Here is a 493837-nt window from a genome sequence, read left to right as displayed (position 1 = left end):
GTGAAGATCATTTGTTGATGCTTCATCTCCAGGATCTCTTCTGACTGTGGTTACTGCGGCATCCATTTCGCGCTTATTTACACATTTACATTTTGTCCCGTTTTTAGGCGCGGGAGACTCGCCTTCATCCTTCTCCGTCCGCAGTTTTTCATAAAGAAAGAACTCCCAGCGATTACCACGTTGCGACTCTTTTTGCGACTGGGGCCAAGTATGTTTGTGGCCGTATTTATGACAACGTTCTTCTGGAGATTGTGAAGATCATTTGTTGAAGCTTCATCTCCAGAATCTCTGTTGACTGCGGTTATTGCGGCTTCATTTGTCTCTTATAGGTTTTGCGGAGGGATGTGTTGTGGATGGCTTCAGTGTTAACTCTCACCTGATTGTCAGAGGGAATTCTGGGTGGTGTTGTTATTCGAGCTGGGAGCACCATGCCAACGAGGTAGTGATCCGAGTCTACATTGGGCCCCCCTATATATTCTGACATTTATCAAGGCTGAGAGGTGGCAGCGTTCAATCAGCACGTGATCAATTTGGTTGAAAGTGGTCCCGTCTGGAGAAGCCCACTTATGTTTGCGGATCGCTTTCCGCGCAAACCAGGTACTTCCAGCAACCATTCCGTGTGACATTGCTAATTGAATAATCCGCAGTCCGTTATCATTCATATTTTGATGTAAGCTATGAGAACCAACGTGTCGCCTGAATATGGGCTCCGTCCCTACTTGCCTGTTACAATCCCCAAGTATGATTTTGATATCATGTCTGGGGCAGGCTTCAAGGGTTCGTTTACTGCCTCGTGAACGGGGCGTGAACGTTAATGAGGCTTTATTTCTAAATTTGTCTCAGAAGCGCAGAGTGCATAGCCGTTTGCTTATGTTTTTGAAGCCGATAACAGCAGGTTTCTTTTTTTGCCGACTAAGAAATCTGCTCCGAGCACATGGTTTACTGGATGACCACGATAATAGATGGTATAGCGACTCTTTTTCAGGAAACCGGTCCCTGTCCAACACATTTCTTGTAACGCTTTTACATCAGCCCCATATTAGAACAGGGTATCGCCAAGCTACTCAGTAGCTTCATCGCTGTACAGAGAGCGCACATTCCATGAGAAATTGCGAAAATCGTTATTCCGTGGTCGTTGCCAGGTTCGTCGTTGTGTTATCCGTCCAGTCCGAGGCTCATGTTGTAGCTTCGTAACTTCGGCTTTCCGTGTACCGTTGTCAGCCCTACCCAACTCCCAACCTGGAGAACCAGTTGGTACAATTTGTCCCGTTTTTAGACGCGGGAGACTCGCCTTCATCCTTCTCCGTCTGCAGATTTCCGTTAAGAAAGAGCTCCCAGTGAACACCACGTGGAGGTGGAATTAAGGTTTGGTAGTAGAGCTGTTGGTGTTGGTTCAGCAAGCGTTTCCCAGGCTTTATGCTCCATCGTGATCTACCTGAAATTTGTTGTTACAAAAAAAGCTTAAAAAAGTCAGACACTTTTTCATATGGCGTAATATGTTGACACCAGCATCTTTCTGTTCTATGAAGCGAAGATCAAAACCTCTGTGGTGGACAACGCTTTTTTGGGCTCCTCACTGAGGCCAACTTCTACACTTTCCACCGGTGTGTCGAGAGGTAATCAAGTTATCGATCTGGTCCCTTCCATAGCAATGCTAACACAAAAACCGGAAAGAAGAGCATATATGCGCAAGTAGCAACTTCGTTTCGGACCGTTGCCGCGAGAGACTCTCTCTCTCCCTCTCTTTTTTTGTTTAGAGTATTGCTAAGAAATTGAAATAATTCGTGCAGCTCTACTTTGTGGAGGCATGTATATGGGGGTGATGGTGATGTTTGGATTAAGTTTCAGGGGCTTAGTGATAATGATGTCCAGCTCAGTATCATAGGTTATTGGCCATGCATTTATGCCTTTGCGGAACGCAAGGGTAACTCCGCCATAGCCATCCTCTCTAAATTTGTACACAAGGTTGAAACCTTTTAGGTAACGAGAATGATGGGACGAGTTAAAAGTGAAAATTTCCTGTAGGGATAGTATGTCATAGCCGTGAGTATTAGCAAAGTATTTTATTTCAGATAGCTAGACTATATTATATAGCAGGAAGTCACCACCATTTGCAATTTCTACGAATGTTAATTCGCACGTGATGTTAAGTTTGTCAGTCTGTTTTTTGATCTCTTGTATGTCTTCTGCCAAAGGAGATGTTGTTTATGAGTTTGAGAATTCGCGACAGGACTTTTTTATACTCGGATACAACCGTGTAAATTGGGTGTTCGAAAACAGGATGTCTTGATGGTCAGTTTTGGGAAAAGGTGCTCTGGGGTTCGGGCGTGGATTTGATTTGACTGCAGAACTGATTTTTTTACTTCCTCTGATGGTTCTGTTGAACTCATCTTGAGGGTTCCTCATCCGGTTGTTCGAACTTGCTCTTTTCTCCAGCGGAGGGAAGGCAACGTCACAGTGCAATGAATCATAATATTTTTTTACTTCTTTGGTAGCTTCCCTCATGGAAATATTTTTTATTGCTGCCGTCTTGATGATCTTCAAATGTTCGATCCAGATGGTGCCATTTTTGTCCCTGGCGTCATGATCTGTCTTGTTGCATAGAGCACCTTTTTTTCACTTTATGTATCTACTCGATTTCGCCTTATAGCTCGTGGCAATGTAGCCCAATCTACCACAAGCGAAACATTGTCTTGGTCTGTTCACGTAATGATCAACCTCTACGCTCACGCTACCAGTTGAGATATGTTTGGCGATCTCAGACCCTACGCAGGTTAGTTTGACTGTTCGAAATGAAAGGAAGACATCTTTGTTTTCCTTAGATCTGAAATTCAGCCTTTGTACTTTCGTTACTTTAATCGGAGAGTTTATATCTTGTAATATGTCTTCTTCGGAGAAATCAGCCGGCGTACCTTTAATAATTTTAAATCTGTGAGATCTCTCAAGGATATATATGCTTTTAGCCCTAATGTACTAAAGCGGGTATCGGATGCCAGATATTTCGCACAGGACGCTGACTTACAGTAAACTTTTATTCTCGTAGGCCCGTCTTCCTTGACCATAATTACCTGGTCATTGAGATTAAGACGCCTTGTAAACTTATGGAAATTGAGGGGTTTGAAAACCTCAATTTTTTCTTGACCATTAATTTTGTCTATGTATGTCGTGAGGTTGCTTCTCTCCACACATACTGTGTGTGCTTTACATCGAGTGTTCTCATTGTATATGTACATTGGGGTTGTTTGCTTCATAGGAACTATATTTTGCTTCTCCATGGGAGAAAAAGTTTTACTTAGGTCCTGAGACTGGGCAAACTCGGGAAAAGCTGTGAGTTGAGTCGTGACTGGTAGAATTCCAGAAACCTTTGGCTGTTTGATTGCGGGAGATTAAATTGGGGATCTTGACAGGCTTCTCGATGTCCTTTGCTCTTTCCTGGTTAGGACATAGTCACTGATTTCTGTTGGGCTTTTGAACTGTGGCTCTACAGGTGCCTGCGGAGTTGTTGAAATTTGGGAGACGGACCGGTCTAAGTTTATTTTCCCCTTGTCCGGGGGTTCACATTCCTTAATCTCCATAACCTATCTTAACTAAGGCAGAAATGTCTGTTTATAATGGGAAAACACACACCAAAAAATACAGAAACAGGTTTCTACTTCAAAGTTTGATAGAATTTAATTCTGTGTGCCGTACAATGTGGTCCATCTGCTCGGCCTTTAGTTAACAGGGTTTCTGCAGAGCCCCGATTTTTCGGGTTACCAGTTTGTAACCGAGTCCCCACGGGTCCCCATTCAGCTCGTCGACCACATCCTGCCAGCAGCGAGCTTGGTCATGTTTATTGCTCTGCGAAATGAATGATACAGATGCTCATGCACGTCAGGTAGGTACACTATTGTTTTTTAAATGATGACTTTTATAATAGCAATGTTAAGCAGATCGGGTAGCGCGGCAGGGAGCGCACGGGTTTTATGTTGTGGGTTGCCGAAATTTGTGTAAACTGCGAAAGACGTCAGGTTTTGAAACCGTGGTCGACAGAATAAGTGAATATGATAACGTAATCATTAATTTTACATTACTTACATGCAAAATTATTTGTTTCTTTCTAAAATGCAAACGCTATCTGCCCTCTTTGTCATCTCTCTACGCCCTCTCCCCCTTGCAAAGCGCAGCCCGGGAACTCCTGGTCTGCAGTGACTCGTCCCTCCTCCTTTCTCACACCGTTTTAGGCTGGCCTTTGCCAAAATTCAGAGGGCAGTATAATGGGCTTACTATATGATCCCTCGGTGGTTGGAATTAATCTGGTATCAAATTGCGGCTTTTGCGTTATATTCTTATATTGAGCAAGACATGAAAACTTACTGCTATTTTCACTCAAAGGCGTCTTATTTGTCACTTAAGCTTAAAATCTTAAATCCTTCCCCTCCAGTGCGCTTAAAAAACTCTGTTTTCTGTTCAATAATACAATATACAACAAAACATGAAAATAAAACCGTAAGGATAAATAAATCTGGAAAAAGTTGATTTGTGCTAATCAACTTTAAATACTTATTTCAAAGTTTCAACCGTTGCAAGCAACGAATTTCTACCCATTGTCCGAACCAAATTTTAGCTAATTCACATCGTCGGTTAGTTGGATCTTTCATTGGGTTGTGGAACGCAAATTGACAGCAATCAGCTGGTTGACTATAACAAACTTTGCAGATGGAGGGAAGGATCGTTTTCAAACCAACCGGGAAGTTTGAAAAGTGAGTAAAGAATATTATCGCGAACATAAATTTTCGTTATATTTGATTTTAGGATAGAAAATCTGATCCAAAGTAGAAATGTGATAGCATCGCCGGTGAGGAAGGGGCTGAAAAAAGCCGTACCTGATGGCTCCAAAGAAGAGCAGGATGAAATCCAACGAATGAGAAGTAGAAATTTGATTATTTAGTGTCTCTGAAATACCTTCTCCTTGTTCCCTACTAGATGAATTACGGGCACTTCTGTTTCGCCCACGAGTTGAAAGAATATGCGCTCGGTCGATCGGCGAATGGGATAGTGAGCGAAAGGCGGTAAGGCTTATTCGGAAGGAAGGAAAATTCCAGGGATTCGGATACACAGTGGATAAGGTTGAATATTTAACAAACTACGAAGCCTTGTTCCTACTGGAATTGGTACGCAATTCATCAAGTATTAACAGTATAGACATTAGTTCCCACTAAATTCAAGTTTCATTCCATAGAACCGCCTTGAGATATATTTCAATTCCGTGCTTGTGTCTGTGGAGCAGGCTTATCACCTGCTTCTGGGCCAGGAGAAATCTCGCGAATATGATAAGTACTTAATCTATTCCACCTTATCGCGGACTGGATATATAGTCCAGAAATTCACGAACCAACCTAACAGACCTGCAGCGACTGTGGCTCAAACCTGTGATGAAGTTGACTGCATTTGGGAAATTCTTCAGTCGAGGTTGGACAAAAACTATGAAATTCCAACATATGTGCGGAATTTCGAGCGGTTTGAAGCAATTAGCACTTCAATGGCCTCCATAATAGAAAGAACAAAGTCTGCCTCTACCGCAGATAGCACATGTGACTCGTCCGAACCTCCTATTCTTCCCCCGGGGAAACGAAAAGGAAATTCAAATGGGGAGCATCATTGCAATGCGAAAAGATGGAAATATGACTACACAGTTAGAAGGGAACAACTTGGAAGTTTCCTAGATTGCCTGAAGGATGAGCGGGAGTACCTTCGATTTCGAGAGATGTTCGAGAAGCTTGAAGTTGTGGAATTGAAGGGTTTTGATGACTTCGATGATGAAAATTCTCGAGACTTCACGATTGACTTCGATTTGCATTTACCAAGTGGAAGTTTCAGGAAATCGGGGAATGACCCGCCGAGCTGTCGAGTGATCGTTTTGGGGTAAGTTTACTTGGATCGAATTTTGGAAGGTGTTAAATGCTGATCAATCTTATTTCTATTTAGGCCTGAGGACAAATTTCCTAATCGGTCGGAGCTGGTGAAAGCATTCAAAAGTCAAGTAGTAACCGTTCCTTTACTAATTACTTATGTGAGCTTATCGAAACATATTCAGGCTTTTCTGTACTATTTTACCTAGTGGAAAGACTGGTTGCATTTAATAAATAATAATAATCGTTGGCACAACAATCCATATTGGATCAGGGCCTTGAAGTGTGTTAGAGCACTTCATTCAAGACCGTAACGGTACACTACAGTAGACTGTAGGAGGCAATGTGGTCAGCATTGCGCTCGCCCGAGATTATTACCCTGATTCGACTCAGGTACTCATTCACAGCTGAGTCGACTGGTATCCGACATCAAATCACGATACAAATCCCACTGCCGCCAGCGAGATTTGAACCGCGACCTTCCGTACGACAGCCTTGTGCTCTAACCACTCAGCTATCCGGACACTGATTTAATAAATACTTTTACATTAATTGGGCGTTTGTTCTGAACCAATAAGTTGAAATTGAAGTGTCCCTCTAGTAGAATGTAAAAATTCTAATTGGCCAAGGAATTTATAACGTCTTCTGCGTTAACAACTGGAAATGGTTTTAGTTTTTCGCAGAACCGCAGAGAGGAAATTCGGGTCCGGGGCAAAATTATGCAAAAAAATCCGGCACGGGGTGGAAATTATGTGGGTCTGTGGTAAAAATCGTGCCTGGCCCGATATTATCCTTTTTTTCATTTTGTATTGCCGGTCCCGGATAAAAGCTCGAGCCGCGGGTTTGTATCCCCCCTTTCAACCCCAACTCGAAAATCTGGTTTTTCGCGTTCCATAAGTGACCTCTGGTGTCATTTAACATGAGCAGGAACCTCACACACTTTTGCAATAATGTAGTTAAGGGTGTAATCCTTACTATTGCGTCTTGGGAAGTTACTTCGTTTGAGCTAAATATCCAGTGTTTCTTAAGAAAATAAAGGAAAGAAAAAGATCCCTGTAGGTATGCATTTTAAGGGATTACTAGTGAATACGCATTAATATTTAATGCTTTATTAGGACTTCTCAAACTTGATGTTGATTTTAAGAAACCCAAGGGTGCAGAAAAATGTGAAATTGAGCCAAGGAAAGAAAATAGAAAACAATATGGAGAGCGGATATGTAAAATATGTACAAATGTATACAATACAGGCGGTCAAAGGGTAGTATAGCTCCCAGGACGAAACGTGAATTGGTATCCACGATGGAGCATAAAACCTGGGAAACGCCTGCTGAACCAACGCCAACAGCTCTACGACCAAATCCTATCTCTACCTACACGTGGTGATTGCTAGGAGTTCCTTCTTTATGAAAAACTGCAGACGGAGAAGGATGAAGGCGAGTCTCCCTCGCCTAAAAACGAGAAAAAGTCTACCAACTGGCCCTCCAGGTTCGGGGTTGTGTAGGGCTGGCAACCCTACACGGAAAACCGATGTTAGGAAGCCACGAAAGGAGCCTCGGACAGGATGGATTTTACAACGACGAACCCTGCAACGACAACGGATGAACGATTTGTGCATTTTCTCATGGAACGTGTGCTTACTGTACAGAGATGAAGCTGATGAGCAGCTAGCCGATACCCTGTCCCAACATAAGGCTGATGTAACAGCTTTGCAAGAGATGCGATGGGCAGCGACCAGTTTCCTGGAGAAGAATCACTACACCATATATTATAGTGGCCATCCAGTAAACCATGTGCTCGGAGCAGATTTCTTAGTCAGCCAAAAAATGAAACCTGCTATTATCGGCTTTGAAAATATAAACGAAAGGCTATGCATTCTGCATTTGCGAAGCAAGTTTAGAAATATAAGCCTCATAAACGTTCACGCCCCTGCACAGAAGACCGCAGAGTCGGAGAAGGATACCTTCTACGAGGCAGTTGAGCGGACCCTCGAAGCCTGTCCCAAGTATGATATCAAAATCATACTTGGAGATTTTAACAGTCAAGTAAGCATGAAGCCCGTATTCAGGTGATACGTCGGCTCCCATATCTTACATAGGGATACCAATGATAACGGACTGCGCATTATTCAGTTTGAGTTTGCGCGGAAAGCAGTCCAAAAACATACGTGTGCCTCTCCGGACAGGACCACTTTCAACCAAATTGACGACGTGTTGATCGAAAGTCACCACCTCTCAACCTTGATGAATGTCAGAACATATAGGGGGAGGGGGAGCAACATAAACTCGGACCACTATCTCGTTGGCATGGTGCTCCAAGCTCGAATTACGACACCGCCTACAATCTCCTCTGACAATCAAGTGAGAGTGAATACTGAAGCCATTCACAGCACAGCCTTCCACGACACCTATAAGAGGGAAATGGATGCTACAATAACCGCAGTCAACAGAGATCTTGGAGATCAAGCATCAACAAATGATCTTCACAACCACCTGAAGAACGTTATCATTGATACGGCCACAAACATACTTGGCTCCAGCCGCAAAAAAAAGTCGGAATGGTTGGTTTGACGATGAATGTAAGCTAGCAATGGAACGGAAGAATGCCGCATACCGAGTAATGTTGCATTCTCAAAGAATACGGGCGCGCACAGAGACTTATCACGAACTCCGGCGAGCGGAGAAGCGACTTCACAGACGGATAAAGGAAGCCTGGGAGAACCAACAAATCTGTGAACTAGAAAAGTACAGGGAGCAACCGCACCAGGCACGGAAGGTTTACCAACAAGTCAGCAGGATGAAGCCTTATGCACCCCGATGCTCATCCTGCCGACACAAAGAGGGAAATCTGGTTTCCGATAGAATGGGCATATTGGAGCGATGGGTTGAGTACTTTGATGAACTACTGAACAACCAGAACATCGGCGAGTTGGAGGTCCCGCCAACTGAAGACGACGGACAAATACTCCCACCACCAAGTATAGGAGAAACAGCCCGTGAAATTCATCGGCTTAAAAATCATAAGCCGCCAGGAGCCGATGGAATTACAGCCGAATTAAATAAATTAAATAAATAAATTAAATTAAATATGGAGGCGACCAGTTACACCAAGTGGTTCATCAACTTGTGCTCAAGGTATGGGACAGCGAATCAATGCCTGACGATTGGCAAAGAGGCATTATCTGTCTCATACATAAAAAGGGAGATATCACACAGTGCAGCAATTATAGAAGTATCTTGTTGCTGAGTACCATCTATAAGATATTTTCCGCTATCTTTCTAGGCCGGATAACCCTTCACGCCCAGAACATCATTATTCCTTACTAAAGAGGCTTCACTCCAGGCAAATCAACAACAGAACAGATTTTCTCTATGCGGCAAGCGATGGGAACAGCATAGCCAGGGTAAAACTGTAAACGGCAATGGAAGAATTCGGAATCCCACCGAAATTGATAAGACTGACCAGGCTGACCCTGACCAACGTGGCAGGCCAGATAAAAGCAGCAGGATCACTCTCGAGAGACTTCAACATCAACAACGGTTTAAGACAAGGGGATCCCTATCATGCGCCCTCTTTAACCTGGCCCTGGAAAAAGTGATTCGTGGTGCAGATGTCAATGTAAGAGGCACCATCCTCTTCAAGTCCACCCAACTACTGGCTTATGCTGACGATATTGACATTATGGGAAGAGCAACCCGAGATATACAGTCTACCTTCATCCAGATCGAACAAGCGGCTCGAGGTCTCGGGTTCTAGATAAAGGCAGGACGAAATACATGGTGGCAACGTCAGCGCCAAAGAACAAAGAACCAACAACACTGAATCGCACTGGTCAAACGAAAACAATAAAGATCGAAGATTACAACTTTCAGATCGTTGAAAATTTCTCTCATATAGGGTCGAAAATCACAACCGATAATAGCTATGACGATGAAATTCGCGCACGGTTGTTGGCAGCCAACAGAGCCTTACATAAACTGTCGTCTGGATTTCCTTACAAAGGCAGGCATAGATCGGATGCCCGTTGTTGCGCCGTTGATGATGATGATGGAAGTCCAAGTTCCTTTTCAGAGAAGCTGATTCCTGTCTAGTGCGTCCCTTGAAACTCCACGGTATCAGCCTTGTATTTGCTCAGAGTGTCACTAGCTGCTTAGCAACTTCTGCTAGTTACAGTGAGCGCATGTTCCATGAGTACCCAAAGCCTCTTTCAAGAGCCCATCATTGTGCGATCAATCCAGTTCAATGTCCCTTTCACAGCTTCGTCTTAGATAATTGGTTAGTGTATGTTTAGCAGGTATTTCGTACTCGATTGTGGGCAGGTACGTAAGTATCAGTGGCCGCTCCGAGGAGCTCAATTGGTATTCTGGTACGTAGCTTTGTTTCCACAAACTACTAAGGCCATGGCTGCTGTGGTATGACCACGGAGAGCAGGGTCCATCCGGCTCTGATTTTCAGAGCCAACCTGTAGTATTCCTGAAGCATAGCAAATTCTTCAACTACAGATCTCTTCGAGTTTAAAGTTGGGTAATCGCTAAGGAACTGCCTAAGGGTTTTTCCTTCTTTTTTGCGGCTTCGGCAATACGAATAGTAGAGTGTACTGCGCCTGGCTGCAGTACACTGTGCCGGCTGCTGCAATCTTATAGGCATTTGAAGCTTCTGCCCCTGACAGTCACCGGTGGGATGCAGATTGCGCTCGCCGAGGGACTGGCAAGAGCAGCACCCCGTCTGGCCAGTCGATGAGCCCGCCATTCCGCTCTATATTTCGCCACTGGGTACAAAGAATACTACAAGTTTCTCCCAATGAAAGGGCTAGTATCTGGAGCATGCCTTGTTCAGTATAGGAAGAGTTTTTTCTACAAAAAAGAATGATCCGAGTGATGAAGATAATCCACACTTCATATAGATTGGGCTGACTATTGGGAGATATGTGATACGGGAACCGAAATGAAACATAATTTGTAATAAGGTTTTCTCCATTTGTAGTTAATGTAGCATCCGGCGGAAGAAGAGCTGGTTAGTGGCCAGTGGTAAGAGGAGAAACGTCATAATTACCTCTGCCTACCCTGCCTCTACCTTATGATTCTTTGTGCCCTCGGCTGATGTAAGAACTAAGGGGTCTGGTAGTGTATGCAGAATCAAGTTGCCTTGAACTTTTAATTGGTTGTGATGCGAACCATCAGCATATTTGTTAGGGCAGTTGCAAATGCAATCCTAGAGGAGAGAAGTTGTTTGATTTTATCACTTCAGCTGGTCTGATGACCACGAACGTAGTGGATTCGTGGGGCCAAGAAGAAGTGAAGTAATTGACCTAACAATCTGCACTTCAAAATTGTTAGAATTGATTAGAAATTGGCGAGTGCTAGATGAAGTCTCATTCTCAGATCACACGAACAGCCTGTAATACAAAGGCGGAATCCTAGGAAAACGGATTGGAAGAAGTTCAATGAACTTCTCGGCGACAAAGTTGAGCTCCCTAGGCGACGAAGGACTCCTTTGGATAAACAGCGTGAATATAAGAGGCTCGTAAAAATTCGAAGCGAGACTCTTTTAGAGTATACTGTGAGGAACTGGAAGGGGGAAGGGAGCCTTCCAGGTTGTGCAGAATCCTTAATAAGGATGAGTGGGCCAAGTTGGATTCTCTTAGAAAACCGGATAGTACTTGCACGAACTCCAGAGTTGAGTCTGTACAGACTATCTTGGAACTACACCACCCGAGAGAACAGGTCTCAGAAGTGGAAAGTAGTGATTTGGTGTTTTCTGCAAACTCTTCAACACGATGGTATTACAAGGGGAATTGGGACACTGCGAGGGCGGTTGATACCAACGAAAAGACGAGAGCTGCTATATTATCATTTGAACACTTCAAAGCACCTGGCATGGATGACATTTACTCAGTGATGCTAAAGAAGGGTATAGAGCACTTAGAGCAACTTCTAAGAAATATATCTAGAGGATGTCTTGCTTTGGGGTGCGTGCCTTCCTCTTGGCAGAAGGTGAAGCTAATCTTTATACCAAAGCCTGCGAGAGATGACTTCAAATCCAAAGAACTTCAGGTAAATCAGCCTGTCATCATTTTCGCTGAAATGTCTGGAGAGACTGGTTGACCATCATATTCACGACAAGGCGCTAAGGTCGCATCCCCTAAATGAAAACCAACATGCTTACCAACGTGGAAATTCCTGTGAGTCTGCTCTTCATTCTTTAGTTTCAAAGATAGAGGATGCAACTCTGAAGGGTGAGTATGCGATGGGGTGTTTGTGGATATTGAAAAGGCTTTTGACTGTGCGCCCTTCCAAAAGCTCTGTGACACCACTAGAGAGCATGGTGTTGACGAAACTCTAATAAAGTGGATCTACGCTATGCTAACGCAGAGATTGTTGGGTGGTGAAGTGGGTGTTGATCGCTACCTAACAACGGAAGCGAATAAAAGCTGCCCTCAAGGAGATGTGCTATCGCTACTTCTGTGGAGTATGCTGATCAACTCACTACTATGCGAACTGCAAAATCTGCCAATACACGTTCAAGCTTATGCGGATGACGTGGCTGTGCTGGCTGTTGGTCGAGATCTCGGAATGGTGTGTAGAAATATACAACTCACCGTTGATTTGATTGTCTCAGGCATGGACTTTTAGTAAATCAAAATAAAACCACAATGGTATTATTTACAAAAAGGAGGAAACTGGATGGTCCTTGCCTTCCAGAGATGAGGGGTACAACCTTTCAAATCTGCGAAGAAGTGAAATATCTGGGAGTTAGTCTAGACAAGAAGGTTTTTTGGAACAAACATGTAGAGGTAAAGATGGAACGAGCTCTCACAGCTTATGGGCTGTGTAGGCGGACCTTTGCGTCGACATGGGGACTTAGGATTCAGGTAGTAATGTGGATTTATGTTGCTATCATTAGGCCGATGTATGCTTATGCATCCGTGGTGTGGTGGGTTAAGGTGAAACACAAGAATTTTCGCTGTAAACTGGCCACACTGCAAAGAACTGTGTGTCTGGGTATTACCGGTGCCATGAGCACCAGATCCAGTGCAGCTCTGAATGCATTACTCAATTTGCAGCCCTTAGATTTGTTTATTCAGAGCAGCTCATCGATTAATTCGATTAGATCTGTGGGGAAACAATGGACGTGGGGGGCACAGAGCAATTGTCAACTGAGTCATTCGCAATGCCTTCCGATTCTCGGATCCCCATATATCTGTTTGGTAGAAGATATGATGTTATCTTGAAACGGAGAGAAAACTGGGACGAACCAGAAGAATGCGTGTCAGGATATACTGACGTCTTTTACACCGATGGCTCAAAGACAGAAAATGGTTCTGGAGCAGTAGTCTGCCTCTCGAATAAAAACGAGAAGTGGGCTTTTCCTTTGGGACAGTACGCAATGGTCTTTCAGACTTAGGTGTATGCGATCTTCAAGGCGGCAACCTGGATGATTGATGGGCGGTTGAAGGGCATACGCATCGCAATCTGTAGCGATAGTCAAGCTGCATTGAGGGCGTTGAGTGGTAGTTTGATCACTTCAAAAATCGTGCAGGAATGTAGAAACCGATTGGGGGGGTACCTGGCCATTGTGATGTAGAGGGAAGTGGCTTAAGCTTTTCCCATGCCCGGACCGGAACCAGCAATTGGGATCTCGGTAGGATTGGCTGATGATACATGTCCATCCTGTAATGAGGAAGCGGAATACACGGAACATTGTCTATGTGAGTGCCCCGCCTACGGACTCATCAGACATCAGATTTTTGGTGCTGGTGTGCTCCAACTGCAGCGGGTAGCATCACATCCACTAACGGAAATCCTGCGATACATCGAGTACAATGGACCACTAAGGTCTGAGTGCTTAGAGACTTTTCATCTGCCCCATCTAAAGCACAAAGCCACATACATAGTGGCCAGCCACAGTGGATAGTGAAACTAACTAATGAGGAATTTGACCGTTCAAAGAAATAATTAGGAAAGGCGAACCAATTAGACGAGAATAGTCGCAAGTGCACATAGCGTAAGGCATCTAGGGGTCACCTTTATGTTTTCGGGCCTCTTTATTTTTGATATAACTAAACTATTTAAAGCTCAGTACATTTGTAGGAAACTTGTCCCCGAGGTCCTGCTATATGCAGTATAAAAAATAATTGCGTAACCACGGAAACGGTTTTTGTAATTGAATTTAATTTCGCTAAAAGATAAAAGTGGTATTTAAAGTTCTCAAAACGCTGAGGAACTTTATGCAACAATCGACGCATTCACTCACTTAATTACAACACTTCAAGGTATAATATGCCCTCTGAAGCTTATTATGAATAATAGGTATCTGGAGAGCACACTATCAACAAGGGAATTCGCTATTATAATTTTTCCACCACAAAATTATATTTAACAATTAATTCAATGGTTTTATTGATCTTTATTTTAATATCATTATAATGATTTGTTAAATATTAAACTTTTATTCCAGTCTTGGCACTAATCCAGTCTAAAAAGTATGCAACCCTTGAAAATCCACCAGGGTATCCGAAATCGCAGCCAAGAACGCTTCCAAAGCTAGTGATTCCCACCAGAGTTCTGGTACCATTGAGCACAAGCGGTCCGCCTGAATCGCCTGAGCAAGGACTTTGCAAGTTAGCACCTTTAGCGCAGATGATGCTGGGCCTTATAAGGACCGGGTCGTAGCTTTTCGCACATTCCTCATTGCTGAGCACTTGCAGTGGGGCATACTGGAGCTCGCTTGCAGGACGACTTGCTGATGTTGACTGTAAACCCCAACCACTCGCTATAACAGTTTTCCCAACGAGTAGATCCTGAGATGTAGGGAGTGAGGCAGGTTGGATGTTCTTTGTAAAATTCACTTTATTCGGGAGTTTGATTAGTCCTATGTCATTAGCGGCTATGCTCGCGGTGTAACGTTCGTGGAGTATAGAGTCAAACGAGAAGTAAATTTCTCGTCCTGGTTCGGTGTAATCATTGAACTTCTGAGCCCCCAAATGTACCTCGAAGGCATATGCACCGTCGATGCAATGTCCTGCGGTAACAATCCACTGATCAGAGATGAGAGTGCCTCCGCAAAGCGCCTGTCCGAAGGGAATACTTGCGATTACCATCACCTGATACGGAAATTGTCCAGGGGCACTTGTAGTTCCGTTAACAATTCTTACACTTTGAAGAACAAATCCTTGCACACTGACTAATGCTAATGAGAGACTCAGTAGTAATATTGCCCGCTTCATGATGAATATTTTGCACGTCCCAATCTAGAATCAACGAGTACAGAACTGTGTGAAACTGCAGTCATTTTATAGATACGTAGTTGAATAAGCTGAAAGTGGCTTGAGATAAAGAAGGCTGATAAAGTCGCAACAATTATTTTTATTTTCCTGCCCATATCTCAAGGACTTCAGTAGAGTTTTCCTTCACAGAAAAAGTGTCTCCGAATGCAGCTAAACCGACTGCAGCCAATTAGTATTATCATGCAGTGCTTGAGTAAGCAGATTACTGCTTGCAAACAGAACTTGGTATTTCCGATTTCTGGAGCAGGAAACATTTTCCAATGGGAGTATCTTGATTAGTTAATCCTTCCTATAGCCACGGGATATATAATACTCAAATAGGGCAAATGGAAAAACCTTAATATCAACTTCTTAAACGTGAATTAGTTTGCTTATGATAAGTTTCAAGTGCTGCCTTATTGGTATCTAAATATAAAATTAGTATTTGAAGTGCGTGTCACCACAGGTTGTACAATGACAGAGTTTCTTTATGAAGAGGCAATCATTTCAGAAATATTAATTTCTTTTGTCCTAATTCTCAGATATAATCAGTGATAAAGTCCTCCCGACGAAATCCGCCCGTTTTCATATTTGGATCAGTTATAATTAATCAGTTGTTGTTGGGGATGATCAGAAGGCAGTTACTAAAATGGACACGTAGTTGAATTGGCAAGAGGAAAAAATACGAGCTTGACCGTGAACGTGAAGTCGGTAAACTTGAGACCGGTGTGTTGTGATCGAGCAGGAAGATTAATGGTGGATCACATTCTCATTTGATGCTTCTGTTGCTTCAGATGTCGGTGAAGTTCAGGAGCCACATAAGTTCATTTTCTCTAGAAAAGGAAGGTAATTCAAAGTTCTAATTCCAGACAAGTGTCTGGAAGTTAATAGCACCACCTCAGCACTTTGTTCCTGTATTATTGCAAGCCTGCCTGGTAACGATCAGGAAATTTAATCCGTCTGCCAGATTTCGTTGAGTTTGCCACTTCAGGTTGTTGAAAGGGAACTTGAATGATTTTTCGGATGTCTCACTCGGGAGTGAGCATTGCCACGGAGGCTTCCAGTTGTTGGTCCGAGATCGGATTCTCTTCGATATCGTCGGCCATCGCGTAAGCAGGTTTGAGCCGATCGATGGATACTGTAATAATACGTTCGGCAACTTCAAATTTAAGGAAATTATTCGTTCTACTGATCACCCGATATGGGCCCTGGTAAGGATGTTGGAGTATTTTTTTTGGATCATCATTGCGAGTGAGGTTGCCATATTGACTCCTATTGACTGTACGTAACATTTGGAAACGCCGTTTTAGCTTGTTGGCGAAATTAGACGTGTATACCTGCTCGCTGTTGTACTGTGAGTCGAAAAATTTGCCTGGGAGGTGTAATGGCTGCCCATACCCCATTTCTGCTGCAGCTGCACCGAGGTGTTATTTCCAAGCTGTGACAATGCTTAGTAGTTCCTTCAGGGATCATCAACCATCCTTAACGGGATTGGCGTCCTCGAGGTACCCGAGCAAGTAGTTCTGACTCCCTAGCTGGCGCAATACCTGCGTCCTAGGTAGTAGCCTCGAGAAAGTTTCTCGATGAAGAGAGAACTGCTAATGACCGATACACGCCGGGACACATTGGGAGTTCCCGTCGATGGGTTGATGTGAACCTAGATCTGCCAAGGTGGTAGTTGTAGCGTGTATCAGGAGCCAGCCCCTTCGGGAGCCTGGTTGGGTAGTGTGCATTGAACCGGCATTAGTAGACCGCGTTACTCCGAACGGGGGTAGGGGCTTTGTCCCCGATGACATACCTGTTCCTGACTATTTCGGCCTGTTCACTTGCACACGATGTGCTGGTAAACAACTTAAATGGCGAACAAAAACAAATCAAATGAGGAGATAGTGGAAGTGGAGAGTGAGCTGGCTGCGTTTATTCGTAGCACGAAAATACGCTGCTCGCCTCAGCGCTCAGCGAAGGGCGCAATAAGGGCTGAAATACCCGACGAGACATCGGGACGCGCAGACGGAGACAAGGACAAGCGGAGTGATGCGGCACCTGCAACGGAGTCAGGAACCCAGACAGTACCACGCAGTGCTATAATTGCGAAAAGAGGCACAGTGGATACAGCTGAAACCAACCAAATGGTTTCGAATATAAGCCGAGTGGAAGGACTGTCGACTACTTTGGCGCAAGCTGAAGAGGAAAGGCTTATTAAGAAATGCGCGGCAGCTGTGAAGTACATGCGATCTGCGACGTTCCTCCAGAAAAACTTCGGCAAGGAGGTGAAAAAGGGGCTAATGGAACTAAAGGAACTCATGGACAGAATTTCATATTATTGGTGGACATGGAGAGTAGGAGAAAATCCGCAGAAGGCCGAAGCAATCGCGCTTCCCGACGAGAACACTACAAGTACGAAACGGATCGCAGACAGCCCATTGCAGAGCGAACTGGGGAAAAAAAACGAAAGGAGGAAGGGATATTTGAAGGAGACTTCACTCAGGTACTCTCTAGGGCTCAAAAGAAGAAGACGAAGAGGACAAAGAGACAACAATACGTTGCGCCATCAGAAAACCCTCCACCTAAAATTAAGGTGGACGCGAAGGACGGAGCATCAAAAGAAAAGGTGGGTAGACGATGGAGGACTAGACCGCCAGATCTGCTTATTAAGCCGACCGAAGGCAAGACTTTTGCGGAAGTCCTCAGTGAAATCCGTTACAAGATTAAACCCGAAGATAACGGAGCAGAAGTGTCTTCCATTCGTAAAACGAAGGGTGGTCGTCCTAGTCGTACTAGGTCCGAGGAAAATAAACAAAGTTGGGATGCAGTCAAGGGGCTTCTGGGAGAAAAAGCTTTGGTTTTCGGCCTGGAACCCACGTGTTCTCTGAAAATCCGAGAAGTTGACTGCCTCACAGAAAACAACGAAAAAAGCCATCAAAAGCGAATGTCCCGAGGCAACCAATGCCTGGATTGGTATCACCTCTGCGAACTCCCGAGGACAAATTCGCTGTGGTGGAAGTTGCCGAGCAATCCGTGAGGAAGCTTTTAAACAGCGGGAAAATAAAAATTGGTTATCGTAACAGGGAGTATTTTGAGGCCTAGGTAATATGTGCATGGACTGCCACTATTTTTTTTCAGATTTTTAGGTTAGGTAGTTCCTGAGAACAGGTCCTTGAATTAGTTGATCCATTTCGCCACCTCGCACGCCACCCTTTTGTAACCAATGTCAAAACTAATAGTCGCTTCGAAGAGTACTAGTCAGGATACCCCACATGACTACAAGTATATTCGGTGAAAAAGAATTTTACATCCTCTTCTGCATGTATGGGGACCCCTCTTTTAATTCAACGCAGAACAATGTTACATGTAAGGGGATTCACCGTTATACCAAATTTCGTATAAATAACAGAAACCGTTTGTGAGGAAAAGAGTCTGACAGTCAAACAGACAGAAGGGCAGACAGACGGACAGGTCCGTCGACTCCTTATTTCGAGGGTGGTCAGTTCGGTTCTACTGTATGCAGCTTCAGTGTGGAGAGATGTACTGATAAATATTACAAATAAGAGAAAAACATGTGTCGCTTACAGAACAATATCCCATTCTGGCGAGAGGAGAAAAACAACTTTACGATCGAGCATATCTAACCGGAGAATCCCCTGCCTGTCGGCAGTAGTTCACTCGAAGTGAAACTATCGAAGAATGGCAGGAGAAGTTGGACAAATCAGAACAAATGCAAAATATACCTTAAAAATGCCGCTGGACCCACAGAATCATATGGGATATACGGAAATGAATCGAGCGACCCCACGGCGAGGTAAGTTTCGACCTAACCTAGTCCTTGAGCAGACACGGAGATTACCGAGCTTATATCTATCGATTTGGGCATGATGATTCCCCGTATTGCCCAGAGTGCTCGGATATTGCAGACGATGCCGAACACATTTATTTCCTTGCCCGAGATTCGCAGCTCAGAGGGTTGTATTGGAAGCTATAAGCGCGGAGCACTTTGCACCGACAAATATAGTGGAATATATGTTGAAATCAAAGGGGATATGTACCGAAGTCGAAACGGTCATGGCAGCCACCCGTAAGAAGCTTAGGCAGGAAGATATCAGCCGGGAAAAATGAACGCGAATATTAACACGATTGCAGGATAAATTCTAATCCAGCCCCGCGATGTAATATCATATAGGAGAAGAAGAGAAGGAGGTGATTTGAGCGAGTAAGAGTCCCACATAACTAAGTAGCAGGAGCCAGCGGTAGCTTTTGAAGCTTTCCGTTGTTAAGAATGCGTTCAAAAATCTTCATGGTATGCGATAATAGCTGGGTGGGGTGGTAATTTGAACATTCTGGTGGGCAACCTTTCCTCCACAATGAAATCTCTCTGTGACTGGCAAAGTCAGATGGCGTTCTTCCCTCCTCAATAGTGTGATTGAAGTACCCATTGCACCAGAGTGATGGGTTCTATCTCTGCACTTTTCAGAGCTCAGCTGTGATGTCGTCAAGTCCTTTCCCCCATTTTATCCGCTTGATTGCTTCCTCGAATTCAGTGGCACTAACAGGTGGGATTGCTACAAATGTCGATAGGACTTGTGGAAATGGAGGTTGAGCAAATTCTTCTTCTTCCGTTGAAATCTGTTCGAAGAATTCCCTCCATCTGCCCGTCGTAGCTTGTCGGTCGGTAAGCAAACAACCGTTCCTGCATGTTGGTATCGACTTTTGACAAGGCGATATAGATCTCTCTCGCTGTCCTGAGTGTTCAATTTATCGTAGAGATCAATATAATGGACCGTTCGCGTAACAACGATCGCTTGCTTTGCTTCCCGGTCGGCATTCTTGTAAATTTGCCAATTGGCTGGCGTTTTATCATTGAGAAACTTATAGTAGAGACGTTTTTTTTCACGGGGGTTCATTTGAACATTGTCACTCCAAAGCTAAGTATCTCGGTTGAAGAACCGCTTACCTAGCTTGATGACTAAGGGGATTGCATAGCTCGCTTTGTGAATCACTTCCTTAACTTGGTGTAGTGTGTGCTTAAACTATCATGCAAATAACGAGCTCCAAAGATGGACAGATACAACAGATCTGTCGAGAAGACTTAAAAGAATGACTTACTCTCATGAAGGATAAACTATCATAGTTTTGTCTGTTGACGAAAAGCCAGTTTCATAGCAAAGCCAACGAAGGTCCTAGTGTTGATCGCAGAATATATTTCTTACAAATTCGAAGCATCTGGCTGGGGATAATCCCAGTTGTAGTTTAGGGAGTGGTGTTTTTTTTGGGTAAAATCCCATAGACTTGGAGCACGTGAACCCTGGGATTAGTTTTTTTTCAGATTTTCACCTCTTTTAAAACAGGTTAATTCAGAAATGCTATGACTTTCCTTCCTCAGTCGTGTTACCAGACTGGAGACGTGCGGTCGACCGGGGTTTTCTTAGTTGTTCAGGTTTGATTCGCATGTCTTTTTCGGAGTCTCAAAGCACCGCCTCCTTTTCCCGACTAGCTAGCATCCTAGCTCTGTGCAGCTCAACCGCCTGCCGGAGAGATACTTCAGGGGAGCTGCATATCAAAATCTATGGACAGTCTGGTCACCTTTCGCCACTTCTTCTGTTTTTACGGATAGTACTGCCCTCTTGGTTGACTAATCCAGATGCTCATTTCTCCGCCTGGGACACCTACTGCCACAAAAGATTGAGGGAAAACTCCGGAGAAAATCTAACTATTCAACAACTTGTTTGTATCTAATGTTAAGAATTCAAATGCAAAGAGAGTATAGTCAACAATAATTTATTTTATACATAAATCTTTGTAATAAACACAATTTTGTTTCGGTTTGTAAACAAACTTACATGTAACTTTCAGAGCTCAGAATTTTTTCTCAAATAATCGTTTTTGAATCATAGAAACCTAAAATTGACAAAAGACTAGAAATTTCTACGAAAATTAGAAAACAAAAAGATAGCAATTTCAGAATTCGTTTACAAATAAATTTACGTCGAATAAAATAATAATAAAATGAATTTTACGCCACTCTATGATACTATAACAGGTAAGTAACTTAAGATACTTTAAAACTAGGAAACCATCGCTAAAATTAAGACAGTGCACGCTGCTCTACTAAATATTTAATCTAACATATTTAAAACAAAATTGGTGTAAGAAAAATAACGTTTAAGATCACGATTCATACATACAAATTATTTTATCGAATCCGGAATGGATTAATGAGACGAATACAAATACATACATAAACATAAAATAAAAAAGTTTCGATGAGAAAAGATGAAATTAATACTGCAGACAAAATCAAAGGAAATCAAAATGAAAATTACGTAAATTCAGATTTCAGGATAAATCGAAACCCTAGTTTTTGTCAAATTTCGCATTCAAATTCAGATATTCGTCTATTGAAGTAAACCATTCCGTGTTCGAGGTCCTCACTGAAGCCGCTCACGTCCATGTAATCGGACGTGGCCAGGTCATCATCATGCCATTTACATGATATCCTGGAAATCTCGTTTCGAGCCTCACGGAAGCTTGGCCTCAATTGAGGATCCTTGCGCCAGCAACGCTGCATAAGGTCATAGAATTCAGGTCGTCCATCCTGTGGCAGTTCGGGACGAATTCCGTTGGGGACGCTTCGTATAACTTCACGTCCAGATAGGTTGGGATAGGGGGTGCAACCTGAAATAGATAAAACATAGGTTAGGGTAGAACAAAAACATCTCCCAATACTAAAGCTTGATCGCTTTTAGAGAGATACAGATACAACTATGATTGCATATAACTAACTCACCTAGTGTCGCGATTTCCCATAAAACAATTCCAAATGCCCAAACATCGGTCTTTATTGAGAATATGTGGTACTGTAGCGCTTCTGGTGCCATCCAGCGAATAGGCAAGGCTGGCCGTTTGCTAACTGAATCGTGATTGTGTTTTTTCTCGTTATTATTGTTATTGTTGTTATTATTCCAGTGGCTCATCCAACGGCCACCAAAATCGAAGTGGAAACGTGTATCGAAACACTGAGTTTGCTGAAGGCTATCTGACTTCTTGGCATGCACTGGACTATGACGTGATCGCTCCAAATCAATGGACATTCCAAAGTCACAAATTTTGCAGACACCGTTGTGGTCGAGAAGTATATTCCTAGCAGCTAAGTCCCGATGGACAATCTATAAGGATTGTGGTATGAAGTTAATGCATAGCGAATATAATTACGAAAGGTCTACTCCCTTCATGAAAGGTTTCCAAAATTATTTCTCATGTGGGGGGTGGGGTGCACATACCTTTTTCTCTGAAATGTATTCCATTCCCCTAGCGATGTCTAACGCAAATCCGGCAAGAGTTCTCGGTGATAAGGGAGCTAGACTTCTCCCTCCTGGAACGGATGCTGGAAGAATATTTGTAGCGCTCCTTGCAGCTCTTAATAATGATAATAATCGTCCTCTCATGGCATATTCCATTATAAGTAGATGAGGTTCTATAATAAAAAATTCTTAAATAGTGTTACCTGATCTTGGCTATTTTTGAATAGCGAAGAATATTCAAGAAAACTGTAATGACCTAGAAGAATGAGGGTATGATGAAAAAACCATCCGATTTGACCAAAGTTAACCGGAAGGTGGAGTTATACCGAAAACCTAAAGAAAGAAGCAACATTTATTGTGAAGCCCCGCCTACAAATAATGCAGTTCCACTTGGAAATAATGCAGCCCCACTGAAGTGTCCCTTCCACGCCCGTTGGCATGTCCTTAATAATAATAATCGTTGGCGCAACAATCCAATGGGAACAGGGCCTTGAAGTGTGTTAGAGCACTGCATTCAAGACCGTCACGGCACACTACAGGATTACAGTACCCTGACGGAGGCAATGTGTTCAGTATTGCGCTCGTCCGAGATTATTGCCCTGATTTGACTCTAACTGACGTCAAACCACAATACAAATTCCACCGCCACCAGTGGGATTCGAACTACGACCTTCCGTACGACAGCATTGTGCTCTAACCACCCAGCTATCCGGGTACATGTCCTTGGTACGAGAATATTAGGGGGGGGAGCTCTTTTTAGACATTTCAGTCTCTCTCACGTGATTTAATGTATCTTGCATTCCGATGAGGATCTTGTGCGAAGTTGAAACGTAACGGATGCGAAGCTGGTAATGGGAAAATAAAAACAAGTCGGGAAACCGTAAGTTTGACGCTTCAGGTATAAAAGGTTTTGTGTTTCCTTATGTGAGGAGCATAACGCAGTTCTCCATTGGCCGACAGCATTGTCTCGAGATATTTACATCGCTCAGTTCTGTCAGCGGCGGTGTCCTGCCCAGAACTAAGCTATTTAAATATCTCCGGTTAATGCTATCAGCCAATGAAGAACGGCGTAATGAAACTGCTACACGCATTGACGCAATCTGAATGAAGTGGCATTCCACAACCGGTGTTTTTTGTGATCGACGTATCTCTATACTTCTGAGTGTTGGTCTACTATAAAAGACAATAAACGGCGTTTTCGATGGTGTGGATACGTAATTCCCGCTGACGAAAATTCACTCAGCAATATTGGTCTGAACATCGAAGTTAATGGTAAGCGACCAAAAGGCCGGCCAAAATAACAGTGGCTTGACAGACTGGATGGGGATTTAAAAGTCTCGCGATTACGTCCAGGTCAGGCATTTGATAAAATAAAATGGCGAAACCGATCTCGACGAGCCGATCCCGCTTTTGGAAGGCACACCGGCTGAAGAAAACGAAGAAGATGTGAGGAGTGACGAGCGCACATAGCAAAAAATTCTATTGATCTTTATTTTTTAGAAGGCTATTTAAATAAATCTTTTGATGGAAGGCCTTGTATTGATAATAGTCGACCTCATACGCTTCATACCCTGAGATTAATATTACCAAATGCCAAAAATGTAACTTACATCAAATATAAAAAAGGCTGGGAAGAATTAGGTTCTTCTTGAATGGAATTTTAATATTTCACTCCAATGTCAATTCATCATCATCATCAACGGTGCAACAACCGGTATCCGGTCTAGGCCTGCCTTAATAAGGAACTCCAGACATCCCGGTTTTGCGCCGAGGTTCACCAATTCGATATCCCTAAAAGCTGTCTGGCGTCCTGACCCACGCCATCGCTCCATCTTAGGCAGGGTCTGCCTCGTCTTCTTTTTCTACCATAGATATTGCCCTTATAGACTTTCCGGGTGGGATCATCCTCATCCATACGAATTAAGTGACCCGCTCACCGTAACCTATTGAGTCGGATTTTACCACAACCACAACCGGACGGTCATGGTATCGCTCATAGATTTCGTCATTGTGTAGGCTACAGAATCGTCCATCCTCATGTAGGGGGCCAAAAATTCTTCGGAGGATTCTTCTCTCGAACGCGGCCAAGAGTTCACAATTTTTCTTGCTAAGAACCCAAGTTTCCGAGGAATACATGAGGACTGGCAAGATCATAGTCTTGTACAGTAAGAGCTTTGACACTATGGTGAGACGTTTCGAGCGGAACAGTCTTTGTAAACTGAAATAGGCTCTGGTGGCTGACAACAACCGTGCGCGGATTTCATCATCGTAGCTATTATCGGTTGTGATTTTCGACCCTAGATAGGAGAAATTGTCAACGGTCTCCAAATTGTATTCTCCTATCCTTATTCTTCTTCGTGTTTGTGTTTGACCAGTGCGGTTTGATGTTGTTGGTTGATTCGTCTTCGGTGCTGACGTTGCCACCGTATATTTTGTCTTGCCTTCATTGATGTGCAGCCCAAGATCTCGCGCCGCCTGCTCGATCTGGATGAAGGCAGTTTGTACGTCTCGAGTGGTTCTTCCCATGATGTCGATATCGTCAGCATAGGCCAGTAGTTGGGTGGACTTGAAGAGGATCGTACCTCTTGCATTTACCTCAGCATCACGGATCACTTTCTCGAGGGCCAGGTTAAAGACGGCGCATGACAGCGCATCCCCTTGTCGTAGACCGTTGTTCAGGCCGAATGGTCTTGAGAGGGTTTATCTGGCCTCGCACATTGGTCAGGGTCAGCCTAGTCAGTCTTATTAATGTCAATTATTCTCGTTAATTATGACGTCAGCATCTTATTTGTATGGCTTAGGATGCTGTTAATTAGCAAGAAATTGATAAATTTGAACTTCTATAACTTTGACACTAATAGTTGAATTTTCATGGAACTTCGCATGTGTATATACGAGACTGTCGTCTATGTCGGTGCAAAATTTAGTACACCTAGGGGGAGTTTTTTAGTCAATTTCTAATGGTTGACAATATACTATTAGTAAATTTATTTGAGGAGATACCGGAATGGGATATCTCTCGAAGATTAGATTTCACCTAAGTGTTTTACACAAAACCTTAAAAAGGGCTGCAGATAAGTAGATTCTTCATAAATGCTACTTTAATATTTCACGCGAGTGTCAATTATCCCGGTTAATTATGACGTTAGCATCTTATTTGCATGACTTTGGAAGCGGTAAATTCGCGCGAAATGGCCAGATTTCCACGAAATTTAGCACGTATATAGGAAATATTGTCCTCTATGCTGGTACAAAACTGGGAAGTCCTTTGATGAATTTAAGGGGGGTTTTTCAGTAAATTTTTAAAAAGGAGTAATATACTATTAGACAGAGAGACAGACAGACATCGAATCCATTTTAATAAGGTTTTGTTTTACATAAAATCTTAAAAATACCGTCTGAAGCGCGTGTAGTCCACTTTCCCAAAATGTTTTCTTTTGATAATAATTAAGAATTTGGACGGATAAAACTTGAGAAACTTATCAAATTGCAGTTTAAAAATGTGAAATCTACCGACGACTACACAAATTGTAGAATTTTGCGATTAATTCTCTTAAGCAAAAAACACCGCCAAAAAAAATAATTTTCGAATCGTGTTTCCCTGATACACCTCGACTCGAGAAACCTTTCTTTCTATCTTCACGTTATTCGTCCAAATAAAAAAACCTAAAAGAAAAAATCAGTAGTATTTGCTCCGGTAAGTAATCATGTGTACTTTGTACAATTACAATCCCATGTTGCTTGCGTAAAGCTATTTGACAGCAATACCCCCATACATTAATGCTTTGCAATTTCCCAGGATGATCCGCTATGCAAAATCCATCTACTAGCACAGAATATGAACATATATGGCTAGGCCATGCAATTATACGGAAAACAACAAACACAACAAAAGAGGTTAATGATCATTTCTGCTATTTCAAAATTTATCCATTATGACGAAATATGTTTAAATAGGTTTAGAGTTTCGGGGAATTTAAAAGTTTTCTGACGAAAATTTCAAAAAAGGAATTGGAATTATCATTTATGAAGTAGTGTTTAAAATATGTTAATGTTTTTGTGAAATGTGAAGTCCACAGGGTAATGGAGATACGAAAGGGTGCAATATAGGAGGGAAAGGGATAACAATGCATACAAGTAAATGGCTTAACTTGCTAGCTTGGTATAAGACAAAGGCGAAGCAAGCCAGATCGAAACGTGATTTGCTGAACGAAGAGCATCATCGATATGATATCTTTGATCAGGGCCGACATCTGAAGCGAATTAAGACAGAATTTTTAATGAAAGATCCCAATGAAACAGGTACTACCATTGTCAGTAGCAGTGACCTGTCAAGAACTGAGCGATTTAAATATATTGGATCAATGCGTTATGAAATTATAATAATAATAATTGTTGGTGCGACAGTCCAGTTGGATATAAGCCTTGAAGTATGCCTCTACTGAAAGATGAACCGCGACCTTCCGCTACGACAGCTTACTAGCTTACACTACAAGGCGCAACTTGTTTGAAGTGGCGTTCAACAGCAAAGCATCAACAAGCATCTCAATTCCAAATTTACCGCAGGATTGCGCGTCCTCTCATTCTCCATGCTTCCGAGTGCTGAGCGATTTGGGTGATTATCAAAGACAATGGATCAGTGTTGTAGAACGCCTCCCGAAATGAGGACATCCCCGATCAATATCTGTGGTGTACCGATCGTGCAAAAATTCTGAGAGAATTCACTTGTCAAGATACGTCTGAACATCGAAGTCGATAGAAAACAAAAGGCGGCCGAAACAGCGTTGACTTATATGCTAGATGGTGATTTAAGAGCTTGAAGACTTAATCCAGATGCGCAACCGATCAGGACGGGCCGAATTCACTTCGGAAAGGGTCAAATGATATACTAGCTGAGAAGATCGCTGAAAACCGCTGACCTTAACTGTACTTAGTCATCAGACTCAATTTTCTTTCTCAAATATTTCGTCAGCACATTCGCGGTAAACTGTTTTACCCATTGGAGGCCGGAGGAGCGTTTATATGTAAGCTTTCGATGCCTTGTACGTTTCACAGTTGCAGGTGTAGTCGTTGACTTGAAAAACTATTCTAGGCCAATGGAACCACATCCGCAGTTTACGTGTTTTGTAGTCTCCCATTTGCGATGTGGCGATCATCTGTAATGTGGCTGCCAGAGGAAGTTCTTTCGTGTACTTCGGGTAAAAGGTGGGCTTCCTTCTTATTAAGCATGGCAACCAGGTGAGTGGTAAGCCAGCGCCTTGCTAGAAGTGATACGCTTTGATGCGCCAATCCATACGCACATGGTGCCCTTCTGCGAGAAGGGCGATTAGACCTGAGTTAGCAATGGAACTCATCTGAAGTAGCTCTTGACACGATGCCTTGCCCGAGCTTATTTGGTATCATGGGAACGGGATGGTCCTCTGAAAGCATATGTTCCAGCGGAATTCTTGGAGTATGTGACGGTGGCCCGATTTAAGCATGGAGTTGCGTTGGTCTCAAGTACGGAGTTGAGCAGTTCTACTCGGGCGTTGCACCAGTATTGTGGTCCAGCCACGATGAGACTCTAATCCTGGCCTAAAAATCAAACCGTGTCCGGGAAGCACGGTTAAATCCTAAGGATTTTAATACCTTGTCAGAATCTGACAAATCGTCTATTACTGTTCGAAGATCTCTGCGATGAAATGCAGGACTTCGTTCATGAGCTGCCACATTGCAGAGCCCAAATGGCATGATCACGAGTTGATTGAGCGGTCGCCTTAGAATTGAGAAAGACGCTTTATTATTTTTGGACCTTTCACTCAGTCGAATTTGCCAGAAAGCATCCGTGAGTCTAAACTTGCGGTAAATCTAGTTTTCTGGAGGCGGCTGAAAATCCTTTTCAATTACAGGTAAGGTATAAGCGTCTTTCACGATAACACAATCCCCTAAAGCACATTAAGCCAACATGTCCCGGTTTCACTATAAAGATGATCTAAAGACCATATTCTTTGCGACCCCTCAGCCAATATTATCTCCACTCAGAATTGACCATAGAAAAAGCCACCGTTATTATGGTCTGAGAAAGGATGACAATCCCAAATGCTGGGGCTCCAAAGATATGACGTTGGGGAAACATCGATTGAAGATCTGGCCTGTAGTGGATTTTACCTCTCGATCGGAGTGCTCGGCTCTGGATCTTTTCCGGTTCTACGAGTGCTGACGAGCTGATAATTTCCGCGTCCGTTTCCGCTTTAATTTTGTACGATATCCTATTTTGTACTTCAAATTTTAGTGTGGTCTCAAAACACCGGATCAAGGACACATGCTAATAGCGTGAGAAGCGTCGAAGCCTCTCCAGTCTGACTAGCCCAGAGGCATGCAAGCGGATGTTGGCGAGACACTTCAATGGAGCTGCATAATTTGTGGGAGGATCAATTTCGCTATTTATTGAGGTTTTTAGTATAACTCTCTTATTTAACTTTGGCCAACTCAGAACGACTTTCGGCCATCGTGCAATCCACTAAGTCATTACAAAAAATATTAAAATTAACTAAATTTTAGGAATAATTTTTATAAGAATAGTAATGAGTGACGTTGAAATACCTGTCTCCAAGCATGCTCCCAACAGAGTAACAACATTCGAATGTGATCCCAATTTTCTCATAATCTCAGCTTCCTCCTTCAAACTCACTTGCGTACTTCCACTACGCACAGTTTTCACGGCTACTATTCTTGTCGTACCCATGTGTCCAATGAGGTCATCAGCCTCTGCCTTCCATACTTGTCCAAAATTACCTTCACCTAGTAAACTTTTGAATCTCAAATTCTGACGTTCAAAATCCCTTTCCGTCACAATTGAATATTGGTCACTATTGTCATCATCCAGATGATCCATTTTCCTTACTGGACTAATAGGTTTACCGTCCGATGTAAACTGGTCCAAGTCATCGTCGTCCTTGTACCTTCTCTTGAATATTATAGTTTTAGCTACGTATAAGATTATAATCACAATGGGAAACACTCCTAGGCCGGCCAAGATATATGTTGCCGTATGGATTTGCTTCACTTCGATAGTCACGTCGCCATTGAGCATGGTACCTCCGCTCACGTCATGAACAGAAGGTGTGACTCTATCGTGGGTCCCAGAGTTTTCACGTTTAATTTCTGGTTGAGGCGTAGTGGCCTCCAAAGTGCTTGACGAAAGACTATATTCCACTGATGAAGTTGTCTGTGGTGGTGGTCTAACCCTGGGGTTGACTGTGGACCGCACTGACGATGAGATTGTAGTTCTGGTGAATACGTTGGGCGAAGATAGGGTTGAAGGTTGTGTTGTGACTTTGTAAAAAATTATTATATTAGATTTATCTTCATCGATTGGATCGAAAATTTTAGCAAGGTCTTCCGGTAGTGGAGAGGGTGGAAGGGTTGTCTCTATTGGCTTAGGTTCTGTTTTGGTGGTTTGGGTTGAAGTTGAAGTTGGAGGGGTTGAAGTTTCGATAGTGCTGATTACAGTCGGTGGTATCCCAGCTTCCACTGTTTGCAAGGTGTAAAGGCTTTCATTGTTGAAAATATATGAGGTTGTTGTGGGAATGAAGCTTGAACTGGTAGGCTCGGCCGAGGTGTGATTCATTGTTGTAGTTGTAGAAGGAGTAGTTGATGTGGAAGAAGTGGTCGTTTCGGTAGTAGTGCTGGTAGTAGTAAGAGTTGTTGGGCTAACAGTGCTCACCGTGCTGGCGGTCGTAGTGGTAGTCTTGGCACTTGCTAGTGTAATTGTTTCAGTCTTTCCTTCAGTACTAGTTGTTGCAGGTTGTTCAGTCGGTCTTCGGAGCAAAATGGTCTCCGTCGCGTTATTGCCAACAGGTTCAGTTTTTGAAATGAGGTCACTTGTAGTTTGAGGTTCGTCCTCGTCAGAGTCTTCTTTAACAAGCTTTGCTTTTGAATTATCTGCTGTAGGCTTTGTTACGACCGGAGTGGTTGTTGGTCTGATTACATTTCTAGAACTATGAAATCTACTGTATGAGCCAAAATTTCTGGGCTGATAATTTCTATTCCAAGTTTTCCCCCGCTCCGTTGAATGCCGCTGTGAACTTTCAGTTGTTTGATTGGTTTTCCGATTGGGCCTCAATGGTGGGAGTTTTTGCCCGAAAAACAAATATGGAGGAATATCGACATTCTCCAACCCACCGGTAGGTCTTACTCCAACTCTGCTTATTTTCTCTGTAGACGCTTCCGAAGATTTAACACCATCTCCTATATGATTAACAGTATCATTCAAATCTTTGGCAATGACAAAGAATCCATGGGAGGACTCATCAGTTTCTAGTATTTCATTGTTGTCTTTTTCATCGACCTTCGTCCTGGCCTGGGCAAGACATCGGCGGATGCAGCTTGCTGTAATTCGTCTCGTAAAATTTTTCGTACAATTTCTTTCACACGATGATCGTGTGTCGTTAGGACTCCTTGACGAGGGTGCTGATGATGGTGAGAATGGGGATTCGATAGATGTACGATTTGTTCCGGAAGTACGTCGATGAGTTCTGAATGGAGCTCGCTGGAGTGCGCTCCTTCGAGCAGCAAGGAGATTCATGAGTTTGTTGTCACGATTTGGACCAGATCGTATGGGTGAAGCACCATTTCGTAAAGTTCGGGGAGATGCTGATGTTGAGGAACTTGTTGAAGTTGATAGTGAATCGGGAAGATCTGAAAGTGAATAATTGAACAAAGTTAGTAAATTGGTAAATTTGGTTTAATATGAATAAGAGGCTTTTTTTTAGTTGTGTCACATAGGAAAAGTACTGCTTATTTTAAAATCCAGGGCTAAGAAAGATTTTATTCATATTTACATACTGATTTTTCGAGAGTCATTTGACCCCTCTTTCGAAGCTTCCAAAGTCCTGGAGTGGAATTGAATGAGCACTGTGGGTGCAGCACCAGAGGGTAATATGTAAGTATACATCATATATTTTCCAGAATCAGCAACCAGAACTTATATAATTGAGAAGCAGTACTTGATTTTTCACTGAATTATTCATCATACTTTGAGAAGCTTGTGTTTATGATAGTTTTCCATTAAGTTTGAATTTATAGCTCAGGTCCAGCAAACAGAATCACAGTGTTTTTAATGACTAATGTGTGCTCTTGCTATTTGGATTTTCTGAATTTATTATACAAAACAGGGTGGTTGATTTTCGTAAGTGGTGGCCTGCACAAACACTGAATGGCGATTATTGCATGTAGTCGGAAAATGTATCCATTTTGATTCAATCCAGTATAGGATCCAGAACAATAAATTCGCGACGGCAATACAAGGTAATAAATAAGTCGGAAACCGGAAGCTCGACGCCTCAGGTATGAACGGTATTGTTGATATTTTGTGCAAGAATATTTGGGTATAACATACTATGGTTACATAGATACACACATAGCTCGTAGTGCATGTACGTTCAATATACCCGATATTCAAATCAATGTGGCATCTCGCTGGGAATAGTAATTTGACGTGAAAGGGCCAACTTTGACCTACTAATAATAGTAGGATTTCCACTAAACTTTTCGATATAATGCTCCCTTCTAAGGTCTATCTGCAATTTGCGGATCTAGGATGAATTTAAAGAGGGTTCGCAGGAAATTTTGAAAATATAATAGTATACTATTAACTTGATTTAAGCAAATATCGTAACGGATTGAATTTTGATGCTTAGATACCAAATGTATGCACTACCATGATTTTTTTTCCGATTTTTCGGTCGGGCAGTTTCTGAGAACGGGTTCTTCACGTAGTTGACCCTTCTGGGCCCCGCCCCCTTCTCCTTTGTGACAATGTTAAAAACAATATTGGCTACTTGACTACTTGACACATTAAGTGAAAAGTGTGGGGATCTCTCCCCTTTAAGGGGGTCATCCTGTGTGCCGGATTTTTTTTTGGCATCAATTATATCTAGATATAGTGTAGAATATATGGGCAAAGTGATTTCTTTATATTCGGAGTCGTTAGGAGATTATAGTGTTAAACACGTGATAAGTCACATGCCAGATTTATGTCGATCGCCGTAATAAAGCTCGTATTTATCGATCCGAATGACTTTCGAATGACTTCGTTAAAAGGATAAAAATTGAAGCCAAGTCTGTACATGTGTTTCTTGAAGAAACCTAAGGTTTATGGAATAGGTATAGCAGATTAATGGTCAGTTAAGGTTTTATGGCTAAAAATCTCATTCTACTTTTTAAATGCGTTTTTCTTGAAACTGCATGTTGAAAATCGGCTGTCACCATAGCCCAAAATCTATCCAACGAATTTTTCGGAAATTTTCAGGACTTATTCAAAACATATTTCTACGGTCCGCAAACTAGGATAATTGCGATTCATTCAGCAGTTTTTTTTACTTATTGAAGGAGCCGTGAAAAAACACCAAAATTCACAAAAAAAAGTTTAACACGGTACCAAAAATTTAGCTTTTAATATTTTTTAATAATCCTAGTTTGCGGACTGTAGTTAAGTCTGTACGTTAAAATGCCGTTTACTTTTTTTTAAGATGATCACAGCGCCCTATAGCGTGGCAGCAGAAAAACACCTTTTTTTGGAGATGGGTGTATAAATTGCTCGGTATTTCGATAACCAACTATGTGATCGGTGTGGAAAAATTGCTATACACATTCAAGATATCAATAAACCTATGGCGAAAAATTCGTATTTGTATCTTTATCCAGTTCTTCACAAAAATGGTGATGGTTTACAGTTCTTACTTTCTCATCAAGTTTCGTGTCAATCGGTACAGCCGTTTCTGAGAAAAGTATATGTTACAGACGGACAAACAGGTTTTGAATCGATATTAATAAGGTTTTGTTAAAAAGTAAATTCAAGAAGGATATGATGGACGCGGTGGTCAACGCCAGATGAGATAGTATGGTCGGATCCTATGTCAGGTCTAGAAATCTTTTCTGACTAGAGAGTATTTACTCGAAGTGAATTATTATTATTAGTCTAATATTATATGATTATATAACTTTACCGGTCTAACAACTGTTCGACCCTGTTTTTTGTCCACAGTCTATTATTTTTGCCTGAGTACTTAATTTTTCAAAATAATAGCCTGTCATCCTTATCTCATCTCTAAACGGAATTGTCACACATCTATCTTCTGGGCGAAACCGACAGACAAAATTTTCAAAAACTGTGCTTAGGATGCGAATTCAGGACTCTCTTATTTCAAAGGCAACATTTGTTCTGTCTCAGTCGGTTTAGGTCTGAAAGCCAACACATGAGAACCAGTTTTGTACATGCTGTTCTTGGGAGAGAGGTGAGGTAGCGTCTGTCATCACTTCGGATACATTACTGAGGGAACTCCCCAACCCAAAAGCGGTATTTCCGTAGTCCATTCTGCGGCAGCTAAAACAAGTGGTAATCAGCTGTGGTTATATGCCAGGATAAGGAGTTGTGCTTGGGAAATGCCCAATGTTCGGAATTGTGTGGTTATTATTTTAGGACCTCGCTTGTTATGTCGTTTGCTGGTTTTCGTCAGAGTGTGTTAAATTCAACGTCACCTACATCTTTCAATTTGAACAGCTATCGATTTTTCTTTTCAGTTTTCCCGTAGCTTCCGATTTCTATTCGCTTTGGCTAAAACATGCTAACTAGTATGTATAATTCTTAGGCAATCTCTATCTATTATGATGAGCTTAATGGGCCATCGTAGTGTCATTTTCCTTGTTATCTGCTTTTCGTCTACCAAACCGTATTGTAGCCAGTTTCATCCTGTAGAGTCTATATCAATATTGGCTATACCAGTTGTGGTAATGATTTTGCCCCAATAGTTGGTGAGATTTTGTAAATTTTCTATTGTTATATAGGCTGGGTGATTTTTGTTTTAATGTTTAGCGTTTGATTTTCTTTGCCTTGATCTTCAATCCGGCTGCTTTTGTATTTTTGTATATATGTCTAACTTGCTTTGAATGTGCATGTTTACGATATCTATACTATGTCGACCACTTATATCATTATATCATTTGATTCCTTGCTCCTTTCGTGCAGTAAAGTATTTCGAAAACCTTTCTGAGGTATCTTCGTCTAACGTCAAAAGAAGCCGGTCGGCGCTGTCTTATTTTTTTCTTCCCAGTGGCTATTTATACACCAGTTTTGTCTCTGTGGTTGGTCAACGAGTAGTGTTCCAATAAAAGTCCTACTAAGGTTTCCCTTGTTGAGCCACAATAATCATACCGCTCTACGGACCTTGGGAACCTTCACAAAGATTTTCTCCTGTCGTAAGGAATTTAAATTTCTCGATTTGGCTGGTCAACCCCTGCAACGCTATCTTTCACCGTAGACTTTACACTACGTAGCTTAATATCACATGCTGGTACCGGTTCCACCATTGTGAAGCTAAAACTAGGTAGGCTTCCCATGTTATGATTGAATCCAGCATTACATTATATAGTGTATCGAATCCGCGCTCGAAAATTAAAAGTATAATGCTCTGAGAAGACCTTTTTCTCCTATAGATTGTTCTACCATTAGGCGTAGTGTATTTAAAGAGTGGACAGTCAATTCTTCCTTTTCTGAAGCCAATAATCCCTTTGGTTGTCTTCTATATACTATTTTATTCAAGGTTATTCTATTCAAGGCGGTGATTTTGTTCTTAAATTTTTAAGTAGTGTAATGCTTTTTCAATTTCTCCAGTTCCCCCTCCTTCCGGAAGTTTAACCAACTTATGTCCTCGATTTTTGCAAGGACTGAGTTCGACTTCGCGACTTCTTCACGCAGGATGAGTATCTTGATATTCATTACTTAGCTCTCCCTTCGAAAAATACAACCATTAAAGTCGTTATGAGTTTTTGATTGTTTCTTGTTGCGTCTATCACTAGGGTAGTCAGGACCAACTCATATTCAGTGAGCTTTGCGCTATTTTCGCCCACGGATCTGGTGTAATAGTGTTTCATGAATTCTTGAAAGGCGTTTTCTTTTGCAGCGCCATAACACTTCACGATCTGTTTGATATCTCACACAAGGAACCTCAGATATGTGTCTTTTGAGTTTCTTGGACCTGGTCCCAATTCTACACATGGTCGACATAGAACGGTCGCAATGATAACTATAACATCACCTGCATGCTACCTGCTCCATAAGTCACCATACATCAAATACTTTTTCTCAACCTTTCTGCCACCTCCCTGCTTCAGCGACTGACTTATCCATTCCACAACGAATATGAGAATCCCGACCCTGCATCTCATATCAATCAGCAAGTTGATATTCGAGTCAAAACCTATGATTAGGTACTTTGGATTGACGGTCAATTCAATGGTTGGCAAGGCAATAGCTGGAATTGTGGCCTTCTAATGAGTGCAGCGCAGTCTGTTCCCCTTTAAGGAGTGGAGGTGGGAGCAGATGCTCTTGGTAAGTAGGTACGTTTTAAGCGCTTTGCGCAAGTACAGAGACGTGGAGTTTTGTGGGTGGCATTCGATTATTACAATGTCTTTGAACTAGCGGTGATGTTGATCGTAGAATTAATTCCCGTTGCCCTTCTTGCTAAGGAGTGTGAAGTCATATGCAGGCGCAAGGGAGAAGTCTCAACGAAGGTGTTTGCTCATAAAGCACGCCAACGTACACTAAATGAGTGGCAACTCTCTTGGAAGAGAAATAAGAAGCAGATGGATTGCGTGGTTCATTGGCGCGACTCGTTTTTAGATTTGTTAACTAAGGCCTTTAACTTGTTGTCCGAAAGTTTAGGGTTCTTTTCCTTCCCGTTGTGCGGTTTCTGTGCCATAGTTTGCGAGCTCTACGTTTTGCTGCAATGAGTTTGTTAACCTCTTCAGGACTGTGAATTTATTTTTCATTCAGTCCATGATGAGCACGATTGCTTTTCGAAGCCGCCGGTTGTATCTCCATTGTTAGTAAATCAATCTCCTTCTCGAGTAGAAAGGCAGTGTTCAGTGCATCATAATAGGCGGGTGATCGGACATTATATTTTCATTATTGACAATACGGATGTACTTATTTCAGATCCCCTTAGTTACGAAGAAGTTAATGACGTTGGGTGTTTTTATTACGTCAGTCGGCCAGTATGTAGGCTTACCACTGGAGTAGAAAATGCACTTTTGTGCTCTTCCCGCTTCAAACAATGCTCTGCCTTTGGATGTTGTTAACCTAGTTCAGCGACATAGTGTTAAAGTCACCTCCTAAAATGGGTTTGAACTGGAAGAATCGAGCAAAATCTTCTTTTTTAACACTGGACAGTATATTGAAGAGATCGTAGTAAAGTTACTAAATAGTTTTGTACTAATAATTTTTTTTTTTTTTTTTATTCTACATTTTTTAATCAATTACAGCAAGAATTAGATCATTACTTAGACCTCTAGCTTACTTTGTTACAATTCTTAACCTAGGTTTTAAGCGCTAACAGTGCCAGTGCATCTGTGAGCTTTTTGTTTAAAAAAAATTTAAAAATGGCCTCAAAGCATCATTTCTCAAGATTCAGGGTTATACCTGTGGAGATTTAGCACTGCCCGAGCTGATTATGTTGGATATGTTGGATATGTATCTCTTTTTCAGGCTCCTGCGATAGTCCTTATAGATCTGATATCCAAAGGAAATGCCGACAAGCGATGTTAATATGATTAAGATAAGTTCAATTTGTTTTGACTGGACGTCTACCGGGTTAACTATTACTGAATTTATCACCTCGCCGGTATTGTCGACTTGTTTGGTTTGGCCGCCACCAATGTTCTTTGTGGTCTGTTGTTTGCTAACTGAAGCGGGTCTGTTCTGTTTAGTCTTATATACGGTTTGCTTTTAAGTATAGTTTTTGCAGTTACATTACGATGGGTCTGTAGTTTATTAAGGTATTTACTGCTAACTTTCATGGCCTCGGCCTCAATCGTTGCGATATTTGTGTCACGTTGTATGATTTTATTATTTACGTAATTTGGTGCGCCAAGTATTGCGCGAATAATTTTTGTTTGAGTTCTTTGAATAATCGCTAAGTTGGATTTTTTTGCAGAGGCCCATAGTTGCAGTCCATATGTCCATATTGGTTTTAGTACCGTCTTGTAAATCAAAATTTTTGTTGTTGTGTTCAACTTTGATTTTTTGTTTAGTAGCCAGTATAGTTTCCTAAATTGTATGTTTATTTGTTCTCGTTTTTTGTTAATGTGCGTCTTCCATGTAAGTCGTCTGTCAAGGTGCATACCGAGATACTTGATTACTTTCGTTTGTTGGATTGGTTTGTTATTTATGACAATTGGTTTGCATGTTCTTTTCCTCAGGGTAAAGGTAATCTGTTGGGTTTTTGCTTGGTTTATTTTTATTTTCCATTTATCCGCCCAATCTAGGATTTTGTTTGTTAGTTCTTGTAGTACCCTTGAGGCAGTTTGCGGATTTATATGGGAAAAGAGTATTGCAGTGTCGTCTGCGAATGTGGCTGTTAATATTTTTGCACATGTTGGAAGATCAAAAGTGTATAGTAAGTAGAGAATTGGGCCAAGGACGCTACCTTGGGGCACCCCAGCTTTTATCTGATATTTTCTGCTTAGAGCCTCTTTGTATTTGACCTTGAAGGTCCGTCCTTGAAGGTAACTGAAGAGGATTTTGTGAAATTTCGTGGGGAGGTACCTGGCTATTTTGAGGAAGAGGCCCTGGTGCCAAACCTTATCAAATGCTTGGGAAATGTCGAGAAAGAGTCCTATGTAATATTTTTTCTCTTCAAGGGCCAGTTTGATATAATTAGTGATTTTGTGAATTTGTTCAATGGTACTATGACCGCTTCTGAACCCAAATTGATGGTCGGGTATTATTCCATTTTCTTCTAGGGAGGGTAGAAGCTTATCTAACAAAAGTCTTTCAAAGAGTTTGGATAGAACTGGCAGCAGGCTTATTGGCCTGTAGGATGAGACTATAGATGGGTCCTTGCCGGGCTTTGGGATCATTGTGACCCTAGCATGCTTGCAACTGTTTGGGTAATAGTTTAAGCGTAGAATTGCGTTGAAGATGTGTAAGATGGCTACTATTCCCATTATAGGTAATTTGTTGAGCATCTTTCCAGTGATACGATCATGTTCTGGGGCTTTATTGGGGTTTATTTCGGAAAGTTTGCTACGTAGCTGGGGGAGTGAGAATTTCAAGGGCCTTCCCTCATGTATGGTCGGTGAGTCTATGTTTGGTTCAAGATCCGTGTCCTCTTGGCTGAAAACTTCGGTTAAGTGCTTAGCAAATGTTTCGGCTTTTGCTTCGTTATTCATTACCCAGTTTCCTGCAGTGTCTTTTATGGATGTTTCCGTTTCTACTGGTTTTTTAATTTTCTTTGTTGCTTTCCAGATTGAGTAATTGGTATCGGCTTCGTTGGAAAGGCCACTGATAAAATCCTGTATTTTGTTGTTTCTGTCTATATAAAGCTCTTTTTTTAGGTTCCATGAAGCTTTATTGAAAGCTGCTTTAGCTGATGGAGAACATGTTTTTCTGCCATGCAGCTTTTGCCTGTCTTTTAATTCTTAGCAGGTCAAGAATTTCTTTGTTGTAGTGACATGTAATTTTGTCATCATTGATAGTGATTGTAGGTGTTGCAATATTTGCGCTAATAATAAGCTACATTTTATCATCTTCAATTTTCTGTTCTTCGTGGTGCCTGATCTCCTCTTTAACGAACATTGTAGTTCCCCCCTCTGGCTTGTCGACTGGAATTTGTTGCATGATATGAGCAAAAGCCACGGATTTTTTATTTTCTTTAGCTCTCTTATGAGAACGTAACCTGATTCACTTTCACATAATTATATCTTGAGAAAAAAATTGCACACCCCCCATCTAAACTTTTACAGGCTTCCCATAAGCCCGCTTAAAATCAACAGTAAAACCTGCAATTGGTTTCCGTTGAAAAAAAAATGCAGAAAGGGAGCGATTTCGCGATCATGTATTTAGAGCACAGAAGAAGGTGCAAATAGGTTAGCGTGTTAAAAAGTATGGAAAATTGGCGGCAAATGGAGGAATCTTTTGAAAAACTTCAAATACCGCTGGTAGTGGCTCCAGCTTCATGACGGGAGCGGGATTTTATTCACCTTTTTCGGGATTAATTTTTTCAAATAATGTATTTTATAGTGTGCAATTACCTTAATTTTCGCCGCATATTGCACATTATTGAATGCATTCGGGAGAATTGATCGTGACAGAGGGAAATAATCTGCGCATCCATCAACGTTGCTGCGCAAGTTACTGGCAACATGAACTCGAAAAGTTTAAGGCCAAATTTAGCGGGACCGGCTGATCGAGAGACCGCTGATGGGCCGAGATCATTTTTTGGTTGAGATTTCTATCGTGTTCGAAGTGAGTGGCAGTTCTGTTCTTTGTGCAATCAATTTAGAGGAAAGATCCAAGTCGGAGATTTTGTTGCTAGATAACTTCACGACGAGGTGAAGCATTGGGGGGGGGGGGGGGGGATACGTTCAACATTGTCCGAACGAGACATTGTCCGAAAGAGATTTTGTTTCGGAATGCTGTGAAGCGATTGGGTCATCATCCTTTTTGAAAATGACCTTCTCGGATTTCTGCGGGTTCACGGTGGAAAGGAGAGGGTGAGTTTTTCGGAACGAATTTACATCAACCGGCTTTTGATTTTTCGCGATTTTCCCTTTTTCAGTCAGAGAAATTTTGTTAGAGGAGATTGTAGCTCGGAGGATTTTTCCATGGTTAAGCATTTAGTGCAGTTTTCTAGGATTGTTGGTGGATTTTGGAGCCTGAAAACTTTCAAAGTTAGTAACCGAGCGTGATGAAAAGGAAAAAGCGAAATTTTTGTCTTTGTCGAGTGGAAAATTTTAATCGCAATCAAAAAAAGCCATTAACAGTGTTGGGTCTCTTTCCGGTGTCGGTTTCGCTTGAGATTGTGTGACATCGAGAGTAGGCACTTGTGAAAATTACTCATAGATTGGGAGGAGTTTTGCGTTCGGCGTAGAGGAGACGCTATGCGAGTTTCGACTTCGAGCGTTTTTTGTTGATTTTCTTTTCGATTTTTGTGAATTGATTTACAATTCCGAAGAAATACTGTTTGTGAAGGAATGTTGGCTGGATCGTATCATCGGCCGATTAAAGTTAGTGTATTTAATACTTAAGCGACTCCGTGCTTCCTTAATAATTTGAGAATATTATTGCTCGGTCCGGTAATCGAGATGCCGGCAAATAGTGCGTGCGTGAACCGTGAATTTCCACTTTATCCATAGCAATCATCACGCATTTTAACACGCAGAGCTTTAGGTGGAACGGTAATTTTTCTTTTTTTGGATAAAGCGTTCCGGAATAGGAAGAATCACCACGAGTAATAAATAATATACTTCCGACCCAATCATTGATCAATGTCAATATTGTAATTACTATTTTTTAGATTAACCACTGGCAACAATAAGTTCTACTTGCTTCTTTATTCTTTGAACAATTCTCAGCACTTCCTCAACTTCTGCACGCAGTGATCATTGAAAACGTCTTCACCTTGGAAAGAGTTTATGACCAAAAATTCTCATGAGGAAAACTATTTACAGAGAAGTTTCAGAATTATTATTAATAATTGAACAAAATATTGAAGACACATCAATTTGATTCAGTTGCGTCCATGGAAATTGCGTGATTGTAACGCTATTGTTTAATTGAATCAGCAGGAAAGGTGATGCGAACGGTGTTTACGTCTTTGGATATTCCAACAGAGTCCAAGAAATAGTATATAATAAGTCAGATACTTTGTTTCATCTACTATCGGTAGCTCGTATTATACTATATATATATATATATATCAATATCTGCAGATATTCAACTCGTTATTTTTAATAGCTAAGATTATGATATGTGTGTACGCACTAAAAATAATAATCAAATGTGGAAAGAGCAGTCACAAATCAAGCGAAATTTTCGGCAAATCAATCTTGCTATTCTTACCTGAAAGTATAAGGAAATATCCAAAATAGGAAAACACTCAATATCAAAATGGCAGACTCAGCGATAGGCAATATGGTAACACACATCGCCATCCTCATCAGGCAAAAGAAGTTTTAACAATCTTCTTAACCACTGAATAATCTTCAATTCGTCGCGATTGATTTTTTGCGTATCTTTTTCCGCAAAATCACGCTCAGTAAGTATACTTTGAACTACGTACCGAGTCACAAACTCAGTGAAAAAAGTTAATAAGTCATAGCGATAACCCAAGTCAAGGTTGGCTAAACTCCACACAGCTTCTGCCTCGTCAAGGAATATGTGCGTGAAGTATTTATTTTGAATTGTACAAATCTAGACATCTTCTACCGGGATTGGGTTCACGGGTGGTTTTTGGATAAAGCGCGGTTTTTTGCAAGTATCTTCTAGATGAAGTACCATTCAAATTGATTCTGTATACTTTTGTCTGGTTGCAATGAGAAGTTACTCAAGGATGTGATCTCATCAAATACTTTGTACTTTTTGAAATTCGATAGCACAATTGTAATTGTGCTTAATTATGATGATATTTAACTACGCATGGATGAAAAAGTTCCATCCGTTCGTTTATAAAAAAGAAGGCTTCCTACTGAGCTTTTTTCCATAATTTTGGTTTTATTGAAATTATTGTTGGTCATTTTGTCTGGGATGAGTTTTCCGTTTGTTCATTTGAAGTATACGTAGGATAATTGATGAAACGTCTGCGCTAGACAGAAAGATGCTTAGATAATAAATTAAGCTGAAAGATGCTCCACATTGGCTAAACAGAATAGTATGCAGAGTGACTTAGCTTTAAAATAAAATTGATACTTGAATTCCAAATGAAAACGCCGCCAATATACATAGACAGATATTATGAAACCAACAGATAAGATGGTAGTATCATTTCCTCTTTTCACATTGTACACCATGGAAGCAAGGCAAAGCGGAAAAGCAAATTATCAAAAGTATATGCAAAAATCAATCAAGTGTGATTCGAATTTTTAATTGTTAAGCTTTATTTAGGAATGATTACAATTCACACATCCGTGTCCGTCATATTGGTCGCCAAAACCTCGCGATGTTTCGTGACTGATCAGAGACCCCGAGCAGATAATCTCCCATTGTAATCACGTTTGTGAATGACACTCTTTTGCAAGTCCAATGATTTACGTGGATATTGACTAGTTCTAGCCAAATTGCGTAAGTTCTTCGTGTCTGCTTTACTGCACAAACTTAGAAGTTGATGCTTTCTATGCAACTACACTAAACATGTATGAATTCTTTTGACTCTTTCACGTTGGCAATGTTACAATATCCTGCCCCAAGTGTGGTCTTAGATGTTAATATTTATGGCGTATGATGAAGCAAAACTAGATGTGAATATATATTATAGCAATTTTTTAGGTGTCGTTAACACCTTTAATGGAATTCCAATCGATATGCGTAAATATAAGGAACAGCTATTTATTATGGTGATTTCGATGGGGCAATGGAACTATGTTCACGCCTTGAAAGAAATGTGACCAGAAAATCTTAACTACATGCAATGTTTGTATTTTATTCACTCATATGCCAAAATTAATTTAGCATGTAAAAGGGCAAAAATGTAGTTATCATTATACGAGTACGTAATGGCACTTCAGCCACGAAAAATAAAAGCGACTAAAAAATAATTTGACAACTTCACTGTCAACATGTTCTTTTTTTGTTTTGTTAGTACACCAAGGTGGAAAATCTTAGAAAGACACGTCCACTTCAGCTCCGCTACGCGAACGTCGGAGTATGTAGGGCTCGCACCAACTAAAAACCACCCCCAGTCTCTCCAACCTCAGCTCCACGGGACGATCATTAGGCGTTACTTTGCGGAATGAGTTTACCTTTAGAGACTCGTGCTTCTGCTCCTATCCATTTTCCTCCTTCTTTCTTCTTTCCTGCTGTGCTTTTACGATTGCGGAGGAAACCGTAAGCTATTCCTTCTTCTACCTTAGCACCTCTGTAACTATAGTCTCCGGGCTCACACTCCTGCCCAACGCTTGGTTCAGATTCCTTGTCTTCATTGTGAGCATTTATCAGTGAAACATCATATGCTCTGAATCCTCCCGTATGCTATCACATCTATGATAATTCAGTGAATTATCCAACCCAAAATTATACAAATACTGCCTGTAGCAACGTGTCCTTTGAGGAGCTGTGCAGTAGTTGGTCTCCCTATGTTCTCGGGGCATGGGCCTGTGTGTTCGTAGATTCATCCCATCTGCGTTGCCCGAGATTACTCGAGTCTGACCTTGTGGCATTCTCGCGTTCTGTGTGCCCCTCCATACTTGTGCATGGTACCACACACTCATTTTTTTCGTCAGAATATCAACTGGGATCAGGCCCGTCTCCACCAATACTGCCCCATCTGATAAGGTTCTAAAAGCGTTGCAAACCTGCAAAGCTATACAGGTTACGTGTAAAGCAGAATGGATCGCACCACCCCGGATAGAATCAAACTCCGACAGTCTTTCGGACCAACAATATTCGGGAACATTATTAGAAGTGCCGCGGTGGCGGTGGATGCCTTTTGATACGCATACTCTAGGTGTTCTCTTAGTCATCCGCAAAATCGGTATTCATAGCATTTTCTGGAACAGAAAGATCAAGGATCCCATTATACAGGATATGCCACAGAAATGAACTCAATATCAAGAAGGTGGTACCCCCGCTGTGACGATATATTTTTTGGGTCCCTCATCCGTCCTTTAACAGAAAGTCGCCTCTAAGAGGTAATTTTCGATCAGACTCGCTAAGCATTCGAAAACATTTAAGCCAGCCAACGTCCTTTAATTTTGTTCTAGTTGGCCGAGTTGGGTACGTTTTTGAATTTCAATGCCAATATGACCAAGCAGCCGCCACAAACCAGTGCGCCTTTTGCCAGATTCACAACCATACTTATTACGTCCACCGTGGAGTCGGCAAGTCGAAAACAAAAAAAATGACGCTCCGACAAGCCATTGCCACTTTCGACGATAAGCAGCAGTTTTTTGTTAATGACTCTGTCCATAATCTTCCCCGATATGGAGGGGCGATATGATGCTGGATCCCCAGGCGGCTTCCACAGAGCATATTCCTTCTGTAAGGGGTTAGATACAATTGTAGTGGGTGATATGGAGACATTTCCTTGATTTTGTTTTTACAACTCATTAAAAGTTTTTTAAAGAATGCTAACCATTCGTCTCGATTAATACATATAATAATAATTCAAAAATGGCGGATCTCCAGCTGTTTTCGCAAAGAGCTGATTTTGGGAATGGTTTGCGGTGGGCACGGTAACTCAATAATGGTTCGTCTAAAATCAGAATTTTCAAAACTGTTTGTTAGTATAACGTACTATCTAGGCACTGAGCAAAGGACTTGTCAGAATGCGAACTTTGCAAAAGATGGTGGCGATTTTTACAAAATGTTTACTTTTTTAAGGTTTTGTGTAAAACAAGAAAAAGGATAATAGGAAGGCCTATTAACTGTTTCTAAATCCTGTGACAGGTTGTTATGGACAGCACCTAAGAAGATCAGTAGATCAAGAATAAGGATCGCAACATTATAGCAGGCGTGCCTAAGGGAAGTGTGCTAAGGTATACAATGTACCTTATATAAGCAGGGAAATAATTTTTGCTACCGAACCTATAGTCGTAAGTCTAGATGGTATTTTCTGTTCACTCCTTAGTGGAGTATAAAGCATCCACACAGTCAGAATGTGCTCCAGTTTCACTATCATCACAGGCCGTACAAGTGCTCACAGAAGCAAGATAAACACAGACACCCTTAACGACTGGAGTTCAAACCCAGCAGTGAGATTGAGAGGCTGACGCTCTACTCCCTCAACCATCGCGCCACCAAATTACGTTTCAGATATCGTGATAAGTCTACATGAAGGCATAAAATTAGCTTCTTTTTAACTCGGAGAAATAGAAAACTGCGGTAGTGGTCAGAAAAAAAGTGAAAAGGTTTAAAGCATTTAAAAATAATTTTCACTTTACGAAAATAAAGTTGTGCTCAAATGAAAATCATCACCGTTGCCATATCCCAATAAAACGAAGTGAAATGGTCCGACAGTGTAAATTCAATGCTATAGTGGTAAATTAAAATTAAAAAAACCAATGTTTTTTTGCTATAAGTTCTAGATTCAATTATGGGGTTTCCCGACGCTATTCCCAGCGGCTTCAGCTTACAAGTGTTAGGGACTTCATAGCAGAACTACAGTGTAAGAAATTGAGAGTGTAGCAATAAAAATGTAACCCAAAGAGCCTTCCCCTCCAAATATATATATGAATAGGAAAAACTTCCTTTCAATTCACATGGTATATAGCAGAATAAGGTTTGTGGATGCGTCAAAAGATAGGTACTGCGAATGTTAATCGGGTAAAATGGTATTAACATTGTCTAATGAATGAAGATTTACCAAGTTGCGAGCAAGCAATATTTACTTGACATTCCATTATAAGATCCGGTTGACTTCATCATAATGTTATCAAACTTCATATTGGAGGTTGAACAATCTGAAATGCTGCTGCATAACTAAAGATTGCCGCTGAATTATCGCTGACGAAGTTACACCCACTTTTGTTGAACAGGAACTTTATTTCTGAAGAGAACAGATTTGATGGTTGGACTCGGTAGTGGGTTTTTTGAGCGATCTGTTCGTCAATAAATGAAGGGATTACATCCAGTCCGAAATATCCCCTTTGGATCTGTAGCTGCAAAATCATAATTGCACAATTCTGGATGGATATAAGTGATGCTTTCTGAAATAAAGATTCGGGGGAAATAATGATTCGAATATATTCTTTTCTCTTCGGCTTTTGTCCCGTGTGGCAGCAGGGTCCGTCTCGTCTGAATCCGGTTGATCATAATGAATTAAGCAATTGATGTAGAATAACATATTACTCTTCTCGATAATCGGGAGGTGGCGATCATTGCTTTTTATAATCAGGCAACCAAGGGGGACGAAAATAAATGATTGTATTCTATATTTGGAACTTGAGACGTTCGTTGATGTATCGATTATAAAGAACACTAATTGTGGAGCGTCACTGTATGTAGATCGCCGTAATACCTGGAGCAATTTCATTGGCGGTTCATCGTTGAATGATGACACTAAATTTCGAAACCGACAAAGAAACATACACCTAAGTATAACTTACGTTTCGTCCAGGGCAGAGGCAACTCATCAGACGTTGCCTCACCAGCGTGACCGAAGTGGTTACAAATTCGTATTTGCTCCCTTATATTAATTCAAAAACACGACATGTGTATAAATTATAATGAAGACAAAACCGCCTTGCAAAATTTAGGCCTAAGCCGGCCGAGGCTAAACTAAAATTTTTGTCTAAGAATCGAGGAAGCAAATACCAACTTGTAACCACTTCGGTCACGTTGCTCCCAGGGCAAAGGTGAGGCAGTGTCTGATGAGTTGCCTCTGCCCTGGACGAAACCACAAGTCATATATTTTGCAACTAGGGTACTTGCCCAAGGATGAGGGTTACGTGGACCACAATCAAGAAAGCATGTGTTTCCAACTGGTGCGGTCAGTCATTAAGTGGATGTCGGTCTTAGGAATCCCTCGATTCTTAAAGAAAAATACACTTACCATATATATTTATTTATTGTGAAATCAGAATTACAATAAATTCAGAATATGACTCAAGGGGAAGTTATCTGAGTATAGATTTTATAGTACCATTCAAAAATGTTCCGAGAACAAGTCATTGTATTCATTTAAGAAAATCTGACTAGTGTTATTAACCATGTCAGCAACCATGATGATTTTATTTAACAATTCACTAACATAAAAATAAATTAAACGGAAATCATCCATCATCAATTAACAACAAAAGTATGAAATTATATATACACATAGGTACCTGTGCATGGAATGAACCTTGTAACGGTCTACTGCCTTTCATTCTACCTTTCCCACGGAATCAGATCAGAATGCTTGAAATGAACAACATTTGTTGCATAACTATTTATTTCTGTTCAAATTGCGTCAATTCGATCTAAATTAAATGCAAACGGTGACCAGTCCAATACTCGAAGTTACAGTTTGATTTTTATCTTTATTTTAATTACTTTATTTGAACAATCCGTTTAGCAGTTAGTCATTTGAAGTGGCTATTTAAGTGGGAATGATGTAGACTATAAGGTTCCATATTGAATATCTGAAAAATAAAATGATAAATAGTCGCAAAACTGTTCAACTATTCATTGCATTGATGTCAATTGATTGGTATCTAGTAACACGTACTTAGCGTCGGCTACTTTAAACTTTTTTACTGGTTTGATCACGAGTGATGAGTAAGCAACGCTGGAAATAGTAATTATTTATTTCTATTCAATTTTGCAGATCTGTCAGGTATCTGAGTTTCATCGGGCTACAGTGCGCGGTTAATACATGTGAGCAAGATTTTTTTTTACTAAATTTTGCATTGTGGAAATCAATTTGTGTATGTACTCATACATGAAGTCCACCGCATTCCTGAAACCAAATCGATAGTTTATTATGTACGGTCGCTAGACTATATTCTTTTTGAATCCCATAAGAATTTGTCATAGAGGAATGTGCTTTTGAAAAAGGTGGCACTATCATAAAGAAATCATAAGAGAAAATATTTTAAAGTGAAAAATACACGATGATTATACGATTTATATTGGCATTCCATGATGTCCTAAGGCGCAGCAAATATAAGCTTTAGAGGCAAATTTGAACTACTATAATTTTGTTAACAATAAGTATTAGGATTTTCATCAAACTTTCTAATATTATTTTTTGTAAAACGATCCATCTTAAGACACACTTTATTTGAGCGGAGATCGGAATGTGATATATTTTGAGGTCCAGATATATGATGATGATACGATTTTTTTCGGATTTTGCGGTTGGATAGTTTCTCAGAATGGGTCCTGCACTATTTAGCTTCTGTCCTCTTTTCTTGCAGATATTCTCAAAACTGAAATTTGCATCGAAAAGTACAGAACAATATCCTTCATTGGATCTCCTCCTTCCCCCTAAACTCAATTTAAAACGATGTCATTTACTGCATGTCTGGGAGTTCACAGTTCCGAAATTTCTCTTGCATACTATAGACAATAGACAATAATTGCAATGGTCTCTAGTCTTCAGTCTTCAAAAAAAGCCACACAATTCCAGTGGTGTCACAGTAACGTTATCTATTCGTAAAAATTAAGGACTTTTCAGTGGTGCTGGCGGATACGTTTGGAAATTTTGCCGTCGGGATGGGAAATTGTCTTAAAGGGAAAGATGTTTTTTGGGAAAAATTGGAATTAACTTTAAGCCAATTTAAGTACAAAAAGTGAAAAATCTTTGAGCGGTGACAATTCGAATTACGAACTTCTTTAGGATTTCCTATAAAATACACTTTATGCCTTTTCCGCTGATATCTGTGATGAAGTGAGCTTAGTAACACTATTGTCAACAACATCAATGCGATTTTTGGTTGAATCACTTACTTTAGTTACGAAATGAGTAGTTTTGAGCTTGACGCTAGGGAAATTTGGATCGATAGTGGAAAGATTAGCTTCCGATCCGAGTCGACTTAACAGTCTTGCTGGCAATTATAGCGAGAAATGAAAGAATCGTGAAACCAAATCAGCAACGAAGGATTTTCACGTTTGAATCTGGATCTGACAAATACCTAAGCGGTCAATACTCCTTAAAAGAATTATATGAACTCAGTAATTTTTTAGCAACACAGTACCTAACGATCTCTTCTGAATCGTACACATAGTGTCAACCTATTTCCAATTGAAGTGACTTTAGGAGATAAAGGATGTTGCGGTTGTTAGGTGGACATCCAAGAAATTCGACTGAAAAATGTTTGAGGAAGGGTAAGAGTATATCCTCCATGAAAATATTATCGAAAGAAGCATTGCTAACGTGACAGAAACCAACTTGAATTTGAAAAGCTGTACGATGAACATAGAAAGACGAAGAATAAATTGCAGGAAATCATTGCGAGAAGGAAGGCTGCAAGGAAGGTAAAGTGTAACCATGGCGTTGCACATATAAAGAGTAATAAGTTATTATGTTGCAAAGCAACACTCAATGTAATTAGTATGGTAACAAAAATTCCAGTATCCACAATAGATATAGTAAATCCTATGCGATAGTATTATGACTCTCGAAGTGAGAAATGCTGTCAGAACTTCCAACGTACTACTAAGGAACCTGTGTTCTATGAGAATCCGTTTTTAGTCCTCTCCTGTGGTTAGCAATATAGTAATAATAATGTTTTATCATTTTGGGCCTAACGATTCAGCATATCCTCGGTCAATCAAAGTTGTTGGGATGTAAGTTGCGTATGTTGCTCCTGAATGCTTGAAATTTGCAGAACAAAACTAGACTCTTTGATCGGTGTGGAATTGTCACCGGAGTAAATAGTGACAATGAAAAGTGGGCGTCGTGAAGGCAATCCACATCAACTTGAAAGGGAATTTCACAAAATTTACCTCCTACCTGGAAAGTATCATAGAATACTCATTGAACTATTAGTATAGTAGTATAGTAGGGGAAGAATTCTATTAGCCGACGTCATTCAAACTTTCAGTTTTTCATACATCTAACTGCCTACGGATGAAGGTTAAGAACGTCGGGCGGTAGGAATACTAATAACGGTTAGAAAGTATTGAATGGAGGCGGGGACACTAGAATAAAGTACTTATATTCTCTATTTAAAGATAGATTTTGTTGTCGTGAAAAAGAAAGACAGTGCTTCAAGCAATATTTACCAATCTAATGAAAGAGGAAACTACCAGAAATTTTCAGAAATAGATAAAGCAAAAAGGGTTTGACCCAATATCTACGGAAATTTTCACTTGGGTTGACTTTGTTTGGTACTGAATTTGTTCAAGGGCTAACGGTCAAATATATCCAGAAATTAATATATAATCGAAAATGATATTATAGATATTTCCACAATTTCAGACTTGACCGTTGAGTTGAAAAATCGCAATAATATTTGCTTTACTTTTCCGAGAATCAGTACCTAGTCTAGTTTGACTTTTCATTAATTTTTACAGTAAACATGCACGACATAATCTTGAGGATACATAAATTCCACATATGCAAGTATTTGCATGAATATAGCAGACCCCGATTTAATCAGATAACTATTGACAGCAAAACCATGTGAATATAGGCAAAATTCCTGGATAGTATTTCATACACAAACATACCGAGTATAATGAATGGTAGGTACAATATGAATTTATTGCTTTGAAAATGATTTGCGGGTGCTACCTGACGAGTTAGTTACCTGCTCATTGAATGCAACAATTAAAACAGGTGTGGTTGGAATCATGCAATACCGTATAAAATTCAATATTTAGCGCTTGCAGGGTTTGTAATGTTAGATGCTTGTATAATTTTTGCATTCATGAGGGACGATAAGAGAAGAAATTAAGTCGGACAATGGTCATGTGGTATTAGCAATTTTATCTTCTCATAGTATAATAGTTAAATTTGTGGGAACCTATCTACAGTCAGATGCTTTAAGCATGGAACTTATTGTCCTCAATAGAATAAGTTATTGAATAGTTATCACGATTCTCTCTAGCATTTGTTAACATTAGCTTGGTATGTTGTGTAATAAAATGTATTATACTTTAATCGGCATTAGATATGTTGGCGTAACTTGAGATGTAAGAGTCTGTAATAATTTTCTGACTATAATTGTTCATTAGATAATTGTAGATGTTATGGGCTATTGTCCGCTAGTAACTCATGGTTCAATACGTAATTTCACTGTATCTGAGAAGAAAGAATATAAACTTTGTTTGCTATGTTATCAAACATAAACCATACTAACCAAAAGTAGACACTCCCAATCAAAAAAATTATATTTTCCACTATTACCGCAAAAATATATATAATTTACATTTTACATAAATACATTTTTTTAAAAAATAAGAACAAAGAAGACGTATTTAATATTTGATGAAAATATAAAACAATTCTATAACAAAAAAATATACAATTTGTGGAACCATGTATCTGGTCATAAGTAAAGATTCTAATTAACAATTTGTAGTAATCTAAATAACAATTTGAAAAGTAATCCAATAAATAGTATAGAGTATTCTTTTGATTCTTGATTTATTACTCGGAAAAAAGAAGTACGTATTGGTGTTAAATGCTTATAATAATAATAATCGTTGGCGCAACAATCCATGTTGGATCAGGGCCTTGAAGTGTGTTAGAGCACTTCATTCAAGACCGTGCCGGTACACTACAGTACACTGTAGACAGACACAATGCTTGATCAAGTTTTTTATCAATTTGCTTTTACTAATCAGATGAGTGATATACAAATCAAATGACTGTGTTGGGCAATATGTACTATTTGTATGTAAAAACATTAGAGATGGGTAGGTGATGTATGTAAAATAACAGAAGTGATATCACCTTAAGGTGTAATATCACATTATCATCATCGAGCGCGATCAAAACATCATCAAACATCTCAACATCACTATACATTACATCATTTAATATCACCACATCATCGGCCAATAGAGAAGTCATGGTTATATTACTCTTGTGTAAATAATGTTTTATAATGTCCATGCCGATGTGACATCAAATTATAAAATATCACCAAATATCGACGTTCTTTCCAGAACAAGTCACGATGATGGTTGTCGAGTGCTGAGCCGATGGCAACTATCTATCTATCTATTCCCAGTTCTCTTGGCTGGCTTTGGCCTGTAGGAATGCTTTCAGGCGCATGTGAATATGAAGATGTAAATTCTTTGGTTTAAGGGTAGGTGACGGGTGTACATTTTTCAAATGTCTTATTTATTTTTTTTTTAAAAAAGAGATAACTTGACAAAACTGTGCGCCTATTTTATTTTTTTTGTGTTATCATTTGGTATTGAATGTGGTCTATTGATTGATTTGGGTATGGAGTGGTTCGAAACATGAGAACTTTCTTCCCAGTATAAGCAGTGGTGCCGTCTGTCGAGTGCCATTGTTGGTAATAAGACATCACATGTACGATTAGGGTAATCAACGGTGTGATTTTTGTGATATTCCATTGTATATTTCGGCGTCTCTAATTAACATTGTGTGAATTTGTTGTCAGCAAATTTGATATTCCTTTCTCTATATTTTGTGTTAAATCGATCGTTTAATCTGCAGTGACGCTCAATAATATATTCTTCTTTAAATTTAACAAAAACACCAAAGATTTTTTTCGATTTTTGATCGTTTTGACCGTTGTGCCAAGATTAGACCCTTTTATTCGATTTGCTTTTTTGGGAGTTATTTTTTTTTCTCGAAATTTGTTAGTTGCAGTCTAGCTTCAATTAGTTGACGAAAAAGGGTTCTATAACTTAAATATATATTTGTGGTGGGTTTTACAAGTCCCTTTGAAGATTGTATTGTATTTTCTTTTATTTTAAACTCATTTGAAAGAACTTTTCTTTCTCTTCAACGATAAGGTCATTGTTTCTTTGAGTTTGTTTCTTAGATGAAACATGTCCATAGGGGTAAAAGTCTGCGTTTTTGACATCTGCCGTTTTCGCCTTTCGCCTTTTATTGACGTCAAAAAGCGGCTGCAACTCCAGAGGTCATTTACAACGCTTACATGGATGGTATTATAGGTGAATCAACAGTATGGGATCTGTTCGCAGAATTAAAAAAATTGCCACTTTGACCTAAAAGTCAACCCTCATACCGAGTCACGTTCAGAATTCCACGAAAATTTTCTCAAAGCACTTTTGAAGAAGACGATCGCCAAACAAATCGTGAATTGGTCGAAAAACTGAGCTGCTGAAATGCAACAGTGTTCAACCTTCTTGATTCGATGGGAATTGCCAAAAAATTGGGAACATAGATGACTTACGAGCTAGACGAATAGAACAAAGACAGGCGATTTCAAATTCACGCGGACGGACACAAACAAGGTTTCTTGTAGCGAATTGGAATCGAGTATGAGGAATGGTGCGTTTGCGTCAATGTAAGGCAAAAAAAAAGAATGAGTGGCCCCAGGGGAGGTTCTTTAGTAACAGCCATCCCTCCAGATCTTAAGTCAACAGATTTCCACCTTTTCCGTTCCTTCTCATTTGACGAGGAGGACTTCAAAATTTGGATAAATAACTTTTTTGACACTAGACCGGGCAATTTTTGGCAAAACGGCATCAACAAATTCGCCGAAAGACCCGATCTTTCCCCTCACATGACGACGAATATATAATATTAGTGGGAATATGAATTAATTTATAGCTACAATCGTGTTTTTCTGTTCATATAAAACTCTTTGGAAAGACGCTACGAACATATTAAGTCGAATAATTTTTCTTTTTATAATCAACTGACTTTTCAATAAATATTTGTATTTGTATTTGATGCAGTTATTTAGGACGATATGGGCAGGTATCTTCAATTTGAAGACTTTGGTTGAAACATTCGGCTCTGTGCCGATAAACCTGATTTGAAATTTTGGGTTTGGTATTTTTTGGTTTCCGGTAGATTGTTTTGCTTTCTCTACAGCACCAAGTCGGACACTCGGAAAATGAGCCTTGATGCCAAAGGACACTACATTTTTCTCTTGTTCGATTTCCCCAATCAATTCAGTAGCCTTGGAGGACTCGTTTGTCTCAAATAGTTTTTGTATATTCTGGGACTCCTTCACTATCCATTTAGCTATCTGATGCGTAGGAGACTTTTCCACGGAAACGTTTCCCTTCATCTCCTTGTCTGGTTTATGAAACTTGGAGAGTCTTTTAATCTTAAGGAATGCTTGGTTTGGGAGTTTCAGTCTGTAGGTTAGCATTCCTTAATAACCTTGTCCATCGATTTTACATCTGGTCTTCGTAGTCCTCTTTGTCCAATATGACTAGCTCATTCCCTTTGCCTGGTTTGAAATTGACTAGATACATCTACCTGCCTACATACTTAGGAAAAAGGATATAAATGGATCAATTGCTTTTCCCATTTAAACCCCAAAAAAGTTAAGTAAAGTGGAAACTATTTTGGATTTTTATTTGTTCCGGCACTTCAATAGAGTTTGCTTTATTAAGGGAATTCGGGAAGATACAGTATTGCGATTATTTATTGTTCGCAAACTACAAGGACTACTAGAACGAACTCCATTTCATATGTTTTAATGTTAAGAAATTTTTACCGACCTCAAGCAATAAGAACGCGGCTGAACAATGCTCAAATCTAATCTCAACCTAATTTGATTTAGGGGAGGAATTCTAAAGTCAGTAAAGTCACTTTGGAATGTGATCACTTTTGCGAGGCAATTGAACGTAGAAAGTTCTCGTTAATAAGCCACACACTTTTGAAGAATCACACGTTGTTGCTAAACGATTAGTAAGTAGCAAAGCTCAAGATGATGTACCATCGATAACGTTAAAAGCCATCTCACATTTCGAAGTCAATGGGGATACTAAGCAAAAGTTTCACAACGTACATTTCAGCACCACTTCGCACTCGGTATCGGGCTTGCCAGGGCGTGGAGTGCAAATCCTGACTCCTATCCTTTTCTAACAGGAATTTCTATTCCGGGCCTTCGAGGAAACCCTGGAATCGCCCCTTTTCATCCTTCTCTCGTCAGCCGTGAGGAGTGAGTAGAGCAAGGTGACTATTAAGCGAATACAAGATTGATGTCATAGCCGTCCAAGGAAACTACTGATTTGACGGATCTAGCCTCGAAACTCATGACAGAGTTCGTGAATATTAATGCATAAGAGCGCTACTCCATCAGTCATCCCTAAAATGGGATTTTATATTTTTGAGTGATATTTCGAAATTATAATCTTGGCATGGGATAAGCGTGGATTGCCATCATTTGCTTATCGACATTATTATGGATCTATTCTTCCTCTTTTTGAAATTGTCACTGAAATCAATTAAAACGATGTAAAGTAGGAAAAGTAATATGCAAAACAGTTTTATTTTCTTTGATTCGGAACTTTCCCTGGAAATTTCCAATATCTTGCTGCATTGACAGGTCATCAGATTCTCCATATTTGCAGGAGTAAAAACAAAGTAGAAACGTACCTAAGTCAATCTATCCATGCCTTCTACAATAATTCGTTGCTTTATACATTCCAACAACAAACCGACAAAGAAAAAACACAATGTTTGAATTGCCTTAAAGAAAGTAACATGCAATAAGAAACAATGGCCAGACATTAATTGGCATCTCCCCTGAGGTCTCCTGAACATGTTGCATTTCAACATAAATTTCCTTTGGTGTGGCGTTGGGCCTGCAGCAGTTTTATGGTCCCGACCATGTTAAGCTTGTATTCTCTTCAGTATTGTGCAGAAAACATATCTTAATATTGTAATAGGTTTTTGCTTCTGCTTTGTTCACGTTGTGGACTTGTACACAAATAGAAATTTATTCGCGAATGCATTCGACATGCAATGCAACAAAAGAAATACTACCCACCCAGGAAATTGTTTTGTGTTTCTTCTTTGGGGTACTGTTTTCCAATTAATGATTTCAAGATCACGTTCGTAGTTTGATAATGGATGTAAAACTGGTAGTTCGTAGAAGCAAATGAAGAAACGTTGATTAGTTCTGCCTTATTTCGAAGCAATAAACGTTTTGATGCATTTTAGGAGTGAAAATGGGTAGGTTCTCAAAGTAGCCAATATTTCACTAAAGCTTCAAATAAGCAGAGCTTATGGAGCGCTACAACCTATGCGCATAAAAGCTTCTGTTTCGATTCCACAGGTACTATGAAAGTAGCTTTAACAGCAACCAACTTAACATATGTCTTCATTTTCGAATCACTTTCCACAAGGCTGGAAAAAGATCGTTTATTTCCTATAAAATCGCACAATTGCACATCACTATCCCAGTTGCCAGTGGGAAGTTTGTGTTAAAAATCTTGTGCCTAAACGTTTAGCTTATGAAGAAGTGGTGCATTACCACCATCAACTAAACTAAACTATCTTCTTAACTCTCAGATAAATTAAAATCTCTACTGAATTCTAAGCGATCTCCAAATATTTAGAGGAGCGTCGCCGGTGAACGTGTAAAGGATCAGCTTGCCTACGTATTGTATGATTTTGATGGAGTGAAGGTTAGGGGTCGGTTTAGGAACGTAAGCAGTAAACATAGAAAACAGGTTGGCAGAAAGGGCTGAACCTTGGGGGAAACCTGCTGGGCATATGTATGTACGAGGATGAAAGATTGGATGTTAACTTGAAATTTGCGCTCAACTAGGAAGCTAAAAATTAGTTCACAGAGCTGTGGACGGAAGTTGATGATTTTAGAAAGCGAGTCCGTATTCTTATACCGAGCCGAAAACTTTTCTTAGTTTTAGGAGTCAGGCCATGCTTGAAATCTTTCGATTGATACCGAGAAGAATACCCGGCTTAATTCGGTTGGAGGGCTGAAAGTGTGCATTCGGAGTGACAAGATAATAGACTTAATGAACCGTTGAAAGATCTTGGGTGAGGATAAAAGGATGGAGCATGTAGCTATTGGAATTAAGAGGCTTTTCATTTTATAAGGGCATGGGACTTATACGAGCACTCCTCGAATCAATAGGCAAATGGACGCTGAGGAGGTAGTAGTTGATAATTAAAAACAAGTCGGGGAACTGGAAGCTGAACGCTTCAGGTATGAAAAGTTTTGTGTATTTATTTTATAAACACATTTGAGCGCCCATTTGTTTCATTAGTACCTTGCACGTAATATATGCATATATGATGGGAGAATATCCACTTTCGCGAGATACTTGAATTTGCATAGACGCGACAACTTTGACTTATTGTAACTTTCTTACTAATAGTGCGATTTCCACTAAACCTGATCATGTTCTATATTACTGCAATTCATGATTCTAGGATAGACTTAAAGGGTTTTTTTTAGTCAAGTACTAAAAATTATAGTAATATACTATTATTAACATTGTTTGAACCAATATCGGTACGTATGGTATTTCGGAGTCTAGGTACTATATAGTGGCAACCTCCTGAATCTTTTCGGATTTATCGGTTGGGTATTTTCTGAGAATGGGTCTGTGAAAGAAATCATCCCTTTCGACCCTTCGCACTCCCCAGCTTTCCAACAAATGGATGGGACCGCCTTAAATTGAACGTAGAATTAAGCAACTCGCTGTGTCTGTGAGCGTTCCCAGTTTTCACCTTTCCACCAAATTTGGTGTTAATCGCTATAACGTTTCTGACGCATATGCCAGGCAGACAGATGGACACACGGACAGTGAACCGATTTTAATAAGGTTTCGTTTTATACAAAACCTTAAAAGGAAGGTGGAAATGCTTGGAAAATAGTTTTTTAGGACTATAGATGGAATTTTTGTCGGTCCTTACTGATTTCTTGCTTTTAGACGTCGCAGTCCACCCCACGACGCTATAATGTGCAACAAAATAGATGGGTAGGAAGTTCTCTTGGTGATTCGGGTGATTGAGAGGATGGGTGAAGAGGTTTTGTGATTTTTTTGGCACGGCAAAATTATGGGATCGAGTGAGGTTGGGAAATTTATTCGTGGCGTTGGCGGATTGACCTTCCAGGGTTGAGAATTTTCCCATTGAGATGAAAGGATTGCGGAAAGTATCTATTTTTAAATAGTCAACGCCGTACGGCCTATATGTATTTAATATAATCTCAGAACATTGGGCTAATTTGAGATAGCTGAAGAGACGAACTGGAATCAATTCGTTGCTTCAGAGTACTGGGGGTAGATGATGACATTGAATACCATGTTGTTGGATGGAGCAGTAGTGGATCAAGTCTGAACATAAGAATCCGGTTCACATTCTAGAAATTCGGAACTGTGGGTGATGACATACTTTAAAATGTAATAAGTTTCTACGAAGAATCGGAGCCAAATTTCTCTAGTAACAAATGGATTTGTATCGCTGCCTAATCATCAGTCGCCTGAATTACCTCTCCCCTATTTAATGGTTTTATCTTTACCTTCATATTGAATTCCCTTCCTGTGACTAAAGCACTTTCATTCATTTAATTTGAATATTTACTTTAGCACCACGCTTACGTCCTTTCTTCTTTGTCAAGATAGTTTTACCGGGAGAGTGATAGTTTCATTCTTTAATATTGTACGCACATATTTTAGTAAGAGTTTTTGCATAATCGGAAACCATAGAAGATAAATGTTGATTGACGCAGTATTTTCGCTTATTTGTAGTTGGTCTTCTGGTCTGTCTATCGCAGGTATTTTTCTCGAAAGCGGTGACCCCTGTAGAAGGGGTTGGAACTTTGAGCCCCCACACAAGTAGTGAATAACACCATTTCGTGTTTATGATGTTAACGGGAGGGAGTACTTCGTAAAAGCATAGAGAGGGAGGGGGGGGGGGGGGGTGAAGAATATTCTCCAAATATAACCGTGTGGGGTATCAAATCAGACCTGTACTTTTCAAAGATATTAGTTCCGACATTAATTGTAAAAGGGAGGAGTGTGGAAGCGCGCATTTAAATCAACGGTCCCTTCTCAGAAGTTATTTAAACCAAAAATACCCAGCATACTGATGTCTCCTTAACTAAAATTAATTAGAGTTTATTACTGAATATTGTAAACTTACTGCAGATGTCTTAAGTTCACTCTAGAAATATAGTACCGCAGCAATATAACTAAAAAAAGTGGATTGTAATAGTGGAAAGTTTAGCGGAAATACTACTATTATTAACAAAGTTATATAACGTTAAAACTCTCCTTTTTGTATAAATTTACTGCAATTTAAGATATCACATCTAGAATGTTAGTATCATATTAAAGTGAATAGTTTGAAATACTAACTGTTTACGAAGTTGAAAGACGGGAACAAGGAGGTCATATTTTTGCATAAGAAATACACTAGCCTTTCATTCCTATAATGACAAGCCTTTCTTACTTCTTTAGATTCGAATAAAGGATTTAAAGCGAGACTACGGAAATTGTGGTCGAATAATTCATAGAGTTGGGGAAAGGTGAATTTTTTATGTCGGAATATTTATTTGTACATTGGCTCCACTTACACATATATCAGCATAGCATTCATAAGAATATTTTCTTCAATATAGTACCGGTATTCGATGATGGGATGGGATGGGTTTATAAGGTGCAATAAATTTACGAGAAAGAGACAATTCTGATCCGCAATAAATTTGCCAATAACAATAGGATTCCCACAAAATGCATATTATATTTTGGTTCATATGATTACAACATGTTGGACTTTTAGGATGACCTTAAGGGGCGTTTCAGTAAATTTGCAAAATATTTTTTAACCTCTATACCGCTACAGCCTCATGTTGGTTCTTGGCTTCTCGAAGTACGAGTAATTTCTAAAATATAGTAATGTCGTATTGTCAGCTTTATTTAAGCAGATATCGGGACCCCAAGATGGCGGTACTATTACAATCTTTTTTCCCGGAATTTCCGGTTATGTAATTTCTGGAAAGGGGTAGTTTGGGTAGCTAGATATCAGTAGCCACTCCGAGGGGCCCAATCAGTGCACCGGGGATGCCACGTACTCATAAGACCATGAATGCTGTGGGAACAGCGGGGGAGCAGTAGCCGTAGCCGCAAGTAGCATTCATGAAGGATGGCAGCCCCCCGCTACTAGAGATATCTTTGAGGTCACCAAAGAATTGTTTATCTAGCCCTCGTAGTCTGGCTCCAGCTGGTATTGGGTAAAAGCAAAAGAAATACCTGAAGGTTTCGCCCTCCTGTCTGTAGCGTCGACAATGCGAAATGCGGATTATGCACCCGACATTGCATTTGCTTGCATCTAGCCTAAAAACTCTTCCTATCGGGTCTTGCTATAGTGGAGCCAAATCCTCCTTGACTTGGCGCAAGTGATGAATCTATTTGAATTCAGCGGCTGCTTATTAGTGCGAGTAGATGCCACGTTTGAAAGTCGCCAGTGAGACGCACGTGGTTTAAACGTGTGGCCCTACTTCCCTCACCTCTTTGTTAACTAAATTTTTTTCCTCCACTCTCATTCGAACACAGTTCTCAGGTGATTTCATTCCTTCGTACCTTGCATCTTTCTAATTAAGCTGTGGATTAGAGTTGGCCGAAATCCATTTTTTGTGACTGTATCCACAATGTATGACTTTTCTGTTTTCAACCTTTAGTAAGAGGTGTAGACAAAAGTCTGTGCATCATGGATCGGTAAGCGGCCACTTTACGCTGGTGTGAGTGGTCAGACGTCCTGATGGTGTGTACTCTATCGCTTCCTATATATGTCGAATTCAAAGCCGTTATTCCTCTTTAGTATTTTTATGTCGAGGAAGGGAATGTCACCGTTTGATGCCTCTTCCACCGTGAATTTTATATAGAGTGCCACTTGTTGATTTGGTAAAGTATATCTTACTTATCCCCCTCTTTTACAATGGCTAGAATGTCATCCACGTAGCGCAACCAAACTCTAGGTTTTGTCATCTGTCGTTCCATTTTCTTTTATAGCTCTGCATTGAAAATTTCACGACATATATAGGAAGCCATCGAGTACACAATGTCAGGACGTCTAACCACACACACCAGCCTGAAGTATTATAGATGCCTACACCGCCTTAAGATAATTAGATTAAAATAATTATTTAGATTAAGGATATTTCTGGGATTATTCCGCTCAAGAAGGCAGCAACAATATGTTGAATATTATTATTATATAAAATATTATATAATATAGCCGATAGACACTAGATTGATTTCAGATCTAGGTAATTGTTATTTCCCGTTATTTAAAAAACTAACAAAAACTCTTCTTCTTTCAGCATATAAAAATAAGTCTTTAAAATGTAACTAAATATTTCTTCTTTTTCAGGATATAGATATAAGTTTTTCAAAACTAATTTAACAATATAATTAATTAGAATAGGGTTATAGATTTAGATTATTATATAAATAGTTAATAAAACCACTGAAGAGCAGACGTACTAGCATTGATGAAGGGAATAAATGGTTCCCAAAATATCGTTATTTGCAAGGCCAATAAATATCACTAGAGAATAGAAAAGAAACAAGTCTTAATTATTTCAAATTCTTTGGGGTGTAAAACACGTTACTTTTCTTCGTTGTCTATCACTCACAAAGTATTCAACACTGCCCTGGACGAAACCGTCTGTCAACTTTTTGTCTTTTTCTGTAAACATTGGGTTTTACTAAAAAAAGAGAAGTCCGAGAACTGCAAAAGAGGGAGTAAGTTGCTCCCCAAGTGGTTCGGTCCGTCACTACGTGGGTGCGAACCTAGAACTTCCAGCATCCTCAACATTTGGACCCCCTTCCCGTAACTATGGCTGCCTTGCCGGTGAAAAAGTTCAACGCAACAGTGCATTATCCTATTCGACTTTACTTTCTTAATACTTTCGTTTAAAACTACGCAGAACCTTCCTCGATATTTGTAAATATTTTTGAATTCTATATTTTAACCAATAATCGGGATTGCTTAGGTGTACTACTCAGGATAATGTTATCATCGTGATTGAAAGAAATCGATTTACGAGTAGAACTACCAGCAAGTAACAAACGGAGTGTTGAATGTTCAGAATAATGATAAATGTAAGGTCATCATAGGTCTGACGAGACCAGGCGGAAACGAGGGGATTCCCCTGGGCTCCGAGTTTTCCATAAAAAAAGGGAAAATAAGGGACCTCTGATAACTTCCATCGAGAGCCCGGTTTTTCCTCATCATTTTTGCCCCGCCTCAGTTCCCCTTATCCTGGGTAATCTGCTATAAACTTCCTTGGTCTAGAGCTTGACCTATTCAGCTAAATAGCACGTGATATCCATTTATGATCATTATCAGTGATTGCTCTCTGAACGTACTAAGTATAAACTCAACATAATAAGCAGCGTAAGAGTATATGAGTCCATTTTCACATCTTTACCGCAACTGATTGGCATTGAATTGGATAGAAAACTTCAATTTTGGATAGTGATAATTCCAAAAAGAGATGAATGAAGAATCTAATAGTTTATTATACATCTGTTTTCTAAGTGGTTTGTGCTATAATATTAGCTACCACAAATAGGCTATATTAATATCATAGACTCCAATAGAAAAACATTTTTTTCATTATTTCTAAATATTAACAAAAATTTGAGATAGTACAAAAGTACGCCAAAAGTACAAAAACTAACCACTGAAATTACGGAAAAATTATATTCACCAGCAGAAGCCACGCAAATTATCATTATAGTATATTAATTTCAACTCAACAAAAAGATCTCTTCACGGTCATTAAAACTCATTTTATCATCAAAATTTGATATAATATCCGCTTTTTGATTGCGATCAAAAGAGCATGCCAAGCTTATAGACTTACTGAGATTCTAATTCTGGCAAACCGTTAACCGTAAATCCTATTTGAAATAATAATTAGCAGTTTTTGCTTGTTAGTTTTTCTTTAAGCCGGTAAAGTTAATTTACGCATGCATCAATATACTCATATGTACATAGAAGTAAGGTGATATATTATGACGGCAAATGATGTTAATTCCGCGAAAAGCGAAAGTGTCTCAGGAGAATGGTCAACTTCCTTGATTGAACTACGTTGCACATGTCTGGTTGATTTATAGAGTAGATGTAGATGTATTATATATCTGCTAATTTCTATTTCAACTTGCTAAGGGATCGTAATTTTATTTAACAGCATCTATTATAGTATCCTTAGTCATCTTCAGTAGGAAGCAGTCCTAGGGGACAAAGGTGACTAGAATTGAACCATGACGGACATTAAGAACAAACTTCTACACCTAATAAATTTTGGGTACTATTTATTTCTGTTAATATTAACACTTTATCTCAGCTAGAACGAAAATGCAGTAAACGTGTGCTAAATTACCACATCTTGAGAATTCTCCCAGCAATAAATTCAAACTTTAGACTTTTGCCGTCCCAACAGGATGTCAGATACGCGTAAATCTGAGTTAAAATTCAAATGAACAAGGTTATGACGTTTACGGTAATTGCACATCAGTCTGGCTCTCGATTATTGTAATACAATATTTGCATTTGCCTATGGTGGTAGTTGAGGCTTCATGCTTTGTGTATAGGTGAGTTCTTGCATGTTATTCAAGATATGAATGACAGAGATACCTCCATTATACGTAATCGCTACAGCAATTAGAGCTATGAGAAAATTTTTATGAGCATTGTTTGTAAACTAGTTCTGAGCATGGTTTTTTAGAAGAGGACAAATTCTAGGTGACTTTCAAACATGCAGAATGCAAAACTGATGTCATATCAATATATTTTATTTAAAGTTGTGAGTGCTTTAAGTTAAAAACTTCGATCAGGCAGAGAATATAGAAATCGGAAAACAGAAAGACAATCAACTATGGTGACCCTTTTACGTGTGCAAGAAATAATGTTCCCTTTATTGTAAAATTACAGTGAACATGTGTATGTTCGATATAGAGATTCGGGAGTTGAGAATTGTTGTCAAGTGTTTTGCGTTGAGTAAGTATTTAGCCCCTCCCTCACCTGACAAAAGATCACCTAACTCGGCTGACTTTATAGCTAGCTGTCTACGGATGTCTAGTACGGATGAGCATCAGTAAGCGAAAGATAAGGGGGATTAAACCTGGAGGACATCGCCACCATTGTTATTCAAAGGCTTGGAGTCTTCGTTAATACCTGTCTCTCCCGTGTTATTGGGGTGCTTTGGTGTGACAAAATTTCGAAAAATGTCCTGAGTCGGTGTGTAGGCGAGGTTCCGATAATGTGTTGTTTAGAGGGCGGAAAATACAGTAGATTGGTCATAGTTTAAAAAGGGGGCGACAGATGCATTCCTGGCTATACCATCGAACGGTCTATACCATAATGTGTGATGAGTGGGTTGCCGTAGAAGCACATAGTACAGAACAGAAGAGGAGGTATGTAGGCTTCTCGGTAACACCTGGAGCGTGCTAAAGCCCTTCTCTTTGCACCAGCAACGATCACGCATAGACACCAAGCTTCGTTTAGAGGATATTGGCCATTATAGCTATATATAACAAGTCGGAATAACGGAAGCTCGCGCTTCGGGTATAAAGGTTTTGTTTTCATCTTATGTAAGAAACTTCAACGCACATTCTTCTATCCGTACATAACAACAAATCCTTCCTCTTTCGAACGCGGCCAAGAGTTCTTGCCGCCAAGTCTCCGAGGAATACATGAGGACTGGCAAGATCATTGTCCTGTACAGTAAGAGCTTTGACCCTATGGTGAGACGTTTTGAGCGGAACAGTTTTTGTAAGCTGAAATAGGCTCTGTTGGCTGACAACAACCGTGCGCGGATTTCATCATCGTAGCTGTTATCGGTTGTGATTTTCGACCCTAGATAGGAGAAATTGTCAACGAACTCAAAATTGTATTCTCCTATCCTTATTCTTCCTGTTTGACCAGTGCGGTTTGATGTTGTTGGTTGGTTCGTTTTCGGTGCCGACGTTGCCCCCATATATTTTGTCTTGCTTTCATTGATGTGCAGCCCCAGATCTCGCGCCGCCAGCTCGATCTGGATGAATTCAGTTTGTACGTCTCGGGTGGTTCTTCTCATGATGTCGATATCGTCAGCATAGGCCAGTAGTGGGGTGGACTTAAAGGGGATCGTACCTCTTGCATTTACATCAGCATTATGGATCACTTTCTCGAGGGTCAGGTTAAAGAGGACGCATGATAGGGCATCCCTTTGTCGTAGACCGTTGTTGATGTCGAATGGTCTTGAGAGTGATCCTGTTGCTTTTATCTGGCCTCGCACATTGGTCAGGGTCAGCCTAATCAGTCTTATTAGTTTCGTCGGGATACCGAATTCTCTCATGGCCGTGTACAGTTTTACCCTGGCTATGCAATCATAGGCGGCTTTAAAGTCGATGAATAGATGATGCAACTGTTGTCCATATTCCAACAGTTTTTCCATCGCTTGCCGCAGAGTGAAAATCTGATCTGTTGCTGATTTGCCTGGAGTGAAGCCTCTTTGGTATGAGCCAATGATGTTCTGGACGTATGGGGCTATCCGGCCTAGTAAGATAGCGGAGAATATCTTATAGATGGTACTCAGCATAGCGTGATAGCTCAATAATTGCTGCACTGTGTAATATCTCCCTTTTTATGTAAGAGACAGATAATGCCTCGTTGCCAATCGTCAGGCATTGATTCGCTGTCCCATACCTTGAGCACAAGTTGATGAACCACTTGGTGTAACTGGTCACCTCCATATTTAACCAATTCGGCTGTAATTCCGTCGGATCCTGGCGACTTATGATTTTTTAGCCGATGAAATATGGATATATGCACGTATATAAATTGATCGTACCCATATTTCCGATTTACTTCGCGCCCAAAAGCATACATATGTACATATATAGCACATATATTAAATACGGCGGGTTTAATGTGCAAATATATCTATCTGAATTAGACACTACCCGCAAACTTGATTAGTACGCATATACTATATACCTACATACACACAAGTCTGTTGGAGTAATTGATATTCGTGTACAAATCACTAAAAAACTGAAACAAAATAATTCTTTGGGACCCCATTCATGTGAACTTACTTCGTTGTGGTAATGAAGAATTTTTATGTGATGATGTCATATACGTTGTAGAATGCACGAAATTCACAAAAAATGGCAAAGTTTCACCTCCTACAACTTTGTTAATAATAGTTAGATTTCCTTCAAACTTGACCAAATTGTGCATTACGTTATCCCTTATCCCCATATCATACATTCTGTACTTCTGGGATAGACATAAGCGGGGCTGCCGGGTAAAGTTCTAAAATGTGGAAATATACTATTAACTTTATTTGTGCAGATACCGGAACCGGATGTATTTTGAGGCCTCGATTTCGTAGAGATGCACAACTGTGATTTTTTTCAGATTTTTCAGTTGGATAGGTTCTGAGAACGAGACCTGTTACACTTTTTGGGGGTCATATTTTGAGCCCCTACTCCCCTACGTTTCACCCGACATCAACTATGAAACCTGTGTCGAAAAGTACTAATTGAGCCTTTTCATTTAAAACCCCACATGGCCACATTTTATGAAAAAAAATTTTGGCCCCCCCTTCCTATTCACATGTATGGGGAGCCCCCGTTAAACTTAACACAAAATGGCGCCACTTGTTGTATGTAAAGGGAACAACAGATGACACGCTCTCACGAATTTACGTGACAATCGGTTCAGCCGTTTCCGAATAAATCGGGTGTGGCAGACAGACAGACGGGCAGGCATACATAGGCTCGATTCTAATAAGGTTTAGTTTTATACAAAGCTTTAAAAACGTGCGCGAAGGAGAGAATATGTACTAGTATAGTGTTGAAAGATCAGCAAGTGCGCCTGGATTTATCAAATTATGGTGCCTTTGTGGTTAGAGCACAAGCTGTCGTACGGAAGGTCGCGGTTCAAATCTCACTGGTGGCAGTGGGATTTGTATCATGATTTGACATCGGATACTAGTCGACTCAGCTGTGAATGAGTACCTGAGTCAAATCAGGGTAATAATCTCGGGCGAGCGCAATGCTCTCCACGTTCCCTCCTACAGGGTATTGTAATCCTGTAGTGTACCGTTACGGTCTTGAATGAAGTACTCTAACACACTTCAAGGTCCAGATACAAAATTGATTGTTGCGCCAACGATTATTATTATTTTTATGGTGCCTTTGGAATGGAAGACTCACCTGGGAGAACCAACCAAGGACCCAGGCTTCGCAGCTTAATTGGCTATCGTACAGATACCACGTCCACATCAACTTTTAGGTTGAAACAAGGCTCTAGCACATCATTATTAGTTTACCTATCACACACTTTGTCAAACTTTTCCGCCGACTCTTAGATTAGAGATTAGAAGCAAATCTTCAATAAGATTTAAACAATACACTTTTACTTGAACATCATCCAAATAACTTGACTCTAAGACTGGATCTATTAACCAGGCAAACGCTTTAGAGGGCAGTTCAACTCAAATAATATAATGTTATCGTCGCCAGTAAGCTGCATTTAGCCGTTATAACTTTTCGTGTTCAGGGTCGACATGCAGGATTTTCTGAAGGATCGTTAGCCGCCGAACTTTTCTCCTCTTTGGAGGAGTCTCCAATAGATATCAAAAGTACGAGCTGATGGACTACTCGGTGCACACTATCAATATTACCCATTTTAAGTCTTCCCTCACAACACGTTCAGAGTCCGGCAACGTTTCTATTAGATAAACAAAATCTCCATGACCCATCTGGCGCCTTGCATTCTTCTATCTGTCGCGTTTTTGTCCGTGGTCTAAGTATTCGTTCTCAAATTTACCCCAAAGTTGACGTTGTAATTACTGATTCTGAAACCATCGCTTCATTCCAGGTGGCGGTGGCATAATATTAAGAAGTGTGCTGGGGTCAACACTTGAATATCGTGCTGGTTATCGGTCAGATTATACAATGGTCTTCCCCTAACGATTTCTTTCCAAAAACATACGATGATGTGAAAGTTCTCAGAGGTCACTTTCCGTTTGAAATTACCAAACGCTACTTTAAACACTCTTCAATTTAATGCTAGGTTGTTCCGACCAAATTTGTACCATTATCTGAGCTTACTGTCTTTGATTGTTGCAGGTGACTCGTAAATTTTCGAAGGGCAGCCAGGTACACATGGTACTGAGGTCCGAGCAACTCTCTTGATGTAGTGCCTTGGTTGCCAACCACATAAATACGACTACATAAACCTTAACTGGTTTTGCATTTAGAAACGACCTTCTTTTGATCTGGAGGGATTGCATAGGTTAGTGCACATATTTTTAGGAAGGTCATCCATTTTGGAGGCGCCTACCAGTCCTCTAAATCCGATCCATCTAATACATTCTCTGATTCACTTACCCGTAGTTGCTGCGCGAGAATACAATTTTTTCCGGGATTAGGGTCATAACAATACCCCACAATGGTCATTACTTTCGTGTACTTGGCGGTCAGGTAGTAGTTCTGACAGATTACACTTGCCTAGTATGATAGGGTGACTTTGAGCATAAGGAGAGAGTCTGAGTCAATCGTCTGTCCACCCACAGGAGACCACTACGATCTTCGATAAAAGGAATAATGATGCCCAATCAATGAAACTTTTACACTGAATGACTCTTTTGAATTCTCCCTTATCTGATTCTTAAATAGGATCCTTTACTGATACCTGATTACCATGTACTCAGACCGCTGCAGTTACCAGTTACTATTAAGGGTCCAGAAAGACTAGTTTTCCACCTTAGACACTTGACAATTGTATTTACCATCCGCCTCCATGATGACAATTGGGTAATGAACTCCCTGCGTCCTGCTTTTGATGATGATGTGATGCTATACCACCAGCATAACATATTACCTTTGGCAGCCGATATTATAAAATATTTCTTACCACAAGAGAGAAATTTGTCGTTCATTTACCTTCACATCACAAGAACAACATAATCATTACTGTGCCGTTAAGTGATCTTCTGATGGAAAATATTATTGTATTGTTGCGATTTTTGCTGACATTGTGATGTAATATATGGGTTGCGGGTGTGATGCTATATACATTACCTACCAACCTCTAGTCCGATACTCAATCGAGAGAAAATCAAAGTCCTTTTTGACGGAGCGAAAGGCAGAATTTTAAAGCACCTCTGCGCGAAAACAGAAGGTTAAGCGGTTATTAGAAGCTGCAATAGCTTCTGGTTCCAGTTATTCTCATATCGAGTTTGCTTCCGATTTTACCGCCATTTGCGAAAAATGGCAAAATTGGGACAAGATTCAAACTGTACATTCGGTGTATTGGGGATATTCGTAAACGAGCAGAAATAACTGAATGCAAAGCATGGAAATGTGATCGGGAATTTGACTCTTCCGAAGGATGGTTGCAATTATTTTTTGGGAGCCTGTTGGGTTCTTTAACTCACGTCCACTGATAGTCGTGCCCCCACAGTTCCAGTATGTACGTAGATGAATAGCTTTCACTTTTTTCTTTAGAGTTTCTACAACATCGATATATCCTGGGAGCATATTGGGGGTTTTAAGTTCCAATGGCTGGCGCTTTGTAGCGATAGTTTTGGCGTGTTTGCGAGCAACTAGACAGCTCTACTGGATTTCAAATTTGTTCACCCACCCATGTTACTCCAGACTGTGAAGACGTGGGTAAGTCACAAGGTCCGATGCAAGGTTTCGACCAATTCCAATACCTGAGGTGGTTGCCGTAGTCGGGACACAAGTTTGTGCCCATCCAGATAAAAATTGACGACGGACTCACGATCTCCTTGGACCGGACTGCGAATTCGCTTTGCTATGTCAGATAACCGGGTGTGAAATTGATCCCGGAGCGCTTCCCGAAGGCTCGACCTAGTTATTTGGCCGAGCCTACATTAGAATGCTGATACTTTCAGTACCAGTCAGCAGCATCCTCATGAAGGGCATATAGGCATGTTGCAACAGCAGAAAAATTTCCCTTGCAGAGTCGATTGTGTGAAAGTTTCGACTCTGAAAAGGAAGAATGGGCATCCTTAGATCCATTATACTTTAGATCCCAGGAGTTCAAAATAATGGTCACCTTGTCGGGAAATAACATGCTGAACTGGTTGGTATGGTCAACGACGGCAAAGTAGCAGACAGTAAAACGGAAACCGAAGTAGGTTACATCACTGGCAGGTGTTTAATATTGTATGTACGTTGTTCTTCGTCCAGGACCTTCGTGACTCAAAATAAGTAATGGAAAGAAAATCGGGCTTGATGTCATTAAGTTCGGTGGTGGTGAATGAGAGAACTCACACTGAGTGTCTTCAGTCAGAGGATCTGTTAAGTTGCTGGACGCCTCAGTGGTCAGGCGCCGTTTTGGATGCGCTCCCTTCCTTCGTTGGGTCCTTTATCGACCATCCTTCCTCAGTTCGTATCTCAGTAGCCTAACAAACTAACAAAAAGATAATATAGAACTTTCAGCTTAAAATCTAAAAAGAAAACGAAAATCACTGTGAAGTTACAATGAGCGAATAAACGACACTTACGACATTACAAATAAACTACGATTAATACATTTGTGAATGAACCTTCAACATTTCTAAAACTAGAAAATTCTTAACATTTAACTCAACTTTCGATTCTCAGCAATCAATTTCGATATTATCAATTTATTCAGTTTCGCTACGACTTGTCATTAATAATTGATGGTTTAACCTATATCTTCACCTCCGCTCTCCATATACATAAATATCCTTTAGGAATTTCTTCCTACTCTAACAGAAAGGAAGATTCTATTGAAGCAAGGCTCCGTGATTAAGCTTAAGAAAGGTGAAGTAGAGAGAGCCCTTCACATGTTACTACACGAACCTGCCTGAACACAAGTTTGTCAATGTGCCGACACTTTCTATGCATTTGACGAAGGATTCTAATTGTAATATTTCTATCAATAAATTGAAAAATTCACTCGACAATATTGTAGGGTTAGATTTTATAAGTGCAGACCTTCTAACAGCAATACCATACAAAATTATGTAAGCTAACTGCGGCCCATATTCCAGCCCTTGCTGAGCATTCAAATAGAAAGGAAAAGTAACGGCCCTGTAAGATGCTATCCATTTCCAAATATATATAATTGATAGTGAATATGAAACTTTCAGAGCCTTCTTGGTGGCCTCCCTTTGGAACTAAAATTAGTTGATCTAAGATAGACTAATAAAGATCAATGAAAACATGGAAAACATTCCGAAACTATTTTTTCAATAAAATACCTTCAAAATAACATGAAAGTCATTCCCTTTAGATTACTAAGATCATATCCATACCTTCAATCCATGACCCCTTTCCATTATTATCTCCCAACGATCGCAGACCAATCGCGAAACACAAAACATTGGAAAGTATTATAAAAGATGATTTAATTATTCCATACTTTGGTGCTTCTGCTTTTCACCATATTCGATGGATTTACCCCTTACAGTGTTTCATTATGCTAAGTTCATAGAAATGGAAGCAATTGTTCCAATCAAAGTCCGAAATGCATAACATCAAGAAATGATGGTCAGATAAATTGGACGTATGTCGGTATGATATTTGAAGACCATGGAGATCTTGAGCGTTAACAAAGTGACCTTTTGTTAAGGTGATGAAATTTATTCGAAGATAAGATTTGGTATTGATACAAACAGAAACAATTGGACATACGCAACGCATTAACATTTGTAACGTGCCACTACCAATATCTTCTTCAATGACTCCATCTCAAAAGCATCTAATACGAATAACATAGTGTGTGCCCGTTATATTCATTTATCAGGCATTTTTAGACGTTGATGTATTTATCTTTTGAAATCATGAAGACTCTAATTTATTGGGTTGGAAAATAAATGAAAAATTCCGTTCTTGCGTTTTCTTGTAGCGAATCAGATTTATCATTTGTAAGGTTTTGTGTAAAACTAAACCTTGTTAAATTTGATATGTTGTCTTGCTGTCTGCCAGTCTATCTGGTTGTCTGTCTATTTGTCATATATATTTGTTCGGAAACGGTTGTACCTATTGACACTTAATTTGATGGAACCCTGTATCGCCTCGTATGCAGGAATTGGGGTAATTTTACGGAATTCTTCTCTTGCGTTGATAAAAAACCATCGCCGATATGTTAATAATCCGTTCACGAATTGGTCGATAAGCTTTGTGGAAAAGTTTAGGTGATGTAAACAATTGCACCGAAAATCTCTCCCACCCCTTCAATCTGTGATGTGTTCCAAAGGCTAGCAAACTTTTTATACCAGATGAGAGGCAGGCAGCTAAGACCCAAAATGTAGGTAGCATCAAGTCTAACAGGCCTCGTTCTTAGAACCTATCTAACCGTACCATTAAACGTTCATTCTAGATGGACAAACTTGGTATGAGCATGAAGGATAATGCAATTATGGAAAGTTTCAAAGAAATCCGACAATTATTAACGAAGTTATAACAGGTCAACTTCAAGTGACTGTCCGGAAGATGTCATACCTAGGATACGTTGTATATGGATAGTGATATATGTATATACATCAATGCCTCAATAAAGTGAATGGGTTGAGATACGAAAAGCCCACATACAAATGTATACGAACAACTTATTTTGGTATTTTAAACTTTTTTTAGTTATTTATATATGAGTCTCAGTTCCTCAGGACAAGATATATGATACATACGTATACGCCATGGAGCACAGGAAACTCCCGCGTGGTAATCAATTCGAATAAATATATATGTATGTTTCCACGGGGGAGTGATGCTGTCTTTTGTATATGAAGCGAATTGGAAATATTCAGATGCGTGCTATCAATTTAGACTGTATTTAAACACCAGTAATTTTAAAAAAAATCAAGCGACGACGGCTTTACGGTTTCTAACCAGGGCAGAGGCAAATCGTCAGACGCTGCCTCACCTCTGCCCTGGGAGCAGCGTGACCGTAGCGGCCGCACCGTAGCGGTAGCATCTGCGAGCCGCTACGGTCACGCTGCTCCCAGGGCAGAGGTGAGGCAGCGTCTGACGATTTGCCTCTGCCCTGGTAAGAAACCGTAAAGCCGTCGTCGCTTGACTTTTTTTAAAAAAAGTTTGGGTGCAAGCCCTAAGCGAGGGGTCCGTGGACCAGAAAAAAAGGAGTAAGTTGCTCCTCAATTGGTCCGGTCCTGCATTAAGTTGATGCGGACTTAGGACCCCCTTCATTCTCAAAACGGACCAGTAATTTTATTTTAAGCTAGTTTTGTTTTCGACGACAAAACATCTGAGCTGTGTGCAATATTTTGTTGTCTATGATAATATTGAATTGTGATTCCGCTTTCCCATATGTTTGGTTATCGACAGTTTCCTGGTGTTGTACTTCTCTGAATGTCACCTGTGCCTCGCTTAAGTACTCGCTGGGTCTAGCGGAAGTCAGTCCTTTGCTTTGTCCGATATATGGTGTGGTTCCAGGAAACTACTTTTTCGGGTTGCACCACTCTCTCTTTTGTAGAATCAAAGTTCTATTTGAGTAGTCACTCTCAGCTCGTGTGTATCCGGACCAAAATGGTTTTCTGCATTACTCTTAGATTCTAGTTGATATTCTCGAGTAAGTTCAGAAGAATGTTGTCTGACTATAATTGAATTGGTGGACGTCGGCGCAATACCAGGGTGTCTGGAGTTCCTTATTAAGGATACCCGTTGTTGCGCCGTTGATGATGATGATGATTCTTGTTTGGTTGTCTTTTAACTTAGTTCTGGTAGAGTTGTCATTTTTTTTTTGATTCTCAGATGTTCTTTTTTCACAAAATGAAACTATTAACGGACCCGGTCCTATACATATCTGTTTTTTTCACTTGAATTGCGCCGTAAAGAAGAAATCCGCGCCCAGGGTGAAAATTACATGAATCTGGGGCGAGTTTCTATATTATCCCTTTTTGTCATTGAAGTTTATATATGAGGTTCCCCTCTTTACACCCTCTTTTATCAAACCTGACTAGATTTAGAATATACCTATATCATTCCCTCCGCCAAATACAATATACTTCCGATGAATCACGGAACTCTCTTCATTTATTACGTTTAATTTCGATAAGGAGAGGCTGTACTCTATTATGACCTCCAGCGAAACGGGAATATTTTTTGCGTGTCTTACTGAAGCTTGCTAAAAAGACTTAGAATTATGGACGTCGGCAAAAAGATCATCTACACATTTCAACCAGATTGTTGGCATGAGTCCCCTGTTTTCCACTTTTCCCGAGTTTGTTTCTGATTAATTTGTTCAGTATTGGTAGAAGGGGGTTGTATGTAGCGATTTTTAAAGTTTTTTGAAGAATTTCCATCTTAAAATGAAATAGTTTTCATGTATGCCTAAGAAAAATAGTTTCAAGTACTAATGGACTTCGTTCTTCCATTTGGACTCTTCTGAATTCCCCTCTAGTTGTTATTCCTTCAGATCACATACTAAAGCATGTTTTTAGCGAAATGCTCATAAAAAATTATTATTAATAATATCGCCTCATTTGACGTTTCTTTCTTGTTTTCTTAGATACGAATTGCGAGGTCACTGCTATTCTTCCCAGCGTTTCACTCTTTAGTCTGGTCTCTGGTGAATTTTTCCAATAATCCATTAGTGCCCGTGCACTAGAGATACTCTAAGGATGGTATTTTTATTGTTGACCATTTTCAGAAAATAATTTCACTATTTGATTATTTTTTGATCTGGCTTCGATGTTGGATATTTTCTGAGTTTGTAGAGGTGTTCGCTTTTTAGCTTATTTATGAAGACGTGTTATTGGAAATAACTACTTCCATGGTGTTTATTGCGACTATGTTCTTGTTCTTCCCATCTTGTATTATTTAGACGTCTTTGCCTTCTCTGTAGGGCAACATTGAATGCCTGCTCCAATTTCCGCAAATATTGTATGTGCCCTACTGTGAATGGTTTTTCTTGTACTTCATGTGTTTCATCCCCAAATTGAATAGGGCCCACTACTACTTTGATAAGTTTTTTGTAAAACAAAACCTTATTAAAATCGGTTTAGTGTTTGTCTGTCTGTCCGTCATAGCATTTTTCCGGAGACGGTTGTACCGATTCACACCAAATTTGGTGGAAAAGCGGGAACTGCGAAAGCTCACACTTACAGTGAGTTATATCATTCTACGTCGACTTTAAGGGGGAAGGAGGGCGGGTCCCCTTACATGCAAAAAGAAGACGTAAATTGTGTTTTCATCAAATATAGTTATGTGGGATATCAAATGAAAGGTCTTGATTTGTACTTTCCGAAGCCGGTATTAGTTTTGACATCTGTTGGAAAGGTGGGGACTGCGGGGGGTCAAAACTGATCATTTCTTTAACGAACCGAAAAATCTGAAAAAAATCACGAGGCTGACACTGTATGGTGCCTACCCTCCGTATCGATATCCTTTCAAATAAAGTTAATAATTGTATATTACCATATTTTTTTAGTGATTGGCAGCAAAACCCCCTTAAGTTCATCCTAGCACCACAAAATTGCAGATATGATATGTGAGCTATAATATGGAGTATGATCCTACCAAGTTTAGTGGAAATCGCACTATTACTAACAAAATTATAATAGGTCAAAGTTGTCATTTCTTTGCAAATTCAAGACTGTGGGTGTCAATATCGCCCGAAAGTGGATACTCTCACATAATGTATGCATATATTACGTGCTATGTACTAATGGGACAAATGTACACTCAGATGGCTTTATATAAGAAATACACAAAACCTTTCATACCTGAAGCGTCCAATTTCCGGTTTCCCGACTTTTTTTAGTTAACCATCGAATCATTAACCACAATTTTGTGAAAAGTACATTTTTTTTAAATCCTTCGATCAGACACTAGTTTTTACTGTTGTTTACCTAAATCAATCGATATTTTTTTGGTCACCGGTAAATATAAAAAATCTGTATCATAAATATAATGAGACAAATCGTGAAACCGGAAGCTGGGCGCCTCAGGTATGAAAGGTTTTGTTTGTTTCTTGTGTGAGTATATTTGAGTGTAGAACTATCCCATTTGTACGTAGCCCGTTGAGAATATGCATTTAGCATATCAGATTTAGTACTTCGGGTTGTAAATTTACACGGTAAGGCAACTTTGAGCTACTGTAAGTTTGTTACTAATAGTATGATTTTGATCAAACTTGGAGATAATATGCTTCATATTATATTTTATACTACTACCAACTTTTATAACTCTGACATAAACTTAAGGGGGTTTTACTCAATTTTCCCAAAAATATAATAAAAATATAATAATAGTAATATACTATTATTAACTTAATTTGAATAGATATCGATATGGAGAGTATTTTGAGGCCTGGGCCGTATAGAGGCAGCTTCATGATTTTTTTCAGATTTTTCGGTTGTGTAGTTTCTGAGAATGGCTCCGTTAAAGAAATCATCATGCACCCCTCCCACTCCCCGCCTTTTTAACAAATCTCAAAACTAAGACCGGCTTCGAAAAGTACTAATCGAGAACTTTCATTTGATACCCCACATGACTATATTTGGTAAAACAAAATTTTACACGCCTCTTTTACATGTATGGGGACCCCCCCTAAATCTCAACGAAGGAGGATATTACTCACTGCATGTCTGGGGGTCCACAGTTCCCACCTTCTCACCAAATTTCGTGTTAATCGGTATAGCCGTTTCTGAGAAAAATGCCTGTGACAGACAGACAGACGGACAGACGGACAGACGGACGGACGGACAGACAGTCAGACATTGAACCGATTTTAATAAGGTTTTGTTTGTAAAACTGGAAGTTGATGACATAATGACCGTTGGTTTTGCAGCTTTCTTGAAAAAGAAATTCGTGAAACTTACCTACTTTTTGCGCTACAAGTGGGGTTAACCCCATAAATAATTTTGAAAAAAAAAATCTCAGCTGAAATTTTGCGTGCAGCCAAAGTTATCCTGGGCCTTCGTTTAGACCGTTTAAGTAAAGTTATGTTACTATAAATAAAAAATCCGAAGCCGTTTCCATTTACTTTACTAGAATTTTATTTTTTTTTCAAATAAGCATATTTTAGCGGCTAATTGTCGCCTCCCTCTGTGCTTGGGTTTATGGCGGTTTTTTTTTATTTACCGCATCTTAGGGTATTTGGAAGAGATTGCTCTGATTTAATAAGAAATGCGAAGTAGCTATAACTAAAAGAACGAAGCTACTACTAGTTGGAAAGGGCTTATGAGTCAGAAAAGACAAATTTCAAGAGCTCCGGCGATATATTAAGGGACGTTGTGGAAGAAAGCAATGAAAACTCAGCAATGGAAAGAGATGGTAGATAACGTAGATATTATGGGAATACATCATGATCTAACACCTCTTGCTGAGAATTGACGGAGCATTGTAGTCAGCAATAGGTAAAATAGGACTCAATGTCAAAGAACCAAATATAAAATACTTATAATCCAATCGAACAATGCAATGGGTTAATCTAATTTCGAACAGGGAGGCACAGTCTCCAATCTAGGAACGTAACACAGTAAAGGTAGCAGTTAAGTCATGAAAAGCAGTAATAAATCACACCCGTAAATAAAGCATTTAACGCATTCCTCTCACTATAGGAAACTAGACATCTACATAATATCAATATATACTGCGCTGCCGTAAGGATGTGGAATATGGACGTCAAGGCGTCAGGAAAAGCTCTCCGATAGTTTATTCAAGTTGCTTGAACATAATCCTTTCGGCGTCGTTGCGCCAAGTTCGAATGCCAGTTGCTCATGGACGGTTGTGTTCGTCTTTGTATTACACCATCGCTGTATGCTTATTAGCTACATAGCGTTAACCGTTATGATAATGGACCTAGAACAATGATTCATTGAAAATCAGGAAAAAATAATGGACTATGAAAATACCCTGTACCCTTCAATGGAGTGGACAGAACATATATATCAGTCCGAGGAAGCTAGAAGAGGTGCATCCGGGAGATCATGGCTCTTCCTGTAAGAATATCTATCACATCTTCTATTCTTTTTGTTGAGGATCTTAATAAATGGATGCTCTCAGACTCAGACAGAATTGGGAAAACACACTATGATTTATTTAATTGTAATGGTATTTAATGATAACCTGATGGTGTGAGAATCATACAACATCATTTCAATGAACATGTATACCAAATTCAGATATGAGATCAACTCTAGTGAAATGAGTCCCCCGCACTCCCCACCTTTTAAATAAATAAATAAAAACTAAGACTGGCTTCGGATAGTATTAATCGAGATCTTTCATTTGATGCGCGGCATGACTATAGTTGGTGGAAACAAATTTTACACCCTCCTTTTGCATGTATGAAGACCCCCCTTAAACTCAAAGTGGAAAGGTGTGAATTACTGCATGTGTGGTCGTTCACAGTTTTGTTTTTGAGAAAAGTGAATGTGACAGGCAGACACACATTGAACCGATGATGTTTTACAAACAAAACCTTAAAAATGGGTTTTTGTTTTACTTTCACCGATTTCAACAAAGGTAAGGTTAGTTAGCGAATTTTTCAGAATTCAGTCTGACAGCGTATTTGCCATCAATTTGATCCATGAATTTTTTAGAAGTTAAGAGTTTGTCGGTATGGGTGAGATTGTCTGCTGTCAAAATTTATCCAAATATCTTTTTATCGCTTTTGATATTCCTATTAAGTTGGATTCACTAATTATGACTTTGAAAACATAAAATCTAATAAACTTTTCCCCTATCCCAAAATCCTATCTTTATTATTAGTTGGTTCGAGATAATCCTTAATACTTAACCACCGTAGAGAGACCTTTATTGTAAAGCATGAGAAAATATTGGGGTGAAATGCAGATCTGTTAAAGCAAAGGAGGCTAATTAATGTTCAGTTTCTTCGAGGCTGATGGTCTATAATTGTATATTTATTGGGCGAAAAATGGCTTCGATTGTATATTACCTTTTTATTGTTCTATTACATACCATCAACGTAACAATGCCTCCACATCTACTGTTATTGAATTAATTGTTCGAATTCTCTAGAAAATTTATTCCACATCAATCTGTCAATTAGTAATGTATGTAGGTTGTTTATGCAAAACCAACACATGTTGCGATCTTTAGAAAAACGCATTAAACCAACAAATTCGCGTATCATTGAAAATGCGAAATCTATTGTGGTACAATTCAATTTAGCTTGCGCAATTAATTCAGATCAAGTCCAAGGTATCTACCTAAATGATCGGAATATGACAGCAACATCTAACTGCGGATAAAATGAAGAGCTATCAGTCATACGCCTATTGCAAAAGCACGCAACATCTATAATTTGTGCGCAACAGTGACTAGCCACATACTATACATATGTTGCATTACCAACAAGGCCTCCTACAGCTAACTAATATCAACAATGTGTTATGTGAACTGCCTATTTTTAAGGAGACCCTAACATTATAGAACTGAAAATGGTAGATTATATTATATTTTATTAAGATACAGCTATGTATAGCGAAGATGGCTGTAAATTTTCATAGCAGTTTTCTGTTTATGATAAGTTGTTAATTAGATACTTAGGAGTATATTGAAGTATTAGGCAAATAAACAAATTGAAGAGAACAGAACATACAACTGACCATGAGCATGAGAACTAATAAATTGACGAAGATAAAATTTCATTTCATTATCCCTTCAAGTACCCTTAAGAAGTAACACAGATGTTTCTGCAAAAGATACAGATCTACTACATATGTACGTGCTGGTCACCTGTTTTAGAAAATATGAATTAGGCTCGGTAGTAGTATTAAACCGAAATGGATCATCGCATCACGTCAAGGTTGTCAGCAATTTTTGATAGATTGTCAATCAAACATCGTGGCATCGTGATTTTAACTTCTATGTATATCTTAAATGAAGCAATCGCAATAAAGTACATCAAAAGCATATTCACATGTTTGTATTGTCTTTAATTCAAAAGGGTTTATGAAAGAATATCGAATACAAGATTTAGATGAATTAATTATTGCGAAATGGATTTAGTGCGAAGTTAGATATGAATACTATTGCTACATAAGAAAGTACTCCCTGAGAGACAATAATCTAAAATGGTAGATTTTAGGAAGATAAAAAAACTAACAGATTAGTGAAGAAATTGACCGCAATTTTTAAAAGGATACCAAAAATGTAACGCTGAGTTTCTTTTCATACTCACAAAATCATTGCCGCGAAAAAAATTAATTGCATGATTGCATCCATTTATGTTGCTTAACACTTTTTTGAAAATAAGTTTAGGTGTCAATTATGAGTACTGACCTTATATGGTGTAGCTCCACAACAAACATAAGTTGAGAGACATTCAATGAATTATGTTAACAATCCCGAAAGCAATTACTCGTATTACATCACCTTTTGAAGAGTCGGATTCTTCAGTAGTTGAATAGGTGTCAACTTCACCAGTCTGTTGTGACATTGTTTGAACTTAACGATGAGTTACTCACTGTCAATATCCCGCAAATTTTAGTAATAATAACAATAGATTGCACCAGTTTAACGCTTTAAGCCTCTGATGCAGTTATAAATTTGTAAATGAATGTGCGAGAGTTCTATGGGAGCGGTCCTTACAATATTTCGATGAGAAGGAATTTTTCGAGTGCGGGGTTTGAGGCACCTTCCTTGCTGGTGGTGGTCTAGAATCTTTGTATGTGCAGGCGCTGGAGAGAGCTGATATACATTAGAACGTTGATTTGTTTAGTGAACTAAAGTTTGCAATACGGAAAAGGCTATATTAATGACTTAGCACATGTCATGACTAAACGTAGGGTTGACAATGTACTCTCAAAAAGTTAAGTTGCTCATCATATGGAAGATCAAACCTGTCGTTCATATTTGTTACACTTTAAATATTGTTAATTCCGATAAGATGCGTACTAATATAATATATCCTAAAATAAGCATGGCCTGATGTATATCCTGTCCTAGGCATAATGAACCATGACTTTGAGGTACATGAACTTTTACTCCACAGGACTCGAGCGTTTACATTCGATCTTTATTCTGGTCCAATGATTTAGGCTATTCATCACAAAGAAACCTATTACCGGTACATTTTTGAAGTTACATATTTCGTATCATAATGCGGCTGAGGTTTTTAAATCCTTCAGTTCATCCAGAAAGGTTAGAGGCTTGCGAAAAGTTGTACACTTCAAACTAAGGTTACCTAGGACCGTATAGCGCTTATTGTTAAGTGTTAATCCTAGGGTTTTGTGGTCAGTCATTTGATTTGTCTGTTAAAACCTTAACCAGTACTACTACATCTTTTAAACACCGCGAGAAACAAATTGAAGAAGCTAATATAAAATAAATTGCTGCTGTTTATCGAGCAACCCGCTGGCATATCCAAGCAGTAATATGAGTTTTGGAGAGCCCGTTCTATGGTCGATGTGACAAAGAAAATATGGATCTGGCTTGAATTGCCTTTGACAAAATTTGCATATTGATGACGCCTGACGTAAAATTGTGTTGATTTTGATATCAAGTCTTCTTGGATAGGCCCGAGGTTAGTGTTTATTTATCTATGTCCAATATGAATTTCGCTTTGACCAACATGGAGTTTATACAGCTTCAATGTTTTTTACCTAGGAAAACTGGCCAGGATTGCAATGCTGCTGCCTTTGCCGTTCAGCCGTTCTCCGTTAATATTGAGAATTTCGCAAAAAGGAGCTTAATTCGTGATCACTACTATTGGCAGAGGGTCTGAGCTTCAAAATGGTATGTAGGTTGGGGGGCTTGGGTGCCAGGAAAATTTCTGAAATTTGGAGGAATCTTGGGAAAAACTTGAAAGGCTTATCTTTCCGTTAATATTGAGAATTTCGCAAAAAAGAGCTTAATTCGTGATCACTACTATTGGTAGAGGGTCTGAGCTTCAAAATGGTATTTAGGTTGGGGAGTCTGGGTGCCCGGAAAATTTCTGAAATTTGGAGGAATCTTGGGAAAAACTTAGCGCTTATATCTCCGTTAAGACTGCGCTCCAGTTTCATTTTCATAATATTTGATGCTGCGTAAGTGATAAGCGCACGGTAATGAGACAGCCACAAAGGTGACCATAAACATTGGGGGGGGGGGGGGATTTCAACTTGCAGCAACGACGTTGAGAGGCTGGCGCTCTAGCACTTCAATCAACACGAGGTAACCTATCTTACCAATTAAAGCCCACAAAAAGGTAGCTGGATTAGAGCACATAAGCATTTCCTAAATTCTTGGCAAATATATTTACGCGCTAGAATAGGTGATGTTAGAAGATTGAGGGTATTTGTAGCTTAAAGCACTCATATCTTTCACAAAGGTCATTGCACTAGCCTCTAAACTCGTCTATTCGGCGTTTTCCCTACGGCGATTGCAGGCTTTTGAGAATTCGAAAGGGCCTTCTCGAGCAAAAAGTGCGCAGATTCTTTGTTGAAGAAAATATTGCTGCGTCTGAAGAGGCCGGAAAGTCGCATATGTAATGCAGATCCATCTCCCCCTCTTGGGGGGGGATACGTATAGTCGAAACTACCATATCGATTCTTCCCACAAAGTAGTTAGTGAGCAATGTCCCGTTAAAATCGCTGTCGGGGCTTTCGTGTCCCCCATCTTAAGGGACAATAAAAATGCCTCTCTGGAGGGTTTGGTTTTTTTCATGAAGATGTTCTCCGGTCAACCGGGATTCATATTTTTTATACCAAATGCTTGGCCAACCAATCTATCAGCCTCCACAGTGTCAGTGACGTTCCATTGCTTTGGTCAAGTTTCAACAGTATCTGGGGCAGCCTCGTACCGGGGGGCTAACTCTGTCTGTTAGAAATATTTCGTGTGGCGGAATCCTGTCGTTACAACTGCAGACAGTCTTCTGCCGACAATTAAGTAGTGTAGATTTCCATCTAGAATTTACCACGGAAACGGAAAGTCTCTAAGGACAAGATCTGATGGGAGGAAACCAAACAGTTTTTAGGAATTTTCAATTGGTGGACTTCGGCGCAACAGTGGGATGTTTGAAGTTTTTACAAAGGAATCTTAAAAAAAATCAAAATTATTCGTTTTAAGTTTGTGAACGATTTATTGTTCTTAAATGTTTTAGTAGCAACTTGCTACCTTCATCAGTGGGTTATGAAAGAAAAAGCCAATACGTTGTTGTATTTACACCTGTCTTATCTTATCTTGCGATTCGTTTCAAAAGTGGGGAATGTGCCTTGCCTGGGTCCGTGTTAAGGGGGGTTTCCTGCGTTTCTCTTTCTATGAAGAAGCTTTCACGCCTGTTGTGTCTTCCAGTGAGATTTGAACCGCGACCTTCCGTACAACAGCCTTGTGCTCTAACCATTCAGATATCTGGACATTTTCTTCTCAAGGTTGGTCATAGATATCTCACTTATCAGAGGTGGAAGCGGGTTACCCATGGCTGTTCCCTTAGTTATTTTGTATAAGCGCCCCTGAAGGTGAAGTAATTTTCTGTCATGCTTATAGACGCCAGCTTCTTCAGTAGTTTGGCCTTTTTTCCCCTTTCGTGTATTGTGTCCAAGGAGACTAGCCAATTTTCTAGGTTCGCAATAGCTTCCTTTATCGGAATACTAGGGAATAGTGCCGTTATGTCGTACGATACTATTACTTCGCCGTTTATTGATCACTTCGTTGGAATTCTTCACTGTTGCTTCGCTATAAATGTTTCCTAGTTTGTTGATTTCTTTAATTACCCATTTTGCAATGTTGTATGTGGGTGAGTTGGAGTCGGCAATAATCTCGCTCATTTCATTGCCTGGTTTGTGAATTTTTGGTTGGCATCGAATTCGCGGAAGTGACGGGTTTACATTTTTCTGCACACCTTCTAATGGATTCCGGAAGTGGATCGTTCCTTGATTCGAAGAAGTTTCCCGATCTTAGCTTTTCGAATACTAGTTCATCGTAATCTCTTTTATTCCTGATTACTATTGCGTTGCCTTTGTCAGCTTTTAGGTAGTAGGCATCTCTTTTGTTGAAATGTTTAATCATGTTTAGCTCTCGGAGTGGGGTAGTCCCAGTCGTTTGGTTAGTCTCTATAATTTTTCCACTTGGCGATGTATGTTGTATTTGGTCACGGTTTCCAAGTGCTTGATTTTGGCTTCTATGTCCACTATAGTAGTCTCTTCGGGTGGGGGTGATGCGATGGTATAGCTTAAGCCTTTATTCAGTAGTTTTAGTTCCTCTACTGTGAATTTGATTGTAGATATATTAATTACATAATTCGGTATCTTCGCGATAGGCTTCGCGTTCTGCAGAGGTGATGTCGGTAGTAGGTTGCGGAGCGACGTTAGTTTTTTGTCGTGGATATTTCTTTTCCAGACTTTCTCATATTCTTGGGCTATGGCTATTTTAGCAAAGTTGACAGTTGATGATGCCCCTTTTACTGTCAATTCCTTAGCTGATTTTAAATGTGTTGCATATGCTTGGAGGGTTTTTGTTTTTATTAAGTTTAGTGTATAATTTCTTTATTTTTTCCTTCATTAGGTCGCATTCCCAAGTTTTCACTTTGGCCTGCATATCCCAGTTATTATTAATGATTTTTATCCTATTGCTTTTAGGGGTAATTTTGTGATGTAGGCAAAGTTTTAGGAACCGAATGTCTTCGGTAATATCAGCCATTTTTTTTTGCTTAGCTTTAAGTAATCTTTGAAATACGGATGGGGACTTTGATGCCATATTATATCATACATGCCATGCATTCAAGCCGGCTTATTTGCACTAGCTGTTTTTTAGAAAAACCAAAATTATTCCTTTTAAGTCTACGAGCTATTTGTTTTTCCAAATGCACATTTCAGTAGCTTTAAATCGATTGATTGTTTTTACCCTTAGATTTGCCCATGAAGAATATGAATTTGAAGATACAAAAAGTATTAATAGTACCCACGATTTGATTCTCGCTGGCTAGCTTAGATCGAACTCGCCATTTTTTTCGATAATAGGCTTGGTCGGGGAAAAGCCGAGAGGGTTTAAGTCACCATTTAGCGTATGAAGCCATCATTCGGATCTCGTTTTTGGATTTCCCCATCGATTACGATGCCCATTGGCAATCCTAACATGATCCACTACCAAAGCGTTGTGTCATGAAACAAGGAGTTCTCTTGCGGTAGTTATTTAATATCAGAACAATAGATAACAACAATAAAGTATTGAGGGTGTGCTACGCTATAGCTCTGAATCTAAAACTTAATTTAAGATACTATACAATTAATAAATGCATTGAAAAACATGGCAAAGAAGAATTCGTGATGCAATATATTGGGCATAAGGAATAGTTTACGATATTGTGATGTTCGTATGTCATCCTCCACAGAGAGCCCCACCTCTTCTTTTGGACTCCTCCCATGTCACTTAGAAGGTACATTTAGTTGCCTCCATCCACTTCTTCTCCTACGGTGTAGTATTTTTTGGGTCTCCTTTATATAAAATTCCTAGTCCTTTACTTCTCGTCAGATTTCTCAATAAGTTAAATTTACCTTTTCAAGGTTTTGTGTAAAACAAAACCTTATTAAAATCGATTCAATGTCTGTCTGTCTGTAACATGCATTTGTCTCCAAAACAGCTAAACCGATCCGAACGAAATTTGGTGGACAGATGGGAACTATGAAATCCCACGCATACAGCGAGTGGCATAAATTTAAGTGGAGTTTAAAGGAAGGCTCCCCAAACATGCAAAGGGGTAATTCAAAGTTTAGGGTAGGGTATTAAATGAAAGGTCTCAATTTGTACTTTCCGAAACTGCCATTAGTTTTGGTATGAATTGCAAAGTACGTGAGTAAGGAGTTAAAATGTACGCACTTAAAGTGAGACAGGACCCATTTTCGTAAACTACTCAACCTAAAAATCCGAAAAAAATCAGGGTGGTGCGCCTAGATGAAATCTAGGCCTCGAAATATGTCCCATTTCGATATCTGCTCCAATAAACTTACTAATAGTATATTAGCACTTTTTAGAAATTGATTGAAAGCCCCCTTAAATTCATCCTAGGACTTCCGAATTTTGTACTCGCATAGAGGATAATATTTCCTATATACTTACTAAATTTCGTGAAAATCTGGCCATTAACACCAAAGTTATAGCAGTTCAAACTTAGTAATTTCGCGTGAATTTACTGCTTCCAAAGCCATGCAAATCAGATGCTGACGTCATAATTAACCGGAACAATTGACACTCGCGTGAAATATTAACGTAGCATTTATGAAGAATCTACTTATCTGAAGTCCTTTTTAAGGTTTTATGAAAAACACTTAAGTGAGAGCTAATCTTTGAGAGATGTCCCATTCCGGTATCTGCTCAAATAAATTTACTAATAGTATATTATCAATTATTAAAAATTTACTAAAAAACTCCCTTTAAGTTCATCCTAGATGTACTAAATTTTGCAACGATGTAGAGGACAGCCTCGTGCATACACATGCCAAGTCCCATGAAAATCCAACTACTAGTGTCAAAGTTAAAGAAGTTGGAACTTATCAATTTCGTGCTAATTAACAGCATCCTAAGCCATACAAATTATTATTATTATTATTATTCACCTTCGAGTCAAATATTAAAATTCCATTCAAAAAGAATCTAATTCTCCCCAGCCTTTTTATATTTAATGTAGGTTACATTCTCGGCATTTGCTAATAATATTAAACTCAGAGTGTGAAGCGTGTGAGGTTGACTATTATCAATACAGGGGTTTCCATCAAATGATTTATTTAAATCGCTTTCTAAAAAATAGAGGGCAATTTTTAGTTATGTGACACGGAGCTGTCGTGCACTCGTCGCTCCTCACATCTTTTTCTTTTCTTTAGCCTTTGTCCCGTTCACAAGCGGGGTCGCTTACTATCGATGTTCAGACCAATCTTGGTAAGTGAATTCTCGTTAATGCAAATTACGTGAACAATCGAAGCCACCTCTCTTGCAGTTTTTCCATGATCGGTGCATTCGCGGATATTCTCATTCAAACGTGATCAAAGCGTGTCACGCCACCAGTGCAATGCAACATCTTCGTCCCCGTTACCGCAAGACGCCGTTCATTGTCTTTTATAGTCGGCAAACACTCAGTACTATAGAGTTGTGGAATGCCACTTCATCCAGGTTGCGTTAATGCGTGAAGCAATTTCATTATGCAGTTCTCTATTAGCGGATAGCATTGGCTCGAGTTATTTAAATTGCTGAGTTCTGGTAATGGCAGTAACCTGCCCCTCGAGACATTTAAATCGCTCAATTCTGGCAATGGCAGTAATCTGCCCAGAAAAAAGTGGAAAAAAGTCGGGAGGCTTTCAAGTCAGCATTCAGCGTATCAAACCACCATTCGGATCTCGTTTTTGGATTTTCCCATCGAACACGATGCTCATGGGAATCCTAACACGATTCACTACTAAAGCGTTGTGTTATGAAACAGTAGTTATTTACTACCACAACAATAGATATCAACAACAAAGTATTGAGGGTATGCTACGCTATGGCTCTGAACCTAGAACTTAATCTAAAGATACTACACGTGATGTAATATATTGGGCATAAGGAATAGTTTACGACATTGTGACGTATGTCATCCTCCACAGAGAACCCCACCTCTTCTTTTGGACTCCTCCAATGTCACTTAGAAGGTACATTTAGTTGTCTCCATCCCCTTCTTCTCCTACGGTTTCTTTGGTTCTCCTTTATATAAAATTCCTAGTCCTTTACTTCTCGCCACATTTCTCAATAAGTTAAATTTACCTTTTTAAATATTTGTTTTTCCTTTAAGCTTAATTCTACAATTTTTTTATTCCATCGGTCCTCAACTTTTTAGACAGATGGTTAACTTGGATTGTAGTTACGCTATTGCTTCCACTAAGGTCAACTAGACGGGCGGGAGGAACATTCTGCAATCGATCGAGTCGCGATCCACGGTGATCAACTGGCTCTAGTTCACGGTGGAGAAAATGTTAAGGCAAGGAACATATGTAAACCCTAGACGAGGATGATTATTTCTTGACTCTGAGAAGTGCTTGTAAGACCACTTTTTTTTTATACATACATTAAGACAATATTGTAGATCGTAATTTGCCTTAAAATTCATAACATTCTCGGAAGAAATGTGACCATAAGAAAATATCATTGCGACAAGTAATCGCCCCATGTCTCTGTCTTCTTTTCAAGGTAGCATCCGAAAAAGAATAAAAATAAATACATATATATATGCGGCATAACTGACACGACGTGAATTTAAAAGAATATCTGCATGCCGATAGCATCTTCGGGGAAAACTAATTCTAGTTCTGATTCGTGTTGCTTGGATTCATACTTACAATGAAAGATATGGAAAGTATATGATTAGAGGGCTTTGATGCGTTCATAAAGACATGCACATGAAGATAATTTATTGAGATACGACGAGTTGGGCAAAAACTGCCTTTTAAATCATAATGAGCAAGTATTTCATTGGCTCAACACTATAGCTTGTGTTTACTCCTTTTTGGAGGATTCTCACACTCTTATTTTTCGTATTGTGAGGTGGCCGAATAATTTGAGTGTCATCCTCCCGCTTGCGCCGTCTTTGAATATCAGTTCGTCATAAATGTTTGTGTTCATCTTTGTGTTATCTGACTATTGCAGGCCCATCATTTACGCACACCCTCATTACAAATCAGATAAAAAATATTATCAATGCTAAAAAGAGACGGTGACGCCTTTGCGGAGTACATGTTCATTCACAGACAGCGCATCAGCATATTGCTATTCACAAGAAAAGGGCATAAGTTCAGTTGACTTCTAATCTTCTACTTTTTGCTCACAGTAATATTTAGCAATTTTCCATCTATATAATTAAAATCATTCAAGGTTTGCCTGGAACTCATCAACTTGCCTTCCACCAGGAAAATAACTAAAGTGGAAATTGAAATTTAGCATTAATTAAGGGAGTAAATGCAGCATTTAAACTCATTTATATAATTAGTAGCGTCTCAAAATTGATAAATATATTTGTGGGATTGATTGTTTATTAAAACTTTTGACCTTGCTTCATTCGAAACTCCCGCATACACTATCATTATAGTGATTTATCCATTATTGCCAGATATTCTCACGATTATGAGACTAGATAAAATACGTACATATAAGATTTTTTCATCAGATAGTATATTTAATAGAGTTACGGAACGAACTCGACAGCTTTCGATCTGACTGTCACTGAATTCATGATTTACGATTGGAGAATGCAACGATGGAGCCTATAATTAGTGTTTACTGAGTGGTATCGAAACGCACTTTCAGGTGGAAAAAATCATTACTACTTCCCTAATAAAGATTTATTACCAAATTACTATATTTCTAGAGGAAGTCAATTAGTTTTTAATTAGAAGGTTAGAAGGAGAACTGAATGAAGATGGAGAAAAGATATTTCGTTTGTTTGAGAAGCATCCGAGTTGCATTAATTCCATACGTTCATGTAATTGTGGGCGAAAAAAGATAGTAAAAGGTTGGTGAAGAAACTCAAAAAGCGGAATAAGATTCGCTATCACTTATCAATTCAAACCGATTCAGTGACTTGTTTGGTTTCCTGTAATTACTGCGGACAGAAAAAGTAAATAAGAATCAACCTTGTTACAAGTTTGGCTGGGAATGTACATTTGCGATAGAATGAGTGGCAGTGAATGAAATTTCCGGATTTGGAGAGTCCCAATACCGAGGCATTGAAATAAGATACTTCTTAACAACAAGTATTTTTTTCTTATAATTGTAGTTTCATTGGCTGGAATAGCGTGATTATGTTGTAATTTATGTGTCTTTTAGAAGTATGATTTCATCAACATGTTTGAAGAACCCTATTATGTTTTAAAAGCATTTCCAAACGTTGAATAGGATTAAGCATCCATTTCGAGAGGGATTTTTAAACAAATATTTAATAAATATTCTTCAAAGAAACTTAAGAATACTTCAGGCGAATCTAAAAAGCCATTAACCGATTAATTCATAGCTTGAAGGTACACTTTCCTTCCATTGTCTATTTACTAATGAGACACCATAATATCACACTTAAAACGATTCTTCATACTCACGAGTATACATATAACAAGATCTTTACTTTTGGATAATCCGAAGATTGATAGATAGCAATATATGTCTGATGAATGAATTGTTGAAAGTATTAATTTTTTTGTAAGAAGTATAGTAATTTTGATGGAATTTGATTATGAAATTTAAATTCGCCAAACGTTTTTGATCCAATCTTTCATCTTGTGAAAGAATGGATAAGTATAATGGGTAGATAGATAAATATCCGTGTATTTTAATTGATTTGATATGTTTTTCTGTAAAATAGATTAGCTGCCGACAAAATTTGTTTAATATGGGAAATATGCAAATTTAAAAGTTGTTTCTGAATAAAGAAGGTATGCATTGCTATAATGAGGTGCCTGAATGGAATCCTGGATTCTTTATTTTAACTTACATAACTCTGGATTTAGTTATTTTTACTAAGTGGAATTTTAGCGTTTTCGACACGTGCCATACAAGCATTTGTAGTTGAAAGCGTGAAATATTATTATTAAAAGTAAATGTAAAAATGATTGAGGTTTTTTGAGTTGCTATATCATTTCACGGAAAGACGGGAAGTTTTTATTATAATTTTATATACTTTGGGCGGCCTCTTTCTCGTCCATCCTCTTTCCTAGTTGCGAGTACTGTCTATAGCAGGCTCCACATCTTATGAGAAGCAATATATAATATTGTAGTTGGTTGTGACTCCATTCAATTTACTTTCTCATAATAGTGATGAGTTTGTGCGTTCACCACCCCTTCTGGGACTCATCCTAATGGCGCCGCTAGTGATTATACGACTTTGTCTCACCCATTCCATTGGTCTGAACTCATCATAGAATATTATTCATATTTTCCAGTGCAACAAATGTTCTCATTATCTGTGGCTCTGCGAGCTACTCGTAGTAAGTACATTTACTTGCTATTTTTCAGATGACCGATAGTTTATAACACTATGGCGCGTATCGTAGTGAAATGCCACTTTTTGGTGAAGATATTCCAGGTCTTGATGTTTCGTGATTGCTGTTTGCTCAATACTTCACTTTGATCATGCTCTGCAATACTATCCTCTAAGTGGAACAAGTTCTTGCCAAGTAGACCTTCATTCTCCTTGCTTTCTCTTTTGAGTAGACTTATGTATCTGTCGTGTATACTGTGCTGGAAATCATCATCAGCTAATTACGAAGCCAGCAATCATAGCCTCTTTTAGGATAAGAGCGCTCATTATATGCCATTTTCCACACGGAGCGTTGAGATATCCCAGCTGGATCCACTGTCCGCTTTGTACCAGAAAAGTCACTTAGAGAAGTAATTCTCGTCCAGTCCTAGCCCAAAAGCAACTATTTCAGTGAACATGCTTTTAATTTGGGATTTCCCCCATAGTATCTTGCAGCCAGATAAGGTGATATAATGGCAAATCTCCTGGAATTTCCACTTTCGTTATTAGGCAAATAATATTTTTGGAAATCTGGATTACAAAGCCTCGTTTATCCAAAACTTGTTACAGACGATCTTCCCAGCTCGTGTAGATGATTCCATGCCAATCCCACCCAATACACAACTGAAACTTCCTGGCTGCTAATTCTGACTTGGCCACAGTTTCTGTTGGTAGGTTCGGTTTTCTAGCGATTCACTAACAATTCGTTGATGGTAATTCAAATAGTTTCAAACGGTTTTTGCGAAATTTTTGGTCTCTGGACAATCGAAACCATACTTACAGGGTCAGACTTGACAATTTCCATTATGTATTTTATAGACATTTCGGTAGGGCACACAGTTTTGAAAAACGTGTCCACTTCAAAAGCCTTCACGGTCCCTTCTTCCAATTTATCATTTACCTCTATCTAGATAGGGTAATGGTCACGATAGATATTCTGTTCAATAAAGCTCCTCGCTAACATGGTACTCACTTATTTCAGGTTGGCTATTGACCCTAGGTCTATGCTTGGAAAATCGCTAGTTAACATTTAATTAGGACGTTTAGTCAGTTCTACGCTAGGAGAAGTAGAGCGGCTGTGCTTGCATGGCGGATAGGAAAATGTCCTTACAAAGTAATCTGTAGGTATATTCCGTCACATACTATTACTCTCAATGGGATATAATTTGGGCCAGCTTCGACGATGAGTGTAAGCTAGCAACGGAACGGAAGAATGCTCCATACCGAGAACTGTTGTATTCTCAAAGAGCGTGGACATGCGCGGAGACTTATCATGAACTCCAGCGAACGGAGAAACGACTTAACAGACAGAAAAAAGAAGCCTGGGAGAACAGGTCTGTGCACTCGAAAAATACAGGGAGCAACCGCACCAGGCGCGCAAGTTTTACCAACAAGTCAGCAGGATGGAGCCTTATACACCTCGATGATCCTTCTGCCGAGGCAAAGAGGGAAATCTGATTTCCGACAGAATGGGCATATTGGAGCGATGGCTTGAGTACTTTGATGAGCAGCTCAACAACCAAAATATCGGCGAGTTGGAGGTCCCGCCAACTGAAAACGACGGACAAACACTGCAACCACCAAGTATAGAAGAGACTGTCCGTGTAATTCATCGACTTAAAAATCATAAGTCGCCAGGAGCCGGTGGAATTACAGCCGAATTGGCTAAATCTCTAGGCTATCAATTACACCAAGCCGTTCATCAACTTAGCTCTGATGCCCGCCGATTATATGGTTTGAGAATTCGTCTTTGAAAAGACATACACTGTCGTAATCACCGAAAGAGAAGAATGGTCAAGAAATGACCATGAGTTTTTTGAGATTACAGACTTAAGAATCTTCACCGACGGGTCCGCCATGGGGGGCGGAACGGGCGCAGGAATGTTCTCCGGGAATCCGATTATAGAACTGGCTCGACCCCTCGGAAAAATGACGACCATATTCCAGGCGGAGATATATGCCATATGGCAGCAGAAGAATATCTGGGACAAAATGGAAGCGTCGCACCATTCAAATCTGTTCCCACAGTCGGGCGGCACTAAACACTAAACAGCAACGACATATCAGGTCATTTGGTGTGGAGTTGTCATCAGGTACTGCTGAATCTTGGCCGACTAAACGAAACATTCCTGCTATGGGTGCCGGGGCACTCTAATATCACTGGTAATGAGGAGACTGACAGACTCCCTCGCCGAGGGTTTGGATCCACAATGGCGGGGCCGGTATTGGTATCCGGCCATCCACTCTCAAGTCTACTCTGAAGGGTGAAATGCAAGGATTCACGCAGCCGACTGGAGAAATTTGAACTCTTGTTGGCAGGTGAAAATCCCACTGAAAGAGCCTGGGGACCCTAGAGCGGCATTTTTGTTGCCACATAAGAAATGGGCATGAAAACGCTAGTAGGGCTTTTAACGGGACACTGCACCCTAAACTGCCATATGGAAAAGATTGGGGTGCCCTGCCTTGCATTTTTTATGCAGCTGTCAGGCCTCCGCAGATCTCAGACGAAGACACCTTGGCAAGGTTTTCTTCAAAGAAGAATCTGCACACTCTTTGCCTCTGGAGAATGTTCTCAGATTCGCTAAAGCCTGCTAACGCCGTAGGCGCGAAGCCAATCAATAGGCGATCTACGGGGATTGTACAATGGGCATAACAATGGCCCCGCAGTAAACTAAACTAACTAGGCGTAAGGTGTGGGACAGCGAATCAATGCCTGACGACTGGCAAAGAGGCATCATCTGTCCCATACATAGAAGGAAGATATCACGCTGTGCAGCAATTATAGAGGTGTCACCAGCACCAGCTTTATAAGATATCCTCCGCTATCTTGCTAGGGAGGATAGCCCCATATGCCCAGAATGTCATTGGCCTATACCAAAGAGACTTCCCTCTAGCAATTCAGGAACAGACCGATTTTTTCTGTGTGGCAAGCGGTGGTAAAACTGTTGGGATATGGACGTCAGTTGTACTACTTTTCTTAATAATAATAATAATAATAATAATAATCGTTGGCGCAACAATCCATATTGGATCTGGGCCTTGAAGTGTGTTAGAGCACTTCATTCAAGACCGTAACGGTACACTACAGTACATTGAAGGAGGCAATGTGGTTAGCATTGCGCTCGCCCGAGATTATTACCCTGATTTGACTCAGGTACTCATTCACAGCTGAGTCGACTGGTATCCGACGTCAAATCCGCATCAAAACCGCACTGCTTAAACGGGAAGAATAAAGAAAGGAAACTACAACTTTGAGACGGTTGATAATTTCTCCTATCTAGGGTCGATAATCACAACCGATAACAGCTACAACGATGAAATCCGCGCACGGTTGTTGGCAGCCAATAGAGCCTATTTCAGCTTACAAAAACAGTTCCGCTCGAAACGTCTCATCATAGGGTCAAAGCTATAACTGTGGAAGACAATGATCTTGCCAGTCTTCGTGAATTCCTCGGAGACCTTGGTTCTTAGCAAGAAAAATTGCGAACTCTTGGTCGCAGTCGTAAGAAGAATCCTCCCAAGAACTTTTGGCCCCTTACATGACGATTCCGTGGTCTATATGACGATGAAATCCATGAGGGATACCATGTTTGTCTGGTTGTTGATAAAATCCGACTCAATAGGTTGAATCCGTATGGAAGAGGATGATCCAGCCCGGAAAGTCTATAAGGGCAATATCTATGGTAGAAAAAGAACACGAGACGGACCCAGCCTGAGATAAAGCGATGACATAGGTCAGGATGTCAGATAGCTTTTATGGATCTCGAATTGGTGGACCTCGGCGCAAAACCGGGATGTCTGGAGTTCATTATTAACTTATTAAGGCAGGCCTAGACCGGATACCAGTTGCTGCGTCGTTAATGATGGTGATACCTTGAAGATTCCCCGGAATGATCCTTTCTAAGGAAGGGTCATGTAGGCCCCGCCGTATAGCCATAAGTTCTGTCAGTTGATGCGAATAGCGAGAAATGTTAGGCCGCTAAAACTGGAAACACTGCGCACAAAGAGTACCTCCGTCAGACTTATAGGTTTCGAAGGTCAGTAGCCCGTGAACGAAGTTCGCTAACTACGAAAAAAAATTGCGATAATTGCGTTGTACCAATGCGGGAATACGCCAAAAAAGATTCATAATTTGTTAAAAAAGCTGCCGGCAAACGAACGATTCGTTTCTAGAACATTAGTTCGATACCACGAAATAGCTGATGTGGTTGACAGGGCGCGGGAGAGGCGCCTAGGTTCTGTACGTCGCCTGAATGTCGTGCATGCTGTGCGCAATCCTCTCCGCGAGCAGAAACGAATGTCGACGAAAATGGGCGTTTCAACTCGAAGTATGAGTCGTATTTTACGAGAAGATCTCGGCCTCAGTGCGTACTGGCGGTGCGTTAGCCATATGTTAACGCCAAAACTGAAGGAAATACGGCGAACTCTATTCTGATGAAAACATTTTACCATCAAGGAAAAATTCAACCGACAAAATGATCGAGTATATGCTCACAATTGTTATGAAGCCAAAGAAAATTCTCCGCGAGTCCAACATCGTCACCATCCGACTTCTGTCATGCTATGGTGGGGGCGTCTCATATCACGGCGTAACTGATATTCATTTCTGCGAGCGTCAAAACCAATGCGAGCGTGTACGAAAAGATGTTAGAGGATGTAGTTGAGCCATTGAGTGAATCTCTGTTCGCTGGAAAGCCGTATTGCATCCAGCAGGACTCGCCCCCCGCTTACCAAGCCAAGATAATTCAGCAGTGGTTAGCGGCACATGTTCCAGACATCATAACCGCGGATGAATGGGCCTCAGGCAACCCAGATTTGAATTCTTTGGACTACAGCCATTGGGCTAATTTAGAGGAGACTGTTTGCGATCGAACTTACACCAATTTAGAGAGTTTGAAGGCCGTTCATACCGTGCGTGAAATGATCAATGCATGGTCTCATAGACTTTGGGCCTGTATAGCTCTATGTTTCCCTTTTCTAATTGTGTACTTTTCGATTGATTTGGTTTATTACTTTGACTGACAGAACTTATGGCTATACTATGTATATGCTTTCTGCCGTTAAAAGATATTCTTAGATTCACAAAAGTATTTGATTATGCACAGGAACGAGCCTGAATGGTACTTGTGAACAGTGCAGTGGCATAAATATAGCCTGCCTACTTGAAACTAGTGTTTTCCTGCTCATAATCTAACTGAATTTCAGACTGAGGACTTTGGTTTTTTAGGTAGTTTCACCTTGCCTTGGTATCACATAACGGAGTGATCATTTGTTTTCACCTACTGGGGTTTATCGACCTAGATTCACATAAACTAGTTTTGGTGGATTTAAATGACAGTCAACTCGGAAAGCGTCCAGCGAATAGACGCAACTGGCATGCGAAAGTTTTTGACCAAGCAATGATTGTTTTCGTAGTACTATAAGCTGTAGCTCGAACTGTATCAAAAACTAACTTACCTCTGTCTTCGTTATATGATTTTCCCTTCCTCTGTCTCACAACTGCATCATCTGGAAAACAAAAGAATAGATCAAAATTAAAAACAAGGACAATACTGGTTCAAACTTTTATCTTTTAATTCTTATCCGACCACTAAAACGGAGAGCCGACATAATCTCATTATAAAATCTACGAAGTTCAATCAATTCGTTAAGGTCATTGTTGTCATCCTTCCAAAGCTTTTAATTATAAGTTAAATGCATATACAATGGGCGTGATGTAGATTTGCAACATCAGCTAAGTCCAAACAGTACCACACCTAAATCTCCACATCTTTATTTACCATAGGATTTAGCGTCAATGGTGTTCACCTCCTATTTGCGACTGTAGCCTTCGTCATCATCGAGTTATCTTCAAGCGCGATTGCCCTTTGAGTAAACATTTGAGCTGCCAATAATCGTGACTTGTTTATCGCATCTAAATGCCAAAATAGGTAGAATAATTTGCAAACACTTTTTGCAATATAGAAGCAATAGCTTTTATAGGACTCGGTACGTACTCGCATATGATAAATAGGGTAGCCTGTACTTGCCTTTTAGACTGGCTAATTTGCATTGCAATTATTGAGTTATGTAATAAAAGGAATTGGGAGAAAATACACATGAGAGGATATTTAAGTGCTATGGGTTATATGAGGATTGTAAAGTTTTGCTTTGTCCTTCATACTAGTTTACACCCCACTTCGCGTTGATGAAATTCTCCAATTGATATAAGGTCACCCATTGTATTATCCGTGGGTACATATACCTCCGAACAATATAAAGGTAATTGCTGATAAAATTGTGCATTATTCAATTATATTTTGATGATTTCGCAGTTTTCTTCCCTAGATACAAAAAGTTTCGTTTTATTCACCTCCTCTATGGTAACCCTTTTTCCTTTCTCAGCAAATATGATCAGAAAAAATGCAGTACATTACTAACCAATAAAACTGGGTGGTATCTGGCAATTCAAGATATTTCTCAATTATTTCTCAACTACTGCAAAAATTCGAAGTATCTAGATTAAATCGCCGCCTTTACAATAGCAAATTATCAGAATTTCAGATACATGACTCTGAATACTACTGAACAATGTTTTTGGCATACTCCATTGGCAGAGTGCGAGCTCCACACAAGCTACTATTACGGCCACCGCGGGCAACTATTGTTTTGCAATTTAATTTAAAGGCGTAGATATTCTTGTTAGTAAAATCGGATAAATCCACACTAACCAAACGGTAAATCATAAGTGGAGAACTTATCGTTTATCTTGCGTTGTGAAATAGAATGCACGTAACAAAGGCATTTTCATCCTGCTGGCAACTTTGTAAGGTAATCTAATAAAATCTATTCCAAACTATGCTACTTAAACAATTAGCCTTGGCCAAATGAAACTTCTGCTTTGATCGCCACGCTGGCCAATTAATCCGATATCTATCAATTCAATATCTAACGGAGAATGCCGATAGATTTCTGATAACTATGGAATTGAATGTGGGCGCGATGGGTGGGTCTTCGACCTGGTCTTTCTTTCACGTATGCCTTGTTCCGCTGTTGAGGTCAATGTTACTCCTAGCAGGTGGACAAATAATTTGTTTTGTGAATGGCTGATTACAACGTGATGCAGCCTGGGGAGCTAGCGGGCATCTGTATAAATGTATGTTTTGCAGGTTAGTTACTATTCATTGATGGTACTTTTGTAATCCAAAGAGTTTGGAATGGTAAAGTTGTTTATAAAAATGCAATTCTCAAAAACAAGACTTTGTGGACTGAAAATGGTGCTATAATTGAATTGATATCATCCAGTTGCCATTACATGCTGCAAGATGCATTTTTATGTTTTCAAAGATATGCGAACGTAAAAAGTGGGCCTTCCTTTCGGCTCTTAAATCGAGAACTACCGCGACGCAGACTGGAAAGGGTCAAGGTTTGCCCCTGCTAATGTTTTGTAAATGTTGTGTTAATGGTGAGTGTAATATTGGAAGATATTTGTTTAGAATAAGCTTGGAGTTTTAAGCTTGGAATCAACCGCTGTCTAAGCAGCGCCTAGTGGACAAATATCATATAGTATTTAATTGCAAAGAAATGCTACAAACTCAAGGAGAATTGTATGATATTTCCGGAGGCTGTAATAACAAAATGAGAATTGTGGTGGCCGGAAAACCACTCTGAGTGGCCCGAGACGATCAAGAAAGGAGAACTATCCCAAAATCTAAAAAGAAACAAAAGAAAGTCGGCGAAATTGATCGTGAAAGTGCGCCCGCAAATATTGAGCCTCCATCGAAGTGCTCCGCCGACACGCCCTTGCTTGCCCCTACAAAAGCTAGACTCGGGTATGTTGGGGGCTTCCTTTGAATACTTTGGTCCACCACGTGTCATTATACAAAACTTCAGGTGTCGTTTACCTGTGCGTGAGTCCACACCGGAACCTATTAATTCAACAAACATGGAAATACGCGCGAGCCTACCGAAAGATGAATATGCGAGCTAAATAGGAATTTAAACAAAAAATAAATAAATACCGTAAAACTACGGACCCGAGTGTTGTGATCGATAGAGAAGATCCTCGAGGGATCGCATTGTCAATCGATGTTTCTCCTGCTTCAGATGTGTTTTGAGGTGTGGCCTTTTAGGTTTCCTCCCTGTCTTGGCATTCACAGCCCATCATATTGGAAGATGTTCCTATTTAACGTGATATTTCTGGGTTGCAAGAGGAAGAAGGGAGATGGCAGTCTTCAAATCAAAGAAAGATTAGCTGGAATTCACGGTTTTCTATTCAATAAATCTACTTCTTTAGAATACTTTCATGAGAATAACCAGTGATGGGAATATCACTTTTCCTTGCTTAACATTTGTTTCGTCTCACAAAGTATTAACTGTAGAGTGTGATTCTGCATATGATTTTGATTTAAGTCCCTTGATTGGTACTGTAATTTTTGTATCCTCAACATGAAATTGTATCCATTAACTGCAAAAAAGCAAGTAATCGACATCATTTCGACAGTCATTCTGCTGTCAGTACATAAAAAATGATCGATGTTGGTCAGTGTGGTGGAGGAGAAGCTATAGTCTATGAGCAGTCTAATGGAATGTGCCGGATTTGTTGACGTCTCGTACGATTTCCGTTAGTAGATGTGATGCTACTCTTTGCAACTGGAGAACGTCGGCACCGAAGATCTGATGGCTGATAGGCCTATAGGCGGGGTATTCACATAGAAAATGCTCCGTGAATTCCGGTTCCTCATTCTAGGAGGGACACGTATCACCTTGAACAATTGCTATTCTGAAGCTAGTGAATTATGACCTGTCAGAATATTTACAATACTCCTGCAAGTGCTCCTGCTTTTCGACAGGATAAACTTTCCGGTATGCATGTTTGGTTTTGAAAGGAAAAGTTTGGTGTGTCTAGTAGCATTTAGGCTCTGCGGCCTGTCATTGTGGGAAGCTTATTCCCAGTTTTTGAAGACAGCCTTAGCTAATGCTCCTGATACTCCAATTGCTGGTTCTGGTCCAGCTTGAACCCTATTTGGTTAAAACATCCGAGGTTTAATTTCCCTCTACCCAGAGAAGTTCCATCGTATTGAATCTAGAGATAGATTTCAAACGGTTCCTGTATTCCTGAACAATTTTCGAGGATATCCAAGGACTATTCAACGCCCTTAATGCAGCCTCGCTATCACTCTAGATTGCGATGCACCTGCCCTTCAACCGCTCGTCAATCACCCAGTTTGCCGCCCTTAGAATCGCATATACTTCGGCTTCAAAAACCGTTAAATATTGTCCAAAGTAAAAACCCTCTTCTCGTTTTTATTCGAGAGGTAGACTCCTGCTCCAGAACCATGTTCTGTTTTTGAGCCAATGGTCTGGAAGACTTCATGCATTCTTCTGGGACTTCCACTTTTCTCTATGTTTGTTATCCTGAAACATATCTTCTATGGGGAACCGAAATTGTAAGAGTTGGATTCAGTACTCCCAATAACTTTTCCAATGCTCAGTGCCCCCCACGTTCGTTGTTTCTCCATAGATCTAATCGAATTAGTCTATGAGCTGCTCTCATTGCAGTGCTTTGAATAAATGTATTCAGGAGCTGCAAATTGAGTAATGCATATTGAGCTGCGCCGGATGTCGTGCTTATGTCATCGGTAATACCAGGCACACAGTTTTTTTGCAGTTCGGCTAGTTTACGATGAAAAGCTTTTTGTCTCACCTTAACGCACCACACTACGGATCCATAAGCGAACATCGGACTAATGATAGCAACGTATATCCACATTACCACATGAGCCCTGAACCTGTCGAGGCAAAGGTCCGTCTGCACGGCCCATAATCTGTGAGAGCTCGTTTCAACCTTACCTCTGCATGCTTGTTCCAAACAAGCTTTTTATCTAGAGTAACTCCCAGATATTGCACTCCTTGGGAGAGTTGAAAGGTTGCACCGTTCATTTCAGGGAAAAAAATTTCATCCAGTTTTCTCCATTTTGTAAATAATACCATTGCGGTTTTATTTAGATCCATGCATGCATTGCACGAACTGTCTTTCAAATCGAAGGTATGCTGGACAAACCGTTCCAAAATCCCTATCAACAGCGAGCACAGCCACGTCATCAGCATAGGCTGTATTAGCAAATTTTGCATTTCGAACAGTAGTGAGTCGATCAGTATACTCCATAGAAGTGACGATAGCACACTTCCTTGGGGGCAACCTTTCGTTGCTTCTAGTGTTAGGTAGCGATCAACACCCAATTCAGCACACAAAAATCTCTGCGTTAACGTTTTCCCACAAGTATGATCCACCAATCTCTCCAAAAATTTCAGCAAGAATGAAGTCACACTGTTGTGTTTGAAGCTCTTTGGATTAGAATAGTCATCTTTCTCAGACTACGATATGAGGGCTACCTTAACCTACTGTCAAGAGCAGTACATAACCCAAAGCAAGGCATGCTAGAAAAGTATTTCTTAGCAATCGCTTTAAGTGTTCCATATCTTCCTTTGCCATTGCTGAATAGATATTATCCATGCCAGGTGTTTTGAAGTGTTCAAAGGACAGTATGCCAGCCCATGCCTTTTTATAGGTAACAACCGCTTTCGCAGTGTTCCAGTTCACCTTGCAATACATGCGCGTTGAAAAAATACAAGAACTGTCAACTCTCCTCATACCATTTCTTTTACCCGTTCTCCCGGAGGGTGTACTTCCAGGAGGGTCTGTACTGATTCCAGTCTCGAATTCGCGAAAGTGTTATCGGGGTTTTCTAAAAGAGTCAAACTTCGCCGACTCATCCTTTTTAAGGACTCTCCACAGCCTTGAAGTCTATCTTTCGCCTTCCAGTTCCTCACAGTACGCTCTTGAAGAGTCTCGTTTCAAACACCTAACTCCGCTGTGAGTTCCGGAAATTCAACGAATCTTCGTTCCTATTGCTTTTACAAGCTAAGTTCTGAAGTCGCCTCGTTGATTTCCTGAGTTTCTGCAGTTCCCGGTTCCATCGAGGAACCGTTTTACCGCTTTGGCCTCGGAAAATAAAACAAGCCTCTTCATAACACTCTAAAACGGTGTAATTCAGAGTTTCCAATTCATCTTGGAACAGAGTTGTCTTAGCATGGTTGCTTCTAACCGTCTTGACATCAGGACACAGGCCCTCGGTCTTATGGATCTTTCATCAAAGAAAATCTTAGCCCCCTTTAGTGATCCAATTCCACAGATTCTATTAGATCGAACCTATGGCTTTTGTACCAGAAGGATATAGAGGTTGTTCTATAGTTTTGTTAGCCTCGCCGCCAGCTTTATCATGCTGCAAGTTAATTTCACCAATTTTTATGTTTTTCAACATAGACTTAGTCCAATGTGTAATGGAAAACTGTTAGAAGCTATGCCGGGGTGCGCGTGTGACGGGGTTTCCCCCACACCATACCTCCAGAGACTCTATCCCTCATGTTTGGTTTCTCTGAGAATAGCCACACGTGGTGGTGCCTGAAAGGTCCCATATCATCCCGTAGAACATTCGTCTGTTTTCCCCTTCATTGGTTTGCGGTGTCCGGTTTGCATAGATTCGTTCACTCGAACTGGCATCAAGTCAGTTTCGGTCACGTCTCTGGCTTCCCTTTCTTCCGCCTGTTCCGTAAATGGTGTAGGAGAAGTTACTAACAGGCAGGATTCACTCTTTAGTCCCTTCCAACACTGTATGCACTAACCTCTGCGCACAGCTCCATCGGGGGAAAGCGTACCGAAGATGATGCAAATTTGCTCTACATTATGTGAGTCGAAGAACATCATGGCTCTTCGCTTTCAAAATTGAGATGATGCTCTACAGTTTCCTGACATGATTGAATTACAATCTATCTAAGAAAAAATGGAGCACCATATGGTGACTTTCCCTGAGCACATTTAGACTCTTTTGGTCCACTTCGAATAACAAGCTGAAACCCTCCACGTTTGTAGATTTGTCCTTTCTGGTATTCATGCACTTTACCTTCTAGTGTAGAAAGTCCATGCCCGCGCTCTATTCACCCAACATGTGGATGACATGTTCCGTCCTGTGCAGCTCAGTTCACAATAGTGAACTTGGGCCCTCCGCCACAACTTAAAGCCGGGATTATCTGTTGGTGCCACTTTAAGGCAGCCTAGTCAGTGCACACTAAATGGAAAAGGCCATCGCGAATACCTTGATTGTTAAATCTTCGCTTCGTTCCAGACTCAAGAATTTTTCCGCAGGCATTCCCGGAGGATGGTAAATTGTCTCTCTGACATTTTGCCATTCTTGTCGGAAACTTCCACAGTAGCAGCCAGAAGTGGGGCTGCAGTTTGCGTATACGTCTTCTTCCTTTCCGCCTTCGTGTTTGTATTCCTATGGGAGGGACGAGCTTCGTTGAAATCTCAGGCTGATTTGATCACCTTCCGCCACACCGGTCCTAATCCCTGCAGGACGAGCGGATGCAGGTCCTGGTGCGGAGCACATTATGGCGTTACCCACCACAGTTGGGTTGATCTTATCCTTCTTGCGCGCATTACCGCTAACAGAAGAGACTGGTGTGTCCAGTATGAGTCTCACCGGGGTTACCAGTTTATCCCCATCTTCCGCCGAAGATTTCGCTTTCTTGCATTCGATTTCTCTGGACATTACCGCATCTAGTGGTACAGCGAAGTCCATGTTCCCATTCCCAAGGTGCTTCATCTTCCTTCGCAGTGCCGGTGTCCGGGCCGCTTGGGTCTGTTTCCACATATCGGCCTTAAACCGATAACATTCACGTCACCAGCTTATCTTTCTTCCGCCCCTGAAGGAGAAGGTTTTGACAGGCAGGATTCCGCCTGTAGCCTCTTCCTCTTAGTGGCTGAAGCTCCTTTCTGCCGAACCTTCCTCTTCCGTTTGCTGGTAGATTTGGGCTCTAGTACCGTCGACGGCCGGCCATAGTCACATTTCTAGTTTCTCTCAAGCTGAGAGTTGCTGCACTTTCTCTTCTGGTTGGTTTCGCTGTAGGTACTAAGCACAAGCCTTTAATTGAGTCGAAAAGCATGGCATCTACAGATTTCTCCATAGGGGGCATGAGTGTGGGTGGATTCGAAGTTTGTGACTTCTTATCACTCATTCAAATTCAAATCCCCTGTTGTTATTCATGTTTGGACAATGTAGTAGTAAACTACTACAGGCTGCCCCACCACGATAAGGTGGTGTCCGAGGGGGAGTTGCCGAGCCAAAACCTTTGAAGCAAGTATCAGGAGATTGGAGTGTATCCTGGGGAAAAGTTCATGTTATCACCATCCAAGAGGTTCAGGATGTGCGACTTAATGTACAACGAAATCGAACTGACCAATTACACTGGATAATTAGTCAGCGGGCCATCAAGAAATTGTTGGTTAATATCCAACAATATTCCCGGAGACCTGTAACAAGAACCGTCAGGACTGATCGTGCAAAGTCTTTGAGACCTGCACACCTGCTTTGAAGGAACAGGTCTAAAGTGGAGTTTTTTGGTTATGATCGACCTATCGGAGTATGGAAGAAGTGGTAAAAGATTTTCAGATCCTTCCTTCACGAACATGAGAGGAATGCTGATCAGAATGTAATGGCTTGGAACAAGATAAACTTAGAAGATAAAATTGAAAATTTTTGAATGAAGGTACTGCGACACCCCGAGCGGATTATCAGGCTATATGTCAGCTCATTTGCACAACAAGCGGAACACGGTTTCATCCTTTTATTGAATAATGTACGACGGCACAGAGCTCCGGCGACCTTGTCTGCCCTATAATGCTGCCTGCCAACACTCGTTACCTCAATCGAATTGAAATCCGGAGGAACAAAGAAATCTTGGTGTCCGGCCAACCGAAAAAGACATGGACAACCACCAATATCTGAGTTATATTACTGAGAGGCGCTGGGAGAAAGATCTTTAAAGGAAACATCTGATATTGTTGTTGAGAACATGCCGTAATTTGATGCGATTGTACGTCTAAGCAGCCGTAAGAAGTCATAAAAACATCAAGGAATAAGTAATTTGTTGTTGCATTACCTTAAACTTCATTGAACGCAATGAGATACGCATTATTCAATTGAATCTAATAAAGTGGAGGATGGTTTTTCTGATCCTAAAAAAATCAGAGTAGTATTTGTGGTTCTCAGTTTGTTTTGACGAGTATATATGATGATGACATACATTTTTATTTGCGATCATGATGAATTACCATAAAGCATTCCTCTGAACCTGAGTATCTTATAGTCTGGATGTGCTTGCAAACTCGAAAAACCACATCAAACTAATAAATTATAAAAAAGCATTAACTTCAATGCCAATTTTATTAATTAAACTAAATTGGTTCGTTTTTTTACTAGTCTAAGCATCAATAAAACGGGTGTAAATAAAAATATAAAATCGACATGTGTTTATTTGTAAACACGTGCAACATTTATAGTTTCGGAGACTTCCAGATGTCTAGATAAATAAATATGTGTCCATACATAATTAGACCAATCTGTAGATAGTAGAATTGGATCATCTAAATTGAAATATCCACTTAAAAAGAACCAGCCTCGAATTTGTATCATCAGAAACCAGTTTCAAACCCAAAAAAAAAAAAATTAATAACAATCTTCACCAATAAATGATCCTCTCATTAATCAAATCGAAATAGACAGAAAATCAGAATTTTTACTACTCAATGGAGTGGGTCAATATCCACCAAACTGGCCCAATCTGAATTCGTACAACAAAAGATGAATATTCACTGCAACTCATATCCAGAATGCAGGTTCAGGTTTAGCACTGATATCATCATTCCGGGCCAGGAGACGAGCGAAAGTTAAATTAAATTCTTATTTCGAAAACCAGTTTCTTAAATGCGCAGTAGCAATAGAAGCTCGTAAGTGGAATGTTGTTTTTATTGAGCGTAGAAGAAAATTTCCAAGCTCAAATTGAGAGAATTTGCAATGAATAAATATCAAAAATACTCGTTTATTAATATGGAATTTCATATATGTAAGTCATTCAAAAGTTGAATAAATCCATGTCGAATGGTATTCAATTGTTGTTAGTAATTGAAATGGACTGAATTCTATGGGAGGAAAGAAATTCGAAATGATGGAATTTGAGTTGAATGGGTACGTGCGGCCTTTCCACACAAAACTACTCGTATATGTAGCGAAATCAGTTATAACTTTTCAAGTGACAGGTCAATGCGAATTTCAGGCCACATAGTACGAAAATAATTTGGCAAATATCCGAAACTAACAGCAAATTAAGTGCTATTTGCTTTGCATGATTTCAATTTGAATACCCTTTCGTTTTCTCTTTTTGCATCTTAAGCTGGGCCATGAAATTGCCATTCGTTATGTCACCGCAGAAAAAGACATTTCCAGAGCATCGTAACGAAACTAACTTTTAAGATGAAAGCTATTACGGGAACTTCACCTTCACATATGTTGAAGAAATGCGACTCTTTGAATAGTAGCAACTGACAAATCAGGAAAGCAAAAATTCATTTTTTATCTGGCCCATCGCTAGCGGCGCGTAATGTGCTACCGGAATACTATCCGTACTGGAGCCATTTCAAACATTTCCTTTAATTATTTCGTTACGTATTCCAGTAAAATTGTCTTCTGTAATGTTTTCCCTCTTGAAAGCATTTTCAAATGATGCAAAAATATTTTTTGTGCCTCATATCTTAATTGGATGAAATCTCACAGTTCGTGAAATGGTTACATTTGACTTTAGCATTAAAACTATCCAATCCTGTTTACATACGTTCCATGTGAGTATTAATTGAAGTGGAAAGGTGTATTATAGCAGAAAAAGGTATTTTTTCATATTATTTCATTAGCGCAGATACTTGGGCAGACATACTTGTCTTCCACATAAAGTGCCCCACACAAGGAGATGAACTCGTTTATGCAAAAGATAAATACGCCAACTAAGTGCTCAAAAATACTCAACTACTACCTACAATTACGACACTTTGAGAGCATAAAAACAAACTGTTATTGTTAATGCATTAACTGGATTGCTGTTAATTTTTCATGCGGTTGAAAGTGAAATAGCGAGAAGACATTTGAACGACATGGTCATTAGGAAGATGAATAGATCACCGTCAACGGTTGCTGAAAGCAATTTCTACGTATGGAAAGACGAAAGAGCTAAGCGAGAAACTTGGTCTTAGGTTTTATTATAATTAGTTGCGATGTAATGGTTAGGGAGGTGTAATGATTTCAGTTTCAAAAATTATCAACTTTATTAAGGGAAAGACTTTATTCATGGTTGATTTTTGAGTAACACTCTACATTATTGCTTAATTAATGATAGACTGACAGAGATGAGAAGCATATTTCGAGGTATTTTGAGATACTTCGGACGTCATAGGATTTTATTAGATTGCCTGGTTTACCTTGCTACTGGTCTAATGGAATGAATTTAGAGAACATATATGATCATAATGTTTTATATTTCAGTTAATAATTTTTCAGTACAGACATTTAATGATGACACTACTAAATTGATTAGGAAATTTTAAGTCCGTACAAATGATGTGGGATTTCATGGCAGTATTTTTTGCCGGAGAAGTCTATGTAATTTTTATATATGATTTTGCCGAAGGAGTCTTGAGTTGGTACTAATTTAAATCATCATCATCAACCGCGACAACCGGTACCCGGTCTAGGCCTGCCTTAATAAGGAATTCCGGACATCCCAGTTTTGCGCCGAGGTCCACCAATTCGATATCCCTAAAAGCTTTCTGGTGTCTTGACCTACCCCATCGCTCCATCTCAGACAGGGTCTACCTCGTCTTCTTTTTCTACCATAGATATTGCCTTTATAAACTTTCCGGGCTGGATCATTTTTATCCATACGGATTAAACGACCCGCCCACCGTAACCTATCCAGCCGGATTTTATCCACAACCTGACGGTCATGGTATCGCTCATAGATTTCGTTGTTATGTAAGCTACGGAATCGTCCATCCTCATATAGGGGGCCAAAAATTCTTCAGAGGATTCTTCTCTCGAACGCGGCCAAGAGTTCGCAATCTTCTTGCCAAAAACCCAAGTTTCCGAGGAATACATGAGGACTGGCAAGATCATAGTCTTGTACAGTAAGAGCTTTGACCCTATGGTGAGACGTTTCGAGCAGAACAGCTTTTGTAAGCTGAAATAAGCTCTGTTGGCTGACAACAATCGTGAGCGGATTTCATCATCGTACCTGTTATCGGTTGTGATTTTCCCCTCTTGATAGGGGAAATTATCAACGATCTCAAAGTTGTATTCTCTTACCTTTATTCTGCCCGCTTGATTGGTTGGTTCCACCACATACTTTGTCTTGCCTTCATTGATCTCCAGCCCAAGATCTCATGCCGCCTGCTCGATCTGGATAAAGGTAGTTTGTACGTCTCGGGTCGTTCTTCCCATGATGCCGATATCGTCAGCATAGGCGAGTAGTTGGGTGGACTTAAAGAGAATCGTACCTCTTACATTTACCTCAGCATCACAAACGCATGATAGGGCATCCCCTTGTCGTAGACCGTTGTTGATGTCGAATGGTCTTGAGAGTGATCCTGCTGCTTTTATCTGGCCTTGCACATTGGTCAGGGTCAGCCTAGTCAGTTCCATTTATTATTTCGTCGGGATATCGAATTCTCTCATGGCTATGTACAGTTTTACCCTGGCTATGCTATCATAGGCGGCTTTAAAGTCGATGAAGAGATGGTGCAACTGGTGTCCATATTCCAACAGATTTTCCATCGCTTGCCGCACAGAGAAAATCGGATCTATTGCTGGTTTGCCTGGAGTGATGCCTCTTTGGTATGGATCAATGATGTTTTGGGCGTATGGGGCTATCCGGCCTAGCAAGATAGCGGAGAATATCTTATAGATGGTACTCAGCAACGTGATACCTCTATAATTGCTGCACTGTGTAATATCTCCCTTTATATGTATGAGACAGATAATGCCTCGTTGCCAATCGTCAGGCATTGATTCGCTGTCCCATACCTTGAGCACAAGTTGATGAACCACTTGGTGTAACTGGTCGCCTCCATATTTAACCAATTCGGCTGTAATTCTATCGGCTCCTAGCGACTTATGATTTTTTAGCCGATGAATTGCACGGACTGTTTCTCCTAAACTTGGTGGTGGCAGTATTTGTCCGTCGTCTTCAGTTGGCGGGACCTCCAACTCGCCGATGTTCTGGTTGTTCAGTAGGTCATCAAAGTACTCAACTCATCGCTCTAATATTCCCATTCTGTCGGAAATCAGATTTCCCTCTTTGTCTCGGCAGGATGAGCATCGAGGTGTATAAGGCTTTATCCTGCTGACTTGTTGGTAAAACTTCTGCGCCTGGTGCGGTTGCTCCCTGCACTTTTCTAGTTTACAGACTAGTTGGTTCTCCCAGGCTTCCTTTTTCCGTCTGTGAAGTCGCTTCTCCGCTCGACGGAGTTGGTGAGAAGTCTCTGCGCGTGCCCGCATTCTTTGAGAATGTAACATTACTCGGAATGCGGCATTTTTCCGTTCCGTTGCTAGCTTACATTCATCGTCAAACCAGCCGTTCCGACTCCTTTTGCGGCTGGGGTTAAGTATTTTTGTGGCCGTATCCATGATAACGTTCTTCAGGTGGTTGTGAAGATCATTAGTTGATGCTTCATCGTCAGGTCCTCTGTTGACTGCGGTTATTGCGGCATCCATTTCCTTCTTCCCCCCGCGTCGCGGAGGATGGTGTTGTGGATAGCTTCAGTGTTAATTCTCACCTGATTCAGGGGATTCTGGGTGGTGTTGTTATTCGAGCTCGGAGCACCATGCCAACGAGATAGTGATCCGAGTCTATATTGGCCCCCGTATATGTTCTGACATTCATCAAGGCTGAGAGGTGGGGGCGTTCAATCAACACGTGGTCAACTTGGTTGAAACTGGCCCCGTCTGGAGAGGCCCGTGTATGTTTGTACCATTTCGTGTGACACCGCTAATTGGATAATCCGCAGTCTCTTATCATTTGTGTTTTGGTGTAAGCTATGGGAGCCAACGTATCGTCTGAATAGAAGCTCCTTCCCTACTTGGCTGTTGAAATCTCCAAGTATGATTTTGAGAGAGTGCATAGCTGATTGCTTATATTTTCAAAGCCGATAACGGCAGGTTTCATTTTTTGGCTGACTAAGAATCCTACTCCGAGCACATGGTTTACTGGATGGCCACTATAATATATGGTGTAGCGGCCCTTCTCCAGGAAACCGGTCCCTGTCCAACGTATCTCCTGTAACGCTGTTACATCAGCCTTATATTGGGACAGGGTATCGGATAGCTGCTCAGGAGCTTCATCTCAGTACAGGAAGCGCACGTTCCGTGCCAAAATGCGCAAATCGTTATTCTTTTGTCGTTGACGGGTTCGTCGTTGTGTGATCCGTCCACTCCGAGGCTCCTGTTGTGGCTTTGTAACAAGTTGTTTTCCATGTAGGGTTGTCAGCCCTACCCAACCCCCAACCTGGAGTACTAGTTGCTACAATTTGTCCCGTTTTTAGGCGCGGGAGACTGGCCTTCATCCTTCTCCGTCTGCAGCTTTTCGTTAAGAAAGAGCTCCCAGCGGTCACCACTTGGAGGTGGAGATAGGGTTTGGTAGTAGAGCTGTTGGTGTTGGTTCAGTAGGCATTTCCCAGGTTTTATGCTCCATCGTGGGTATCAATCCACGTTTCGTCCTGGGGCCTATACTACCCTTTTAAAGACGAACACAAATATTTGGAGAGAAACCTCCTCTCTTCGTACATTTTTGGCCGACAGAGTTCTCATTTTGAAAAGGTATGTACTGAAAAAAAACAAAAAATAAATATTGAATGAAGATTACGTCGGGGGCAGAATCAGCTCATCAGATGTTGCATCAGATCTGCCCTGCAGAGTGTCAGAAAATTATAGCCAGATGCTGGCTGCACTTTCATATTCATTCGTAAATACGAAATCAATGTAGATTCCTTGATTGGTTCGGTCCCACAATCCAAAATGAAATAATTTTTCCTTGGATCATGCTATAATATAAAGGGGTAACTGAAGCTAGGTCAGTGATGCCAAGACTGAAGTTGCGTCTGATGAATTGCCTCTGCCGTGGATATACACAGACGGTATTCATCCATCCTATAGCACGATTCTATTGTGCGGTGGCGAAGAACTTAGGTCCAACGAGGTGAACTTCAAACTGGTATTGGAGTGCCTTCTGAGACTGAATACGCTTGGCTTGCACAATAAGGTCTGGATACTCTCAATTCTAGGCCATGCTGGGTTAAAAGACATTAAGGCAGCAGACGAACTGACCCGGAAGGGAGCAGGGCCGCTTCTGCACGGACCTGAACCCTTCTCTGAAATTGGAGACAGCTGAGGGAACTATATTTGGGGGACTTACCAGGAATGGAGCAGTCGAGGGAGCTTTTAAGGGGATACGAACTTAAGCAGAAAGGGAATGCTTAAACCTCACCAAGAAGAGCCTCCAAATTATAGTGGGAATATTCACTGGTCACTGCCAACTAAACTGTCACCCGGGAAAGCTAGAGTTATCTACGGACATCGCCTGCGGATTCTGTGCGGAGTGTGGTGAAACTTCCATACACGTTCTGGAACAGTGTCCAGCACTTAACCACTATAACTAGCAAAAGAGGCACACAATTTCTTTTAGGACGCAGTATAACTTTCCTTAGCAGAATAATTGAATTGTGCGATAGCCGACGCCGAGCAAGAAATATAATAAAACCAACTTTTATAGGATTCAAAGAATCGCATGCGGAGATGTTACTGAGACTCTGCAGTAAAAAGTCGGAAGGCTTCTGGACGGAATCTTCTAGCGAAACCCTGGAGCTGCAGGTTCAAACGCACTTTCCCGCCAGCGGGGAAGGCTGTGAGTCAGAACCTTGCTTGGAGAGTTTGCGGCAACCCCAGCTGTGCAAGACTATTAAATCGGTAATTACCGAGGATAGGATCGGCTGGGCTATAAACAGCTTCTCCGCATACAAATCTCAATCAGTCTGACCTTTTTCGTTCTGAAGACCCTAGAACGCGTCCTGGACATTCACTTAAGGACGATTATGGAGAGAACGCCTTTCTTTCTCTCTCAGAGTCCCAGCATGCCTACCTCAAAGAAAAATTCACTGAAACCGCCCTCCACGAGGTAATTGGTCCGGTTGAGCGATCGCTGCAGTACAAGCAGTAAACCCTAGCTGCTTTCTTGGATATAGAGGGAGCTTTTAACAACGTCAGTACCAACGCCATCAAGGAAGCCTTGACCGGTATAGGATTGGAGAAGTATCTCACGCATTAGATTATATCCGTGCTAAGCACCAGGATGTGTGTGTCCGGATAGCTGAGTGGTTAGAGCGCAAGGCTGTCGTACGGAAGGTCGCGGTTCAAATCTCACTGGTGTCAGTGGAATTTGTATCGTGATTTGACGTCGGACACCAGCCGACTCAGCTGTGAATGAGTACCTGAGTCAAATCAGGGTAATAATCTCGGGCGAGCGCAATGCTGACCACATTGCCTCCTAGTGTACCGTTACGGTCTTGAATGAAGTGCTCTAACACACTTCAAGGCCCTGATCCAACATGGATTGTTGCGCCAACGATTATTATTATTATTAAGCACCAGGATAATCCAGTCGGATCTGGAAGCCAACCACTTGACCAGAACTGTGAACAGAGGGACGCCCCAGGGTGGCGCCATCTCGCCGGTGCTCTGCACTCTGAAGGTGGTGGCGTATACCGACGACTACCATCGATACTATCATGGAAGGAGCGTTGCGAAAGATGTACCTGTGGCCGCAAGATGCGGACTCAGCATAAACCCAACCAAAACGCAACTGATGCTATTCACCACCAAGACAAGGATACCTGAATTCCATTTACCACGGCTGAATGAACAAAGATTGGTTCTTTTCTCTAACGTAAAGTAGCTGGGTGTGATCCTGGATCCAAAGCTAAATTGGAGATTGAACATAGAACTGACGGTTAAGAAGGCCTATGTTTGCAAGAGAACCTTTGCAAAGAAATGGGATTTCCGGCCGAGGATGGTAATCTGGATCCTAACGTACGGCAGGCTTTGAAGAAAAAATACAATAGTATGAAGCTTAATAGTATTCAAAGAACCGCGTGCGCGTGTGCAACCAGGGCAAAGTGGAAGACCGGCGGCGTGTTGCAAGATTATGACACAGTATTCCTTAAGGACGGATCAAAGATGGCCTGTGGAGTTGGCGCGGGGGTTTTCTCGAATACACACAGTGTATCCAAGTCATATGGTCTCCCAGGTTTCGCTAGTGTATTCCAGGCGGAAGTACTGAGGATATTGGAAATCTGTCGATGGCTGGAGCGTGATTTGAGCCCCAAGCGTAACATAGCCATTCAGACCGACAGCCTAGCGGCCATCAAGGCCTTGTACTCAGCGACGACATTTTCCAGCCTGATGGGGCAGTGCAGAGACGCGCTGAACCGTCTCGGCATCACGCTCAAGGTGACCCTTTTCTGGGTTTCCGGGCATAGCAACATAGAGGGGAATGAGCGGGCTCACGGATTGGCCAGGTGGGGCTCTGCTCTTGGCAGTCCTTCGGTGAATACCGTCGGTGTTCCGCTGGCAGCTGTCGGGGGACGAGTCTACTCGCACTACCTAGTAGCCGCGGGCCTAAGATGGCGAAGTCTTACGAGCTGTGCCTAGTCAAGGAGAATTTGGCCCGCTTATAACATAGCCCGATCACGAGAGCTCCTGTGCCAGACGGGTGCAAATGCATTCAAGATTACGGCGGTCTGCACGGGGCACTGGCCCATAGGGGACCATGCCGCTAGGCTCAGCATGCCTTACAATTCGATTTGCCGAAACTGCGGAGAAGGAAGGGAAACCCTCATGCACTTTCTCTGCGAGTGCTCAACTCTAGCTAGAGTCAGGCTGCGGACACTGTGTAAACCATTCTTTGCGGACCTCAGAAAGATTTCTGGCTGCAGGGTGGGAGAGCTGCTTTCTTTCGTGAATGTTACGGCTTGGCTCTGAAAATCCGAGCTGGCTGGACTCTGCCTCCCTGCTTCCATAACAACAGTCACGGTCTCAGGAGTTTGTGGCATCAAAATGGCGCACCACAGCGTTACTTAATTTCAGCTTCTATTTGAAAAAATATAGTATATTATCTAAAAAGAACCCGTTTTACAAAAGTTTCACCGAAACAATAAATAGTTCATTTATAATTCTGTTTCAGTATCTAATTTTCCCATCAATATTTCTTGCAAAATTGCTTAACAATATACACTTGAAGCTAAGATCGTTTACCTTCATTTCATCGATCTGAATTCCATTTTAATAGCTACTATTATACCTATTATACCAAGTTAACATTCCAGACAACAATGGTAACTATATTATACGTTTTGTTTATAGACCTCCTTCGTTCTTTTGAACAATAGTTTAAGTATTACAATCCAACACTTAACCTGCTTTGTTGATGTATCTAGTGCATGTCTCAACAACCTGCATCTACTCTGCACTGTCTTAAGTAGCCTTTCATAACGTGTCATTGCGTACAATTTTTTTAGACAATTTATTGCAACTGGACTAAATCGTTTAACATGATCAGTTCCTTTTGAATTTAATGATATTTATTACAGAAATTGTAAACTAGATTAACAAATGACTGACCGTTGTAGGGAAACAATCCAACGTGGTATCCAAGTTAATTAGAGAACCTTGAGATGCCTTCCGTTACGAAAATCACGATTGTCCTAATAAATCGGATATAAAGACACTGCCGAGATCGAGTGCAATCTATGTCCAATTTGTGGGACAAAAACTCTTGTTGCAATTAAACTTTCTGTGTACATACAACATCGACATGAGCATCACGAAATGTTTGCTGCAGTTTTTAGTTTGTGCTTTTTCCGTTGTTTCAATTATGAGACGACATGATCAGATAAAACTTAATCCCTGCGGATAATTTGTGTGGTCTTGAATTTTTTCACATTGAGAGGGTCCACACCACCTTTGTTGGTGACTTTGAAGGCCAGAAGCGATATAGTGTTTTTGGAAACAATGCGGAGGTGGATTGATTGTAATTGTCAAAGCCAAGGGGAATATTGTGTACTTTCGTAGTGTGTAATATTTGCCTCAAGAGCATCCAAATGATCAACTTGAAGATATAATCATTAATTTCGGACAAAAACATAAATTAGATTGTTTTATTCGTAGGCTTATTGTCTTTTACAAGCTATAAGTAATCCTGAGCACGATACGAGAATCTATTGTGTTACACATCATCAGATCCACAGAAATATAATTAGCATTTTTTATGCTGCATCCAATCAGGTAGAATTCCACAAAGGTTATTCGAATCTTGCACCACTTCTCCTTCCTATTCTGAAACCAAAGGTCAAATTGCTGAAATGCAACAAATAATTGCTACAATATGCTCAATCACGATCATCTCTTCCCTATTTCCAATGCAATTGCATTCTTCTGCCACGAACAGGAAACTTTTGCGGCTTTTCCGCTCCACAAGCTAAGACGATTCACCGTTAAAAGTACAAGAAGTAGATATGAAGACTCTTATCGGATTGTGAAAATTGTTAAATCGTGTACAAACTGTTGACGATAATTTCTCTTTTGATACCCCAAGCAATTTCCAACTGCATAATATGTAAACACAAGATACACAACGTAACAACACTGGAAACGTGTGGCTTCCTCATTTGCTCCCCGTAGGTCATGTGCTCGGAAAAAATGCGGAGAGAATTTGCATCAAATATTATCTGCATTTTGTAGATAAGAGTATGCAAATTTTCCGGTTGCATGGAAATGAAGATGTTGGTGAAGATTCTTGGAGTGCAATAAAATGCAACACGGTTTTGTATAGGTACATGCAGGGACACGGGCTTGGGTCGAATTGATCGCGTGCATTGTTCAGAAATCAAGTGAATGCATTGAAACCAAGGAATGACCCATGATCTTAGGCATGTAAGATGCTGGACATTAAGCAAGACTACATGAAATCTATGTACATATGTATGTTCTAGAAATTCTCAAATAATATACTTGGATCGTGGCTGAAGGTGATTACATGAGTGGTTGAAATACTTGTTTGCTGGTATGCAATTTATTACACCGGAGTAATAGACCATTAGGATCTAAAACTGACCGAGTAGTAATGGAGCGTGGTGTTTAAAATTGTTAAGTCTGTCGAATAACTCTGTTAAAAACAAAGACAACGATAGGAATCTTAGTTAAAAGAGTTAATTCATTTGGCGTTTGCGGTATATATTATTGCACATATAGACTGCATATAAGTTATGAGAAAGCATTTTAACCACAACTGATCCAAAAGTGTTATTTGTAAGGTTATTGTTTTAGTACGGTTGAACATATTTGATGTTAAATTAATTAGTTAAAGCCAAACCACAGACTTCAGTCTGCTTTCGATTTTATTGCATCACTTACCACTTAAATGGTCGCGTGGTTACTGAAAAGGTTGCCAACACATCGGACAGGAAACTCAAACAAATCCAAGATATTTATTTGGGTCTTATATATCTCGAAAAAAAACTAAACTCAATTTTATCAAATTACAGCAGACATACTGCAGACAACACAAACTGTGGTTCAATTTCATGATTATAACACTTAATGATGTACAAACGATAAACCTACAGAAGCAGAACAGCACAAAGCCAAATACAAATATACATTACCGACCGGGATTGAAACGCAATGCAACAGAATGTGAGCAAATTCTCTCATCAAAATGATTAGCCTAATCCCTCCTCCTCCAAAATGGCTGAAATGACAAGACCAGTAGTAGATGTAAGTCCCTTATTATTATAACACTATTCAAGAGAATGCTAACCACCCTTTTACTTCTATTTGGTCCTTGAAAGGTAGTCTTGTAGAGAAATTGCTTTTGCACTTAAGTGTCATGACTAGCCAATTCCACTAGGTGAGGACAGCATTCTTGAAAAAACTTTCGCTCAAGAAAAGGTAAGGCTTATATCAGAATCCATTCAGCCTACTGTACTCCTTTCAGTGTTCAAATACTCTTTCGCGCAGGAATGAACACCATTATAGAGGATGAAGAAAGATGGGTGTCTTTGAATTTGCTTAGGGATGTCTCATGTCAAGTCTAATAACAACGCTACGCCCATATCATTCCATAAAACCATCAGTAGCTTTTATGGTAGATTTTGTGGGTCTCAGATTTTCCACGACTGATTCCCAGATGGTACGGCCCAAGGTTTTCTTTGTTGTTGGCTAAACTTTGAGGCCTTTACTACCCCAATAACAGCCCATGGAACTTGATATCCAGTCCAAGGGAAAAGAAAAAAGTAAGAGTATCTTCCGTTGTTAGAACTTAGAAATATTGTGTTTTATGGTATTGTTTTCGAGTAAAAGAATTTAGGCCCTATCTTACCCAGCTACATCAAATCTAATCATTTTTTTTTGTTTATTCAGGCTTTTTTATACCTGGTATTACCTTTAGGATTTCATATTGCAAATGGCGGTAAAAAGTTATTATAAATTCCAGGGTGAAGCGTGGACTGGTACACATGATGAAGCATAAAGCCTGGAAAACCAATCATCAAACCAACATCAACAGCCCTTTTACCAAACTTTCCAACAACTCCACGTGGTGATTGCTGGGATTTCTTTCTTAGTGAAAAACTTCAGACGGAAAATGATGAAGGCACATGGGTCCTGCTTTTGCAGGGCAAACAAGCCTACACGGAAAACGAAGCTACAAAACTACGAAACGAACCTCGGGCTGGGCAGATCTTACAACGATGAACTCGGCAACAAAAACGGACGAACAATTTACACATTTTCTCTTTCTCATGGAGTAGACTGTATGCTGTTCGACAGCTAGCCAATATCCTGTCTCAATGTAAGGCTGATCAAAGGTGGTCAAAGGGTAGTATAGGTCCCGGGGCGAAACGTGGATTGGTACCCACGATGGAGCATAAAACCTGGGAAATGCCTGCTGAACCAACACCAACAGCTCTACTACCAAACCCTATCTCCACCTCCACGTGGTGACCGCTGGGAGCTCTTTCTTGACGAAAAGCTGCAGACGGAGAAGGATGAAGGCGAGTCTAGCGCGCCTAAAAACGGGACAAATTGTACCAACTGGTCCTCCAGGTTGGGGGTTGGGTAGGGCTGACAACCCTACACGGAAAACAACTTGTTACGAAGCCACAACAGGAGCCTCGGATAGGACGGATTTTAAAATTACGGACCCGGCAACGACAAAGGAACAACAATTTGCGCATTTTCTCATGGAACGTGCGCTCCCTGTACAGAGATGAAGCTGACAAGCAGCTAGCCGATACCCTGTCCCAATATAGGGCTGATGTAACAGCGTTGCAAGAGATGCGATGTACAGGTTTCCTGGAGAAGAGCCACTACACCATATATTATAGCGGCCATCCAGTAAACCATGTGCTCGGAGTAGGTTTCTTAGTCAGTCAGAAAATGAAACCTGCTGTTATCGGTTTTGAAAACATAAGCGAACGACTATGCACTCTGCGCTTGCGAGGCAAGTTTAGAAATATAAGCCTCATTAACGTTCACGCCCCTACAGAGGAGACTGCAGAGTCGGAGAAGGATACCTTCTACGAGGCAGTAGAACGAACCCTCGAAGCCTGTCCCAGATATGATATTAAAATCATACCTGGGGATTTTAACAGCCAAGTAGGGAAGGAGCCCGTATTCAGGCGATACGTTGGCTCCCATAGCTTACACCAAAATACAAATGATAAGGGACTGCGGATTATTCAATTAGCAGCGTCACATGAGATGGTTGTTCGAAGTACCTGGTTTGCGCGGAAAGCGGTCCACAAACATACATGTGCCTCTCCAGATCGGACCACTTTCAACCAAATTGACCACGTGTTGATTGAACGCCGCCACCTCTCAGCCTTTATGAATGTCAGAACATATAGGGGGCCAATATAGACTCGGATCACTATCTTGTTGGCTTAGTGCTCCGAACTCGAATAACAACACCACCCATAATCCCCTCTGACAATCAGGTGAGGGTTAACACAGAAGCCATCCACAACACAGCCCTCCGCGACAACTATAAGAGGGAAATGGATGCCGCAATAACCGCAGTCAACAGAGGACCTGGAGATGAAGCATCAACAAATGATCTTCACAACCACCTGAAGACCGTTATCATTGATACGGCCACAAACATACTTGGCCCCAGCCGCAAAGGAGTTGGAACGGCTGGTTTGACGATGAATGTAAACTAGAAAGGGAACGGAAGAGTGCCGCATACCGAGCAATGTTGCATTCTCAAAGAACGCGGGGATGCGCAGAGACTTATCACGAACTCCGTCGAGCGGAGAAGCGACTTCACAGACGAAAAAAAGGAAGCCTGGGAGAACCAACAAGTCTGTGAACTAGAAAAGTACAGGAGTTTAGGAGAAACAGTCCGTGCAATTCATCGGCTAAAAAATCATAAGTCGCCTGGGGCCGATGGAATTACAGCCGAATTGGTTAAATTTGGAGGCGACCAGTTACACCAAGTGGTTCCATCAAGTTGTGCTCAAGGTATGGGACAGCGAATCAATGCCTGACGACAGGCAAAGAGCCATTATCTGTCTCATACATAAAAAGGGAGATATCACACAGTGCAGCAATTATAGATATTCTCCGCTGTCTTGCTAGGCCGGATAGCCCCATACGCCCAAAAGAGGCTTCACTCCAGGCAAATCAGCAACAGATTAGATTTTCTCTCTGCGACAGGCGATGGAAAAACTGTTGGAATATGGGCATCAGTTGCACCATCTATTCATCGACTTTAAAGCCGCTTGTGATAGCATAGCCAGGGTAAAACTGTACACAGCCATGAGGGAATTCGGTATCCCGACGAAATTAATAAGACTGACTAGGCTGACCCTGACCAATGTGCGAGACCAGATAAAAGCAGCAGGATCACTATCAAGACCATTCAACATCAACAACGGTCTACGACAAAGGGATGCCGTATCATGCGTCCTCTTTAACCTGGCCCTTGAGAAAGTGATCCGTGATGCTGAGGTAAATGCAAGAGGCACGATCCTCTTCAAGTCCACCCAACTACTGGCCTATGCTGAGGATGTCGACATCATGGGAAGAACGACCCGAGACGTACAAACTGTCTTCATCCAGAACGAGCAGGCGGCGCGAGATCTTGGGCTGCACATCAATAAAGGCAAGACGAACTATAGTGTGGCAACGTCAGCACCGAAAACCAACCAATTAACTGGTAGGAGTAAAGACAGGAGAATACAACGTTGAGACCGTTGATAATTTCTCCTATCTAGGGTCGAAAATCACAACCGATAACAGCTACGACGATGAAATCCGCGCACGGTTGTTGTCAGCCAATAGAGCCTATTTCAGCTTACAAAAACTGTTCCACTCGAAGCGTCTCACCATATGGTCAAAGCTCTTACTGTACAAGACAATGATTTTGCCAGCCCTCATGCATTCCTCGGGGACTTGGGTTCTTAGCAAGAAAAATTGCGAACTTTTGGCCGCGTTCGAGAGAAGAATCCTCCGAAGAATTTTTGGCCCCCTGCATGAGGATGGACGATTCTGTAGCCTACATAACGACGAAATCTATGAGCGATACCATGACCGTCCGGTTGTAGATAACATCCGGCTCAATATGTTATGGAGGGCAGGTTACTTAATCCGTATGGATGAGGATGATCCAGCCCGGAAAGTCTATAAGGGCAATATCTATGGTAGAAAAAGAAGACGAGACAGACCCTGCCTGAGGTGGAGCGATGCCGTAGGCCAGGACGCCAGACAAGTTTTAGGGATATCGACTTGGTGGACATCGGTACAAAGCTGGGATGCCTGGAGTTCCTTACTAGGGTAGGCGTAGATCGGGTTCAGGTTGTTGCGCCCCAATTAAACACCCAGAAACTATCTAAAAGCAATTGAAAAAAATATGAATTTGCGATCTGTTTAGAACTTAGTAGAGAATTTACAGCTTGTCTCTCATCGCTACCGCTCCACTTTGAATTTGAGTTCAGATTTAGGCCACAAAGAATAGTTTTTGGGTTTAGATTTGCCCTCCTACAAATTTTTGAGTTCAATGGGTAGAAATGTTTATTTAAATAGATTTTAAATTTTTCACTGACATATGTATTCCCTTTTGTGCCTCAACAAAGCGATTGCAGCTTTAGACTGTAACTGAAGATATAATGAAAATGTTTGGATTGGATTTGTTTTATTGCATCAAATTAACAAAATAACAAATTGAAAGGAGCCACTAGCAGAAGTTGTACACTTTTCATAAAAAAAGCAGCAACAGTACTTCGGATTTATGGCTCATTAAATTAATTTCTTCTAATTGGTTCCTAGCTTACCCCGGGGTGTTTGATAAACTTTAGTGTACGAAGAAAGTTTTTAGCTTTTGACAGTAATCCAAAAGACTTTGGAATAAAACTGTAGTAATTATTAAACCTGTGCATGTACATATGTGTCGGATAAAACTTAGTTGTGGGAATATAGTCTTCAGTATTTCCTTCAGAAATCTCACTACAGTAAATATGCAATAATGTGTTTGATAGTAGCTAAGACGACATTTGTGCACTGACTTTTGTATGCAAACAAATTCTGTACACCAGTGTAAGATTAATGTTTATTGTATGACAACATTATGGTAAATTCCGCCACAAATTACATTTCCCATTGACACTAATTGCAAAGTCCATTGTTTTATTACGATTGATATGCCTTTCTATGAGAATTCATTTGACCGTTGCAGTTGCTGTTCACTGGAGATACGACCGAAGGTAACGTAAGGTACCTGGCGGTATTTCATTCCTGCCAACATGATCTAATGTTGTCTCTACTTTATAAAATACATATTAATAAAGTGCGGTTAACATTTAGCTCTTTAGCCCAGGATCTTCTTCAACTTTCCAGTTAGTATGAACAAAATGTATTTGCATCAGGTTTGTCGAGATAGAGGTGGGAAGAGGGTGGTTCCCCCCGGACCCGGGGTTCTCGAGTAGCCCAGAAATAGAATCTTTAACAAAAGTAAGTTTATTGTACAGAGTCGGGACCGGAATTTCTCACCATGACCCTGATCTGCGTTGATGAAATGTCGAAAAGCTCGAGAAATAATATTTACAGCTTTGCTTTTTTTCAGTGAATTAATGTGAATTAATGAATTAATTAAGTAAAAGAAAAAGTTAGTTATTCGTCTTCAACTTAAATATATAAAGATCCTTACGTAGCCTAGCATAGTCGTGCTTTTATGAGAAACCGATCGCAGTCAAAGTTGTTTACGTTGTCCAGAAGTTTATAAGAAAGTTCGAGTACAATAGAGTGATCACTAGATAACATTCATATCTTAAATAATCTGAAATAATAAAAAAATTATTGTTTCTTTTTTTTGGTGTGGATATTTATTCTTACAAATACCGATATTTCGGGAACCACTTGTTCCCTTCATCAGTGCAACACTGTCTCGGTCGCTAGTAGTATACCCGACACTGAAGAAGGGAATAAGTTGTTTTCGAAATATAGATAAATGTCGAATAAAAAATCACTACTTGCCACGGAGACAGTGTTGAATTTTAAAGCTTGCCGCAGTCATTGTTTGAAAATCGTTTGACTGAGTCGATGTATTTTTTGTGAAATTGGCTGGGTACAACATGTCTTATACATTAACTACCATGATGGAATTTTGCGATACTGAATTTAAACGTGGCCATATCAGGTTAAATAACGTAGGATGTTCGGGACGGTCAAATATTATAACCATTGAATATGAAATCGCTTAAATTCAAAACGACTGTCTAATTAAGAATAGGAAAATATGAGAAGATTTAGATATCAGAAAGCTGATCGTGTTAGGTGCCTTGGCCTTTGCTAAAAGTCAGGGAACCGGGAGCTCGACGCTTCAGGTATGAACGGTTTTATGTATTTCTTTCATTAGTACTTAGCACGTAATATATGCACTCGTGATATTGACACCCAGAATCTTGAATTTGCAAGGAAGCGGCAATTCTGCTTTATACTTTGTTAGTAATATAATAATCCACCAAATTTGGTAAGATCATGCTCTATATTATAGTCTAGGATGGTGGTCCGAAAAGTTTTCAACCTCAACGTGAAGATGGAACCACTCGTCAATAAAAGCTAGGGAATGTGATTGCGCATCTTTTGGCAAATACTCACCAAAATGTCAGCTACTGTGGACGTGCGGTTGTTCTTTGACAATCGATGAGTGAGCCGATATGAGTGTTTTTGTGAAAATGGAAAAATCGACTATCGAGCTATCATTAAAAACTTGTTTTGGAAAGGCAATACGCCTACGCAAATCAAACATAAGTTGGACACTGTCTACGGGGAGTCTGCACTGTCTTTTACTACCCTGAAATTTTGGGCAGCTGAATCCAAAAGTGGCCATACAAACTTAGGAGGCGGTAAACGTTCGATGCGTCTGAAAACTGCAACCACTGACGATAACATTCCTAAAGTCCACCAAATGGTGGTAAACGACCATCGAATTAAAGTGGGAGTAATAGCAGAGGCTATGAATATGTCAAAAGAACGTTTTTGTCACATATTGAATAAGGATTTAGGTATGAGAAAGCTGTCCGCGTTTGTTCACGTTAGGCCAAAAACGTGTTCGAATGAACATTTTCAACGTTCTGTTGGCGAAGTTTAGGCGCAATAAATCAGAGCTTTTGTGAAGATTAATTACTATAAATAAAACTTGAATACACCATTATACGCCCGAAAGAAAAATTTTGTCAAAACAGTGGACTGACAAGGGGGAATCGACTCCAAAGGAACAGAAACTGTTTATTCGGCTAGGAAAGTGATGGTGACTATTTTTTGGGACAATCATGCAGTTATCTTATTCGATTATCTTCAAGCTGGAAAAACCATTACAGGAGCACACTACATATCATCACTCGACAAACAACAAGTCAAAAGTTGCGGCAAAATGACCATATTTGAACTGAAGAAAAAAAAGCAAGATAATGCGCCGTTTCACACCTCTGTGGTTGCCATGGCGAAAAACCAGAGAATAACGGTTTGAACTGCTTGATCACACCCCCCCCCCCCATTTATTCACCAGATTTAGCCCCAAGCGACTTGTTTTTATTCCCTAATCTTAAAAGTGCGCTTGGAGGACAAAGATTTTCGTCAAATGAGGAGGCTATCACGTTCGTAAACAATTCGCAACTCACTGTATGAGTGACCCTTCACAGTTCGCACCTTTCCACCAGGTTTGGTGTCAATCGCTATAACCGTTCCCGAGAAAAACGCGTGTGGCAGACAGACAGACAAACAGGAGAAACAGTCACGGTGGCATATGGGTAACAAATTCGACTGATGGAGTGCGATATGGGCTAGCTGCGTTCATCTCCGCAGATCATGTGTTCTACTTTCTTGCTGAAAATCATTTAGACGAGCTGCTGAAGATCTACAGTAGAATAGGATAGGCCCAATAAGGACCTTAAGCTTGCCGTGAAATCCATACTGGACATGTTCGCTGAATTGTTTGAAGCGAAGGTATATTTTCTGCATCATGGCAGCGGCCGAAGTTGGCACTTTTGCCTAAACCTGGTAAACCTCCAGGTGAACCATATTCATGTCCCATATGTCTTTTGAACACTGTGGAGAAAATGTTAGAGCGGGTGATCTATAATAGATTACTCCCGATTGTTGAGAGCTAAGGTAGCAGACCGCAAATATGGGTTCTGTAAAATTAGATTGACCATTGATGCCATCAAATTGGTTACTGGTTTGACCCAAGATGGAATTCACGGAAACGGTAGTATCAGCGAATATTGCATGGTAGTAACCATGGACGTGAAAAATTCAATTCGACCAATTGGAATCTAATACGCGAATCCCTAGCGATGGGTGGTATTCCCACCTATCTCGTTGTTAGACGCTGGTAGACACCGATGACGGACGCCAGGAGTACGTGTACGTGTACGGAGTCTCACAGAGTTCCATATTGGGTACGCTATTGTGGAACATCACAACGATGTACTTAATTTTCCCCTTCCAAGGGAAGCCACCGTGGTGAGTTACGCTAACGACATAGCGCTGGTTGTTGTCGCAAAGCATCTCGAAGATGCGGAGTTATACTTAGGCGGGGCAATCAGTGCTGTTAGAAATTGGCTAGAGAGCTCTGGTTTGACACTTGCGGAGGAAAAAAGGGAAGCGATCCTCATCACTAAGCGCAGGGAGAGAAATTACGCCTGTATTAGAATCGGATATCGTATCATCACTTCCAAGTCGACCATCAAATACTTGGGAGTGGTGATAGACAAAAAGCTTAGTTATAGGCAGATGCCGAACGTGGGCAACCACGTTATACTTCTAGGTTGCTTATAGTCAGGGTAGTGACCCCAATCATGCTCCATGCGACCCCATACCCCAACATACGGATGTATGTTAACGATAACAAACTGAGTGCAGTCTAAAGGAGGGCAGCCCTGAGGGTATGCTTTCCCTTCGGGACTATCTCATATGATGCAGCATTCGTCATCTGGGTAATGATACCGATTGACATATTGGCAGATGAGATGGCGAACATATACCAGGGAAACCAATCGCTTCCTTATCGCAGACAAAGAACGCTTAGAGGGAGAGATCCATAAATAGATGGCAAGAGCGGTGAGAACGTTCGGGAGAGGGTCGGTGGACTCACAGGCTCATCCCTGCCGTCAATAAATGATTGGAGAGACGCAAGGTGAAATTAATTATAATCTCAGCCAGTTTCTCACGGAGCACGGAGGATATGGCCAATACTTGCACCGACCCGACTGTCTAAATTGCGATGGCGTCCCAGAGGACCCAGAGCATCTATCCTTTCACGGTCCGAGATTTGTGGAAGAAAGGAGGAATATAGAAGAGACTTTAGGAGAGGTGCTGGTACCAGAAAATCTGGCGCCGAAAATGGTAGCACGTCAAGAGGACCTCATCTCCAAACTCCATGATCGCTTCTAGCCAGAACAAACTGTCAAAAGCAGAGGAGAGGAGAAAAGCCCGGCCATGTACGCCGCGTATAGAAGAAAGGTGACCAAGCTAGGGTTTAGTAAGTAAAACTCCCTCACGCTGGTGTGTCCAGACCAGTGCCGTTTAAAGATTACCAGCTCCTTAACAAAAAAAAAAGACAAACAGACAGACCGACAGTAAACTGATTTTAATAAGGTTTTGTTTTACACTAAACCTTGATAACGTCTTGAAATGAAAATTTTCAATGATTTATTAGGCAGTTTAGATGCAACCAGCCCAAAAGTGATAAAAACTATCTCATACGTCAATTGTTGCAATAATGAAATTATACGAATTATTTTGAAGTTGAATTATCGATCCAAATATCGATACATGAAAAATAAAAAATCTTTTTCGGCATTATCAGGAAAATTAGTTTCCTTTGTTTTCAAACTATAACTAAACCGGACAAAACGATATAGCATACACAACAGTTTAACTTGATTTATGTATTCATTTCTCTACATGTTTTGGGAAAAACAATCTGATTACTACTGTATTAGATGAAATTATCGGACTGTTAGATAAGTTTAATTTAAAGATTAAGAGCACTTGCCCTTCAACTTTGTTTAAGATAAAGACGAAACTAGAGAGCAGCATAAATTAAGTCTAAAGTGAAAAAAATTAAAATTGGAAGGGAATGTTATTTTAAAGTTTATTGCTACTTATTAGACCTGTTGGGATTGAATTTAAAATAGTCATTACTTGAACGAATTAAATTAAATCTGAATGTTATATGTCAAGAATAAATGTTAAAATATTTCAAAAAAAAAATTTCCAAGCAAGTAGGGCTGGTTGTTCACTTAGAAAATGTTCTTCATATTTAGATTTAGTCAGGAAAAAAGCATGTTTTCCGAGCTCCAATTGTTACTACTATCTCTTCGCATTCGAAAGAGGAACATTCTCATATTCCAATGTCATCCAAAGCTTCAAAGCCACAATAGGCTCAGATGAAATTGATTTGAACTGAATGAAATATTTAATTAACCAAGGCATGCGGTGATTAGCGCACGTCAAATGCGAATCGAATATTCATAAATTCCAAACATACATATAATAATTCCTCATTAATATTTGATGATGGTCAATTTTCAATGGAAATGAATGCCACGAGCCAAGCCCATTAAAACTTGGAACCGCATGAATTCAGTATTTGCAAGTACTGTGGCTTAAAGCCGTTACTTAATGATGATAAGTGCAAATCTGAATGCAAACCATATGCAGTTCAATGAAATGTTGCTGATATGATTGTGGTTTAAATTAATTCGAATGATTGCTCATGAAGAGTTAAGTTACACCTTCAAGCGGTTTGGACAATGGTATTGTGACCAGCTGCAGGGAATGTATTAACGATTTTATGTGCCTACATTATGTAATTTTAGATCCGTATTTATAAGAAATGCAAATTGAATAAATTTTACAAACATTTTTAAGTCTAACTTCATCTGAATTTGATTTGATGCATAAAAGAGTAAACCCACAATTTTTTTTTTATACTTTATAGTATTTCAATAAAGTTCGACATTCATCTGATTTTCGTCAACCTATTTCCATATTGAAAACTACTTTGATTTTATATACCAAACTAGATTCTTATAGTCAGAAGAAAACAGTTTTTATCAAATTAATTCTGTTGGTGTTCCAAAGTTATGGCTATCAGCTATATCCACCCTATTCATCTTTTATTGGGGTGCTAAATGCTGGACTCATACGATGATACCGTGTATTGAGAGATAAGTAGAATGGAAGCACACAAAAGTAAATTACCGCCAGATACAATCTCGTATGGAGTGCAGTAGTTGCAATTTCCCAAAGTTGTATTTCTAATATATCTTAGAGCTCGATTTGGTGATTCTAATAATATTCGGGAATTGATTAATGTTCTCATAAATCTGGATAGTTATTTATTAATTGATTTAAGGAGGTCACGTTGATGTAAAATTCGTCGTCCGTAGAACAATGTCGTTCCAGTTTTTGCATTACATAATTTCTGGTCATTACAAAGAAAATGAATTTCAGTCTTTACTTGAATGAGAAGGTTCAATTGAATAAATTCTGCTATAAATGTCGTATGGATGTTCACTAAATTGTTAGAAGACCTTATTGCTGGGTTCCCTGGCCATCTCTGGTTTATTACTAGCCGTGGTTCCTAGACTTATCAGCGGCGCCACAACCGATATTCGGTCTAGGCCTCCCTTGGCAAGGAATTCCATACATCGCGGTTTTGCGACGAGATCCACCTGCCTGCTTGCCCTATTTGTTGAAAACAAAACCTATCTATCTACCCAACCGAAAAATCTAAAAAAAATTATGCGGGTCAAATATTTACATGGACATGGTATCAGGTTCCTAAATACTCTTCATTATGATATCAGGTTTGATAATGGTATATTATTATATTTAGAAAATTACCTGGGAAATTTTGTAATAATATAGGTTTTAAAGTGAACCATTAAGAAAGTTTGGTGGAAATCATACTATTATTAACAAACTTATAGCAGATCAAAGTTCCCTCTTTCGCGTCAAATTACTACTCCCTAAGAGATAAACGTCAGTCACCATATCGGCTATTTTCAACGCATATATATACACTGAGAGCTATATATAAGTGGAACTATGGTGTACCAAAATATTTCTTCATAAAAAATCAATAAATTTTTTTATGCCTGAAACACCGAACTTACGGTTTCCAACTTGTTTGGTATGTTATTGAGTACAGTTTGACCCAGCTGTCATATTTGGTCCCATGCAGATATACAGATATTTTCTATCGAAGTTTTCCACTTGGCTTATATTGAACTAGATAGGACGTATAAATACTCGTAGATACTGGCGTAGGTGAGTGTTAATCCAACTAAAGTGGAATAATAAACTTGCCGCTTTGGTACACCATACCCCCTTGCAAATAGATTTCCAGTTTGTTGAAGGGCGCTCCGAAAATATCTGGAATATGTGTGCTTTACGAAGGGTTGGGTAGAGGATATCAGTAGAAAGTTTAAAAGGATATATAGTATAGGACATATAGAATGTACGAGTATGTCGGGAATATTTCTATGTTATTGGAATGGAAATCGAGGCAGATAGGATAATCTAAATGGGAAAAATTTTTCTTAAAGAACAAGGAATTTGTGAACTTTCATTTAACTTTTTCAAGGACAACATAATCATAGTTGTAGGGAGGAGCCACATCACGGACCAATACTGGAAGATGTTTCTAACGACGGAATTGAAAGTATTAAGAAGGGTTGGACAGAGTCAAAGCCATAACAGGAACGTAATATAAACCCCGACATCCTAGAGGGACGATTCATTACATCAAGGCGATGGCTGTCGAAGAGAGGTTTTGAATAGAGCTGCGTTGTGATAAATCGTGTCCGCCAAACGAGTGGGAGAATAGTATGGATAAGGATTTAAACGAACAGTTCATCAAATCTATTGGGAATAATACAGAGGAAATAAGCGTAAGGCAAGTAAGGGAGGAGGGGGAAGACCGCTGATGAAGAATGGAACTGGTAGGGGATTCAAATGGATCCTTGCGATAAACCAGAAGAAAAGTAACGTGATATGCAACCATCAAAAGAGACGCTATAATAAGTGATAGAGGAGCGTTAAATAATGTGTGTTCACGAAAATCAAAAACCTTAGAGAAATGCAAGTGAATAGCTGGTTTTCTCGCCGAGAATTGGGACATTTGGCTACCAAGTTAGTGGAGTCTAGTAGGATGGTAGCGTTTGAGAAAACCAAGTTTCTCTTTAGTTATAAGGTGGCCAGGTAAGCGGACAATCACCGCTGACATACCTCTCAAGGATTTTGGAACAGGAGGAGTAGAACGAAAGTGAATGGTAATTCATAGTGACAGAATTGCAGCCTTTTTTGATTAGGGAAAATGAGCGCTTTTTGCACAGGCTCGGATAATGGTAACTTCCCAGGCTCTTGCTAAAAATTAGATAAAGATATACGGAAATTTTTTAGCAGGAAGTGGTTAAAAAGATCATCGGGACCGGGTTAGCATTGTCAATTTGGTTTTCGAATAAGGAAGGGATAAGGAACGCTATTGCAGATTAAACAAGCACCCAGACAAAGGAGAGAATAAGAAAGACTGAGGGTGTTCTGCCCCGAGGAAAAATAATTATAGTGTAAGACATACGATAGTAGTGGCGAGTTAGCAAAGGGGTTACGGGTAACGCTGACACTAATGTAACTACGTTCCGTTGACACTATTCAAATCTGGAGTAAATTATCATTAACTTTACTTGAGTTCATAGACCGGTAAAAAAGCGAAATCAGTGAAATTTCTGAAAGGCTTATATTTTTTCCTTGTTATGAGTTTTTGGGGAACATTGTTATGGTGGTGGTAGTGGTGAACTAGAAAGGATGAAGCCGAAAGCTCTTGAAAGGGAAGGTACGTTAGATAGAATATATAAATCGTATTGAATACTTGGTCGCATGTTAAGGGGTGCAGGATGGAATCTCAGTTGATAGATCCGAGAACTTAATTCAGACCTCCCAACATGGCCTTTTGAAAGTTGAAATTAGCAGACTTGCGCAAACATAGGAGTTCGATATGAGGAGGAATATATGGAATGGATATTGTATTGAGCTTGAAATATGTATGGCACCGCCATCATAAGGAAAAGATGATGAGGGAAAGGTGTAGGATGGAAGAATGCTTAACAGGACATCTTTGGCAGTTGCACTAATTAACGCCGCGTAGCTTCTGTCAAATCGAAAGTCTGAGAAGAGTCCAGAATTCCAAATCTTATAACACAGACCAGGTTTCAGAAATGCAAATGATGTAGTACTACAAAGTCGAGTCAAATAGATTGAGAAATAATAGCCTGGTTCTTATACATCTCACAGTTTGATATATAGAAAAGTCTCAAATTAATAAATGATTTATTTATGTTTGCCGGTAAAGTAGGTGAGGGGCGCGTAGTTTGTTCCTTTAATGAGGTTCACGGAAGACGCCATGCGGCCATTGAAAGGATGGGCGACCGCGTCGATTTTCGCCGAGAGTAGCATCCTTTGTCAGCTCCACTTACCAGACAGGTGCCGTAGAAGAGTTGATTTTGTTTCTTGTATAATAACAAATTAGAATCAGGTAAACTGTATATAAAGAGTTTCTTGAGTGAAGAAGCGACATGTAGCAGTGGGTTACTTGGAGTAGAAGAGGAGCACGCAAGGTGGGGTTTTGAGAAGAAAGCACCATCGGATTGACGGCAGCATTTGTATTCTCATCAGAACAGTGTAGAACAGGCAAGGGCGGTTGATTAGGTGCCGTGGTGAATTAGGCATTAACAGGGAAACGGGCTGCCTCAGTAGCCAAGGAAACGCTATCGCCCGAAGAAGCGGCTTCTGAGGAAGCTCCTCCTTTAAACAGTGGAGAATCGAGAAGGCCATATCCTTTCCTTACCTACTGGAACGCCGAATCGGATCCGAGAGTGAAATACCGTAGCGAGCGTTGCAAGGATAGTTGATATTCCATGAAAATTTTGGTCGAATATTGAGAAAAGCAACGGAGGAGACCTTTGGGCTTATTATGGGAGGACTTTCATTGGATTGTAGAAATTAGAACAGGTAAAATTTCGGCTTCACAAAAGAACAATACCATAAGACTTATACTTGTAAAAAAGAATAAAGTTAAGAAAAGAAGGCTTTCAGGACGAATATAATAATGATTAAAAGCAAAAAGTGTCACAGTTAATGGATTTTGTATTTTCAATTTATCGCCGAAAGCTTAAACCCTTTAAATATTGTTTTTAACGACATAATGTTAGAGTTAGGGCAGTAGGTAGAAAATCCGGGCTCAGGGTGAAAACTATGGGGAGAAATCAGGCCCCGACTGAAAATAAGGCCAATCTGTAGTAAAAATTAGGTGGGTCTCCATTTGTCTCTTTTCATTGAAATTACGATTCTGGGACCTGAGGAAACTCCCGGGGAGAATCTTTAACTTTCAACGTATCTCTTGCGAGGCTTAGTAGCAGTGTGAATAATAAACACAACTGGGAGAAGCAAACCAAAATAAAGGGACAGTAATGCAGTTTGATAATTCAGAACCGTTGATGTCTATACAAGATATACGGAATGCCTATTTGAGAGTAGGCGGATTTACGTTGAATATAATTCGCATCCTTGTCGTGTTTTCAAATTATGAAAGAGAGCGTATAACATCTGCGATCCGATTCGATCACGCTGGTCCCAGGGCCAAGGTGGGCCAGCGTCTGATGAGTTGCCTCTGCCCTGGTACGAAACCGTAGCCGTCTTCGTCCCTCTTTTACTTTAAGTCTCTCTGAGGTTATTTCTGAATTTAAATTACGAAGTGGTGAATAATGCTTAAATTGCCATCTGTATGCAATCTGAGCATCGGAACATGAAGTGGCACTTACTTTGATTACTTGCCGACATACAATTAGAATGAATCCGGGATTGGGAGACATAACACCTCGACATTTTTGGTGATTTCGTAATTAGACCTATGGACTTTCTTCAAACAACACCGGGAATCTCTGTATACTATGTCTTCCACCTCTTCTTCTGACTGTAGTTTCGAATTAAGGGGATTTTCTGACTTCTTACTGTATTCATACCGTGGAGTCCACATTAACTGCCATGATCCGGACATTGTCCACTGATATCACTATAGTTGCGGGTCCAGCGACCTGTATACTGTGTCCAGTCATGTGATTCTACTGCTAGTCGAAAATAACTTCCGAATGGTTCGGATATATGGAATGTTTTGCCCTCCTTTGTACAAAATTTTTTGGAATGAAGCTGGGTGTATGATATTTTAGGCAGTACTAGGAAAATTTACAATGGTAGCAGTTAAGATCGACCCACAGCATATCTTAGAATTGATTTTCCCTATTTCGCAAAGTTTCGTATAATTCTTGGTTTAGTCCAGGGCAGAGGCAACTCATCGGACGCCACTTCACCTCCGCCCTGGGTGCAGCGTGGCCGAAAGTGGCTACGGATGGTAATAGCTCCTTCATGTATAATCGCAAACATGACATGAATCGGAATTACAACCAAGTGAAATCCGCCCTATATTCAGACCCGATCTAGACCGAAACTATTATTTTTTAATTTAATTGTTTTTAATCAATACGTGTTCGCGGTATTTCTCGCAAACAGTTTTTAAGAATTAAAATTCAACACCGTCTCCGTCGCTAGTAGAATATTTTTTATTAATCAGCAAATGTCGATATTTCGGGAACAACTTATTCTCTCCTTCCGGGTGTATACAAGTTGTTCCCGAAATTTCGATACTTGGTGAATAAAAAAAACGTAGACGGTGTTGAATTTTAGTTCCTAGAAATTATTTTTGTTTGAAGTTTGAGAGAGTCCCAAGTTTGCACTCAGATGATGTCTGACCTTACCAATTGGAAAGACATTTTCTTCCACATTTGTGGTCCACAGACCCCTCTTTTTGAGCTAAATATCTAAATTTTCCAAAGAATGACTGACGTTTTCAGGCCCTAAAATAGGAATCCGTGGACCACAAATGCGGAAGAAAATTTCTTTCCAATCAACTAGATGTAGAATTGACTCCCTCAATTCTCAAGCAAAAATAAAATACAGAAGTTAAATGAGAGGCGTCGTTTGACGCATATAATGATATTTTGGGAGAAACTTGTTCTTAGTCAACTTGTTCCAGAAATATCGGTACATGCGTCAATGAAAATTTCAATAATTTGTTCATCAAAAATCGGTATATGCTTTTATAAAAATGATCCTAGCGGTGGAAAAGGCGCCTCTAATTTATTTATAGAAGAATCAGTTACTGAACTTGGATTAAAAGCGTGCCCCAGCTGGCGTTCTTTATGATCGACGCTTGAATGAACGTCTGAATTCAAAAGCCTACCTCAGTGGAATCCACCGTGTTGGCTGACTGTTAAAGACAATGAACGCCGCCTCGCGGTAAAAGAAACTAAAATATTGCTGCGCAAAGGGTTGTACTAATTATTTGATGGTTGCTAATATAATTTACGCTGACAAAAACTGGCTAGCTAATATTGGCTTGAAGTCGATGAGAAACAACCCAATGCTTCATTGAAACAACGATGGTGATTTGAGAGCCTCTTTATTCCACCCGAACCACGCTTATGACCGAGAAACATTTTGATGAGCAAACTTCATTTAAGATAAAACTTGAGGATAAAATGCTGAGTTGATTTAAATGAAGTTCCCATTTCAGAAGCAGCGCCAAGACTCTCATTAGCTGTGGATAGGGCCTATTTTTTGGTGTAATGCCCAACTGCTATTCGCCGGAAAATCATGTTTTTGAGGAGGATGAGGATTTCAAAATGAGTATGTTGAAGAATCATACTAGTGTAAGTCCAAGCAAATTCAAATAATACCCTAATTGAGCCGAAGCCCATTTAATCCGCTATCTTGTTGGAAAATGCACAATATCAATTTATTTCCTTGGTGAGTGAATCTCAACTGGCCGGTCATAGACTTGCTTATAAGTTTTAAGCCACATTAGATCATATTTCGTATAAGATGCATATTTTACTTCTAAATTGCACTTTCCACTGACTAATATCATATATTCCAAAAGGGTCTTAAAAGGTACAATTTTTCCCATTTCAGCTCCTGGTTCCAAGGACTTTTTGGGCACTCTATATAGAAAGTTTGATGATGGCTTTTCGGTTCCATGCTCTTAGTTTGTCAATCAAAGGTTGTTTATTAAATCTCCTACACAAAATTGGTCTTAAGCTACTTAAACCTTCTACTCGAATGAATACAACGTCTTCCACAAATGCATACATGTCTTTTTGTAAGATTTTCTTCAAATGGTTGCAAATTAGTTGAGCTCTCCACGCCAATGCTTTTTGAGTTAATGCTAATCAACTTCTTTTTTATTGATCAGATCATTAAGATTTTTATCATCAACGTTTTGATGGATTTTAAAATCAAATTGTTCCATCTGTGCAAGGCTATTGTACTTTGCCATAAAAACGTTTTTTGTTCATCAAAGTCAAGGTTGGTTTCCATTCAGAAGTATTTCGCAAATTTGAATGATAATTTGCTAGTATAGACATAGGAATGTGTGAAAATGATTTATATGATAATGAAGCTGATCGATATGTTAGGATATTAGTGGTGAAGCAAAAGGATTTCCTTTCAACCTAGATTAATATGCATATCAAAATTATAATGAATGGCCGTTGCACGGTTGAAATAAAAGAGCCCGGCGGGAAGTAAAATTTGTGGGTTAGTTCATAATTTCTGTACTTTATTATTAAAATCAGTTATACTTCCAAGGAAGTAATCAAGGATGATGAATTATTTATCAATATCGGATATTATTGTCCAATTGCTGGCAGTTAGATAAATACGGGTGGCCATGGAAAACTAGATGTAAATCTGCATATTCAATGCATTCTCAGTAGAAGCATTAAGAGGGCTCACTACGAATACTACTTGTCAAATATCTGCAGATTTATGATACTAGTTAGCTGATTTATGTATTGAATTTATGATTTATATACTGAATTTATGAAGTCGGGAAGTCAATTGGGAGTAGGAGGTTGTTTTCTTCTACTTCTTCCTTTAGTAATTTGTACAATTTTAAAAGAAATAATTGTCTACCAAAGTAACGTGCATGTACCTTTTCTTTAATTTAAAAAAAAATCTTTTATTTCCAAAATCGAATAAGCAAGAAGTTGAACATCATTTATAAGTACAGATATTTCCGTAGTTCTGAACAAATCAGAGAAACTCATTTCAATGGTGTTATTATCGCCGAATTAACAGTCTCATACCCCAACACAACCTTCACTGTAGGCTGATCTTAAAATGCTCATTATTGGGTTATGCTTTCTATTTGAAACGAAATCCATCCAATGGCATATTTACCTCAAAGAACACCATCTCAAGGACCATCGTTTGCTGGCAGACATTGGAACTCGGCCGGCCAAGTCAGCCAGCTGTTGCTTTGTTCACCCTTATGAAATCGGATGACTAAATGACCAATTCATTCATTCATCTAAGCATTCCATCCCAAACCTTTTCACAATATTACCATTGAGCCATTGTTTGTTCTCTTAAGAGCCGATAAATCTGCGGAATAATGGAGTAAGCTAGCCAAGGTACAAACACATGCGGTTCCCCCTACGCTATGATGCATTGAAGGAAATCCAGCTTGGAGCTTTAATGAATCTATGTATTTCTTAATTAGAAGAAAATGACAAGAAACATAATTCCAATGGTGAATACTAAGCAGATTTCGTAATTTGTCTCATGCAGCTTTGTTTCGCTTAACCGGCGCAGTAGACGTTGTCGGCGGATTGCAAGATGTAGGCAGGTAAGGCACAGAGTCTTGAAGAATGCCTTCAAGTCCATCGCCATGACATCGTATGCTTTAATTGTTGAGTTGGTGAAGCGTTTCTTGAATGGGTAGTAGTCATCTAATGATCTGTTTAACGATCCATCAATAGTTAATTACCCATGCCGTATGGCATACTGGAAGTTGAGCAAATACTTCGAAATAAGTGGAGTTAAGTCGGAAATAATAATAGAATAGAAGAAGCTCGATTGCAACAGATTGGGGTATGCCAGGTACAAAAAGTTGGTTGAAATTGATCAACAAAATTGATACTGAAAGGACAAAATGTTGTGCCTGGGGCGTGCTTTGAAGTTTTGTAACTGTGGAAATTTCAATACCAGATTTCTTAATTGACTATTAAAGAGGAGCACCGTCTGACATAATGGTTAAGTAGACCTCACGACAGAAAAGAGGAATTACTCTTTCATCTTCCACTACTATGAACTTATCTAATAAAAGCTGGCAAAAATCTTCATAATTAAATTCTGGATCAAAGATGTGTCAAAGGTTGCCTAAAGCATAATTGGTCTATATTTCCCCATCTACAATATTAATTATTATTTATAAGACGGTATAGGTTTGCTGTTTATTGTCAATAAGGGCAGCAGTGATGGTATGAATCTGGATATCTTCATTGATTGCAGCAGCCAGAGAGCTGATATGATAACATCGCTTGTTCAAATTATCAATTGGGAGCAGAACCCTCACCAACGTTGGCTTTTGCCTTACAGTGTATTTCACCTTTCCGCATCGCTTCGCTGAAAAAAGTATAATCAGTTAAGTATCATGACCGGCATCAGAAGCGTCAACTACCCTAATTTATGCTCTACTGAATCGCATCTTTGTATTCTAAACTAAAGTTTTCTTGATGCAAATGTAGACACTGATTCAGCCACAAAGAAAGATTATATCCTTGTATCTCCTAAACGAAACACGATAATCATCGACTTAATAGGTATCTTACACAAATTACTCATGAACGGCACGAAGGCTGGCTTGAAGGAGAAGCTCCCTTTTTTCGCACTTTAGATAGTACTTTGGCCTATGACCTTTATGAGTGCAGCTTCATATCATATAAAGGATAATCCATGTCCCGCAACTAAATGATGGAACAAGCCAGCTTCTCGTTAGTCAGTGATCACAAGAAAGAAGCCTAAGAATCCATCATGGGGAGACCTTTGAGAATCTAGGTTCCTCATTGATTTTCAAATGTGCGCCCTCGCATTGGATCCGCTGAAGAAGCTACTATAAAAAGCTGTTTCATTGCAGCAATGGTTTCTTTTCTGTTATAGGACTAGATGATGGCACTGATTTTCTATCACTTTTTTATCATCATCAACGACGCAACAACCGGTATCTGGTCTAGGCCTGCCTTAATAAGGAACTCCAGACATTGCGGTTTTGCACCGAGGTCCACCAATTCAATATCCCCAAAAGCTGTCTGGCGTCCTTGCCTATGCCATGGCTCCATCTTAGGCAGGCTTCGCCTAGTCTTCTTTTTCTACCATAGATATTGCCCTTATAGACTTTCCGAGCTGGATCATCCTCATCCATACGGATTAAGTGACCCGCTCACAACCGGACTGTCATGGTATCGCTCATAGATTTCGTCATTGTGTAGGCTACGGAATCGTCCATCCTCATGTAGGGGGCCAAACATTCTTCGGAGGATTATTCTCTCGAACGCGGCCAAGAGTTCGCAATTTTTCTTGCTAAGAATCCAGGTTTCTGAGGAATGCATGAGGACTGGCAAGATCATAGTCTTGTACAGTAAGAGCTTTGACCCTATGGTGAGACGTTTCGAACGGAACAGTCTTTGTAAGCTGAAATATACTCTGTTGGCTGACAACAACCGTGCGCGGATTTCATCATCGTAGCTGTTATCAGTTGTGATTTTCGACCCTAGATAGGAGAAATTATCAACCGTCTCAAAGTTGTATACTCCTATCCTTATTCTTCTTCGTGTTTGACCAGTGCGGTTTGATGTTGTTGGTTGATTGGTTTTCGATGCTGATGTTGCCACCATATACTTTGTCTTGCCTTCATTGATGTGCAGCCCAAGATCTCGCGCCGCCTTCTCGATCTGGATGAAGGTAGTTTGTACGTCTCGGGTGGTTCTTCCCATGATGTCGATATCGTCAGCAAAGGCCAGTAGTTGGGTAGAATTAAAGAGGATCGTACCTCTTGCATTTACCTCGGCATCACGGATCACTTTCTTGAGGGCTAGGTTAAAGAGGACGCATGATAGGCCATCCCCTTGTCGTAGACCGTTGTTGATGTCGAAAGGTTTTGAGAGTGATCCTGCTGTTTTTATCTGGCCTCGCACATTGGTCAGGATCAGCCTAGTCAGTCTTATTAATTTCGTCGGGATACCGAATTCTCTCATCGCCGTGTACAGTTTTAACCTGGCTATACTATCATAGGCGGCTTTAAAGGCGATGAAGAGATGGTGCAACTGGTGTCCATATTCCAATAGTTTTTCCATCTTTTGCCGCAGAGAGAAAATCTGATCTGTTGCTGATTTGCCTGGAGTGAAGTCTCTTTGGTATGGACCAATGATGTTCTGAGCGTATGGGGCTACCCGGCCTAGCAGCGCTAGGCCAAGCGGAGAATATCTTATAGATGGTACTTAGCAACATGATACCTCTATAATTGCTGCACTGTGTGGTATCTCCCTTTTTATGTATGAGACAGATAAAGCCTCGTTGCCGATCACTTTTTACTCCTAAGAAAGAAGAAGAATTTTCGTACCACTCATATATGCAGGCTTCGAAGCGAATTTCAATTCCCGCGGAAATTGGCTCGCTCATAAATTGACACCTTGTGTAATCGTATAATGGGGGAAGCCCATATGAATATCGAAGAGATTGGCAGAGTCTATCGGCTCCCCTATTAGGTTTTAGAACAAAATTCCTTTTCTTTTTTATTGATACTCGTACTCATTATGATGAAATCATACCGCTCCATGGCCCAATGAGCGCCCAAATGCTGGGAGTTTTTAAGAATTTTTGGTGGCGAGGAGATTTTTTTTAAAAAACAAGACAGGAAAGAAAAGCAAAATTAAGGAAGAGTGAAAAACCAGTAACGTGAATTGAGAATAAGGACTTATGGTAATTGGTTCTTTTGGAGAAAATTTCCCTCGTCGATACCAACTCACAGACAGCCGGCAACTAGGTTGGGGTGTCACTGACACTTTTCAAGAAATTTTACTGCGTACGTGGCCATAGCAACTTCGGTACACGGCCTTGGGGAATTGGGGAAATTCTGACTGTTTATAGCCTATTCTGGAGTGGGTTTATTGAATCAAAGGATAAGGTACAGTGATTTGAAAGCACCGTTCACACGGTTTAGTACCTTGGCAATGTGAGAGTTGTTTGATAAGACGAAGGTGGTGATGATGATGACGCCTTATTCAACTGCAGGAATATGAATTAATTGATTTAGAGTGGCACTTTTTTAGTCATCCCTACTCTATTCCCGCGAAAGACAATCGTTTGGCACTTTTGAGGCTTGAGGGCTAGTTTCCAATAGGTAAGGTATCGACAGAGCTCATCCAAATATGAATTCTGACGGGCTGGCATGCTTACTGTAATATATACTTCGTGGAGGTGTCAGTTATGAGCTGATTGACACATTGGGGGATTCTGATGGGATTTAGATTAAAAGTGGGCTTTTGGATGTCCCTTGTCAAAAGCGAGAAGCGAGTTGCCGAAGGAGCGCATCTTTGTGGATTTCCACAAGGACTAGTATATAGCGTGTTCAACCGAATGATCTGTTCGGTTGGCGAACTGGAAATCTGGGATGGTATTGTGCCTCCCCTAGTACTCATCGTTAAATAGTTTGCTGGCCCGTTCAAAGATTTTGGAGGGTGTTGAGAGGATAGTGATATGTCTGACGCTATCAGAAAAAAAAAGGATTTCCACCTTTTTTGGGGGAATAGGGGTGACTTGAGTACACTTCCAGTTCGCGCTGAAGTGAGTTTTCAGTTAACAATGGGAAGAAAGGAAGGGACTGATAGTTGCAGAGAATTTTTGAGGATGATCGTTGGGATTTTGTCAAACTCAGTCGGCTTTTTACTTTTACTTTGCTTAATAAAACTTGCGATCACTTTGAATTTTGCCCTAGTTGGGAAAAATGACTGCAGCATGGTCACTGAACGTTATTATGCTAATTAGGAACTGGTCAAGGTAAGAATGGCAGTTGCTTACACTATAAGTGGGGAGCGCCAGTATAGATTACTTATTTGTAAAAAGGAGAAGCTACTTGTCCAACTTTGTTTTCAGCAGCATGACTTGATGTCAGCCAGAAGTGTAACTGAAGACTATTTTTGTATATATAAGAGCCCAACTAGGAAGTACCTCTCGAATTTAAGTCGCTTCCCAGGGCGTCGCTACTAGAGGGTTTGCCAGCTGGGCGTGGTTGATCTGCGCAGAAGTATATGATTGATGGTAGAGAGGTCTTCCGAGTCAAAGACGTGATACGAAGCTAGACGTGGTTTCTTTTCAAACCTCAAGGGATTTAAGGACATAGGTGAGTAGGAAGAGCTGCGTGGCTTAGAACTTGTCGAAAACTATAATAGTTTAATAGCGCCTCCGGCAAGGTGCGTGGTTGATGTGTACCTGCGATGGTAATCTTCCTTTTCTTGAGCCTTTGTCCCGTTCATAAGCGGGGTCGGCTCGTCGTGATTGGTTTCGCCATTTGACTCTATCGAATGCCTGATCTGGGTGCATTCTCGAGGCTTTTAAATCCAACGTATCAAGCCACCGTTGTTTAGACCTGCCTTTTGGTCGTTTACCATCGACTTCGATGTTCAGACCAATCTTGGCAAGTGAATTCTCGTTAGCACGAATTCCGTGACCATACCATCAAAGACACCTCTCTCGCAACTTTTCCACGACCGGTGCAACCCCATAAAGATCGCGGATATCCTCATTTCGGATGTGATCAAAACGTGTGACGTCCCTAGTCCAACGTAACATCTTCGTCTCCATTACCGTTGGTATGCAGCCTGGTTTCACTCGAAGCGAAGGATACTGATGGCCGAGTGAAGGAGGACGTTGGCTGGGATTTTCACTACATAGTGCTGAGTCCAATCGCCAAGTCTTGTAGATAAATTTTAACCCATGATTATATTGTTTCTCTTTATTTCTCCCCTCTTCTCTTCTCGCTCTCTCTCTCTCTTCCTCCACTTCCTCCGGATGTGTGCCAATAGACGTCAAATATAGTGTATAAGCTAGATCCAGTAGCTGTAGATTGGATAAGTTTCCTCGACAGAGAGACACGGATATTTTCCTGATATGAATATCTAGCCAAGAGCCCTAGCTCCGCAAAACCGAAAACTGGAACTGGAAACTGCTTTAGGTATGAAAGGTTTTGTGTATTTCTTTTATAAAAATATTTGAGTGAACTTTTGTCCCATCAATACCTAGCACTGATTATATGCATATATTATGTAAGAATATCCAGTTTGGCGTGATACTGACATTCAAAGTCTTGAATTTGCACAGAAGCGACAAGTTTGACATACTACAGCAACTCATGGGTATCCCATGGGAAAAGGTCCCAAGCCGGTATATAACCTATGCAGAACAGCAGCTATAAAGAGGATTGCCCACATACTGAACACCATTCAAAAGTAAACTCAAACTCAAATTTTTGTACGTCCCTCCTTTACATGTATGGGGAGCCTTCCTTTAAACTCTATGTAGATTTACGTTACTCACTCCTTGATGCTTGTGTGAAGGCCAAGTAAAACCATTGGTAGGATGTCGACACATTCTCAGCCGCTGTGGGATATGATGGCAACTTTCAGCGATCGGTGCCTTGTTGCAATCTTTCAGCTACCTGCAAGATAGTAGGCAGTCGTTTGAATCTTTTTGAAACTCACTAAATGAGTTAGCGAATGGAAAAACAAGGACTCAAACTGATTCCTTTTATCTGTGGTTAGGATAGTGGAAAACATGTCCAGATGCACTCATAAATGTTTTAGGACATGCTAGGTCAAGCACATTTTCAAAACATGAGCCTCTTTGCATTGTGCTCGCTGAGGCAAGAGAGCCGAAGATTCTCTTCTTGACAACTTTTGGGATATAAGGTCGTATTTTGGATGTCGATGCGTCGAAATATAATGTGATACCACTGTCAGTAACTCGAAGCATTTTCACGATCAGCAATGTCTTGGAGAGTCGTCGTTCGTCTGAACTACCATAGGTTTTCCATAGTCACCGTAACAGCAGCGTAATGTCACTAACTCGCGATAAAGTGTCTGGTGCTACATTTTTGTCGTCAGTGTTTCGTTCTAGTTTAACCATTGCAGATTCGCTTTATCGGCTTTCTGGTTTGCAATTTGGTACCCTGATTGTCCTCCTCCGACCATGTAACGAACGATTGTTTGCAGTTTTCGGCTGGAGGTGCTATATTTTTGATGAGATCAGATGTATCAGACGGTACTTTAAAGCTATTTCCCATAGAAATTTACAGCACTTAGAAATCGCCGGCATTATTTTATTGTTGACGGCTTTTCAAAATGCAAAACAATTTGGACTTGCCCAGGAAGAGGTCGGATACTTCGTTCGGTCAAAAAATATCCCAGTAATTCGGCTGATCTAGACGGAATCGTTAGTCCGTATCAAGAAGATTATACACAAAAGGAGCAACTTCAGCGGCAACGGAGCACGGAATCTCATTGCGCACCTTTCGGGTAGGGACGAGGCAGGTAAGTGGTATTGGTGTGTCGATGTTGCCTAAATCGTTTTCTTATGTGTGTTTCTTCATCTCATTCCAGCAACAAACGGATGCATTCGGAAAATTGATCTTGGATGCATCTACTCATTTCCTCCTCACTTCCTAGGAGAGCAAACGTGGATCTATTGGCGAGAATGTTGCGCGTGTTTGCTTTCACCAAGCTTCCCATAGAGGAATTTTCAAGCACCATTGAAATGAATCTTTAATGCCTTTGTTCCCACTTTGATTGGCGAAGCCATAACTAGCTGTGTAATATATTTTGTTATGATAGATGCTACCCTGTACTTGCAGCCATGTGCTCGCAACTACGTAGGCTCAAACCAATGAACAGTATTACACCCTTATACCGAAATTTTACCCGCGCAACTCCCGTCATAGTCGAATGTGTGCAAGACTTTTCCGTCTCCATAAAATTTCAAAGAATGTGCTGGGAGTTGAATAGTCTTCATATTTAAGAAGTCGTTCGAAAATGGTACAGATGCTTACGATGGCCCTCGCTTGATTTTGATACAATTAGGATATCATCCATGTCGGCGTAGCAGTAATTCATTTCTTGAAGACCAAGTTCGATATATTACTGAAATATTTGCGCAACGTTACATAGATCAAATGTCAACGCAGTGGTAACTGCGGCTTTGGGGATGTCTTCCGGGGCAACTGGAATCTGATGGTACGCTTTTGTTAGATTGATCGTTAAAATTACAAAGCAACCATTTAATTTTTGAGGTAAGACACTCACACGAGTGATGGGATATTTGCCAGGAACGGTGATGGCTTTTATACTCCTACAAAGCTATATCCCCATTTACTGAGCCATAGCAAATGGTTAGGGATGTATAATATGCAGTTAGTTACTTATGTAATGATATTGTCATTACGTAAGTATAAACTCGAAATTACGATAATTAATATTTACATCGATATTTATACTTACAGTGCATACTTTAAAAATAACTGAACTGCATCCCAGATATGTAGCTAGCGCAATAATTTTAACCACTTTTGTATGAATAAAACCTTTCAAATTAGCAGTTCAAATTACTACAGCCAGTTTAAATGAAGGACCAGAGTTTACATCAAATTCCAATTAATCATATTTAGCAAATTGGATTCAAAGGCCTGATTTTTGTAGTCGCTCATCCATTACATGAGCACCGTGGACGAAGTATCAAAAACGGCGGTCAGAAATCATTTTGCAGATTAAGAGAACATGCATATGGATGTATGTACATGTTCATCATTTCATTTCTTCGTTAATTCGAGGTTATATAATTTAGTCCCCTAATTAGACTGTGCGTTGTAATCTGGTAAATGATGAAGGATGCGAAAATTTTTTTATTAAAAGTTGCATTATACAGTAAGTGATCCTTAAATGATCAGTACTAACTAGTTAATCTGAAAATGATATATGTACTTTCCGGAAAGAAAAAATGCAATGCCAAAGATACTTCTGCAATTCTTTGGAAAAAGATGAGACTTTGAACAGTAAACAAGAAGTAACATTTGTTGCACTTTAAAGACTTCTTTTAGCGGGAGATAAATGTGAACGAACACTATATAGATGTATACTTGCAGAAATTAGGATCAAGTAGTATTACAAATATAATCGACCTTCATAGCTGCCAAAAGGAATGCAGCCTTTCGATATTAAAAAACTCCATAAGCGCAGAGATCAGGTATGCCAAGTTTACAAATATTTGAATTTACTGACATTATAAATGTCTTGTATGGTGGTTCAAAGATTTGTTTATTCATCTATCTAGATATATCAGGCTTCTTGATGAGTATGACCGCGATTTAAATTAACACCGATCAAAATCATTCGGTATTGAACTGCAGACATCGAACAAGTCAACTGATGAACAATATTGTATAGGTCCCTTTTGTTTTTGTAATTTTTAACAGTTAATAGTGATTTGTGGTTTTTTAACGAATAGATACAAATTTTACTTTGATTTTCAATATTCGACTCATAAGACCTAAAAGATATTTGATTATCTCAAAATCGAATCAGAACTTTTTTATTCTTTTCGATATCCATGCCTTAATGAGCACTTAGTTGTCAATGTTTAGGCCTCTCATTTCTTACCTTTGTTTTTATCAACTTGATTGACACTTTGCCTTATTGTGAAAAATCCGACTTACCTGAAAATTATAAAAAATATTCAGTTTAATCATATATCATTAATTATTTCTGTTTTAAATAATATAAATCTTAATGAAATGTATACCCCAATTAAGTTTTGGTCATGACTTATTGCCAAATTTCATGCAGGCATCCGTATAAGTTGATCTCAAAATAAGATAAGGCCAATTGTTTTTCTAAATCTTTTTTCTTCATGTGCAATATTAAAATCACTAAAAGCACCTTGCATTGTTGAAAACTTCCGCAGCTATAATTGTGCAATAAATTTTTTGATTTTGCAGGTTCAATTAATTGTAAGAAAAACAAGCAAACATCACGTCAGGTGTATGTATATAGCATAGCATTTGATATAGGTACTTGACATGACAAAGAGCTGCACGCATGCAAATATATATTTTATCCACTATTAATAACAATAGCATTATTTTCATTCCATCATAAAAGAATTCAGACTTGACGTACTCATATATTAACCTTCCGATTTTTTCCAGGCAAGTTCAATACTGTCCATAATCAATTTTTGTATGCACGTCAAATTCAAGGTGTTCTTAATACTAAAACTTTTGGCCAATAGACTAATCTGGAAACAAATACGCATGAAAATAGTTATGCCTGGCGTACAATGTTGCATGGATTTGGCACTAACCAAACATTGTTTCGTGGTTAACGTGTTGAACTCTGTGTACATAATGGGCTGGAACTCATAACATTATTGTTGAATTAGATGCTAGTATCTGCTAGGTATGGTCAAGAGGTCGTAATGGAGTGAAATTGATTTTCGTGGAACAATGTCTTTGGGTATCCTATTAGACCCTCGTCAATCATCAATCGGATTATAGCGTTACATTGAGATTTGACTATTTCGGGTAAAACCGATAAAATGCTTTTTAGATTGGAATAGTTTGAGGGACACATTTGTGGGATAGTGAGGCGTAAGGAGTTGACGGATTATTTGTTGTCTTAAATATACTCACATAATAATAATCCTATACGGTGTGGAATACAGCACTTTAATGGCATGCTCACGACCATTTGGCTTCAAAATGACCACAAGCTAAGCATGATGGTTTCAGATATCACACGTGAAGGTTATTTTTGATAAAGGGCGGAAACCTTTCTAAGTTTAGTTTTCCTCTTCAACTTTTGTAAGCATTCTTACGTAGTTATTTCCATAAATTTATGGTATTCAAGGTACTACTTTTGCAAATAGATCAAGCTTTTTTTCTTCTTGCCTCCTTGAGTATCTAATTTCAGGCTTGCTACTGTATCTGTAATTCAGTAAATCATTCTACTCAGATTCTGCTTGCAACAATCTCTTTGTTTCATGCGGACCTGGATAATATAGTGGCTGGTCTCCTCGTATTTTCGCTCCAGTCGATCCCTAGTATTAGAAATGACTTGGAATGAAATGAATGGCGTTACCAGCGACCATACGACTCCAAACTTCCTCAATTTTCCCCAATAGTGGGCGGAATTGGGTACGTTTTTGAGATCGAACATAAACGAGACAGATCAACCGCCTAAATTTATCGCGTCCCTAACCAAGTTTATCACAATGATTATTTCATGTAGGGTAGAGTAAGCGCGACGAAACCCATACTGACGCTCCAGCCGTCATTGTCATTGTTGGCGATAGGTAGCAGTCTGTAGATTTATATTGGATTCAACAAGCAAATCGGGAAAAACGGTGTTAAATTTCCACCTAGATTATCAGGTTGGACATCACCAACTTTTTAGCGTTGGCGACCAGGTCGAGGTTAGCAGGCAATTGGCCAAATTCCACGGATAAACCTTCACCACGTCTAGGAAGGACGATCACCTCCGGTCGTATCTTGGTTGTATGTCTTCTTTTTGAGTGCTACCTTCTTCCGTACATTCCCATCTTTTATTTGGGATCTCTTCTCTTAGCAGGTCATTCGCCTAACTTCGTTTCGGCAGCAATTACAGACGCTCTCCCCATCTGCTCCACTTTCTTATGAATTTAAGCCTTTTGTGTTTTGGGAGTTTGTTGTCCTTTTGACTTGTTCATATTTCCATATTATCATTCATTACCTAGTGCAATGATGGTTGCTCCTGATGGGTCGTTAAGTCATTTCTAATTTGGATGATTAGCTGCCTCACTACGCTATTCCTACTGAGAGATGAATGTTAAAGCATAGAGGTTGCTGCACGTATGAGGAGATATCTACAAAGACTTGAACTTCTTCTTAACGGGTCCGTCGATGGAGTCACCGCTAGTCCTTCCTGCACACTTGTAACATTTGAAGCCCCCGCTGCCAAGGCACTGCGGTCGTTGTATGCAGACGGCCAGAAACCTTCTTCCCCGCTTCGGAAACCACGGGGACCGGGTTTTCAAAGGTCTACACTGTAATTTTCTCATTTGTTTCCTTCTCCATGTTTGATTTTACGATTCTGTTTCTGAGAGGAAGAAGATAATATAGATGTCCTATGATCAATACCAATTAAAACGATGGTTTTCGAGATCGGTAGGACCTACTCCATCGAGCTATATGGTCGGCTGGCCTCGAGCTGACTTCTTGTTATGGTAGTATTGACCAATTAGTAATTTGATTGTCCGCCCAAACATTTTGACGAAAGTTAGATATAGGTCTGGACGTATCCACTCATGCTTTCAGTTCATGGGAAAGGAGACAATCAACAGATAATAATTTGTTTAAAGGACAGGAAGGAGCTAATAGACGCAAAGTATTTTATCAAATAATGGTTGGGATTCTGTCGACTTCTAATCCCTTTCAGCAGGAAATGGATTGTGGGATAGATCTAGCATATCTGTTGGGGAAAATTGCATCTTGGAATACTTCTGTTTGACTTGCTTGTTCAGTATAAGAAGACAACAATTACACCAAGGAAACGGATGCGTTAATTTCGAATGTCAAGCTTTGATCAAGCAAATGTAGGACGCCGGGGTGATCTTTTCAAAAGTGGTTAGCCTTCGACATAAACACTGACATCTTCGCCGTGTCGTGGAAGAAACTTGGGTATAACTCCCCACCCAGATTCAAGGGCCATTAATGGCAGTGGAACGATGGCTCCATCCCGAAGTGGAATGCCAAGTATTACACATTCATGTTCGCTATCGTTCGCTATCGTATCGTATCGTAATTTACTGTAAGTTGACGCTGATCAGATGATGTTGCAGGAGGAGAAAGCCAGGAGTGAGTGATTGGCTAGTATATCTAATGCAGATTGGGAGTCAAGTAAAAAATAAATCGACGATTCCGCAGCCTCAATAACGATAAAATCTATGAGCGATACCATGACCGTCCGGTTGTGGATAAAATCTGGTTCAACAGATTGCGGTGGGCGGACCACTTAATCCGTATGGGTTTAGGATGATCCTGCTCGGAAAGTCTAGAAGGGTAATATCTATATAAAAAAAAAATAACGTGGCAGACTCAGCCCCAGATCGAGCGATGGCGTATGTCATAACGCCAGACAGCTTTTAGGGATATCGAATTGGTGGACTTCGGCACAAAACTGGGATGCCTGGAGTTCCTTATTAAGGCAGGCCTAGAGCGAATAGCGGTTTATGCATCATTGATGATGAAGAAATAAATCTGGTACATAAAAGTTTCGAAACTCCTATATATTCCCAATTTATTTCTTATCTGACTCTTAACAGGCCTTTTGGTGTTTTTCAACCCAAAGATCATACCTAAACCGAAGACGATTTCCCTGGAGCATAAAGTCATCATTTCCAGTGATACTATAGTAACCTCGAGGGATTTGAGGACATTAATGAGTAAGTCGAGGTTAAAGGCGCGGAATATATTTAGGACCGGATCAAGGTATTTCCGACAATACCGAAGTCAAGTATTCTGTAATAATGTGGTATCGATTTGTTTCCAAACTGAGAACGGTGGGTACTGCTGCTGTTGTCAAGCAAACTTTTATTCGCACTTTATGATTTTGATGCCTATTATCTGCTACAGTCGTTCAATTACCGTCAGTACATATATACCTATTAAATTGCATCAATGCTTGCCTGTCTAGCCAGTTGTGTGCAGATATAACTGAAACGGTTTGGAGGAACCCCTTAAAAGAGAATATGCCAGCTATTATTCATGCAACAAAGATCATCATCGTTTTTAGTTTAAAGGAAGCTGGCGATACATATCAAGGGGGTGGTTAAAATAATTTTATGTTTGACGCCAATATATGTGGAAATGATTGAAGATATCAAAAGAAGAATAGTAATCAACACGTCTCGGGACTAATCATTTGTCACAAAACTAGGGTAGTGATCCATATTACAAGTTAGGTTGCAACCCGACCGCAATATCCAAAAGGAAGTCATAATGATAGCAGAATCTAGGTCTTGAAATTCAAGGCAAATTCTAAATGTTGAAAAATTACTTACAAAGCCACACTAAGTTTATTTTAGGAACCAAATTATTTGCGTGTGTAAATTCCTACGTAAGGAATGGAAGGATTGTTGAAAACGCTACTATTATAACGACATATGCAAAACATATTTCCAATATAAGATTGAATTGTCAACCCTTTTGACTTCATGATTGAGGAACAGAATCTAAAGGGTCCCTCTAAATTGGTTATTTATTGTATTTTTAAAATGTAGACTGCTTAGTTGAAATAGGGACAAAATCTCCGCTGAAAGAGTGAGCACCAATTGCGCCATCAACCGTGGAAGTCAAATTATTGTACATTCTACCTCCTTCGCCTTTGGGCGCGCAAACACATTATCACAAAGCTACTGCACTTTTTTGTTAGATGGACCGTATTCGTAGACAAATATTAAAGCTAATTGCTTTATTACTGTTAGGAGCGAATCCTTCTAAAGCTTTATTGTGTCATAGCATTTGATGACTTTGTCTTAAAATTGAATATCTAACACTACTCACTGAGGCACATCCATAGCACTTACATGCGAAGTCGTTTCTCATGAAATAGGAAGAGAATGAAGGTCCTCTCATGAAATGAGTACTCACCCCTATTTTATGAGAGATGTTATGTGTTACTTAGCACTTTTAATGCGTTAGCAAGCGCACTACGGATGCTCGGGCCAAAGACCATTCAACCAGCCTGGGAAGGTGTTTGGTCTCCCTGCAAAGATGTTGCTTACCTTTATAAATTAACACTAACCAATGTACCTGGAATAGCTCTGTGGGAGTAGCTTTTAACTGAAATTCTCTTGTCAATTTTAGACACCCCACCGATAAGAATTGCTTTTTCAAGCGTCTGGTCTTTACGTGGTTGTCAAATATGTTGGCTTGAAAACCATTCGGACATCCTTGGACATCTATTATTCTCCATAAAACAAAAATACCAAAACTGTTACTAGCTTCTTTTATAATTTATAGAAGTGGGTAAATTCCATCGGTCAAATGGCTTGGAAAGAAAGTAATAGTTAAGGAATTTCCAGAGGCAAGATAAAATGAAAAAATCATTGGTGTAAAGATGGGGTGGACAAAAATTAATATTTATGAAGATTGAGTTAAGAGCATAAATCCAAAAAAGTAAACAGAATGAAATTTATTATCCATTTTGAATAGAATCGTGTCATTGTCATTCACTACATGTATTTTTGAAATATTGTCTTTAAATATTAAATATTAAATTAAACAACTAGGTTTTTTCCTTATTCTATACATTTTTTTAAATGCCATTGGTAAGTCAAATATGGGAAAATGCCAATTCTCAAAAGACTAGCTTCTTTGCTTAGCTGAGAGATTGAGAGTTGTCGATATTTCACGTTGCAATCATACCTTCAATACTTCTGTTTAGGATTTCCAAATTTATCTCAACACAATCTAACATTTTAACCTTAATCATCGGATATGATTTTACAAGTAAGTACTAAACAGCACTTCCTGTCCTGAATTAGTTAGCAGTTAGTATTTATGGCCTACCCTTGATCTTCCTAGATGCTAACTAATACCCAAAAATTTAAGCTGTCAAATAAAGTACTAGAAATCTACAGCTCCCCTTCAAATTAAAAATAACAACCAATATGTTGCTGAAATGACTAAAATAATGGCATTCAGCCATAAATCGAAACAATTTCAATAGTAAAAGACAAAATTAGACTTGAAAAACTAATTTAAAATAACAAAATTAATAAGGTTGAATCCATATAATATCTCAAATAGCAACAAACTTATTAAACCTTGTTGACAAATGCTATTAACAGTAGAATCTAACACGAATTTTAAAGGTTGATATTTACTTCCACCCTAATTCAATTAGCATAGAGACGTTTAGTGATGAAAGAGTAGGTGGTCTATTTAGAGTACAATAAGTAAACGAGTTCCAGCAAAACATGTTAAGACTGTTAAGTGCTAAAAGAATTCTTCAATTTGTTTGCATTTTGCAATATTTACGTATGCATTGAATTGTGCTGATACAAGTAGGCGAGAAAATGTAATAAAATTAATTGGATAATATAATTCGACCATGAGAATTAGATTTTTCTGGAGTACTGACGTTGGCAATATTCTCATGATAGAGAAAGGAGTACCAAATATATAAATATGGTCTTTAATAAATAAGCAAATTCTTGGTTCTGGTTTCTGTTCTGTTAATGGGATAATAAGTTTTTACTAGATCCTTTTCAAAACAGAAATAAATGGTTATTTTTCAGACACAACTCCATGCATTTAATTTTTGATAAATTTAAAGATCCTACCTACTTGCTTTCGATATTCCTAAGCTTATTATTTGTATAGTTAGGAAGGCAAAGAAAACAAAAAACTATAAATCTTTTTAAAATATTAACTACTTAGGTTCTGGAATTTGAAATTAAATAAATAGGGATATCAACACAACGTTGACGAGACCAAACCATATAAACTTACAGATGTAATTAATCTTAAAGGAGTTAAGTCCTTTTGGGATTGCTAGAAATTTAAAAAAAAAATTTGGACAAAATGAACTGAATAATGAAGCCGAACACCTTGCATGCAGAAAATAATTTTTACAAAACAAATCTATTACCAGATATTTTTAATCTAATCTCCGAATCAGTTTCGAACCAACTCGCTACCCTACCTAAAACCCCCTAGCAATTTTTCCCCTTACTTCGATTGCGCCTGACCAGCTCGCGTCCAGAACAAAATCTCAAGCGAACGGTAATTTGATCTGCGACGATAGCACAGTTTGTTAAGCCAATCCTTCTACTATGTCTCAAGCATCCAAGCTAAGCCGTGGATCATTACACGGATCAACTCTCTTCAGCCTTCTAAAGTTTCTATGGGGCAGTTTTCTCTTAGCCATCGTGTTGGGGTGGTTCTTCAGTCTAGCTAAGTGTTTACTACCAGACCACATAATTTCTTTATCTTTACGGAGGTAACGGCTATCAAAATACCGGAAGCACATCTAAAAATGTATGGTTGAGGTCGATAGTTTGGCAGACCACATATTTAAATTCCAAACTTACCCTTCAAGAAAAGGGATCGTTTTTTTTACTGAGCAGCTTTTGAACTTAGATTTGAGTTGCTTGCTCTTCCGCTCTATGATGAATCTTTTAACGAAGCATTCGAAGTCATCTAATCAATATAAAGCGATGTTATTGATTATCACTTGAAGACATTTTTTTTTCACTTATTGCTCACATCTCACTAGTTTGCCTTTATCTTCTACATCTACTTCACTTAGACGCCAATCCAGTTGACAAGTAACCACTTTCGGGTATACTTGTGAACTTAAAATTGCCGTACAGTAAGCAATTTTGCTGTGGTGGTTAGCCCGATAACAAGAAAATCTGCCGCATGGATAAGATACAGTATTGCACTGAGCACGGTTCCCTGGAGAGCTCCTGTTCTGATTGTATGTGTACGTTGTATGTGAACACACCTTTCCATTTCATCTGAAATCTGTAGTTCGTTAAATGTAACAGTGATAATTTATAGAAACATCTAGAGGACAGGAGTTTGATTTTTTATTAAAAACCGCGTGCTGAACCTTGCAGACGCCACATTGAGGAATACTGTTGCAATATGTTCTTCCTCCAGGAACAGCTCTTATTTTTCTTGGATAACATTTGGTCACTGGACACTTGTTACTTTAATAAAAGTGAGCTTAGACCAAAATTTTAGGCCCTGATCCAACATGGATTGTAGGGCCAATGATTATTGTTAGAACAAAATTTCAGAAATAATATTTATTTAGTTAATTCCAACAGTTCACTAAATTTCCTTGGTTTCATCGGAGGTACTAATGTAAGATACAATTGCATTTCTTATTTCTAGTTCCTCAGAGCGAAACGTGGATTGGTACCCACGATAGAGCATAAAACCTGGGAAACGCCTGCTTAACCAACACCAATAACTCTACTACCAAACCCTATCTCCACCTCCAAACGGTGGTATAGGAGGCCAATATAGACTTGGATCGCTATAGACTTAGATCACCATCTCGTTGGCATGGTGCACCGGGCTCGGATAACAAGACGACCTAACATCCCCTTTGACAATCAGGTGAGAGTTAATACTGAAGCCATCCACAACACAGCCCTGCGTAATATCTGTAAGGGGGAAATGGATGATGCAATAACCGTCGTAAACAGAGGTCGTGGAAATGAAGCATGGACAAACGTTCTCCACGACCTTATGAAGAAAGTTATCATAGATATGGCCACAAATATACTTGGCCCTTGTCACAAAAAAGGTAGGAACGGCTGTAGCTAGTAATAAAACGGAAGAATGCTGCATACTCAGTAATGCTAAGAGAACCAACAGGTTTGCGAACTCGAAAAGTGCAGAGGGCAGTCCCACCAGACGCGGGAGTTTTACCAACAAGTCAGCAGGATGATGCCTTATACACAGACCTCGCTGCTCATCCTACCGAGACAAAGACAGAAAACTGATTTCCGACAAAATGGACATATTGGAGCGATGAATTGAATATTTTGATGAACTGGGCAACAACCAAAATATAAGCAAGTTGGAGGTCTCGCCTACTAAAAAAGGCGGACAAATACTGCCACCATCACATATAGAAGAAACAATCCGTGCAATTTATCGGCTTAAAAATCAAAAGTCATCAGGAACCGATGGAGGTTCAGCTGAATTGATTAAATATGTGGGAGAACAATGCTGAAGGTGTGGGACAACCAATCAATGCCTGAAAAACTGTTGGAACTCGAGACGTCTCCATAGGATCAAAGCTGTTACTGTATAAGACAATGATCTTACCAGTCTTTATGTATACCTCGAAGAGTTGGGTTCTTAGCAAGAAAAATGCAAAACCGCGATGTCTGGAGTTCTTTATTGAGGCAGGCCTAGACCGGATACCGGTTGTTGCGCCGTTGATGATGGTTGCGTTGATTTTGAAGGAAAGGGTTGAATTTGTGGGCAACAAATTCCATATCGTGATTAAAATCAAGTGGTTGTTCTTTTGTTTTCTCTTCTGATTTTTCTTGTGTGTTGTTTAACCTTTTGGTTAATTGCTATCATGCAATGTGAAGAAGTTTCTAAACATACTAATAACATGTCCTAGTACGGATAAAACCATTCATACAATTAAATGTTATGTTGTCATTTTATCGACATGTTTTATAATTTCTTTCACTATTTCTACATAGGATGGTAGATAGTAACTTCCCATAGTATAAGGTCCACAAATAAGTTCTGTCGGTTTTCACAATAGATGGCGTAGCTTGTTTTTTCTTCCATTGATCCACATTTCCAAACATTCATCGGAAAGCTACTGTCAATAGGCACAAACGTCAGTATAAATTATTTAATTGAAGTGTAAACAACAATACTTTTTTCATCAACGAAAATGGCCAATTTTGTACCAAATAATGTGTTTTTGCGGGGAGTTCTACTTCATTATTTCAATATGAAGAAAAAAACAACCGAAAGTCATCGCATTTTGGTGGAAGTTTATGGTGACCATGCTCTATCTGAACGAATGTGTCAGAGGTGGTTTGAACGGTTTAAAAGTGGCAATTTTGACTTGGAAGACGAAGAGCGCGCCGGATGGCCAACAATTTTTGAAGATGAAGAATTACAGGCATCGCTCGACCAAGATCCATCGCAAACGCAAGAAGAACTTGGAAAAACACTTGGAGTCACTCAGCAAGCCATTTCCAACCGTTTAAAAGCAACGGGAATGATCCGAAAGGTCGGAAATTGGGTTCCGTATGAACTGAAGCCAAGAGACGTCGAACGCTGTTTTTTCACGTGCGAACATCTGCTCCAACGACAAGGAAGGAAGGGTTTTCTGCATCGAATAGTTACTGGCGATGAAAAGTGGATCCATTACGATAATCCCAAGCGTCAGGCAACGTGGGGATACCCCGGCCGTGCCTCATCATCGACGGCCAAAGCGAATATTCATGGTGAGAAGATCATGCTGTGTATATGGTGGGACCAGCTGGGTGTGGTATACTATGAGCTGCTAAAACCGAACGAAACGGTCACGGGCAAACTCTACCGACGTCAAATGATGCGTTTGAGCCGCGAACTCAAGAAAAAACGGCCGCAATACCAGCAAAGGCATGATAAAGTTATTTTGCAACATGGCAATGCTCGTCCACATGTTGCACAGCCCGTTAAAACATATCTAGAAACGTTGAAATGGGAAGTCCTACCACACCCGCTGTACTCTCCAGACATTGCTCCCTCTGATTAATTGATTGATTTGGAGGATTGATTTGTTCCGGTCGATGCAGCATGGCTTGGCTGACCAGCACTTCTCCAATTACGACGAAGTCAAAAAATGGCTCGATGAGTGGATAGCGGCCAAGCAGGCCAGTTTTTGGCGCGATGGTATCTATGAATTGTCTGAAAGATGGAAGAAAGTTGTGGCTAGCGATGGGCAATACTTTGAATAATGAATGTATAACCAATTTTTCACAATAAAGCTTCAAATTTAAAGAAAAAACCGACAGAACTTATTTGTAGGCCTTATAGCATACCACTTTTGTTTCCTGGACATAAAATCCTAAAGGCTAATTTTGCTGAGAATATTTTACTATTCTCCTCATTTTATGGTTTTGTCACACACAAACTGACACATTTATAATTTCTTTTTATATTTCCACTGCGATTCGGTTTAATATTTTCAAAAACTGTGCATTAAATTCTCGCTACGTTTCAGCTGGAAGCTGACATTCAACTCCCATAAGATTCATTTCTTTCTCTTCTGATCACCTGTTGCTCCCAAATATGCAATATCCTTAACGTCCACCTAGTTGTCCATTGCATCAACAATAGCACAACTATAGTAGCGAGCTTTAGCTTTATGGGAGAGAGCAGGAGAGAGGTAGGAATGATGAAGCTGGCGAAAAATGTAAAAATTAATTTTAGGAAAAGAGTACGAGACCTGTATCACTGAAGAAGGGAACAAATATCGGTTTATGCGAATAAGATAAAAAATATTAGCAAAAAGGCAAACTCCGTACAATTATTTCAAACGAAGAAATATTGATATAATTGTTCTTTCAGATATGGAGTAAAATAACACACATTTGATATAAATGACATCAGTAAAAGCGGTGGTACAGGAATAGGGGCAAATGACGGCACCTAGATATACTTGCCAGGTACAGTACAAAGGAAGGATACGTAAGCTTTATGGACATTGAGATCAGAGAAAACTACAACTAAGCGGTGCACAAAGTTGTGAGGAGCATCGAAATGGTTTTTAAAACTATCAACAATCTGAGCCAAGATTCGAATCAAGATTGCGATCGTTCATACAAAGGCAATCACCAAATGCCATGATTGAACAGATGCTGGTGGAAATATTCAAAATCCCTTGAAAAAAAAGAACATCTGCTTATGGCTTCCTATAAATGATACTTAATTCAAGCATTAATGCATATGTAGACATATGAAACGAGCATTCTTGAATCTATAAGAGCCGATTCTATCCCACTTCATATTTCATTTTAACTAGCGATTTTTCTGGAGATTTTTTTCGTAACTAATGGCGAATTAAGAGGGAAGGGAACTGTTTCTTCCAAGGAACTTAATACACAGAGATTCATAGCCAAAAAATGGATATCATGATTGATATCAATATCTGATTGAGTTCAATATCTGAAAGGTTTTGAATGTGGAAGCAAAGAACGATACTCATTTTTTCCTTATTTCTATTTGAGAATATGATATGAATGTACTACTTCCATTTTAGTCTAAAAGGCGAATTATTTTTCACATCACAATCCAGGCGACCAATGAGATCATGCCTAATTTTGTGTGACATTTTTTATTCCACATTTATTCTCATGACTGACATTCTCCACCGCATGCTGCCTGAATTTAAAACCTACGTGACACCAATTCACTTTGTTTTAGAATTCCATTCTCTTTCCGGGCTTCCAACTGCTTCATATTATAACACATGCAAAGTTGAGGCGTCCACTCTAAATAATTTATAGAAATCGTCCCAAAAAATTTACACTTAATTGCTATGTTAACATTCCTTTTTATTGTCGAGTGTCATTTCAGTTTTATCTTTTATATGAAATAATTCTGTTAGAAATGAGTGTCGATGAGCGTTAGTAGATATGTGCACTATGGGACTCTGCAAAAAACCAAAATAAAAAATTTTTTTGTTTTTGTTTTCCCGGCAGACCACAAGTGAACGCTGCAAATAGCTTCCATCGAAATTGTTTCTTTCTTTTCCAGTAACCTTGTGTGGTCATAAAATTAATAGCAAGTTTAGCACTGAGAAGTACTCTCTGGCGGTCAAGGTGGCATAAATTGCCATAAAACAAAAAATGCCTAAAGCATGTGCCTCAAATGAAACGTGAAAATGAATGAGAATGAAAGTACTAATTAGCTGGTAATGGTCAATACTTTTCCTGATGTTTAAAGAGATTGTACTTCTTTTTATGATAAGCGCCATTGTTAAGTGGTTTTGGTATAGTTTTGCTAATGTTTAGCGTAGCAAAAAATATTAAGTGGCCTCCCTACATTCCTCAAGTCCTAGCTGTCCTCTAATGATGGATCAATTCAAATATATTGTGATCTGTAGATAAAATTAGGCAGAATGCAAGTAAATGGAAGGTAATTTGGAGAAATTGCAGGTCATGCAATTTTAAACAAAAAGTCCTGAAAATTTGGGAAAATCCTAAATAGTTTTGAATAAGGTAGAAAGAGTTTTGAATAAGGTAGAAAGATGCTAGATAATTAATCCTTTTAATGGAACTTCTTCACACTAAAGGCAGCGGATATTAAGATAATTGTAATACGTTTACAATGTTAGATAATAAAATTATTAGTTTTGTTTTTTGTTTTATTCTTTATCCGCGATTATCTCTCTGTGATAATTTCTAAAAAAATGTGGAATATTTCAAACCATTTTCAATTTTTAATTTTTTTAATGTTATCTATTTTTTCCTATAATCCTCCCATCGCAAACGAGAAGTTATTTCGCATAATATCTGTATATGGTCAAATGAACACTCGGCAACTTATTTCTATTCTATCAAATTGATGACTAACTTATTCCTCGAACATTTCTCACTCATATATACCATTTTTGCGTCAAAGAGTCCATTTTATTTTATTTTAGCACCTGTTGAGAAATATATGCCTTTTTTGTCATTGTCACAGTGGCATGGAAGCTACTTCGCACTCAGATCGTTAAAGAAGCAAACATTAAAAATAAGAGCAGTTTAACAAGCCGATATGCCTATTTAAGGTTTTCGTAGCACAAATAAGTGGAATTTTCGGTGAACGTCTCATTTGAGTTTTGAGAGAGTTCCCTTCTGTGTTGAAAACCATAGATGCTGTGTAATACATCCAATTTAACTGTGTTGATTAATTGTGATATGTTCGTTTATGGTCGAGTCACGATCTAATTTGTGGATTTTACAGCGCTAGTTCGTTTGCAGGTGTCGCAAGAATACATGACAATTTTACTCAGATGTTACTAACAAAAGATATTTTTAGGAAGAGGTGATAATTAAGTTTTCTGGTTAATTGATATCGAGTGTAGGTGCTTTGATAGTCTCAATTAAATCTCAGAGATTCATCATCTTTGGTATCAAATGACCATAGCAGAGATATTGTGAATATTAGAAACATATTTTAGTATATTTTCATAAAAAATAAAAGGTAAATCTATAGCAGAACTAAGGAAATACAATGGAAATGTAATTTCGGAAGCACGAAAATCAAATGTACTTATTTAGATTGCAACTCGCACTGCCTGCCTTGAAGGAGGTAAGTAGTAACAATCATGGCATGCTTTATGAATGAGTAGTTAACAGCTACTCTTTGCAGTGGCTACCTTTGTCATTCTCTTTCGGAGGTCATTTTCCTCGGCTTTCTTATATTGATATTGACAGCAATCTACATCGTATTAAAACCATAAAGTGCTTCAATGACTATGTTCGCAAGTAAGCATTGATCCTTTAATTACTTCACCTTAATTGGCATCAAGGAATATTCTCTGCGACGGTATCTCTCAGGTCAAAGAACTTTATGATTGTACTCTCTAGACTCGACTCCTGTAGACATTATGGCGAAAGTGGTAGCACAAAATAACCCAGCAATCCAATAGTGGCTTAAATACTCAATGCGGAGAGCAAAAAGCTCAAACGAAAAGGTTACTAGAAAAGGGAATTCATAGCAGAGGTGTTCAAAGGAGGAAATTTCATCCAAGAAGGAGGGAAAGAAGGTATTGTAAAAGGAAAGAAGTGGTGTTTGCCCAAATAATCTTAGAAACCTACAAAGTAAAATGCAGCCAGATGAACTCATACAAAATAACGCTATCAGAAGGACAGGGACTACTGCCAGAGCCATTGAAAAATTATCACTTAAAAGGATTGGCTGGTTTGGAGTCAAAAATTTTTTGAAGCCAATTTTGGAGTTCAGCAAAGTTGAAGGAAATTTCGCGCAGATTCTGCAAGATCCGATGAATACGTCAGGTATGGAAAAAAGTTCCCATCCGAGACCTTCGGGGCTAACAGGCCGATGGTCACTATAATCTGTAAAGATATAGACCAAATCTTAGGATATAGGAGGTTCGCAAAGTGCTGGAGAAGCAGTTCGGTTTTGTCGGACTACAAGGATCGGCAGTGAAAACGTTGCGGAAAGCCTACAGGGGAACATAAACCGCCATCATAAGCCTACTAGTAGAGACAGCGCTCAAACTCTTAGCAGCAGGGAGAGTGAGAATAGGCTGGGTTATGTGTCATTTTAGGGAGCAGGTGGCGTTGAAGCGATGCTTTAGATGATACAAATCAGCTTCGACCACTGCGAGGCGGCGCAGGATCCAATCTCGCAAACCATTCGCGAGAAACACGTCGATGTGACCATATTTAGTGAGCCATATCGAAACCGCGGTGGTAGTATTTGAATCAAAGAGCAAGCGGGCCAAGCAGCGCTATGGACTTGCAGGGAAGAAGCCTTCGAGGAAATCATGGAGCACCCAGAGGAGGGCTTCATCAGAATGAAGGTGAAAGGCGTCCTCAACTACAGCTGCTATGCTCCACCCAGCACTACACTTGCCGAGTGTGAGCAGATACTTGCCGCTCTGATTTTGGATGCAAAAAGATGTTGGCCGACCATAATAGCGGGAAATTTTAATGTGTGGGCTCTTGAATGGGGCAGCCTGACAACTAATGTGAGGGGACGTATTCTTCTCTTAGCATTCGCTGAGTACATTTTCCAGGAAAACGGCCTGGGGTCTATAGTGGACCCCACACACGTGATTACCACTTTAACCAATAAAGTGACCACCAGGTAATCTGCCTGGAAGTCAAGGGTGGGTCGAGCTCGAAAAATAGTTCTCGGAGAATGCCGGGTGGTATGCTCGGCTGGACAGTGAAAGCTTTTGAGGGGGCACGCTTTCCGCGGTTCACCAACCCGACACACACTTGAATGGTACGGCTGGAGAAAAGGCCATCCACATCGCCCGATGTGTGATGGAAGCATACGATACTACTATGCCTAGAAGGCGATTACTTTCCAGTAGGCAACCCAACTACTGGTAGAACAACGAAATCGCAAGCATGCGAACTACATGTTTCTGGTCGAGGAGGTTTTGCCGGAGGCTCAGGGGAAAGCCCGGTGACAACGTTCGAGAGGGGGCACACAGAAAACTACGTGGCCGCCTAAGAGAAGCCATTCGGAGGAGAAAAAAGAACTGCTTCAAACAGTTGTGTGACCATGCTGACATAAACGCTTGGGGGAGGCCTACAGGGTGGCAATGAAAAGACTGCGAATATCCACTCTACGGTGGACCCAATTAACATAGTAGTAAACCTGCCAAAAGGTGCATTGATTTCTGGCGTTGACGCTGGATGTCAAAAACGAATTCTACTCGGCCAACTGGAATAGAATTAAAGGGGCGTAAAAAACCGTAAAACACCCAGATGTCTACGCGACGGAAACAGTAAGAGCGGTAAAGTCCTGGCTAGAAAGAGCGCAGCTGACCTTGGCGGACGCGAAAACGGAAGCGGTCTTAATAACCAACCGCAGGAAAAATAACACACACACAATCAAAGTCGGCTATTAAATACCTGGGGGTGATAGTTGACACCAAGACACAGAGCGTAGAAATACGGCAAGGTCAGAGCCGCATGATCTCTGGCAACGCAGATGAAACGAGTTTACGAGGGGTGCATAGGCTCATTCACAACATTAGGGTTTGGCTTGAGCGAAAGTATGAAGAGATCAACTACTACATTACTGAGTTCATCACGGCACACGGTGGTTGCTACATGCAGTATATGCACCGGTTTGTGTTGGATGATTTCCCCAATTGTCCTTGATGCGGTGGTATACCGAAAGATCCGAAGCATGTGATTTTTTACTGCCCGAGATTTGCAAGAGGAGAGAAGGAGCCTGAATCAAGTGTTGGGCGGGACCGTGAGCCAGGAGATGCGGACATGTTGAGGTCCAAGGAGAACTGGTCTACGGTTTGCTCCGCAATCGTGAAAATACAGGAGGAGCTGCTGAAGGAACAAAGAAGGGGGAAAGTCGAAAGGAGAAGAAGGACGAGTGTCTAAGGACAAACCTACCACTCGAAGTAATACCTAAATGGTCGTCCCGCGGAGCTGGGGCTGGAGAGACTGGGGATAGTTTTTAGTCGGTACGAATTCCGCACGCGTCCGCTGTAATCCCGGCGTTTATGCGGCGGGGCTGGGGAGAACGTGTCTTTCGAAGATTTTCCACCAAAAAAAAAAGATACTGTACCTAAATCTCTTACGATTTTCTTATGTCCTGCGATTTTCGGACAGATTGGTTTATCCAGAAGAAAACTGTTCCGTAAACGTGCTCGATATTGGGAGGGAGTATGTTCTCAGCGGATTTTTTCAATAGTCTACCACCGACCGCCACCACTATTCTCTTTAAGTAGGTTGGATCGCCCGAATATCACTGCTTAGCGTTAGTAGTGGTATTAGGAAAAATCCGCAATCAATATATATTCATCCGTGACTAGTGAAGTTTGAACCATTCCAGCAGTCCAGTCCTCTAACCGCTACGGAATTCTAAGAACCATAGATGTTCCTTCAAACAAGCTTTCGTTTTAATACAATTTAAAACATCCTCCAAACAGATTATCACAAGTATAAATCATAATTTTTATAATTTTTTCGGCTTTATTTCTCCTCAATCGCTCCGTTGATCATTTACTAATTTATCTAAGTTGTTAGATGTTATGAGATTTATTTTTTTTGTGGTTTGATCTCCGAATTTCTTTCAATATACACATATATGCATTATTTCAACTTAATTAGTTAACAGACACTTTTTTGATGATTTTTTGATTAGCCAAAGCTAAATCTATTGAATTAAAATATGTAGACCAACATTTTTTGGGGTGCTACCTGAAGATATTTTGTAAAGATAAGCGAAACGCTTTAAATAAATTAAACTGAATGAAGCCAGTGCAGAATGAATAATTAATAACAGTGCGGAATTGCACCGCTATGGATGCACTCTGGCCCCTAAAGCTATTTTATTTCAACTTATAACAGTTTTTCAGTTATGAAATGGCTTGCCAATATTTTTCTGGGTTTTACGTTTATTATACAAGATGTATATGAATCACAAAAAAGGATTATTTTTTAACATCACCTTAGAGTGAGAAAAGATTATAAAATTCATAATTAAGATAAAGATAAGTGATATTAATTTGCATAAGACTTCCCTGTTCCAAATTTGAAGCTTGAAATCGATGCTCGTTATTTGGATATTTTATCTTTTAATTGAAAAGATCTGAAGAAAACTTTACCTTTTCACCTATTATAATGCAACTTTAAGGCTGTAGAAACCATCACCTGGAAAGTACGTCTTTCTCAATAATTTGCTTTCATTTGAACTTGCTTCATTTTTCCCAATTCAACTTTGGGATGGCAGTGATAGATTTGATCAACATTTACATTATGATTATTTACTCGCATTAACTTTTGACTATGGCGTCAATTTCGTGGTGAATTTGTAACTATTATTGCGTGGATATCCTGTTAATTATTTAAATTGCTTTTATTTCACTAACCCTGTCAAACAATTGAATAGTATGGAACTATAGGTACGGAGAGTGCTTATCATCTATTCGTTTAAGACAAATCTTTCCTACCAAATTATGCAAGCAAATAACTTAAAAACAATTAATTATATCAGTCTGGCTTATGGGCATGTTTTTCTTTGGTTTGAGTTCGTTAACGTATTAAATCATTAAACATCAATTATTAAAGCCATTCGTAACCTCCCGGAAATGGATTCGAAAAGCTCATTACTTCAGTCTATCCTACCGCATCTTAACTTTTTTTCGGAAGATTCAGATTAAACCTCATCATTTAACTTTTCAGATCACCAAACTTATGGAAGAGTCAGGCCGAGGGGAGTTAACAATAAATCAAACAGAACGATCACCAATTCATCATCATTGTTCACCACTGTGAATGTTTGATGATTTTAATAAATACCATAGAATAATGTGAATACGAAAATCACATTCTCGGCAGAGTCAAAGCCCAATACTAATGAGATGAATGAAATGAACAAAACGAGAAGGAGGCGAGAGATTTCATCAATCTACACACGGTTCTCCAAACAAAAGATTCAAGCGAGTAACCTGCTAAAATATTGAGCACATAAATTACTTTCACCGTAGACAAATTGGATGCTTATGATTTCCACATGAAATCAGCTGTAAAACGAAATTTTGAATAAAGAATTGGTAATTTGATTAAATTGATTTCTAATAGAGCCTCAGAGAATATTTAAATTTCACACTTTAAGTGCAAGTCATTTTAGAGCGATAGAAAGGCTCCAGGTGCGAACAATTCCAGTAGCCATTCATCTCTTACGCCTACAACTATTTATTTTGGATATATTGGAATAGAATAATGCAATGATGAATTAAGTGTTTTGAGTGCTTTTGTAATAAAGTTTTTATTGATTTTATTTTGCAATGAATTGTGGAAAATGTTTGGAAATTGAATTATTGGTTAATGCATGACTTTCGTTTTTACAATCAAAATTGAGAGGAGAGTGAATAAATTTATTCAAAATTGGTAACTTATGTAAACATATATATTCCACCAGAGAAGGGGTCCTGGAATGATTATGCTTCAAGTTAAAGTTGCATAATTCGACAAATCCTCACACGACCTCCTCGTGGTGGCCACTGGAAACCGTCTTCGGACGGGTCAAGGGTGTGTAGGGCCGGACTGTGAGTAGGTTCATCTAACTGACGAGGATCTGCTTGTCTGCTGGTCATGCGTTAGGGGCAAGTAGATATGGGAAGGATGGACCGAAGCAACAGCTCGGGGATCGTCCTCCCTGCACTGGAGAAGGTGCCAATAGGACCCCAAGCAAAGGTGGAACAGCATACGCCGAGGGCTACGTGGCCAATGGGGAGCTTGGTTTTTAGTATGCAAACTCTGAATACCTTGGGAACCTTCAGTTTCAAATAAGACTCCTACCCTGGGAACCGGGGAAGCCAGAGTGGACGCCAGTGGGACGAAGACATGGACTCAATTTTAAAAATACAAAAAAACGACGATAAAAGAAGAGGGAGTGATGAAGGGCTCATCATCGGAGGACCCGCTGCTGGTATCCAGCCAGGAGACAGTAGCCGTCGAGAGCAGTACACTCGGTGCCAGCGGTAGCGCCGCTGTGCTGAAACCAACCGCAGGGACCTCCCGGAGCGAGGCGGAGGCGGATGAACAAGACCTCGCTAAATACCAAGCGATTGTTGAGGAATACAATAGCAAACGTCTGGCGATCGAGAAGAAAGCGAAGCCCATCGCTCTGAAATGCAATCGTCCTCAAGACGAGGTCGAGCACGATTACAAGCAGAGCAGAGTGGGCAAAAGCTCAGATGTTAAGCAACATCCGAAGAAAAGTACGCAGTAAAAGTCAGCCGACGGGTCACGAATTGCGAAACCCTTCAGCGTCGTGGCCAAGAGCCATTTACGTGTGGCGCGGACGGATGGTTATTCCGCTAATGGCAAACTAACGTCAAAGGTGTGGACCAGTGTTGAGGCCAGGCTGTCGGAGATGGCCATTGAGCATTTCCTGGACACCGAAGGCAAATACACGGGATTCATCCCCTGTTTTGATTCGTCTTAGGTGATCTGTGGGTTCCACGTTATAGCTTGCGAGGATCAATTCTCCAGGGATTTTCTCGGTTCGTGTGTCGTTAAGATCAGCGACACCTGGGGAAGCGTAAAGCTCAATGTCATCCTTTACAACGAGATTCCCAGGAGACCGGTCGCTCGCATCTGGTTGCCGAAGATTCACATGGATAAGGACAAGCTCGTCCAATCTCTGCGCTTTCAAAACCCCAGAATTCCAATGGACGGTTGGGTTGTTATCAAGGAGAAGGAACCCCAGACAAACAGTCAACCTTTTCGACTCCGTGTCAACAAAGAGTGCTTGGAGGCACTGGAAACGGGTGGCTATAAAGTGCGGTTCTGAGTCAGGAACGCAAAGGTAAAAGTGTTCCGCTCTGCAAAACCGGATGACGACCGAGACCCACGCTGCCAACGAGTTGTTGGAGGAGATAATGATCGACGGTCCGACGGGGACTGTCGAACCCCTCACGCAAGCAGATCATGCTGGTGGGTAAAGCAGATAAATCTGCGGCACTCGAAGTGCGCCTTGGCGCATCTGCTTGTCTTCCTCCTAGATGCAGACATCGACATCGTACTAATACAGAAGCCCTGGGTCGGAAGCGACTAAACTGTCAAAGGAGTCCAAAGCAAATATTTTAATTTATTCCACAGCATAAGAGACGCCAATCAGGGCAGACCAAAAGCATGTATTCTCGCGAGGAAGAGTATGTACGCTTTTCTGTCCCCGGATCGGAGCTCCACTGACCTAGTTGTGGTCAAGTTGGAGCAGGCGGAGGCAGAGAACGTGTATATTTCCTCGGCTTACATGGCTCACGACCGATCAGCTCCGCCAGAAGAACACCATAGCAACAAAGCCATACGCTTTGGAGCAGTTCGGAAATCAACGAGAGGGGTGAGTCATTCTTTGATTTTATTATTACTTCAAACCTATCGGTGTGTAATAGGGGCCGTACACCAACCTTATATTCCCTCAGCTTGGATAACTGTGACGGTTGGGAGGGAGGGATTCTTAGGGTAGATGACTGGAGAGTGTCTGACCAGGATCCTTTTCGGATCACAGTTGGATACTTTTCAGTCTAGATCTCGCAGAGGTCTTCAAACCCTTCGGAAACCCCAGGAGGATCGACTGGAGAAAGTTTGGTCAAGTAATTAAGAACAAACTCTCCAGTGCCCAAATTGGTAAGATTGGCATAACAGACGAACTGGAGTCAAAAGTCGGGGCTCTGGAAAAGGCATTCAATACCACCTTTAAAGTCTCGTGCCTTACTAAGTACAACAAAAAGACACTGGCACCGTGGTGGAATGAAGATTTCTCCAGCCTCAGGAAGCTAACCAGGGAAATTTTCAACATCTGCTACAGGCTCAAATATTGGCAGTCATACAAGGACTGCCTGAAGAATACAAGTCGGCCATCAGGATCTTGGTTGGACTATTGTCAGAACATTGAAAACACCAGTGAGTTCGCGAGGTTCAGTAAGATTCTGTCCAAGGAACATAAGAGCCGATCCTTTCTTAAAAAGTCGGAAAGCTCCTGGACGGAATCTTCTAGTGAAACCTTGGAGCTGTTAGCTCAAACGCACTTTCCCGCCAGAGCGGAGGACTATGAGTCAGAATGTTGCTTGAAGAGTTTGCTGCCACCTTAGCTGTGCGAGGCTATCAAAGCGGTATAAACAACTTCGCCGCATATAAATCTCCAGGCCCAGATGACATAATGCCAGTCATGCTACCGAAGCAGCAGGAAAGGGTTGTCCCGTGGTTTGTTGAGATTTGCCGGAGCTGCATCCCTTTAGAAGACGTACCACAGTCGTGGAGACGCGCACGTGTGGTTTTCATACCGAAAGCGGACAGGCGCGGTCATGAGTCCGCGATAGACTTCCGATCAATCAGCCTGACCTTTTTCGTGCTGAAGACCCTAGGGCGCATCCTAGACATCCACTTAAGGACGATTACGGGGAGAACGCATTTCTTTAAGTACCAGCATGCCTAGCTCAAAGGAAAATTCACAAAAACCGCCCTCGACGGGCGGTTGGGCAACCATTGCAGTACAAGCAGTATACCCTAGCTGCCTTCTTGGATATAGAGGGAGCTTTCAAAAACGTTAGTACCAACGCTATCAAGGAAGCCTTGACCAGTATTGAATTGCAAGGGTATCTTACGCATTAGATTATAACCATGCTAAGTACCAGGATAATCCTGTCAGATCTGGGAGGCAACCACTTGACCAGAGCTGTGAGAAGAGGTATGCCCCAGGGTGGCGTATGCCGACGATTTGGTGATATTAGTGTCAGGTGATATCAGTGTCAGGTGATATTATTGTCATTATGAGCTACATCATGGAAGGAGCGTTGCGAAGGGCATGCCTGTGGACCGCAAAATGCGGACTCGGCATAAACCCATCCAAAACGGAACTGATGCTATTCACCACCAAGCCAAGGATACCTGAATTCCATGTACCACGGCTGAATGAATAAAGACTCTAATGTAAAGCATTTGGGTGTGATCCGGGATCCAAAGCTAAATTGAAGATTGAACATAGAATTGAGAGTTAGGAAGGCCTGTATAGCCTTTCCAAAGAAATGGGTTCTCGGGCCGAGGATGGTTCTCTGGATGTACACCGCTGTAGTGCGTCCGATCCTAACGTACGGCTCTATTGTATGGTGGCAGGCTTTGCGAAAAAAATACAAGAGGATGAGGCTTAATAGGATTGGAAGAACCACATGTGCAGGTGATACTGGGGCTCTGCAGTCCTGCCAGGAGATGCTCTCAATGTGCTCCTGCATCTCCTCCCCTTAGACCTCCACATTAAACACGTTGCAGCGTGCAGTGTCGTCAGACTACGTGAGTCATTCACTGTATCCAAGTCGTATGGCCTGCCAGGTTTCGCCAGTGTATTCCAGGTGAAAGTACTGGCGATATTGGAAGCCTGTCGATGGTTGGAGCGAGATTCGAGCCCCAAGCATAATATAGCCATTCTGACCGACAGCCAAGCGGCCATCAAGGTCTTGTACTCAGCGACGACATCTTCCAAGCTGGTGGGGCAGTGCAAAGACGCGCTGAACCGTCTGGGCGGCATGCTCAAGCTCATCCTCCTCTGGGTTCCCGAGCATAGGAACATAGAGGGAAATGAACATGTTGATGGATTGATCAGGCGAGGCTCTGCTCTTAGCAGCCCTTCGATGAACACAGTCAGTGTTTCGCTGGCAGCTGTCAGGGGGCGGATTCTACTCGCACTACCTGGCAACCGCGGGCTTTAGATGATGAAGACTTACGAGCTGTGCCAAGTCAAGAAGAATTTGGCCCGCTGATAATATAACCCGATCACGAGAGCTCTTGTACCAGACGCGTGCCAATGCATTCAAGATTACGGCGGTCTGCACGGGGCATTGGCCCATAGGGGACTATGCCGCCAGGCTCGGCATACTCAACAATTCGCATTGCCGAAGCTGCGGAGAAGGAAGGAAAACCATGATGCACTTCTCTGCGATTGCCGAGCTCTAGCTAGAGTCAGGCCATGGGCACTGGACAAACCATTCTTTGGGGATCTCAGAGAGATTTCTGACTGCAAGGTGGGAGAGCTGCTTTCCTTCGTGAATGCTACGGGCTGGCTCTGAAGATCCGAGCCGGCTAGGCTCTGCCTCCTTGCTCTTATAACAGTAGTCACGATCTTAGGAGTTTGTGGCAGCAAAACGGCGCATCGTAGCACTAATTGGGCTCCTCGGAGTGGCCACTGATACATACTGATAATTACGTAGATCATGAAAAAAGAAGCATATTTAAACACTGCAAGATCATCCTCTTAGAGAATACTGAATATTTTCATGTAATCATCTTAACGAACTTCTTGAAGGAATCATATTAGCATAAGTAAATTCAATGAACGTTACAAAACGATGAAATTTTCCCACAGACAACAGCAAAAGCCTCGTACTCTTCCCAACAAGCGATCGGCTCAAGTACTATCACCAGACATGTATCTGTTTTTCATTTGTCTCGGCGACATATTGTAAAATGATACAAATCATCTCGCTCCAATACACATTCCTAGTCAAGACGCCACTCCGTGTATGTTCATTTAAGCTGAGGATCTTCACGTCACATCGGCATGTCTTTTGAATGCTCTACCTTACTTTTCCATTGAAATCTTCCGAAACCAAGACTTTCTATAGTTGATCCATCTGAATAAACAGTCAATGTTTATTTTGGTCTATTTTGCAATATATCTGCATCTCCACTCATCATCTTAATGTATTTCACTATTAATGGAAACTAAATATTGACAGAAGCGAGCTTCGTGTTATTTAGTTGAATTCACCGAGAGTTGATATCACTCATCGACATTGTTTGTTAAATGTTTATAAAGATGACACCGTCCGATCATTTTGTACTCCTGCCGCATCTTTAGTAACACTTTTATGTTCCATATGGGACAAGTGTATCATCCCGCTTTGAGTAGTCAAAATTCACTGATTGTGAAGCCCCGTTACGTCCTGATTGAGAAATTGCATTGATATGAGGACAATGATAGGAATGTGTTATCGTGGTTTGTTGACTTGTTAACGAACAATCGAGTCAAATTTTAAGTATGTGTCTCGTACTTGAGTAATTGGTGGCAAGGTCTTTAGGGTCAGATCGAGCATGTGTTACGTGGTGTAAGATCAGAAGAAGTAGCGAAATGATGCTGAGTTGTAGTGGCTAAATGGCGCTTTTTATACCCATAGTACGTATGAGGCAATATTGCACAGAAGACGAAAAAATCCTGAGTTGTGTTAAAAAGGTGATGATGCGAAATCGGAGAAATGAATAGAAATGAATTGGTATTGTATTTGGAGTGAATATTATGAAGAGCTAGCCTGTTATCTAATGCAAAATTATTTACATTGTATAATCAATTAACTTTTCAGCAAAATATTACTCAATTATATTGAACTTGGCACATTTAAAAAGTGAGCTACGCCGTAAAGGATTAGGGGCTTTCAAAAATTCAATTCCGTTTCAATGCATTCAATTTAGTCTTCATTCTCGAATGAATCAGCATTTGGACAAAGCAAATCAGTTTTAAGTAGATCAAGCTAGAACCATATTCCTGAAATTTCTGGAATATTATTTTCAGACCGATTTTCTCTACCTTCTTTTCCAAGTCCACATGCTCCGACCAAGGCAGCATAAAGAACGATGGCTAGAAGAAAACCAGTCAATCACAAAATGCCCCCTCCTCTTGCAGACTCCGCTTAGGACTTTAAATTCTTCTGAGAGTTAATCCTGACGCATCAAAGACTTTGTCGTCAGGCAGATGTGATATAGTTTTTGATAGTTTTTCTCCCAAAAGCCGCGACAATAGAAACGGAAGATCTTACGGGCCTCCTAATCGCTCAGAATGAGGATCTCCATACATATTCAGAAGCAAGGTGGAGGGAAGTGGTAAATTCCTCACGATCGGGGTAGATGACCGATCTTTGGAGGCAATCAAATGAATTTGCCATATCAATTATGGATTTGACAACATACCCGTGCATGAGCACAGGGAAAAGCCGAGGAAAGACACCTCGGAGGAGACACCGGGTGAAAAACATACCGAGGTCTCCGAAGAAATTTTGAGAGCCATACAGGCGGAAAGAACTGGATCAACCAGGGAAGTAAACCTGCTGCCCAGTGAAGGGTAGAAACTGGACGACCTAGACCCAGGACTCCAAGGGCTCATGGTGGACAGAGACGCGCAGGAAAGCGTCATGTCGGAGGATGAGGGCGATGCTCCGACAGTGGAGAAAAGCTTCAAACAATAACGTAGCCAATGGCCAGCACTTAGATAGCCCAGATAAACCTTCACCACGCGAAAGCTACATCTGCGGTAATTCCAAAAGCAAGTTCCAAGGAGAACATTAGAATAGTACTGGTTCAGGAGCCCTGGGTGTACCGAGGGCAGATTCGCGGTCTGCAAGGAAGATGCATGCAGGTAATTTGGGACTCCTCATGTCAAAAACCAAGGGTTTGCATAATTATTAAACATAATTTAAAATATATATGTCTTTCAGAGTTCCTTTACGGGGACCCTGTAGCTATTCAAGTCTGATTGGAAGCCGGGAGGAACACTCGAGAGGCAGTTGTGGCATCGGGATACTTCCCAGGAGACGAAATCCGGACTCCACCGGAGCAAGTCGCAAAACTGGTGAAATATTGTGGAAAGAGGGCGTTACCACTTCTCGTCGGCTACGACGCCAACGCCTATCACGAAGTCTGGGGAAGCAGCGGTGAGTACGTTCCTGAATTTATTCTAAGCAATAAGTTAGAAATATATAACTTAGGGACCATTCCAACATTTGTGACCAGCACTACACAGGAGGTACAGGACATAACTCCAGGAAATATTCTAATGAACGGGATAGTCAGTAATTGGAGAGTGTCGGATGAGCCCTCTATGTCTGATCACAGGATAATCAGATTCGACATTAGGGGTAACTCCGAAATAAAAAGAATAATAACGCACTTGAGCAACAACATTGCCCACCTTCAAAGGGACGGTGATATCAGGTGCGAACTGGAACTAGAAACAGTGGTGGAAAACCTCAACACAGTCGTCATTGACGCTCAAGAGCCCAGCTGTCCGGTTAAGATAGTTAAGTTATCAAGGGATGTACCATGGTGGAACAGGAACCTGGCCAGAATAAGAACAGAAGGACGAAAACTTTTCAATCGGGCAAAACAAACCGGGGACTGGTAGAGGTACAAAAATGCACTCACTGCGTATAGCAACGCGATCAGGGGAGCAAAACGGAGCAGCTTCAGGGAATTCTGTGAAAGGATCGAACAGATCATAGAGGCAACCAGGATTTACAAGGCTGTAGCCAAAGACGTCTGTTTGAAGAAGGAAGATGGAACATTTACCGAGAATGAGGAGGACAGGGTACACTTGCTTCTCAGAACTCATTTTCTGGGATCCTACCCCACGGTGGCAGGCGGCAACGGTCTGTCTGACACTTCAACAACGAATAAAAAGGGAAGAAAAGAGAACTGGAAACTAGCAAAAGAGGTATGCTCAGAAGCTAGCCTAAAGTGGGCAGCGGGAACTTTAAAAACACTGAAATCACCCGGTGTTGATGCCATTTTCACGGCACTAATCCAGAGAGGCCTAGAAATCATCTTAGAGTCTCTTCTGAGGGTGGTAAGGGGAGCATAGCACTGGGATACATACAAAGGGCATGGTGACGGACAACAGCGGTCTTTATTCCGAAAGCGGGTAAAAAGGATCCTTTCACCCTAAATCTTTCAGACCAATTTGTATAACAGCGTTCGTACGATAGAGGATGTCATAGACAACTGTGTCGGAACTAGCGTTCAAAAGCGTAATCCCCTACACCACTGTTAACATGCTTACCGGGTAGGACGGTCAACAGAAATTGCTCTGTTTCAGCTGACAGATGTATTACGCGATGCCATAGAAACAAAAGAAATAGCACTGTCCGCGTTTTTGGATATCGAAAGAGCATTCGACAACACATCGCACACAGAGGTACAAGATGCCCTGAGGCGTAAGGGAGTGGGAAATACCCTAGCATTCTGCATGGGCAAATTACTGGAAAACAGGCAAAAAGAAGTATCGACAGGTACAAATTCTATTGTCATTGTCATTGTCAACACTACTCAAAGTTGTCCACAGGGCGGATACTGTTGCCGCTTATGTGGAGTATGCTAGTGGACGAACTCCTGCACGTGCTAACAATATTCAGGATGGCTGGGAGTATCAGTGAGGCCGAGAGCTGCCTAAATCGAAGGAAGATTGATATTCTTTCTAGGCGGTATCCCGAATTACTGATAGCAAGGGATAACATGACAACGAGGTTTCACTTTGATAAGAACTTTGAAAAATGTTGGGGAAATTGAAAGAGCGTGGCTGGGGCATACGGCTTAAACTAGCAACTAATTACTTGGTACACTGACGGATCCCTCACAGCAGAAGGAGCGGGTGTCATTGGCCCAAGGAAAATGTAATTCGAGCCAATACGCAGGTACACTAGCATATTCCAGCCGGAAATATATGCCATAGACAGATGTGCCTCATTTAATCTCCACAGGAACTACAGGGGGCAGAACATTGCTATTCTTACCAATAGTCAAGCAGCGATCAAGGCACTTAGGTCCAACCAGGTGAACTTGAAACTGGTATGGGAATACTTTGAAAGACTGAATACACTCGGTTCGTCCAACAAGGTCTGGGTACTCTGGATTCCAGGCCATGTTGGGTTAGAAGGCAACGAGGCGGTGGACGAACTAGACAATAAGGATGCAGCGATGCCTTTAAACGGGCCAGAATCCTTCAGTAGAATGGAAACGGGTTCATAACTATGACATTAAGAAATGAAGAGGAATGTTTAAGGGAACTATACTGGGCGGCCCTACCCGGGATGGAGCAGTCCAGAGTGCTTATTGGGGAATACGAACCCATGCGCACAAAGGACTGCTTAAACCTTGCCAAAAAGAACCTCCAAATCGTAGTGAAAATTCTCACTGGTCACTGTCGGCTGAACTATCACCTAGGAAAGCTAGGGATATCTACGAAAACTGCCTGCAGGTTTTGTGTGCAGCGTGATGAAACCTCTATACACGTCCTGGGACAGCGTCCGGCACTTGTGTAGTAGGCCGAGGCACCTGGGAGAACATTTAATACCAGATGAAAAGCTGGAAGATCTGGAAGTAGGGAATATACTAAAATTCCTGACGGTTATAGGCTTGCTTGAGATACTATGATTAATAAGTACACAATAACCAGTAAAAGGGGCACAATAGTTCTTTAAGGATGCGGTGCGATTTTCCCTTAACAGAATAATAATAATTAGAGGAATAGCTACAAGCAGTTGTCCCATGAAGCAAATGCGAACCCGTGGGGCGCTGCTTACAAGGTTGTAATGAACAAGATTCAAGAACAAAAATCACCCTAAGTGACGTGCCCGCGACTTCTGTTCAAAATAACCGCAATCCTTTTTCCACAACAAAAAGAAAGCGGATCTCGTCCAATGGTTCAACAGAACGTCTTCACAATGCCCGGGGTGACCGAAGAGGAACCACGGGAGATCTGTGGCCGAATTGGAGACAATAAGGCTCCGGTATTGGACGGAGTTCCGAACAAAGCCCTGAAGTTGGTTTTATTAGTACATTTGAATCATGCATGGTTAATGCAGTATTGCCCGCTCAGTGGAAGTGGTCGAGGTTGGTTCTGCTACTGAAGCTCCAAAAACCACCATATCGCCCTATCTGTCTCTTAGACTATGGGGAAGATGTTTGAGATACGGGGGGGAAGATGTTGGAGAGGGTGATATACAACAGGCTGCTTCCTTTTGTCGAGCTAGCGGCAATATGGGTTTCGTAGGGTGCGGTCCATATTTGATGCCATTGCAACGGTCGCAGACCTGGCCTGGGGGGCATCGGCCTCTGGTAAGTGCTGCCTGGTGGTAACGCTAGATGTCCGGGATGCCTTTAACTTAGCCGACTGGGGTTGGATTAAGGGCACCCTCGCTAAACTGGGTGTCCCTGGTTACTTACTTCGGATAATCGATAGTTACCTTTCGGAGAGACGTCTTTGGTGCGAGACGGACGACGGACAGCAGGTGTTCCCCGAAGCTCCGTACTGGGACGCCTGCTGTGGAACATAGTGTATGACGGGGTGCTCGGCCTTCGCGTGGTAAGAGAGACAAAGTTGATTTTGCAGCCGACCTGGCAGTGGTAGTAGCTGCGAAAGAGCACCAGGACGTGAAACTGTATGGAAGTGAAACCATTCGTGCTATCAAAGCATGGCTGCAAATGGTGAAACTGGACCTGGCGGAAGATAACATCGAGACAGTCCTTATTACCAATCGCAGGAAAAATAATACTGTCAAACTCCGGGTTCGTAATCGCAGCTTCCTTCCGAAATCGATCATTAGATACCTGGGGGTAATGATCGATGCCAAGTTGAGCATCAAGGGGCACCTGAACTATGCTCGCGAAAAGGCAGCAAAGGCTAGTTCATCTCTTGCAAGGATGATGTCAAATATTGAAGATCCAAAATCTAGTTGCCGGTTGCTTATCGTAGGGGTGGTGAAATCCATCCTGCTATACGCGGCTCCTGTATGAGCGTGCGCACTGGATAACACAGCGAACCAGAGAAGGGTAAGTTTGGTATCGCGGCCAATCACGTTGAGGGTGTGCGGTGCGTATAGGACGGTATCAGATGAGACAGTGTTTGTCATCGCGGGAATGATTCCCTTGGATTTGGCGAATGAGACACACTGCCTGCTAAAGCAACTGGAACGAGCTCGAAAAGTGCGACGGACAGGTGACTTAGTTACACTGGTATTAACCAGGCCCTCTTCATGAAGTATTACTTCACGGTGGTCCCGCGGGGATATGGGCGGACAAGTGGGGTTGATTTTAGTGGGTGAGAATCCCACACTGCTGCAACCTGAAGCAGCAGCGCCTTTTTAAGATTTCCACCTCCACCCATGAAGAAACGAACCCTTCATAACAGACGGTTCAACTGAAATCTACTTCTGAAAGTAGTAATTGAGACTGGGTGTCACCGTTTTCGAACAAGGAGCATGCGCTTGAGAGACATTAAACAGGTTTTGATAAGGGTCCGTTTTCCACAAAAAATCGAGAGCAAAACAAGGTTTTCTGAAAGTCATAAGAAATTGGACATGAAGCTTCTTTACTAAATCTTAAAAAGAATAATAGCTTCAATTACACACTTTCGTAGTCTCTTCCTAAATAACTAGATGGAAAATTGTAGTGATTATGGTCAACAAGAGTTGAGTCAATTTGCAAGTAATTTATTTTTTCCCTCATCGTCAAATTTACCACATCTTATAGCATGGTAAAGTATATTTTTTTATGTGCTGAAAAAACAAAGTTACTTTTTTCACCTCTTGAGAACTCTTTGTACATAATATATATTGTATAAATACACCGTTAAAAATCCATCAAAACCCGAGCATCTCAACGACTCCACCTTCTCAGATCATTTTTTGATAAAATTTCACCTTTTTCTCTGGCACTCATTGGCATTATCCATGCAAAATTAGCCATCTTATGCAACAAGATTGGCCGACAGATCGCCACTTATCGTGCCAGCAAAACCATTATATTCTTTTTACTATGCACCGAGCATACTCGAATCTAATAGAAATCGATAGGGTAGTCCCGGTAAATAGCAATCACGTTGCATAACATCCATGAAGACTTCAAAACAATAGAGCGCTCTTCTTACCACCTCGCTATGGAAAACACATAAACAAACGCCCAACAATAGTAATAACCAAACATGGTCTAACCCAGATAGTCACACCAAATTAGACAGTCAGGAAATCAAAAACCGTGCCTTATCGTCTATCTGTCGATTTGCTGAATTTTCCGCTTTCTTAATTTTTTTCTTGGGAGAGAAATTTTTTTTTCACGGTGGAATTATAGCTAAATGAGATGCGACTTGTTATGTACTCGCAATTGTTGTGATTTTGTCTTATGGAAACTGGAGTGTGGCTTGAATTTGTTTTTCTTGAATGGTAACCTGAAGGCTCGAAAGTCATACCACGTCGATTGGCCTGCAGTTTCTTAGCGATGTTTCCGACAGTCACTGCGGGGGTACTGATGTAATTGTTCGATTGATTATCAATTCAATTTACAAGTTTTGGGTTTGGATGCTGCGGATTAATCCTACAAAACAATGCGTGTTTGATTGCTGCCAAAAGATACATATTTTGGTCTATTTGCGTAAATTGTTGTCTAAACAAAGTCTATGGAACACTTTATATACTTATTCAAGGAATACAATTTCGGATTGTATTTATTTTTTACCACGCTTGGAGCTATGATTAATATCTTTTGTTACTATTAATTGTCAACTTTCATTCAAGGAGGAAGTAGCTGCAATGAAATGATAGGTTGGTAGCTAGAATTTTTTTTCTGTTAATTTTCGTGTTGATATCGGAAAGTTAATTTTTGAGGTGCTTTAAGGTAGTTAGTTTAGTTTAGTTTACTGGGGGGAGCCGCAGCTCCGAGCACTCAGACCATTGTTAGGCCCATTGTACTATCCCCATAGATTGGCTATTCAATGGCTTCCCACCTACGCTGTCCGCAGGCTTTAGTAAATCTGAGAACATTCTCCAGAGGCGAGAGTGTTCAGATTCTTCATTGAAGAAAACCTTGCCAAGGTTTCTTCGTCTGAGATCTAAGGATGCCGGACAGCTGCATAAAAAGTGCAGGGCTGTCTCCTCCTCCTCCTCACATTGACTGCACATAGCCGAAACCACTACCGCAATCTTTTCCATATGGTAGTTTAAGGAGCAGTGTCCCGTTAAAAGCCCTACTAGGATTTTCATGTCCCAATTCTTAAGGGACAACAAAAATGCCGCTCTAGTGGCCCTAGGCTCTTTTACAAGGATTTTCGCTTGCCGGCAAGAGTCCAAATTTCTCCACTCCGTTGCGTGAATCCTTGCAATTTCACCCTTCAGAGTAGACTTGATAGTAGATGGTCGGATTCCAAGAGCTGGCTCTGGCCCCACCATTATGGATCTAGACCCTCGACGAGCCAGTCTGTCAGTCTCCTCATTACCGGCGATATTACAGTGCCCCGGCACCCACATCAGGAGTGTTTCCTTCAGTAGGTCAAGTTTTAGCAGCACCTGATGACAACTCCACACCAACTGGCTTGATATGTCGTTGCCATTTAGTGCTGATAATGCCGCTCGACTGTCGGAACAGTTTGGTGCTCAGAGGTGGCGGTGAGGAAGACGGCAGCCCTGTCGGCGAAACCAAAACCAAGTGGCCGAGGAGAACCTCCATAGTGGTGGCTCTGGCAGACGCTGTACTCACTTTGGCTTCCCGGCCGTGATGCAGTAGGCGAATGCTCCAAAGGCCTAATCAGGGTGATCAGACCCGAGTCTGCACGGGGACTCATCTGAAGTGGCAAATTGGTCACGAAACCTTACCATGGGAATACTGATACCATGGAAACCGGGATAGCCCCTGGACTCTCATACTTCGGGTGAACTCCCGTTGTATGTGAGTACAGCTCGGTTGTTTGCGGTTGGTCTCCCTAGTGGAAGTTTCATGGTGGTTGTGGTTGTGCTCAAGCGAGAAGAGACCTTCGGGCCTCGGCGTGATGTTGCATTACAACACGGGTGCCGTACTCCTTAGTTCGGTAGAGATTTAGGTAATTCTTGCATCCACCAGTATGAGTCCTAAGCCATGCACTTGGTATAGACTGGTACCGTTGTTGCTTGTCTCAGCGGGGCTCTGATTGTGATCACAAAATCAATCCGTGTCTGAAGAGGACCGTGGAATTAAGTCAACACGACAGGTACCTACATTAAACACTCAAGGGCTTAACTGTCGGAACAGATTCAAATGGTGTGACCCCTCCATTTTTGTGGGCAGACATTTTTCTGCTGCCTATGAAATGGCGTATATCTCCGCCAGTTCTATCATCAGATTCTCCAAGAACACCCCTACGCTCATCCTCCATGACTGACCCATCGGTGAAGACTATTAGGTCTGTAATCTGAAAAGACTCATGGCCACTTGTCAACCACTCTTCTCTTTCGGTGATTACGAAAGTGTATGTATTTTCAAAGACGAATCTTGAAACCATATGATCGGTCGGCATCAGGGTTACCGGATGTTTTTCAAGGAATTTCCAGATAGACGCATGACCGTGTGATTGGCCGCCTTTCTACGCCCCAATGGTATTGAGCCTATATGCGTCGTTGGCTAGTTTCCGTTTCACCTCGAAGTGAATGGGGGGTAAATTTAAGATAGCTTCAAGTGCCGCAGTCGGCGTAGTACTCATTCCTCCAGTAATACTTACGCAACCAAGTCTCTGAATCTGCGTGAGCAGCTTCCTACTGTTAGCAAAGTTCAGTCTTGGCCACCAGACAATGCATGCATATATCAAAATCGGTTTTTTTATGGATGTTAACATCCAGTATATCCGTTTGGGTGAAACTCCCCAGGTCTTACCTATCGCATTCCTACATCACCAGAGCAATCTGGAGGATTTCTGATATTGTTCCTGGATATGATGCTTCCACGTTAACTTTTCAATTTTTGCCGTAAGTTCATGGAGTGCTGTCTCCGTGGATTTGACTTTCTGGTAGGCGTGTTGCCTATAGTGAAGTAGCCACTTTGGAATGTGTGCATCCCTTATGAACCGATCTACTAATCTTTCTAGTCCTTTTAGCAGAAAGGACGTTAGACTGGTCGGCCGAAAGCTTTTTGCGCCTGTGTAGGTGGGTTTTCCTGGTTTGGGAATGAATGAATATAAACGTGTGTTAGGCACGCGCGATATATATTCCGAATGTGTAGACCCATGGCATCCATTCCCTCTATAACTAGCATAGGAATAATGCCATCCGGACCTGCAGACTTGTATCTATGGAACGAGTTAAATGTTCATTTTACTCGCTCCAGTGATACCACTTTGCATGCCAGATTCCAGTCTCTCGGTTGAGGGCTATATGCACCTGTTGGCCCCGAGATAAGATTTTGGATGCTACCTGGGAAGTTCACTTCAATCAAATGGTTTACCGTTTCTTCATCGCTTTTTGTGTACTTCCCGTTTTTTGACCAGAATCCGCTTCAGCTTTGAGGTTGCCTCAAGATAGTTAGTCTCTTCGCAAATGCGTCTCCATGATGATCGTTTAGCCGATCTTATGCTCTTCTTTAGAGCCTTCTGTGCCTCTTTATAGCGATTCCAACTAGCGCCTGATTCAGCCTTCAGAGCACGATTGAGGAGCACCCTTGTCGTTCTCGTCTTTTTTGTCAAATCCGAGTTCCACGTTGATGTTTTACCCTTCTTTGGCATCTTGAGTGGACAGCTTTCTTCGAAAGCTTCTCTCATGCTATTTGTTTTCATCTGGGTTGTTTTCTCAATTCCAACAATGGATTTGATGCGCTTCCCAGGGATCGTGACTTGGGCGCGCAATTCTATTTTATAAATCACCCAATCTGTCTTCCGCGTATTCCGAAATGGAGTGGATGGAGGTAGATCCATGCCTATTACGAAAGCAATGCCTCTGTGATTCGAGAGTGTGATATCGTTTGATACTCTCCACTCTCCCATCAGAGCCGCGATGTTAGGGGATGTCACCGTGATATCGATGAACTCTCGCCTGATCACGTTGAAGAAAGTGGGTTCATTATCCAAATTTAGCATTTGTAAATCGGTTCTTACTAGATACTCCAGTAGTCTCGATCCTCTTGCATTGATGTTCGAACTTCCTCAGCATATGTGGTGAGCGTTGACATCACATCCTGCTATTACCCCCATGCCTCTGCTTTTGGCATATTGGACAGTTCTGATGAATGTTCCACTGGGAACGTCTTCTGCGTCGTAGGGAAAATATGCAGAGCACCATAGTATCTCTTTATCTCCCTGTTGACTTTCTATGGTTAGCTTAGCCGATGTGGTCCCGACATCACATAGGTCGGTAACTAAATTAGCCTGGAAGTCTTTTGAGACTACCATGCAGGTGCGGGGTCGATCGCTTCCATTGGCATACAATAGGTCAGCATGTTGGAAGTTTAGGCCCCTGACTGCCCCACCAACAACCCACAGTTCTTGTATGAGGTATATAAATGTCTTGCAGCTGTTGATCCGGCGATTGATAAGTGTAGTCCTCGCTTTACAATGCTGCAAATTTATTTGGGAAATGTGGCACCTCGTCTACGTTTCAGATGAAGATGCCGAGGGCTGCATGTCCCCTTCAATGGTTTTAGGTGCCGACACTGCTTTAAGGTAAGTTTCATAGCAAACAATTTTATATGTGAAAAAATTCAGGGATGTATGTTAGATGTATCTGTCTAAAATTAAGATATTTCAAAACAATCCTGATAGGAAGCTCAAAAGCGGAAGAAATGAACCGTTAAAAGATGACGTATAAGTATCTCCGAAAAATCTAGGATTAATTTCCAATTTACAGAAATCAAATAATCCAACCATGTCAAATTGTGGGCAACATTCAATCGCTCTAACACCCAAATTAGCCATATCTCAACCTCGCCGAGATATGCAAATTGTAATCGCTCAGCCTGCGCACGGGGCACACCCCAAACAGATTAGAGCCAAGTTTCCAGCTTAATTTCGTATGGGCAGACATTCCATTGATTACACTTGACAGTCAATTGAGTCTTGGAGTGTTCACCGATAAAATCCCACTTCAGATCTATCTGTATCTTATTTTGTAATAAACCTACTCGAATTTGTTTAGCATATGCTGTTTGGAACGACTGCAAGCGACCTGTTTTATAACATATTCGCGACTCTCTTGAAACTGGAGTAATTTGGCACTCGGTCGCCTGTTTTGGTGGACCAGGGCAAAAAGTGCCTTTTAATTATGCATTGTAGCAATGTTAGCAATGCGGTAACAATGAGCACGTTGCTGGCTAGCCCTGGACTAACTCGTCCGGTTAGCTGATGATTTTGCAGATTTCTATCAGTTGCAGATAAATACTCTGAATTTGATTATTATTCAACCTTCAATTATGATTATCGGAGGATTAGATTAATTGTTGTAATGGAACTGGTGGAAATCTGAATGGGCAACCGAAATTATTGTTGATTATTCTTCCAGGTTATATGGAATGCTTTTAAGGCAAGCAATGCTGAATGATCTTGTTAGTTTGGCATTATTCCTCGCTATTTATTGAAGCACACTTATGAGTAGCTAATAAAAGAAAGTGGTAAAAGTCCGACGCCCAGTGAGTTGCACGGTGTTTTGATCGGTGAAGAAAAAATATGATTGGTCATAAGATGAAAAGCGAAATTAAGTTGGAAGATTAGTTGAAGATGCAGCTGACGCCCATCTTATGCGATCGATGTTTGTCAGAGCCAGTTTACTTTTAAAAGAAGCAATTTCTCCAAACATGGACCTGAAGAAATGCAAGCATCAAAAAACAAAAACAACCCGCCCTAAGTATACCCATTTTTTAATAGATTCATTCATCTGTGATATGTATGTAATGAATAAAAACTGAGTAATTATAAAAGAATAGGAGGAAACTAGTGAAAGTTGGGAGTTATTCATAAAAAGTTTCCAATGAAACTCACTAAGTAGATTTAGAGAAGTTCTTTTATGTACCTCTGCGGTTTGCTAACGAAGTTCTTCATAATAGCCCAGAAAAAAAAAGATACTATGGCGCATTATCTTTTGACGAACTGAAGTTTAAATATATGTTACATAGGTTATTGAACCCAATGTTGAAAGGTCGCTCAAGTATGCCAGATGTACTACGCTTTTGATATCTTTCCAAAGCCTTCTTGGCAAACCCCATCTTACCTGTATGTCATATGTTTCTCGTAGCCCACTCACTGTAGGGTTTTGTTGATCTGATGAAAGGAAAATTGGTTTTAAAGAATAAGGAACTTGTTAACTTTCTTGGAATTAGTTGAATTGTTCTAAAGAGGCCACATTAGCGCAACATATTCTAGGGTTTGACAGACGAAAGGATTATGAATGGATGATGGATGTATTGATAGTAGTGACTTGATAGTAGAATGCCACCATGTTCCAATATATGGCTGATATAACAGTATTGCAAGAGATGCATTAGAGAGGGACCGATTTCCTGGAGAAGTGCCACTAGACCATATATTATAGTGGCCATCCATACCAATAATAACGGATTGCGGATTATTCAGTTAGCAGTATCACACGAAATGGTTGTTGGAAGTACCTGGTTTGCTCGGAAAGCAATCCACAAAGATACGTGGATCTCTTCACGGGACCACTTTCAGCCAAATTGACCACGTGCTGATTGAACGCCGCCACATTTCAGCCTTGATGAATATCAGAACACATATGGGGCCAATATAGACTCGGATCACTCTTTCGCTAGACTAGTGCTCCGGGCTTGAATTATAACACCGCATACAATCGCCTCTGACAATCAGGAGAGAGTGAGTACAGAAGCCATCCACAACATGGCCCTCCGTAACACTTTTAAGGGCGAAATGGATTCCGCAATAACCGCAGCTAACAGTTTTCCTGGAGATGAAGCTTCAACAAATGATCTTCATAACACCTAAAGAACGTTATAAATAATTCGGCCACAAACATACTTGGCCCCAGTCGCAAGAATAGTCGGAACGGCTGGTTCGACTTTGAATGTGGGACAACAATGGAACCGAAAAATGCTGCGCGCGGAGGCCTGTCACGAACTCCGTCGAGTGGAGAAGCGACTTCACAGACGGAAAACGGAAGCCTGGAAATCTGCGTACTGGAGAAATACTGGGAGCAGGAAGTTTTACCAACCCCGACGAAATTGATAAGACTGATGAGGCTGACCCTAACCAACATGTCAGGCCAGATAAAAGTAGCAGGATCACTTTTGAGACAAATCAGTATCAACAACGGTCTAAGACAAGAGGATGCCCGATTATCCGTCCTCTTTAACCGGGCCCTGGAAAAAGTGATCCACGATGTATATGTGAATGCGAGAGGAACCATTTCTCCTATCTCATCATCATCATCATCATTAACGGCGTAACAACCGGTATCCGGTCTAAACCTGCCTTAATAAGGAACTCCAGACATCCTGGTTTTGCGCCGAGTTCCACTAATTCGATATCCCTAAAAGCTATCTGGCGTCCTGACCTACGCCATCGGTCCATCTTAGGCAGGGTCTGCCTCGTCTTCTTTTTCTACCATAGATGTTGCCCTTATAGGCTTTTCCACTTGGATCATCCTCATCCATACGGATTAAGTGACACGCCCACCGTAACCTATTGAGCCGGATTTTATCCACAACCGGACGATCATGGTATCGCTCATAGATTTCGTCGTTATGTAAGCTACGGAATCGTCCATCCTCATGTAGGGGGCCATAAATTGTTCGGAGGATTCTTCTCTCGAACGCGGCCAAGAGTTCGCAATTTTTCTTACTAAGAACCCAATTCTCCGAGGAATACATGAGGACTGGCAAGATCATAGTCTTGTACAGTAAGAGCTTTGACCCTATGGTGAGATGCTTCGAGCGGAACAGTTTTTGTAAGCTGAAATAGGCTCTGTTGGCTGACAACAACCGTGCGCAGATTTTATTGTCGTAGCTGTTATCAGTTGTGATTTTCGACCCTATATAGGAGAAATTATTAACGGTCTCAAAGTTGTAGTCTCCTATCTTAATTCTTCCCGTTTGACCAGTGCGGTTTGATGTTGTTGGTTGATTGGTTTTTGGTGCTGATGATGCCACCATATACTTTGCCTTGTCTTCATTGATTTGCAGCCCAAGATCTCGCTCCAATCGCCGCCTATTTGATCTGGATGAAGGCAGTTTGCAGGCTCGGGTCGTTCTTCTCATGATGTCGATATCGTCAGCATAGGCGAGTAGTTGGGTGGACTTAAAAAGGATCGTACCCCTTGCATTTACCTCAACATCACGGATCAGTTTCTCACCTTGTCGTAGACCGTTGTTGATGTCGAATGGTCTTGAGAGTGATCCTGCTGCTTTTATCTGGCCTCGCACATTGCTCAGGGTCAGCCTAGTCACTCTCATTAGTTTCGTCGGGATACCGAATTCTTTCATGACCGTGTACAGTTTTACCCTGGCTATGCTATCATAGACGGCATTAAGCTCGATGAAAAGACGGTGCAACTGATGTCCATATTCCAACAGCTTTTCCATCGCTTGCGGCAAGAGAAAATCTGATCTGTTGCTGATTTGCCTGGAGTGAAGCCTCTTTGGTATGGACCAATGATGTTCTGAGCGAACGAGGGCTATCCGGCCTAGCAAGATAGAGGAGAACACCTTATAGATGGTACTCAACAACGTGATATCTCTATAGTTGCTGCATTGCGTGATATTTCCCGTTTTATGTATGAGACAGACAATCCCTCTTTGCCAATCGTCAGGCATTGATTCACAGTCCCACACTTTGAGCACAAGTTGATAAACCACTTGGTGTAATTGGTCACCTCTATATTTAATCAATTCGGCTATACTTCCATCGGCTCCTGGCGAATTATGATTTTTAAGCCGATGAATTGCACGGACTGTTTCTTCTATACTTGGTGGTGGCAGTATTTATCCGTCGTCTTTAGTTGGCGGGAGCTCCAACTCGTCGATGTTCTGGTTGTTCAATAATTCATCAAAGTACTCAACCCATCGCTCTAATATGCCCATTCTGTCGGAAATCAGATTTCCCTCTTTCTCTTCATCCTGCTGACTTTTTTGGTAAAAATACGCGCTTGGTGCGGCGAAACCTGTACCCACAACAATCACTAAACAATCATTTTTGAACTACCCGCGAACCAAAGAAGACTGCCAAGGTGATCTGAAAAAGCTCTGAATGAGCGCACCTTTATAGAAGTGTAACTAAACCAACCTATTAAGCAAGCCCCTCTGAAAAAGGCTCTATATATGAGGCATATCGCAAAAGCATGTGATGCATCCATGCCTAGGAGATGCCAGATCCCCCGTGAAAAAAAAAAAAATGGTATTTCAAGAATGTTAAGTTACGGTTCCATTCAAAGCAGAGTGGGAGCAGTGTAACCGAAAGTGGCAAGAGGTGGTAATTGTTCGTAACGAAACTGATTGCCAAATTTTTTGTAAAACTTGGATATTACACCCAAAAAAGGGGAGTCCGTGGACGGCAAGATTGGAACTAAATTGCTTTCTTTCACGTAGATGCTGACTCCCTGCATCCTCAAAAAAAAACATATACTGGGGGCTGAGAAATCAATTCAATTCAGCCAGTTGGAGACTACTGTAGAAATCTCTTCTGATAATTGGTATTCTCAACTATCTCGCTACTGTCGTGGAATAGCTATTTAGCAGAAAGGAGATCCGTGTATAACACTGATGATGGACCCCACGAGCACATTATCCTACTGCCCCTCAAGACTCCATCGCCCCCCCCCCCCCGCTGCTGTGGCACATTATGTATAGTTAAAAGTTATGGTAATAGGTTACGCCGACGATATAGCATTAGTTGTAAAAGTAAGATGGTGAGCTACACTGATTTGAAGTAAGAAGTGCTGCGACCTTCACGTACTTGGGATCGAAAATCGACGAGAAGCCCAATTTTAAACAACACGTGCAGGATGCTCGCGATCAAACATTTACAGCGAGTATCGCGTTGAAATGAGTAATGCTGAACATAGAAGGGCCGCCGTATACTTCTAAGGTGCTTACAATCAGGTGGAGTTCCATCTTACAGAAAGGCATCCCTAATTTTATACTTCCAAAATGAATTTAAGAAGGGTTGCGGGTAAATTTCTAGAAGATGGTATTATGCTATTATTAACTTTATTTGAGCTGGTATAAGAATGGCATGTATTTTGATGTCCATTGTCATTTTTTTAAATTTTCCGCTGAATCTAGGATGAACTGGCCATCACAAAACTTGGCGGAGGTGTATGAGCCTCAGAGAACGGCAGAGCGGCGATATGGATGAGTAATCGCCAAAGCATACAATGTGTTATAAGTCTGGCGACCAACGGCTTTGTTTGGGCGAAAATAGGCAGCTGTTTCACATTGTTTGAGCAGACGTGGAAACGTGAGTTCTCCTAGAGACAACGGAGAAAATGTCGGAGGTAGTAAATTACAATGGATTGCTCCCACTTGTTAAGGACCAAACAGGCCTTTCAGGTTAACAGTGTGTGTTGGGTCAACCATTGATGCTACCAACTCAATGTAACTCACGGGAAGGGATTATGATATCACGCTGCAATTGTCGGAAGCTATTTAACAAAAATAAGACTCTGTTATGACAACGACGATGAATCCACGCAGTAGGACTTCATACTAGACCTACTCCTGTGGAACATCGTGTACAATGATATACTGGTTTTGAAGAAAACCACGGTGATGGATAAAGCCGTCGATATACCGCTGGTTGTACATAATAGCAGTATCTAGAAGTTGCTGCTCGTCATTATGTGCGTTTAGCGAAATTGCACTACCATTAGGATTGCCAATCATAATATTGGGTTGGGGAAAAAGAAATGTCGTATTTTGTCAATAGATGACGGCTCTTAAACATATATTGTGTTGTACTTATCGCATCCGGTCATATTAGACGGCGATTTGAAGACGACAATCTGTGCTACAAGTGTCTCTTTGACAGTGTTGTGATCGTATGTTTCAGTCTCAAGTTATAGCGCGTCAAAAACGGAGTCCACCAAGCAAGAAATTCATCATATTTTACGTTTTTACTACCTGAGAGGTAAAAATGCAACGAAGGCGCTGAAAAAATTTGTGAAGTTTATGGGCCCGATACTGTAACGGTTCGCACAGCACAGCGTTGATTCGATAGATTTCGTTCCGGTGTAGTGGATGTCTAAGATACACCCCGTACTGGTAGGCCAATCGTCGTAGAAACCGATAAAATCGTCGAAATCATCCAAGTAGACTCGCATGTGTGCATTCGCTCGATTGGCCAGGAACTGGGTATAGACCATAAAACCGTTTGGAACAATTCGCAGAAGATTGGATTCCAAACAAAGCTGGATGTTTGGGTGCGACACGAGTTGACGGAAAAAAATCTCTTGGACCAAATCAACGCCTGCGATGCACTGCTGAAACAGAACGAATTCGACTCATTTTTGAAGCGGATGGTGACTGGTGTTGAAAAGTGGATCGAGTACCACAACATCAAGTGAAAAAGATCGTGGTCGAAGCGCGGCGAGCCGGCCCAAACCATCGCCAAGCCGGGATTGACGGCCAGGAAGGTTTTACTGTGTGTTTGGTGGGATTGGAAGGGAATCATCCACTATGAGCTGAGACTATGGTGAGACCCTCAATTTGGTCCTCTACTGTGAGCAACTCGACCGTTTGAAGCAGACGATTGGCCAGAAGTGGCCAGAATTGGTCAATAGGAATGGTGTTGTGTTCCACCAGGACAACGCTCGGCCTCACACATCTTTGATGACCCGCCAGAAGAGAGCTCGGATGGGATGTCCTATTGCACCCACCGTACAGTCCGGATCTGGCATTAAGTGATTACCATCTCTTCCGGTCCATGCAAAACGCTGTTGGTGCTAGTAAGTTAGCCTCAAAAGAGGCGCGTATATTTGACTTAAATCGGATAATTCTAAGTATGTTAAATCAAGCGTCAAATTTCGATCACAAATTTCTTTTTCCCCAACCCAATATCACTTCCAAGCCAATTATCAAATGCTTGGGAATGATGGCCGAAGCTCATTTCTAAAAAACGGCGGATATGACTTCGGCAAGAATAATGCCGAATGAAGGAGAGCCGCGGTATACTTCTAGGCCGCTTATAGCCAAGGTGGTAAACTTCATCTTTTTCTGTATACCTCCGATTTGGGAAAGGCATTTCAGATCTCATGTAATGACCATAAACTAAGACCAGCCTACAGAAGGAGAATCGTTAGAGGGTATTGTGCCTTCAGAATTGTCTCAGAATTTTGGAGCAGACGGAGTAGTTTGATATCTATCTCTCCTTTACAGAAGGGAAAGAACGCCGAAAGAAAAACGCAAAAGAAAGGAAACGCACAGGCTGATTTCTATCATCATCATGGTTAGGGAGGTTATTTATAATCTGAAAGAGTTTCTCACTGGGCGTAGAGGATATTGCCCCACAGGTTTAAATTGGACATTTTAACCGATTGTCCAAATTGCAATGGAGTCCCGGAGAAACTAGAACATGTATTTTTCCATCGTTCGGAATTTGTGAAAAAGAAGAAAAAAATATATGAAACTCTAGGTAAAGTGTTGGAAGATCTGGAGCGCAGAACGCTGGCTGCGATCAACTCTATGATTGGATCTATCCAGCTTTAATTGCGAAAGTCGGTAGGGACCACCAAGCACGATTATGAGTGCCACTAATAGACGGATGAAAGCCAACTTGGACTGAGATAACTCCACCCGCTGGAGAGGAGAGTGGAGTCGGAGTAAAGTTCAGTGGGTAGAAATCTTACACCCACGCGTATTTAGGGCAGTATATTTTGACCAAATGCCGTCCTCTCTTAAGGCATATGTCAATTCTTCCAGTAGGTATGCTTCTTTTTTGACAGCGCTATGGTCAAGGTGCACCCCCCAACTCCGGACGTCCTGTATAGAATTCTACTTCGCTGTGGTATCTTCAGGTCACATAAAAGTACCGCGCTGTCCTAGGTAGACCTTATGAATTAAGGTTCGCGGAAGGCCGTACTCACGATCCATATTGCGGACAACTTCTCTCGCATACGTATAACCCTGCTTCATTTCCATGTGCACTCATGAGTCACTTAAACAACTACGTGATGCAAAAAAACTTGGAAATTAGATGTGATTAATTGTAATTACTGCAATCTCCAGCGATACGACGATGAGGGAAACAACTGCGGACGATTTGGTATGCGTCACTACACAATTAAAGTTTAGTATAAATTAAAAGACTTAATGAAAGACAAATATGTGGAAATACAAATTATAGAGAAATTTATAAACACCATGGGTAGTTTCATTAATGAAGTTCATAATAGCCCCACATACCAAATATTCCAATTTGCCAGAGGTCAAATCAATCATTTGGAAGCAAAACCTGGTTCAACTTTGGTATTAGCAATAAACAATTTTGAGATAATTTTGCCTAATTTTATTGAGTTTAAAATTATCAAATCAGTGGGGTGTCATTTCTATCTATGAAAAAAAATATCCCGCAGAATATTCTTGTTGAACCTGTGTGAAAACAGAATTATTTCTTTTGCTGCCTGTAGAGCTTCCAAATGTTATTCAAATTTAAAAAGACGACAGGTATCATCTGGCGTGAGTTATGTGTATCTGTAACAAATTGCAAATTTAGTAATCAGGATTCAATTTGCTCGTTACCAACGAGAAAAAGATGCAGCATGATTAATAGAATGGAGTCAGAGTTCACTTTGAACGTAAGCGCAATAGCCTACTGGAAAAATTTACTTAACTTTTGAATGAGTATAAAAGGCACACATTACATCTCAGAGTCTTTGTGGTGTTGTAATTGGTATTCTGGTTTACGCAGCTTATTTTGTAATTAGGGTTGCAAAAAATGGAAATAACATTTTTGCATTAACCTTTGCATATTTCACTTCATTTCAGATTTACTGAATTGGCCAATTTGCACTTGTATAAATTTGCCCATCCTTACGTAATAAGCGACTCTCGACTTTGTAAAAGATGAGATACTCACCTGCCCTCACCTCAACATAACATGACTTTCAATTTAATTTTTCTGATTTCTGTATGTTTATCACATTTGAATTTAAAATTTCTCAAAAGGAAATTCAACTTGTCTCCATCTTGCATCGACCAATCCTCTCGATCTTAATAAATTGCGTGACCAAAACGTCAATTTCCTGTGGCGAAAGTTCATAAACTTTGTCCATGTCACTATGCCCAGCCTGCCTGCCTTCTACGGAAATATCAACAATCGTTCGGAATACTTCATGTCTTGAGATATTCGCGGAGCACTTTAACCTCTTATAAAATTTAAATAAAAAGTTTTACGACTAAATTACCCCGGCCAAAGACATGTCTAGTGTTTTCCTTTGGAAGCTGCAGCTCGCTGGCATCACTTGTAGGTTGCAACCATATCTTCTCTTGCGATCGTTAGGTATATCACAATATAATGTCTTCTTCGCTTTCTGCAAGACCTTACTAGGCAATCTTTAATGGAGAAAAGATGCAGAGGCACGACCTCTTCACATAACCTCTTGAAATTCTCATTATTTCCCATTGCAATTATTTTGTTGGGAGTTAGTAGAGGATTGTTCGAAATGTGGATGACGCGAACGAATACATATTTAGTAGGTGAGGATGCAATTAAAAATATTTACCATTTGGTGAGATCTGAGAATGATTAGATCAATGGGTTCGGCCATTAACTCCGCCATGCTATTAACATAGTATGTTGGTCCCAAGCCCAGGTAAAGGAGGAGGGTTTGGGGCAACGTACTCTGTACTATCTTCGGTAAAACAAAAATAAAATGCTGAGATGATCTCCTGATCTCTCTTGGTGACAGGCCCCGCGACAAGAAAATGCATACAATGTCGTTTCAAACATGATGATTAGATTGAGTCACAAGCCTCGGAGAAATGCTACAGCATCCACCTCAGTCCACGCGGTAGGACGGGTCCCGGTCCTGTCGAGAAATGGGCAAGGGTCCTTGAAGCATGGACGGCGTCAGGACATAAGCAAATTAGTCCGAACAAAACAAACAAAACAAATACGTGTCTGGACGCTAAATGTTGGTACCGTAACTAAAAAGACGGAGGAACTCGCAAGAGCCCTTCGGAAAAGGCGCATTGATATCTACGCTCTGCAAGGAACCCGATGGTCTGGTGCCGAAAGCTGCGACATTGAACGCGAACGCGGTAAAAATGGCTATAAACTTCTCTATTTTGGTAACTCACACATTCAATATCAGAGGGTTTCCGTGATGCCATTAAAGAAGTCGAACGATTTGATGATCGGCTGATTAAGCTCACCATTATATCAGCTAATTGCACTATTCACTTCTGCGCACCACAGACAGGTCGACCTGACGCCGAGAAATATGCCTTCTGGCAACTTCTCGATGAAAAGAGTTGTCACGTGCCTGCTGACCACTATATTATTATTGCCGGCGACCTTAATGTGGGTGAAAAGGCAGACGGTAAGAGGTGCCATGGAGAAAGGGGTTCGGAGCGCGCAATGAGGGTGGCGAGCGTATAATCGATTTTGCGGACACCCATGACCTTGTACTTATGAATGCATGGTTCATCAAACGATTGTCTCATTTTCCTACATTTTATAGTGGGAACAGTAAAACGCAAATCGATTATATTCTCATAAGACGCCGACATTTTACCACTGGCGCTGATTGCAAAGTTATTCCCTATGAAACCATCGCACCTCAACATCGACCGTTGATTGCTGTCCTGCGAATTAAGCCACCGATAAAACAGCGTGAGGAACGCACTGGCTCGCGGCGCATCAAATGGTGGCGATTCGGTGAAAAGAAAGAAGAAACGATCTCACTCATACGATTGCCGACCATTACGAATGTGGAAGAATCGTGGAACCAAATGAAAGACACGATCCACAAAGCGGCCCCTGAAAGCCTCGGGGTCACCAAGCCCACTAAGCGGTACATCAATCGAGATGCTTAGCTTTAGAATGATGATGTTGAAATGAAGGTCCGTGAAAAGAAACACCTCTACCATAAATCTCTCGACGATAAATCGCCTGCTAATTGGCAAATTTATAGGAATGCCAACCGGGAAGCAAAGAAAGCGGTTGCTGTCACCCGAGCGAACCACTACAAAAATCTTTACGATAAACTGGACAATCGGGATGGCGAGAGAGATCTATTTCGACTTGCTAAAAGCCGTAACGAACGTTCACAGGATATCGAACACTTCTGTTGCGTTAATGACAAGAGCGATACTTTGCTTACCAACCGTCGAATAGGTGGCTAGAATGCTTTGAGCAGATTTCAACTGAAGAATTTGCTCATCCTATTCATTGCCGACATTCAGAGCAGTTCCACCTGTCAGCGCAGCTGGTGCTCAGAGGTGGCGGTGAGGAAGACAGGGCGGCAACCCTGTCGTCCAAACCAAAACCAAGTCGCCAAGGATAACCTCCATAGTGGTGGCACCGGGAGACGCTGTACTCACTGTGATTTGCCAGTCGTGATGCAGTAGGCGAATGCTGCAAAGGCCTAAGCAGGGCGATCAGACCCGGGTCTGCACGGGGATTCATCTGAAGTGGTAATTGGCCACGAAACCTTACCAGGGGTATACTGGTACCATTCGAACCGGGATAGCTCCTAGATTCTCATACTTCGGGTGAACTCCTGTTGTATGTGTGTACAGCTTGGCCCCCTAGTGGAAGTTTCATGGGGGCTGTGGTTATGCTCAAGCGAGAAGAGACATTCGGGCCTCGGCGTGGTGTTGCGTTTCAACACGGGTGCCGTACTCCATAGTTTGGTAGAGATTTAGGTAATTCTTGCATCCACCAGTATGAATGCTAAGCCATGCACTTGGTATAGACTGGTACCGTTGTTGCTTGTCTCAGCGAGGCTCTGATTGTGATCACAAAATCAATCCGTGCCTGAAACACCATGGGCTTAACTGTCAGCGCAACTGAAGTCGAGGAGGCAAGAAAACGAATGAAATTGGGGAAAGCCACAGGACCTGACGACATCGCATCTGAACTCTGGAAAGCGAAGAGCTGGGACCCAACAATGTGGCTCAGTCAATTCTTTAATCGGGTTATTCAGGAAAAAAGAACACCATCTGACTGGCAAGATAGTTTCACTGTTCCAATATAAAACAAGTCGGGAAACCGGAAGCTGGACGCTTCAGTTACGAAAGGTTTTGTGCATTTCTTAGTACGTAGCATGTAATATATGCATATACAATATTATGTGAGAATATCCACTTTCGGATGATATTGACATTTATAGCCTTGAATTTGCAAAGAAGCGACAACTTTGACGTATTATAACTTTGTTAGCAATAGTGCGATTTCCACCAAACTTGGCAACATCATGCTCTATGTTACACCCTATATTGTTGCGAAATTTCGTCGTCCTAGCATGAACTTAAGGGGGGTTTTGCAGCGAATTACTAAAAATTATAGTAATATACTATTATTAACTTTATTTGTGCAGATATCAGTGTGGAAGGTATTTCGGAGCCCAGGCACCATATAGTGGCAGCCTCTTGATTTTTTTCAGATTTTTCGGTTGGGTAGTTTCTGAGAATGGCCCCCGTAAAGGAATGGTCACTTTCAACCCCCCGCACTCCCCACCTTTCCAACAAATGTCAAAACTAAGCCTGTTTTCGAAAAGTACTAACCGAGACCTTTAATTTGATACCCCACATGACTATATTTGATAAAAAAAAAAATTACACCCCCCTTTTGCATGTATGGGGACCCCCCCTTAAATTCAACGTAAAAGGATGTAACTCACTGTATGCGTGAGCGTTCACAGTTCCCACCTTTCTACCAAATTTGGTGTCAATCGCTGTAACCGTTTCCGAGAAAAATGCGTGTGACGGACAGACAGACAGACAGACGGACAGACAGACAGACAGACAGACAGACAGACAGACAGACAGACAGACAGACGGTAAACCGATTTTAATAAGGACGTCAACAGTCGACTGAGCTGGGCGAGCTTTAAAACGCTCCGCGTCTATTTGGTGTTAAATAACAATTTTGGAAGCAGTGAGCACAACAAAAAACAAAAAACAGTGAAAGTTGGTGAATAAGGTGAAAGTGACAAACAAAAGTGTATAATTATCTGAGTACTTTGCAAGAAATTCTTCTTCATTGACTCTTCAGTGATAATTTTTCTCTTTGTTCATTTCATTTCCTTTGTTTGCCCTCTGTATTGAGCTAGAAATTAATTAGCCGTTTACTGAATGTATTAGCGGCTACAAACTTGACTAGTGAATATAAAAGGCAACTGACGATAGTGATATACGTGGTGCGGTGCGAGCTTGTCTGCCCGTCGACCACGAAGACTCAGGTTCAAGCCCGAGTAAGGACGCCGCATTTTTTATCAACATTTTAAATTTTGAATTCTAATTCCATTTCCACCCTGGGTTTGAATCCCACTAAAAGCGAAATTTGAATTTTCTATTCGTCAAGAATTACAGCATATTAGATATCTTCACAAACACTATGGAATGCAGTGCTACGCTACAGTGCTACGGTAGGTAACTTGCTTGATTTGTTGTGATTAGTAGATTATTTAAAAAAAATGGAAGGTGAATCTAAACAACCCGGAGAAGAGACATCCGCCCGGACGTTGGATGTTAACACAGCATCCAGCCTGGTCCCCACTAGTAAGGGCGTCGGCGAGAAGACGCCACTGGTAAATATTGGAGGCGACCCATTTAAGAGGAGCAGTAGAGTCATGCGATCCCCGGCAGCAAAGCCCGATAATGCTGACAAAATTAGCCAACGCGCCTCGATTAAGGATGCGAGTAGTGAGCCGGAGCCGATAACTAAGCTAGGGGCAATGATAAAAAACCTCATGGAGTATGTAAACGCTCGGCATAATGTCCATCACGCGATTAAAGACCAAGTGCGTGCTATTAGAGCTGCGTATCTTGAAGTACGAGAAGAACTAAAACAAAGTAGTGCAGGGAAGAAACAGGGAGAAACTGCAGCACTGCAGTCAACGCCTAGAGTGCTGCTTCCATCTAGGGGCAGCCCCTTCACTATTAAGGAAACTCCGGAGCTCCGTAAAAGACCGAGAGAGTCTAATGGGGAACCAGAATCTCCTCGACGTAGCCAAAAACGCAAAATGGAGAAAACGCCTCCACGGCAACTTCGCGAAAGACTACCAGAGCCTACGGCGAAAGACGGTAACTCCAATCAAGGTTCCACTTGGACTAAGGTGGAAAGGAAGAAAAAGCTGCAGAAGAGAAGCAGGCCTGATGCGCTAATAATAACAAAAACAAGTGAGCTTACGTACGCTGATATTCTGCGCAAGGTCAAAACAGACACCTCGTTAATGGAGCTAGGAGAAAGTGTGAACCGCATAAGGCGAACACAGAAGGGCGACCTATTGCTGGAATTCAAACCAGGCGAAAACAAGTCAGAAGACTTGCAGAAAAAAATCGAGTCGTCACTGGGTGAGGCAGCAGAAGTGAAGCTCAGTCAAAATCGTGTGGTCATTGAGTGTAAAGACTTGGACGAGATCACAACGAAGGACGAAATCTGTCAAGCGCTACGATCCCAGTTGGGAATACAGTCGGTCCAGGAGCGAGATATTTTACGGCTGAGGAAGGCATATGGCGGCACACAAACTGCGTCCATAAGCCTAACACTTGAAGCGGCCAAAAGGGCTATCACAGCCAGCAAAGTTCGGATTGGCTGGGTCGTCTGCCGACTACGAGAGCAGATAACTCTAAAAAGATGCTTCAGGTGTTTGGAATTTGGGCACGTGGCGAAGAAATGTACTAGCGTTCACGATAGGTCCGACCTGTGTCGTAAATGCGGAAATAAAGGCCACATTGCAAAAGCCTGCGAAGAAAAACCCAATTGTCTGTTCTGTAGGCAAATAAACGACATTGACAGCGCCCATGTCACAGGCAGCAGCACATGTCCGGTGTATAGGAAGGCGATCAACACTACGCGCAAATGAGGTTCCTACAGCTAAACCTGAACCATTGCCAAGCGGCTCAGGACCTGCTCTCCCAGACGATATTCGAAAACAAAATCGACGTTGCTATTATCTGCCAGCAGTACAAAAACCTAGACAGTGGAGTATGGGTCGCGGATAAGAGCGGAAAGGCAGCGATATGGACATGCGGAAATCGGGCCATAGAAGGAACCACCAAGATCCTCGAGAATGGCTTCACTAGAGCAAAAATAGGCGGAATATCTATTTACAGCTGTTATGCGGCTCCAAGCCTTACGACAGAGGAGTTCCATTCTTTGGTGGAGAGGTTAGCAACAGACGCACAAAACCATAGTCCTAAGATAGTGGCTGGAGATTTCAACGCATGGGCTGAAGAATGGGGCAGCCGAGAAACGAACGCAAGAGGACGAATATTACTCGAAGCTCTTTCTCGTCTGAATCTTGTAGTGGCTAACACTGGATGCGTGAACACTTTCCGTAAGAGAGAAATGGGGTCCGTGATAGATGTCACTTTTGTTAGCGATGTTTTAGCTAAGGATCTGCAGTGGTATGTCAGTGACGAATATACACATAGCGACCACCAGGCCATCATTTTTGAAATCAGACATGGAAAACGAGTGAAACGGTGTCGGACGAGAGCTGAAAGGTGGGCAGCTAATAGGTTTGACGAGGAGATTTTCGGAGAGGTTTTGCAGCAAAATACAGCGCTTGAAGGAAGCGCAGAAAATAAAGCTCTGCAGATTGGCGAGAAGTTGCGACGAGCATGTGACGCATCCATGCCAAGGTATGTTGTATCACAGAGGCGAGTTCCGAACTTTTGGTGGAATTCTGAAATCGGAGAATGCCGCAAGGCCTGCCTCAAGGCCAGAAGGCGCAGTCAGCGAAATAGAAACCGATCTGGATACGAGCAGTTACATGAAGAATATAAAAACGCTCGGAAGAAACTACGTGTGGCCATCATGAAAAGTAAATGCGAACACTTTAAGCGACTGTGTAATGAAGCTGACACGAACCCCTGGGGCGGCGCTTATAAAACCGTAATATCGAAAGTTAAAGGCAAACGCTCCCCACCGATCTCTTCCCCTATTCTGCTTGATGAAATAGTAACGGATCTTTTCCCACAGAATGTGAGTACCGCTAACCTTCCCACTGTCGAGATAGACACCGCAGAAGTTCCCACGGTAAGCGAAAAGGAGGTCCTCGAAGCTGCGGATAAAATTGTTGGAAGTAAATCACCTGGCTTGGATAGCATTCCCAATAAAGCTCTGAAGGCAGCAGTAAAAATAGCTCCAAATATGTTTGCCGAGGCGTTCACCACATGCCTTAAAGAAGGAGTATTTCCTACACAATGGAAGAAGCAGAAATTAATTCTAGTCCCCAAGCCAAACAAACCTTTGGGTGAAGCTTCGTCCTACAGGCCGATATGCCTTCTAAATAATACTGGCAAACTATTCGAACGAGTAATCTATAACAGATTAATTCGAATTGCCGAAAAGGATGGCGGTCTCTCCGAAAATCAGTTCGGTTTTCGAAAGGGGAGGTCTACAACGGATGCACTTGTCCTAGTAGCAAACACTGCTAAGACCGCACTTGACGAGGGCAAATGTTGTGCAGTGATTACACTTGATGTGAAGAATGCCTTCAATTCCGCTAGATGGAGCAAGATACTTGAGTCCCTAATTAACTTAGGCGTGGCGAAGTACCTGGTGCGTATTGTTGCCGACTTCCTAATCGATAGGACTCTGTGCTGCGAATCAGATGAAGGAATGAAATCCTACCAAACGACATGCGGAGTTCCGCAAGGGTCTGTCCTAGGGCCACTCTTGTGGATTATTATGTATAACGGGGTACTGACCCTAGACCTTCCTACTGGTGTGGCCTCCATTGGTTTCGCGGACGATATTGGTGTGACGGTTGTTGCACGCCTTCTCGAGGAAGTCGAGCTCTATGCAAATGAAGCAGTCTATGAGATTAAATCCTGGTTAGAGAATGCTGGTCTACAGCTCGCAGAGCATAAGACGGAAGTAGTACTTATTACCAAGCGGAGAAAGTGCACTTCCATGAAGATCAAAGTTGGAATGCAAACAATTTATTCCAAGCCTGCACTTAAGTACTTAGGTGTAATGATTGACCAGAGGTTGAATTTCAGATTGCATGTGGAGGGTGCAGCAACCAAGGCATATAACATCGGAGCGCTGGTTGCGAGAATGCTACCAAATATAGGTGGCCCAAGGCCGAGTCGTCGACTCCTTATTTCAAGGGTGGTCAGTTCGATCCTACTGTATGCAGCCCCAGTATGGGCAGATGCACTGGAAAATATAATAAATAAAAGAAAGATTGGAGCTGCGTATCGCATAAGTGTGCTCCGAACATGTTGCGCTTATAGAACAATTTCTAATGAAGCAGCTTGCGTGATAGCAGGAATGATCCCGATTGAGATTCTGGCGAAAGAAATACAACGACTTTACGATCGAACGTACCTCACCGGAGAATCTCCTGCCCGTCGGCGACAGTTCGCACGAGCTGAAACTGTCGCGGAATGGCAAGAGAAGTGGGACGAGTCAGAAAAAGGCCGTTGGACTCACAAAATCATATGGGATATCCGGAAATGGATCGAGCGACCTCACGGCGAAGTAGGTTTCGACCTAACTCAATTCTTGAGCGGACACGGAGGCTATCGAGCATATCTGTACCGATTTGGGCGCGATGATTCGCCATATTGCCCACAGTGTGTAAACATTCCAGAGGACGCAGAACACGTCTTTTTTCACTGCCCCAGATTCGAAACCCAAAGAGCTACATTAGAAGCTACAACCGGGGAGCACTTTACACCTGAAAATATCATGGAGCTTATGGTGAAAGCCAAGGGAATATGGACCGAAGTAGAAAAAGTGATTACAGCCATCGGAAAGAAGCTTAGGCAGGAGGAAGTCATCCGAAAGAATGAACGCGAGAGGAACACGAATGTTGACATGAGCGCAGAATAAATTCTGATCCAGCCCCGCGACGTAATACCAAATGGGAGTCCCGCGGGGAGAGTGGAAGGAGAAGGAGGTGGTTTTAGTGGGTAAGAGTCCCACATAACCGTGTGGCAGGAGCCTGCGGTAGCTTTTGAAGCTTTCCACCTTCCATCGGAAAAAAAAAAAAAAGACAGACAGACAGACGGTAAACCGATTTTAATAAGGTTTTGTGTTTACACAAAACCTTAAAAAGAAAGGTAGTCCAGCAGAATGTTCAAATTATCGTCCGATCCGGTTGCTTTCCCGTACCATGAAGATTTTTGAACGCATTCTTGACAACCGTATTCGCGAAATCGTTGAAATAACCGTGAATCAAGCCGGATTTGTTAAAAACTGCGGAACTACTGACGCAATACACGTTGCGCGGTTACTCATGGAGAAACACCGTGAGAAGCATCGCCTTTTTACATTGCATTTTTGGATTTAGAGAAAGCGTTTGACCGTGTGCCACACGAACTCATCTGGTATGCTTTACGACAAAACTTAGTACCAGAAGAACTGGTGCGGCGGGTTGTTATGTTGTTCTTGTTATGGATACCGTCAAACAGGACATCCAACGTCTAGCGCCCTATACACTGATTTATGCAGATAACGTTTTCCTAGCATCTGATAGCAAAACTGATCTCGAGCAACTTGTCCAAAAATGGAATCATCGCCTCATGCAACACGGTCTCAGATTGAATATAAACAAAACTGAATTTTTGAGGACCGATCCCCATGAAATATTCACAATCACTATCAGCGGCAGTGATCTGCCCAGGACTGAGCGATTTAAATACCTCGGGTCAACGCTATCAGCCAATGGAGAACTGCGTTATGAAATTGCTTCACGCATTAACGCATCCTGGATGAAGAGGTGTTCCACAACTGGTGTTCTTTGTGATCGACGTATCAACGAACGTCTCAAATCGAACATTTACGCAATGTTGTCCGTCCTGTCGCTCTCTATGGTTGTGAGTGTTGGCCGTTTATAAAAGACAATGAACGGCGTCTTTTGGTAATAGAGACGAAGATGTTACGTTGGAGTAGTGGCGTGACACGTTTTGATCACATCCGAAATGAGGATATCCCGATCGTGGAAAAGGTGCGAGAGAGAAGCGTCTACGATGGTATGGTCACGCAATTCGTGCTGACGAGAATTCACTTGCCAAGATTGGTCTGAACATGGAAGTCGATGGTAAACGACCAAAAGGCAAGCCTAAACAACGGTGGCTTGACACGCTGAATGGGGATTTAAGAGCCTCGAGATTGCACCCAGATCAGGCATTCGATAGAGCCAAATGACGAAACCGATCACGACGAGTCGACCCCGCTTGTGAACGGAACAAAGGCTGAAAAACATCAGAAGAATGGGTTCGGCCATTTGAAGATCGCATTTTTTTGCAAATATTCTATGGCTCTTCAGATAGTGGATATATTTAAATCAATGTTCAATCTTTCTGGGAAAATGTATATTCCCAACTTTCTCTGACTAATTTAGTTCTCCGAAATTTAGATAATTTGATCCCAATTTTTAACACTAAGAGTACCGTGCGAAACTTTATTTTATTATACCAATAATATGGTGACCACATTGTTCGATAAGAACACGTAAGTGTGCTCCACAATTTTCCAATTGAACTAGGTTTATGTGCTCGTCACACAAGTGTTATGAAGAAGATCCGTAAACCTAAAGCGCAACCATATAAATGCAATAAAAATACAATATGGAGTACAAGCAATTGCAATTGTAAACAAACAACAAAGAAAAACATTGAAGTAAGTGGAACTAAAAGCAGAGCTACGTCTGGGATGACGATGCGACTGTTGACCGCGTTCGCGATGACTATGAAAAACAACTTTCTCCAACTTGCAACCAAGCGAACAATGATTTTGCAGAATTCATGCTTCTCAATATTCACGAATGCACTTTTACTGCAATCTGGATATGCAACAACCATGCAACTGGATGGTGGCTTCATTCTGCAAATGCGGTGTGGCTCTTCTTGTCGAGAGGTGGGTCACGAACTGATTGCTCAGTGGCGAAGAGACGGATAACATGAAAGCAATCGCGGAAGCCTATTCGGAATTAAATGACCAAAGAGAAAGTAATCTTACTGCGATTCCAATCGCAAAGAAATGTTTCTGATACGATTTCAAGTGGTTTGTTGTTAAAAAAGATAAGATAGGTTTCGCGATAACAATATATTGCACTTTCTAACGAAAATATCTAAAGTAGCTACTCACCGTTTATTGTCTCTTTGGTTCCTGTTGGCGACATTGATGGTGACGGACTCGCTTCCGACGCGCTTGAAGCACCTGAAATAGAAGCAAAATAGAAAATAAACTCTTAAAACTGTCGTCTTTTGTGCGTTGTGTTATCTACTAAACTACGGACTATCTAACAATATTGCATAATCTGACACAATATCAATGCATGCACTGGAGATACATTTAACTACCAACCAATAATAACATGTTTGGCTACATCTTTACGATCAGTTCTTCAAATACTTGTAACAATCTTCAAATTGTATCTGAAGATTACATTGTGTCCTCTAAAGCAAATCTCATTAGCGACAGCACTTCGCAGCATCTCAAATGAATAGTCACAGTTTATCCAATCGTATCGAATTGAATTTCATACATTATTGAGATCACTTGGATAATCCAATCCTCTTGCTCTGAATATCTAGTGGAATATTTCACAGCATATTGACTGTGTTAAATTTATCTGATCATTATAAGTGCAACGAGCATTTTTTTCTCCTTTATGTATTAATAAACAAGTTTTGCAAGATACTCGACACTAGTAACGTAGCTTTGAGTATCTTTCTGCACACAATGTGAAGATCACTTATCTACGGTGAGATACCTGACACTATTTTCAGTAGTGCAGCAAAAAGCATATATCACCTGATACACTTTGTTAAGATTAACCGTTACGCGGATAATGTGGTGCGAAATTGGCAATTTACTGGAAAAGGTTCATTTTACATATGACGACATTCGAGATACAAGATTGCATTGAAATAGGCAGTTCGATGTGAGCAGAAGTAGTTTCTATGCCTTAGAAAACAAGGGGAAAATAGAAAAATAAAAGCAGGAAAAATACCAAGAGGTTTGCGGTAGATACTGGAAAAAAATTGCATTGAATCTTGCATATGTTTCTTCCTCCCGAAAATCTGAATATGCCTAAATCTGATTCCATTGTTTAGACCATTTTCTTCCTTTTAGGGTTTCGTTGTCTGTCTGTTTGTCCTTCTGTCCGTCTGCGTATCTGTCACACCCATTTCCTCAGAAACGGTTACTTCTATAGATACGAAATTTGGTGAAAAGTTGGGAACTGTGAATCTATATCTACATCCTTTTTTTTCTAACGAGTATAGCCATGTGACGTATCAAACGAAAGGCCACTTTTAGCGCTTTTCGCAGCAGATATTAGTTTAGACATTGGTCACAGAAGGGAAGAGTGGGATGGTCCAAAAAGCGTCCATTATTTCAAAGATCCGTTGTTCTCGGAAACTACCCAACCCAAAAATCTGAAAAAAAAATCATCCTCGTCCGTGCGCATGGTATCTAGGTCTCGTCGTTACATCTGCTCAAATAGAACCATTATGAGTACATTATTATATTATATATAGGTGCTCAAAGGGTAGTATAGGTCCCAGGGCGAAACGTGGATTGGTACCCACGATGGAGCATAAAACCTGGGAAATGCCAGCTGAACCAACACCAACAGCTCTACTACCAAACCCTATCTCCACCTCCACGTGGTGACCGCAGGCAGCTCTTTCTTAACGAAAAGCTGCAGACGGAGAAGGATGAAAGCGAGTCTCCCGCGCCTAAAAACGGGACGAAATGTACCAACTGATCCTCCAGGTTGGGGGTTGGGAAAACCGATGTTACGAAGCGATGGATCGGACAACGACGAACCCGGCAACGACAACGGATTAACGATTTGCTCCTTTTCTGATCGAACGTACGCTCCCTGTACAGACCCAATGCTGCTGCGCAGCTACCCGATACCCTGTTTCAATATAAGGCTGATGTAACAGCGTTACAAGAGATGCGATGGACAGGGACCGGTTTCCTGGAGGGGAGCCGCTACACCATATATTATAGCGGTCATCCAGTAAACCATGTACTCAGAGTAGGTTTCTTAGTCTTAGTTTTAGAAATATAAACCTCATAAACCTTTACGCCCCTACAGAGGAGACTGCAAAGTCGGAGAAGGATACCTTCTAAAAGGCAGTTGAGTGGACCCTGGAAGCCTGTCCCAAGTATGATATCAAAATCATACTTGGAGGTTTCAACATTCGAGTAGGGGCGGAACTCGTATTCAGGCGATACATCGGCTCCCATAGCTTACATAGGGATAGCAATGATAACGGATTTCGCATTATCCTGTTAGCAGTATTACACGAAGTGGTTGTTGAAAGTACCTGGTTTTCGCGGAAAGCGGTTCACAAACATACGTGGGCCTCTCCAGACGGAACCACTTTCAACCAAATTGACCACCTGCTTATTGAACGCCGCCACCTCTCAGCCTTGATGAATGTCAGAACATATAGGCGGGCCAATATAGACCCGGACCACTATCTCGTTGGTATGGTGCTCCGAGCTCGAATTATGACACCACCTATAATCCCCTCTGACAATCAGGTGAGAATGGATACTGAAGCCATCCACAACCCAGCTCACCGCGACACCTATAAGAGGGAAACAGATGCCGCGATAACCGCAGTCAACAGAGGTCCTGGAGATGAAGTCACAACAAATGATCTTCACAACCACCTGAAGAACGTTATCATTGATACGGCCATAAACACACCCCAACCGCAAAAAAGCCGGAACGGCTGGTTTGATGATGAATGTAAGCTAGCAATGGAACGGAAGAATGCTGCATACCGAGTAATGTTGCATTCCCAAAGAACGGGGGCACGGGCAGAGACTTATCACGAGCGGAGAGCGATTTCTCAGACGGAAAAAGGAAGCCTGGGAGAACCAACAGGTTTGTGAACTCGAAAAGTATAGGGAGTAACCGCACCAGGCCCGCAAGTTTTACCAACAAGTCAGCACACCACACCACGATGCTCATCCTGCCGAGACAAAGAAGGAAATCTGATTTCCGACAGAATGGGGATACTGGAGCGATGGGTTGCGTACTTTGATGAGCTACTGAACAATCAGAACATCGGCGCGTTGGACGTCCCACCAGCTGAAGATGCCCGACGATTGGCAACGAGGCATTATCTGTCTCATACATAAAAAGGAGATATCACACAGTGCAGCAATTACTGAGGTATCGCGTTGCTGATTACCATCTATAAGATATTCTCCGCTATTTTACTAGGCCGGATAGCCCCATACGCCCAGAACATCATTGGTCCATACCAAAGAGGCTTCACTCTAGGCAAATCAGCAACAGATCAGATTTTCTCTGTGCGGCAAGCGATGGAAAAACTATTGGAATATGGACATCAGTTGCACCATATATTCATCGACTTTAAAGCCGCCTATGATAGTATAGCCAGGATAAAACTGTACACGGTATCCCGACGAAATTGGTAAGACTGACTAGGCTGACCCTGACCAATGTGCAAGGTCAGATAAAAGCAGCAGGATCACTCTGAAGATCATTCGACATCAACAACGATCTACGACAAGGGGATGCCCTATCATACGTCCTCTTTAACCTGGCCCTCGAGAAAGTGATCCGTGATGCTGAGGTAAATGCAAGAGGTACGATGCTCTTTAAGTCCACTCAACTACTGGCCTACGCTGATGATATCGACATCATGGGAAGAACGATCCGAGACGAACAAACTGCCTTCATCTAGATCGAGAACGCGGTGCGAGATCTTGGTCTGCACATCAATGAAGGCAAGACAAAGTATATGGTGGCAACGTCAGCACCGAAAACCAACCAATCAACAACATCAAACCGCACTGGTCAAACGGGAAGAATAAAGATAGGAGAATGCCACTTTGAGACCGTTGATAATTTCTCCTATCTAGGGTCAAAAATCACAACCGATAACTAACTACGGTTGTTGGCAACCAAGAGAGCCTATTTCAGTTTACAAAAGCTATTCCGCTCGAAACGTCTCACCATAGGGTCAAAGTTTTTACTGTACAAGACAATGATCTTGCCAGTCCTTCCTTATGTATTCCCTGGCAATTTGGGTTCTTAGCAAGAAAAATTGCGAACTATTGGCTACGTTCGAGAGAAGAATCCTCCGAGGAATTTTTGGCTTCCTACATGAGGATGGATGATTCCGTAGCCTACATAATGACGAAATCTATGAGCGATACCATGACCGTCCGATTGTAGATAAAATCTGGCTCAATAGGTTATGGTGGATAGGTCACTTAATCCGTATGGAGGAGTATGATCCCACCCGGAAAGTCTATAAGGGCAATATCTATGGTAGAAAAAGAAGACGAGGCAGACCCTGCCTAAGATGGAGCGATGGCGTAGGTTGGGAAGCCATACAGCTTTTAGGGAAATCGAATTGGTGGACCTCGGCGTAAAACCGGGTTGTCTGGAGTTCCTTATTAAGGACCCGTTGTTGCGCCGTTGATGATGATGGTAGCTTACATTGTGGCTTGAATATTTGTGCGTTTCATGCTCCTGAAAATATATTCGAACATCCGTCTTGATAGGCTTGACCGTTTTCTTCTTTCCTATAAATCTCGATAACAGCCAAGTTTACGAAGACTTTATTCAAGTGAAGTGAGCCTCAATCCTTATCCGCAACCATGCTTGTCTCAATCGTCTTAACTTGGTTCTGATCTTTTGTCTGCCTCTAAGTTTAGTGAGGGAATCCTATATTGTACCACGTAATGCCTCTGCAATGAATTTTTACAAGGAGTCGACTTCTGCTTCTTTAACTTTTCTTCCGTTTGATGGCGAGTTCGCTAAGGGAACACACTTACTAATTTTGGTATTTATACAACCAATAATTCCAATTAATTTAGTTTTGCGGTAGATAAATTTAAGGGCGAATTGAAAAGGGAACACATAAGAGTGTGAAAGGGTATGAAAGATTTTGTGGGTTTATATGTAAGAAAATTAGAATACGACATAGTTCCATTTGTACGCAACGAACTCACTGAGTATCTCGAACTATTCATTTCCATCTCATACGAGCATTTTACGTCCCAGGTTGGGGCAATTTTATGGGAAAAAGGCAATTTTGACCTATTGTAAATTTGTTGCTAATAGTGCTATTTTCTCAAAACTTTCCATATTTGGTCTATGTCAATGCACTTTATGGTTCTACGATGAAATTAAGGTGGGGTGTATTATCATTGACTTTATTTGCGCAGATATCGGGAGGAAGAGTATTCTGAGGGCAAAATATCATACCTACAGAGACCCCATTATAAGTTTTTTTTTTCAAATTTTTCGGCTGGGAATAGGCCATTGAAAAAAGTAACTTTAAATCCAACGAATGTGAATGACATTACCACATTCATGAAAACTCATCATTTGATTCTTCACCCAAAATTTCGTATCAATAGACACAGTCATACAAATAGATAAAAAGACAAACAAACAGACAGTGAACCAATTTTAACAAGCTTTGTTGCCGGGTTTGAACCATAGTCGCCATTAATATCTGTGTTCGTCTCACTACTACAGGTTCATTAACTCAAAACTGTGCAATTTATATTTCAGGTGGTTCCATAATCAACACCGCTGTCTCCAGATCTATGTTGGTTGAACATGTGAATTGTTCGACGACTTTGATATTGTATCCATCGACATAAATATAAAGAAGGCCATTATTCACCTGGCTGAGAACCAACGATTTATTAGCAATTAATTGTAGACTGACAAATAAAACGGATAATAGTTTATATGAGAAAAGATTTTAGACTTTTAATTTCTTTAAACTTTTAAGTTAATATAACAACCGCATATGAATAGATAAGTATATAGCCTTCTTTCGAGAACCCCACTTGCCTTAAATTGATACATTAGTTTTTTAGGCTATTTGAACGGCGCATATCAGAACCAATTTAACTTGATCGGAGAATAGTTGTTGCAGACTCTGCAGGGTTTATGTAATATTGTCCAACGAACACCTTCGATGTATCCTACTACCACCTTTTATTCAACCTTAATAAGGAACTCCAGACATCCCGGTTCACCAATTCGATATCCCCAAAAGCTGTCTGGCATCCTGACCTACGCCATCGCTGCATCTCAGGCAGGGTCTGCCTCGTCTTCTTTTTCTCCCATAGATATTGCCCTTATAGACTTTCCGGGAGGGATCATCCTCATCCATACGGATTAAGTGACCCGCCCACCGTAACCTATCGAGCCGGATTTTATCCACAACCGGACGGTCATGGTATCGCTCATAGATTTCGTCGATATGTAGGCTACGGAAATGTTCATCCTCATGTAGAGGGCCAAAAATTCTCCGGAGGATTCTTCTCTCGAACGCGGCCAAGAGTTCGCAATTTTTCTTCCTAAGAACCCAACTTTCCGAGGACTTCAGGACTGGCAAGATCGTATTCTTGCACAGTGAGAGCTTTGACCCTATGGTGAGACGTTCTGAGCGTAACAGTTTTTGTAAACTGAAATAGGTTCTGTTGGATGACAACAGCATAGGTAGTGGGGTGGACTTAAAGAGGATCGTACCCAAGCATCACGGATCACTTTTTCGAGGGCCAGGTTAAAGAAGACGCATGATAGGGCATCTCCTTGTCGTAGACCGTTGTTGATATCGAATGGTCTTGAGAGCGATCCTGCTGCTTTTATCTGGCCTCGCACATTGGTCAAGGATACCGAATTCCCCCTTGGCTGTGTACAGTTCTACCCTGGCTATACTATCATAGGCGGCTTTGAAGTCGAGGAAGAAATGGTGCAACTGATGTCCATATTCCAACAGTTTTTCCATCGCTTGCTGCACAGAGAAAATCTGATCTATTGCTGATTTGCCTGGAGTGAAGCCTCTTTGGTATGGGCCAATGATGTTCTGAGAGCATGGGGCTATCGGGCCTAGTAAGATAGCTGAGAATATCTTATAGGTGGTACTCAGCAAATTGGTACCTCTATAATTGCTGCACTGTATGTATGAGAGAGATAATGTCTCTTTGCCAATCGTCAGGTATTAATTAGCTGTCCCACACCTTGAGCACAAGTTGATGAACCACTTAGTGTAATTGGTCGCCTCCATATTTAACTAATTCGGCTGTAATTATGATTTTTAAGCCGATGAATTGTACGGACTGTTTCTTCTATACTTGGTGGTGGAAGTATTTGTCCGCCGTCTCCAGTTGGCGGGACCTCCAATTGACCGATATTCTGATTGTTCAGTAGTTCATCAAAGTACTCAACCCATCACTCCAATATGCCCTGTTTGTCGGAAATCAGATTTCCCTCTTTGTCTGGCAGGATGAACATCGAGGCGTATAAGGCTTCATCCCGCTGACTTGTTAGTAAAACTTGCGCGCCTGGTGCGGTTGCTCTCTGTACCTTTCGAGTTCACAGACCTGTTGGTTCTCCCAGACTTCCTTTTTCCGTCTGTGAAGTGGTTTCTCCGTTCGCCAGAATTCGCGATAAGTCTCTGCGCGTGCCCGCGTTCTTTGAGAATGCAACATTACTCGGTATGCAGCATGCGTTCCGTAGCTGGCTTACATTCATCGCCAAACCAGCCGTTCCGACTCATTTTGCGGCTGGGGCCAAGTATGTTTGTGGCCGCATTTATGATAACGTTCTTCAGATGATTGTGCAGATCATTTGTTCATGCTTCATCTTCAGGACATTTGTTAGCTGCGGTTATTGTGGCATACATTTCCCTCTTATAGATGTTACGGAAGGCTGTGTTGTGAATAGCTTCAGTATTCACTCTCACCTGATTGTCAGAGGGGATTGCCGGTGGTCTCGTAATTCGAGCTCGGAGCATTATCCCGACGAGATAGTGGTCCGAGTCTATATTGGCCCCCCTATATCTTCTTATATTCATCAAGGCTGAGAGGTGGCGGCGTTCGTTCAGCACGTGGTCAATCTGGTTGAAAGTGGTCCGTTCTAAAAAGGCTCACGTATGTTTCTGGACCGCTTTCCGCGCAAACCAGGTACTTCCAACAACCATTTCGTGCGATACTGCTAATTGAATAGTCCGCAGTCCGTTATCATTTGTATTTCAATGTAAGCTATGGGAGCCAACGTATCGCCTGAATACGGGTTCCGTCTCTACTTTACTGTTAAAATTCCCAAGTATGATTTTAATATCATATCTGGGACAAGCTTCGAGGGTTCGTTCTACTGCCTCGTAGAAGGTATCCTTCTCCGACTCTGCAGTCTCCTCTGTAGGGGCGTGAACGCTAATGAGGCTTATATTTCTTAATTTGCTTCGCAAGCGCAGAGTGCATAGCTTTTCGCTTGTGTTTTCAAAGCCGATAACAGTAGGTTTAATCTTTTGACTGACTAAGAAACCTACTCCGAGCACATGGTTTACTGAATGGCCGCTATAATATATGGTGTAGTGACTTTTCTGCGGGAAACCGGTCCGTGTCCAACGCATCTCCTGTAACGCTGCTCCATCAGCCCTATGTTGGGACAGGGTATCGGCTGGATGCTTGGCAGCTTCATCTCTGTGCAGGAAGCGTAGGTTTCTTGAGAAAATGTGCAAATCGTTATTCTTTTGTCGTTGCCGGGTTCGTCTCCGTCCAATCCGAGGCTCCTGTTGTGGCTTCGTAACTTCGGTTTTTCGTGTACGGTTGTCGGCCCTGCCCAACTCTCAACCTGGAAGACCAGTTTGTACAATTTGTCCCGTTTTTAGGCGCGGGAGACTCGCTTTTATCCAGCTCCATGCTTTCGCCAATACTTGTCTGCGTCGTATCATCGGAATAAGCTGCACTTTATGCACTGTGATTGGAGGGCGGTCACACATTAAGGATGATCGACAATTGCATCGCGGGTTATGTCATGCAGGGGAATCCACTCTCCCAAGATGGCCGACAAGTAGGTCGCCTCAAGGGCACTTGACGCACAACAACAGAGGAAGAGTGTAAGCGTCTCCTGATGTCGTGGGAGAAGCTTAACAAAACAAGTATAAACACCTCAATAAGTATCATTTTATTCAGCGAGCTTGTTTTTGTGAAATGGATGTAGCTGAATAGACATAAACGTTCTTTTTCAAAGAAAGGAGCAGTGAAAAATGACTAATGCGTTAATTGATTGTAAAGTGGTTCGATTAATAATATCCAAACAGTGAAAGATTGAGACGAGATCAAAATTCTATTTACCCTCTGTTCCATGTGAATAAAATTTTAGTCTTAGTTTGATTTTTTACTTCCATGTTTTATGTGGCTAAGGGACAGTACAAAGCAAAAGTTCATTTTCTACACCGAATGACATAATGATAATTTCTTGAGACATCTAAGATTGTTCAAGGCAAGGGTTTACTATAAAAAGCGTATCGCAAAAGGCAATCTTAATGCCGTCTGCAATAACTTTTATAGCTAGGCTCTAGTTACTATCAAACCATAGTATATTTATCTGTTTCAAAGAGAACCAGGAAATAACGAAATATGTTTGTATGTCACAGCATAATAATATTTGTTACTTCATTTATTACCAATCCTTTTAATGTTTCTTAATTTCATCAATTTTTCTTACTTCATAATATTCATTTCTTTTGTTGAAATTATCTAGAATGCATACAATGCCATAGCTCAAATTTTATATAACGTAAAATTACATTCTCGATCGAAAGATATGATGCAAAAACGCATCACGCTCATTAATAACCCTCATATTTTGTAACAGTTTCAATTTCACAGTTCATTACAAATTGTAGTATGCATGCGCTACTTGTTACCGTCTCATATTCGTATTACATAAAGACAATTTTCCAATGGTTTCAAAATATGAATATCTACATGTGCTTCATCAGCGATCCCTCTTCATTAAAGCACAGAAGCTATTTACCAATAATTCACATGACATATATGTAATGCGCTGATGACATTCATACTGATAGAAAGTGGGTGGACGAACCTTTACACCTATTATGGTGACGACTGCGTTTCATTGAAATTAAAATTATAATGCTTGAGGTATTGTTCAACGCCGTGAGGGTCCAGGTATTTAAGGGGGTTTGAGCAAGAAAAAATTGATTGTGACGTTCATACGCAATGTTTATTCAACTATTTCTGTATAGGCATCGAAAGTGTCTATTTCCTCTTTTGTAAATTTGATATTAACCCGGAAAAATACAAATATGTTGGCGAAAATGGACTGACTACTAGAAAAGTCATTTTTTCATTCCACAAAATAAGAAAGATTCAATTTTCCTCTCCTTGAAACTAAGTTAATCCAATCCTAACATTTCTGAAGAATGTGTCATTTCCATTCAATTTTTTTCTCTCAATTAAATATCGTTTTCAATGAATGTTTTGAAAACTTGATTGATTGGCGTAAATAAACTGAAATGTTTTCTCAAACCATCTTCAACGCGGAATTCCCTCTGTTTAACGTTTTTCTATTGAATTTCACGTTGATACCACATTTATTGGACAAAACAGGTAAAGGAAAAAAATGGAAGTATTTGTTTCTCACTGTGATCGCGATCGCCTTAAATCAATCTTCGTCAACTACATACTGGTATGTCTTCAGCACATGCTATACTTGGTATAATTTACCTGTTGAAGGTAAGCATCTGATATATGGCAGTTCATGTTTTAGTCATGGCTAGGAGAATAGAGTAACCAGAAACCATTTTACGGTTAGAAAAGTAAATACCTTAGACTTTTCTTGCAAATTTCATCATCTTGTGTGGTGGCTTCTTTGGTTTTTCTGTCTTTCATAGAAATTCTCCTGGAGTATGTGCTTGAAATTAACATGAAAAGAGGCAAATTCACCTGTTTGAGTTCAGCGCTCAATGCTTGACTGGAAATTATAATTTACATAGTGTAGAGATCTCTGCTCGTAATTGCCCGTAATTTAATGGGGTTTTGGGAAAAACTTTTTGGTTCTGTGAAACGAAACTTGTCATGTGGAATATGTTCAAGGTGGTTTGTAAGTGGAAAACTGGAACTGGTGAAACAACTTGAATAACCTCGTGGTATGGTCGAAATACAAGGCAAAAGATCTTGTCAACGAGCTCGATTTCGCGAACGATAACCCTTGATTAAAAGTCTGTTAGTTGTGATCGTTCTCATTAACTTTTTTTATTCGAATCTGGAATTGAGTTGGTTTGTGAAATGAAACAGAAAATATTGACATGAAGACAAGCGATAAATAAAATGCTTATTGGAAGGAATATTTTTCCATCAATATCGCCAAACAATCCGTATCTCGGATAACATATTTTAGTCCAAATTTCCGGAAGTTCATAGAGTTCACACTGGTATTACTGTGATACTCTCTAATCTATTCCTTGGATAACAACGAGGTGATGAATTTTGGATATTAAATCTTACCGAACTCAGGATACAAGCCAGGGAATTACATAGGCTGCAAAGGCTGGCTTGCATGTGTATCATTGGGGCAATGAGGACATGTCCAACGGCATCCCTGGAGGTCCTTCTGGGATTAACCCCTCTCCATCTGCACATACAGATGCAGGCAAGGAGGGCAATATTCAGGATGGCCGGGAGTATCAGTGAGGCGGGGAGCTGCCTAAATCGACGGAAGATTGATATTCTTTCTAGGCGGTATCCCGAATTACTGATACCAAGGGATAACATGACAACGAGGTTTCACTTCGATAAGAAGTTTGAAACACGTTGGGGTAACAAGGCAAACTGGGAGAGTGTGGCCGCGACATACGGCTTAAACCAGCAACTGATTACTTTGTACACTGGCGGATCCCTCACAGCAGAGAGAGCGGGCGCCGGTGTCATTGATTCAAGGAAAATATACTTTAAGCCAATGGGTAGGTACACTAGCATCTTCCAGCCGGGAATATACGTCATAGATAAATGTGCCTCTCTTAATCTGCAAAGGAACTACAGGGGGCAGAACATAGCTATTCTCACCGATAGCCACGCAGCGATCAAGGCATTTAGGTCCAACCAGGTGAACTCTAAACTGGTGTGGGAATGCCTTAAGAGACTGAATAAACTCAGCTCGGACGCCTTTACACGGGCCAGAACCCTTCTGTGGAATCGGAAACGGTTTCATGACTATAACACTAAGAAATGAAGAGGAACAGTTGAGGGAACTATATTGGGCCGGCCTACCAGGGATGGAGCAGTCCAGGGTGCTTATTGGGGAATACGAACCCATGCACACAAAGGATTGCTTAAACCTCACCAAAAAGAACTTCCGAATCATAGTGGGAATTCTCACTGGTCATTGTCGACTGAACGATCACCTAGGGAAGCTAGGGATATCTACGGATACTGCCTGCAGGCTTTGTGAGGACTACGACGAAACCTCTATACACGTCCTGGAACAGTGTCCGGCACTTGTGCAAAGTAGGTCGAGGCATCTGGGAGAACACTTAATACCAAATACAAAGCTGAAAGATATGGAAGTAGGAAACATACTAAAGTTCCTGACGGTTATAGGCCTGCTTGAGATACTATGATCAATAAGTACACTATAGCCAGTAAAAGGGGCACAATAGTTCTTTAAGGACGCGGTGCGACTTTCCCTTAACAGAATAATAATAGCCCTATCTTGTTGAAAGCTTAACTTTTGATTGAAACCCATCCTGGAATGTTGGAACAAACGAGGATTGGTAGGATATTCACGTAACGAAACTGATTCTGAGTGACATCGTTTAAGGAGAAGATGCTATTGAAGCTTGTAAATCTCTGAATCATTTAGTTTGCTAATTTCTCTCTAAGCATGACAATTAGTTCTTAATTTCTGTGCAATTTGAATTTTGTACAGATGGAAATATAGATCTTTGGGTAGAATACGAAAGGGAGACATTCTGTGTCCATTTAAGATATAAGATCGCCTTCGAGGAGAGAAGCGGAGTAGGCTAAGTCGATTATATCGCCTTTATTGGTATTCAGCTTTTCTTTTCTTTTCCCTCTGTTCTCTCGAGAAGGTCTCGGAAACCCAGCTGCCCTGCAGTATTCGCAGCTTCATAACATGCTAATCATCTTGTTTTTTAATTGTCTTGGGTACAGCACCAGAGTAATACCTCTAATAACTTGTACCATCTCCCACTTTGTCAAACTACATAATATATTTTCTTTCCTTTTTATTAAAATGGGTTCAGTGTCCGTCTGTCGGTGCTAACGAGATTTCACTTGTTGAGATTGGTGTGAACATCGAAGTCAACAGTAAGCGACCAAAAGGCCGACCGAAACAACGGTGAATTGATACGCTGGATGGGAATTTGAAAGCCTCGCGATTACATCCAGATTGAGCTTTTCATAAAACACAATGGCCAAACCAATCATAACGAGCGGACCCCGCTTGTAAATGAGATAAAGGCTGACGAAAAAGAAGATTGTCTTTCTGTCTGTCTACCACACGCACTTTACTTTAAAATGACTATACCGGTTGATACGAAATCCGATGAGAAGGTGGAAATTGTGAACGTCAACATATGCAGTAAGTCACATCTTTCTACGTTCAATTTCAGAAGGGTCCTCATACATGCAAAAACGGGGGTTTCACCGAATATTATCAAACGAAAAGTTTCGATTAGTACTTTTCGAACCCAGTCTTAGTTTTGACATTCGTTAGAAAGGTGGGGTGAGCGGGAGTCGAAAGTGATGATTTCTTTAACGGACGCATTGTCAGAAAACCAATTGAAAAAAAATCATGAAGCTGCACGGTTCTGACACGCCTATCTACCTCTCGATTCTGTTTCCCAAGATTGCTGCCATGCTCACAAGCGACTGCTACTATCACCATTACAGTTGACTCCGAGACGGCACATTAGGCGACGTAACTCGCAAAGCCTCTCGTCTCTGTATTTGCGCTAGGCGCTTACGGAACATTTTGTTACTGAGGTAGTCAGCCCATATTTCAGAAACTTCTGGATAAGGGACCTCCGACGTTGGACATCAGCCGATAGATCGCAAACATTCTAACCGCAGGCTTGTCTGCGGTGTTAGGAATCTGCTCGAAGAAGCTCATCTGCGTGCCTATCATGATGCTGAGGTATTTCACCACGGGTTGAATAGGGAGAATTTTGGGAACCCTTTTTTTGGTAAGCACAACGGCTTCAGTTTTCTTCAGAGCTGGAGAGAATCCGCTGAATCATCATTCCAGTGTGAGTCGAACTTGCTCAACTACCGCAATATCGTCCACGTATTCGACTAGATGTGATACGACAGGCATCTCGAATCGTAGAAAGGTACCGTATAAGGCGTTGCAAAGGTCCGGACCAAGGATAAGTCCCTGAGCCGCTGTTCTGCATTGTTCTTCCCAGGTCTCGTAAAGTAGGGCACGACGCTTTAAATAATCCCTCAACATACGCAATAAGTACCCTGGAGTATAGAAACGATTTTCCACAACCTCAAGCATGTTGCACCGCCTCGCAAAGTTAAAGGCAGAGGGCCACAAGGAGCACCATGAGACGACAGTGGCGACTGTGTGCCTCAGCCAGTTTTATCGCTGAACTACCTCCTGAATGACATCAGTTGTGGATCGCCCTGCTTTAAAACCATATTGTATTGGTGAGTAGTCTTCTTCAGCAAATATTGCGTCCTTCAGTCGCTGCTTAATGAGCTTCTCAATAAAAGTCTAAGAATCCTTGGATATTTCTGTTTAATTTTCGTTTTCGATAAAATAGAAAATTAACGTAAAAATTTAGTAGAATTTCACAACGAGAATTTTAGAGGCTTGTCAGCACTTGGAAGTGGCGGGATAGTGATAGGTGGAGAGTAATATTTGCTCTTAGGGCGTCCATGCATATTTGTATATGGTTTTGTACTTGACTCGCCGCTACAGCGTTAACAGCTGTAATTTGCTGTATTCATAAAACGGACGCATAATATAACGATAAAAGGAAAAATTAATGCATTGAGACTATGTAAATGCATTGTACTGCTACCATACAAGGGAAATATAAAGAATAAATTTTAAGTTTCAAAAAGATCATTTAAAACTGCTTCTTAAGGCTACTGGTTGTCATTAAATAAAATTGGAAACAATGATAACCATTGACTCAGGCATTGATAAATGAATTAGACCACTAGGCAAGTTAGCGGATAGCTAATTATTTATTTTTTTATAACTTATTAATTGAATATCAAAGTGATGTCGTTCGTTACTTACATTAATTCTGCACAGCAAGCGTTTAAAATAAAAAATATGAAACATCATTTGAAATAAAAGCGATTCGTACAAAACTATGGCAGGATAGAATTTCTGCTGTCAATTTTGTTATTGTCGTTGGCGGCGCGATGATTGAGGGGATAGAGCTTCGGCTTCCCAATCTCGCTGCTCTGAGTTCGAATCCCAATTGTCATGGATGTGTTCGGCTTGTGTTTGTCTCGGTGCTGTAAGCTTATCATTTGCGTTTAGTGTGATGATGGTGAAATTCAAGCACAATTTGAGTATGAGAACGCCGTATACTCCACCAAGGAGTGAATAGGAACACTAATTTTGTCATTTTCTATTTAGGTTAGGTTTCCTGAAACAGTTTGTTACCGCTCTGTTCCCTCACCATGAAGGCAAATTTTTGTCCAGCTAAATGACGGCATAATACCGCCTGTAACTGTGGAGGAGCTGCGGGAAATATGTGGTAGGTTCGGTGACAACAAGGCCCCAGGTTTGGATGGCACATTACAAAGTCATGCACTAACCCAAATGACAGGTCAAAGCAATGCAGGAGATGCGGAGTGGAAGGCCACATCAGCAAGGACTGCGGAGCTGACCCAAATTGTCTACTGTGCAAAGGAAAGGAGGGTGTGGACCATCGGCACATTGCAGGCAGCATCAGGTGCCCGGAATACAGGAGAGCCCTTAGCACAAATCGCAGATGAGGTTGATACAAATCAACCTTAACCACTGCGAGGCGGCGCAGGATCTACTCGCGCAAACCATCCGCGAGAAAAACATCGATGTGGCCATACTAAGTGAACCATACTGAAACCGCGGTGGTAGCGTTTGGGTCAAATACCAAACGGGCCAAGCAGCGCTGTGGACTTGTGGAGAACAAGCCTTCCAGGAAATAATGGAGCACCCGGAGGAGGGCTTCATCAGAGCGAAGGTGAAGGGCATCCACATCTACAGCTGCTATGCTCCACCCAGCGCTACACTCGTCGAGTATGAGCGGATGCTTGCTGCTCTTGTTTTGGATGCAAGAGGACGTTGGCCGATCATAATAGGAGGCGATTTCAATGCGTGGGCTCTTGAATGGGGCAGCCGTATAACTAATGTCAGGGGACGTGTTCTCCTCGAAGCATTCGCGGAGCTGGACGTGGTACTGGCGAATGTTGGGTCTTCGTACACTTTCCGGGGAAGGGGCCTGGGGTCTATAGTGGACCTGACATACGTGAGTGCCACTTTAGCCAGTAGAATCGCTTGGCATGTCAGTGAGGACTATACTCACAGCGACCACCAGGCAATCTGCATAGAGATCAAGGGCGGATCGAGCTCGAAAAAGAGTTTTCGCAAAATGCCGGGTGGTATGCTTGGCTGGATAGTGAAAGCGTTCGAGGGGGACACGTTTTCCGCGGTGCTCAAATCCGACATATCCCTGAATGGTACGGCTGGAGAGAAAGCCACCCAGATCACTCGATGGGTGACGGAAGCATGCGATGCTACTATGCCCAGAAGGCGATTGCTCCTCAGTAGGCAACCCAACTACTGGTGGAACAATGAAATCGCAAGTTTGCGAGCCGCATGTTTTCGGGCAAGGAGGCTTTGCCAGAGGCTCAGGGGAAAACCCGGTGGCGACGGTCGAGAGGAGGCACACAAGCAATTGCGTGGCCGCCTAAAGGAAGCCATTCGGAGGAGCAAAAAGAACTGCTTCAAACAGCTGTGCGACCATGCCGACATAAACCCTTGGGGCGAGGCTTACAGAGTGGTGATGAAAAGGCTGCGGAAATCACCCCAGGTGACCTGCCCGCGCCTCCTGAAACAGATTGTTACCACTCTGTTCCCTCACCACGAAAATAGGGGAAGGCAAGTTTTTGTCCAGCCAAATGACGGCATAATACCGCCTGTAACTGTGGAGGAGCTGTGGGAAATATGTAGTAGGTTCGGTGACAACAAGGCCCCAGGTTTGGATGGCATCCCCAACCGAGCTTTGAAACTGGCAGTGAAGACTAGGCCCGACCTTTTCGCCAACACCTTCGAGGCGTGCCTAAAAGAAGGAATATTCCCTGCCCAGTGGAAAAAGCAAAAGTTGGTGTTGCTTCCGAAGCCTGGCAAGAAACCTGGAAACCCAGCGTCGTATCGTCCTATCTGCCTGTTGGATACAATGGGGAAGATGATGGAGAGAGTCATCTACAACAGACTCCTGCCCATCGTCGAAGCCAGCAATGGTTTGTCGGAACGCCAGTTTGGTTTCCGACGCGCCCACTCTACGGTGGACGCAATTGGCATGGTGGTAAACCTGGCAAAAGGTGCACTGATTTCTGGCGGCTGCTGTGCCGTGGTGGCGTTGGATGTCAAAAACGCATTCAACTCGGCCGACTGGAATAGAATTAAAGGGACCTTGGCTGAGATAGGTGTCCCCGGATACTTAGCGAATTTGGTGGAAAACTACCTCTCAGAGAGGACTCTCTGGTACGGGACGGATGAGGGCCCCAAAGAGTATATTGTCACAGCCGGGGTAACACAGGGATCGGTACTTGGTCCCCTGTTGTGGAATATCATGTATAATGGGGTGCTTGCTCTTCCCGTCCCAGAGGGGACTACGATTGCCGGCTTTGCTGATGACCTAGCTGTGGTTGTTGCAGCAAAACACCCAGAAGATGTGGAGGTTTACGCAACGGAAACAGTGAGAGCGGTAAAGTCCTGGCTAGAAAAGGCCGGGCTGACCTTGGCGGACGCGAAAATGGAAGCGGTCTTGATAACGAAACGCAGGAAAAATAATACTGTAAAAGTGGAGGTCGGTGGACATACGGTCGTATCAAAGCCGGCTATCAAATACCTGGGGGTAATAATTGACACCAAATTGAGTTTTAGGGAGCACCGAGAGTATGCATACCAAAAGGCAGCCAGTGCCATCACGGCACTTGCAAAAATGTTGCCAAATATTGGTGGACCGAAACATTGCTGGAGGTTGGTGCTAGCCGGAGTGGTGCGCTCCATCCTGCTCTACTCGTCGCCTGTGTGGGCAGAGGCGCTTGCAAACTCTTAGAGACGGAAGCAGGTGAACTCGGTTTACCGGCGGATGGCTTTGAGGGTTTGCAGTGCTTTTAGAACCACCTCAGATGAGGTAGTATTGATGGTGGCAGGCATGATCCCGGTTGACATTCCGGCCAAAGAAATGAGTATCCTGTACAATGCAAGACATATGGGAGGGCATGCACAGCGTAAAAATGCGGCAAGGTCAGAGTCGCTTGATCTCTGGCAACGCAGATGGGACGAGTCTACCAAAGGTCGGTGGACGCACAGGCTCATTCCCAATATTAGGGTGTGGCTTCAGCGAAAACATGGGGAGATCAACTACCACATTACCCAGTTCCTCACGGGACACGGTGGTTGCTACAGGCAGTATCTGCACCGCTTTGGGTTGGATGATTCTCCGAACTGTCCCAGATGCGATGGCATACCGGAGGATCCAGAGCATGTGACGTTTCACTGCCCACGATTTGCAATGGAGAGAAGGAGCTTAAACCAGGTGCTGGGCAGGAGCGGGACCCCGGAGAGCTTGGTTACTGAGATGCTGGAGTCCGAGGAGACGTGAACAAAGAAGGAGGAAAGCCGCAAATGGGAGAAGGATGAGTGCCTAAGAGCAAACCTACCCCGCTAAGTAATACCTGAATGGTGGCCCTGCGGGGCTGGGGCTGGATAGTTTTTAGTGGGTGTGAATCCTGCACGCGCCCGCTGTAGTTCCGCCGTTCGGGCGGCACAGCTGCGGCGGACGTGTCTTTCTAAGATTTTCCACCTCCGTGTACGCACAAAAAAAAAAAAAAAAATTAGGTTAGGTTAGGTTGGAGGAATGGGAGAGCCTCAGCTACAAGCAGTCAGGCCTGGTGTTTAAGCCCATTCTAGCCCTTGAGAAACGTTTTCAGTGACATCGTGCCGTCAAACTTCAAAACTTCTCGCAGAAGTGAAGTAAAGTAAACCTTTGCAAGCTATCCTCACCTGAATTCTAAGGAAGTCGGGCAGCAGGATAAGAGCTGCAGGGCCGCCACTTCCGCGTCTTCACAATAGTTATATCTCGCTGAGGTCACCATCCCGGTTTTCTCTATGTAGTGGTCTAAGGAGCAGTGTCCTATTAGAAGAACGAGTAAGGTTCTCATGTCTACCTGTTTGTCTACCCCTAGGAAACCAATTCAATTATGTTAATTATATTGTACATATATATTAAATAATATTAAGTTCTTGCATGTCAACCTTTTTAGGCAAATTTGGCAGTTGATGGCTTAGCGTCAAGTGCTGCCTCTGGCCTTCCATTGTGTAATCAAACCCTTGACCAGCCAGCCTGTCATCCTCATCTATTCACTTTTTTTTCACAAAATTTTGATATGGCTTCAATTACGAATTACATTAGCTTTTCAAACAAAATCAGAACGAAATGACAATAATGTGTTCCAAGGACTACGTTTGTTAGTATGTTGAAGTATTTCAGTTTGGTTGTGGTTTTACTCAACTTTTCATTTTTGGCACCCTCTCTGTTCATCTACTAAGAGTTTGTGGACTTTCCTCCGTACCCTATAAAATCTTTTTCGAATTTACTGCGATTCGCACTTATAATAATTATTATACAGAGAGCCATAACAAGCATTTTATTAATGTTAAAAGGGTTGACGAATGTTCCTTGCATATCAAATAAGATCCCTAACATGAAAATGCATGAAATGAGCCTTCGATAACAATTATTTGATACCTATTCTGGGTTTGAAATTATCTCAAATTTAACACTTAATTAATGTAGAATGTGTTAACATCCCTGAACCGAAAGCTAGTGAGTTTCGACTGCCTCTGTATTGACTCCTCTTTTCACCTGGAGCTCATATCCGATTTCAAGTAATTCCATTGATTATGAAAAGAGATCCTCCTACGAAAATGTTCTAAAAATCCTTATAAACTCGTTTGAAATATAATAAAGTCAGAAAGTGACTATAACTATAACATAACACAACTATAACATTTTCAAATGGTTAAAAGTTTATCTTGTCGTTCTCAGCCACCTCAACTATCATTAACGTTGAAAAAGCTAATTTACCCACCTCCGCACACCGATCTTTTTTTCGGAAGATGTGGCCTTTTTTTAGTGTGAACCGTCAGATTATTTGCATGAGTCGCACAAAACGCATAGGCAGACGCGATTTTTGAAGATACTTCTTTCCAGGCCGCTTTAATTTGTTCGACCTCTGAGACACTCTCAATGATACAGCCAGGTTATTAGGGTAATGACATAACTAATTGTTCACATCTTCTAAATTTGCGTCATTTGTATCAGTCAGAATGGATGAATAATGTATCCAAAACATGTAGTAAGGAATAATTAGGTGACAGATGATGTTAAAGCACAATTGTGCATAATCTGAAAAGAGGGTTCATTTGAGATTAATGAATGTTTACGTACCTAAAGGAATATGAGCCCCTGAATAAAGTTTAATTTGTATTTATGTATGTAAGTATTGAAAAGAGGGTCAGTAAGAAAGTATTTAATTTTAGTCAAAGATACCAGTGTCTTCAAGTTAACAACGTTGTGGTCGGAGTTCAACCCTCCGCCGATGCAAATTGAATTCCTCATTTGGAGTTTTTTTAGAATTTAAAGAATCTACCTGCAAGAGACCCAAACAGAAAAAACATGCTCTAGGGGAGCTCCAAAAACATCAAAAGTTCTATCTTTTATCTATGTATCTTTTAATTTTATAATTACTACTAGTCTTGTAACCCGTAACGGTGGTGGAATCCCAATGTTCATCATTTGAAGTTCGGACAGATCTAATAATTATCTAAGAATTAATTATCGTAACAGATAACCAAATTTTTGTGAATTTACTGGATCCGAATTTGGTCGTGGCTTAGATATTAGTTGACAACAGTGAAAAGTTGTAATTCGAAGAAAAGTCACTACAATAGACAAGACGCTCACAAGACCTTCAGCTCCAAGAAATAAACTATAAAATCCAGTATTATAGCAGACTGAAGACGGGGTCCCAGGATCTCAGCTAAATGATTAAAGAAATTTTCAATATCTGTTATAAGCGCAAACTTCGTGTCTATAAGAACTAAAGGCCACCAGGATTTTCAAAACAAATTCCCGGCTAAACTTCGCTCAACGTCAGTATCATTGACACGGTAAGACTCAATAAGATTCCGTTCGAGGGCTATGAACCTGCGTCCTCGCTAGGGAGATCGGAAGGAAATTGGACAGATTCATTTGGCGAGCCGCTGGACCTCTAGAGAACACGCATTTCCCCTTTACTATAAGTTACAATACAGTGCAGGAGATCAGCATACTATAGATATTCAGTCAGTTCTTATGAAAAGAAGGATAAAGTGGACTATCAATAGCTTCTCACCATACAAGTCACTTGACTTTGGCAGAATATTGCCGACAATTTGGCAGTAGCCGTCATGTGACTAAAAGATGGTTTTGGAAGCTGAACTGCGCTCAATCATCTTTTAAAATCTTGAAAACGAGTACATATTGTCTTTATTGTGAAGATAGATGAAATCAAAAGTCCGTGAATAACTTCATAGATAAGATTCATCTCCTCTCTATGAAAAACCTGGATCTTAGATTTAGATCCCAAATGAATCGTTTTTAAGCAGTTTTTATATTGCCGATTTAATAGAAGATCCAAACAGGTACCTCTTCAAGAAATGGTGGGAATGATTACAAAATGTATACATTTACTGCGTTTCTAGCAAGGAGCTTTCAACAATGTAATTAGGGAGGCTATCAAAAAGACTCCAGAGAAAAGACCTACCTTATTCAGAGAATAGTATAACATGGGATAAGTGTGTCAGGTTAGAGGATACCTGACTTACCAAAAGATTTTGCAAGGAACGCCTCAAGGAGAATCCGTTTCTCCTTGGTTGATTGAAATTTTGAAGAACTTAGAAAAAAATGATTTTGGAACTGTTGTGGCGGCACATTGTTGACAATAACCACCGACTGCATTGCCGTCGGTGAGAACAGCTGCATCGACGGACTTAACTGCTACCGAAATAGCTGGCGGCCTGACATGAGACCGGCGCCTTGCACTTCCGTTTCCTTTTAGTTCCGACTACCGGCGAGTACGAACGTATTCTCCTCTTTTCTTAAAGTTATGCAAACATCTGGGTTTCCAATGTCAAAGGACCACTGCTTACCATCCGCAGTCCAATGGAATACTGGAATGTTGACACAGAACCCTGAAAGCCGCCTTAAAGGATCGCGGCGATCCGTCGTGGTCGCAGTCCTTGCTTTCAGGAGGAAGCCCCGCGAAGATGGTGTTCGGGAAGAATCTGCGACTCCCCGCCGACCCTATTCTGAATATCAGGGCAGGGTTAAGCGACTCCAGCATACTGCGTCTGCTCAGGGACACGGTTTCGAAACTGCGGCCGACTTCACCTTCCCGACATACAACGCCCGGGGTCGATATCCTCACGGAGCTCAAGGCATGCTGGCAAGTCCTCATTTGGGCGCATGCTGTGCGGAGGGCGCTGAACCCACCATATGAGGACCCCTTTAAGATCCTGAAGCCTTTCAAGGTAGAAGTGCCGGGCGGGCCCTAATAGGTCTCCTTGTCGAGGCTGAAGACCAAACCGGGGGATGCTCCGAAAAAGCGTTGCGGAGCTCCAGGTTCGCCCGGTAGCCTCATTGTCGGGAGCACGCCCCCGGTTTCTCTGCTGAACTTGCGCGGATTCAACTGGGGGCGGAGTAATTCATCTTCTTTTGTCTTATAAATTCAAATCGAATCCATCATAAAATAAAATGTGCCAAAATCGCTAAGAATCTAACTATAGTGTATGGGGACGGCGCGCGTAGTGATATTAATTTCAGCACTGTTCTCCTCCGTTATTAGTGAAATAATAAAAGGTAGTTTAAGTGAGTGTACTTGTGGACTGCGAGCTATGACCTCATTGCTAATCCGAATAAAACAGGCATGAAAATGTTCGGCGCGAAAGCAAAGATACCAGACGGAACGACTAGAGATTGACATTGTCCACTAGTAAGAAGTGTCTTTGCGTAATGCTGGACACTGAACTTATTATAGTTACATAGGATGGGAGATCCAGGCAGTTCGTATTGGGCAGGGCGCCCCTGCAAGATCTTAATAATAGATCTAGGAATATGACCGTGCCATTCTTAGCTTATTTGAAAGCTTCCAACTAGTTTTTAAGGATTTGTTTTACACAAAACCTTATTAAAATGGGTTTACTGTCTGCTTGTCTGTTTGTCTGTCTGTCAGACGCATTTTATCAAAAACGGTTATACTGATTGACACCGAATTGTGTGGGATCATGGGAACTATAAAAAAACTTCGCATTCTTGTCGTGTTTGCGATTATATAAAAAGGAGCGTTTTCCACCTGATGCCACTTTTGTGCACGCTGTTTGCAGGACAGAGATAATGCAGCTTCTGATGAGTTGTCTCTGCCCTGGACGCAACCGTTAGTCGTCTTTCTTTTACTAATTGGCTAATAAATTCATAGCCAAGATAGTGCAGGTGGGTCAATCGGGTCTGTCGTTTTAGAACGTGCGATGACGTTAATTTCGCAGGACTACAACACATATCAACAATCGACCAAACAGAAAACCAATAGCCTACGAAAATTCAAGTCGGCACCATTATAGCTACGCTAGAAAACCAAATTCTCGTGAAGAAATCAAACCAACTAAGCGTGATGATAATGGAACTGAAGCAATGTCCATTTGAAAACTGGAACTCAGTCAATGGACCATACTCGAGAAAGGAGTATACCGGATACATACTATATAATATGCACGTTGAGATAGTAAGGAAGTATTGAGTTCAAAAATTGCGTTAATTGTGGCGGGAAATATAATAATAAATGCGGAGGCTGTCTAATATACGTGAATATTGAGAAAAAGATCCATCTCCAGCCAGGTCTGCAACTCTCCATTATACCTAAAACTGAGAACACTTGTAACGTTGCACAGATGCCAACGACAATGTCAAACAAGAAGCCAATCATTAGTTCTGCATCTGATCGTTTTACGAGAACCAGTTTCAATCAGCTGGTGGACATGCCCCATGATGTGACTCCAATATCGACGTTAGTTACACCGCCGTTTGGCAAAACATCAGGTTGAACGAATGCCACTTTTCCTCTGCATTCCTTACTTCTGTGTAAGGAACTACCACCTGTGCCTTGACAACTTGCTGACAAACAATAATATTAACGTAAATCTGGACTCAAAAGCATTCCTATTTCTGACATCAATGAATACGGTGCTATCATCCCTGGAATTTAACTGACAGTTAGAGCCGTCCGTTCATCGTTGTTAAAAGCGCCAAAATTCACGAACACCAACTCGCGTAACTAATCCGTTGGGTCCAAACTATCTAAATACAACTTCCTGAGAACAACCAGTCATTGGATAATAATAATAGCTTAGTATGTCATAATATTGAAGCAATATGCCGAATCGCACTTTTAATTTCCGAACAATCACCTCTCTCCTAGACGATATCTTCCCCAGTATCCAGAGTAAAGCCACCATACGGCGGAGAAAGGTTTTAATTTCGTACATGAAGAACAGATCCATGATCTCGTTACTTCAATGGATCAATATAGAACTCAGCTTGAATGTATACAGGCAACTCAAAAAGTTTCGCCGTAACTGTTACAAGGTGACGGTGAAGCTATCAAACATAGTGATATCATGTTTCAAAACATCGCTGCGTCTGAAAAAGGTGTTCACTTTCTTAGAGCCCACTTTTCCATACCTTACATGCTGACGAGTCATTTCATTTCATCATCATCATCAACGGCGCAACAACTGGTATCCGATCTAGGCCTGCCTTGATAAGGAACTCCAGACATCCCAGTTTTGCGCCGAGGTCAACCAATTCGATATCCCCTCCCCCCCCCCCCCCCCCCCCCATTTTCCTCCGTCAACCCAAAATGGTGGCAAAATCCACTAATCATCAAAAGGGAGACGAATTCAGTCAGTTTCTAGTGTCCACAGTCCACACACAGAAACTAGAACCGGCCTCCCGCATCTATCGGATGGAGACTATTGGACTATCAAATAGAGCATTGAGGGCTAGAAAGCTGAAAAGCATCTTCCAGGGAAACCCAGGAAGTACTAGATACGACTCAAAGGAATAGTCGGGAAATATTTGGGATCGGAGGTTGGTTACAGAAGGACTAAACTGATGATGACTCGTCGAATTTTGCAAATACTTACTATTGAGACAGAGGTTTGAGAAAATATAATAGTTGGTGCCTTGCAATATAAGAACTTAAACACCCTATTCTGCAGATAGGGTTCCTGTCCCACTGAAAGTGGTTATAAATACCAACAGCGTCTGAAAAGCCATGAAAAATAGGGTCACGACAAATACACTCATCCGTACATTGGATGAGAGTTAGCTCTTATCAAAAAAACACAATACATGAAATGTAATCATCCTCGTGTCCAAGGGGTACATGTTGCAATTTGATCTTGATTTTGTTCGAAAGTGAATTGTACGCAAGTGAAGAAGATTTTTGCCTAAATCGAGATTACTTATTGTGATTGTCCTCTAATTTATTGGCTTCCAGCAAGCTCGCAAAAGTACTTTTTTTCGCAACTACATTTGAGTCAAGGAATCCCATGCGTATCTATCTAGCTTAAATTTGGAAGAAGATAAAAAAAATTGATCATCAAATTCAAGGCTTTTAAGAGTAAACCACACTTAATCGATTCCAATTTAAAACCACACATTACGCTTATCAAAAAACTAAGTCACATGTCATGACAATAATTAACACCTTCACCCCGGTCCGTTCAATTGACTTTCTTTTTACCTTGAGCCGCGTGAATTTGCTTTTCATCAACTTTTTTTTTGTCATCCACCAAATTACTAACAATAGACTAACACTACTCGTACAGGTTTAACCTTCCATTATTCTACCATCTATTGAGACTTCTTCATTAGCGCCGTCCACCACGGTCTGACATTATTATTCCTGAAATTGTGAAATATTAAAGCAAATTAAGTGTGCAGTCTCTCAAGTCCAAGACATTTAATTTTCTTTTCATAAAGTCCAAACAGAGCCAAACTGATATGTGAATTATTAAGTATAATATAAAATCGGTAATGACTTCTTTTTGGCGTCTTCATTATCATCCTCATCAGCGTCTTCACCACAGGCAACTTAATCAGAACAAGGTCGTGGTAATTTAATGTACTCCATTCGTTTCGATTGCTTTAGGCTAGTTTATGGGCTATGGCGCTGATCGTCAGTAGAGTGTTATGGTCTCTGCATGTATGCTTGTCCATAGCTACACTTCTATGCTCGCATGAAAACATACATACGTGAAACGTACAATGCAGCGCTTTGCAGAGCTAAGATATTATCTGCGGTGGATCTTCGATTAATTGGGTTATTATATCATAATGGAGGTTTATTTTTTGTCCGGAAATGAGTAAGATTTATGGCGAATCAACAGAATATAGGTTGCCAGCTAACCAACCCTGTATACACTTGTAACACAATTTTCTATTCTCCATATTTTGTGGTTTCAATGAAGCCCATAGATAGGTGCGCTTTATTACTAAACTATCATTTGACCGCAAATATTTGATTTGAAATCGATTCAATTTGAAACTAAAAAGGTTGCCCCGGCTATGTTTACACCAAATTTTAAATGCTTTAACCACAGTTGAGGATAAGGTGAATTCCTACTTTTGTGAGTATGTCAACTTCACCTAAGTGTCATCGTGAATTTCTAAGAAACGTGCCCTCATTCCCCACTGTTCTACGCCAGGAGTTCTTGCACTGACCCACTTGTCTACCATTCCGAGATAGTAAGTTCCAGTGCGTAACCCTCCATGAAGTAGTCGTCCTTACTCAATATGTGATCTACCCTCTGCCACTTCTGTATTATTATCAACATATCCAAGTTTTTAGTTACTTATGGTCTTAGAATTGGTGAAACCATATCTTTCCACATACTATTTCCATATGTTGGCACAAGAAGAAAACTGGCGTAGATACCCTCAACTTGATGTTAGTGTTGAGGCAGTTGCATTTCCAAAATGTGAACCAAACTACGAAAACGAATTTAGCACTGTTAAGGACACGTGTTTCAGTTCATTGCCGCTGTTGACAGGAAAATCCCCTTCAAGAAAATTCATGAACGCCTTCAATGTCCTGCCCAATGAGTGTCTTAAAAAAAGAAAAAAAATTTGAAAGCTTCCTTACCATCTAATAAGAATTTAACGGCAGTTATATAATTCAGTTGCGTTTATGGTACATGGTATTGCCGCAGAATTCGTATATTTGCAGAGGATATCATGGGATTAGATACGCACATGAAACTATCTCTTCCTAGTCAATTAGAATATATGGTAGAGACAGATGCTCCCTCATTTTTGTCTTTAGAATAATGTGAGTGGGTAGATATTAAAATGACTAAAACCGGTCAACATAGACTCGGATCACTATCCCGTGGTGCTCCGAGCTCGACTAACAACACCCCAGAGAATACCCTCTGACAATCAGGTGAGAATTAACACTGAGGCCATCCACAACACAGCCCTCCGCGATACCTATAGGAGGGAAATGGATGCCGCAATAACCGCAGTCAACAGAGATCTTGGAGATAAAGCATCAACAAATGATCCTCACAATCACCTGAAGAACGTTATCATAAATGCGACCACAAACATACTTGGCCCCAGCAGCAAAAAGAGTCAGGAACGGAAGAATGCCCCATACCCAGTAATGTTGCATTCTCAGAGGACGTGGGCACGCGCCGAGACTTATCACGAACTCCGGCGAACGGAGAAGCGACTTCACAGAAGGAAAAAGGAAGCCTGGGAGAACTAACAGGTCTGTGAACTCGAAAAGTACAGGGAGCAGCCACAATAGGCGCGCAAGTTTTACCAACAATTCAGCAGGATGAAGCCTCGATCTTCACCCTGACGAGACAAAGAGGAAAATCTGATTTCCGACAAAATGGGCATATTGGAGCGATGGGTTGAGTACTTTGATGAACCACTACTGAACAACCAGAACATCGGGGAGTTGGAGGTCCCGCCAACTGAAGATGACGGACAAATACTGCCACCAACAAGTATAGAAGATACAGTCCATGCAATTCATCGGCTTAAAAATAATAAGTCGCCAGGAGCCGATGGAATTACAGCCGAATTGGTTAAATATGGAGGCGACCAGTTACACCATGGTATGGGACAGCAAATCAATGCCTGACGACTGACAAAGAGGCATCATCTGTCTCATACATAAAAACGGAGATATCACGCAGTGCAGCAATTATAGAGGTATCACACTGCTAAGTGCCGTCTATAAGATATTCTTCGCTATCTTGCTAGGTCGGATAGCCCCAGACGCCCAGAATATCATTGGTCCATACGAAAGAGGCTTCACTCCATGCAAATTAGCAACAGATCAGATTTTCCCTGTACGGCAAGCGATGGAAAACTGTAGACATCAGTTGCACCATCATTTTCATCGACTTTAAAGCCACCTATGATAGCATAGCTAGGGTAAAACTGTACACGGCCATGAGAGAATTCAGTATCCCGACGAAATTAATAAGACTGACTGGGCTGATCCTGACCAATGTGCGAGGCCAGATAAAAGTAGCAATATCACTCTCAAGACCATTCGACGCCAACAACGGTCTACGACAAGGGGATGCCCTATCATGCGTCCTCTTTAACCTGGCCCTCGAGAAAGTGATCTGCGATGTTGAGGTAAATGCAAGAGATACGACCCTCTTTAAGTCCACCCAACTACGGGCCTATGCTAACCATATCGACATCATGGGAAGAACGACCCGAGACGTATAAACTCCCTTCATCCAGATCGAGCAGGCGGCGATTGGCGCGAGATCTTGGGCTGCACATCAATGAAGGCAAAACAAAATATATGGTGGCAACGTCAGCACCAAAAACCAACCAATCAACAATATCAAATCGCACTGGTCAAATGGAAAGAATAAAGATATGAGAATACAACTTTGAGACCGTTGATAATTTTTTGTGTGTACGGTCGAAAATTACAACCGATAACAGGTATGGCGATGAAATCCACGCACGGTTATTGGCAGCCAACAGAACCTAATTCAACTTACAAAAACTCTTCCGCTCGAAACGTCTCACCATAAGGTCAAAGCTCTTACTGTACAAGACAATGATCTTGCCAGTCTTCATGTATTCCTTATAAACTTGGGTTCTTAGCAAGAAAAATTGCGAAATTTTGGCCGCGCTCGAGAGAAGAATCCTCTGAAGAATTTTCGGCCCCCTACATGAGGATGGACGATTCCGTAGCCTACACAATGACGAAATCTATGAGCGATACCATGACCGTCCGGTTGTGGATAAAATCCGGTTCAATAGGTTACGGTGGGCGGGTCACTTAATCCGTATGGATGAGGATGATCCCACCCGGAAGGGCAATATCTATGGTAGAAAAGGAAGACGAAGCAGACCCTGCCTAAGATGGAGCGATGGCGTAGGTCAGGACGCCAGACAGCTTTTAGGGATATCGAATTGGTGGACCTCGGCGCAAAGCCGGGATGTCTGGAATTCCTTATTAAGGCGGGCTTAGACCGGATACTGGTTGTTACGCCGTTGATAATGATGAAAACCGGCTAATCCAGGCCTACCCTGACAATTCTGCTAGTAGTTCAAGGGAGTCCTGACTATATAATTGACCACATCGATGGGGGAGAAACTATCTCCCAAAGTATTGATGCACCGACCCCTCTTTTTGGGCTAGTGCCCATGTTTCACAAAAAATTGTGACTTGACGATTTCATCCAAGCTGTATGCTAATCGGACAACAGGGTAATGGAAGTGGATTTAGCGCTGTTGATTGAGTCGCATCAAGCTTTTTGCCATGATTAAACATTAATATTATATACATAAATGCAAATTTAAAAAGCAGGATAATCCATCGAGTAAGGAATCACGATTTTGGTGGTATCAATATTCACCTGACCCTTTACTTTGCTAAAGCTCATAACTTGATGACAGTGGCGATCAACTTCCATATGCTGCCCCTATATTGACATTGAATTCGGTACTACCATAAGCAAAAACAACGCTTCCAAGATAGATAAGTTGATCAGTCCTACTCACGTCATGTACAAAACTTTATATTCCATGGATAAGAAAAAAGAAATACCTGATCGAAAGCGTGCATGAAACTGGAAAATTGGAGACCCGTGTGCCGCCATTTAGGAAGGAAGCATCCAATGCGTTTTTGTCCCAGGTAGCATTTAGACATGATTTGTAGCATTCTCATCCTACTTTGGCACCCCCGGTCATAAAATATAGAGATGCCCTTTTCTTATACTGAGTCTTGCTGAGTACTACCAGGAATAGGAGAGAAGGAGTCCTCAAAAAAAAGGTCCTTTTTAGTCCTATTAAACCGAATTTCTCTTTCGCTTTCTATTTAGTTTTGTTTATCTTGAGAGTGATCCTGGTGCTTTTATCTTGCCTTTTATGCCTCGAGCATTGGTCAGGGTCAGCCTAGTTAGTCTTATCAATTTCGTCGGGATACCGAATTCTCTCATGGCCGTGTACAGTTTTACCCTGGCTATGCTATCATAGGCGGCTTCAAAGTCGATGAAAAGATGGTGCAGCTGGTGCCCATATTCCAACAGTTTTTTCATCGCTTGTCGCACAGAGAAAACTTGATCTGTTGCTGATCTGCCTGGAGTGAAGCCTCTTTGGTATGGGCCAATGATGTTCTGGGCGTATGGGGCTATCCGACCTAGCAATATAGAGGAGAATATCTTATAGATGGTACTCAGCAAAGTGATACCTCTATAATTGCTGCACTGTGTGATGTCTCCCTTTTTATGTACATATGAGACAGATAATGCCTCGTTGCCAATTATCAGGCATTGATTCGCTGTCCCACACCTTGAGCACAAGTTGATGAACCACTTGGTGTAACTGGTCGCCTCCATATTTAAACAATTCGGCTGTAATTCCATCGGCTCCTGGCGACTTATGATTTTTTAGCCGATGAATTGCACGGACTGTTTCTCCTATGCTTGGTGGTGGCAGTATATGTCCGTCATCTTCAATTGGTGGGACCTCCAACTCGCCGATGTTCTGGTTGTTCAGTAGTGGTTCATCAAAGTACTCGACCCATCGCTCCAATATGCCCATTCTGTCGGAAATCAAATTTCCCTTTTTGTCTTGGCAGGATCAACATCGAGGTGTATAAGGCTTCATCCGCCTGACTTGTTGGTAAAACTTCCGTGCCTGGTGCGGATGCTCCCTGTACTTTCCGAGTTGACAGACCGGTTGGTTCTCCCAAGCTTCCTTATTCCGTCTACGAACTTGCTTCTCCACTCGACGGAGTTCGTGATAAGTCTCCGCGCGTGCCTGCGTCCTTTGAGAATGCAACATCTTTTTCCCTCTTATAGGTTGTTGATGTTCCGGAGGGCTGCGTTGTGGATGGCGTCAGTGTTAACTCTCACCTGATTCTGGGTGGTGTTATTATTCGAGCTCGGAGCACCATGCCAACAAGATAGTGATCCGAGTCTATATTTGCCCCCTATATGTTCTCACATTCATCAAGGCTGATAGGTGGCGGCGTTCGATCAAAACGTGGTCAATTTAGTTGAAAGTGGTCCCGTCTGGCGCAAATCAGGTACTTCCAACAACCATTTCGTGTGACACTGCTAATTGAATAATCCGCAGGCCGTTATCATTTCTATTTTGGTGTAAGTTATGGGAACCAACGTATCGCCTGAATACGAACTATGTTTTTTTCCTTATCCTGTAAATATTTTTTATTTTTTCCCGCATACAATCGTTTCGGGGACTACGTGCTTCCTTCCTCAATGCTAGTACCTAATTCCCCAAGTATGATTTTGATATCATATCTGGGACTGGCTTTGACGGTTCGTTCTATTGCCTCGTAGAAGGTATCCTTCTCCGACTCTGAAGTCTCCTCTGTAGGGGCGTGAACTTTTTATATTTCTAAACTTGCCTCTCAAGCGCAGACTGCATGGCCGTTCGCGTTTTCAAAGCCGATAACAGCAGGTTTCATTTTTTGGCTGACTAAAAAACCTACTCCGAGCACATGGTTTACTGGATGGCCACTATAATATATGGTGTAGCGGCTCTTCTCCAGAAAACCGGTCCCTGTTCAACGCATCTCCTGTAACGCTGTTACATCAGCCTAATATTGGGACAGGGTAACTACTTGGCAGCTTCATCTCTGTACAGGGAGCGCACGTTCCATGAGAAAATGCGCAAATCGTTATTCCTTTGTCGTTGCCGGGTTCGTCGTTGTAAAGTCCATCCTGACCGAGGCTCCTTTCGTGGCTCCGTAGCATCGGTTTTCCGTGTAGGGTTGTCAGCCCTACCCAACCCCCAACCTGGAGGACCAGTTGGTACAGTTTGTCCCGTTTTCAGGCGCGGGAGACTCGCCTTCATCCGTCTCCATCTGCAGTTTTTCGTTAAGAAAGAGCTCCCAGCGGTGACCACGTGGAGGTGGAGATAGGGTTTGGTAGTAGAGCTGTTGGTGTTGGTTTAGCAGGCATTTCCCAGGTTCTATGCTCCATCGTGGGTACCAATCTACGTTTCGCCCTGGGACCTATACTACCCTTTGCCGATTTCATAGTATTTAAAAAACAAATATCAAAGATGAATATTCCAATAATTTCGTGATTTTAGAACGGCTGTACTTCGAAGCCTTCAAATTCGAGAACCATATCCAGCGATCTAAGGCTCAAAAGAGATTGCAGTTTGGATGTTTACTTTGTTGCATTCACTTTCGAAATTTGACCATTGATAATCACTCCCGATTTGCTCGGAACATTTCTTTTAAATATATAGTAGCCGCAATTTAAGATAGATATGGTAGCAATATATACCTAAATAATCTCATATATATTCTCTTGTTGAAAAAATCCACAAAGGGTTAGTTTAGCTCAGCTCGTTGCGGCAACATTTGAAAATTGGACTGCCAAGATTGCCAATAAAAGTTAGTAGGAATACAACCTGAAACCCGATAGCGTCCATTAGAAGTGTCATAAATTATGATTAATCTCTTGATGCAATCTCATAAATTCTTAATCCTCCACGACGAGATACTTGCACTATCGACTATAAACCATTGTTAGTATTGTTTCTAAACACCTTTCGCTTCTCGTAATACTTTTCTTGTTGAAATCTTTTCACTTGATTGTATTACATAAGCTATATCTTCGCGATCGCTTCCTGGTCTTCCTTGTCCAAGTGGGAAGATAGTGAATGGTTGCAAGTACTTGAAACGTGGACCAGGTTGCAGTTATGAAACCGGCCTGGCAAGTCTTAAAAAAATATTGAAGGCAAGTAACCCATGCCCAGTAAGGAAAAGTGCAATTGCAATTTTAATCATGTGTTGATTGGTTTATGGGCTAGCGTGCACCAAGAACGAGCAGTTGGCGTGGTATTGAGAAAATTTCGAAAGTTGATGCAAGGCTTGCAGTGCAGTTGATCGTTGTTGCAAGTGTAGCCGGAAATGTTGTGGAAATTTTTATATTTTATTGAAAAGACTCCGGGAATTGTAAAATTCATCATAAAATGCTCCTCAGAAAATTTATTTCATTCTGTTCAAAGGAAACCGTGGGAAATCAACTTTAATAATCAAATGTGAGATTTGCAGAGGCAAAAGTCATAAAGTTCGAAAAACGATGAGCAACTTTTACGAAACCGTTGTTACGAGTGCAATGAAAAATGTTATTATTCTGATGAACCATAACCTTCTTGAAATCAGAGGTCATACCAGTAAATTGTTGGAAGTGATTCCATTGTAAACTTGATTTGCAGAAACAAAACAATTTTATTTGAGTTTGAAGCTATTTTCCCTATCGTCGCCAGTGGACTTTCTTGATTTGAATAGGGAAATAAACATGTTTCGAACTTCTAAAACTGGATGGAACGAAGGAAATGGGAAACAGGCTTAAACTAGCCTCCGTTTACATATATACAAGTACACAATTATGATCTTAAACTAAATGGAAAGAAGCACGCAGCTACGTGTAATGTATGTAAATAGATGAACTAATTTATACTTCACATTATGGGATTGAGCATTTTCTCCATTCTTTGAGACATGTTTTCGCCATATAAACAGTTTAAGGTGGTAATTAAAAATACTTGCACCCATTTATACATATATTAATTGAATAGTTTCTCCTGCTCATTCGCTCTATTAACGAAGCCACTTTAACATTCCAGCCGAGCGAAATATATTTCTGCAGATATAGCTGAAGTCTCCGCAAATCAATCAACAGCAGATAACTTGTGCGAACTCAGGTTTTCAAAAAGCATCCTGACTTGCCCGGCTTCCAAAATATACACTGGAACTAGTAACGTAGATCTGAAGTTGGCCTGTTTGTCCGTCTATTGAGTTTCGGGGAGATCCCTCAAACATTTAAGTGGGGTAACATTTTTTGTTCGAGGTCGTAGCACTTTTCAGAATTGGAACAACTTTGAATAAGGGAGTTAGGACCTGAAATGTATACCCATTAAGGAACCTTTCCAATCAAAAAGCCTGAAAAAAGCAGACCATTGTAAATCGAAGATAACACTTGGTCTTGGAGCCGAAAACTTATTAGATCGGTTGAGGATACGTTTTAAAGGTCAAAGGGTAGTATCGGTCCCTGGGCGAAACGTGGATTGGTACCCACGATAGAGCATAAAACCTGGTAAACATCTGCTCAACCAACACCAACAGCTCTACTACCAAACCCTATCTCCACCTTCACGTGGTGACCGCTGGGAGCACTTTCTTATCGAAAAGTTGCACACGGAGAAGGATGAAGGCGAGTCTCCCGCGCCTAAAAACGAGACAAATTGTACCAACTGGTTCTCCAGTTTGGGGGTTGGGTAGGATTGACAACTCTACACGGAAGACCGAAGTTACGAAGCCACAACAGGAGCCTCAGACTGGATTGATTTTACAACGACAACTCGGCAACGAAAAAGCAATAACGATTTGCGCCGTCCCAATATACGGCTGATGTAACAACACTGCAGGAGATGCGTTGGACAAGGAACGGTTTCCTGGAGAAGAGTCACTACGCCATATATTATAGTGACCATCCAGTAAACCATGTGCTCGGAGTAGGTTTCTTAGTCAATCAAAAAATGAAACCTGCTATTATCGGCATTGAAAACATAAACGAACGGCTATGCACTCTGCACTTGCGAGGCAAATTTAGAAATATAAGCCTCATTAACGTTCACGTCCCTGCAGACGAGACTGCAGAGTCAGAGAAGTATACCTTCTACGAGGCAGTAGAACTAACCCTCGAAGCCTGTCCCAGATATGATATCAAAATTTTACTTTGAGATCTTTGACAGCCAAGTAGGGAAGGAGCCGGTATTTAAGCGATACGTTGGCTCGCATAGCTTCCATCACAATTCAAATGAAACGGACTGCGTATTATCCAATTAGCAGTGTCACACGAAATGGTTGTTTGAAGTACTTGGTTTGCGCGGAAAGCGGTCCACAAACAAACCTGGGCCTCTCCAGACGAGATCACTTTCAATCAAATTGAACACGTGTTGATCGAACGCCACCACCTCTCAGCGTTGATGAATTTCAGAACATATAGGGGGCCAATATAGACTCGGATCACTATCTCGTTGGTATGGTGCTCCGAGCTCCAGTAACAACACCGCCCAGAATCCCCTCTGACAATCAAGTGAGAATTAAAACTGAAGCCATCCACAACACAGCCCTCCGCAACACCTATAAGAGGGAAATGGATGCCGCAATAACCGCAGTCAACAGAGATCCTGGAGATGAAGCATCAACAGATGATCTTCACAATCACCTGAAGAACGTTATCATAAATACGGACACAAACATACTTGGTCCCAGTTGTAAAAAGATTCGGAACGGCTGGTTTGACGATGAATGTAAGGTAGCAACGGAATGGAAGAATGCCGCATACCGAGTCATGTTGCATTCTCAAAGGACGCGGGCACGCCGAAGACTAATCACGAACTCCGGCGAACGAAGAAGCGACTTCACAGATGGAAAAAGGAAGCCTGGGAGTACCAACAGGTCTGTGAACTCAAAAAGTACAGGGAGCAAACGCACCAGGTGCGCAAGTTTTACCAACAAGTCAACCGGATGAAGCCTTATACAGCACGATGCTCATCCTGCCGAGACAAAGAGGGTAATCTGATTTCCAATAGAATGGGCATATTGGAGCGATGGGTTGAGTACTTTGATGAGCTACTGAACAGCCAGAACATCGGCGAGTTGGAGGTCCCGCCAACTGAAGATGACCGACAAATACTGCCACCACCAAGTATAGAAGAAACAGGCCGTGCAATTCATCGGCTTAAAAATCATAAGCCGCCAGGAGCCGATAAATTACAGCCGAATTGGTTAAATATGGAGGCGACCAGTTACACCAAGTGGTTCATCAACTTGTGCTCAAGGTGTGGGAAAGCGAATTAATGCCTGACCACTGACAAAGAGGCATTATCTGCCTCATACACAAAAAGGGAGATATCACACAGCGCAGCAATTATAGAGGTATCACGTTGCTGAGTACCATCTATAAGATATTGTCCTCTATGTTGCTAGGGCGGATATGTCCATACACTCAGAACATCATTGGCCCATACCAAACAGGCTGATTCCGAGGAGCCGACCCTCTGATAGTGAATAGATCACGCTACAAAAATTGGGTGCAGCTGCATTGCGGGTTATGCCATCAGAGTGGAATCCGCAATTCAAGAGTGGTCAACTAGGCCTACTTTAAAGCACATGGCATAGAACGTAGAGGAGAAGTGTGGACTTCTTTGGAAGACCCAGAGAGTGTTGAAGTATATTTGGGCAAACTGACAACGATGGCGAATAGTCGCCCCATTATCAGAATATTGTTCGATGCATAAAAGCTAGTAAATGAAACTATCTGTCAATTTCAGCGCTACGATCGCATTTGCTTACGAAGTACAAAGCATTCCCAGAAAGTAAGAACATGTACGGCCATGGAAAAGTTTTTTTTCAATAACATTACCATGAAGCCTGACCCCCCGCTTTTATTATACAACGAGACCAGTTCGAGATGTGTGTTCAAAAATTTTGAGCCAGAAGCAATTCTTTCAACTCTTAAGAAATCTACGCCATCATCCGGCATCCTTTTATGAGGAGAAAAATTCCTCTAGAGATTTTTAATGAGATTTAAACTGTTCATGGCGATAGAGTTAAGAATCGTGGGTTTCAAAACGGCCGTACTTCTATACATGACCATTGGTCAAATCTTGAATGCTAACTGACGAACTTCTGGAAAAAGTGGAGATATGGTTCACGACTACTGTAGATTAACGTCGAATGAATTTTCTGCGATGTTTCCGCAATTATACAGATCCTTGCAGCACGAAACAATCATAAAAACTCACTTATATCAGAAACTATCTGCAAGGTGGGTTTCAAAACAACTGACAGAACAACACAAGGTGAATCAAATGCAGGCCTCGAAGGAGCTTATGAAAACCCGGTAATCGGGGACCGTGACTTTCTCCACTCCGGTGTTACTAGAGATGAAACTTGGGTTACCCAATATACGCCCGAAATCAAAAGTCAGTCTCAACAACGGTGTCACACTTTTTTAACCTCACCCAAAAAATTAAAAACCACAGTTTTAGCCAAAGATATCATGGCACCAGCGTTTTGGGTCCATAAAAGTCTAACTTTGAATCAATATCTGGCACACGGAGAGACGATCAATGCAGCAAGATACTCTGATATGGTAAAAAAATTGAAAAGGATAATTCAGAATAAAACGAGGGATATTGCGATAAGGACAATGGCGGAACGTACACGGCCAATGCCACGAAGCAATTTCTGGACCCATTTTGAATCATCCCCTGAATTCCCCTGATTTGGCGTCTTCATATTATCGTCTGGTCACTTCCCTAAAGGTACTTATGGATGGAAGAAGATTTTCAACGGATAATATGCGAAGGTAGAGGTGTAGAAGTGGGCAAAATAGCTGGCGGGAGATTTTTCGAGGCAGGCATAAAAAAATTGGTCGCCTGCATCAAAGTGGATAGGGACTATGTTTAAAAACAACTTAAATATGTAATCATGTAACTTTTCTTTCTAAATAAATTTATTTGGAGCCTATACAAATTGAGCACACTTTTTTCTAGAGGTGCCTTGTATATGTCCGATTATTTCGCCTGACACAACCTCAAATGAAAGATATGTTTTCGATACCTACCCTTAATGTAAAAGAGGAATTGACAGCAGTTAGGCCATACTTCAAGAAAAGGTCCAGATACTGTAGTACCCTGTCGCCCTTCAACTATCATGAAAAATCATAAACTCGGGGCAAAGTCCAAAGCCTACAGAAGATATACTAATAAAATCCCAAAAATTAGATATAAATGATGAACAAAATGTGGCAACTAAATTCATATTTTACTGCTCCCAGAATTCTTTAGATGAATTGAATGAATTAGAATACAAATTTGAGCGCAAGACTTCATTGAACAGAACAACACGTCATTGTGGAATAAATATGCGGGCTTTCTGTTTATCTGTATCTCTGTGATAGTCAGACAAATTTCAGATTTGATTGAAAATGATTATACCTACTGATTCGAAATTTGATGAAGATATTGGATTTTGGGATTGGTTGTAAACGCAGATGGACCCTTTTTCATCTGCGTTTACAACCAATCCCAAAATCCAATATCTTCATCAAATTCAATCAAGGGTCCAAGAAGTACATATATAAATCAAAGACCAATTCCCAGAAACTATACGACTGAAAATTCTGAAAAAGATCATGAAGCTGTATAATATTTGGACACCACAGTACTACTCGCGCCGATATTTAACAATTAAGTTTGCCCTAAAGACATAAACAATAGTAGTGATATTAGCCATGTCATGGAGTATAATTCTAGAAAGTTTGGTAGAAATCATTCATCTATTAACAACGTTATACCAATTGTTTCCTTGTAAAAATTTATTACAACTCGAGATATTGATAGTCGCTATCACACTAAAGTGAATATAAATGCAAATACATATATATATATTCCAAATGCATATACGTTATGAGCTGCATATAAATGGGTTGGGATGATAAACTGGACTCTATTCTCACATTAGAAATACTTAAAACCTTTCATACTTAAAGTACCAAGCTTCGGGTTTCCGATTTTTTGACTTTTTTGAATATTACTTACGAAATTGCTGCCAAATATTTGATGATTCTTGCATAAAAAATGATAAATTACAAGTCGGTATATTTTTCATGTCTCAACTTTCTTGTTCAATATTTTAGCTAATTTATTGCATAAATAATGATATTATTATTTTCTATGGCCAAAAGCCATCACTCAAATAGAAATATTTTCACTTAAAACCGATAAAATCACTGTCAATAAAACATAGGACATATTCCCACTTGAGAGTAACAACTTCATTTTTCATTACTGACATTAGCGAGAATCTAATATTAGCATTACAAAGGATTAGCAATTAATGATTTTCCTATTAACTATGTATCATCAAAAATTAATAAAATCCGATAATTAATGTTTTCAGATTTTTCTACCGTATCTAACCACTTACATGGACTTAAAGACGTTTTTGACCATCTACATATGAAAGCTACGGAAGATGACAAACCGCTTTTATTCAAATTTAAAAATAACAATAATCGATAAAAGATACATCAAACAGATAGGCATCTATGGCAACGTCATTTTCTATTTAACATAGATTCACTCTTCTTCAGGGGTTAACAATCTCTCAAATGGTCATTTATTTTCATCGTCATTTATCAATTCAGCGATCTTTTTGTTTATTTTCAGATCCATCAATATCATGAACTTCCTGTTATTTTTTTCTTCAGTTGACTTTCTCACTTAATCGAATGAATATTGATGATTTATCAATTTATTTTTCATATGATTGATAAAAATAGAAATGTTCCGGCCAACTTTCTAGTGGAACAATGGGATTTCATTGAATTTGAATAAAATTTCATTTTCTTCGGGAGATTGGTAAATTTATCTACCGGATGAGAAAAGTAGTGGATTCTCGATTGTGTAAGATGCTAGGAGAATAAAATGAAGATAGTTACGTTGAAAAACGATGAGGTTAAGGCTAAATCTTTTATCGTAGCTTTCATATTTATGCTGAGTACACCATTACCACTCCACTTTCAGAATTGGCTAAACTCGACGTAAATTATTTATGAAAGTTGGCTTTATTGCCTCGTAGTAACCGAGATTCATTGTCTGTTTATGTTACTATCCATAAAAGTGATTAAGGGTGTACTGATCTCATTAGTTTTGTCTCAAATATAGAAAAAACTAGTTTTGAAACTGCACAGTTACTGTACACATTATTTCCCAATCTACAAAAAATATTACTGATAATTCTATAAAAAAATTGATTAATTAAATAAAAATTTCATTGCATCATAAAATACGAGTATCAAAGGAAAAACTACTGTTGTGCGGGCTAGATATTTTTCAAGACTATTCCATAATTTTTCATCGAAGGGTTTAGCAATGCATGACTCGATGGTAAATTAATTGTCGTGCGTGTGACCTTCATTAAGTAAATTTCTCAGGGCATTTATTTGATAATGAGAAACAGAAAAATGTTCGTATTCCATAAATAAGAAATCGAATACCAAAAGCTGCAGGCCTTCATCCTACTCAACGAATGTTCCATGAAAAAGAAACTATCAAGTGATCTTCAATGCGATCATGATCAATGAAAAAAGTATGTTCGGTGGTACTACGATTCGAGTCACGATAAAAAGTGAAACTGTAGTAAAACGCTAAATTTGAGCTTAACACGCAACACATAACATCCCATCGGGTGTGACGGATTAGTGGCTAATCATCGAAAGGTACAATTTTTCACAGGAGGCTGCGTGCAATGATTGATGCTATAGTAAATCAATGTATCAAAGCTTGAATAACTTTTGGATTGGAGTTTAATGACCATAATATGAAGCGTTGAGAAAACTGTTATTATTCTAGGTTGTTTCATAACATTGGATCAGAAATCTTGTGCCCTTATAATGGTAGTATGGTATAAAATCTAGGCCTTCTTCCAATCTGTTACTCGGTGTTGGGTGGAGACATAATTACCTTTTTCATATCCATCTTTAAAAATTACAAACTATTAAAAGGTGAGTTTCAATTGGAAACAGAAGTATGCAGCTGTTTCCTGCAAAAATTACCACGAATACATATATAATGTTGACCTTCCTTTGATAGATATTCATGGTATAAGCGACCGATATGGAAAAGAACCCATCATAGATGTATTGACGCACTGTCTCCTTGGTGCCCAAGGAATAACAATGAACAATTTGCAGAATCCAGATGAGCTTCTTAGTGTTTCCATCAAGAACCTTCGACAGACGGTTAATGCTTCCATCCAGGGAACACCCTACTTCAATTCCGCCCTGAGAGCAGTGTGGCCGAAATTTGTTTATCAGGTGCTCCCTTTTATATATTTACAAACACGATATTAGTGTGAGTTATTTTGCGGGGAAAATCGCCAGTGCCCGATTTCAATTTGATTCGCCACCAAGTGACCGTGGGCAAAGGACTCTATTAACCCAAAAACAAAAGCTATCCCAGACCCCTAAAGAAAACCGTTGACGAAATTGGCCGTGAAGGTCCGCCCGCAAATATTGAAGCTCCAACGCCATTTACCTTCAGTTCGGTCTATCAGTTACGCCTGAAGAGTTCACACTTGACCGGTGGCTGTAAAGTGAATGGGGTGCAATTTATCTGTCGGTTTTGACTGTTCAAGCGGCCTATAATTGTATGAAAAATGACTCGACCATCCTGTTTGTTTAGGTTGTGAACAAGAAATGCATGTTTGTTGAGGTCTTGAGCGAGAATTCTATGGGCGTCTTTATCGTGGGTGAACATTTTTGGTAAATGCTGCACCCAAAAATATCTCGAATTCTCGTCCCAAGTCCTTCCACGTCGAGAGTTGAACTAATGATCTCGCGACTTGCCAATGCGTAGATGAGTTATTCAGTTCAACTGGCAGCCTCCTGTCTCAGATGTTCAAGAGGTGCGGCCTTTGCGTAGGGGGAACTGCTTTGGCATTGTCAGTCAGGGGGGGGACTGTTAAACACTTCGGTAGAGCCTCAGTATTTGCGGTCGGACCTTAACGGTCAATTTTGCAAAATTTTCAGTTTTTTAGGATAACTTCCCCTCTCTTGATCATGTCCGCTCATTCACGATAGTCTTCTGGCTGGCGCGGATCGAACTTTCGTAATGAAAAGCGTGGCTTTGAAATCCTTAACCATGGCGTCGCTTCACTTCTAGGTGATGCGATGACCGGGAAGGAGCATAGCTCTGTTTGCTGCAGGAGCTTCATTTATAGTGGCCCCTTCAGCAATATTGCATAGGCAGCGAATAAAGTGGACGAAGGAAATGAATCTCTTTATTGTCCGCTTCTCTTGCAAAATCCCAAAGGCGGAGCATGTGGAATAGCATTTCGCGCTTTATTGGAAAAATTCAAGAATCAGAGGCTATGTAAACTTTTGTATCTATTGCTTTGACCAGCCATTCCCAACAATTCGAGAGATTTCTACTTATCAGTGTTTCTGCTATGTGCTAATATATTGCTAATGTAACTACAGTCATTTGTATATTGTAGTGCAGTTGCGACTGTTAGGCCGCGCGACCAATAGCTTTGGTTTCCTGTTATTGGTTCCACTATGAGAGAATGTTGGCGCGATTCATCATCAAACCACAAGACGAATGAAAAACAAAATGCAGAGGGTTTACTGGAACTGTAACATCCACAATGAAACACTTATGTTTGAAATTTTATATGCACGAAAAAGAGCTTTTTGTTGTATGCAGTCAGTTACGAAAGTATGATGAAAGTCCCTTCAGAGATATTCTTAATGAAATGTACAATTTAAATCACTCAATACATCCACCCAAGCGTCAAAAAAACAAAAGAATATTGGAGTAGGCTCTTCTGGTTGCCCGTCCTGTATATTGACCACACCAGTGGCAATACTGTCAAAGGCAACCATCATACTTCTATCCCGGCTTTGAATTTTGTGGATATTACTGAAGATAAGGTTCGACTTGTCTACCCGGCCAGGATCAGGTGCAAGATTTCTAGGGCAAAAATTTACCAGTACACTTTGTAGGTTTTCATCCTCCCCACCACTGCGAATTACTCAGCTTATCCCTAAAAAGTTCATGGACACTGGCTGGGGGTGGGCATGAAGTGTGTTGAAGCACTTCATTCAAGACCGTAATGGTACACTACAGGATTATAGGAAGCTACGTGGTCAGCATTGCGCTCGCCCGAGATTATTATTCACAGTCGAGTCGACTGGTATCCGACGCCAAATCACGATACAGAATCCTACTACCAGCAGTGAATTTGAACCGCGACCTTCCGTATGACAGCCTTGTGCTCTAAACACTGAACTCTCCGGACACGGAGACTCGTATAAGTAGCTAGGAATTCCGCAACGAACCCATGCTCGAGTTGGTGATTTGCAGTATGCTCCAAAAACCTAGATTTTCCGACCTCTCAAATAGAGGAAAACTAACTAGGCGCATTGAATATATTCGCCACCCCTTCACTAGCATACGCATTTGGAATACTCCCATGGAGGAAAACTGATTTGGAACACGTCTAATCTTCTGTTCCCGAATTCCGAATGCCTTGCAGCACCAGAAGTAGGAGAATTGACAATGCCGTACAACATCACCACCAAGTCGACTCGCGACACCTTTATTTTTAATAGAAGGAGCATTCGGCGAAGTCAGACTAGGAACGGATCGATGAGTGAAATTTGGAAGCAAAGCACGGTAAACACTTAAATTGCCTCTCATAGACGTCCGTCGATTTTCATCTGTCAAAGGGATGGCTCTATGTAGGAGGTTTTCGACTGGAGCGGAACAATTTATATGCACCATTCAGGACGGTGTGGTCGCTATCCAGGCTTATAGAGCGGAAGGAGAACAACCAGTGCAGAATATGTACTACGGCGGTCAAAACATTGAATCTATCATTCCAGGTTGCAATGACGCTGGTACAATACACCGCAGGCATAATGCTGTGCGTAAGGAGATGCATCAGATTCTTGTATACAAGCAAGGAAACATATCCTATTTGCCGATATGAACCGAAAGTTTTTTATTAACTTTAAATCATTTTTCTATGTTTGATTAACGGTTTTAAAAAATTGAAAACTTTTCTACATACTTGTTAGCGGTGACAACATTCAAATCCATAAAATGGGAAAATTACCTGTAAAGAAGAATACATTAATAAAAAAGAAACTAGAAATTCTTATTAAATATATAACATATTGGAAAAGAGCATCTTCATCATCAATGGCGCAACAACCGGTATTCGATCTAGGCCTGGCTTAATAAGGAACTCCAGACATCCCGGTTTTGCACCGAGGTCCAACAATTCGATATCCCTAAAAGCTGTCTGGCGTCCTGACCTACACCATCGCTCCATCTCAGGCAGGGTCTGCCTCGTCTTCTTTTCTACCATAGATATTGTCCTTATAGACTTTCCGGGCTGGATCATCCTCATCCATACGGATTAAGTGACCCGCCCACCGTAACCTATTGAGCCGGATTTTATCCACAACCCGATGGACATGGTATCGCTTATAGATTTCGGCGATATGTAGACTACGGAATCGTCCATCGTCATGTAGGGGGCCAACAATTCTTCGGAGGATTCTTCACTCGAACGCGGCCAAGAGTTCGCAATTTTTCTTGCTATGAACCCAAGTTCCGAGAAATACATGAGGACTGGCAAGATCATTGTCTTGTACGGTAAGAGCTTTGATCCTATGGTGAGACGTTTCGAGCGGAACAGTTTTTTTTATAGTTGAAATAGGTTCTGTTGGCTGACAACAACCTTGCGCGGATTTCATCATCGTAGTTGTTATCGGTTGTAATTTTCGACCCTAGATAGGAGAAATTATCAACGGTCTCAAAGTTGTATTCTCCTATCCTTATTCTTCCTTCTTGACCAGTGCGGTTTGATGTTGTTGGTTGGTTGGTTTTCAACGCTGACGTTGCCACCATATACTTTGTTTTGCCTTCATTGATGTGCAGCCCAAGATCTCTCTCCAGCCGGCGCCTGCTCGATCTGGATGAAGGCAGTTTGTACGTGGTGGTTCTTCCCATGATGTCGATATCCTCAGTATAGACCACTAGTTGGGTGAAGTTAAAGAGGCTGATAACTCTTGCATTTACCTCAGCATCACGGATCACTTTCTCGAGGGTGAGGTTAAAGAGGACGCATGATAGGGCATCCCTTTGTCGTAGACAGTTGTTGATGTCAAATCTGGCCTCGCACATTGGTCAGACTCAGCTTAGTCAGTCTTCTATTCAATTCAATTTCGTCGGGATACCAAATTCTCTCATGGCCGTATATAGTTTTACCCTGGCTATGCTATCATAGGCGGCTTTAAAGTCGATGAATAGATGGTGCAACTGTTGTCCATATTCCAACAGTTTTTCCATCGCTTGCCGCACAGAGAAAATCTGATCTGTTACTGATTTGCCTGGTTGGCTGGAGTGAAGCCTCTTTGGTATGGGCCAATGATGTTCTGGGCGTATGGGGCTTTTCGGCCTAGCAAGATAGGGGAGAATATCTTATAAGTGGTACTCAGCAACGTGATACCTCTATAATTACTGCATTGTGTGATATCTCCCTTTTTATATATGAGACAGATAATGCCTCGTTGCCAATCGTCAGGCATTGATTCACTGTCCTATTGTCGCCTCCATATTTAACTAATTTGGCTGTAAGTCCATCGGCTCCTGGCGACTTATGATTTTTAAGCCGATGAATTGCACGGACTGTTTCTCCTAAACTTGTTGGTGGCAGTATTTGTCCGTCATCTTCAGTTGGCGGATCTCTAACTCGCCGATGTTCTTGTTGTTCAGTAGCTCATCAAAGTACTCAACCCATCGCTCCAATATCCCCATTCTGTCGGAAATCAGATTTCCCTCTTTGTCTCAGCAGGATGAGCATCGTGCTGTATAAGGCTTCATCCTGCTTACTTGTTGGTAAAACTTCCGCACCTGGTGCGGTTGCTCCCTGTACTTTTCGAGTTCGCAGACTTGTTGGTTCTCCCAGGCCTCCTTTTTCTACCTGTAAAGTCGCTTCTCCGCTCGGCGGAGTTCGTGATAAGTTTTGTTGAGCAGAGTTGGTCTGAAATTTTGTGTTGCTAGCAAAGTTTCCTGTGCTGATATATTAAAAATGTTACAAAGAAAATTTGGGGAGGTGGTTCTGTCTCAACATACTCGTGTATAAGATTGGTATAATGACTTTAAAACTGGCCGTCCAGTGGTTGAGGAATTGGTTCGTGTCGGATACCCATCCATGTCACACACAAGCGTAAACATAAACAAGACAATTTGCCCCTGCCCTGGTAAGAAACCGCAATGCCATTTTCGCCTAACATTCGTTTAAGTTTGGGCGTTAAGCTCTAAACGAGGGGTCCGGGGACCAAAACAAAAGAGAGAGTAAGTTGCTCTCCATTTGGTCCTGTGCGACATCAAGTGGATGCGGACTTAAGATCCCGTAATCCTTAAAAAAATCTATCAACAAGTCGCTGGACGCTGTTTTATGTATTTATTTTATAAACACATTGTTGTTGTATTTATTTTATAAACACATTTAGGTGTGAATTTGTCCCCGTAATATATGCATAAATTATGTGAGAATATTCACTTTCAGGTGATATTGACATTCAAAATCTTGAATTTCCAAGGAAGTGACAACTTTGACCTATTATAACTTTGTTAGTAACAGTGCGATTTCCTTATACCTAACTTAGGTTAGACAGGATCATGCTGTATGTTATATCCTACAATGTTGCAATTTCGTGGTGCTAGAATGAACTTAAGGGGGTTTTGGAGCCAATTGCAAAAAAATATTGTAATATACTATTATTAACTTCATTTGAACAGATATCGGTATGGTATTTCAGAGCCTAGGCACCATATAGTGGTAGCCTCTTTATCTTTTTCTGATATTTCGATTGGGTAGTTTCTGAGAATGGGCCCGTTAACAAAATGGTCAGTTTCGACACCCCGCACTCCCCGTCTTTCCAACAAATGTCAAAGCTAAGACCGTCTTTGGAAAGTACTAATCGAGACCTTTCATTTGATACCCTATATGACTCTATTTGATGAAAAAAAATGTACATCCCCTTTTCGGTGGGTGGGAACCCCCCCCCCCCTTAAGTTCGATGTAGAATTATGAAACTCACTGTATGCGTGAGCCTTCACAGTTAACTTTCCACCAAATTTAGTGCGAATCACTACAACCATATCCGGGAAAAATGCGTGTAACCGACAGACAGACAGTGAACCGATTTTAATAAGATTTTATTTTACACAAATCCTTAAAAACGATGCCAAATTGAGAGACATTATTGCTCCGCTCTACTATATACAATTTGATGCCTTTGCTGTTCTATAGTATCTATCGTTACGGATAGAAAGAATGAACCTAACACGTCAGATTGAGAAATTTGATTTCATTAGGGTTAATCTTCAATCTGACATTTCTTCGCTTATTATCTGAATCCAGAACAATTTCGACAATATTTTTTTGAGAATTGTGGGGTCCTAAGTCCGCATCAACTTAATGCTGGACCGGACCCTGGCAAGAAACCGTAAAGCAGTCATCGCCTGACATTTTTATAAATTTCGACAAGCTTTATGGTTCGATGAGGGCACATTGGTGGCTTGCGTAGGGAGTATCTATTTACTATACTGTTTTTCAAGACGATTCAAATTTCGATTACCAACCAAAAGACCAATTAATAAATTAACATATTTTTGATATATTCTATTCTATTAATATATCCTTAACATATCCCATGTAGTATTAATGACAGACCCTTGAAAATGGAATCAAGTGATAATCTTAAAGATCAGTTTTGGGAAAATAGTAATATATATGCTGAATGCGGTATCGTGCATACATCATGCCCGGAAAAAACACAATTGTTTTAACACCGACGATCAACACCTGGAAAATCTCTTACTTTTTATCACAATTTACACAAAATATTCATTTTCACAGTAAATTAAACATTCGAATCAATTTTAAAAGGATTTCTTCCATTTTCACAGTTAAATCAATTTAAATTTCGAATTGATAATTGAAAAATTCCCATGGAACCCATCATTATTTCAACTAGTCTTATAATCGCGTAAAAATCAATGACTAGTCAATAAAAGATAATAAGTGAAAACATTGCATGAATATCTCTCAGATAATTGAAAAAAATCTTAGATAAAGTCCGAGTGAAATGCAGAAAAACCACGACGGGGAAATCAAAAGGTAAAACTTAAAATTATAGTGATGCATCCGTTAATTGAAAAATGACATTGAAATTTGCAAGTTACAATCTATAATTGAATATAAAATGTATGTAATGGTTTGGGATTATTACAGTTTTCCATTTTCTAACTCAATAACCCCGCGATGCGACACTGACACACCTTCGAGCCAATAAATCACACGTACATTGAGTGGAAATTGAACCACGTAGAATTGAGGTAATTGAAAATTGCACAATGCATGCACGTTAGAAAATAAGTGAACACAGAAGTGATGCAAATTGAAATGGTGTGGAATTTAAATGTATGCTCCATGCATGATGCTAATTTATAGTTTGTATGGAAAAAGTTCTCCTAAAATATTTTAATCTAGCTGAAGCAATTGGCGTTAAATAGCAGTAAATGAATTTGATGATCAATTTTGTTATGTTAATGCTAGAGATACATTTACTGGACGGTACAGTTATTTTTTAATTCAAATCACGGCAATTCACTTAAATCTTCTGTATAATTCCCTGATATACACCACACTGAATATTATTAACGTATACTGCCAGATACTAGTACGTAACTATCTACCTACTTATTCCTTGCATTTCTAGCACAAGCGAATGAAGAATGATGAGTAACTGCAAGTATGCAGATGGAATATGGCACTTAGGTTTCACGCTTAATGCATTCGCGGTGGAGTAACATGCGCATACATATATCAACGTAGGAGCATCATCATTTTACGTTAAATATCGAAGGTTGCAGACCCAGCACGCAGAAGCAGTTGAAGGCACTTTTCCATTAAATGGTGAATTCTTGAAAACCAGTCTATTTACTTTTCCATTAGTTACAAATTTGCATGCAATCGGTAAAAGGATGATATTGTGTAAATCAAGCTTAATATCATGTCGAAAATGTCATAACAATTATTTTTATTATCATTGTAGCTTTCAACGTAGAAACATGAGCGCCATAGTGTAAATAAAGATCTTGTTCGCAATTGTGACCCTATTTGTATAGTTTGATTTCCTTTATATGGATACTCGGTTTTCGAACGTTGCAGTAGTAAGAGTAACCAGTTGTGCTCTATCTACAGAATGAAATGTACCCTTGATTGATTACTCAGTTACTTTGTCAGATATATCTCAAACCTTTCCTTTCCCTCATATACATATAACATATAAAGTTTTGTACATTACCTCGTAAACTACTACTCCTTGGGAAAAAAATAGGTACTAATATGAATAGTCAAATCTCCGAACTACTTCCTCAGCTGTCTCAAGGAAATACCTCTGACTCAATACTATGAATCGGCCTTACCAGTTTTGACAATATTCTGAAAACTTCAATATTTGTAAATAATATTATTACTTCAAGAAGACGCTCTTAACTTCATATAATATTACAAAATTTCTAAGGTCATAACTCAAAATCCATTCAAGGAAAAAGGGATGGAAAAGTCACTTTAGACTGAATGTCTAAATAGAATCTAAGCGTTCCAGGAATCAATTGAAGTGAATATCACTTGTTATATATGGTAGTCACTATTGATTACTGGTGGCAAATATCGCACTCAGGTCGTCATTCCTTTTGGATGAGATAAGATTGGGGGCTCTAAAGAGCACTTTAGCCCCACCTGGAGCACTCGGCTATTGTAGTCTGGAAAGTGCCACGGATACATTATGATCAGCAGCAAGGAGGAGTCTTTTTGATGAGGGCAGCAAAGGCACCCTAACTCAAGGGTCACCTACCTATGCTTACCTCGTTGCCATATAGTACTTTCGAAAATCTACTGCCATTCAACAGCGGAGAACTGTGCAAATAACAAAAATCTTGAGCAATCCTCAAGGAACTGATAAGGACTGATTCGTCATCAGAAGAGTTTTTTTTATGTATATGACTTAAGTGATTGGAAGGAAATAAAAATCTGGTTTTTTGCTAGGGACTGGAAGAAGGGAACAACCGAAATCTTCATTCGTAAAGAGCAGTAAGCGAGAAGCCCACAGGTTGACACACGTTTCTACCTGCTTTTTGTCGAATTAAAAAATCTTTTAATAGCATTAAAAAAGAATTTATCGGCGATCTTCTCCATGAAGGGAGCATCCCGGGGAAACTTATTAGTTTAATCTGAGGGTCACCAACCAAAATATCATGTGCTTCATCAAGTGTAAAATTTTGGAAGTCCACATCGAATTTCAGTAGATCTTCACTCTGCCATGGATGCTAGTACCAATCACTGGCAACGACGTTCTTCATGCTGCCGTGGGCACATGATGTTAATACCTTCAATCCGTTATAACATTGTACCTTAACAAGTCGGGAAACCGGAAGCTGGGCGCTTCAGGTATGAAAGGTTTGGTTTGCTTCTTCTGTAAATAAATTTGAGTGTAGAACTATCCCATTTATACGTAGCCCGTTATGTATATGCATTTAGCATGTCAGAATTAGTACTTCGGGCTGTAAATTTACACGGTAAAGACGACTTTGAGCTACTGTAACTTTGTTACTAATAGTATGATTATGATCAAACTTGGGGATAATATGCTTCATATTATATTTTATACTACTACCAGTTCTATAACTCTGGGATAAACTTTAAGGGGGATTTTACTCTATTTTCTCAAAAATATTGTAATATACTATTATTAAATTAATTTGAACAGATATCGATATTGAGAGTATTTTGAGGCCTGGGCACCATAGAGAGACAGCTTCATGATTTTTTTTCAGATTTTTCGGTTAGGCAGTCTCTGAGAATGGGGTCGTTAAAGAAATCATCACTTTCCACCCCTCCCACTGTATGCATTTGTAACAAATCTCAAAACTAAACTAACTGGTATCGAAAAGTACTAATCGATACCTTTCATACCCCACATGACTATATTCGGTAAAAAAAAATGTTACACCCCCCTTTTACATGTAGGGGGACCTCCCCCTAAATTTAGCCTAGAAGGATAAGACCTCACTGCATGTCTGGAGGTCCACAGTTCCCACCTTTTCACCAAATTTCGTGTCAATCGGTATAACCGTTTCTGAGAAAAGTGCTTGTGACAGACAGACAGACAGATATTGAATCGATTTTAATATGGTTTTGCTTTGCAAACAAAACCTTAAAAACCTAGACCACATCGATGACATTTGTTTGATTTCCTAACCTATTTTTATGGACCTTCCTCAAATGGCTCTGGATTTGGAGAAGGAGGTAAGCAGAGTCAGATTGAAAAGAAATACTAACAAAACTAAGATCTTCCGTTTGACGATTGATCGCACTATTCTTAACTGCGTCAAACGGGTCGGAGACGACATTGAACAATTTGTATAACTAGGTGGCGTGATTTTTGGCAATGGTGACGCCGAACTGGATGTCTCCCATTGCTTTTGCAGCGATAAATCTATTTTCACTGTTTTGTCTAAAATTTTGGAATTGGAGGTACCTCCATACTAGCATTAAGTTAAGTTTCTCCCGTACTATTGCTTTTTTCTCTCTTCCTACTTCTCTCTTTCTGTTTCTGTACCGCCATATACCTTTGATCAACTTAAAACAACTAAAGGACGAATTACTAATCCAGTTCTCAGTAGCTTTGCTTTTTTCTTATTCCACGCTTTGTCGCGTTGTGGTAATGGAATTGGTTCATCTAAATCAAATCCAAGATTTGCCTTTGGTCTCCCAAATGATCAAAGAGAACAAACTATCAGAGAATTGAAATTTCTGAGAAACAGTAAATTCTACAGTGAAGCCAACCAAGGAGCTGAGTTGATTAAAGGAAATCCGGGCCCGATGTGGAAATTATACAAAAAATCAGGTCCTGGTAAAAGCTATGCATGTCTGGGCTAAAAATTATAAGGGCTTGCTTATTATCCCTTTTTCATTGAAGTTTCTATTGCGGGCCCCCGAAAAGATTCTGGGCCCGGGAGGAATCCCCCTTCTCGTCAGGCGTGGGTCCGCCTCAGGAGTTGATAATTTTAGCTAATTTCTTACGGAACGAAGGGAAATGCCTGACAAACCTTCCTCACCTGATAATTTTAAGAACTGTCATAAAGGAGAACAAGAAAACTGTATACAAGGGGAGCGAATTCAGTGGCAAAGGGGCACGGAATGTTATTGTGTACCTTTGGGGTAGAACGAGGTAGCCAACTGGACCATTGGTATGCCGATAGCGCTTAAATGATTTTCTTGTGTGTTTCCCCATTCCCCCGGCTTCTAAAAGGAAGGATATACAATGAACTAGATTTTCAAACCAAACGAGTTTTCAAAAAATGTCGAAAAACAGTATAGATATATACATAAATATAATGAGTTAAAACAAAGTAGAATTAAGTTAAGATGAGGACATGAGGGAATACACTTCCTAAGCATTTCGATCATTGTACTATCCCATTCGTAGGGTTTTTGACAATCCCTCACTGAAGAACACCTTTTCGAACTATTTTCGTTTCAGTTCTGCGAGAACCGGGCAGCTTCATGCAGTTTTGTTCTACGATAATATAGAACCTACTAGGGTTTCATGTCTCACTCTGACACAATAAAACAATGTCTTGGGATTTACTGCCGAGCAGATCAGCAGATACAGGCACTGAAATTCCCATACGCCGCTGAATTGCTAGGCTGATAACTTTTGACAATTTGCACATCTCAAATCAAATTCGCAACAACCCTAGACTTTCATCAACTCTCATTCCCATATATTTAATGAACATTTCAATCGCCAGCTACAACAAAATTCAGCTTCCAGGCATGTTCCTTAAGAGAGGTTCGAAATTTCTCAAAAAACGCAAATTTAAAATATTATATTACGATCTATGTATGTTTCTGCATTGTTCTCGCTTCTTTCCAAAGCATCTACCACTACTGGTGAAAAGTCCTGCGAGAGTATCTGGAGCGCAGGACTTCTTCCTTTTCTTTAGCGATTATCCCGTTCACAAGCTGGATCGACTGCGCCATTTAGAGCAGAGTTTTATAATGACCTAATGAAATTGCGGGATGACCAAGACTCCATTGAAGGGCCCCGTTTACAAACGCTTGCAGACCTAGGTGCCAGCCAGTCATTGCAAATGGCGCCAAGCACTGTACTGTACAAGACTATGATCTTGCCAGTCCTCATGTATTCCTCGGAGACTTGGGTTCTTAGCAAGAAGAATTGCGAACTCTTGGCCGCGTTCGAGAGACGAATCCTCCGAAGAATTTTTGGCCCCCTACATGAGGATGGACGATTCCGTAGCCTACACAATGACGAAATCTATGAGCGATACCATGGCCGTCGGGTTATGGATAAAATCCGGCTCAATAGGTTACGGTGGGCGGGTCACTTTATCCGTATGGATGAGGATGATCCCACCCGGAAAGTCTATAAGGGGAATATCTATGGTAGAAAAAGAAGACGAGGCAGACCCTGCCTAAGATGGAGCGATGGCGGAGGTCAGGACGCCAGGCAGCTTTTAGGGATATCGAATTGGTGGACCTCGGCGCAAAACCGGGATGTCTGGAGTTCCTTATTTAGGCAGGCCTAGACCGGATACTGGTTGTTGCGCCGTTGATGATGATGATGAAAATTAGTAGTATAATGTGCATGGACCACCATATCTCCTTTCAGATATTTGGGATGAGTGGTTTCTGAGAAAGGGTCGTTAAAGTAATTGACCCTTTTCGGACCTCCGCACTCCTCCGTTTTGCAGCCAATGTAAAAACCAATACGGCTTTCAGAAAGTACTAATTGATACCTTTCATTTCATATCCCACATGACTATATCCGGTAAAAAAATAGAAAACCCCCTCCCCCTTTGCGTGTATGAAAATACCTTAAACTCAACCAGGAACTATGTTACTCACTGCTCTCACAGGTTCCACCTTTTTACTAAATTATTTACCAATAAGGTTAACTGTGTCTGAGATAATAGGTGAGACAGACAGACAGACAGACGGACGAACAGACAGACAGACAGTAAACCGATTTTAATAAGATTTTGTTTTGCATAAAATTTTAAAAATGTCCTTTCTTCGTTGTCGGCAGGAGCATGTTGGTTAATGGTGAGTGTTTAGTTGGACACAAGGATATGTAGCATGAAGCTGTGCCTGGCTGCCCTCAACATTTCTGTTTTAGTCAGCTTTCTGGTTTCAAACAACAAAGACGAGGTTAACATGGATTTCTTCACAACTGTGACACAACTATGAAAATCAAAGTTGGCGAAAAAGCAATATATACTTGGGAGTAATTATTGACAGAAGACTTAACCAAGACAAAATCAACGTCTTCTGCTTACTAGGGTAGTCACCTCCGTGCTACTCTACGCAGCTCCAGTTTGGGCAACTGTTCTGGATAGCAGAGTGAACTGCCGAAAACTGGGACTGGCGTATCAGCTAAGGTATGCAGTGCGCATCGAACAACATCAGGAGAAGCAGCATATGTACTAGCAGGGATGCTCCCCATAGACATCTCGGCGAATGAAGGCCGGCAACTCCACGACAAAACGAATGCAGCTGGAGAGTTTAGCACATTTCGACGGCAGCTGGCACAGTGGGAATCTATCGAAGGGCAAAAGCTAAGGGACGTGTGACAAACTGGTCTTTGGACATAACGCATTATTCCGGATATTCGGAGATAGTTTGAACGAAGCCATGGGGAATTAAGCTACGAGTTAACACAATTCTTAAGTGGACATGGAGGTTATCGTGCTTATTTACACCGATTTGGTCACAACAAATCACTATGCTGCCCAAGATGTGGTAACGTAGCTTAGAATGCGGAGCATGTCATATTTGATTGCCCCAGGTTTACCGCGCACCGAACAAGAATGGAAGTGGTCGCAGACAGGCGTTTTGCACCCGAAAACATTGTGGAATTCATGCTGGAGTCAACGGATGCTTGGAACCAGGTTGTAAAGGAACTGGAAGATATTCACCAACCGCTTAGGCAGAAAGAGTTACGACGAAAACAAGGAAGGGAGAGAACCATAATGAACCGCAGTTAAAAGCTGATACAGCCCCGCGAAGCAATACTTTATAGGAGCTCCGTGGGGAGAGTGGAATAAGAAGGAGGTGGTTTTAGTGAGTAGAAGTCTCACATAACTGCGTGGCAGGAGCCAGCAGTAGGTTTTGAACCTTTCCACCTTCCAACGCCGAAAAAAAAGACAGACAGACAGTAAACCGATTTTAATAAAGTTTCTTTTTACACAAAACCTTAAAAATTACCATATTTGGGTTGAGGAACGACTCAAAGAGTTTCAAAACCTGAAACGACTGACGCTCCAACAAGGTCTCTAAATTGTTCAGCTATACTACGAAAATCAGTGTGGATAGTGCACATCATAAGCACCTTTGAGATTCTATGGATACGTTAGTAAAAAAAATACCATATTTGAGTTGAGGAACGACCTGAAAAGTTTCAAGAGTTGCGACCAAAACTACAGAAAACAGCCGGCGAAATTATCGGACCATATTTCTTTAAAAGTCAGACAGGACAGAAGGTAACTGCCAATGGTGCCGTTGTGGATCTTCCCTCTCGATCGTGACCAACCGGTTCCAACTTTTCCGACTCTTTGCGCGGTGAAGTCCCAGCCTTCGGATTGAAGCAAGATGCAAACTTTGTTAATTACGTGAGAGGGGCTGATGTGTTTAGCAGAACCCCCCACTTTTGTGATCCTTACTAGCAGAAAGACGTGCAAGCGGAAGGAACTTCATGATCAATTTCACAATTTCTTCAAGATTTTGAGATAGCTCTGCGCCGCAGTTTACTGCCACTAACTTAGATAATGTTTTGGATATTCGGTAACCTTTAAAGTCTTTAAAATATTATGCAATTTGTGTGAGGTAGTTATTTTCGGGATAAAGAGTGGAAACAAAGAATCAAAAAGAAAGTACATAACCGTGAGTAAGCGCGGAGCGGATCTGATGAAAGCCTCGATTACTGCCAATGTTAAAAGAAGGTAACAGTATGTCATCCTCAAAAATATTAATACGAGTATGAGTGGCCGGAAATAAGAAATAGATGCTACTGATGACACGATGGCCGAATTAATTAAACATGTGCCCCTCAATCTCGTTAACTCGGATTCGATTCCCCGTTCGTCATGGAATTTGAGGTTCATCCTTGGACTGACCCGCTGCCGTAGATTTATCACTTTTACAGCGTGGGTACGCCGCGTACTCGAGAAGGGTGATCAGACCCAGGTCTGCAAGGGACTCATCTGAAGTGCTAGACACCTCACCGGAAATTATCTGGTAACTGGAACCAAAGAAAGTAGGGCAACTCAATGGGAGCATAGGTTCTAGGAGAATTTCTGGAGGATGTGTTATCGGTCCCGTTTTTTGCAGTTGATCCTTTAGTGGGAGTTTCATGGGGGCTACAATTGTACCCAAATCATGGGCAGAGCTCTTTGTGGGCGCAAGCGTGGAATTGCAGTGTAAAACTCGGGGGTCGTACCGCTTGATTGGGACAAAGGTGTAAGTGGAGATGAGACTGAAGCACAGACTTATTAAAAAATCAGTTAGCAAAAAATAAAGGATATGAAAAAGAGACTATGCGGGTGCTCTATACATAAAAAGCGCGGCATACTGCTATCTATCAATGAAATATTCCTTGAAGAGTATAATTTGTGGGAGTGCAATTACACTCTGAATATCCAAATATGACAAAAGCAACAGGCGGTAGTAACTCTTATATCACCAAATCGTTCGGGTTACATCAATTCAATGATCACTGATTCCGTTTCGCATACATAACTTTGATTAAATCAAACGACTGAATCGAAAAGCCATGAATGTATTCAATGTATAATACCTAAGACAACACAATTATCATTTCGAGTTCCATACGCAGGTAATAACAGCACCTGTCCTGACCAATTTGGTGATATTGACAGGGTTTGCTGTATTTTGACCGTCTACGAATGCGTCTTTCATCATGCGAACAGAGAAGCTGGAAACAACATGTAATTATAAAACTTTAGTGGCACTTTGAGATCTAAAAATATTATACCTGGCTACTGACTACTGCTTCCCTCGGATACAAAATGTGGTTCGGTGGATTTATATTCAGTTAATTAAGGTGATTAGTCTGATTGATTTGTGACTGAGTTGATTGGAGATGAGACAAAAGGTAACATTTATTGTACGCTTTCAGTAAGTTAGGATGATCCCATTATATATTCATCTTCTGATAAAATCTTTTTTTCTATTCTTAATGTCATTTTAATTTAAATTAACATATTTGCATATTAAAATATTTCCCATATACTTTACCTACGATATTAATCCTCCTTAAGAGAGAAACTAGCAGAGTTAATCTGGTGCTTCTGTTTTCACTATGGTCGTACAAATCTCGAAGTCGCTTTTTTCAATAAAAGTGAAATAAAAACAATTCAAAGGTAAACTCAGAGTTCATCACAGCTCCCGAACGAAGCTAATCCCTACGATAATTTTCCGACCCAACCATATCCGCTGGTCAACATAATTTATTGCTCCGTGGCTTTGGTTTTATGGCGGAGAAAGTGGTCAACGGTCAGGCACGATCAAGTCACCATTGAAAAAGTGAAAATTTTGTCCATTGTTTGAAACAGTATCGTTATTGGGTTTTTCAATCCAAAGGCGTGCTATAGCACTTTATTATGAATATATCTTTCATGTTCGAACAGTATCAGATCAAAATATCTGAGGAGAATCATGGCTCCGAGCTACTCACGCGAACCTTTCCACGGTTGGCTTCAGTGAATCTTAAGAAAATTTTGTAGCTAATTGACGTGTTATATGATAACATATTATCGTTAGAAAAGATATTTATGAACTTGTGTAAGGCGCTGCTGTTCAGAATGGAAATTATAATGAAAGAAAGTTATGATGTAAAATGATGACTGTGGATTATAACGCGGTGTACGCCTACATAAACAAAGAATGCTATTGAGGGGACTACAAAATGCAATTAGTTATTTAGATCTGGTGAACTTACTAAGGCTGAAGAAGAAACATTCGAAATGAAAGTGAAAACAGAGATACAAATAAGCGCAACAAATTTATTTTTTCAGAAATTTCGACTCCATTATCGGTCCTACTGAAACCGTGTACACGATCAAATCAATAAAATGATAAATTTCTAAAAATTAACCTTAACAGAAAATGAGATGCTGCATCTCACCATGAGATATATTCAATGCGAAGTGATAAGAGAGTTGCTATCTATTTTTAAAAATTAATAAAAATCCAAGGAAGTCTTCGCTACTGATATTTCCATCAACTTGACCTAGCCATTGGCTTTCGGATGAACTTGCATCTTGGCTTTCACACCTATTCATTGTCAATTTTTGCGGACGAATCTTTAGTCTTTTGATGACTACCAAATTCATACTTAATCAGATCTCATCACATCGCAGACATCTATCAATAATTGAAGGGGCCACCTCTATTAGACCTTGAGAGTCCTTCAAATGACCTACTGTCTTGGCTTTTTCTTAAAGCGCGTGTAAAAAAACTCTTGAATTCACCAGAGCATGTTATCAAAGTCGAACTTTTTTTTTCAATCTTTCTAATAGTCTTCACAGATTGATGGCTAAAAACCATGATGATGATCATTACATTTAAATTTTCAGGTACGTCCGTGTTCATTCGCTGGCTGGGTGTGAAACGAATCAATTGAACGTTGATTTTTTGTAATCAGATGATTTTGATTGAGTTTTGAATTTGCGCACTTGGTGTGGTTGATTAAATTGATGAAGATTTTTTGTAAGCGTTTGATGATTATGATTAATAGGTAACTGAGTGAGCACTTTTTTGGCGTTTTTCCTCTAGAAGAGGAACTAACAATTATTCTAAGTAGAATAGGCGAAGAAAAGCACATAGAAATGAAGTTTTTGATGGAGAGCAACACGTCTTTTCAAGGTTTAAATTTTATAAAATGTCATGATTGGAATGATGTCAAGATGGATTGACTCGCTGTTACAACATAAGGGGGCTTTTGGAGTAATTCAATGAAGAAATAGAATAAATCAACATGGTCATTGCTTGAAATTCGCTCCATCAATTTCAAGCAATGAATCATATGAAAAAGAACCCGGCTTTCGGGCATTTATATTTTTCTGAATAAATGTAAATCACAAAATTGGGGATTCAATCTAAAAGTACTTTTGCGTCCCCATCGTCAGAAATGAAAATATATCAACAAAGCTGCAGAGACCGTAAAGCTAACAGAATTCCTCCAACAGCATTCGGTAAAAACGGAAATTTCCACTAAATACCTCAATGTTAAATGGATCATTTCATATAGAGTATTGTAGTATCCATGGCTTAGCGATAGAGTTGGTATTCTATTCGCCTTTTCCGTGGCCTATGCGTTCAATAATGTGTAATATTCTTTTTACCGTCACATTTTTTTCCATCCCAATTCTCAATTATCCTTCTTTATTTCATAATTCCCATCCCTTCCTTCATTTAAATACAACACTTCAAAATTCAACTAATTAAATATTCTTATGTTTAAAACCATCCAACCAATGGTCCCTTTCCTTTAAAATTCAAGGTTCAATTACACTTAAACTATTTCAAATTCTATTTTCTATAAAGTTGCTCTTATTGCACACTATTGGGTGCAGGCAGACGATTATTTGTGACTAAGGAGAATTGACCTGTCGCACACTTCAGAAACTGTCTATGTTGCTGTTGTCGCTGATCCGGCCTTTAAATTTCAAGGTCATGGACCGGGAGCGAAAATAGTGGGACCAAGACCGGCTGATCAATGGATAGCTGATGAGTCCGACCGGCGGTCGTCATTTGATAAGTAATGGGAGAAAATGCGTGAATTGTGTGATAACTTGTTTTTTTTTTGTTTTTTTCTTTTGAAAATAAATCAAAAGAAATTTTTCATATCCAAGTGGTCAATGCGGAAAAGAGATTGGAGTCAAAGTTCATTATCTACGGTGGACAAATATCCGGCGGTAAATGCGTGCTACATGCTGTTTTGGTTGATTTAGAATTCGGCAATATCGATTCAGTACAGCGGAGCATTCATGGCCGAATAATTTCGTATTCGAACAATCCGGTGCTGGTACTAACTGGGCCAAAGGACACGACACATAAGTGCTGAATTAGATGCTTCATTCTTGAAGTTTGTACGAAATAAAGATTACAAGTTACAGAAACATAACATCATGTGATAAGAGGGAGGCCCATTGAAAGGGATTGCGCGCGCTGCGACTTGACGCATCCATATAGGCTTTTTCTGATTTGTCTAATAACGGAAAGATCTTTGTGCAAGGAATTTAGCGAAAAATGAAAGTACAGACTCGTGTAGTTTTCCACGCTCGAGAGTGTGTATCAAGAAAAGTTATGTCTTCGCCTGCTTATTCTTGAATTGTATTTGCTTTCCTCCTTGGCTCCGTCCAGGACCAGGGCAGCCACAAGTTGTGCGAACTAAGTACTTCCGCATTGATCGCAGAAGAAACGGAAGAACTCGCGAGGAACAGTTTAGTCCCGATAACCTCATGCAACTGTGTTGCTAACTAGACTGTTTCGCGTCGGCCAAGACCAGGAACTACCCACTTTGTCCTGATCGCCACTGAAAATTTGGTTTTTTTTACGTGTTCCGTACTGAATTCGCATTTTTAAGGACTTCTTTAAAGAAGCGCATAAATGAGAAAGATAAAGAAACATTGAAGCATCCTCCGCGAGTGTAACCACAGCGATTCAGATAAAAATCTCCAAGTCGGTTCATTAATAATTTTAGGTGAAACACCGGAAACAGACAAAGCTCGGCCTTGGGCAAGAAAAGAAAGTCATCCCGAACCCAGATGGCAGCGATACTCGATAAGTCGAGATGCCATGAAGTCAGGTCCATGTTCCAGTATTGCTCTCTGATTAGCATTAGATTAGCTTCTACCTCCGAAGTGAACCCCGCTAGCAGCTGATGAGCGATTGCACTTCGGGTCATGCTATTCGCGCTCTAGCCGTTTCTAGTTCCGCCCTAAAAATAGGACACCGTCCCGAACCCATAGTGTGTGCGACGCTCTCATCAGACGCGCCACGAGCCCTGCAGCAAACGTCACTTTCGTTTTCCGTCGATTATCCGTATTTGTACTCTGCATACTACCCTTCCAATTTTTATTTTTCTCCTGCTAAGAAGTTTCCTCGTATATTGCTTGGGACTTCGACCACAGCGAGTTTTGTTCCTCGAGCATTTACAGAAGTGATACCTATCCAGGCATTGGTTACCTCTGGACATTCACGTTTTATGGTCCACTGCGACCTTTTCCGTTAGGCACTTAAGATCTTGGATTTCTAGAGATCGCATAGGCTCTAGACTAAAAACACAAGCTTTCTTCTTCAGTAACTCCTTGATTAGTTTTTAGGACGTATTCTTGCTAGTCGCCTTCGTGTCTAGTTCGAACAGGAATCCGCCACCCTCCGATATGCGTATGCAAGACACTTCTGCTCCATTGTCTTCGGGTTTGATCCTCTAGAGGATTTCACTGAGGACTTCCGCAAATGGCTTGCCTTCCGTCGGCTTAATCAGCAGAGCCGACGGTTTAGTCTTTCTTCTTTCCTCGTCTTTTCAGGCAGGTCTTCCTATTTCCGTTTTTTTCCGCAGTTCGCTTTGCAGTAGACTAGCGGCGATCCGTTTGGCGCTGGCAGTGTTCTCAGCGGGAAGTTCGACTATTTCTGCATTCTAAGCATCTTCCGTTGCTATCCACGTTCGCCTCTAGAGCGAGATGTGGTCCAGTAGTTCCCCCAGTTCAATTAACCTCTTTTTGGACGCCTCTACTGACGTTCGTCTGGAGGAACGCTGCTTCACCACTGCCACGTATTTCCTGATGAGCCTTTCTTCTTCGGCTCTAGCTAGAAAGGTCGACGGCACTTCTACTCGGTTCGTGTCTCAATCCACCTGTTCAGGACTAACTGCTCTGACTGGGGTTTTTTCCGAAACGGAGACATTACAAGGTATTGGAGTTGCCGTCCCCACACCGTCAGTCGCACCACTTGGTACGGCTTCCTCTTTATTTGGTCGTCCCCGGTGTCATATCGGGTATTTCAGCCCTCGTTGCCTCTTTCACTGGTCGCTATGGTGAGCGACGCATTTGTTTGCCGCGCCCAAACGCAGTCAAGGCCGGACTTGTTAACACTGATGAAGGGAACAAGTGGCACTCGAAATATCGGTATTTGCAGTACCAATAAATTAACACTAGCGAATAGAAAAAGCAAGTTTTTGTTATTTCAAATAAAAGTATATTATTATAATTTTTAGTATTTGACTGGAAAACCCCCCTCAGGGTGATTCTAGTACCACGAAATTTTATAGAGCATGACCCTACCAAGTTTGGTGGAAATCACACTATTTACAACAAAGTTATAATAGGTCAAAGTTGTCGCTTCTTTGCAAATTCAGGACTTTCAATGTCAATATCACTTGAAAGTGCATATTTTCGCATAATATTTGCATATATTACGTGCTACGTGCTGATGGGAAAAATGCACACTCAAATGTCTTTATAAAAGAAATATCCAAAACATTTTACAGTTGAAGCGTTCAGCTTTCGGTTTAACGACTTGTTTGTATTTCAGTTCCAGATTTAGTTCACGTGTTAATTATTTCGATAGGTGCACGCGGATCCCCATTTTTGAGTATTTTTCACGCACACTTGAATTTTGGTGAAATGACACGTGAGGGAGCAAGGTGCTCAAGGGACAAATGTGTATTCTACAGTTTAGAGGTTAGGAAGCGCATCAGGGTCAGGTCCGACATTGGGGTCAAGATTACCAATGAGGAACTCAACCAAGGAAGACGTAAAGAGAGGAATGACCGGAGATTTGGATCAGTCTGCAGTTATGAGAGGTGTAGAGGGTGGAGGGCTCGAGGGAGAAAACACTGAAGAGAAGTAGGTGCAGAGAATATCGCAGGATTGTTGTGGGGAGTTGGCAGTGGAGTCAGCGAAAGTGATAGAAGAAGGGAGAGACTGAATGGCATTACGAAAATTGCGAGCGTGAGACCAAAAGAGTTTTAAGTTACCGCGGCCAAGGGTGGCTTCAACGCTCAATAAGTACCTTTTATGCGCTTTTGTGACCATTGACTTCACAGTAGAACGTATAGCCTTCAAGTGAGCAAGGTCGGCGTCATTCTTAGAAGCCCGAAACTTCTTTCGCAGTGTAAGTTTCAAGCAAATATTAATAAGAATTTCCGTTGTGAATCAAGTTGTGTACGAACGTAGATAGGGAGGGGCAAAAGGAGCATAACAGGAGAGGAGATCGTACAGGATATTGTAAAAGAGTAGAGCTTGATGACACGACGAGTTGCTTAATATATGTACCTAGTTGAAAGACGCTAAAACTGAGTTCAGACCGTCAAAATTGGCTTTGTGGAAGTTAAACTTAGTAGATTTACGCTTGGTTTTGGGTTTTAAACAAAGGAGCTCCGCCTCAAATTCAACCGTGGGGTAGTGAGCGTCAGTTTTGACATGCGGGGATTTGCAAGGAAATAAAGAGAGATGGCGCTCGGGGAGGTTAGAAAGGAAGAGATCGAGAGTGCGGCCCAAGGAGTTTTTGGTGGTATTGAATTTCAGGGCAGAGCAAGTGTTCATAAGGGAAGAAAGTGGAAGGGAAGCATGAGAGAGGTTGTTGGAAGGAAATGGAAGGCTAAGATGATTAGGCCAGTGGAGCATGGGGAGTTTAAAATCTCCGCAAAGGGAGAAAGGGAGGGAAGGAAATCTAACAGTAAGGAGTTCAGACAAACTGTGAAACAATTCTTCAAACCGATGAGAAGGGCAAGCACAGGGAACATATACACAAGATACAATGAACTGGAGAAAGTTGGGCGGGGAGACACAAAGAGCAACACAATCAAAAGGAAAGCCAGAGAAGGAGAAGACGAGTTCGACGGGGAGAATATCTTTTATTGCAATTAGGACCCCCCCGCTGGTGGACTTACGAGATGCATCCCGGTCCCTGTCACAGCGGAAAGTGGAGTACCCTTCGGGGAGTTCGGAGTTTAATATGGCATCATCCAGCCAGGTTTCGGAGATACAGATGGCATGGTGTTGCTGAGCCAGCGTTTCTTAAACCCCTAACGTTCTGACAAAACAGACGGACAGTAAACATGGATGCAGTTATATAGCTCGGCGAGGCAGACGGGTTGCCCTGAAATTTACCCGCGAATTGGGGCGCTTGTATGGTAATGTGTTCCGATTCGTGACTTGCTGAGAAGGCTGCGAATATTGCCCCGTTGCAGCCGCGATGGAGCGAGACAGGATCGGAGGCTCGGTGGACCGTAACTCGTCACATAGGGGCCGCTGGATCAGGGGTATAGAGCCAGTGGAAGCAACCCTGATGTAGGAAGGCATTGCAGACGAAATCATGAGAGGCCTGGTTCATAGACTCCTAAGATGATGTTGAGGCTGCACTGTTAGGCACAGTAGGTAGCGCCTTTTAGGGAGTTAAAGTCTCGTCTAATGAATTCCTAAGTCGCTGAGAGAATATAGATAACGACGACTTAGTAGATCGCTGCATTTTTGGCACTACACCAGGGTTGCGGTTCACGTTTTTGGCGGAATTCAGTGATTGTGCTGAATTGGTGGGCTTGGTATGGTCATTCTTGGCAAAAGGAGAAGTAGTTGTGGGAGAGGTGTAATATTGACCTCGCACTCACTGGCATGAATGCTGAGTCTACACTCAGTGTAACCCACTAGGGCATTGCTAGTCACAACGGGGTTCTCATTATCGTCTCCAAATCAATCCGTATCCGAAGAGGACCCTGAAATTATTTTTACAGACCTTCATGTCCTCAGAAAAAGCACACTTCCCATTTAGTTATAAATCTCTAACAGGATCTACTTTGATGTACGAAGGTAAAACTTGGATACCTCGGACAAATGCCGGAAATGAGAATACCTTCGAAACATTTAAGGTAAAATTGTCATCTATCGACAAGGACTTACTCATTGATTTGTGCCTCAATCCATAGAAACAACAATAGAAATAATTTTCAATGGAAGCCTTTACCAAATATTGGCACACATATTTTGTGGTCTTGCTCCAGTTCGGTGAAAATTAATTAATTAATTTTCAATTGTTTGTCTGACCCTATTCAATTTATAAAGATGAACGGAAGATAATAAAGAAGTTTCCAAATCACAGCATAAATTATATTGATAAAAAATATTTAAATTGTTTCAAAAGAATATTCGAATAAAATAATGAATGGCTTTTGAAACGAAATATTTTTGAATTGGTGGAGTTTAGATACTTTTGCCTTATGATCATCACGGTCAATGGCGGAACTAGATATTATAGAAACTGCATCTGAAGATAGTAAAATTGATAGAAAATTTTACTTGAATTCCGCGAATACCTTACCGGTAAAATGCTGGTAATTGTACCAGAGCAAGTCGCCGAAACATTCAGAACCAGTTTATTCAACTTTCCATTTTAAACATACGAACATTATCAAGCGAAAGTGGATCATTCTCGTAGATCGGCTGGAGTGGAAACTGTAGCTGATTTACAACATTGACAACGTTAACGACATTCACTGCATCTGAATACATCCAATCCAGTGAGAAATGTAGGTTGTTCATAGCCGAGTATGTATCCATGCATATGTGTCTTAAAACTGGTCCTCGAAAACCAATCATGACTTTTGCTTTTGTCGGAGGCTTTTCATGTTCAGAATAAGATTTTCCCATGCTTACCATAAACTGGGTTTTGTTCTCTAATGGCGTGACTACTTTTTGCATTGTTCTAGAGAATTATACGCCTTGGATTTACATGGATAGTGGTTGTCCAGTTGGTACCATAGTCGGTTAGTGGGTCTTAGGCCTTGTTTTCAGATTCAGATTCGTAAAAAGTAACAGTCGGAAAACAGCCGATGCTATTGCCAATTATTTGCCCTCCTTCTAGATATGTGGAAACCCCTCCTATCTCTTAAGATGAGGGAAGATTATGAAGATTAACATTGAGGTTAAAAGACGACATTTACGAGAAAGATGAAATACAGTATCTTTGACGAAGCTCAAGAACTCAGATACATTCTCAAAACCGCCGCCTTTCCGCTACAGCAGAAATTGTGTTAAATCTAACTTGTAAAGCTGAAGGACACTTTATTGAAACACTCTCGACATTTCTGCATAAATAGAATGCAAACTCTTGGCTAATCCACTTTTGTTTCTTTTTATGACTCTTTTATAGTATAACACGCGGTCAGAGCTAAACGCAGTAGAGGCTCGGCTTTGCAACATAGTCTGGCTTCAGCTATCGATTAAAGTCAATTGATTAATCGCATAACAAGCTGGTTTCGTGTAACAGGTTTTATGACCTGTTTAACTTTTCTTGTAAAATATGCGCTAACATTTACATTCTTATTGCTGTCGACACTCTGCTCGTATTAGACTAGGACTACATTGCAAAGTAAGAATGCTACTTTTGTGGATAAATCTGTTGGTAGTTGAGCATGTTCGGGTACATATTTGTATCTTTTTTGCTCGAAAATATAGACTAGATTTTATCTAGCAATTTGCATTGAGAATAATTAGCTGCTTTACCAGATAATTGAATCATTTCAGAAAATAACAATTCTTAGAGCGGTTTCACCTTCTTCGTTCGTTTTATTTGCTCATATATCCAATTAATCCAATTCAAGTTCATCATATTTTTTTCAAAGTCAAGGCAAGTTTCAGTTTCATTCGCAACTCATCAAAAACATTCAACACTTTCCAAGGAAATCCATAATTTTCGTCAAGATCTGTTATTATTTTATACAATAACATTCGATTGCGGATTTTCGCTTCCGGTGCCTAATCGCATCAACAGCCTCCACTCGGATTCGATTGAACCAATTCTTTGATGATTAGATTGTTAATAGTCAGCTTTGATTGCACGAACAATAACGTCGGCCAGGTCATTATAATCGAATTGAGTGAATTACAATCGCAGTATCATTTCGAACCGATGAATGAACCAATGAATGGGAAAATGTGATCTGGACCGTGACCATCTACCGAATCACTTGGTATTTTCCGGCCTTATTCTCATTAGATGCTGGGCGGGGTCGCAAAAAGTTTTCATTTGAAAAAGGCGCGACACATTCAATGGGTTCTCATAGCCTTTTCGGATATTTACAATAACCATTGTTTGTCCAGTTAACCAGGCAAAGGGAGTATTTTCCATACGCAAATCGTAGGCTATTGTACGGGAAAAGAGACAATCGTTGCGGGTGGCAGGTGGGACTGCTACAGGCGGATCATGCAGAAGATTCTTTTCGTGTGATAGCCCCAAGTTAGTTTAACTATTATGTGGGGCGGTCGTGATTTAATTTCAAACTGTGGAGGCTAATGAGCAGTTACTGTAGTTGGTTGCTACAGAAAGGAAATTTTCGATGATTTCGATAGCGTTTGAAAAACCTTTGTTGCTGGTACTACGCATTGCGTTTTCAGATACATATTGCTTGTACGATACTGGAAATTACTACAGTCCTCGAATCATCAACAAACTATAGTGCAAATAATGTGGATTTAGAATCAAAGACTAAAAATATAATTACATAATCAGAGGGGCTCGCTCCTTGTCCTGAAAAGCTACTGTTTCGCTTCAATAATTATAGTTTGACCATCATAATTGCAGTATCTGCATACGTATATCAAACGATCTTAGAACCGAAAGCTTTAGAGTGTCGCTTGCTTCTAGGTTCTTCAGACTCATTTCACACATATAAGGTTCCTTTCGGTTCGGTTCAGTTTCGGGATCTGCTAACAAGTCTGAAACGATGTTTCGGTTTCAATTCGGCATATATTCTGTGTCTAATTGAAATCGTAAAGCAGTAAACGCTCCCACGAAATCAATAGGTTTTATCAGGTTTCAATATGGTTCGAATTCGTGTGCAGGGAACAAAAAGCAATCCAAACTTACATATAAGCACGGTTCATTTTCGGTTTTGAACTTACAGCGAGTGGATTTTAATGATGAGTTCTTTAAAGTTGTTTGGTTTCATTTGGGTGAAATAAGCAGTTCACCTAACAGAAACCGTGTGAGAACCGTGTGTCTTTGAAAGGGTTCCATTGGGTTCGGTTCGTTTCCGGTTTCAGTATAGTTCACTCAACTGTTTTTTCCCTTTCTTAAGCATCGTGATCGTATACCCCCTCCCAATTTCTAAGACGGGGTCTGATCCATAGAGTGACATTTCTATTCTCTTCCTTGCCTGTTTATTGGTGCTTCATTACCTTCGATTCCATTATCGCCCCGAATCAAAACGTATTGTATAGATCAAGCCTGCTTAGTTTGTTTAGTTTTGCCAAAAAATTGCTCCACCTGCCCTCCTTATTGAGAGGAACCCATCGGCATTTCTCATATCCTACTAATCTGCTTCCCTGCTTACTCGTGTTTCAAATTTGTTATCGTGCATTAACATGCTCCTTCTCGTTGTTAGCTATTCAGAATACTATCAGGAAAAATGCCGATCTTTGTTCGCTTTAGACTCCTCAACTCATTGTTATCCCCGCAAATTATACCTGCACTTATTTGTGAAGGTGAAAAAGATTTTTAAGGACCTGAGGGGCACCATAATATCTAGCTAAATACCGAGACTTGAAGGAGGATCCATGAGCGTAGGAAACTTAAGGCTCTTATTAATGTAATGTGCTTGAGCTTCGGTACAGCAACAAATGCCGGGAAGCAGGCCGGTACGAAAGAGAAATTGTGTTTGCGCTGGTCAGAGGAGCAGAAGCTACCTCAAATACCATATTACGAGAGAACACGCAGGTGTTCGTACGTTTCATGATGTTCCTATGAGAAACATAAATAATAATAATAATCGTTGTCGCAACAATCCATATTGGATCAGGGCCTTGAAGTGTATTCGAGCACTTCATTCAAGACCGTAACGGTACACTATAGGATTCCAGTACCCTATAGGAGGCAAAGTGGTCAGCATTGCGCTCGCCCGATTTTATTACCCTAATTTGACTGAGGTCTGACTGGTGTCTGACATCCAGTCCGGATACAAATCCCTCTGACACCAGTGAGATTTGAACCGCGAACTTCCGAACGACAGCCTTGCGCTCTAACCACTCAGCTATCCGGACACATAAATGGTCCAATTATCTAAAATGACAAGCAGTTTAAGAGGTGGAGAGAGCATTTCCCCACGATTCTCAAATGGCTGTTCACCGTTACATACCGAAATAGATTACTTCTCCACACAACCGCGAAATTATCTCAGCCGTTAATGCACTTAAGCGAGGCAAGGCCTCTGAGCTTGAAATCACACTGCGGAACTGTTTATTAAAGCATCTACTACCTCTACAGAGCTGCTCTCATTCGTAAATCCTGAAAATCTAAATTCATTCTCAGTGAGGGGAAGATTTCGAAGAACGGTACACATGTTGAGTTCGACAATTGGTGTTTGCATGTTCCCTGTCTCCTCTGACCATCAGGTGAGAGTTAACACTGAAACCATCTACAACACAACCCTCCGCAACACCTATACGAGGGAAATGGATGCCGCAATAACTGCAGTCAACAGCGAATATGGAGATGAAGCATCAGCAAAATATCTTCACAAGCACCTGAAGAACGTTATCATAAATACGGCCACAAACATATTTGGCTCCAACCGCAAAAAGAGTCGGAACGGCTGGTTTGACAATGCCTATAAGCTAGCAACGGAAGGACGAATGCTGCATACCGAGTAATGTTGCATTCTCAATGGACGCGGACACGCGCGGGGACTTATCACGAACTCCGGCGAGTGGAGAAGCGACTTCACAGGCGGAAAAGGGAAGCCTGGCAGGACCAACAGGTCTGTGAACTTGAAAAGTACGGGCAGCAACCCTACCAAGCGCGGAAGTTTTACCAACAAGTCAGCACAATGAAGCCTTACACACTTCGATGTTCATCCTGCCGAGACAAAGAGGGAAATCTGATTTCCAACAGAATGGGCATATTGAAGCGATGGGTTGAGTACTTTGATGAACTACTGAACAACCAGAACATTGGCGAGTTGGAGGTTACGCCCACTGAAGACGATGAACAAATACTGTCACCACCAAGTATTGAAAAAACCGTCCGTGCAATTCATCGGCTTAAAAATCATAAGTCGCCCGAAGCCGATGGATATACAGCCAAATTGGTTAAATATGGAGGCGACAAATTACACCAAGTGATTCATCAACTTGTACTCAAGGTGTGGGACAGCGAATCAATGCCTGACGATTGGCAAAGAGACATTATCTGTCTCAGACATAAAAAGGGAGATATAACACAGTTCAGCAATTATAGAGGTATCACGTTGCAGAGTACCTCTATAAGATATTCTCCGCTATCTAACTAGGCCGGATAGCGCCATACGCCCAGAACATCATTAGCCCATACCAAAGAGGCTTCACTCCAGGCAAATCAGCAACAGATTAGATTTTCTCTCTGCGGCAAGCGACGGAACAACTGTGGGAATGTGGACAACACTTGCACCATCTATTCATTGACTTTAAAGCCGTCTATGATAGCATAGCCAGGGTAAAACTGTACACGGCCATGAGAGAATTCGGTATCCCGACGAAATTAATAAGACTGACTAGGCTAACCCTGACGAATGTGCGAGGCCAGATAAAAGCGACAGGATCACTCTCAAGACCATTCGACATCAACAACGGTCTACGACAAGGGCATGCCCTATCATGCGTCCTCTTTAACCTGACCCTCGAGAAAGTGATCCGTGATGCTGAGGTAAATGCAAGAGGTACGATACTCTTCAAGTCCACCCAACTACTCGCCTATGCTGACGATATCGACTTCATAGGAAGAACGACCCGAGCCTGCAAACTGCCTTTATCCTGATCGAGCAGGCGGCTATTGGGGCGAGATATTGGGCTGCACATCAATGAAGACAAGACAAAATATATGGTGGCAACGTCAGCATCGAAAAACAGCCAACAAACAACATCAACCGCACTGGTCAAATGGGAAGAATAAAGATAGACTACAACTTTGAGACCGTTGATAATTTCTCCTATCTAGGGTCGAAAATCACAAGATAACAGCTACGATGATGAAATCCGCGCACGGTTGTTGTCAGCCAACAGAACCTATTTCAGCTTACAAAAACTGTTCCGCTCGAAACGTCTCACCATAGGATCAAAGCTCTTACTGTACAAGACAATGATCTTGCCAGTCCTCATGTATTCCTCGGAGACCTGGGTTCTTAGCAAGAAGAATTGTGAACTCTTGGCCGCGTTCGAGAGAAGAATCCTCCGAGGAATTTTTGGCCCCCTACATGAGGATGGACGATTCCGTAGCCTACACAATGACGAAATCTATGAGCGATACCATGACCGTCCGGCTGTAGATAAAATCCAATAGGTTACGGTGGGCGGGTCACTTAATTCGTATTGATAAGGATGATCCCACCAGGAAAGTCTATAAGGGCAATATCTATGGTAAAAAAAGAAGACGAGGCAGACCCTGCCTAAGAACCCTGCTTTTAGGGATATCAAATTGGTGGACCTCGGCCCAAAACCGGGATGTCTGGAGTTCCTTATTAAGGCAGGCCTAGACCGGATACCGGTTGTTGCGCCGTTGATGATGATGAAGATTATTACTTTCGCCTCCTCCTGGGGGCAATAAGCAATTGGAGTTTACTCTGTTTATTGTCAGTTAAATAAATAAAGAAAAAACACAATTAAGTATGGTCTTCAGAGGGACGTTTAGCTTTAAACTAAGAAAGGTGACAGAGCCAAGGGGCCCAAGCCGAAGGCCGGCCCAAGCCGAAGGCCGGCCCAAGCCGAAGACCGGCATAGCCTCTGGATCGGAGAGTAAAAGTAGACATTGATTTTCGCGAATGGAATTTCAAAAATATGCGCGGGAAATGATGTCGGAGTTGGCAGAACAGTCCATCAGCCAATTACAGAGTTTACAGAGGATGCACATATCAGGGAAGATACGACCTTTGTAATGAAATTAATTGGGTAGGATGATCCGAGCGATCATCCTAAGTGGTCGACAACAACCTGGAGGGCAGAGCTATCCCAGAAACCTAAAGAAAATTGGCGATGTTGACCATGAAGGTCCGCCCGCAAAGATTGAAGCTCCATCAAAGTGCTCGGTCGATACGTTCTTGCACGCCTCTGTGCTAGTCAGGCTCGGAAATGTAGGGGGGGGGGGGGGGGGTCCTTTGAGCGCTTTGATCCCTCACGCTTCATTGCTACAAAATTAACGTGTCCATTCCAATGCGTGGGTCCGCACCGGATTCCAAGATAGACAATACAAGGGAATTCGCGACGGCCTATCGAATAACGACCAGAACGCGAGCTAAAATTGAAAAATAAAAAAAAAACGGCGAGGAGCCGTAAGTCTCCGGACCCGAGTGCCGCGATCAAGGAAGGGAAGATCCGCGACGGATCACAGTCCCGATTATTGCCTCTTCCGCCTCAGATCTTGAATGAGGCGCGGTCCCAGAGGTTCCCACCCTTCCTTGACATCCTCAGGCCAGTTTGTCTTTTTGAGGATGTCCCTGAAGGGTGGGACCCACGCATCAGAATAGACACATTAATTTTTTAGTAATGAATCGTGAGGGATCAAAGTGCTCAAAGGAACCCCCCTCCCCCCCCCACATTCCCGAGCCTGGCTAGCACACAGGCGTGCAAGAACGTGTCGACCGAGCACTTTGATGGAGCTTCAATCTTTGCGGGCGGACCTTCCCGATCAACTTCGCCAAGAAAGTAACAGTCACGGTTGCGCAAAACGGGATCAGCTCATACAGCAATATTCAAGGATGGTTCTCCCAAGAGAGTTGGAAAGGGTTAAGGAAGGCTGGATTGAGGCAAAGTCAAAACAAAAATGTGGGACAAAATCAGACATTTTCGAGACTTGAATTTGTCTCGACCTGTCGTGCTCACTAGTACATACTGATGCAAAGTGACCGAAATCGAGGCATCTGAAGCAACTCTTGAGAGATATTTGCTCCATAAGTCAGCACACGACCCAACCAATTCTTATCTTATCCGCGGTAATCAGTTTAAGCCCTGATTCAACCGGCAAGCTAATAATAGCGGTCTGTGTATCTCTGTATGCCTTCTTCATCTTTTTGATCGCACTTTTTTTTATTCCGCTAAGGTTGAATTATTCCCTTAGCGTAGCACAGATATCCTCTCGTGATGTGACCGCGTCTGCTTGCTCACCTAGCACCTTCTCCACTTGACAGCGAAAGCTATCCACTGTCTTCACACTGTCGCCTAAGTCTGTCAATTCTGGATCAAACAATCATTTTAGTCCGCGGCTAATCTTAAGCCGCTTTCTCCCAAAACTTGTAATTGGGGTGCCGTTGGCTGTGAAAAGCTTGGTTTGTGATGCTGCGCTTCTCTCTCCCCGTGGATGTAGTAGTACTGGTGGCACAACACTGGTGGCCACAAGGGTAATCCAGTCCCCAAAAGGTGGGTTAGTCGTCTGCGTTCAAAACACACTTCTTTTTCAAAAAAGGAGGAGCTTTTGTCCTGGGAGTCTTCTACCCTTATAGGGACTTAAGACTAACTCAGTGCTGGGACATTATCTAAGATGGTTGGCCGAAACCAGTCGATTGTTGCTCAATAGGTATTTCATTTTTATGAATCAATAAAAGGGAGCAGACCACATTTGCTAGCCATTTCGGTAACGCTAATCCAAGGGCAGAGGTGAGGCAGCATCTGGAGAGTTGCTTACTCCTCTGGGCGAAACCATGAAGTACTTTTTGAAAATGTCTAGGATCTATCATCTTTGTTTATTTATCATTTTAACAAACCATTCGGCCATATTCGCTTAATGTTACCCAAACCATCCAAAATTTCCGCGTAACCCATTAAAATTAATTTTCAGCCTTCTGAGCCCCACAGGTACCACCGCCATTGTGGTGATTTATTTGAAATTATAGCTTAGCACACAACATTTTTTCTAGAGCAGTTTACCTTTTGACTGACTCAAATGTAAATGAGATACACGTATGAGTGCGTCCAGCGAATTAAAGAAAAAACCAAAACAAAATGATACTAACCTTGACTCTCAGTCGTCGATGAGGCAACAGAATTCACCTCCGCAAACATAACATTTGAAGTGGTGTTACGTTGTGACACTCCATCTGCGGGGACGTTACTGCCGCTATAACTACTATTGGTTTTCCGTAGCACCTCGTCACTGCCCACTGGAAGCCAACAACAACTAGTCACCACTAGCACCAACAACAGCGAATCCATCTTCGTCATGATTTTAGCACAAAGCATTTTCTGTCGTTTTTTTTTTCTTTTTTGTGAATATAAACAAAATATTTTTAATGCAAATTATATTTAAGACGAAATAAGCGGCTTCGTGGAAACACGCGATGCTAGAGCAAACCTTAAAACTGTATCGGGAAGTCCGAACACGTTTAAGATTTTTATCACTTTCGCACTTGGTCAACACGGCATGGACTGTGTAAGGTCACAGTTGAGAATTGTATCTGGTTTCGGAGGAAAATTTAGGAAAAGCCCACGTATCTTCGAGCTGTTTACATTTTTGAAGGTTTCTGTGGACGCCGTGCTATGCAAAATAATTCTGATAAGAAAATCTAATCTTCGCGAAATAGTTGGGGCAGCACATCATACTCATTGGAATCGGACATTTCGCACTCGGCCGCCATCAAACAGTTTCTCGACTCATTTTCAACATTTTCCCGGCGACGGTTGCGAGTGCTGCAATTAGTATTGTGCATGCGTTATGATCGACTGGCGCGGCAAACAATGGCTTGTTAACTTCCTGTCAATATGTTTACACAATATATCGATGTTACATGCGACAATTCCGTCCATTTAGCAACGATCATTGTTTCGTACGTTTAATTCCGCCATGAAATGCTTCGTTGACCGACCTCCGGCGACGCCATTCAATCGTCCGCCATGTTTCGCTGCAACCGAATGCAACTCGACTTGGATGCATTCACCTGTAATGAGGCAAATAGAAAGTAAAAATTGATTAACTGCCTCCGCTATTGCATTTTCGTTAGTCGCCTGTGGATTAATGACATTATTAAAATATTATTGCAGTTTATGCTTTAGTCAGGTTTGCTGGGGGATGCAGACACTGTTTATAGTGCGAACGAGTGTGGTAGGAAATGGAGGAATGGAGACCTGAACTAATATATCAATTATGAAGGTAAAACCAGCTACGAACATGACAATTGAGCAGAATGCATTATTGCACGTTAGGTGCATGGACAGTTACTTAATCCATTCGTCACGGAATAAGTGCATTTGGAATTGAAATACCGTTTCAAATGAGGCACTAACTTGGCGATGCATGTAAGTCTGACTTTTGGTTTTGTTCCCATTTATGAACAAATGGAAGTTTGTATGCATAAAGTTGTTTGATTTGTGCTGCAGCGGTAGCTGTTTAGCGATGATGTAACTCTAATGAAAAATTATTTACAAGCACAGTGTAAAGCGGCTGAGATCTGTTGTTCATATAAAAGATACAAACGAAACGTATTTACAGAACGCAATTCTTAGAATCTAGTTCAAGGGAAAATACGTTTATTAACACCGATTCTGGTGTAAAATTGCGAGTATTTATATTCATGGAAATTTTCAGTTATTCGAATGCAAAAATTTGTAAGTCACCAAAGTGGTATCAGGCCTTAAACGACCCTCTGAGGTTAACTAGTGTCAACTACAAAGGCAGAACTACCAAAATAACTAGAAAGACCAGTTGACCTTGTATATCTACTTAATACCTAGATATTTGTATACCACTTTGCCACTCAATAAAGAAGGGTGGATAACATTTTAAGTCCCTTCATTTCATCCTGATAATATGTAGATCCTAGCAAAGTGAGGCTTACAGATCAAAAGTATGTGGCGGAATGAACATGCTCTGAGAGATCCGGTATGGTTAGCCGACGGGAATCGTCTGATTTGGTGACTGGGTCTGGCTCGCGTAATGGACAGCATGGCGTCGAAACCGCAAGTCGTGAGGCGGTTCGAAGTCTAGGCGCCACGACGACCAGGAGCATTCCTCCGCCTGCTGCAGCTGTTTCGCCACAATCTGTGGCGACCACTTCAGCAGGTTCGCGTGGGCAGCAGATGAAGTGGACTGAAGAAATGAACCTCATCACCATCCGCTCCTGCTACAGGGGCGGGTACAACATCTTACCGCCTTTGTTGCACACTCGACCAGTCATAAACAGCTCGAAGAACTGGAGGGGCCCAGGTCTGGATCGGGTGCAGAACTTCTGGTACAAAAAGTTCACCAGTATACATGGTCGATTGGCACACAGCATAAATCAGGTCATTAGTCGGCCGGAGGAATTTCCACCCTTCCTCACTGCGAGGGTTACCTACCTTATCCCTAAGAAGGATACGGTGCAGGACCCCGCAGATACAAGAGCAATTACTTGCTTAACAGTTAGTTAATGGAAGGGTCAATAAACACCTCTGTTCGAGGAGAAGCCGAGGAGGGCTGCCAAGTTGCGTCAAGATGTTGCAAAGAGCAACTCATTATCGACTCGGTAGTTGTCCTACATCTATATCGCATTGATCTCAATCTAATAAAGATTTTGGCAACAGTCATGGAAGGGTGGCACATCACCTTATCAGTGCGTACATCGGAGAGTGCCAAATAGCTCAGAGCCTATCTATACACGGAAGGGCATCTTCCTGGGGGATTCGTTGAGCCCCCTTGGTTTTGCATGGCACTGAACATCCTTTCATGGTTACTGAATGATGCTAGAGGGCATGGTTTTGTAATAAAGTATGTACGCACTAAGGGCGAACTGACACACTTGATGTACTTAGATGACATCAAGTTGTATGCTCGTACTGACGACCACCTTAGAAGTCGTTCGTCGTGCGCCTCAAGAAATGGGTGTTCGGTTAGCCGTCCGCATCAAACTCAAACTTGTGCGAGTACCATCGTAGCTTTACGCAGCAGACCACTAAATATACCAGCCCATGCAATCTTCTCATGAATTCAGAAAACTGAGTTCACTGGGGGACGCGATGACGTCTACCCAGCAGCAACACGTCCATTTGCAGTATTTGACCTCTTAGCAGGCGCAATCGTCTAGTAGACACGGGTTCCGAAGCCTCTGTCCTCCCCGTCTCCAAATCCAACAAACTATTTCCTCAGCAACTGAAATTAGCGATTACAGACACTTAGACATTAGTATCCCCATATTTGACACAGACTTCCTGTGTCAGTATGCGCTCTCCGCAACCTCACTTAGGTCGTCAGGGAAAAAATTCCAATCTGCTCCCCCATCACTCTTTCTATGGTTTTTGACTCAACGCAACACTGTTGGCTCCCCAATCTTCTCGACGTTGCGCGGAAAGAGTTTAAACAGCTACTTAAGCAGGGTATATGCAGACCTTCGAACAGCAGTCGGTCGTCTTCATTCTATTTGGTTCCCAAGTTCAATGGCGAATGGCGACCTTAGGGAGATTATTGACGCCTGAATGCTCCGACGATTCCGGACCGGTACCCTACCCACCTCATCCAAGACTTTGCACATTATTTAGCAATCTGTTGCGTTTTCTCGCCCTTCCAAAGCCTGCCATCAGAACCCTGTAGCTCTCAAAGGTATTCCAAAGATAATTTGCACACCTTTCGGACTTTTCGAGTTCATACGTATGACCTTCCAGAGATGCATCCACTCCGTACTACGGAATTTGGACTTCTGTTTTGTCTAGTTGAATAACATTGTGGTCACTATTTCCACCGATTCCGAACATTTGGCACATCTTGAGTGCATTTTTCAACGTCTCCTTGACATTTCGTGAAAAGTGCAGATTTCTCCAGCAGTAGCAGGCGAAATTTCTAGGCCATTACTTCTGATGGCTTAGAACCCTACCCAGATAAGTTTTAAGCGATCGCGAGCTTTCCGCTCCCAAATCGGTCATGACCTTAGAAGGTTCATGGGCACGACAAACTTCTACCGTCGTTTCCTGCCCAAGGCCACTCACCATCAGGCGTTACTTATCGGCTCACTATCTGGTCATAAGGTCAAAGATTCACGGGAGGTTGTGTGGTCTTCAGAAACCGTCCAAGTGTTTGAAACCACCAAACTAGTAGACGCCTCACTTTTGGTATTCCCTCAACCAGATGCACCTCTATCTGTGTTCGACGATGCCACAGACAAAGCTGGCAATCGTTGGGTTCCTTCTCAAAACAGTTGAATCCCGCTCAATAGAATTGCAGCACCAATGATCGTAATTTACTACCCACGTGTCTGAGCATCAAGTACTTTCGTTTTTCCTTGAAGGCAGGCCATTTACAGTGTTCACGGATCATGAGCCTCTAACTTTTGCCATAAGGCAAAAGCCCGACAAAGCGTCCCTTTGCCAATTTTGGCACTGAGTCTACATTAGCCAGTTTACATCGGATATTCAGCATGTGTCCGGCAAGGGCAACTTAACCGCGAATGCTTTGGCTCGGATTTCTGAGAACAACCTCCCAGCTGCAGTCGATTTTTCGGCAATCGCTGTAGCCCAGCAGGATGAGGCAGTTGTTCAGAGCCTTTAGTCGGACTCCAAATACAAGTTTAAGTAGTTCCCCATCTTTGGCTCACCTTCTTCTACCTATTGCAAGATATCCGAAAAGGGGCCTAGGCTATATATTCCGGACATTTTCCGTGTGGAAGTGGAACCGGCTAATCTCCAGCAAATATTTCTCGCCGTTCATGACAAAAGACGTCAATTCATGGCCAGAGGGTGCACCGCATGCCAAAAGTGTCTAGGGTAAGAAGGAATTAGGAGTATTCCCTAAGTCAACAAAGCGCTTCCACACCAAACATCTCGCCATTGTAGGCCCTTTGCGAGATTCGCACGGCTAAAAGTATTGCATCACGATAATTGATTGATTTACGCGGTGGCCTGAGGCAATCCCTCTTAAGGACATTACAGCACAGTCATGCACTGAGGCCCTCTATCGGGAGTGGATTCCACGCTTTGGTGTTTCCGCGGTAATCATCACAGACCAGGGAATGCAGTTCGAATCTACTCTCCTAGGATTTAAATGTCAGCGGATAACCGCATACCATACGCACTTCAATGGGATGTTGGAATGTTAGCTTCGAACGCTTAAGACAGCCATTATGGCACATTACAATCGGTCCTAGTCACAAGTTTTGTCTTTCGTTCTGCCTTCGTATAGCCGGCGGAGAAAAATTTGATGCCAGACCTGATGATCTGGTATATGGAGAGAACCTAGAGTCCTCGGCGACCTAATTCTTGACAAGAGAGACGGGCTTGAAGAGACTAGATTGTTGTACCTACTATAGAGGCCGTCGCCAAATTGAAGCCACCTTCGTCATGCGCATCCATAGATCCACGTCCCTAAAGAGCTTAAAGTCTGCACTCACGCTCTGGTGAAGACTGATGTCACCCGAAAGTCGCTGCAGCTATCATAGGAGGGCCCCTGTAAGGTTTCCGAGCTTGAGGAGCACGCGTTCAATCTAGACGTCTGTCGCAAGTCTAAGATGATCTCCTTAGATATAGTGAAGCCCCCTTCTAGGAGACGTCAAGTCAAGGAAGCATGAGCGCCGCGTTAGTTTCGACATCCACCAATTCGCTGTGGAGGACGAGCCTCTCCACGGGTCTTCTCGCAGAAACCCCTTGGTTTCAACTAGAGCGGAGTGTTTTGACGAAGTGATACTTGACGCCCGCTTCACAGCTCTGACCACGACAAACAATCAGCGCGGCCTCCGGACAAGGTGGCAAGTAAGACGATGTGCTGCGTGCCCGTCAGACTAGTCAACAAAGGGAAGATGCGCTCAGGTGGCCACGAAAAGCTTCAAAATAAATGCTAATATAATAGACAGTTGAGAAACACAATAATCTATTGTATACAAACGTGAAAAATAAATGATCAACCCAAAACTCTCGTGAATATCAAAGTGACTTCAAAACTGGACGGTATACAACCGATCGGTTCATCTAAACGTATATCAACACTCCCCGAGTCTTGCCGAATAGGCTACGCTTCTCCTCTATTGTTCTACACCATGTAGCTCTAGCCCGACCCCCCTCGTCCTCTATTAATTGCATGGTTTAGCCAGCCTCACTATACAATGCAATCCATTGTAGATTTTACCCTCCTCCATCATTGCATCCAGATTACCGAGTAATTTCGTTCCACGCTCACTGTCAGGTGGTCTATTTCTCTTCTTTTACCGCTACTGCCCGACATATTATTTCGCAATATTGATTGATATTTGAATTTAAATATAGATCATGGCATAAGCCCGAATACGCAGAACTCAAAACACAAAATATTTCACAATGAAATATCAAGGAACCAACCCAAACTTCACGGAATAGTGCTAGCTACTGATACTGCTCTTCGGTGTTAGCTGGCCGGAATGATACAAGTTCGCTATTTGTTGGGCTTGTCGAATAGCTCTACCCCGAGGCTAGGAATAGTCAACTTTCACCTCCTCCTTTCGTTAGATAACGAAAATATCGTGATGATCACGCCTCATAATCAAAGGATATAAACCGCACTACAGTTTCAGATACTTTTTTCTTTCTTACTTTCAATCCACGAAAACAACAAATGGGTTCACTTTCATGTGATCATTATTCATTTAATTCGGTTATGAGCAAATACACCATGCAGAACGTAGGCGACACAAAAACCCGATTTGCATACGCGTCTGACTGCAAAAGCACGAAAAACACTCTCAGAAAACCATTGATTTCCAAATTTAAAAGACAATTGATGATTATATCATTCATCGTATATCATTATATCATCCTAAATCAAAGGTCAGAATGATATGCTTTTGATCCCCTAGCGCTTTTTTCTAATTATTTCCACTTTCACTTGATGATAATAGTCAAAATAATTTCCCTTTAAATATCTCCTTCTACCTCCGAAATTATGAGGTTAAAGTGAGCAAAAACTCTTCGAAAATTTATTAATCACATGAAAATTATCAACACACAGGGATCCTGAAGGCACAATTAAATAAAGTGAAAAAAAATTGATTTCGTATTTCATAAATTCAATTCACGAATTTCGTACAATAAAACGCTTATCTTTTATCCCGTCTCCAACAATGACAAGGCCAATAATGATCCACTCGATTCGCGTAATACTAATTAAATTTGTTAACAAAAGGTGTACATGCACTGCCATAATAGAAATATGTGAAATTTTAGATGTAATTATTGCGAATAAATGGCCAGCAGAAAAATTCCGATCATTTCTAAATTGCATGAGAAGTAATTTTCTGGCCATTATCACAATGGAGCGCCAACTTGATCCCTATTGGCCGACAGTACCGCTTTGCTTAAAGTGCCAAGATACAAAAATGGTTTATTATTAAAATGCACCACTGCGAATATTATGTAAGGCTGTCCGGCTAAAAATACCAACGAATATATTTACTGAATCTCACATGCACGTTGCACAAAAATCCAATTTCTTAATTTCCTCGCATATGGACATGAATGAACTAAATTCCACTCACAATAGGATACTTGACTCAAAAACGTGATTAAATAGTTTCAATCATTTGTAATCTTTTTAGATAAAGTATCTCTTTGGGAGCCTTTGTTTCAGAGTCGTCTTTGTTGTCTCACGCTATTCATCTCGTTACCCATGCACATCAAATGACAAAGGAATTAAGATTACATGGAAACAAATCAGCCAAAATCAAGACAAGATTCATCTAATTTTTTTCCGGAACTAATGGATTGGAAGATTTTGGCATAAAGTTGGGAGATTTTGTAACCAACATGCAATAGAAACTGGAGTGCAATGTAACAAATTGAAATAAGAAACGCGTAACACCGTCAGCAAAAACCTTCACATCGGCATTCGCTTCGCTTTGGCTAAACCAGATACTCCAGCAATATTTGGAAATAATAACACGGGTTTTATCTGTTTAATTTAAACCAGCCAAACATATTGTTTCATCGAACTGATCATCACATACTGAACGTAACTCAAATTGATTTTTTCCTCTAAACGATTCAACGTGAAATACAAAAGAATTTATTTTTAATCTATTACATGTGTAAATGGATATTAATCCATGGTGATCGTCTTTGTAAAGATACTGGTAAGAAATTGAAAAAACATCGATAAAGCATGATAGATTCGTTTTGGTTTATACTTTGATTTAAATGCTAATGCTATTGTAACGCAGGTAAAAGCTTTTCCTCTGTTTATTCTTTAATCTAGTGGAAATAAAAGGAAATTCATGAAAAGTTTTAATGAAATAACATCAATCGCGAATTCAATACCAAAAAGATTCCACTCAAAACTAATTGCAGATTATTTAAAATTAATTTTATATTATGGAATAGCCGACTATAGCATTGGCGATGACCGTAGGCTCATTGTTATTTCCAATCTATTATTTTATATTATATAATATTTGAAGACTTTATAAAATATAAATTAAGATGCATCAATCTTTACGTAAGGGATTAACTGGTTGAAATAATTTCGAAGATAGAGGATTCCTTGATTAGAAACTTACACAATTTGAAATGATGAGATAGTTCTGCGTGATAAGTAAAACAGAATGGATAATATCAAAAACACTAAATGCAAAGAAAAGTTCGAAATTCATCTAAAGAAAATTTTCTTTTTCAGGTTTTATTGAAAATAAAATCTTATTTAAATCGGTTTGTCTGTTCGTCCGTTTGTCTGTCTATTTGCCTCCAACACGCACTTTTCGCAGGAACGGTTACACCCGATACGAAGTTTGATTCAAAAGTTGGAATTGTGGACCCCCACCCATATGGCGAATTACATTGCTGCATGTTGAACCAAAGAAGAGGGTGGGTCCTATACACCTAAAAGAGGGGTGCATAAATTTGTTTTCATCGAATATAACCACGCGGGGTATCAAATGAAGGTATCGATTAGTACATTTCAGCAAGCAGAGGCAGGTATCAGTTTTGACATTGGCTGCTAAGGGAACGAATACGGGTGTTTGAAAGAGGTCAATTACTGCAAGGGCCCATTCTCTGAAACTACCCAACCGAAAAATCCATGGTGTCTAGGCTCCGAAACACTCTTCGTTACGAGACCTGCTTAAATTAAGTTAATAATAGTATATTCGTTTTTTTTTGCAAATTTACCGCCTACCCCCTTACGTCCACCGATAGATAAAATGGACTAATATAGGTTTTAATATGAAGCAACATACCGAAAAGTTTGGTGGGAAACCTAATATTGTTACCAAGGTCAAAGTTCCCTCTTTCGCATCAAATTACTATCCCCAATTAAATATCGGGTATATTCAACGTATACAGGTAACTTTTTACACCTCAAACGACAACCTTTCGATTTCCAACATATTTCCTTTATACTATACAGTGAATAACTAATGTTTAAGCCATAACACCCACTCCTAATTGATACGTGCAGCAATGCACTCGCAGTAATCTGGGAGAAACATCTTACGTCTAATAAGTATTGTGCAAGTCCTAATGTAAGCATTTCGTGAAATTAGATGACAACGCATTTGTCACTACTACTATTTTTAAAGAGCTAATGCAGTAGCTCACACAAGCAGGCATTCTTTTTATACCTGGATCGTCAGACATGTCTCAAAAGAAGAGGAAGATAAAATTAACAAATTGTTTGTTTCCGCTTAAGAAATTAAGAAACCTTTCAAATAAATTGTGGCTAATTCATATCTTCCAGTACTTAAGGGTAGCTCTACCGAAGTGCCTGTCCCACGCACTTATATACCATTTCCAAGTCAGTTCAGAAGGGTAACTAAGATCCTTTGTTCTTCGATCCATCACAAGTCAAGCTAAAAAATTCACATATGTTATGCCTGGCACATTAGTGTCGCTTTCGAAATAGCCTTTAAAACCCAAGGTACAGCCAAACCAAAATGGATTGCCAAAATGATGCGGAGAAATAAAGCAGCTCAACCGCGCATGTGAATCCGAACGACTTGCAACTTAGAATTCACAACCTAACTCGGGAAGAAGTTCAAGGGGTTCTATTTAAGTTGAATACGTTTTGATCTGGTTGGAGTTTCGAGGCTACCAAATCACAGTCCAGCGTATCTAGCCACCGTTGTTTCAGCCGATTTCCATGCTTTGGCCAATTTTGGCAAGTGAATTCTCGTTAGCACGATTTACGTGATCATACCATCGAAAACTATTCTCTTGCATTTTTTTACGTGCATTTATCAGTGCAACCTCACATCAATCGTAGATATCCTATCATCAAAGCATGTTATCCCAATGGTCCAAAGTAACATCTTCGCCATCCATTACCGCGAGGTGTCGTTCATTGCCCCTTACAGTCGGTCAATACTCACAACCATAGATGACAACAGGGCAAATGACAGTGTAGCAAATTTTCCACGTGAGACGTTCGTTGGTACTTCTCTCACATCCAGCTTGCGCTAATGCGTGGAGCACCATTCACCAATAGCGGATATCATTGATTTGAGACAAATAAATCGCTTAGTTGTGGATATTTCACCACCACTGATAGTAATAGCGCCTATTTCATTAGGATTCATGATGCCGATATCGTCAGCATAGGCCAGTAGTTTAAAGGACTTAAAAAGGATGGTGTCTCTTGCATTTTTTCCAGCGCCAGGATAAAAAGGGTGCTCGATAGGGCATCTCCTCGTCTTAGATCGTTGTTGATGTTGAGGTCTCGATAGTGATCGTATTATTTTATTTGGCTTTCCACATTCGTCAAGGGCAGCCTAGTCAGTCTTATCAGTTTCGTTGGAATACCGAATTCCCTCATAGGCTTATACAGTTGTCAAGAATTCCTTTAAAAATCTTCATGGTATGAGACAGCTACAATTGAAGGGAAATTTTCTCCCACTTTTTTGGTCCATGAACTCCTCTTTTTGGGCTAAAACCCAAAGTTAAAAAAAAGCACAGACGATTATGGTTTCGTCCATGGCAGAGGCGGCTTATCAGACGCTTCCTCTGCACCGAAGTAGATCAAGGGTGTTGTTTGCTCACTCAATTCCCAACCACGCCACGGACACAAATTATATTCCACTTAATAACCACGTAAAAGTTCTGACCTAAGCCGGCCAACAATGAACTAGCTTTTGTTTTGTAATCAAGGGGATCAATAATACTCTTGAACCACTTCGCTGGTGCTGCTACGAGGGCAGAAGTGAGGCAACGTCTAGTGAGTTGCCTCTATCCTAGACGAAACCGTAGTCATCGGTGCTTTCAAAAGAAACTCAAAGAGAGCTGCACTTACCAATAAAAAAAAATACTGATTTAGGTTTAGGCGCGTGGTTGAAATGAAGGAATATGGGTTGGCAAGACCAACAAGGTGATCGAATTTTCTTCATTAATGGATTTTTTTTATAACAAAAATGATACTTTGTTCATCTTGCTGGTACTCAACTACCCCTACGGTGACCGAGCTTGCTTTCATGTCCGCTTCTTTGCTCCACCTGGTTAGGCTCTATGGATCCTCGAATTGTTTCTACTATTTTTTAGGGTTTTTTCCAATCTGGGGTTTTTTACTATGAGCTTTATCTCACCTTCTTTATTGCTTTAGTGCTATTACTTGTAGGCACCCGAACGTTGCAGTTTTAAACTACCTTACTTTCCAAATCACGCCGACGCGACGCCTGTATGGATGGTCTATGATATCACTCTCGGTGTCTGATTTACTTTCCCCGGTTAAATATCTCCTTGGCTCCACGAAATCGGCAATAGGGTTAGTATTCTGTGGTCTCTTAAGCTTTCGTAACTTCCTGACTGACTAAAGTTGGTTTTGCAATGTTTTTGTTATTGGATATGGCCTCAAGTAAGGGTACTTTTAGTCTAGGTCCAAACTTCGAGCGCTTGATTTCTTTACAATCTTCCTCTTTATATTGATTTCCTTTTAGCGTTGAACTTCATTTTTTCCTTTTGATCTTTAACAGTAATCCTTTGACTTCTGCTGGTCTCCCTTATCAATTGGCTTTAAGAAACCCTCACTTTTCCCTTCTTTATTCTTCTCCAGGATTCTATAGATGCAACAATTGATAGCTTTCTTCAGTTTTTTTTCCATATTAGGAAATTAGCACCGCTGTTTCAACACTTGATGGCAAGCTGCACCAATTGATAGGAAACTTTCCCTCACTTTTTTGGATTCACGAAATCCTCTTTTTGGGCTAAGCATCCAATTATTAATAACCAACAGAGCAGGTTTGGGCAACTCATGAGGTGTCGCCTCACCTCTCCTTAGTTCAAAGAGAGAGGTCCATGGACCAGAAAAAAAGTGGTGGAAAGTTTCTGACCAGTTGTTTCGGCTCTAGACAAAACATCAACTCACCGGTACTGCAGCTTATTATTTTTGAAATATTTATACTTTTGATAATGTTGTCTGACACAACGAGCAATTACTCTCTAGTATGCTCTCGAAAGAGGATGGTCTGAAATGATAAGTTTCATTTCTACTCCGAGCTTCTTTTCGATTCTATCAGTTGTCTAACTTTTGAATCGCCTTATCACGTTTTCCTGTTTCAACCTTTTTAGATATAGACCGGAGTGTTTGTATTGCAACTAGTGCAACTACGTGACGTAAGGACGCCCCTCGCTGCCACTATATGCCTATAATGCTCCAGCATCAAGGTCCAATGAGCAACTCAAACACCGATGTCCTATTCTTTCGTCGTTTGCACGAATAATTGGTAGTCTCTATCTAACTTCAAAGGGATTCTGTAACAGTTCTCTACTTCTCCGATTTCCAATTCGTAACTCGCCAATTCTGCGGGTGCTCGTGATTTCTTCCTGTTAAATTAGTACATTGGAGGGAATTTCGGGTCCTCTGAATGCTTGTACATCAACGCTGCTACAAGCCTCAACGCGTCGGCGTGTAGCTCAGTCTCTAGTGGTTCACGTTACAATAACTGTCCATTTGCTGAAATTAAAGAAGCGGCTTGTGGGTTCTGTTTGTGACAAATGGTTTTCTGAGTCTTCCCTACCTCCCCGTAGAGGACAATCTAAGCAGATCTTTCATTCAGATACCTATACTGAGTTCTACTTAACAGCGATTTCTCTTGAATCTATCTAACGGCAATTATAATTTCCTTAACATTAATGTTGACGCGAGCACTAATTTTGTTAGCAATCGGTTGAAAACGCGGTGAAGAAACCGGCGAGTAGCCTGCGAAACACTGCGAACAAATAAAATTTCCCGTAGAAAAAAACCACAACCATTTTTTTGAGAATTGCGGGGTCCATCAACTTGATGCCTGACCGGACCAAAAGGGCAGCAACTTACACCATCTTTTTTTAGTCCACGGATCCCTCGTTTAGGGTTTAGTACCCAACTTTTAAAAAAATTTTGGGATGACGGCTTTACGGTTTCTTGCCAGAGCAGAGGCAAATTGTCGGACGCTGCCTCACCTCTGCCCTGGGGGCAGCGTGACCGAAGCGGCTCGCAGATCTTAAATGCTTTTTTGTATAATTTTGTGACCACAATCAGAGCCCCGCTGTGAAAAGGAACAATGGTACCAGTCTATACCAAGTGCATGGCTTAGCATTCATACTGGTGGATGGAAGACCTACCTAAATCTCTACCGAACTAAGGAGTACGGCACCCGTGTTGAAACGCAACACCACGCCGAGGCCCGAGGATCTCTTCTCGCTTGAGCATAAACAACAACCTGATTAGGCCTTTGGAGCATTCCCCTACTGCATCACGGCCGGCAAACCAAAGTGAGGATAGCGTCTCCCGGTGCCACAACTATGGAGGTTCTCCTCGGCCACTTGGTTTTGATTCAACCGACAAGGTTGCCGCCCCGTCTTCCTCATCGCCACCTGTTGTACCTACAAGAAAATTTTCAACAGAAAATGAGGGAGGGAAACTGTATATCCCATCCTAATGTATGGCTCTGTTGTGGGAGAGCCTGCACTCAAAAGTGGTTATAATACAACAGAATTGTGCAATAAGGTACTGATAACTACATATGCCGCCATAACAAGTGAAGAATAGATACGCTGAATGTTATATTAAACCTCTTCTCTTCAATTATTACCAATATTAGTTCTGCGTAGAATCCACATCTGTGTGGATGCTTTAACATTCATCTCCGACTTTCAATCAAGACCCAAAGGAGCACTCTCCAATTGTATGCCATATTTAAAAGATTAAGTCAATCAGATGCATTCTTAATTCTCCCTAGTTTTCTACCAATAACAACCAGAAAACTAGAATGACCAAGTATTATATAAATTACAAGGAACACCCAGTGCACGGATTTTCCATTAACAATCTTCATAGTGAAGGAAATTCCAACTATCGTCATTACAACCGCGACGAAATTACCAATTCTTAGTAATTACCGCCACGTTGATTTTCGGTGAATACAAGGCAATCATTATAAAGCATTTTATGCGTAGAAGAATTCAATCTAACACCAAATAATAAGAAAAAACTATGAAACAAACGCCGACATAAATGAATAGTTAAAATGCTTCAACAAGTGACAATTATGGTATATGTTGCTAACCATCGGATGATAGTGTGAAATGTTATCAATGGAATATTAACCCCTAGTAATTTTGCTTAACTGGATAAGAGAATCCATTGTTGAAAATTTGTTACTGAAATCTTATACTGAACGAAGAATTGTCTAAACCTAATATTTAATAAATAATAAACATAATTTGTTGAAATTAGATACTTTTCTCTGGTGGGTGTTTTTTTTTTTTTGAAGAAATGTCATAAAACAAACAAATTCAGAAAAAAGTCAATCTCCCCAACTCCAACTGACCAATTTAGAACTTGCACCACAGTTTCTCCAGTATTGATGAGTATAGATTGTGTTTGTTGTAAATGTAAATCTTTTGAATGTTTTTTCTTGGGTATTTCGGGAACCATTTCTTCCCTTCTTCAGCGCAAAATCTGATCTGGTTCTTACTTTTCTAATAGTTCAAAATAGGATCTCAAACATCTTCCTACGAAGAAACCCCATTTCTTGAGCATAGTTGGGTTAATAGTGTTGAAAAAAATGCGAATACGTCTAATCTTGACAGCCTACGAAAAGAATCATTAAGCTACTTGAGATTATCCCAATATGGCTACCAAAGAAGAAAATTAAGATTCTTCTCAGCGCAACAAACACGAGTTCCACTTCAATTTTATGTTTAGTGGAGGAGGTAAGTTGATTCGTAGTTACAATCAAAGACGTCTTAAGTGTTAACGACATTTTTTTACGGATTACATAAATAGTTAAAAACCTTCAAGGTAAAGTAATTTCAAAGCAATTAGAAGCAATCATCTCAAACGAAAAGAAAAATCTTGAGTTAATATGTTTCGGAAAAATCTTTTTGATCATTTTATCTTTCTGATTAGAGATATGAGATGTTTATAACAAAAAAGATGCTCAGTTTCCTTAGTATTAAAAGTAATTATATCTTATATAAAAGTTGATTACTGTACTGTTTATGTTAAAATCCTTTCACTTGATAAGGAATAATTTGGCTGGCAAGCCTCTGATTCAAATTAGACGGGAGAGCTAGTTAACAGTACTTCATACTTATCTAACACAAATTGTAGCTATGATTTTAATGGCTCTTTAATTTTACCTGGCTACTTGCAATTCGTTTACATCTAAATTTAAGATTAAAGTTCTTTGCTAAGAAATAGATCAAGTATCATTTTCCTTTAGCAACAACCCTTTAATGCACTTCGCGTTTGGAAAAGTGGAGATTCTAGTTTCGGAATCATGTGGTGTAATGCATGTAAAATTGAAAGGAATACGAATGAGGGTATGTCATTTACCATGGAATAAAGAGAACGATAAAAATCCAGTGGATATACTACCGAAAATAAAGTAAAATATTCTTGAGTTGAAAGACAGCCTCCAACATAATGCAGACTACAAAATAGTTTTATTCTAGTAAAAAACGTAATCGGCAAAAACTTGTGGCGCAGCAGGGTTAACAACATTCGAAATTTATGCTTTAAAACAGAAGCCCGACAAAGCGTCCCCTCGTCAGCTTCGACACCTGAGCTTTATAAGCCAGTTCACGTCCGACATACAGCACGTATCCGCCAAGGACAACATAGTTGCTGACGCTTTGTCACATGTATCCGAGGTTAACATCCCCACCTCACTCGACTTCTAGGCTATCGCCAAGGCGTAGGAGGATGACGCAGTACTTCAGAGCCTCAAATCTAACCCCAAATACAAATTTCGGGAGTTGACCATACATCCGTACCTGCCTGCGCTTCCAAGGAGCTGGACGCGTGCACGCGGAAGCGCTGCAGCCTTCATATGAAGGCCCGTACGGTGTTCTCGAGCGCAGAGAGCATTTCTTCCAGCTCTAGATCTGGGGTCACAAAAAGGCTGTCTCCTTATCCAGGTTGAAGCCCATTTGCGCTCCAAATCAACGTCGTATTCGCTTTGCCGAATGATGGAGGACGCAGTTCCAGGTTCAGTCGCTGAAACCCCTTGGTTTCATCTGGGGGCGGAGTGATGTGACGCAGCAGGATTAATAGCATTCGAAATTTATTTCGAATGTTGTTAATTCGACTGACAGATGCCATCACCGGTGTTCTCCATGTAGGAGTAGGCCTTGATTTTTGAAATGTAAAAATTAATTGAAGTTAGAAAGTGAGTTGACATAAAAATTTCAACCAAGCAAAACTAATTATTGAAGTTGTTAAATTTTTCTACTGAGAGAGTTTCGCCAATTATTCCTTAACGTTCCTTTATATCAATAAAATTATTTAAGCTGTGATTTGTACGTTTATTTTAAAATGTCAAGGCTCTGAATCGAAAGCAATTGCTGGCGATATTCATATCTAACATCAAGAAGAATCTTACAATCAAGTCGTATCAAGACTAAAAACTGCTAAAAAAATTATCATAGAGAAGTCTATCTGAAATTGTTAACTAATTGGCTTCAGAAACAAGGAGCAGTTATGCCAGGAGCGCGTGTTTTATTTTAATGCCTAACCAAATAAAACAAGTGGGGAAACCGGAAGCTAGACGCTTCAGGTATGAGAGATTTTGTATAGTAGTAGTAAAAAGTACGTAATATATGCATTTATTATGTGAAAATATTCATATATATCATGAAAATATCCATATATATATATTTACATTCAGAGTCTTGAATGTGCAAAGAAGCGACAGCTTTGACCTATCATCACTTTGTTAGCAATAATGCGTACATTCTTGCAAAATTTAGTGATTCTTCGATGAACTTAAGGGGGGTTTCCTGCCAATTACTAAAAAGTATAGTAATGTACTATTGTTAACTTTATTTGAACAGATATCAGTAGTTGGGGGAACCTAGGCACCATACAGTAGCAATCTCATGATTTTTTTTCAGATTTTTCGGTTGGGTAGTTTCTGAGAATGGGCCCGTTAAAGAAATGATCACTTTCAACCCCGGCACTCCCCGCCTTTCCAGCAAATTTAAAAACTAAGACAGGCTTTGGAAAGTACTAACCGAGACCTTTCTTTTGATACCTCACATATTTGATGCAAAAAAATGTACACCCGCTTTGCATGTATGGGGTCCCCCCTTAAAATCGACCTAAGAGGATGTAACTCACTGTATGTTTGAGCATTCACAGTTCCCATCTTTTCACCAAATTTGGTGTCAATCAGTGTAACCGTCTCCGAGAAAAATGCGTATGACAGACAGACAGAGAATAAACCGATTTTAACAAGGTTTTGTGTAAAATAAACAAAACAGAATTTATAATAATTTCCTATTGAAAGAGAACCTTAAAGCAACAGGTCGAAAATTTTAATTATTTGCTTGAAACCAACCTGCTCAGTCAACAGTCACATTGAATACATCTGATGGGTCGTCAAGTACCACAAGAGTTATTCATCAACTATCAAATCAAAGCTTACTGGGACGCAATGAAATTCCACTGTAAATGTTAAAGTACAGTGGCGACAGGTTTTATTAAGCAACTCATCAACGTGCATCAAAGCAAAGGGGTAGCAAGTCAACAGCAGTTGACCTATACGTAGATAGAGATCAAGTGTCAGATAAAAAAAAGGAAATATCATTAACACGCAGTAATTATACAGATAAAACGTTGGTGAGCACTTTTTGTAAGGTGCTTATCGCTCCTTCTTGTCTAACCGCTTTGTATCTATAAAGATTCCGTTTTAGAGAAATCGAAAGTAAACCTATTCGAATGAACCTAAATGAACCGGTTTAGATTTTTTATTTCAAGAAAAGAATTTTTTTCACTTTTCAAAATTTATAAATCAGGTTTCTCGCTTAAATCTTTTGTTTCATTATTGCTACCATACATAGAAACTCGCCTTAAGGTGAACTTATTCGATTTTCGGGGAAATAGTTCCAATTCATAAGAACGGTTCAAAGAAGTGATTGCTTCCAATAAAATTTCTGCAAATTTGCCCAAATAAAAAATTGAAATCATAATTAATATAGAGTGCTCCGTTTGATTTGCAATCATATCTTACTTTATAAGCGATGCCTCGGTGTGAGCTTATCCCTTGCACAACAGTTAGTGTGATAATCAAAACTGAAGGACAGTCTCATCAAAAATTGAGAAAAAAACAAAGCAACAATAACAACAAAGAGACTATGTAGATGCCCTATACTGCACAAGGGAGTGAACAAGTAGTGCACATATTTATTTTTCACTGAACGAGGTAACGTGCTGGTAGCACACTCCCAGTTAAATTGAAGTTTATTTGGAAATGTAGATGCTTTTGAATTTAGAATGCATCGTAGGAGTGCATCGGGAACTTCAAGCGTAATGAGTAGCTAAATATCTTTGTTACCTTTGCTCGCATAGTTGGGTCAATCAGCAGTTCAAGTTCAGGGGATTCTACCAAATGTAAAGGAGCAACCTTAAACCCTGAATTTTCGGCTTTCCTTTTACTTTTGCGCCTACTATATAAGAAAAGAACCTTTCCGTTTCTGCGGTTGAAGTAGTTGTCTACTTCTGGAAAAACTACAATTTGACATCCCTCGGCTTTAACTTGAACGGTACCCAATGTTCTCGCTTTTATAAGTTCAGTTAGCGTCTTATATGAGTCTTCATGGAATGATATCTTCAATTTTTTGCCTTCAAACTTTTTCCGTACGCCCGAGTGTTCTTATCTTCTATCTCATTTGATAACGGACCAGATGAATTAGAAAGAAGCTGCCTCAACTTTAATTGGTCCACTGGCCTCTCTTCCGAAGAGCAAACTGCGGTCCAGCGGCTTAGAGAGCTTAAAACACAGCATAAAACACGCTTTCAAGAATCATGACTACTTACGCGCAATGGCTCACGAATCAGCCTGACAGGCCACTTTAAATTGATGAAGGCCCTGAATTAAGACCAGAACAAATGTGTTTTCACAATGCAGAAGGTAGTGGAAGAAATACTAGAGCAGCAAACAGAGTAAATGATTAGATTCCAGCGAATATAGTTTTATCAGGTAAGAAGAAAGCCAAGGTTTACAAACAATGCATGGAACAATGAATATGGAAGAAAGTAAAACATTGAAGACACATACCACTGGATTTATGTGAATCGAATACTTTTGTAAGCTCCTGAATACGGCTAGCTGTAGCAACATCTTCGATACCTATCCCACGAGACTCAAGTGCGGAACAAACCAGTAAAAAAAATGCTATGCCAACAAAAGTAATACAAACTCCGTAAGTTGGATGGCATACCAGCAGAGTTTCTTAGAAAAGGTGGACTATTATCGATCATCATCAATAGACTAAATGTTCTTAGTGCTACAGGTCTTTGTAGACTTGCAGCTAGCATACGATATTATGCACTAGAATGGGCTATTAAAAGCAGAATTTAAATTTGGAGCACTGTGGAAACTGGTCTGCCTTACGAAGATAACCATAAACGATGCCGGGGGGATGGGGGACATGGCCTTGCTCCATGTTCTTTGAACTAGTTTTACACTACGTCATCAGAAAAATAGTTGTCAACTACGCAAGAGCATTGTAGTTTAGATTTACCTAGCTAATACCGTATCCTGATGATGCAAACATTATATCACACTCCATATGTGGTCTCGAATACTCCTCAACATTGAATTAGCAATCGAAATGTGATAATCTTCCCTCTCCCCCTTGGCAGGAGTTTATAATGCCTTTTCATATTCAAATATATTATTCAAACAAGAATAGAAGGGACAGACTGGAAACCGGTGAGGACTGCATAGGCTTCCTAGGTTCCGATTAATTGTGTCAGTGGAAGATAACCTGCTCCGAAGCATAACTTTGTTTTGATGTGTCAGATATATATAAAATAATTTTTCAACATTGCTTCCGACTTGACTTTATCTTTCAAGTTTTAGGGCCATCTTTTTACTCCGAAGCAAGTGTTCCTATACCTCAATTTCCCTTCTCACCTTGTAGAGTAGAGCTTCCTATTCTGGCCTGATTAAAGAGCCAGTCATTTCTTGTTTTTGTCTTTGGGACTTAGTTTCTAGATTTACGGGCCTTTGCGGATATATAATAAAGCAATGAAAGAATTCTACCAAAATTAACCACGCGAAATCGTATAATCGATTGACAAAAAACACTGGAATACAGGGAGTAACAAGATAATATTGAACTTTTACTTTTGACGATTTTGACCATGCAGCCAGTTTCGTTCCAGAATAGCGCCGGAAAATCTTTACTACTCCCAACCCTCCCAATCCTTCTCTAAAAGAACAACGAGAATTCCCCCGTGCGTACTATTCGTCAAAGAACCATTTACCGCAATTTGTGGCAACGAAATCAACTGTTTTTGCAACAATCCTCTCATATATCAGTTTTTCGCAGTTGCCCAAGACGTACCGCTATAAAAAATGCATTTGCTTGCGCACAGCATGGGCACGCAAATATGTGGCCGAGTCATGCAATATTTTTAACAAAAAAGGTGGGTGATATTTTAGAGTTTCTGCAGTGAGAAGAATTTGTAATAAAAATTTCGAAAGAAAATTCCTGAATTAATATTTAAAAAAAGTAAATGTTTTTGAATATAATTTGACGTCGAAATGAGAATTAGACATTTTAAAGGAGGATAATGGTGGTGCTACAGGATACTAGATAGGAGGAAAAAATGAGTGAGTTCTTCGCAGGACAACGACTGCATGCTGCCAAACCAGTGTATTACAAGATATCATCGGTTCTTGCAGTTGAAAGAATAATATATTTCTAAAACTTGATCGGATAAAAATAACCAAGTCGAGAATCCGAAAGCTCGGCGTTTCAAGTATGAAAGGTTTTGATTGTTTCTTCTGTGAGTATATTTGAATGCAGAACTATCCCATTTGTACGTAACCCGTAGTCAATATGCATTTATCAGGACGGACTATTCACGTTAGTGTGATATGGATATTTAGTTGCAATAAATCAGTCTACTTTGAGCTTTGTTAATAAGAGTAACATACTTCATATTTTAATCTATTTTCAGCCAATATATAGTAATATACTATTATTACCTTAATTTGAGCAGACATCGATATGAAGGGTAGTAGAGAGTATTGAAGCCTCTACAACGTGTAGAAATAGCTTCATGATTTTTTTCAGATTTTTCAGTTAGGTAGTTTCTGAGAATGGTTCCGTTAAAAAAATCATCACTTTTGACCCCTCCTATTCAACAAATGTCAAAACTAACGGCATCGAAAAGTACTAATCAAGACGTTTCATTTGATGTGCAACATGACTATATTCAGTAAACAAAAATGTACGCATTCCTTTTGCATGCATGAGGACCCCCTCCTTTTACTACAACGTGGACAGATGTCACCCACAGCATGTCTGGGCGTTCATAGTTCCCACCTTCTTACCAAATTTCGTGTCAATCGGTATAGCCATTTCTGAGAAAAGTGCGTGACAGACAGACAGACATATTTTTATGACGTGCCTCAAAGATGGGATTTTCCCGGAAAAGTAGAAGAAACAGAAGCTTGTGCTGATCTCGGTGTCAAATAAACATTTAGGTGATCCTTCGTCTTAAAGGCCTATAAGCCTACTAAACGGCATCGGCAAACTTTTCGAACGGATCATCCTCAATAGGCTTGTACCAATCACAGAAAAGAAGGGTGGTCTCTCAAACAGGCAGTTCGGATTCCGGAAGGTAAGATCTACTGTCAATACTATCAGCACAGTGACAGGAATGGCGGAAAAAGCAATGAAGGCGAATAAATCTTGCGCGGTAGTTACTCTCTACGTGAAGAGTGCCTTCAGAACGGCAAAATGGAGCAAAATAATCGCGGGTTTAGCCAAATTGGGGGCTTCTAAATATGTGGTGTACATATTTATGGAGTTTCTTCGACAGAGGATATTGTGGATTCGGACGATGGACCTAAGACGTATAGAACAACCTGCGGGGTTCCACAGGGATCAGTCTTCGGTCCTCTCCCGTGGATAATAATGTATGACGAAATTTTGAAGTTGCAACTGGCTGCTTGGCCTCGTAGACGATATCGGAGTGGCTATTGTGACACAAGATATTGATCAGATCGAGGTACTCACAAACGAGTCAATTTTTGAAATTTAGTCTTGGGTAGACGAAGCTGGTCTGACGCTCGCAGAGCATAAAGCGATAGTTTTGATCACCAAGCGAAGGAAGCAAACGTCGATAAAGGTCATCATACAGTCGCAGCCAACGCTTAAATACCTAGGAGCCATGGTCGGTCAAAGACTGAAATTCAAGTCCCATTTTGAAAATTCAGCAACCAAAGCTTCGGGGGTAGCTACATTTTTGGCAAGAATGTTACCAAATATAGGTCCTAGGAAAAGCCGTCCACTCCTTATCTCGAGAGTGGTCAGCGCTATCTTGCTTTATGCAGCTCCAGTATGGGCACTGTCTAAGTTGAAAGCCAATAGAAGGAAAATCGCAGATCCATACCGATTGCATTACAAACATCGTGCGCTTACTGTGCAACATCAGATGAAGCAGCCTGTGTGATAGCAGACAGGGTCCCCATCGACATCTTGGCGAGCGAGGGTCGAAGGCTCTATGACCCATTATATGCAATCGGCGAGCTCTATACCAACCGTCGGCAATTAACATGAAGTGAATCTATTTTGGAATGGCAATGAAAATTGGATGATTCATCTAAAGGAGGCTGGACACACAAGATTATTCCAAATTTCTCAAAATGAATCAAACGAAGGCACGGTGAGGTTAGTTACCACCTAACTCAATTCTTAAGCGGACACGAAGGGTACCGCACATAACTTTATCGCTTCGGAGCTGACGACTCCCCGCATTGCCCGACATTCGTGATGATTCCGGAGGATGTGGAGCATGTTGTTTTTAACTGCCCGCGGTTCGCCGCCGACAGAGCGGAGGTGGAAATTGACGCCGGGGCACGGTTCACACCCGAGAATATCGTGGACCACATGCTAGCCTCTGAAAAATTTTGAAGGACGGTGGAAAAATTAAAGAAAGCGGCACGAGGCGCAGTTCGTAACTGAAACGGCAGTCCCGCGAGGTAAGCGAAGGAGAAGGAGGTGGTTTTAGTTAGTAAAAATCTCACATAACCATATGGCAGGTGCAGCGATAGGTTTTGAACCTTTCCACCTTCCAACGCTTACAAAAAGACAGACAGACATACATTGAACCGATTTTAATAAGGTTTTATTTTACAAGGTGAAGGTGTCCAGATAGCTGAGTGGTTAGCGCCCAAGGCCGTCGTACGGAAGGTCGCGATTCAAATCTCACGTTGGATGCCAGTCGACTCAGCTGTGAATGAATACCTGAGTCAAATCAGAGTAATAATCTCGGGCGAGCACAATGTTGACCACTTTGCCTCCTACATTGTTACTGTAGTGTGAATGAAATGCTCTAACACACTTCAAGCCCCTGATCCAATATGGATTGTTGCGCCAACGATTATTATTATAAGATGGACAGATATGCTAGGCACATTAGGAAACACATACCTCGTGCTGGGCTATCTCTTGCGAATATGGAGGGATTATCTGAGAAGAGAATGGAGATCACGTCGATAGAACGGTTCTTACAATAGTCTGCTAAAACTCTACATGCCGGAAGAGTCGTACTTAGTCGGCTATGCAGACTGTTGCCGGACACACAGTTGAGCACGCGCAAAACAGCCTTGGCATATCGATACGACGGGTAAGCGAATGGATGGCAGTCTATGGTTAAGCCTTGTTAAGCTGGAAAAAAAACGAAATAGTTATCCTGATTAGAGAATGAATCCCGACCGTGCGTCCCATATCGATCGGCGAGTTGAATATAGATTCAAAACCAGCGGTTAAATACATGGGTTTAATGCTCAACCCGAAAATGAGTTTCTTCGAGCAAATCAAAGCAGCAGTTGACAGGGCTGCAACTGTAGTCTCGGCATTAGATTTGCTAATAGCGAATGTTGGGGCTCTATATTTACAAGGAGATGTTTTCTTATGTGAGCAATGCAACCCGTTCTGTTCTACGGCCCGGAGGTATGCGCTGATGCCCTTGACAAGGAGGTGCATCATTAACACATTATCCAAATGCAGAGACGGTTATCGGATTGTCTCTGAAGCGGCCATGATGGTGATCGCGGGAGTAATCCCGGTTGCCTTTCTTGCTAAGGAATGTGCAGCCGTAAGGACGAAGTTTTAAGAGTGCTGGTAGCCCGTGATGAACGCTAACGCACACTTACCGAGTGACAACTCTCTTGGCAAAATGAGCCAAGAGGCATGAAAGTCCTGGGCGGGTTTAACGTGAGTACCTGCCGTGAAGGCATAATCCCACGGCCCTCTTCGGGCATGGATTGATTTTGGGACCACAATCAGAGCCCCGCCATGCAAGCACAGCGGTCCTGGTTTATACTGAGTGCAGGCTCAGAATTCATACCAATGGATGTGAGGCCTATCTAACACCTCTGCCGCAACTAAGGAGTACGGTACCCGAGTTGTACAGCGCAACTCCACGCTTAAGCTCCGAGGAGCTCCGCCCGCGATGTAGGCATAACCACAACCACCATGAAACTCCCACTAGGGGGTCAACCGCAAATAACCGGGCCGAGAACACATCCTCCAGGAATTCTCCTGGAGCATATGCTCTCAGAGGGCGATCTCGGTTCACATGGTACCAGATAACCTCCGGTCAGGCTTCATGGCAGAGCCAGTTCAGATGAGTCCCTTGCAGACTCGGGTCTGATCGCCCTCCTCGAGTACGTGGGGACGCAACTCCCCAACGGGCAAGAGCCAAGAGGCATAGAGATTTTCAGTCTTACCTGCATATGATTGGGAAGGCACGATCTCCTGATATGTGTGTATTCTGCAATGGAGTGGTGAACGACGCCGAACATACCTTTTTAAGGTTTTGTGTGAAACAAAACCTTATTAGAATGGTGACGGTGTCTGTCTGTCCGTCTGTCCGTCTGTCTGTCTGTCTGTCTGTCTGTCTGTCTGTCTGTCTGTCTGTCTGTCTGTCACACCCGATTTATTCGGAAACGGCTAGACCGATTGTCACGAAAATTGGTGAGAGTATGTAATCTGGTGATCCCTTTACATGCAGTAAGTGGCGCCATCTTGCGTTAAGTTTAAGGGGGGGCTCTCCGTACATGTGAATGGAGGGTGCAAATTTTTTTTTCACAGAATGTAGCCAAGTAGGGTATCAAATGAAAGGTCTCAATTAGTACTTTTCGAATCTGGTTCAATATTTGATATTAGATGAAACATAGGGGAGTCAGGGTTGAAAATATGACCCACAAAAAGTGTAACAGGTCTCGTTCTCAGAACCTATCCAACCGAAAAATCTGGAAAAAATCACAGTGGTGCATCTCTACAAAATCTAGGCCTCAAAATATATCCGGTTCCGATATCTGCACAAATAAAGTTAATAATAGTATATTTCCACATTTTAGAAATCTACCCGGCACCCCCCCTTATGTTCATCCCAGAAATACAAAATTTGGCATGAGTGTAACGAAGAATATAATGCACAGTTTGGTCAAGTTTGAAGAAAATCCAACTGTTATTAACAAAGTTATTGGGGGTGAAACTTTACAATTTTTTGAGAATTTCGTGCACTCTACAACCCGCATGACGTCATCATCACATATCAATTCGTCAATACCACAACGAAATGAATTTTTATGAATTGGGTCGCAGACAATTATTTTGTTTTAGTTTTTTAGTTATTTGTCAACCAGACATGTGTATATGTAGGTATATAATATATGCGTGCTAATGAACTTTGCGGCTAGTGCCTAATTCAGATAGATATAAGACGTAAATCGGAAATATGGGTACGATAAATTTAGATATGTGCATATATGTGTACAGCAGGTAATAGGCAGTTTGTTTGTTTAGGGTGAGCATGATATCTATGGCTCTAATATGTACGTATGTCTCGTAGTTTGGAAAAATATGAAGGATTATGTTGGATTTGTAGCTATATACGGACAGAGAAATGTGCGTCTCTTATATAACACAAAACCTTTATACCCGAAGCGCGAGCTTCCGGTATTCCGACTTGTTTTCTTGTGAAAGGTGTGATGGCTTTCGTCGGCAACTTTATGTAGTCACATGGTAGCTCTCTCCAGACAACATTGTCACAGAGATGCTCACGAGCGCTGGCAGAAAGGATCGTGTTACGCATTCTGTTAGAGCTCTTCTTGTTGCAAAGAAGATTGAGCTCGACCGGCGGAGGGACCGGATGGCAATGGTTCCCGGAACTAACAACTCCCATCCTCCTCTCCTCCTCGCATTGATGAAAGGAATTCCCTGAACTGGACTCTCCCTAAACCGGGAGAGCAGGAGGGCTAGCCCGAAGCAATATGTCAAACGGTTTCAGGCTAGTTCTCTGATAACAGTGACATGTTTAGTTGGTATGGTAGTCCGATGGCGTACTGTTGCGGGAATCGAACACTCTGTGCGTAAACGTACTCACCTATCCTACTGCCAAAAAAAAAATCAACTGGTATCAACTCATTACTTAACAACATACTTTTCTACAACCTCTCAGAGAGTGAAATAAACGTATTTCAAAATTTCATCTTTGTCCGGATGTTAGAATGCATTTTAGATGCAGTTTTTACTGGTGCCAAACTCCGAATATCGCCGTCAAAAGTGAACTTTAAATTAATGCTAGCCAAAGCAAATGCCATGCAATCCGCTTCATCGACAATCTACCACAATTGTATATATTTCACACAAGTGGAATTTTGTTTCGAAAGCAATTTGTTTATTTGTTTGTTTGTTTTTCCCGCAATTACATATATGCAATGTGGTCGAGCGTAAAAGTACGTGGTGAATGCCTAATGTATGTATATTGGGTCATAGCCTTCGCTATTATCCTATTATTAAATTCATATTTTCTTCTGCATTGCCTTATAGATGCCTATGGCCCACGGTGCATAATGTGTTGCCCATGTAGGTGCGTTGTCATTGTCGTCATCACAGTCAAAGACAGTCAACAAGAAAACCTCCTCATTTTAACTGCGAGAATTCACACGCACGCACAATTGCTGTAACAGTAATTGTAAGATGGATCACTCACAATATGAACTGAATGGTTATATGGGAATATGCATTATTGCTTTATAATGAGTCAGAGTTTGTAAACCTATGGAGAAGTTGTAACTATACTGTATTACTTGCGAAATGTGAAATAGGAAAGGTTGCTAACTCTTAAACCAAAGGGTTGACTACTACCCTAATGTTCAGTTACTGCACGAGGGAGGTATTCTAGCAGATAACCCAATGGTCATATTTTGGCAGGCCCCATTTCTTCTGGTTCAAACTGTCAAGTGAAACTGATAGCGCTCTATTCTTTACACCTGGATGGCTCCCATCTGACTGCTCATTTGCACTATAGTAAACCTCATAGCTAAAACCTCAATTCGAAGTGAAAAATCATGTTGAAATTCTGAATTAACGAGCAACCAACCATGCAGCTTATGTCAGCAACACACAGTCAGTAACTTAACGCAACTACGCAGACACTCGCCGAAACCTTTTTCAGTGCATAATATATGGGAAAGGCATAAACACCTAACACCACGATACTCTAAAACAATATGGTGAAACCTTCCTCAACCAGCTATGGTTGCCGAGAAAGCTTGAAAATCATCACGGCGTCAGTTTTATTATGCAAAGTAGAAATTTTCGTACTTGAATTATAATTTATTGTAAGTGATATCTAAATGTGCATTTGATAGTTTGTATGTATTATTCATGGCGTTTAAATGAGGGTCTTCGAGGCTGTTTGCTTCTATGACTCAATGCAGGACTTTGAGGTTGGTGTCCATTCAAAATACCAAAAATTTAATTAAGATGGTCTGAATATAAATTAGATAGTGGACAAACCGATAGCCACAGGAAACCGATGGAGGCAACTAAAAAAAGATCATTTTCACAATATCTTCAAAATGATAATTTACTGTTGAAACAATCACTCAAGAAAGATGAACTTTTCGACGTCTCAACCGTTTTCAAAATATCCAACAGTATTGAAAGTTTCCCATTCATATTCACAACTGGAACTTTTCTGTTTTTTTCCTTTTCCCCATTATTACTCATTACCAATGCTTTTTTCTAAATTTTATTACACTCAATTTTGCTTCTGCCTTTGAGCATTCATTATGAATATTGAGATTAGTATATCAAGTGTGGCGCGTAGGAAATAATGCAGACGGAAAACTACTGGTTGGTTGAATTAACACTGGTTAATTACAATTCCAGAAATAATTGTTGGGATTTCATTTTCGTCGAGTTTCATATTTGGTTTTCAATTTCAATTTACATAATGTGTTATGTGGCGTTTTGAAAATGTTCCCATCAATAACTAAATATTCAGTAGTTTTCAGAGGCGATTATAATACAAGATTGATTAGACAAAAAGATATGAATTTTAGATGCACAAAACCATAGACAAAAACTTAAAATTTGAATCAAAAGATCTGACAAAAGATAAATGAGAGCTGCCTCAGAGTAAAAGAATTATAAAGCGATGCAATTCCATAATAGTGATTTCTCTGAGCGTTGCAGGCTACCACTGGCCTGTCAAACCGGTGAAACATTATTTAACAGATTGTAGATGGAAATGTGTTCACTGCGTGAGCTGCTTCCTACCATCGAACGATGATGTTAATTGTAGTACAGTTTTCTTATCCATTGAGTACCTTATACTAACACTGGCACTGGTCTGTGCACGAAAGGCTGATTGACTCATTTTCAGATATTATTTCATCTAATGAGGACCTTTATACAGAGTAGCCAGGAAATACTGAGACGCAAAAACAGTTTAGCTTGTGTTTAAAATGGTTCCCTATATATGCGGAAGAAGAATATAAAATTATCTTCATTGAAGTGTGATACAGATACAATTTTTGATGAATGAAGGTGTAGATACTTCTATTTATTTCGATATATCTTCACCAAGTAATGTGTCAATAGGGATGGAAGCCATAAGATGCCGGACATTGTCACTTTGTGGAATATCGATTCCATTTAACGAAATGGGCGGGCAGGTTTTCAGAGTCATATTGAACGTGACGCATTTTCCGGGGGTGTCGTCCGCATATGTAGATATAAGCAGATTATCGTCAACTGAGAAGTGGAAACATATCTATATCAGATACAGTAATACATAGTTTTAGTAAGCTTCCTTTGGTTACACCTGCTTTGACAGATGTGAAGCGTCCAAATTTATTCAAATCGAAACAACGATTTGGAAATGTCGTACATGTTTGATGGTATGAGTTTTCCAATCTTGTACAATAGCTCTGTCGAAAACCCAAGAAATATCGAGAAAGACGGCGGAGCCATCTCTCCTTGGTTGAAAGCTTGCCTTATTCTCGAAACAATAAGATGAACCTGTTCTGTAAGGCGATGCTTTTCTCGAGATCCGAGTTGATGGTCGCGAATTACACTGCGAATCATTGACGTCAGGAGCTTTTCGCAACTCTTTTAACAGAAAATGAAGCAGGTTTATAAAACGCTATGTTGGAATTTGTGCCGGATCTTATCCTGATTTACCTTCAGTAATTATAACTGACGTTTTCCACATGTTCGAGACGCAACCAATACGTATCATCATGTTGAAGATTTCAATCAAGTGCCTGATAGCATGGAAAAAGAATCCTTGTAATTTTGTCGCGGTCACACATTTTTTTAGGATCGAGTTCCTTGATAATACCAACGACATTTTTAAACCTAAAGTGGAGGTTCGTTTTAGCAGATGAGGGAGAACATCTCGGAAGTTGAACTTTTTTTTTCACTGAATTAGGTGTAAAAATATTTTCCAAGTGATCACCTTTTTAAGCGTCACTACCCCGCCGAAATGGACATTATAAGTCGTTGTCCTGCTGAAAGGCAAACGCTTGTTGTATACCTAAGGTGTTTTTTTGTAACAAATTAAGGCCCAGCATATTAAAGTATACTTCATTTTTATGTTCTGGTTAAGAAATACCACTGACTCTGGTTACTTTGAAGCCCCCAATATGTCTGACAATTATATGTATGTCGTCTGTTTTAAACTCTGTATTGGCTTACCTATAAACATGCTGCTTTGTATTAAACCCAAATAGATTGTATTTACTTTTACCAGACCATCGTCTTGAATCTCAAAAGTCTAAAGTTTTTATAGCATGCTCTCTTATAAATACATCCTGGTTATTTTTAGAGATGAAAGGTTTTCTTTTGGCCGGGGGCTATGAAACTTCGCTACCTACAATGGTATGCGCTAAGTAGATTTCGTGACATCTTCCCTCAATGTCGTTGCGCCTTTGAACGCATTTTTCTTTGAATTAGAAATGAGGTCACCTAAGTTTCGAACTGCCTTCTTCCAAAGGAGGCATACCACTTAGTTGGTCATTTTATACATCTTATGACGTGGTTTACTGAATTCACCAAAACCGTTACTTTGTATTTCACTAAGTCACGACCTTCACTGTAACGTTACCAGTTTAACTTTTCCATCATTTTCTCATTTACGAAACGTGATATTGCCAAATATTAGATTGGTTTCGGTTTCTGCTAAAGTACTAAAGTACCTATTTAACTAAAAAAAGCACTGAAAAATGAGAAGAAGTACTGAGGCACTGAGGAACTTCAAAGGGTATTGAATTTAGTAACTTTCATCAACATCAACCGCGTAACAACCGGTGTCCGATCTAGGCGTGCTTTAGTAAGGAACGCCAGACACCCCAGTTTTGCGCCGTGATCCACCAATTCGATATCTCTAAAAGTTGTCTGGCATCCAGACCTACACCATCCATCTTAGGCAGGGTCTGTCACTTCTTCTTGTTCTACCATGGATATTGCCCTTATAGACTTTCCGGGCTGGATCATCCGCATCCATACGGATTAAGCGACTCGCGCACCGCAACCTGTTGAGCCGGATTTTATCCACAACCATACAGTCGTGGTATTATTCATAGATTTGGTGGTTATGAAGGCTACGGAATCGTCCATCCTCATATAGAGGCCAAGAATTCTTCGGAGGATTCTTCTTTCGGACACAACTAAGGGTTCGAACTTTTTGTTGCTAAGAACTCAGGTTTCCGTACTATACATAAAGACTGGCAAGATCATTGTCTAGTACAGTAAGAGTTTTGATCCTATGGTGAGACGTTTCGAGCGAAACAGTTTTTTTGTGAACTGAAGTAAGCTCTGTCGGCAGCAAGCAACCGTGCGCGCATTTGATTGTCGTTGTTATAGTTGTTATCAGTTGTGATTTTCAACCTTAGATAGGACAAATTGTCAACGGCCTCAAAGTTGTAGTCTCCTATCTTGAACAGGATGCTGCTTTGCATTCCATCTGCATCGCGAATCACTTTTGCAGGGCCCGGTTCAAGAGGACGCATGATAGGGGACCCCCTTGTGTTAAGCCGTTGTTCCTGTTGAATAGTCCCAAGAGTGATCCTGCTGCTTTTATCTGGCCTCGCACATAGTCAGTCTTATCACGGATCGGATACCGAATTCTCTCATGGCGTATGGGGCTATCCGGCCTAGCAAAATAGCGGAGAATATCTTATATCTCGTTACCAGTCGCCAGGCATTGATTCACTGTTTGACATTTTGAGCATAAGTTGATGAACCACTTATTGTAGTTGGCCGCTTCCATATTTATTCTCCTCTCTAAACACTCTCTACTCAACTTTCCCCCCTCAATCATCTCCTGGTTTTAATCCTATCCCTCACACCGTTGCTCCAGAGTTTCTTTTTATGGTTATTGATCTCATTCCTTCCTCTGGTGTTTCCCAAGGCCCTATACTTGGCCCCCTACTCTTGCCGTTTTTAATCAATGAGCTTGCCTCCTCCTCCTGTAGATATGCAGATGACCTTAAATCATTTCCCTCTGATTCATCTCCGCTGGACTCTGTTCTGTTGCAGTCCAACCTTGATAATTTGGTCCATTGTTGTTCGGTCAACAAGCTGACACTGAATGTCAGCAAATGTCACTGGATGCGCAATTCGCTTAAACACTCCCCAACATCCGTTTCCTATTTTTTTAGTGGACAACCCCTTTCACTGCTGACCTCCTTCCAAGACCTAAGTGTAATGTTCGTCGAGAAATTTCGTTTCAATTCCCAATTCGTTGCCATCATCAATGGAGCTTCCAAAATGACTGGGTTTATACTACGTTCCTCCTCCGACTTTACCTCGATTCAGCCCTCTTTAACACTCTTCAACTCCCTTGTCACAAATATCCTTGAATATTGCTGTATAGTCTGGTCCTCCTTCCGTATCCGTGACTGTCGCCCTCCTGAAGTTGTACAGCAAAAATTCGCCCGGACCCTCTTTTATAAAAAAAACCTTTCACGGGTTGACTACCCCTCACGACTCCGCACCCCCAACCTCCCTTCTCTGCAGCAACGCCGTATTCTCCTTAATATGTGTACCATTTTCAAATTCTATAATTCTCTGATGGACTGCTCTGCCAGCTAGGTAATTTCTTTCAGCACCACCTCTCATAACACACGGCTTTACTGGTCCTACAACCCTCTACAGCTTGGGTCCTTTCGCTCTGTCTCTTTCATTAGTTTTGAGCGTAAGGTAAGTCATTTACTTGCTCCTCCCACTGAGACACCTGGTGACTTATGGATTTTAGGCCGATGGATTGCACGAAATATTTCTTCTATGCTTGGTGGTGGCAGTATTTGCCCGTCATCTTCAGTTGGTGGGACCTCCAGGTACTTCCAACAACCATTTCGTGCGATACTGCTAACTGAATAATCCACAGTCCGTTATCATTGGTATCCCTATGTTAGCTACGGGAGCCGACGTATCGCCTGAATACGGGCTCCGTCCTTACTTGACTGTAAAAATCTCCAAATATGACTTTGATATCATACTTGGGACAGGGTTCGAGGGTCCGCTCAACTGCTTCGTAGAAGGTACCCTTCTCCGACTCTACAGTCTCCTCTGTAGGGACGTGAACCTTTATAAGGTTTACATTTCTAAATTTGCCTAGCAAACGCGCCTTTTGCTTTTATTCTCAAAGCCGATAACAACAGGTTTTATTTTTTGGCTGACTAAGAAACCTACTCCGAGCACATGGTTTACTAGATGGCCACTATAATATATGGTATCCAACGCATCTCTTGCGCCGCTGCAAATTTAGTAAATTTGGCGCTAAAAAGTCAACACTGGTGAGAACTTATACATTTCTGATATTCAAACCACTTTGTAGATTTATTCGTTAGGGCTTCTATCTCACTTTCTTTTCAACTCTGTTGGAGCATCTGTTTGTTAACAGGAGAATGATCTGTTGAGAGTTGCTAACATGGTCCAGCTGAGATCGATCAGTATTTTCTGTGATTTCGATATCGAACCGATTGTTGGTTTTGCGGCATTAAATTGAGTGCCCAAATGAAATTCTTTAAACCTGTTAAAATATTTTCAGGGGGGACTTGCAGGTAGAGACGCTTCCAGCTTGACAGGACATGTTTGAGCAGATTATACCTGGGCAAGAGGTTCCTCGTTAGACAGTCTATCTGCCAATATTGAAAATATAGACTCGGTGATGTTGTCAGTGGAAAAATTTAAATAACCTAATACTAAATAACCATTTAGTCAAAACGAAATCTCAACCCCTGAGCACCATTTTCGAAGTTGCGTTGAGCTTAAAATAGAATTAAAAGAGATACTGTGGTGTCCGCTCTATGCATCGATATCACAAGATACCCAATCGTGGAAGAAAGAAACAAACTAAAACGAAAAATCAAAGGAATATACGGTTGTTAATTGGTTTACGCAGCAATTACTGGAAATTTATGCACTTTGCTTGCGTCAAGTTAACCAGAAAGGCAAATTTTCTCATAGAGCAGAGATTTTATTGAACTAAAAAGTAATTACCACATCAAACCAATGCAACTTTGATATGGTGAAAGCTGAGACAAGTGAGTGAAATTAGCTTACAACACCTGAAGGAAGCAAAAAGTAGGACCCTCACGGCCAAAGTGGTATGTAAGGGAATATCAAGAGACAGAAGCGATTTTCCACTGACCCACAGTTTATTTCGCGGTCCGCAATAGAAATTTTAAAGATAAAAAGAATTTAAAGGGGCCTACACAATTTTCACCTCTGCGCCAGTTTTTTCACATAATTTTCCCCCTGGGTCCGGATTTTCTCTCTACAATCTCCGTGAGATCCTTAAGTTCGCTCGGAAAAAAATGGAACTATGTATCACAGTATAATCGAATGAATTCCAGCTTAGATAGTTGTGATCTCAGAGTGAGTGCATAAAGTTTAATTTTTTACGACCCACCCAATAGAACAGCTTCACTCAATAGAAAAGTCAGGCAGTATTTGATGAATTGCCCCTACTCTCGTCGAAACCATCAGTCTTCTTCTTTCCCAACAATTGTTTGATACCAGTGTTATTAGAGGTTTCTGAAGAATTTATACTTTAAAAGTCATCAATTATTTCTTAAAAAAGCTGGATGATGTAGATATTGAGGACATTTAATTTAACTTACTTGGAAAACACGATTCAGGGAATTTAGGAAAAATATCATGTTGCATTATAAAAACAGATATTGATTTCTGCCTGCGTTCACAAGCGGGGTCGGCTCATCCTGATCGGTTTCACAATTTTGTTTTATCAAAAGCCTGAACTAGATACAATCACCAGGATTTCAAGTCCCCATCTAGCATATCAGTCCACCATTGCTTCGGTCTGCCTTTTGGTTGCTTACCATCAACTTCAATGATCAAACAAATCTTGGCAAGTGAATTACCGTTAGCACCAATTACATGACCATACCATCGAAGACACTTCACTCTCAATTTTTCCACGATCGGTGCAACTCCATATCGATCTTCGGATGTGATCAAAATGTATCACGCCACGAATCCAACGCAACATCGTCTCTATTACCGCAAGACGCGGTTCATTGTCTTTTATAGTCGGTCAACACTCAGAATCATAGAGGGCAACAGGGCGGACGACGCTGCGGTAGATTTTAAATTTGTCCCTGTAACTCTACACGCAGTAAGATAATATTATTTATTCAACTGCGAGAATATATTGTTCAAATAAAGCTGAGCAGATAAATCAAATTGTTTTTAGGATGGATCATAAAGGCACTGTCTCTTTTGACAGAACAAAGATAGTTCTCAACTTAATAAGACTTAACTCTTCCAACTTTTCAAATACTCCTAAAGCGAGACCATCTTCGCAAAAAATCTAAAACCAGTCGGGAAACCGGAAGCTGTACGCTTCAGATATGAAAGGTTTGTGTATTTCTTTTATAAAGAGATTTGAGTGCGTATTTGTCCCATTAGCATGTGGTACGTAAAATATGCATAAATTATGTGAAAATTTACACTTTCAAATGATATTAACATTCATAGTCTTGAATTTGCAGAGAAGCGAAAGTTTTGACCTAGTATAACTTTGTTAGTAATAGTGCAATTTTCACCAAATTTGGTTTCCCTGTCAATTACTAAAAATTATAGTAATGTACTATTATTAACTTTATTTGAACAGGTATCGGTATGCAGGGTATTTCGGAGCCTAGGCACTATATAGTGGCAACCTCCTGATTTTTTTCAAATTTTTCGGTTTGGTAGTTTCTGAGAATGAGTTCATTAAAAAAATGATCACTTTCAACCCCCCGTACTCACCAACTTTTCAACAAATGTCAAAACGGCTTTGAAAAGTACTAATCGAGACCTTTAATTTGATACCCCACATGACTATATTTGATGAAAAAAAAATTTACACCCACCTTCTGCATGTATGGGGATCTCCCCCCCCTTTAAATTCGATGTAAAAGGATGTAATTCACCATATGCGTGAGCGTTCACAATTCCCACCTTTCTACCAATTTGGTGCCAATCGCTACAACCGTCTCCGAGAAAAATGCATATGGCGGACAGACAGACAGATAGACAAAGAGACAGACAGACAGACATGGGTGGAGTCACCGGGCATAAGATCATCATGCCCGAAACCGAGAAAGATGTCAGGCTGGTCCGCTTACGCTCTGGATGAGCAGACCTTCATGGAGGTGTGGTTAGACCAACCTAATAAAGCAGACGCCTCTACGGAAAGAACTGCCCATGTGGTCCAATGCATCGCCAAAGCGTGTGACGCGTCCATGCCGAGGAGGTGCTCATTCCCCAGTAGAAGACCAAACTACTGGTGGAATGCTGAACTGGCCAGCTTTCGATCAGCCTGTCACCGAGCCAGAAGAGCTGCTCAAAGAGCGGTAGGCAGAATCGACCAAGGGCGAAAAGAGCGCACCTGTAAGGAAGCTCGCAAAAACCTCAAGCTCGCAATCCAACCGAGCAAGAGGGAATACTTTAAGGAGCTCTGTTTAGAAGCGGACGTAAACCCATGGGGGAGCGCCTATAGAATCGTGATGGGGCGATTCAGAGGCCGATCATCTCCGCAGATTACGTGCCCTTCACTCTTGTTAAAAATTATCCAGGGGTTATTCCCTCAGCAAGAGGAGGGCATAGATAGCTTCCAGCGACCCCTGAACGACACGGCAACACCGCCAGTCACCAGTGACGAGCTGCTGGAAATCTGCACTAGGATAGGAGATAACAAAGCTCCGGGTCTGGATGGCGTGCCGAATAAGTCCCTTAAGCTTACCGTGAAATCCAGACCGGACATGTTCGCTGAGTTGTTTGAAGCGTGCATGTCCGTGGAGATATTTCCTGCATCATGGAAACGACAGAAGTTGATGCTACTGCCAAAGCTGGCAAACCTCCAGGTGAGCCAATCTCCTACAGACCTATTTGTCTTTTGGACACTGTGGGCAAAATGCTACAGCGAGTAATCTATAATAGATTAATCCCGTAAAGCTAGATCAACCATTGATGCCATCAAAATGGTTACTGGCTTAGACGAAGACGCAATCCACGGAAAGGGCAGTACTAGCAAATATTGCATAGTAGTGTCCCTGGATGTGAGAAATGCATTCAATTCGGCCAATTGGAACCTAATACGGGAATCTCTGGCGATGATTGGTATCCCCGCTTATCTTGCAATTATTGTCAACAGCTATTTACAAGAACGGAAGCTTTGGTATGACACCGATGACGGACCCCAAGAGTACGTTGTCTCCGCGGGTGTCCCACAGGGATCCGTACTGGGCCCACTGCTGTGGAACATCATATACAACGATGTTCTTAATCTTCCCCTTCGATGGTGGGCTACGCCGATGATATAGCGCTGGTTGTTGTCGCGAAGCATCTCAAAGATGCTGAGTTATACTCATGTGAAGCGATCAGTGCTGTTAAGGGTGTGCTTGAGAGTTCTGGTCTGACACTTGCGGAGGAAAAAACGGAAGAATGAACGGCAAGAATGATGCCGAATGTGGGAGGCATGCTTCCAGGTTGCTTATAGCTAGGGTAGTGAGTTCGATCCTGCTCTATGCAGCTCCAGTTTGGGGAAAGGCATTGCAGGTTACATTTAACGCTAACAAACTGAGTTCAGTCTACAGAAGAACAGCCCTAAGGGTGTGCTCGGCATTCAGGACTGTCTCAGATGAAGCAGCATTCGTCATTTCTGGAATGATGCCCATTGACATCTTGGCAGATGAGATGACGTATATATATAATGCGAAGTCTATCTCTCCTTTATCGCAGACGAAGAACGCCAAAAGGGAGAGATCGCTAAATAGATGGCAAGAGCGTTGGGAATGCTCGGGAAAGGGTCATTGGACACACAGGCTCATCCCTGCCATCAAGGAGTGGTTGGAGAGACGGCACGGTGAGATTAATTATAATCTTACTAAGTTTCTCACAGGGCATGGAGGATATGGCCAGTACCTGTTTAGGTTTAAACTGGATACCTCACCCGACTGTTCAAACTGCGATGGAGTCCCAGAGGACCCAGAGCATGTATTCTTCCACTGTTCAAGGTTTATGGAGGAAAGGAAGAACCTAGAAGCGACTCTAGGAGAGGTGCTCGCACCAGAGAATCTGGTGCCAAGAATGCTAACATGTGAGGAAGACTGGGATGCGATCAACTCCATGGTCGTATCTATCCAGAGCAAACTGCGAAAGGCAGAGGAGACCAGAAAAGCGCAGTTACGTATGCTGCGTGTTTACACAAAACCTTAAAAAGGTATGAGCCCATATGTAACCAAACAAAAAATCATACAGCTAAGACAACTTGGAGTCATACTCTTCGAAGATTCCTCAAGTTTTGGTATAATTGCTCTCCTAATGGTATTTTTAAATTTGTATGATTGAAGATATTTAGTATCTATTATCTAACTAACGCCATTTACCTTTATTCGTTCAAAAATTGAATTTTATTACTGTCAATTTAGGCTTGACCAATATGTTCAGCATTCATGTATTCAGAATTGCATAGGAAACGGCATATCTTATGAGGAAATTTTCAATTTACTATCAAGTAATCAATTTACAAATGCCACAAACGTGAAATATAAGACCCAACATTCCGCAACGCATAGCTATTAACAATATTCACGCAACTTTTTTCAGAAAAGTATCTAAACATTCAATTTCGTTTCACCATTGATCTGCAAACATCTTCATATTTCACAAATGTCAAAAAGCGTCTCCTACTATATCTAAATTTGTAAGGAAACCATCCGATTAAAAATATCTAATAGCGCGTATCTGTTGCAATAAATTTTCCCCCATTGTCGCGCCAACTCGAGGAAGTCAAAACGTGAGCTCGGGGGAATTTCTCCAGCCCAATCAACAAGATATTCAAATCTGGCGATTTGGCATTTAATCAGGCAAAGTATCTGCCACAATAGCGCCTAGTTAAGAATGCCGGCTCTGTATTATGTGTTACTTATATTATACTTAAATGATTCATAAGAATTGCGTGCTGAGTTCATTAGATCACGTGGTGGATCAATTGGCCAATTTTTGTTAATGAAGACGATGTGTAAATTGCAGACTTTCAAAGGATACGGTAACCACCATTGACTTGCAAGTTTTGAAGGAAAACGCAAACATGAATTATTTAGTGAATTCCGCGCAGTCTTTTGTAACTAGGGAGAAAAATTAAGTTAATATCGCTGATTCATTGTTTGGTAGTTGAAACCACAAATTAGCTAATGATTTCTTTGGAGGTTTTTTTGTTCAATTTTTTGTTAAACCGGTTTCGATGATATCTTAAAATTAATGCAAAATGCCGGCTTTCAGTTGGTGTGCGTGCTCGTGTTAAATCATTTATTTCGTACTTGGATTGAATCGAGTTGTAATAAATGGTTTTCGAACGTGAGATATAATTTTGGATCTTAGATTTTTGGCCAAACACCGCATTATATTCGCTGTTCTATTAGTTTAGTTATCAGATCATATTTTTTTCTGAAAGGTTAGAAAGATTTTATCTAACTGGAAAATTTGTACAAAGGTTACAATCCCCACAAATTTAATACATAATTAGCTTTGTGGGTAAAAACATTTTAAATATTGGTAGATCTTTTTTATCGACTTTTGGAAATCATTGCTGACTGAAAAAACGATATCAAGGAAATAGTGCCTAAAAGTCGACGCTAATCGTAGACACATAACTTTTTGGAGTCAAATTAACAAACCGCCATTTATCAGTTCACTATATGATAATTTTGGTTGCAAAATACACACATCTATTTGCAAATACATTTATCAATGCGGGGGGCTCCAGCAATCACTATTGGTATTATAATTTCATCATCACATCGAAGATAAAATTGAAAAATCGGTAGCATTAATAGTGTTGACAGTTGCACTTCTGCATTTCTGGATGGAGAAAACGAATGGCTACGTTATCCACAATCAAGCGGGGTTTGTCTAGAATTGTGGAACTACTGGTGCAACACATGCTGCGGATTTTCTAATGCAGAAATATCCCCAGGATTGGAGTTTTTTTTCGGGGGCCTAGTATAGAAATTTAGATAAAACAAGTCGGGAAACCGGAAGCTAGACGCTTTAGGTTTAGGTTTTGTGTATTTCTTTTATAAAGAGATTTGAGTGTGCATTTGTCCCACTAGCAAGTAACACGTAATATATGTATATATTATGTGAGAATATCTACATTCAAATGATATTGACATTCAGAGTCTTGGATTTGCATAGAAGTGACAGCTTTGACCTATTATAACTTTGCTAGTAATAGTGCGATTTGCACCAGGATGTATGCTGTAACTTACATTACTGCAAAATTTCGTGATTCTAGGAGTAATTTAAGGGGGTTTTTCCTGTCAATTACTAAAAATTATAGTAATGTACTATTATTAACTTTATTTGAACACGTATCGGTATGGAAGCTATTTTGGGGCCTAGGGACCATACAGTGGCAGCCCCTTCACTTTTTGTCAGATTTTTCGGTTAAGTAGTTTCTGAGAATTGGTCCGTTAAAAAATTATCACTTTCAGCTCCCAGCACTCCCCATCTTTCCAACAAATGTCAAAACTAAGACCAGCTTCGAAAAGTACTAACCGATACTTTTCATTTGATACCCCATATGATTATATTTGATGAAAAAAAATGTACACTCCCATTTTGCATGTATGGGGACCCCCCCCCCTTAAGTTCGACGTAAAGGGATGTAACTCACTATATGCGTGGGCGTTCACAGTTCCCATCTTCCTACCAAATTTGATATCAATCGCTTCTCCGAGAAAAATGCGTGTGACGGACAGAGAGACAGACAGACAGACAGTAAACCGATTTTAATAAGGTAATAGGGGGTCCCCAAAATTTTCACCATGAACTCAGATTTTCCCCAGAGGGCGGGAATTTTTCTCCAAATGGTAAAACCGCTCTATGTTTCTAGCAACGTTGATCAAAAAGTCGTTTGCCTCCTCCCTACTTCCCTTCATTCTTGTGATTGATACTGTAAATCCCATGTATTCAATGTCCAGCGCCATATACGCTGCCCTCTGCAGATTATATTTCCCAAGCATCTCACAACAAAGCTGTTATTAAGCAGCTTGTCGAAAGTGGAAACGCTCGTCTCATGCAGTATGGTTTGCAACTAATTCTAAATACAGCAGAGTTATTGATGACCCACCTCGATAAAGCCGGTGTGCCACTGTCAGTTACAGCGGTCGAGGACTAAACAATTTAAGTATCATAGACCAGTGCTTTCAACATATGATGAGCTGCGCCATGAAGATATTTCAAGCATCAGCGTAACCGGGATGAAATAACGTTCCACAACTGTTATCTTTCGTGACTGACGCATCAATGAATATCTCACATCCAAGTTCTACGCAACGTTGTTTGCCCTGTGGTTCTGAATGGTTTGGAGTGCTGGCTGAACAACAAGAACTCGCGGTAATGGCAACGAAGATGTTGCGTTGAACTAATGGCATAACACTCATAACATGATCGAGTTCAAAATCAGAGCATTCACAATCGATATGGGGCTGCAAGAGTTTTTGACGATCTGGTCATGTGTCCTGCCCTTGATCAGAAACTGCTAGCTAAGATTTGCCTTCACATAAATACCGATGGGAAGTGGCCCAACGACCGACCGAAACAGTTATGGTTTGATATGCTAGATGGTGATTTATTAAAGTTTCGCCTCAACTCGGATCAAGCCTAGTACCGAGAGGAATGGCAAGTCCGTGTTGGATGAGCTGTATCCACTACCGAATGGACAGAAGCTCTGCTATCATCGGCAAAAACAACGTTAGCTAAATATACAAATGCTTGAAGGCTTTCGATGTTCTGCCCTGAAGAACATACCTATGAAGGTATAGTTACGAGGGCCATCCAATAAGCCTTACCGCCCGTTATAGCCACTATCGAAAGATAAATTCACTATCGTGTAGTGCATTCTCGTAGACAACCACTGCCAAAATCCCAGCCGAATTGGACTCGTAGTTTTGGTTTGACCACGTACAGAAGCGGGTGTGTCCGCGAATTTTAGAAAAATAGAAAAAAGGGCAATATTGTTCGGCGATTTGATTTATGTTTTTTGAAGCGAAATCAAAGAGCGTTGGGATTCTGTGTATGGTGACCCTGACCCTGCGATGGCGACCGTAAAAAATTGGTTCAACGAGCTGCAACGTGGTCGCACTTCGGTTTTTGATGAACCACGTGCCGAAAACGGCTACCACGGAGGATAACGTGACAAAAATGCAGGATCTTATATTGACAGACCGCCGATTTAAGGTGCACGAGATAGCTGAGACAGTAGGCATGAAAAAGGATCGCGTGGGTCATACCCTGGATGCAATTTTGTGCATAAGAAATCTGCACAGAACTGCTATCCTATTCACCGTATTCTCGAGATTTAGCCCGCTGCGATTTGCTTTTATTTCCAAACTTAAAAAGTTACTAGGCGCGCACAAAGTTCAGTCGAATGAAGAGGTCATCGCCGCCACAGAGACCTATTTTGTAGACCTCAGGAAATATATTTCTCATACCGGCCAAAGAAGTTGGAGCATCGCTGGATCAAGTGTATCGAGCCAAAAGGAAACTATGTTAAGAAATAAATAGCCACTTCAAATCAATACAGGGCCGACGAACAGCAATTTTTTCAGATTTTTCCGTTAAGTAGTGTGAGTGGGACAGGCTCCTTCATTTAAATGACCCCCACCGCAACTGATATTCAAACTAAAACCAGTTTCGGAGAATGCTAAACGATATCTTCCCCTTTTGTATGTATGTATGTAAACCCTGATGGCGTGGATGCTCTCAAAACGAGTAAAACTGCTAGGCTTGACGGTCTCCCGCAGAGTTGCTTATCGTTGCACCTGCATTTGCAGATCATAAGGAAATGTTGAGAATCCGAGACCTTTCCCAGAAAGTAAAATGAAGAGATGACCGTTAGGATTCCTAATAAGGACACCCGTTTTAAGTGTGACAACTGGAGGGGTACCTGCATGCTCCCTGCCATCGTAAAGATAATGGCTACAATAATTTTGGAACGCATCAAAGAACATCTCTAAGACTTGATGGACAGAGAGCAAGCTGGTTTTTGCTCTGGATCCTCCTGCATTGACTACATCGTCAGCCTACGGATCACTTTGAAACAGCGCGCAGAGTTTAGATCTTCGCAGCACCTCGTCTTAATCGATTTTTAGAAAGCTTGCGGAAGCGTGAACAGGGAGTATCTCTGGAATGCTCTACGTAGGAGGGGCATTCCTGACAAACTGATAGCCATTATAAGAGCGAGATAATGGCATAATATGTCACGTGTTGCATCGAGGTAAAATCTCGGAGGAATTTGAGTTTGCCAGGGTCGCCGATATTATTTCTCCTTGTTACCGATGACGTTCTTCATTCTGCCTTGTCCAGAGAACATGGAGGAAATTAATGGATGATGTCATCTTTCCTCGAACACTTCTACTACGCTGTTGCCCTTTGCTTGCTCTCTAAAATCTGCTTCCAAAAAAATCTCCTGTTCGTACTGATGAACTAGGAAAGTTCAGGAGGAATACGCTAAGGAGGGAAGCGGAAACGACCAGGAAGGAAGGCACATCAGAGAGGTAGGACGCAGCATCAGATGAGACAAAGTATGTGTTATTAAGGAGTGCGGGAACAGTAGAAAGCCAGATTAGCAAGAGAGCTTGGCGATCTTAAGGGGACCAGAGAGTAACAGATTGAACCACGGCACGGACAACATTCAATCGAAGCTGCTAAGAAAGGGAACAATCAGCAATATGAAACATATTGATGGCAAAAAACTAATGCGTTCTAGAGTCTTCAGCACAATTGAGGCCGCGTGGCATGCAACGAATCATTTTGATGCCTAAAATCACTTGGCTCTATCCGAACAAAACTTATGACCAAAAGAAATTCCGAACTTTCTTCAGATGAGCTAGTTCTGGCAGCAAACGGAATAGGATAAAGGGGATGAGTAGCTGCACGATTTAGTCTAGAGGAACATATGTTTCACTAGAATAAAAGTTCTTGTATATTTCAACAAAAACACCACTACTTTTATCAAACAAAACAAGTACTGAGGAAACGATCAGTAAATAGAAAAAAATGTAGAATTCTGGTCAGTCGTCTCCATACTCAACACGCTCATTTTATAAACAAATAGGATTTACTTTCTTGAATTTACTACTGCGCCGGTGAGGGACGATGCCACAAATCGCAATAACTTCAGAAATCTATACTGCGTCACGAAGGAGCTTGCATGTCTTCGAAAAACTTCCGATGGTCCTGTGAAGGACGTTAACGGTCAACTTCTCACCCACGATTATGAACAACTTATGAGATATAAACAACACTTTACTATGGTTCTTAACCGTATTAAATCCGATGAGTTTCCTTCTCTTGTAGATGAAATGTCTAGTCACCGTAACATGCGTATACGGATTGTTTCTCCAAGCAGAAGAGAAATCATTTCAGCCATCAATGCGCTCAAAGGGGTAAAGTCGCTTGACTTGACCGTCATCCGGCAGAGATATTTATTGCTGTACCTACAGTTACTGCTTCCACTCGTAAGAAGGGGATGATCGTCAAGATCGCAAAGAAGGGAACCCGTTTTGAATGTGACAATTGGAGGGCTCCTGCCTTCGCAATAATAATACCTGAAATAATACTGAAACGTATCAAAAAACATCTCGAAAGCTTGATCGACAGAGAGCAGGCTGGTTTCCGCTCCGGATCCTCCTACATTGACCACATCAACGAAATTTGGATTTCGCTTCACCTCCTCTTCATTGGCCAATATTATCTTTTCTGATAATCGGTAACGTTCCTCATGCTGACTTGTCCAGAGGGTTTGGAGGAATTCAATGGAGGATGACATCTTTCCTCAAACACCGGGTCATGGGCCTTGGCCGAATGGCTCTGGATTTGAAAAGAGAGGCAAGTAGAGTTGAACTGTAGATAAACACCAACAAGACAGAGAGCAGGCTGGTTTCCGCTCCGGATCCTCCTACATTGACCACATCAACGAAATTTAGATTTCGCTTCACCTCCTCTTCATTGGCCAATATTATCTTTTCTGATAATCGGTAACGTTCTTCATGCTGACTTGTCCAGAGGGTTTGGAGGAATTCAATGGAGGATGACATCTTTCCTCAAACACCGGGTCATGGGCCTTGGCCGAATGGCTCTGGATTTGAAAAGAGAGGCAAGTAGAGTTGAACTGTAGATAAACACCAACAAGACCAAGGTTCTCAGTCTGACGGGCCTTCGCCCTCTCCTTATCTGCATTAATAGACCGAACATCCGAGTAATTTGTATATCAAGGAAATGTGGATTCTTCCGACGGCAACACTAAAACTAGATGTTGCCCGACGCATTAACAGCGCTAGATCCGCTTTTGCTGCCCTGTCTAAAATCTGGAAATTCAGTTATCCCAACACTAAGATCAAGTTGAGAGTATTCTATGCTAATGTTCTGACTGTGTTGCTATATGGGATTAGCACATGGAAAGTGAACTCCACTGTCACTCACAACCTCCATGCTTTCGTCAATACCTGTTTGCGTTGTATCATCGGAATGTACTGGCACTATCTCAAACAAAGAACTTAGTCGACGCCCAGGCCTGTCACTTGTACGCACTCTAATCGGAAGGCGAAAGTGGCAGTGAATAGGTTACACATTAACAGGGGCGACAATTGCATTACGAACTATGTCATGCTGCGGAATTCACTCTTCCAAGATGACCGACGAGTGGGTCGCCTAAAGGCACTTGACGCAGAACAAAAGTTCGAGCGTCTTGGGAAGTCGTGGGGAAGCTGAAGTGTATTTCAGGTAACTGCGAGCGATGGTGCATAGGTATGGTTTTCGCGCTATATCTCACCAAGGGGTAAAGGGCAACCATATATATATATACTAATATGTTTTTAAAGGAAAAGCCGAGAAGAATTACAATGGCAGGGTAGTCCTTTGCCTTCAAATTATTTCTTAGCTATGAAAAACGCAGAAACTTTTGATCACGCCAACCATATCTATCTTTAATCAAATCAATGTATCTACATTTTAAAAAATCAACTGTATAATATAATTGGAAATACCACTATAAGAAGTATGATAGAAGCCACGTGAAGATGCTAATCTCCCATGTGAATTTAATTACTTTTTCACATCAGATACGTAATATAACCACATATATGGTGTACGATAAAATCTAATGAATCGGTTACAGCCTTCTAATTTATTCTATATTCAGAGCATCCGTAGGTGAACTTGGTTGAGTCAATAAATAACACAAAACACTGACCAAGCACGTGCATTTACTGATGACTATGGTCTTGTATTTGATGATAAATAGTATTTTATGTTATATTGACTGGAGCACTTTATAAAGAAAAAGTACGAAAATTGGGTTAGATGGACTGGAGCAAACAGAAGAAGCACTAAGAATTGAAATTGTTAAAAATTCATGATTCGTCAATTCTACTCCAAACCAAAATTGATTCCAAACCGATAACCAAGATCAGCATTTTTGCACAGCCTCTCATCTCTACAATGCCTAAAAATAGTTTGAATGCAATCTGAATTTTTAGCTATTACAAAAAAATTCTATGGAACTAAATGTCATATTAACCGCTAAGCGGTATGAACATACCGAACATGATGCATAGACACATTCCGATATTATTCAAAATCATATCACGATGCCATTTCAATATTCGTCTCTATGCTGGAAACTAAAAGCTCTTCAATATTAGGTTGCCCACCTGCCCCCACAGACAACACCATGAATTGGTTTTCTAAACGTTACTCCATCCCGAATGGTGAAACAATAGCGACAATGAAGACCAGGCAAATCCAATCCAATCCAAATGTTGAATATCTGAGAAGCGTAAAATTACATACACATACCGAAAAGAGGTAGACACCAAAAATAATTGTGAAAAAATCGTGACAAACATATAAATTCAACACTCAACAATGTCACAGCAAAAGATTTCCCCATAAGATACCAATACTATATATGCGCTACGCCATGCGACATAACGTAAATATCAAAGACAATATCACTAGCGTAGAATAAATATTTTGTGCTCCTCCCGAAGTGTACGGGTGTACGCCCTTGGGTCATACTTGAGCATTTCCATATTTCATAAGTCACGCTTCCCGTGGCCATTGAGCACCGCCAAGACTTGAGTGCCGACCGCCGAACAGCTGAGCGGGCAGGGAGAGCAAAAACGGTCATTGAAAAAAGCACCTGGCGGACTAACAACAATAGCAACCATAAAAGTGGGTAAATGCAAAAAGCATCATCAAAGATTTACCTAAAGCTGTTGTGCTAATTCTAATCAAAACAATGGGGTATCTGCATCACTTCAATCTTCATGTAGAGGTTTATGGCGTCCTCGATAGAAGCTGCAACCTCACAACAAGCAGCTCAAGCTAAGATGCTACGACTTCAGTCAGACCTACATTCGAATTCCAAGCACACCTACCCAACTCGGTATAGTACCACAAGCTTATTACTAAACTGCAAGCGTATTTTGCTCTCAACACCTCATGCACTGAAGGTGCAGCATGACAGAGTACCAGCGCATCATGCATCGAAAAACTTACATTAAACCGCATAAGATGCAGCTTAGCGTTCCTATATCCAAAGTTAAATCAGCAATCCAAAGTGGTTATTGTAATCCAAGATTTATCCAAAACGCTCACTGGGTAATCCTCAAAAATTCACCAAAATCTCACAACAAATCACTGATTTCCAGATTTTATTCAAAACCAACGATTTTTGTTTACATTTCCATATAATTTTTAGAGGCAATAGCTCAGCACATATTACACTTGTTCACCATTTTCCATTCATTACGTCCGCCACAGATCTGTAGTCAATGATTTTCACTTAAAGCTCTGGATTTTCACTGTTTGAACGAACGAACAACCGAGAGGAGACACACAATCAACATTCGCGCAACCGCGGTCCATCAACAACTACTCCAACGCGGGCTCAGGTGAAACCAGCTAACCTGGGTCTCACCTGGCTAAATCGCATGAGAGATTACCCACGGAGTAGCACATTCAGCTCAGCGCTCAGTCTGAACCTAACATATTTTACCATGGCTGAATCTGTGCAACATATTTTCAACAATTTACTGAGCACATTGAAGCCGAGCAACAAGAACATTAAATCCGCTCATATAAACTTTTCTCGTGATTATTTTGCTGAGCGGAATGCAGGTGAGTGGAGTACCTTTAGCTGAAGCAATACCAAAACAACAACATCAACAGATGAACAGGTGTTATACTGGCACTGCATGCTTCAGCTTTGGATAGCTTTTATCTTTATGGAGTGGCACATAATGATAGCTGAACTGGTTACAGTTTGTAAAGTGGACGAAGCAGACTTTGAAGCTCGCACCTTGTACGGAACATGGAAGTGATTGAAGTCTGTTGCGTTTGCAACCGATGCATCTTTATTAGAAATGTCTGCAAAGAAGGAATAGGCAGCAATTAACGGTTTAGAAACATAAGAAATACATTGTGTAATACATGTGAGTTCCTTAGTGACTATAACTGACCTTCGGTACCCAAAATTGTTTTACTTGTGGAGTTTCCACAAAGATGCGACTCTATTGAAGAAATTAGAAAACGAAAGATTTAAGCGAGAAACTTGAACTGACATTCAACCCTTTATAAAATTTACAAATCGATGTTTAACTTTCTTTCTAACAAGGCCTAACGCGCGTAAGCAGGGATTTTCTCGCGAGACAAGATGAATTTAGGTAGAAGGATAAATGCTAACCTGCATAATGTCATCATCATCATCATCAACGGCGCAACAACCGGTATTCGGTCTAGGCCTGGCTTAATAAGGAAATCCAGGCATCCCGGTTTTGCGTCGAGGTCCAACAATTCGATATCCCTAAAAGCTGTCTGGCGGTCCATCGCTCCATCTCAGGCAGGGTCTGCCTCGTCTTCTTTTCTACCATAGATATTGCCCTTATAGACTTTCCGGGCTCGATCATCCTCATCCCTACGGATTAAGTGATCCGCCCACCGTAACCTATTGAGCCACATTTTATCCACATCTTCAAGGTCATGGTATCGCTCATAAATTTCGTCGTTATGTAGGCTACGGAACCGTCCATCCTCATATAGGGGGCCAAAAATTCTTCGGAGGATTATTTTCTCGAACGCGGCCAAGAGTTCGCAATTCTTCTTGCTAAGAACCCCAAGTCTTCGAGGAATACATGAGGACTGGCAAGATCATTGTCTTGTACAGTAAGAGCTTTGACCCTATGGTGAGACGTTTCAAGCGGAACAGTTTTTGTAAACTGAAATAGGCTCTGTTGGCTGACAACAACCGTGCGCGGATTTCATCACCGTAGCTGGTTGGGTTTGGGGGGTTGTGATTTTCGACCCTAGATAGGAGCAATTATCAACGGTCTCGAAGTTGTAGTCTCCTATCTTTATTCTTCCCGTTTGACCAGTGCAATTTGATGTTGTTGGTTGGTTGGTTTTTGGTGCTGACGTTACCACCATATACTTTGTCTTGCCTTCATTAATGTGCAGGCCAAGATCTCGCGCCGCCTGTTCGATATGGATGAAGGTAGTTTGTACTTCCCGGGTCATTCTTCCCAAGATGTCGATATCATCAGCATAGGCCAGTAGTTGGTGGAGAATCGTACCTCTTGCATTTACCTCAGCATCACGAATCACTTTCCCGGGGGCCAGGTTGAAGAGGACGCATAATAGGAGATCCCCTTGCTGTAGACCGTTGTTGACGTCCAATGGTCTTGAGAGTGATCCTGCTACTTTTATCTGGCCTGGCACATTGGTCAAGGTCAGTCTAGTCAGTCTTATCAATTTCGTCGGGATAACGAATTCTTTCATGGCCGTGTACAGTTTTACCCTGGCTATGCAACTGGTGTCCATATTCCAACAGTTTTTCCATCGCTTGCCGCAGAGAAAAAATCTGATCTGTTGCTGATTTGCCTGGAGTGAAGCCTCTTTAATATGGGCCAATGATGTTTTGAGCGTATGGCGCTATCCGGCCTAGCAAGATAGTGGAGAATATCTTATAGATGGTACTCAGCAACGTGATACCTCTATAATTGTTGCACTGTGTGATATCTCCCTTTTTATGTATGAGACAGATAATGCCTCTTTCCCAGTGTTCAGGCAATAATTCGCTGTCCCATACCTTGAGCATCAGTTGATGAACCACTTGGTGTAATTGGTCGCCTCCATCTTTAACCAATTCGGCTGTAATTCCATCGGCTCCTGGGGACTTCTGATTTTTTCGCCGATGAATTGCACGGACTGTTTCTCCTATACTTGGTGGTGGCAGTATTTGTCCGTCGTCTTCAGTTGGCGGGACCTCCAACTTGCCGATGCTCTGTTTGTTCAGTAGTTCATCAAAGTACTCAACCCATCGCTCCAATATGCCCATTCTGTCGCAAATCAGATTTCCCTCTTTGTCTCGGCAGGATGAACATCGAGGTGTATAAGGCTTCATCCTGCTGACTTGTTGGTAAAACTTCCGCGCCTGGTGCGGTTGCTCCCTGTACTTATCGAGTTCATAGACCTGTTGGTTTTCCCAGGCTTCCTTTTTCCGTCTATGAAGTCGCTTCTCCACTCGACGGAGTTCGTGATAAGTCTCTGCGTGTGCCCGCGTTCTTTGAGAATGCAACATTACTCGGTATGCGGTATTCTTCCGTTCCGTTGCCAGCTTACATTCATCATCGTCAAACCAGCCATTCCGACTTTTCTGCGACTGGGGCTAAGTATCTTTGTGGCCGTATCAATGATAACATTCTTCAGGTGAGTGTGAAGATCATTTGTTGATGCTTCATCTCCAGGATCTCTGTTGACTGCGGTTATTGCGGCGTCCATTTCCCCCTTATAGGTGCTGCGGAGGGCCATGTTGTGGATGGCTTCAGTGTTAGTTCTCACCTAATTGTCAGAGGGGATTCTGGGTAGTTTTGTTGTTCGAGCTCGGAGCATCATGCCAACGAGATAGTGATCTGAGTCTATATTGGCCCCCTATATTTTCTGACATTCATCAAGGCTGACAAGTGGCGGCGTTCGATCAACACGTGATCAATTTGGTTGAAAGTGGTCCCGTCTGGAGAGGCCCACGTATCTTTCTGGACCGCTTTCTGCGCAAACCAAGTACTTCCAACAACCATTTCGTGTGGCACTGCTAACTGAATAATTCGCAGTCCGTTATCATTTGTATTTTGATGCAAACTATGGGAGCCGACGTATCGCCTGAGTACGGGCTCCGTTCCTACTTGACTTTTAAAATCCCCAAGTATGATTTTAGTATCATACTTTGGACAGACTTCGGGGATATGGTCAACTGTCTCGTAGAAGGTATCCTTCTCCGACTCTGCAGTCTCCTCTGCGTGAACATTAATGAGGCTTATATTTCAAAATTTGCCTGGGAAGCAGCCTTTCTCTTTAATTTTCAAAACCGACAACAGCAGGTTTCATTTTTTGGCTAACTAAGAAACCTACTCCGAGCACATGGTTTACTGGATGGCCGCTGTAATATATTGTGTAGAGGCTCTTCTCTAGAAAACCGGTCCTCGTCCAACGTTGTTACATCAGCCCTACATTGAGACAGGGTATCGGCTTGCTGCTCAGCAGCATTCGGTCTCTAAAGGGAGCGCACGTTCCATGAGAAAATGCGCAAATCATTATTCCGTTGCCGTTGCCTAGTTCGTCGTTTTAAATTCTATCCTGTCCGAGGCTCCTTCTATGGCTTGGTATCATTGGTTTTCCGTGTAGAGCTGTTAGCCCTACCCCTCCAAGTAGGGGAGGGCCAGTTAGTACAATTTGTCCCATTTTTAGGCGCGGGAGACTCACCTTAATCCCTCCCAGCGATCAGCACCTGAAGGTGGAGACAGGGTTTGGTAGTAGGGCTGTTGGTGTTGGTTCAACAGGCGTTTCCCAGGTTTTCTGCTATATCGTGGGTACCAATCCACGTTTGATCGTCCACAAATGCTACTGTAAAACCTTTGCCTCCTCCAGGAGCCATAACGGAAAGTGGAGAACTTTTCCCTATTGTCAGTCCCTAAGACATCCTGCCTCAATAAACTTCTGTCCGATCAGCATGTTCATTTTTCTCAACCCAGCATGTGATGGGTCCAACTGATTAGCAGCGGATCGATTCAATGCTGGTATCCTGCATGACAGATCGCCGTGAATGGAACATAATTGAAGGCATCTTCGATGTCCATTTTTGCCGTGATCTAATGGAATGCTGTCTAGGTTTCTCTGGTTTGGGAATGAACATCATCTTTACATTGATCCAGTTGATTAAAATATAAGCATACGCTAGGCATGCACCATATATATTTCGAAAATATAATTAAGAAGATCCATTCCCTCTATTATTATAGCAGGAATATCCGGACCTTGCATTAATAAAATTAGTTAAATAACCATTCTATTCGCTCCAGTGATACTCCTTTGGATGCTGCCTAGGAAGTACACTTCAAGCAAATGGTTTGCCATTTCTTCATCGTTTTATGTATACCCCCCACTCTGTAGACTAGCCTTCCTCCCAAAAGCGTTTCCATGATTGATCTTTTAGTCAGCCTTGGGCCCTTCCTTAGAGCATTTTGATCCTGTTTGCACCGATGCCTGCCAGAAGCTGAATCAGACTTTAGAGCTCTGTTGTGGAGCACCCTTGTCGTTTTCCTCTGTTTTATCAAATCACTATTGTATTTGACTCTTCTTCGGCGTGGACGGCTCTATTCAAAAGATTATCTCATAGTAGTTGTGATTATCTGGATTGTCCTTACAATTCTAGCAATGGATTTGACGCGCCTCCCAAAGGTCTTAACTAGAGAGAGCAGTTCCACTTTGTAAGTCTTAAAATCTGTCTTCTGTAGATTCCGACATGGAGTCGTTGCTCATTACGAAACCAATGTGTTTGTGACCTGAGAGTATGATATTGTTTGATATTCTCTACCCTCCGATAAGTACCGCAATGCCAGGTGATGCCACTGTGATGATGATGAGCTCTCGCCTGACCACATTGCAGAATGTGGGTTCGTTACTCAAATTCAGGATCTGCAATTAGGTTTTTACCAGGTACTCTAATAGTCTCGATCCTCTGGCTTGATGTTGGAACTTCCCCAGCATATATGGTGAGCGTTAACATTAGCGCCTGCCATTATCTCCATGCCACACAGGATCTGCGTCATACGGAAAATGAATCGCACCAAGCCACTCTCTCATCTCCCTGTTTTTATGGTTTGTTTGGCCCTTATGATATCGCGTTTTGCCCGAAGGCATTGCTTTGCGAGCAGGCTGTTTTCTACCCAAAGACAGATATTTTCCAATGGGCAAGACTTTAGCTTCGGCAGGTGAAGTCGACTTGAGCCCAGGGGCCTGCTCCGACTCGTTCATTAAGAACTGAGTCGCAGTTGTATTGATTCCCATTTGAATAAGTGGAGAATCTGAGTTTAGACTCAAATTCTCCACCGCTAAGCTAAGGGCTGCCCCTTCACTCAGAGTTTTAATTTCGGTTTGGGGTTTTTGTTTTTAAATTTTTCATTTTTGGCTGCCTTACTGAGACAAAGCGATTTGAAGCTAGTGGTCGCCCGATACACCTCAATCGTTGTTACCATTCAGCCCTAGGCACGGTAATCACTCCTTGGTTTGCCTACATCTACATGAATAAAGTTGTTGTGGGGAAGATGTAACGACAAATAGAATTACAGACCCGATAACTAAGCACTTCCTTCCATTTGTGTGCAGTATACGGTGTTAGTTCTTTATCGTTTTTGCATCTTTTTTTGTGCTTTAATTCCCTTACTCATTTAATGAGAGCAACAGGCTCCTAGAGACGCAAAGGAAAAGGGGAGAGACAAGATCAAGATTGCGATTTAAGATGTTTCTGGAAAGGTTGAATTGGAGGACGGCACACGTATTCATGAAAGTGAGTAAAGGAAAAGAAGTGTAGGAGGAGGTACTGGGAAGACAAAGAAAGCCGTGAGTAGTAGGCCACAAGAGCCAAGGAAAATCTAAGTTGTCCGAGAGAATGAAAGAAAGAGAGGGGACTATGCGGTCCGATAATATGTCGAAGAAATCTTAATGCAGAAGACTGAGGTGGGGAGAATATACACAAGATATGATAAAGGGACATGAGTTTGGCGGAATGACTTGTACTGTGATAGAACCGCAAGTGGAAGTGAAGGAGGAAACGATGCTTTCGGCACGGAAAACGAACTTAACAGCTATCAAGGTCTCCCGCCGTTTGCTAAGTGTAACGCAATCTCTGTCACATCAAAAGACAGATAAGTTCAAACTTGACAGCTTCGTCCTTTGACAACTTATATTTTGGTAAAAAGAGTCTTCTATTTGAAAAATCATTCAAGGTCGTTGAGGCAGGCGGGCAGACAGGAAATTTTCTCGAAATTAAGTCCTTTAATAAGTTTTGATGAAGACGTCTTGCAGCCAAAAGAAAGATTGGGTGACGGCATCGAACTTGTGGGCATATGTCACTTTGAAGGAATCTATCATTCGGTGGGAAAAACCATCCTTAGCCAGTTTCACACGCAAGGGAAATGATGGAGTTGAATTGGTCTTGCTTTTGATTTGAGTCAGAATATCGTCCAACATGATGAAGCAAGCGAGCCTCCACACGGACATTGTTTGGCTGGTGAGGCACCGTTCAGCAGAGGGCCTCTAGAGCGTCATGAGCCCGGGATTAAGGCACGTGGGGGGTTGCCGTTTGCGGTACCAGGCGCCGATTCAGCGACAGCAGAACAACCATCGGAGCTGCGTAACGTAGCCGATACCGAAAAGGAATCGTGTTTCTCGGATGCAAGGTAGTCATTGTGTTTGGCCTGGAAACACCATTGGGCTGGTATGATCTCCTATCGTTGCACTCGAATAGTGAATGGCAGACAAAGGAGAGAAATTTGTTGGCCAGAGTGACTTAAGTATGACGCCAGTATAATTAGCCGCAGTGACAAATTATCTGCAGAGACTACGCTGGTGTCCGATCAAGCGGCAACGGATAATGTGGTAGAGTCTCCATCGTTGAGAAATATGAAGCATAAGGAGGGGGGGGGGGCGGCCAAAATTAAGTGGACTGAAAGCGCGCTGCGATTCATAGATAAAAACAGTTAAGACTTTCACAATGGAAAATTTGTTTCCCGCTTGGAAAAGCAAATGCTTTAACAGGCTTTCGCAGAGGATGCTATGAGCCGCACACAAGTTTCTGAGTGGTCTGAGTGCTTTAAACGTGGTGAGATAACTGACCTGGATTTTCACCAAACCCACCCGAGCGACCTTTCTTGATTCTGAAAAAGGGAACAGTAGGAAAAGAGATGAAGTTGACTGAAGGAATTTTGCAAAACAAGATAATAATTATTTTGAAGTTGAATCATCCAATCTCGCCGTAGCGATCGGTAAAAGTTATTTCAATCCTTCTTCATATGTTGCTACTCAATTATATGATCATACGGCGCGGGAATATATCTACTGAATGATTGAAGTTGATTTAGTTAACATTGAAAATGCCGGTTCATTAAAATAGTAAAAAAAATTCATGGGAGAAACCTTAAAAATATATATATGAATATTGTTGGCAATATCGAAAGAGTTCGTAGATCGATATCTTATTAACACTTAATTTTCAGAAGGAAAGACAAGGGAAATTATCCTTCCTTTTGCTTGGAAAAGCAATTAAATCAAACGTTTCGAATAAGGCTGAGATGCTGGTATAATATCAGATAATAGAGCAAAAACTAATATTATAAACATAGTAAACTTATGCCAAACATTTTTTTCCCAGAAAGTTTACTCGATTACTTTTCCTAACTCCAATCTGATCATTGCTAGTTTATTGCTTGCTGTTAAAACAAAGAAGCGGAAATTGAAAGTTCGTTATTGCAAAAATAGTAAATAAGACTTCAACAAGAAAGGTGGCAGGCGCTTTTCTCAATAAACCCACATTCATAACGTTTTCTGCTTTAAATGCACACCTCCTCCTCGAAGACAGCAAAAAACCGAGAAATGGCTGCATCTTGATACCATTGCATTGGCAGCGACTAATTTATGGTTGAATGTTACGTGATATGCACCAAATGCTGAATTGATTACTGGAAATCAGAGAGTGCAAAATCCGGAAGTTGCTGGAATTTTGATTTGATTTTATTCCGAGCTAATATGCATAATTCATTGGTTTAATCGCACATTACAATTTTTGTTGCTTGGGGTGATAAATTCGCTGTGGCTATAATTATACATATCTTACGAGTGCGTTAGCGAGTTAACGATGATTCATTAGTTGATTCAGTGGTTACATTTCCCCGTTGGCATTCAGTGTTCTTATTGAGGAAATTTATTTGAAGTAGAATAGAAAAGTTTTGAGGCGTTTATTGCTTCAGAAGTCAATAATCACCATACATTTCTCCACATATGTACATTATATCATATGTCTAGAATCGATTTCCTGGCAGCATGGGGAGAACTTTTACTATATACATAATACACAAATGTATTATATATTAATCAACGTTCGTCCCCTTATATACATAAATGATAGAGCTTTTGTTTAGCAGAAACAGGAACTTTATACTTTTTGATACTATCATATTATTACACAAAGTGGGAAACAGATCAGCTAATTGGAGTCCTTGAAATCAGTGCAAAACTAGATTGATCAGAAATTATTATAATACCATAGGAAAATGAAGCCAACACAATGCCGCGAGAGTGTTTTCCGGGCCATGCTTTCCCGACTGAATACATTCTCAACTTTTATTGAATTCCGCGATCCATAATTCTTCAAAATTTTTGCGCCTCAAGTATTCATCGATTCCAAACAAAATAGAGGTTGAACAATTGGCCTCAACATTTTCTGGTCCACGGATTCTACACGAAACTGAAGGAATGATTTGGAAAAGCAATCTTCACACAGATTGAAAAAGATAAGATTTATTAAAACATTAGAAGATAAATAAAGGGATAAATATGTACATGAGGTGATACGACCGTTGGAAGCTGTAGAGAAGAGCAAAGATATTGAACTGCACTTAAAATACCTCAGCAAGTGAAGTTGCTTAACGCCACCGGGTCTGACTTACAAAGATTCATTCAAAGAGCCAGTGCTACAAATTTTATCACCAGAACAAGCTTCAATGACATACACAATATTTCATTCGACTTGCCCAGTGACAATCTGACGAGAGATTACATCAGCTAATATGCAGCATCTCTTCTTTCTTTCACGATTTAGCACCTTCCCTCAAAACTCTAAATATCTTTTCCATTTAAATATGTAAAATTTTAACACAGTAATTTGCTAATACTACAAAATTATCGTTTACCCTTTTCTTGCATTTAGGCTTGCCCATAGTGCATTTTGCTATATTTAATCCCATCCTTCCGGACTTGGGTGAATGGAAATTTGTATGTAAAACGAGTCGAAACATACGGCGTATGAAAATTTAATGCATTTTTTGCTATTGCCAACGTCAACGTTGAATTTGAAGTTCAAGGTCGGGGTAGACCAAAGCTAACTTACCGAGACCTGGACCGGCTTAAAAGGATGGATATAGGGAGTGTTAAAGAGCTGTTGAGACAATACGTTCGGCAGTTCATCTGAGGAATTTAGAAAAAAACCCAATTATTGAAAAAAACAAGCGGTTCGTGAATACCTTCCTATTTAATTCCAAACCGAAAATTCAAAATTTATGCACAGTTTCTAAAAACTATAGAAAATGCAACTAAAATCAATTAAAATGAAGAAATCCTCAATAAATAGGAAGAGAGATTAAGAGATGTAATAGCCTACTTAAGTGCCAAGTACGGAGCATGAAGCGAACAGATTGCCAGAAGTTTTCATATGATACTGTCAACCTCAATGCTCCCGGTGAAGTCGGGAAAGTCATGCAACCTAACTGGATTTTTGTTCGACTCAAAATTATTTCAGTTAGCAAGTGCTTTTCTTACTATATTTCAGCAAGATGGACGTTGAGAACCTTACAAATCTGGAAATCTGGAAACGGCTGGGGATTTATTTTATGTGCTATAATTCTAATAATATGAATACAATGATGAAACATTTCAACTCTTTTGAAACCGATGCTACATATCCTGGCTGCCTCTGGAGCTGGTAGATTGACACTCATAATCATAGAACCAATTTCATCATCATCATCAACGGCGCAACAACCGGTATCCGGTCTAGGCCTGCCTTAATAAGGAACTCCAGACATCCCGGTTTTGCGTCGAGGTCCACCAATTCGATATCCCTAACAACTGTCTGGCGTCCTGACCTACGCCATCGCTCCATCTCAGGCAGGGTTTGCCTCGTCTTCTTTTCTACCATAGATATTGCCCTTACAGACTTTCCGGGTTGGATCATCCTCATCCATGGGGTTAAGTGGGTTAAGTGACCCGCCCACTGCATTCTGTTAAGCCGGATTTTATCCACAACCAGACAGTCACGGTATCGCTCATAGATTTCGTCGTTATGTAAGCTACGGTATCGTCCATCCTCTTGTAGGAGGCCAAAAATTCTTCGGAGGATTCTTCTCTCGAACGCGGCCAAGAGTTCGCAATTTTTCTTCCTAAGAAACCCAAGTCTTCGAGAAATACATGAGGACTGGCAAGATCATTGTCTTGTACAGTAAGAGCTTTGACCCTATGGTGAGACGTTTCGAGCGGAATAGTTTTTGTAAGCTGAAATAGGCTCTGTTAGCTGACAACAACCGTGCGCGGATTTCATCATCATAGCTGTTATCGGTTGTGATTTTCGACCCTAGATAGGAGAAATTATCAACGGTCTCAAAGTTGTATTTTCCTATTTTTATTCTTTCCGTTTGACCAGTGCGATTTGATGTTGTTTGTTGGTTGATTTTCGGTGCTGACGTTGCCACCATATATTTTGTCTTGCCTTCATTGATGTGCAGCCCAAGATCTCGCTCCAGTCGCCGCCTGCTCGATCTGGATGAAGGCAGTTTGTATGTCTCGGGTCGTTCTCCCATGTCGATATCGTCAGCTTAGGCCAGTAATTGGGTGGACTTAAAGAGGGTCGTACTTCTTGCATTTACCTCAGCATCACGGATCACTTTCTCGAGGGCCAGGTTAAAGAGGGCGTATGATGGGGCATCTCCTTGTCGTAGCCCGTTGTTGATGTCGAAAGGTCTTGAGAGTGATCCTGCTGCTTTTATCTGGCCTCGCACATTGGTCAAGGTCCGCCTAGTCAGTCTTATCAATTTGGTTGTGATACCGAATTCTCTCATGGCCATTTACAGTTTTACCCTGGCTATGCTGCCATAGGTGGCTTTAAAACCGATGAAAAATGGTCGAACTGATGTCCATATTCCAACAGGTTTTCATCGCTTGCCGCAGTCAGAAAATCTGATCTGTTGTTGATTTGCCTCGAGTGAAGCCTCTTTTGTATGGGCTAATGATATTCTGAGCTATCCGACTTAGCAAGATAGCGGAGAATATCTTATAGATGGTACTCAGCAACGTTATACCTCTATAATTGCTCCACTGCGTGATATCTCCCTTTTTATGTAGGGGACAGATAATGCCCTTTTGCCAGTCGTCAGGCATTGATTCGCTGTCTCATACTTTGAGTATTAGTTGATGAACCGCTCGTGTAATTAGTCGCCTCCATATTTAACCATTTAGGCTCTAATTCCATCGACTCCTGGCGACTTATGGTTTTTAAGCCGATGAATTGGACGGACTGTTTCTTCTATACTTGGTGGTGGCAGCCTTTGTCTGTCGTTTTGCTCCCTGTTCACAGATCTGCTGGTTCTTCCAGGCTTTCTTTTTCCGTCTGTGAAGTCGCTTCTCTGCTCGAGGAAGTTTGTGATAAGTCTTTCCGCGTGCCCGCGTTCTTTGAGAATACAACATTACTCGGTATGCGGCAGTCTCCACTGTAGGGGCATTTATGATGCTTATATTTCTAAATTTGCCTTGCAAACGCAGAGTACATAGCCTTTCGCTTATATTTTCAAAACCGATAATAGCAAGTTTCACTTTTTGGCTGACTAAGAAACCTACTCCGAGCATATGATTTACTGAATGGCCGCTAAAATATATGGTGTAGTGGCTCGTCTCCAGGAAACCGGTCCCTATACGGTGCATCTCTTGCAACGTTGTTACATCAGCCTTATATTGGGACAAGGTATCGGCTAGCATTCGGTCTGTAGAGAGAGCGCACGTTCCATGAGAAAATGCGCAAATCGTTATTCCGTTGTCGTTGTTGTCGAGTTTGTCGTTTTAAATTCCATCCTGTCCGAGGCTCCTTCTGTGGCTTTGTAACATGGGTTTTCCGTGTAGGGTTGTCAGCCCTACCCAACCCCCAATTTGGAAGACCAGTTAGTACAATTTGTCCCATTTTTAGGCGCGGGGGTTCGCTTTCATCCTGCTCCGTCTGCAGTTTTTCATTAAGAAAAAAATCCCAGCGATCACCACGTGGAAGTGGAGATGGGGTTTGGTAGTAGACCTGTTGGTGTTGGTTCAGCAGGGGTTTCCAAGGTTTTATGATCCATCGTGGGTACCAATACACATTTCGCCCTGGGACCCATACTACCCTTTGAGTGCTTGGAGCTTTTTTTTTTATGGATGGAGGTAGAAATCTTAGAAAGACACTGCCGCGCCAGGTTGCAGCAGCGTGTGGGATTCTCACCCACTAAAACCACCCCCACTTTCTCCTTTTTCCTTCCCCGCGGGACCGCCGCAAAGCATTACTTCGCGGGGTGGACTACGCTTTACGCGACCACGCCTTCCGTTCTTCGCGTCCTCCTTGCGCTCTCCGCTCTTCCCAGTTCCACTTGTATTCGTTTGATTGCGGTGTTTACCGCACAACAGTTTCCCTCCGATTTCAACATTTCCCCGACGATGTTCTGCGGGCTTAGAGTGGTTTTCAGGGAGTCTCCCAGACTCCTCCTTTCTGAGGGAAATCGTGGACAGTGGAACATAACATGCTCCGAGTCCTCAGGTGTGCAACCACATTCAGGACACAAGGGAGAATCATCCAGCCTGAATTGGTGCAGGTACTTCCTGTAACCGCCATGTTCTGACAGGAATTGCGTCAGATGGTAGTTAATCTCACCGTGTCGTCGTTGGATCCACTCCTCAATACGGGGAATCAAAGTGTGGGTCCAGCGACCCCTCTGCGAGTCATGCCACCGTTTCTGCCACTTCTCCAGCGACTCTCGCCTTGCCGCCTTTCGGCATTCTGCATCCTTTTCAAGAGGATTCATTTTCCTTGTCTCGTACAGGCAGCGTGTCTCACTTGCCAGAATGTCTATCGGGATCATTACCGCAATAACACACGCTGCCTCGCCTGATATTGTTCTGAAGGCGCTGCACACCCTTAGCGCCACTAAGCGGTAAGTCATATTCACTCTCCTACGATTACTCTCACACGCTAATGCTTCCTCCCAAATTGGTGCCGCGTATAATAGTGTGGAGCGAACCACTCCGTCCACAAGTAATCTGCGACTGTACCTTGGACCTCCAATGTTAGGCATCATCCGCGTTAATGATACGCTGGTATTTGCCGCTTTCTCACAGGCATAGTCCAGATGTCCCTTGAAATTGATTTTAGCGTCAATCATCACCCCTAGGTATTTGATAACCGCCTTCGAAGTGATGACGTGACCACCACCGCGAATATTAATCGTATTCCTCTCTCTCCTACGATTGGTAATCAAGACCGCCTCCGTCTTTTGTTCCGCAAGGTCAAGCTGAACCATCTCCAGCCACGCTTTTATGGCGCTAATGGTTTCATTAGCATACATTTCCACGTCTTCAGGTTCTTTCGCGACGACAACCACAGCTAGATCGTCTGCGAAACCGATTATCGTGGCCTCCTTTGGCACGGGAAGGACAAGGACCCCATTGTACATGACGTTCCACAGGAGAGGACCCAACACTGAGCCCTGTGGTACTACTGCGGTGACGGTGTACTGCTTGGATCTCTCATCCGTGTCGTACCACAGTGTCCCCTCCGAAAGGTAACTGTTGAGGAGCTTAGTCAAGTAACTAGGGACACCCGTTTTAGCCATTTGAACTTTTTATCCACTCCCAGCTTGCGGAATTGAACGCATTTTTGATGTCCAATGTCACTACGGCGCAGCATTTTTTAGACGACATCGCGTCTCGAGCCAGCTTCAAAACAACGTCTACGGCGTCGATCGTTGAGTGGGCTTGACGAAATGCAAATTGTCGCTCCGATAGTCCATCCTTATATTCGATGATAGGGAGCAGTCTGTTGTAGATGACCCTTTCGAGCATCTTTTCTGCCGTGTCGATAAGGCAAATCGGTCGGTATGCTGATGGGTGTCCTGGGTGTTTATTCGGCTTCGGGAGCAAAACTAGTTTTTGCCTCTTCCACCGGTCGGGGAAAACTCCTTCTATCATGCATGTTTCAAACACGCTGATAAACCAGCCGGGTCTGGTCTTAACAGCGAGTTTAAGGGCTCTATTGGGAGCAATATCCGGACCGGGTGCTTTGTTATCACCAATTCTCCGACAAATTTGCGTAAGTTCCTCCTCAGTTACCGCAGGTATGGTGTAGACGTCCAGTGCTCGCTTGTGTTTTTTGCGCTCCCCTTTATCCGGGGGGAAGAGCGCCGTCACGATATCAAGCAGAAGATGCGGGCAGGTCAATTGTGGTGTTCGCCCTCTCATCTTCTTCATAACTATCCTGTACGCTGTTCCCCAGGGGCTTTGGTCTGCCTCTGTGCAAAGCTCCTTGAAGCATTCTCGCTTGCTGGCCCGTATAGCCTGCTTAAGCCTACCTCGAAGGTTCACATATGCTAGCCGTTTCTCGTCGAAGTCTGGTCTTGCTCTAGATCGTTGGCAGATCCTTCTAGCACGAAAACATGCATCCCGTAACACCGCGATCTCTTCATTCCACCAATAGTTTGAGTGCCTTTTTGCGAGAACTTGTCGCCTCGGCATAGCAGCGTCGCATGCTCTTGTTATGCGTCCCATCATTTGCTCTACCTTTTCCGTAGCCGCACCACCGGGACTTTGGCCTCCCAATAGCACCTCTATGAATGCATCCTCCTCAAGCCATTTCACGGACCAGCCCCGGTTTCCAGCCTCACGGGAACACGCATCGACGCATGGCCCATATTCGATCTGGAGGAAAATCGCCTGGTGGTCGCTGTGAGTATAATGCTCACTGACAAACCATGTCATTCTCCTCGCCAATGTGGTACTCACATATGTCAGATCGACTATTGAGCCCGACCCTGTCCCACGAAAAGTGGAAACGTTTCCCGTGTTGGCAAGCACCAAATCTAGCTCCGCGAAAGCCTCGAGCAGGATACGGCCCCTGGTGTTCGCAGTGCGACTGCCCCAATCTACGGCCCACGCGTTGAAATCACCAGCTATGATCTTGGGGTTTCGACTTCTTGCATCCGAGACTAGCATACCTAGCATTCCTTCGAATTCTGTTATCGTCGCGCTTGGTGGAGCATAGCAAGAGTGCTTGGAGCTGCCGCTCTCCACACTAAACTAACTAACTAGCAAGAAAAATCGCCAACTCTTGGCCGCGTTCGAGAGAAGAAATCTCCGAAGAATTTTTGGCCACTTCCATGAGGATGGACAATTCCATAGCCTATATAACGACGAAATCTGAATCCGAATATTCTGTGGAGAATTTCTCTAGGGTCGCTTTCTCTTCTTGGAAGGCGAACCAGGACCTCAATGTTACCCTCTTCGTCCTGGGTGCTGTTCAGCTTACATCATGGCTATTTATTGGTCTCTTTTGCTAGTTTTACACCCTTGACGGCCAAAAAATGTTGGGCCACGAATGATGGAAAACCCATGAAATGCTTGCACAAACTATGCATGACTATCCAATCCAGCACAAACTTCTTCCGAAAATGTTGGCAAACTCAAAATGCAACTCTTTAAAACGATTTGCATGTACGCGCGAGTACAATAGATTCACTTTTTAAGGTCAATGGATTTCGAAATTGTTATCGTTTTTACAAGCCCAATAACAAAATGTTTATTTAAACAATCGCAATTGCTCAAAGTTTCATTTTATTGTTCAATAAGATTCCATATTGCATGCGATTCGACTGTGCGGATGTGTTAGTGGCATGTGAAAAGCACTTGTGCAAATTTCACATATCGCGGAATCTTGCGAAGGCTGAGCTTTTCGGCACTTAACGTACAAAAACAAAACAAGGGCGTCTATTGAACCGTTTTTCATGCAAATCATACGAGACGGGGGCCATTAAACTCTGAATAATAGTAAGCTGGCGCCCCGAACGGTTACTCCAACATCCCAACTGTAGGAAACCGTCGACTCGTCCGGAGTGCATTTCGCAAAATCCAATCCAAATTACGGAATTTCAAGGGTCATACATGCAAATTAGCTGCCGAAGCTGGTTATTGGGCAGTCATTGTAGATGATTTCCGTGTAAGCATACTATTGACCCAGAATATGAAGCTGCTGCGTGAATCTGAAATTATGGATGAAAATTCGGCGTTTTTGGATGCCTTTAGATATCTACTTATGAATATTCAGTTTAAGACGGAAGATGGGAAAGGTCGCAATTTAATAAACAGTTTACTATTGCAATTTGCAATATTTCTGAATAAAAGCCAATATTTCATATATTAATGGACAGAAGCTGAGTCAAGGAGAAATGAAGCGTTTGAACTAACAGAAGAAGGACATCTAAAACTCCGTCATGCTTTTAACATAGTATGGTGGTCCCAAGCCCAGGTAAAGGAGGAGGGTTTGAGGCAACCTACTCTGTACTCTCGTCAGTAAAACAAAACTAAAATGCTGAGATCAGGGAAAGAGATAAATAGAGTATAGTTGGAGTTATTGCACTATGCTAAATCCTACCTGAACTCCCTTGGTGAGAGGTCCCACGACAGGCCGACCAAGAAAATGCATACAATGTCGTTACAAACATGATAATCGGATTGAGTCACAAACCTCGGAGAAATGCTAGGTCGTCCACCTCAGTCCACGCGGCAGAACGGGCCCCGGTCCTGTCGAGAAATGGGCAAGGGTTCTTGACGCGTGGACGGCGTCAGGACGTAAGGAAGTTAGTCCGAACAAAACAAACAAAACAAATACGTATCTGCACGCTAAATACTGGCACCCTAACTGGAAAAACCGAGGAACTTGGAAGAGCCCTTCGGAAAAGGCGCATTGATATCTGCGTTCTGCAAGAAACTCGATGGTCTGGTGCCAAAAGCTGCTACATTGAACGCGAACGCGGTAAAAATGGCTATAAACTCCTCTATTTTAGTAATATGGTGTTGGCATTGTCATCTCAGAGGGTGTCCGTGATGCCATTAAAGAAGTCGAACGATTTGATGATCGGCTGATGAAGCTCACCATTATATCAGCTGAGCGCACTATTCACTTCTTCACCGCGTACGCGTACGAGAGAGATCTATGTCGACTTGCTAAAAGCCGTAACGAACGTACACAGGATACCGAACACTTTCGTTACGTTAATGACAAGAACGGTACTTTGCTTACCAACCGTCGAGCCGCAACGGATAGGTGGCGAGAATGCTTCGAACAGATTTCAACTGAAGAATTTGCTCATCCTCCACTTCCACAATCATTGCCGACATTTCGACCAGTTCCACCTGTCAGCGCAACTTGGTGCTCAGAGGTGGCGGTGAGGAAGATGGGGCGGCAACCCTATCGGCCAAACCAAAACCAAGTGGTCGAGGAGAACCTCCATAGTGGTGGCACCGGCAGACACTGTAATTACTTTGGTTTGCCGGCCGTGATTCAGTAGGCGAATGCTCCAAAGACCTAATTAGGGCAATCAGACCCGAGTCTGCACGGGGACTCATCTGAAGTGGCAAATTGGTCACAAAACCTTACCAGGGGTGTACTGGTACAATGGGAATCGGGAAAGCCCCTGGACTCTCATACTTCGGGTGAACTTCCGTTGTATGTGAGTACAGCTCGGTTGTTTGCGGTTGGCCCCCTAGTGGGAGTTTCGTGGAGGTTGTGGTTGTGCTCAAGCGAGAAGAGACCTGCGGGTCTCGGCGTGGTGTTGCGTTTTAACACGGGTGCCGTACTCCTTAGTTCGGTAGAGATTTAGGTAGGTCTTGCATCCACCAGTATGAATGCTTAGCCATGCACTTGGTATAGACTGATACCGTTGTTGTGTCTTAAGAAAACCGTGGGATTAAGTCTTCCAGACAGGTGCTCACGTAAAACACTCAAAGACTTAACTGTCAGCGCAACTGAAGTCGACAAGGCAATAAAACAAATGAAATCGGGGAAAGCCACAGGACCTGACGACATCGCATCTGAGCTTTGGAAAGCGTAGAGCTGAGACCCAACACTGTGGCTCAGTGAATTCTTTAATTGGGTTATTCAGGAAGGAATGAAATCGGGGAAAGCCACAGGACCTGACGACATCGCATCTGAGCTTTGGAAAGCGTAGAGCTGAGACCCAACACTGTGGCTCAGTGAATTCTTTAATTGGGTTATTCAGGAAGGAAGAACACCATCTGACTGGCAAGAAAGTAACACAGTCCAATATGGAAAAAGAAAGATAGTCCAGCAAAATGCTCAAATTACCGTCCAATCCGATTACTTTCCCATACCATGAAGATTTTTGAACGCATTCTTGACAACCACATTCGCGAAATCGTTAAAATAACCGTGAATCAAGCCGGATTTGTCAAAAACTGCGGAATTACTGACGCAAAACGCGGTTACTCAAGGAGAAACACCGTGAGAAGCATCACACTCGTAACCGAGTGCCACATGACGTCATTTGGTATGCTTTACGACAACATTTAGTGCCAGAAAAACTCGTGCGCTGGGTTCGATTGCTCTACCACGATCCAAAAAGTAAAGTTCGAAGTATGGCGGGTGTATCAAACCCGCTTCATGTCTCTGTTGATGTTCACCAAGGAAGCGCCCTCTCAACACTCCTCTTTCTTCTTGTTATGGACACCCTCACACGGTATATCCAACGTACAGCGCCCTACACACTGCTTTATGCAGATGATATTTTCCTAGCATCTAATAGCAAAAATGATCTCGAGCAACTTGTCCAAAAATGGAAATGGAAATTGAATCTAAACAAAACTGAATTTTTGACAACCGATCCCCATGAAACAGGCACAATCACTGTCAGTGGCAGTGGTCTGCCCAGAACTGAGCGATTTAAATACCTCGGATCAACGCTATCAGTCAATTGAGGACTGCGTTATGAAATTGCTTCGCGCATTAATGCAACCTGGATGAAGTGGCGTTTCACAACTGGTGTTCTTTGTGATCGATGTATCAACGAACGTCTCAAATCTACAATTTACCGCAATATTGTCCATCCTGTCGCTCGCTATGGTCCTGAGTGTTGGCCGACTATAAAAGACAACGAACGGCCTTTTGCGGTAATGGAGACGAAGATGTTACGTTGGACTTGTGGCGTCACACGTTTTGATCACATCCGAAATGAGGATATCCGCGATCGTTATGGGATTGCACCGATCGTGGAAAAGTTGCGAGAAAGGCGTCTTCGATGGTATGGTCACTCAATTCGTGCTAACGAGAATTCACTTGCCAAGATTGGTCTGAACATCGAAGTCGATGGTAAACGATCAAAAGGCTGGCCTAAATAACGGTGGCTTGTTACGCTGGATGGGGATTTAAAAATCTCGAGATTGCACCCAGATCACACATCCGATAGAGCCAAATAGCGAAACCGATCACGATGAGCCGACCTCGTTTGTGAACGGGACAAAGGCTGAAGAAAAGGAAGAAGAAGAAGGACATCTAACGCGTTCTAGTTCCCTGTACAGCGAGAGTTTTTGTTCATAACAAGACGTTAGTAGGGTGGTATTGGTTCCAAGGGGAACGCTTGGATTGGTACCCATGATGGATCACAAAATCCAGGAAACGTCTGTTGAACTAACGTAAGTAGGCAGCACGTGGAGAACGCTGGTAATTCCTTTCCAATGGAAAAACTACAGACAAACAAGGATGAAGGCGAATTTCCCGGGCCAAAAACTGGACTGATAACCCTAAGAAGCCTCGGACTAACGACACAATCCCAGAGTAGGCAAAGCAAAAGCGCAAAAGTTTCGCGCATTTTCTCATCGAACGTGCGGAGCCTTTCGACTTTTTAACGGAAGAAGGGCTCCTATGTTTCTTGGAGAGAATCTTACCGAGCCTTTCGGATTTGCTGGTGCTTTCGATGTTCTGACAATAGTCCAACCAAGACCAAGCGGTCTTGATGACCAACTTGTACTTCTTCAGGCAGTCTTTATATGCTGCCAATATTTATGCCTCTTTTCCAGAGCCCCGACCGTTGACTCCAGTTCGGCTGCCGTGCCATCCTTGCCAATTTGCGCACCGAAGAATTCTTTCTTGATTACTTGATCAAACTTCCGCAAATCGATCCTCCTGGAGTCTCTGAAGCGTTTGGAGACCGGCGAGAACTTAGTTCTTAGCAAGAAAAATTGCGAACTCTTGGTCGCATTCCTTGGCCCCATTGGCTCCCTACAAGAGGATGAACTATTTCTTAGCCTATATAACCAAGCAATCTATGAGCGATACCGTGACCGTTTGGTTGTGGACAACATCCAGTTCAATAGGTTGCAGTGAGCGGGTCACTTAGGAGGGAATTGGTTATTTCGTCGGCCAGAGAAACGAAATATGACACAGAACGCGATGATTTCAGTATACCACATCACAAAAGAGTTTGCATTTGATGGTGGACGTTAACGATCGACTTCACATCTTCGATGCCGCGTATCGTATCACATCCGGTGAAGTTCCTCCTCTTGTGAATGAAATGGCAAGTCTTCGTAACATACGGATATGGACTGTTCCTAGTAAACCAATGCACTCAGATGAGTAAAGAGGATGGACTTAGCGGTATTCCCGTGGGCTTATTCATCGCTGGTGCTGCATTTTACGCAAATTTGGGAATCCCATATCTTTCCCAGAGAGTGGACAAAGGGATTGATCGTTAATATTCCAAAGAATCTCCCTGCTGTCGTAAAGATAAAAGGTAAAATAATCCTGGACCGCATCAAAGGATATCTCGAAAATTCGATCGACAGAGAACAGGCTCCGCTCTGAATCCTTTTGCATTGGCCACATCAAAACCCTAGGGGTCATTTTGGAACAGTGCAGAGAGTTTATGTCTTCGCTTCACTTGCACTTCCTCGATTTTGAAAAGCCTTTTGACAGCACAAATTTGAGGTCCAAAGCACAGTGTGCCAAGGTAGCATCTTATCACAGAGTTTATTTCTTCTTGTTATCGGTGAGGTTCTTCACGCTGCGCTTTCAATGGAAAACGACATCTTTCCTCAAACTCCTCGACTACGTTGATGACACCTGTTTGCTCTCGGAACCGGAACCAGAACCGGAAATTCGACAAACTGTCCTCTCCCTAACTTCAGCACCAGATACCCGGCATCGAAGGCGCAAAAATACGACGTTTTTCAGAGCCTCAGGACCAACTGCAAATGCACATTTAGGGAGTTTCCTATTTTCGGCTCAACGTTAAGTGTATACTGTGCGACCTCAGAAAAGAGACCGATTTCCGTAAGACATTATTTCACGCCATTCACGATCCAGGGTACCCAGGCACCACGACAATGAATTTATTAGTCATAGCTTAATACTTTTGACCGCTCATGAACAAGGACAACGAAACATTTGAGGAAAAAGGTAGGTGTTCCCTCGGCCTAAAAATCGTTTCGACACAATCAATCTCAATTTATTAGGCCCTTTGTAAAATGCGCTCAGTTTTAGATATTACAATCAACGATAGGTCCACGCGGGAGCCAGAGGCAATACTTCTGAAAGATATTTCTACCCAATTTTATGCAGAGACCCTCGCACTTCGGTGTGCTTGGAGTTCAATCACGAACCAGGGAACACAGTTCGAGTCCTCCCTTTTCTCGGGACTAGGCAAACTCATCATTGAGTCGGTGCTTAACACTGACGGATTGTTGCGTCTGCTCCCGGACGTGTTGAAGAAGAAGTTGCCACCACCCGCGAACCACGCGGAAAACGTGGCCAACGTTACCCAGAATCTCGACTCCCGCACATATGTCCTAATTAGAGCGAATGCTCTCCGGACGCCGCTGAAGCCATCTTACATCTTCGAAGTCCTCGAGTGAGGCCCACACCATTTAAGGCTTGATGTCGAAAGCATGTTCCAAAGAATTTCCCCCCGGGGTGGCCCCGCTAAAAGTTTTCTTCCCAGAAGAAACCAAATCCAGGAGAAACAATTTTCACAACTAAAGCAAATTATTGATTTTCTAAATTAAATGCACGAAACAATAGGTTAGATAAAAGTATGTTCAATTTAACAATTCCCTCTCATCCGCCCCAGTTCTCTGAGTTGGGGAAATGGAAAGTGAGTATTTCGGCCTTTTATACATCGATAAATTTGTGTTTTTAATAAAATCAAAGAGAAACTTATCTCTTACATTGGTTTCCGAGCTTCCGCCCCAAACCGTATGCCTTGCATTGGTGTCGCATCAATATGGTGGCCTTCTTTACTGCGATGGTGGGTGTCAAATTTTGTAGTTCTTCTGGTGGAGCAGATAGGAACCCTGTTCTCGCTTGGTCCAGTATGACCACGGTTAGTTCGCTGAGCTTAGGTTCAGCGTGGAGGCACTTTCTGGCAACGATACATACTCTATGTCTATCCTGATCAGTGTCTCTTGTGCTGTGGAATAAATTGTAATATTTGCTGTGGGGATCTTTGATGGTTTGAGGTAAATATCTTCCTCTAGAAAGAAGACCAGCAGGTTAACTTAGGCGCATTTTGAGTGCTAAGAATTTATGTACTCTACCCTCAGCATGATCTGCTTGTGTAAGGAGATCGTCAATCCTCGTCGGACCATCGATCTCCACCTGCTCCAATAGCATGTTGTCGACGTCAACTGGATCCAGGTCATCACCCCACTTTCACCTTTGCGTTTCTGACTAGCGCCTTTTCCCATGCTTCCAGGCACTCTCTAATTATGCGGAGCAGAATAGGTTCGCTACTCGCATGGGGTTCTTCCTTCTTGATAACCATCCAGTCGTCCATGGGAACCCTGGGGTTTCAAAAGTGGAAGGATTGGACAAGTTTGTCCTTATCCATGCGGTGATGCCAGATGCCAGGGACTGGTCTTCTGGAAATCTTGTTGTATGAGATTACTTTGCGTTTTGTGCCATTCTGAGTCGGCATTTTGGAGACCAAGCTCTTTATTTGCCATGCAGCTCTCGACTTATGTTGTTCCTTCTCGGCTTGAAGTCATATTAGCACATTTTCCAATGCAAGGGAGACGATCTCTTCACTGCTGTTTCGATTCAGGGTCAGATCCGCTTTCCCCTAATACATGACCAGCTGGCAAACAGATCCTCGTCACTATAGGATGGTACCTACTCCCAGACGAAAGTCGTCTTCTTTTTCTTCAGCCTATGTCCCGTTGGCAAGTGGGGTCAGTTCAGCGTGGTCGGTTCTGCCATTTGGTTCTATCAAATGCCTGATCTGGATGTAGTCCCGAGGCTTTTAAATCCCCATCCAGCGTATTAAGCCACCGTTGTTTTGGCCGACCTTTTGGTCGCTTTCCATCGACCTCGATGTTTAGACCAATCTCGGCAAGTGAATTCTCGTTAGCGCGAATTACGTGACCATACCATCGAAGACGCCTCTCTCGCAACTCGATCGTGGATATCCTCACTTCGGATGTGATCAAAGCGTGTCACGCCACTAGTCCAACGCAATATCTTCGTCTCCAGTACCGCACGACGCCGTTCATTGTCTTTTATAGTCGGCCAACACTCAGAACCATAGAGGGCGACAGGACGGACTATATTGCGGTAAATTTTAGATTTGAGACGTTCCTTAATACGTTGATCACAAAGAACACCAGTTGTGGAACGCCACCTTATCCAGGTTGAATTAATGCGTAAAACAATTTCATAACGCAGTTCTCTATTGGCTAATAGCATTGACCCGAGATATTTCAGTCGTTCAGAAGATTCAGATTTAGATCACTGCCACTGACAGTGATTGTGCTTATTTTATGAGGATCGGTCATCAAAAATTCAGTTTTATTCAGATTCAATCTGAGACTGTATTGCATGAGGCGATCATCCCATTTTTGGACAAGTTTCTCGAGATCATTTTTGCTATTAGACGCTAGGAAAACATCATCTGTATAAAGCAGTGTATATGGCACTGGACATTGGATATCCCTTGTGACGGTATCCATAACAAGAACAAAAAGGAGTGGTGAGAGGCGCTTCTTTGATGAACACGAACAGAGACACGAAGCGGTTTTGATACACCCGCCACACCCCGAACTTTACTTTTCGGATCGTGGTATAGCAATTGAACCAAGCGCACGAGTTCTTCTGTCACTAAATGTTATCGTAGAGCATACCAGATGAGTTTGTGTGGCCCACGATCAAACGCTTTCTCTAGATTCGGAAATGAAACGTAAAGAGGGCGATGCTTCTCACGGTGTTTCTCCATGGGTAACCGCGCAGATTCGATGTCGTCAGATCCTGTTGCTTTCTCCGATTTCATTGATTTTATTGTTTCGTCGACTTCAGTTGCGCTGACATGAAAGTCCTGGGGGTTTAACGTGAGTACTTGTCATGTAGGCATAATCCCACGGTCCTCTTCGGACAAGGATTAATTTTGGGACCACAATCAGAGCCCCGGCATGACTGGCACAGCGGTACTGGTTTATACTGAGTACAGGCTCAGCATTCATTCCAGTGGATGCAAGTCCTATCTAACACCTCTGCCGCAACTAAGGGGTACGGCATTCGAGTGGTACAGCGCAACTCCACGCTTGAGCTCCGAGGAGCTCTGCCCGCGATGTAGGCATAACCACAACCACCATGAAACTCCCACTAGGGGGCCAACCGCAAATAACCGGGCCGAGAACACATCCTCCACGAATTCTTCTGGAGCATATGCTCTCAGATGGCCATCCCGGCTCCCATGGTAGCAGATAACCAGTTGCGCTGGCAGGTGGAACTGGTCCAAATGTCGGCAATGATTGTGGAAGTGGAGGATGAACAAATTCTTCAGTTGAAATCTGTTCGAAATATTCTCCCCATCTATCTGTCGCGGCTCGACGGTTGGTAAGCAAAGTACCGTTCTAGTCATTAACGCAACAGAAGTGTTCGAAATCCTGTGTGCGTTCGTTTCGGCTTTTGGCAAGTCGATACTGATCTGTCTCGCCATCGCGAGTGTCCAGTTTATCGCAAAGATCTTTGTAATAGTACAGTTCTAAATTGACCAGAATTTGGACCAAAATATGCAGAACTTTCGTGGTACTAGGCAGAGGAGTTCAATCACTTACTGTGCTGCTCAAACGAATTAGCTTCGGAATTTTTTTTACATAAATCTTCCAAGCAGGAGTCGTTTATGTGCGCATATTTTGAAAAATGTTTTCTTCATATAAAAAAAAAACAACTCGAGGATCTCCAGAAATTTAATTCTAGTCAGTAATCACAGAGGTTTCCCTGTATTTCCTTATTGCCTTGTATATGAAGCGTTGGATATTTTAGTTGATTTGCGGTGATGTTTAGGCGTCAAATTTAGTATACTCAGTCTGTTCAGATGTTACAAATTAGCCATCTTTTTTTATTCTGAAGTAACTGATAGACGGTATCTGCCTCTATAAGGAAGGTTTCCTTCTGTATTTAAGCTTTAAAATAGTTCATTCAGAATTGCCTTCACAAAAGATTGATTTAATAAAATTTTCCTAAAAGAAATTCACCCGCTTGGGTGTTTGGGCTTTTCGATTTGGATTTTCGCGCTTCACTTTGAAAACTCGCCTCTAGTACTGCAGTGCATCTGATTATTTCGCCCAGCTCGGCTGGATAGACTTCTGTACCAGTTGCGAGTAACTTCGCCGCGGCGAGATTTCTCCAAAAACAAATTGAGCGACGGAAAATTCCAATCGTTCCGCGAACTCGGAGTCCGTGCCGCTGCCGTTGGTGCCCCGTTGTGATTTGAGCTCAAATCGGAAATCTCGCGTGCAATTGGATAAAGGGCAGCTGAAAAGACGGTCGCAATGCTAAAAATAACCCGCGGTTCGGTGGCGAAGAATTTTTCCAGAAACTCGTAGTGCATTGGACGGGAAACTCGGAAGTGATGGCAAGTGTTTGGTAGGAGCTGCTCGGACCTGATTTCCGCCTCCGATTGGGACGAGATTTGTGGGAGTACCTTCGATTCGCGGCGCTGAATTGATCGTGGCGTGGAGGAAGCAGGTAAAAGGCTTCTGATGTTTTGTTGTGAGGAGGCACAAAGAAGGACCACGGAGACTGCCTCGCACCTGTCGAGGGTTCAGTGATGTGACAGTTGTGGGATGCGTGTTGGGAAGCTGCTGTTGCAATTGTCAATGTCGCGCCGCCGCCGATAAAATAAATTGAAAACGAAAACATTCACGGCGCACGGGAGGCCTTTAACCTCGCGGCACCCAGACGTCACTCGGTTTTGTTTTCGTTTCTCTCTTTGCTGACATTTTGCAAGCGTGAAAGACAACAATGGCACGAGTTGCACATTAGTGAGCTGCAGTCGCCGATCTCAGTGCGATTTTGTGAATTATCTCGGAGTTGTGATTTAGTTTCTAGACTGCGGAAATGTCGGTCGCTGGTAGCTCGGCGGAACACGAGCTGGAGAACGGTACGGTCAGTGCGAGTGAGCCGGGAAGCTCGACGAACGCGCCCACCGCACAGGTCCCGTCGTCGTCTTCGCCTACGAAAGGCGGAGTGGACCTGCCGTTCGGGCCGAATAGCGAGATTTTGAACCAGCCGCAATCGCCACCGCATAATTACCGTCACTCGCGTGCCTACAGACATTTCAAGAACCCACCGCAGCCCCACATGTGCATCCGAGTGACCACGGTGGGCGGCGAGGAGGTTTTCATCAACGTCTTGAGCTGGACGAGGATTGTGGTGCCGCAGGAGCCGACGGACCCTATTCCACTCTACGGCGGCATGAAGGTGAAGTGTAGACTCTTCGATTTCAATGTCTCATGATAACGATTTATTGCAGGTCCCACCCGGCAGCCCCAGGTGTCCGCCGCTTGTCTACGCTGTCATGGCTAATCCGGAAGTGCTGAAGGATTCCGGGCGACACAGCAAGGACCCAGAGGTAAGATCGTCTCAAGTGAAAAGCACGACAAATTCCCACTTCCCAAGCAATTACATCAGTTGGGCTTCCCCAATTTGACTGCAACGCGATGACGTCGATGTGGAGCAAGAACGCACACACGAATTCAGTCGAAATCTATTTGGACCAGAGACGGACACTTAATCCTTGAGATTACATAATCCGACGGCGCCTCCTTGAATTATGGAGCGTGCATGACGTGCCATGGCCGCTGTCGTAAAATGAAATAATGGCACGGTTCCAAGCGCGGAGTCGGATGGGCTAATGGTCGCCCTTGAGCGGGGGGTGGGACGGTTCCAGCTGTTAAATTTTAAATTTCTGGGATGGGACGTAATTCGGGGAGTCAATTGAAAGTGAAGGAATTGTTTTGAATTGGGATAATGGAAGCAGAGACTGGAGTTTTCCGAGGAGATGATTAACTCATTTCCAGTTGCGCTCGGATGTCGATCGAATTAGCGATTTATTGACGGCGCGTTTGTTGGTGGCAGGAATATCTGCTGGGATACAAATGCATTGAAGTAAACGGAGCAGTAATGGCATAAAATATGCACCAATTGTTGAGTGGCAGCTTTTGCCCTACTGGCGTAACTAATTCACTTTGGTGATAGGTCTCTGTGCTATGGAAAAATGGATGATTTGAACGATTAGGGGTTAAGTTTCTGCAGCTATTTTGTGCTTCGATTGTTGTAGCTTAAAAGGGGTTTTGGGCTGTGAGCGATAAAAACTTTAATGCGATCGGAACAGGGGTTTACCTCACGACTACGACTGGGCGCACTTCAACAGAGATTTTCAGTGATTTTAACTTTATTTTGTGGGCGTAAACGCTGTGAGGTGGTAGGACCCTGAAGAGTAATCTCCTCCCTCTTTCGGAAATGATGTCTTGGACCCGGGAAACGCAAGTTTTTTTTGGGGTAGGGTAAGTGTATGCACATTTACGCGCAGAGTGCTGGACTCCTGGTTCGGTACGTCGTGGACTACCTCCCCATCGCCAGAAAGCTAGCCTGGAATCATTTGTCACATTACTTCAGGGTGGTCCTCGAACTCTCTTGCCTTGCCGACCCTTCAAATCAGGGAATTCCTTTCACCAACGGGAGGGGAGAGGAGGAAGGGAACCGTCAGTTCAAGAAACCCCCTGCCATCCGGCTCCTCCGCCGGTTGAACTCTATTTTCTTACCAACGAGAAGGTCCCGAACGTAATGCGACTAGAGCTCCACCTGTCAGCACTCCTCGGCATCTCCTCGACAATGTTGTCTGGAGAGAGATCCCCTGTGTTTAAACAGAGCTGCTGACAACTCCATCCCATCTTCCATAAGAAAAAAAGGTGTGATGGGTGTCGTCCACAACTCCATTGCAAAACACATAATCTGGAGACCGTGCCTTTCAAATTTTGTGCAGGTAAGACTGAAAACCTTCATGTCCACTTAAAAATTGGGTAAGGAAATAGTCAGTCTCACCATGCTTCCGATTTAGCCATGCACCTAAGTTGCCGATGAGCCGCGCAGTCCATCTGCCTCTAGTTTAATTTTACCAAGAGAGTTGCCACTCATCTAGCCGTTCTTCACGAGCAACCATCTCCCTTGAGTTTTCCCCCTTGCGCTTGTATATGGCTTGACGCTCCTTAGCAAGAAGGGCAACGGGGGTCATTCCCGCGATTATCATCACGGCCGGTTCAGAGACAGTGCGGTACGCAGACTCCACTCCAAAGGCCCCCCTCCCAAACGCTCACGATATACCTCCTTGCCAAGAGCGTCAGCCCATATCTCTCCGCCGTAGAGCAGGACAAACTGCGTTGAACTCATCAGGAGACGTCGCCTGCTAGACATATAACCCCCAATATTTGTCATTAGTCTACTTAAGGCCGAAACTCCAGCTGCAACCTTATTCGTTGCTGTTTTGATTTGCTCAAAAAAGCTCATTTTTGAGTCAAGAGTCAACCCGAGGTACTTTACCGCTGGTTTTGACTCGATTATTGACTCGCCGAACAATATGGGGAGCAGGGTAGGAATTCCCTTTTTAGTCAGAATGACTACTTCGGTTTTTTCCAGTGCAAGGTTGAAACCATGAGTAGTCGTCCATCCGCTTACCCGTCGAATCAATATGCCGAGCGCCACGACATCATTTGCATACCCGACCAAGTGCGACTCTTCTGGCATTTCGAGTTTAAGTAGACTATCATAGGTAGTGGGATTTGTATCCTGATTTGACGTCGGATATCAGCCGACTCAGCTGTGAATGAGTACCTGTCAAATCAGGGTAATAATCTGGATCCCTGTGCTACCCCCGACGTGACCTCCATCCTCCTCTGACCTTCTGTCGTTTCATAGAGCAGGGAGCAGTTCCTCAGATAGTCCCTCAATATCCGTAAGATATAGTTCGGCACGTGGAAAGTATTGTCTAGTGTGCCTAGAATGTCTTTCCATCTTACGGAATTAAAGGCGTTTCTGACGTCAATCGTTACGAGGAACACAACCCGTCTCGCACCACCCGCTCGTCGAACGGCATCCACGCCTTGCATGACAGCATCAACAGTGGATCTCACCGGTCTAAAACCAAACTGCCGGGGGATAAATCATGTACCTCTTCAGCGAGTTTACTGTTGATGAGCGTTTCAAACACTTTTCCAGCAGTGTCAACCATAAATAGTGGACGGTATGAAGACGGCAACTGGGGGTCACCTTTCTCTCTGTTGATCAGCGCAAGCCTCGCCACCTTCCAACGAGCAGGGAAAGTGCCCTCTTTCGGGCAAGGGTTGAATGCGCCGGACAGTAAGTCTGGCCGGTTTTGGAATACCAGTTTGTATACCTCTACTGGAATACCATCGGGATGGCCCCTCCTTGCTTTTCATAGAGAGGATTGCCTGTTCCAACTCTTGTATAGAGAAAAACGCGCTCTCCGCGCCGACGTCATCATCCCATACGGGATGCGCAGGGAATAGTGTCCTTACAATGCGATCGATCTGCTCGGCGTTAAGTGAACAGGGTTTCCGAAGAGCCCCGATTTTTCGGGTTACCAGTTTGTAACCGAGTTCCCGCGGGTCCTCATTCTCCTCGTCGACCAGATCCTGTCAGCTTTGCTCTTGTTTATGCGCCGTGGAGTTTCCTTTTGGCTGATTTGTAATCTGTCATTACGTTACATGCCTCCTCCCGGTCGCTTAGACGTTGTGTTAAGCGGCGCAGCCTGTGACACTCCGTCCGGAGCTCTGTGAGCAACTACATGCAGTTCCGGAAAGGCTTTAACAACATCTTGTTCAAGCAGATAATTGGAGACTTAGTCTTGGGGGTCGTAACCGCAACGGTGAAAAGTTTGTAAACTTCAGTATTAATTTTTAACTAACCAGCCGAGAACTTCTAATCAGATTTGGCACATCGCAATCGGCAGTAGACTTAGCAGTTGTTTTCTGAATGTGCGTAAGAATTGTGGCGTTGACATCGGTCTCGAAATCCGCCATCATCTGAAGATGGATGAAGTTGCCAGTCGCGCCCTAAAACCTCGTCACAAAACCTGGCTAACTGCGGAAATGTAGAGGTGGATTGATGAAAGAAAGGAAGTTCCGAGACTACTACACACATCGTGCCACGATTACCATGTTAGTTTAGCTAGTTTACTGGGGGGAGTCGCAGCTCCGAGCACTCAGGCCATTGTTAGGCCCATTGTGCTATCGTCGTAAACCGCCTGTTCAATTGCTCCCCGCCTACGGCGCTCGCAGGCTTTAGGGAATCTGAGAATATTCTCCAGAGGCAGAGAGTGTGCAGATTCTTCATTGAAGAAAACCTTACCAAGGTATTTGGGATCTGAAGAGGTCGGGCAGCTACATAAAATGTGCAGGGTCCTCCCTTTCTCCTCACATTGGCCGCACATGGTCGAAACCACCATCCCAAACTTTTCCATATGGTAATTTCATTTAAAAGCTCTATTAAGGTTTTCATGTCCCACTTCTTAAGGGACAACAAAAATGCCGCTCTTGTGATGGCAGGTTTTTCACGAGGATTTTCGCCTGCCAACAAGAGTCCTCCATTTGGCTGCGTGAATCCTTGCAATTTCACCCTTCAGAGTAGACTTGACAGTGGATGGCCGGGTTCTAAAAGTTGGTTCTGGCCCCACCATTGTGGATCCAGACCCTCGGCGAGCCAGTCTGTCATCCTCCTCATTATCAGTGATGTTAGAGTGCCCCGGCACCCATAGCAGGAATGTTTCGTTCAGTCGGGTAAGTTTCAGCATGATGACAACTCCACATCAACTGGCTTGATATGTCGTTGCTGTTTAGTGCTGATAATGCCGCCCGACTGTCGGAATAGATTCGAATGGTGCGATCCCTCCATTTTTGCCGCAGGCGTCAAAGTCCTCCATATCGCATTCTTACAGCACCAGAGCAATTTGCAGAATTTCTGATATCGCTCCTAGATATGGTGCTTCCACGTTAACTTCCAGTCGAAATGTACATCTAAATAGTTGACCGTTTGTGCCAGCTGGATTTCCGTCCCTGCTAAGGTGGGTAGCGTATAGCGCCCGAACTGACGTTCTTAGTGAACATAACTAGTCCATTGCAGAGGCACGAACTGTGGATTTCATGCAGAGTTGCATTCAAGCGGTCACATACTGTGTACGCTAACTTGCCGGTAATTATTACGACTAGATCATCCGCAGTGCTTGCGCGAATACTTTTTGTCCTCCAGAAGCCATAGCAGGGTATCCATTACCAGGAGCCATATAGCGGAGAGAGAACACCTTTCTGTGGGAAGCCCCTAAGACATCCTGCCTCAATAGACTTCTGGCCGATGAATATAAATTTTTCTCCATTCTAGCATGTGAAGGATCCAACAAATTAACAGCGGTTCGATTTCATGTTATCTTGCCGCATCACAAATCGCCACGAATGATGCATAATTGAAGGCACCTTCGATGTCTATGAATGCGCTTAAGGCGTTCGGACATCGCCTTTTCAATTTTTGCCGCGAGTTCATGGAGGGCTATCGCCGTGGATTTGCCTTTCTGGTAGGCGTGTTGCCTATGGTGAAGTAGACACTCAGGAATGTGTGTATCCCTTATCAACCGATCTACTAGTCCTTTTAGTAGAAAAGACGTTAGACTGATCGGTCGGAACCACATTTAGGATCTGCAAATCGGTTCCTACTAGATACTCCAGTAGTCTCGATCCTCTTGCATTGATGTTGGAACTTCCCCACCATAGGTGGTGAGCGTTGACATCACATGCTACTATTACCCCCATGCCTTTACTTTTGGCATATTGGATAGCTCTGATGAATATTCCACTGGCAACTTCTTCTGCCCTATAGGGAAAATATGCAGAGCACCATTGTATCTCTTTATCTCCCTGTTGACTTTTATGGTTAGTTTAGCTGATGTGTCGGCATCACATAGATCGTCAACCAAATTAGCCTGGAAGTCTTTTGAGAGTATCATGCGGGAGCGTAATTGCTACTTTCACTCATTCGTAAATTCTGGGAATCTGAGACTTTCCCCAGTGGGTGGAAGAAAGAGACAATCGTCAAGATTCCAAAGAAGCGCAATAATCTTAAGTTCGAAAATTGGAAAATTGGAATTTGAAGTCGAGAGCGGAGTCCGATGAGGTTGCGTCCCGTTATCGGTGACGTTCTTCATGCTGTCTTGTACGGTAAATGCGAACCATGTCATCTTTCCTTAAACACCCATTCAGCATCCAATCGCTCTTGTGTACGGATCGTGGTGTTCTTTTTTTGCTTTGCCTTGACAAATGTTTCTTCTTTTTTTTCAGCTTTTATCTCTTTCACAAGTGGGGTCGGACCCTGGCGATCGGTTTCGCCATTTGGCTCTATCAAATCCCTGATCTGGATGCAATCCCGAGGCTTTTAATTCCCTCTACAGCGTATCCAGCCACCGTTGTTTCGACCGTCCTTTTGGTCGCTTACCATATACTTCGATGTTCAGATCAATCTTGGCAACTGAATTCTCGTTAGCGCGAATTACGTGACCATACCATCGAAGACGCCTCCCTCGCAGTTTTTCCACGATCGGTGCAACCCCATATCGATTGCGAATATCCTCATTTCGCATGTGATCAAAACGTGTCACGCCACTAGTCCAAAGCAATATTCTCGTCTCCATTACGGCAAGACGTCGTTCATTGTCTTTTATAGTCGGGCAACACTCAGAACGATAGAGAATGACAGGAGGGACGACATTGCGGTAAATTTTAGATTTGACACGTTCGTTGATACGTCGATCACAGAAAACACCAGTTATGGATGCCATTTCATCCAGGTTGTGTTAATGCGTGAAGCAATTTCATAACACAGTTCACCATTGGCTGATAGCATTGACCCGAGATATTTAAATCGATCAGTTCTGGGCAGGTCACTGCCGCTGATAGTGCTTGTGCCCGTTTCATGGGGATCGCGAGACCGTGTTGCATGAGGCGATTATTCCATTTTTGGACAAGCTACTCGAGATCATTTTTGCTATTAGATGCTAGGAAAACATCATCTGCATAAAGCAGTGTGTAGGGCGCTGGACGTTGGATGTCCCGTGTGACGCGTTTCCTTGATGAACACCAACAGAGACACGAAGCGGCTTTGATACTTCACTTTTCGGATCGTGATAGAGCAATTGAATGCAGCACACGAGTTCTTCTGGCACTGAGTGTTGTGGAGCATACCAGATGGGTTCGTCTGCTACGCGGTCAAACCCTTTCTCCAGATTCAGAAATGCAATGTAAAGACGGTGATGCTTCTCACGGTGTTTCTCTATGAGTAACCGCGCAGCGTGTATTGTGTCAGTAGTTCCACAGTTCTTGACAAATCCGGCTTGATTCACGGTTATTTCAACGATTTCGCGGATACGGTTGTGAAGAATGCGTTCAAAAATCTCCATGGTATGGGAAAGTAACCGGATGGGACGGTAATTTGAACACTCTGCTGGACTACCTTTCTTTTTCCATATTGGAACTGTGGGTACTTTCTTGCTAGTCAGATGGTGTTCCTCCTTTCTAAATAACCTGATTGAAGAATTCACTGAGCCACAGTGTTGGGTTTCAGCTCTTCGCTTTCCAGCGCTCAAATGCGATATCGCCCCGATTTCATTCGTTTTATAGCTTCCTCGACTTCATCTGCGCTGGCAGGTGGAAATGCTCGCCTTGGCATGTGTTTAGTGAAGTGATAATAGTTTCCAGTGTTTCCTTCCTTTTTGTGGTTCCACATCTGACAGCTTCAATTAATATGTGGTTTTTACACATAAATTATATACTTCAGTCTTGTTGCTACTTAATTTCTGTCAGTTAATGCCGCGGACTCTACATGGGTAGGTTTTGTTGTCAACAAACCAAAAGGTAAATCAACCATTTCTGTTCCCAACGTGCCGATTATAAGTGGAAGCCGCTGTTTTGCAATATCAGTATTCATCAATAGCTCCCACAATATCCCAAAATCTACCTTGAACATGCCTCAAAAGGAGAAACGGACGTGCCTCCAAGAACATCAGCTCTTGTTGAAAAGGTACCCAAAGCTTGAGAGCCTTTCTCCTTCAAAACTATGTTTATCGTTTTGGAAAGATTATTCCAACTTCCGTCACGGAGGAGGAAATCCTCGAAGGAACCACCTCTCCAATAAAAGTTGTAAAAGTGCAACGATTAAACAAGAAATCCGGAGAGTTCCGAGAAGTTTCTTCCGTCTACTACTGTGACATTCACTTTTGAGGGATCGGACCTCTCCAAAAAAATCATCTTTGGTTATACACGGCTGAATGTAGACTACTACATTCCTAAAATGTAGCAAATGTGGAAGATAAGGTCACTCTTCCAGCCACTGCAAGGCTTCCAATGGCAGATGTCTAAAATGTCGATAGCCCAAAGTGCTTCCTTCGCGGTAGCACTGACCACCAAATTCAGGACAAAGATTATCCAAAGTGGCTAGACTGAAGTTAGTCTAATCAATAGAACGTAACAATTGGAGAACTCAAAAGGAATTCTGCCAATTACTATGATATACTTAGCTCATGTTCGGAAAAAACTTTCCTGTCCCTTATGAAAAAGAGGGGTTTTCCCATCACAAACCCCCCAAGAGGACATAAATAACGTAGTAAGAGGGAAACACTTCTTCAGTACAGTGCTGATCCCTGCCAATAACCATCCCAAATTACTCAAATTGCATTCCCTGGTCGTTGATTATAATTGCCGGCACACAAGATTGTGTAGTAATGTCTTTCAGAAGCATCGCCTTGGGCCACAGCATGAACCTGTTGATTATTGTCAGGCAATATTTCAAACTGTGCGAGTCTCAAAGGGCCAATGATGTTGAGGTTAATTAAGTGGAAAAGTTTGGTGGACCGGGGAAACATCCCTACATCTTTCCTCACATGCTCTTTAGTTTTCCACTTCTGTCCAAAAAATTAATGTCTTTGTTCGCGGACGGCTAGAAATACTTCGCGGTCGAGAAAATACGGCAGTTTACAATAGATTGCGCAAAATCGTGGATGAGTGGGATGGGGTAACGGTCTGGAATTGTCTGAGCATTCAGCCGTCTGTATTCGACAAAAGGTCTTCATTCCCAATTGGATTTAGGAACCATGTGAAGTGGCGAAGCCCAACAACTGTCTGAACATCGTGCTTAATCGGCTCAGAGAGACTATGCTCGGTAGTGATGTTGTGGTATTTTTTAAGAAGTGCACGAATACGTGCATTGGCAGCGTCTTAAAAAACGATGGAAAGAATGCTGGGTGAGCAGGTTGAGATTTTTCCTGATGACTTAAGGGGAGTTGTGGGGTCAATGAGAAACCTATTATGTTTATACACTAGCAATCCATAGTGGCACAGAAAATCCGCGCCTAATATGGATATGCTGATGTTCGTGATATTGAAACGCTCGTCGAAGTCCTAAACTCTGATTTGTTTGATGAGAAATTGCAGGGGCTGGTACACTTTTTAGTCTTTTCAGCGAACCTACGATGGTACCAGAATGCCTCGGTACTTGCCGAAGGTCCAGACGACCTACTAACTGATCGCCCATTTCGAGAGGCGGATCTAGACTTTCATCTACTCCCTGAACGCAAAGCACCGATGGCTTCTGCCAACTCAGAGACGGTGGCTGTTAATACTGCGACCATCTGCTACAGTTGAACCGCCTGGCCTAAGTTGTCGAGAGACATTTCACCAACCATGGGTCACATGTGGACCTCATGACCGACTTTGTCTTATTTTTGCCCACACAAACCACTAGCCGCCTGATCCACACATCCACTAGCCGCCCATGTCGCTGCTCCACCAGTTGAATCATCAAGTTTTCTGTACGGTAGTAATGATAGCAATCTCCATCGTGAATTCGTAATTGGCCTGCGTAAACAAATCCTGTACAACCCTGCAATGATTCAGGTTTATTTGTATTAATCTCATTTTTTCACTGCAGTTAACTCCTTCGTAAATTCCGGGCGGTTACCACTTTCGGCAATATGCCGATTATCCCGTCCCTCCTTTCCTTCGCACAAAATGCATTTAGTGTCTCCATTGCACTCTTTGGCAAAATGTTCTTCCTCCCGACACCTTCAACATCGATCGATGCCGCTAGTGCTTGCCTTCGCGAAGTGGTCAAACATTAGGCATTTAAAGCACCTCTTTAGAGAGATTTGTTCGTTTATTGGTAAACAACCAATCCAATCCGAACCTTCCCCACTGCCACTGGTAGTCGCATTGTGACCGTTTGAGTACCGCCATAAGCTTTTCTTAGGTTCACGATTCTTTCCTGAATTCCTCCAACTTGAATTGTTGATTCAAGGCAGTGCAGATCTCCTCTCTGGATGTTACCTCATCGAGATCCTTGCAGTGTATATAGATCTCATGTTTTTGAGAACCAAGCGCAACATTTTTCCCAAGTGAGCTTATAACTTGGTCATGAAAGCCGTCAGTTTTTCCCACGTTGGATTTTCACAGCTGAAACATGAGAGTTTGTTGGACTGGTTAAGACAGCTTTTTTCCTTTTTGGTGCCTGTTGATTCTCCAAAGCTCCCCCCTCTTTGTTTCGCATACGATGACCTTGTGCTTTGGTGTCACTTGAGTCGCCTGTGACACTGATGAGGCTGGGATGTTCGGCTTTTCCTTAGGCTTTCTTTCTTGTTCCTGCAACCTATTTTAAAGCACCTTGATCGCTCGCACCATGTTCTTAATGGCTTGATGCACGTTGTGCTTGTCCTTGCTTGAATAAAAGGAAGTTCTTATGGGTCAGGGCTCTGTTTTCGGTGATCCTTGACCAGATTATCCCTTTTACAGACTCCTTCACCTTTTTCAATTGCTAAGCTCCCATGACCTTTCTCTTTTGCCGTCTTTGCTATTGGAGGAGACGTAAAATTGATGAGCTTCTCCTGAATGGATCTGTTTGCTGCTGCTGGAGTACCTCTTGTTCAGATCTGATGGCTGTCGATGGGTGTCAAAATCGCCTTTTTTGGCGATCTATCTTCTTTTAGCCCATCATTCTTTGCCTCTGCAATTGGTGTTCTTGGCAGAATTGTGCTTCGTTTGAACGCCTCCTTCTCCAAATCTAAAACCCTTGTAGCATTAGATGCAGATGGGCAAGTTGCCCACCGTCGAGGCACGATATCCCTCGACCGTCTAATGGGACATCAGTCTCTCTGTCTGTTTGCTACACGCATTTTTCTCGAAGACGGTTATAGAGATTGACTCCAAATTTGGTGCAAAGGTGGGAACTGTGTACACTCAGGCATACAGTGAGTTACGTGCTTTTACGTCAAATTTAAGGGGGCTTCGCCATTTGGCTCTATCGAATGCCTGATCTGGGTGCAATCTCGAGGCTTTCAAATCCCCATGTAGCGTATCAAGCCACCGTTGTTTAGGTCTGCCTTTTGGTCGTTTACCATCGACTTCGATGTTCAGATCAATCTTTGCAAGTGAATTCTCGTTTGTACGAATTCCGTGACCATACCATCGAAGACGCCTCTCTCGCAACTTTTCCACGATCGGTGCAACCCCATAACGGTCGCGGATATCCTCATTTCGGATGTGATCTAAACGTGTGACGCCACAAATCCAACGTAGCATCTTCGTCTCCATTACCGTAAGACACCGTTCATTGCCTTTTATAGTCGGCCAACACTCAGAACCATAGAGAGCGACTGGAAGGACGACATTGCGGTAAATTTTAGATTTGAAACGGTCGTTGATACGTCGATCAAAAAGAACACCAGTTGTGGAACGCCACTTCATCCAGGTTGCGTTAATGCGTGAAGCAATTTCATGACGCAGTTCTCCATTGGCTGATAGCGTTGACCCGAGGTATTTAAATCGCTCAGTTCTGCGCAGATCACCGCCGCTGACAGTGATTGTGCCTGTTTCATGGGGATCGGTCATCAAAAATTCAGTTTTGTTTAAATTCAATCTGAGACCGTGTTGCATGAGGCGATAATTCCATTTTTGAACAATATATTACTATAATTTTTCGTAATTGGCTGCAAAGTCCCTCTTGTTGATCCTAGCACCACGAAAATGCAGTAATGTAGGCTATGTCATAAAACGTGATTCTACCAGGTTTGGTGTAAATCACACTATTACTAACAAAGTTACAATAAGTGAAAGTTGTCCCTCCTTTGCAAATTCAACACTTTGAAAGTCAATATCACCTGAAAGTGAATATTCTCACATAATATATGCATATATTACATGCTATGGACTAATGGGACAAATATTATACATACTCAAATGTCTAATAAAGGAATACACAAAACCTTTCATACCTGAAGCGTCCAGCTTCCGGTTTCCCGACTTGTTTATATTTAATTTAAGTTCATTTCTGTCTACTTGCTAAATAATGCTCAATTATCACACATTCAAATTTAAAATGTTAATTTGTTAAACAGTTGATTTCATTTACGAAAGCGTTAATTTGATATAACTAAACGTTAATTTAACTTGATGAATCGTGAATTTGTCTTGCAAATGTTATAAATGAAATAACCTCAAATATTGTGATGTAAAAATTTCGCCATTGATTAATTCCATGGCTATATTTCTGAAGCGTTACTATACGTATCTTATTTTTTAAGATATGACTCTAAAATAAACACCCTATTCACCTTATAACTATTTTTCCATTGGATATGAGTGAATCAAACATAAAGCACTTTTAACGGTGGTGAAAGACTCCACTTATTTTCTTCTCCTCCGTTTTTCTTTCCTTCATGACGATAAAGATGCTTTACTCGGTAAAATTGAGAAGCATCATCAAATATGAATAAATTGTCTTGAAGATCTGTGAGTTTGGCAGAAGGATTTAGTAAAAGAAAAGCATTTATTTATTGCTAGACTTACAGTTGCAGCGGTGTTAACATTCAAATTGGCCACTCCACCAATTTGAAGCTTCATTATTCTCTGAGTTTTCATTAGAGTAAAGCATAACAGCTTTTTATTTCCGTTTGAAGTTGCATACCATGGAAATTGATAAACTATGTTGACCATTTCATCACTCTGAAAGTTAACATCTATGGAGACACAGTTTGATGTACTAAAATGGAAAGCAAATTACCATAATCTCGATAAATGTTCCGATAAGACAATAGACGAATATTTGGATAAAATTGAACAATGAAAATCCATACGCTCCTAACCAGTCGGTCTGCAAATCTTACTCAAAAGTCAAAATTTCAAACAATACCAGATGTATAAGCTTAAATTCGCTGTTTGCTCGCAGATGGCGTCAATTCGACATTTGTCAACAATTGTCAGTGCATATCATCAGCAATTTCATGTAAAAACATATTTTTTCTCTTCAATAATCATGTTCAGTTTTATTCTCGAAAAAAAGCATTTGCGTGCTTTTTTGCTCCAATTTGAAGAAATCAGCCGCTGAATTGCATCAAATGCTTGTGGAGACCTACAACGACAATGCTCTATCGGAAACAACGTGCCGAGACTGGTTCCGTCGAAAATCGGCCCGGGAAAGTTAAGTACCACGAATTGGACGCTCTTTTGGACGAGGACGATACTCAAACGCAGAAAATGCTCGCCAGGCAATGAGGTGTCTCTCAATAAGCCGTCTCCATGCATCTACGTGCAATGGGTAAGGTTCAAAAGATCGGAAAATGGGTGCCGCATGAAGCGGCGCCAAAACACATGCGAAATCTTGCTTGCCAAACACAAAAAAAGATGTTTTTGCATCGGATTGTGACTGGCGACAAGAAATGGGTTTATTTTGAGAATCCTAAACGAAAAAAATCGTGGGTTGATGCCGGCCAACCAGCGATATCTCCTGCAAGACCAAATCGTTTCGGACGGAAGACGATGCTGTGCGTTTGGTGGGACTGTTATCACCAACAACTCATCAAATTGCATCGTGGTCTGAATGAAAACGGGCGGAATATCAACAAAGACAAGAAAAGCCGATTTTCCTCCATGATAATGCTCCGAAACGCTCAACTGGGAGATAGTACCCCACGCCGCTTATTCACCAGACCTGGCCCCATCCGTCTATCATGTGTTTTCATCGATGGGCCACTCGTTCGTTGGACAGCACTGCGATTTCTACGCAGACTTCCGAAAATGGCTTGATGGCGTGGTTTGCCTCGAAAGATCAACAATTTTATTGGCATGGTATCCATAAATTACCCGAGAGGTGAAAAAATGTGTAGATAGCAAGGGCCAGGACAGGGTTTCTATAAAAAAAAGTGTTTTTCTTGAAAATAAAACAGCGGATTTAAGCTTGTACCCCTGGTATATAAAGAGGAAACTTACCGCAACGCAGCAAAATAGGCTCAGCGCCAATGACACGGAAGCTGCTCCTACGTGAACGAACACAACAAATGAATATAAACTATTAATCTCCAGGATATAATTATTCGCGTCTTGAATCATAATAACGCAGTTTTTGAAGCTCTTTTCGAAAGCACGCTTATCGACAATAGCAATCTCTTTCGCCTCATCAAATGCTGGCTTCTGGAGCTCGACCAATGTGTAAACATAAAATACGAGAGTGCAGAACATAACGTCATGCAACATATTGCCAAAATATCCAAAGAAGAGTTCTAAAAATTGGCTCATATAATTGATGATGTAGATCCTTGCAGACGCTTCACTCATCGGATGTCCTATAAACTGTATTTCAAAAAATAATTCGATTTTTTGCAGGTAGAAAAAAGAATATGCTGGGTACACTGCAACGATGAGAACGCTAATTATGCATACGGCGATAGCCCCTTTCATAGTGGTAAAGTATTTCGCAGTAGACATTTGCAGGATGTTCTTCCTTCTTGCGTTTCCTTCACTGTTGATAACGTACAATTTGCGGATAAAAACGAGGAGCCCTTCTTGACGTTTCTGAGTTGTCACTGTGGAGTATAGCTTTGCTGTACCCTAGACCATAATGGGGTGATTGTTCACAAATCACAAAAACTTAGGGAAACAAACTTACCATGACGGCTTGCATAAAAGCACCAACACACTTCATAAGCAAGGTAAAATCATGCCGGACAATGTATAATGTGTACAAAACGCTTATGCTCCCCAAAACAATTACGCTGATGCAAAGTACAATTCTCCTATTCCACACGTTATTTTTGAAGTAATCAATGCCCATTATTGCAGCAATTGTGCAAAGCCAATGACAAATCTTATCAAATTGTTCTAAATTTTCCATCGTTGTGAATTTGGCCTTTTTGCAATTCTGAAAATAACCTATGACTGATTTGTAATGTTTCTTCACCGCGTTTATATAAATCTGGGATATAATAAATTATTCATGGTGTAAATTGGCACAGTGGAGAGTAATTAAACCACTTAACGACCCTATCCAGACCCGTTAATAAATCGACGACATCAATTATTGAACAATATAATGGCGAATAATTTTGAATACTTCACAGTTTAGCACATTTTTCCATGCTAACACTTCACCAATAAAAAGAACTTGAGTATTGCATTCCAAATTTGGGCGCCTCAAGGACACGAAATTACAGTCAATCAAGTTACTGAACCGAAGGGAAGTTCTGAAAAATTATTTAGCTTGCGCTGATTTTGATCGATTGAGGGGGTATTGACCAGTGTCAGACAAAAATTCTTTGCTAGTTTACATACTGATAAAAATTACAAGAAATCGATTTCATCAGTAAGTTTATGAGAGCACATACGTACATTTATTTCGAAAATATTTGAATAAATGTGCATGCTCTAGGTCTGTCCTGATTAACGTCTCCTGTGCTGTGGAATAAATTATAATATTTGCTTTGGAGCCCCTTGATGGTTCGGTCGCCTCCGACCCAAGGCTCCTGTATTAGTGTGATGTCCATGTCTTCCTCTAGGAGAAAGATAAGCGAGGCGCACTTCGAGTGCTGCAAATTTATCTACGTTACACTCAGGATGAGCTGCTTGCGTGGGCGTCCCCGTCGGACTGTCGATCTTCATCTCCAACAATTCATTGGCGGTGTCGATTGGGTCCAGGTCGTCGTCCGAAACATTTTCAATTTTGCGTTCCTAACTCCGAACCGCACTTTCTATCTTTTCCGTAACAGAAAAGTTTGGATGTTTGTTTCGGGTTCCGTCTGTTTGATAACCACTCAGTCGTCCATGGGAATCCTGGCGTTTTAAAGGTGTAGGGATTGGACGAGCTTGTCCTTATCCATGCAGATCTTCAGCTCCTGGGAATCTCGGCGTTGGTGATGACTTTGAGCTTTGCGCTCTCCCAAGCGAAGTCCCTAGAGAATTGGCCCTCGCAAGCTATAACCTGGGAACTACGGACCACCTGACAGGAATCAAAACAGAGGATGGATCCCGTGTGTTCGCCGTTGGCGTCCAGGAGCTGCTCAATGACCCCCACAGCCTGGCCTCAACACTGGTCAGCACCTTCGAATTGCCATCTGCCAGCGCTACACGCAAGTGGCTCGTGGCCACGTCGCTGAAGGGTTTCGCTTACTTTACTCCAGAGGTTGCTTAGCGTCCGAGCTCTTGCCCACTTGTATTTTTGTTCGACCTTGTCTTGAGATCGACTGCGTTTTAGAGCGGTGGGCTTCGCAAATATGCATGGCTTTCTGGTGCTGGTTCTTAAGCAGAGCATCATTGGACGACTGACATACTTGTCGATCGTTACTTTCGAGAGATCCCCCGACGTCGAGGGTTTCAGGTAAGGAGTACAATGTTTAGTATTCGTTACATCCAGCTTGATGGCAGTGGATTCCAAGCTGGAAACCAACAGTCTGTCTGCCGTCTCGCTCCGGGAGGCACCTGCGGTTCATTTCAGCACAACGGTGCTACGGCTGGCACCGATTGTACTGCCCTCAACAGCTATTTTCGAAAATCTTATTAAAATCGATTCATTGTCTGTCACACGCACTTGTCTTCAAAGCGGTTAAACTGATCCGAACGAACTTTGGTGGAGAGATGGGAATTATGAAATCTCATGCATACAGCGGGTGACATAAATTTAGGTGTTCCATTGCGATATATGCCCAAATAAACTTACTAATAGAATATTACCAACTTTTAGAAAACTCGCCTTAAGTTTATGCTAGGACTACTAAATTGTGCACCGGCATAGAGGACAGTATCGTGCATGCGCGTGACAACAGATAATGAAAATCCGACTATTAGTGTCAAAGTTATAGGAGTTCGAACTTATTAATTTCGTGCGAATTTATCGCAATCCTAAACCATAAAATAAGATGCTGACGTCATAATTAACGAGAATAATTGACTTTCGAGTGAAATATTGAAATTCAATTCCCCCCAGCCCTTTTTAATGTTTTGTGTAAAACAAAATGTTATTAAAATCGATACACTGTCTGTCTTCTTTTTTTTGGCTGAGGGAAATCTATCCAGGATACGCATCTGGAATTTATGACACGCATGCCGGATCCTTATCCCACATTCTACCCGCGCGAGAACCGTTCTGATATTTGCTTCGCGGGGCTGTTCAGTTTTTACTGTTCCTGTTTACTCTAAACGAGCTGCTATTGCTTTGCGTGGCGTTTCACCGGTTCACCATTGCAACTACTGCGTTCCATGTTGTATTCGATTGAATTTAGCCCCGTTTCAAGCTTTCTCCTTGCGCTTTTAAATCTTGGGCAGGCGAAGAAAACCTGTCCTGCATTTTCGGCTGCATCTTCACACGTGGGGTAATCGGGCGAGTCATCTAGACCGAACCTATAGAGGTAATTCCTGTATCCACCATGTCCGGTTAAGAACTGAGTCAGATCATAACTCGTCTCACCGGGGTTCCGCATAGTCCATATACTTATATCTGGGATAAGCCTGTGTGTCCATCGCCTCTCTCCGCCTGGTCCCATGCTGTTTGCAATGCACCCAGTGACAGCTTGAAGCTTTCTGCGATTTTTTCTGATTTTCATCGCCGACGTCTAAGTTGGTACAGCATATAAGAGGACAGAGCTGACGACTCGTGATAAAAGTAATCGTCGACTGTGTTTTGGGACGCCTACATTTGGAACCATCCTTGCCAGTGTTGAGTTGATAGTTGCCGCTTTCTGCCCAGTGAGCTTTAAGTGGGGTTTACAGTTCAGCTTGGAGTCGAATGTTACTCCCAGGTATTTCAGCGATGGCTGAGAACCAACGACATGCGCCCATGCAAATTTCAACAATCTGAGTGTAATTATGCGGTGTTTCCAACGATTAATTATCTGAAATAATAAAAAACGTGTTGTTTCTTTTTCGTTGGTGTGGATATTTATTCTTGCAAATATCGATATTTCGGGAACCACTTGTTCCCTTCATCATATAATATTATAGTATATAGTATAGATTTAGACTAGTATAAATACAACTAATAAGCCTACAGATAAGCAAACTTGTTAGTACTGATGAAGGGAACAAGTGGTTCCCGAAATATCGGTGTTTGGAAGAATAAATATCCACACCAACGAAAAAGAAACAAGTTTTTTATTATTTCATAAAATTTCGACAATTTTCTGTTTACGCCGCTTTGAAAAGAGCACCAACTCCGTCTTGTGATCGGCAAGTTTCAGCACGTAGTCTTTAAGTCAAGACTTGATCGTCGTATAGTGTTATTCGCACATATCTCTATTTCGTCATGGTGATTAGATATTACGACCACTCCAACGTCATCTGCGAATCCAACGACCACGGTTTGCTTAGCTACTGGGAGCTGTAAAACGCCATCATACATTACGTTCCATAGCAAAGGACCCAGAACAGAACCCTGCGGAACTCCTACCGTTATTACATCTCTGACCTTTAGTTCGAATCATAAAGTAGCTTCTGCTGTCGGAAGTAGTCGAAGATTATATTTATATATATATTTTTACGTTTTTGTGTTTTTGCCGCGATAAGCGCTTCGATGATATAGTTCCATTGTCATCAGTGCGTCGTAGGCTTTTCTGGCTAGCTTAAAAACCAGTTCGGTAGCATCAACCGGTGATCGAGCCTTCCGGAAGCCAAATTGCCTATTTGATAAATAACCGTCACTATAAATTAATGGATATAGATTACTCCGTCGAGGACCTTCCCTATTCTATTTAGAAGACATGTAGGTCGATGTCGGTCGGTTGGTTCACTTATTGCTTACCTGTCTTCGGCATCAATACAAGCTTTTTGTATTTTCCACTCTGCGGGGAAGGATTCTTCTTTTAGGTAGTCTGTAAACACCCGTGCGAATATGCCTGGTGCCATTCTTATTTCCAGTTTCAGCGCCTTGTTGGGGATTCGATTAATGCCGGGGGCTGCGGTTTCCCGGACGTTTTTCATTGCGTCCAAGAGTTCGTCTGTGGTTATTGGAGAGATGTCTTCGGCGCTCATTGGTATCATTGTGAAGATTGTTTCCGGATGTCGAGACTATCTCCCACAATAATCTAGGGCACATAATAGGAGGGGACACTCTGCCTTTTATTGCCGACTTAACCGACTTGTACCCTCCTCCCCATGGATCGGAGTTTGCCTCATCACAGAGTCGCTTGAAGCATTAATTTGATTGAATTGATGATGATGATCTTTGGCGTCTCTCGCCAGTCTATCTAGCATTTTGCAATACTCTGGTAATGTCATATTTGGGGCGGCATAGCAGCTGTAAATGTCGAGGTCATCGATCTTAACCCTTTCAAAATCGTGTTCGCGATTACCGCAGCACTTATGTCTGTTTCCGAAACGCCGTGATGGAGGCTTTTGTATTGTTCGCAGTCAATTGCAACATCGATTCCCTCTTCATACACTTTCTGTGCTAGGAGATTCTGGGTGGCTTGGCAGTGATTAAATTCAGCTGGATGATTCTCATTTACGTAGGGTACTTAAAGCGATCCTGTAGGCTGAACACCTGGTATTACTCGTTATGTGGTTGCAATTGCGATGTTCGATTTCCCTGCATAGAAGGCAATAAGGGTTTTTACTGTAGTCCTTCCCCAATGATTGGATTGGAGTTTGGATTTATCAGTGGTTCTATTGCAATCCTTCGCTATATGTCCAAACCTGAGGCATTTAAAATTTTTTACTGGAATTTCCTCGCGTAGTCTTCACACGATCCATCCGATGCGGATTTTATCTGCAGACAGTGCTTTTCTAGCTGAAGTCACAAACATAGTAGGGGTCGCTGCCTGTGTTCTACCGTACGCTCTCCTTAGGTTCTTGATGTCCATTTCCTGCAAGTCCTCCAGTTTCAATTGGTGTTTGAACACTGCACAAATTTCCTCCTTTGTGGGGTCCTCGTCAAGATCTTTATACTGTCGCAACCATTGTTTAACTTAGGCAGACGGTCGCTTGCTCAATATTGAAGCCTCAATATTCCTTTGTAGGTCGTCGTGATCCTTTTCAGGACAATGGAATTTTTTAACTATGTGCACACGGAACTGTCATGCACTCAACGCTCCTCACATAGGGTAACAAAAAACTCTATACCTGAAGCGTCAAGCTTCTGGTTTCCCGATTTGTTTAATAATTGAATCCATGGCTTGGTTAAGTGAGTAGTCCGGCAAGGATGTCCACCCTGGCTAGCCCGGCCACCAGAGTAAAGGTCTTATTTGAAACTGAAGTTTCCCAAGGTATTCAGAGTTCGCATAAGAGCAAGCTTCGCATTGGTCACGCAGCCCTCGGCGTATGCTGTTCCACCTTGGCTTGAGGTCCTATTATCACCTTCTCATGTGCGGAGAGGAGTATCCCCGGGCTGTTGCTTCGGCTTATTCCCCCGTCAGGACCACTTGCCCCTAGCAGACAAGCAGATCCACGTCAGTTGGATGCGCCTACTACAGCCTGTCCTGTCCGAAGCAGGTTTCCAGCGGCCACCGTGAGGAGGTTGTGTGAGGATTTGGCGAATTATGCAACTTTCATCCGAAGCATAATCAGACCAGGCCGACTAAATATATTCATTTTTCCTCTTCCCTGTTTCAAAATAATAATTCATCCTTGTTATATCATTTTAATTTATGTGTCATTCTTCTGCTTTTTAGGAACGCCGGGCTATGATTGAGTTAATGTGCGATTTCGTAGAAGCTATGAATCCTGATCTCAAGTTAAACAGGTAATTATAATTTTCAAGAAGAAATTTTAAGGACCCCTTCAGGAATCCGTTGACTTATTTTGCAATTTACCTTGAAATTTACAGAAACGCTGTTATTCTCAAAGATCGTGATATATCGGGGGAGCTAAAAGATGTTTGGAATGCAGTACAAGCGCAACGTGATCGCGAGCGTGAAGAGCAAATGATGCAACAGCACAATCATGTACCGCCGCCACAACAAATGTTTTTTCCCCAAAAACATGAGTCCTCCCCGCAAAACGCCCAACAGAACGCATCGCAAAAAGTCCCACAAACATCACAAAACTCATCGCAAAAAATCTCACAAACATCATCGCCGACAAACCCACAAAACCCATCAAACATAAATGCTTCTGACAATAAGGTGACATACATGGAATTCGGACCCGAGACAGCTTTGTCTCAGAATTCTAATTCTACGGAACCTAATTCATCAGACAACACCAATCCACCAAATACGGTGGCACAAAGTGCAATTAACAATAATAATGCAAATAACGTAAAAAATAGTGTGAATGATGTTAGAGAAAAGATGGATGTCGTAGTTGTGGAAGACTCAAAAAATGGATTAGATCAAACTGATTCGTCGAAATCATTGAAAATTGGTGCTAAGGATCAAATGACAAATAATACGGCGAACAATGGGGGTCGAAATAGTAAGAGTCAGAACGGTGCCTCCCCGACAAATGAATCTCAGTCAACGGCCATAACATTACCTGGTTCGGAAATCGCGCTCGGAAAATCTGCAGAGGCCACATCAACTGCAACGAGTCCAGTTTCATCGACCCCCACCTCGGCCTCGTCTACCACCACAAACTCGTCTTCATCGTCGACTGCCTGCACCACGACCTCAACAACTACGAAAAAGGAGAAATTAGGTGGATTCCTTCCGAACAGTTGCATATTCCCACGCTTTAAAAATAAGAATAAAGATAAAAACAAGGAAAAAGATAAGGACAAGGAGAAAGATAAAGATAAAGAGAAGTCATCTAATCACAGTTCTAAAGAGAAGACACTTCTCAACTCGTTGAAGAAAACAACAACTGCCGCTACAAACGCTTTTACCAAGTCGCAAACGCACCACGAAGACTCTACATCGAATGCCGTCAAAAACTGCTTGAATCTGGAAGCGGAAATGGAAAAGATTGATCTCAACAAAATGGACACTCCACATGCTAATGACGTTCTCATTAAGGTTGCCACGCCTGCAGCTAAATGAAAAAAACTTCTTCAATCGATTGTGGATTATGGATAAGAGTTAATAAGGTTTGCATAACCTGCCAATGATTTTTTTAAGTGTGTTCTGTCTCGATCGGTTTGGAAGTCTACACTGAAGTCTGATGGCTCAAGGAGTATTCACTTGTTCATAGATTTGCAAATACGAAACGTATTGCTTTGTATCCGGCCTTAAGATATTTATTTGCTTTTTATACAAATTAACGAAGAATCATTTGATATTTCGATCGGGAGCAGAATGCACTTAACGATACCAACGATTTGTTCCTTGAAACCCTATCAATTATGGATGTGGCTACATTTTACATGTATTTTTCTTTTTGCGCTTTATTTTTCGGTTTGATGTAGTATTTAATAAGGAAACAGTTTGATCGTCAATTTTTCCACTGGAAACTTTTATACAATTTTTTCTTATACAAGATGAAAGTTGTCTGAGGGAAACGTCTAGCGATTTAAATTCATTTCTAACGATGAGAACTCAGAATGTAATTGCCATTTTTTATACCGTGTGCCATTACATGAGTTTGGAAAGGGGCTGGATGCAGTTGAAAGTTTACAATTGTAATCGTAAAATGTATCTTTTGAGAATTTGATCTAGTATCTGCCAGGCCTCCGCTTTGTTGATCCCCCGGAATAATCTGATGGGTTCGAAACTATATTCAGTCACCAGCCTTTCCAAGCTCATCGAATTTACAGCGATCCGTTTTAGCACAAAGTTGGTAACATCGTATTGATCATCCTCCGCAATAATTAAACACTCGATCCATGACAGCAGACTTTCTAATAAAATAGATAAATGAACGCGACAGAAGTCGCATCATCTTACAATCGACTGGACAACCGACTACCCCTCTCAATGTTTTGCATAAAGTTCAATTGGTGCTTTTTCTGATAAATTATTGTAAATTTTCGAAAGCAATTTCTACAGAACGTTTAAATCTTTTTTTGATTTTTATATACCACAAAGTATTTTACGATATATATTTTCATTTTTGATATATATTATACATAAAGTTAGCGCTTAAATGAAAGTAGAAGATAAGGCTAGACCTACTTATAGCGAATTGGCAAAATGCAATCAAAAATAAGTAAATTTTTGATATAGGTTTTGTTGTGTGATTATTTTTTCTAAGAGAGTAAGTCTAAATACAATTTCGATTCGCCTACAACGAACAAAATGTTGAACCGAACACTTCTAGTTGGATAAGATTTCATTATCATTCATTTTCGCCTGTGTATATTTTTTTTTTATTAAACGTACATTGTCGAATGAAAAGTTTACAATAATTTCAATCATGAGCATTTCTTTAAATTTCGGACAAAGTGAATTAAATTTTAAACAGTAAAACGGAAAATCTCCGTTCACATTTCTTAATATATTAGGAGCGATGCGATATCCTGATATGATGACGCTATTTTCAGAGGTGGAAATGTCCCAGTTTTGATTGCACTTCAGTAAGTGTACGGTAAAATGAGCTTGGGGAGCATATTTCTGCAAAATGTCCAAGTCCTGATTTCATCCTGTACAGTGTCTCGTACCAATGTTGGATTTGTTCCAGCCATCCGAAAGCTAACTGGGTAAGAACTGGGTTAAGAAGTCAGTGTGGATTCGGCTCAGATCTATGAACTTGTACCAAACCGACATTCCCAGATTCCCTCGAAATGTGGACTTCCTGGCGGAATAAACTTCCATTCTACGAGGGGGACCCCCAAAAAAAACCGGGAATTTCGTCATAACTTCTTTATTTCCCAATCATTTTACACCAAATTTTGATCACCTTCAAAATATTCGCCTTTGACTACAATGCACTTCTCCAAACGATTCTTCAATTATTGAAAACATTTTTTAAATTCACTCATCGGGATGTCCGTTAAGCCTTCCAGCGATTTTTGTTTCATCTCCTCCACAGTGGCAAAAGCTTTCCTTTCATATTCCTTTTGATTCTGGGAAATAAAAAGAAGTCACAAGGGGCTAGATACGGTGAGTATGAGGGTGGGGAGGGGTCAAAAATTGCTTCACGGAAAGGGCGGTGTGGGTCGGCGCGTTGACATGATGGAAGAACCAGTCGCCTGTGCGTCAAAGATCTGTCCTTTTCTTTTCAAAACCTCCAAATAGAATTTCTGGTTGACAGTTTGACCCGGTGCCCGGGCAACCCTATCGGCCAAACCAAAACCAAGTGGTCGAGGAGAACCTCCATAGTGGTGGCACCGGGAGACGCTGTAATCACTTTGGTTTGCCGGCCGTGATTCAGTAGGTGAATGCTCCAAAGGCCTAATCAGGGCGATCAGACTCGAGTCTGCACGGGGACTCATCTGAAATGGCAAATTGGTCACGAAACCTTACCAGGGGTATACTGGTACCATGGGAACTGGGAAAGCCCCTGGACTCACATACTTCGGGTGAACTCCTGTTGTATGTGAGGACAGCTCCGTTATTTGCGGTTGGTCCCCCTAGTGGGAGTTTTATGGTGGTTGTGGTTATGCTCAAGCGAGAAGAGACCTTCAGGCCTCGACGTGGTGTTGCGTATCAACACGGGTGCCGTACTCCATAGTTCGGTAGAGATTTAAGTAATTCTTGCATCCACCAGTATGAATGCTAAGCCATGCACTTGGTATAGACTGGTACCGTTGTTGCTTGTCTCAGCGGGGCTCTGTCTGTGGTCACAAAATCAATCCGTGTCTTAAGAGGACCTTAAGTATTTATTTAATTTTATTTTTGAATTTAACTTTATTAATTAAACACTTTGTTAATTGACATTGTAGTGGGGTAGTCGTACTAAAACTGCATTCAAATCTCTAAGAGAGAAAAATTACAAACGATATTTTTAATTTTAAGTCACGAGTTCAGAGCCACGGTTGGATACCTCATTTCCAAAACGTTAGAGGCAGAAGAGAGGTCTCGCTTCCCTTGTTTCTTTTCTGCCCCTAACTCATGGCACACTTTTCTCGCCGGTCCTCCACTCCCGTGGCGTGCTACGCAAAGTGGATAGATCCGCGCCATCTATTCGCTCGCACTCGCAACATTCGAAATAAATTTCGAATGCCGCGAATCCTGCCGCGCCACATCACTTCCCTTGTTTCTTTTCTGCCCCTAACTCATGGCACACTTTTCTCGCCGGTCCTCCACTCCCGTGGCGTGCTACGCAAAGTGGATAGATCCGCGCCATCTATTCGCTCGCACTCGCAACATTCGAAATAAATTTCGAATGCCGCGAATCCTGCCGCGCCACATACTTCCCTTGTTTCTTTTCTGCCCCTAACTCATGGCACACTTTTCTCGCCGGTCCTCCACTCCCGTGGCGTGCTACGCAAAGTGGATAGATCCGCGCCATCTATTCGCTCGCACTCGCAACATTCGAAATAAATTTCGAATGCCGCGAATCCTGCCGCGCCACATCACTCCGCCCCCAGATGAAACCTAGGGGTTTCGGCGACTGATCCCCGAACTTCGTTCGCCGTTAATCCACAAAGCGGACACGACGTTGCTTCGGGGCGCACGCGGGTTTCAGCCTGGACAAAGAGACCGCCTTTTTGGTGACCCCGATATTAAAAAAGTAACAAATTGTCCGCCATCGCCGCCATTGGTGAAGTTCTATTAACGACAAAATTCGTCCGAGCAACACGGCAGAAATAGAATTTCCAAAGACTGAGAAATCCATCAAAAACATCAGTAGACCGTACGGCAAGCGATTTTCACGCGTTCGCATCTACAGTTGAGTGTGGAGTGCCGTTGTAAACATCACGAAAACGTGTCGCATCTCCACATCCCGAGTTCAGAGCCACGGTTGGATACCTCATTTCCAAAACGTTAGAGGCAGAAGAGAGGTCTCGCTTCCCTTGTTTCTTTTCTGCCCCTAACTCATGGCACACTTTTCTCGCCGGTCCTCCACTCCCGTGGCGTGCTACGCAAAGTGGATAGATCCGCGCCATCTATTCGCTCGCATTCGCAACATTCGAAATAAATTTCAAATGCCGCGAATCCTGCCGCGCCACAGACCGTAGGATTAAGTTTCACGACAGGTGCCTACGTAAAACACCATGGGCTTCACTTGACAGTTTGTCCCGGGGGAACGAACTCCGCGTGCACAACACCTCTGCAATCGAAGAAACAAATGAGCATTGTCTTTATGTTTCACCTCACTTGGCGAGTTTTTTTGGGACGAGGAGAGCCAGCTCTTCCACTGGCTTGATTGCTTCTTTGTTTCGGGGTCGTATCCATAGCACCACGATTCATCACCAATAATCATCTTGGAAAACAAATTCAGGGTCCTCTTCGAGCTGATTTTGAAGCTCAAAACATGCCTGAAGTCGACGCTCCCTTTGCTCGTCTGTGAGAAGGCGCGGGTCGAATCTGCCTGCAAAACTTCTCATGTGCAAATTTTCGGATAAAATTCTCTGAATTGAACTCCATGACATTCCCGACATCTCACAGAGTTGATCAATGATTCGGCGACGGTCTTCACGAACGAGGGCATTTATTTTGTCGACGTTTTCATCAGTTCTTGACGTTGAGGGGCGTCCTGAACGAAGTTGGTTTTCAATAGACATTTCTCCATTTTTAAAGCGTGAAAACCAATCGTAAACTCTGGTTTTACTTAATGCAGTATCCCCATAAACAGTCTTAAGCATTACAATAGTTTCCGCGGCCGATTTCTCCAACAGGAAACAAAATTTCACAGCCGCGCGTTGTTCTCGACAATCTGCCATTACGTTTTCGCCGAAATGTAAAAAGTTGTTTTACTAAAAAAAATCTCACAGGCGAACCGATGCACTCACAGCGACACAACTTCGCAGACTGACGCAGGTGGCGTAACACTAACGGACATAAGGTCAAACAATAGGTTCCCCCATTCTCCCTTCCCACCACAACGTAATTCCCGGAACTTATGGGTCTCCCCTCGTATGTTGTTAATAGCAAGCGTTCCTTCTGTTTCAATCATTTTTGGGGGTGAGTAAAATTATTTTTATTTTCGAAAATTGTGGGCTTTTGTTTTATTGTGGATAACAGTTGATATCTCTTCAGTAGAAAAGAGCATAGATTTTCGACGGATGTGAAATCTTTGTTGGTGCCCAAATTTTCTTCGAATAATCTGAGTGTTTCAGTGTCGAATTTTCGCATGATAATACGAATTATGATGGGATCTCAATGGCTAGTCGCGTACCCCAAATTTTGTAGACCGGCAAGGCAGTTTCTGATTGTATTGTACATGGATATGACATCGTTTGTGGATCTATAATCCAGCTTTTTAATGTCCAGTATTGAATCTAGGTATTCGGTAGCCACCTGCCGAGGGTTGGAGAAACGTTCTTCCAGAATAAGAAGCGCAGCTTCGTAATTGCTACTTGTGAGCCGGAGATGTGCCACGGCTTCTTTCGCTTCTCCTCGAAGATAACCCAGCAAGTATTGTAATTTTTGGATATTTTTTAGAGTTCTATTCTCGTGAATGACTGATTTGAATAATTCAATGAATTGGTTCCATTCTTTACTAAGACCGGTAAAGAGTGGTATCTGGATTGCTGGGAGTTTCGGTAAGTCTTCACTTAAGTAATAGCGCTGATTTTCATTGGCAGACGGAGTAACTGCCGTTGAAAGACCTTCCGGTCCAAGGCTAGTTGGAATTTTCGTCGGTAACTGATACTGATCTTTTTCCATTAGGTCTTTAAATGAGGCGAACTTGGCTTCCACCTCCTTGTATAATTCGAAGTATGGATCTTCTGGATCCAATAAGAGGAGAAGCTGTTGATGATTCGAGCGAAATATCGAAACAAGCTCGTTAAGCCTGTTGATTTTCCTCGAATAGTATTCGTCAGTTTTACGCGAAGGGCCATCCTTCTTATAATTTCTTTCTATGATTTCTCCTTCTTTCGCGATGTCCTGCTGGTGTTTTAGTAATACTTCCGCCACTTCTCCGCTATTTTTGAGGGTTCGATTGACCTCTCGTTTGGTAGGCTCGACGGACCAATTGTTGGTTGAATCCCACCAGAACTAGGTCCTGATGTAGACTTGAAGGGAGCCATAGCTTTATTGATAGTGTCTACGATGTGGGTCGTAAGCCTTTCAGAACTTAAATGATCGATCGGTGTTATGTCATCTTGTATTTCAAGACCTTGAGACTTGAATTTATTATTCATGAACTTAACTACTTTGAAGTTGAGATCTGCCCAAGCGTTCCTGGGGCTTTCACGACACACCTGATCCCAATTTTCGGCATTTGAATAGTGCACGTGTCGATTAAAGAAGCTAGATAATCCGAACGTAATGTGCGAATGAAGAGATGTCTTGGACAAGGTACTGAAGGGAATGTTATCTCTGGAGATGGTTTAACAAATGAGGCTTCCCTCGAGAGACTTGGAGTGAGTGGGTCACACGAGTCCTGAGGAGTCGAAGGTCGTTCTGGAGACAGAGATTCCTGACGACTAATTGAAGGGGATGAGTTGTTGCCTTTTGTCTGATGAATTTCCTCATTGGAATGAAGGGAGGGAACAGGGGCCACGCTCAAATTAGTAGGGCTTTTGATCGTGAAGGAGGCCTGTACTACTTGTGCTTTAGTAAAATTCTCCCAGTCTTCTCCAACATATTTAAGAATCAATCGTGACAAATCTTCATCTCTCCTCTTTAAGTCTTTCATATAAAATTTTTCTCTAAACTTTACAACGCGACTCGGTTTGCATATTAGATTACTTACTACATACTTCGCAACGAAATCCCTTTTCTGTGGGCTACAAGCTCTGTCGCCCATACACCTGTTGATGTATGCTAGCAGAAGATCTTCTATCTTCTGGGTTTCCTTGATGGAAAGATTCTTTTTTGACTCGGACATTATATCTGTATATCCATAGGTCGCTGGTTCATATCCGGCTCGACGGACCAATTGTTGGGTAGCTTATAGAACGACCGCTCCAGTCGTTGTATAATCTAACTTAAGGAAAGCGATAGGATCCAATTGTAGTAGGATCAAATCACTTGTGGGTAAAGGGAGTGAGGAACCTTTGTGTAAATATTTGAATTATAGAAAAGACTGTTGTTTCTATATCAACGTTATAATCTCACTGGAACGTTATGATAAATTGAAATATGCTAACTTTAAATTTTTTCTAGACGAAATGTGAAACCGGAATGTTGCAATTGATGGTAGTATATTTGAAAATTTATCGATTAAATTTTGAATATGATTATTTTATATTGATATTATAAAATATTGGTACAATGTTGAATGGATTCAACAGGTTGCTTCCTTCAAAAGTTTATCTACTCCGACGAAATTGGTACCATTGTCGCTAGTATCGTGTAGTGTATATCTCTTCTTGCTATAAATGTTCTTACGGCCGCAATGCAGGCCTTTGATGCCAAGTCACTCACCAACTCGAGATGTATGGCTTTTGTGGATAGGCAAATAAACACAGCAATATAGGCCTTTGTGGTTTTGGCACCTCGTCCGCTGCTCCATTTAATAATTATGGGACCGGCGTAATCTATACCCGTTCGAGCGAAGGGCTTTCCTGGTCGAACTCGCTCCTGTGGTAGTTGGCCCATCATTTGATGACTCGGGCTTGCGTTAACCTTATAGCACGTCACGCATATCTTGATAACTGACTTGACTGCCGTGGCTCCATCTGCAATCAAAAATTTCGTACGAATCGTAGCAGAATTAACTGCTATCCTCCATGTAGGGTGAGATGGTGGTAATGTTTGATGATCAAGTTGGCTAGGTGCCCCCGTGATAAAATCATTTGATGCTTCATGTCGTAACTCACTTTTCTCTATTCTTCCACCCACTCTGAGTATCTTCTCAGTATCCAGGAATGGTACTAGCCTTATAAGATGGCTAGAATTAGGCAATGGTCTGTCATTGGCAAGGAAATCGATATCGGTTGGAAATGATTCATGTTGGATCAACCGGATGCAACAAGTTTCCGCTTCGCTTCCGTCAGCTCTGAGGTAGATAAAAAGTTATTCAGCTTATTCTTCCATCTACGGCAATATGCTATGACCCTGACAAACTTCGTGAACGATGAGAACTTCTGGGTGATGTCCAAGCTATTTAGACTTTTGACGCTCATGAGGCACATGTTGCTGGTTCATACTTCGATGTCAGCTGCAGAATTCTCGGTAACCAAACTGCCTTCTGGCCATTTGTTCTCGAACTCGCGTTGATGAGAGGTACGGGGAGTGTTCCACGTGATGTGATATCTGCCGGGTTTGACCTGCTGTCTATATGTCCATATCTATTGCTTTAGATTCGAGTTGGTCTGGCTCACCCGATTGGCTATGAAAACCTTCCATTTCGATGCTGGACTCTGGAGCCAATGTAGTACAATTGTGGAATCGGTCCAATAATATGGTGTAACGTGTACCCATCCATGTGCCTGCAGAGTATTCCTCATTAGTTCACTCAGTAGAACCGCACCCCACAGTTCGAGGCGTGGTATAGAGGAGCTACCCTTGATTTGATGTAAAGAGTCTGACGACGAATTTTCCTTCTGGTTTTTGTATGCGTATATAAATGACTACTGCGTTAGCGGCTTCAGATGCGTCGCAAAATCCGTGGATTTGGATGCTTTCCCCGCTTGTGTAATTTAACCATCGAGGGATAGATAACTATTCCAATGCTGACAATTGAGCTTGTAACCTCCGCCATTTTTCCTCGACGTCGTGCGCCGGGTCGTCCCAGTCTGCCTTTTTTATCCATAATTTTTGCATGATGATTTTGCCACAACAATACACTAGGTCAAAAAGCTTCGCTATTTCTGAGAGTAACTGCCGTTTAGTTAGAGCGCCGTTGTTCAGTGCCTTGAGACAGACCTTGAAGGAAAATGAATCTCTGACAGGATACCATCGTAACCCAAGTGTTTTTATATGGTCATCCTCATGAATCTTGAGTGTTGTTTTAGCTTCCCGGTCACAAGGAGAAATAGATGCCAGAAGAGACTCGTGATTTCCGCAGTTTGAAACCTCCTTTTTGAAGTACCGCAATTATGTCTTGCTGGAGAGTTTTGACATGATTGATAGTATCTCCTCCGATTAGTACATCGTCCATATAAAAGCCGTGTTTTATTGATTCATACACCTGAGGGAAATACAACTTTTCAATTGAAGTAATAAAAACTTGTTGTTTCTTTTTCGTTGGTGTGGGTATTTATTCTTGCAAATACCGATATTTCGGGAACCACTTGTTCCTTTCATCAGTGCAAACAAGTTTTTTACTGAAAATATCGGTATTTGCAAGAATAAATACCCACACCAACGAAAAAGAAACAACAAGTTTTTATTACTTCAATTAATTAATCATTGGAAACACCGCATAATTTCACTCTGATACAACTTTTCATCCTCTGCGAGTTGATGCAAGGTCCGTATTGCCAAAAATGGAGCACTGGCGATTCCGTACGTAAGTGTCTTTAATCTATAGTGTTTGATCGGTTTTGAAGGATGACTTCGCCCCAGAATCCGCTGGTAATCCTGATCTTGTGGGACCATTTCTGTACATTTTCTCTGTCTGCAGCTATGACTTATCTATATGTCCTCCATTTCATCAAGATATGGATTAGGTTTGTTTTCAATTTTCGGGTCGATTAGAAGTGTATCGTTGAATGATTTTCCAGAGCTTGTTATGCGCGTATATGCAATATTTTTGCTAATCGCGACGTGCACAACTTTATTAGGCTGTATTATCTTTTAATTTTTATTGAATTCTTTCACAATTGATAACCATCGAACACAGAAAACACACCATTAGCTTCGCGAAAGTTATGAAAAAGAATCAATGTTTTGATTGTGCGAATTTGTTTGTTGTCTTAGAAGATAGAGTTGTTATGGGAACTGAGTTGTGTTCTCACAGTGGCATTGTACCTGACATCTTCCCCCTTATAAGGAAAGTTAGTCCTCGAACTTGTACAAGTGTCTGCTCCTTATGCGTCTAGTATTTTCGTTGCTAGATTGAACGGATACGGGAAAAATAGGCTCTATTATATCTTCATCGCTTCTATTATACCCCACGACAATTTCTTTGCAATCTAATTCGTCTATTGTTATGTAAAATTCTCTGTCTTTGCTTATAATAAGATATTTCTTAAGATTATCTATTGTGATAACAACGTTAGTTCTTATATTAGAGAATAGAACAATTTCGTATAATTCAAAGTGTTGACGGGTGACCTTATCCATGGGTATCACTACGAAAATTTTCTCCTGTTTTAAATATGCCGAAAGTTGTAAATCTTTAGTTATAAATTTATAGTTGCCAATCAAATTTAGCAACAAATTAAATTAGTTTATTTAAAACACAAAAAGATTAACTTTATCACAATACTTTAATCACTTTCTGAATTAGGTATTCCAACTGGGATCTTTGTGTTTCGTGTGTTCGCCGCCGCGGTTGGGAACAGAAGAGACCGGCTTATTTCCATGCGGTCCTTACTGTCCCAACCAACGGCATTTTTCCACCGCTAATTCTCCACTCCCCCGGTGCGTTCCGAAAATGAGCGAGTGGAGAGTTTCGCGCCATCTACCCGTCCGCATCCGCAACATTCGAAATAAATTTCGAATGCTGCAGATCCTGCCGCGCCACAGACTTATTGCTAAATCGTCCTTCTCCTTGACGTTATTAAGTTCTTCAACTAATTGTTCTGGTTCGAGGATAAAGGGATGTAAAATGCCGGTCTGAATGAAGAGTAGTCTAGTCTTCCGGTAATTGATAACCATTCTCCATTTTGTTTTTCCACTCGCGTCTGCTTTTTTTGGTACAATCCATAAGGGACAGTTATGGTTTTATTTTGTCCCTTTATGGTTTTATTTTTAATTAAATCATCTAACTGCCCTTTGACCTCTTGTTCGTGGATCTTTTGGGAATCGATAAATTTTTGTATGTATAGGTTTGTGCCTGGAATTGTATCTATTGTGTGCTCTGCAGCCTTTGTGAGCTGGTCTGGCTCAATTTGATTAAAGAGACAAGCATACTCTCTAAGGATCTCCCATATGCTTTCCTTTTCTTCTGAATTCATGTGGTCATTACGGATTTTCACCTTTATTTCCTTTACATTCAGTTCCTCTTGCCTTGTATTGCAGATAATCAGGTCGTCAGTATTAAGTTTCGTTTCGTTATTATCTTTATTTAATATCAGGATTGGGATCTCGCAATTGTTGTCAATCTCCACTAACATGTCAGCTGCACTAAGGTTCCCTTCTTGTAATCCCGATACAAGCAAGTTCTCGCCTAGCTGAGCGTTAATATGTAAATAGTGAAGTGTTTCAGCACGCGGTTTTGATGAAAAGGTACGACGTGTTAACCTGAGTATACTTTTTGCAAGTTTCAAAGTACAGACCCTGTTCATTAAATTAGGACCGCACTACTTTTTTCCGAAATTTGGTTTTCTTTCTTCCAAAGCTTATTACAGAAAATATAGATAAAATAGAAAATGCTATTTTTAGATTCCCTATCTTATATATAATTCATTTAATCAAAAGGAATCTGACTTAAACATTAATACTTTGTGAAACTACCTCTAGTGTCAATAACTGCCCTTATTCTGTCAGGCATACTTTCATAGCATCGATCTATCATTTGCTTGATTTCATCGTCATTTTCCCAGAAATCCGCAATTTTTAATTTTAAAACATCTAAATTTGAATTAGGAGAGGCGTAAACCTTAGTTTTTAATAGGCTCCAAACGTTCTCGATGGGGTTGAGGTCCGGGGAATTACCAGGCCACGCTAGAATCGGAATGTCACATCTTTTCAACATATTAATTGTAGATTTAGCACGATGACAAGGTGCACCATCTTGCATAAAGGTTGTTGAATGTCGGAAGCATCGCAGGTAATTAAAATGAGGGCACAAAATGTCGTCAATCAAAAACTGGTATTGGCAGGCATCAATTGTTTCCTCTACAAAATATAGCGGTCCTGGTTCATCGGCTGAGATAAGGGACCATATCATCGCTACTGGAGGGTGTTTGATAGTTCTTACGACGCAGTCTTCCTGATATCGCTCCGATGGTCTTCTGCGAACATACTGCAGCCTTTCTGTAACAGCTTCCAGCCTGCATTCGTCGCTAAAAGCTACCTAAATGGGGAGAAAAATATGTTTTGTTTTTTAAAAATATGCTTTTGGGGGATTAGGCGATTATATATATTAAAATTATATCTTATTCACTTTTTTCCAGTCATCAACGGAATAGTGCCGATAACGCTTTGGAAACTCTAGCCTGGCTTTCTTCATTCCAGCGGTCAGCTTAGGCTTCTTTGCAGGCCTTCTCGACCGAAGATTGGCTTCGTAATGTCTTCTCCTTAAAGTCATTTGCGAAACATGTATCCCTTCCTCTTGGAGATCCTGATGTAAGCTCCTCAAGGAAGAAAAACGCTTTTCGCAAGCTTGATTAACAATTCTGCGGTCCGTTCGAGGCGTTGTTTTCCTTTTACGACCGCAATTTTGTGGTTTGTTTTCGACTTGTCCTTTGTTAGCCAAATTCGCCTGATTGATTCTGCTAACAGTTTGGTGAGAAACTTTCTCCTTTTTAGCGATATCTCGAAAGCTAAACATTTTCGTCTCCAATAATGAAGTTATTGAACTTATTTTTTCAGAATTAACGTCTTTACGTTTATCCATTTTCGAATTTATATATAATCCAAAGCACTTCTAAATCTTTATTCTTATCCGACTAAAACCACTTTCTTTTCTTTTAATTCACTTAACTTACTCTTTTTCACTTTTAACACACTCTTCTGTGGTTGACTGGTAATAAACTTTTAAATATCTGCCAAATAATGGGGAATTTACGTCGTATAAATAAGTTTAAATATATTTGTGAACATTTTGGATGACAAGCGAAAAGGAAGTTGGATGAAAAAAAGAGTCTTCGAAAAAAGGAAAAACGATATTAGAGACACTTGATAATTTTCTACTGCTTACAATAGTCACCCAAATAAGATAAAATTACCGTTATTAGAAAATCCCGTAATATTATAATGTCAGCGACAAAAATTTCGAAGAAATGTGAAAAAGTCGCTGTGGTCCTAATTTAATGAACAGGGGCTGTATAATTCTTTAAATCGAGTAAAGCTTTGTGCTCTACTAAGAATGGAGCTCCAAGTATACCATCGAATTTATCAGAAAGACGATTGGTCGCTACCTGGAAACGTATTCGAAACTCATTGTTTCCGTAACTCAATGAAACAACTGTAGAACCGAAAGTTGTCCCATCTACTGCGTTAATACATTTGTAATTTGTAAACTCACTTTTGTCTACTTGGTGTTCGAAAACGAATTTCGCAGCTATTACATTTAAGGGACTTCCTGTGCCTATCAGCAATTTTAGGAATCTCCTTTCAAAATTGAGGAAGAGATACGGACTTTCCTCAATATCCAATGAATTCACACGATATTCGTTATTTTGAGACTGAGTTGGCATGTAGTTATTTCCGCCATTCTCCTTCCTGTTAAAAGTTTTCCGATGACCACTTTTATTTTCACTATCGTGGCAATTTTTCTGGATATTGTCGGGATTTTTATTATTATCGAATTTTTTGTGCTCAAATTTTTTATTTCTGCAGTGACGCTGAAAATGCCCAATTTTATCACAATTGTAACACTTTATCGGTTTGAATTTCATGAATCCGCCGTACATTTCTATCTCTCTTTTTTCATTAAAGGTTTGACCAACCCCAACCTTTGTTGTTCCTCTTGAGCAAGCCGACTAGCTTCTTCAAGAGTCTTCGGTTTCTGGGTTATTACGTACATAGTTACCTCCTGTTTCAACCCATTAATGAAAACAGTGGGCACTTGTTCCTCAAGGAATGCATTCTCCACTCTTTTGGAACTATCTGAGCACGATGTTAATATTCTGCGGTGCAGACCCAGCAAACGTTGGTGGTATTGCACTACTGGTTTACTGTTGTACTGTTTGAAACTAAATAATTCTTGTTGCAAATGCAACATTGAATGCGATTCTGCGTAAACTTGTTTCAGTTTCGCCTTGAGAGCATCCCACTTACCGCATTCTTCATTTAACATTATTGTTTGCGCATTGTCACGCAACTGTCTGCAAATATATTTGAAGAGTAAAGTTTGCAAAGCTCCTTGAGCCAAAGACATAGCTTCTTCACATGCGTATATAAACGCATCATTTGCATTTCCCTCGAATACAGAGATACAATTTTTCAAATCGTTCAAACTCACGTTGTACCCTACAGTTTCTGTGCTACTTGTAGCCATTTCTGAAGAAGTATTCTGATCTAGCATAAAATCCTCTAAACCCGGAATTAATTCGGATTCACAGGCAATCGTATCACTCAATCCAGAGTCGGAGTCGGAATTGTCAACAAATTTACCTTTACGTTTTTCTTTCGATTGTTTAAGCACAAAATTTCGAAACAAATCGAAAGTAACGTATTTTCTGTCAAGTTTTATTAGCAAAGTCTCGCGATACCTGTCTTCAAATATCTCGTCAACACTTAATTTTGTTTTTAACTTTCCGCGTTTTACGCCATATTTCATATCACTTCTAGAATTTTTCACAAAATACTATATCAGATGGGCATACTATACACATCACTTTAATCTATTTACTTAGTCTAGGATATGTTTTTGGACTAGGGGCTTTTCCGTTTTTCTTTATATGTATATAAATATATCAAATATAGTGAAAAAAATTATTCGGATTGGCTTACAATCGGATTGTTGTCAGCAACATTCTGCTTGCAGGATTCTGCGAAAAGGTTGACTGCAATTCTGCTGCGTAACCACAAAGTGAGTAGCGTTGCTTCCAAGATATTTTTGAGTTTTGATTGTTGCTCCACCGATGGGTAGCTTCCGCTTCACACGGAGTAAAGATGATACTACCTGTTGGCTGTCCTTGCTAAAGGAAGCTAATTAATTAGATTATACTGTCTTCAAAAGACGAGAACTAGACAAGGAAAAAAACGCAATTATAAACAAGCGACTTACATCAACAATTAGATGGGTAAGATGCTAGGTTGCAATTTGTAGCCAAATGTTATGAGAAAGAATCAATGTTTGGATTGTGCACATTTGTTTGTTGTCTTAGAAGATAGATTTGTTATGGGAACTGGGTTGTGAGAACGAAATTTTCTCACAGTGGCATTGCACCTCACAAGTTCTTAGTAGGTTTTTGTTAGTGAGGAAACGTGTCAGGACGTTAAGATCATTCGGGTCTGTGTTTACGGGTATCAGTGGTCTGCAATTAGGGTGCGACTGCAGCAATGCTATGCGACGCGACCACAAACTGCAGTGCCTGTCAAAATATCTTTATATTCCTTTCAAGAAGACTATACACAGGAGGTGAAACTTGTCAAAAAAGCACGACAAACAAGTCTTGAAATCGGAAGCTGGGTGCTTCAGGTGTGAAAGGTGTTGTGTATTCCTTTTATACACATTTAAGTGCGCATTTGTCCCATTAGTACGTAGCACATAGTATATGCATATATTATGTGAGAATGGCCACTTTCAGGTGATATTGGCATTCAAAGTGTTGACCTATTACAAATTTTTTACTAATAGTGCGACCACCAAACTTGGTAGAATCATGCTCCATGTTATAGCCTACATCGTTGCAATTTCATGGTGCCAGGGCGAACTTACGGTAGTAGTCTCATGTGGCGGCCGATTTTTGAAGGTATTTGTGGGGATTTTTTTTTTATAACAAAATATAATAGAATCGTTTCAAATTTTTTATATGTGTTTATCAGTATCGTGAAGTACCTAAACAAAATTTTTAATTTCATTTTGCATAGTATTATTCAAAAAATATAGGACAAACGGTTTCGTCCAGGGCAGAGGCAACTCGTCAGACGCTGCCTCACCTCTGCCATGGGAGGAACGTGAACGTGAGTGGCATCAGATGGGAAACGCTCCTTTTTGGAAAAACACGCCAAGGGTGCGAATTATATCTAATTAAAACCGCCAATAGTCTGATCCTAAGCTAAGCTAAAGCTACATTATTGTTTAGGATAAGTGAGAGATCGCAAGTCCACAATCACTTGCTTTTGGGCCGGACCAAATGGAGAGAACTTACTCTCACGTTTTTTTTGGCCCACGGATCCCTCGTTTGGGGCATGGAACCCAAGCAGGCGTGTTTTTCCAAATATATAAAGCAGCGTTTTTCATCTGATGGCACTCGCAGTCACGCTGCTTCCAGGGCAGAGGTGAGGCAGCGTCTGACGAGTAGACTCTGCCCTGGACGAAACCGTTTGTCCTATATTTTTCGAATGCTTGGGTGCCATGCCCTAAACGAGGGATCCGTGGACCAAAAAGACATGAGAGTAAGTTGCTCTTCATTTGGTCCGGTCCGACAACAAGTGGTTGTGGACTTAGGATCCCTCACTTATCCTAAACCATACTATGATTATTTTTATTTTGATGAACAAAGTTGACACCTTCCATTTAACCCGGGCAGAGGCAAATCGTCAGACGCTGCCTCACCTCTGCCCTGGGAGAGTATTTGGAGTTTGCCCTCAGGCTTTGAAGCTCTGCGTCGTTTTTCTTCGCCTCGGCAGATCCTTCATCGTGATTGGCAGTTGAATTTTGTCAGGGGTGATCATGTGGCTGAGAAATTTCACCTGCTTTTGTATGAATTTGCATTTTCCAACGATTAGAAGATGCCCGGTCTCAGAGAAATGCAAAATACACTCGAGATGGTCCAATGCTCAGATTCGGAAGAAGAGGCGACCAAAACATCATCCATATAGACGAAACAGAAGTTTAAGTTTCGTAGGATAGAGTTGATGAATCTCTGGAATATCTGCCCTGTGTTTCGGCGGAGTGCGCAAATGCGATGGTTGGCAATGTCCTCGAAAACAATGGGAACACTGTCGTTTGCACAGGTGGAAATTTTTCCTGACGACTTTAAAAAGGTTGTGGTTGGTCTATCAAGGCTTTATTCTGCAGGTCCACCAACAGTGCATCGGAATACAAGAAGTCTGCGTCTGAAAAGGGGGTGCCAATGTCAGTCAAAACGTATCGCCACGAAAATGTCCGGCGCAATCCGAGACTCAGTCCTCCTGCTTGTAGCCAAAAGTGCGGATGGGAGAGGAGTCCGCGGCAGCCAGTCGCAAGTTTTGCGGTATTAAGGTGTTTGGACGGGGTACGGGGAGAACTGACAATTCCGCGATCGTGTTGACTAGAAAGCAACGTCTGCTCAGAGGGCCGAAAAGGCGACGTGGTACTGCGCTTTGGGTAGCCGCCGTCGAGGCACTTACCGGGCCTAGTTTTTTTGTTATATTGAAATTGCATCCAGGGGTACTTTTAGTCGCTTGAGCTCCTAATTTTCGGTGGTACGAGCAAATTGTCGGGACCGATGAAGGCCCGACTACCCTAACGTCCTTTTCAGGTAGGAGACCTCGACCGTGTCTGCGATCGAGATCTACCTTCAGAACACAAAGCACCTACAGGTTCCGTTAGTTTAGAGACCTCGACCTCCCGACGTGTGACCTTAGACACTTCCGCGACCACGGGGCGTGCATACACCTCGTGGACTTTGTCGGTCGTGGCGGGCAGCACTTCCAGCGACTCTGAGTCAGCGCAGGCCAAGATAGCGCGGTAGCCACTGCATCCAGAACGTTTTCTAAAGCTCTGAGCTGACATTATCCACACCCAGCTGCCTCTTTCCGCAACAATATCAGGTACCTCTGCATCAAATTGTAAAAAAACAATTTGTCAGTGGAAAGTATGGATTTTGATTGCGCTTAGAACGCGATTTGGTCCGTAACAGAAACTGACCATGATCATTCAGACCATGGTTCGACGAACCAAACCTTTCTTCACGAAAGATCAAACAGGCGTGTCTAACGAATGTGCCCAAGTGCTTGACACCAGTAAATTTAATAGCTTTCTCGTTTCGATTTTAGTCTTGGTACGACTTAATTAAACATACATATTTTACAGAACGAGTATGTTGAAAGTTTAGTAATACATTTTAAAATAAACATGGAAAACGCAGCAACCTCCTTTTCTTAACTTCAATTATTATCTTCCTTATCTGACGTTTCTCGTCACCTACTCTGTTCTTCACTCTTGTAGCGAGGTCTGAACTGAGTGGAGCGCCGGTTACGTCATCTGTCCGCTGGTATTCGCGACATTCGAAATAAATTTCGAATCCTGCCGCGCCACACTATTTTGGTAGAAATAAATATAAATTTTTGATGATTCGCGGGTATTTGAAAGAAAAATGCTTAGGATCATATGAAATAAATGAAATTTTTGTTTTTGAAAATACCATACGATAATCTCCACATACATTGTGAAATGAGTAGATTTTATGAATTCCGTGTCTCAAATTGTTCATGGTCGACGCTTTCTATGGTGCTCATAACTGAGTGCTTTCGTCACGCAGGTTGCTTGGTCCATGACCAATGACGACATCAGAATGTCCATTCAATATCTTCAAGATGTATTCTTATTGACTCATAGTGATTGTTGACACAGTGCGAGGAAAGTAGTCTCCTAAACAATACGATACGTCGTCTAAGTGATTGTTCTGGAATAATTTGGGAACTTGTAGAACTCGTCAATTCTTTTGTGCACAATAAGGTCAGATTAACAGCAATAACGTCCAGCTCCTTTCAATGATGAACTTTAAAATTTGTTCATTGACGCGACTTTCCTAGGAATTTCCTCTTCAATAGCACCGTTCAGTGCAGGCACTGGAGACGTTGAACTATCTTGTGTGCATCCCAGAATAGTTCGAATAGTCGAAATCACTTAACACAAAATTTATTTTTACGAATATTTACGTGGGGTGTGAACCGCTGGCTGCGCGTGACGAGATGGTAGAGGCGGCTTCAATTTGGGAATGACCTCCCGTAGTAGACGCAACAATCTGGTCTCTCCAATCCCGTCCCTCTTGTCGAGGACAAAGTCATCGAGGAATCGTAGGTTCTCTCTATACATTAGCTCAGTAGGGCTGGCAGCAAACTCCCCGCGGACGGCTGTATAGGCGCCAAGTAAAACGAAAGGCAAAACCTGCGATCAGGACGGCTCGTCGCGCGAATTATGATATTCAATCATAGGAATACGAAAAAAAAAACCAAATTGATTTTAAACGAACCTTTATTTCATTTTAAAGGTATAAAATTTACTTGCCAAGCTTACATTTGATCATCCAATTTATTCAAGAATTTCTGTTTACTTTGCGGCATGGTGCCGGATGCAATATTTAGGTTGATTGTATGAAGTGCAATGTTTTATTCAGCATTATTAAATTTAGGTGATTTACTTTACGCAATTTGCAAAATTGATATGCGGCATTATGTTAGGTTGGGCATTGACGCCGGATGTAACTCGCGCCATAATGGCTGCCTTCAGCATCCGATGCGAACGTTTTAGCATCCCATCGGTGTTTGAATCCTAGGAGCTTTCCGCGCTCTTTCCGGCCGATGGCGCGTCCGACGGACCTGCCGCTTTTTGTGCTTAGTAGCTAGTGCTTCCGGCGGGCGCGCCCATTGCTCGTCCTAGACAGGGTTGTGAAGCGGGTGCTTAGTATATGTTTTCCTTATTTCATCGAAGACTGTTACCAAATAAATGGTTGTGTGCCATTCAGCATTAAAAATTCTTCAATCTTCTAGAGGAATGGTTGTCCAGTACAACCAAAGAAAGAAGCGATCATTTTGTTGGAAGTGCTCCGTCAACCAAGAATTTTAGTGAGATTCCGGTTCATTGTCAAACACTCAGGCAGTACACTGTTGTTTGCTTTCATATAAATTATTCGAGATATGTCTTCTGTAACAATGCTGTATACGGATATTGGATATTCTCGGTTGAATCATCACGACCTTTTTGGAATAAACCCTCTTGTCACATGGTTCTCCATGCAAAATCGTTTTTATTGTGGTCTATGATATGCTAAGAGACTCATATTCGTGTTCGTGTTAAATTTTCGATGGACGACTAGACGGTACCTTTTCCCATAATCTTTCGGATTTTTTTTAGGAAACCGTTTACAGTTTTGATTAATTTGTATGCCAATTTGGCGGATGAAATATTCTTTTAATGTTAAACAAGTCGGAATACCGGAAGCTGGGCGCTTTGGGTATAAAGGTTTTGTGTTCATCTTATGTGAGAAAGTTTCTACGCACATTTTTCCATCCGTATATAGCTACAAATCCAACATATTCCTTCATCTTTTTTCAAACTACAAGGTATGCGTATATATGACAGATATAGATATTATTCTCACCTTAAGCAAACAAATTGCCTATTATCGAGTACTGTACTTCACACAAAGTCTTAATAAAAAATTTCTGTACGTTAATCCGCACTTAACGATGTAACGTGCGAGTTATAAATTCGTTCTCCGAATTTATTAAAAACATTTATATTTTAATTGGGCCACCGGTCCAATAGAGAACAACACTTTCAACTATTTATTTAACATAAACACTTCATTTTGAACACTATGTCCATAATTATTACAAAATACTTAATGAATTTATCATGAACGAGCGACTGCATACTACATAACGAATCAAAGAAACAATCCGAGGATTCTGTTACTTGGTTCTACTTTATATACTCTTGCACTTGGTTGTTAATTACTTTCTTACTGGTTCCTTCCCATAATGAAGAATGCAGTTAGGATAAACTAAAATATGTACACAAAAAAAATCCGCAGGAGCTCGAATCGCGCGATCATATTCATTGCTTAATCTTTTTTTCTTTTGTCCTGTTTAGAAACGGGTTCGGTTCTCCTCGATCGGTTCCGCATTTTCGCTCGGTCATAAGCTTGATGTGGATGGAGTCGCGAGGCTCTCAAATCACCATCTAGCGTATCAAGCCATCATTGTTTCAGCCAACCTTTTGGTCGTTTTCCATTGACTTTGATGTTCTAGAGAATCCTGCCAGGTGAATTTACGTGAGCGTAAATTAAATGTCCAAACCATCGAAGACATCTCTCTCTCTCAATTTTTAAACGATCGCTGCAGTCTCATATCGATCGCGCATTGTTTCGTTTTGGATGTGATCTTCGCTTGTTACACCACTGGTTCACAGAAACATTTTCGTCCTTATTACCGGGAAGCGCTATTCATTTTCTAGCCGGCCAGCACTCGGAACCATAGAGGATGAGAGGGCAGACGATATTGCAGGAAATTTTGGATTTGAGACGTTCGTTAATGCGTCGATTACAAAAAATGCCAGTTGTGGAACATCACTTCATCTAAGTTGCGCTGATGCGGATATACACCATTGGCTGACAGTATTGATCCGAGATATATATTTAAGTCAGTTAGTTCTGGGCAGTTTCATTGGGATCGGTCGTCGAAAATTCTGTTTGTTTAGACCGATACTTCCCACCGAATTTTTCCATGAGTAATTGCGCAGCGTGTAGGTATTGTGTCAGTAGTTCCGCAATATTTGTCAATCCACAAGAATGTCCTCAAAAATTTTCATAGTATGGGATAGCAATCGACATGGACGATAATTTGAACACTCTGCTGGACTCTTTCTTCATATTAGAACAGTGGTGTTTTCTTGCCAGTCATTTGGTATTCTACCCTGCTCAATAACCCGATTGAAAAATTCACTGGTCCACAGTGTTGAATCCCGGCTTTCTATCGTTGGCTCCTGTTGCTTTATTCCGATTTCATTTGTTTTATTGTTTCCTCGACTTCAGTGGCGCTGACAGATGGAAATGATCCTAATGTTGGCAATGTTTGTGGAAGCGAAGGATGAGTAAATCCTTCCGTTCAAATCTGCTCGAAATATTCCCACCATTTGTCCGTCGTGGCTCGTTGATCAATAAGCGAAGTACCGTTCTTGTTATTAACGTAGCATAGGTGTTCAATATTCTGTATGCGTTGATGTCAGCTTTTGAAAAGGCGATACAGGTCTCTCTCGCCGTTTCGATTGTTCACTTTATCGTAAAGATCATTGTATTGGACGACTAGATAGCTTTTTGCTTCTCGGTTGGTATTCTTGTAAATTTGCCAATTGGTCGGTATTTTATTGAGGGGCTTGTTATGCGCGTATATGCAATATTTTTGCTAATCGCGACACGCACAACTTTATTAGGCTGTATTATCTTTTTATTTTTGTTGAAGTCTTTCACAATTGATAACTATCGAACACATCACCAAGAATCAATGTTTTGATTGTGCACATTTGTTTGTTGTCTTAGAAGATAGATTTGTTATGGGAACTGAGTTGTCAGGACGAAATTTTCTCACAGTGACATTGTACCTGACAAGTTCTTAGTAGGTTTCTGTTAGTGAGGAAACGTGCTAAGATCATTCGGGTCTGTGCTTACGGGTGTCAAGGGTCTGCAATTAGGGTGCGACTACAGCAATGCTATGCGACGCGACCACAAACTGCAGTGCCTGTCAAAATATCTTTACATGGCTTTCAAGAAGACTATACACAGGAGGTGAAACTTGCCAAATAAGCAGGACAAACAAGTCGGGAAATGGGAAGCTGGATTCTTCAGCGCTTAGGCTACTTGGAATCACCGATCGGTTAGACGGGTGATGCGACTTGCAATTGAAAACACTTGGTATGTTCGTAAGCGAGTGAGATTTATTTTTCGCTACCTGACTTAAATACTAAAATCACAATATTCTTAAGTTGCTACGCTGGACAAAATATTTGAACTTTGCTGTCATCCACAAATGCTGCTAAAAATGATTGACTATGCAATTCCGAACACGTGCAAATTTGTTAACACAATTGATTGCAATTTGGAAAATTAGAAGACAATGAAATTGGAATTCTAACAGGTTGTGTATTTCTTTTATAAAAACATTTGAGTGTGCACTTGCCCCGTTAGTACGTAGCACATAGTATATGCATATATTATGTGAGAATATCCACTTTCAGGTGACAGATTGACATTCAAAGACTTGAATTTGCATAGAAGCGACAACTGTGACCTATTACAACTTTGTTAGTAATAGTGCGACCACCAAACTTGGTTGAATCATGCTCTATGTTATAGCCTACTTCGCTGCAATTTCATGGTGCCAGGACGAACTTAAGGGGGTCTTGTAGCCAATTATTAAAAATCATAGTACTGTATTATTTGAACAGATATTGGTACATAGGGTATTTTGGAGCCTAGGCACTATACAGTGCCAGCCTTTTATTTCAGATTTTTCGGTTGTGCAGTTTCTGAGAATGGGTTCGTTAAAGACATGATCACTTTCGACCTCCCGCCTCCGCACTTTTCCAAAAAATGTTCAAACTAAGATCGTCTTTTCATTAGATACCACACATGACTATATTTCATGAGAAAAAAAAAATTACAACCCTTTTTGCATGTATCTAGAAGGCTTTTCTTCCAGATATATTATTTAATTAGTAGTTGATTATGAAACACGTTTTTTTTAACGAATCCTCTAGTTGCACATACTCATTAAATTGTTTACCCTTTTCAGAAAATAAAAATGTAAAGCATTTCACTGTATTAACATCTTGAAGTAATGCTTTTATCACAATCCTTATTATTCACGACCACCTTAATCCCCTGCCATGTCCAAAACGAGACTTCTTTATTTCAATCCTAAAATGTTTCAAGTTGCTAAATTGCTTTCATAACCAAAAAGTAAAAATGCTTATTGCATTCTTCCATCCGACGCTAGACTTGCTCGGAATTTAGTTGACTTTGTCATATCATAACAATAGCAAAAAAAAAGTTGTGTGTCTCATATTTATCAAAGAATAGCTAATAGGCTGTTTTGATTTGAATTCTTGATGCAACAAAGTCTTGCGACGCGGCCAAGTTGCCTGGCAGAGAATATTTTGAAGCCTCGCGTGTCATTTCGGTATAGTGGACTCAGTTGACAGCTACGATTTTTCAGATATAGCTCGTATAGACCTTCCAAGGTGGATCATCCACACCTATACGGATTAAGTGACCCTCCCATCGCAGCTTATTGAGCCAGATTTTATCCACAACTAGACAGTCGTGGCATCGCTCATAAATTTCATCGTTACAGAGGCTGCGGAATAGTTCATCCTCATGTAGACGATCCCTTTTCTCGAACGCGGCCAATAGTTCGCACTTTTTCTTGTTAAGGATCTAAGCTTCCGAGGGATACATGAGGACTGGCAAGATCATTGACTTGTACAGTAAGGGCTTTGACTCTATGATGAGACATTTCGAGCGGAACAGTTTTTGCAAGTTGAAATAGACTCTGTTGGCTGCCAACAGCGGTGCGCGGATTTCATCGTCCCAGCTGTTGTCGATTGTAATTCTCGACCCTAGATAGGAGAAATTAAGGATCTCAAATTTGTACTCTTCTATTGTTATTGTTTTTATCTGACTAGTGCGATTTGATGTTGCCTTCATTGATGAGCAGCCCAATATCTCGCGCCAATCACCGCTTGCTCGATCTGGATGAAGGTAGATTGTACACCTCGGGTTGTTCTTCCCATAATGTCAATATTGTCAGCACATTGAGCGTGCCAGGCCGACAGATGTGCCGGGGGTAATTCTTCACGTTTCCGCTGGGCCACCACATCACTTCGCCCCCAGTTAAAATCGCTCGGATTCAGCGGAGGAACGTGGCATGTGATCCCGCCAATGGTGTTACTTGGCGGATCTGACCTTTCTCGGACGCTTTTTTGGAGCATTCCCCGGTTGGTGGAAAGGTTTCAGCCTTGACAGGGAGAACCATTTAGGTTCGCCCCGGAGGTCGGGAGGAGGACTTTAAAGAGGCCTTCTTATGGTGGGTGCAGTAGCCTCCGAGGAGTGTCTACCAACTGTACGAAGGACGAGGAGGACGAAAGGCAAGGACTGCGACCACGATGGATTGTGCCGTTTGAAACCCAGGAGCTTGCCTAACTCCGGCAATAGACTCAAATTGCAATCTCTTGTCCGTGATGATTACGGCTATTACACCAAAGCGCGGGATCCATTCTCGACAAAGGCTATGATTGCTCCGCAATGTCAGAGGTATTGCTTCAGGCTACCGCGTAAATCTGTAGACGATTGTGAGGCAATACTTGTTTGTATCCATGCGAGTCTCGTCAGGGGTCAATGATGTCGAGGTGGATGGTGTGGAGGCGCTTGGTCGCTCGAGAATACACCTACTTCCTTTTTTACATGCTTGTTGATCTTACACTTCTGGTGCGCGACGCACTGTTTGGCCCACCTTGTCCAGGACGGTGGAAATATTTTCCGGGGACTAGGCGGTTCGTCGTCCTGATGCCTGGTTGCATAAGACCGTGTACTGTGTGGAATACTTCCTTGCGAAAATCCACCAACATAAAGGCCCTCGTGCCCTTGTCCACGGTCTCGCAGAGCAAGTAGGAGTTTTAACCGAAAATAGGAAACTCCTTAAACTTGTATTTGGAGTTTGTCCTCAGGCTCTGAAGTTCTACGTCATCTTTCTGCGCCTCGGCGATTCCCGTATAAACGACCGCGGCGGGGATTATAACGTCCAAGATTCGTGACAAAGCGTCTGAAACGACGTTGTCTTTTCCAGACACGTGTTGGATATCGGAAGGAAACTGGCTGCTGAAGCTCAGTTGCCAATGTTGGCGTGGCGACGCTTTGTCGGGCTCTACAGTCGCTGTCAGTTTACCTCAGGTCTTGGACCTCCCGACCTGTGTCCCCAGACTCTTCCGCGACCATAGAACGTGAATTGGTCTGCAACAGAAACTGACCATAGTCTGAATATTCGAACCAAAACTGTTGACCACTCTTCCTCCACGAAAAATAAAACAGGCGCAAGTGCCTAACGAATGTGTCCAAGCGCTTAGGCACCTGTAAATTTAATGGTTTTCTCGTTTCGATTTTCGTAGACGATTTCCGGGTTTTGGAATTAAAATATATAGGATTATGTTAAATAAATGAAATGTTTGCTTTTGAAAATGCCACACGATAATCTTCACATACATTGGGCAACGATTAGATTTTGGGCCTCAAATGTTAGTATCAAGCAAAATATGGGGAAAGATTGAAGACAATTGTAGTTAATGGAAAAAAAGAAAAAAAGAAAAAGAAACATGATTTGTTAGTTGCAATGAAATGGACGGCTCCAATCTTTGAAGCCTTGCAGTAATTTTTGCTGCAAACCAGATTGCTGCAAGTATGTGAACTAGCTTTTGCTGGTGGGTTTTACGGGTATTGGGAGCTGCTTGTGTTGTGACTCCAAGGATCGCGAAGTAAGGACCAACGTACTATTAATTAAACAGGTGTTTTACGAGCTATTGCCACGCCAAAAGAAAGAATGCGCACTTGCACTTTTAAGCCCATTGAAACAAATAAACGTAAATTAGCTAGTTATTAGTATTTTGCTGCGCCCCCATTAAACGTTATGACTTCGTAAATTCGATTGGCTATTGACGCCATTAAATTTTTCAAGGTATTTTCTTCGATTTGTTCCCACCATTCTAGAATTGTATTCTTTAACTCAGGTACGGTGCTAAATTGGCGTTCATTTTCTTGCAAGTATCCCCCAAAGATTCTCTATTAGAATTATAGATTAGGACTTCGAGCTGGTCACTAAAGAATTTTGTTCTCTTTGTCATTTAAAAATGACTTTCTATACGCAAAAAGTGTGTACCGCGGCGTTGTTCTGCTGGAAAGTCAAGTCAATGTTATTCTTCTCAACTAAATACGGCACCAAAATGGCCTCTAGAAGCTGAGTATAAATTACTGTCGAAGCTTATCGTGAAAAGAAATTGCCATCCAAGCCATAACACTGTCGCCTTCAAAGTGACAACTCATTTAAGAAGCTTCATTTTTAAGGTTTTGTGTGAAACAAAACGTTAATAAAATCGATTCAACGTCTATCTGTCCGTGTGTCTTTCTTTTTGATTGGGGGAAATCCATCATAGATACGCATCTGAAATCTAGGACATTTCCTCCATACTCTCCCTGCGGGACCACGGTTCTGGTATTGCTTCGCGGAGTTGCTCAGTCCTTAACTGTTCCCTCTAAATGAGCTGTTACCGCTTTGCGTGGCGTAAATTGCAGTAGCTTCTCTTCTATGCCTCCGCTGTGCTTTCGTTTCTTTTAGCTGCTGGTAGATCCGTTTCACCATTGCAACTACCGCGTCTCATGCTGTACCTAATTGCACCATGTACCTTACCAGATTTTCCACTGTTAAACGGGTATTTATCTCTGTTTCAAACTTCCTCCTAGAGCTTTTAAATCTTGGGCAGGTGAAGAAAACGTGTTCTGCATCTTTGGCTGCACTTTCACATGTAGGACAATCGGGCGATTCGTCGAGTCCGAACCTATAGAGATACTTCCTGTACCCGCCTTGTCCGATTCAGGGTATGTGTGTATGTTTGAGGTGGGGGAGAAGCAAAGCCTTTGAGCCCGCAGACCCTGGTGGTCCATTGTGCTCGATTTCCACGTCGAACGGAATATGCCGGCTTCGTTTATGTATCATATAGAAATTATTCCGTGGATTCAGCTTCTTCACTACAGGATGAACACGTATCATCTTGGAGAGTTCCTATTTCGAACATGTGTCCAGCTAGTGAATTATGGTCAGTCAGAATGCCTGTAGTACTTCTGCAAGTCTTCCTGCGTTTCGACAGGATAGATTTGCAGTATGATGTAAGTTTGTTTGGTTCTGAAGGAAAAGTTTAGTGTATTTAGCAGCATTAAGGCTCAGCAATTATTGGAAGCTTCCTCCCAGTTTTTGATAGCAGCATTAGCCAGTTTTACTGACCCCCCAATTGCTGATTCCGGTCTGGGCATGGGGGGATATTGTATCCTATTTTGCTAAAGCATTCGAGATTTCATTTCCCACTACACCACAATGACCGGGTACCCAGAGTAGTTTCATCGTATTGAATCTAGAAACAGAGCTCAATTGATTTCTACATTCCTGAACGATTTTTGAAGTAATCATTGGATTGCTCAACGCCCTAAATACAGTTTGATTATCACTATAGATTGTGATGTGCCTGCCCTTTAATTGCTCGTCAATCTTCTAAGTTGCCGCACTTAGGATCGCATACACTTCAGCCTGAAAGACCGCTGTATATTGTCTCAAAGGAAAAGCTTCAGTAACCTGTTGTTTGTAAGCCATCGATATAGAAGACGTTCGTTCCAGTTTTCTCTTCGTTTCAAGATAACTTCATATCTTCTACCAAACAGATGTATGGGAATCCGAGAATCAGAAGGCATTGCGGAAACTGGATTCAGTTCTCCCAATATCTCTTCTAGTACTCTGTCTCCATGTGCATTGTTTCCCCATAGATCTGATCGAATTAGTCTATGAGCTGCTTTCATTGCAATTCTCTGAATAAACAAATCCAAGGGCAGCATTGAGAATGCTTTTAGAGCTGCGCCGAATGCCGTACTCGTGGCACCGGTCTTTGCAGTGTGGCTACACCACACTACACATAAGCGAACATCAGCCTAATGATAGCGACGTATATCCATATTACTATCTAAGGCCTGAGTCAACATGTCGAGACAAAGGTCCGCCGACACAGCCCATAAGCTGTCAGAACTCGTTTCATCTTTATCTCAACATGTTTGTTTCAAAGAAGCTTCTTGTCTAGAATAACTCCCGGATATTTTTCACTTCTTCGGAAAGTTGAAGGGTTGTACCCCTCATCTCTGGAAGGCAAAGACCATTCGGTTTTCTACTTTTTATAAATAATATCATTGTGGTTTTTTTGGATTTACTGAAAGTCCATATCTGAGGCACCAAATGTCGATCAAATCAAAGGTGCGTTATGTATTTCTATACATCGTTTCGAGATCTCGATCAACAGCTAGCACAGCCACGTCATCTGCATAAGCTTGAACGTGTATTGGCAGATTTTGCAGTTCGTCGAGTCGATCAACATACTCCACAGAACTTACGATAGCATACCTCCTTGATTGCAGCCTTTCGTCGCTTTCGTTGTTAGGTAGCAATCAATACCAACTTCAGCATACAATAATCTCTGCGTGAAGATAGTGTAGATCCACTTAAATAAAATTTCATTAACCCCATGCTCTCTGGCGGCTTCACAGAGCTTTTGGAAAGGTGCACAGTCAAACGCCTGACCTTCAATGTCAACGAACAGCCCCATCACGTGTTTGCCTTTCAGAGTTGCGTGGTCTATTTTTAAAATGAAAGAGTGAACATCAGATTCACAGGACTTTCCACATGGCTTTCATTTAGTGGCTGCAATCTTAAAACCTTCCCGCGAATGTGACGCTCAATCAGTCTCTCCAGACATTTCAGCGAAAATGACATTAAGCTGAAGCCTGAAGTTCCTTGGATTTGAATAGTTATATTTGCCAGGCTTAGGTATGAAGACATCCACGGTTAAGAACTGAGTCAGATCGTAACTTGCCTCACCGGAGATCTGCTTAGTCCACATACTTATGTCTGGGATAAGCCTGTGTATCCACCGGCTATTCCCGCCTGGTTCCATGCTGTTTACCATGCAGCCAATGATCTCATACGCTCACTTTGCTTGTTTAGGCTCGCTTCCTGATTCTCGTACAGGCGAGTTGCTTCATCGGCTAGATTATCCACTGGGATCATCCACGCAATCACGCATGCTGCCACATAAGATGTTGTTCGGTAGGCGCAACATGTTCGGAAAGCGCTTATTTATTGCTTGAAACTGTCTGCGATTTTCTCGGATTTTTATCGCCCGATTTTATAGTCAAATTGCCAATTTAATAAATAACTGCCACTATCAATTATCGGATGTAGCCGGTTATCGATTACTCGCTCAATATTCTTATCTGTTGTATTTAGAAAAGAGATAGGCCTTTAGGATGTTTGTTCACATACCGTCTTCGCGATCAATACAAGCTTTTGTATTTTCCACTTTACAAGGAAGGACCCTTCTTTTAGGCAGTCTGTAAATACTGGGCATGCTTGGTGTCATTCTAATTGTTAGTTTCAGCGTCTAGTTGGGAGTTCGATTAATGCTGGGGACTGCGGTATCCCGGACTCTTTGACCGTCTGCATGTCTGTCACACTCGATTTACTCGGAAACGGCTGAACCGATTGCCACGAAATTTGGTGGTGGGAAATCTAGGCCTCAAAATACATAGTTATCGTTCCGATGCTTTTAGTTCTTCTAAATAAAATTATGTAGCTTTTCCTACTACAATATATTTTTATTACTCGCATTTCGGGAGTTACTTACCTCCCTTCTTCAGTACTTTAGCTACTAAATCATTTGGAAGTTTTTTTGTTTTTAAATAAGAAAAGTTGAAAATCAAAGATACATATGTAAATACAAATTGTAAACAAGTCGGGAAACCGAAAGCTGGACGCTTCAGGTATGAAAGGTTTTGTGTATTTCTTTTATAAAGATATTTGAGTGTGCTTTTTCCCATTAGTACGTAGCACGTAATATATGCATATATTATCTGAGAATATCCACTTTCGGGTGATATTGACACTCAAAGTCTTGAATTTGCAAAGAAGCGGCAGCTTTGACCTATTATAACTTTTGCTAGTAATATTGCGAATTCTACCAAAGTTGGTAGGATCATGCTCTATGTTATAGCCTACGTTGTTGTCATTTCGTGGTGCTAGGATGAACTTATGAGCCTAGGCACCATATAGTGGCAGCTTCTTGATTTTTTTTCAGATTCTTCGGTTGAGTAGTTCCTGACAATGGGTTCGTTAAAGAAATGATTATGATTATGCCAATGTAGAACATATCGCAATCATTGCAGTTGATTTTATTTATTTTATTTTTCTCTTCTTTTGTTGATGGGTCCTTTTCGCTTCCTCATCGTTCTTTAGTGTTACGTCTTTGCGTTGCGTCGACCACTTTTATATTATATTTGCCTAGAAAAGATTTAATTCCGTAAAAATGTTTATATAACGGTATACTAATCCATTTTGTTTCATCTAGAGTGCTTGCTTGTTCGAGGAATGCTGTGTGTTGGTTCTTCCATAGTCGGTCTTGCTTCTTCTTGATCAGTTTTTCTATTGTTTCGGCGGTGTAGCCGTTCTTCATTGCCGTATCAAGTATGTACATCTTTTCTTTATGGAAACCTGCCTTGGTTAAGGGCTAGGAAAACCTACATAGTTTTACTCAATATACTTCCCGTTTCGATATCTACACAAATAAAGTTAATCATATTACCATGTTTTAGAAATTGATCGCAAAACCCTCTCTAGGGAATAATATAGGACATAATTTTCAAAAGTTTGAATGGAATCCAACTATTATTAACCAAGTTACAGAAGGTCAAAGTTTCGTATTTTAGGTAAATTTATTGCATCCTAAGACATGTATGAGGTCATCATTATATAAAGTGAACTTATATGAACGGCGGAGTCCCTGGGGGCGTTTCAGTTTTCCTTTTTTAGGTTTTTTTTTAGTTATTTGCACATTAGTGTCAATTACTCGAGTTTTTAGATGATGTTTGATGACCTTCAGTCTTTGTTCGGGCTTCACCAGGGTTGTCATAACTGCTGTCGATTGCCCGACGTGGTCTTTGATGTTAGAAGAGAAGGCTCCTGAGGCGTTGTATTTTGCCCCCAGGTATTTAAAAGTTTCCATCACCGATAACGGCTTGATGATGCTATCGCCGACTTTAAAGGACGGTGTAGTGTGGTGGAAAACCTTGTTTTTCCCGGGGACAGTTGAGACAACAATTGAGCAGTACTTCTCTAAATTGACCTCGAGGCCTCTTTTGCTGAAGAATTTGGTGGTTTCAGCTAATAGGGCCCCGGCATCCTTCCCGCTGTCCGCCAACAAAATTAGGTTGCCTGCGTACGCCAGACAAGGTGTGCCTCCTGGTGTCATCTTACACAGATATGTAATGAGTTCATCGAGGTCGAAGTTGAATAGGGCTGGTGAAGTTGGGTCGCCCTGTTTCAGTCCTCGGTGTATTTCCATCTCTGTGACCGGGGATCCTCGGACGCAGACATCAGTAATAACGTTGGACATCAGTAATTGTCTAGATCTTTTGTCGATTCCCACTCGCCCGGGAAATCACGGCATGTGGTACTATGTCAAAGGCCTTTCTGAGGTCAATGGAGACTACTTCGTATGGTCTGCCTTTTTTGGTCGGACCTCATAAAATTCCTCAGACACAGGATGTTGATCCAACAATCATCAATGTGGGAGAACCCCGTCTGCAATTCGTTGACGTCAATTTGAGCCAATCGCACCGCCTGGATTCTGTTGAATAGCCGGGTGACATTTGAGCCAATGGTAATTGACCTCCAGTTGCTTATGTCATCCAGCCCGATGTCCTTCTTTGGCACCAGGACGATGCGATTGATGTTTAGCATCGGGGGCGCACCCTGCTCGTGAGGATGATCCCATTGAAAAGAACCGTTACTGTATATAACGAGGTTTTCCTCAGTTTGGAGAGATCGATCCTATCAGGGCCAGGTGACAACGGCTTGACTTTGTTGAGGAAAGTTTGGATTTCTTCGCAGGTAGTGGGTTTATAAAAATTCCGGCTTTCCTTTTGGACAAAAGCTGAAAAGGAGTCATGTGTATGTATATAAATATGCTAATAAAGCTTGCAGGTAATGACCAATATATGATAATAAATATGTATGTACCTGGTTACCAGCGGCTTTTAATTTACTTATATACCATATATATGTGCTTTTGTGCACGGAGTAAAGTGACAATGCGTTAGTTGCGCACATATATGTATGCTACAATTTGAATAAAAAAAATGTTGTGAAAATTATTATCTGTCGTCGAAACGAGTGGCGTCAATATAACCTGCTTCGTTCAAATCACCATCTAACCTTCCAAGTCATCATTATTTCCTTTCTGTCGTTCTCCCTCGACTTCATTGTTCAACCAAAAGCCGGCAGATGAGGTCCCTACAATGCAAATTACATGTCCAAACTATTGAAGACCCCTCTCTCCTAATTTTTAAACGATCAGTGGTGCCTCCTATCGTCCTCGGATTGTTTCGTTTCGGATGTGATCATAGCTAACCGTGGCGTAAAAGCGCCATATTTCTTACTACGAGAGGCCGTTCATTGTCTTTGATAATCGGCCAGCACTCGAAACCACAGCGGATGAGAGAAAGTGGACGACCCTGCGGTAAATTTTGATTTTTAGGATGGTATTCCATCCTAATCAATAATCCGATTGCAAAAATTTAATGAGTTGGGTTTGTTCTCGATTTTGCCGAGTTCAATTGCGATATCGTCCCGTCCTGTTGCTTTCCCCGATTTCATTCATTTGTTGCCTTGACTTCAGTGGGGTTGATATGTTGAATTGGTTCAAATGTTGGCAGTGCTTGTGTAAGCGGAAGATGAGCAAATTCTTCCATTGAAATTTGCTCGAATTATTCCCCCTATCTACCCGTCGCGGCTCACTGATCAGTAAAGAGAGTATTTTTTTTATCATCAACGCAACAGGCGTGTTCATTATCCTGTGTGCGTTGGTGTTAGCTTTTGGCAAGTTGAGACAGATCTCTTTCGTCGTTCCTAATGTCCAGTCTATTGTAATGGACCGCTTGGGTAACAGCCATTGCTTTTTCTGCTCCCTGGTTGGCCGTCTTGCAAATTTGCCACTTGGGCAGCGTCTTATGGGTATTTAGCGTATTTAGCTCATAGTAGACGGTTTTGCCGTCAGTAACGTTGAGATGTCATATGAGGATATAGTCGGCTTGCGTGCTAAATGTAGGAAAATAAGATAATCGTTTAATAAACTATGTATTGACAAATACGAGGTCGTGAGTATTCGCAAAAACGACTATTCGCTCACCAAACCCTTTTCCCCAGGGCACCTGACGGTTAAGATCGCTCGCAATGATGGTATAGCCACCGGCAGGCATGTTACAGGTCATTGTACCAAGTAGTTACCAGTAGGCATCTTTCTCAGCATCCGGTTGACCGGTCTGTGGTGCGTATGCGATAAAAAAATGAATCGTGCAATCAGCTGATATAATAGTGATTTTTATCAGGCGGCCATCAAATTGCTCGACTTCCTTAATTTCGTCACAGAAATCTTCAGAGATAACAATCTCGAAACCATATTTCTTGCGTGGGATATTACAATAAAGAAGTTTATTTGGCACCGCACCATCGAGTTTCTTGTAGAGCTCAAATATCAATGTTCCTTTTCCGAACGGCTCTTGTGATTTTATCCGTTTTTCCAATGAGGGTACGAATATTTAGCGTGCAAACACGGATTTCTTGGTTCAAACTAATTTACTTATTTTCTGATGCTGTTCGTGCGTCAAGAACCTTTACTCATTTCTCGACAGGACAAGACCCGGTCTGCTGCATCGGCTGAAGTGAACGTCCTAGAATTTCTAAGAGGCATTTTATTCAATGCGATAATCTTTTTTAACGAGCAGCGTATTTACAGTTTTTACTATCGTTTTCACCACTTTCATTGCGCAATGAGTGAAATTAAAGTGTTATTTAGTGGTCAATGTCACAATGTAAGTGATAAATGTCAATGTCACCGCCTGGGCATTGGTTCCGAAATCTATTCAAAGTGGTAATGTAATATTAAATATTACGAACGTCTCCATTGCTATTTTCAACGGTCGACTCGAAACGCATAAGCAAAGTGATCCGAAGCGGCAAGGAGTATGGTGAAGCCATTCCAGATTAAATGTAAGAAAAAAATTATTATAGTTTTTTCCCACACTTAAAACTTATTATTCTTTTGTTTCAGTACTGTTTCTTTGAAATTGTTGCAGTCACGGGTCCGGTCACGCAACTATGAATCTCTGGGAATGCGCTGCGGTGCCCTTTTTTTGAATATCTCTGATAAAATCTAGGAATACTGTCCAATATTTCTATAATAAAAATCGATATCGATATCTTGTTTGGTTTTTTCTTCAATTTTTCGGCCCCTACTTCGTTTTTTGACGAGAACCCGCTTCTATTTCGCAAAAGCGTCCTTATTCAATTCTTGAAAACTTTCTGAGCCTCTTTCTACAGATTTCACTCAATAACAGTCAGATTTCAGAGCTTGGTCGAGGATTGTTTTTACTCATCTTCTCTGTTGTGCAAAATTAGTTTTAATAAGGTTTTTGCACTATTTTGACGTATTGGGGTGGGATGGCATCATTTCGAGAGCTTCTTTCATGCTAAAATTGGTCATCTGGATTGTTTTCTCAATTCCAGCAATGGTTGTTGAGGATGCTGGGAGTCCTGAGTTCGCACCCACGTGGTGACGGACCGGACCACTTGAGGAGCAACTTAGTTCCTCTTTTGTAGTCTATGGACTCCTCTTTTTTGAGTTAAACTCAAGTTTTTCAAAAAAGAACGAAAAAGATGACTGACGGTTTCGTCCAGCGATCTCCATCTGTCGTCAGAGGTGAGGCAGCGTCCGATGAGTTGCCTCTTCCCTGGACGAAACTGCCAGTCATCTTTTTCGTTCTTCCAGCAATGGTTTTGATGCGCGTAACTTGAGCACTCAGCTCTATTTTGTATGTCGCCCAATCTCTCTTCAATGGATTCCAAAGTGGGGTGGTTGGAGGCATGTGCATGATCCATGCACAGTACGAAATCAATGCGATTTGAGAGCCAGGGGATGCCACCGTGATTGTCGATGATCTCCCGCCTGGCCGCTTTGGGAAGACGGTTCATTTCACAAGTTGAGGATCTGCAATTCGGTTCCTACTAGACATTCAAATAATCTTGATACTCTCGGGTTGATGTTAATACTTCCCCAATAAATATGGTGGGTGTTAACATCACATGGTGCTATTACCCCCACGTTTATGATCTTGGCATATTGGATGGCACTGCGAAAATAAATAGTCCATCAAGAATCTCCTTTTTTTCTTGTTGACCTCTCATAATTAATTTGACTCTTATAGTAGGAGTTCCTTTTAAGCTATTCGGACTGCAAACTGTCGTAACTGGATGGATTGATGTCGTTGTACACGACCCTACATCGGCTTTCGATAACTTTGGTAGCAAATGAAAACTTAGTTGGTGTCAGCCGAGGCCTTTTTGTTGCCCTTTGAACTGAGGGGTTGGAATCGTCGGAGGAACGCTGCCGTTTCAATTCGCTTTTCCCTGGACGATCCTTTCCTCTCAACCTTTTCATGCACAAGGGTTCTGGTTTACCGGAGGCCGAAGACGGCATGCCTGCCCGAAAACATTGTTTAGTCAGAAAGCGGTTTGCCCGGTGGCTGTTTTTTGCCTGAAGACAGATGGTTATCCGTGGGTAAGAATTTAGCCTCAGCAGGTGGTGCTGATTGGAGCCCGGGGTTAGCAGCGCTGACAAATGGCGCCTGCTTTGACTAGTTCGTTAAAAACTGGGTCCCATTTGAATTGGTCCTCAATTAACTGAATGAAGAATCTAAGTTTAGGCTCGGAATTTCTATCGATGAATTTAGAGTTGGATCGACACGACTGAAATTTAATTTTGATTTTCTTGTTTTGTTTTAGTTTTTGTTTTATATTACGAAATTTATCATAATTGGCTACCATGGGCTTCGCTTTATCGGGGGGAGTAAATCATTGTCTTGACAAAGTTATTTAAGTCTGGAGGTCGCCTGGTGCACATTTTAACCCCTGTGATCACTCAGCCCTCAACACGATAGTCATACCTTGGTTTAGCGCTGTGGTTACTGCTTAGCTCTAGGTTTCACCTCCTGGTCCTTAAAGGATCTTTCTTGCTGCAATCCGCAACCCATTTATTAAGGTGCGCAATTGTTCGATTACATTTTCCAAACTGTTCTATATCGTTGTTTGTATTAGACATGAAAATGTTAAACCCTTTGGAAAGAAACGTGTAGTTTAATTCGCCTACAGCTGACACTTGTGGGATTTTCATCCATTAAAAAACATTTCTGGTTCTCAGGACTTGGATTCGTGGAGATTATGCTTCATAATTCATGAAACAGACTTGACGTCTTTTAACACTTTTTATTTCTGTTTATAGTAAAAATATAACTTTCTATTTGGTTTTACCACATACCACGGGACTCTTCAGGTGCTGCCTCCCCGGTCGACGAAGCTGCTTATCATATATGCAAACTGGATTTAACCTACTTTGATTTATAAGAAATGGATTTTCATAAAACACCCAGATTCGTACGTTCGGCACTTTCTTGATTTTAACAGCTTTCAGATTAGCCAAAAGGATTCTAAATTTTCAACAACCTTGACTACGTTGTCTATATCATACATTTTGTTGTCTAAATGAGAAATTTTATTATATTTCATCGCCTTCTTTGTACGCGAGCCGTACACATTTGAGGTGGCCTTCCTTGAAGTCCTATTTTTTTGTAAGCGTCTGCGTGCAGTTCTCGAAATGATATCTATTTGGTGACACTGCGAAAGCTCACCGCTTATTTAGTTGGATGAAAAAATCAGTTTTTTAGGCAAATATCCTTTATAATACGATCGCTCCGCGCTGTCATTGTTTAGTTCGCTTTTCCATTACCAGAATCTCTCTCAAGATTTACTGTCTTTATATCTGCGTAAAAATTTCAGCCACATGGTACTTGCGTGCTTTCTGTTCTCGTCTAAAATTATCCTGGAAACCATTAGACATCTCGAAAGTTTGATCGACAGAGAGCAGTTTGGTTTCCGTTTCCGCTGTGGATCTTCCTGCATTGACCAAATTGACACTCTTCGCATCATTTTAGAATAGTGTGGGGAGTTTAGATGCTATTCATTCTCATTTTCGGTGACGTTCTTCTTCCTGCCTTGTCCGGAGCCGTGGAGAATTTCAATGAACTCTGGTATCTTTCCTCAAACACCTCAACTACGCTGATGATATATGTTTGTTTTTTTCATTGTGTCATTAACCTTGCCCAAATGGCTTTGGATTTGAAGAAGTAGGCTAGCAGCCCCTAAATGAAAATAAATTCCAACAAAACCAGGGTTTTCAATTTAAAGTGAGAGCGTCAATCAATTTGTCGCTAGATTCATCTTCGCTGTTTTGTTTAAAATCTCAACATCAAAATGAGGTTTATCCGCGCCAATGTTCTCTCTGTGCTGTTATTTGGGAGTAGCGCATGAAACGTGACCGTCACTGTAACTCAGAGGCCTTCATTAATACCCGTCTCCGCAGGGCTATGCCTCATTTAGCATTACTTAAGTCTATATTCGCGCAGTTTTCGTAGGACTATTTCATTAGGCCTATATTTGGTATTAATTATGTCAATAGTATGATCGCTTAACGTGCTTCCTGGCAGGTTGGTAATTTGTCAGTAAATGTCCGCTGGCTTTAGTTCGGGTTAGGCACGTCGTAAATGTTTCAGCGAACCACCTTGGAACTGTTTCGACAGCCACTGCCATTGCTTTATTCGGAGTGCCGTCTAAACGCGGGGTTTTATTTCCGGCAATCTTCTTCGTGGTTTCCAGGACTTCTTCAGTGGTTACTTCGGGAATTTCACCGGGATCTATCTGGAGAGTGGGTAGGTTCGATTCACTTGGAACTTATGGGAAGAGAGTGCTAATGATGTCCCGCAGCAAATCAGGGTTGGTGATCGGCGGTGAGCGCTTTCGTTTGATTGTTGCCATAACTGTCTTGTATGCACCTCCTCATGGGTCGAAGTCCGCTTCCTTGCATAACCTCCTGAAGTGTTCAGTTTTACTTCTAGAGATGACTTTGTAATTCTTTCCTTGCCTTCTTATATTGGTTGGGCAACTCTTCAGATTCGTTGGCTGTGTCTTCTGGCTTTAAGGCAAACTTTACGAAGTTCTTCGATTTCGGCAGTTGGGCATTCGCTTTTTGAGTACCGTGCGGCGGGACATGGAAACGTCACACGTTTTTTGTATCTTTTGAAGAACCTTCGCCACCTTTTCTCGTGCATTTCCCACCGGCATCGTTTCCTGCAGAAGTATTTCCTGGAACATTTCTTTATCAAGTTTTTTGGATGTCCAACTCGACACTGCATTATTCTTGATTCGCTTTGCTCCTGTCATACGCCCTATCTGGAAGATGGTAGTCTGATGGTCACTGTGCGTATATTCCTCGCTTATCTGCCATTGGAGATCCTTAGATAATGTATCGCTAACAAACGTAAGGTCTATCGCCGATCCCACATCCCGTTTCCGAAAAGTTTTGACACCGCCAGTATTTGCCAGAATGACATTCAGACGTAAAAGTACTTCGAGCAATATGCGGCCTCTAGCATTTGTTTCGCGACTACCCCAATCTTCGGCCCAAGCGTTAACATCGCCAGCTATTATTATTGGGTTGTGGCGGCTTGCTTCGGAAGCTAATTTTTCCACCATCAATACGAATTCATCTAGCGTGAGGCTCGGCGCAGTGTAGCAGCTGAATATGTAAATGCCGCCTACCTTAGCTCGTGTGAATCCGTCTTCTGACCTATTGCTCGTATTTTCGATCACCCGGTTTCCACAAGTCCAGATTGCCGCTATGCCGCTTCTGTCTGATACGAAGACACCATTGTGGAAATCTTTGTAATATTCGCATATAATGGCAACGTTAATTTTATTTTCCAGCACGCTTTGAGAGAGCAGCTCCCGAGCTGCCTGGCAATGGTTTAAATTCAGCTGTAGGAACTTCATTTACGAAAAGCTGAAATCACGTTCTTAGACTCCGGACATATGATCGAGGTTGCTTGACCAGTTTCTCGAAATTTGTTCAAATTTCAGACATTTGAAACACCTCTTTGGCGATATCTGTTTTCGCAGTTGACAACTGACCCAGCCGTCGCGCATTTTGCCAACAGTAATATCCTTTTTTGCTGCTTCGAATGGTAAGGCTATTGTGGTCGTCTGAGTACCACCATATGCTTTACGGAGCCTTATCACATTAGACTCAAGGGTCGAATCTAGCCCGAGTTGAGTCTTTCAGGCCTCGCAAGTCTCCGCTTTTGTAGTGATCTCAGCTAGGTCCTTGCATTCAATCAGCATTGAGTCCTGGCTCACCTTTACCTCCGCTACTTTGCCCAGTGACGACTCGATCTTCTTCTTATGTAGATCGTCGGACTTACTCTCCCATGGCCTAAGCTCAAGGAGCAAATCGCCTTTCTGCGTGCGTCTTATACGGCATACGTGTTCACCCGGGTCCAAGAGGGAAGTGTCTGTTTTCATTTTTCCGATTTCCGCATATGGCAGCTCGTCACTTGTTGACTTTATAATAAGCGCATCGGGCCGCGACCTCTTTTGTGGCCTACCTTTTCGCTCTACTTTAGTTCAAGTAGAGTCACTGGCGCGTATCTCCTGATGGTTTGATAGACTTTTACCGGGAAAATTTGCTGAGTGTACCTGTTGTGTTTTACCCTTTTTGCACTTTGGAGTCCACTCTGGGGATTCTCTATCAGTGTCTCTATGCCGTTTGCGGGGCTCTGATATTTCTTTTTCACGAAGGCGATCCACTGCTAGATTATCAGCTCTAGTCCGAATTCCTATCAGGTGTATTGATTTTGAGGACGTTTGTATTGCTACTTCTACTGTAGCTTTTTTTTTTTCTTAGAGCAGTGTAGCTCGTTTCGTGCCTCAAAATACATCGTTCTAATAGCCCGCACTTGGCGGGGACCTACAAACTCCATCAGATTCAAAATCATCTCCCCTAACTTTGAAAATGTGTCGTTGTCCTCGCCATTTACATTATTAACGCTGTTTGCTGCTGAGTTTTTCGTTAGACTTGTAATTGGTGTGCGCTCCAATATCCGATTTCCTCCACTTTTTCCGGTCGGCGATCTTAATACTCTAGCGCCGCGCCTGAAGGGATTGTTAACGTTTTTAAACGGGTTCTCTTTAGCACATTCCCTAGTGGATTGCACGCCTGCCGCCGCGATTTCCTTCAGCAAAGGGGAACACATATCTCCTTCGTGCTGAATCTCCTGATCCATCCTCTAATTATCTTTAAAATTTTAAATTAAGAATTGACGATTTATAAAATTAGCCACTGCAGATACCGCGAGCCATAATCCGTTTAACTATTATTTTATATATCATACATACACAACCACTGTTCAGGATAAAAGAATTGAAGTTTATTGAAGTTTATACACCGATGGTGGCCACTATCAATCGAATTGACAACATTCGAAATAAATTTCGAATGTTAACACGGCTACGCCACATCACTCCGCCCCCAGATGAAACCTTGGGGTTTCAGCGACCAATTCCAGAACTGCGTTCCTTATCATACAGCGAAGCGAACGCGACGTTGATTTGGGGCGCAAACGGGCTTCAGCCTGGATAAGGAGACAGCCTTTTTTTGTCCCCCGATCTCGAGCTGGAAGAAATGCTCTCCATGCTCGAGAACACGGTATGGGCCTTTGTATGGAGGCTGCAGCGGCTTCCGGACAGCATCCGTCCTGACCAGGACGTGCGTGCAGGTGTCCAGCTCCTTGGGAGCACAGGCAGGTGCGGACGAGTGTCGGGTGGGAGGTGTGGCTTTAATGTGGCGAAGGTTGTCCTTCAGCAGGCGCAGCAATCCCGAGTCTGTGAGACCCGATCTCTTGTCGAAGACCGGATCACTTGGGAGCTTTGGGTTCTCTCCGTATACCAACTTCGTGGGGCGAGTAGGACGAGAGACAACACTTAAGTCCAGGACGGATCGTTGTGTGCCATAATGGCGGTTTTCAGTGTCCGGTGCCAACGTTCTAGCATCCCATTGGATTGTGGATGGTATGCCGTAGTCCGGTGATGTTTGAAACCCAGGAAAGGGTGGACTCAAATTGCATTCCCTGGTCAGTGATGACCACTGAGGGACGCCAAAGCGCGGGATCCACTCTCGACAGAGTACTTCGGCACAAGATTCCCCGCCGTAATGTCCTTCAGAGGTAGTGCCTCAGGCCACCGCGTAAACCTGTAGAGGATTGTAAGGCAATACTTGTAACCGTGCGAGTCTCGCAAAGATCCTACTATGTCGAGGTGTATGATGTGGAACCGCTTGGTAGAGCACCTACTTCCTTACAAGCCTGGTAATTTTACACTTCTGGCATGCGATGCACTCTCTGGCCCAGGAGGGCCAGAAGTATTTCTCGGTGACTAACCGATTTGTTGTCCTGATGCCTGGATGCGCTAAGTCGTGAACCGCGTGGAACACTTCCTTGCGAAAGGTGGCCGGAATGTATGGCCAGCTGAGCCAGAGTAAATTTAACAAGTCATCGTCGATCTTGCTCCCATCCAATTGGCTGGGAGTTTGATCGCCCAACGATAAACCTGCCAGCAAGTGATCCAGCTTAGCTGACTCACTTACCGACAGACATTTGATTAACTCGGTCTTCAACAGTGTGTAAGAGGCCGATTTCACAATATCGGCTACCAGGAGGATGGACTCCTCATCCAGACCTACAATCACGTTGGGGTCACCACTAAAGACGTCTCTAGACTTCTTTAAAATCTTTTTATATTTTTAAAACTTACAAAAATTTTTCATTTTCAACTTTTCACTTCAACTCCGACCCGAATTACGAATAAAACAGATGAAAATACAAATTAATCTTCATGCTTAAATTAAAGAATAATGGGAATATATGTCTATCTGTACAACTCCAATTCTGCACTCACTTTCACAAAACAATTTACTTTTTTTGAAATTTGTGATTTTATCATGGGCTGCTCTGCCACGGAGAACACCGATGGTGGCCACTGTCAATCGAATTAACAACATTCGAAAGAAATTTCGAATGTTGTTAACCCCGCTGCGCAACAGTATAAAAAATACATTGTACACAAGCTATGTTTTACCAAATGGTCGCCCATGAGTCACAAAACCAAATTTCATGCGAAAAACTTTTTTTAATGCAAATAATATTTACACACAATGATGTTTGTAGGTTTTAGACCTGGGGGTTCGAAATCTTCTATTATGGCGCGGCTCCGGACCAATGCTACAGACCTATGATAGCTTGTGTGTTAAACAATTATCTGGTAGGTGGAAATTATCCTTTTATATTGTTTAGGATAAGTGAGGGATCCTAAGTCCACATCCACTTGATGTTGGACCGGACCAAATGGAGAGCGACTTACTCTCATGTCTTTTTGGTCCACGGATCCCTCGTTTGGGGCATGGCACCCAAGCATTTAAAAAATCTGTTGCCACTCACGGTTACGCTGCTCCCAGGGCAGAGGTGAGGCAGCCTTTGACGAGTTGTCTCTGCCCTGGACGAAACTGTTTCTTCCTATATTTTTTTTTTATCCTTTTATATTTGCACTTATGTGTACACTTTTTTCTTAACACTTTACCGACCGGAAGCCTATTAATATGGTTTTAGTAAAACACTATAAAATTATACTGAATTTGAAACGCTCCGGCCGGCGGTCCGATCTAGAAAGACGGAAGTTTGCACGCCGGCTTCGTGCCATTATACACACATAGAAGATTATGTAAACTAAAAATACCTATAAAGGACAAAATAAATATAATTTAGCATTAACATTATGAAAGTAAATATTCTGTTAACTCTAATTATCATATAATAGAAAGCAGACAATTTTGTCTGAGCATACAAAACACAGACATATTCCCGTGCAACAGTCTAAACAGTGCATCGAATGTATGGAAAATGTGGTCCAAAATCGAAACGATAGAGTTTGTGGTTTATTTGCGTTGGTTATGCAATCTGGAGTTAATTTTAAGGATGAAGGGATTTTTAATTAGCAGGGGTCGACCCGGTTGGAGCTTTTCCCCTCACAGAAGTTGTAATTCATTGGATTGCTTTCAGAGATTGAGCTGATGTTTATACACTTCAGATTCAAAATTAAACAGAAAATATAAATAATGTACATCGTAGTTGATTTTCTCAAAATAGAGTACGAAATACATGTTTTTCCTCAAAAATATCCATCTTTTTCCACCCTCCTTTGAACTCTCCACTTTTTTGTAGACAGTTGGTAGCTCATACATGAGCAAGACTTATTGCAAACTTCGCGAGGTTGGTAAACCGAAACCTGATTGTTTCTCGGCATATATAATACCTAATGGCATTTATGTCAGACAAAATGTTAACAACACTACCATCTAACAAGATGAACAACATGAAGTTTACCCTCGCCCCAGGTGGCTTTTTATCCTAATTTCACTTGTCTGGAGTTCGAAAACTTCACTCACACTACCTTTGCTGTTTTCCTATAGGGCCCATACACTGTCAAACAAATTGCGCAACGGAGCAATGCGCAACGTTGCGTTGTGCAATTGCATTTCCCATACACTTAGTGAAATTTTGTTCAAACATTAGTTACAAGTTGGAAACGGTATGAGTAACATGCCATTAAAATGGTATTCCATCTATCTGTATTGTTATCGGGAGGGGTAGGAGGGTAAGTGGTTGGCCTCCTTAGTAGCTTCCCTTCCACATTGGGGCGATAATTACTCTAACAGCTTATTTATGATTCGAAACTAGCCCTTTTTTGAGGTGCCGTAACTTTAAGAGAAATGGAAAGGAGGAATATTTTTTTTCCTCCTATATATCCTCTTTACACCCTTACTGTCCGGGGATATGGTTGGCAAACTCAACTTTACCATGATGATATCAAAATACCCCCTATTAGCCGGGGGGAATTTGAGAGAGACGGCATCCTTTATCACTGCGGAAATAGGGCTCAAAATTAAACCTTATCGGTTAAAGGGATGATGACTGCCGCTGTCCTTTAACGAGGTTAGAAAAAAAACCTTTCTCCTCGTTCTGCCCTCCTCGCCGGATAACCTTGAAAATTCAACTTGGTCATGCTGAAGTAAAAGGAACCCCATTTTGAATGGCCATAACATTGTAATGGCGATGGGCGCATCGAGTTCCTCTTCCTCCTCCTCCCCCCTTTCCACCCCCTCTGGGGATAAGGTTGAAATTCTACCTTTATGAAAATTATATTTCAGCCGTCGGTAGAAAAATATTGCCGAACGAAGCACAATAACCCCATACACAACACATCGCGATTTCAAAGATGTTTGAAATCCGTCAAACATTTGCGCAACGCATCAAACGCGCCCATTCATTAGCAAATTATTGCACAACAGCCTGCGTTGCGTAATTTGTTTGATAGTGTATGGGCCCTTTTATCCATCAGTTTCAGTGGCACCATAGCTATAAGAAACAAGTATTCATCGGTGCTTGATGCGTCATTGCTGGCTATGGTTAGTACTACCATTGAATCCTCATTTGCATGTTAGTTTTAACTTTTCCCATTTATCTTAAATTGCAGTTCCCAGTATACGCAGAACTTTCAGTTGAAAAAGTTGCAAAAAAAACCTGCGTAAGCGGAAATCTCATCTGCAACATTTTGATGTGCTAACAAAGCAGTTTTCTTCAATTCTTCAATTTAATGAGTTTAAGCTGGGAAAGCAGTCTTTGTGCAGACCGATAATCGCCGACCTCAAAAATTTAGGAGAAAGCTAAGTCAATATGTAAAGACGTGCCTGGTGAGGATTTATAGATGACTGGTGATCACTAGCTGAGGATTTTGCAGCCATAGCAGCAGCAAAGCTCCTTCACTCACGTTTTCATTTTACGAATCTGAATGAGGTCTGAAGTGTTCTACAAAGTTCACCTGGCCCAGGCTACTTTGCATTGCTTGTAGGACTTTTTGAGAAGATTTTGAGCGTTCTGAGGAAATCCTGAGTTTTCTATACCGACGCGAACAGATTCCGATCGATCAGTCTATAGTTATATTTTCTTTTATTAAGAACACATTCAATTCAATTGAAACATTTTGCTTTTATTATTTTTAATTAACTTAAACTGTAACTACAAAACTAAATTTAAAGAATCCCAAGAGTTGTTCATTCCTCAAATTCTGACTTCTCACTTAAAACAACTGACATTAAACTTAATTCATTTTTTTTTTCGAAATTCATCATTTAAATCATGGCCTGCTCCGCCATGGAGAGCATCGATGGTGGCCACTGTCAATCGAATTAACAACATTCGATATAAATTTCGAATGGTGTTAACCCCTCTGCGCCACAGAGTAATTGGCAACTACACATTTCGTAGGAGCCGAAAAGCGTAGCGCAAACCAAATTTATTCCGATTTTTATTTTTATTAAATTTTGGAGCAAAATACCTACTTATATTCCTGATTTTCCATTCCAATTCTTCCCTTCACTCATTCACCTTCAAAATTGAATATAGTTTTCCATAAACGGTGCGTATTTTGTTATCCTTCCTCCGTTGAAAACAGCTCCACCAAATCTGCTTCTGTTATGGTTGTTCCGCCTAGAAAATGGTATAACCTATGTTACTTGTTTTGCCGTAATGACGATACAAGAATCGTCAACTGCTCCGAAGGAAACTCTTGAGAAAATACCCTTTGGTGAAGTACCGATATGCTTAATTTGGTGAAACATTAACACAAACTTAGCTCAGCCAATCGTCCCTAGCAGCCTCAATAGGGAAAAATAAAAAGGCTTGAAGTAATCGATTGGACTGAATAATTCACCACCATCAGATATTGACATGCGTAGATTACAAATTGCAAGCACGTGAAATGATGTGCTCGCAGGTTTCATTGATTTCTTACGTTTACACAAAAGTTAACAGTAATATTATGGCCGGGGTGGGATTGATGTTGATTGCCATGTGTGTGAAAACATTGGAACCATGGAGGTCAACATCCTGCCCCCGCAGATGATATGTATGGTCATCAAACTTCTAGATGTGGATCGTGATGTCGTCTGGGTCCCTTTTTCTTGGAATGGGTTTAGTTTGGTTCGTTGCCTATCCATGAGCGCTCGACGTTTCCAAGCTAGTATCATAGCGATGAGGACTGCTATGCCAAATCCTGATGAACTCAACACGGTATTGTGAAGTTAGTGATGATGTATTTTTTCTGGTAGTTCTAGCCGCTGTTGCTTAATTTCATTCGCTAGCTGTCAAATTTTTCCTTCGTGAGGATTGACGCCCGTTTTGTTAAGTTGGATTTTGGAGAGCTGTGTTCTGATGTCCATTGGTATTAACCTTGAATAGGAGACGTTCAGACTGCTGGATTAGACTTGATGTGTTTCTAGAGTCATAAGGACCTGCTTCGCGATGCATCCTGGCTGAAGGGCCAAGACATCTGATCCTTCTATTGATTGAATAATATTAAAGCCGGGACATAATAATAATAATCATTGGCGGAACAATCCATTTTGGATCAGGGCCTTGAAGTGTGTTAGAGCACTTCATTCAACTGTAGGAGGCAATGTGGTCAGCATTGCGCTCGCCCGAGATTATTACCCTGATTTGACTCAGGTACTCATTCACAGCTGACTCGACTGGTATCCGACATACAGCCACGATAACAAATCTCCCCGCCACCAGTGAGATTTGAACCGCCGCCTGCTGCTACGACAGCCCAGTGCTCTAACCATTTGCGCCATCCGGGCATACTATGTTTAAAGGGGGTTCCTCGTTCACGGCATAGATTCATTTCTTAGTTGTTGAGATTTCTATCTATCTATGACAAGACTCCGGCCTCGTTGATTTCGCACTTGTTTTGATTTATTCCGTGATGATAAATGGAATGAGACTGGGCACATAAGTAAGATGAGTTGTATATTATTATGCATTTCGACAGTTCGACTTCATTCACTGGATAGTATCGATCTCGATGAGCAGTGACCACTAAGTAGTCGCATGATTGTCGCACCATTATCAGTGTCTTGTTAAAGACTGCTTGAATGGTAAATATCCTGAACAGGGTGAATTCCTCCAAGCCGATTAGGGGAATTTTGACTTGAAACATAGCGTGCTGGGCCGTTAGTCAACTTTCTGCTGATGTGACCTTATACAACTGAAGTGTGTCTTCTGGTTCAACGGGAAGACGGACGTTAGTCCGGATGATTTCTTATTTTGATAACCTCTTGTTTGAATTGGGGTGGCGACAGAAAGCAATAACTTATTTGTTTCTGGTGAGTACCCATGAGTATCGTGTTTTGTGTTTTTCTACATTGGCCATAAGATTAGGACTATGAATTGACCAGGATGAAAAGAGTTGTTGAAGCTAAAGTTGATGGGGGGCATTTGTTGCATTTTTGACTCGATTTATAACTTTTCCCAAATGCTCTTCAAGGATCTTGTATCGTTGATCTATTGTTTCCTGATTTTTCTTCTTTAAATTAACTGTCGCATCCAGTATGGAAGTGTGGTTTTTGAGGAGTGATAAAAACAAATCTTTTCTGGATATCGTTAATTTTTTCCCGACATCTCGGTAGCGTAGTTCGAATGGAATAGTGAGTTGGCAACTGTTCCCATGACGTTGAAGACGCCTCGTTTCATTCCCAGGCCTAGGTTTCGCAGCAAGTAGCTATTATAATTCATACACATGTCGTGTTTTTGAACTAATATAAGGGAGTAAGTCCAACTTGTAACCATTCCGGCCACACTGCTCCCAGGGTAGAGGTGACGCAGGGCTTGATGAGTTGCCTCTGCGCTGAACGAAACCGTAAGTTATATATTTTGCAATTTGGGTGCTTGTCCAAGGATGGGGGTTTCGTGGACCACAACCGAGAGTATGTAGCTCTCCAAGTGGTCCCGCTCACCTTTAAGTTGATGCCGACTTAGAAATCCCTCGATTCCTAAACAAAATTTTAAGGTAGGCGGTGTTAAAAAATGAAGAAAAGAAGGAAATATTAAGTTTTAGAAGATGCATTCCCTTCTTAGATTGTTTCTGGGAAAGGCGAAAGAAGGACTGCACCAGTTGCAAAGACACGGACACTACCGGGGCAGGTGAGCCTGCTGTATATAGCATGTATAGCATTGGGCCAATAACACTATGACGTAGCAGGAAAGTATGCGAAGCGCATAATTCTGAATACGCGCTACATTAGACAATTCTGGTAATATTTTGGCCGTTACTAAGCCATTTCCTGGGGTCTTTTTTTGTGTTGAGCTCATCTCGCATGAATCGCACCATCTTAGTAAGTTTGAAACGTATAACTTTGCATGTTATAAGCTGACAAATTGGCGGGCCATTCGCAAGCGGCTCGTCATCTTCTTGAAAAATCTCTTTATCGCTGCGTGTCCAGGTGCCATCGGACAATCGTATCGGAGATTCACGTTGTATGGGTCTTTTCAAACGTTTCCTCGCTTTCCAAAGTGAATAGGAGCTGTCTGCTGAATTTGGTAACATTTTATTAAGGTAGCGTTTAAGATCTTGAAGTTTTTCATATTGAAGTGCCCTAGGTAGCTCTTCCTTCCCTGCTGTTAATTAAGTTCGGTGACCGAGTTGTTTGCCAGTCAGTCACATCTTAATCTTCTGCTGAAGCTGGATGCGCCTTTTGGGTTGGTGTTGCTTGATTAGCCGCCGCTTTGATCAAATCGATAAACATCCTGACGGCATTGTCAATTTCATCCCTCGTTTCAAGCGGCAAACTACTGTTTATATGGGCACTTATGTATTTTGGGTATTGAAGTCATTTCGTCTTCTTTGTTGTTAGCTATAGCGGTTCTTTCGGTCAAATGTGAGTACAAGCGTAAGATATGATGACCGGTGAGTAATCAGAATCTAGGTTGTAAGATGGCTGAGGCAGCAGTTGCTCTCGCTGGATCTTCTTAGTGCCTGTCTGTAAGGTCAGGAATTTTACTTAGGTCTGTTGGACTTCTACTGGAAACTATGTCAATATCTTAATTTTTCATAAATGGTCTCTATAGGTTTATGTTGCTTGGAGTTATTAATCGTGAGCCCCAATGTGTATGCTTCTAATGTCAGTCCCCTGATGGAATGAATTTGTTACTGAGGGTCTTGAAGAAGTCCTCAAATTGTTCGGTGGTGATGGTATACCACGGTGGACAGTAGATTGCTGTCACTGTCACAAGCTCACCCCATTCATCTACACGGATTGGAATTACTTGAATGTGTCTTTTTGGATGATCGTCAATGGCATGATGTTTCACTCAATCTTTCATAAGAGACCAGCACCTACATGCCCTTCTCCTCCGGGATGTTTAGTGCCATAAAATTTGGAACAATTTATTCGAAAGCAGTATTTTTTCTGTCTGATGGGTTTCAGATAAAGGCATAATGTCAATTTCATGGTCCAGGAGAAATTTAAGCACCGATTTGACTTTAAATCCTAATTGCGACAAGGATTCCGCTATACCTTTAGGGTCAAATCAGCTTCAATAGTTTTGATTACCATAATCAATCCTTTGCTCCTTTTGAGATGGTCAGTGTTCTTGTTCTATCATCAAGTACGGTCACGATTTTCCTGTATTCAGACTCGATGGCTGCTTGAATTTTCTTTTCAACGATGTTACCTCTTTTAATCGAAAGGACATAGAACTTATTTTTCTCTACTGCAGTGGTGAGCGATTTTATAAGAGCTTCGCTGTTGCCCTCGCGTAGGTAGGTTGAGGGTGGCTTTGCATTCTTTTCAGATGGCGGTTGCGCCTCGATCCATGCCTGTTTGTACCTTTTTTGAGGATGCCTGCATCGTGAACGAATTGTTTACAATAGCGGGAAATATATATTATATATTTATATATGATTTTGTAGGATATTTTATATAGAATAAGATGTGTAATTTCAATTTTTGAAAAAAGTTGTCATAAAGTATTTACTTTCATTCTTGCGTTTTCGTCAATATTTTGGTCGGGAAAAAACGTACTCCTTCATTTGTTTGTGAATTAAAAGTTCAATAATTTGTCGCATTTCGTTTTGCAATAATAATTGCACGACAGCGCTAAAAAATGGACTAACAAGCCAGAAAATCAAGTCCATTGAAATTCTCGTCCACTCTTAACTATTGGCGGTATATAGGTCAGTTATTTTTGTGAAATTGCGTTCCCTAATCTTTTAGTTAACGATTATCCAGAGATGTTCGCTGGGATTCAAGTCAGTGGTTTTTACAGGCCATTGAAAGACGTTTACGTTTAATTTAACATAAATAAGACATAAAAAAATTAAATTCATTGGCCAACACACAATATTTCTAACCGTATCTGTTGTGACTCCCAACTTCCACGAGTCGTCGGCGTAATCTACGACGTGAGGACGCCATTTTGAAGGGATCTTTTCACACAATACGGACATACAGATGGTCCTGATCCTCAGTTGATTTCCTCGGACGTTCGCTATCCTTATTTCTTGCAACGGGACTCGTGTTACGATATCAGACGTCGAGATGTTGAATCCCTTTTTGTATCATTTTAACGATAAAGGACTTCAGCTTCTCGGGCGAGTGTTTCCTAACAACACAATAAGTCAACAATAATATAAGAAAATTGTTTTGAGCGCGTTTTTTGTCCCCTAATTCAACCATTAACTGGTAGGTAGGCAGGTAGGTTTTCCAAGGTTGATAATATGCTATTTTCCTTGCGATGTTGTCGTAGATAATCAATTATTATTCGGACCAATAGGCGAACAATTTTGTTCCGTACAAGTAGTTTTCAAATATGATCCGAAATGATTTTTTGAATTGAATGAAGCCTTCCTCAATCTCCTGTGTTAATAAAAAGGATTTGGCTATAACATGATCGTCGCTAATCAAACTACTATCTTCTACATATTCTATTAAAAACGATACATTTCACGACTGTCAATCAATTTTTTCACCCTTCTGTAGCAAACTTTCTCGATCAGTCTATGCAGATTTGCTGGTTCCACTCACTTGGGAATCTGAGATCTTTCGCAGTGAATGGCGGATTCTGAAGATGGGCACTTGTCTTGAGTGCGACAATTAGAAGGGTATTGCGTACTTCCTGTTGTTACAAAGGTAGTGCCTAAGATCATCTTGGAACGTATTAAAGAACATTTGGAAAGCTTGATCGACAGGAAACAATCTAGTTTCCACTGTGGATTCTCCTGCATCTCATTTCTTCGGATCATTTTGGAAAAGTGTGCGGGATTTAGATTCTTTTGCCGATATTTTTCTTCACGTTATCGGTGACGTTCTCAATGCGGCCTTGTTCCGATGACTTCAAAGAACTCTGATATCCTTCCTCAAACACCTTGACTACGTTGATGACATTTGTCTATTCTTTCACCGGAGTCATGGACCTTGGCCGAATGGGTCTTGATTTGGAGAAGGAGGTAGGCACCGTCGGACTGAACATAAACTTTAACAAAACCAAAATTCTAAATTTAACGGATCATCGCACACTTCTTACTTGCATTAAGTGGCAAAACATTGAGTTCGTCGATAAATCTCTATCTAGATCCGCCTTTGTTGCTTTGTCTAAAATCTGGAAATGCAGACACCTCTTCACCAGCGTCAAATTAAGGTTTTTCCGCGCCAATTTTCTCTCTGTGCTGTTATATAGGAGCGACATAAGTGACCGCTGCTGTAGCTCAAACGCACGGTTCAGGACATGTTACTATATTTTAGAAATTTATCAGAAGAATTTCTTTAAGTTTACTCTATAAGAGCGGAGCAAGGGTATAGAAAATGATATAGAGTTCAATGCTAATAAGTTTGGTGAAAACCCTACTATTATTAACAAAGTTATAGAAGAACAAAGTTTTATATTTCGAGTGAATTTACTGCATCTGAAAGCATACAATATTAGTATCCCGATAAAGTGAACAGTTTGAGATACTAAAAGCCTATATATGTATACGGGGTCGCATGGTCTGTTACTTCTATTAATTTTCAACTTTTTTTGTAGTTATTTGAAAAAAGATGTTTGCTATAAATAACGGTGGCTCAGTACATAAGAAATATATGCACTTTCAATTTATTATTTATTAATTGTTGTAAGGCATTATGTTTATATTAATTTAATAATTAATTGTTGTGCAGTCTTCTGGATTATGCAAAAACAATAATAATTAACTGACTATCAAAAACTAACATTTGGGGTGTGATGGCTGATTGACTCTTTCCAGAGCGTTCAAAACTGGTTGCGTTCTTTACGCAAGTTGCTCGTTTCACCACAAAAAAAAATTCAAGAGTGGCGTCCACGGGAGAGGTCACCAATGAGACGCTTCCTCTGTCCTGGGAGCAGCGTGACCGAATAGTAAGATCGCTTGTCGTGTTTTCCTGCAGGTTGGTGATTTGTCGATAAATGTGCGCTGATTCTACTTCCGGTTTTACCGTAGCGTTAGGTAGCCCTTAATGTCGTTGCAATTGTCAGGTTATGGCGTCTTTCACCTCCTCTTAGCGCTTTATAAATGCTTTTCCCGCAGAGCGGCTACTGGTGTTGTTTGCCCCGATTGTAATGATTTATAAAAACGGCATTATATGAATCATGTAGATCGAATTTATTTTTGTACGAATTAACTAATTCTTGATTTGGTCTCCTTTAAACTGATTTTAAACTTCTGAATTTGATATGAAGCTGATTCGACTTTTAAACTTTGTATTATTTCTCATGCCGCTGCAGTTGTGGTAAAGGGACTTAAGGGTCTTAAGGAGAGTTTTCATGGGGGTTTTAGGAGGAGCTTTCATGTTTCATAGCGATTGAAGAAGAGTCGTAAGTAGTTAACGTCAGTGGAGAGCCCTTCTTGCTGGATCATTATCTTGAGGTTTGTTTTTATTTTCCCCTCGAAACATGTGCAGTACTGCAACTGTTGATTTTTGTAAGAAGATTCTCCTAGCTGTTTTCTAAGCTCTCGATTTTTTGTACATTCGCTCCAGAAGTTCTGTACTCATGCTCATGGTGTTGTTATTGGTTACGGGTGGCTCGACAAGATAGCTAGGTAAATTAGTGACCACATTCGCCTCCAAAGCACGTTGTCAGTGTTTGGCAGTCGGAACAGATGGAATGCTTAGCAAGGCAAAGGGAATACCAACCCCTTGGAGCATCTAGACAAGCTCCGTACATCCTACGTTGGCAGAATCCATTGCATGTCACAGACTTCGATTTATTATCAAAGGCCGTGCAGTTGGCCAGAGAGCACTTATGACTCATCGTTGAGTTTTCGGTTATCTAGGTCACTACTTAAAAGTTAAGCACATACGTGATCCTCGATTTGTAAATAAAGTAAGCAGAAAGATATTGAAAATTTAGGCCACTATTCGAATGTTAATATTGAACAAATGGAAAAAGCACACAAAAGCGCACTTCAACACTTACTGGTTAAAAGTAATTATGGTAAATTCACTGGAGCAAAACCAAAACACGTCTGAACTGGTTGGCGAATAATATATAAGATTTAATTTAAATGAAAGTTTTTTATGTTAATGGAGTTCCAAGAATTGGAGGAATCGAAGAAAATAGCATCACAAAGTCACTACCTTTTTTTTGTGTAAAAAAAGGAGGTTAGAACAGGTTTTAGGGCTAAATATCATATAAATAATACCATGCTCTCTTGTTTTAGTATATTGCCTCCCAGTTTTTTGGCGAATTGGTAAACCAATGGCTTCACCTCTGTGATGCTTAACCAGTTATTTCTGAGTTGGGCATGCATATGCGCTGTTGTTCACAGTTTGCGAAAAAAAATCCCTTCAACTCCCTCCACGGTTTCCCGAAACGCTTCAGCTCTGTGATAAATGTTGGACAATTCCACCTATCCGCCATCGCTATGGGCTTCTGGCAAAACGTTTTAGCTCCCACGAGGATTTTCCGAGAAACTCGTGCTCTTTCTGCGCTGTTCTGTGTCATGTATTCCTGAGGCGATACACTCGTCGACCACCTTGGGATAGTTGATTCCACTGCATGATGCAGCCACGAATGGAATTTTTGTCTTTCGTTAGAAATTTTATTAAACCACAGTTCTCCGCTCAGTCATGCCCCGCTTAGTGACATTCCTTGTTTGCGCACCGTGCTCTGCGTTCAATTTGCTACCTGCAGTTTCAAAACCGCTCCATTTATTTTAAGTGTATTATAAGTGGATTTGAGTGATCCTCCGTTCTTTCGAAGAACCATTCCAGCAAGTTGAGAACGAATTCTCGAAGAGGTTTCACTTTGGCGCACCGATACACTTCGGCGTTTCTCCCAACCTTTTTGGTTTTCCCATTGTAGGAAAGACCAGTACAGTGCCTTAAAATCCCGTGTTCGAATGCCTCACATTTGGACATGGTTTGGGTGGAGCATGATGAACATAGCACATAATGGGTCTGATTAGGGTCTTGTAAAGAGTCATTTTGGTGCTGAGTCCTACTTTCTTTCGAAGAAGAAAATGGATCCTACTGAGTACATCGCGTGTTCCCGATCTTCATTTTTAAGCGTTTAGCTTTTCTATGGACTCCTTTAGAACCTAGGTATCTACATTTTCTTCCGAAAGGTGCAGAATTGCGTTTTAGTATCATTAATTTTAATGCCCCGTTGCAGGTAATATTTGCAGAGGTCTTTAACATATTTTTCGACCGCTTTAACTGCCTTGTTGGGTTGGAGGGTTGAAGAGAAGATGAGAGTATCATCGACATATTGAATAAGGTCGATGCCACTCTCGGGAATTGGGACGTCAACCGTGAAGATATTATAAAAGATGGGTCCAGAAATGTATCCTTGCGGTGCTCTCAATGTTACCGACAAGAGATCGGAGAATTCATTTCCCACGGTAACGTAGCTATCTTCGAAGAAGCTTAGTGCAATTCTAATTATCGGAATTCGAAAATTAAGATCCTTATAGATTAGTCCGTTTGCCCATACGGAGTCAAAGGCCTTTTCTAAGTCTAATGCACATGCTACGGTCGGTTTATTATTGACGTGCTATGATAGTGTCGTAAGGGTAACTAACTGCATATTATGCTCCGTGTTTGCTGCGGAACCCGAACTGGTGGTTGCTTATAATCTCTTTGAGATTGTAATATTGGACTAGTATTATAGTGTTCATAACATCTTCGGTTACGCTAAATAATTCTTTACTTGTGAACCTTGGTGGATTACTTGGTCTGAAGAAATTTGGATTTACGTTTTGATTATTGTTAGGCCTAAATTGAGTGGTCTGAAACTGACCTGAGGATGTATCCATTGGTTCAGTGTGTATGGAGTTGGAAGAAATTATTATTATTGGGAAAATTCCATCGATAGCAATAATCGTTGGCGCAACAATCCATATTGAATCAGAGCCTTGAATTGTGTTAGAGCACTTCATTCAATACCGTAACGGTACACTATGGGATTACAGTACCCTATAGGAGGCAATGTAGTCAGCATTGCGCTGGCCATCGATATGAGTGAAAATTAGGTAGCAGTTCCGGAGGTTTTGGTAATTAGGAAGTTTGTGGCCAGTTAAGGTGTTCTTGCTGCGTCCTAAGTATCAGTTTAGGATATGATGGTTATACAGGGGTTTTGTCTACCGCTCCTGAAGGGGAAGGAATTAATTTTTGGTTTTCTAATGCGCTGTATGCCATGTTCTGCTTATCGATACAATAAGAGAATGCTTCCGATAATTTTTTAGGTCTCATTGCTCTTATAATTCCACCTAGTGGTTCCTTTAATCTTGACAGAAACACTTTCAACCCTAAACTAGCATGTAAGGTTTCCATGGCACTTTTAGTGTTAGCATCTTCTTCATGCAAATTAGTGTGGTTATTCAAACATGAGACGAGATCGATCATCTCACTGTAGAACTTTTGAACCGAATTATTTTTCTGCGATAAGCTGTGCAGATCCTGAATAAGACTATCTTGGTTTCTTTTATCGGAATAGTGTAGGATGAGATTATCCTTTATTTGATCCCACACCAGAGGAGTTCCATATATATTCAGGTCTTCGTTTGCTGGGTCAACGATCTTATTCCTAATTGCCCTTAGGAGAAGTTGCCCGTACGGTGTTTCACTTGTAACCGATATCAATTATAGCACCTCGTCTACGTTGTCAATAAAGTCGAATAATAACCGCGGATTACCGGAATTAAAAATGTCTACTGATGTCACTGCGTGTCCGGTCGTCATATTCGATTCAATTTCCTAACGTAAATTCACTTCACTCAAAGTATTTTGTGTATCTTCTAACTTACTATCTAGATTCCTAGCCTGTCTAGAGCGTGGGATTTGATACGGTTTTGGGACAAGGGGTTTTTTCCTGAACATGGAATGGGAAGAAAAAAGAGTGAAAAATGGAGAAAAGAAGGAAAGACTTATCATATGCCGTGTTTGTCCCTTTGGATTACAATTTCATTATTTCTGCGATAATCCGTCGTACTGAGTCCAAATTGTACACCAATTTAAGTTACAACAGTCTTTCGCGATGAACCGCCGCACTGACTATTCGCACTTAATCCGGAAAATAGATGTTTTTTTTTCGATAACTCATCGCACTAAATTCTCATAAGAATAGTTAATCTTTCGCGATAATCCGTCGCACTAACTATTTGCATTTTTCCACTAAATGACTGCCTCTTCGCTAGGTGATTGCGCCAATTACGATACCCAAGTATGGGAATATGAAAAAACGAATTAAATTTTAATAAACGTTTATTTCTCGTCAAAATTATAAAAATTACTGGCCAAGCTCACATTCGATCATCCAATTTATTCAAGAATTTCTGTTTACGTTGTGGCAAGTGCCGGATACAATATTTAGGTTGATTGCACGAAGTGCAACGTTTTATTTAGCAGTATTAAATTCAGGTGATTTATTTTACGTAATTTGCAAAATTGATATGCAACAAAATGTTATGTTGGGCATTGACGCCGGATGTAACTCACGCTTGCAAACAAACAACTGTAGCGGCGGAAATTTTTTGAATTCAGCGGTCGGAGTTCCCGCGTTTTGTTCAGGAAGAAAGGAAGATTTTTTTAAGACCCAAAAATGTTTACCCTCTACACTGTACTCCCACCTTAAATCGTTCATTTCGACAGATCATTGCCACTGACAGTGCTTGTTTCATTGGAGTCGGTCGACAAATATTCTGCTTTGCACAGATTTGGCCTTCGATCACGCTACATGAGGCGATCATTTTACTTTTGAACAATTTTTGGAAATCATATGACAACAATACTCTGAGCAAATTTTAATGGAAGGATTTGTTTATCCTCCACTTGTCTGTCAGACAGTTTGAAGGCGATAGTGAGGAGAAACGCCTCTATCATAAGTTTGTCTTGGACAAAACACTGATTAATGGTCAAACTTACAGGAATTCCTGCCGGAAAGCAAACAACCGCTCATTGCAAAGATCTTTATGATAAACTGAACACTTGGAGATTTGTCAAATCCACTTTATGTAATAATCTTTTATTTATTTTTAAGGTTTTGTGTGAAACAAAACCTTATTAGAATCGATGTCTGTCTGGCCGTCTGTCTGTCTGTCTATCGGTCTATATTTCTGTCGTGTCTGTCTGTCACACCCGATTTATTTACTTTTACTACTGGTGTTCGCGGTCACAGCTGGAGGCAGAAGAGACCGATTCGTCTCCATACGGTTCTTTCTGCCCCCAACCAACGGCACATTCTCACCGCTAGCTCTCCACTCCCGTGCCGAGTTCTAAAGGCGTGGAGAGTCCGTGCGCCAACTATCTGTGGTATTCGCAATATTCGAAATAAATTTCGAATGCTGCGAATCCTGCTGCGCCACAAGCTGACGCTATCGCAGACAGGATATTGAACATTTCTGTTGAGTTAATGACATGGACGGCATTTTCCATAGATAAGGCGTCAGTGTGAATATACCGTTTTAAATCAAGACCATCCAAATTTGGCGAAGTAAACTATTTCTCTTTTTCTGTTATCTACTTTTAGCTTATCCATACTTCCTGGATTCTCCTTATTTACCGGCAAATTTGTTGTTACAACTATCCATAAATTTTCAATAGAATCCTGATCCAGATGGGTCTGATGATTAGACCTGCCGTTTCAGTTTTGTTGTATTTTTATTCTATAACTATTCGGTGCTATTTTAGCAGTGTTTTTAGGGTCGTTATCATACATAAAAGTGACGTCTTCAATTTCATAACCAGTAGTATCCAAGTTATGGTGTCTTAAATCAAACAACAATCGTTTTAAATCAAATTTTATTTTTTGATAAAATCTAAAGTTACCTCACAGCGGACACCTGCACTAGTGTGCAGAAAAATAGCTAGTTCTAATTTGATGCCCTAGACGTTATTTAATCCGCGGAAATGAGCACTTACAGAATTTTCTTGGATTTGTTCTTTAAGGTATGAAATTTCATCGAGTGATTGTACTGTTGATTAAGTAAGGAAATATAAAATTGGTAGGCCAGTAGCTTACTCCAAACTACAATTTTATTTTATAGTGTATATATATATATATATATATATATTTCGGGAGCAACTTACCCCCTTCATCAGTACAAAGCTGCTGAAAACAATTGCGATTATACGGTTCTATTTATACTTAAACACTAATTACCTAAATTACTTTTTTAGCAAAAAAAAAACTTTAAATTATTAACCTAATTACGTGTTAATTACCGCGGCGAGTCTTATTAATTTTGAGGGACAATTACTGCAATCTGTGCTTAATAACCGCGTCGCGTCTTCTCTCAAAATTTCTAGACTTTCCTAAGCGTCCAAGGTTGTCGTTCGGTTTGTATGCCGCAAGAGTTCAAGATTTTCGCGTTGAATAATGTGGACTTCCTCGATTATGTGCGCTGCTTCTGATGATCTTATGCACGACTTTTGTTTCCGAACACTACTTACCGCTTCCTTGATGTGTTCGTTAAATCTAGTCGTTATCAGACGTTTAGTCTGTCCTATATATATTTTATTATAGTCGCTGCACGTTATTCGGTAGATCCCGCTTTTTTCCTCCGCTGCCAAAGGAGCCTTGAGCTTCCCAGTAAATTCCGCAAGGTGGACGATCGACTCGAACCTACGACTTCCAGTTGGTACTTTTTTATCCCATTCCTGATGTCTAAATACGTCGTCTACATACCTAAACCATACTTTAGGTATTATTTCCTTCAACTCAATTTCTTCCTCGATTGATGGTATGAACCTTTCAATGAGTAACGGCGAAAGGAGGTTCCCCATCGCTATTCTCGAAGTAGTTTTGTAGAATCTGTCTCGAAATGTAAAATAGTTTTCGTTCATGTAGAGCCTGGCAAGGTTTGCATAGATACGAACTTTTCTTCTTCATTCAGGGCCAGATCCAAACTGGTTCGACCATCTCGCGAGTTCGAAAATTGACTCTTTCACTGGCGTGTTAGGAAACAATGCCCTCACATCGAACGACACCATCACATCGTCATCACCCATCCTCTCAATGCGTTCCAGCTTCTGTATTAATTCATGGGAGTTAGCAACTGAGTACTTACTATCCGTCGAACCAAGGGTCTGACACTCATTAATCAATCACTTGGCGATGTTGTTCGGTGAGTTCGAGTCCGCAATGATTTCTCGCATCTCATCCCTTTCCTTGTGGATTTTCGGTTGACATCTGATTGTTGGAAGCGCAGGATTAGGCATTCGGAGTCACACAATATTCGGGAATACCCCACTAACTTCCTTTAACGCTTGATCGACCCTGTTGATAGATTCGGGCAGCGGGTTGTTCCTCAATTCGAAGAAGTTTCGACTCTCCAGTTTCCGAAAAACAGCCTGGTCATATTTAGCTTTTTCCATAACGACGACGTTTCCCTTGTCCGCCTTGAGAAAGTATAGTGGTTTATCACGAAGTTCACGTATTGTTTTTAAATCGCGTTTACACACAGAGGATCCTGACCACATTCCTTCAGTGCTCAGATGACCATCTTTCCTTATTCCAGCTAAGTACAACATTCCAATAAGAGCCTTTATTTCAATTTCATCTGTTTCATGAACAAATCATTAGCCAGAAAACTTCGCAGCCCGAATACCTATTTCAATGTTTGTGTACTGAACAATTATTTCAATTATGGTTTGGTCAAGAAGCAAGCTCAGAAAAATGAGTTTGGATGAAACATTCAAGGTCGTCTTGGCTTTTGGTATTATTACAAGGTTGCGAGCCTGTGTTCTGGATCGTTCAGGTGGTAATAGTGACCATTTATGGCCATTCTTACCTTTCACAATATTTGAGGCATATTCCGTTTCATCCTCATCATCAGAAGACTCCCCTTCATCCCCCTGTCATGACTATATCCTCTCCATCACTTAACGAATGTTCATCAGAGGGTTCATTTTCATCATCATCAAAACAACTTCTCACATAATCCGCGAATTCCGGCTCATCTACATTGATAGAACACATTGTAAACAAAAGAAATCTGACAAACGTCAATAGTAACAGGGGTGATGCGCCACCCCAGAGAGTATAATTCACAGGAGTCAAGGATATAAACAAACTACAGCTGATCTAATAAAAGATTAGCAACCACCATGTGAGTTTCAAGCCAGGCGTACCAACACAAGAGCACAAATTTCACCCGCATGGGGTGACCTATCACCCCAGTTATCAGCGGAAGGTCAAATTCGAATTGACTGCATAGGAAGGAGAATCTGGATGTCCATGTTTCGGGTTGGGGAAAAAGAAATGTCGTATTTTGTCAATAGATGGCGACATTTAAACATATCTTGTGTTGTACTTATCGCATCGGGTTATACTATACGGCGTTTTGAAGACGACAATCTGTGTTACAAATGTCTCTTTGACAGTGTTGTGATCGTACGTTTCAGTCTCCAGTTATAGCGCGTCAAAGATGGAGTCCACTAAGCAAGAAAGGTAAAAATGCAACGAAGGCGGCTGAAAATATTTGTGAAGTTTATGGGCCCGATACTTTAACGATTCGCACAGCACAACGTTGGTTCGATCGATTTCGTTCTGGTGTAGTGGATGTCAAAGATACACCCCGTGCTGGTAGGGCAATCGTTGTAGAAACCGATAAAATCGTCGAAATCATCCAAGTAGACCGGTATGTGAGGATTCGCTCGATTGGCGAGAAACTGGGTATAGACCATAAAACCGTTTGAAACCATTTGCAGAATATTGGATTCCAAAAAAAGCTAGATGTTTGGGTGCCACACGAGTTGACGCAAAAAAATCTCTTTGAACGAATCAACGCCTCCGGTGCACTGCTGAAATGGAAGGAATTCGACCCATTTTTGAAGTGGTGACTGGTGATGAAAAGTGGATCACTTACGATAACCTCAAGCGGAAAAGATCGTAATCGAAGCGCGGCGAGCCGGCCCAAACCATCACCAAACTCGGATTAACGGCCACGAAGGTTTTGGTTCTGTGTTTGGTGGGATTGGAAGGGAAGCATCCACTATGAACTGCTCAACTAAGGCTACACCCTCAATTCAGTCCTCTACTGTGAGCAACTCGACCGCTTGAAGCAGGCGATTGACCAGAAGGACAACCCTTGGCCTCACACATTTTTGATGATCCGCCAGAAGCTACGGGAACTTAGATGGGATGTCCTATCGCACTCACCGCATAGTCCGGACCTGACCATCTCTTCCGGTCCATGCGAAATGCTCTTGGTGCTACTAAGTTGGCCTCAAAATAGGCTTGTGAAAACTGGCTGTCTGGATTTTTGGCAAATAAGGAGTGGGGATAATGAAGTTGCCTTCTAAATGGCAACAAGTTTGCGAACAAAATGGCGCATATTTGACTTAAATCGGGTAATTCCAAGTATCTTAAATAAAGCGTCAAATTGCGACCACAAATCACAACCCAATATATTTCCTCTACGCAAACAATTTAATTAGCTACTTGTTTGTCATAAATGAAGTTTAATCTGATTTGTAGCGGCAATACAAACTAAACCTGCCAAAATATTCTTTTCAGATACCCAAGCTCCCACGGATAATTGATTAGAGTAAAAATTTAATTCACTTTGTCCAAGCCTAATCAATTTGTCACGATTGAACATTAACAGCTTTTTCACTTGTACTTCAGGATCTCTCGTAAAAAATGAAGAGTATTTTCTGTAAAAAAATATGCGAACCAAATATTTGGCAATAATTAAACATAAGACACCAAATTAAATCACTATTCGGCCATTTTACGATTAACAACATAAACAATTAAAAAATAAAGATACTCCATAAAATTATTTAAAGATTGCTTTCATCTGCGCCTTGATCTGTAACTAGCACGCTCTATTGCGTGCATTCCGAACAAAAGGTTGTAAACATTTGTATTTTAGTTGAATTTTTTTTCTAGATTCAGGGCTAATTCGTATTAGCTCCATAAGAACATAAAAACAAAAATAGATTTGTAACTAACTAACAAAATCAACCACTCGAAGAAACTCGATTAGCAGAATTAATTTAAGATTGTTTAGTAAATGTGCACAGATCACTATGTTTAAGCGCAACATTCACACCAACAATAAATAGTTCAAATGAATTTGCAATCAATTTCGTAGTATTTATGTTAGCAGTTATATTTCTGAAGGAACTATGTTTCCTGATTTTATTTTGTAGCCATTTGTAGGCGTATGAAATTACTTTTTATTTGTAATACAAATCTAGCTAAAATTATTATTATATCAATTACGAAAACGAGCAAAATTCATATTACAATAAGTAAGCAGACGAAAGAACTTAATCGTTAACATTATGAACGAAAAGCGAAATTTATGCAAGAGCTGACAACAAAAAGATCACTACCGATAAAGTAACATTAAAAGGAAATAAACCTAGGCATGATCTTCTGTAATTTACACATAAATATTAAGCATTAGCTAATAACACCAGAATAGTGAAAGAAAATGGAAAAGATTTGTAAAAAGTTAATTTAAGCGATAAAAGATTAATTCATTGCTCTTGTATTTTTTAGCGTTTAAAGAAATGAATGATATACAGTTTTTATATTATGAAAAGAAAAATATATCAAATGTAAAATTATACCAAATTTTTATTTTAGTTTATTTTCCCACCAATGAAAGGGAAGGTAAGTATCTAAAGCTTTTCTATACAACTTGCTTCGTCTCTATTGAAAGTTTCATTCTAGTATGTACTTTATGTATGATAATAATTCTAGGTGCAGAGAATATGCAGAATTGGGTAAAACGTGTTCAAAAAATTAGCAAGTATGTGAGAGTATCTGTTGTGCTAAATAATTTAATGAATAGTTTCATTCCGCATGCTTGCATTATGACTAATTTTGCAATATTTGCGCATTAATACAGAATCCAAAATCTAGAATTAATATATTTGAAGGTTGTGCTATAAAAAGGAACTGGGTCTGGTCACGAGCGTTCATTTTTGACGTTCGCCGCACACTCTTTTGAAAGCAGGACAAATATCTCTTATGTTATTTATCTCTAAAGTTGGGTTGACTAGAGTGGGGAGGAAGGGAGCAAATTCCTGTGAACTCGCATAATTTTCACCCCGAGCTCGGATGTTCTTTACGGCACAAGAAGTTTGTCCAAACTTCAAGCAGTGTAGTCCTGCTGTTATCATTATGTTAAGGTACTGGTACCGTGAAAAGTAGTAAAAATTACCCAAAATTGAAATTGGTTTTCCTCAGCTGTTTTATTACATATGATAATGAAACTTCTTACTAATCATTATTTTAGCCTTCAAACAATTTGATTTGGTTTTTATCATTTTTCCGAAAATTATAGACGAGGCTGGAAATTAAGCCCTCTAAAAATGCATCGTCACCACATCCAAATCAAAAAACAAAGAGCTTAATTCGTGATCACTAGTAAAAGGCAGATTTAGACCTTGAAAATTTTATCCTACACTCATCATCGATTAGCCAGGTATCCGGGACCCTGTCGAAAGGTTTCGAATGTTGTATCTAATTAGGTTTCTTTGACCTCTGGCTGCTTGTCCTACAACTACCTATTCGTAAATTGGTTTGCTTTTTGCTTGACCCAACTCGGCAGCGCCCTTCTGTTGCTCGGACAGAATGTTGTTGGTTTCGAGATGCGTATTGACCTTTCCACTAATAATGAGCGTTATGAATTTTTAGAGGGTTAATAAGCAAGCAATCGGTCTTGTGTCTGTGGGGTCCTGCACCGTGTCTTTCTTAGGAATGTGGTTGGTTATCCTCGCTGTGAGAAATGGTGGAAATTCCTCCGGCCGACTAATGATCTGATTTAATCTGTGTGCCAACCGACCATGTATACTGGTGACCTTTTTGTACCAGAACTTGTGCATCCGACCCAGACCTTCAGTTCTTCCAGCTGTTTATTGCTCGTCGAACTTCCTCTTCGGGAACGTCCGCAAAATTCATGCCAGTCGTATTGCTATGTCGGATGTCTTCGGCGGTGATCCGCTCAGCATGCTTAGTGGGCAACCCCCAAAGTCCACCCCAATACACTTTCGCTTCCGTTATCGACTGCACTGACCGAACGCGTCGATATGGGCGTGCGGCGTCAAGCCGTGCAATATAGCAAGGATCAGGCTTATTCCGGCAAAAATAAGCGGTATGTTCGTATACAGCACCGAGCATCACACTGCCTGAGTTTGAAAACGTGTTAGACAATTTGGTTCTCGACGCAAGAGAAGGAGGTCCAAAGGTGATGGCCAGTGACTTTAATGCGTGGGCCATCGAGTGGCAAGGAACTATGCTTTGTAGAAGCATTCGCCTAGTTGGATGTAGTTCTGGCCAATGAAGGTGATGTAAATAATTATCGAAAAGGGGGATCTGGCTCAACTGTTGATTTAGCTTTCATCAGCTCTGCGCTGGCACGTGATATGCCCTCGTTAGTTAGCGAGGACTTCACGTACAGCGACCATCAGGAAGTAAAGATGGAATCCCAGGGCAGGTGGCACGCACTCCGGAAGCCGAAATCCAAAAGAACACGACGATGGCCTGCAAAGAAGGATGGATGAACAAACATTCATGCAGGTGTGGTTAGACCTGCCTAGCAAAGCACGCACCTTCACGAATAGAGCTCTGTTCGGAGCGGACATAAATCCATGGGGTAGCGCTTATAAAATCGTGACAGGACGATTCAGAAGCCGTTCATCTTCGTAGAACACGTGCCCTATGCTCTTGTTAAAAATAATCCAGGGGCTATTTCCGGAACAAAAGGAAGGGGAAGGGTGGGTGCTGACACCTACCAGCGCGCCATGACTTCGATTCCACCAGTCACCAAGGCCGAGCTGCTGGAGATCTGCAGTCGAATAGGTGACAGCAAATCTCCGGGGCGGGATGGCATAGCGAATAAGGCCCTCAAATGTAGACCGGATATGTTCGAATTGTCCATGTCCGAGGGTATCTTTCCTGTACCATACACGCGGCAGAAGCTGATGCCGCTGTTTAAGGCTGACCCATATGTCCTCTCTCACTACGAGGAAAATGTTGGAGTGAATAATTTATAATAGCTTAGTCTCGGTCGTCGAGAGCCAAGGAGGCCTTTCAGATTGGCACTCTGGGTTCCGTAAAGCCAGATCAACAATTGATGCCATCAAAATGGTTGCTGGCCTGACTGAAAATGAAATTCACGGAGGGGTTTTACCAGCAAATATTGCCTGGTGGTGACCGTCAACGTGAATATACGGAAGTGGTTGGTGTTCCCACTTACGTTGCTGCTATTGTCGACAGCTACTTGCAAGACCGGACGCTTTGGTATAATGCCGATGATGGACCTAAGGAGTACATTGCCTCCGCGAGTATCAAAGTGGACTCTGTACTGAGCCTACTACTGTGGAAAATCGTGTATAATGATGTACTTAACCTTCCTGTTCCGGAGGATGGGGTTCCATCGACGACATAGCACTGGTTGTGGTCGAAAAGCATCTCGAAGATGCTGAGCTGTACTCAAGCGAAGCAATGAATCCTGTTAAGGTTTGGTTAGAGAGTGCTGAACTGGCACTGGCGGACGAAAAGACGGAGGCGGTCCTCGTCACTAAGCGCCGCAAGAGAAGTTAAGCTAAATTTTAAGCAGCACATAGAGCATACTTGCAAGGATGATGCTAAACGTAGGAGGGCGCCGCCACACTTGCAAGCTGTTCATAGCCGGAGTGATGAGTTCCATCTTGCTATATGCAGTCCCAGTTTGGAGAGAAGCGCTGCATGTTTTAGGCAATGGACATAAACTGAGTGTGGTCTACATAAGAAGGGTGTAATCTGCCTTCAGGACCGTCTCAGACGATGCAGCATTCGTCATCTCGGTAATGATGCCGATTGACATCCTGGCAACCGAGATGATGAACATATATAATACCAGGTCCATCTCTCCTTCATCGCAAGTGAAAAAAAGTCGAAAGGAAGAGATCTATAAGCAAATGGCAATGGCGATGGAACCGGGCGTTACCCAGCGTAGGTTTGGATGAGGAAAAAAACAATTTTTTCCGAAAAACAACACTTTTTTATTCTCTGGGTAAATGACTATATACTTATAAGCTTAATGACTACCTTCATCTAAGGTGTAACATAAAGTCTTCCGTAACTTATCACTAAAGGAGTAGGTAAGAAAACCAATATACAGGTCATTTTGGAGGAAAAGTCGAAAAAAGCCTAACTCGCTGTTCTCACCGTTCAAATTTGGTGTGAATCGCTTCAACCGTCTCCGAGAAATATGCGTGTAACGGGTAGACAGACAGCCAATTTTAATAAGGTTTTGTTTTACACAAAACACGAAGGGGAGCAAGACGGGTGACACGCGGGAGAGAGATGGCGATTAGAAGCTAGGAGGGGCGCTAATGATGGGAAGGTTTCAAAAATTGGGAATCGGGGTAATTGCCGGGTTTATGATTGGAGAGATAATAGTATCTAGGCAAACATATAACTCCGAAGAACGTTATCTTCAACGATCTCGATCTGCATGGTCTTGGAAACAAGGGGATTGTGATAGGATTGACATTTGACCAGAAAGTGAAGGGCATGACGGGCAAAGAAGGCATCGATACGTGGGGTTCGGCAGCACTCGTAGAGGATCAGGTTGGAGATGTGTTTGGAGCGATCTTCGTTTTTGAAAATGTTGGCGCAGTGGCGAAAGATTCTGCGCTCTTCAAGATGGAGTCGTTCCATTTGGGATGGGGAGCTGTCGAGGCAGAAAATGAAGCCGGAAATGAGGAGTGGTCGGATAAGCTACTTATAATAAAACAGTTTAATTTTTTGGGAGTAGGATAGGATAGAAGGACCTGAAAGCAGCAGTTGCACGGCCTAGTGCCTTCGCTATATTAGAGACGTGGGAGAAACGGAAATTCATTGTCACTCCGAGGAGGATGGGAGGAACATCATCCTGTTCATCGGGATGGAGAAAAGGTTTTGGCTAAGATTAGGGTTATGAAAAGTTGAAGGAAATGGTTGGCTAGGATGTTCACCTTTTCGTGAGTGGAAATATTTTGCGGAAGGATAGTGGTTTGTTAGGTCGATTTGCCTAAACGAGGGCAAGTTTTTCTGAGTTCGGTTTGTGGGATTGATTGGTATAAAGAGTTAAGATTCTATATAGAACTAACCTGTCAAGGGAATGGGTTTCGTCACGGAGAGGGGAGGATTGCGGAGAGTACATTGATATTTGGTATCCTCAAGGATATCACTATGGAGAGAAATTAGGTTGCGGCAGTTTATGGAAGAAGTTAGTATCAGTTCGTCACATACTTGCTAAATGTGCATTGACGAAATGTCCAATCTATGGTATCGTTGGACAGGAGTAGGAGCACTATATGGGGATTATACTCCCCATGTAATAGCTCGAATATTGGACGTTAAGAATTCCTGCGATATCCTGGCGAACTCAAGGAAATCTTAGTTGGAGCTATTCGGGGATTTTGTGTGTAGAGATCATAAGAAAGTAGGATTTTTTCTCCGCACAGCATCTGCGAAGGACACAGAATGGCCGCGTGGAAGCGGGATTTGTGATTATTCTGGGAGTAGGAATAGGACGGAAGGGTGGCGCTCGTTTCTTAGCATTGCTCTTCGCTAGAACTCGGACGAACATTAGACGGTTACGATAGTTTGCGGGTCCATCGTTGCCGCAGTTCACGCAATTTAGGTGTTTTGGAGCATTCGCCCCGACCATGAACATGATCACACTTCACGCAGCGGTAAGAAGGGTAGCAGTCTTTACATTACAACACCTGTTTATTCCTAATTCTTTCGAATCATACCAAGCTGTACTGTATAGCCTTGATGCCTGAAATATGCTGTTCACAGAAGAAGCCTCCAAAGAGGTAATTGAAGCTTGAAGTCCTCCTGGGACTTTGTCTTCTCCAGAGCCTCAGGAGACGCTTATTCTGCTTCTTCAGTGAAACAGATTTTTGAATTTCTTCAACCGAGATCGGTGCATCTTTAATAGTTGCGTCAGAGCCATGCGACGAATCGGACTCATAGTCCGTGGACGCAGCTGACTCTGACGTAGTTGTGTCCTCCTACTCGGAGAGGGCGGTTTGAATAAGGAAAGAAATCCGTTATTATGTTTATATTTACTCCCCTAAGTATCACGAGGGTAATTAAACCCTCATTTACTCTCTCCTCCTGATTACTCGTCTTTGGCGATGGGACGGACTTAAAAGTTTTATTCATGAGTGCCCCTGTGGATGAAATCGAAGAGCCAGGAGTAACTGTTGCCTTAATTCCTGTTGAGAAGTTCATCCTTCGGTGTTTTATAAATTTCTAGACTTCCGGGCACGTCTAATTTCCTTGCATCGTTTTTGTAACTCATCAACGTTACGTTCTCCCTGGAACCATGTGTTTATTTAGGACAATATACTCCGCTATCTTCGATCTGAAAACCGTCGCACCCTTTTTGTCGCCAATTTTGCTTCCTTTAGGTGTTAAAAAAAACGTATTTCCACATTCTTTCTGGTTTATCCGATTAATACTCAGCGCAGTAAATTTCATATATCCCGAACTTGGCCGTTTGTTCAATTGGATCTTTGGTCAATTTTAGAAGGGTTTTAAGTTGGTTGTTCCTGAAGACGACTTCCAAACCATGTCTCCCCAATTTTCGTTTCGAAAAGGAAATTTCTATTCTATTTTCTATTCTCTGCTTGGGCTGCTGATCAGCTTGGTGAGCGCTTGCCGTTGGAGCATCTTCTTCCATTTGCTAATCAATTATCAAATAAATTTTCTAGCAAAGTTTAAAAAAACAATAAATAAAAAGTAAATCATCGTCGGCCAATTTTCACTGCTGATATTGTTGGATGCGAACTCAGGACTTCGGCCTGGTGCAGGTTTGAACTTAGGACGGATTTCACTTCAACATAATTTACGCTCATGTCGGGTTTGCGATTATATATAAATGGAGCGATTGCCACCTGTCGCCACTTTCGGTCGTGCTACTCCCGGGGCAGAAGTGAGGTTCGTATCCCTCAATAAGCACCCTGGACTGTATAGTTCCCTCAGCCATTCCTCCTCATTTTTTAATGGCATAGCCATGAACCCATTTCCAATTCCACAAAAGGGTTCTGACTCGCATAAAGGCAACCCTGCTCCCTTCTTGGCCAGTTCGTATGCTGCCCCATTGCCTTCCAACCCAACATGCCCTAGGACCCAGAGTGTACAGATCTTATTGTGCGAGCCAAGCGCATGCAGTCTCTGAAGGCATTCCCAAACCAGCCTGGTTGGACCTAAGTGCCTTGATCGCTGTCAGTCAGAATAGCAATGTTCTGCCGGGACCAGCTGGATATAAAAAAATCACGAGAAAAGGACTAGTTTGTGCATAGAAAAATCAAGTCATTTTTACAACTATAAATCCGCTTTTTCATTTCCATTCCACAAACTTTTTGATATACCTAGTATCTAGATGGAATGTTTTCTTTTTCTGCTCCACGAATTTATCTTTGCGTGAGTAAACTCAACATTCTTATCCGCGATGTACAACTTATACATATATATTATACCAGAATCTGCATGCATGTATCCCGAAGTATTGACTAATTGGAACCATTGGAGTTACACATAGATATGACGAAAATGAGAGACCCATACATGCTTCCAGTGTAGCAGCCTAGTTTTAACCGGAGATAAGTTTTAATTTCCTAGTATCTATCTGTATTAAATATTACTTACTGAACCTAAAGATTTAATAAGGAGTAATGGGCCTTATCTGTCGACTTATAAGATGTGCCTACACAGCACAGTGCAGACTGTCCTCATCTTCATAGGCTCGAAACAACCTGCTTTTCATCAAGGGCAGGTGATAACCATATTTAGGAGTACTCCATTAAATATTTTTTTCTTTTTCCCTCATCATCAATCTTTTACTAGCCAGTTTTCATGTAAATTGAAATATCAATAAAATAGATCGACATTCAAATTGACTGGGTGTGCAGAATCTCTTCTTTCTTCAATTACTTAATGATTAATTAAGAGTTCAATTCTTCTTGTTGAAACCAGTTCCGAGTCGATTAGGTATCTAAAACAAATACTGGAAATTGCCTAGAACACGAAATTTTCTCAGGCAATCGTCGAACATGTAAGATTATGGATATCGATAATAAATTAACAGCGATGCCAATGAACTTTTTATTATTTCACTGAGCAACTTCTATTATTGTATAACAGCGTGTGGGTATCTAGACATATTTTTTCTGCAACCGGTTTTCCAATAAAAAGCGAGTTTGCAGAGTTTGAAAACGCAGAAGCGTACTTGAGCCACCTTGGCCCTATGTGACTAAATTGGGAGACACTCATTGATGATTGATTTGATTATGCTGTGACTCAAACATGTATGTTTTGTGTGCTTGGTTTATTCTTCTCCAAGTAACATAAGAAAGGTGCTAATAAATTGATGATAAATTGTGGTTTTTAAGCCAGGATCGTCTCCATATTTTTGGAAATTCGCTGAATGTATGGCCAGAAAAATAGGGGAAGTCACATAATGGATTCTTAGTGGTGTCGTAATGATGAGTATTAAAGGAGCGTGACTCATGAAAGTGTAAATTCGTATTTCCATGAAAGAGTTATAAACCACGAAATCATTCATGTTTGGTTTTTATGTCAGAAATTTGGTTTTGGAAAACCCCATTGACCACAAGTTAATTTCCATACAGACATACTCTATTGAAGTTTTTAGCACGCAAAAAGTTTACTTTTCCTACTTCTTGGGGGTAAATATTTTGGCAAAGGTTCAGGGAGATTTAGTTATACTACGGGGTATACACGGAAGGAGAGTATCAAACAACATCACGCTCTCAGATTATGCGCATTGATGGACATAAATTTACCTCCCAACACTCCATTTCGGAATTCGCGGAAAACAGATTGGGCGACGTCCAAAATATAATTCAACGTGTGGGCTACAATCCCTGGAAAAAGTATAATATGCACTGCTGAAATTGGGAAAACAAAGGAGCTGATCACAACCAACGTGAGAGAAAGTTTCGAAGAGTCTCAATATGTTAAAGAATCGTAAAACACCATGTTGGAACTCGGATTTGGTGTAGAGGTCGCGAGGTTACATGGTAGTGTACATCACAGTAGATCTACTATAGGCAGTACCCTTACAAAAATGACCCCACTTGCAAATGTGCTTGCGGAAGCTTATCTGTACACATCAGGGACGCTAAACAAGGAAAAGGCATAATCTTCGTCAAATCGTATTGGTAAGAGAGAGATCGGTAAGCTTCTGCTATTCTGATACTACGGCGTGGTCACCCATATAGCAAAAAGTTGTTTCACGTATTCACTTATACATAAGCAAAAACTTGCCAATCTCACCAATACATTGGCAAGTCCGGGCAGTATGTCAAACACAGCTGATCGGGTTTTCGGTACATCTCGCTCATGCTCAAGCGCAAAACAATTTGAAATCGTGTGTACTCGCACTGATTTCCCCCCTTGAGGGGCAAGGGGGAGTGAGGTAGCTGTCTAGTATCTAACTGTGGTGTACATCTTGTAACTTTATCCCCGCATCTACGATGGTACCAACATATGCCTGGGTCCGTAGGTTGTCCAGAAGACCATCTACCCGATCGACCTTATCGCGACCTACCGCCCGAACGCTTAGCATTCACGTCACTCTCATTTCGGTCATGCTTGTAACAAGAGCAACCATTTTGGTTTTAATGAAGTCAATTCCTCGGTGGGCTGTATGACAGATAATGTAAGACGTGCGAGCCTCGCAAAGGGCCTATGAGGTCGAAATGAATCGTGTGGAACCGCTTGGTCGTTCAGGTGGATATTCCCACTTCTTTTCTTACATGCCTGGCGACCTTACACTTTTGGCACGCGATTCACCCTCTGGCCCAGGAGCTGATGTCCTTATTAATAGCGGACCAGAAGTATTTTCTGGTAACTAACCGATTCGATTTCCTGATGCCTGGGTGCGCTAAATCGGGAAATGCATGGAACACTTCCATACGAAAACTGGCCGGAACGTATGGCGGAGCTCCCTTCTTCGAGTCTTCGCAGGAAATAGTGAGGTTTGAGGCGAAGATAGGCAACTCCCGAGATTCAAACGCCATATAACCACTGCATATCACCCGCAATCCAATGGGTGCTAGAACGTTGGCATCGGACGCTGAAATCCGCCATCATAGCCCGCGACGATCCGTCCTGGACGCAGGATTTGCCTCTCGTCTTACTTGGCCTCCGAACAGCCAGCCGGGAAGAATTTGCTGCCAGCCCCACGAAGCTGGTATACAGGGAGAGTTTGAGGATCCCGAGCGACCAGGTCTTTGACAGAAGATCGAATCTCACCTACTCAGGATTGTTGCATCTGCTGAGAGGAAGCTTAAAAAGAATCAAACCGACAACATCCACCCGTCACGCATCCGTGGTAGTCAGCACACCTAAAGAGCTCGATTAAAGTACGCACGTCTTGGTCAGGACGGATGCCGTCTGGAAGCCGCTGCAACCGCCTTATGCGCTCGAGCGAGGAAAGCATTTTTTCCAGCTCGGGATTCGAGGTCACCCAAAAAACGTTTCCTTATCTAGACTAAAGCTATTCTTTCGATCTGACACAACTCCTAGCCAACGGCGCGTACGCTTTAACATTTAAATGGAGCCACATTCCGGGATCAGTTGCTAAAACCTCAGGTTTCAGCTGGGGCGAAATGATGTGATGCGACAGCTTGAATTTTAATTTCCTGTGTGGAAGTGCAGCTACCGCACTACAGATGCCACCACTAGACAGAGTACTCACTTAACAGAGAAAAAAGAGAAGGGTACCCTTCAACCGAACTCTTAAGTCTGATTTAGTTTTTGGCTGGAATTGATACAAAGAAGCTAAAGAAAATTATAAAATTGGTTAACAATCATTATAGGGGGCGGATCATTGTCAAAGAACGTAGCCAGCAGCTGAGTTTGCTGGGGGAGCTGCTCAGAAATATGAAAAAGCGGCAAGCTTTGATTGAAGTCAACTTTCCAGGCAGCATCCAAAATCTCAGCTTATGGTCGATAGATGCATAGCCTTCAATCAAGAGACTGGGCTCTAGCATGGAAAATAGTATCACTTGACCAAGTAGAATGGGTATTTAACTCTCTCCATAAATACAAGCCTACGCGCTCAAATTAGCATCATTTCTGCTCCAGTAATAGAGGGAATGGATGCCTTGGGCCGATATGTTCGAAGTTCATACCAACAATCAACTAGGGTGAAGTGAAGGTAATATTTATTACCAAATCAGGGAAATCTGCCTATATAGACGCAAAAAGCTTCCAACCGATCAGTCAGTCAACTTCTTTTTTACTAGAAGGACTAGTACATCGGTTCATAAGGGATACATACATTCCTAGGTGGTCACTTCATTTTAGGCAACATGCCTATCACAAAGGGAAATCCACGGGGCAAACACTCCAAGCATACGCCTTAGACGCATTCATGGACATCGAAGGTGCCTTCAATTATGCCTCATTCATAGCGCGCAAAGGTCAGTGCGTTGTTAATAAATTGGATCCTTCGCATGTAGTAGTGGAGAGAGATCCATATACAGAAGTCCAATAAGGCGATAAGGAGCATGCAAAAATGGTGGGGTTACTCCATTTGAATTTATTCTCTGATAGCGTTGTGGGTGTAGCAATAACATAACAAGCTAATTGGTGTGAACTACCAGTTGCCGCTGGCTGCAACATGGCCAGCTGAACGAAACATTCCTGATGTAGGTCAAGGCACTCGGAAAATGCAGGTAATAAAGAAGCTGACAGACTGACTACCAAAAGGTCTGAATCCACAACAGCGTTTGGCATGCACAGTCAAGCCTACTCTGAAATCTGAAATTGTAAGCATTCGCGCAAATTCCAGCTCCTTAAACTACCACATGGATCCAATTGTGGCAGTGGTGTTGGCTATATGCAGCCAATGTGAGGAAAAGGAGGAGGTGGCCCTGCACTTCATATGGAGCTACCCGGCCTCCTTCGATTTCAGAGAAAGATGAGGCTTTCTCCAACGAAGAATCTACGCACTCTTTGCATCTGGAGAATGTTCTCGGAGTCGCGAAAGCCTGGGAACGCCCCAGGCGGGAGAGGATTTAAGAGACTAGCAAATCGAATGAATGAACCAGAGTATCTAAATTGGACTGTGAAGACTCAGAGAAAAGGAGCTTAAGATCATCGACACGCAGTACAAGCAACGACAAGTGAAAGCAGTGAGTCTTGAATTGCTCCATCTGAGCAAGGGGATAGAGACGAGATATCCTCCCATTGAAAGAAATACTGCATGTTGCCGCAGAAAAGCAGGAGGCAAACTATGTAATCATCGACAGGAGAATATTAATGCATCGAGTTTGGACAAAAATTACTTTTGATTAACAAAATCAAAGGCCTTAGGGAATTTCTTTTAAATAATGTATGTTGCCTTTCAGCTATCAGCTCTCAGCAAGTCATTGACATATCTCACCATTGTTTTGGAACAAGAAGAGAAGAGGAAAATAGAACAGTAATCTTAGTGAGAGTTGGATCGTCACGTTTGAGTGTTGGGATAAAAACAACAAAAACAAACAAACAAGCTGTATTGAGCGTCCGAATAGCTGAAATGTTAGAACAGAAGGCAGTCGTACGGAAGGTGGCGGTTCAAATCTCACTAGTGGCAGTAGGATTTGTATCGCGATTTGACGTCGGATACCAGTAGACCCAGCTGTGAATAAGTACCTGAGTCAAATCAGGGTAATAATCTCGGGCGAGCGCAATACTGACCACATTGCCTCCTACAGGGAACTGCAATCCTGTAGTGTACCATTACGGTCTTGAATAAAGTCCTCTAACCCACTTCAAGACTCTGATCCAATATGGATTGTTGCGCCAACGATAATTATTATTGGCATAAACACTTATGTGCGGCATAACATATCAGTTCCAAAAGTATGCCCCAGCTGTCAGTTCCTGGCAATGTGTTTTAGTTCCCACCACGATTGTCTGAGAAGCTTGCACTCCTCCTCCAGTGTTCTGTGCCTTATAGTTTTTGTGCCAATGATGCATCCCACTCCAGTGGACAATTAGAGATAATGGGCTCTATTGCATGAAGTAATCCGTAAGGGAGTTGTCGCCCTTTCTCAATGAGTGACCTATTCACTACCACTACTCCTTTCTAGTCAAGTCGTTCGTGGTCATCTGGCCGTACATCGGCGTTCTTCTCAACTCAAAGTACCGCAATGACACGAAGCAGACACGAAGTGATGAAAACTTGAAGCTTTCCAGTAATAGTGACGATTCCTCTCCCAAATTTTGGAGCTAAGATAGTTGCGTTTCCGAATTTTGCTGGTCATGCGCCCAATTCAGTACCGCCGTCGGTAGAAACCCAGGAAGGAAGTCGACTTCGATGAAAATTGAAAAGGAGTATTGAAGAAAGGTAAGTGATAACAGGCAATCAGAAATTTTCAAAACAAAAGGGCTATATAATTTTCATCACAAAATTTAGTTCCATTTCTGCAGGAAGCAGTCTGTTAATATTAACGTTATTGATATGTTTAATTATTTTAACTTCGAAAATAACGTACTTTTCCTTAAATAGTAAATCTTAACAAAAAAGGTTGAGCAGTAGTTAGTCACTTTCACTTATTCATTTTAGAAAATAGATTTCCATGTATTGTACATGTATTTTTGGAGATATCTTGAATAGATATTCACCACCTGAGACCTTAATTTTTTTGATTGCCTGTTTCACCGGGAATCGAGCTTGTTTGACCTGAATTAAGTAGACAATCATAAATATGTTCTCTAAATATACGAGATTGCATCACAGGCCAAATTCAGAATTAACATAAAATCTTTGCTGACTTCTTACCGAAATATATTTGACATGGTCATAAATTTATGGAAGAAGATAGAAGACTGTAGTCAAGAAGGGTGGCAAAAAGGCGAGATTTAGCATTTATTATGCATTCATTTAGCGCATTTATTTAAAGAGAACTATTAATTTTTCGATTTAGGAAGATTTAATTTTAGATATTCATTTTTTACTATTTTAGTTCTTTTAACGAATTTTTGCGGTGACTTCATTACATTGAAAAAGATTTTTGTTGCCTAATTAAAAATGCCGGATCATCAAAATAAAAATAATCCGGAAAACTGACAAAAAATATTATGTCATCTTTCGACTTCAGGGGAGCAGAGGGAAACAGAATGTGTTAAAGGACGCGTCTCCATGGCTGGCAAAACCTGTGTGAATATATAGATATGAAGGCGGATTAACAAATACAGGGAGCGCATCTTTACAGACACGAGGTAAGCTTTATCAGAACTCTGCGTGGTATTATTCCTTGGAAAATTCCATTCAACATGGAAACTGAAATCATGTCAGTCATAGGGGATTTCAACCGAAATACGGTTAAAGATTTTAATGATATAACTACAGAAGTGGACGTTTCTCTTTGTCTGGCAAAAATTAATTAAAAAGCGTTAATAAATTATTCTCCTTCTAAAGGAATAAAACAGAATTATCACTGTTAAGATCTCAGGCGACTACAGTAATAACCAAGCTACATGCACGTTCATTCACTCAAAAACTGATACCCAAAATAGTCCTTGAAGTTCAGACTTTCATACCAGATCTTCAGCAGATTTCAGGGTGCCTTCTGTTCGGGATCCTTCAGTATCGATTGCAGTAATTTGTTATGTGGGGCGTTACTTGTAATTTATATTTCAGTTTCCCCTCTTTCATAAATTTGGAAAATAGGATAGGACAGGGTTGATGCAAGATTTACAGATTCAAGATTCAATACTAACAAACCAGGCACTCTTCCCATTCAAACGATTGGGAGAATTGAGGGTCAATAATTCCTAATTTGATTAATTAAAATTAAAATTTTCTTGGCCCCCTACATGAGGATGGACGATTCCGTACCCTACATAACGAAATCCATGAGCGATACCATGACCGTCCGGTTGAGGATAAAATCCGGCTCAATAGGTTACAGTGGGCGGGTCACTTAATCCGTATGGATGAGGATGATCCCACCCGGAAAGTCTATAAGGGCAATATCTATGGTAGAAAAAGAAGACGAGGCAGACCCTGCCTAAGATGGAGCGATGGCGTAGGTCAGGACGCCAGACAGCTTTTAGGGATATCGAATTGGTGGACCTCGGCGCAAAACCGGGATGTCTAGAGTTCCTTGTTAAGGCATCCCTAACCGGATACCGGTTGTTGCGCCGTTGATGATGATGATGAAAATTTATATTTTCTACTTATTTTTAATTGTTTGTTTTAGCCCCGCTGTGCATTTTACCTCACAATGACTAAATCGTTGGAGGAATTGCAGGCAATGTAATTTGGAGTTTTACACTGTTAAATAATGGTTTGATACTAAGTCATGCTTCTTCGATGAAGCTAGCCAATTCCGTACAAAAGTTGCTGAAATAATCTTTAACAAGTCGGGAAACCGGAAACTGGACCCTTCAGGTATGAAAGGTTTTGTGTATTTCTTAGATAAAATCATTCGAGTGTGCATTTGTCCGATTAGTACGTAGCACGTAATATACGCATATATTATGTGAGAGTATCCACTTTCGGGTGATATTGAGATTCATAGTGTTGAATTTGCAAAGAAGCGACCACGTTGTCGTATTATAGCTTTGATAGTAATAGTGCGATTTACGCCAAACATGGTAGGATCATGCTCTATGTTATAGCCTGCATCACTGGATTCGTGGTGCTAAGACGAACTTAAGGGAGTTTTGCAGCCAATTAGTAAAAATTATAGTAATATACTAATATTAACTTTATTTGAAAGGATATCGGAATGGAAGTTACTTCGGAGCCCAGACACCATATAGTGTAGATAGATTTTTCGGTTGGGTAGTTTCCGAGAATAGGTCCATTAAAGGAATGATCACTTTCGACCCCCCCCGCACTAGACACCTTTCCAACAAATGTTAATACTAAGACCGGCTTCGGAAAGTACTAATCGAGACCTTTCATTTGATATGATTATATTTGGTGGAAAAAAAATGTACACCAAATTCCACAGAAAACGATGTATGCGTAAGAGTTCGCAGTTCTCACCTTTCCACAAAATTGGTGTCAATCGCTGCTACAGTCTCCGAGAAAAATGCGTGTGACGGACAGACAGACAGATAGTAAACCGATTTTAATAAGGTTTACCTTAATAATAAGGTTTCGTTTTACACAAAACCTTAAAAAGGCTAGTCAATTGAAACTAGGGAAATTTGGACCCACATTTGTTTTTTTATTTGTTTATGGTGTGATTGTTGAGCAGTCTGCTTGGGGTTTAACAACCAAAGTTTAAAAATTGAAAGAGGGACGAAGAGGCAACTCATCAGACGCGGCCTCATCTCTGCCCTGGGGGCAGCGTGACTGAAGCGGCTCAGAGGTGTTACACGCTCCCTTTTATAATTCGCAAAACTCAACAAGGATGGGAATTATACCCATCGTAAATCCGCCCACAGTTCGGACCAAAGCTTGGCCGGAGCTAAACAATTTTTGTTTAGGGGTAGTCCTAAGCCCGCATCAACTTGATATCGGACCGAACCAAATGGAAAGTAACTTGCTCCCACTGGATTTGTTAGTGTTATTACTGCTAGAGAATACAGTGTTCATTAAGAGCATTTGCAATCTGTTGTTTGGAATCTTGTTTGAAGTTATTGAATAAACGGTCAAACTTTTTGTCGTCAACGTCTTAGGGTATTTACCTGCGATGATTTCTTTGGTAGTGATAACTATTTTGAGGAGGCTTTAAAGGGTTTTCTTTATTATAGCAAAAATATAATATTATAACATATGTGGCCCAAACGTTTACGCAACTGGGCAGTTGCTAAGAATGTTACCTTCATGGCTAAGCATTTGAGTAAATAGTTTATAGAGGCAGGCTCGTGTTCAAGGACGGGCCTAATTTGACTTTCTTCAAGTGTACTTTTAATCCTAGCGTTAAAAGATTTAGAACGCCGGAAGTGAATTGCTGGGGCTAACAGAGAGAGCTAAGTTCTTTGGTTCGCCCCACGATGATTGGACGTGGGGACGAGAATTGGTCAGGCCTTCGGTCTATGTGTGCCTACTGTCACTTGGTTTTTGGGCACTGGACCCTATGTTGCCAGACTCATTGCAGGTTAGATAATCCAAGTATGTTTCAATACACACACACATACAGTTGTGTCGGAGCCTGCCCGAACAGGCAGGACACGTGTTATAAGTTTAGACTTAGCTAACGTTTTTATGTGATTGTGGTTAAGTTAAGTTGAATATTACTTGTTCTAGATTTTGTATTATTTGCCACTTCACGTTATGTTATTATGTCAGTTTATATTAGTTGTTGTGATACTAATAGCATGTGCTATTTTGCACTACTCATTCACATTAATCTTAACCAGGAAAATGAGATAGGGGATATTAGGGATGGGTGGAACGAACTAAGAAGGGACTTGGGGATGGGAAATGCCTTGTGGCTTGCGATATTCACATTTTCTCACAAAAAACAAGCTAAAAGAAATATGAAATAAAACGTGAAAGTAGACGCATAGTCTTAAAGCTTGATCCTTGATTCTTTTAAGAAGCTGATCAACTACTCAATCTGTAGTTGGTTTTCTTCTTTAAAAAAAACTCTAAGTGAGTTGAGAGACTCATTAAAATTGAATTTGCCCCTAGCCACAGTATGCCTCCTACACTCCAAAATAAGGTGGTCTATTGTTTCCTGCACGTCGCACTTTAGACAATTGTCATTGTTGATTTTGCCAATCTTCCGAAGGAAAGGTTTGACAAAGGATGAAACCGTAGTGCTTCTGCTGATTAGGACTGCCTTTGCTGCTGAGTACACCATCTTGTTCAGCATAATTTCACTGTTAACTAGGCATCACAGTATTTATATACCCTCGAAGTTAGAATTCGCTATTGTGTCAATTATTTCCTGTACATTGGAATATCTGATGTTTTGCATCTCTAGAAGAGTGCAGAGTTTTTCGGAGTCTGTGATTATCGCTATCTTCTTTTTATCTTTCTTTCCCGTTAACGCGGCCATCTTTACCCCATAATTTCAGCAGAGAAGACCGTCATTGCTCACATCCTCTATCCAGCTTTAACTGAGAGTGGTCAGAGAAAACCGCATAGCTGGAGGCCACAACCGATTTTGCTGCATCACATCCATAAAGGGCAAAACCTCTGTTCCTGAGTTGGGTTAGTTCATTTTGGTTTTGGACTACCCAACCGTTTCTGTGCCCATTCCTTCCCTTCCCTGACCCACTCCCGACCACTAGGTTTCCCATTTTTCTTTCCTTCTCATAGATCTTGAAGTTATTAAAGGCTTGCTTGAAATTCCTATTAGTTATCGATAGACCATTTTTAGCCATGGGATTGTCTATAACTAAACTATAGGAGGAGGAAGGAGATCTTTTGAGCGTTGTTAGCTCCTTTCTGAACTGATGGGAGAATTCGCCCACCAGAGCATGAGCCACATGATGCGGTGAAGACATAGTTAAACCTAAGCATCTTTTCAATTGAGATGCCACTATCGTGACTATTCTGTTGTCTAGTTATTTGGGGATCAAGAGCGTGGACGCAGCAGCATAATCAAGCACTGGTCTCAGAATGGTCCTAAACAGTTTTATGGCTCTCTCAGATTTTAATCCCCAATAGACACCTGTGGCAAACTTTGCTACCCTCGAAGCCTGTTTGGCCTTTATGATTATATTACTGACGTGATCTTTTAAGGATAGGGATTTCTCCGGTACCGGTTTTAGAGGGGATTGCTGTACCAAAATTTTACATGGTTTGCTATTGTTTCTCCTAAAAGCAATAACGCTAGACTTATCTCTGTTCACTGGGAGTTTTATTGTGTTACATTTATTCACAAAAAGTCAATTTGTTTTTGTAGTGGCGTACCCTCCTGATCATCTCCTATCCCCATACTAAGGACGATAAAGTCATCTCGATATTGGTAGATGTAAATTGAGTCATTGAGTTTGGAGTGAAGCCAGGTTGTCTAGAGTTTGAAAATTACCCGACTTAAAATATTTCCCTGAGGTAGGTTTTTACAGTGAAAGGTGTGGTTGTTGTAGCATTAGTTGGAATGAAGTTATTGGCCGTCTCCTTTCCTGCGAAACTCCTTGCGAGGGAAGCAATTATATTTTTGATCGGATTTAATTAATCGTCCTTGCGTGTGCTACTTTCAAGCCGAGCCGACTGGACCCGTAGACGGACGGGGATTTATGCGCCTTCGACGAAAATTGAAACGAAGAAAGTTTATGCGAAGTGCCTGCCTGTGCCCGTCGTAGAGTGCGGAAGGTTTGCGATGCGACGTTGTTTACGTCGTCGGCTCGTAGCACTTCGATGGGATTTTGTATGCTTCCGTAATCACGAATTTTCCAACTTAATAAAACCGCATAAAGGCAAAACCACATCCGAGTCAAACAAATGGCAAACCAAACAGTTGTATTGTGCGTAGAAAGATGTTGATGAATCGCAGCTATTTCCTGCCCTTGGTGGCCTTTTCGTCGTGATGGTGGCGATGACTGTGCCGGCGGCGCTTGTGCGTTTTCCTAGACGGGCTCTAGTATCGGGGTCACCACTGTTCTGTCACTGCATTATTTCAGTTTATATTTGTATTAACATTATTTGTATTTTTATCACAATCGCCTTAAAAAAGTTATTAACAAAAGTAACTAAAAATTTTCTAACTTGTAACGAATTAAATGAATCAGTCCTTCTTAGTGTCGTTACGTGTGTATCCCGCCGCGGTTTGGAACAGAAGAGACCGACTTATTTCCATGCGGTCCTTACTGTCCCAACCAACGGCATTTTTCCGCCGCTAATTCTCCACTCCCCGGGTGCGTTCCGAAAATGAGCGAGTGGAGAGTTTCGCACCATCTACCCGTCCGCATCCGCAACATTCGAAATAAATTTCGAATGCTGCAGATCCTGCCGCGCCACAGTATTGTTTAGATCAATGTTGTTTTTGGGTATTGGAATAATTTTGACTGTCCTCCATTCTTGTGGTGGTTGGAGGGTCCTTCAAGCGTTCAATGCGGAAGTAGTGATGATAAAGGGGCCATTGTCAAGAAACCATGTTGCTGTTAACACCAAACACCTAGCTGGAATAGGTATTAACTGGAATCGAGAAATAAAATTAAATCGATCTAAGTTTGTGAAGAGTTGTTCAGCATTTGCATTCCTAGAAAACTTTCGAAGCGAACCTTATACAAATTTGTGGAATGAAATATGAATTACGGATAAGACTGTCCGGTGGCAGAACTATATAGGATCGTAAGGTGCAGTTTTTTAGCTATGGTATGCGACGTATATGTAAATAAATATATAAATGCCGCGCCCCCACAAGTCTTATTTTAATAGGGTTCGAACACATGTTGGATTTTGCGCAGTTAGACGTGGTGCTGCCCAACCATGAAAGTCAACAGTTGTGAAATGAACACATATCAAAAAGTAGGGTCTCGTCTAGTTGAGGGACTGACATTCGTTAACGCTGCATTGGTGCATAGTAGTAGACACCACCATATAATTGTGTTCCGGATAGGGAGGGAGCCGTGTGGGAAATTTGAAAAGCCAAAATAGGGAAGGCTATCTGAGAGATTAGATGTTGTCTGCTATTTGTATTCTAGCCTATAACTGATAGACCAGTAGCTTCCTCCAAACTACAATTTTTGTTTATCGTTGTAGATAAATAACTTATCCCTTTCATCAGTACAAGGCTACTACTAGCTTTGTACTGATGGAGGGGGTAAGTTGCTCCTGAAATATATATCAACACTGATAAATAAAAATTGTAGTTTGGAGGAAGCTACTGATCTATCAATTTTTGAAGGCTGAATGGTAAAAGCGATTGTCCAGGAAAATTTTGCGGAGGTGTATGTTGCAACAAAATACAACACAATGTTGAAATGATGCGCATTTCCCAGAAGGAAACTTAACTTCTGATGAGGTAGGAAACAGTTTAATTTTCGCTCGCAGGTAGTCAGTTATTCGAATTAATGAAGGTATAATGACATAAATGTTATTGGCGATGATCCAAGGACCATCCTGAGTGGCCGGAGATGGCCAAGAGAAGAATCCTCGAAAAAACACGCACCGAGTGCATCAGGCACCTGCCTCAACTCGTGTCGCACATATACCAGTCAGACATGATAAAATATGCTGATATGGCGATGGACAAAACGTTAATTTTTACAAACTTGACGAAAGGCTTGGATTCGAGAACTTATAAGGACTTAACGATAGATGATAATTTGCCTTATGGCCTTGTATGGCCAGGCACAATCGCTTAATACCATGTCCGAGGATCGAGTTTACACTATCATCGCATCCTGAGAGCATCTTTGCCCATCAACGAGCTCCTCTTTCGCATGGAATAAGCGTCGACTAAGGATGCGATCTTTCGTGGACCCTCCTTTTCGACCGTAGCGCTCGAGTCCAGAGTTTTTCGGCTCTATGTGGCCGAGCCGTTTGTTTTTATTTTACTTCAAGATTTAACTCGCGTGATGATATTTCGGTAGTCTCACGCGAATCCCACTGTTTATTTAATTTTCAGGATCCGGTGCGAACCCACGCATCGGTAAAGGTCATGTAAATTTTTGTATGACACGTGAGGGATAGAAGTGTTCATATGCATTTTATGACACCGATGGTTGACTCAATGAGTACATTGTTTTACTCGGGGCTTTGTCTCATATTACGTCTACTATTGTTAAATACAACGAGGTTTACATCCAACCTTCGAGAAACTACCTTATTGGCAAATACCTGAGATATCATGGGCTGTAGTTACAAAGAATCTTGAGGATTTAGTTCCTGTAAAATAATCGTGACTACCCAGCGATAGTGTGGTCTATGCGAAGATGATGCCGAACGTTGAGAAGATGAAGAAAAAGGTGTTTTGCATAAGATCCGGAAATTTCTCATGGACGCGTAATAGAATAACGCACTAATTGTAGGATAATAAGGGGGGCTTATAATCTTCAACTTGAGCACAGGTTTTTTTCTTTTCGGCGCTCACTAGTTGTAGGAGGAGAACTACTGTTTTTAAGGTTTTGTGTAAACTCAAAATATTAAAATCGGTTTACTGTCTGTCTGTCTGTCCGTCACACGCATTTTTCTCGGAGATGGTTATAGCGATTGACACTAAATTCGGTAGAAAGGTGGGAACTGTGAACGCTCACGCGTATAGTGATTTACATCCTTTTACGACGAATTTAAGGAAGGGTCCCCATACATGCAAACGGGGGGTGTATATTTTTTTTTCATCAAATATAGTCATGTGGGGTATCAAATTAAAGGTCTCAGTTAGTACTTTTCGAAGCCGGTCTTAGTTTTACCATTTCTTGAAAAGGTGGGGAGTACGGGGGGTTGAAAGTGGTCATTTTTTTAACGAACCAATTCTCAGGAACTACCCAACCGAAAAATTTGAAAAAAATCAGGGGGCTGCTACTATATGGTGCCTAGGCTCCAAAATACCCTCCATACCGATACCTGCTCAAATAAAGTTAATAATAGTATATTACTATAATTTTTAGTAATTGACAGGAAAACCCCCCTTAAGTTCACCCTAGAATCACAAAATTTTGCTGCAATGTAGGCCACAGTATAGAGCATGATCCTGGCAAATTTGGTGAAAATCGCACTATTACTAACAAAGTTATACTAGGCCAAACTGTCGCTCCTCTGCAAATTCAAGACTATGAATGTCAATATCACTTGAAAGTGGCTATTTTCACATAATGTATGCATATTTTACGTGGTACATGCTAATGGGACAAGTGCACAACCAAATCTCTTTATAAAAGAAATACACAAAACCTTTCATACCTGAAGCGTCTAGCTTCCGGTTTCCCGGCTTGTTTTTAATATGCTGAATGCATTCTTTAAGGTTTTAATAGAAATTTTTTTTATTAAAGTCAGCTTATTCTCTTTCTATCCCTCTGTCTGCATTTATTGACACAAAATTTGCAGGAAGGAACCACGCGTGAAATGAATAACATCGTGGAGAGTTCCATATGTAAATTCTTTTTCGTTTTATATGGTGTTATGTGTAGGGGGGTTTCAAATGAAAGGTCTCAATTAGTACTTTCCAAGACAGATCCCAGTTTGGTGGCTGGGAAGTGATTATTTCTTTCACTGATCCATTCTCCGAAGTTACCTCACCGAAAAATCTAAAAAAATTATAAAGCTGCCACTATCTGGTGCCTAGGGCTGAAAATACTCTTCATACCGACATCTTCTCAAATATGTTTAAGAATTGTATATTATTAGTAGTGTCCGGATAGCTGAGTGGTTAGAGCACAAGGCTGTCGTACGGAAGGTCGCGGTTCAAATCTCGCTGGCGGCAGTGGGATTTGTATCGTGATTTGATGTCGGATACCAGTCGACTCAGCTGTGAATGAGTACCTGAGTCGAATCAGGGTAATAATCTCGGGCGAGCGCAATGCTGACCACATTGCCTCCTACAGTCTACTGTAGTGTACCGTTACGGTCTTGAATGAAGTGCTCTAACACACTTCAAGGCCCTGATCCAATATGGATTGTTGTGCCAACGATTATTATTATTATATTATTATTATACGTATTTACAAACTGACCGAAAACCCTCCTTGGAGTGATATAGGCTATAATATAATGTATAATATTACCAAGTTTGGTGGCAATTGCACTATAACCAACAATAACCAATAAAGTTATGATGATTGGTCAAAGTTGTGTTCTTTGTGCAAATTTACTGCCATCTACGACTTTGAATGTCAGTATCTCACTAAAGTGGATAATGAGCTGCATACAAAGTGTATTAACATCCACCGAAACATTCTTATATAAGATATACACAAAAACTTTCATACCTGAAGCGCCGTAGTTCTTACGGGTTTAGAAATGTTCTTTTCTTTGTAATAATTTATGTTTTTGAAGCAGGACTTAGGCGTGGACGAAGTATTATTGATTCGAAAGGTGGAGAACTTAATTTACTGCTGAGATTACACTCTGGGACTATATGTTTTCTAGATTCAAGAATAGTTCAAATATTACTTAATTTAGCTTTCAGGATATCATTTGCAATAATGAATTGAAATGAAAAATTTTGATTTTTCTTAAATGAAAAGTAATCATCATGACTTTTACTAATTGGACTATGCGGATGCCTAGATTCACTGGTCGTTGCTAGTTCTAGTTAATGTAATATCAAGGTTCGATAAGGTGAATTAGATTTAATCGTCGTATTAAAAAAACACCATTAAGCATAAAGAGATTCGAGTTGAGGATCAAGCGCTCGAAGGTTCTCCCGTTGCCAGACGTGAAAGAGTCTTCGAAAGTTCTGGATCTAGTATCAAAGTTGCCTGCCAGAATCACATTTTGATTATAATATTCCTAATGAGAACACTTAGGGAAGGAAGGAAAAAGAAGGAAAGATGGTAGAAGTAGACGAAAGATGGTGGTTAATATGAGAATATCCTGCTCGATGAAGTAGGTTGCTTGATGATGTTGTAATCATCATCATCAACAGCGCAACAACCGGTATCCGGTCTAGGGCTGTCTTAATAAGGAACTCTAGATATCCCGGTTTTGTGCCGAGGTCCACCAATTCGATATCCCTAAAAGCTGTCTGGCATCCTGACCTACGCTATCGCTCCATCTTAGGCAGGGTCTGCCTCGTCTTCTTTTTCTAACATAGATATAGTCCTTATAGACTTTCCGGGTGGGATCATCCTCATCCATACGGATTAAGTGACCCGCCCACCGTAACCTATTGAGCCGAATTTTATCCACAACCGGACAGTCATGGTATCGCTCATAGATTTCGTCATTATGTAGGCTACGGAATCGTCCACTCTCATGTAGGGGGCCAAAAATTCTTCGGAGGATTCTTCTCTCGAACGCGGCAAGAGTTCGCAATTTTTCATGCTAAGAACCCAAGTTTCCGAAGAATACATGAGGACTGGCAAGATCATAGTCTTGTACAGTAAGAGCTTTGATCCTATGGTGAGACGTTTCGAGCGGAACAGTTTTTGTAAGCTGAAATAGGCTCTGCTGGCTGACAACAATCGTGCGCGAATTTCATCATCGTAGCTGTTATCGGTTGTGATTTTTGACCCTAGATAGGAGAAATTGTCAACGGTCTCAAAGTTGTATTCTCCTATCCTTATTATTTTCGTGTTTGTGTCTGACCAGTGCGGTTTGATGTTGTGGGCTGGTTTGCTTTCGGTACTGACGTTGCCACCATATATTTTGTCTTGCCTTCATTGATGTGCAGCCCAAGATCTCGCCCCGGTGGCCGCCTACTCGATCTGGATGAAGGCAGTTTGTACGTCTCGGGTGGTTCTTCCCATGATGTCGATATCGTCAGCATAGACAAGTAGTTGGGTGGACTTGAAGAGGATCGTACCTCTTGCATTTACCACAGCATCACGGATCACTTTCTCGAGGGCCAGGTTAAAGAGGACGTATGATAGGGCATCCCCTTGTCGTAGACCGTTGTTGATGTCGAATGGTCTTGAGAGTGATCCTGCTGCTTTTATCTGGCCTCGCACATTGGTCAGGGTCAGCCTAGTCAGTCTTATTAATTTCGTCGGGATACCGAATTCTCTCATGGCCGTGTACAGTTTTACCCTGGCTATGCTATCATAGGCGGCTTTAAAGTCGATGAACAGATGGTGCAACTGTTGTCCATATTCCAACAGTTTTTCCATCGCCTGCCGCAAAGAGAAAATCTGATCTGTTGCTCATTTGTCTGGAGTGAAGCCTCTTTGGTATGGGCCAATGGTGTTCTGGGCGTATGGGGCTATCCTGCCTAGCAAGATAGCGGAGAATATCTTATAGATGGTACTCAGTCACGTGATACCTCTATAATTGCTGCACTGTGTGATATCTCCCTTTTTATGTATGAGACAGATAATGCCTCGTTGTCAATCGTCAGGCATTGATTCGCTGTCCCATACCCTGAGCATAGGTTGATGAACCACTTGGTGTAACTGGTCGCCTCCATATTTAACTAATTCGGCTGTAATTCCATCGGCTCCTGGCGACTTATGATTTTTAGCCGATGAATTGCACGGTCTGCACGGGGGGAGGGGGGGGGGGATAACGGCGGGATTGCGCCTTTTCATTCTGATAGCGTTGGCAGGGTAGGCGGAATGAAAGTTTAGTTTTAGTTGGTTTTCCTCCTTGCTCCTTATATCAAAACCTTTTAGATGCTTAGTTTACTTAATGTAATTTGAAGAGTCCATTTCCACGCATACTTCAATTTCTATTAAAACCTTATCGGCCTTTTCTGTCGGGATCCACCTCGTGTTGATCTGTCTTTAAAATGGCTAAGTGATCTTGAAACTTATGAAATTATTTTCATGTGTTAAAGCATTAATTTCATTTGGTAAAAGCATAGCGCGTGTACTACGCTTACGCTTATGGTTTGATGACATGTCCTTCAGCAGCAGATTTCCCAAGAAACCTACCCTCCTCCTCTGCTGTTCTGCGTCATGTAATTCGGGGACGACTAGCACAATAGGAAAGTCCTTTTTGCCATGGCGCACGCTATCTAATACTTCTCTAGATTTGCTGTGGTATCAAAGCTCAAGCGCATCCCCTTCGCCTCTACTCGCAGTTGCAATAAGATCCTTCACTTCCTATGCTCGTCAATTCATTTTCACCCACACAACCATTTAATTTGTGCAGGAGAAAAGAGCACTCTTTAAGGAGTAGTTAATCCTAATGAGTTGGCAAATAAACTATTTTTTTTATTGGTTTCCTTGTGCTCAGTCTAAAGAACATGATGGATCCTAAGTCACGGGATGATCATTATTAAGTATCGGGTTATAATTGCTTCAAAAAATCTTTTGGAAGGCAGATTAATCCAAGCGGCTTCTATGATAATGCCCGAATAGAATCACAGCTTTGGATTGTATGTGAAATCAACGGAATAGGCAGTAAAACACCATTTACAATTTCTGCGCCATTCTAATACGTAACAGTAGACATACTACACTGATATCATTGGTAATAATAAAGTAGCGTTTTCCTAGAAATGTTCAAACTACGCCGCAAATTATAGAACATAATATCTCAGTGATTCGTATGATAATTCTGTTCGCATACCGGAACTTCAGTTTAATTTGTGTATCTTCACTTTCATAAGTATCAATTTTAATTCGGTTTTCCCTAAGACTCATTTGCATTTTTCACACAGTCAGTTCTAATCAAATACATATAAAGACGTTCTTTTCGAAATTTATTTTTAATATTACTAACCTACATACCAGAATCTTGAATAAAACATGTTGACTCAGGTATTGGCAAATCAATATTGTGACTGGATTGGATTGGCTCATCAAATTGTCAAATTAATCAATAAAATTTTCAATAAAGTAAACAATTACATCAACGTTAGATCCTGTATATGAGTGTTTTTCCCAAATGTTTTGTACTGAAATTGAATAAAGGAATGAACTTTACTACCAGAAATTTTCGTAATAAGATAGCTTTAAGGCTGATTCAAAATGCATTCATTGCTATATCTGATTTTATTGCTGTCAACTACTAATGCTTTTAAATGTGAAATCAAATTGGTAAGTTGTATGCCTGTTATCAATAATTTTGTTTATCAATGAAGTTGAGTTTATAGACACAATTTAGCATGATTAAGAAACAATTCCACTATAGGTTTGGATATGATTAAGTATGGGGATAAAATTCCCTAACCGAGGTTCCGGAATGTCCCGCCAAAATGGACTTCTAAATCCATACAACATATTACAACAATTATTTATTTATTTATTTAACGGACAACAAACAGAGTAAACTCCAATTATTTATTGTCCTCAGGATGATCTTATCCTACGCTTAAAATTACTTACAGTAGAGAACTAGAGAACTTACAAGGACCAAGCTGTTGTTCGTTGTCATTTCGGCAAAGCCTAAGAATCGGGGGAATGGACGTAGTCGGACGTACAGGTAATCCACATGAGGAGAGCTTTTTCTAAAGAAGAGGGAACGGGTGAATTTACGTAGCACATTTTCAAGGGCAAGGCAATCACACTTGCGAGAAGGTGACCAGATCACGGAGCAGTACTCGATGGTATTCCTCACGAGGGAATTGAAGAGACCTCAGGAGGGTTGGATGGAGTCAAAATCAGAGGAGGAGTGTAGTAAAAAGCCTGACAGTTTTGCTGCTCCATTGGTGACTTGGAGACAATGGGCGTCAAAGCGGAGCTTATTGTCGAAAGTGGCTCGGAGGTCTTGAGTGGAATTTAAGCATGATGTCCATAAAGAGAGTAGGAGAAAGAAGTGGGTGAAGATTTAAGCGAGTAGCATATAGAGTGACACTTTCTGACGTTTAGCACTAAACCATTAGTCAAGCACTAATGAACCAGAGTGTCTAGGTTAGGCGATGGTATAGCGGAAAACAGCTTAAGGTCGTCGGCATAGAGCAAACAGCAATAAGTAAGGGGGGGGGGGTGAAAGGTCGTTGATAAAACATAAAAATAACAGAGGGCCTAGAATAGATCCCTGTGGGACGCCAGAGGAGGGGGAGAAGGAGCGGGAAGTGCAGCCGTCAAAGGAGACGCGGCAGGATCGGTTGGAAAGGTAAGAGGCAAGTCATAAAACAAGTGGGGGGAGGGGGAGGGACGCTTCGAGACGAGAGTTTGGATAGAAGTATCTTGTGATTTACAGTATCGAAGGCTTTGCCGTGGATTTAGGCATTCGTCGACGAAGTTGGTAAAGTCAAGCAGGTTGGAGGCAGTGCACTTACGCTTAACAGAGCCGTGTTGCTCTTTCACTATGTAGTGGTCAGAGTGGGCGGACAACCAATCACTGATATACCTTTCCAAGGTTTTGGAACAAGAGGAGAGAAGCGAAATGGGACGCTAATTTTCGGCAAGAGTACGATCGCCACTTTTGTGATTGGGGATGATGAGAGCCTCTTTCCATAAGCCGGGAAAATGATTCTCTTCGAGACTTTTGTTGAAAATAAGGGATAGGGGAAGGGGGATGGACTCACTAGTTTTGAGCAAAAAGAGGTTTGGAAGACCATCATAGCCAGGGCCGACATTGGCATCAAGTTTGCCAACGAGGTACTCGAATCAAGTTTGCCAACGAGGTACTCGACAAGGGGAGGCGATGCGAAGGAAGGAGGGCGAAGATAGACTAAGGAAAAGTGGCGGCAGACTAAATCACAAGGTAGTTGGTAGCAGTTAGCTGAGGAGTTAGAGAATTTAATGGATGGAGGGGATAGCTTGGCAGGGCAGCGGGATTTGCGAATGTGGGATCAGAAAGGTTTGAGGGTTCCGCGCTTTAGTAAGTCTTCAACATTGGTCAAATATTCGTTTGTGGACTTACATGTTAAGAATTTGGCCGAGGAGCGCAGAGTTTTGGAAAAAAACTAAGCAGAAGAAAGGAACTTCTTTCTTGCACTGTGTTTTTGACGAAGTTTTTTGTGGACTTCAGTGGTGAACCAGACAGGGTAAGAGCGTAAGTACTTAAGAAAGGAGGTGACGTAACAGGGAAGGAGATCAGATAAAATCGTGTAGAAGGTGTTTAGTGCTTGGTCATATGTTAATGGAGAGAGCAGGGGAACCCAGTTGATTGTCGCCAGGATTGAGTTCAGACCTTCGAAGTTCGCCCTGCTAAAGTTGAATTTGGTAGGCTTGCATGCGACAAGAGAGTGAAGTCGCTATATCTGAGCATTGAACTTGAGAGCAGGATGATGGGCGTCAGGGACAACGTAAGACGGGGCATGAGGGGAATGGGAAAGGCAACGCACAGGAAGGTTGGAGAGGACAAGCTCAAGAGTGCGCTTTAAGTCGTTCGTTTCTAGAAAAGTTAAACTGAAGGGCGGCACAGGTATACACGAAGGTGGATAACTGAAGGGAAGGGTTGCTGGAGTTATTATGGAGGGAATGAAGGCCAGCAGTAATGGGCCAGGAGCAGGAGAACATGAGAAGATTAAAGTCACCACAGAGAATGAAACGAAGTGAGTTGAACAAAACGAGTAGGACCTCTGATAATCTGTCGAAGAAATCCTCGTACAGGGAAGGTGGGCTGAGGTAGGGAAAATATACACACGATATGATAAAGGTGAATACGTTTGGCAGAATGGCTCGTATGATGACAGAATCATAGGTGCAGGAGGAGGAGAAGATTATTTCGGTGCTTCCCCTCTACCCTAGGAGCAGCATGACCAAAAGTGGCGACAGATGGTAATCTCGAACACGACATGAGTGGGAATTATATTAAAGTGAAATCCGTCGTTTGTGTAGACCTACAACTAAGCCGAAGTGAATTTTTTCTTGAGGATGCAGGGAGTCCTGAGTCGACATCCACTTGATGGCGGACCTTCCCCCAGTGGATGCGGACTCAGGATTTCCTGCATCCTTAACAAAAAATATTAACTAGATTTTATGATAGATATTAAATTTATTAATTGAGAAATGCCTACGTGGAGGAAATAAAAGTGGCTCATTGACTTTAAGGAAGAAGTTTTTATTTATTCATGCATGAAAATAAAGTTTGATATTAGTGAGGCCGCTACGGTCCTCTCTGAGTTTTTTAAAGCACTTGTATTGGTTCCTTCAACTTCAACTTCAAATGAAATGTAGGGAGTTCTACAACTAGCGTACAATGCGATTGAAGGATCGCCTTAAATCCAAAATCAGCCATTGTTCGCTCTGTCGCGTTCTGGGAATGACCAAAATCAATGCACCTATCGTCGAAGAGTTACGAGAGAAGCACCTTCAGTAGTATGGCCACATCATACCTTCTGACTTAGATTGGGCTGCGCATTAAAGTCGGTGGTGGAGGGGCAACTGAAACAGCGATGACCCCAATCCAGACAACCCTAACCCTATTCCAAATTAGACAGAGATCGAAGAAGAAGAATTTCTATAAAATCGGTAACGCAGAACTCTAAATACTTCTGTTTGGCGCTGAGGTCTACCAATTTATTAAGCCGTTTTACATTGTGACCTCCGCCATCGCTCCATTTGGGGCAGAATTTAAGCGCCTTCTTTTCCTACACACTTCACTGTGCTTCGAATCCCCCCACGACTTTCCGAGACGTTGGAAACCTCTACTGATCTGTGCCGACTGCTGTTCGGGTGGCCCGATCGACGCGGTTTCACCGCACCGCTTTTCGATTACGTTGCATGCGGGTGGTAAGTTTGTGCGCCGACCAAATTCTTCCTTTGAAATAGTGTCAGGCCAGGAGATGATACACCGCAGGAAGATTTGGAGTTTTCGAGTGACAGTGAGAGTCACTATCCATATGCTACTCCTATATAGCAACCCAGAAAGGACATTACCACAGAACGGTCTCAACTTGAATTTGGTGCTGAGATATCGACGTTTCCAGATTTTAGACAAAGTAGCGAGAGCAAATCTTGTACTGTTAATGCTCCAAGTCACATCCAGTTTGGTGCCACCGTTGGCAAAATCCACGCGTCCTAGATGTACAAATTGATCGACGCCTTCGATAATGTGTCTAATAATGCAGATTGAAAAGTGCGATAATTCATCAGAGTGAGAACCTTGGTTTTGTTGGTGTTAATCTTCAGGTCAACTCTATTTGCCTTTCATGCCAATTCAAGGTCCATGACCCGGTGAAAGAGCAAATAGATGTCGTGCGTAGCGGAAATCTAAACTCTGTGAACTGTTCTAAAATGATCCATAGGTTGTTGATCTGGTCAAACTAGTCTGTTCTGTCGATCAAGCTTTCAAGATGCCCCTTGATGCGTTGCAGAATTATTTTAGCGGCAGGGAGCAGATACCCCCGCAATTGTCACACTCAAAACGGGCCTACTTCTTTGGGATCTTGGGAAAGGTCTCGGATTCCCAAGATTTCTGTGTGAGTGGAAGCAGCAGATCTGCAGTAACTGCAGGTGCAACAATAAAAAACTTTTTGGGAAGATCGTCGAGCTAAGCGGCTTTACACCGTTTGAGTACATTGATGGACGAAATGATTATTTTTTTATTTCGAGAAGTAATCCCTATCCGCATTCTACGGTAACTACGGTAACATTTCCATCCATAAGAGGAGGAACCTCAACGGATGTGATACGGTCGTGAACCGTGGTGAAGTGTTCCTTCCACCTCTTCAGCTGCTCGTCATCACAGGACCATCGTGAGATTTGCAACTTTCTTTCTTTCGTGACGAAATCATTGCTTTCTACGGTATCTTTTACCTCCTTGTCCAGCACAATAGAAAATTCGCTTTTGTCATGGCATGCATTGGAATAAATTTCCTGGGAGTTCTTACGGCATCGAACCTCCACCGCGTCAAGCCTGCCATCGCAGAGAGAGCCTTTATCGATCGATTTCCACGATTCTGCAGTTTGCCAGATCTTGTGATGCCCCTTCCGAACGTTGCTGATGACCTGCATATTACTTGCCAAAGGAGCATTTTTGAGGGATGCCATTACTTATTTAGTGTTAGTTTAGTTATTTAGTGCATCTGCCGTTCGATTAGTAAGATAGCTCACCCGCTTCATAGCGGCAGCTGGATCATTTGGACGGTTGATGTTGAATTCGGGTGTTCGGAGCCATCCCCCCACCCCACGAAAAGCGGCGAGTATCAAATGGTGATCTCTTTCGAGGCCGATGTCAGCGCGTCTCTACCCAGCATAATCGATTGTTTCTCCATGACATGTCCGAGCAAGGTGTTGTCAGAGCCCGGGGCCATCACCTTTGGGGAACTTCTTTTGAACTACGCGTAATTGCTTGTGGAGAGCACCCTTCCCCACTATATTGAAAGTCTCCGTTGCTGCAAGCATCTATACAATTGTGATGCTCCTTAACCCAGACCGGAATCTTGCAGTCAGGACCCCGTCTGAAACCGGCTCCCATGGCAAGAGAGCGCAGTCGTAGCCGTTAGAAACAATCACTGGATTCGCGCCTGCTACCACTTGACTTTCCAGAGTACAAAAGCACATTGCCATAAGGTCGGAAAAAGGGAGAGGAATACTCTTCAGGGTTCCTGCATCTTTCTTGGCCGAGGACCAGAAGTTTGTTTTGGAAAAAGTGAGCAGAGCGTCGAGCCAAATGTCTTCGAGGTAAGTTCAGTTATTATCCGAGGCGTTACTGATGTTTCGATGCCAGTAAAGTTTCGAAATTTGCAGATTGGGGGATAGGAGTATTCTAACCCTTTTAGTTGCCTTTTATGACATGCAACGAAGATTTTAAGTCTTGTCTAAAGCCCTGCTTACAGGACAACACATAGAGGGAGACTAACGTATTTTCATCCGGAATTGGACTATATTGCACTCTTGTTTGACCTTTTTTATAGTTTAGCCCAGTGCTTTCTGGAACTGCTAGCGCATCTCTGAAAAAAAGTGGGGAACCTACTCTCAGATGTGACATTTTTAGTTAAAAATATTGTTATTTGCCGAAAGAGGTGACTATTCTGTGATGTTTTTACAACGAAAACAAATTTGTTGGCCTTTTGTTATGCAATCGATATATTTAGGGAACGTCTTTTCATAGTTGGAATAATTAGTTTAGTCTGCCGAATACATGCATAAATTGACTGACTTTTAAGGCCATTTATTATGTAAAATGCGAACGTCAAAAATTGACTTAATTCCTTTGAGACTGGTTGTCTAGATCTCATAAAAAAGAAAGAATATAAATATTCTGAGAATTTTCAATTTAAATTAGTCATACAGCGAACCATTCATGCCTAATACTTTAGCACGTACAGTAGACGTACGTCTTTTGGTCGTTCTAGTAAGTTATGACATGTTTTTATTTTCAAAGAATTTTTGTAAAAATGTCCTCTGAATATTTTTTTCGTTCAAAAAAGCTTTTGTCCACTATACTTGTTTTACAACTTTGTGGAAAGCCCAGTCAAGTTTTTTGGTCATTTGTCAGTGAAGAATTGTTGCTAATTTAGGCGAGAAACGAGTTTTCGTGAAGTGCTGGAACACAAATGATTTTAGTAAAGAAAGAAGATCACTTCTAATGGAACCGATTAACGTGAATCTCCCATGAAGAATGGATCAAGCTGGGTTAGTTTTTTGTTATAACGCATCACACTTTACTTGTTTTTGCATCAATGGACTGCGAGCAGGTGTAGTCATTTCACTTTTAATAATCAATGAATATAATTAATTATTTGGTGGCCAGATTCTGATTGGATGATCCAAAAATGTGGTGAGTATGATAATGTGATGTGAAATCCTCCTTCACCTCACCGGTGAAGGATATAAATTCGGACTTCCCAGTTATATCAGATATTAGATGCGTTAAACGGAAAAACCAATTTGGTGATAATCATTAAAATATCAGATGGACATGTCTTTTGTGGGTATCCTATTCTGATCTTCTGATAATTACATTAAAATTCAGAAGTAAACAAAAGATCAGATCAGACAAAGAAGAACCATATTCTTATCCGCATTCCGGTTACTAATTTTCTTACAAAATACGGGCTGGGTCTCAATCAGAAAACGAAGAGCAGCGCATTTGCATTTTAATTCGTTTCAGATTATTATTGAACAGAATCACTCGATGGCTTTCTGAATGATGAAATACTCCAAAGTTTAATACACTTTTGCCAGAATTTAGCGGTTTTTCGAGATTCAGAATTTGGCATTTAAAATATTTCAAAAATGTTAATATGGTGGTTTTGGCTGGGTTGATACGCACCCCTGTTACTAGTGCCTGGTGCAGGAAGGTGGGACTGCAGATCAACTCAGCCAAAACCACCGTAGGACCATTCACTAGGAGACGTAAGCTTGATCACCTGAGAGCCATAAGATTACATGATATGAAGGTGAAACGAGAAACAGAGGTCAAATATTTGGGAATTATGCTAGACCAAAAATTACTCTGGAAGGTACATGTCGGAAAGGGCATTGATGACTTGCAGATCCATAGCAGGAAAAAATGGGGTTGCACCCCGAAGATACTACTTTGGATATATACCGCAATAGTAAAGCCAATGATTACCTATGGAGCGGTAATCTGGGCAGAAAGAACTCAGCACACAATTCAGGGAATTACACAAGCTCCAAAGGCTGGCTAGCGTGTGTATCAGTGGGGCAATGAGTACATGCCCAACGGTATCCCTGGAGGTCCTTCTGGGATTAACCCCTCTTCATCTGCACATACAGATGCAGGCAAGGAGGGCAATATACAGGATGGTCGGTAGAATCAGTGAAGCGGGGAGCTGCCCAAATCGAAGGAAGATTGATATTCTTTCTAGGCGGTATCCCGAATTACTGATACCAAGGGATAACATGACAACGAGGTTTCACTTCGATAAGAAGTTTGAAAACACGTTGGAGTAACAAGGTAAACTGGGAGAACGTGGCTGCGACATACGGCTTAAACCAGCAACTGATTACTTGGTACATTGACGGATACCTCACAGCAGAGGGAGCGGGTGCCGGTGTCATTGGTCCAAGGAAAATGTACTTCGAGCCAATGGGCAGTTACACTAGCATATTCCAGGCGGAAATACACGCTATAGACAAATGTGCCTCCTTTAATTTGCAAAGGAACTACAGGGGGCAGAACATAGCTATTCTTACCGATAGCCAAGCAGCGATCAAAGCACTTAGGTCCAACCAGGTGAACTTTAAACTGGTGTGGGAATGTCTTGAGAGACTGAATGCACTCGGTTCGTTCAACAAGGTCTGGATACTTTGGGTTCCAGGCCATGCTGGGTTGGAAGGCAACGAGGCAGCGGACGAACTAGCCAAGAAGGGAGCAGGGACGCCTTTAGACGGGTCAGAACCCTTCTATGGAATCGGAAACGGTTTCATGGCTATGACTCTAAGAAATGAGGAGGAGCGGTTGAGGGAACTATACTGGGCGGGCCTACCAGGGATGGAGCAGTCCAAGGTGCTTATTGGGGATACGAACCCATACGCACAAAGGATTGCTTAAACCTCACCAAAAATAACCTCCGAATCATACTGGGAGTTTTCACTGGTCATTGTCGGCTGAACTATTACCTAGGAAAGCTAAGGATATCTACGGACACTGCCTGCAGGTTTTGTGAGAAATATGACGAAAACTCTATACACGTCCTGGTGCAGTGTCCGGCATTTGTGTAAAGTAGGTCGAGTTATCTTGGAAAACACTTAATACCAGAGGCAAACTTGAAAGATCTGGAAGTAGGGAACATACGGAAGTTCCTGACGGTTACAGGCCTGCTTGAGATACTATGATCAATAAGTACACTATAACCAGTAAAAGGGGCACAATGTTTCTTTAAGGATGCGGTGCGACTTTCCCTTAACAGAATAATGATAATAATAATAATATTCGCTCCGCCGTAGCCGGTCCCAAGCCCAGTTGTGAAAGGAGGAAGGATGGACAGCTTCAGTCTGAATGGCTGTACGCTACCGCAGCGTCTCAGCGGGTAGGTGAGGAAAGTGCAGGAACAGTCTTGCAGATTACTCACTGAGGAAGCTATCCCAATTCCTGGCAGCTAGGGATGAAATGCATGACCAACAATGAGAGAAGAAGAAATTTAAGGTCAGGTAGGGATAACCGGCGGGAGTCGTCTGATTTAGTGACTGGGTCGGGCTCTCGTAATGGATAGCACGGCGTCGAAACCGCTAGTTGTGGGGCGGTTCGACGTCTAGGCGCCACGACGACCAGAAGCACAGCTCCGCCTGCTGCAGTTGTTTCGCCATAATCTGTAGCGACCACTTCAGCAGGTTCGCGTAGGTAGCGGATGAAATGGACTGAAGGAATGAACCTCTTCATCATCCGCTCCTCCTACGAAATAACGGCGGGGGCTGGTACAGCATCTTACCGCCCCTTATTGCGCCAGAGATTCGTCGAGCGTTTCCCGCAATTCAGACCAGTACCGCTTTATTACTCGCAGCGATACAATCCCGGCCACCATCAGGGAGCGACTTGAGGTCATCGGGGAAATTGGTAACCGAAAGGCGATGGGGGCAGAGGCGGCGGCATCAACAGCACCACGCCACACTGCAGACAACAGTTTCAGTACTCGCCGGAGCACTCTTCTCCACCGTCCAGCTGAGGTTTTCGCTGAGTTTTGGGGCAAATTTCAAAGAACGTGTATAGAATTCTCGGATATGGATCCTTTGCATAGACCAGGTATTTCCAGCCTCTACGCATCTCCAGCAACTCCGGGAAATTTATCTTGAATCAATGATGAGATTGCATCTCAGCTGTGTGCGGATATGACGCTGCTGCAACGACAATCACTTGTGTATTGTGGTCCAGTTACGACTGTCAGATTGCATGGTCAGAAAATTCGCTTTCGTGTTATTGGTTTGAGTGACCAAAATTCGTCTGCAACGTCGGCGGGCAGAAACTTTCTGTCATATGCAGTTGGTTACGACGGTATGCCGAAAGTCATTCCAGACGTGTCCAGAAGCAACATACGCGAGGAACCAGCGGAGCTTTTTCAGATCTCTCAATAAATCCCAACAGAGCGTCGAGGCAGTACAGCTTTCGGTGATGGAAGCGAAAGAGTATTGGGGTGGACTTTGGGGGTTACCCGCCCAGCATGCTGCGTGGATTACTGCCGAAGGCACCCGCCATGCCAATACGCCTGGTATGAATTTTGCGGTTGATACCCAAGAGGAAGACCGACGAGCCATAAACAGCTCGAAGAACTGGAGGAGCCCAGGTCTAGATCGGGTGCAGAATTTCTGGTATAAGAAATTTACCAGCGTACACAGTCGGTTGGCACACAATATAAAGAAGGTCATGAATCGGCCGGAGGAATTTCCACCCTTCCTCACTGCGGGGATTACCCACCTTATCCTTATGAAGGACACGGTGCAGGATCCCGCAAACATAAGACCGATTACTTGCTTATCAACCTTCTGCAAATTCATAACGTCCATTATTAGGTGGAGCAGAAGGGCTGCTGAGTTGGGTCAAGGGGTTGCAAAGAGCAACTCATTATTGACTGGGTAGTTGTAGGACAAGCACTAGAGGCCAAAGAAACCTCTTTAGTTGCTATATCCATTATGCCAAAGCCATTATTAGGAGGAGCAGAAGGGCTGCCGAATAGAGTCAAGGGGTTGCAGAGAGCAACTCATTATCCACTGGGTAGTTGTAGGACAAGCACGAGAGGCCAAAGAAACCTCTTTAGTTGCTATATTGATTATGCCAAGGTTTTTGATAGCGTTCCGCATACATGGCTAATCGATATCCTACATCTGTATTGCATTGATCCGAAAGTAATAAAGTTTTTGGAGACAGTCATGGAAGGGAGGCATACCACCTATCAGTGCGTACATTTGAGGGTGCTAATACCTCAGAGTCCATCCTTATACGCAGGGGCATCTTCCAGGAGGACTCATTGAGTCTCCTTTGGTTTTGTATGGCACTGAACCCCCTTTGAATGATGCTAGAGGGCATGGTTTTGCAATAAAGTATGGCCTACGTGCTAAGTACGAACTGACCCACTTGATGCATTTAGATGACATGAAGCTATAAGCTGGTACTCACGACCATCTTAGAAGTCTGTTGCGAATAATAGACATGTTCAGCCTTGATATTCGGATGGAGTTTGGATTAGACACGTGTCGAATCCCTGCCATCCGGAAAGGTCATCACGAGCCGCATGCCGGACATAGCATTGGTGACCTCCACATCGGAGCTATGACCGAGACAGACTTCTACAAGTACCTAGGAATTCTGCAAGGAACCCATGCTCGAGTTGGTGATCTAAAGGATGCTCTGCTGTCCGAATTCCTGCGACCTGTAAAGCTGGTGCTGAAAGAATTAAGAAGAATTAAATAAGCGCGTTGAATGTATTCGCTATCCCTTCACTGGCTTATGCGTTCGGAATATTGCCGTGGACGAAGACCGATCTGGAAAACGTCCAACGGCGGATACGGACAACTATGTCCAAATTCCGAATACATCATCGAAAGTCTGCCATGGAGCGGATGAACCTGCCTTGTGATATCGGAGGTAGGGGCGTGGTTAACGTGGTGGCACAACATCATCGCTTAATCGACTCACTGCGCGCTTATTTTTACAGCAAAGAGCAGGCGAGTCTCTTGCACGCGGCTGTCTGTAAGACAGACTGTGGAATGAGTCCACTTGACTTGAAAGATCGTGAAGTCGGACCAAGAGCGGATCGATGAATCGAAGTCGAAGGCAATGCACGGTAAACACGTGAATTGTCTTTGGCACCCATTTGTCGAACAGATAGTCTGCTGGGGAGCTCTTTACCGAGACGAAGGGATTCATGTGTGCCATTCAGGACGTGGTCGCCACCTGAGCTTATAAAAACCTCATCACGAAAGAACGGGTGGAGAACGACCAGTGCAGAATGTGTGGTTCGGCGTTAGAGACGTGGGACCATCTTATTTCTGACTGTATTGTTATGGCACCGGTGCAATACATCACCAGGCATAATGCTGTATGTAAGGTTATCCATCAAAACCTCGCATACAAGCATGGGCTGATCACGGGAACATGTCCGGTTTACCGATATGAGCCGCAAGCAGTACTTGTTCTGTTCTGACTGATCGCCATACTGCACATAAGAAGCCTGACGTACTGTTAGGTGACAGGACGGGTCGCTGCGGATATATATTTGATGTTGCTATCCCCCATAATAGCAACCTCGAACGGAAATACGCCATTGGCTCGGCAAATCAAAGAAATTTGGCATCTCGAGCGGGTGGTTGTAGGTCCCGTAATATTGTCAGCTACAGGTATTGTACCTAAACCCCCACGGCTTCCCTTGATGTCTGGGGACTTTCGCACAGTCTGGTTCAAACCATGCAGAAGTACACCATTCTGCATACGATCGATGTTGCGGGGAGTTCTCGACGGATTCTCCCATTAACCTACCAACGGCCACCACCACCAGTGGCCCTTTAGTTTTTAAGAAGGTAAAATCATCCCAGCCTAAATGCTTGACACTTCGTGCTAGTATTAAGTAAAATCCGGCATCTGCCGAGATTGTGATAACTCTCAAATATTCATTTAAAATATGTACAAACATATATACTTTTTCAAGTAGGATTTTTTACAGTCATGCTGCAATAATTGATGGACTGTTCGCCAAATTCAATTGAGCGTATTTAATTCAAGTCTTTAAAAGTATCCGTCCATCTGCCCCGTATCGTATCTTATCATGAAAAATTATACCCCAACGACTTTATCAAGGTGCAGGCGCAAAGCAAGCATATCTTTAGTCTTATAAGCCCACAATAATTATTCACTTCGTTATCAAACTGCATTGAAGGCGAAGTGCAGAAAATCTGCTACCTGATTCCCAGCAACATGATCTACGCTCGCAAAGAGACCAAATCAAGTTCAATTTATCGTTTGCATTCTGCAGTCGCCGTTTTATAAATCACTTGACTATTTATTAAGAAGATCCAGAAAGAAAACAATAAATTTCCAATGCACGCCCCATTGCAGTTCAGTCTTAAATGCTGCTCGGTACTACGCCAATTCGCCTTAACTTGGATACCACATCCAACTTATAAGGATTACTTGGCTTGGTGGCGATCAGGTTCTCTTCGATTACAACCAGAACATTTTGAAAGATTCTTGGATTAGAAATTATGCTTTGTGTAGGATCGACATTCTGCAGATGCTCAAATGCAGTGAAGAAAATGGTCATTGGACTGTTGCTGGACACATGGAGAAATGCATTCAAGTGGTAAGCATCGCAATGTTGGGGGATACAGATACAGCAGCAGCATCCGGAGGTACAGTTGGAATCTATTGTGGATTTATTATCACCGCATTGGACCATATAGTGGCGTTTATTTAATAGTTGCAGCAGCTACAAAGTTGCAGATTTGTTTCATTGTGGAATTTGGGTTCGTTAAAATTGTTGTTCACTGATGTTCTCACGAAGAAAATTTAAAATAGATGTCCCTTTATGGTATCAAGAGTGAATACTAAACGATGCAAATGGGGAAGTAATTGCAACAATTTGGAAAAGGATTTTATATGTACTTTGATGTCTACGATGGGCATATCCTTATAAAAAGCATCAATGCTTTGAAAGTGTAGTGACAGCAAATACTAACAAAGTCACGAAATTCCCTAAAATGAGGAAGAGAAAAGCCGCTGAGGCTGTATGACGAATAGTGTTTCAGGGAGAAGTTGAAAGAGAAATTTGAAACCAATAAAGTTTGAAGTTAGTTAATTCCACCGCTTTGCCTTAACCAGACTCGCCTAAACGTCGAGAGAAAATCGGAGCCCGGGGTGAAAATTGTGCGGGCCCCTCGATTATCCCTTTAGCGTTAGTTACTTCCTCATATGTCTCTATTCCGAGTTCGAGGGTAATCACCTATTTTCTTCCCCCTTTCATTAGGCCCGGGAAATCTACGTACAAATATGCTGCATACCGTCTGTGTTCGGTATTTGGTGTTTACGCCTTTTGCCCCGTGAGTTTCTATATTGACTTCACCACAACTCGACATCCTTAAGAAGTTTTGTCACCACAACTAATGACATTTCACAATAGTTAGGTACCTGTGGAGGTAACCCTCTTTGGGTGCATCTATGCCGTACTACAACTACCCCCCCCACACATGGTTTTTTTAGCGCTTTATGCTTTCGTGAACTATTCATTATGACGAGGTCCGGAGGAAATTTTGGGCCGGGGGGAATCAACGTTGATTGAGTAGAAAGTACCTACAGATTACCATGTGATTTATCACTCCCAAATGAAATCAATGGAAAGAGGAATTCAAAATATACCAAGACTAAACTTCTTTCAGAATTGAAAATCAGAATCAGAATCAGAATTTAAAATAAATTTGAAGAAGGGAAACAAAGTCATGTGAGAATATGGCCAAGCTATACTTATAATACTTTGAATCGACCTAAAATTTACGTCGAATCTACTCTAAATTGTTTGTTTGTTCAAACCAAGACCACTGACTTGGCGCAACCTCGTCGTGGAGCTCTGTTTATTGCGTTTGTTAGTCGGTCATTGAGGGAAGTAGCGCGAACGACACTGCGGTTGACATGAGACGTTTGTTGATGGGTTGATTACGAAGAATGCCAGCTGTTCATCCGAGTTACGCTGGCGCGTGAACTAGTTTCATAAAACAGTTCACCGTTGGCTGGAACGGTGATTCGAAATACTTGAATCTCTCAGTTCTCAGCAGATCGCTTCTAATTACAGTAATAATACCTGTTTCATTAGGCTTGTTCATCAAAAACTCTGTTCTACTCAAGTTCGTTGGGATACCGTGGTTCGGGAGACGATCACTCCTCTTTTGGACAAGTTGCTGAAGTGCAGCTATAGCTATATAAAAACGTTAGGGAAAACCACCCGCATTGAGCAGCGTGTAAGAGACAGGACCTTAGATGACCTGTGTAACAGTATCTTTGAAAGGAATATGTGTATTGATGATTAACTGATTCGGGAAACAACCGGTAGGAACATCTTGCGATGCAACCACACCAGCGGGTACACGGCGACTGGTTGCTTTTCGGGGGATTGACCCATTGAATGCTGGACTTCCGGAATGACAAACCTTCGGACTACCAGCTAAATATTTCCGCATTATCAGCGAATTAGCATGGAAGTTATTTTGAGCAAGGATTGAGGGATTCTAAGTTCGGTCCAACATCAAGTAAATGTGAACTTAGGATCCTTCAAAATAGCTTTGGCCTAAAGCATGGGCGGATTTTCGTTCAATATAATTCCAAGTCACGTCGTGTTTTGCGAATTATATAAAAGGGCGTTTAATATATGCTAACCACTTCGGTCACGCTGCTCCAAGAACACAGGCGTGGCAGTGTCTGACGAGCTACATTTGCCCTGGTACCAAACCGTAAAGCCATCTTTGCTTATTTTTGTAGCCTTTAATTGTTTGGCACATTTCTCTCGCGGTACCCAATCTCATGCTTTTGGGAGTCTTCAAGTTAAAAAACTCCTTTTGCCAGCGAGAGATTGACTAGAAAGGGAATATGTGGCGCAGGAAGATTAGCAGCATTCGAAATTTATTTCGAATGGAGAACAACCGGTCTCTTCTGCCTTCAGCCTTGACCGCGGACAGACAGTGCTGTACGCTGTGTTTAATTGTTATTACCTCGATGAATAAATCGCTTATATTTTTTTATGAACGCTGTTAAGTGTCAACTTCCTGAACTGCTGACGCGATAAGTGAGTTGTCGGCTCAGTTTAATGCCAACCAGTTTACGCTCATTTAGATTGTGGTCATATGGTAAAAGGGAAGTGGTTGCAGATCCTGGGTTCTAGGCTAATATACCGAGCAAGTTATTGTCTATTGTTGCTAGGAAAAAACCAGCACATTGGCGACCCCGACGTGATCTGAACACGCAACCTTCTGATTAACAATTTTTTTTCTGAGCAATTTATTGTCTATTGTTGCTAGGAAAAGACTGGTACAAATCCTTTCCATTCCATTCCATTTCCATTCTATTTTTCATAAGAATAAAAGTTGTGACCAGCTTCGACCATCACCACATTAGGAAACACACGGGAGAAATTGTATCTTCCCAACCTTGTGCAGATAAGACTGAAATCCTCCATACTCGCTTAGAAGCTCAATCACCATGTTTTCGATTCAATAACGGATTTAAGCTTCCAATGAGCCACGCAGTCTATCTGCTTCTTGACTTATTTTTCCATGGCTCCGGCAACTCATCGGCATCATCTCAGCACTGATAACACTAACAATTAATTAGTATAGCTAAAAAGCTACGATATAAATAAGGGTAGTTTAAGATAGATTAATTAATAAGGTACTAGCATTGAGGAAGGAGGCACGTGGTCTCCGAAACAATTGTATGCAGGAGAAAAAATAAAAATATTTACAGTATAAGGAAAAACAACTAGTTCTTTTCTTAACTTACTAACAATCATTTCTGGAGCAACCAAAAGAGTTGTCACTCTTTCTTTGTTGTCGTTCTTCACGAGCAACGATTTTCCTTTCGTTAGATGGTTCTGCGTTCTTTAGCAAGGTGAGCCACGGGGGTCGTTTCTGCGATCAACATCCCAGCCGGCTCTGAGGCAATAAGGTAGATGCCGCCTGCAAGATTCCCTGTCTCTGCACTCGACCGGTACGCTTACGATACACCTCCTTGCTACGAGCACCTGGCCATATCTCCGTGCCTTTGGGAAGATATCTCCTGCTAGAGTTTCATTTGCTTGAGAAAGCTCATGACACTTCCGGCTTGTCCAGTCTTAACTAACTACCACAGGATGCATCCCTATGCTATCCCCACATGTTCTTCACTTCGCAGAAGGTGATGAGGTTATGTCAAAGGGAACTACAAATAAATTGGCCATACAGAGACTTTGCAAAAAGTCACTTTCAGTGAATTACACCAGCTTTCATGTCATAGTGTGTCAGATGAGACTCACCATCGTACATTCCGTACCAGCCGATATTGCAAAAATTTCGGCAGTACTTAAGAGCAGCCTTATTGAAATGTCCCATTGATACGCGCTTGAATGCCTTTGTGCTAGTCAGGCTTGGAAATGTGGGGATTGTTTTGGACACTCCGTCAAACTTCATCATTAGAATCACACCTACAACTACAAAGCTTTCGAAAGGAAACGACGTGAAATTGCGAATAATCCAATCGTGAAAGCTCTACCGTTCGTGGGCAGCCGTAAAACTCATTACACCGGAGTCATGATCAAGGAAGGAATCTTATTTCTTTTCAGGCATTAACTATTTTTGAAGTGCGACCTATGGGGCTTCTATCCATTCTTAATATCTCTTGGCCGTTGTGTTATCAGATATCCTCGACTCCACGGGTATCTAGCTCGTACGTTAATTAAGTTGTTCAGTATTTATTGTCTGGGGCCAGAATATTCTAATGATGCAGATATAACTTCATGAAAGTTTCTTCCATATAATATCATTGTGATAACACTGGCGTGAAACAGCCTTAACTTGATGTTAGTGTAGAGTAGTAGTTAGTACATTTCAAAACTGCTGGCAAGATGCAACCCTGCCGGACTCCGCTTTCGCCTTTGAATTCCTCTGAGATTCTACTTCAGCACAGTGTGTGACATTTTGTGCCATCATATGTTGCTCTGATGACAGCTTTCAATTTCTAGAGAATGCGTAGAGCATTCTAGATACACTCCCTGTTGACGATGTTGAAAGATTCCTCGGCACTGATGAAGAGTAGGTGTGGCAGTGAACACACACTGCTCTACAATGATCCGAATGGTTTTAATGTGATTGCTACAGAAGGATCCGGCGCAGAAACCAACCTGCTTTCAAGCTGTCGAAATCAGCCTTGTTATGTTCCAGGCTGATTTTAGCTAACATCTTCGTGATAGCAAGAAACACACATATACCTCTCCAGTTATTGCCCTTTATCGGAGTCTTAATGATCACCTCCTTCTTCCACTCATTGGGAAATATTCCACTCTGCAGACACTGCAGGAGCTGCATGGAAAACTCCTCATGACGAAGGGTTTTACTCTAAGCGTGTTGATAGCATTGATAGCTTTTGTTCTTTTTGGAGGAACAATCCGCATCCGTATTCAAATCGTGGAACTTCTCCAGATGCTATACGATTCAGAATTGTGGTAAGTAAGAAGCCTCCCATTAACGCTGGCCAAATAGTTGGTATTTGGGGCAGCTTTTACTCTCCTCACAAGTGGAATTGTAAAATTCCTTTTATCATGCCACACATTACTCGGAACTTCTTCTACTTCTTCACGGTAATGGAGCTCCAACACGTCGCGCTCACTTTCGCTCGCAACCAATAACAAAGCTATCAGCTTCTTATGATCATCAATCCGGCTCCAGTTTCCACAGTTGTAAGGTTTTGTAACGGCCTTTTGAGACGCAACCAACAACTTCATCTGCACTAGAGACAGAGGCATTGTCGATGGCGACTCAGTACTTATTAATATGCTGGGGCTGTTAGTTTGAGTCGCTTGTGAGTAAGAAAGCTTTTCCACAGCTAGACGGCTCTGTTCCCTTGCGAGCACCTACAGTAGCGAGACCAAACGAAGGTAAACCCATATCAAATGATGGTTGCTTTCGAGGTTGATATCAACACCCTTTCTGCTGCTCACATTCAGAAGACAACTTCTAACTAACTTCTAATTTCTACTGCTGATTGCAATATGGCCGATCTAATCGTTGTCCCTGTGGCAGGCCCTGTGCTCGAACAGTGCGAAATCGATAACGAGGCGGTAGAAGTTGCGGAAGTCCACAAATTATTCACTTTTGCTGACTGTTATCAAGATTGTGTCTCCCCTTCATATGTCCCAGCAAGGTTTTGCCAGATACAACCTTGACATTCAGATCATTCATCACGATTGGAATGTCACCTTTAGGAAGTTTCTCCTGAACTTCGTGTAAGGGCTCATTGAAATAATTCATTTCCGTTATATCGGAGATCTTTGTTGGCGTATAGTATTCTACATTTATGTTGCTTCTTAACCTGGATCACAATATTGGAGTCAAGATACTGCCAGAAACAGTTTCTCAGGTCAAGACAGCACTTTGCGTCGTCAGTAACATCGGATTCGCATCTGTAGCAAGAGGAAAGGAACACTCTCCAAAGGAGGAGGGCCCACGATACCGTTGTCAAGGGGTATACACATATTCCAGAAAGTAACCATTAGCCATTTTCGATAGCCAACGGTTGTAACCGTGAGGTCAGTCTCTATCCAAGATGTTGACGTTTTGATAGCAGTAAAATTTCGAAATTTGCACGTTTTTAGCCCATAAATTTCTTTTAGTCGCCTTTTACGACACGCAGGGAAGACTTTCAGCTTTTTCTCAAACCCTAACCGACAGGAGTAATCTTTTGCCTTTTACTAATTTAATTTCAGAGATTTATTGTTTATTAAGATGGTTTCTTATAATTTACATGCGTTTTGAAAATTTTGCACCCATATTTTACGTGTATGGGGACCTCCTTAGGTTCAACGTACAGCAATGCAATGAACCGCATTTGTGGGTTTTCACAGTTTCAACCTATGTACCAAATTCCATATGAATGGGTGTAACCATTTTTAAGTAAATTTGGTATGACAGACAATGCTTGGGCAGTGGAGTGAGAAAGTCGGGAAACAAATGAAAGTGAAAAGAACGAGGAATTAAAATGTATTAAAACGGGGATTTGCTGTCAATTACTAAAAATTATAGTAATATACTATTACTATTATTAACTTTATTTGAAAAGATATCGGGATGGAGGGTATTTCGGAGCCTAGGCATCATATAGCCAGCTTCTTGATCTTTTTTCCAGATCTTTTCGATTGGGTAGTTTCTGCGAATGGGTGTGTCAAAGAAATGGTGGGAATGGAGGGTGTGAGGCGCCACGGAAGGGCTGAAAACCAAGACGCCGCACTTTATTACCAACTGAGGCTGGAGAAGAGTATGAAACGATGATGCAATCTGTGGGGATTTCCGCTTTTGTTTCAGTCATTGGGTTCCCGATTGTGCGATTGAGCCGCTCCTTTTAATCCCTTTTTTTCAAGTTAATCAGTATTTTTGTACTGTGGTTTAGGTTGGATCGGTGTGAACTACAATGTGCCGAAATTAACGCTATATATTATCTGTAAATTGGTATGGCGGAGGTGCCGAAGGCCCTATCCATCTTCTCCCATGTGGTCGGGCACTTCAATGGAGCTATATATAACCATATTTGAACTTGGAATTCATGGGTCCTTAATTTAACGGAACCTGTCCCTTCGTAACTAGCAACTAAGAACTTTCGTTGACTCTTGTAATATTATTGACTACAACCTTTGGGATCAAATCGCTTCAGGTCGCTCGAAATAATGAAACAATGATAATTCAGCATTTATGGTTCATATTTTAAAATTACGTACGTACAGTAAGTTTTCTCAAACTGCCATTTTTCCCAACCCGAAAAGCCCTTGCATGTTAAATATTTTTGCTTTCAGTATGTGCTCAATTTGAATATTTTAATTTCTTCTACAAAACTATCTTATTATATATTTCCATCCAATTAGTAGCGCACTGAAAATATCAAAATATCCAATAAAATTGTCATTTATTTCATGATGCCAATTGCTAATGAACCCGTTTGTGCCTATGCACTAGTTGTAGTCAGAAGTTCTAATGAGAATCAAAATCCATTCACGGTTTGACGTCACTAGAAACTTCTTCAGTTATCATCAAGTTCCTGTTTCCTAGCAAAATACTGATTCATGAAATCCACCAGAACATTCTAGACATCGATATTGTAATTTAGTTGGCGATTTACTGAATACTGATTTCGAATAGTTACGCTGACTTGAAATTGCTCCCCACTCTGTTTTTGTTGCCTTATTCAAACTATGACCAAACAGTTAATTTAATCGATAATGATCTAATATTAACATCTCCCTTTAGTTCTTATGATATCTCTGGAAGAAGACTTCAAAATTTATGGCTAAATACATAAATTTCCGTTTCAATTGTCTCACCTCATACACACGTTTATCTATAGATCCATTCATACATATATACAATACAAAATTGCTCACTATACTGCGACAAACTGGCTCGCGAAATGAAGGAGATGAGCCAGTCGGATCAGAATACAATCTTGAAAATTCTCATCTAGGCGAGGTTTGATACGGTGAGCAGCAGCACCAAAACTTCAATAATACACCAAGTCGAGCCGAAGAACCTCTTTGCAGATTTTAGCGACTATATAAATACTAACGCCTTAAAATCTGGAACGTTATTTAAAGTTAGGAAGTGATAGAGAGCGTAAATCGGTTGAGCATCCGAGATTCGGTGTTACTTAATAAGTTTCGGGTTACCCGCTTAAATCTTTCGTATTTTCGGTATAGAATTTATCCGTGAAATTTGTGACAATGAAGATTTTGGTGTTGACAGCGTTTTTGATGGTAATTACTATGGATAATTTATGATTAAAGTGTTAAACAATTTCGTGACTTGGATTTTTAGTTTGTGAAAGAAATACGTTAATTAAACACAAGTTCAAGGACTATTTGTTTTGTGATTACGATGTCTGGTTATTGCGTATCTTAACCGCACTGATTGCATTTAATACTATGATAACTTGCTAAGATTAGCAACTGATTTCATTCGTTTGTGGATTTTTTACTATTTCTTCAAAGATGATAATTTATGTTAAATTGTGAGAAGTGTTTGTAGTAAAAAGGGTGTTTTTCTAATTCATACTTTTAATTGAATTTTAATTTAAATAGGAAGCAAATTGCAAACTTTTGAAGTAAAGATCGTATGAAAAGTAACCTCGATTTCCTGACAGTTTTCTTCAAAATCACATACTCTTTGAAAGTGGAAACATACTCGTATCCTTTAATTTTTTTATCGGAATTGAGTTGAGTAGTGTAGGGATTTTTTTGTTAGTTTCCACTGATAACAATTGCGCCATTTAAAAACTCGATCAGTTTTCCATTAAATTTAAAATGAAGAGGTTCTACTAAGAACACTATCACTTTAATTGAGTTAATTTCTCGTCTGTTCTATGTCGTAAATAAAAAACACCCTGCACACTTCAAATAGATAAAATACATTCTAGATATTAGTGATATCACTCTCTCAAAGAATAGCAATTAGCACCAGCAATTTTTCATCTCATATCAATTATCCTTGGGTGTGAAACTTGTTGTGGTTTGTTCGAAAATTACTGAGATAAAATTGTATCTATTGAACATACATTTGTGGTTTACTTGTTTTGCCAAGCACTTTTCGAAAAAGATTGATGAGTCTGAGTGAGACTGTAGTTCCGGGATTTCAGACTTATGCGACTCTCTGTTTTGTGAGTTATGGTCTTTATAATATTTGCTTCTAGCACGAGCCATATATTATTTTATTACGTAATATGTTGGGAAATTAATTTAAATGCTTCTATGGCAGTGAAGATGAGAAAACACATATTCGCTTTGGGGGTTATAAGTCGTGTTTGCACTTTGCTGCGGGAAAAATATTACCTATAAGTCTTGGTTTTAATTTTCGATGAGCTCATGTGTAGAATTTAGCACTGTAAATTAATTCTATGAATAGCTGATTTTTGGGGTTGCAAAATAGCTTTAATTTATCCGTTTTATTTTGAGACTTTGCGGATCCATTGAAGCAGAATATAAATTTGATAATTGCCAGAGGTTTTACCCCATTTGAGATTACTTTTTAATAAGTAACTCAATGAAGATGATAAGGCATCCGAAAAAGTAAAGTGGTAATCTCTTTGTCGCTGAATAGCATATTTAAAAAGCAAGCACCAGATCGGACTTAATATATCAATTTCATCGGCTAAGAATTTTTTATGAATCATAAACTTCAATGTGATCATATTGCTCATAGGATCTTATTGATGACAATTCAATTATGCAAATAGACATTATATTTTATTTGCTCTTCAACTACAAACCCAGTTACTTTCAATAAGCACCACATCCATATGACTCGCCAAATTTTTCCGCCTACCACAACCACTTTTATAAACTCAAATTTCATATTTCATGCTTATTCAAATGTGGCTAAACCGTTTCATACGGTTGGGATTTATCTCCTTGACGAATCAGCTTAAGAATAATATGTAATTAAATAATGTACACACAATATCTGTGGAGAGTGTAGAACCGAACATCACCATCCATTGTTGCTATTGTGACTATTAATAAATTGAAAAGTATATTGACTTGTTAAGTTGATGGTAAATTTACGATAACTGTAGATAAAACCACTCCCGAAAAAATCAACCTTTTTTTCTATCCATTCTGACAGATGATGAAGTGGTTAGTCTGTTGAGATTGGAGTGAAAAATGAGATATGTGCAATATCAATAAGTTTAGACCGCATGGGATTGAACGTTGGACAAGTAGCGGAATATCTAAATGAATTAATAAGATTGGTTGATAAGGTCGGTGTTATTGAAGGTATTAAGGCGTGGAATGTTGATTTGTTGAATTGATGCATTGAAATTCACGTTTACATTGTAACAGCAAAGATACTTGAAACACTGAATCCGGAAAGTATTGAATATCAATACATTTTGCTAGTGAAATGACATCTTAAGATATTCACTTTTATATTTTCAATTGGACGCTTTTAAAATCATGTCAATTGCTTTTCGAGCCATTGTATCTTCCAGGTCTTGTTCGATTTTTTTGTCAGAAAAATTTTCGGTCTCTTTCAAGGTCGTCTCAAAGTGCTGATGATAAAGGAAAGAAGCTTGAGATACTAGAGTATTTCAAGTAGGAGCAATCGACGACAACTGGCATTTAAAATTGTCAACTCAATTTGAGCTTCCCTCCATGTTTCAATGTTCCCCATTTGAATGGAAATAAATTTAAAATAAGAGTAATATCTGGGCCAGATTTCTAAAAGTTCGGAAAATTATTTGATAAGCAAGACTTTAAGGATCATAGAGTGCTTGCTTTTTTAACTAGAGCAGCACAAGCTGGTCAAGCTTGGTTTAGGCGATGTACTAGGCAGGGACGGTGACTACAACTTCTTTTGGTCTATTGTTGCACTTTTGCAAACATAAATATAAATTAGACTTCTCTTCCAAAATGCTACCTTGATCTTGATTAGAGGTCAACTTGACTATAGGCATGTTTGACCATGTGGCAATGGTAGGGGTAGAAATAGTCGAATCTCTGAAGAGGTATTTCAAAAGCCCTCTTTCATCTCATATGGAAACCTGTAGTAATTACAACTTGCTGACATTATCTTTTAGAGTAATTCTGCTGTAAGACGGCCCCTAAGGGTCTTGCGTGGACCTTGGTTGTTTATCCGTCCAAATCTTGTTATTTACCATTTCAGAAGATCTAATTGCCCCTTCCTTCGTTTATGCTCCACAACATTTGCACTCTTCTGATCACTCCTTGTGTTATGCTTCAAATTGTTTATTGATTTCCGACCGATGCTTACGGGTCTTTTTTTTAAGGTTTTGTTCCAAGCAAAAAATTAAACTCGGTTTACAGTCTGTCTGTACGCACACTTTTCTCAGATATGGTTACCCCTAATGGCACTAAATTCCGTAGGATGGTTCGAACTATGAACGGCCAATGCATGCGGTGAATTACATTGGTGCACGTTGAACTTAAGGGAGGGGGGGGGGGGGTTGTCCCCACGCACATAAAAGAGGGATTCAACTTTTTTTTCACCAAATATCAAATGAGTCTCGAGGAGTACTTTCTGAAGTAGGTATTAGTTTTGACATTGGTTATAACGGGAGGAGTGCAGGGGGTCGAAAGGTTCTCAGAAACTACCCTACCAAAAAATTTGTCCATGCACATGTTATCTAGGCTCTGAAATACTCTTCGTTACGATTTTCGCTCAACTAAAGTTAATAATAGTACATTATTATATTTTGAAAATTTGCTACGAACCCTTTAAAGTTCGTCCTAGATCCGTAAAACAGCAGTTATACAGGCTTTAATATGAAGTATTATACTGGAAATTTTGGTTGAAGTTGTCCTTTTATTAACGAAATTATAGTAGATCAAATTTGCCTCTTATCCGTCAAATTACTACACCCTAAGAAATTTAGCAGTGCCACATCGGGTATATTTAGAGAATACACACTCCGAACTATATATAAATGCATCGCCGGGAACTCAAACTCGAATAAATGGCATCGCCGGGAATTCTCACACAAAAAATCAACAAAACCTCTCAAATTTGAAATGCTGAGGTTCTGGTTTCCGACTTGTTCTATTTTACATGAACAGGGGGCTGAGTTTTTCACGATTTGAGCTCCACGATTGGCTTATGTAATTTACAAATTCATCAAGACTTAGAGAAATCAGTTCAGGGTACAATACGTACTTAAGATACAGCGTAGTCAAAATACAGTCCGCGCATTTATCTTACAGACTAGTGATTGATTCTAAACCCATTCATGAGGACAGGTTTTTTTAGTTTCTTGTAGACAAGTTGTTGTGAGTTTTCATCTTCACCCGTTGAGCATAGTTAACTAGCCACCTCTAAAAATCGAGTTACTGTCTGCCTATCTGTTGGTTTCCGCTCGTTTCTAGTTAGATTGGTTGCTCTTGAGGCATCGAGCCTCACTTATCAGAGGAAGTGTCGCAACTATCCTTGAAATAACACACTTGGATCGTCTGTGGTTGTCCTAGAAGCGCTGCATACCCTTGGCACCATTTGTCGGTGGATAAAGTTCATTTTCCCCGGTTACTCTCTTACCTAACCTAACCAATCCAAGAGTACCTGTTGCTTTATTGCAGAGATAATCTAAATGTTAATTGCGTTTTAGATTAATGATGATTCTCAGATTAAGACCCTTCTCCTTTTTTTTCCCTTGCTGTTGCTGTGTGAAGCTCGACTGTTTCAAGAAATGGTTTTATATTGCTGCTGGTGTTCTTTGTTATCGACTTATTAACGAACGTTTCAAATCTTAAATTTATTACAATGTCGTCCTTCTTGGCGCTCTCTATGGTTCTGAGTATTGACTATAAAAGACAATGAATACCGTCTTGCGGTAATGGAGGCGAAGATGTTGCGCAGGACTAGCGCCAAGATTGGTCTGAACATCGAAGTGGATGGCAAATGACGAAAAGGTCAGCCAAAATAACGGTGGCATGATACATTAGATGGGAATTTGAAAGCCTCACGGTTGCATACAGATCAGGTTTTTGACAAAATAAAATGGCGAAACCGATCACGACGAGTCGACCCTGCTTGTGAACCGGGCAAACGTTAAAGAAAAAGAAGAAGAAGCGCATTTATTTTTTGCCTTCTCGTTGCACATCAATTCCTGCAACAGAGGACCCAGCATGAAACCTTCAAGAACACTTATCATGATGGTGTACTATTTCGGAAAGTCAAGTCTCAATCAGCTCAGTCAAATAGCATAGTTAGCCAAAATCAGGGCATTTATGACCCTCAACATTAATTAGTACCCTAAGGGTTTGGGCGGCTTTCATGTTGAATGTGGTCTATCCTTGTGCGCCAATTTTTTAAATGAAATTTAGATAACGAATTGGAAAACTTTTCCATTGGAGATTAAGATTAAAAAAGAATTAAAGAAATTAGAATTATTTATTTAATGTTAGCAAAAAAGTCTTCTAATTGTTTTCGTTTATTTTCTGGACACCTTCGCCGCTAGGGCTAATCAAACTTTTCCTTCAATAGACCAAATTCATATTCTCCGATAGAGATAAGTCTCTTGTAACTGATCATGTCTATAAAATAGATACAGTGATACGATAATGGGTTCCCCAATTACTTTTCAGGTTTCGGAAACATTATTTGCTTCTACCTCTTCCACCGAGACAGAAATCTCTCTCCAGGATGCTTGCTTCGATTTTGCTACAAAGTTCCCTCAAGTATAAGTTAAGGCATCTGATATCTTTTCTGTCGCTTAACCTATTTTTGAGCTCAAGCAATATTGCTTGGTTGTTATAAGTCCATTGAACTAGGAAACTAGATATTTTTCCGGAGTTCGCAGGCACAAAAATTTCTAGTGGGACAGGGACCTTGCTATTTGTAGTTAAATTACCTGATTCCAGGGCCGTAGCCTTAAAACCGCCAGTTTTAATTTTAGGTTTAAGGCTTCTTGCAATCAAAACCACAACAACTAGCAATTTTTCATAAGGTGTCATTGTCGCGCTAGGCGGAGCATAGTAACTGGCACATCAAACTTTTATTATTTATAGCCTAGCTTGATTTCCACATGCCAAAATTGCTAGTTCGATCCTTGGCCTAGTTTACTGTTGTTGGCTACACTCACACATCGTGGCTACATTGATGCTTTATCAAGAGGGTAGGCTCTGCACTTTAACGCAACGATTGGAATTCAATACGTTCAAGGTACTCTGAAACATTGGCTAATATCTCCGTCTTCCCTTTTCCTTTCAAAGCATATATTTATAAAAAGCTTTGTATTTTTTGAATATATGGCGTGAAGAAGGATTTCCGAGGATTTTCTCACCTGCTGTAGTTACTGATGTATATCAATATTGTATGAGTAAATTAAAAGCATTTGAAAGACTACTTGTCCTGAATTGGCAAACGACTCAGCCAGAAACTAGTGTCAAGCCTAGCAACCTGAGCATTCGAAACTGTTCTTTCATGGTCTCGTGTACTATATGTCCTCCTTCAACAGAACTTCGTCAATGTCCTTGCTTTGTATGGTGATATTTAGCCTTTTAGCCTGTTATTCTAAGAGCTTCTCCATCGTGAAGAGGGAATTTCCTCGCTTTTTTAGGTTTAACAACAGTTCCTCCTTTTGGAAACACCTGATTTCATTGGTGGCTTGGATTTACCTGAGAAAGTCGGAAGGATCCTTCGATCAAAGAGTTCCCAAAATTGATTCAGAAAATGTAAAATACAGGAATAGCAGTCCCCATCGACTGCAATGTACTTATGCTAGTGCTGGATCTAATCCTCGGATATTTTTTTTATGTTGGGTGTTCGGTATGCCCATCTTTACTGGGCTGCTGAAACGCGTACCCCGGAGTAACTTTTTGAAAAGACAAATCGAAAATTCGGCAAAAATACATCGCACGGACAGAAATCAGGGAAATTCGGAGATGATAATGACATTGGATATCAATGTGTTATCATGGCGCAAAATTTACCGGTGTTTTGCCCACAAATTCTTTTGTAGTCTGCTTCATACAAACGGCTCATAACGCTAAAATAATGCTTTTTTTTGACGTTCTGGCAGAAATTGATAATACATAGCTCCGTTGTAATGGCTGAAAATTGTGAGATGTACTCAACGTGGTGAGCCCTTGAGTATTTTACGTGGGTACCTGTCGTGGAGACTTAATCCCACGGTCTTCTTAAGACACGGATTGATTTTGTGACCACAATCAGAGCCCGCTGTGACAAGCAACAACGGTACCAGTCTATACCGAGTGCATGGCTCAGTATTCATACTGGTGGATGCAAGACCTACCAAAATCTCTACCGAACTAAGGAGTACGGCATCCGTGTTGAAACGCAGCACCACGCCGAGGCCCGAAGGTCTCCTCTCGCTTGAGCATAACCAACAACCCCCATGAAGCTTCCACTAGGGGCCAACTGCAACAACCGAGCTGTACTCACATACAATGGGAGTTCACCCGAAGTATGAGAGTCCACGGGCTATCCCGGTTCCCATGGTAGCAGTATACCCCTGGGGAGGTTTCGTGACCAAATTGCCACTTCAGATGAGTTCCCGTGCAGACTCGGGTCTGAACGCCCTAATTAGGCCTTTGGAGCATTCGCCTACTGCATCACGGCCGGCAAACCAAAATGAGTACAGCATCTTCCGGTGCCACCACTATGGAGGTTCTCCTCGGCTTTTGGTTTGACCGACAGAGTTGCTGTCCCGTCTTCCTCACCACCACCTCTAAGCACCGTACTCAACGTGGCGTCACTTCCACAGCTGTTGAGCTATCAACGTGAAATTTTGAAGGAATACCAGTAGTAGAGTTGGCAACCTATCAAGAAAACAGCAGCGGAATTGGGTCAACGGAAGTGCAGTATGGTGGTAATTCTGGAACGTTTAGTTCAGGTGCTATTTCATATCAGACCTTTTGGAGATAATAATCAATTCAGAAGATATTCTCCATTTATAGATCGACTTTTTTGCTCCAACTTTGATCCGCGCCTTCGCAGGTCTTTTAGAGGTTTTTGGTCTTATTCAATCGTTGAAGCTAGTGTTGGTAATTTTGCAAGCTAGGCAGTGACGGTGATTATTAAAAACCGCCATCATTAGGGCTTGGTTCCCTTTCTTCCTTCATTTTGCCATTTTAGTTCATGAACAAAATATATATAAACGGCTACCCATATACACTTTGCCACTAATTAATTTACACCCTGGGTTAGAACTGATGGGAGATCTGATTATTGTTCGCAGGCTGTTGCTTATCTCTCGGTATGTTTGTCTACCTTTTCAGCGTTGTATGTTTGTTGACCTTCAAGCCACAATGACATTATAAGCAGAAATTCTAGTCTATCGATTTATACAAATGATAAGTTTTGATAATAGATATCTCTAAATGGAATCTAGCTAATATGATGACTTATCTAACTTAACTTGGTAGCCTCTTGTTATACTCATAAGTACAGTCCACTTCCTAGAGACTGTTCTTAAAGGCCGGGGTATTATTGCCATGTTAAGCCAACAGTACATAACTGGACAATCCTAGCTTAAGGAAGCTATTCATGTGGAAAGTTGGTGATATCAGATCAATTGCAAATTTAGGATAATAAGGGAGTGAACATCGCCAATATGTATATCAATCATGTCATGTTGAAAAGATACACGCTTTCCCTGCATCTTGGATGAAAAAGCGCATTGTAATGGTCATTGCATTGACCCAATCTTCATCCCTTCTGAGTGCAAAATTTATATTTAGAAATTTGTTAAAATTGAGTTTCTGAGTCCTGAGTTTGCAATGAACTATTTTATAGGACTCGCGGTATACAGGGACGTTCTTATCAATTTTTGAAAATGTTGACTATAGTCTCGTCCAGAGAAAAGGCAACCCATCAGGCGCTTTGGCACAATTGTAAGTGGTAGTCAGGTATTAGATACTTCCCTATAAAAATAGAATAAATAGTTCTTAGACTAACGGCTCCGCCTCGTATATCAAAAGCTCATCAGATACTATCATGGTTCTGCAATTGTTCCTTATAAAATTATTTGGCATTTCCTGCTACATATTTCAAATATTTGAGATTTCCAAGTTGTCAACTTCCAAGAACTGAGCTACTCAAAGTACTCACCTTACTCGCCGATTAGCATGGTATAACGTTTAACACATGCCAATTAGGTACTCATGAACAACTCAGGGGAAAATAATTATGAATAATGATGGTCCCATCAGTGTCTTGTTAAAAACGATTAATCTACATCCCAAAATTATTGCAAGGTCGTTTTGTTTTACAACAGCCGCCAGTGATATCATTAAATAAACATTATTCATATGTTTACGTTCATTGAATGCGTCTTCCACGCATGTGTTATACGGAAGAAGTATCTGAAGAATGTGAATGATGATCATGTGTGAGAGAAGGAAAAGATTATACGCTACAGATGATGCTAACTGTTGGAGACAACAAATTTAGTTGGTTCATTATCAAAAAAATTTATAA

The 493837-nt window shown here is 41.4% G+C and overlaps 7 protein-coding genes across 11 annotated transcripts in view; 4 read left to right on the top strand and 3 right to left on the bottom strand.

Moving 5' to 3' along the window:
* The first annotated feature begins 4692 nt into the window (after nucleotides 1-4692).
* LOC119648991 lies at nucleotides 4693-6122 on the top strand. Its single transcript, XM_038050916.1, has 5 exons — nucleotides 4693-4742; nucleotides 4795-4910; nucleotides 4966-5153; nucleotides 5222-5904; nucleotides 5968-6122. The coding sequence occupies exons 1-5, from the start codon at nucleotides 4699-4701 to the stop codon at nucleotides 6098-6100; spliced, it is 1164 nt and encodes a 387-aa protein (XP_037906844.1). The 5' UTR covers nucleotides 4693-4698; the 3' UTR covers nucleotides 6101-6122.
* Nucleotides 6123-14257: 8135 nt separating this feature from the next.
* Nucleotides 14258-15169, bottom strand: LOC119649058 (brachyurin-like). The gene has a single exon (XM_038051041.1). It carries the CDS (start codon nucleotides 15112-15114, stop codon nucleotides 14329-14331), a length of 786 nt encoding a protein of 261 aa, XP_037906969.1. The 5' UTR covers nucleotides 15115-15169; the 3' UTR covers nucleotides 14258-14328.
* A 5740-nt stretch (nucleotides 15170-20909) lies between these two features.
* On the bottom strand, nucleotides 20910-324235 carry LOC119648843 (mucin-5AC). The gene is made up of 8 exons (XM_038050718.1): nucleotides 323869-324235; nucleotides 276093-277013; nucleotides 201773-201844; nucleotides 96179-96229; nucleotides 29031-31127; nucleotides 22428-22621; nucleotides 21935-22313; nucleotides 20910-21822 (listed from the first exon to the last, which is right to left on the bottom strand). The coding sequence occupies exons 2-8, from the start codon at nucleotides 276316-276318 to the stop codon at nucleotides 21512-21514; spliced, it is 3330 nt and encodes a 1109-aa protein (XP_037906646.1). The 5' UTR covers nucleotides 276319-277013; nucleotides 323869-324235; the 3' UTR covers nucleotides 20910-21511.
* Nucleotides 324236-324268: 33 nt separating this feature from the next.
* LOC119648597 lies at nucleotides 324269-324692 on the top strand. The gene is made up of 2 exons (XM_038050367.1): nucleotides 324269-324489; nucleotides 324541-324692. The coding sequence occupies exons 1-2, from the start codon at nucleotides 324303-324305 to the stop codon at nucleotides 324690-324692; spliced, it is 339 nt and encodes a 112-aa protein (XP_037906295.1). The 5' UTR covers nucleotides 324269-324302.
* Nucleotides 324693-350059: 25367 nt separating this feature from the next.
* On the top strand, nucleotides 350060-436485 carry LOC119647878 (uncharacterized protein DDB_G0271670). Of its 4 annotated transcripts, none has more exons than XM_038049165.1 (5): nucleotides 350060-351244; nucleotides 351297-351395; nucleotides 371796-371866; nucleotides 371951-373150; nucleotides 435800-436485. In XM_038049165.1, exons 1-4 carry the CDS (start codon nucleotides 350882-350884, stop codon nucleotides 373101-373103), a joined length of 1686 nt encoding a protein of 561 aa, XP_037905093.1. In that variant the 5' UTR covers nucleotides 350060-350881; the 3' UTR covers nucleotides 373104-373150; nucleotides 435800-436485. The 4 variants fall into 4 exon arrangements, with proteins under 4 accessions (XP_037905093.1, XP_037905092.1, XP_037905094.1 ...); XM_038049164.1 differs by having other exon boundaries at nucleotides 435533-436485; XM_038049166.1 differs by lacking the exon at nucleotides 435800-436485 and adding an exon at nucleotides 373469-373609.
* LOC119647879 lies at nucleotides 363392-366061 on the bottom strand. Its single transcript, XM_038049167.1, has 5 exons — nucleotides 365810-366061; nucleotides 365134-365751; nucleotides 363929-364018; nucleotides 363715-363870; nucleotides 363392-363655 (listed from the first exon to the last, which is right to left on the bottom strand). The coding sequence occupies exons 1-5, from the start codon at nucleotides 366032-366034 to the stop codon at nucleotides 363602-363604; spliced, it is 1143 nt and encodes a 380-aa protein (XP_037905095.1). The 5' UTR covers nucleotides 366035-366061; the 3' UTR covers nucleotides 363392-363601.
* A 47878-nt stretch (nucleotides 436486-484363) lies between the features above and the next one.
* The window catches only part of LOC119649456, a 17189-nt gene continuing 7715 nt past the window's right edge, over nucleotides 484364-493837 (top strand). The window contains exon 1 of one of the 2 annotated variants that reach the window (XM_038051610.1): nucleotides 484364-484644. In XM_038051610.1, coding sequence (XP_037907538.1) covers nucleotides 484612-484644 — 33 coding nt within the window. In that variant the 5' untranslated portion in view covers nucleotides 484364-484611. The remainder of the gene's footprint in view (nucleotides 484645-493837) is intronic. The other variant, XM_038051611.1, reaches the window with a different exon arrangement.

The sequence above is a fragment of the Hermetia illucens genome, chromosome 2 (assembly GCF_905115235.1).
Source record: "Hermetia illucens chromosome 2, iHerIll2.2.curated.20191125, whole genome shotgun sequence".
In the NCBI taxonomy this organism is placed as follows: Eukaryota; Metazoa; Arthropoda; class Insecta; order Diptera; family Stratiomyidae; genus Hermetia; species Hermetia illucens.
Note: the sequence above shows the minus strand (reverse complement) of the source record. Positions and strands in the feature narration are given on the sequence as shown.

Excerpts from the sequence above, each read along its gene's own strand:
- LOC119648991 (XM_038050916.1), top strand. The coding sequence starts at position 4,699 with ATGGAGGGAAGGATCGTTTTCAAACCAACCGGGAAGTTTGAAAA. Across the intron at positions 4,911-4,965 it reads TGAAATCCAACGAATGAGAA|ATGAATTACGGGCACTTCTG; the intron begins GTAGAAATTTGA and ends GTTCCCTACTAG. Across the intron at positions 5,154-5,221 it reads CCTTGTTCCTACTGGAATTG|AACCGCCTTGAGATATATTT; the intron begins GTACGCAATTCA and ends TTCATTCCATAG.
- LOC119649058 (XM_038051041.1), bottom strand. The coding sequence starts at position 15,114 with ATGAAGCGGGCAATATTACTACTGAGTCTCTCATTAGCATTAGTCAGT.
- LOC119648843 (XM_038050718.1), bottom strand. The coding sequence starts at position 276,318 with ATGCTTTGTGCTAAAATCATGACGAAGATGGATTCGCTGTTGTTGGTG. Across the intron at positions 201,845-276,092 it reads ATCGACGACTGAGAGTCAAG|GTGCTTCAAGCGCGTCGGAA; the intron begins GTTAGTATCATT and ends CTTCTATTTCAG. Across the intron at positions 21,823-21,934 it reads ATGGGAAATCGCGACACTAG|GTTGCACCCCCTATCCCAAC; the intron begins GTGAGTTAGTTA and ends TATCTATTTCAG.
- LOC119648597 (XM_038050367.1), top strand. The coding sequence starts at position 324,303 with ATGAGAGATTACCCACGGAGTAGCACATTCAGCTCAGCGCTCAGTCTG. Across the intron at positions 324,490-324,540 it reads TTTTGCTGAGCGGAATGCAG|ATGAACAGGTGTTATACTGG; the intron begins GTGAGTGGAGTA and ends CAACATCAACAG.
- LOC119647878 (XM_038049165.1), top strand. The coding sequence starts at position 350,882 with ATGTCGGTCGCTGGTAGCTCGGCGGAACACGAGCTGGAGAACGGTACG. Across the intron at positions 351,245-351,296 it reads CACTCTACGGCGGCATGAAG|GTCCCACCCGGCAGCCCCAG; the intron begins GTGAAGTGTAGA and ends GATTTATTGCAG. Across the intron at positions 371,867-371,950 it reads CCTGATCTCAAGTTAAACAG|AAACGCTGTTATTCTCAAAG; the intron begins GTAATTATAATT and ends TGAAATTTACAG.
- LOC119647879 (XM_038049167.1), bottom strand. The coding sequence starts at position 366,034 with ATGGAAAATTTAGAACAATTTGATAAGATTTGTCATTGGCTTTGCACA. Across the intron at positions 365,752-365,809 it reads CTTTTATGCAAGCCGTCATG|GGTACAGCAAAGCTATACTC; the intron begins GTAAGTTTGTTT and ends ATTATGGTCTAG. Across the intron at positions 363,871-363,928 it reads GAACATTTATCGAGATTATG|AGTGATGAAATGGTCAACAT; the intron begins GTAATTTGCTTT and ends GTTAACTTTCAG.